Genomic DNA, 576,716 nt, shown 5'->3' with positions numbered 1-576,716 from the left:
AATGTCAGACTTGGAACTTCAAATAAGAACGAATCATTTTGTTTCAAAATTAATCAATTTATTTGAGAACTAGTAGACTGGGATAGAAGCAGATTGAGTTTGATACATTCCAAGGTTACCCTTGGGGTTTTGTAGAAGATAGCAGCATAACAATAAAACCATTCTCACACTCTGGTCGTTTTCGCACTCACCTTCCGCCGGCACGACCCCCCTCTTCACCGTGCAGGATCTGCGCGGATTTCGCACTAAACACTGCGGAGCAGCCAGAAAAGCCAGAAGCTCCCGTCGCAAAAGCCGCGCAAACGCCAAACTGCTTTTTGGCGGTTTCAGTTTGAGCGGCTTTTGCGCCAGGAGCTTCCGGCTTTTCTGGCGGCTCCACAGCGTTAAGTGCGAAATCCGCGCAGATCCTGCGCGGTGAAGAGGGGGGGTCGCGCCGGCGGAAGGTGAGTGTGAAAACGACCTCTGAGAGACAGTTGTCTGTTCCCATACTCCCTTATCTCATTCCCAGGAAGGCTCCCTGCTGGTCACCTTGAGGCATACCATCTTCAAATGTTTTAAATCTTGTTCATAGTTCTGTATTTTACTATGTATTTTTTTATGTTTTATAGTTTTTATGGCTAGAAGTAAACTGTATACTTTGGGGGGGGGCGTTGTTGGGTTGTTATGGCCTATGGCTACAACAATATAATACTTTGAACGCTTTACTGCATCACAAACCAAACTGGTTCATCTCGCATTAAAAAAAATGAACCGCAGTTCATGAACCGCACACACCACAAACCGCAAACCCGTTTGTGCCTTCCCTAATTCTAGTATTTTAGGAAAACACCAGGGAAATGCTGACATCACGACTTCACCGACCTGAGCTTCCCCCACCACTGATAAGTCCTCCCTAACTGGCAACCCTACTTTTAAATGGAATTCAGCTGCTACCCTAATGGTGAGCCGCTCACATTCTGTCCCCTGGTCATGAGAAGTGAGCCAGTTTTTTGTCAATTTAGCAGTCTGCAGTCGGGTGGAGCCTGTTCATTGGTTTACTTTTTGCATATCCCAACAACAAATGGACCAGTCCCTGCTTATAAATAAACATTGCATTTTTTTTTCAAGTTTAAATAAATTTTTATTAATATAACATTAACAAACCAAACACATACAACTATAACAATATCTATAACTCTAGCCATCCCATTATGATTACAATATTAATTGAGAGACTTAATAGAATACATAATTTAAATATTTTTCTGGCAGTTGACATGAAACATTTTGTCGTCCTTGCACAAATTCAAAGAAATAAAACCATTTTTCAACAAACGTGTTGATTTCATTTCCGCTTTCTAAAACTTCAGATTGCCGGATTGTGCTTGCTGTCTTGTCCATTACTATTATGTCCCAGATTTTCAAGAACCATTGTCTTTTTGTAGGCATTGCCTTTGACTTCCATTGATGTGCTATTAAAATTTTAGCTGCTAGTGTAAGGAGAGATGCCAAGTCAGCTTTATGTCCTGGCACCTCTTCCTTCCTCCATACATTTAGTAAAATTGATTCTGGGGAGAAAAGAATTGTGTGATTAATAATTGATTCAATGGTTGGTAGGATTTTACTCCAGAAACTTAAAACTCTTGGACATTCCCACCAACAGTGAATAGAAGAGCCTACCAAGCCGCATCCTTTCCAACAGTTGGGTTCTTTTAGTTTCTTGGCATGGAAGATCTGCAGAGGTGTCAGGTACCAACGGGAATAGATTTTGAAATTTTGTAGTCTTAAATTCAATAATGGATGTGAAATAAATTTGATTGCCAAAGATTAGACCAAGTTTCAATAGGTATTTGTGCGCTGCAGTCTTTGTTCCAGGCTCTAATAAAAGGACTTTCCCTGTTCCTGTTTTGCATTTAAGTATGTCTTACTAAAGTTATTTGGTACAGGTGCATCTCCTCACAGCCTTATGGGAGGCCTAGCTCCCCTCCCATGTCACACAGTAATGTGGCCCGACCGTCCATGTTTCTGGGAGAGAATCATCTACAAGGCAAGGAAATCAAACTGCACCACCAGTTGGAGAGCCAGTTTGGTGTAGTGGTGAAGCGTGCAGACTCTTATCTGGGAGAACCGGGTTTGATTCCCCCATTCCTCCACTTGCACCTGCTGGAATGGCCTTGGGTCAGCCATAGCTCTTGCAGAGTTGTCCTTGAAAAGGCAGCTTCTTTGAGAGCTCTCTCAGCCTCACCTACCTCACAGGGTGTCTGTTGTGGGGGAAGAAGATAAAGGCGATCGTAAACCGCTTGAGTCTCTGATTCAGAGAGAAGGGCGGGGTTTGTTTGAGGACAGTGATGGCTGCCAGGTTGGCACCCCCCCTCCCGCCCTCTACTTAAGGGGGCAACCAGAGGCGCCACTAGGGTGGGTTGCACCCTGGGGTGTAACTGATTCAAGTCACCCCCCCCCCATTGGGCATCACCCCTTTTGGAGGGCTGCATCACCCCCTCCGCACACAACCCCGCCCGCTTCACATGGCCCCTCCCATATCCACCCTCTGGTCACATGACCAGCCCCCATAATCCAAGATACCAGTTTTGCAGCATTTAAGTTTCCCCCACTCACCCACACGCTTTTAGCTGAGCCGGCGGCAGCGCGGCCCCGGTTTCAGAATCCCGGCCAGCCCACACACAGCAGCAGCGTTCTAGTCCCAGGGCCAGCCCCTTCCTGTTGGGAGGGGGTCATGGGTCAGTGCCTGGGGCCAATGAGAATGCTCTGGGGGAGGGACGATGCCCCCCTTGGCCCCGCCCTAGTGACGCCGCTGGGGGCAACTGCTCCCAATGCCTGGAAAGCAGAATTTCCTTTATTTCCCCCCAGTTTTCCTTTTTTTTTTTTTTACCCCCTTTCCGTGATTCTTCTGCAAATCAAGGAGGGTGATATTTTCCTCTGCCTCCTGCAGTCGTCATTTGGGGTTTGGCTCCACCTCCTGCAGCAACCATTTTGGGGGTTGATTCAACTTCCTGCACGAGCCCCATGGCACAGAGTGGTAAAAGCTGCAGTACTGCGGTCTGAACGCTTTGCTCATGACCCGAGTTTGATTCCGGCGGAAGCTGGGTTCAGGTAGCCGGCTCCAGGTTGACTCAACCTTCCATCCTTCCGAAGTCAGTAAAATGAGTACCCAGCTTGCTGGGGGGGAAAGCGTAGATGACTAGGGAAGGCAATGGCAAACCACCCCGTTAAAAAGTCTGCCGTGAAAACGTCGTGATGTGACATCACCCCAGAGTCAAAAACGACTGGTGCTTGCACAGGGGACCTTTCCTTTTCAACTTCCTGCATCAGCCATTGGGGGGCAGGGTTAGCTCCACATCCTGTGGCAACCATTTTGTGGTGCTAGTCAAGAGGTGTCAAGAGGCTGAAAAAGACTGAGAAGACATCTGGCATAAACCACACCTTAATATAAGGCATAGTGTTGGATCCCATGACCCATTGCTAGATGGCAGAAGCCTCAGCCATCAGCATCCATAAAGGTTTATGGGCAAGGAGTCTGTGCATCTCAGTGCAGAAACTATTTCATATAATTGGCGGAATGAGACGTAATCCTTTTAACTTGCCCGGTGATTATTCTCGTATTCACAATAGTAATGCTTGGATTGCAAAACGCAGGCAAACGGGGGAAAGGGACCATATCCTGGAGGTATTGTGCCTCTGTTATTGTTATCATCTGAGAATGTAAATGAAATCATTGATGGATAATAAGATACCAAGAAATGGAAATTTGTACTTGGAAAAAGCATTTCGCCGAACGGCACAATAGAAGCTTACAAAGGGCTGCCTGAAATTCTTGGCCTGGGCTGAAGGAATCATTACACTGGTTATGATACCGTTATAATAACACAAAATCTATCTCGGGTTCCGATTAACTTGCTTTTAAAATATAATTATTTCTGGGACAGCGTTTTCTGAAACATGGTACTCCACGTAAGTCTCACCAATCCCTTTCTGAATAAAGGGGGGGGGGGAATTAAAGATCCCCCAAAGCCGTAAACATTTTCCAAGCTAAATAAGCCGCTGGAACTCGAACCACTGCTGTGCTTTTCTAGAGCTTTTTTTGTTAGAAAGGCATTTAGAACGCTTCTTCGGTGAGTGCATCAGTTTCCCTCGCTCTTTCCCTCATCTGCCGTTTCCACGGCGCCTTTCAGACACGCACTCGAGGTGGCTCACAGCAAAAAACGAAAACCCTCCTGGCTGAAACACACAACCTCATTTCCACCCAAAGGTTACAAATAAAAGATCGGCAGCGTATAAACAGGCATGGAACCAATAACCAAAGGAGCCATTAAATAGCTGCTCCCCAACAATGGTGCCTTTGCTGTTTTGCTGAAAGAGAAAGCTCAGCGGGTCTCTTCAGGAAAAACATTTCAAAACAATGAGGATTTTATAGAAAGCATCCCCCTCTCCCCATCAGTCAGCCACAAAGGGCTTGTGGGGTGGGGGATGAATAAAGGACTAGCTGCTTGCTCCCTGTCCCTTCTGCTGCTCCCCTCAACTCCAGCTGGTGTAAAGAGAGCCCTGTTTTGTAAACGGTCTGCAAATATTTAACATTCCACATCACTTCAGTTTTCAGAACAATAGATCCAAAGGACTTTCAGAGAAGTCTGTGAAGTTAGTAAAGTGGACGAGCCAAAAGATAATGGAATGGCCTTGGGTTAGCTGTAACTCTTGTAGGAGTTGTCCTTGACAGGACAGCTTCTGTGAGAGCTCTCTCAGCCCCACCCACCTCACAGGGTGTCTGTTGTGGGGGAAGAAGATAAGGTAGATTGTAAGCCGCTCCGAGTCTCTGATGCAGAGAGAAGGGCGGGGTATAAATCTGCAGTCTTCTTCTCCTTGATTTTAATAGAAAATTTAAATTATAAAGAACAGGAAGAGAGAATATGTGAGAAGTGCAAGAAAGCACCATAGCACTGCAGCAGAGAACATGAACTGCGAGAAGAAGAAGAAGAAGAAGAAGAAGAAGAAGAAGAAGAAGAAGAAGAAGAAGAAGAAGAAGAAGAAGAAGAAGAAGAAGAAGAAGAAGAAGAAGAGCAGGAGGAAGAGGAGTTTGGATTTCTACCCCATCCTTCTCTTGAAGTCTCAGAGTAGTTTACAATCTCCTTCCCCTTCCCCTTCTCACAACAGACAGCCTGTGAGGCAGGCAAGGCTGAGTGACTGCTTTCGAGAACTGCTTTTGAGAGAACAGCTCAGAAAGAAGCTGTGACTGACCCAAGATCACCCAGCTGGCTGCATGTGGGGGAGGAGCATAGAATCAAACCCAGTTCTCCAGATTAGAGTTTGCCGCTCTTAACCACTACACCAAATTGGCTAAAGTCCGGGATTCCATCTACAGCATCTCTTGTTTAAAGGAACTTGGGTGCCAGGGCTGGGAAACACCTCTGCCTGGACAACCATTACTAGTTGGATAGAGCTCTGGCAGATGAAACAAGATCTGATGTGGTTGCAGGTCAGCTTTCTGTCTCCAACGCAATTTTTGCTTGCAGGGAGCCGAGTCAATAGGCACCAACAGACACCTCCACCCACAAGTACCTGCTCTTGATGGCACAGACCAAACAAGCCCGGTGGGAAAGAAACTTACTTCTCCAACACAGCTTTCCCCCCTCAGCCCTCTGTTTCCAGTCATGTGCCTAATCAATCTGCCACCATGAAGCATCAGCCCAAATCAGCTGCATGTTCTTTGATGGCAGGCGTTTCCATCAGCTGAGAAGTGAGAGAAGGAAGTTGGAGAGCTCATCAGGTTCAGTTGGTGGGCGTGAAGCAATCAGTTGACTGCCTTCCTTGTGATTAACTGAAAAAGTGCCTGCATCAAGTGGGGGAAGGACGTTGGCTCAGTGGTAGAGCATCTGCTTGGTAAGCAGAAGGCCCCAGGTTCAATCCCCGGCATCTCCAAATAAAAAGGGTCCAGGCAAATAGGCGTGAAAAACCTCAGCTTGAGACCCTGGAGAGCTGCTGCAGGTCTGAGTAGACAATACTGACTTTGATGGACCCAGGCTCCGATTTAGTAGGAGGCAGCTTCATATGCTCATAAGTGTAGTTATGGCTTAGTGCACCTAATAGTGTTTCAAGGTTCTCTCTGTCTCTCTCTGTCTTTGGTTCTGTCTCTCATTCTGTCTCTGTCTCACACTCTGTCTGTCCTCCGGCTCTCTCGCTCTCTGTTTCTCCCCCCTCCTTTCATGCGCAACTCAAAATTGTGCAAGTCTTAGCAACTGCAATAAAAGTCTTCCTTGGCAATTAGCGCAGGAGTGCCTCAGATAATTTCAGTTCTGCTCAATGAACAACAGAAGAACCAAGCAATTTATATTAAGTACCTGGGCCACTATATGGCAAATTCATTTTTATTGCCAATAAATATGTACCTATTCCAGAACAGGATAATGAATGCTAATAAATCTAGCCGCGCTGGTCTGACGCAGATGATAATTTACACCAAATGGAAGAATGATCTGGCATAATAACTGTCAAAAGTTTCTTTTCTTCTGCCTACATTTTTTTTAAATAGGAAGGCCCTCTAGCACAGGGGTGGCAAACTCATTTTTTGTGAGGGCCGGATCCGACATAAATGAAACCTTGTTGGGATGGGTCATGCTGGGTTGGGCCGAGCCATATTGGGCTGGGCCATGTGTGTACCTATTTAAGATTAGGTAGCAGAGAGATACACTTTAGAAAGAACACAGACAAACAAACATATTTTTTTAAAAAAAAATTAAAATATGCTTAAAATGTTAGCACTCATTGGTCTTAAAGATGCTTTCTTTGTATTTTTTTTTTCATGGGATCTAGGGAACTGGGCAAAGGAAGCTCCGGCTCTTTCCTTCCTTCCCCAGGGGACTGGGGGAGAGCCTCAGCCAATAGTAGGAAGAGAGACTTGGCTCAGTAGCTCTGCTGTGCAATTGAGAGAGCCTGGCAAAGCAAGCTCTCCCTCCCCCACTTCTCCCCAAGGGAGGAGCCTCAGCCAATGGAGAAAATAGAGGTTTTGCTCTGTAGCTCCTGTGCAATTGAGCAAGCCTTGCAAAGCAAGCTGTTATGTAGAAGGAAGCAAGATATAGGGAGAAGGAAGCAGATGACAGCCAGTTGCTCGGGAGCCTGGTAGGAGCCCTCCAGGGGCCTGATTCAGCCCCTGAACTGCATGTTTGACACCCCTGATCTAGCATCTCAATCAAGTCTGTGATCTGCAGGTTTTCTTTCTGCTTGCCTTTCATCCCTTCTCCTTAGGCAGATGATATTAATCTTCATTTTTTTTTTACTTCAACATGATCAGCCAGTATCTTGATAGACAAAGCACATTTCATTTCTTTCAAAAGTCGACTCCTGCCAAGTCAGGTACAAGGACAATAGCCACAGCAAGACAAGCAATTGCTCTATTAAGCAGGTTTCTCCTTACAAAAATCTGGAAAAGTGCTCTTGTAAAACTCTGTGAGGCATACGGGCATGTCATCAATAGAAGTAGACAATAGACATTTGCTGGCTTGGAGATTGATTGTGCCAAATATGAGGATAGCCTCAAAAGAAGTTTGTTCTACATTTTAGGGCAGGGGTGTCAAATGTGCAGCCCAGTGGCCAGATCAGGACCCTGGAGGGTTCCTATCAGGCCCACAAGCACGTCTGCATTCTTCTTTCTCTCTTTCTTGCTTCCTTCTGTTTCACAGCTTGCTTTGCCAGGCTTTCTCAATTGCACAGGAGCTACAGAGGAAAGTCTCTATTTTTTTCCTTTGGCTGAGGCTCCTCTCTTGGGGAGGAAAGGGGGAAGGCAGAGCTTGCTTTGCCAGGCTCTCTCAATCTCACAGCAGAGCTACTGAGCCAAGCCTCTTTTCCTTCTATTGGCTGAGGCTCTGCCCGATTCTCATCCACTGGGGAGGGAGGGAAAGAGCCGGAGCTTCCTTTGCCCAGTTCCCTTGATCACATGGGAGAGATACAAAACCTTATAATTGTGTGTGTCCTTTATAAAGTTTATATCTCCACTACCTGGCATTACATTTTATGATACACATGGCCTGGCCAGACAAGGGCTCATTTATGTCAGATCCGGCCCTCTTAACAAATGAGTTCGACACCCCTGTTTTAGGGGATTATTGCCCAGAACAAGAAATCTCAGGACCTGAAGGTGGGCAGCCTAGCCTAGGAAGCTACTGCATATGCACACAGTGATGTTTTCTACAGGCACAAAAGAAAATTGGGAGGTCCAACCATGACTTTGGAAGACTGGGAAAAGAATCGCTCTCGTTCTCTTGGAGACAACCTAACCAGGGCCTGTTCTCATCACCAACAGATAGGCTTGCCAGTCGCCCATGGATGGTGGGCAACCCCCGCCCCGTGCTCTACAGCAACCCCGTGCCCGCTCATTGGAGCAGCAAGGAGAATGGGGAGGAGATGATGTCACACAACATGGTGACGTTACTTCCGGATGAAGACCCAGAAGTGATGCCACCACCTCGTGCTACTTAGGAATTTCTCGTTTTTGAGGTCTTTATCCTAGCAATTGGCAGAATTGCTATAGCATCACACGATGCTTCCCTTCCCCATGCCATGTCTCTAGTCGCTCCCGGAATGGCCAGACACAACTCCAAGAATGCGAACCAACTGGGCTGTTGTAATTCTTCTCTCCATAATTGAATTCTTGTCCGTTATTCCTCCAGTTTGACCACCAAATGGGGGGGATGATGGCTCAGTGGTAGAGCATCTGCTTGGGAAGCAGAAGGTCCCATGTTCAATCCCCGGCATCTCCAAAAAGGGGTCCAGGCAAATAAGTGTGAAAAACCTCAGCTTGAGACCCTGGAGAGCCGCTGCCAGTCTGCGAAGACAATACTGACTTTGTTGGACCAAGGGTCTGATTCAGTATAAGGCAGCTTCATATGTTCATATGTTCAAAAAGGGACATTTTCAGAGAGAGAGAGAGATTCATACACACTTCTTTACGGCAATCTTTTCAACAATCCAGTTAAATATTGGGGGAGAGACAGACAGAAAGAGAAAGAACAACTTAAGGCTCACATTAGTGAGAGGTCTGGAGACCACTGTGAGGAAAGGTTGAAAGAGCTGGGTATGTTTAGCTTGGAGAGGAGACAATTGAGAGGTGGTATGATCACTCTCTTCAAATACTTGAAGGGCTGTCGTGTAGACAGTGGTGCAGAGCTGTTTCCTGTTGCCCCATAAGGTTGGACCAGAACAGCGGGTTGAAATTAAATCAAAATAGTTTTCGACTAAACATTAGGAAGAACTTTCTGACAGCATTTCCTCATTAGAACAGGTTTCCTCAGGGGGTGGTTACCTCTCCTTCTTTGAAAGTTTTTAATCAGAGGCTAGATGGCCATCTGACAGTAATGCTGATTCTGTGCACATAGGGGCAGGCATTTGTGAATTGCCTGCATTGTGCAGGGGGTTGGACTAGATCAGGGATGTCAAACTCATTTATTATGAGGACTGAATCTGACATAAATGAGGCCTTCTCAGGCTGGGCCATGGCGAACCGGCCATGTGTGTACCTGGTTATAGGATGGGGGAGACTTGTCTTAGCAGTAGTATGTGCAAAAAGGATCTAGGGGTCTTAGTGGATAATACGCTGAACATGAGTCAACTGTGTGATGCGGTGGCTAAAAAAGCAAATGTAATTTTGGGCTGTATCAACAGAAGTATAGTGTCCAGATCACGTGATGTGATGGTATCGCTTTACTCTGCTCTGGTAAGACCTCACCTGGAGTATTATGTTCAGTTTTGGGCACCACAGTTTAAGAAGGATATAGACAAGCTGGAACGGGTCCAGAGGAGGGCGATGAAGATGGTGAGGGGTCTGGAGACCAAGTCATATGAAAAAAGGTTGAAGGAGCTGGGAATGTTTCGCCTGGAGAGGTGGCAGCTGAGAGGTGATATGATCACAATCTTCAAGAACGTGAAGGGCTGTCATCTAGAGGATGGCGTGGAATTGTTTACTGTGGCCCCGGAAGGTAGGACCAGAACCAATGGGTTGAAATTAAATCAAAAGAGTTTCCAGCTCAACATTTGGAAGAACTTCCTGACGTTTAGAGCGATTCCTCAGTGGAACAGGCTTCCTTGGGAGGTGGTGGCTCTCCTTCCTTGGGGGTTTTTAAACAGAGGCTAGATGGCCATCTGGCAGCAATGAAGATCCTGTGAATTTAGGGGGAGGTGTTTGTGAGTTTCCTGCATTGTGCAGGAGGTTGGACTAGATGACCCTAGAGGTCCCTTCCAACTCTATGATTCTATTTAAGACATAAACTTTATAAAGGATACAGAATAACACAATTACAGATCTTTTTTTTAAACCCCTTAAAACATTAGCATTCAGCTTTAAAGGCACTTTGTATTTCTCCCATGGGATCCAGGGAATTGGGCGAAGGAAACTCTGGCTCCTTCCTTCCCCAGGGGAGCAGGAGGGGGAGGAGCCTCAGCCAATAGAAGGAAGAAAAGCTTGGCTTAGTAGCTCTACTGTGCGATTGAGAGCGGCTGGCAAAACAAGTTATCCCTCCCTCCCACTTCCTCTCCTAGGGAGGAACCTCAGCCAATGGAGAAAATGGAGGTTCTGCTCTGTAGCTCCCATGCAATTCAACAAGCCTGTTATGTAGAAGGAAGCAAGAGAGAGGGAGAAAGAAGCAGATGACAGACAGTTGCTTGGGGGCCTGATAGGAGCCCACCAAAGGCTTGATTTGGCCCCCCGGGCTGCATATTTGACACTCCTGTACTAGATGACCCTGGAGGTCCCTTCCAACTGCATGATTCCATCGGTTTATGATGGAGGTAAGATTTGTACTGCAGACCAATCAGATGGAATGCACATTCAGAATTAAAACATACATTCACAATAAAACATGTAAGTATAAAATCTACCCAGTTACATATACCGGATTCCAGCTTTTAAGCCTTAGAATAATAAACCAATTGAGTACTTCCCCCTGCGATTTGCTTCTGAGACCTTGCATGGCATATTTTGCCACATTTTGGGTGATTTTTTGGTCTCTATCAGCTAGAAGCTGATCTAAGTAGAATCTGGCATTTTCTCCTGGAAAGTAATTACACATTGGAGTTATATACATAGGAAAGGGAAATTGCTTAAGATCACCCCACCCTTTCATCAGCATAAATTTTCTGTAAGATCCAGTCCTTTTTTAAAAAATCCAGTAGCTAATTTCAAGGACATTTCTAAACCATTTATATACATTTTAGTCTGCTGGGGGAAAAAACCTGTGGTGTTCTCTGTGTGTCTGAAACTGTACCTGGCAATCAAGCAATGCAATGACACCTCAAGAAGGAGATCCTCTTCCACCGAGCGTGCAGCTTCGGAAAGGACACACATGGAGCGATGAGGGAGGTAGGGGACACCCACCTAGCCGAATCTACCCTGGCGATCAATGGGGTGACAGATGTCGCAGCCAGATTGCCCTCACATCTAAGAAGGAGATCCAAAGCTGACTTCCAGCTGATCTCTCATCTGCTAGGAGTCAGTTTCCAGTGGATCGTAGCTTGTAGCTGGTTCGTGCAGATCCATGCCAACAAGACGCAAATGGCTGAACAGCTTGTCAATTAGTCAGCTGCCTGATCACCCCTGGTGAACAGTATTTTGTAGGGAATTCTGTTTTAAATTTTATTGCTTTATCTCAAACAGTTTGATGGATCGCTGGATCAAATAATCATTGAGAGGCATTTAACTTGAAAGGGAAAAAAACATATTTATTACTACAGGGAAAGGGTACTGGGAGGTAAAACAACAAACACTAAGAACTACATGCTAACACATTGAAGAACACATGTTTAATGGAGGATACTTCTTCCTTCTCCTTGAACTCTCTGCCTGAACAAAGGTAGTCACCTGACTAACTGACCAACCAAACAAACCAGTTTTCCCACTTCTAGATCTTGATTGACATTATCTTCTTCCTAGATAATGCAGACAATAGGGAATCAGGCACAGTGTTATCTCTATAATGACTGGAACTTTAGAACATTGCAAAGGACATACAGAACAGATACATAATCCAACATATATGAGTTGAATTGGCCATAATAATAATAATAATAATAATAATAGCTTTTATTTCTATCCCGCCCTCCCCGCCTAGGCGGCTCAGGGCGGCTAACAACAGCTCATACGTTAACATAAATAATAAAACTTTGGATTTAACAATTAAAATTAAACATATAAAAACCAGTTAGTTAAATTAAAATACGTAATTTAAGTTACACTATGTATATATATATCTGGCAGCAATAAGACTGTTCTGGCGCTGGTTCTGCAAGTTTAGATAATATTATAGATGGCGGTTCTTTGTACCAGGCAACTCAGCAGTCGATGTCATTATAGGCTTGTCTAAAAAGGGCGGTCTTGCAGGCCCTGCGGAACTGGTCAAGGTTCCGCAGGGCCTGCACTTCCTCCGGAAGCTGGTTCCACAGTGCAGGTGCCGCAACTGAAAAGGCCCGTGCTCTGGTGTTTTGGAGTTTGACCTCTCTCGGTCCAGGGATGGTCATTTTGTTTTTACCCACTGACCTCAGTGCCCTCTGGGGTTCATATGGGGAGAGACGGTCCCTTAGGTAGGCTGGTCCTCGGCCATATAGGGCTTTAAAGGTGATAACCAACACTTTGTACTGGACTCGGTAGGTAATTGGCAGCCAGTGCAGTCCGCGCAGCCCCGGCCGTATGTGCTCCCATTTCGAGAGCCCCAATAGTAGCCTGGCCGACGCGTTCTGCACCAGCTGCAGCTTCCGGGTCTGGCACAGAGGTAGCCCCAAGTAGAGGGCATTACATTAGTCCAATCTTGAGGTGACCGTTGCATGGATCACTGTTGTGAGGTCGCGGCGTTCCAGGAAGAGGGCCAACTGCCTTGCCCGCTTCAGATGGAAGAATGCTGACTTGGCAGTGGCTGCTATCTGGGCCTCCATTGATAATGAAGGCTCCAGTAAAACACCCAGACTTTTTACCTGGCGCGCTGGTTCCAATGGTGCGCCGTCGAAAGTTGGGAGAGCTATTTCCCCTCTCAGGGCGCCGCGACCCACACAAAGGACCTCTGTCTTCGCTGGATTCAGTTTCAACCCACTCAATCTGAGCCACGTCGCTACAGCCTGCAAGGCCCGATCCAGGTTCCCTGGGGTGGAGCCAGGCCGGCCATCCATTAGTAGATAGAGCTGGGTGTCATCTGCATATCTACTATTTAGGTAGATTCCTAATATTTAGTTAGATGTCCTGTAATTTTGGCCGGGAGTTGATTTCAAGGATTCATCATATACATTGCTAATTTTTTAAATATGCATTTTAGTTCCTAATATTTAGGTAGATGTCCACAAGTATTGACAAAGCAAGCAATATAGATGCATGCACAAACTATCCCCCCTTTTTAAAGCAGAAAGTCTTTGAAGGAAATCAAAGATGGAAACATATTTTTCTGCACATGTATGTGGATCATATTGCACACAGCAAAACAAGGAAGTGTTTTTCCTTCTTTTCTATACCTGTACAGCTGCAATGCAGCAAATTCAAGGTGGTAATTTCTGAGTGGTGAAAAGGTTTTCCTGCTGTGAACCCAAAAACATAAACAACAGGTGGTGATAAAGAAAACTGAAAGACAGAAGAGCAAAATTTGGACATGAAACTCCAATTAGAAGGCAAACATCTGTTGCAATCATGATAGCGGTGGGAAAACTAAAGAGTTCTGAAAGGATGAATTGAAGCAACTGGAATATTGGTAACACATGTGCTTGCCCATTAATGTCTAAAAATGAAAATGAAATGGTCACCTAGGGTTGATGAGTAGGGATGAATTTGAAAGAGAAAAATATCAGAAAACAGATTCTCTTCAATGCTTATCCCACAAGCAATGATCTATCATTTATTTTCTTGGCTTGTCCCTTGGTCACACTGAACTGTGAGGAAGAAATGGAATATAGGGTTCAGCCTGTTAGGGGAGGGCAGGATATAAATAATAATAATTAAATAAATAAAGTAACTGTAAAGGGAAGACTATGCAGATAGTAAAAAGATCTGTTCTAAGGGATGTATATTAAGTTAGTACCCAAAGTACAGTCAACAAGAATATTTGGGAGCTTCCACAGAGCTGAGGGAAAACTAGAATTTCTGTCAGATTATGTGAGAATGTGTAGATGTAGTGGTAGAACGTGCCATCAAATCACAGCTGACTTATGGCAACAAGGCAAGAGATGGACAGTGGTGGCTTACCTGGGCCACCTTGGTAGTTTCCCATCCAACTATTAAACAGGCCTGTCCCTGCTTAGCTTCTGAGAGCTGCTTAGTTTGGTCCACATAGATGTGAAATAATGTCAATGGCCAATGCCTGAATCTGAAGAAAGTAATGTGAAAAACAAGTTCGGGCTTTCATGAACAGCTGAACTACTTGACAAAAATTCAGTTTCTTGGTCACAAATGGCAAGAAGAAAGTGAGTTAAGCTGGTGGGTGTTGGGGCAGTCCTCTGTCAGGACCAGACCTGGGTCTCTCCAAGCTACCGCCTCCCCCAACTGGCCAGCAATGCTCAGATTGTGGGCCACTGAAGCTGCACGTACACAAGAAACCCGACCTTGTCTTTAAAAATAGGAAAAGGTGTATTAGATAACCAGGGGTGGCCCTAGGGTTCATGGCGCCCTAGGCAAAGCCCTGCCCCACCACTGCCTGCCACCTGCCACACGCCTCCATGCTTCCTGCACCACTGCCCACACCCTTCCCCCAGCAGCTTGCAGGGGGGCAGAAGAGATCAGGTGGCAGTGAGGTGTGGGTGCCACAGAGGAAGGCGGCACAATGGGGCAGGAGGTATTTGCCTATGGCACTGAATCAGGAGGCAGGGGAGGGCCCAATTTGGTGCCCCCTGGCCCAGCACTCTAGGTAAATGCAGAATTTGCCTATTGGCAGGGCCACCTCTGTAGATAACAAAAAAGGAAACGAATGCCAGTAGGCTTAATTAAATAGTGCAAAAAACAATAAAAACTGACTTTTTCTGTCTAGTACATGGATACCTGACATTAGATGGCACAGTCACAGAATTTCAGAGGAACATAGGGTCAAGTGTGTTTTTACAATTCAGCACATACTTCTGTCCTATAAAGTCACCAAGACAGCAGTCACCTTCCCTTAATCTTCAACTTCATTATACACTTCGGCCCTCTGATGTCAAGTGATACTCCAAATTCAATGAGGACCCATACTCACAGGAATTCTCTAGAAGATTGCATCATCATCATCATCCCCCCCCCTTCCCATTTTACAGACAGAAGGAACTAATTGCCACATTCTTGGCTCAGGCCTTGACAGAGGTGAGAGCCTGTAGATAAGATTGATTAATTACAGACACCTGCAAAGTTGGTTTAAGCTCACTAGTGTTCACACTAAGTCTTAGGAGGAAACAGGGAGCTTTGCCTCACATCCTCCAGTTTGGTGTAGTGGTTAAGTGTGCTGACTCTAATCTGGGAGAACTGGGTTTGATTCCCCACTTCTCCACCTGCACCTGCTGGAATGGCCTTGGGTCAGCCATAGCTTTCACAGGAGTTGTCCTTGAAAGGGCAGCTGCTGTAAGCTCTCTCAGCCTCAAGGGAAGGTAGAGGAGATTGTGACTACTCTGAGACTCTAAGATTCAGAGTATAGGGTGGGATATAAATCCAATATCTTCTTCTCCTTCTTCATGGCACGCTTTGAATCCAAGTTGCCTCAGTTCTTGGCCAACACTTGACTCAAAGCACTATATCGTATCACATGGTCTCCTTTCCTCCCTTTTTTGCCTCCTTTCCTTGTATTTTCCTCTTTCCTTTTTTTATGAAGTTACTGGAATGTTATTCATTCTTGTTTTCATTTTGCTGTTTAAAAAATTAAGATTAACGTAGACTAAGTGCGTGTAGTGGTGTTTAATCACATTGTGCTAGTTGTCCCCTTTTCCACCCTCAGCTCACTTTGCACTACTGAACGTCAAATTATGCGCTCCTTGGTGAAGAGAAGCATCGTGTTTCCTTTCACTGTGAAGTGCCAAGTACCTTGACAAAATGACATCAAATAATTGACAAGAGTAAACAGAAAGGGAGGAAGTGGGCATGCATATGATGTATCTGAAATAGGATTGCCAGGCCCATTTAAAGAAATATCTGGGAAATTTGGGGGTGGAACCAGGAGACATTGGGGGTGGAACCAGGAGATATTGGGGGTGGAGCCAGGAGACATTGGGGGTGGAGCCAGCAGCAAGGTGGTGACAAGCACAACTGAACTCCAAGGGGAGTTCTGGCCATCACATTTAAAAGGACCGCACACCACCTTCCCGCCATTAGAAATAATGAAGGATGTTGTTGTTGTTCAGTCACATAGTCGAGTCCGACTCTTTGCGACTCCATGGACAAAGTCATGCCAGGCCCTCCTGTCTTCCAACATCCTTTGAAGTCTGCTCAAATTCATTTGTTAAATCAGTAACGCTGTCCAGCCATCTCATCTTTTGCCGTCCCCTTCTTCTTTTGCCTTCTGTCTTCCCCAGCATCAGGAACTTCTCCAATGAGTGCCCCCTTCTCATTTGGTGGCCAAAGTATTTGAGCTTCAGCTTCAGCATCTGACTTTCCAGGGAACAGTCTGGGTTGATTTCCCTTAGGACTGACTGATTTTATCCTCTTGCAGTCCAAGGGATTCTCAAGATTATTCTCCAGCACCACAGCTCAAAAGCATCTATTCTTCTGCGCTCGGCCTTCCTTATAGCCCAGCTCTCACAGCCATACATTACTACTGGGAATACCATAACTTTGACTATACGGGCTTTTGTTGGCAGGCTGATGTCTCTACTTTTTATTATACTGCCCAGGTTCTCCCCAGCTGTCCTCTCAAGGAGCAAACGTCTTTTAATTTCATGGCTACAGTCACCATCTGCAGTGGTCTTGGATCCCAGAAATGTGAAGTCTGTCACTACTTCCATATCTTCCCCTTCTATTTGCCAAGGTGTGATGGGGCAAGATGCCATGATCTTAGTTTTTTTGATGTTGAGTTTCAAGCCTACTTTTGTGCTCTCTTCTTTCACCCTCAACAAGAGGTTCTTTAGGTCCTCCTCACTTTCTGCCATTAGAGTGGTGTCATCTGCATATCTGAGGTTGTTGATGTTTTTCCCGGCAATCTTAATTCCGGCTTGTGCTTCATCCAGGCCAGCATTGCACATGATGTACTCTGCATATAAATTAAATAAGTAGGGTGACAATATACATCCTTGTCGAACTCCTTTTCCTATTCTAAACCAATCAGTCGTTCCATATCCCATTCTGACAGTTGCTTCTTGACCCTTGTACAGGTTTCTCAGGAGACATGTGAGGTGGTCTGGCACTCCTGCCTCTTTAAGGGCTTGCCACAGTTTGTTGTGATCCACACAATCAAAGGCTTTAGCGTAGTAAGTGAAACAGAAATAGACGTTTTTCTGATACTTCCGTGCCTTCTCCATAATCTAGCGAATATTGGCAATTTGATCTCCAGTTCCTCTACCTCTCCAAAACCCAGCTTGAACTCCTGGTAGTTCCTGATCAACATACTGCTGAAGCCTAGCTTGTAGGATCTTTAACATGACCTTGCTGGCATGTGAAATGAGTGCAATGGTGCGATAGTTTGAACATTCCTTGGCATTACCCTTCTTTGGGATTGGAATATAAACTGATCTTTTCCAATCTTGTGGTCACTGTTGTGTTTTCCAGATTTGTTGACATAATGTGTGCATCACTTTAACAGCATCATCTTTTAGGACTTTGAATAGCTCAATTGGGATACCATCATCTCCGCTCGCTTTGTTGTTAGTAATGCTTTCTAAGGCCCATTTGACTTCACACCACAGAATGTCTGGCTCAAAGTCAGCGATTTCACTGTGATGGTTGTCAAGGACATTGAGGTCCTTCTTGTATTATTCTTCTGTGTATTCTTGTCACCTCTTCCTGATCTCTTCTGCTTCTGTTAGGTCCCTACCGTTTTTGTCCTTTATCATGGCCCTCTTTGCACGAAACGTTCCCTTGATTTCTGCAATTTTCTTGAAGAGATCTCTTGTCCTTCCCATTCTATTATTTTCCTCTATTGCTTTGCATTGTTCCTTCAGGAAGGCCTCCTTATCTCTCCTTATCTCATCCTTTGCAATTTGTATCACTCCGGGGTGAAATCGTTCTCTGCCTTCCACACGATGGCACCCTGCAGTTCCTTTCTTGTTGTTTTCCCCGCTATTTTGTGCATAAGCACATAAACACAACCTCCACGCTGTCAAGTCTGAGTATAACTCTGGCTCCACCAGAGAGCATGCTGGGTAGAACCAAAGTAGAACCAAATGCTGCCAGTGCCTCTCCACTATTCCCCCCTCCCTTTCCTTAGAAGCTCTCCCTGCTTTGAAATGGTGATGTGTGAAAAGTCTTATCTGAACCTTCTCAGCCCAGGTCTGTGGGAGTCGTAGGAGCCTAGTAAAACATCAAGGCCACTACGCCTAATCAACATGAGAATGTACTGGTAACATGCATGTGTGAATGTCCCCTGCACAATTTCCCTGCCCGTAGGAATGCCTTTGAAGTGATCTTTATATGCAATGTATTTACTGTATGGTTTTAGTTTCTTCAAACCCTGGCTCAGGCCACAAGTATCCAGTATCAATAAACTAGCTTCTTTGTATCTACATCGACTCGTTATTGAATCTACAGACTTGACACACGCATGCACATAGGTCAGAAAAATTTCTCCTTTTGCCCTTCTTGTTACGGCACTTCTGCAGTTTTGCGCTTTTGCACATATTGCTAAACAGTTTTTTTTTTAAATGGTGACCGTAAACTGGATGTCTGAGGCTCCATTTACTCCAGGACAGCCTTCGGACATCCGGAAGTTGGTTAATATCACACCAGAACTATTCAGACAGAGAAAACTATGAGGTGAAACCAGACAACTAAGAAAACATCACAAAGGAACAGGCAACAAAATAATCTGGTTTGGAGGATTGGGGGGGGGGGCACAACGATCGACTTCCAGGAGGCAGATGTTGCTGTCTGATCATCCAATTTTTAATCCGATGAGAAACAGCAACGACAACTGACTATTGTATTGTTTTAAAGCAACGACAACAACTATTGTAGTGTCTTAAATTTGACTTGTTGGTTTTTATTGTCTAATCTATGTTGTGATCCGCCCTGAGCCTGTTATGGGAAAGGGCGGAATATAAGTTTACTAAATAAATAAATGATTAAACTGTGCATCTGAACAGGCCCTATCGATAAAGATCCTCTTTGGAGGCCTTTGCGGTGTTTGCACTCACATTCAGAGGAGTTGTGTGCTTCGACTTCGACAACGCCTGGTGTTAAATGTGTCTAAACAGAGGGTGGTCAGCTCTGGGATGGGAAATTTCTTCAGATTTGGTGGTGGATCTTGGGTAGGGCAGAGTCTGAAGAGGGTCCTCAGCTAAGTGTAGGACACTATTGAGTCCAGAGGACAAAGCAGCCATTTTCTCCAGGGGAACAAATCTCTGTTGTCCGGAGATCAGTTATCATTCCAGGAGATCTCCAGACTCTGCATGAAGACTGGCAACTCTTCTGCTTGGGTGCCACGTGGAAAACATTTCTCTCTTCTTCCTTCTTTGGTCCCTCACAGACCGTTGATGGAATTCTCGATCTGCTATTTATTGTTTTTCTGCTTTGTCCTTTTGCTGTTGCCATTTGATGCTGTTGGATTAGAAACTGCAATAATCCCACAGCGCCTGGAACCAAAACAGAACAGAACTTTTTGGGAACTTCAGCAAGCCCTGGTCTGGGCCCTGTTAGGCCATAACTAGCCACAGCCAGAAAGCAGCAACACAAGTGAAAAGTGAAACTAAGAACAAGACTTTTAGCTGAAGGGATCATGTTGAAATAACTAAACCATACAATAAGGGGAAAGCAATAAATTCACAATTAAAAAGTAAAGGTAAAGGTAGTCTCATATGCAAGCACCAGTTATTTCCGACTCTGGGGTGACGTTGCTTTCACAATGTTTTCATGGCAGACTTTTTATGGGGTGGTTTGCCATTGCCTTCCCCAGTCATCTACACTTTCCCCCCAGCAAGCTGGGGACTCATTTTACTGACCTCGGAAGGATGGAAGGCTGAGTCAACCTGAGCCGGCAACCTGAAACCAGCTTCTGCCGGGATCGAATTCAGGTCGTGAGCAGAGAGCTTGGACTGCAGTACTGCAGCGTTACCGCTCTGCGCCACGAGGCTCTTTCACAATTCACAATTGCCATGATAAAATAAAAAGGTAAAGGTGGTCCCCTGTGCAAACACCAGTCATTTCCAACTCTGGGGTGATGTCGCATCATGATGTTTTCATGGCAGACTTTTTATGGGGTGGTTTGCTATTGCTGTCCCCAGTCACCTACACTTTCCCCCGAGCAAGGTGGGTAGTCATTTTATTGACTTCGGAAGGATGGAAGGCTGAGTCAACCTTGAGCCGGCTACCTGAACTCAGCTTCCGCTGGGATCGAACTCAGGTCATGAGCAAAGAGCTTGGACTGCAGTACTGCAGCTTTACTACTCTACACCACGGGGCTGCTGCCACGCTGTAATAGGAACAGTAATTTCTATGCTGTATTTGCATGGTTCCTCTTCCTCTGATGCTTTTGGTGGCCATTTGATACTACTGTCTTTTTTACTAGCCTGTGACTTCTTACTTTATCACTAATCTGCCTCGTGAGGTTCTGATTAACAGCCCAGATATACTTCTCTTAAATAATAGGGCGGCGGTTACCTTTGCATGCTTTTTTCTAACATCTAATTTGAGCAAGACAAAGATTCAGAACTGAAACTATGCCAGGATGATTTAGGCTCTTTGTCCACTGCCTGTTTTGCATGAAATAGATCAAGTTTGTTACTGTATAATCTGCATAAACCATACCGATTGCCCAGGGTAGAATTCTAGCAGGAGCTCCGTTGCATATTAGGCCACAAACCCCTGATGTAACCAATCCTCCAAGAGCTTACAAAAAAGAACCTTGTAAACTCTGGGAGGATTGGCTGCATCAGGGGTGTGTTGCCTAATATGCAAAAGAGCTTCTGCTAGAATTCCACCCCTGCGTACATCATGCTTTCACTCAGTTATATTTCCTTCTCCTCGATGTGGGATTTTGCGTTGTAACAAGTAGCCCCCTTGATATTAGATTCAGCTCTCTACAAAATCCTCAGTCAACCAAAAACCCTGGGAAGGCATTTAGCCAGCGGATCACATTTGCCTGCCTGAAAACTAAAAGGGAACTCTCTGTAAGGAGGGTATGAAGATTCATCCATATAATTGGAAACAGCGTCCTTTTGGAGAACCGGCTTCAGTGACAGGTTTCCTTCTGTTTCCTGCCAGTGGTCTGGAATATTACTTTGACGCAGGTCTTTTTACCAAAACCCTCGAGCAAATTCCATCAACTTCAGAGGACTTGATGCCTTCCGTTTCTGTTTAGTTACTAAATATTTCTGGCTCATTGATTGTGAAATTATTCCGGAATTTTGCATACACAAACACAGGCATAGATTTGATAGTTTCCTGTGTAAAGGCATTGAAGCAGTATGTGGATTTTCCCCCTCATTTGCATTGTCATTCTTAGAGCTACCCGCTGCAACTATCTCCATCCAGCTTATTAAAAATCCTTCCGCTTTTCATTTTAATTCTTCAGAAGGAAAAGGTCTCTTTTTTCTATTTTAAACTCAGTTTTTTAAAAATGCTCTATTATCTTTTCAGTTAGGGCGCCAAACCCCTGGTCTGGGTGGGGATTCCCCCGCCCGGGAGGTTCCCAACCCGCCGACCCATGACGTCGCTGATGCGATGATGTCACCCGGAAGTGATATCATCACTCTGGCGACGTTGCACAGTGACCACTCTAGACATTTCTGGGAAAACTCTATGGTTTTCCCGGACGTTCTAGCCATTTGGAAGGGAAAACTCTATGGTACAATAGGTACCATAGTGTTTTTTCCTCCCAAATGGCTAGAGCATCTGGGAAAACCATAGAGTTTTCCCGGAAACGGCTAGAGTGGCCACCATGCAACATCACCAGAGCAATGATGTCACTTCCAGGTAACATTATCGCGCTGAACATACAATGAGTACGCAAAGAGAATCCCTCACTGGAGGCTGCGAGGGACTTGGCAACACTATTTTCAATGCAGAATTCTCACCCAGTGCTCAACTACTGTGGCGAATCAGAGAGAGTTGTATATCCTGACTCAACTATGAATTAGGGAGATGCAGATTCCCTTAGGACAGGGGTGTCAAACATGTGGCCTGCAAGCAAGATTCAGCCTATTCAAAGGTAAAGGTAGTCCCCTGTGCAAGCACCAGTCATTTCCAACTCTGGGGTGATGTTGCTCTCACGTTTTCATGGCAGACTTTTTATGGGGTGGTTTGCCATTGCCTTCCCCAGTCATTTACACTTCCCCCCAGCAAGCTGGGCACTCGTTTTACCGACCTCAGAAGGATGGAAGGGTGAGTCAACCTGGAGTCAGCTACCTGAACCAGCTTCCACTGGGATCAAACTCAGGTCATGAGCAGAGGGCTCCGACTGCAGTACTGCAGCTTTACCACTCTGTGCCACGGGGCTCTAAGATTCAGCCTATGCAGGGTCCAAATCTGCCACCCAAACAATTTCCTTCTCCTGCTTCCTTTTCTAGGGCTTCTGCTGCAGCCATACCATAGCTTGCTTCCCGCCCCCACAGCTCCCTCAGTGGCTCTTTGTTTCCTGTTTCCTGCCTCTTGCCTTTATGGGTCGTTTTGAAGAAAAATAGGTGGTGGAGTTCATTGGCATAACTCATTAGCATTGGCATAACTCATTAGCATAACTCATTAGCCACCACCACCCCACCAGCCAAAAGCAACCCAATGCAAGAAAGGAGAGCCCTGGGTGAGCAAGGCCTGCTTGGGTTAGCTAGAGATCCAGACAACCCAAGCAGGCCTCACTCGCTTACGGCTCTTCTAGGCTGCCCCCACCAGTCAAAACGCCAGCAAGCCACATAGGAAGTGGAGAAAGGGTGGTGTGGGCTTCTCCAGGGGTAAATGAGGGCTTCTGGGGGCATGGCAAAGCCTCTGGTGACTGGCTGGCTGCCCACTCTTCTAATCCAGGGATTGTTATACAGCTGCACCTATTATTCAATGGGCAAGGTAGACGGGGAGGAAGAGGGGAACCTCAGAAAGGTTCAGAAGCTGTGCTCCTGTGAGCTCCTGCTGAATCTGAGGCCTGTTTTCCTCCCTTCCCACCCCCCCATGAAGAGTGTGTGAGAGAGAGAACTCCATGCCTGCTTTCTGCTATGTGGAGAGATACAAATATGACCCCCCCGCTCTCAGCTTCTGCTTTCTTCTCTGGGGCTGTTCCACCTCCTTGGGGGAGGATGGGAGAAGGAGGAAACAGAGAGAGAAACAGAGTTGGAGTCCCATGGCAGCTTTAAATCCAACAACGTTTTATTCCAGGTGTAAGCTTTTGTGTGCAAGTACACTTCATTGGATGGAGGTGGAGAGGGAGGGAGGGAAGGTGGGTGGGTGGATTTTACTGGCAAGCGCAATGTTCATTGATGGAATTATTTTGTCTTATTCTGAAAAGTTGTTACTTTAAAAAAAAAAGATTGGATTTCTCTGTTCCTATCTGGATTTATTTTCTGTCAAAGAGATCCTGATTAGGAATTAGAACTTTTGGATTGGTCCTTATATCTTGGAGAGTGGTGTGATTTCAGTTCCCAAATGATAATAGCACATATTGGTAATGAGACAGGAAACCTAGGTCTCAGTTCAGTCCAGGGGGGTGCACTGTCTTGAGATTCACTATAAATTGCAATTCAGCAGCCTCTCTTTCTAATCTCCCTCTGAAATTCCTTGGTATGAGCCCTGCTACTTTTAGGTCAGCAACTGAATGTTATGATTTCTAATGTCAGACTTATGTCCACTATTCTTGGACTGAATCCTCCTGGGTGGAACTGAGATTTGGGTTTTCTGTCTCATTACCAATGCTGGTATCTCCTGCCTACTCCTCCTCTGCATATCACACATAATACAATCAAGCCTGCTGTTGTCATTCACCTGCTATTGCCATTCGCCATCTGAAATCACTTTTATAACGTTTATATCTCCCGGGTGGAATTCTAGCAGGGGCTCCTTTGCATATTCTAACAGTGGCTCCATCCTCTTTTTTTGTAAGCTCAGGGAGGATGGGCTACATCAGGAGGGTGTGGCCTAATATGCAAAGGAGCTCCTGCTAGAATTCCACCTCTGATATCTCAGATACCTGGTGTTACATTTTATGGCACACGTGGCCCAGCTCCACAAAATGACATTTCTGTCAGATCTGTCCCTTGTAACAAATGACTTCAATACCTCAGCCTTATGCTACATCTGTCTCTTCTGCCTTTCAAAAATCTCCTTGATTTACAGTAATTGAATCTGGATATAATCAGAGCATGGATCTTCAGGGTTTCTCTTTTTTTTAGCAGGAACGTACAGGAACACAGTTCCGTCTGTCTTGCCATTGAGGCGTGTGGCTTAACAGGCAGATGAGTTCCTGCTGGGCTTTTTCTACAAAAAAAGGTCCTGTGTGAACCAATGGTGATGTCAGGGGGTGTGGCCTAGTATGCAAATAAATTCCTGCTGGGCTTTTTCTACAAAAAAAGCTCTGTGGATTCTCATGGTCATACCGCACCTTTTAAAGAACAGCCACAGCTGCAGTATCAAGTGAAGCTGATAAAAAGGCACTTGGTGCCAAAAAAGATGTGGGATTCCAGCTGTAGGTCAGCATCAGATGAACTGTTTTCCTAGCTGGTATAGCATCTGATTTGTTTTCAATTCACAAGGTGCTATTTAAGTCGCCTAGGGTGCGGTCACACATACCATTAGTGACGACACAGCTCCATCTGGCTGACGGATTAAAAGTGTTCATTCAGACATCCACATCTGGCAATCGAGCGTCATCCAGGGTCATCCAGGCTTGCTACGTCTGAATGGCGCATTAATTTGACAGCACAGAAAGTCCGGCCCTTTTTCAAAACAGCGGCACAAGATCGGCTTTTTGTTGTTTGGACAGCTCACGCACGATACTGCCTCCCACCTTTTTTTTTTTTTTTTTTTTAAAGCCCCAGCAGACATGCACATTGCCAGATCATCTAGGAATCTGAGGTGACGCTTCTGCTTCTCCAATCAACACAGGATCGGAGGGAGGGGGGGGGGAACATTATCCCACTATTCAGAACAGGGAAAAAATCTTTTTTTTCAATGTGGGGGATTTCAAGATATCATTGTCACTGCCAATTTCTAGGAAAGTAATTCCTGGCAGTTTCTTGGTTTGGATCGGCAACGTTAATTCTGGAAACTTTCCCCCTTCCCCCCCTGCCTCTGAAGCAACGTTTGATTTCCCAGCTCCAAACAGTTGGGCGCATGTTCAATGGACCCCCCCTCGCCCAGAAATCACCATCTGATTACTCCAAGAAAACAGCGTAATAGTATTGGATGTCTGATCGCGCAACAACAGAATGAATCACATTCTTGGATGCTCGTCTGAACTGCCCTGCATCGAATCAATATTCAGCGGTTCAGATTTGAGTGCTACACACCCGCTTTTAATGGTACGTGTGACCGCACCCCTATAGCATCATCATCCTTTCTGCTGTGGGTCAGAACAGTTTGGCAGGGATCATCCCATTGGTCAGGTTAAATCCCTGAGTATCTCATTCACACCTGCTTGGAAACAAAGATGTTACAGCTGGAAATGTGTACGATCTCCTCTAGTCCTCGAAGGAAGGACGTGGCCACAACTGTAGAGCAAACAATCCCCTTTTAATCATGGGATTATCTCCTAAAAAAAAAAAAGAGTAGGGTTTTTACAATCTGCTTTTTCCTACCTTAGAGCCCCGTGGCGCAGAGTGTTAAAGCTGCAATACTGCAGTCCTAAGCTCTGCTCACGACCTGAGTTGGATCCCCAATGGAAGCTGGGTTTTTAGGTAGCCGGCTCAAGGTTGACTCAGCCTTCCATCCTTCCGAGGTCAGTAAAATGAGTCCCCAGCTTGCTGGGGGGAAGGCAATGGCAAACCACCCTGTAAAAAGTCTACCGTGAAAGCAACATCACCCCAGAGTTGGCAACAACTGGCGCTTGCACAGGGGACCTTCCCTTTCCTTTCCCCTACCTTACAGAGTCTCAAAGCTGACGAGATCATCACCATCCTCTCCCCACAACAGCCACCTTTGAGGTAGGTGGGGCTGAGATTCCGAGAGCACTGTGACTGACCCAAGGACACCTGGTGGGCTTCATGTGAAGGAGGAGTGAGGAAGCAAACCCGGTTCTCCAGATTAGAGACGGCTGCTCTTCGCCGCTACACCATGCGGGCTCTACAGTCAGCAGCCACCAACCTGCCCAACAGGAAAAATTAAAGGGACCACAGTGGAAACTGATCAACACAACACCCACGGCTGGCCCTAGACTGTCTGGCAAGGCTAACTTCAGGCACACACACACTGCACTGATAATGTCCCTGAGTCACATGACGTCTAGCGCCCTAGGCGATCGCCTAGTCTGCCTAGCGGCAGAGCTGGCCCTGACAACACCCAACCTCACCATGAAAAATTCTGACTATAACTATATCCTACATTTCTACGAACAGCATTTGTAGCAACAATTTCAATAAAGGTATGCCGTCAAACCACACCGATATATTGACTTTTATCAGGGCTTTTTTTGTAAGACAAACTCCTTTGCATATTAGGCCACACACGCCCTGATGTAGCCAATCCCCCAAGAGCTTACGGGGCTCTTAGTATGGGGCCTACTGTAAGCTCCAGCAGGTTTGGCTACATTAGGGGTGCGTGGCCTAATATGCAAAGGAGCTCCTGCTACAATATCAATATCATATCATAAAAACGTCATATATCAGTATTGACATTTTGACTACATATACTGTTAAGAGAGGTATAGGATATAATTAGAATTTTTCACCCACCTGCCCAAGCCTGCCCAAGGGAATGAAAGATAATTGGAAATCCAGTCAGGGATCTGCAACATCTCTTTAAGTTGTCCTTCAAGTTCATAGGAGAAATGGGTCTAAAGCCCCAAATATCAAACCAGACCTTTGTTGCTGCAGGAAGTGGAGAAGCTAGGCTGAGAGACAGAGAAGTTGCCCAGTGCAACCAAGTAGGGATGGGGTCTAAGCTCAAAATCAAGCCCCAACTATCATTATCCCTTAGACTAGAGCCACCTCCATTCATTTCAAGGAGGCTCACACCAGAGAATCACACCAAAGAATTGTATCCTTTGCATGTAAAGTAGGGCCATAGCCAGGATTTAATGTTTTTGGGGGGGACACTGCAGGATTTGTTGTTTGGTGGGGCGGGGGGGCATCTAGTTTGGTGTCCCTAGGCTCTCGGCACTGTAAGCTGCCTTGAGTTCCACAAGCTAACCTCCCCTTTGCCTGGGCAGTAACAGCAGCTTCGCCCCCCCCCCCCAACCTCTTTCTTATACACCCCTCTTGCGGCAGAGAGACCAGCAGCAACGCCTACTACTTGTCTAGAGTGGCGGTGGGCCTGGCCCCCTTGGACCCCCCCTGTAGCTACGGGCCTGGTTTAAAGTTCCATTTCAGAATCATGCGACCCCACCGTTTCAAAGGAATGCATTAGGGACGTACTCCTGCTCAATGAAGCGGCAATAAACTTTTTGTCACAACCTGTGAAACTCAACAACACTGCCCCCCTCCAAAAAAAAAAATCCATGAGTAATTTTGATGGCTCCATAAACTGACGTGCTGCTTCGTCTCATGCTGAAGAATACCTGCTTATGTAACACTGTGATGTCACGTTTCATGTAGTTATCATACCCTGTGAACAGTGCCTCGAAGTGAACGTGGATGGTAAGCCACGCAACGATAGGCAATGAAAAATGAAAACGCTGAGCCGTTGTATACTTTTTTTTTTTTTACAACCCTCTAAAACCTTGAAACAAACCATTGTGTAGTGCCACGGGAGACATAAAATTGGATGCAGAAATGAGCATCTATTATTCAAACCAGATGTTTTCTAGGTTATTTTCCCCTAGGTTATTAGTAATAGGAATTTAGTCCCCTAAAAGCAGCCAATGTTGGGGCCAAATGTTATGGTACCTTTGACATGAGCCTGTCTCTAAAAATACCATCTAATATGATGGATGAGTAGATCTCAGAAACGCCTGCCGACTTTTGTATTCTCTGGCCTCAGAAATAGGGTTGCCAATCACCAGTTGGGGGAACCCCTGGTTTGGAGACCATCCCCCTATTTCTGAGTTATTAGAAAGGGGGGGGGAATGTCCTCTGGCCACTCCATTATAACCTATTGGGTTCCCATAGGGTATAATGGGTAATCGATCCATGGGTTTCTGGGGCTCTGGGAGGTTGTTTTTTGAGGCAGAGGCACCATATTTTTAGCATAGCATCCGGTGCCTCTCCTCAAAAAAACCTCCCCAAGTTTCAAAAAGATTGGACCAGGAGGTCCAATTCCATGAGCCCCAAAAGAAGATGCCTCTCTCTTCTATTATATCCAATGGAAGGAATGCAAAGGAGTTTCTGCTACAAAAAAAGCCATACTGTATACACAACAGAGAGCCGGTTTGGTGTAGCGGTTAAGTGCGTGGACTCTTATCTGGGAGAACTGGGTTTGATTCCCCACTCCTCCACTTGCACCTGCTGGCATGGCCTTGGGTCAGCCATAGCTCTGGCAGAGGTTGTCCTTGAAAGGGCAGCTGCTGTGAGAGCCCTCAGAGCCCCACCCACCTCACAAGGTTTCTGTTGTAGGGGAGAAAGATACAGGAGATTGTGAGCCGCTCTGAGATTCGGAGTGGAGGGCGGGATATAAATCCAATGTCTTCTTCTTCAATAATTACTGCTTGCCACCATGTTAACCAGCCACAAAGGACTTCTGACTCACAGGTTCTAATTCTGACTCATCATTTGAGGCATATTTAGCTTTCATTCTCAGACGGATACTGACACTGTCAACTCTAGGGATGGGAACGAACCGGCTCACAAATCTTGGTTCATGATTAATTTTGGCAGGTTCGTAAACTGAAGTTTGTGCAGCCCAGCCACAAACCTCCAAGAGGTTTAAGGCAGCTTGTGGCGGTTCATAAGTTCACGGGAAGGTTCATTGGCTTCTCTTCCCTGCAAAAGCAGCTAAAGCATCCCCGTGAAAGCCACCACAATGTTAGAAACAGCTGAGCCATTGGGGCAGTCTACTCTTGCGGCTCAGCTGTTTAAAGAGGCTTTATTGAGCAGTTAGCTCCAGCGACTGGCTTTCAAAGAAATCTCCTTTAAACAGCTGAGCCATGTGGAGCTAACTGTCCCCACAGTTCAACGGTTTCCAATCTAAACAGCTGAGTCACGGGGTTAAGTGCAGACTCTTATCTGGGAGAACCAGATTTGATTCGCCACTCCTCCACTTGCAGCTGCTGGAATGGCCTTGGGTCAGCCATAGCTCTGGCAGAGGTTGTCCTTGAAAGGGCAGCTGCTGTGAGAGCCCTCTCAGCCCCACCCACCTCACAGGGTGTCTGTTGTGGGGGAGGAAGGTAAAGGAGATTGTGAGCTGCTCTGAGACTCTTCGGTGGAGGGTGGGATATAAATCCAATATCTTCTTCTTCTTCTTCCAGCAGCTGCAAGTGGAGGAGTGGGGAATCAAACCCGGTTCACCCAAATAAGAGTCCGCACACTTAACCTCTACACCAGACTGACTCTGGACAGTCTGACATGAATCAAAAGCCATGGTCGGGAACCAGCATCACTTCTACAGTTCTACAGTAGTAAAGTCAAACGCACCCGATTACTAAAGTCGTGAGAATGCTTAGACCGGCAGCCTAGGAACACTATACAACACGGATGACAGAAATTAATTTTAAGAAACTTGATAAAATAACCCCACAGAGAGAAACATTAACCCACCAGCTCTTTCTTCTATGATCTACCCTCTATGGAGGAGCCACTGAAGAATGGTATCACCCAACTCCACAAGGCCATTCCAGAATAATAGCGTAGTCTAGGTGCCCCACTTTTTTGATTCCGTGGGCACCTTTTGAATTCTGAGACATAACTCTTGGCACACTGGCTCTGATCCGGCACTGACTTTGGTCAACTCCAGACCATTCTGGTGAGGCATCCAATAAGACCCATGATGCCCTTTGAACAGGACATAAGGCTGCATTACAAGAGGCCTCAATTACATCTTTAAGCCTTTGTCACTTAATTAAACTACTTTCTTTTTGGCCCAGCATTGATTTATTGTATTTTGTTATTATGAGCTGCATGCCGGCCGACTGCACAAAAGAGTGTGGAGCAACAAGCATCTGAAAAAAGGCACAAAGATCAATGTTTACAAAGCGGTTGTGATGACAACCCTCATCTACGGCTCCGAATCGTGGGTTTTATACCGTCATCACCTGCGACTCCTTGAGCGCTTTCATCAGCGCTGCCTTTGCACCATCCTCAACATCCACTGGAGTGACTTTGTGACCAACACTGAAGTCCTCAAGAGGGCGGAGGTTACAAGGATCGAAGCACTGCTGTTGAAGACGCAGCTGCGCTGGGGAGGGCATATTTCTAGGATGGAAAACCACCGCCTTCCCAAGATTGCTCTGTATGGCGAACTTTCCACCGGTCATCAAAATAGAGGGGCACCAAAGAAGAGGTACAAGGACTCCTTGAAGAAATCCCTTGGTACCTGTTGCGTCAACCATCACCAGTGGTCTGACCTAGCCTCAGATTGCAAAGCATGGAGGCACACCATCCACCAGGCTGTCTCTTCCTTTGAGAACGCACGCATAGCTGGTCTTGAGGACAAAAGGAGATTGAGGAAGAATCGCACTGCTACAGGACCAACCGCAAATCAGACTTTTCCCTGCAGCCACTGTGGCCGGACCTGCCTGTCCCGCACTGGTCTTGTCAGCCACCAGCGAGCCTGCAGCAGACGTGGACTACTGCACCCTTCTTAAATCTTCGTTCGCAAAGTCAAGCCGAGAGAGAGTATATATTTGTTTGACCTCTGAAGAAGACCATTTAAGGTCAAAACGCATGAGGTCAAGTGGTCTCCCATTGTTATTTTATGGTTTAACAAAGGAAGGAGGTCAATGATGGCCCCCTAATTCTTTTCAACTTTCCATAATAAATTCTTGTATTGTTGTTTATGATTTAATTCTATATGTTTGCTTTTAATTTTTGGGCCTTAAGTGGTATATTAACCCTTTAGGTTCTTGACACCTTTTGAATTCCTCCAGAACACGGTAGGTTCAAGCAAAAAAAAAAATGGCCATCACACGAGGCAGGGATAGCCGTAAAAATGGCTGCCGCAGCTTCCCTTCAGTCACAAAGTGAAGATCACAGCCAATCAAATCGGCAGTGGCCCATCAGAAGCCTTGCAGGGCAAAAGCTTAATCTGGCCCACCCACTTTCTAAAGACACTTATTGAGCACCAGAAAAAGCATTGGAAGGTGCCGTGGCAGCCATGGGCACCATGCTGGGAACTCCTGCCAATGTTGATGGCATTTATCATCACTAAGGGCCAATTCACGCATCACAGAGTTCTCTTGTCCTGCACGTAGATGCCCTGAGTTCTGTCATGTGCTTGGAACTTCAGTCCCAGCCAAGTGGAAGTCCAAATTATATCCAGACCATGGCTCGTATGGAGTCATGTTGTAATTGGTTCTGTTGGGAGCCCAAGTTTACTGACAAGCTTTCTGTAAGTTTTCCCTGCAGAGCAAATAGAGGTGACCTGGGGCTGTTTCAGATAAGAACATAAGAGAAGCCATGTTGGATCAGGCCAATGGCCCAACAAGTCCAACACTCTGTGTCACACAGTGGCCAAAAAAAGGGAGTTAACAAGTGGGGCTAGAACCCCTTCCACTTTGCCCCTCCCCAAGCACCAAGAATGCAGAGCATCATTTCCCCAGACAGTTCCAATAATATGCTGTGGCTAATAGCCACTGATGGACCTCTGCTCCATATTTTTTATCCAAACCCCTCTTGAAGCTGGCTATGCTTGTAAATGCCACCACCTCCTGCGGCAGTGAATTCCATGTGTTTATCACCCTTTGGGTGAAGAAGTAATTCCTTTTATCTGTTCTAACCTGATTGCTCAGCAATTTCACTGAATGCCCACGAGTTCTTGTATTGTGAGAAAGGGAGAAAAGTACTTTTTTTCTACCTTCTCCATCCCATGCATAATCTTGTAAACCTCTATCATGTCACCCCGCAGTTGACGTTTCTCCAAGCTAAAGAGCCCCAAGCGTTTTAACCTTTCTTCATAGGGAAAGTGTTCCAACCCTTTCATCATTCTAGTTGCCCTTTTCTGGTCTTTTTCCAATGCTATAATATCCTTTTTGAGGTGCGGTGACCAGAATTGCACATGGTATTCCAAATGAGACCGCACCATCGATTTATACAGGGGCATTATGATACTGGCTGATTTGTTTTCAATTCCCTTCCTAATAATTCCCAGCATGGCGTTGGCCTTTTTTATTGCAATCGCACACTGTCTTGACATTTTCAGTGAGTTATCTACCATGACCCCAAGATCTCTCTCTTGGTCAGTCTCTGTCAGTTCACACCCCATCAACTTGTATTTGTAGCTGGGATTCTTGGCCCCAATGTGCATTACTTTGCACTTGGCCACATTGAACCCCATCTGCCACGTTGACGCCCACTCACCCAGCCTCAACAGATCCCTTTGGAGTTCCTCACAATCCTCTCTGGTTCTCACCACCCTGAACAATTTAGTGTCATCTGCAAACGTGGCCATTTCACTGCTTACTCCCAACTCCAAATCATTAATGAACAAGTTAAAGAGCATGGGACCCAGTACTGAGCCCTGCGGCACCCCACTGCTTACCGTCTTCCACTGCAAAGATTGCCCATTTATACTCACTCTCTGTTTTCTATTAATTAGCCAGTTTTTGATCCACAAGAGGACCTGTCCTTTTACTCCATGACTCTCGAGCTTACTAAGGAGACTTTGATGAGGAGCTTTATCAAAAGTTTTCTGGAAGATTAGGCAGATGGTCCTGGGGGGGGGGGGCGGGGAAGCATAAGCCCCCTCTCCCTGATGGCTATGGTCTCAATTCAAATCATGTGTAAGCAGGGCTTTCTTGTAGAAAATGCCCAGCAGAATTTGCATATTAGATCACACCCCCTGGTGTCACCATTGTTTCACATGTGGCTTTTTGCAGAAAAAGCCCAGTGGGAACTCATTTGCATATTAGGCCACACACCCTGATGCCATCATCGTTTCACCACAGGACTTTTCTCATGGAAAGAGCCCAGCAGGAACTCATTTGCATATCAGACCACACCCCTGACACCAAACCAGCCAGAACTGCATTCCCATGCGTTCCTGCTCAAAAAAGAAGAAGAAGAAGCCCTGGGCGTATGCATGCCACAGGATTATGTTCGGAACTCCCAGAAGTCAACTGGCTATTTGGACAGAAGAGGATTTCATAACACATGGTCCTCAGACTGCCCTAAAAATCAGCCAAGTCATACTTTGTGTCAGTGCTTCTTACAAAGGTCATCCCCCAGAGTGCTCCAAGTATGTACTGCTTTCAATGAGAAAAAAAAAACATTGTTCTTGAGTCTATGTGAAGCGATGTGCAAGTTCCGTCTCTCACTATTAACCTGTGGCATCTCTTTCAAATCTGCAAGTCATCTCCAGCGGGTGATCATGCATTTGTGAATTTGGCTCCTGTCTGAAAAGACCTACTCTCCCAGGAAGTGTACAGCTCCAAACCGCGAGACTGCTGCTGCAGCGTATCAGTCGCTTGCCCCTCTTTAGAGAATGCTCCAGAAATACATGGGGGAAAACCATGCGACTATTTGAACATGAAACGTAAAAAAGGCAAACAGGCTTTGATAGATATTTGCATCTGGGGGGTAAGTTTTTCAGCAGACTCCGTGAAGCAACATGAATTATCCATTGACAATCTCATTGCGGGAATAATTTATTGCCTACACTTTCTCGCTCTATAATGCGGGTGGAAAAATACATAATGCATTTGATGCCAGTGCAGCAGAAAAATCAATCTGACGACAGCTGACAGTTCCCGATTCTGTGGCATAAGCAGCCATGAATGCGTATGGCTTGCCGAACCAATGTACTTAAGTTAGAGGACAGGAGAATGGATACCGAGAGGGGGGTGGGAAATAATATGGTCTGAGGAATACATCAGATGGAGAGCGACGCTTTCAGCGAATGCGTACGGCTGCCATTATGTGTTGTGAAGTGCCGCATAAATACCCGGCAACATACTTGGCATCTCTCGGAATGGATTTTCTTTAATGGTAACCATTCACCGTTGTGGAATGGAATGGGGGGAAACTCTCTTTGGAGGCTGCTAAAAATGAAATCTAATGTGAACCCTGGGAAATATGGCTACCCGTTGAAACTGCAGTAACACGCTTCAGAATGCCTTCAGAGTTTGGGCTGAAGATATCCCACCTCCCCTCGTCTTTTTTGGGCTGGCGTTCGGTGGCCAGGATTAAGCAAGTATAGGGGAATTTTTGCTTTGACCTGGATGGCAGAGATGAGCCCCATCTTATCATATGTCAGAAGAAGAAGAAGAAAACCATAGATTTATACCCCGCCCTTCTCTCTGAATCAGAGTCTCAGAGAGGCTTACAATCTCCTTTATCTTCTTCTCCCACAACAGACACCCTGTGAGGTGGGTGGGGCTGAGAGAGCTCTCACAGAAGCTCCCCGTTCAAGGCCAGCTCTGCGATAGCTATGGCTGACCCAAGGTCACATCAGCAGCTGTAAGTGAAGAAGTGGGGAATCAAACCCAGTCCTCCCGGATAAGAGTCCGCACACTTAACCACTACACCAAGCAGAGTCCATCCTGGGTAGAACTCAAATGGGAGACCTCCAAGGAAAACTAGAGGCAGGCAGTGGCAAAACATCTCTGAACACCTCTTGCCAAATCAGCCAGTATCATAATGCCCCTGTATAAATCGATGGCGCGGTCTCATTTGGAATACTGTGTACAATTCTGGTCACCGCACCTCAAAAAGGATATCATAGCATTGGAAAAAGTCCAGAAAAGGGCAACTAGAATGATGAAAGGTTTGGAACACTTTCCCTATGAAGAAAGGTTAAAACGCTTGGGGCTCTTTAGTTGGGAGAAACGTCGACTGCGGGGTGACATGATAGAGGTTTACAAGATTATGCATGGGATGGAGAAAGTAGAGAAAGAAGTAGAGACTTTTCTCCCTTTCTCACAATACAAGAACTTGTGGGCATTCAATGAAATAACTAAGCAGTAGGGTTAGAACGGATAAAAGGAAGTACTTCTTCAACTAAAAGGTGATTAACATGTGGAATTCACTGCCACAGGACATGGTGGTGGCATTTACAAGCATAGCCAGCTTCAAAAGCGGTTTGGATAAAAATATGGAGCAGAGGTCCATCAATGGCTATTAGCCACAGCATATTATTGGAACTGTCTGGGGCAGTGATGCTCTGTATTCTTGGTGCTTGGGGGGGGGCAAAGTAGAAAGGGTTCTAGCCCCACTTGTGAACCTCCTTTTTTTTGGCCACTGTGTGACCCAGAGTGTTGGACTGGATGGGCCATTGGCCTGATCCAGCATGGCTTCTCTTATGTTCCAGTGTTCTTAAAAACCCTACAGAGTTGTCATAACTCAACTGGGACTTGACGGTATTTTTCATTTCTCTCAGAGAAACTTTATTGAATTGTGTACTTTTTATGATTTGTATTTTACTTTTCTACTGTTGTTATCCATCCAAAACTTCTGAGAAAGGGTAAGGCATACCTAATTACGCCTAATTATGGATGTAGATAGAAACCATTTCCAACCCCCACCCCTATTCTCACTTTCTAGAAAGATCACTCAAAGAAACTGATCGTCTTCGGTTCCTGGCAGACAAAAGAAAACCCTTTACGCTGTACATAATTAACTCCCACTGCCGTTTCCACTTGATTATAGAGCAGAGTTAGGCAAATCCACAGAGGACAGGCCTGTAAGTGGATATTAGACATTATAGCTAAACGGAACCCACGCACTAGATGGAAGCAGTATATTCATGGCAACCAGTCACTGCCTTGCAAAGAGCTGGGCAGAATCATTTCCTTCGTTCTTTATGTATGGGATGGTCAAAAGCATCTCATTGGTGCTGCAAGATAAGAAATGTGGAGCAGGATGGCTCTAGGGACGCCAGTCCCCAGGTGGGGAGCAGGGGATTTTTGGACTCCCTCCAGACACTGGCTGGCAGGGGAAGCCCCGCTCCAACGGTAGTTTGCAGCTCCACTTGAAAAGCGTGGGCCTTCCCCGCAAACCATGAATTCGTGGCTTGCAGGGCCGGCACATGCAGCGCCCACTCTTTTCAAGAGGGGGCCGCCCACATCTGCCCTGCAAGTGGTGAATTCGTGGCTTGCAGGGCAGATGTGCAGGACACTCACTCTTTTCAAGTGGAGCCATGCACGCCTGCCCTGCTAGTGGCAGATTTGTGGCTTGTAGGGCAGGTACTTTCCCCAAACCATTTAAAGGAAAGAAGAAGGAGGAGGAGGAGATGATGATATTGGATTTATATCCTGCCCTCCACTCTGAATCTCAGAGTCTCAGAGCGGTCACACTCTCCTTTATCTTCCCCCCCCCACACACACACACATAACAGACATCCTGTGAGGAAAAGAAGATATTGGATTTATATCCCGCCCTCCACTCCGAATCTCAGAGTCTCAAGAGCGGCTCACAATCTCCTTTACCTTCCCCACCACACACATAACAGACACCCTGTGAGGTAAAAGAAGATATTGGATTTATATCCCGCCCTCCACTCCGAATCTCAGAGTCTCAAGAGCGGCTCACAATCTCCTTTACCTTCCCCACCACACACATAACAGACACCCTGTGAGGTAAAAGAAGATATTGGATTTATATCCCGCCCTCCACTCCGAATCTCAGAGTCTCAAGAGCGGCTCACAATCTCCTTTACCTTCCCCACCACACACATAACAGACACCCTGTGAGGTAAAAGGAGATATTGGATTTATATCCCGCCCTCCACTCCGAATCTCAGAGTCTCAAGAGCGGCTCAAAATCTCCTTTACCTTCCCCACCACACACATAACAGACACCCTGTGAGGTAAAAGAAGATATTGGATTTATATCCCACCCTCCACTCCGAATCTCAGAGTCTCAGAGCGGTCACAATCTCCTTTATCTTCCCCCCACACACACACACGCATACAACAGACACCCTGTGAGGTGGGTGGGGCTGAGAGGACTCTCACAGCAACTGCCCTTTCAAGGACAACCTCTGCCAGAGCTATGGCTGACCCAAGGCCATGCTAGCAGGTTCAAGTGGAGGAGTGGGGAATCAAACCCGATTTTCCCAGATAAGAGTCCGCACACTTAACCACTACACCAAACTGGCAATTCCCTTTAGAGATTCCCTTTAAATGATTGGGGGAGAGCAGGGGGCATGCATGCAAGTTGCTGCATCCCTGATGGGATGGCATCACTCTGTATGATGTCATCATGTCAGGGATGGCCCCTCCCTCTCCCGGAACACCCCCAAACCTCCCTGCTGGGGAGAAGATGGGACTTGGCAAACCTAGATGGCTCCTCAGTCTAATCCAACTGAGCTCTTCTTAAGTTCTTACAGATACATACAAATCACTTTATTTCCTTGGCAACTCCATCATCCAGTCAGGGATCAGTTACAATCAGTTCTGCCAGGCTTTTTGTTGAGGCTGCGGGCGTCTATTCTTGATCTGGTTGGCCTCCCCTGCCGGCACTGTCACCTGTGCTATGAAACGGAATAATATCTTATCATGATGGGAGATGGCCAGGCTGGGCAATATGTGATTATGGTTTATTTTCTGAGTGCTGTTGAGTTGTCTGTTTATAAAATGTTATTATTGTATTTTATTGTTTTATCATATGTTGTACTCCGCCCTGAGCCCTGCGGGGAATGGGTGGAATAGAAATAGACTCAAATATTGTACGTGCAGTTGTGGAAGCAAGAAAAAATACCAAAGAAATGGGATTGGATCGTGAAAGTTTTATCGTGGAGTGAGATGGACAAACTAACAAGAATTTTAGGAGACTATGATTTGGAAGTGTTTAAAAGGGAGTGGAAGAAATTTAGAGGATATATAGAGAAAGAGTGGGTTGTAAAAGGACATTGGACAATTTTTTAATACTGAGCATGAGAAAAGGGAGAAATTGAACTTTGATTGGTTAAGGGTACCTTTATAAGTGAACTTAAGTATATAACTTCGGCGGGAGTCTAGTAACGGAGGGAGGGGGGATTGGAAGATATCATATGGGTTAGAGATAGTAATGATATAAACAGACATTGTTACCATATGTTATTAATAAAATTGTTTAAAACCAGAAATAGACTCAAATAAATAAACAACGGGGGAGGCTACCTGGGACAGGTTTACTGAGGGCTAGGGTTTTCGGGTCTCTCCTGGCAACCGTTAAGGGATAGGGGTGACTCACCAGGAGCAGTAAGGATGCCCATCCTGTGTACCGTGACATAGCCACATCACTGCCCACATGAGCCAGAAGTGACATCATCACAACTGGGAGGTCAGGGAATGGTCCGGTATTTGGGCAAAAACGCTATGGTAAATTTAACTTCTACCAAATACAAGAGCATTGCCCTGACCTCCCAGATGCGATGATGTCACTTCCAGGTCATGTGGGCAGTAATGGACACAGGTTGCTACACTTCAATGGATCTTCTTCTTTTTCAGGACCCCCCCCCGCCAGTCATTGGCTGATCTGTGGTGGGGAGGTGGCACCTGGCAGTGGTGGACTTCCGCCTTCACTGGAGGGGGGGCGGTCTGGCAACCCTACTGAGAGCAAATATCATGTGAAGTTTTAATCTAAATACTAGTTCTCCTCTGAGAAATGAAGACTGGAGTTAGGACAACAAGCAAGGGACAGACAATGAGCAAGCACAATGAAAATTTGAATAGTGGCCAGTAGGAATCCATTAGGACATGGTGTCTAACATTTCCATAACTGCATGCGACAGACCAGAGGAATGGGGGAATTCAACATGGGGCAGCCCTTTTGAGCAGCGACTACAGCACAAAGCAGTGACCATGCTAAGTCCCCAGCAGTTCAGTGATCAACACCAGGCCATTCAGAGAATAGTCTTTTATTGACTTACTGACAGGTTAGGATCAAGATGGCTCTTGCGAAAACTTGCTTTGGTGGGCAAATGCCTTCTACTTATACCTTATGTGAAAACAGTTATGCACTCAAACCCAAGGCGAGAAGCACAGGGGACTCCCCCCTAATACTTTCCCAGTCCCATTGCAGGTACACACATATCAGGCAGAGACACCCTTGGCCATTCCTTAGATCAGGCAGAAGGAAAGCTTCAGTTGTTGCAAAGATTTGGGAGCTGGCTAAGCAAGAAGTGAAAGCAGTGTCCTGGCTAAATGGCAAGAGGCATTCTTGACAGACTACAGCACAAAGGAAAAGGAAAGGAAAGGTCCCCTGTGCAAGCACCAGTCATTTCCGACTCTGGGTGACATTGCTTTCATAATGTTTTCACGGCAGACTTTTTATGGGGTGGTTTGCCATTGCCTTCCTGTCATCTACGCTTCCCCCCCAGCATGCTGGGGACTCATTTTACCCACCGTGGAAGGATGGAAGGCTGAGTCAACCTGGAGCCAGCTACCTGAAAACCCAGCTTTTGCTGGGGATTAAACTCAGGTCGTGAGCAGAGTTTAGGACTGCAGTACTGCAGCTTTAACACTCTGTTCCATGGGGCTCTCTCCAGCGCAAAGATCATAGTAGAATTTACAATACTGTATTTTTCAAGCCCTTTTTGCAACCTTTGGAGGGTCAATCTGAGGACCATAAGATCTCTTCAATATTAGCCTCAAACAAGAGTGAAGCCATTGAAACTTGTAGTGAAATTCTTTTACCATTCTTCCAGGAGGAGATGTTCTTTTTGACCACGGATTCTATGCTTGTCCATATGATGTTGCCTTGTGTAAGAAAAAGCCCCCTACTTTTCATACACATGGACATCGTGATCACCAGTATGGTTGCCAGGGTGCCTGGAGTTTTGACTCGCTCACATCTGCTCTAAGAAGTGGACTTTGCCCACGGTTTCTAAGGCTTATGTGGATACTATAAGCCTCAGCTTTGCAGCAGCATTCTACATCTCTGGATGGGTGTTAGCCAGAACTACAGACGATCTTCCAGCCTCTCCTTGTGTGCCCAGTCTTGGCCGCTGCAGTGGAAGAAGCCATGCCACCATGAACTGTACAGGCAAACAGTTTCCAGCCTGTTTCCATGAACCGAAGGCTAACACCACCAGAATCCATCTTGTTTTCCTGACTCCGTTACAGCAAAGCAAGAAACTCATGTTTCCAACAGCTGCTTCAACTTCTGCATAAGGCCATCAAGCTTTTCTTAGGCGTGGATCCTGCCAGACTGCCTAAGCCTTTGTCCAACAGAACTAAGGACAAAGACTGGTGTCAAGAAGAACTCTGAAGATCAGGAAGTCCGTTTTCATCCAGAGCCAAGTTCCTTTGTGTAAACCGGGTGTTACCTTAGGTAGCAATTTGGCCATCTATTGTCACCTTTTAGATAAGTTTAATAGTCTTAAGCACACCTCCACCCAGTAATTTCCCCTATTCTTTTCCCCAACAGTTATCCTGGAGCCTCCCCCTTGGCCCATTGTTACCTGGACAGCCGATCAGGTAACTAAGGCCAAGTCCGCTCATTGGCTAGCTATGAGCATCCAATCAGGGGTTGCCAACTAACCGGCTATTGGCTACTGCACTTATGGTCACTGCAGAGCCTCCCCTTTTCTGAGGTCATGTACCAGCTGACCACCTGTCATCCACCCCTGTGCCTCCCATCCCCTAAGGGCTCAAGGTAGTCTATATAACCTGTAACACAGCTCCCCACATGTGTGCATCTAGCAGTACCTCAGTTCCGCTGTCTAGATCCATCCCCGATTCTGGCCACAGTTGAGGGTCCCATTTCCCCTGTCCTCTATCGTCGCCATGGGAGCCTTCTTGAAGACTACGATAGGTAATTATCACCCTGTTTGTCTACCCATGTGTTGTCTCTATATCTCTCCCTATTTTTCCTAGGACTGTATGTATGTTTCATGAGCACATTGTCTTGTATGTATGCCTATATTTTCTAGAATAAATTTTAATTGTTTTACTTAATTAGAGTCCGTAATATTTTTAAGCATTAATTTCTGGACGTGGAAAACTCTGTATACACAGGTAAAAGATCCTGATTAAGCCAGGTGCCCACCTGACAATTCCCCAACCTCGTTTTGAGGGCATTTTGGCTTACACCTGTTATGCCAATAAAGGTATTGCGATGTGATATAACTGTGGCAAAATGCAGAGGCACGTCTAAGTATTTTGGAAAACAGCACGCTTGAGGACGCAACTTTCTTGGAAGCATATCTATCGGAATTTGAACTGTACAATTTCTGGGGGCAAAAGAAGTTTTGGAGAAGCTATCTGGGATTGATGATACAAATGTAAAACCAGGCTCTGCCATGTCAAAAGATTGTTGCCTGTCATGTTGGACAAGTTGCAAACAGAATGTTAAACCAAAGGAAGACGTGGACTGCACTTGTTACACTGGTAGCAAATCTAATTTCCAAGCTACCCTTAGGCTCCAATACCTGCAGAATTTTTGAAAAGATCATATAGATAACAGAGAGTTGTTTGATTCTTGTTTAAAAGCACAGACTGGCACCAAACCTCTACTCCTCTCTGATACATGTACCTTTCCTTTATCTCTTCTTTTTGCTGGTTCTTCCCATCTTTAAATACTGCAGGGGAGATGGGGAACAAATATCCCATCAAGTCTCTCCTGCTTTGGGATATGCTAACCTGGCAGAAAAAGGATCAAACCAGACCCGTAGCCAGAAAATTCCAGAAGGGAGGGGAGGTCACGGGAAAAAAATTTGGATTGAGGGGCCCCCCCTCTGGCGGCCCCCCCTCCCTCCACACGGCACTTCCCCCCCCCCTCCCTCCCAACTCACCAATGCGGCGAAATGAAGAGTGGGCTTCAGGGGCTCTTTCAAGATGCCCCCCGCTGGTCATGTGACCAGTGGGAAAAGCCATTCCAAGGCAGCTTTCCGGCACACTCAGGTCATTCAACGCTGGGGCAGCCAGCGCTGAACTTGCTGAGCGCGCCAAAAAGCCAACTTACAAACTGCCGGCCTTGGAGCGGCTTTTCTCGCCGGTCACGTGACTGGCGGGGGTGAGGGGGCAACTTGAAAGAGCCCCTGAAGCATGCTCTTCCCTGTTTTGCTGCGTTGGTGAGTTGGGAGGGAGGGGGAGGTGCCCGTGGAGTGAGGTGGGTGCCACCAAAGTGGTGCGGAGAGAGTGGGGACTTGGGAATGGAGGGCCCATAAAAGTCAAAGGGGGTTGGGTGGGGGGCCATGTTCCCACCCCCCATGGCTACGAGCCTGGATCAAACCCTTCAGAACATTATCACTGATGATCCTTCCACATTGGGGGAGCTGAGAATGAGACGTTGCCCAAGGACTGAATCAATGTCTTGAGTAAGTTCGTTATAATATAAATAGTAAAACCGACAGTAGGCAATTATGTATAAATGAATTCAAGTCCCCTGCAGTTTCTTTCTAGCCAAATGGTTCCAAATGAAGACCCAGGGTTTTTTTTTTTATTTTCTCAGTTTTAATTACTGAAAATAATCTTCTACAGTGGTAGCTTAGAATGAAATACAGTAATATCTACAATAGTATCATTTACAAAAATATTAATAATCATCATCTTAATTATATTTTAACAATTGATACAATTAATTTAATTGTCAGCCTGACCTTCAATCCTGTGTTTATACATCAAGTGATCAATTATGTCTATGTTTTTTATTTCCTCTGTTTTTCTGAAAAGATTAATTTTGAAATAGCTTTGTTGAGTAAACTATATTGTAATAAAAGAGTCATATCAATGAATTTATTATTTAATTTATAATACCTTCAGTTGAGGAGCCAAGGAGCCAATTATTTCCATATTAATATTTCCCTTCCTTTAAAAAAGGAAATGAAATTTCCATTAGTCTATAATTTTTCTCCTAATAATTTAGAAATAAAGTCACTTGCCATACTCACTCCAGGTCTCTGAGCATCTGTATGAAATCAAATCAATCAGTCAGAAGGTGTCTAATCGCAGTCATTCTCTAACTTCCTAAGTACACACCCGAGAACCATGTCATTTACATTTAAAGAAACAGTGTCACAAAAGCAGAGAGTATTCTGCTAAGTAGGAAGTGAAACTGTCAACCAACCAGAACTATATCAGCCTGATCTAACTGGGAACGAAGGAGTAATTTCAAATATTCATAATAAATATAAATAAATAAATAAGTGCAGTTACTCTTTAATATCTTAATATAGCTTCCAAGGGATTTGAGCACCTAGAGCTAAGTAGAGGGTAGTTGCACTTCTGCTTCCTTCTCCAAACCTTCCCTCGGGGGAGTTGGTGTTATTAGTGTTCTATCACCTCTATGGTAGAATAACATGATAAGACATAATGATGATAGGGAATGGGGCTGTGGCTCAGTGGTGGAGCAGAGACACCTAACTAGTACGCTGCAACTAAAAAAAAAAAATCAGCCTTTTTTTCTTCTTGGAGCTGTGTGCCATTTAATAATTTGAAATGGCAGCAAACTTGAACCTTAGCCCAATGCTCAAGCAACTAAGCCATTCTGGCTATTTCAGGTAAGCAGATGAGGTTTTCTATCTATCTATCTATCTATCTATCTATCTATCTATCTATCTATCTATCTATCTATCTATCTATCTATCTATCTATCTATCTTCCTTGAAGAAATCCCTTGGCACCTGTCGCATCAACCATCACCAGTGGTCTGACCTAGCCTCGGATCGCAAAGCATGGAGGCACACCATCCACCAGGCTGTCTCTTCCTTTGAGAACGCACGCATAGCTGGTCTTGAGAACAAAAGGAGATTGAGGAAGAATCACACTGCTACAGCACCAACCCCAAATCAGACTTTTCCCTGCAGCCACTGTGGCCGGATCTGCCTGTCCCGCATTGGCCTTGTCAGCCACCAGCGAGCCTGCAGCAGACGTAGACTATTGCACCCTCCTTAAATCTTCGTTCGCGAAGTCAAGCCGAGAGATCTATCTATCTATCTATCTATCTATCTATCTATCTATCTATCTATCTATCTATCTATCTATCTATCTATCTATCTATCTATCTATCTATCATCTATCTATCATCTATCTATCTATCTATCTATCTATCTATCTATCTATCTATCTATCTATCTATCTATCTATCTATCTATCTATCATATACCTACCTACCTACCTATCTATCTAATCTAAAGAGGGAACTAAAAGAAGTGAGAAGGGATTATAAATAAAATTTGATGTCTTCCTTCCTTCCTTCCTTCCTTCCTTCCTTCCTTCCTTCCTTCCTTCCTTCCTTCCTTCCTTCCTTCCTTCCTTCCTTCCTTCCTTCCTTCCTTCCTTCCTTCCTCGCAGTAGTAGTCATTCCAGCACCAGGTTTTGTTCTGGGATTAATTTATTTAAATATTCTTAACCCTGCTTCTTCCCCCACTCGGGGGATTCAAATCAACTTTCAAAATGAGGTTCCCGAAGCAAAGCAAGATCTAAGTAAAGGCATAGAACCCAAGAGCTGCCCAAGCCGCTTAAGAGGCAGGTGATGAACCAGACGATCGTGAAGGGCTCCACCTTTGCTGGTCAAACAGGCCAGGCATCAAGGTCAATGTTTGATCTTGCCCTTCCTCCCCATCTTTGGCCACACCCAGAATTTAAATTGGAGGCCAAAAGGGAGGGAGAAATGCTCAGCCCAGATTTTATCCAGCTGCTTAGATGTTCTCAGTTCCTCTCTCTTCTTGTTCTATTATCAAGAGAGGCACCTCAGGGGAGTGGCAGGTTCTTTGTAATGTGGCATGCTGCACATCACGCTTTATCCACGGTGAATGGAGTTAGGAACAGAAGAGCAACTCTTTGTACCATGGCAATGCCTTTGTTCGTCCCGTGACAGTCCTCAGCGCAGAAACAACATCAGATAGGGAAGGGAGACTTTCATCTCGAGCCTTCGGCTTAAACAAAGCTCCTTCCTGTCTCGGTCGCAAGTGAGAAAGGAAGCAAACGATCTGCATTTGATCCCCGTGTAAAACATTTTGGTCGTCTTTAGTGAGACCAATGGATTTGAGGGGCCCGGAGCAGAAGAAAGTGTCTGAAGCAGGGATGTGACGTTTCCAGAAGCACAGCAGGCATGTGAGGGTGGGAAACTTCTTCTCTAGGTTTGCTTTCTTCAGGGTGGGTGGAAAGTGGAAAAAGGGGAGAACTTAGCGACTTAGTCATACGCAACTGATATATTTATGAAATCTTAAAATGCAGAGTCTGCATTTTTATAAAGCGATAACAAAAGCAATTTCAAAAATCAGTAGTTGGTACAGGGACCGCAACTCGCCCTCTGGGCTTGGGGGTTTGTAAAATACGCTTAAAAGAGTAGCACTCGTTGGTCTTAAAGTGCTTTCTTTGCATTTCTCCCATGAAATCCAGGGAACCGGGCAAAGGAAGCTCTGGCTCTTTCCTTCCTTCCCCAGGGGACCGGGGGGAAGGAGCCTCAGCCAATAGAAGGAAGAGAGGCTTGGCTCAGTAGCTCTGCTGTGTGATTGAGAGAGCCTGGGAAAGCAATCTATCCCTCCCCCCTTTCTCCCCAAGGGAGGAGCCTCAGCCAATAGAGATAATAGAAGTTTGACTCTGTAGCTCCTGTGCTATTGAGCAAGCCTGGCAAAGCGAGCTGTTATGCAGAAGGAAGCAAGAGAGAGGGAGAAGGAAGCAGATGACAGCCAGTTGCTCGGGGGCTGATAAGAGCCCTCCAGGGGCCTGATTTGGCCCCCAGGTCACACATTTGACATGCCTACTTTTGTTAGTGGAGGAAATAATCTTTTATCTGTGAATTTCTTACTCCTACAACGATGGAACCACCTTGAGTTATGCAGCAATTCAAAAAAGAAATGTGTACCCTCTTCAGGGTGACTAGGGACCCCTTCTTTTCCAGCTTATCTGAAATTTTTAACATTTCTAACTTATTGAAAACTTCTCTCCTCGGCTTGACACAATGCTCTACCCCTTAACGAAGAATTCGGTAGGTTCGCAGGATAGCCCAATCAAACAGAGGACCTGCCCATGCTAAAATGCGGAGACGGAATCCCCCGCTCGTTTTTTTTATTTAGTCGCGATTTATATCCCTCAATAAGATCAAGTTTTATTTCTGCATTAGTATCGCACTGCTCTGTATGTTCTCATGATTACCATCTAATATATCTGTTGCCTGGTAAAACTATCACCCAATCCATTATCTAATTGCAGCCCTGAAGATTCGTCCAAAGACATTACTGATTTTTGCCGAGGGGCTCATATGCACACAGGCACTCTTGTGGCACTGGAATTGGAGCACCACATATACATGTTGGTCAAATAAAACATGTCCTCGGAGCTTTTTTTTGTAGCCGGAACTCCTTTTCATATTAGGTCCCACCCCCTCGTGCAGCCAATCCTCCTGGAGTTTACAGTAGGCCCGGTACGAAGAGCCCTGTAAGGAATTCTAGCAGGACCTCCTTTGCATATTAGGCCACACACCCCTGATGTAGCCAAACCTCCTGGAGCTTACAGTAGGCCCTGTAATAAGAGACCTGTAAGGAATTCTAGCAGGACCTCCTTTGCCTATTAGGCCACACACCCCTGATGTAGCCAATCCTCCTGGAGCTTACAGTAGGCCCTGTAATAAGAGACCTGTAAGGAATTCTAGCAGGACCTCCTTTGCATATTAGGCCACACACCCCTGATGTAGCCAATCCTCCTGGAGCTTACAGTAGGCCCTGTAATAAGAGACCTGTAAGGAATTCTAGCAGGACCTCCTTTGCCTATTAGGCCACACACCCCTGATGTAGCCAAACCTCCTGGAGCTTACAGTAGGCCGTGTACTGAGAGCCCTGTAAGGAATTCTAGCAGGACCTCCTTTGCCTATTAGGCCACACACCCCTGATGTAGCCAATCCTCCTGGAGTTTACAGTAGGCCCTGTAATAAGAGACCTGTAAGGAATTCTAGCAGGACCTCCTTTGCCTATTAGGCCACACACCCCTGATGTAGCCAAACCTCCTGGAGCTTACAGTAGGCCGTGTACTGAGAGCCCTGTAAGGAATTCTAGCAGGACCTCCTTTGCCTATTAGGCCACACACCCCTGATGTAGCCAATCCTCCTGGAGCTTACAGTAGGCCGTGTACTGAGAGCCCTGTAAGGAATTCTAGCAGGACCTCCTTTGCATATTAGGCCACACACCCCTGATGTAGCCAATCCTCCTGGAGCTTACAGTAGGCCGTGTACTGAGAGCCCTGTAAGGAATTCTAGCAGGACCTCCTTTGCCTATTAGGCCACACACCCCTGATGTAGCCAATCCTCCTGGAGCTTACAGTAGGCCGTGTACTGAGAGCCCTGTAAGGAATTCTAGCAGGACCTCCTTTGCATATTAGGCCACACACCCCTGATGTAGCCAATCCTCCTGGAGCTTACAGTAGGCCGTGTACTGAGAGCCCTGTAAGGAATTCTAGCAGGACCTCCTTTGCCTATTAGGCCACACACCCCTGATGTAGCCAATCCTCCTGGAGTTTACAGTAGGCCCTGTACGAAGAGCCCTCTAAGCTCTTGGAGAATCGGTTAGATCGGAGGGGTGTGGCCTAATATGCAAAGGAGCTCCTGCTACAAAAAAAAAGCTCTGCGTGTCCTGATGGTTACCAAAGTGAGTTGCTTAGAATCTTAGGAGGGTTAGATGGAATAGGGGAGGGTGGCCCAAGGTTGGAATGGAACCTCCATATGCAAAGGCTGTGTAGGTCGTGATGCCATTTGCTTGGGTGTCATGTCTGGAGCAGCTGCGTCCTTTGTGTGATGTTTGTTGATTTCTCAAAAACATCTGCTTGGCCGCCATAGAAAATGGAATGCTGAACTAGGTGGGTGGCAAGGGTATCGTTTTCCTAGGTTGCAAAAAAAGCCTTGGGCAAGCCCTGAATGGGTCACTATCAGCGAGAAGAAGAAGAAGAAGAAGAAGAAGAAGAAGAAGAAGAAGAAGAAGAAGAAGAAGAAATTGGATTCATATCCCGCCCTATACTCTGAATCTCAGAGTCTCAAAGAGGTCACAATCTCCTTTAATCAAACCCAGTTTTCCCAGATAAGAGCCCGTGCACTTAACCAAAAAAACTGTGTTTGAGCTGGGATGAGAGTGGGACAGAACAAATGAAGGTATTCCCTGAACAAAAATCCTTCCGTGTGCACCTGCGAATTACTGCTAGTCCACCTGTTCACAGCATGTGTGCATGAGATTGAAGGAATGGCAACTAAAGGGGGGAGGGAAATGCTACACACCTTTAAGTGCAACGGGAAGTTTTAGTGGTGCATAGTGGAGGTAGAAGGAGAAAAAAAACCCCTCTGGGGTCTGGGCAAAGTAGCTAATAAGAAATCTGAAGGTGTTTATTCGAGTGTGTTTAGACCTTCAGTGAAACCCCCAGAAGGAGAGTCAGCCTCATTGCTTTTAAACCCTCCTTAAGCTGAAAAGGCTGCCTGGGGTGACCCATCTCCGCGACACCAGTTCGAATCATTTTGAGCATCTGTCCCCTTCCTTTCCCTTTAGCATTTTTGGAAATGAGGTCATTTTGTTTCGACCCTCCTGTTTCCGAGCCTCCCTTTTAAATTGAGTTCGCAGAGTCTTTTAATCTTTCAAGCTGCCAGCGTTACAAATGGTATAGCTTTTCCAGGCCAGATCCTCAGCAGGCGGAAATCGGCTCGGCGAACGATCTCAAAGGAGCGATCCCGAAGAGTTTGATCCTAGGGAAAGAAGAATAGACCCAATTTGGGGAGGAGATGGTGCTGTATTTATCTTCCTCCTTCAAATGGCAATCTGGGTTTCCTAAAAACCTCTTTTGCCAGCAGAATGTTCGTCAGTTTCAGCGGGGCTTCCCTCCTAGGAACATTTCTCATTTCATAGCTGCAGCTGAGCCGAGCTCAGATCCATCTTCCTTACTGTCTTTCTTATGATGACATTCCTCTTCTTCATGTTTAGTTTCTCCTCTACATATTCCCCAGTCTCACCTCATCCAAAACAGTGGGTTGGGTTTGGCCAGCAAATCAAAAAAAGAGAAGCCGGTGTCTCTTTTTAAAATGGAAGCCATCTGACTTCGTTTCTTTGGCTTCTGAGAGTTCCTTCCAAATGAAATATTGCTGCTCAAAGGAGATGGTTTACGCCTAGGATACGAGGAATCCTGATCTAGCAGTTGCATGCAGTAATGCAGAGCTAGTGGTATCCGAAGGCGGATATGGGAGGTTGGGTGCACATCTGAATGTACAGCCATTTCCTACAGACGCAGAATGCCATTAAGCAATGCTACTAACCATAATCAGTTAGGCAGGGGGAATCCTTACTGACCAGGAACGGGGTCAGCTAGGAGGGAGGGGGGAAGAGTAGAGAGCCATTTCCCAGAACTATCAAAGGTTGCCAAGAGCCTTTGAAGCCAGCCGTAGGTGCCAACTTCTCACCTCCTCCCTGGAGGCTCCAAGGCCAGTGCCTCTGGGCAATGTAACCACCAACGGAAGGGGGGAAGCGCTGGGAATGTCTTATATGCAAACGCAGCCTTTTGTTTTGGGAACTGTGGGATAGATGTGAGTGCTTTGAAGTAGAGGGATAAATAACCATAGATTGAAACAATCCCTATCAGTTCCAATTTTACCCGCTTGCGTGGAGTAACGCTGAAGCCTCCAATAAATGCAACTTTGTTTTAAAATCACTAAGGGCGTTTTCGCACTCACCTTCAGCCGGCGCGACCCCCCTCTTCACCGCGCAGGATCTGCGCGGATTTCGCACTAAATGCCGCGGAGCAGCCAGAAGAGCCGGAAACGCCCGTCGCAAAAGCCGTGCAAACGGAAACTGCTTTTTGGCGGTTTACGTTTGAGCGGCTTTTGCGCCGGGAGCTTCCGGCTCTTCCGGCTGCTCCGCGGCATTTAGTGCGAAATCCGCGCAGATCCTGCGCGGTGAAGAGGGGGGTCGCGCCGGCTGAAGGTGAGTGCGAAAACGCCCTAAGTCTGCGTTCTTGTGATCTTCAATGAACCCACGCCTGACAGCAGGCAAGGCTGATAACATCACAGAGTTGCATGGAGGGCGAGCCCAATCCAGAACCCCTAGAAGGCAGGTGCCCTAGGCCAGGGGTCCCCAACCCCTGGACCAGGAACCGGTACTGGGCCATGGCCTGTTTGAAATGGGCCGTGCAGCCTCGCCACCTTCCCCCCCCCTCCACGGTGCCTCCTCTTCCCCCATTTTCACCATTTTAAGGCCTGGGAAGGGAAGGAGGCAAGGGCAGCGTCGCTTGCTGCTGCAGCGGCGGCAGTTTTCCCACCCATCAGCTGATTGGGGGGGCGACCTGGAAGGCACTTCATGACCCCTTCCCCAGCTGTAAAATGGGGGGAGGAGGAGGAGGTGAGGCTGCGCGGGGTGTGGCAAAGGAGGGAGGAGGAAAACTGAAGGAGGAGGTGGTGAGACTGTGAGGGGGGCGAAGGAGGGAGGAGGTGAGGTCAAATTGGGTGTCCCCACCCTTCAGGCCCTGGGGCCGTGGTTGGTAGGCTAGCCCTTGGGCCGGTCTCCGGGGCCAAAAAGGTTGGGGACCATTGCGCTAGGCAATTGCCTAGCTTGTCTAGTGGCAAGGCTGGCCCTGGATGCAGGATAGGAATACGCTGTCACCTTCTGAGGTGTATCTGGTTACATGTGGGATTTAGGACCACAATTCCTGATCCAGCAAGTGATAACATTGCCACTAGTGATAACATTGCCATATGGCCACTACTCTTATTATTGCCTGTAGTCTGCTGTATACGATGCCTGTTTTATAGTATGGCATATGATTTTATTGCTATGTAACCAGGCCTTTTTTTTTGTAGCAGGAACTGGTTTGCATTAGGGGTGTGCATTCGGTTCAGCCAAACCAAATACACCCCTGAAAAACAGTTGATTTGGCTGCATTCATGCTGTATAGAGCAGAATCAGATTCTCTGATCTGATTCAGGAGCCTTACACTGCAGCTGCAAATTGCTGCCGAAATTCGGCTCCATTCTACCCTATGGACTATTGAAGTCAATGGCAAAATAGGGTATAGTGAAGTGCGGCTGGAGGGCAAGGGGTTTGAAGTAGAGGCTCCAAATTTTCAGAAAAGCTTTAGGAGCATCTCTACCATGGAAACTCCAAGTTTCAAAAAGATTGGACCAAGGGGTCCAATTCTAGGGGCACCCAAATAGCATGCCCCTATCCCTCCATTATGTCCTATGGACCTTTGAAGTCAATGGCTAAACAGGGTATAATGAAGTGCAGCTTCCTCCCCCACAACAGACACCCTGGGAGGTGGATGGGACTGAGAGAGCTTTCCCAGAAGCTGCTCTTTCAAGGACAGCTCTGCGAGAGCTATGGCTGAGCCAAGGCCATTCCAGCAGCTGCAAGTGAAGGAGTGGGGAATCCAGCAGATGCTCTGCAACTGAGCTGTGGCGCCTCCCTTAGGATCAAGGTAGGTAGGTGATGTGAAGACCTGGGGTCTTGGAGAGCTGATGCCAGTCTGAGTAGACAATATTGGCCTTGATGGACCAAGCTTCTGACTCAAGGCAGCTTTCTGGTGCATTCCTGTTTTTATGAGATGAGAGAAGGAGGCCGGAGCTGCCCAGGGAAGGAAGTGGATGGACTTTGTTGCATGAAAGTTCGTGTTTAAGGCAGCCAGAAGCTGTGATAGCTAACATGTGAGCAAAAGTGCGCTGGACAAGGTGGTTAGAAAACAATCAGCAAGGCAAGTCTTCATCAGAGAGAGACAGCTTTGTTTTATGCCAAAAAGGTAGAGCGAAACTGCACATACATAGCAATTTCCTTTACTGGCATTATAAAACTGTTAACAAAGATAAGAGCAGGATAAAATGAAATGCAGCAATAAGCGTAAGGTAAAGGTAGTCCCCTGTGCAAGCCCCAGGCATTTCTGACTGCAGGGTGACGTTGCTTATGTATAGAAATACATATTCCATCTTTCAACACCATACTTTAAAAAGTTATGAATTAAATCAATACAAAATAGCTTCGTTTACCATAGGACGACGTATAAGCACAGCTGTCTGGAGGAACTTTGCCGCAGTTTCAGTGACATCATCAGCAGTATTGTTTATCAGAAAAAGTAATTTGTGTGAATCAGGTAAATCTAAAATACTACCAGGGATTGCTGATAAAATACTGAGCTGTACATTGATGCAGTGACCCACGTTCCCTCTAAGCTGCAGAGACTTGTGAGCAAAAATTCTACTTTGTGAGCGACTGGCGTTAAAGTGATGAGCTGCTGGCATTAAAATTGTGAGCTCCGGCATCCATTAGTATGCTCTGCGGTCATCCTTCCTGAACTAAGGCAAAAATGTGTGAGCCAGAGGCTAAAAACCTGTGAGCTAGCTCATGCTAACTCAGCTTAAAGGGAACACTGGTAGTGACAGCATTCTAATAGCATGTGGGAGAGAGAAACTGTAGCTTTGGGGTGTCCAAACTTGCTTAATGTAAGAGCCCCATAGAATAAATATCAGATGTCTGAGAGCCACAAGACATGAATGTCAGATGTCTGAGAGCCAGGAGGGAGGGAGGGGGGGAGGGAGGGAGGGAGGGAAGGAAGGAAGGAAGGAAGGAAGGAAGGAAGGAAGGAAGGAAGGAAGGAAGGAAGGAAGGAAGGAAGGAAGGAAGGAAGGAAGGAAGGAAGGAAGGAAGGAAGGAAGGAAGGAAGGAAGGAAGGAAAATAAATGGGGAAGAGAGGAGGAAGAGAGAAGTGGAAAGAAAGTAACTTTTAACTTTAAATGCATTCTCCAAGCCACCAGCTTTAAAGAGGAAAGTGCCTTCCCTGACCACCCCTGCTGTAGCTGATTCCTCCTATTCTAGAACAGCAACTCAAGTTCTGCCAACATCCCCTCCCCAGTCTGCGTCCGCAGACGGTGCTCTAGGCGCATGGCAGAAGCAACAAAGGCAGCAAGCTCTCTTTCCAGACGGCGCTGCCATCGCAGAGAGCTTTGCTTTTGCATTATGCATCGTGCACATTTTATCATACAGTTGAAACACTCGGAGATGTAGGAGACGATGATGATTTCCAAACAACCCTGAAACGCCTCCCAGGCCTTTTTTTGCCTGGAATGGAACTCTCACGTTGCGATCTATCTGTTGAGGCAAGCAAAGCAGAGACTGACAGAGAAAAGAAATGCGCTCCACTCAAGGCTGAAGGCAATCAGCTGCAAATGGTGCATCTGAGTACCATCAGTAAACAGAATTCCAGGCTCTTTGTTTGCTGATTGTAAGATTTGGAACATAAAAACATAAGAGAAGCCATGTTGGATCAGGTCAGTGGCCCATCCAGCCCAACGCTCTGTGTCACACAGTGGCCAAAAATACCCAGGTGCCATCAAAAGGTCCATCAGTGAGGCCAGGACACCAGATGTCCTCACACTGCTGTCCCTCCCAAGCACCAAGAATACAGAGCATCACTTGCCCCAGACAAAGAGTTCCAACAATATGCTGTGGCTAATAGCCACTGATGGACCTCTGCTCCATATGTTGATCCAATCCCCTCTTGAAGCTGTCCAGATTGTTGTTGTTCAGTCGCACGGTCGAGTCCGACTCTTTGCGACCCCATGGACCAAGTCACGCCAGGCCCTCCTGTCTTCCACCATCCTCCGAAGTCTGCTCAAATTCAAGTTTGTTACATCAGTAACGCTGTCCAGCCATCTCCTCTTTTGCCGTCCCCTTCTTCTTTTGCCTTCTGTCCAGATACTACCTATAATATAGTGGATTCTTAGGCCTTGAAGAGGCAAAGTGGAAGTGAATAACAGCTCTTTATTGGGTACAGCATTGTCGATGGCTGCACGGTAAAGACTGGAGAACGGGCACCGCTGGGCCAACTATGTACCACGTCTTGACATTTTGAGTTTGATATTAATATTAATTGCAATATTAATGCAAAAGGATGAGAGAGGGAGGCTCAGGCTGTGTGCTTATGTGTCTAGAAAATTCTCAAATGAGCAGAGGAACTGGTCAGTTTGGGATAAAGAGGCGTTCGCTGTAACGTATGCTTTAAAGACCTGGCGGTCAGGGTTAGAAGGGGCCAGAGTACCATTCAAAATCTGGACAGACCACAAAAACCTAGAGGCCCTAACGGGGAGGAGGAAGCTGACCGCCAAGCAAATCTGATGGGCAGGGTTTTTCGCCAAATTTGATTTTGTGCTCAAACACATCCCGGGCTCACGGAACTTCCTGGCTGATGCACTCTCACGGCTTCCCCAGCATGAGAGCCAGCGGGAGGAGATAATAGACTCACTAATTCCACCATCGGCGGTAGCGGGGGGAGTTACAACCCGGTCGGGGAAAAAGACCGACCCAAAGGGGCCGTGGGAGGGAGAGAGAATGAAAGAAGAAACGGAGAAGGAGAGTGGGGAACTGCCCAGCGGTGTGGAAAAGGGAGAGGGGGGCTTCTGTTACTATCAGGGGAAACTCTATGTGCCCAAAAGCCTCCGGCAGGAGATATTACAGCATTGCCATTGCAACAAACTGGTGGGGCACTTTGACTATATGAAGACGCTTCACTTGGTGAGCAGGCAATTTTGGTGGCCCCAAATGAAGTGAGACATTTCAGAATTCGTGGGCTCCTGCCCTACCTGTATCATGGCCAAGAAAAGGGGGGGGGGGGGGGAAACAACCGGGACTTCTCCAACCCTTGCCCACCGCTTCTCGACCCTGGGCAGTAGTTTCCCTGGATTTCATAGTAGAACTTCCCCCTTCCCAAGGGAAAACAGTGGTACTGGTAGTGGTGGACACTTTCTCTAAGCAAGCTCACTTCATACCATGCAAGCAACTCCCCACCGCCAAGAAGCTGGCTTATTTATTCTTCCACCACGTGGTCCGGCTCCACTCATTCCCGGAGAAGGTCATTAGCGACCGCAGGCCACAGTTCGTTGCCAATTTCTGGCGGGAGTTTTACAGAATAGCAGGGCTAGAACAAGGGTTGAGCTCAGCCTATCACCCGTAAACGGACGGACAGACAGAGAGGGTGAACGGGCTTCTGGAACAGTACTTAAGGTGCTATATCAATTACCAACAATCCAATTGGGTCGAGCTCCTATCCTTTGCAGAGTATGGTTACAACAACAGTGTGCACAGCTCCACCAAGGCCTCACCCTTCCAGATAGTCAATGGGTATGAAGGAAGGCCCTTCCCTTCCCTGCCAACCACCAACGACTCATTGCCTCCCACTTTGTGCCAGCAATAGTGGGAAAGAATTAGAAAAGGGTGGGAAGTAATCCAGGACAACTTGGAGGCAGCCAAAAAGACTTATAAAGACTATTTCGATAAGAAGCATTTCCCACAGTGGGAGTTCAAAGTAGGTGAGAGGGTGTTCTTATCAACCAAAAACCTCCCCTTACCCCAAGCGTGCCGGAAACTGGCATACAAGTTTCTAGGGCCCTTCAAAATAAAGAGAGTTATCAACCCGGTCATGGTAGAATTAGAGCTGCCTAAGATGTTTAGTAAGATCCACCCTGTTTTTCATTGCAGTCTTCTTCGCAAGGACCCTGGAGCCACATCTTGGCACCCCCGCCCTCCAGAGCCACCTCCTATTCAAGTGAAAGGCCAGAGTCACCACGAGGTGCAGGAGATTTTGGACTCTAGGGTCCAGAGGGGGGTCCTATACTACTTAGTCCGCTGGAAATACTTTCCCCCCCAGTTGCGATAAATGGGTAAAGTCAACAGACCTGCGGGCGCCACAACTGCTGAAGAAGTTTTACCTACTGCACCCATAAAAACCCAGAGCAAGAGCTTAGGGGGGGCAGTATGTCAGACGTGTAACTTAGATATAATACTGTAACTGGTAGAGTGTAACTACTTGACATGACTAACCCCATATTGTATTCTGCTATGCTGTATTTCTTGCTTCTACTAACCGTGAGAACAGCAACATGCATCTTTCCCCAAAGCAATTCCTAACCGCAAGGAGAAGAATTTCACACTAGGCCTAGAAGCCATCTGGGCCTTTGAAGTTAGCATATTCAAGGTAACCAGTGGGGAGCTTCCTGGGAGAGAGATAAGGAAGCATGGGAAGCACCGACTGTCTCCAAGGGTGTGAGAATGCTGTATTATTCCCCCTCTTTGAAATGTACAAAAAGGCAGGACTTAGCCCTGCCTGTTATCAAACTCAACTTGCTACTTTGCTAGACGGTTTGTTCTCAAATAAATGGATTAATTTTGCAACACTATGATCCGTCTCTGTTTGAAGTTCCACATCTTGACAGTACAACAGTGGGCTCCCGCGCTAGCATGCTATTGGATCATTCAAACCATCAGGGGGCCTCTGATTGGAGCAGGGCAGTCTGGATTTGGATCCTACTGCCCATTGTTCCCAAGTCCCCAAGCTCAGTCCTTCAGGCTCCAATGAGCCAGGCCGGAACACCATCTACAACAACATTGACTCACATACATAACACTACCATAGGACTCCTTGAGTATATGCAGAAGAAGCTTTATTGATAGATCGGATAGCAACCATTATCAGCAGGCAATTTCCAAGACGGGGTCTTGTCAGACCAGGGTGCTTTTTTTGTAGCAGTAACTCCTTTGCATATTACACTACACCCCCCTGATGTAGCTGATCTTCCAAGAGTTTAAAGGGCTCCTAGTACAGGGCCTACGGTAAGCTCCAGGAGGATTGGCTACATCAGGGGTGTGTGGCCTAATATGCAAAGGAGTTCCTGCTACCAAAAAAGCCCTCTGCCAGACTAAAGTGAATAGGCAGTCCCCTACTGTTTGAGAGCCAGTTTGGTGTAGTGGTTAAGTGTGCGGACTCTTATCTGGGAGAACCGGGTTTGATTCCCCGCTCCTCCACTTGCAGCTGCTGGAACGGCCTTGGGTCAGCCATAGCTTTCGTAGGAGTTGTCCTTGAAAGGGCATCTTCTGAGAGAGCTCTCTCAGCCTCACCCACCTCACAGGGTGTCTGTTGTGGGGGAAGAAGATAAAGGAGATTGTGAGCTGCTCAGAGGCTCTGAGATTTGTAAGTAAGTAAGTAAATTTATTTTTGTATCCCGCCCTCCCCTGCCAAAGGCAGGCTCAGGGTGGAGTGGAGGGCGGGATATAAATCCAATATCATCATCTTCTTCTTCTTCTTCTTCATTTAATTTTTAGATTTATATCCCGCCCTATCCCATGGCAGGCTTAGGGTGGCTTACAACAATAAAACAACAGAGTTAAAATAATATCATAAAAACAAACATTACAAAACAGGAGCAGCACATTAAACAATCTTAGAGACATAGGTGATAAACAGCATGTAGCTGATGGCTAACAGCATAACATAACACCATAATGGTGAAATTCTTCTTCTTCTTTTTCTTCTTCTTCTTCTTCTTCTTCTTCTTCTTCTTATTATTATTATTATTATTATTATTATTATTATTATTATTCCCTTTAATATAACGGCACCCCATTTTCCTGCACCCACCGAAGTCATTTGAATTAATTAATATAAAGTCCTTTCTCAGACCTCAGTGTTCTTCTCTATCAAGGTCACATCCCATGTACTTTCCCTGATTCAGTTGGTCCGTATCAGCGTTTCCCAGGGAGACCAGATTAGAGTTGTCTCCCCACGTTCCCTTTCCACCTGTGAGCCTGGAACATCCCACCACATACACAGAACACTAACTGTTCAGGAAAAATAATGGATGCCTTGAACACATTTGTAAAATGGGGTCAGTATATCATAAAAATTACAATTGCATCTGCATAAGGCTGAATAGGTAATGAGCAAATATAATCATAACAGCAAAACAAGCAGTCCATGTAATAGTGCCACCTCAGCTATACTTGTCAAGGAACTGTTCCTATCACCCATAAGTGCAACAATAACCAGCCAGCCTCATCCATTTGGGAATTGGGGTACAGAGGTCCCAAACAGAACGTTATGATCTTTACGCAGACAGGAACTCCCTCTTTGATACCCTTTGCAGGGGTGCCAAACATGTGGCTCAGGGACCAAATCAGGCCCCTTCAAGGGCTCCTATCAGGCCCTCAAACAAGTCTGCTTCCTTCTTCTCCCTTGCTTTCTTCAGCATCACAGCTTGCTTTGCCAGGCTCTCTCAACTGCACAGCAGAGCTACTGAGCCAAACCTCTTTTCCTTCTATTGGGTGAGGCTCCACCCCCTCCTCATCCCCTGGGGAGGGAGGGAAAGAGCCAGAGCTTCCTTTGCCCAGTTCCCTCAATTCCGAAAGAAAGAAAGAAAGAAAGAAAAAAAGAAAGAAAGAAAGGAAGGAAGGAAGGAAGGAAGGAAGGAAAGAAGAAGGAAAGAAAGAAAGAAAGAAAGAAAGAAAGAAAGAAAGAAAGAAAGAAAGAAAGAAAGAAAGAAAGAAAGAAAGAAAGAAAGAAAGAAAGAAAGAAAGAAAGAAAGAAAGAAAGAAAGAACCTCTGTGTCTTTTATAAAGTTTGTGTCTCTGCTTCCTGGTATTACATTTTATGGCACACATGGCCCAACCCAACAGGATCTCATTGATGTCAGATCCGGCCCTGATAACAAATGAGTTTGACACCTCTGCCTTATTGCACTGCTGATACTTAAATGTACTGCAATCCTAAACAGAATTACACCCTTCTATGCCCCTTCAGTCCAATAGCCTTTATTGATTTTATTCAATTTTATTCAGTTTATACCCCACTCTCCCTGAGAAAGCAGGCTCATTTTTGTGCAAGACCTTAAGGAAGACAGGCGTGTGAAAATTAACCCTCCTGTAAAAACCAGTACTAAAATTATTAAAGTTCCTAACTGCTTAATCTGTCATAGGGGTGTCAGCCTCCAAGTGGGATGGCTAACTCTTAACGAAAACATGTGAAACGGAGGCGATCCGTCAGGGCTATTCATGCCCCAGATTGGACTATAATTTTGGTGTCGAGATAGAGAATAAATGTAAAGGTAGTCCCCTGTGCAAGCACCAGTTGTTTCCAACTATGAGGTGACATTAGGGTTTGTAGAATCTTTCGGGATCAAGTGCCATGTTCTACTGGAGAAAGTTTTCCTTCCAGACGTTTTGTTCTCAGCTGCGGAGAACATCCTCAGTGGCGTTGCAGCTGGAGCAGGCGCTCAGACCTTCTTGGCTGCTGTGCATTGAGTGGGGCCAAGGCTGCTGGAGAGCTGCTATTTCTAGGCTGGAGGGGGTGTGATGAAAGGGCAATTGGTTTGTGGATGTGCCCATTGTTTGGTGGGGCTTCCTAGAAGGGTAGTGATAAGGAAACTGGCTGTTGAATGTGACCATTGTTCCGTGTTAATTGCTGGGAGGGTCGGAAGGGGTTTGAAGATAAGGAAGATGGTTGTTGACTGTGCTGATTGTTCTGTGGAATTTGCTGGTTGTTCTGAGACAATTTATAGTCTGCAGGGTGTTTTGCACAGCTGGGTACCAAGATTGGTGGATGAAAATGCCTTCTTCCTTTCTGTTAAAATTGTGCTGGTGTTTGTAAATCTCAATAGCTTCTCCGTTCAGGCAGGTATGATAATGTGAGACTGTAGAAGGCTCGGCCCTTCCCAGCCAAGCCGACATCGCCGGCGTTCAGGCTGGGGGCCGCATTTGCCCTCCTGGAAGAAGGAGAGCAGGCTTTGACAGCCCCAGCCCATCCGGGGATTGAGCGGGGCGTGGCGCCAGGGGTATATAAGCCCTGGCCCCGCCCGACTCAGTGCGGCTGTCTTCTTGGCTCTCTGTCTGGAGAGCCACGAGTAGATCGCAAGGAGAACGGGCCTTGCGAGCCTCGACTGAGGGAGCCGAGGAACGTGCGGTCGGAGCGCGAGCGGCGGGTGCTGCGCAAGCGCTGGCCAGCTGATCTTCGTCCCTCAGGACTGGGTTGTAAGCGCTGGCCAGGTGAGCTTCGTTCCTCAGGTCCGGGCGGCGGCAGCAGAGCGCGAGCGGCGGGGGCAGCGCAAGCGCTGGCCAGCTGATCTTCATCCCTCAGGACGGGGCTTGCCAGCGCTGGCCAGCTGAGCTTCCTTACTCAGGACTGAGGGCGGCAGCGGAGCGCGAGCGGCGGGCGCAGCACAAGCAGGACGGGGCTTGCAAGCACTGGCCAGCTGATTTTCGTCGCTCAGGTCTGGGTGATATGCGCGGCGGCGGGGTTCGCATGCGGCGGCCATTTTAAGCCTTGAGGGGGTCGTAAAAGCGCGCGCGGCGGCCATTTTGTCTGCCGCACGAGGCCGCTTGTGTGGCTAATTTTGGTGGCTATAAGTGGCACAGGGGGGGTCCTTGGTGGGCATTTGACATCTTCCCCACCCCCCCCCTACCCTTTCGGCCAGGGTGGGTAGGAGCTCGCCTTGGCAAAGGGAATACAGGGCAGTGCTTGTGGCTTGGTTTTCCTGCACTTTTATGCCGCCAGGCACCCCCCCCCCCAAGTTTATTGAGCCCCTTGGGGGCTGGGCTGTTGCTCAGGCCTGGACTGGGTTTCCGCCCCCTTGGGGCTAGAGGTTAATAGTATTTCATCTTTATGTGGGAGATGCCGTGGGTTAGCGGGGCAGTGGAGCTCAAGTTCAATCCCCGGCATTTCCAGTTACAAGTCGGGACAGTGGAGGCGATCAGGAGAGGGACGGTGGCTCAGTGGTAGAGCATCTGCTTGGCAAGCAGAAGGTCCCATGTTCATTCCCCGGCATCTTCCAAAGGGTCTAGGTAAATAGGTGTGGAAAACATCAGCTTGAGACACCGGAGAGCCGTTGCCAGTCGGAGATAGTACTGACTTTGATGGACCAAGGGTCTGATTCCGTAGAAGGTAGCTTCGTATGTTACCGGACTGGTGTCAGCCGGTACACACTATTCAGTGAACCCCCCCCTCCCCCTCCTCAGGGTAGGGTGACGACGGGCATACATTGGGGCCGTTTGGGACTGGCTTTGCTTTATTTTGCCTCCACCCTTCCTCTCATGGGTGGGTGGATCACATTAGCATAACTGAGGGACTACTTGGTTGCTTTGTGGGCTATCTTGGTCACCGTTGTGTGTACCGCTTGGTGTAAGGATGACTCTATGGCACTCAAGACGGGCTAAGGAGGGTCCATGGGTAAGATGCCTGCCTACCCGCCTCGTGGACGGGGTCTGCAGCCAGGTCCAGCTGAAAAGCGAGGACGAGGGGGGCGAGTCCAGTTGGCCATCAGGAGGCAAGTGGAGGCATTAGAACTGTAGAGGGTTGCCGTTGGGGCCCCCATATGGGATGGGTGGCGCCGCGCTTCGGGGCGGTAGAACACACCCCTCCCCCCCCCATATTCCATGGGGTGAGGACGGTAATTATTTTACAGTTGTCCAGGAACCATAATTAAGATGGGCCATACCCCCGGTTAATTGTGCTGACTGTATTTGTTTTTACAGTTGTCCAGGAACCATAATTATGATGGTCCATATCCCCGGTTAATTGTGCTGACGTTATTTGTTTTACAGCTGTCCAGGAACCATAATTGAGATGGTCCATACCCCCGGTTATTGTGCTGTCAGGCATACATAGGGTCTGGCTTGGCTTCATGTCGCTTTACCCCTCCTTCTCTGGCTTAGTGGTCGGTGGGGTTTCAAATTGGCATATTCTTAGGGCCACTGTGGTGTGTGGCCAGGATTAGGTGGGGTCGGCAGCCTTGTTTTGAGGAAGAGACAGGCCAAAGGGAGTGGGCCCGGCTAGCCATCATTGACACGGGTGGCACTAGAGCAGTAGAGGGTCGCCATGGGGCTCCCATAGGGGAAGGGCGTCACAGCGCTTCAGGGCGGCGGCGTGTCTACTGTTTGCGGTGGAGATGCTGGCTCGTTTGTCTGCCTTACAGGGTAGCGCAGCGGGGACGGGCCACTGCCGGAGCTGGAACGAGACGACGACCCGGGCGTGGGTCCGTTAGGTGAACAGCCAGCGACGTACAACTGTCTCCATGCCGGGCTCGAAGGCCACTGGAGGTCGGTGGTAAGATCTTGTGGCAGCAGACTCCAGGCGGGTCTTGAACGTCATTGGACGTAGGTGGTAAGATTGTGTTGCTGCAGACACCTGGGTGGCCCTGGGGTCCTGTTCCAGTACCCCCACCGGGTACGGGGAGAGGGCCTTGGGACGCAGAAAGGCCGGGAGCACCCGCTGTGCAGTGGTTTCTGGGTTGCCTTGGGGTGTGGGGCCTGCAGAGCTCCGCCCCACAAGGGTATGGCTTGGGTAGCTCTGGATCCCAGGCGCTCGGTCCACAGGTGGTCCCGGCGCTGGCGCCCGCGGTTCCCATGTTGCCGTCCCTCCCCAAGGGGTCCTGCCTTGTGACAGGCAGCAGTATACTCAAATCGGAAGGGACGTGGCCGAGTGGGCAAGGCAGTGGGTGGTTTCACCTTCTGAACCCTATCGCCAGCATACCTTTCCACATACTACCATATGGCGATACTTCGAGGCCGCGGGGTGATCATTTAATGGCTGTTATACGTGTCTAAATCCCTCAGGGAGAGTCGTAGACATGTTCAGCCTACTTCATAGACGAGCTCGACAGGAAGGAAGAAGAGAATTAAAGCGCTTATGGGTGGTTAGGTCAGGGGCAATCTGGTTGCCCAGCGTTTTAATTTTGGCGGGCGCCATCGCTGGTGCATATACGGAATTTCGGCGGTGCGGCATGGCTGCACTACGGTGAGGCATTCCGCATGACGGCCACTGTTAGCCCGGGGTTACCTTGTGACCACGTCAGCCAACAGTTTTGGCTGTGGTTGATGTCCCCGGCAAAGCCTAATATTAGGGATCGGTCCGATAGCGGGCACGTGGTACAGAGGCAACACCAGCAGCTTTCTGCAGGGGCCCGCCTCACGGAGGGCTGGTCAGTGTTGGGCTGAAAGTGCCATAGGCGACACTAAGTCTGCATGTCGCATCTTGCCAGTGCATCACAATGCTTTCGAACTCCTGGGGTTTTTGCTTAGAGGGCGAATTCCAGGATAGCGCCCTGCCATATGGATCACACCCTCCTGATGGGTTGCATTTCAGCGCTTCAGTTCCTTTGTTGAGTGGGCGCTACGGGATAGAACCGGGCTTAATGACACGGTGCTTTACCTGGGCGACTACCTTTGTCGGTCCTGCCAGCACAAGGTAATGCGCCAGATGGTTACATTCCTTTCGGGACTTAGCCATTAAGCTGGGGGTATGCATGTGAAGCCTATAAGGCCCAGTTCGGTGTTTACCTTTTGGGCATCGGTTGGGATACCCACAAACGGCTGTGGCTGACGGAGGCAGGAATAACGGATCTTAAAGCCCGGTTGGCTGCCCTAAGGTCTCGCTGCTTGAATTGCAGTTGGTGGTGGGTCACCTTAGCTTTTCATGGACGGTGCCCCCCCCCCCTTTATGGCCTTTTCTTTGAGGCGTCTTGGTGACACTATGAGTCAATTGCCCCTAGACCCCTGGTAGCTTGTGAGGTTGAAGCTGGTTGGCCCATTCAATTGGCTTTAATGCCTGGTACGAGGAGGGCCTAGGATAGAGCGGCTTGGACTGAACCGCCACGCTGCAGGCTGGCCGGCCCATCTTGCCAGCTCATATTAGGCATCTGCCTGTTTTGGAAGAGAGAGGTCTGGAGTCGAGTATTATTGAGGGCCGACTGGCGGGGTTGGCCTTTGGTAGTATAGCTCATGGGTCTGCGGAGAATACCCACTAGTGGAGGGGCATATGAAGGAGCGGCTTCCCAATTCTGGCAGTTGAGGGGACCGCTGGATAGTGGGCCGGTTCCGTGACACAGGTTATGCAGTACCCTTTCGGGGCCGCTCTGCTTCATGCGGCCTTGTTGATGGCCCTCCAATTTTTTCGGCGCTATGTTTAGCGAGTTGGTTATGTAGTTTACGAGTGATACCGCAGGGCAGGTGCCCCAGGCCCGGGGGGAAAAAATTGGTTGGCCTGTGGCGGTTGGTAGCTTTATAAAAAAAAAAAAAAAAAGAGGGTGCACCCGTTGGTCACCTAGAAGGCAGCGTTGGAGGTGCCGGTCGGTCATTATTTGTTTTGACAATTTTCTGTTTTTCAGGGGCTGTGGCTCGTAGTGAGAGGTCTCCTCTGCGGACGCAGCAAGGTGTTCCGGGCGGTCCATCATGCTAGATGCTCTCTAAACAGGCTCCCAGCTGGGTGCCCGTGATGGGCCATTTGGAGGAATGGCTGGGTCCTCGTCGGGGCTGCGATGGGCCGTACCGTGCGGAGGGAGGAGGGCACCTCCTCCGCACATCTTGGTCATCCACCTGGTCGGTCTCAGGGGAGCACCCATGGCCCAGCACCAAGTGTGCAGGTGGTCTGCTGGAACCGTAGATGGGCTACACGGCTCAATGCGGGGACCGCAGATCACGGGACAGCCTTAACCTAGCGGATCTTTCCATGGGGGATTGATGCACGCCCAGGTGGTTAATGGCTGGGGCCGGGCCGCTCAGCAACAGTCCAATACGTTGGGTTTGTGCTGGGGGCAGGGTGGCTCGCCCTACAGGACAAGGCGGGGTCCGGGGGTGACCCCAGGGCTTGTCCTTTTGGCTGGTCCGGATGCGGTCAGCTAGGTCACCAGGCTGGAGTTGGAGGCGCCCTTACATTTCCCCTGGAGGGTTTGAGCACGCTAGGCTAGGCTAATAGGGCGCTACAAAAGCCATGAAGATGGCTTGGGAATTTTCCTCCCTCATCCGGCCATACAGGTCAATGATGCTGACCGGTATCGGTCGGATGGGGTCCATCTGTCAGAGTTGGGTAACCGGGCCTTTTTGGAGGAGATTCGGCAGGGTTGGCGGTCGGCTCTGGGCCGCCCGTTGGGGCGCTAATGCCTAAGCAGAGGCTTGGCATTGGCGGTGGCCGGGGAGGTGTTGGCCACAGGGTTTCAGGGGAGCACCTATGGCCTAGCACCTTTGGTGCGTGTGGTCTGTATGAACCGCAGATGGGCTACACGGCTCAGTGCGGGGAATGCAGATCACGGGGAGCCTCACCTGCGGCGGATCTTTCCATGGGGGATCGATGCTAGCCCAGGTGGAGAAAGGCTGGAGGCCTGGCCGCTCAGTTACAACCCGAATATGGCGGGTTTGTGCTGGGGGCAGGGTTGCTCGCCCTTTGACAGGGCGGGGTCCGTGGGTGACCCCAGGGGCCTGTCTGGATAGGTCTTACCCCTGCCGAGTTCACAGATTAATTGAGTTTAATAAAGCGGCCCGGTTTAAACCCAATACTTGTGTCTGTCTCTTATTTCGACTAGGGGGGCAAAGGACTTCAGTTCTTTCAAAGTGGATGACGTGGTCTCCTTCTTGAAGTGCATGTTCAGCTACAGCTGATTTTTCTGGCTGAAACAAGCGACAGTGTCTCTTGTGTTCGGTGAGGTGACATCGCATCATGACGTTTTCATGGCAAACTTTCTACGGGGTGGTTTGCCATTGCCTTCCCCAGTCATCTACACTTTACCCCCAGTAAGCTGGGGACTCATTTTACTAACCTCGGAAGGATGGAAGGTTGAGTCAGCCTTGAACTGGCTACCTGAACCCAGCTTCTGCCGGGATTGAACTCAGGTCATGAGCAGAGCTCAGGACTGCAGTACTGCAGCTTTACCACTCTGCGCCACGGGGCTGCAGATAGAGAATACTTCATAGCAATTGTTAATGAGAAAGAATGAGTCCAGCTTCTGTACGATTCAAGAATTTTGTAATGAGATTTTGCACATGCCGTATGTGTTGACTGCGGCTGTATACAATTAGCAGGCAAACAGATGCAAGAAGGTATTGCGGGTTAAAAAGCACTTCATTGATTTGCAAATACTTGGTTGTTTGCACGACGATTGTATTAGCAGCATAGCCTCCAAGTGGGACTTGGAGATTACCCTGGAATGACATCTTATCTCCAGGCTACAGAGATTGGTTTCCCCTGGAGAGCATGGCTTGCATTCCTATGGGCAGGGACCACCAAGGCCCTTGTCCTCTCCAAACTCCACCCCCAAATCTCCCAGAATTTCTGTACCTGGACCAGGTCACCCTGTACTTTAGTGAATAATATTTGTAATGTACTGGGTTCGGAGACGATCAGCAGCAAATATCCTTTATTGCAGCGCACATTACAAAGGCAACATGGTGAGGCCAGGTCCCTGCCTATATGCTATCACCTGGAACTACCCACTTCCCTACCCGGTCCGATCCTGCCAGGTTAAAGTTCATGCCGCAGATCTTCATTGGCAGTCAATCTCAGTCCCTTACAGTCAGGTGACCCGCGGTTTCCTTGCGGCTCACCTCAGTGCCTGTAGTCACACTGTGTTGGAAATTCAGGGACCGAAATGCAAGACACAACGATATTTTTAAAAGTAAATCAGGTTTCAGGTTTCTATCTCGCTGCTTTTAGGAATGATCAACAAGCCCAAGTCATTAGGGGTTTGTAGAATCTTTCGGGCTCAAGTGCCGTGTTCTACTGGAGAAAGTTTCTCTTCCAGACGTTTCGTTCTCAGCTGCGGAGAACATCCCCAGTGGCGTTGCAGCCGGAGCAGGCGCTCTGACCTTCTTGGCTGCTGTGCATTGAGTGCTGTGCACAGCAGCCAAGAAGGTCAGAGCGCCTGCTCCAGCTGCAACACCACTGAGGATGTTCTCCGCAGCTGAGAACGAAACGTCTGGAAGAAAAACTTTCTCCAGTAGAGCACGGCACTTGAGCCCGAAAGATTCTACAAACCCTTATGATGTTACCAGCCGTGAAAACATATAATCTTTGATAAGCCCAAGTCACTCACACCCAGAAATCTTCCCTCATCTTCGTCTGAGACGTCCAACCAAGGAAATCTGATTTGCTTGTATCAGCTTTGCATTTTTATAGAAAAGTATCCATTCTATCATTTCCTAAATCTCTTCTGTCACAATCGTGTGATTACTTACTATCTAGATAAGCGATGGGTTTTTAACCAAACGTGAGACGATTAATACAAGTGCAAGTGAGCCAATCAGCAGGTTCAAACAAGTTACATCTGATGAAGTGTGATAAGAAGGCCAACCATAACTCTTCACCTTTATTCAAAAGCAATTAATCTAACTTTTCTGTTACTGTTTCATTTAACTGTCAAGGATTAAAGTAATTTTAAGCAGAGTTCACTGACAGTTGAAAAGAGCGCGAACTCTCAGTTAACACGCAAAACCAGCAAGAAAAGAAAGAAATGAAATAATTAGCTACCGCTAAAGCTATGGTATTCCCAGTAGTAATGTATAGCTATGAGAGTTGGACCATAAGGAAGGCCGAGCGCAGAAGAATAGATGCTTTTGCGCTGTGGTGTTGGAGAAGAATCTTGAGAGTCTCTTTGACTTCAAGAAGATCAAATCAACCCAGTGTTCCCTGGAAGGTCAGATGTTGAAGCTGAAGCTCAAATCCTTTGGCCACCCAATGAGAAGGGAGCACTCACTGGAGAAGATCCTGATCCTGGGAAAGACGGAAGGCAAAAGAAGAAGGGGAAGGCAGAAGATGAGATGGCTGGACAGCGTTACTGATGTCTCCGGGGCTTCGGGGACTGCACTGGCTGCCGATAACATACCGAGTTCGGTACAAGGTGCTGGTTATGACCTTTAAAGCCCTTTATGGCCTGGGACCTTCCTACCTTAGGGACCGTCTCTCCCCACATGTTCCCCAGAGAGTGCTGAGATCGGGGTCCCAAAACCTCCTCACAATCCCTGGGCCAAAGGAGGCCCGTCTGAAAGTGACCAGAGACAGGGCATTCTCGATTGTAGCTCCTTGTTGGTGGAATCAGCTCCCGGAGGAAGTGAGGGCCCTGCGGAGCCTTGAACAGTTCTGCAGGGCCTGTAAAACAGCCCTCTTCCGGTTGGCATACAATTAAATTGCTACCGGAATGCCTGAACACCTAATCTCGAACACCAGACTATCTAATTTTGGAATATTGAAGAACTGATCTGGAAGAACGGCAGCATAGTATATACTGATGTGAGCTCTATGAGCCTTATGTGTTTTTATGTATTTTATATGTATTTTAAGTATTTTATTGTATAATTATAATTACTAATGTATTTTAATGTATTTAAACTGATTCTGTTGGTTTTTATGTTGTGAGCTGCCCTGAGCCCGCCTCGGTGGGTAGGGCGGGATATAAATCGAATTAAATGAATAAATAAATAAATAAATAAACAAACTAACTAACTAACTAACACGAATTTGAGCGGACTTTGGAGGATGGTGGAAGACAGAAGGGCCCTGCGTGACTTGGTCCATGGGGTTGCAAAGAGTCGGACTCGACTGTGTGACTGAACAACAACAACACATTAGTTCATTACCAAAAATGTTGTGTTGGGGAGGGACCATGGCTGAGTGACAGAGCATTTGCTTGGCATGCAGAAGGTCCCAGGTTCAACCTCAGCATTGCCAGTTAAAAGGACCAGGAAGTAAGTAATATAGGATCCTGAAGAGCTGCTGCCAGTCTGAGTAGACAATACTGATATTGAATGACTGATTAAGTAGAAGGCAGCTTCCTGCATTCATGTGCATGTATGGAAAGGAAAGGTCCCCTGTGCAAGCACCGGTCATTTCTGACTTTGGGGTGACATTGCTTTCACAATGTTTTCATGGCAGACTTTTGACGGGGTGGTTTGCCATTGCCTTCCCCAGCCATCTACACTTTCCCCCCAGCAAGCTAGGGGCTCATTTTACCGACCTCGGAAGGATGGAAGGCTACGTCAACCTCAAAAACCCAGCTTCCACCGGCTACCTGAAAACCCAGCTTCCACTGGCGATCGAACTCAGGTCGTGAGCAGAGCTTAGGACTGCAGCACTGCAGCTTTACCATTCTGCGCCATGGGGCTCTTATGCATGTATGAGAGGGAAACAATTTAGTCTGCCCAGACGAAGAGCTAGATCCAACCTGAGCATGTCCCTTTCCTTCCCCCCACATCCCCACCATCCCTCAAAGTTATTAAAGCAACATGATAATATTATGATGACAAAACATTACATTTCAGGATATTGGCTTTGAAGGAAATTGAGGTGCATTTCCCCAAATGCTGAGCTCCAAAGGCAAGGAGTAAATCTGCTTGCCGCTCCTCAATCTATTTACCAGGGAGAAACTATATAGTGTAATAGAGTAGCTGATCGCATCAAGGGGGACACCGGGGACTCTCGGTGCCCGAGGCACTTTTTGTGACTGCCAGAAGAAGTTTTAATAAAAGTCATTCTTGGGATCGGATGCTGCCCATCATCGGGACGTCCTTTGGCTGCATTCGAAGTTACAAATGAAGAATTTCCGAACTCACTCGGAGCCACCTTCTCTTTGTCCAACTGGGACAGTGGCAGAGAGCGAACCAACGGGAACACTGCATATATGATAATCATAGTGCATGAAGAAAATTAGAATAATAGAATTATAGAGATTGGAAGGGACCTCCAGGGTCAGCTAATCCAACCCCCTGCGCAATGCAGGAAACTCACAAACAACTCCCCCTAAATTCACAGGATCTTCATTGTTGTCAGATGGCCATCTAGCCTCTGTTTAAAAACCTCCAAGGAAGGAGAGCCCACCACCTCCCAAGGAAGCCTGTTCCACTGAGGAACCACTCTAACGGTCAGGAAGTTCTTCCTAATGTTGAGCCAGAAACTCTTTTGATTTAATTTCAACCTGTTGGTTCTGGTCCTACCTTCTGGGGCCACAGAAAACAATTCTGCACCATCCTTTATATGACAGCCCTTCAAGTACTTGAAGATGGTGATCATATCACCTCTCTGCCGCCTCCTCTCCAGGCTAAATATCCCCAGCTCCTTCAACCTTTCCTCATAGGACTTGGTCACCAGACCCCTCATCATCTTTGTCGCCCTCCTCTGGACCCGTTCCAGCTTGTCTATATCATTCTTAAAATGTGGTGCCCAAAACTGAACACAATACTCCAGGTGAGGTCTTACCAGAGTAGAGTAAAGCGATACCATCACTTCACGTGATCTGGACACCAGACTTCTGTTTATACAGCCCAACAGAACCACAACTGCAGAAGGAAAGAGGCAGAATAAACACACTGGGCATTGCTCAAGGATCGTATATATAATGCAGGTTTGTCAACTTTCAGGCAGTGACTGAAGATCTCCCAGAATTCTGACTGATCACCGGGCTAGAGAGATCAGTTATCCTGGAGAAATTGGCAGCTTGGGAAGGGAGGTATGGCATTATACTCTGCTGAGGGCCCCTCCCTGGCCTCCTTTGGTTCCATCCCATCAAATCTCCACAGAGCCGGATTAACAACTAGGCCAAGTAGGCACTAGCCTATGGGCCCCCATGTCTTTAGGGGAGCGGGGCTGGCTCCCCTCCCCTTGGTTTCCCCCCTGCTTGCAGCCCTCCCAACCTGCATGAGCAGCCTGCTCTTTGCCAAAGTTGCCTGGTGCAGCTGCTGCTGGCGTCATCACCAAGTTTGCCTCTCTCTGCCTCTCCCTTACAGCACGGTCAAAGGGGCTTTTAAGAAGGTGCCTGCAGGCTGTAGAGGGAGCTTTGATTGGTTGGGCTTTTGCCAGTTTCAGTTCTGGATCTGGAGCTTTGTTTTTGTGTTTTAAATGCTCTGAATGATCTATGGTTTTCATAAATTGACTAAAGAGGTACGTAGCAGTCTGGTCCTAAGTGAAGTTCCTTAACTTCAATGGACTTTAAAAGGTAAAAGTAGTCCCCTGCACAAGCACCGATTTGTTACTGACCCATGGGATGATGTCACACCATGACATGTTCTTGGCAGACTTTTTGCAGGGTGGTTTGCCATTGCCTCCCCCAATCATCTACACTTAATCCCCAGCAAGCTGGGTCCTCATTTTATTGATCTCAAAAGGATAGAAGGCTGAGTCAACCTTGAGCTGGCTACCTGAACCCAGCCTCCTCAGGGATCAAACTCAGGTGGTGAACAGAGCTTAAACTGCACTACTGCAGCTTACCACTCTGTGCCACGGGGCTCCATGAGATACAGGTTAGGTTGTCACAAAGAGAGTGACCGGCCCAGGGTCACCCAGCCAGTTTCCATGTCACGCAGGGCTTTGAACCTGGATTCACCTGACACTAACCACAGTATCACACTGGCTCTTCTTGGTAGTGGTGGAAAGAGCCATCAAGTCACTCCTGACTTATGGGAACCCCTCAAGGGTTTTCAAGGCAAGAGGGTTCAGAGGTAGTTTGCCGTTGCCTGCCTCTGCATTATGCCCCTGGCATTCCTTGAAGGTCTTCCATCCAAGTACTCACCAGCAATGTTCCCACTAAGCAGCAGAGTCTTGAGAGCAAAAATTCTACTGGCATGAAAGTTGTGAGCTACTGTATAAATTAGAAGATATTGAAGAAGATATTGGATTTATATCCCGCACTCCACTCTGAAGAGTCTCAGAGCGGCTCACAATCTCCTTTCCCTTCCTCCCCCACAACAGACACCCTGTGAGGTAGATGAAGATATTGGATTTCTATCCCACCCTCCACTCCGAAGAGTCTCAGAGCGGCTCACAATCTCCTTTCCCTTCCTCCCCCACAACAGACACCCTGTGAGGTAGATGAAGATATTGGATTTATATCCCGCCCTCCACTCCGAAGAGTCTCAGAGCGGCTCACAATCTCCTTTCCCTTCCTCCCCCACAACAGACACCCTGTGAGGTAGATGAAGATATTGGATTTATATCCCGCCCTCCACTCCAAAGAGTCTCAGAGCGGCTCACAATCTCCTTTCCCTTCCTCCCCCACAACAGACACCCTGTGAGGTAGATGAAGATATTGGATTTATATCCCACCCTCCACTCCGAAGAGTCTCAGAGCGGCTCACAATCTCCTTTCCCTTCCTCCCCCACAACAGACACCCTGTGAGGTAGATGAAGATATTGGATTTATATCCCGCCCTCCACTCCAAAGAGTCTCAGAGCGGCTCACAATCTCCTTTCCCTTCCTCCCCCACAACAGACACCCTGTGAGGTAGATGAAGATATTGGATTTATATCCCGCCCTCCACTCCGAAGAGTCTCAGAGTGGCTCACAATCTCCTTTACCTTCCTCCCCCACAACAGACACCCTGTGAGGTGGGTGGGGTTGGAGAGGGCTCTCCCAGCAGCTGCCCTTTCAAGGACAACCTCTGCTAGAGCTATGGCTGACCCAGGGCCATGCTAGCAGCTGCAAGTGGAGGAGTGGGGAATCAAACCCAGTTCTCCCAGATAAGAGTCCGCACACTTAGCCACTACACCAAATTGGTTCTCCTTAGTGGGCTCTGGGGTCATCCTAGTTTCCGAGATCTGATGAGATTTGACTAGCCTGGACCGTTCAGGTCAGGACACTGGCTTTTCTTAGTAAATGCATTAGTGACTCACTTTTTAACTGCGAACATTCTTATGGGATGTGACAAAGCAGAAGCATTTGTACGAACTTGCCCTCGCACTCCTACGGGTAAAATGGCCGGCTCCTCTGGAAGATGGTGGAACCCCGAGGAGATGCGTGCAGCGATGGAGTTCTCCACAGTCTTGCAATTAAGCGTCTCTCCTTCATCTTCCAGCAAGGGACAGTTCTTCTCTCCCATGGCCAGTTTGTTCTTTGCTCCGGAGACAGGCCCTTTGTTCTTTGCTCCGGAGACAGGAACCAACACAAGCATCATTCATGGAGGACTTCAGGAGAGCTCTTTGTAGTTATTGGGATGCCATTCTCCTGCAGAGATTAAAACGGAAGCCACTGAGACGACAGCGCTAATAAAAAATCCCGTTCGCTCGAGCGCTGCGGGTACTTAACATTTGGCTTCATTTACAGAAGCCGCAAAACATCGTTTGGGCTGCCATAACCCAGAGAACGGTGCAGTCCTTCGGGAAGCAGTACATAAGGTTTTTTAGATTGTTTTGCAAGCATTCCCCAGCTCCGAAAATGTACTGGATCTTGTCTCATAATAAAATATATGGAATTAATTTGTCTGCAAAGAGGATTGTCGGTTCTTTAACATACGTACAAAGACTTATAAACAGCAAAAAGGTTTTATAAAGTAATAAAGCAAGCCTGTAATTAAGGATATGGTCTTATCATTTGCTCTGCTGCTCTCTCTCTCTCTCTTCCACTGTCTTTACTTACAGAATTTTATAACTGGTTATTATTTAGAATTTCAACAAATCCTTACAGCTAATAGCGGGTTTCCTGCATGAATCAAAGCCCCCAGTATGGTGTAGTGTGGTTAGAAGGTTGGACTAGGGCCTGGGAGATGCAGGTTCAGGTCCCCACTTTGCTGTGAAAACATGCTGGGCCTTGTCACACATTCTCAGCCAAACATACCTCATAGGGTTAGGCTGCTATCTCCAGCAGTACAGGAGTATAAAAACCAGAGTTAGGCTTAGGCTTCCCAATCCCCAGGTCCCAGAGGGGGATCCCCCGGTTTTACAGGCTTCCCCCCTCCCCCAGCCAGCTGGCCGGCCGGGGAAGCCCCACCCCCAGAGCCATCATGCACCTCTATGAACGATTCCCATAGGGAATGATGGGGAATTGATCTGCGGGTATCGGGGGCTCTGGGGGGGCTGTTTTTTGAGATAGAGGCACCAAATTTTCAGTATAGCATCTAGTGCCTCTCCCCAAAATACCTCCCAAGTTTCAAAAAGATTGGATCAGGTGGTTCAATTCTATGAGCCCCAAAAGAAGGTGCCCCTCTCCTTCATTATTTCCTATGGAAGGAAGGCATTTAAAAATTTGTGCAGTCCCTTTAAATGTGATGGCCAGAACTCCCTTGAAGTTCAATTATGTTTGTCACACCCTTGCTCTCAGCTCCGCCCCCAATGTCTCCTGGCTCCACCCCCAAAGACTCATGGCTCCACCCCCAAAGTCCCCAGATATTTCTTAAATTGGACTTGGCAACCCTAGTTAGGCTGCTATCTCCAGCAGTACAGCAACATCACTTCCAGCAGGCCTCAGATTCACCAGGAGCTCACAAGAGCACAGCTCCTGAACCTTTCTGAGGGTTCCCCCTCTTCCTCCGCACCTACCTTGTTCATTGACTAGTAGGTGCAGCTGCAGAACAATCCCTGGATGAGGAGAGCAGGCAGCCAGCCAGCCACCAGGGGCTTTGCCACACACCCAGCAGCCCTCATTAACCCCTGAAGAAGCCTGCACCACCCTTTCTCCACTTCTTATGTGATTTTGGGCAGCGGATGGCTTGCTGGCCTTCTGACTGGGGGTGTGGGCGGTCTACAAGAGTCCCAGACGAGCAAGGCCTGCTTGGGTTGTCTGGATCTCTAGCCAGCCCAAGCAGGCCTTGCTCACCCGGGGCTCTCCTTTCTTGCATCGGGTTGCTTTTGGTTGGGGGGGGGGTCAGCATATCCTAATGGGTTGTGCTAATGAGCTCCACCACCTATTTTTCTACAAAACAACCCCTGACTTCCAACATGCACCAGAAGTGACATCACTGGCGGTGCAACAATATTCTGGTATTTGGGGAATATTTCTATGGTAAAAATGGCTTCTACCATAGAGTTTTAGTCCAAATACCAGAGTGTCCCCATGTCACCAGAGATGTGATGATGTCACTTCTGGTGCACACCTGTCATTTCCCCAGAAAGCACTTTCTGGGGGCAACTTCCTTGGAGAGGCATAGTTCAGACCCTGTAAATACAATCCCCGCCAAACTTGGAGGGCAAGTAGAGGAGAGTCAACCAGAGATCCCCTGCAGGTTTCTATACACTCCTGAACCTTCTGATCCCACCAGAAGTCATTATGACAGGTGCAGGTTCAGGAGTGTATAGAACAAATCCCATGCAAAATAGAGACATCAAAGTCACAGGGGACCTTCCTTGGATGCTCCTCTACATACCCTCCAATCAATGTTCCCTCTAAGCTGTGAAGTCTTGTGAGCGAAAATTCTACATTGTGAGCTACTGGCATTAAAGTTGTGAATTACTGCATCAATTTAGTTTGCTCTAGGACAGGGGTGGCCAAACTTGCTTCGTGTAAGAGCCACATAAAATAAATGTCAGATGTTTGAGAGCCACGACACATGAACGTCAGATATTTGAGAGATGCAAGGGAGGGGGGGGGGAGGAAGGAAGGAAAATAGAAGGAGAGGAGGGAGGCAGGAGGGAGAGGTGGGAAAAAAGCAACTTTACCCTTAAATGCATTCTTCAAGCCACTGACTGGGGTTGGAGAAGTGATTTAAAGAGAGAAATAACTTCTGCAAGTCAGCTGAAGGGACAGTGGGGGCTTCAAGAGCCACACAATAAATGTGAAAGAGCCACATGTGGCTCCCGAGCCACAGCTTGGCCACCCCTGCTCTAGGGCCGTTTTTCCTGAGCTGAGACAAAAACGTATGAGCTGGAGGCTAAAAAAATTGTGAGCTAGCTCACACTAACTCAGCTTAGAGGGAACACTGCCTCCAAGTCATTGCTTTGAAATTTTGTAAACATTTTAATGGAGCAGAGACAATCTGTCTGCGAACCATCATGAACCTCCACAATCAGCTTAAAAGTTCATGGAAAGTTTGTGCTCTATCATGAACCTGACTTTGCAAAGCATGAACCGACCAAAATGGGTAACAAGCTTTAGTTCATGAGCTGTTTCGTGCCCATCCCTAGTCTTTCATATCAGCTACTGCCTGGTCCTTTTTAAAAACTAGAGATGCCAGGGACTGAACCTATGACTTTCTGTATGTCAAGCAGAGGCTCTTCATCTGAGCCACAGCCCCTCCCCTTATGCCTTCCGGTAGGGCCAGATTAAACCTGTGGAGGCCCCTAGGCAGTCAAAATCTTGGCAGCCCCTTCGCAAATTACCTCAGAGTTGGAGCGCTGTAGCAGGCACCTTCTCCGAAGCCCCTTTGACAAAGCTGCAGGAGAGAGGCAGAGAGAGGCAAACTTGGCAACGACACCAGCAGCAGCCGCACCAGGCAATTTGGGCAAACAGCGGCTCAGTTGCTGGCTGAATGTACAGACTGGGAGGGCTGCAAGTAGGGGGGAAACTGGGGGCAAAAGCCGGCTCGGGCCCCCTAAAGACATAGGGGCCCATAGGCCAGTGCCTACTTGGCCTAATTGTTAATCCATGGCCCCCTTGTAACATTTAAAGGACACCCAGCAGTTGTCTGTAAAGAGGGGAGCTCTGATTTAAAAAGAGACAGCTGAAATTATGTTTAAGAAATAATCTAATAACGGGGGGAAGGTCATGCCAGTTTTGCCCAGAGGTCCATCAGCTGATCCATTCCCTTCTCAGCCAGAAGTCATAACTGCCAGGTGAATTTGTCGCATTCATTTTTTCTCCCTTGGAGAGTTCCAGAAACTACAAAACCTCCTCTTATGGAGATGGTGAGCGATGTTTATTGAGAAGAGATTTACACAGGCCATTCATATTTGGTAAAGTGGTACGTTCACTGTGAAGCATGTGGATCACGGTAAAGCATGTGGGAACAGAAGGCATGCGTTATAAAGAATCTCAAACCAATTGTGACCAGTGTTCCCTCTAAGCTGAGTTAGACCGATTTCCCACTCGCCTTACGCCGCTCTCACACTCTTCTTCTCAACGGGGCTTCTGTCTGATTTCATGTTATCTGCCCCGGGGCTTTTTCGCGCAGCAAACAGAAATCTCTAAAATCCAATTTCTGTTTGCCGTACAAAAACGGTGAAGCTAGCTGCAGACCCGGGGCAGATAGTATGAAATCAGACGGAAGCCCCGCTGAGAAGAGGAGCATGAGAACAGCGTAAGGCAAGTGGGAAACTGGGGAAGGACGGTGGCTCAGTGGTAGAACATCTGCTTGGTAAACAGAAGGTCCCAGGTTCAATCCCCGGCATCTCCAACTAAAAGGGTCCAGGCAAATAGGTGTGAAAAACCTCAGCTTGAGACCCTGGAGAGCCGCTGCCAGTCTGAGTAGACAATACTGACTTTGATGGACCGAGGGTCTGATTCCGTATAAGGCAGCTTCATATGTTCATATGTTCAAATTGGTCTTAGTGTGAGGTAGTTAACAGTTTTTTAGCCTCTGGCTCACACGTTGTCTTCACTCAGGAAAAATGGCCCCAGAGCAAACTCATTTATGCAGTGGCTCACAACTTTAATGCCAGCAGCTCACAAAGTAGAATTTCTGCTCACAAGACTCCACAGCTTAGAGGGAACACTGGTTATGACCCATAGGCAGTCTTAAACTATGAGTGTGGAGTGGGCTCTGGTGATACGCTTCTATCTGGAAGCGATATTAAGGGGAAGCTGGGTTGTGGCTCTGTGGAAGAGCCTCTGCTTTAAATGTAGATGGTCCCAGGTTCAATCCCCAGCATCTCCAGCGAGCAGTAGGTGGCATGAAAGGGCCTCTGCTAGTCAGAGCTGACAGTGTTGACCTTGAGGGACCAATAGTCTGATTTACTATAAGGCTGTTTCATGCATTCATCTGTCTTCATGTGTCCCCACCGGGGCTTTTTTTGGGTAGAAAAAGCCCAGCAGGAACTCATTTGCCTATTAGGCCACTCCCCCTGACATCGACATTGTTGCCCACAGGGCTCTTTTGTAGGAAAAAACCCAGCTAGAAATCATTTACATATTAGGCCACATCCCTGATGCCAAGCCAGCCAGAACTGTGTTCCTGCGCATTCCTGCTCAAAAAAAGCCTTGGTCTCCACAAATAGCACCCATAGCAGAACAAGGAGGGGATGCCTTTCCTTGGGAGTATGATTTCTGCCCTGTTCCCCTCTGATTCAAACTATAAGCATTGCTGAATTTGGGAAGTCATTCAAGAAAACAGCAGAATGCATTGGAACCCCATGAATCTCTTCCACAAGTGGAGGTCTATTCCTTGGCTTCCCTTCATCTGGGGCAAGATGTTAAGAAGAGCTTCTTACATCCAAGACAGGCTATTAGTGGACTGGGTCTACGGGACCCAATCAGAGAGCCAAGGTGGCATAGCGGTCAGAGTGTCAGACTAGTTTAAATCCCCAGTCATGCCATGGATGTTCGCTGGGCCAGGCTCACTCTTTCAGCCTGACCTAACTCACAGGGTTGTGGTGAGGATAGAATGCAAGACACTTTAGGTCCTCACTGGAGAGAAAGGAGGGGTATAAATGAAGTAAATTAAATAATCCAACTCAATGCTTCTGAATAAAGTACAGCCGTTGGTGTTATAACACTAATACGTTGTTGTGAATTTGTGGCATTTCTGTCAATTGGGAAATCTGGGAAGTAAGCAATTTCAAAACCACAACATCCTCCTTTGCATTAGCAAAGGAACAGTGACAATTTGATCATGGAGATCAGCCCCAGTGTTCAAATCCCTACACAATCATGAAACTTGCTAAGTTCATTGGGGCCTTGACTAACCTCCCTCTCTAACCTACCTCACAAGGTTATTATGAGGATATGGGGAAGGAAGGAAGGAAGGAAGGAAGGAAGGAAGGAAGGAAGGAAGGAAGGAAGGAAGGAAGGAAGGAAGGAAGGGAGGGAGGGAGGGAGGGAGGGAGGGAGGGAGGGAGGGAGGGAGGAAGGAAGGAAGGAAGGAAGGAAGGAAGGAAGGAAGGAAGGAAGGAAGGAAGGAAGGAAGGAAGGAAGGAAGGAAGGAAGGAAGGAAGGAAGGAAGGACCATGTACAAAGGTGGGGAAAATGCTGGACAGAGAAAGAGAGGGGGGAATGGATTGGCTACAACAGGAGGTATGACCTAATATGCAAAGGAGCGCCTGCTAGAATTCCACCCCTGGAGAGAGAGAGAGAGAGAGATGATAGATAGATAGATAGATAGATAGATAGATAGATAGATAGATAGATAGATAGATAGATAGATAGATAGATAGATAGATAGATAGATAGATAGATAGATAGATAGACAGATAGACAGACAGACAGACAGACAGACAGACAGACGGACAGACAGACAGATAGTCTTCATCTTATATAGATATTTACTAATTTATTAAACCATTTTTATGACATCTTTTCACCTGATCAGAGTTCCCAAGGAGGCAAACATGAAAGCATTTGAGCAACTGGAAGCATTTAAAACGATAAAAATAATTCAATAAAACACATAAGCAAACAACCCCCCCCCCCACCAAACCCTAGAATCAGGGAGGAGGGGTCAATTACCATTACTAGAGTTATGTCAAATGAAACAAAAAAAAGTCTTCACTCACTGATGGAAGACACAGTGGAGGGAGATAGAGCTCCCTGGGGAGGCAGTTCTAGTGTTCTGATGGGACAACCAAGAAAGCCCTTTCTCAGGTTGTCACCTGGATAGCCTCAGATGTTGGGGCAACCAAAGTAGAGACATCAAAGAATTCAGGGTCTTAGGCACATCAGCACTTACCATTGTGGAGGATTTGGTGGGGGGGGGGGGGGTAGCCATGCCAAGTTTACATGTGTTGTATGGTACCCCAGTTCCTGATTTGTGACTCAGACGAACTGCCTCCATTGGTGTTACATTTATGACTTATTTCACATACTCAAATCTTCAGCTGATGTTGCGAGACTCTGACCAATGAACATGTATGGATGCCAGGTCATTAAGAGGCCATCTTGGTGGGATTCCCGGCAACCCAGAATGACTTACAGATAGAGCCTAACTCTTAGGGAAAAAGGACATTGGCAGTGGCATGTTGAACTGTCCAATTGGTTTTTCTCTTGAAGAGTTTTAAAATCTCAGTTCCAATTAACTGGAATGTAGAGGTATTCCATCTGATAGACCTGCAAAACACCACACATTCAAAGGACTTAGATCTAAAGCTACATATAATGTTGTCTCTTACCATGCTATTAGTGACACCTTACAGAGTAGGCCAATTCTGTCCCTCAAGCTAATTCTAAACTACTGAGAGCTCAACCATCTCAAATTAAGAGTTTCAAAGAACAGACCAAGGAAGACTTAACTCCATTGCTTAAAGGCGGTCATTGCTAAGATAAAAGGATCCTCTCCGGAGTTCTTTGGGGTTTGAGTCTTAACAAGTTTTTCTTTGATGGTTTAGGAAGATCCCAAGACATCATGGCCTTTTTATACAATCACTTGGCCTAAAGGTTGAGGTAAAAATTCTCCCCCCTCGGTCCTCTTCTATTTTAACTTCAAAAGAAACTCGGGTAGTCTTTCATCTCCTTAAATTAAAATCATGGGAGTGCTATCGTCCCTCGCTGGTATTATGAAAGACCAGCATGTAACCAAAATTTACCTCAAAAAACCAATACAAATGGCCACAAAAATCAGCAATAAACAAAGGAAATCAGGTGTCCCATGTCTCCTGTTTCAGCAGAAGATTTCCTCATAAAAAAAAATCAATTCCCACAACTGCTCAGCTGGGTTAGTTGGTAGAGAATCAGGCATTCAAAGGCACACACATGATGGAGAAAACTAAACATTTTCGAATAAACATTAGGAAGAACTTCCTGACAGAGCAGTTCCTTCATGGCAGTGTTCCCCAACCTTTTTGGCACCAGGGACTGATTTTGTGGAAGACAATTTTTCCACAGGGAGGTTTCGGGATGATACAATTGTGCACTTTATTTTGGTGTGATGGGAACTGGGTTTGATTCCCCACTCCTCCACTTGAAGCTTCTGGAATGGCCTCGCCCACCTCACAGGGTGACTGTTGTTGGGGAGGAAGATAAAGGAGATTCTGAGCCACTCTGAGATTCAGAGTGGAGGACAGGATATAAATCCAATGTCATCTTCTTATTCTTATTACTACTACTACTACATTGTAATATATAATGAAATAATTATACAACTCACGGCCCAGTTGCTAACAGGCCACGGACCTGTACTGTCCCCAACCCAGGGGCTGGGACTCCTGTTTCATGGAACAGACTTCCTCAGGAGGTGGTGGGTTCTCCTTCTTTGTAGGTATTAAAACAAAGGCTGGATGGACATCTGACAGCAATGCTGATCCTGTGAACTTAGGGGGAAGTAGTTATGAATTTCCTGCATTGTGCAGAGGGTTAGACTAGATGACTCTGGAGGTCCCTTCCAACTCTATGATTCTATGAAACATTCTTCAGGAATCCAGGGTTGTAAATGCATGATTCTCCTGTCAATCTGAAAGTGCTATAAGAATTTCTCAGAGGGCTCAGTGTATTTTTGTTGGACAGGGTAAAAAACCCAGATATTCTGTTTTCTGTTGTTTTGTTTCCAGTTAATGCCGGGAAATAACTTTTTAAATTGGAAGCATTCATTCACATAACAGTCGGTTCTAAAAAAGCTTTCCTAAGTCCTTCCTTAACTGTCTCCAGACCCCCATCCCCAACATCTCAATTATTCTGGTCTGAAATTACCAACATTAAAACCCTCTTGTAAAAGATGGGAATTGCACCTCTAAGGTATCTTTTTATGAGAACAACCCGAAAAGGAAAAAGACCATTTTTAAAAAACCAGAATGGGGCTTTGAATCATTTTTTGAGAGCCAGGCTCTTTCTGTGTTATACGCTCCAATATTGTTCAGTCAGCAGCTCCTGGGTTATTCTCAATACCTTATTTTCCGTATTGATTTTTTCAGAAGTGCAGCAATATGGTTTTAGAAAAAAAGAGTTTTCCGAATATTAACTTTAAGATGGTGCAGAATTTTTTTAGAGAGAGGCCCTTTCATGTTTCATGAATTAAGCAAGGTGGAACTCAAATGCGAAAGTCATTTTAAGGGAGGTTCAAATCATCAAACTTTGGTGTGTGGAGAAAGGCAGCTCTATGTTATTATTTCTTATTTACTTATTTACAAAATTTGTATCCCGTCCTTCTGCCCACATAAGGACCGCCAAAGTGGCTTATTGAAAACATATGAGATAAAATTTGCATTATAAAACTATTTAAATCAACTCCCTCCCCCCTCCACACATGCTTCAGTAAAACAACTTTAAAAGAGTTAAAATACATACAAACAGGGGTGGAATTCTAGCAGGAGCTCCTTTGCCTATTAGGCCACACACCCCTGATGTAGCCAATCCTCCAAGAGCTTACAAGGCTCTTGTTTGTAAACTCTTGGAGGATTGGCTACATCAGGGGTGTGTGGCCTAATAGGCAAAGGAGCTCCTGCTAGAATTCCAGCCCTCCATACAAAACAAAAAAACATTGGTTAGGAAGGCGAAAACACAGAGGGAATTTTCAGCTCTGTGACAACACAAGCAGACCTCCGGTTTGTAAGAAAGGTTCACTTTATTGAAAGACAGGAGATGGTAGTCTGAAACTACCATGTCAGGTCTGACTCACCTAGGGGTGAGCAGATCTTTATACCCTTTCTAGGGCCATTACAGGGCCCATCAAATGTAACAGTAAAAAGCCCACATAAAATAATACAAAACAAAGATTTCAGGTTTTCACGGCTGGCATCATCATTAGGGTTTGTAGAATCTTTCGGGCTCAAGTGCCGTGTTCTACTGGAGAAAGTTTTTCTTCCAGACGTTTTGTTTCGCTGAAAACGAAACGTCTGGAAGAAAAACTTTCTCCAGTAGAACACGGCACTTGAGCCCGAAAGATTCTACAAACCCTAATAATACAAAACAGTTCACACCAACCTTCCCCTCCCCTTGACAGACACTAAGCAGTTTAAGCTGGCTCTGGGAGGAGATGAGATGGCCTTGAATACTAGGAACACATCTCTTCCTCGGGGTAGAAACGATTACTTAAAAAAGTTACACAGAAATAGCAAAGCAGGTACATTCACACACACACTCCCCAATTCCCAGCAAAGGAGATACACTAGGGGTGGCCAAACCTGCGTAACATAAGAGCCAAATAGAATAAATGTCAGATGCTTGAAAGCCACAAGACATGAATGTCAGATGCTTGAGAGCCACAAGACATGAATGTCAGATGTTTGAGAGAAGGAAGGAAGGAAGGAAGGAAGGAAGGAAGGAAGGAAGGAAGGAAGGAAGGAAGGAAGGAAGGAAGGAAGGAAGGAAGGAAGGAAGGAAGGAAGGAAGGAGAGAGGTGGAAAGAAAGCAACTTTAACTTTAAATGCATTCTCCACGCTGCTGGCTGGCTTGGCTTGGAGAAGTGATTTTAAGAGGGAAATGCCTTCACCAAATCGGCTGACAGGGCAGTGGGGCCTTCGAGAGCCACACAATATGTACGAAAGAGCCACATGTGGCTCCCGAGCCACAGTTTGGCCACCCTTGAAATACGCAGTATTTTGGCATAGCAAACTCAGCACAAAGAAATAACAATGGCAAAGGCTCTTGAGAGGAATGGCAAATGAAACAAAAACCTTCACCCACTTGCAGAAGATGGCAAGAGAAGGGGAGAGAAAAATCTCCCTGGGAGAGAGTCCCAGAGCTTTGGTGCCAGTTATGGCGAATAATCACGCACAGGGCTATTTTTCTAGCGGAGCTCCTCTGCATATTAGGCCACGCCCCCTGCTGTAGCCAATCCTCTAAGAGCTTAGAGGGTTCTTTTTTTTTAACTGTTTATTTAAATCATTCAATCAGCATAACATTACTATAACCAATCAATACAGAGTAAAAGAATTACAACAGTTAAACAAAGCATAATTAACAACTGTGCTGTCTAGGGGTGATATACTTATTTATAAATACATATAGATAGTGATTAATAGAAGTATTAAATCTCTCCTTTCTAATCAATAAAGCATAACATTTTTGTATTTTTCAGGTACTTTACAATATTCTTTATTAGAGTTTTTAATTTATTCAAAAAAAGAAAACCAGCACTCTGTAAAAAGTGTTTTTGTACAGTGGAACTTCTTTTTGGATGATCTGAGAAGCTAATTTATCAATCACTAGTACAGGAGCCATTGTGACTGAGTAGGTTTAGAAGGGCTTTTCCATTTTGAAGCTATCAATAATTTGGCGGCCATTATGAGTAAACAGGCCAGATCCCTTTTTTCCTGAGCAAACTTAAAATTGGAACAGTCATTTAATAGAACAAACTCTGGGGTTTTTTGGAATAGTAACTTTAAGTATATCGTCAAAAACAGATAACACGTCGTCCCAAAACTGTCGGATTACCGGGCAACTCCACCAGTAGGCTTCCCAATCCCCAGGTCCCAGAGGGGGATCCCCCGGTTTTACAGGCTTCCCCCCTCCCCCAGCCAGCTGGCCGGCGGGGGAAGCCCCACCCCCAGAGCCATCATGCACCTCTATGAACGATTCCCATAGGGAATGATGGGGAATTGATCCACGGGTATCTGGGGCTCTGGGGGGGCTGTTTTTTGAGATAGAAGCACCAAATTTTCAGTATAGCATCTAGTGCCTCTCCCCAAAATACCTCCCAAGTTTCAAAAAGATTGGACCAGGGGGTCCAATTCTATGAGCCCCAAAAGAAGGTGCCCCTATCCTTCATTATTTCCTATGGAAGGAAGGCATTTAAAAATTTGTGCAGTCCCTTTAAATGTGATGGCCAGAACTCCCTTGAAGTTCAATTACGCTTGTCACACCCTTGCTCTTGGCTCCGCCCCAATGTCTCCTGGCTCCACCCCCAAAGACTCCTGGCTCCACCCGCAAAGTCCCCAGATATTTCTTAAATTGGACTTGGCAACCCTAGCAGTAGGGTTGCCAATTCCCAGGTGGGGGATCCCCCGGTTTGGAGGCTCTCCCCCCGCCTCAGGGTAATCAGAAAGCGGGGTGGGGGGGAGGGAAATGTCTGCTGGGAACTCATGATTCCCTATGGAGGCTTATTCCCATAGAAAATAATGGCGAATTGATCCGCAGGTATCTGGGGCTTTGGGGGCCTGTTTTTTGAGGCACCAGATTTTCATTATAGCATCCAGAGGCTCTCCCCAATATTTCAAAAATATTGGACCAGGGGATTCAATTCTATGAGCCCCCAAAGAAGGTGCCCCTATCCTTCATTATTTCCTATGGAAGGAAGGCATTGAAAAGGTGTGCTGTTCCTTGAAATGTGACGGCCAGAACTCCCTTTGGAGTTCAATTATGCTTGCCACACCCTTGCTCCTGGCTCCACCCCCAAAGTCTCCTGGCTCCACCCCCAAAGTCCCCAGATATTTCATGAATCGGACTTGGCAACCCTATCCACCAGCAATGGTAAAAAGAAGCAATTTGCTTACATTCCTTCCAACAAAGAGGCTCTGATTTGTGTTTAGACTGGAATAGTCTAAGAGGCGTAAGGTACCATCTAGCCTATACCTTAAATTGTTATATCCCCAAATTATTGGCTGGGGTTCAAAAAAGAGTCCATATATTGGCCCATTGTTCTTCGGAGATATCCCTCAGACAATCCTTCTTCCAAGCACTTTGTTGGGAAGAAGGTTGTTGTCAGTTCTTAAAATTTAAGATTTAATAAATAATAGATATTACACCTTTTTGTTGTTGGTAGTCTTTATGAATAATATTTCCAAAAGCTGTTAGGGGTCTGTCTAGCTGTGTGTTCAAAGAGTTGCTATGTAGAACAGGGGTGGCCAACAGTAGCTCTCCAGACGTTTTTTTGCCTACAACTCCCATCAGCCCCAGCCATTGGCCATGCTGGCTGGGGCTGATGGGAGCTGTAGGCAAAAAAACATCTGGAGAGCTACTGTTGGCCATCCCTGATGTAGAAGATGGTTTAGAGGGTTCTTAGTCCAGGGCCTACTGTAAGCTCCAGGATGATTGGCTACATCAGGGGGGTGTGGCCTAATATACAGAGAAGCTCCTGCTTAAAAAAAGAGCCCTGATCACGCACATACACATGTGCCATCAAATCACAATCAGCTTCTGGAGACCCCAGTACTTTTAATAACTCTGTTTCAAAGATTACAAACACATTCCCGTTTTCATCAAAGATGCGATTCATGTTAGCATTTTGAGTGGATTAAGGAAGCACTTGAATTCCAATGAAATCTTCTTGATGATAAAATGCATTGAAGAAATTGAATGGATTTCGCATTCGCCGCTGAATGGACTTCTTTATTAGATGTCTACGTTTTGCACAACTGGAATTTACTTAGCTAAATTCTTGTCTTGGGAATGTACAGGGCTCTTTATGAAGTGCTAGGAGTGGAAGCGAAATGAATAACAAAAGGTTTTCTTTTCAACGTTCGTTTTCTGACATCCTAACTGGTTGATCGTCCAATAGCTTACTTGCAGCAATTTGTTATCGCTAAGAGCATTTTCTATCTGAAATGTCCTTTTCCAGGACCTGTGTCTACCAGGCCAGAGAACATTTGGGTCACCTCATAGCACCTCAGTTGATACTTTCCTATAGGAGCAGTTCACAGTCTCACCTTCAGGTGCAAAGTTATTATTATGTGGTGAAATGCTGAGAGATTTTAGCGAAAGTGTGAATCAGTGAAACAGTGACATGGTTACGTCCAGGGCTTTTTTTTTTGTAGGAGGAGCTCATTTGCATATTAGGCCACACCCCACTTATGTAGCCGATCCTCCAAGAGCTTACAGGGTCCTTATTACAGAGCCAGTTTGGTGCAGCGGTTAAGTGCGTGGACTCTCATCTGGGAGAAACGGGTTTGATTCTCCACTCCTCCACTTGCAGTTGCTGGAATGGCCTTGGGTTAGCCATAGCTCTCACAGAGTTGTCCTTGAAAGGGCAGCTTCTGGGAGAGCTCTCTCAGCCCCACCCACCTTACAGGGTGTCTGTTACAGGGGGAAAAGATATAGGAGATTGTAAGCCACTCTGATTCAGAAAGAAGGTGGGGTATAAATCCGCAGTCTTCTTCTCCTTCTTCCAGGAGGATTGGGTACATCAGGGGTGTGTGGTCTAATATGCAAAGGATTTCCTGCTACAAAAAAAGCCCTGGTCACGTCTTTTCTCTAGACCTCACTGAAGATCTGATTATCATGAAGAAGAAGAAGATGATGATATTGGATTTATATCCCGCCCTCCACTCTGAATCTTGGAGCAGCTCACCATCTCTTCCCCCACAACAGACACCTTGTGAGGTGGGTGGGGCTGAGAGAGTTCTCCCAGAAGCTGCCCTTTCAAGGACAACTCTGCGGGAGCTGTGGCTGACCCAAGGCCATTCCAGCAGCTGCAAGTGGATGATTGAGGAATAAAACCCGGTTCTCCCAGATAAGAGTCAGCACACTTCACCACTACACCAATCCAGTGGGCCTGTTGGTTTCTGTTGTATGGGTGCTAGTTAGTACCAAATAGGATTGTGATTTGTTGGGTTGACATACCAGTGGAGAATTAGGACTGGTGGCCACCATCAGTTCAGTACTTACATTCCAGACCTTTTGTGATAAAGACGTCAGATGCTCAGTTATAATTGCATCAATTACCCTCAGGATGACCTTCGAGTTAATGATAGTGCAAAGCGCATAGGTTTTCAACCATTAGAGTGTACTCTTCTAACAAATGAAGGTAGGGAGGAAAAAAAAGCCATTTCAGGTACAGTGGAAAGGGGCTATTACAGATTATTTGGCATCTATCTATCTATCTATCTATCTATCTATCTATCTATCTATCTATCTGTCTGTCTGTCTGTCTGTCTGTCTGTCTGTCTGTCTGTCTGTCTGTCTGTCTGTCTGTCATCTCTCTCTCTCTCTCTCCAGGGGTGGAATTCTAGCAGGAGCTCCTTTGCATATTAGGTCATACCTCCTGTTGTAGCCAATCCTTCAAGAGCTTACAAAGCTCTTTTTTTAAGATCTTGGAGGATTGGCTACATCGGGGTTGTGGCCACCCCCTCTATCTATCTATCTATCTATCTATCTATCTATCTATCTATCTATCTATCTATCTATCTATCTATCTATCTATTCATTTTAAATAAATTATTGATCAAAGAAATACAATTAAATCTTGGAAACAGGGATGCCAGAATCGAGGTGGGACCGGGGGAGCCCCCCAGAATTACACAGTACAGAGATCAGTTCCCCTGGAGAAGATGGATGCTTTGGAGGATGAACTCTACAGCACTGTGCCCCGTTGGAATTCTGTACTTGCCCAGCATGTCTTTGCAATGATCTAAGTTCCAGACATTATAGGGTTAAAATGTTTACCTGTCTCTCTATTGTCTGCCTGACCTAGGAAGAGGCACTTGGCTGTCTGCTAATGAAGAGGAAGCCCCCGGGCCACATGTTTGACACCCCTGCCCCACAGTATTTCCTCAAAGTATCTCCCTGATGCCTCCCCTCCCACTTCCACTGGCCATTACTCATTAGCAGTGGGACAGGATACAGGGACATAAGGCCCAGCCCCTTTCGTCTGACAAGAAAGGTAATGGCCTGTTGCTCACGGGCTAGATAAAAGCTCTGGATGGGCTGCTTCTGGCCCACGGGCTGTATGTTTGACATCCCTGATTTATAATCGGGACATCTACCCTTTGGCAGAGCCAGCATAAGGCATTTGGGCATCCAAGGAACCTAAGCCAACCCCATGAGGAGGTAGGAAGACATCCCTCAAGTCTTTTTGATCCTGGACAGCAAGGTGGCAACTAATGGTAGAGTGCACTAAAGCCTATCCACGCCTGCTTTATACTTCTGCCTTATACTGAACCAGACCCTCGGTCCATTGCTATTGCCTACTCAGATGGGCAGTAGCTCTCCAGGGTCTCAGACTGAGGTCTTTCCATCACTTACTGAGAGAGTCAGTTTGGTGTAGTGGTTAAGTGCATGGATTCTTATCTGGGAGAACCGGGTTCGATTCCCCACTCCTCCACTTACAGTTACTGGAATGGCCTTGGGTTAGCCATAGTAGGAGTTGTCCTTGAAAGGCAGCTGCTGTGAGAGCCCTCTCAGCCCCACCCACCTCATAGGTTGTCTGTTGTGGGGGGAGAAGATGTAGAAGATTGTAAGCTGCTCTGAGTCTCTGATTCAGAGAGAAGGGCAGGGTATAAATCTGCGGTCCTCCTCTTCCTCCTCCTCCTCTTTTTCTGCTTGTTCCTTAACTGGAGAATCCAGGGATCAAACCTGGGACCTTCTGCTTGCCAAGCAGATGATCTACCACTGAGCTGCAGGCCATCTCAACCTCCCCGCCCCCATGCCAAAGGGAGGCAGGGGGAAGCACGAGGGCCCTGCCTCTCCTCCCTCCACATCCAGCCAAAATGTTTATGCACCATTTCTCCCTCTGCAGCGAATGCCGTTGGCAGATTTACCTTCCAAAGGGCCACTCCTGATTACGAGCAATAAGGTGTCATCATTCTCCCTCTGAACTTCTGACAGGACAATGCGCCGCAAATATTTATGCGGATGAGACAATAAACATGCCTTCAACAGCATCCCCAGAAGCTTGAGAGTAACACCGGAGCTTTAGAAATATACTCGTTTTAATTAGCATATGCCGGATGCATTTTATAAATATCAAAGTTGCGTCTGAAGATGACGGTTCTGCCCAGGAGGGAATTGACGGAGATGTATTTGCGCCCTCTAGTGTTCTGAGAAGAAAAACACATCATCACCCCTCTCCAATAGATTTGTTTTGCATGCCCATGGATATTCTTTGGATTTCAGCGTGGCAGTGTTTTGAAAGATGAACCCCAGAAAGTTCTGATGGGCCTGAAGATATATGGAAAAACCAGCCAGAGAACTTGTTTCGTATGGGTTGTCGTCAGCAGGACCAAGGGTCAAGTCGTTTGCTTTGCAAGCTGTGTACCAACGCAGGTTGTGGGGCCTACAAAAGACACTTGCCCCCCTCCAACTAAGGAAATCCATTCTCGTGAACAAATCTATGGGGTTGTATCCAAGGCTGTTTTTGTAGCAGAAACTCCTTTGCATATTAGGCCACACACCCCTGATGTAGCCCCGCCCCCATGTGATTTTTTCCCCCCCTCCGGAGGCTCCAGTTTCCGATTGGAAAGGCTTCCTCTTGGGATGGGGTGTGTGTGTTACTTGGAAGAAGTTGGCTGCAACTCGTGAGTAGAGAGGCCAATCCCTCACTTCAGAGTCGCCAGGAAAGGGGGGGGGGGCGGGAAGAGGGGAGGAACGTCTGCTGAGCACTTCATTATTTCCTATGTGGAGATCGATTCTCATAGGGTATAATGGGGAATTGATATGGAGGTTTCGGGGGCTCTGGGGGAGCTGTTTTTTGAGATAGAGGCACCAAATTTCAGTATTGTATCTAGTGCCTCTCCCCAAAGTACCCCCCAAGTTTCAAAACGATTGGACCAGGGGGTCCAATTCTATGAGCCCCAAAAGACGGTGCCCCTATCCTTCATTATTTCCTATGGAAGGAAGACATTTAAAAAGGTGTGCTGTCCCTTTAAATGTGATGGTCAGAACTCCCTTGGAGTTCAATTATGCCTGTCACACCCTTGTTCCTGGCTCCACCCCCAAAGTCCCCAGATATTTCTTGAATTGGACTTGGCAACCCTAGATGTAGCCAATCCTCCAAGAGCTTACAGGACTCTTAGTACAGGGCCTACTGTAAGATCCAGGAGGATTGGCTACATCAGAGGTGTGTAGCCTAATACGCAAAGGAGTTCCTACTACAAAAACAGCCCTGGTTGTATCACTACAGTTTGGTGTAGTGGTTAAGTGTGCGGACTCTTATCTCGGAGAACCAGAATTGATTCCTGACTCCTCCACTTGCAGCTGCTGGAATGGCCTTGGGTCAGCCATAGCTCTCACAGAGCTGTCCTGGAAAGGGCAGCTTCTGGGAGAGCTCTCTCAGCCCCACCTACCTCACAGGGTGTCTTCTGTGGGGGAGGAAGGTGAAGGAGATTGTAAGTTGCTCTGAGACTCTGATTCAGAGAGAAGGGTGGGGTATAAATCTGCAGTCTTCGTCTTCTTCTTCGCTGGATTGGGAAGTGTGGTCATCAGATGCGATCTGTTTTCACTGAGACGAAATGCAAGGCTTGCTTCCCCTGCTGCATCCCCCACCCTCAGACCATGCCTCCTGACACTGCTTAGCTGCCCTGACATCACTTCCTGCACACACCAGGATTGATGCCATCACATCGCCAGTACATGGGGCACTCCGATATTTGGGCAAAAACTCTGCTGCAAAAATGGCTTCTACAGCAGTGACATTATGATGTCACCAGCAACTCCAGTGTAGGCCTCTCCTTGCTGCCAGTAAGTCTCCCCCACTTCCTGCCAGTTATTCAGGGAGACCTGACAACCCTGCGACATCCTGAGAAACTCTGCCCATTGCAAGACTTTCCTGGGGCATGATAGCTCCCCATCTCAGCACACACGACCTCAGCTCGCTGGTTGAGTAACCAATCAAACATTCATGAAAAGTGCAGGGCCGGATTAACAATTAGGCCAAGTAGGCACTGACCTATGAGCCCCCACGCCTTTAGGGGCCCCGGGCTGGCTCCCCCCCCCCCCCGGTTTCCCCCCCAGATTGCAGCTAGGGTTGCCAAGTCCAAGTCAAGAAATATCTGGGGACTTTGGAGGTGGAGCCAGGAGACTTTGGGGGTGGAGCCAGGAGACATTGGGGGTGGAGCCATAAGCAAAGTTGTGACAAGGACAACTGAACTCCAAAGGGAGTTCTGGCCATCGCATTTAAAGGAACCGCACACCTTTTAAATGCCTTCCCTATATTAGAAATAAGGATAGGGGCACCTTCTTTTGGGGCTCATAGAATTGGACCCCTTGGTCCAATCTATTGGAAACTTGGAGCGCATTTTGAGGAGAGTCATTAGATGCTATGCTAAAAATTTGGTGCCTCTACTTCAAAACACAGCTCCTCCAGAGCCCTAGATACCCCCAGATCAATTCTCCATTATTCCCTATGGGAATCGATCTCCATAGGGAATAATGAAGCACCCAGCACACATTTCCCTCCCCCCCCCGTTTCTGATGACACTGAAGTGGGGGGAGGGCCTGTTCCCATCTGGGGATTGGCATCTCTACTCTACTCACGAGTTGCTGAACTTCCAACTTCTTCAAAGTAACACAGAGCAACTGACCTCTGAAAAGATTATGCAACCAATGAAGGGTCTGGGCTGCAAACGACCTCTGCAAAGATTGTGCAACCAATGGAAGGCCTGGGCTGCTTTCATAGCCATGTTCTTCTGCCTGCTCCCCTGCCCCCCTTCAGCCTTAAAGACGCAGATGCACCATCCCAACTCCACTTTCCAGTGGAGTCTGAAGCCTCCGGAGGTGGAAAGGCCCATGGGGGCTGTGGGGGCAGGGCTTTCCCCCACCGGCCAGCTGACTGGGAGCGGGAAGGAGCCTGGGAAAGCGGGAGAACCTCCACTGGGACCCAGGGATTGGCAAGCCTAATTGCAGCCCTTAGAGCCTGCACGTGCCGCCAGCAACTGAGCCGCTCTTTGCCCAACATGCCTGGTGTGGCTGCTGCCGGCGTTGTCACCAAGTTTGCCTCTCTCTGCCTCTCCCCCGCAGCTTTGTCAAAGAGGCTTTTGAGAAGGGGCCTGCAGGCTGCAGGGGGGGGCTGTGGGTGGTGGGGCAGGTGCTCCGGCTCTGAGATAAATTTGCAAGGGGCCCCCCAAGTTTTTGACTGCCTAGGGGCCTCCACAGAGTTTAATTCGGCACTGGAAAAGTGGACTCTTCACAGCATACAGGGGCCACTATACTACTGTCCAGCCATGTTGTAAGCCTTTATGGTGTTGCATAGCATCTGGAAGAACAAGGTTCGAATCCCCATTGTGCCTTAGAAGCCAGTCACGCGGTCTTAGCCTAACTTACCTCACAGGGTTGTCGCTGTGAAGCTGAAATGGAGGAAAGGAGACTTCTGTAAGCCATCTTGGGTCCCCACGGGGAAGAAAGGTGGAGTACAAAGGACGTTTTAAAACATTTAAAATGTATGTTTCTAGGCTCCTAGGCAGGTAGGTCTACCCGGGAGTTGGGGATGGGGAAGCTGGTAGGCAATTTCAGCACCTCCACAAACACGCCTGCAACTGAATACAGAATAAATACCTGCAGACAGCATGAAACAAATTGATCTGGATATCCTATGGTTGACTGTTTTATGGATTCTTGACTTTTAAATCATTTTAACTCAAGGTACGTGTTTGTTGTGCTTGTAAGAAATAGAGGGCAAGCATTTCCCATGAGCCACAATGAACCAGAGAGTTAAGCTGTGCATTTCTGAAGGTGCTTCAATGCTTTACGCTGGCTTCCTGACCTGATGGTCTGCATAAGTACAAATTGCACACAGCGCTGGAAAACTGAATTGTTACGTTGCTTAGTACATCCTTTTACAGCCTTTTTAAAGGCCAAAAGAGTGGCCTCTTGCTAACCAACAAGATCGTATTTATCATATTATCTGCTTGGGGAAGGAGGGGGAAAGCTATGTTTAAAAGGGAGGGGGAATCATTCCATTAATCACTCTTTTTGCCCTGACCTGCATAGCTCAGGCTGGTCTGATCTTGTCAGATTGCAGAAGCTAAACAGAGTTATATTTGGATGGGAGTAGGGCCGGCTCACACACTAGGCAAACGAGACAGTTGCCTGGGGGGTCGGGAGGGTGGGGCCTCTGAATTGGGCTCCCCCCTTCCCAGTGACCCAGGCAAGCACCTAGTTTGCCTGCCTCCTCCACTCACCCTCCCGCTGCTGCCACCACTGCCACCTGCCCCTCCTTTCCCTTCCCATCCCTTTGCATCCCAGCCCCCTCTCCCCCCCAGCATGATCACAGCGCGCCGCGCCTGGGCCCTGCCGGCCGCGACACAGCGTGCATCTTATCCTACAAAGGAAGTGCTGGAGAAGGCTTGGTTCCCCCTCCCTTCCAATTCCGGAAAGGAGGGGGGGAGAAGCCTCCAGCGCATTCTTCAAAAGATAAGATACATGCCACATCGTGGCCAGTATGGCCCAGGTGTGGCGCGCTCTGATTGAGGGGGGCGGAGGCAACAGGAAGGGAAGGAGGGGGTGGGGGCTATCAAAACTCAGATCAGATAGACTCGGGGGGGGGTAAGCACAATAGGTGGCCCGATAATAGACAGGAGTATGCAAAATTTAGTCAAGGCTATGGTATTGGCGGGTAAGGCGGTCATTGCTTTGGGTTGGAAGGACAAAAGTAAATGGACAGTAGAAATCTGGCACAATTATTTGTTTGAATTTATACAGTCAGACATCGCGGCGGTACTTAAGGAGACAACATGGGATGTGAAAACCAAGGAGATTAGGACCAGATGGAAGACCTACCAAGAATGGACAGCGATAGAAGGAAGGACAGACATTCAGTGGAAGACTGAGACTTTGTGCCCATGGCTGGGGGGAAGAGACTAGGAGTAAAGGGTGGGGGGGGGGAGGGAGGAAGGGCGGGTTGGAAATGAAAATATTTGTTGTAATGGACTAAATAGAATAACAAATAAAGACTATTTATATATATATATATATATATATATATATATATATATATATATATATATATATATATATATATATATAAAAAGATAGACTCATATTTCAGGTCTAATGAGCATATGAAGCTGCCTTATACTGAATCAGACCCTGGGTCCATCAAAGTCAGTATTGTCTTCTCAGACTGGCAGTGGCTCTCCAGGGTCTCCAGCTGAGGTTTTTCACACCTATTTGCCTGGACCCTTTTTTTGGAGATGCCGGGGATTGAACCTGGGACCTTCTGCTTCCCAAGCAGGTGCTCTACCACTGAGCCACCGTCACTCCCCCTCAGGGGGTGCGACAGAGCACTGTGGGGGGCGGGGGGCAGTGGCGGGGGGGTACCTGCCTGGGGCACCATGCGCCCTTGGTCCAGCACTGGATGGGAGACCACGGAGGACGACAAGTGTCATGAGACAGGGAATGGCAAACCACTTTTGGATATCTTTTACCTTGAAAATTCTAGCAGGGGTATGAAACTCATTTGTTACGGTGGAGGAGGTTACCCCCTTCTATAGGGTTGCCAAATATAATTCAGAAAATATCTGCGGACTTTGAGGGTGGAGTCAGGAGACATTGGGGGTGGAGCCAGGAGACTCTGGGGTGAAGCCAGGAGACTTTCCCATTCCCAAAATAAATACATAAAAATACTGCCGTGTAGTTCACTTGAATAGTGAATCCTGAATAGTGAATCATGATCCGACTGCAGTGGCAACATTGCAATTTGTAGTGTTCTATTGTTTAATATTGTTTATTGTGTATTTTGTGCTGTTCGCCGCCCTGAGTCAGCATCGAATGGGCAGGATATAAATATAACGTAAATAAATAAAATAAAAATAAAAAAAATAGTCATCGTTTCCTCATCCCCCAATAGCTACAATTCTAGTTAATGAAAGTGAACACACACAAAGCAGCCAAAATGTTTGGAAGCACACATTTTTGTAATCTCTCTGGGACTTTACTCGTAGGGACTGCTGTTCTTCAGGCTAACACTGGCAAATAAAAAGAGAGAGAGGTGGAGTTTGCCTCCATCCCATAAACAGGTTCCTACCCAAAGACTCTGAAACCAATGCAAAACAAGCACAGAGACACACACTCATAGTTCCTCTACAAAGACTTCTGAAAAGTACAGGGACTGTACTCGCTCTCTCTCTCTCACACACACTCACACACACTCACTGGCTCTGGTTCCTCCACAAAGATGTCTGAAAAGTACAGGAGCTGTGGTCGCTCCCTTTCAATCTCTCTCTCTCTCATACACATACGCACACACACTTACTTGTTCTGAAATGGAAGCAAAACAAATTGAGGGATTGTGCTCTCATGTGGCTCTGCTGCTGGCCCTTCCCCGTGAAGGTTTCACTTCCTGCTCAGATTTAAGGGCACACACACACACTTTTTTAAAACAAGGCGTTTTCAAGCTTCTAAACCTGCGGAATCTAAACATTCTGGCTGCTGGGTGGGGCTTCCCCCTGCCGGCCAGCTGGCTGGGGGTGGGGTGGAGCCTGTAAAACCGGGGGATCCCCCGCTGGGACCTGGGGATTGGGAAGTCTACTAAAGAAGAAAAAGAAGATGATATTGGATTTATATCCCGCCCTCCACTCTGAAGAGTCTCAGAGCGGCTCACAATCTCCTTTACTTTCCTCCCCCACAACAGACACCCTGTGAGGTAGATGAAGATATTGGATTTATATCCCGCCCTCCACTCTGAAGAGTCTCAGAGCGGCTCACAATCTCCTTTACTTTCCTCCCCCACAACAGACACCCTGTGAGGTGGGTGGGGCTGGAGAGGGCTCTCCCAGCAGCTGCCCTTTCAAGGACAACCTCTGCCAGAGCTATGGCTGACCCAAGGCCATGCTAGCAGGTGCAAGTGGAGGAGTGGGGAATCAAACCCGGTTCTCCCAGATAAGAGTCCGCACACTTAACCACTACACCAAACTGGCTCTCCATTGAAGTCTGCTTGCACAGTAAGTGGAACTGATTTTTCTCCCAGGACCCTGAATGGCTGGTAGGACTAGGAAATTAAATGACACTGGGGAGCAACGTTGGACTAGAACAGTTAGATTTGAAGCCAGGAGCACCTTAGAGAACAGCAGGCGTTCCAGGGTGTAAGCATTTGAGTATCAAAGCTCCCTTCATCAGAAGAACCAACTGTTGTGGGTCTCTCAAGTGCTACTGCGAAGAGCCCCATGGTGCAGAGTGTTAAAGCTGCAGTACTGCAGTCCTAAGCTCTGCTCATGACCTGAGTTCAATCCCCGGTGGAAGCTGGGTTTTCAGGTAGCTGGCTTGAGGTTTACTCAGCCTTCCATCCTTCCGAGGTTGGTAAAATGAGTACCCGGCTTGCTGGGGGGAAAGTGTAGATGACTGGGGAAGGCAATGGCAAACCACCCCGTAAAAAGTCTGCCATGAAAACGTTGTGAAAGTCACCCCAGAGTCAGAAACGACTGGTGCTTGCACAGGGGACCTTTCTTTTCCTTCCTTCCAAGTGCTGCTGGATTAAGAAGAAGAAGACAACTGCAGATTTATACCCTGCCCTTCTCTCTGGATCAGAGACTCAGAGCGGTTTACAATCTCCTTTATCTTCCTCCCCCACAACAGACACCCTGTGAGGTGAGTGGGGCTGAGAGAGCTCTTGCAGCAGCTGCCCTTTCAAGGACAACCTCTGCCAGAGCTCTGGCTGACCCAAGGCCATTCCAGCAGGCGCAAGTGGAGGAGTGGGGAATCAAACCCGGTTCTCCCAGATAAGAGTCCGCACACTTCACCACTACACCAAACTGGCTATTGGCATGCACATATAGCAATATACGATTTGGAAGGGGCAGCACAAAACAGGGCAGCCAATAACACGGATCGGTAAAAGCAACAAAATGGGATCACGGTTCATATTACAAATAATAAGAGAAACAAACTCTGTGATGTACTGGCTAACAATGTTTAGTAAAAAATTTTTTTAAAGAAAAACGATATAATCTTTTTATACTTCACAACAGCACACGAAAAGGCCCATTCTCACATTACAATATTACAAGAAAGGTCCAATGAGCACCTGGATATAGGCTCATTTTGTCAGTGAGCTTCCTCAGGAGCAGTCCTTCCTATTCCTTTGTGGGTTGTCAGCTTCTTGTAACAATTCAATGTGAATGCTTTTCTGCAGCATCTTTTTCTTCAAGTTCTCTCATCCACTCAATACCACTTAAATGTGTATATTTTTATTAGGAGCTTAAGCCAGTCATGAACTTCTTCTTTAGCCAGATGCAAAAAGCCTTTCTGGAATTTGTTGGCAAATTGCTCTCTACAATATTCTCCATATATTCCCCAGAGAGCACTAAGATCTAGCTCCCAAAATCTTTTAAAAATCCCTGGACCAAGGGAGGCCAAATTGAAAACAACCCGGGAGCAGGCCTTCTCAGTAACGGCTCCTCATTGGTGGAACCAACTACCAGCGGAGGTTCGAGCCCTGCGGGACTATAATCAGTTTCGCAGGGCCTGCAAAACTAGCCTTTTTCTAATGGCCCACAAGATTGAATCCTGAAATGACACCTAGCCATCTGATATACATCTAATATGTTCGCATTGTAGCACCTTAATTTTAATGGTTTTAACTCATTATTTATTTAATGTATTTTACCGTATAATGTATCAAATGTAATCATGGTACTTCCATGTCTGTGAGCCGCCCTGAGCCTGCTTCGGCGGGGAGGGCGGGAGATAAATAAAAATTATTATTATTATTATTATTAATATTTTTAGTAGAAGCAAGCCGTTCTTTTTGATGGCGAAGGTGCTCTCATCCTCGCCACAATTTTTATTTATTTTTTATTTTAATTGGGAGCAAGCCATTCCTATTGGTGGCAAAATGCTCAGTGCCACTTAAGTGGCCCGACAATACACAGGAGTATGCAACATTTAGTCAAGGCTATGGTATTGGCGGGTAAGGCAGTCATCGCTTTGGGTTGGAAGGACAAAAGTAAATGGACAGTAGAAATCTGGCACAATTATTTGTTTGAATTTATGCAGTCAGGCATCATGGCGGTACTTAACAAGGAGACAACATGGGATGTGAAAACCAAGGAAATTACGACCAGATGGAAGACCTACCTAGAATGGACAGCGATAGAAGGAAGGACGGACATTCGGTGGAAGACTAAGGGCGTTTTCGCACTGACCTTTTACTGGCGCGAACACCCTCCTCACGCCGGCGGATCTGCAGGGATTTCCCACCAGAAGCGCCGGCGCAGCCAAAAGAGCCGGCAACTTCCGTCGCGGAGCCAGCTCAAACGGAAACCGCCAAGAAGCAGGAAAACGTTTGAGCTGGCTCCGCGACGGAAGCTGCCGGCTCTTTTGGCTGCGCCGGCGCTTCTGGTGGGAAATCCCTGCAGATCCGCCGGCGTGAGGAGGGTGTTCGCGCCAGTAAAAGGTAAGTGCGAAAACGCCCAATGACTTTGTGCCCATGGCTGGGGGGAAGAGACTAAGAGTAAAGGGTGGGGGGGGGGGGAGGGAGGAAGGGCGGGTTGGAAATAAAAATATTTGTTGTAATGGACTAAATAGAATAACAAATAAAGACTATTTATATAAAAAATGCCACTTAAGTGTGTAATTTGAGCAAAGGAGTCCTGCACCTCTTCTCTAATTGGACTCAAAAGAACTTCTAGAGTAGGGGTGTCAAACTCATTTGCTATGAGGGCCAGATCTGACATAAATGAGCCCTTGATGGGCTGGGTCGAGCTATGCCGCACTGGGCCATGTGTGTACCTATTTAAGGTTAGGTAGCAGAGATATAAACTTTTAAAAGTACACAGACAAACACAACTAAAGATTTTTTTTTTAAAACTTAAAATAAAGCATGCTTAAAGCATTAGCACTTGATGGTCTTAAAGGTGCTTTCTTTCTATTTCTCCCATGGGATCCAGGGAACTGGGCAAAGGAAACTCTGGCTCTTTCCCTCCTTCCCCAGGGGACCAGGAGGGGGAGGAGCCTCAACCAATGGAGAAAATTGAGGTTTTGCTCTGTAGTTCCTGTGTGATTGAGTGAGCCTTGCAAAGCAAGCTGAGACGCAGAAGGAAGCAAGAGAGAGGGAGAAGGAAGCAGATGACAGCCAGTTGCTCAGGGGCCTGATAGGAGCCCTCCAGGGACCTGATTTGGCCCCTGGGCTGCATGTTTGACAACCCTGTTCTAGAGTATGCTGGCATAGAGCATTGGCCAGCATACTCTAGAAGGCTTTTTGCATCCATACTAAACATTGTTAGCCAGCACATCATGGTGTTTGTTTCTCTTGTTGTTAATAACATGGATCAGGCAGACACAGATGAACACACATGAAGCTGCCTCATACTGAATCCATCAAGGTCTGTATTGTCAATTCAGGTCAGCAGCGGCTCTCCAGGGTCTCAGGCTGAGGTCTTTCTCGCCACCTCCTGCCACATCAACTGGATATGCTGGGGATTGAACCTGGGGCCTTCTGCATGCCAAGCAGAGGCTCTACCACTGAGCTACAGCCCCACTTCATGGCTCTCCAGGGTCTCAGGCTGCGGTCTTTCTCGCCATCTCCTGCCACGTCCTTTAAACTGGAGATGCCGGGGATTGAACCTGGGACCTTCTGCGTGCCAAGCAGATGCTCTCCCACTAAGCCAAGGGATGAAACTTTTTTTTGCATGCAAAGCCAACCCTCTGAACTGTCAGAACTGGTAACTTTCCTATGTGCTGTTAGCCTATGTGACTCCATATTGTAACCAAACGCTAACCCATGCAGCCTTGTTCCAGCAACTAACAAACATTTCTGTGCATTTCAAACAAACTGTGATCACTGAAGGGTGACAGATAGCCTCTAGGTCAACATCTGCAGGTGGCTCTTTGAAGCCGAGCCGGTCAGACTCTCTCAGCAGGACTCCATCCTCCCTTACTGATAACAAACCCTGGGAAACAGACCGTTGTCTCTGGCCGTGTGAAAGATTGTTTTATTGTTGTCACCAGAACCGCATAAAGTGTATCCAATGCTAACTTTCGATATCAGTGTTATCCTGTACCTTCAGCTCTGTAGTTCCCAATAAACGCCTATACTTTGCAACAAGTCCTGGGCCTCGTTTGGAGTTCTTCCAGTTCTGACATGAACAGGATTAAAATGCTTGAGAGCTACCTACGCTGTCCACTGAACAGTTGGCTCCCTACTCATAGTCATAACCGATGACCGAGATGTGAGCCAAACCCATGGGGCTCTAGGATTCTAGTCTGTTGTGTGCCAATAAGCCAGCATCCCTCATTTTACGTATGTTCTATAGATGAATTATATAGATTGTAGGAGTAAACAGCCTATACGCCGCATACAAAACTGTTCGACTCGAGTATACAACGCAAATAAATCAAAAAAACCAACCGTGAGAGGTGGAGAGCTGAAGTCATTGACAAAGATATAAAAGGCTATAAACGGAACACGGGCCCTTCCCTGCTGCAATATTTATTTCTTTACTGCCAGTGCATCCCGCCCTTCCACAAAAGAGCACTCCGGTGGGCGGACACGATTAAAACATCAAACGACAATATAAAAGACACAAAAGATCCTCTTGAAAGCCTAACGGCAGCTCCAACGTTTTCAAAAGCCCACCTCTAAAGTCAACCAATAAAACTCAACAAGAAGTAGCAAAGAACAATTTGGCGCCCGTAAAAGCGCAACCGATCAGCTTTTTAAAAAATACCCATAATAGAAGAGCGATATAAAACCATGCCACGAGCAGGCCAAGTCTATAAAAACCACACGTGATTCAAACGTCACAAAGCTGACGTGGTGGGTGGGTGAGAAGGGGTGCAGGCAGAATTTCCTGGGGCAGAAAGTTTTAGAGCCCCCGGGCCACGGCTGTCTGCAGATTTATTTATACCCCTTTACTTTACTTTACTTTACTTTACTTTACTTTACTTTACTTTACTTTACTTTACTTTACTTTACTTTACTTTACTTTACTTTATTCAATTTATATCCCGCCCTACCCCACCGAGGCGGGCTCAGGGCGGCTTACAACAATAAAAGCTAACAGAGGTCGATTTAAATACGATTAAAATTATACAATAAAATACATAAAAACCTAAAAATACATAAAACTCACATCGATATACACTATGCTACTATTCCTTAAATCAGTCCTTCAAATTTCCAATATTCAGTAATCTGATGTTTAAGATTTCTCTCTTCTCTCCACAGATCTTCTCTCCACAGTTAACTCTTGAGGCAGCTTAAAACAAGAGCTGGTTTTTTTTTTTTGAGCAGGAACGCACAGGAATGCAGTTTCAGCTGGCTTGGCATCAGGGGGTGTGGCCTAATATGCAAATTAGTTCCTGCAGGGCTTTTTTTCTTTTAAATGGTGTGAGACAATGGTGTTCTGCAATTGAGAGCTGGACAAGTTATTGGCAATTATTCGATTGCCTTGTTCATAGTGACCATTCCTCCCCTCCCCAAGGCTGAGAATCCAAACGATCTATCAATGAGCTGTTGCAGGTTGAAATTAGCAGTGTTTTGACTCATTTTCGATCTGCCTAGTAGTTAGTGGAACGCAGCGTGGCATCTCGTTAGTCCAGCACTGTTGGTGCATATTCGCTAGTTGCCGGATGGTTCAGGTTATGTTTACCCCCTAAGGGTGTTCAGACACCTGCCGGTTTGGTTCACACCCTAGTTGACGGTTGCAAAAGGAAAACTGATTTTTTCAGTTATTGTTTCGACCATTCGTTGATCTGTTCATGGCTGCTCAGTAGATTGCTTTACCCCGTTCCAGTTTGGTGTAGTGGTTAGGTGCACGGACTCTTATCTGGGAGCACCGGGTTTGATTCCCCACTCTTTCACTTGCAGCTGCTGGAATGGCCTTGGGTCAGCCAGAGCTCTTGTAGGAGTTGTCTTTGAAAGGGCAGCTGCTGTAAGAGCTCTCTCAGTCCCACCTGCTTCACAGGGTGTCTGTTGGGGGGGGGGCGGGGAGAAGGTAAAGGAGATTGTAACTGCTCTGAGACGCTGAGGTTCAGAGTATACGGGGGTGGGGGGGTATAAATCCAATATCTTCTTCTTAAGGCTGGCTCGACCAGTAGGCAAACTATTTATTTATTTTATCTGGTTAATTTATATTCTGCCCTTTCCCAGGTGGGCTCAGGGCGGATTACTCTAGGCAATTGCCTAGGTCGCTCCAAATTGGGTACCTCCCCATGTTGACTTAGTGATGTTATTAGTGCAAGGGTGGGGTGCCTTGCCTAGGGTGCCAGACAGGCAATTGGCTTTTTGCATATGCCCATTCTCATAGAACTCAACTGAATTCTACTACCCCCTCTCCTTGCTTGAAATGGCTCTGCTCAGCCGGCGAGCGTTGAGTTCATCAGTCACAAATCATATAAAAGCAGCCCGAAACAAATGCTCTGTTCTAATGACCCTTTAGGGTTCATCTAAGCAGTCCCCCGGGGCTAATGGCTGCTAGTTAGTATAGGGTTGCCAAGTCCAATTTAAGAAATATCTGGGGACTTTGGGGGTGGAGCCAGGAGACATTAGGGGTGGAGCCAAGATCAAGGCTGTGACAAGCATAATTGAAACTCCAAAGGGAGTTCTGGCCATCACATTGAAAGGGACGGCACGCCTTTTCAATGCCTTCCTTATATAGGAAATAATGAAGGATAGGGGTACCTTCTTTTGGGGCTCATAGAATTGGACCACCTGGTCCAATCTTTTTGAAACTTGGGGGGTATTTTGGGGAGAGGCACTAGATGCTATACTGAAAATTTGGTGCCTCTACCCCCAAAAATAGGCCCCCCAGAGCCTCAGATACCCGCAGATCAATTCTCCATGATTTTCTATGGCAATAAATCTCCCTAGGGAATAAGAGTTCCCAGCAGACATTTCCCTCCCCTCCCCCCGCTTTCTGATGACCCTGAAGCGGGGGGAGGGTCTCCAAACCGGGGGATCCCCTGCCCCCACCTGGGGATTGGCAACCCTAAGTTAGTATGAATTGGCAGACGCACGTGCGGCACTTGTCAAAAGCCTAATGCAAACCTGTTTGGCATGCCGGAACACGCTCGGAGATGGTCTCGCACTGGATTCATTCATGGCAACATTTACAGCATCCCTAAAGTCCTGAGGGATGTCCTGGGCAGGTGACACACTATTGAAAATGTGTTCCATGTTGAGCAGATGTGCTGCTTTTGCAGTGCAGTCAGAGGCGTTCATCCGTCGCCGGCACTGACTGTTCTGGCACAGGCTCAAAACTTTCTGATAAAATTCGTTTCCTGCGTTTCTGCCCTTGAAAGGGCCACAAAAAAGAAAAAAAGATATTGGATTTATATCCCGCCCTCCACTCCGAGTCTCAGAGCGGCTCACCATCGCCTTTATCTTCCTCCCCCACAACAGACACCCTGTGAGGTGGGTGGGGCTGAGAGAGCTCTCCCAGCAGCTGCCCTTTCAAGGACAACCTCTTCCAGAGCTATGGCTGACCCAAGGCCATTCCAGCAGCTGCAAGTGGAGGAGTGGGGAATCAAACCGGGTTCTCCCAGATAAGAGAGCTCTGGTTGACCCAAGGCCATTCCAGCAGCTGCAAGTGGAGGAGTGGGGAATCAAACTGGGTTCTCCCAGATAAGAGAGCTCTGGTTGACCCAAGGCCATTCCAGCAGGTGCAAGTGGAGGAGTGGGGAATCAAACCGGGTTCTCCCAGATAAGAGAGCTCTGGTTGACCCAAGGCCATTCCAGCAGGTGCAAGTGGAGGAGTGGGGAATCAAACTGGGTTCTCCCAGATAAGAGAGCTCTGGCTGACCCAAGGCCATTCCAGCAGCTGTAAGTGGAGGAGTGGGGAATCAAACCGGGTTCTCCCAGATAAGAGAGCTCTGGTTGACCCAAGGCCATTCCAGCAGGTGCAAGTGGAGGAGTGGGGAATCAAACTGGGTTCTCCCAGATAAGAGAGCTCTGGCTGACCCAATGCCATTCCAGCAGCTGTAAGTGGAGGAGTGGGGAATCAAACCGGGTTCTCCCAGATAAGAGAGCTCTGGTTGACCCAAGGCCATTCCAGCAGGTGCAAGTGGAGGAGTGGGGAATCAAACCCGGTTCTCCCAGATAAGAGAGCTCTGGCTGACCCAAGGCCATTCCAGCAGGGGTAAGTGGAGGAGTGGGGAATCAAACCAGGTTCTCCCAGATAAGAGTCCATGCACTTCACCACTACACCAAACTGGCTCTAACAATTAAAACACATACCATAAAATTACATGACAAAGACAAGAAAAACACACATCCCTCCAACATATGTCATTAGAACAAATTTCGAAAGGCCTTAACAACTAAGCTGAGATACATACCAAGCAGCTAAAGCACATAAAGGTGGAGGTAAAGGTAGTCCCCTGTGCAAGCACTGAGTTGTTACCAACCCATGGGATGACGTTACATTATGATGTTTTCTTGGCAGACTTTTTACGAGGTGGTTTGCCATTGCCTTCCCCAGTCATCTACACTTCCCCCCCAGCAAGCTGGGTCCTCATTTTACCGACTTCAGAAGGACGGAAGGCTGAGTCAACCTTGAGAGCCGTCTACCTGAACCCAGCTTCCACTGGGATCAAACTCAGGTTGTGAGCAGAGCTTGGACTGCAGTACTGCAGCTTTACCACTTTGCACCATGGGGCTCCTACAAACCACTTTGCACCACGGGGCTCCCTAGAAAGGAGGGATCATTGAGGAAATGCCAAAGGAAACCAAACTCTTTGCCCGCTGGCGGAAGACAACAATAGAAGGGGACAGACGAATCTCTCTGGGGAGTGAGTTTCAGAGGTTTGGTGCCATGACAAAGAAGTCTTATCTCTCGGGTTGTCTCCCAGATAATCTCAGAAGGTGGAGGACTTCAAAACAGGACCTCCAAAGATGGCCATAACGGTGAGGCAGGTTCATAAGGGATTAGGCAGTCTTTCAGGTGCATTGGTCCTAAGCTATACAAAGCTTTGCTAGTTCTCTTCTTTCAAATAATCTAAGTCGAAAAATATAAATGTGCACAAAGGCACATTAATATTCCAAAGCTTCTACCTTTAAACAGACTGCAGTATGAAACACAAGAGTGCACGCAGGCACTTAGACCAGGGGTATCGAACTCATTTGTTATGAGGGCCAGATCTGACACAAATAGGCTTGCCAATCCCCAGGTTCCAGTGGGGGTTCTTCCGCTTTCCCAGGCTCCTTCCCGCCCCCAGTCAGCTGGCCGGCGGAGGGAAGCCCCGCCCCCAGAGGACCATGTGACTTTCAACCTCCAGAGGCTTCGGTCTCTGATTGATAGGCTTCCTCTTGGGATGGGGTGTCTGTGTTACTTTGAAGAAGTTGGCAGCAACTCGTCAGTAGAGAGGCCAATCCCTCGCTTCAGAATCGCCAGAAACAGGGAGGGAAGGAGGGAAACGTCTGCTGAGCACTTCATTATTCCCTATGTGGAGATCGATTCTCATAGGGTATAATGGGGAATTGATATGGAGGTTTTGGGGGCTCTGGGGGAGCTGTTTTTTGAGATAGAGGCACCAAATTTTCAGTATAGTATCTAGTGCCTCTCCCCAAAGTACCCCCCCAAGTTTCAAAATGATTGGATGGGGGGGTCCAATTCTATGAGCCCCAAAAGAAGGTGCCCCTATCCTTCATTATTTCCTATGGAAGGAAGGCATTTTAAAAGGTGTGCTGTCCTTCTAAATGTGATGGCCAGAACTCCCTTGGAGTTCAATTCTGCTTGTCACACCCTTGCTCCTGGCTCCGCCCCAAAGTCTCCTGGCTCCACCCCCAAAGTCCCCAGATATTTCTTGAATTGGACTTGGCAACCCTAGACACAACCTTGCTGGGCCGGGCCATGTCGGGTTGGGCCGAGCCACGCTGAGCTGGGCCATGTGTGTGCCTATTTAAGATTAGGTAGCAGAGATATAAATTTTATAAAGAACACAGACAAACACAAATATATATATATATATATATATATATATATATATAAAACCTAAAAACATGCTTAAAACGTTAGCACTCATTGATCTTAAGGATGCTTGGGCAGGTGAATTTTCATCACCTGAGGACTGCAGCCTTCCTCATCTCACAGAGCCAGAAATCTCACCCTCACATCCGTGCGCAATGTGGTAAAGGCACCTTTAAACCTGACTTGCTGGCAGGACGCCAGCATGGAGAGCCAGCATCCTAAGCTGTCGCAAAGACCATTGGATTTTATTTGCTAGTTGGTCACACACACGCACACATCCAGAAATGCTTAAAATCGCACACCAGATTAAAATAGCAATGGAAGATGTGTGTATGACTACAGAAAACATCGTTTGCTTTATAAGCTAACATCAAACCGCACAATAAAAGAGATAACATCACCTGGTCAAGGAGCCAGTTTGGTGTAGTAGTTAAGCGCGCAGGCTCTTATCTGAGAGAACCGGGTTTGATTCCCCCACTCCTCCACCTGCAACTGCTGGAATGGCCTTGGGTCAGCCATAGCTCTGGCAGAGTTGTCCTTGAAAGGGCAGCTGCTGTGAGAGCCCTCTCCAGCCCCACCCATCTCCCAGGGTGTCTGTTGTGGGGGAGGAAGGGAAAGGAGACGGTGAGCCGCTCTGAGACTCTGAAATTCGAAGTGGAGGGCGGGATATAAATCCAGTATCCTCATCATCCTCATCATCCTCATCATCCTCATCATCCTCATCATCCTCATCATCCTCATCATCCTCATCATCATCTTCTTCTTCTTCTTCTTCTTCTTCTTCTTCTTCTTCTTCTTCTTCTTCTTCTTCTTCTTCTTCTTCTTCTTCTTCTTAATATTGTTTATTTTCCAGAAGTGTCCCTTAAAACTATGGTATTATGCAGGGCTTTTTTGGTAGGTGCCCTGATGTTTTCGGGGAGGGCATTCCACAGAGCAGGGGCTATTACTGAGAACGCCCTGGCTCTGGTGGTGGACAGCCTAGGTGTGCTTCTGAGTAGGCTGTCAGGTGCCTTCTGAGTACCGATGTATTCTGTCTAAATCCACTGCTGGGAGTATAGATTTTACGAAACGCCTCTCCACAGGGCACCTTAAGAAATGGTTCGATGAACTGATTGACAATTTTTTTTTTTGCCATGCAGTAGAGCGCCAGGAGAGAAAGCCTATGCCTAGCGTGGAATACACTCATAAAAGGCCCCCCAACGACACTGTCAGATGTGTTAACACTTAACTTACACCTTCAGGAAACATTTCTGTTTAACTGGCAAGATGCAGCCTGAAAGCCTTAACTCTTGGAATGCACAAAATGCAAGAAATATCCATGAACATCAACAGGCCACAAGCGCACAATTAAGCGCACAGATTGGAGATTTCATATTTTTTTCCCCAGGGCTTTTTCTGAGCAGGAACACACAGGAACACAGTTCCGGCTGGCTTGGTATCAGGAGGTGTGGCCTAACGTGCAAATGAGTTTCTGCTGGTCATTTTCTTTTAAAAAGCCCTGTGTGGAATGATGGTGACATCAAGGGGTGTGGCCTAATATACAAATGAGTTCCTGCTGGGCTTTTTCTACAAAAAACACCCCTTGCATTCCCCCCCCCTTTCCAGACAGTTGAAGGGGAGCTATACTGCTGCAACCAGGGTTTTTTTGTAGAAAAAATATATAGCAGGAACTCGTTTGCATATTAAGCCACACCTCTCAATGTCAAGCCAGCCAGAACTGCGTTCCTGTGCATTCCTGCTAAAAAAAAAAAAAAAAGCCTTGGGAGGAACTATAATTACCCCCATCGTGTTGATCAGGGGTCCCCAACCTTTTTGAGCTTGTGGACAACCAGGGGTGGAACTCTAGCAGGAGCTCCTTTGCATATTAGGCCACACCCTCCTGATGTAGCCAATCCTCCAAGCGCTTACAGGTCTCTTCATACAGGGCCTACTGTAAGCTCCAGGAGGATTGGCTACATCAGGGGTGTGTGGCCTAATATGCAAAGGAGCTCCTGCTAGAATTCCACCCCTGTGGACAACTTTGGGATTTCAAGAAGGGGTGGTGAAGACCACCACAAAATGATGTTGAGAAGTAACTTAGGTGGACAAGAACAAGGAAATACAGGTCTTTTTGTAATTTACCTAGACGTGCAGCAACACCAATTGGCCGGCAACTTTTATTACCTTTTATGGCTATCCAGACCAAATGGCCTTCTATTTGTCACACTGTTCCACCACAGGGTTGCCAAGTCCAATTTAAGAAATATCTGGGGACTTTGGGGGTGGAGCCAGGAGACTTTGGGGGCGGAGCCAGGAGACTTTGGGGTGGAGCCAAGATCAAGGCTGTGACAAGCACAATTGAACTCCAAAGAGAGTTCTGGCCATCACATTTAAAGGGACGGCACACCTTTTCAATGCCTTCCTTCCTTCCTTCCATAGGAAATAATGAAGGATAGGGGCACCTTCTTTTGGGGCTCATAGAATTGGACCCCCTGGTCCAATCGTTTTGAAACTTGGGGGGTATTTTGGGGAGAGGCACTAGATGCTGTACTGAAAATTTGGTGCCTCTACCTCAAAAAACAGCCCCCTCCCAGAGCCCAGATACCCGCGCATTGATTCTCCATGATTTTCTATGGGAATAAATCTTCATAGGGAATAACAGAGTTCCCAACAGACATTTCCCTCCCCTCCTCCCGCTTTCTGACGACCCTGAAGTGGAGGGAGGGCCTCCAAACCGGGGGATCCCCTGCCCCCACCTGGGGATTGGCAACCCTATTCCACCATGTGATCCAGTTTGCCCTCTTAACCCACCAGCTACATGCATTTCAGCCCACTATATCTGATCCCCTCACCTGAAGAAGTGTGCTTTTAGCACACGAAAGCTTACATTCTGAATAAAACTTGGTTGGTCTTAAAGGTACCACTTGACTCCTGCTTTGTTCACAAAATGGCTGTCGCAGGACGAAGAGCAAAAGAATCGGGGAATGAAAATAAAGAAGCTGCAGCTGGTGCAGAACGCTGCGGCTAGGCTATTGTTAGGGCTCCCAAAGTGGGAGCACATACAGCCGGGGCTGCGCGCGCTGCACTGGCTGCCGGTTGCATACCGGGTTCAATACAAAGTGCTGGTTATTACCTTTCAAGCCCTATATGGTCGAGGACCTGCCTACCTGAGGGACCGTCTCTCCCCATACGAACCCCAGAGAGCACTGAGGTCAGCGGGAAAGAACCAGCTGAATATCCCTGGGCCGAGGGAGGCCAAATTGAAGAACACTAGGGAACGGGCCTTCTCTATCGCAGCTCCACACTTGTGGAATCAACTCCCGGACGGAGTGCGGGCCCTGCGGAGTCTTGAGCAATTCTGCAGGTCCTGCAAGACCACTCTTTTTAAGATGGCCTTCGCTGAGTGCTGAGCTAATGATAGATTCGCCGCTGTTGTATTCCGCCATCAATTTATTAAAAACCTGTAATTTAGCACCGTAACTGTTAATTTTAATCGGAGTGTTGATTTAAATGATGGTTTTATAATGCAGTATTTATTGAATTATATGATTTTATTGTATTGGATTGAACTAATATATTGTGAGCCGCCCTGAGCCTGCTTCTGCAGGGAGGGTGGGATATAAATAAAAATTATTATTATTATTATTATTATTATTATTATTATTATTATTATTATTATTATTATTATTATTATTATTATTATTATTATTATTATTATTATTATTATTATTATATCCTGAAAAGAGGAGGGGGAAAGAAATCACAAAACGGGATGCTACTGGTGTTTGTTCCTGATCCTCCAGCGGCAGCTGCTGGTATCGCAGCCAGGACCAGAAAAAAAAAAAACTCCTAGAAAAAGAGTCATCTCATAGAAAAAGAGGTGCCGGAGGGGTCATCTCATAGAAGAAGAGGTGCCAGAGGGGTCATCTCATAGAAGAAGAGGTGCCGGAGGGGTCATCTCATAGAAGAAGAGGTGCCAGAGGGGTCATCTCATAGAAGAAGAGGTGCCGGAGGGGTCATCTCATAGAAGAAGAGGTGCCAGAGGGGTCATCTCATAGAAGAAGAGGTGCCGGAGGGGTCATCTCATAGAAGAAGAGGTGCCAGAGGGGTCATCTCATAGAAGAAGAGGTGCCGGAGGGGTCATCTCATAGAAGAAGAGGTGCCAGAGGGGTCATCTCATAGAAGAAGAGGTGCCGGAGGGGTCATCTCATAGAAGAAGAGGTGCCAGAGGGGTCATCTCATAGAAGAAGAGGTGCCGGAGGGGTCATCTCATAGAAGAAGAGGTGCCAGAGGGGTCATCTCATAGAAGAAGAGGTGCCGGAGGGGTCATCTCATAGAAGAAGAGGTGCCAGAGGGGTCATCTCATAGAAGAAGAGGTGCCGGAGGGGTCATCTCATAGAAGAAGAGGTGCCAGAGGGGTCATCTCATAGAAGAAGAGGTGCCGGAGGGGTCATCTCATAGAAGAAGAGGTGCCAGAGGGGTCATCTCATAGAAGAAGAGGTGCCAGAGGGGTCATCTCATAGAAGAAGAGGTGCCGGAGGGGTCATCTCAAAGAAGAAGAGGTGCCAGAGGGGTCATCTCATAGAAAAAGAGGTGCCGGAGGGGTCATCTCATAGAAAAAGAGGTGCCAGAGGGGTCATCTCATAGAAGAAGAGGTGGCAGAGCTCATTAGCACAACTGATTTGCATAACTCGTTTGCATCTGCCACCCACCCCTGGCATCACCGGAAGGGGTACTAAATTTTATCGGCTCAGTGTCCACCTTAAAATGCTTCTTGAAGTAGAATTGTCATCATAAAACCTGACTCCGTCCCATCATACTTTCAAAGTTACTTTCTTCTATGTGGCCACGGTGGCATGATGAAGATGTCCATCTGTCTGCTTAAGAGTTCAGCAAAATTTTCACAAGGGGGTTGAACCATGGAACCCAGAAGCAAGTGTTCGGGGCGGGGCGGCGGGGGAGAGAAAGAAAGAGCACAATCAAATTTAGAGGTTCTGGAGCTCCGCTCCTGTGAGCTCCTGCCCCAAATGAGGCCTGGGCATACTAGCCTAACTTACTATGAATGGATGCAGATGGTGAGAGAGCCACCTCCATCCTAGTGCCAAGACAGAGACATTGTGTCCTCTCAGTAGTGACTCTCAGAGCCAGTTTGGTGTCGTGGTTAAGTGTGCGGACTCTTATCTGGGAGAACCGGGTTTGATTCCCCACTCCTCCACATGCACCTGCTGGAATGGCCTTGGGTCAGCCATAGCTCTCGTGGGAGTTGTCCTTGAAAGGGCAGCTGCTGTGAGAGCTCTCTCAGCCCCACCCATCTCAGAGGAGGGTGTCTGTTGTGGGGAGGGAAGGTAAAGGAGATTGTAAGCCACTCTGACTCTGAGATTTAGATTATAGGGCAGGATATAAATCCAACATCATCATCATCTTCTTCTTCTTCTGCGCGTGCAAGGAGAAATGTGTTGTGGGAGAGGATGAATGGAAGGAAGGAAGCTGTTCCTGAGAATAGCATTCTACTTACCAAAGAGATTGGAAGCCAAAGAGTAAATGCAGGAAGAAAGTTTAGTCTGCCCATCTAGCTGTCTGACTCTCTGACCACGCAATTCGGAGGCTGAGACAGGGGACAGTGCCCAGACCTTCACTTCCAACGCATCACACTTCTATCAGAAAAAAAAGCTGCTACAATTTCAGATACAATTATGTTCACATATAAAGTTGGTCAGGGGTGGTGGAGCTCATTAGCATAACTCATTAGCATATGCTGCCCCCCACCAGCCAAAAGCAACCCGAAGCAAGAAAGGAGAGCCCCGGGCGAGCGAGGCCTGTTTAGGCTAGCTAGAGATCCTGCCAGTCCAAGCAGGTCTCGCTCACCTGGGGTTCTCCAGGGCCACCCCCCATCAGTCAAAAGGATAGCAAGCCACCCACCGCCCCAAATTACATAAGAAGTGGAGAAAGGGTGATGTGGGCTTCCCCAGGGGTTAATGAGGGCTGCTGGGGGCATGGCAAAGCCACTGGCCTCTCTCCTAATCCAGAAATTGTTATGCAGTTGCACCCTGGGCTTTTTTTGAGCAGGAATGCACAGGAACGCAGTTCCGGCTTGCTTGGCATCAAGGGGTGTGGTCTAATATGCAAATGAGCTTCTGCTGGGCTTTTCCCACAAAAATGCCCTATGCGAAACTATGGTGATGTCAGGGGGTATGGCCTAATATGAAAATGAGTTCCTGCTGGGCTTTTTCTACAAAAATGGCCCTGGCTGCACCTACTTTTCAATGGACAAGGGAGGTGGAGAGGAAGAGGGGGAACCCTCAGAAAGGTTCAGGAGCTGCGCTCCTGTAAGCTCCTGCTGAATCTGAGGCCTGAAGTTGCTCTAAAAATGATATGCTGCAAAAACCTTGTATCCCATCATATTTATTCCAGAATATCTGCTTGGCCTCTTCATGAAATAGAATCTATTTTTAAAAGATTTTTTTCCCCATTACTATATTACAGGTAACTTTTTCTGCTCCACAAAATAATTACTTCCTTCTAATGAAGTCACTGGGTTAGACACAAACTGCTCTACGGATAACCCTTTTGCCAGATTATTAAAATTTATTTTTTCCGTTATGACCTGAATTGCTCATTCATGTCACAACAAATCCTCAACCAGGCAGCACTGGGGCAGATACGATAGTCTCAAGTATGCATTTTTTTTCAATATATAAATGGCACATAAAGAATACAGGGAGTTGTTGTTCAGCTGGGATCAATCTTGAATGTGGAGCCAGCTCAAATAATTACTTGGAGGTGGGGTGGGGGCCGGGGGGGGGGATGGTAAATCTAAGCACACAACTTTTGCTGGATGCCTGCATTTTGTTTGGCTGCACAGATTTGTATGTGTGTGTTAGGGTTGCCAAGTCCAATTAAAGAAAAATCTGGGGACTTTGGGGGTGGAGCCAGGAGACTTTGGGGGTGGAGCCAGGAGACATTGGGGGTGGAGCCAGGAACAAGGATGTGACAAGCATAATTGAACTCCAAGGGAGTTCTGGCCATCACATTTAAAGGGACAGCACACCTTTTTAAATGCCTTTCTTCCATAGGAAATAATTAAGGATAGTGGCACCATCTTTTGGGGCTCATAGAATTGGACCCTCTGGTCCAATCATTTTGAAACTTGGGGGGTATTTTGGGGAGAGGCACTAGATGCTATACTAAAAATCTGGTGTCTCTACCTCAAAAAATAGTCCCCCCAGAGCCCCCAATACCCACGGATCAATTCCCTATTATTCCCTATGGGAATCATTCTCCATAGGGAATAATAGAATGCCTAGTAGACATTTCCCTCCCCCCCCCCACACTTTCTAAAGGGGGGAGAGGGCCTCCATACCAGGGAATCCCCCCTCCCTGCCCCCTCCCTCTCTCTCACACACAAATACTTACTTGGTCTTCTTCAAGCAGAACTTTCAAGCAGTACCAGGGGGTCCAATTCTATGAGCCCCAAAATATGGTGCCCCTATCCTTCATTATTTCCTATGGAAGAAAGGCATTTAAAAAGGTGTGCTGTCCCTTTAAATGTGATGGCCAGAACTCCCTTGGAGTTCAATTATGTTTGCACACCCTTGTTCCTGGCTCCACCCCCAATGTTTCCTGGCTCCACCCCCAAAGTCCCCGGATATTTCTTGAATTGGACTTGGCAACCCTAAGTCACAGTTGATTTATGGGGACTAGGGTTGCCAATCCCCAGGTGGGGGCAGGGGATCCCCCAGTTTGGAGGCCCTCCCCCTGCTTCAGGGTCATCAGAAAGGGGGATGTCTGCTGAGCACTCCATGAATCCATATGAAGACTGATCTCCATCTGACCTAATAACGCCATGAGAATGTAGACATTTATGATAGTTTATGTGTGAGAGAGCATCCCTCGCCCCCACCTTTTGGAATCCTTTCGAAGTATGCCTTAAAAGTATTGTATCAATGTATCTTTAGCATCACTCTCAAGAATCTGTTACACTGAAAGTATCGGTCTATCAATAAACGTAGTTTTGTATCAAACCTGACTTGTCATTGAAACCGCATGCTTGACACCTATTTGGTATATGTATTTTTATTAGGGTTGCCAAATCCTTCACGGCAGCGTGTGCAGCACGATGACGTCACCCGTGAGTGATGTCATTGTGCTGGCGATGTCGGGGAAGGTTCCCCCCACTGGCCCAGTGTGGGCCAGCGGGTTGGGAACCTCCCAGACCAGAGAACCCCCACCTGGAATGTGGGCTTGGCAGTCCTAATTTTTATTATTATGTTGTACCCCTCCCCAAGCCTGTTTGTGGGGAAAGCAGGCTAAAAATCAAATTAAATCAATTCTCGTTGGCTACCATGAGGAATAGGACAATGAACCAAATGCGATTTTGGTCTGATCTAGCAGACTCTTGGTACGTCTTCCCCTTGCCCCATGTACATTCTTTCACACATACAGAGTTATCCAGACTCAACCAGCCAGCAAGGAAAAGACTTCCTCCCTGTATAGTACAGAAGAATATAGGGAGGAGTTACTCATCATGCTTATCCTTGAATATGGTCACCATAGAAAGTCCTTTCTTTCCCCAGTTGACATTTAGGAATCACATTGTTGTTCTTATGTATGCACCCCCCACACAAAGATTGCCACCTTTCACTGCTTCCGTCTCTCCTGATTTCTAGTCATCATTTCTGGTCATCTCCAGTCTGAATGCCGGGTAATGGCTGGGATTTCTCATGGTCTCGCGTATGGCCTCTTGCTGGAATTCCAACAGTCTGGCAACAATAGCAGTGAAGAAATATCCTCTAGCCCATCAGAGCGAGTTCACAGCCCCAGCAATTGTTTGGGGGCACAAAGCTAGTGGGGGACCGTGACATGGAAGGATGAGACAGGTCCTCCCCCTCCTGTGCCAGTTCCACTGCCAAATGAGATCCAAGGTGGGCCACAGAAGGCCTCCCCCTCCACCCAGGGCCGGACTTAGATGGTTTGGAACCCTAAGCAACGCTAACTTCTGGGGGGCCCCCCTGCACTGATAGTACCACCGAGTCCCATGGGGGGGCACTCGGGTTGCCAATTCCCAAGTGGAGGCAGGGGATCCCCCAGTTTGGAGGCCCAACCCCCTGCTTCAAGGTTATCAGAAAGCAGGGGAAGGTGAGGGAATGTCTGCTGGGCACTCCATTCTTCCCTATGAAGACTTATTTCCATAGGAAATAATGGAGAATTGATCCGTGGGTATCTGGGGCTCTGGGGGGGGGGTGTTTTTTGAGGTAGAGGCACCAAATTTTCTGTATAGCATCCAGTGTCTCCCCCCAAAATACCCTCCAGGTTTCAAAAATATTAGACCAGGGGGTCCAATTCTATGATCCCCAAAAGAAGGTGCCCCTATCCTTCATTATTTCCTATGGAAGTAAGGTATCTAAAAAGGTGTGTGGTCCCTTTAAATGTGATGGCCAGAACTCCCCTGGAGTTCAGTTATGCTTGTCACACCCTTGTTCCTGGCTCTACCCCCAAAGTCTCCTGGCTCCACCCCCCAAAGTCCCCAGATATTTCTTGAATTGGACTTGGCAACCCTAGGGGGCACCCAATTTGGCACCCCCAGAAGGCCGGCACTCTAGGCAATCACCTAGTTAACCTAGTGGCAGGGCTAGCCCTGCCTCCAGCTAGCCTTGGATCCCCGAGATGCCATGGGAGGTGGCCCCACCTTTTCCCGTGGCGCTGCCGCTTCCTTTTGCCTCGCCCTGCACCCAGCCGCAAAGCTAACGGCGATAACAAGGATAGATGAAAGAAGCCAAACTTTTGGTGTATTAAATGTCAGCACCGGCCTGAGATTTATTAGCCCCACAACATGGCCCCATCTGATGAATCAGAAATTAGAATCTGTTTGCTGGGAAGCGTATTGATCCAGCGTCTGGCAGCCGTGTCTTGCTCCCGCCACCGCTATTTGTTTTTACCACTGCTCTGCGTTCCGTTTGGAGATTTTAAAATAAAACAACCTCGTAAAAAACAGTATAGATCTTGATTACCATAACCTGGCCTCCCGAGAGACACCAAGAACAGGTGTTAGAGGTAAAATAATTGCCAAGCATCATAGGAGGAAAAGCGTTCAATTTATTTGCCATAACCAGGAGGCAGCCTAATAAATGAAGAACCTGTTCCAGGAGCCGGAAAAAAAAGAGAGAGAGAGAGTGTGCAGAACAGAGCAGAGTTAGAATTGGCGAGCTTGGCTTATCGAACCGATCGGAATTAATTCATTTGGCGAGGAGGCTTTCATTTGTGATATTAAGCATGACAGGCCTCATCTTTCCTCTCACGTTAAGCTGAAATGTTTCATAAACAATTACTGTAAATCAAATTAGGGGAGGGGGGGAAAATCAAGTCACCGGATGATTTGCTGTAAAGTAACAGTGTTCCAGGTCAGCCCTTTAAAGCATCCGAAAGTAGAGTCTGCTCAACATTCTCCAGAGTTTTGATTTGTCAGATACAGCTAGCGGTTTTGGCCGGTAGAATTTTTGTCCAAGGAAAACACATTGTACGAATATTCGCTTTTTAAAGAAATCCTTCGATGCCCATTGTTTTTCCATTCCCTTGAAGAAGAAGAATTGCAGATTTATACCCCGCCCTTCTCTCTGAATCAGAGCCTCAGAGCGGCTTACAATCTCCTATATCTTCGCCCCCCACAACAGACACCCTGTTAGGTGGGTGGGGCTGAGAGGGCTCTCACATCAGCTGCCCTTTCAAGGACAACCTCTACCAGAGCTATGGCTAACCCAAGGCCATTCCAGCAGGTGCAAGTGAAGGAGTGGGGAATCAAACCTGGTTCTCCCAGAAAGGAGTCCGCATACTTAACCACTACACCAAACTGTGACACCTGGTTTCTTTTCCTTTTCTTTTTTTAACAAGCGGCATAGCCTTTAGTTGGTGTTACAATAGGAAAACCATGCCCACAATTCTGGGCACCAAAATTTGCTGTTTTGAAGAGTTCTATTCACAGTGTGCTTTTAAAACACACGTTGAGCCTGTAAAATGAAGCAAAACACTTTGTCGTTCTAGAACTGAAAGAGTTGGATGGGGTTGGCAGGAGGACCAAAGGGAAAAATATCACCTTGACTGATTTACATATATTGTACATACTCCTCTTCAAACATCAGTAACCTGGCAAACTTCTGTGCCTCTCTGCACGCCACTGTTTGAACCAAGATACTGTACACATGTGGCATGCCCACAATTGTATATGATTAAGTGGGGGGGCGCTCTCTTTTATTCCTTTCAGTTTCTCTTTACATATCCTTCTGCAAAAGGATAAAGTTGCAGAGTTAATCTGTATTTATAACAAAACATTATACGCTATATTGAAAAGTAATTTTATCAAAATCAGATTTCATCCACTATTGTTTGTTAATAGTCCATGTCAAAATTGCCCTTTGCAGACATCTTGATGGCATTTTTCAGCTGACTCGTTTTCTCCCCACAGAAATCGCCTCTTCGGGGTTCTTCTTCCTTGAATTGTTTAAATTTGTCCACATAAGCTTTGACCAAATTTGCCACTTTTGCAGAATTCACTTCCCCACTCTTGCTGTGACAAACCTGACACCTGGTTTCTATGTCCCCCTCCCGTCTTCCTGTCAAAATGCTACCTAACCAATCAGATTTGGCTACAGAACGATGTCACCGAGGGAAAAGGAAGCGAACCGTCTGCATTGGAAAATTACCTCAAATGGGAGATCTTTTTTTAAGCTTGCCAAAATGCTCACCCAAAATGCTCACCAAACAGAAATCGTTTTTGCTCCTTTCCACCAAAACCACATAATTCCTCATCAACAAAGTGATGCTCTTGAATTTCCTAAATACTTATTTCCTCCAAGAGCTGGCATCTGTCAGCGGGAAGCTACAACATTTCATCCTCCCAGCCTGCCTATCTGGTGGAGAAGGAAAGTCTTGTGGTGTGTTGGATGGCAGCCGGCCTCAAGCCGATGCTGGCAGGTGGCAGTCATGACTGGTGCGAGATCCCTGCGCCGAGTTCGGATCCTCTTGGTCTTGAGTGGCAAAGTTAATGAACACCTGCAGACACAATAAAGCGAGACCTCAATGAGAGCAGTGTGTTTAAAAAGGGGAGGGTTGTTTTTTTTTTGAAAGCTGGGCGTGGCTTGTTGAAATGGCAAGGATCTAAACTGAGAAAGGAACAGTTAGTCCAGGAGTGTCAAACTTATTTGTTATGAGGGCCGGATCTGACATAAATGAGACCTTGTTGGGCCAGGCCATATCAGCCATGTCGGGCTGGCCCAGGTGTGTACCTATTAGAGATTAGGAAGCAGAGATATAAATTTTATAAAGGACACAAACAAACACAAATGTATTTTTTTTTAAACTTAAAACATGCTTAAAATGTTAGCACTCATTGATCTTAAAGATGCTTTCTTTATATTTCTCCCATGGGACCCAGGGAACTGGGCAAAGGAAGCTCCGGCTCTTTCCTTCCTTCCCCAGGGGACTGGGGGGGGGGGAGCTGCAGCCAATAGAAGGAAGTGAGGCTTGTCTCAGTAGCTCTGCATCACGATTGAGAGAGCCTGGCAAAGCAAGCGAGAGGGAGAAGGAAGCAGATGACAGCCAGTTGCTCGGGGGCCTGATAGGAGGCTTCCGGGGGCCTGATTCGACCCCCAAACTGCATGTTAGACACCCCTGAGTTAGTCCATAATTACTTCCAATACAGTACCTAGCAGGACACTGGCTGCAATCCTAAGTATGCTTCACGGTAAAACTTACTTTTGAGTAGACCTGCTTAGGGTTCCTTCCTGTACTGGAGGGGGGCAAATTGTACCCTGACATCTGTCAAGCATGCATATTTCTGTAACACAACGGTGCCTTCAACAAGGAGCAGGTCACCCATCCTCCACCGCTCCCCCTTCTTTTACAACCTTTGGGCAAGTAAGAACTCCATCTGGCCCAGGGATGTTTACGCTACGGCCTGGCTGGTACCACTTTCATGCCGCCTCTCCCCCAGTTCACACAGACAATCTTACCTGAGCTGAGAGAAGTGCGAGAAAGGGAGATGTTTTTAATAGCCTACACTCCTTAGCAATAAAAGAGATTGTATGTAGTACCCTCTGAACCCATGACTCAAGCTGCATCTGTAGGATACCCTTTGAAGTTATCGACCGTTTTCGCACACAGCTTACCTTGCAGTCACTATCCTGTTCCCTCCGCAGCGTCTGTCGGATTTCCCACCATCTGCGCCGGAGTTACAGGAAGTGCCGCGGCTTTTGCGTAGCAAACGTAAACTGGGTTTTAGCGGTTTACATTTGCTACGCAACAGCTGCGGCACTTCCTGTAACTTCGGCGCAGATGGTGGGAAATCCGACCAGACGCTGCAGAGGGAACAGGATTGTGACTGCGAGGTAAGCTGTGTGCGAAAACGGTCATCCTATATAGCAACTGTGTAACGCTGTGTACGTCATTACTTCCAAGGCTTGTGTCCTTGGCAAAGCTTCTGAGTTTCTTCAATAAAGCAGCTTTTGATTCAGATAACCAAAGACCGATTCTTGGGCAATATCAATGCTTGACAACGTCAAATGTTTGAGCACCCTATGCCAGGAACCCTCGGAATGCTGTGCACCACACCCGGCCACAAGATTCTTCCGAAAAGTGTTCCTATCATATTGGCAGGTATTTTATTACAGCTTTATATTTTTGTTTGATTTTAAAGCCTTCCCGTCTGGATCAGCTCCCACTCTATCCGAATTACAACACTGCCCATTAAACAACAGCAGCAGCAGCAACAACTGGCATGATGAGTCTGGAACATACGTGGCAGGCATAACCTATTGTCTCCGATAAAACCGGATTCTGGGCAGCCTCCCTTTAGACGTTGTCAAATATGATGAGGGTTTTTTTTTTAATGTTTCTCTGGCTAACGTCCAGGCGCCATTTCCATGGTCTAACAAACAGGCCATTTCTAGTGCCATTCGCTGCCAAAAGAAAAGAGCTCCCCGCTCCCATTCTGACTACAGAAATTACAGCCAGGTTGTGAGATCTCCACGTGTTCGATAGTTAGTGGAGCATCGCGGCTGAGAAAGTGAGCTCTGAAGTCCCCAGTTCAAATCTCATCTCTGCCATGAACTCACACACTGGCTTTAGGCAGGTCCGGCTCAGCCACTAGGCAAACTTGGCATTTGCCTAGGGCGCCAGGAGGGGGATGCAGAATTGGGCTCCCCACTCCCGGTGCCTAAGGAAAAGGAAAGGTCCCCTGTGCAAGCACCAGTCGTTTTTGACTCTGGGGTGATGTTGCTTTCACGTTTTCACGGCAGACTTTTTACGGAGTGGTTTGCCATTGCCTTCCCCAGTCATCTACACTTTCCCCCCAGCAAGCTGGCGACTCATTTTACCGACCTCGGAAGGAAGGAAGGCTGAGTCAACCTCGAGCCTGCTACCTGAAAACCTAGCTTCCGCTGGGGATCAAACTCAAGTCCTGAGCAGAGCTTAGGACTGCAGCACTGCAGCTTTAACACTCTCACCACGGTGCCCAAGACAAAGGCCTAAATTTGCAACTCCCTCCTGCCGCTTCTGCCACCACCACCACCACCTCCCTCCCTCCCTTTCGCAGCACAGCACCGCACTCCTCTCACCCCGGCACCATCAGAAGAGTGCATTGCAACAAGGCTCGGCCCTGCCAGCTGCATCTGATCGGTCTTTGAAGAGAGCGCTGGAGGAGGCTTCACTCCTCCCTCACTTCCGGTTCAGGGGGCGTGGCCTGATATGCAAATGAGCTCCTGCTGGGCTTTTTCCACACACAAAAAGCCCTGATTGAGATCAGGTACGGATAGTGCTTTGAACATCAAAAATTCTACTTAGACATGTTATTATTATCCAGCAAAAAAAATGGGTTTGGCTCCAAGGTTTCCATTCTACTAATTGCTGAATTCTGTGCAAAATCTCTACAGGCTTAAAGGACTTTTTTCTATCAGTGGAATGCAATTTTTCTGCTTCCCACCTCCTGCAAGGATCCAGAAAAACAGTGCATGGAAGCTGGAGGTCTCCTCCAGGAGGAAAGGGAAAAGGAAAGGTCCCCTGTGCAAGCACCAGTCGTTTCCGACTCTGGGGTGATGTTGCTTTCACAACGTTTTCACGGCAGACTTTTTACGGGGTGGTTTGCCACTGCCTTTCCGAGTCATCTCCGCTTTCCCCTCAGCAAGCTGGGGACTCATTTGACCGACCTCGGAAGGATGGAAGGCTGAGTCAACTTGAAGCCAGCTACCTGAAAACCCAGCTTCCACCGGGGATCGAGCTCAGGTCGCGAGCAGAGCTTAGGACTGCAGGACTGCAGCTTTAACACTCTGCGCCACGAGGCTTTTAAGCCCTCCAGGAGGGAAGAACCAGGTAAATTTGCCCTACCTCTGTCAGTGGGTATTTCCCACCACCCTAAGGGTGAAGCTTTGCCCTGTTGGAAGAAAAACTTCCATGGGTGAAAATATGCACAGGGTGATTGCCTAGGGTGCTGGTCTTCTGGGGATGCCAAATATGTGCGGGGGTGGGCGGGTGGACGTCAGAAGTTCGCCTTGCCTAGGGTGCCCGTCTAGAGCCGGCCATGGATATGCATTGGTGGGACCCGCATCAGAGGAAGGTCCCCCATCCAAAGAAGGGCGATCTCATAAGCTTTGTTACTGGACTGGCTCTAGATTTCAGGGGACGGGGCAAGCGAGAGAGAGCTGGAGGCTTTTCCTCCTGCAGTGGGTTCTGGATCCTCCCTATATTGCTGCCATCTCTTTTTTTCCATTGGTCTTCTTTGCCATTTCCAGGCCCGCTGGAGTGAGGAGACACCCCGTAGCTTCCGAGATCAGCACCAGCTGGTGGGAAGGGATGGTAAGGAGAGAGGATAGGCAGCCAGTGACAGCAGGAAATGATTCCCTTGCGCTCCAAAAGACCCCCTACCCGTGATGACCCTTGGGGGCCTACTGGAGTTGCTCTCTCCTCCCTCCACCAGAAAATGGGAGATTGCTCCAGCACTCAGTCCATGCCAAGTGCCTAGCTATTCCAGCGGCTGACACGGGAACAGTTGGTTTTAGCTGAAGAGCCAGTGGCCCCCTAGCAACATTTCTTATAGGGGACTTCTTAAAGACTACTGCAAATGAGCCGGTGGAAAATGCCGCCATTTTGTAGCCAACCTACAGGAACCCCACAGGGTTTCCAAAGCAGAGATGGTTCATAGGTGGTTCACCGTTGCCTACCTCTGCATAGCTACCCTGGACTTCCTTGGTGGTCTCCCATCCAAGCAAAAACCCGTGTCGACCCTGCTGAGCTCCTGAAATGTGGTAGGGTAGCCAGGGCCATCGCGGTCTTGCCTGCAACAACTCCGCAGGCACTAAACGCAGGGCTGTTTTGAGCAGGAATGTGCAGGAACACATGGCAACAGGGTGTGTGGCCTAATATGCAAATGAGCTCCTGAGAGGTTTTTGCCCCTACAAAAAGCCCCTTGTGAAACAATGGTGGTGTCAGGGGGTGTGGCCTAATATGCAAATGAGCTCCTGCTAGTTTTCCCCCTATAAAAAGCCCCTTGTGAAATAATGGTGATGCCAGGGGGTGTGGCCTAATATGCAAATGAGCTCCTGCTAGTTTTTTCCCTATAAAAGCCCCCTGTGAAACAATGGTGATGTCAGGGGGTGTGGCCTAATATGCAAATGAGCGCCTGCTAGTTTTTTCCCTACAAAAAGCCCCTTGTGCAACAATGGTGATGTCAGGGGTGTGGCCTAATATGCAAATGAGCTCCTGCTAGTTTTCTCCCTATAAAAAGCCCCTTGTGAAACAATGGTGATGTCAGGGGTGTGTGGCCTAACATGCAAATGAGCTCCTGCTAGTTTTTTCCCCTACAAAAAGCCCCATGTGAAACAATGGTGATGTCAGGGGTGTGTGGCCTAATATGCAAATGAGCTCCTGCTAGTCCCCCCCCCCTACAAAAAGCCCCATGTGAAACAATGGTGATGTCAGGGGTGTGTGGGCTAATATGCAAATGAGTTCCTGCTGGGCTTTTTCCTACCCAAAAAGCCCTGACTAAAAGTATGTACTTAAAGACGAGGAGGCAATACCTGTTCTAAAGTGGTTTGGCTGATGGAGTAATGTTTAATTTGCAACGACATTCTGTTGCTCTCTAAAACTCTGAAAAGCTCAGCTAGGTAGCCCTGGTTTTGCGGCACGCAGTACTCCAGCAGATTAAGGTGCTGTCCCTAAAAAGTAAAAAGAAACCGTCGTCACAGAACAGTTCAATAGAACGGAGCACTTTTCACGGAGCGAGACACGTAACAGCATTGCAAAGAATGAGGCATTGTTTGGAATTCACAGCTATCAAATAAATCAGAGAGAAGCACTTGTTTGCTGAGGCTGAGAGACTGACTAACTTGGGTTTTGCATTCGAACACGTTTTTATTTCCCCTGATTTTAATATTTGGCAAACGGGGTCCGTGCCGTGAAATTTCCAGCTCGTGCTACTGATCTTCAATGATCTTGCACAGAAAACCTGGCATTTAAAAAAGCTCCCCAAGTTGATTTCTATAAAGCAGACCGATCAACCAGATCTGTATCCCTTCTTTCACTGGCATAATTTATTCAGCTGCTTGGACTACTCTCAGGGTGCTATCACGCCGGGAAATTGACACAATATCTCATTGCCAAAAAACCCCGCCTGAGTGTTGTCTGTTTCAGAGGGATCAGATACTGGTCGTTGAAGTGGCAGGATCCTGGCAGCGGTTGCCCATTCACACTGCTAGCCAGCGGTGGAATTCTAGCAGGAGCTCCTTTGCATATTAGGCCACACACCCCGATGTAGCCAATCCTCCAAGAGCTTACCAAAAAGAGTCTTGTAAGCTGTTGGAGGATTGGCTACATCATAGGGGTGTGGTCTAATATGCAAAGGAGCTCCTGCTAGAATTCCACCCCTGCGGCTACCATGCCTCAACCATGGACCTGATGCGGAAAGGGTTCTTTTGTTTAAAAAGTCTTCCAGTGTGGGCACTCAAGCACAGAAGCCCACAAGTGCTCCTCAGAGCGGAGTTAGGGGAAAAAAACCCTGAATGAACTTGCAAGTACAAAAGGCATGTGGGATGGCTCATGGTAAGAAGGGGAACTGGATGAGACTGAGTGAAAAAGCTGGCCGGATCCAAATCGATATTTCCTTCCCATTGTTTATTTAAATTTATATTCCTCCCTCCCCGCAAGCAGGCTTGGGGTGGATCACAACATAAAACAAACAGATAAAATCAATATAAATAACAGGTTAGCAAACAATGAAACAGTATAAAATTCCCTTCAGAACACAGGGTTTCCAGCTGGAAATATTGGTCTCAGACTTAATAAACTGGGCTGCATAAAATGGAAGATGATACTTCAGCAGTAGTTAGCAGTGCCAGGGAAAGCTAAGATCTTCCTCGACGCCCAATTGCCTCAACCAAAGGTCTCGTGGAACAGTTCTGTTCAGGCCTCATTTTGGGCAGGAACTCAGGAGCAGAGCTCCAGAACCTCAAAACTGTATTGTGCTCTTTCTTTCTTTCTCTCTCTCTCTCTCTCTCTCTCTCTCATCCCCTCCCGCCACCAAATACTTGCTTCTGGGCTCCACTGTTCAAACCCCCTGTGAGAATTTTGCTGAACTCTAAGATTTGACAGACTTTCTCATATTTCCCCCCACAAAAAATGGGAAAAGAACCAAAAACATATAAAGCAGGAAGATGGAAATCTTCCTCAGGCCAAACATGGGATTAAGTACAACCACGTAGCGAATTATTCTGTGCCTTGCTGTACAGAAAGAAAAGAAATCTTTGGGAGCTTCGGTCTCTGCGGAGGACTACACCATTGGAATCGTCGCCTGCACCCGTCTGTTATAAAAATTGGACATTTATTTGTTATTTAGTGACTTTGGGTGATTGGTGATGTTCCTTTAATGTTCATTTATGTATGAACCTGTTGGTGACTATTTGAGAGAATTTCTACTGGTTGCAGTCTTAGTAAACGTTTTCATAAAATTGGAAGCTGGTTTTCGTGGAGGTTTATACCTTTATTCCCGCTCCATTATCCACATTCTTTTTCGGTTGCACAATCCCCAGGTTGGAGCAGGGGATCCCCTGTTTTTGAGGCCCTCCCCCCACTTCAGGGTTATCAGAAAGCAGAGGAGGGGGAGGGAAATGTCTACAGGGCACTCCATTATTCCCTACGTAGACTGATTCCCATAGGGTATAATGGAGAATTGATCCATGAGTATCTGGGGCTCTGAGGGGGCTGTTTTTTAAGGTAGGGACACCACATTTTCAGAATGGCATCTGATGCCTCTCCTCAAAAGAAACACCAAGTTTCAAAAAGATTGGACCGGGGGGTCCAATTCTATGAGCCCCCAAATAAGGTGCCCCTATCCTCCATTATTTCAAAATGAGGGAAAGGCATTTAAAAGGCATGCAGTCCCTTTAAAAGCGATGGCCAGAACTCCCTTCGGAGTTCAAACGTGCTCCTGGCTCCATCCCCAAAGTCTCCTGGCTCCGCCCCCAATGTCCCCAGATATTTCTTGAGTTGGACCTGGCAACCCCAGGGCTTACAGACAGAAAAGAGATAAGTAACCTACCTTGAAACATGCACCAGGGAAATGGAAACGCAGACATTCCGTGATGGTCTTTTGGCTATTGGTTCCTTTGCTGAGCCACACCTTGACTGAATAGCCATCCCCAAACCTGAGACCATCGATCAGAGAGTGCATAGGAAAAGAGGAGAAGGAATGAATGCATAGATTTAGTTTACTTTCCAAAAGACATCAGATCAAGCAACTGGCTTGCTCACATATAACATTGTTGTTCTGTCTTTTGAATCTATACATACCATAATCAAATATTGTACCTTGTGACTGAAAAGCTAAGAATCCCCTAAAGAGAGATGCCCACAGAATGGAGGGAGTGCACAGAACTATGATCTGAAAGATGGCTGCTTGCTCAGTCTGCAATTTAGTAGGAAAAATCCCATGCATAGTTATAGGATGGGAGAGACTTGTCTTAGCAGTAGTATGTGCGAAAAGGATCTAGGGGTCTTAGTGGATCATACGCTGAGCATGAGTCAACAGTGTGATGCGGTGGCTAAAAAGTCAAATGCAATCTTGGGTTGTATCAACAGAAGTATAGTGTCCAGATCACGTGATGTGATGGTATCGCTTTACTCTGCTCTGGTAAGACCTCACCTGTAGTACTGTGTTCAGTAGCCAACCACATTTTAAGAAGGATATAGACAAGCTGGAATGGGTCCAGAGGAGGGCGACAAAGATGGTGAGGAAGTCCTATGAGGAAAGGCTGAAGGAGCTGGGGACATTTAGCCTGGAGAGGAGGCAGCTGAGAGGTGATATGATCACTATCTTCAAGGACTTGAAGGGCTGTCATATAGAGGATGGGATGGAATTGTTTTTTGTGGCCCTGGAAGGTAGGGCCAGAACCAATGGGTTGAAATTAAATCAAAAGAGTTTCCGGCTCAACATCAGGAAGAACTTCCTGACCGTTAGAGCGGTTCCTCAGTGGAACAGGCTTCCTCGGGAGGTGGTGGGCTCTCCTTCCTTGGAGGTTTTTAAACAGAGGCTAGATGGCCATCTGACACCAATGCTGATCCTATGAATTTGAGGGGGAGATATTTGGAAATTTCCTGCATAAAGCATGTGGCTGGACTAGGTGAACCTGGAGGTCCCTTCCAACTCTATGATTCTATCATCCTGCTTCTACGAGTCCCCAGATGGTCCAGGCTTGCCTGATCTTGTCAGACCTGAGAAGCGAAGCATGGTTGCTCTGGCTTTATTTCATTTATTTATGGTATTTGATTTTTAGCCTGCCCTTCCCATAGACCAGGCTCATGTTGCATCACCTGGTTAGCACCTGGATGAGAGATCATCCCCACCGTATGAAACACTATAATGGGTTTCAAGTTTTTAAATTATTATTATTGACTGTCAAGTTGTAGCCGACTTATGGTGACCCCTCTAGAGTTTTCGAGGCACAAGTTGAATAGAGGTGGCTTGCCATTGCCTGACCCTGCAGAGCAGCCCCGAACTTCCTTGGCGGGCTCGCATCCACGTACTAACTGGGGCTGACCTAATTAGGATCTGCAAAATGCACAAGACAATAAGAAGATCTGGCAGCCACTGTATGATTGGCTGGGTGTACTATAAGGTTGGAATTTGAGACAACTAAGCGACAAAATATTTGTATATAAGAATATAAGATAAGGAGTGAGTACTGTATAAATATACTAAATACGATGGTGCAATTATAAGCAACGTGTATTTGTAAGCCAAAGTAAGAATTATAAAGAGACAGAATGTTATAAAAGACAAAATAGAAGATGCCAATTGTAAATGATACATAGATTGAGTTGTGATTGAACCGGATGTATATGTAACAAGAAAGAAAACGCAAGTGAGAGAGACATATGAACATATGAAGCTGCCTTATACTGAATCAGACCCCTGGTCCATCAAAGTCAGTATTGTCTTCTCAGACTGGCAGCGGCTCTCCAGGGTCTCAAGCGGAGGTTTTTCACACCTATTTGCCTGGACCCTTTTTTGGAGATGCCAGGGATTGAACCTGGGACCTTCCGCTTCCCAAGCAGATGCTCTACCACTGAGCCACCGTCCCTCCCCAATTTGGTCTCTTCCTCCAACCCTGATTTTCCCATCATTTCCTGTAGAATCTTCCCTTTCCTATACCTGAAATTCAATAAAACTTTTAATTTGGAGGGGGGGGGCGGATTTGGATCTGAGATCTGATACTGGGTTCATATTGCTTAAGTTGTTCGTTCTCCACTGGAAGAGAGTTGTAGGGTTAAAAAGATGTTTTAAAAAGACATTTCCCTTCAGGGTTCTTGTTGATTTTCAAAGATCTGAGAAGCTGGACAGTTCACACATCCAAACGGTTAGTCTAAATCATACACATCAGCCTGCTTCATGCTCCTCAGATGCAGCACATGCTTATGCCCCATGGTGCTCTGATAAGGTGGATACAAATTAACTACATGGGTATGGCCAATGATGTCTTTTCTTTCATACATCTAAAGGTAAAAGTAGTCTCCTGTGCAAACACCAGTCGTTTCCGACTCTGGGGTAACACCGTATCACGGTATTTTCATGGCAGACTTTTTAATAGGGTGATTTGCCATTGTCTTCCCCAGTCATTTACACTTTACCCCCATCCAGCTGGGTACTCATTTCACCGACCTCGGAAGGATGGAAGGCTGAGTCAACCTTGAGCCGGCTATCTGAACCCAGCTTCTGCCGGGATCAAACTCAGGTTGTGAGCAGAGAGTTCGGGCTGCAGTACTGCAGCTTTACCACTCTGCACCATGGGGCTCTCTTCCGTACACCTAGCCAGGGCTCTTTTTTTTGTAGCAGGAACTCCTTTGCAAATCAGGCCACACAACCCTGATGGAGTCATTCCTCCAAGAGCTTACAGGGCTCTTAGTACAGGGCCTACAGTAAGCTCTTGGAGGACTGGCTGAATCAGGGGTGTGTGGCCTAATATGCAAAGGAGTTTCTGCAACAACAAAAAAGAGCCCTGCACCTAACTGCAAATTTTGAGCATGCTGAATGTAAAAACAGTTCTGTTGCATCAGACCAGTGGTCCATCTAGTCCAGAATCCTGTTTCACACTTTAGCCAACCAGTTTTAGTACTGACATTAAAAGCCTTACATGGCCTGGGACCAACATACCTGCGGGACCGCCTCTCCCCATATGAGCCCTGAAGGGCATTGCGATCGGCCAACCAACATCTTCTAGTTATCCCTGGCCCCAAGAACATCCGTCTTGCCTCGACCAGGGCCAAGGCCTTCTCGGCCCTGGCCCCAACCTGGTGGAATCAGCTCCCTGTGGAGATACGGGCCCTACCAGATTTGTTACCTTTTCGTAGGGCCTGTAAGACAAAGCTGTTCCGCCAGGCGTTTAGTTGAGGCAAGTGGGCGTCCTTTACTCTATTGCCTATACCATCGGCTATCCTCCCCCTTAGTGATCCATCATCTGAACTACTATATCCGGGCCACTGAATGATTATACCTAAATCTGCACTATGTGCCCGCCCGCCTTTGTTATATGATGTTGATATATAACGCTTTGTTTTAATTGGCTTCATTGGTTTTACTGTATGTGATTGGTTTTATTCGTATGTGATCCGCCCTGAGCCCGTCTGGGAAAGGACGGAATATAAATTGACCAAATAAATAAATAAATAGTCGCCCTGGAGGGGCAAGAAATAGGGCACAGAGTCTGATGTTGCCCCTGATGTTGCCTGGGTTTCAGATGTATGCTGCCTCTGAATACAGAGGTATTTTTTCTTCACCATGGACAGCAGCCATCGATGGGCCTATCCTCCATGAATCAGTCTAACACTCTGAGAGAGGATATAACATGTGGTAGATGCCAGAGAAAGATCTGAAACACGGCAGCAGTGGCTGGCTGGCAACCCCTTCGCCAGCCAATCCCTAATTAAATCTTTTAAATGCATAACATTGTCCCCACAGAAATGTGAGTGACAATAAAGATGATTTTACAAAGATGGATCGCGTTAACGAGGGCGTTCAATTTAGACGAGAACCAAGCGAAGGCAGCTTTTTGCAGGGGATCATTAATTCTTATCCATTTTCCTGGCATCCGTACATTAGCCCCCATGTTGAATTGCAGTGTGCAAAAAGGGCTGGTTTATGTGGAGATGTGCATCGGCGCCATCAAATGAAACCGTCGTATGCGGCAGGGCTTCCCAGGCAAATGAATCAAAATCCTGATTAGCAGACGACAAGCGATGTCTCAGCGGCTTTTTGGAATAATTCTTAATTTGGGACGGCTGCAAACACCGGCACACAAATAAAAGCTTTTCAGAATGAGACGGGGCATCTGGCGAGGAGCGTTTCGTTTTTGCCGCACCTTGAATGCATCATCCCTTTTTTTGGTCACAAAGCCTTTTTGTACCTGGCAAGCCTCAAGATCTCCCTTTGCTAGAATCGTCAGGCAAGCTGCTTTTTTGTAGTCAGCTGAGGCATGCGAGGAAATTAAACTGACCAGGTTTCCCCCTCCCCCTTTTAAATATTGTCTTCTCTAACGCAGCTGAAGCAATTACCCAAAGGAGCCAAGAAATGGAATTGCACAGAAAAAAAGCGTTCTTGGCTTGAGCTGGATGGCTGGAAATCTAGTCTTCAGACATCCGGCAGGCCATTGTTAGCCAAGGAGGAAAACGTTATTATGAAAGGAAACTGAGTCCCAAGAATGCATGCCACCCGCATTGGCCGAAAAAAAACCCAACAGTGCTACAAAAAACCAAGAAAGAGCTTCGTCCCGCAAGAACCAAGAGGCAAAAGAGAACAGCTGAATCTAGAAGATGTATTTTATACATTAATGATCAAAGTACACGTTATGATAGAGTTATATTCAGTCCAGAAGTAGGTAGAATCAGGACCCAGATTCAGCAGGAGCTCACAGGAGTGCAGCTCCTGAACTTTTCTGAGGGTTCCCCCTCTTCCTCCCCACCTACCTTGTCCATTGAAGAGTAGGTGCAGCTGCATAACAATTCTTGGATTAGGAGAGCGGACAGCCAGCCAGCCACCAGGGGTTTTGCCATGCCCCCAGCAGCCCTCATTAACCCCTGTAGGAGCCCACGCCACCCTTTCATCATTTCTTATGTGATTTTGGGTGGCTTGCTGGCCTTTTGACTGCGGGGGGCGGCGGCCCAGGAGAGCCCCAGGTGAGTGATGCCTGCTTGATCTGGCTGGCTTTTGGCTGGGGGGCAGTAGTGGCATATGCTAATGAGTTATGCTAATGAGCTCCACCACTTATTTTTCTACAAAATGACCCCTGGGTAGAATCATAGGTGAATGCCTGAAACAAGTTGAAGCTATTTATTTATCTGAAATATAAGCCGCATCCTCTCCTCAATGGAGGATTCAGGGTGGTTCACAGCATATACGACATAGTATTAAGATGGCTAATAAAACCTATAAATACAAATAAAATACAATACAATAAAATAGATGCTAAATAGACTTCAACCGGTTCTCAGTTCTGGAAGAGATCTATACATTCTCTTAATTAAATGCTGTGCAAAACAAGGCAGCCTTGCATGCCCTTTGGAACCTTAAGAGATCTCACAGGGCACAAATCTCCTCAGGGAGCTGGGGCAGCCACCAAGAAGGCCTTTGCCCTAGTGGATGACACACAGGCTGTGTCACGATGAATGCCAAAGGGGACAATGGGGTCATAATAGAAAAGGGAGTACCAAAGGTCTGAAGATTCTCAATCCTCAATTGTTTAAGGGCTTTATAGGGGTAGAATGGTGCCAGACTGAAATACATCATTGAGGTGGTTCTACAGAGACTTCATAATAAGTGCCATCAAGTCACATGCAACTCAAGGTGACTCCTCATGGGGTTCTCAAGGCAGGAGATGAACAGAGGTGGCTTGCCATTGCCAGTTTGGTGTGGTGGTTAGGAGTGTGGGCTCTAAACTGGGAGAGCCGGGTTTGATTCCCCACTCCTCCACATGCACCTGCTGAGTCACAGTTCTCACAAGAGCTGTTCTCTCAAGAGCAGTTCTTGAAAGAGCTCCCTCAGCCCCACCTACCTCACAGGGTGTCTGTTGCCGGGAGGGGAAGGAAAAGGAGATTGTAAGCCACTCTGGGACTCCAAGTGAAGGTGGGGTATAAATCCAATCTCCTCCTCCTTCTCCTTCCTAGCAACCCTGGTTTTCCATGGCAACCTCCCATCCAGGGGTGGAATTCTAGCAGGAGCTAATTTGCATATTAGGCCACACTCCCTGATGTAGCCAATCCTCCAAGAGCTTACAAAAAGGAGCCTTGTAAGCTCTTGGAAGATTGGCTACATCAGGGGTGTGTGGCCTAATATGCAAAGGAGCTCCTGCTAGAATTCCACCCCTGCTCCAAGTACTATCTGGAGCCAACCTGCTTGGCTTCTGAGTCCTTGCAAGCTCAGCTTAACCAGGGCTATTCCGCCTGCTAGAGTCTACATACAGCAGTGCAGCAATATCATTTTGTTGCCACAGAAAGGCGCTTGGTGAAGAATCGCTGTGGCCAATTGCAGGGAAAGGGCCCACTATTGGTTTGCAAGCACACTGAAAAATAAAACCCATTCCCATCGTTTCCCGTAGCCTCTGCCTGAAGTTTTTACTTGAGAAGGAAGGAAAAGGGTTATGCTAGTTTCTGCCAGACCACAAGCAACGAGATCTTGCTTATAGAAACAGGAAAGCTCTAACAGGAAAACAGCACCAAAAATCAGTGTTGCAGGCATATGTCATCAAGCGGGGATTGTTCCTTGCAGAGATCCTTAAACAATTATTCATCCCGAAGGTGCTTTAGCGGCTGGCTGTAAGTCCCCTATTTGGGTTTCTAATCAACTGCTTTTCATTATCGTTATAGGTGGAACTGTCTTGACAACGGACGTTTCACTTCAGCGCTTAAGAAATGGATTAATTGTTCTTTCCAAGGGTAATTGTTTCTCTTGTCGTGCCCAGCGCGGACTTCAAGGGCAGGCTCGGCTCGTGGGCCAGAGGGCTCTCGTTCGATATCACAAAGGTCGGATCAATAAAGTTAATCAAGCACACATTTAGAGGACGTTTGTTCCAGCTCGACTTCATAAGGCATGCTTTGCCACGCTCACGCGGGGTGGGCCTCCGCGACTCAGCAGCAAATGTACCCGGTTGCCTAACTCCTGCTTCCAGACCGCTGCCTGTTCTGAAGCAAGAGGCAAGAGGGAAGCGACCCGATCTTGAATTCTGTGAAGCTGCATGGCTGTGAGCATGTATTAATCGGGACCCCGAAAAGGAACATTTTCTTGTACAAGTGTGAATAATTTAAAAAGTAAAGGTAGTGATGCAAAGAAAATAACAGCCTTGGTGTAACTAACTAAATGTTCCCTTCCTCTAATGTCAATAGACTCACCACCCCGAGTGAAGGAACCCTCCTGCTGCAGACTCTCCAGAGAGAACACTTCCTTCCAGTTTCCACCCCTCTGGTCTTCACTGGGCCAGTTCTCCCTCCAAAACATCTGCCCATCCAATCAGAAGGACAGAAGGGATCCTGGGAAATGTAGGCCACGTAGCTACTCTAACACAGGCTTCCCTGGAGCCTGTAGATCACACTAGGCCTAGGATCATGACACCGGATCCGGGGGTCTTGTTCCAAGGTTGAACATACATGTGTTGTCCCTTCGAAAAGATTTAAAACCACATATATTGATAAGAAGAATCACGTGAAGTGTGTTTGCCCTTTACTTGTGGTCAAATGCAACAAATGGAAAGTCAGTGGGTTCTTGCGGGAGAGATTATGCACCCAGTTATTTGCTCTTTTAAAAAATTTAGATGCATGCATATGGTTGATTGACATTTGCCTTGATCTTTGAATAAATCTCCAAAAGGGACAAAGGAAGAGTCCATGGAAATAAAAGTAGGTATTTTGCACCCCTCTTGATTTTAAGCTTGCCTGGTATAGAATCAGTGCCCGATTAAATCCTGTGGAGGCCCCTAGCAGTCAAAATCTCAAGGCCCCCTAGGCTTCCCAACTCCCCCCCCCCGCCCTGCCGGGGGACCCCTGGATTAGCAGCCTAATCCCCCGCTCCCTAAAAATCTGATAGCGGGGGTGGGGGGTGGGGAGGGTGGAACGGCGTCATGTCTCTTTCCCTGCCTGGCTTCAGGCTTCTCCCTTCATCCGAGTCACAAAGACCTGCCCACCGCCGGCCTGCTATTCGCTCCAGTCCAGCCACCCTTCACAAGGTGCATGCTGGGACTTGTAGTCCTTGCATCCTCTCATATCTGCTGAGCATTATTCTCTATGTGGAGATTGATTCTCATAGGGTATAATGGGGAATTGATCTGGAGGTTTCGGGGGCTCTGGGAGAGCTGTTTTTTGAGGTAGAGGCACCAAATTTTCAGTATAGTATCTAGTGACTCTCCCCAAAGTATCTGCCAAGTTTCAAAACGATTGGACCAGGGGGTCCCATTTTATGAGCCCCTATCCTTCATTATTTCCTATGGAAGGAAGACATTTTAAAAGGTGTGTGGTTCCTTTAAATGTGATGGCCAGAACTCCCTTGAAGTTCAATTACGCTTGTCACACCCTTGCTCCTGGCTCCACCCCAATGTCTCCTGGCTCCACCCCCAAAGTCCCCAGATATTTCTTGAATTGGACTTGGCAACCCTAGGGCCCCCCTCGCAAGTTATCTCCTAATATCTCCTGCAGGCACCTTCTCAAAAGCCTGTTTGACAAAGCGGCAGGGGAGAGGCAGAGAAAGGCAAACTGGCCTGGGGCCCCTGAAGGTGTAGGGGCCCATAGGCCAGTGCCTATTCTGCCTGTTTGTTAATCCGGCCCTTCGAATAGTTCAAAGTCTAGCTTCTGTGCCACTGTATTTTGATGGTGATTAAGACTCATGATGTATACAGAATAAGGCTGATGCAAATCCAGGGAGGAAGCAAAAGAAAGGGGGTGGGTATCAGGAAGCATATTTGTTGCTGCAGGGAAGGGACATGAGTGAAATTGTTTAGGAGGCAACAAATGTTACAAGAGTTAAATTTCAAAGACAAATGGCTGCAGCTGGGTTCCTTTCCCTTGCCAAAAGTTTGCCGCTTCTATTATCCAAATAATAAGAAAGAGAAATTCCAATAGTCCTTTAGACAGCAATTGTGATAAATCTGATAGACTAAATTCAATCACTGAACTGTGAAATAGAGGGAAGCTTCAATCTCCCACCAACCTCACCAAGTCACTGTCTCACGCTGACGGCTCTTTAATAACCGTCAGCGGCTGGAAGCAAAATAATGAATAATCAGGACAGGACCTAATAGGCCTCGGCTGGAGAAAAGTCCAATTTAGATGCAGCGCTGGCCATGTTCCAAAAGCTCTCACCTGTACAGGACCTCCACATGGCCAGTGAGATACCTATGGCTGCCAAGCCCGCGGGCCAGGCAGGGGTTCTCCTGCTCAGGAGGTCCCCAACCTGCTGGCCCGCATTGGGTCGGTGGGGGACCCCCTCCCGAAGGCACCGGTGATGTCGCATGCTGCCCATTCTAGGAGCTTCTGGGGAAACTCTATGGTTTTTCCAGACGCTCTAGCAATTTGGGAGGGAAACTCTATGGTACCGGAGGCTGGGAGGAGGGAAAACTCTATGGTACCAGATGCTGCGGGGGACTTGGCAACCCTAGAGATACCACCTGTGCACTGTGAATGGGTAACAGGAATGCCAGTCATGTGAGTTCATTACACATTTCGGAAACTCGTATGAAAAGATAGGATGGAGTTGTGTCCTTGTAAAATCTGTGCAGAATCTAACCTTGTGGCAGGGGCAGAAGCCCCAGAACCGCTGCATTCTAACAGACTCTAAATCCACTCCAGGAACACAAAGGGGACCCAACTCCCTGATATGCACTATAGCCCAATTCCAACATCCCAGAACTGAAGTTCTCATGTCCAGTGAGTGGAAGATAGACAGGGGTCTTTTGTAGAAAAAGAGGTGGTGGAGCTCATCCAGGGATTGTTATGCAGCTGCACCTACTAGTCAATGGACAAGGAGGTAGAACTCTCAGAAAGGTTAAGGAGCAGTGCTTCTGTAAGCTCCCAATGAATCCGAGGCCTGAAGATGGATCAGATTCCAGTGGGTAGCCATGTTGGTCGGTAGAAGAAAGTTTGAATCTAGCGGCACCTTTGAGACCAACAAAGTTTTATTCCGGGTATCTTTGTATCCATGTAATGCCTTTGAGTAGGACTATAAGAAAAAGCACATAGTAGTGTGCAGCTTCCCAATGATGGAAAGTAAAAAACGTTTGTAAGCACAGTTTCATTTTCGGCTTTCCTGTATTTGCCACTCTAAAGCAAGCGCTAAAACAAAATTTCATACACATTTGGCAAAAATCCCGAATTTACTGTTTCAACTTTGGACATCTTCAAAAACAAATCCGCATATATATTTTTTAAAAAAGTATAATTCAATACATTCAAATGCAGTACCTATTTTTGATATGCTGGGGAGATCCGAGGCACTTGAACCTGCCGTTTACCATAATGGCCAGCCGCGTGCAGAGGGCTTCACACTCTTCCATGCTAGGCAGGAGAATTAAAAAAAGAAACCCACATTGTCAGGATGCAGGAGAGAGATGAATGGCCAAGTTTAATTAAAATGTGAGAGGATCCAGAGAACGGGATGAGATGGGATGCGTCACCCAATGTTTCTAGGGCCATGATTCAAAGAAAGAGGCCAACGGGTTATTTGTAATTACAAGATGACAGCTGGCAACGTCCCGTAAAAGCGAGCGGCCAAGTCGTTGTCCAGTTCCAGATGGATAGGCCCCAGCCTTTACAAGCCCCCAATTATTACAATCGGCAGGTTAATTAACTTCCCTTTGCCAGCCTCAGCTGCGAGGCTGCACCTTTTGCTCAACCCCAAAGGTCAGAACTGGAGCAAGGCGGGGAGGAGAGTTCTGCTGCTGACAAAGGCGATTTAGCTGCCTGCCCTGGAGGAGGAAAGGCTGAAGAGCCTGAAACCGATTCCCCACTCACCTTGTCCCGGTCTCGTTGCTCCTTTTCCCTGCGGGGCTGCTGCTGGATTTCGCTGCTGCCCTGCCCCTTTTCTAGTTCCCTCCACGTTAGACAGAAACCAGTTTTCGGAGGATCCTGCCTGCTGCAGAGAGAACTTGAAGAGAGGCGGGGCAACTCGCTGGTCCGGGGCAGTTTGTGCAAAATCCAGCAGCAGCCCCACAGAGAAGAGGAGAGTGAAAGCGGCGTAGGGCTAGTGGGAAATCGATCTGGGACTCTGCAGTTGAGAAAAGAGACGACCAAGGAGGGACATGATAGGGGTTTATAAATCTATGCATGGGGTAGAGCTGATTGACAAAGGGCAGGGCTTTTTTTTGTAGCAGGAACTCCTTTGCATATTAGGCTACACCCCCCTGATATAGCCAATCCTCTTGGAGTTTACAGTAGGCCCTGTAAGAAGAGCCCTGTAAGCTCTTGGAGGATTGGCTACATCAGAGGGGTGTGGCCTAATATGGAAAGGAGTCCCAGCTACAAAAACTTTTGAGAACTTTTCCTCCTTCTCCCAAAATGCAAGAACTCGAGGGTATCCAATGAAGCTGATGGGCAGAAGGGTAAGGACGGACAAAAGAAAATACTGGTTTACACAGGGAGTGATTAAAATGTGGAGTTTGCTGCCAGGGGATGTTATAGCAGGCCTGAAATAAAATGATATTAAGTATGCGAAATAATGCCAGAAGAAAAGGGAAGTTATCCTCTCTCACCCACATGCTAGAAATAGTAGAGTTAGCCAAAAGAGGAACTAAGCTTGCTGAAGCTTGCTGGAACAGAATATGGAATAGACACACCTAGGAAATGTCCTAAGAGCACAAAAATAATGAGCAAAAATGTTTATGATAACAGATTTGTGTTAAGATGTTAGTAATACTAATGTCATATACTACTGCCATATACTACAATGACATAATGCTAACGCCATTGCTCGTTGACAATGGAGGCTCAAGTTGCAGCCACTGCCAAATCCGCCTTTTTCCATCTCTGGTGGGCTCGGCAGTTGGCCCCTTTCCTGGAACACGACAACCTAGCGATGGTAATCCATGCCATGGTCACCTCGAGAATAGATCACTGTAATTGCTCTCTACACGGGGCTACCCTTGACCCTGACTCGGAAACTGCAGCTAGTGCAGAATGCGGTAGAGCGGCTGTTAATGAGGCTCCCTTGATGGGAGCATATTCAGCCGGTGCTGAAAGAACTGGACTGGCTACCTATTGTGTTCTGAGTCCATTTAAAGGTGTTGGTATTGATTTTTAAAGCCCTATATGATCGAGGGCCTATCTATAAGACTGCCTTTCTCCACGTGTTCCCTAGAGAGCACTGCATTCAGAGACACAACATCTACTGTCCATCCCTGGACCAAGGGAGGACAGGCTGTTCTCTACACGGTCTAGGGCCTTCTCAGTGGCAGCACCTGAAATATGGAATGCACTCCCGGAGCCCATAAGGGCCCTGCAGGACCTCTCTCAATTCCGCAGGGCCTGCAAAACCGAGTTATTCCGACAGGGCTTTGGCACTTAAACCGGGAGAGGACTACCACCTATACTACTGAGATATTGGAAGTACTATGGGTTTAACTGTTAGTAAAGGACAATCCCGCCTAGATAGTTATTTAACAGCACCATAAAATGGTTTAAAAATGTTTATTGTTTATTGTTTATTTAGTAGTGTTTATTGTTTGAAGTTTGATTGTTTAATTGTATTTATTGTCTGAAATTTTGAACTGACTATTAGCCACCCTGAGTCCGCTTGAAAGAGGGCAGGGTATAAATTAAAGGTAATAATAAATATATGGAATAGATTATGCAGCCCCTTCTTGTTCCTTTAATAATATGAAGCTTGTAATGATGTATAAGAAATAGGACTGTCCTTTACTGTAACTGATCTCTCGTTTACTGTAATTGATTAACTGTGAGTATAAAAACCTATGACCTTTATGAAATCGGGGCTCAGACCTTTGAGGCGCGAGTCCGTCTGAGACCAGTGCATGCTAATAAACTTTGCTGTTTTCCTGACATGCCTGTGACCTGGTTCTTGCCTTTCCACCAAGCGGCCTAACTTTCTGCTCCAATGTAGTGATGGTCACAGGAATAAACAGCTTTCAAACGGGCAAAGACAGATTTGTGGAGGATAAGTCTATCAATGGCTACTAGCCAGGGCGACTGAGGGGAACCTCCACATTCAGAAGCGCAAAGCCTCTGAATCCCAGAGCTAGGAGGCAACATCAGGGAAAGGCCTTGGAGTGGGTAGCAGGGTCAGACACAGCACCATGATGTACCTATCAAATGTCTGGAAATGTGGGAAGAATGCACGAGAAGCCTTTGCCACCTGTTTTCACCAGGGGGCTATTTAATCCATCTTTGGGTGCGATCACACGAGAAGTTTGGCCTGACCTAGCCAAGCCTCTCATCTGGATTAGTCGTGCACGACCACACACACACATCTGCCTCCTAAATCCCACCCATCCTTACCTCGTTTTAGGATGGGCTGGGGCAAGATTAAATAGCTACCAGGTACTTCCTGGTAGCAAATCTCTTAAGCATATGAAGGGTGCGTTTCCGGCTGTCTGAACAGCCCAGCTATGCAATGCAGGGACCCCACATTATTATTATTATTATTTATTAATTTATATCCCGCCCTTCCCAACAAGTGGCTCAGGGCGGCTCACAGCATAAAATTCCACATAATAACATTTAAACATAAAACAGTTAAAATTAATTAATACATTTAAAATTATAAAATATTTAAAATTATAAGACATTTAAAACATTTAAAACATTAGGGACAGCAACCTCTAATATAACTACACCTGGATTTCTTGTACCAGCTAGTCATAGGCCAGCCGGAAGAGGGTTGTCTTACAGGCCCTGCGGAACTGGGCAAGGTCCCGCAGGGCCCTCACATGTGTATGAGTAGTCCAAATGCTCCTCTTGTGCATGTGCAGCCCATGCCTCTCCCAGCAGCAGGGCAGGGGCTGTGTGAATGCCCCAACATGCATCAAAGAATACTGGCTTTTTCAAAGCCGAGATACTGCTCCACCAGATGCCTTGAGTGATCGCACCCTCTGAGTTATCTGAGAGCGGGGTGAGTGTGAGAGGGGGATGGCTGGCAGCTGTGCCTGACTGATCATGCACTTTTAATCCACCTGCGGAAAGTGCCTAAGTTGGGCCAAAATGGCCATCTGAATGCAGCCTTGGTTATGTATTTCAGCACACACCAGCTAATAGCTCAATATAGGTTAGCACGCCATCTTTATGAAGGTATCTTAAATTAGCATTGTTAAGAGAAAGTTTCTTAAATCCTCTTGACCCAATTTGTCCCAGAAAGACAACAGTCCATAAGAACATAAGAGAAGCCATGTTGGATCAGGCCAATGGCCCATCCAGTCCAACATTCTGTGTCACACAGTGGCCAAAAAAACCAGGTGCCATCAGGAGGTCCATCAGTGGGGCCAGGACACTAGAAGCCCTCTCACTGTTGCCCCCTCCCCCAAGCACCAAGAATACAGAGCATCACTGCCCCAGACAGAGAGTTCCATTGATACCCTGTGGCTAACAGCCATTGATGGACCTCTGCTCCATCCATTTCTTTCCCTCTTTTAAAAAATGTTTCCAATCACTTCCATTTTGATCAAAGAGAAATGTGAAGAGAGGAGGGGAAGGGAGGGAGAAGGTCTGCAAAATTTCATAGTTTCACTCTAAAGATGGTTTGAGGAAGCAACCCCCCCCCCGGTGGTGTCTAACGTAAAACAACTACAAAAGGGTGCTTTGCTTTCTCCTTAAAGAGAAATGAGAGAGAACTTCTTTTAAAAGAGAAAAAAGGCAGAGAATAAGAGGAAGCAGTGGCTATTATTTTAAAAAGTGAATTTTAGAAAAAGAAATCCCCCTCCCTATCACAATGTTATTGTAAACTTCATCACCTTGAAGGTGTTATCTCCAAAAGAACAGCTTTGCTAATCTTTTTCAGTAAAAATAAATAAGATACTTGTGGTCCCTCAAAGGTTTAACTACATTTTATTTCAGCAAAAAAGGTATTCTGATGCTGCGATCACCCATACTAAATAATGTCCTTTCAATGCATTTTCCAACTGGGTTTTGCTGTGGGAACTAGCAAAATCCACATGCATTGAAAGTGGATTGAAAGTGCACTGTTTAGTGTGTGTGTGATCGTAACCTGAGATAGACCACACTTCACTGGCTGCATCTAATTAAGCTGAGTCTAACTTGCTCTTGTAAAAAATAAACTTCAGGTAGCCTTTTTAGTGTCAGAAGACTCCTGAACATAAGAACATAAGAGAAGCCATGTTGAATCAGGCCAATGATCCATCCAGTCCAACACTCTGTGTCACACAGTGGTAAAAAAAAACAGGTGCCATCAGGAGGTCCATCAGTGGGGCCAGAATCCTAGAACAGTGGTCCCCAACCTTTATGGCACCAAGGACCAGTTTTGTGGAAGACAATTTGTGAAAGACAATTCCATGGACCCGGGGCGGGGAGGGGGCAGGGTTGATGGTTTCGGGATGATACAATTGTACACTTTATTTCTATTAGTTTGGCGTGGTAGTTAAGTGTGCAGACTCTTATCTAGGAGAACCGGGTTTGATTCCCCACTCCTCCACTTGCAGCTGCTGGAATGGCTTTGGGTCAGCCATAGCTCTTGCAGAGTTGTCCTTGAAAGGGTAGCTTCTATCAGAACTCTTTCAGCCCCACCCACCCCACAGGGTGTCTGTTGTGGGGGAAGAAGATATAGGAGATTGTAAGCCGCTCTGAAACTCTGAAATTCAGAGTGGAGGACAGGATATAAATCCAATGTCTTATTCTTATTTTGACTACATTGTAATATATAATGAAATAATTATACAACTCACGGCCCGGTTGCTAACAGGCCACGGACCGGTCCGGTCCACGGACCAGGGGTTGGGGACCCCTGCACTAGAAGCCCTTCCACTGTTGGCCACCCCCACCCCAAGCACCAAGAATACAGAGCATCACTGCCCCAGACAGAGAGTTCCATCAATATGCTGTGGCTACTAGCCATGGATGGACCTCTGCTCCATATGTTTCTCCAATCCCCTCTTGAAACTGTCTATGCTGGCAGCCGTCACCGCCTCCTGTGGCAGTGAATTCTGAAGGTATCTATGCCCACTTGGTAAAGAGCTGTAGAGTCATTCATAGCCTCTGGATGTGTCTCACAAAGCACTTTAATCCTTTGACCACTGTACTTTTATCAGAAAACAAAATGATGTACCTGTGAGATGTCAGAACAGCAGCACAACCATCCTGGACTTCCTTTGTGATCGTATTCCAAAGGTACCTCTTCGAACAGGGATCCATTCCAGAGCTCGGCTCATCCTACAGGAAGAGGAATATCAACACGCAAAATAAAGGGGAAGATAGCAGCCAGGGAAGTCAAAGAAGAATTCTGAAGGAAAAGAGAATATCTGAGTTTGGCTTCAGTGTGCTTCAGAGAGCCAGTTTGGTGTAGTGGTTAAGTGTGTGGACTCTTATCTGGAAGAACCGGGTTTGATTCCCCACTCCTCCACTTGCACCTGCTGGATTGGCCTTGGGTTCACCATTAGCTCTGGCAGAGGTTGTCCTTGAAAGGGCAGCTGCTGTGAGAGCCCTCTCAGCCCCATCCACCTCACAGGATGTCTGTTGTGGGGGGAGAAGATACAGGAGATTGTAAGCCGCTCTGAGTCTCTGATTCAGAGAGAAGGGCAGGGTATAAATCTGCAATTCTTCTTCTTCTTCTTCTTCTTCTGCAGGCACAGATGATGTGGCACGCAGCTTCGTAGAGTGGCTGTTTTTAATGCTAGAACAAGGGATAGGAAAGGTCTCCTGTGCAAGCACCAAGTCGTTTTCGACTCTGGGGTGACATTGCTTTCACACGTTTTCACGGCAGACTGTTTACGGGGTGGTTTGCCATGCCTTCCCTGGTAATCTACACTTTCCCCTCAGCAAGCTGGGTACTCATTTGACCAACCTCGGAAAGATGGCAAGCTGAGTCAACCTCGAGCCAGCTACGTGAAAACCCAGCATCCGCTGGGGATTGAACTCAGGTCGTGAGCAGAGCTTAGGACTGCAGTACTGCAGCTTTAACACTCTGCGCCGCGGGGCTCTTTAGAACAAGGAAGGGTGGTCTATATGCAGTGACTAGTAGCAATCCACTACGAAAAGCAAGGCTGTAATGTGGGTAACGTAAGCCCATTTCCACAGAATGAATACCCAAGAGGAAACAAATCCTATAAAACAGGTTCAGGTGGATAGTCATGTTGGTCTGAAGCAGCAGTGTATCTGAGAAAGCGGGGCCTGCACACAATAGCTTAAGCCCAGAGCAGGACTTTTTGGGTCTTAAAGATGCCACTGGACTCAAACGTTTTCACTATACAACAGGGTTAGAGTTGGCCAATCAGTGCCTGGTAGCCAATAGGAGTCAGGGGGTGCAGTGATTTGGGGGAGGCACACTGCGGGGCAATTGTGTTATCTCACTTTCAGGGAAAACCCAGAAAATATGTCACAGTCAAGAAGTTGCCAGAAACTCCATGGAAAAATCCGTTTCTGTGATTCCTAGAGTGACATGATGTCATTTCCGGGTTTCCCCGGAAGTGATGTAATGCTGAGATCTGATGGCGATTCCCCCTCCCCTTCCTGCTGGCTTACAGAGTGCTGGCGGCCAATGAGAGCTGAGGGCAGGAGATCTCCCACCCCAGTGAGCCTAAACAGTGTCTACGCAGGCACTAACAAACTCACAGAAGTCTGCTGGGCAGATGTACTTCTTGGCAAGGCTAGCTCCGTGCTTTGGGAGAATCCCACACAACGTAACCATCATTAGACCTTCGTAATTCACAAGAGGTAGACCCAACCACATGGGGCCGCTTTCTCACTTTCTATAGTGTTCAACCCCTGCACCCGTGTTGCGTCTTGCGGTTCGGGGACTGAATTTACAACACAGCGTACTTAGTGCTCTCGGGAACGGCGGGGAACCTGCCTAGGGATGAACTGACCTGCCTGAAGCAACCCTAATTCTGTTATGAAGATCTATAGCGTGAACTTTAAATGGTCACGATTGGACTGGACTGGGAAGCAGGTTGTTCCGGGTGAATGTATATAATCGGGGACCAGGAGTCTTGTGATGTACTCGCTAATAAAGAATGTTGATAGTTGATAGTCTCGGAATGAAGTACATTACAACCTGATTTCAAATTTGTTCCTCCATCTTCAAATTCCCTAAAAGGTTTCTTCTATGCGGCACAGTGGATTCTAGAGAACACCCCACCACACGTCTTGGCAAGTTGGAAGCAACAAGGCAGACACTCCCACAAAGTGAGAATAGTGTTGTCGATGGTTTGGTTAAGCTCCTACCGTCCTCTAGAGGTCAGCAAGTGCCCCGTCTTGTGAGTCATTAAATGCCAGACAGGCTTATTCAAGCAGAAAGGTTTCAGCTCCAACATATTTCATTTCCCCCCGCCGTTTGGAGACCTAAAGTAGTTCCCTTCAAGTAGCAGCTACTGCAAAACATTCTTTAGAGGCTGACACATTCGGGTCTCGAGTCAACCCAAACGGAGTCCCGATGCCTTTTAAGATCTCAGATGAGAAATCATCTCTGGATAAATTTTGACAAGTGTTCTCATGGTGATGCAACCCGAAGTTTTATTCCAAGACTATGATTTATAAGGTTATTTACATAACAGGATTAGGGTTGCCAGGTCCAATTCAAGAAATAACTGGGGACTTTGGGGGTGGAGGCAGGAGACTTTGGGGGTAGAGCCAGGAGACATTGGGGATGGAGTCAGGAGCAAAGCTGTGACAAGCATCACTGAACTCCAAAGGGAGTTCCGGCCATCACATTTAAACGGACCACACTCCTTTTAAATGCCTTCCTTCCATTGGAAATAATGAAGGATAGGGGCACCTTCTTTGGGAACTCATAGAATTGGACCCCCTGGTCCAATCTTATTGAAACTTGGCAGGTATTTTGAGGAGAGGCATCTGATATAATGCTGAAAGTTTGGTGCCTCTACCTCAAAAACAGCTGCCCCAGAGCCCAAGATAACCACAGATCAATTCTCCTTTATACCCTATGGGAATTTGTCTCCCTAGGGAATAATGGAGTGCCCAGCAGACATTTCTCTCCCTCCCCCCACCCCCGCTTTCTGATGACCCTGAAGAGGAGGGAGGGCCTCCAATCCGGGGGACCCCCCGCCCCCACCTGGGGGTTCAGCAACCAGTGTTCTTATTCTCTTTATTCTTACCACATCTAGAACTACCACCTTAAAGAATAAGAACACTGGTTGTGATTGAAAGGACGTTGGTTTCCGGCGTGATATATATTGCGCTTTTGTATTAGTTCTTTACACTACGTTGATAAATCTATGCATTTTTTTTCATATTTGAGGCTGGTTTATCGTGGATGCCCTAGTGCTTCTTACCTGCTTCGCACCTGGGGACTGGCAACCCTATAAAAGATTCAGCCTTCTGCTAATGGAAATAAAGGTGGGCTTGGACTTTAAATACAGGTTTTCTTCCATATCCAGAGGCAGTAAACATCTGGATGCCCATGTTAGGGGGAACAATTTGTAGCGCTGCCAAGTTCTAGGTGGCACCTGGAGATCTCCAGCTGGGCTGGCATAAGCATACCCGGAGGTGGGGCAGCTGCCACTGCCAGAAAATAGCACATGCCGTACCTGTTGGATTTCGGACTGCTACCCAAGCAAGAAGTAGCACATTTATTGGTACCGCACACGTCTATCAACGGAAGGATACAGACGGTGGACTTTGGTACCATTGCAGCAAATTGGAAATTAATTTGTATTTTGAGTTGTGCTGTATTCATGGACATTTGTAAGAATTTTGGTGGCGAATACATGAACAGGATAGAAGAAATATCTGTGGAGCCATTATTTGCAATATACAAGTCATGCAGGGGTTTATTTCAGTTGTTACTAATCAGTACACTTTGGTTTCTGGTTTTGCCTAATCCCCAGGTGGGGATAGGGATCCCCCAGTTTGGAGGCCCTCCTCTCACTTGAGGGTTATCAGAATGCAGGGGAGGGGAGGAAATGTCTGCTGGACACTCCATTATTCCCTATGGAGACATTCCCATAGGGGTATAATGGAGAATTGATCCATGGGTATCTGGGGCTCTGAAGGGGGCTGTTTTTTGAGGTAGAGGCACCAGACTTCCAGCATAGCATCCGGTACCTCTTCTCAAAACATACTCCAAGTTTCAAAAAGACTGGACTGGGGGGGGGGGTCCAATTTTATGAGCCCCAAAAGAAGGTGCCCCAATCCTTCATTATTTCCAATGGCATTAATTAATTAAGAATTAATTAAGTTAAGAATTAAAGTTAAGCCCTAAGAATTAGGGAGACCTAGATGTCTATGTCCTGTTTTAGGGAGGGACGGTGGCTCAGTGGTAGAGCATCTGCTTGGGAAGCGGAAGGTCCCAGGTTCAATCCCTGGCATCTCCAAAAAAGGGTCCAGGCAAATAGGTGTGAAAAACTCAGCTTGAGACCCTGGAGAGCCATGAATGGGGCTGTGGCTCAGTGGCAGAGCATCTGCTTGGGAAGCAGAAGGTCCCAGGTTCAATCCCCGGCATCTCCAAAAAGGGGTCCAGGCAAATAGGTGTGAAAAACCTCAGCTTGAGGCCCTGGAGACCCGCTGCCAGTCTGAGAAGACAATACTGACTTTGATGGACCAAGGGTCTGATTCAGTAGAAGGCAGCTTCATATGTTCATATGTTTGTTGGCCCTCTAGACCATTGGTGTCAAATTCATTTGTTATGAGGGCCGGATATAACATAAATGAAACCTTGTTGGGCCAGGCCATGTCAGGCCAGGCCGTGTGTGTACCTATTTACAATTAGGTAGCAGAGATATAAACTTTATTAAAGGACACAAATAAACACAATTAAATGGTTTTTTTTTTTTTAAATAAACAAACCTTAAAACATGGTCTTAAAGGTTCTTTCTTTGCACCTCTCCCATGGGATCCAGGGAACTGGGCAAAGGAAGCTCGGGCTATTTCCTTCCTTCCCCAGGGGACTGGGGGGAGGAGCTTCAGCCAATAGAAGGAAAGAGGCTTGGTTCAGTAGCTCTGCTGTGAGATTGAGAGAGCCTGGCAAAGCAAGCTCTGCCTTCCCCCTTTCCCCCCCAAGGGAGGCGCCTCAGCCAATGGAAAAAAAAATAGAGGCTTTGCTCTGTAGCTCCTGTGTGATTGAGCAAGACTTGCAAAGCAAGCTGTGATGCAGAAGGAAGCAAGAGAGAGGGAGAAGGAAGGAGATGACAGCCAGTTGCTCAAGGGCCTGATTCGGCCCCCAGGCCGCATGTTTGACACCCTGCTCTAGACCAAACTGACTGGTTGCTATGTGAAACAGGATGCTGGACTGCATGGACCACTGCTCTGATCCAGAAGGGTTCTGTTTATGTTCTTATGATTTCTCAGGGGTGGTGGTGGTGGTTTGGGGGCGGGGGAGCTATTTATGTGAATATTGTTGTGGCAACCAAATTTTAATGGGAAACTAGTCCCTTGAGCTTTATGCGCAGACGACATCTTGCAAATTGATGCAAGCATTGTGTCATAAATGCAATTACCAAGCAAGTTTGCAAGGATTTATTCTCAACGGGAAGGCGTGCTTCCAAGATTCTCACTGCAATTCGTCGCCATCCGTTACAATATTATTTATGCCGGTTTTGTTCTGTGTCTGCTCGTGTCAACATTTTTCTGCAGCGCTCGCAACAACTGAGGCCGATGGTGGGAACTCGTGTTTTCTTCTACTGCAGCTCCTTCCCAAGGGAAGGAACTCCTGTCGAGGTTGGATGCATATCCTCCACTGCACAGACTGGCTATCATTGGACCAAGGTTACCAGGCCACAACCCTGAGGCATCCTCTACACCATTTATGTAAGTGCTGAAGATGTAAGTGATGATTCATGTTATGTATTGCGTTGTCCTGGGGTCTTTTTGCATGAGCTTGAGACAGGCACTCCTTGAAAACCAGGATCCTGAAGCCTGGAAGAACTGGCCAATCAGGATGCTAGGCATGTAACAACTTGTAACAAAGAGATGTGAATGAAGGGTTCTGGAGTGAGCCAATAGGAGTAACTGTTGCCTGCTAGTGGGGTGTGGTTAACCGTGGCCAGAGTATATACAATGAGTGAAGTGCCTCTGCTGTTTGTGACTGTTTCTTCCTGCAATAAAGTGTTCTTGGTTGAACTCACTTTATTTCAATCCACCCTTGGCTTCTCCTGCCCCATTCCTCCGCATGCTGGAGACACTATGGTTCAGCTTCTGACTAAGGCTTAGAGTCAGTCTCTTGTTTTGAATGAAGAACCAAAAAGGTCAATGAAATCAGAACGGAAGGATTTGATCATTCTGCATCTAAAACTTAAGTATAAATATTAATGTATGAAAATGTGCATGTATTTATTACTATTATTATTTACTGAAAGTCCCTTGGACTGCAAGAAGATCCAATTGGTCAGTCCTAAGGGAAATCATCCCAGACTGTTCCCTGGAAGGTCAGATGCTGAAGCTCTGAAGCTCCAATACTTTGGCCACCCAATGAGAAGGGAGCACTCCCTGGAGAAGACTCTGATGCTGGGAAAAACATCACCCTGCCAACAAGAGTCTCTATAGTCAAAGCGATGGTATTCCCAGTATCAACGTATGACTGCGAGAATTGGACCATAAGGAAGGCCGAGTGCAGAAGAATAGATGCTTTCGAGCTGTGGTGCTGGAGAAGACTCTTGAGAGACTGCAAGAAGATCAAATCAGTCAGTCCTAAGGGAAATCAACCCTGACTGTTCCCTGGAAGGTCAGATGCTGAAGCTCTGAAGCTCAAATCCTTTGGCCACCAAATGAGAAGGGAGCACTCCCTGGAGAAGACCCTGATGCTGGGAAAGACAGAAGGCAAAAGAAGAAGGGGACGGCAAAAGAGGAGATGGCTGGACAGTGTTACTGATGTAACTAACATGAATTTGAGCAGACTTCAGAGGATGGTGGAAGACAGGAGGGCCTGGCGTGACTTTGTCCATGGGGTCGCAAAGAGTCGGACTTGACTGTGCAACTGAACAAATTTATTACAAATTCAATAAAAAGAAATATAGGCCCAAGTAATAGCCTCAGGTCAGAATGAAATCATACATCAACTCCAAAGATAGTCCTGTATGGGCCCTGACCAATGTGTTTTGGCCAGCTGGCGTTCCTCAGTGGTCAAACAATGTTGCTACAGCATGGCTCCAGACCAGTGATGGCCAAACTGTGGCTCGGGAGCCACATGGGGCTCTTTCACACATATTGTGTGGCTCTTGAGGCCACCCCACCCCCCTCGTCAGCTGGCTTGGAGAAGGCATTTCTCAGTTTAAATCACTTCGCCAAGCCAAACCAGCCAGCAGCTTGGAGAATGCATTCAAAGTTAATTTCTTTCCACCTCTCCCTCTCCCATTTATTTTCCTCCCTTCCCTCCCTCCCTCCCTTAAACTTTCAGCTCTCCAACATCTGTCATTCATGTTTTGTGGCTCTCCAACATCTGACACTTATTCTACATGGCTCGTATATTAAGCAAGTTTGGCAATCCCGCTCCAGACAATACAATACAACAGGGGTGGCCAGCGGTAGCTCTCCAGATGTTTTTTGCCTACAACTCCCATCAGCCCCAGCCAGTGTGGCCAATGGCTGGGGCTGATGGGAGTTGTAGGCAAAAAACATCTGGAGAGCTACCACTGGCCACCCCTGCAATACAACAATACAGTCCCTTCTAACTTAGACCAAGGTGAAATTGGTCCGACTCCTGACTAAGGCTCCAAGTCAGTCCTACAGAGTCAGTCTCTTCTTTCATGTCTGCCGCTTGTGCTTTCATCGAGTAGAACAGAGCCGACCATCTCACGATCCGCCTAAGGTCATCCGAGGGGGCTCTGCTGCAGGGTCCCATAATTACACGAATGCACTAGCTATGCAAAGCAGAGTGGCCCTCCTACCTGGACACAGGTAGGGAACCCTTTATGTGCTTGGGTGAGAGGATGTTAGTGAAAGGAGCCCTACCAGGAAAACATTGCTTTCTCCATCTGTGGGGGCCAAAGAGTTGGGGCAGCAGCCTTTGTATGGTGGGGTTGGCGGTGGCGGTGGCGTTATTGTTAGTGGTGGTGGCGACAGTGTTGTTGTTGGTGATGATGATGATGATGACGACCCCATCCCAGCTCAGGCTCTGGGCAATTTATAACTTAGTTAAAATAAATACAATTAGCAACACAAAAATTAGCTCAAGAGAGGCAGGTTGGTGCAGTGGTTAAGTGTGCGGACTCTTATCTAGGAGAACCGGGTTTGATTCCCCACTCCTCCACTTGCAGCTGCTGGAATGGCCTTGGGTCAGCCATAGCTCTGGCAGAGGTTGTCCTTGAAAGGGGAGCTGCTGTGAGAGCCCTCTCAGCCCCACCCACCTCACAGGGTGTCTGTTGTGGGGGAGGAAGATAAAGGAGATTGTGAGCCGCTCTGAGACTCTTCGGAGTAGAGGGCGGGATATAAATCCAATATCATCATCATCATCATCTTCTTCTTCTTCTTCTTCTTCTTCTTCTTCTTCTTCTTCTTCTTCTTCTTCTTCTTCTTCTTCTTCTTCTAAAATTGTAAAAACTCAGACGGTGCCTTGTAGGTTTTCTTTGCATTCTTGACTACCAGGGAATCCTGCTGGAGGAAGGGGGGGGGGGGGAGAAGTAAACTTCCAAAGCATTTGGGGGCGGAGGTAGGAAAAAAGGAAGGAGGTGCCAGCCGGATAATAAACCATTGCTACCTTGGCGGAACATCTCTGCCTTACAGGCCCTGCAGAATTGCATAAGGTCTCATAGGGCCATGATGTCATCTGGCAGAGAGTTCCACCAGGTTGGAGCCATGACCAAGAAGGCCCTGGTTGGGGACAGCTGGACCTCCCTAGGGCCAGGGATCCCCAGAGTGTTGTTACCAGTGGAGCGCAAGGCTCTACCAGGGACATACCAGAGAAGACAGGCCTCAAATTCAGCAGGAGCTCACAGGAGCACAGCTCCGGAACCTCTCTGACAGTTCCATGTCCTCCAGAGAGAGCCAGTTTGGTGTAGTGGTTAAGTGTGCGGACTCTTATCTGGGAGAACGGGGTTTGATTCTACTCCTCCACCTGCAGCTGCTGGAATGGTCTTGGGTCAGTCATAGCTCTTGCTAGGGTTGCCAAGTCCAATTCAAGAAATATCTGGGGTCTTTGGGGGTGGAGCCAGGAGACTTTGGGGGCAGAGCCAGGAGACATTGGGGGTGGGGCCATAAGCAAAGCTGTGACAAGCACAATTGAACTCCAAAGGGAGTTCTGGCCATCACATTTAAAGGAACCGCACACCTTTTAAATGCCTTCCCTACATTAAAAATAACGAAGGATAGGGCACCTTCTTTCAGGGCTCATAGAATTGGACCCCCTGGTCCAATCTTTTTGAAACATGGAAAACCTTTTGAGGAGAGTCATCAGATGCTATGCTGAAAATCAAGTGCCTCTACCGCAAACAAAAGCCCCTCCAGAGCCCCAAATACCCCCAGAGCCCCATTATACCCTATGAGAATCGAATAATGAAGTGCCCAGCAGACATTTCCCTCCCGCCCCCCCGTTTCTGGTGACTCTGAAGCGAGGGATTGGCATCTCTACTCACGAGTTACTGAACTTCCAACTTCTTCAAAGTAACACAGAGCAACCAAAGGTTCAAGTTTATCATTCCTATGCAAACGACATCTGCAAAGATTGTGCAACCAACGGAGGGTCTGGGCTGCATTCATAGCCACTGGGAGCAGCCATCTTCTTCTGCCTGCTCCCCCCGCCCCCATTCAGCCTTAAAGACACAGGCACACCATCCCAAGAGGAAGCCTTTCGAAGCCCTCCCGAGGTGGAAAGGCACATGGTGCTTATGGGGGCGGGGCTTCCCCCCGCTGGCCAGCTGACTGGGAGCGGGAAGGAGCCTAGGAAAGTGGGAGAGCCCCTGCTGGGACCTGGGGATCGGCAAGCCTAGCTCTGGCAGAGGTTGCCCTTAAAAGGGCTGCTGCTGTGAGAGCCCTCTCAGCCCCACCCACCTTACAGGGTGTCTGTTGTGGGGGAGGAAGATAAAGGAGATGGTGAGCCACTCTGAGATTCGGAGTGGAGGGCGGGATATAAATCCAATATCTTCTTCTTCTCCTTCCCACCTTGTCCATTGAATGGTAGGTGCAGCTGCCTAACGATCTCTGGATGAGCTCCGCCACCTATTTTTCTACAAAGCCACCCCCGCTCCCACAGATAAGTTCCACTCAAGGGACCCACGGACCTCTCAAGGCTTTAAAGGTCAAGACCAAAACCATGCACCTGACTCGATACTTCACTGGCAGCCAGGGTAGCCGGCGCAACACCAGATGAATATGTGCTGCCCATGGCATTTCTGTCGGGACTCATAAGAACATAAGAGAAGCCATGTTGGATCAGGCCAACGGCCCATCAAGTCCAACACTCTGTGTCACACAGTGGCAAAAAAATTTATATACACACATACACTGTGGCTAATAGCCACTGATGGACCTGTGCTCCATATTTTTATCTAAACCCTTCTTGAAGGTGGCTATACTTGTGGCCGCCACCACCTCCTGTGGCAGTGAATTCCACATGTTAATCACCCTTTGGGTGAAGAAGTACTTCCTTTTATCCGTTTTAACTTGTCTGCTCAGCAATTTCATCGAATGCCCACGAGTTCTTGTATTGTGAGAAAGGGAGAAAAGTACTTCTTTCTCTACTTTCTCCATCCCATGCATTATCTTGTAAACCTCTATCATGTCACCCCGCAGTCAACGTTTCTCCAAGCTAAAGAGTCTCCAAGCTAAAGACTCATGCTGCCAAATTCTGGATTTTTGCAGCAAAACAACTACTATTTCTTGTCTACATGCTTTAGAGTGAGCCAGTCTGATGGAGTGGTTAAGCGCGCGGACTCTTAACTGGGAGAACCGGGTATGGTTCTCCACTCCTCTTCTTCCAGCTGCTGGAATGGCCTTGGGTCAGCCATAGCTCTGGCAGAGGTTGTCCTTGAAAGGGAAGCTGCTGCGAGAGCCCTCTCAGCCCCACCCCACCTCACAGGGTGTCTGTTGTGGGGGGAGAAGATATGGGAGATTGCAAGCCGCTCTGAGTCTCTGATTTAGAGAGAAGGGCGGGGTATAAATCTGCAGTTCTTCTTCTTCTAGATGCTTTACTGTTCAGGTTGCTTGCCTTTATTTTTCTCTCCCTTTGCAGCCTTCAGAAATACACAGTCCTTGGAAATGCAGCTCTCAACAGGTGTAAAGAATCCATTAAGCTTAAACAATCGAGAAGACCTGTTTCAAAAGCAGAGGGTCAGGAGTGGGGGGGGGGGGGGGAAGGGGGAGGATTGCATTTGATGCCACATCTGCGATGGGGGCGGCTCTCTCAGCAAGAGGTAAATTGAATTGGCCACCTGCTGGTTGACGGGCTGTCATAAATAGATTAGCCGACAGCCGGAGCTTCATTTGACATCAAGGGAAGCGTGGGCTGAAGGAGATCACCTTCCCGTGGGCTGTTTCATCCAGGTCAGTTTGGGCTTACAGTAGAAGGAAAGAAAGTCCTAAAGTGGGTCAGAGGGGAGAAGGGAGGCAAACCGAACCTCGCCCATAAGGCAAAGGTGCATCAGCACGATGCTGCCAAGGGTGCACATGAAAGCTACGTTCACCACCCAGCTGATGGCTGGGAAATCTAAAGAAGAAGCAAGAAAATATTGGATGAAATGGTATGTTTGGTTGGATACTCGACTCTTAAGATTCTCTGGTGTGAACTGACTTCTTTTTGCTTTTCCCCCCTGTATTTTATATTATAAAATTTACCTTTACCGGAATTGTCAAGACTATTAGATAATAACAAAAGACTTATACTATAACATTTTAAAATGGATTATATACAGCTTAGACAAAATAATATGGGACAATTTATGTAAAGGAAATATTGTAGAATCATACTTGTGTGTGTGTTTTTTTTAAGTATTTTATACAAAATAAGGTCAGAATGCATTGCGCTTCTATCTTTCTTTTTCCCTTATTCCTACCCCCCCACCTTTTTCTGAAACTAATAAAACTTTTGAAAACTGAAAGCTACGTTCACCCACATGCAGGGGTCATTTTGTAGAGAAAGAGGTGCCTGAGCTCATTAGCACAACTCATTTGCATATGCCACACACCCGAAATTACCGGAAAGTGTACTAATTTATATCAGCTCAGCATCTACCTTAAAATGCTTCTTGAATTAGAATGGTCATAAGAAAACCTGACTCCCATCATACTTTTTAAATGACTTTCTTCTATGTGGCCCCAGTGGCATGAGGAAGATTTTCATCTGTCTGCTTGATGTGTTTTGGTTATTTTCCCTTTTTTGTGGGAAGAAATATTAGAGAGTTTGTCAAATCTTAAGAGTTCAGTAAAATTCTCACGGGGGGTTTGAAGAATGGAGCCCAGGGGCAAGTATTTGAACATATGAACCTATGAAGCTGCCTTATACTGAATCAAACCTTTGGTCCATCAAAGTCAGTATTGTCTTCTCAGACTCGCAGCGGCTCTCCAGGGTCTCAAGCAGAGGTTTTTCACACCTATTTGCCTGGACCCTTTTTTGGAGATGCCGGGGATTGAACCTGGGACCTTCTGCTTCCCAAGCAGATGCTCTACCACTGAGCCACTGTCCCTCCCCCGAGAGAGGATTTTTGTGGGGAGGGGGGGAAATCCCTTTTTATAGCATGGTCGTCACTAACGTACACATTTTAACTAAAGGAAACAAATGGTGCAATCCTGAGCAAAGTCATTGTAATCTAAACTCACTGTGATGGGTTTAGATGGAGAACTGCGCTGGAAATCTCTTAATCATTTGTGTAAAAAAAAGAAAAAGGTAAAGGTAGTAGGGCTTGCTTATTACAAAACAGCACATTGTAACTTGACAACTAATGTTGAGGGAGAGAATGAGAATGGATTTGTAGCCTTATCATGGAAAAGATTTCTGATCTAAATGTAAATATCAAAAATAAGTAAAGAACATAGTTAGTCCTCTAATGATCAGCCTTGCTAAACAGAAATCGAAGGACTTTGTAAGTCCATATGCACTGGATTGTCCAAGAATATCTTGATTTTAGCTATAGAGGTAAAGATAGTCTCCTGTGCAAGCCCCAGTCATTTCCAACTCTGGGGTGACGTTGCATTGCAACATTTTCATGGCAGACTTTTTACGGGGTGGTTTTCCATTGCCTTCCCCAGTCATCTACACTTTCCCCACAACAAGCTGGGTACTCATTTGACCGACCTCAGAAGGATGGAAGGCTGAGTCAACCTCGAGCCAGCTACCTGAACCCAGCTTCTGCCAGGATTGAACTCAGGTAGTGAGTAGAAAGCTCAGACTGCAGTACTGCAGCTTTACCACTCTGTGCCACGGGGCTCTTGATTTTAGCTATAGCTAAGTATAAGAGCAAACTAGTTGCAAAGAATGGACATTTTATATTTAGCTTTCAAGCGTGGCAGAATATTTCTGCTCTGGCCACATCTCTGCCTTGTCTTAATAACTCCAGCCTATGGCTGGCTAAGATTAGGGGGTATATGCATTTGCTCTTTTACAAAAGACTAACTAAAGGCCCGTTCGTTTTTCTAATTGAAAGAAATCGGAAAACCCTAAAAGGAATGAGAAAAATCTCACTCTTTTCTAGCAGGCAACACCTTAATTCTGCCAGAACCAAGCTTCTGTTTTTCCTTCCTGTTTCTCAGCTTTTGCCGTCTTAACTTTCCACACTTGATCTTGGCAATGTTGCTGGTCTTCTCTTTAAATGAAGAATCTTGGAGTTGTTTTTTCTGGTCCTTGTGAAGTCTTGCCATTCATAGTTGATCAGTTTGCTGTTTCCATAATTTAAGTTCATCCTCTTTTTATTTTCTCTTCTTATTACTGCAACCATGGCCGCTGTGTGGAAGTAGGCCAAGTAGGCAGCCGTCTAGGGTGCCACCTGGCAGAGGGGGCACCATGAGGCGCCCCATCTCCCCATGTGCAGTGCGTGTGCTCCCTGGAGCCTGCCTTCCCCCATGAAAAGCAGGCTCCATGGAACACAGATGCTGCTTGGCTGGTTTTGCATTCGCCGGGTCTGTTACGGACCCAGGAAATGTGAATGCGCAGTGCACTCCTCGGAGCCCGGCAGAGATAAATTAACTAATTGTAAAAGCTGAGGAAGAACCAATTAAAGATAATAATAATTGCAGTTTCTAAAAACTGGCTCCCATCAAAGTTGTATGCTGCCACTCATCCTTCCTACTCTAACAGAGCCATGGGGTGGAAGTCATAGCTCGGTGGTAGAGCATCTTTCTTGCATGCACAAGGTCTTGTCCCTGCCACCTCCAGCTAAAGGATCAAGTAGAAATGGTCATGTGAAGGTCTTGTCCCTGCCACCTCCAGCTAAAAGGATCGAGTAGTATTCTCACATTTTTTTATTGTTTAATCTCACATTTTATTGAAAAGAATTAACATTTAAAACAAAAAAACCTGTAAATTAAAAATGTAAATAGTTTAAAGTTTCTTCATTTCTCCTATAATTCTCTGGTTTTAAAAGAATTTGGGGGGGGGCGCTAGTGGGCAGCTCGCCAAGGGCACCAAAAACCCTAGCACTGGCCCTGACTGCAACATAAGAACATAAGAGAAGTCATGTTGGATCAGGCCAGTGGCCCATCCAGTCCAACACTCTGTGTCACACAGTGGCCAATATGTGTGTGTGTGTGTGCATACACACACACACAGACAGACAGACAGACACACACACACACACACATATATATATATATATACACTGTGGTTAATAGCCACTGATGGACCTCTGCTCCATATTTTTATCCAATCCCCTCTTGAAGCTGGCTATGCTTGTAGCCTCCTCCACCTCCTGTGGCAGTGAATTCCACATGTTAATCACCATTTGGTTGAAGAAGGACTTCCTTTTATCCGTTTTAACCTGACTGCTCAGCAATTTCATTGAATTCCCATGAGTTCTTGTATTGTGAGAAAGGGAGAAAGGGACTTCTTTCTCTACTTTCTCCATCCCATGCATCATCTCGTAAACCTCTACCATGTCACCCCGCAGTCGACATTTCTCCAAGCTAAAGAGCCCCATTCTTCTTGCAGGTCTTCCTACTGGCACCCTTACTCATATTGAGTCTTAAGTCATCTGATATATTCTGCCCACCTTTAAGATTGCATGAATCCTTTGTACTTTCTTCTTTCTCTTAATTGGTTTCCCCTCTCCTCCTCTAGCCTCGCATAGCCTTGCTTATTTATCATCTCTTTTCCCTATGCTGCTTTTCCTCATGTCTTTTGCTGTACAGGTACTTTTAGCTTTCTAAAAGCCTAAGATTACCTTTCCTCTTCCCCTTTCATCTTGTAGCTCTGATATGCCCCTTCACCTTCCCTAACATTTATATTCTTCTATTTCTCTTTCACCAATTGGTCTTCTTCATCCCTAGACAGCCACTTTGGTGTAGTGGTCAAGGGTGCGGACTCTTATCTGGGAGAACCGGGTTTGATTCCCCACTCCTCCACTTGCACCTGCTGGAATGGCCTCGGGTCAGCCATAGCTCTGGCAGAGGTTGTCCTTGAAAGGGCAGCTGCTGTGAGAGCCCTCTCAGCCCCACCCACCTCACAGGGTGTCTGTTGTTGGGGAGGAAGGTAAAGGAGATTGTGAGCTGCTCTGAGACTCTTCGGAGTGGAGGGCGGGATATAAATCCAATATCATCTTCTTCTTCTTTTCTTTTCTAACTCAATATGCCTTATTAATGCTTAGTTTACATTAGGTAGGGTCTTTCCCCCTCCCCAACAAAATTATTTTAACATCTAGCAATTGTCTTTCTAAATAACAAAACGTTATCACATGCTGCAGTATCTAGCACAGCTTTGTATAGTGTTGTGAGGTCTACTAGGCATAATGAAGAGTGGAGAGGAAGGATAAGACATATGACAGCAATGCGTTTGCAGTGAAACCAAATTTGGCCATTATTACATGGTTGGATTCCCCCCCCCCCCCCCACACACACACAAACTGCTTTCACATGTTCCATGTCATCATTAATAAGCAGTCTCCTGTCAAATAGTTTACTATTTGGGCTTCTGAGTCTTTGAGGTCACTCTACCTGCAGCTTTGCATGCAGCAGGCCAAATTTACTTAAGATAAGAGCCGCATAGAATAAATGGCAGATGTTTGAGAGCTGAAAGACGTGAGCAAATATTCCATGGATGTCTTTCTTAAAACTCTTAATACCTTCTTTGCATAGAAAGATAAAATACATAGGTATGCACTTGACAACATGACCATGCTTGAAAGAGACTTTAAAAAAAAAACAAATGCTGGGAATAACAGTCCCCATAAGACTAGCATAGGGAAAGGTTAGGGTTTGCGGGTTTTTTTGCATCAGTGGGAGAAGGAAACACACGTACCGCATAAATAACTGACCACCATTTGCATCATTATGCATCTCTCTTTGCCTTGATGCCAAGGTTAGTAAATACAGCTCCTACAAGAGCTATGAAACTGAGGGAAGCCTGCCCCACCCTCATTAATTCTATCCCTCTGTCCAGCGGCTCTCTCTTGCACTCTCTTTCCCTGCTCTAGGTCTCTGGGTGACCTCTGCAGTAGAGGAGAAGAGCTTATGAGCCTGCCTATTTCCCCCACCTTCCCCACTTCACACATAGTGGAAATGTTCTTCTCCTGACTGAGGCCCCAATCCTAAGTACACTTACTTGAGAGTAAGCCTGCATTAAGTTCCTCCTTGAGCTCTGGAACCCATACAATATGTGTGAAAGAACTGCATGTGGCTCCCAAGCCATAGTCTGGCCAGTGGGTGCTATAATAATGCCCACTGTTTGCATCACTGAACCATCATGCTGGCTTGTAGCACAGTGAGGGCTGCTCAACTTGAAATCCAGTTTGCTGGATGATGCAATTGGTGATCTAATAATGACCACCATGTGGCTGGCCATGTGTGATGTACAGCCAACACCGCAGTTCAACACAGCTGCCTCTAAAAGGAGGAAACGAGACAGATTTTTCACACCTTTCCCAAAGGATGCTATAATGGAAGTTCTCTCTACATACCAGCAGAAGGACGTGGGGCTTGCCAACCAATGCCAAGGCTGTGGAAAGCTTTCTCTTGGTCCCACCACTGTAGGTCCCCACCAGCTCATCAGCATGCGCATCCAGATGCAGTCGACTAACGAGGTCTCCGGCGACCTGCAGTAAAAAATATTGGGATCCTATTGAGGAGAGGGAGCCGGAATAGGAGTCCCCCCTCCAAGAGATGACCAGGGCCTTGCGACATTCAGAAAGATGGTTCCATATCATTCCATCAGGAGATAAGAATAATAGCTTTGAGATTTATTTGTTTGTTTAAGTAGATTTCTATTCCGCCCTTTCCCATAGGTGGGTTCAGGGTGGATTACAAGCAAAAATAAGTAACAAAACAGAAGAAGGAGAAGAAGAAGAAGAAAAAGAAGACATTGGATTTATATTCTGCCCTCCACTCAGAGTCTCAGAGCAGCTCATAATCTCCTTTATCTTCCTCCCCCACAACAAACACCCTGTGAGGTAGGTGGAGCTGAGAGAACTCTCCCAGAAGCTGCCCTTTCAAGGACAACTCCTGTGAAAGCTATGGCTGACCCAAGGCCATTCCAGCAGGTGCAAGTGGAGGAGTGGGGAATCAAACCCAGTCCTCCCAGATAAGAGCCCACTTGCTTAACCACCAAACTGGCTCCCAACACCAAGAAAATAATAATAGAACAATATCAAAATTGGATTTAAGGAGACATGAGTGCTCGCATTATTGACATGGCCATGGGCCTTTTGGAAAGCCCTCTAATTTTTTCAGAAAGCAATTTAAGGCATACCATGCGAATCTTCATTAATCTTCCTACTGAAAATATGTCTTGATTACATGGAGCACAGAAGAATCCAGAAGATTTACATTTGATTGATTGCATTAAAAAAAAACTGATCACAGACATGAGAGTCAGTGTGATGCAGGGATTAAAGTGCTGAAGACCCAGATTTGAATCCCCACTCTTGCTGGGGGGCCTTGGGCCAGTTTATATCTCCGCTACCTGGGATTACATTTCATGACACACACGGCCCTGCCCGACAAGGTCTCATTAATGTCAGATCCAGCCCTCACAACAAATGAGTTCAACACCCCTGGTCTATTGAGTCTCTCAATTTCTCCTTTCCTGTCCCTGGTGCACCGACTGGTATTCAATGGGTCCAACAACACACCTATCATTACCAAAGGAGGCCAAGTGCAAAGTAATGCACATTGGGGCCAAGAATCCCAGCTACAAATACAAGTTGATGGGGTGTGAACTGGCAGAGACTGACCAAGAGAGAGATCTTGGGGTCGTGGTAGATAAGTCACTGAAAATGTCAAGACAGTGTGCGATTGCAATAAAAAAGGCCAACACCATGCTGGGAATTATTAGGAAGGGAACTGAAAACAAATCAGCCAGTATCATAATGCCCCTGTATAAATCGATGGTGCGGTCTCATTTGGAGTACTGTGTGCAGTTCTGGTCACCGCACCTCAAAAAGGATATTATAGCATTGGAGAAAGTCCAGAAAAGGGCAACTAGAATGATTAAAGGGCTGGAACACTTTCCCTATGAAGAAAGGTTGAAACGCTTAGGGCTCTTTAGCTTGGAGAAACGTTGACTGCAGGGTGGCAGGTTTACAAGATAATGCATAGGATGGAGAAAGTAGAGAAAGAAGTACTTTTCTCCCTTTCTCACAATACAAGAACTCGTGGGCATTCGATGAAATTGCTGAGCAGACAGGTTAAAACGGATAAAAGGAAGTACTTCTTCACCCAAAGGGTGATTAACATGTGGAATTCACTGCCACAGGAGGTGGTGGCGGACACAAGCATAGCCACCTTCAAGAGGGGGTTAGATAAAAATATGGAGCAGAGGTCCATCAGTGGCTATTAGCCACAGTGTGTGTGTGTGTGTGTGTGTGTGTATTTGGCCGCTGTGTGACACAGAATGTTGGACTGGATGGGCCATTGGCCTGATCTAACATGGCTTCTCTTATGTTCTTATGAGGCATGTGGGCATTACACAGAGGCTCTTCTCAAAGCCCCTGGTATGTAGGCAGTTCAGGCTCTGGGAAAAGAGGCAGCACACCAGTGTCCCAGGAAAGAGTTGGGCCTCTAGATACTCCCCTATGACTAGGGATGCCAAGTCCTCTTCATCCCCTGGTGGTGGACATTCACATGATGTCATCAAAATGGCGGCACCCGTGTGGGGCCGCTCTAGGCATTTCTGGGAAAACTCTATGGTTTTCCAGGATGCTGCAGCCATTTGGGAGGTTAAAACTCTATGGTGCCTATTGTACCTCCCAGATGGCTAGAGCATTTGGGAAATCCATCGAGTTTTCCCCGGAAACGTCTAGAGCGGCCCCACATGGGTGCCACCATTTTGATGAAGTCACTTCCAGATGACATCATCGCACCAGCGACGCAGGGGGAGGTTCCCCCACCGACCCAATGTGGGCCGGCGGGTTGAGAATCTCCCAGACGGGAGATTCCCTGCCCGGACCAGGGGCTTGGCAGCCCTACCTATGACTCCTTTGGCAGGAACTCCTTTGCATATTAGGCCACACACCCCTGATGCAGCCAATCCTCCTGGAACTGACAGTAGACCCTGTTCTAAGAGCCCTGTAAGCTCTTGGAGGATTGGCTACATAACAGGGATGTGGCCTAATATGCAAAGAAGCTCCTGCTACAAAAATGCTGTTCCTAAGCAAGAGGGCTGAACCTAGAACCCAAACAGGTAGGGGTGCCAAGTCCAATTCAAGAAACATCTGGGGACTTCGGGGGTGGAGCCAGGAGACATGGGGGTGGAGCCAGGAGCAAGGCTGTGACAAGCATCATTGAACTCCAGAGGGAGTTCTGGCCATCACATTTAAAGGGACCGCACACCTTTCAACCTTGGAAATAATGAAGGATAGGGGCACGTTCTTTTGGGGCTCATTGAATTGGACTCCCCTGGTCTAAATTTTTTGAAACTTGGGAGGTGTTTGGGGGAGAGGCATTGGGTGAGATGCTGAAAATTTGGTGCCTCTACCTCAAAAAACAGCCTCCCCAGATCTGCAGATACACACATTCTCCATTATACCCTGTGGGAATCACTTTCCATATGGAATAAATTGGTGCCCAGCAGACATTTCCTTTCCCCTTTCCCCCCTTTCTGATGACCCTGAAGCAGGGGGAGGGCCTCTGACAAGACCCATCGCTTTAAGGCTTCGTGGCCTGTAGTAAGATTATGTAACACTTGCTACACAGGTGACAAGTGGAAGCATGTGAGAAGCATGTGCAACCCATTAACCAATAAGTGATGTGATTGGCTGGTGGGAGTATAACAGCAGTAGCCACATTGCTACCTACTGTGGTGGTGGTGGTGTGGAGAGGAGTGGAGTGGTATACTGTTGGATTGATGGATTATTGGATGTACGGATATTGATGGACTGTATTGCTGACTATTCTTTTGGACTGTGATTACTGTACCTTTGAACTGGCTGGACTAACTGTAAGTGGACTGACTATTGGACTGTACTTGACTTTGCTGTTGCCTAACCCTAATACAACTGTTGAAATGGCTGTCTGTGAGTCTGTATTCATTAGAACTTTAGCTGAGGCTGGGCTGACCAGAGTGGCCCTGAGGGACGTCTTCCAGCACACTGTCAGCCTCCAAACCGGGGGGGGGGGGTCCCCTGCCCCCACCTGGGGATTGGCAACCCTGCAAACAGAGCCCTTGAATGCTGACTTTTCCCACAGGCAAATGCCCCTCTTGACCCAGAAGGTTTTAGAGCCCTAACAGGTCAGAGAAAACCAAAGTGTTGCTAGATGGGAAGAAGCTTTGTGGAGGCTGCACTGACATCATAGCCTGAAGACCATTTTTTTTTCAGTTGACATTCTCCAAATGGCACAACACCTTTTAAAAGGCTTACTGTTCGGGCCCTGGCCACGCAGGCCTGCAGGGAAATTATGGGCTCAAACAGACTAATCACACATCCCGTTCCATCCATAAATGGCAGGCTTGGACTACGTAGGGGGAAGAGAAGGGGTTGAACCATTCAGTCCCTGCCTTGTTACAAACTATTTACAGTCGGGATGCTTGTTATTAAAGCAAGTATCTTTTTTGTTTTTAAAATGGTGCGAACTGGTGTTCGGCACTGAAACCAAATGCTGGTTGAAGAGCTAAACCTCTCCCTTCCATATTAGGCCTCTCAAGGTAAATTGAGGAAGCACAAGCCAGCAATCTGGCTTTTTTTTTGTAGCAGGAGCACCTTTGCATACTAGGCCACACTTCCCGGATGTAGCCAATCCTCCAAGAGCTTACACTACGCCCTGTACTAGGGTTGCCAAGCTCCCCGTGGCGGGGACTGTTTTTGCGTGCATTTCACGTACGCAGCACAATGACATTGCTCGGAAGTTTCACGTACGCAGCACAATGACATTGCTCCGTGAAGATCTTAAATACTGGCACCCCTCAGGGATGTGTCTTGAGTCCACTTCTTTTCACTATTTACACATCTGATTGTGTTTCCAGCAGTCTGAGTAACAAAATCATTAAGTATGCAGATGATACAACGTTGGTAGGGCTCATCTCTGAAGATGATGAGTCTGCGTACAGGAGGGAAGTTCAACAGCTGTCCCTTTGGTGTAAAGTAAATAATCTTATTTTAAATATAAATAAGACGAAGGAAATTATAGTGGATTACAGGAAGAGTAGTTTGGACACCCAGCCGTTGTTTATTGATGGTGTTATGGTAGAACAGGTGACAGAATGGAAGTTTCTGGGAATTACCATGAAACAGGATCTAACATGGGGGGCAAATACTTTAGCTCTAGAGAAAAAGGCCCAGCAACGACTATACTACTTAAGACTCTTAAGATCACTACAACTGTCAGGGAGTCTGCTGGTTGCCTTTTATCGTAGTTCCATTGAGAGCATTTTATCTTATTGCCTCTGCGCGTGGTTTGGGAGCTGCACGGAAGCAGAGAGAAGGGTGCTCCAAAGAGTGACGAGAAGAGCACAAAAGATTTGTGGATGTTCTCTCCCCTCATTGGTGGATCTGTATAATATGGCATGTAAAAGGAAGATACAAATGATCCTAAGGGACCATACACATCTGGGCCATTTGCTTTTTGAGATCTTACCGTCAGGTAGACGATATAGAGTGTTGAAGGCTAGGACAAACAGATTTAAGGACAGTTTCTATCCAAGTGCTGTGGTTAGGTTAAATGCAGGGTTATGAAGGATTATCTGTTTTAGATGTATTTAATGGTTTAAATGGTTTTAATGGTTTTATGAATGTTTAATGGTTTTATGAATGTTTATTTAAGGGTTTAAATGGTTTTAATGGTTTTATGAATGTTTATCCGTTTTAGATGTATTTAAATGGTTTTAATGGTTTAAATGGTTTAATGGTTTCAGATGTATTTAAATGGTTTATGAATATGTGTGTTTGATGTGTTGGTATGTTTGTGGAAGAGCACCTCATTTCGTTGCTCTCTTTTTGTTGAGAACAATGACAATAAATTCATCTATCTATCATCTATCTATCTAAGTGACATCATCACGGCAGTGATGTCGCAAGCCGGCTGCTCTAGGAGCGTCTGGGAAAACGCTATGGTTTTCCTGGGCGCTCTAGCAATTTGGGAGGGGAAACTCGAGGGTGCCATAGAGTTTTGCTGGATGCCCCTAGAGTGACTTCTGAGTGACATCATCACGACGGCGACGTCGGGGGATTATCCCCCTGACAGCCCAAATGTGGGCCGGCGGGTTAGGAGCCTCCAGAGCGGGAGAACCCCCACCCGACCCAGACTCTTGCCAGCCCCAACCTGTACTAAGAGCCTTGTAAGCTCTCTGGAAAGGCCTCCTTGATGGCTTCAGCACTGGGGAGGCTCGGTGGAGCTCCTGTTGGGTTTTTTCCTACAAAAAAAAAAAGCCCTTGGGCTCCAGCATCACATCCTTACACTTGAGGATCTTCTGTAGGACCAACATGGCCACCCTTCCCAGTCTCCATCGCCTTCTGATTTCTTGGTTGCAATTTCCACTATACTAGTTTTTCAATCTACTTTTGTAATACGATGCTTTGAAAAACTCTTCAGATCACAAGCGCAATTCATTTTTTTTTTTTTTTTTTTTTTGTAAAAAGCCTCTCATGAATAAGACATTTTCTATTTTCCAACTCTCTCCCGTTAGTTACTCTCGGGAAGCGCAAGATGTGTCTAACTTTTATGTTAGGTACTTAACTCTTCCTGTTGACAGCTCTATTAGGGAAAGCCCTGAACCTTGAGGAGTAACGCTTTTAATAAATTAAATCTACTTAGGGAATCAACTCAAATTCTAAAGCACCTGCTTACCTGACACGTTTGTAGGAGAAGAAAGCCACAGAAAAATGAACACCGTCTATTGCTCCCTTCTAAGAATCCAAGCCATTTTTGCCCCATACCGATGACAATATCCTGTTCCGCTGACAAACTGTCTTAATGGGAAACACTCTAGATGAGTCCACACAACCCACGATTTATGTTAGGGGTGTCAAACATGTGGCCTGAGGGACGAATCAGGCCCCAAGAAACTGGCTATCATCTGCTTCCTTATCTCTCTCTCTCTCTTACTTCCTTCTGTATCACAGCTTGTTTTGCCAGGCTTGCTCAATCGCATAGGAGCTACAGAGCAAAGCCTCTATTTTCTCCATTGGCTGAGGCTCCTCCCCAAGGGGGGAAGGCAAAGCTTGTTTTTCCAGGCTCTCTCAATTGCACAGCAGAGCTATTGAGCCAAGCCTCTCTCCCTGCAATTGGCTGAGACTCCCCCCCCCAGTCCCCTGGAGAAGGAAGGAAAGAGCCAGAGCTTCCTTTGCCCAGTTCCCTGGATCCCATGGGAGAAATACAAATAAAGTACCTTTAAGGCCAACAAGTGCTAACATTTTAAACATGGTTTAAATTTGTTTTAATATATATATATATATATATATATATATATATATATATATATATATATATATATATATATATATATGTATATATATATATACATATATATATATATATTTGTTTTTGTGTCCTTTATAAAGTTTATATCTCTGCTACCTAATCCATAGTACCGTACCATACCATACCATACCATACCATACCATACCATACCATACCATACCATAGACCTTTATTGGCATTAATACAAGAATACAGTATACTTTAAAACCAACAGTGACACTATAGAATATAATAAAACCTTAAAAAAAACAGCAAAAGTTAAATGACATAAAATAGCAGTAGGCTATGCATGAGTAAAAGCCTCTCTGATTTGGATCGCAACCTGTAAAAAGCAAGCAACGTGAGTAGTGACAAAGTTGTGTTTCCTGTGGAGTAAAAAGCGGACCTTAGCATTGTCAGAAAGGCCTTGATGGTCAGAAAGCAGTGCATCTAGGTATCTTGCTCGTGGACTGCTATAGAAAGAGCAGTCCAGAAGAACATGAGGGACCGTTTCGATGACTCCTTGACTACAAGGAGAGCCAGTTTGGTGTAGTGGTTAAGTGTGCGGACTCTTATCTGGGAGAACCGGGTTTGATTCCCCACTCCTCCACTTGCACCTGCTAGCATGGCCTTGGGTCAGCCATAGCTCTGGCAGAGGTTGTCCTTGAAAGGGCAGCTGCTGGGAGAGCCCTCTCCAGCCCCACCCACCTCACAGGGTGTCTGTTGTGGGGGAGGAAGGTAAAGGAGATTGTGAGCCGCTCTGAGACTCTTCGGAGTGGAGGGCGGGATATAAATCCAATATCTTCTTCTTCTTCTACAAGGGCATCGTCTAAAATTGCGGGGGATTCTGTGGTATCTTCCAAAAAGGATGGCTGATGGTAATGCATTAAATCTAGCCAGCATGAATGCTCTTCTTTGGTGAGGATCAGTTAAAAAGAGGAAATAGGGAGCTAAAAGCCCAGGAATCTGGGATAACCCCAGATAGCTTGGGGAGCAAGTTTTCCGAGCTGCCTCAGTTAGACGTTGCTACTGGATATCTAGTAGCCTACATTTGATGGATTGAATCTTAAATAGGTACAGACGTAGCCTGGCCTGACGTGGCTCAGCCCGACCCGACATGGCCCGGCCCTCATAACAAATGAGTTCGACACCGCTGATTTCTGTGATAGTTGCAATTATCCACTTGATTACCTGAAAAACTTGAAACTTCCACATCACTCATCAGTACTGAATTAGTCACTGGCAACATTACCATTGAGTGCCTCAGGGGGGAAAATGGGAGCCAAACAGAGAGCTACAAAAGGTCAATTGTGTATGGTGACGCGCCGTGAGACGGACGATATCCACAGTTATGAACAGTCTGATTCTTGGCTCTCTACGTTTACTGATAAACTACAAGAACTTGGTATTGAGGTGGGCACTCTTTTCTTATGTGACAAAATATATATTTCAAGAACAATCCAACTAAGGCTTATGGACCACGAATACCAAAAAGTGTTCCCCTCACACCCCCCCTGTTTGCTCTGCAGTCCATCTAGGTGTACTCCAAAGACATGGGAAGATACCCCATTATTTTTTTACTTTAGATTCCCCGTTTCATCGTCGGACTTTTACCCTGGCACGTTTAAATGCCTTCCCACCAACAGTTCTCTTTGGTAGGTTTAGACAGATACCTCTCCAAAATCCAGTCCTTGATTCTATATCCCATATTATTTTAGAATGTCCTTTCCTGGCCTCACAACCTAGACCATTTTTAGCTGAATACCTCCAACACAATGTATTTACTAAAAGGAAAACTCTTACCCACTTTTTAGAAGATGACAATCCCCACATTACTACATGTGTTGCGAATTTCTTAGTAGAAGCCTATAAAACTAAATCTAGGCATACTACTGAATTGTAATTGCTGGGTGTCTACTCTTGATTCATATCATTGGCTGCTATTTTAATTGATTGTCCTATGTACTGTTCTTACTATACTTCAGGCCTTTATATCTATTTTTGATTGTGAATCATGACTGCTTTTATGCCAATAAAGGTCTGAATGAATGAATGAATGAATGAATGAATGAATGAATGAATGAATGAATGAATGAATGAATGAATGAATGAATGAATGAATGATTCTCGTCTGGAGCACAGGTTGATTTGATGACAGAAACACATAACTCGCGACCTATGAAACCACACTCAGCCTCTCAGGAGCTCAGTGAACCTCTAGTGCAGGGGTCATCAAACTTTTTAAATAGGGGGCCAGTTCACTGTCCCTCAGACTGTTGGAGGGCCGGACTGCCGTTACAGTACAAGGCCGCGGGCCGTCAGTTCTCCGTCTTCTGCATCTCTCTCCCTTCCCCACACCACACACCCCGGTCTGGGAACTCACCTCACCTCGGTATCACCTCACACTCTGTCTCCGCCGCCTCAGCCCAGTGCCGGAAGTGTGCGTTGCTAACGCGAGTTTAGGTCGAACGTCACTTCCGGTCTGATTTTGCCATAACCCGGCGGGCCACATAAACGTCCTCAGTGGGCCACATCTGGCCCGCGGGCCGTAGTTTGAGGACCCCTGCTCTAGTGCCTGCTGCATGCCCGGTCTGAGGCTACAGCGATAGGGAGGCAGGCAGGTAGCAACCTGTGGCTAGTGATAAGAGTCACAAGTTGGCCTGGTCTGAACTCAGTGGTCCCACTGAGGCTGGGTACAGACGGGCAGCTTCACACGCACTGGAGGCATTCCAAACTGTGCCACCCCAAACTGAAACAGCCAAATCCCGATCAGATGCTCCCGCATGATGTGCCGGTATATTGCACAGGGGGGCACTTTGGCGTGTTCACACAGCCAGTTTGGTGTAGTGGCTAAGTGTGTGGACTCTTATCTGGGAGAGCTGGGTTTGATTCCCCACTCCTCCACTGGCAGCTGCTGGGATGGCCTTGGGTCAGCCATAGATCTTGCAGAGTTGTCCTAGAAAAGGCGGCTTCTGGGAGAGCTCTCTCAGCCCCACCCGCCTCGCAGGGTGTCTGTTGTGGGGGAAGAAGATAAAGGAGATTGTGAGCCGCTCTGAGTCTCTGATTCAGAGAGAAGGGTGGGGTATAAATCTACAGTCGCCGTTGTGTGCCATCCCCTTAGCGCACTTTTGGTCCTCCCCCCACTTTAATTTTAGTGGCCATGTGCTTATGCGCACATGAGTACATGCAGGGGTGGAATTCTAGCAGAAGCTCCTTTGCATATTACAACCCTGATGTAGCCAATCCTCCAAGAGTTTACAAAAAGAGCCTTGTAAGCTCTTGGAGGATTGGCTACATCAGGGGTGTGTGGTCTAATATTCAAAGGAGCTCCTGCTAGAATTCCACCCCTATTTATTTATTTATTACGTTCGACTTATATCCCGCCCTCTCTGCAAGCGGACTCAGGGCGACTCACAACATCATGTCAATACAATTAAACCAATAAAACATATAAAACCATAATTTACATCTTTCAATTTTTAAAAACCATTCTATGGTGCTGCATCAGTACAATATAGGCGGCATTGAATTTCCGAACAGCGATCACCAGCATTCTATGTGATGTCCGGTGGCAGCCCTCTTTCAGTTAAGCATCGAAGGCCTGCTTAAACAATTCGGTCTTACAGGCCCTGTGGAACGCAGACGGATCCCGCAGGGCCCTTATGGCTTCCGGAAGGGTGTTCCAAAGTTCTGGTGCTGCCACCGAAAAAGCCCTAGATCTTGTCACACATAACCTGGCTTCTTTTGGTCCGGGGGCGGACAGTAAGTTTTTTGCCCCTGAACGCAGTGCTCTCTGGGGAATATATGGAGAAAGGCGGTCCTGTAGATAGGCAGGTCCCTGACCATAAAGGGCTTTAAAGGTCAATACCAACACCTTGAAGCGAACTCGGAACACAACAGGTAGCCAGTGCAGCTCTTTCAGCACTGGCTGAATGTGCTCCCATCGTGGCAGCCTCATTAACAGCCGTGCCGCAGCATTCTGCACTAGCTGTAGTCTCCGGGTTAGCGTCAAGGGCAGCCCCATGTAGAGAGCATTACAGTGATCTATTCTTGAGGTGACCGTAGCAGGGATTACCATCGCTAAATCGTTGTGCTCCAGGAAAGTACTCCCTGAGTACATGTATTCAAGCGCTCTGGGCAGGTTTTTAAGAAAGAATACTGGTGAATGCCTAGAGTGGATTGGCGACTTCACACCACCAATGGGTTGGAAATAAAGTTGTGCACCCTGAAAAAAGCCCAGTATTTTTCAGATTGGAATTCAGGGAGCTGAAAAATATTGGTATTACTACTTTTCTGGGTTCTAAATAACAGTTTTGTATTCAAGTCTGAATTTTCTTTCAGGATTCCTATATTATTTGGTGCCATTAATCCCTATAAGGAATCTTTCCAGGAGGGCTGGGGGGGACTTTTTAAAGCTAATGGTAACAAACTATAGGGTAGACGGTAGTGCCTATCCCCTAAATAACCCTCAAATTTCAAGTCAATTGTATGAAGAGGTGCCTCCAACTGGACCAAACAAGGTACCCCCAGTTATCCTCCACTGTTTCTAAGCTTTCTCTAGGGCAAACACTAACCAAACAATCAAGGGCAAGCAAAGTAACCACTGGCCAAAAGCCTCCTTTTGCAAACAGAACCAACAAGCCCAAAGAATCAGTGCAGAACTGGGAAATCCCAGCACAAGCACCGGACAATGCGGCAAGCCTAACACAATAATCCAACAAATGTCAAATCAGAGAGTCCAAACCATTGCCAAACCGGGGCCCCTCCGAGCCAAAACAATTTCAAAGGGAATGCCGTTGCAAGCCCAGCAAACGTCTGATCAGAGAACCCAATGCCAACCACAAAACTGACGTAAAGTAACTTGAACACAGAACACAGTGTCACAACAGAACCAATTTGAAAGGACAGAATCCAAGTCAAACCCACCTGGCAAGCTTGTACGAAGCCCTGATAATATAGCCAGATGTAACATTAAAGAAACAACAGCCCTGGATGCCTTGAAATTTTGGCATCCATTATTCCTGGTTACTGCATAGTTCTAGGATTTGGGGGGGACACATTTCTGGGGTTCTGAAAAATCCCAGATATCATCTGGACACCTGAATATTTAAAGATGGTATCAGTGAGGTGTTTCTCCCCCAGATACATATTTGGACCAGAACGATCTGAACATGCATCCCTCGCTGAGAACCACACTATCACCTAGGACAAGGGTGTCGAACTCATTTGTTATGAGGGCCGGATCTGACATAAATGAGACCTTCCTGGGCGGAGCCATGTCGGACTGGGCCGTGCATGTACCTATTTAAGATTTGGTGGCAGAGATACAGACATTATAAAGAACACAGTCAAACACAATTATATATAATTAAAAAACTTATTATATATGATTTAAAAACTTATATTTAAAAAACTTATAATTAAAAAACTTATATTAAAAAAACTTATGCTTAAAACGTTAGCGCTCGTTGGTCTTAAAGGTGCTTTCTTTGTATTTCTCCCATGGGATCCAGGGAACTGGGCAAAGGAAGCTCTGGCTCTTTCCTTCCTTCCTCTGGGGACGGGGGAGGGAGGAGCCTCAGTCAATAGAAGGGAGAGAGGCTTCGCTCAGTAGCTCTGCTGTGTGATTGAGAGAGCCTGGGAAAACAAGCTCTGCCTTCCCCCCTTCTTCCCCATTGATTTCAGCCAATGGAGAAAATAGATGTTTTGCTCTGTAGCTCCTGTGTGATTGAGCAAGCCTTGCACAGCAAGCTGTTATGCAGACGGAAACAAGAGAGAGGGAGAAGGAAGCAGATGACAGCCAGTTGCCAAGGGGCCTGATAGGAACCCTCCAGGGGCCTGATTTGGCCACCAGGCTGCATGTTTGACAGCCCTGATATCTAGGAGAAGGCTTCAGTCAATCCGCTTTGCTCTGAAATCCAGGAGAATGACTACATGATGCCGCCTTATCTCACATCAGACCTTTCATTCCATCAAGATTAGTATTGACAACTCAAACTGGAAGTGGCTCTATAGAATATCAGGCAGAGGTCTTTTACATCATCTCCTACCTGATCCCTTTAATCAGAGGTGCTGCGGATTGAACCTGAGACTGTCTGCATGACAAGCAGAAACTCTACCACTGAGCCACAGCTCCTCCAGTCTGGTAGTGGTTAAGTGCACTTGCGGCTGCTGGAATTGCTTTCGGTCAGTCATAGCTCTGACAGAGGTTGTCCTTGAAAGGGCAGCTTTTGGGAGAGCTCTCTTAGCCCCACCATCTTCACAGGGTGTCTGTTGTGAGGGAGGAAGGTAAAGGAGATTGTGACCGCAATGAGACTCTGAGATTCAGAGCAAAGGGCAGGGTATAAATCCAATATTTTAATCTTCTTCTCCTCCTCAATGGGAGACTGTTTCAGTGGGATTCTGAACACTAGTTTGACCAGGCACCTGTCCCAAAAGTATACTGATAAAATTTAAGATTTGGAGACATCCCCTTATATTTTGCAGTGTTACAGAACTGGGAATTGATAGACTTGCCCAGAGATCATTACTTATAGAAGGTTCGGCCCCTTCCCAGCCGAGCCTGCTCGCAGGCCATAGGCTGGGGGCCGCCTTTGCTCCTCCGGAAGGAGGGAGGGGCAGAACGATCACCCGATATCGGGTGTTTAGGCTGGGCGCGGAGGCGGGGCTATATAAGCCCCGGCTCCCGCCTCAGTGCGCAGTTCGGTTTTGGCTCTCTGCCCGCCCACCCTTCCCGTTGGCAGTACAGGTGTATACCGGTCGCCTTTTGGGGCCAGGTAGGAATTTTTTCACCTCCGCACAATTGGCCTATGCGGGGGTGTTTTTCGCCTACCTTGTACTGCCTAGTAGGTTAGGTTTTGTTGTGTTTTAGTTTGGTCGCTGGCTGGTTTAGGTTTGGCCACAGGGTTTTCCAGGGGAGCACCTATGGCCTAGCACCTTTGGTGCGGTGGGCTGCAGGAACCGTAGATGGGCTAAACGGCTCAGTACGGTGATGCAGAACACAGGGAGCCTCACCTGGGTGGATCTTTCCATGGGGATCGTTCCAGCCCGGTTGGTGATGGCTAGAGGCCTGGCCGCTCAGTTACAACCCGATTACGGTGGGTTTGTGCTGGGGGCAGGGTGGCTCGCCCTTTGGACAAGGCGGGGTCCAGGTGTTGACCCCAGGGCTTGTCTGGTCTGTTTTCTCTCCCCCTGCCAGTTATATTTGTTAAATTTTAATAAAGCGGCCCGGATTTAAACCCAACAATTGTGTCTGCCTCTTCTTTCCGACTGGGGGGGCAATAAGGCTTAAAGATTTCTTTTTTCATATTGAAGTTGCTTTAAGCCATTCCACATTCTGGTGATCTTCATGTGTAGATCCAAAAATATGAGGCATACCAGAAAGTTTTCAATCATGTTCTGTGATGGAGGAAGGAGGGGAACACTCAGGGTTTGGCGGGGAAGGGGAGGCCGGAACACACAGGAACGCCGTTCCAGCTGGCTTTGTGTCAGGGGGTGTGGCCTAATATGCAAATGTGTTCCTGCTAGGCTTTTTTCTACAAAAAAGCCCTGTGTGAAACAATGGCACTGTCAGGGGGTGTGGCCTAATATGAAAATGAGTTCCTGCTGGGCTTTTTCTACAAAAAGCCCTGTGTGAAATGATGGTGGTGTCAGGGGGTGTGGCCTAATATGCAAATGAGTTCCTGCTGGGCTTTTTCTACCAAAAAAAGCCCTGGGAACACTAAAGTACAAGCGCTTCTTTCTGACATTATGTACGGGACTACTCAACCACATGCATTGGGTGCACACACTACTAAGTTTGGTGTAGTGGTAGTTTGGTGTAGACAGCCAGTTTGGTGTAGTGGTTAAGTGTGCGGACTCTTATCTGGGAGAACTGGGTTTGATCCCCCACTCTTCCACTTGCACCTGATGGAATGGCCTTGAGTCAGCCATAGCTCTGGCAGGAGTTGTCCTTGAAAGGGCAGCTGCTGTGAGAGCCCTCTCAGCCCCACCCACCTCACAGGGTGTCTGTTGTGGGGGAGGAAGATATAGGAGATTGTGAGCTGCTCTGAGACTCTGAGTGGAGGGCAGAATATAAATCCAATGTCGTCTCCTTCTTTTTCTTCTTTTTCTCCTTCTCCTCCTCCTCCTTCTGTTTTAATTGTTATTTAATGTAAGCCACTGTTAGTCTCTGATTCAGAGAGAAGGGCAGGGTATAAATCTGCAGTCTTCTTTTTCTACCCATGATTCTCCTGATGTGCGTAGTACCCTTTTTTGTCCACGTGTTTTTTCGGCTTCAGTATATGCTACATGAAAGCTGAAAACCGGCATGGCGTTCTTCTTGAGACAAAACAACAGGTTTATCATAAGTAATATGCTCTTCCAGAATGCCTGGTTGGATACCCTCAACTATAATTTCTAAAAAAAGTTGAAGAACAAACTGCATTCATTTCTCTCATTGTCCCAAACTCTCTTGTATTGTATTTAGAATACAAAAGTGATGCAAACTCGAGGGGAAAAGATTTAAGTGAAACACTTCAAAGCTAGAAAACACAGGCTTCCTTTAGATGGGCATTCGGTCGTGCCATTTAATTCAGCCCCATCGCAGGAGACGCTAAAGAAATCTGACAGCGCTACGGAATCATCAGAGCTCTTGAAAGGCACTCAGCAGTCTTCTCCAGCACACTTCCCATCTTCATTTTGCAAACGTTCATTGCTCTCTCTCATATCAGATGTCTCAGGGAAGAGATGGAACGGTCTCCCTGACTATTACCATTAAGATGAGCTGCTGTTTGCATTTCATGGCTCGGGAAGATGTAATTTCAGATAGTGCTCTGCCAAATTTTTACCATTTTTGTTGAAAATGGAGGCCCTTGGGGGGTTGCAAGGAAGCAATTATGTTTGAACCCCTCCTCCTCCACTCATTATCCACAAGAGATATGCAAAATCCCGCCTTCCGACAAATTGCAGTCAGATTACAGAATCTCTGTGAGGTTCCCACAAAAGTCTTTATGTGCTTTACTCAAAGCTAAACTATATGTTTGCTTTGAATTTCAGATAGGTACAGATCCCAGGAAAGAAACATAAGTTTTGCATGGCATGTCCAGTGTTGTGCATGTGGACTAATGATACCATTCTATTACACGTGTTTCCACCTGGCTCATTGGAGTCTGTAGGACTGAGCTTGGAGACTCAGGAACAATGGCCAATAGGATCCAAATCCCTGCTGCCCTGCTCCAATCACGGGTCCCCTGCTGGTTTGAATGACCCAGTGGTGTTCTAGTGTGGGAACCTGGATTTGTATATAGTTGCCCCTGTTGCCCCATTTAAGCAGTCTTATAATTTGCTCGTTACCGTGCTGTAACGAATAAAAAGAGCTGTGATCGCTGCAACTGCGTCTCTTCCTTGCATTGAACCCACTGTATCAGTGGTCGCCAACCTTTTTGGCCCCAGGGCTCGGCTCCAGGGCTGGCCCGCCGACTGCGGCCCCAGGGCCGGCAGGGTGGGGGCGCCCAATTCAACCTTCCCCCAGCCCCCGCGTCACCTTCTCCTCCCCCCCTTTTCCTCCTCCCTCCTTTGCCCCCCCACGCAGCCTTGCCGCCTCCTCCTCCCTCCGTTTTCACCATTTTAAGGCTGGGGAGGGGGCCATGATCTCCTCCCAGGCCAACAAGAGCAGCGTACCTCGCTGCTGCTGAGGTTTTCCTGGCTGATCAGCTGATTGGAGGGGGAAGGTCGACCTGGGATGCGCTTCACCGCCCCTTCCCCAGTCTTAAAATGGTGAAAGCGGGGGAGGAGGAGAAGGCACCACGGGGAAGCAGTGGGGCTGCAGGGGTGGACGAGGCTGCGTGGCCCATTGCAAACAGGCCGTTGCCCAGCAAGTCCCCGGCCCGGGGATTGGTGACCCCTGCACTATATTATATCCAGTAAAAGGAAAGACTTCTGCCAAGGAGAGCAATTGCCGGTAAGAGTATAGTCCAATGATCCCATACAGTAGGAGAAAGATTCCTATCTTTAGTAGGGTTGCCAGTTCTGACTCAAGAAATATCTGAGGACTTTGGGGGTGGATTCTATCTATATATGCACAGAGCACTTATCTGCCCTGGTAACTGGGACTATGTCCCAGATTTCTGCAAACCGGAGTTCAAGTGATGGTAAGGTGTTGGATTTCCATAGAGATACTATAGCCATTTTAGCAGCTGTAAGAAGACTTTCAATCGAATGGTGAGAAAGCTTTGGCAACTTCAGAGTTTACCGGTATTGCAAAAAAAAAAAAAAAAACCTTCAGGAGACTGTGGGATGTTGTAACCAGTACTGTGCTTATGTGTTCAAGAATCATTTGGCTTGGGATAGAGCAAGGCATTATTTCTAGCTTAAGAGTCAAACATTCTAGCCCAATTATCAGTTAACTTATCCTTAATAAGCTATTTATCTATTGATTGATTGGCGAACTGGACGTTATCTTAAACGTTAAATAAGATGTTCTGCAATGTTATATATACCATAGTACTTTATGCCATGTAGAATTTTGTTATATATGGAATTAATCTATTTGATACTCCATCCTTCCGAGATCAGTAAAATGAGTACCCTGCTTGCTGGGGAGCGGGGGGAGTGCAGATGACTGCGGAAGGCAAGGGCAAACCACACCGTAAAAAGTCTGCCATGAAAACATTGTGAAAGCAACATCACCCCAGAGTCGGAAACGACTGGTGCTTGCACAGGGGACTGCCTTTACCTTTTTACTACTTCATCCAACAAAGTTCTGTATAACTTGGAATTTTTAAAATAAACTTACCATATTTTTTTTAAAGGAGTGTGTGGCCTAATATGCAGAGGAGTTCCTGCTACCCAAAAAAGCCCTGCTGGTAACTAACTTTCATTTCCTTAAAACGCCCACAGCTGGTTTGCCCTTTACCAGAAGCTTCTAATTTGCTTTAAATGTTGCTTTAAGCCAAATTTCAGGGCCTGCTTCAGCTGAAGAAGCTCAGCCAGGACTCCAGCATCTTCTGGGAGGAGAGCACCTCCCTCTGCTGCGCTTGAGAGCAGTGAAAAGGTTAACTCGCCTTTTAGAGCGCTGGAGCAGCTCATTTGCTGCCTAATTAAACTCCTGTTTCCAATTAAGTTGAGGACCCCCAAAAGGAGTTAAAGTCAAATGCATGATTTATATATATTTAAAAAATGTGCTATGAAAAAGTTGTGAAAGCAATGTCACCCCAGAGTCGAAAAAGACTGGTGCTTGCACAGGGGACTACCTTGACCTTTTTAGCAGTGGCTTCCTGGTGGAATGCACAGTTAGGTAACTGAAGACTGAAATTCTTGACTTCCGTATCTATAGCCAGCCAGTATTGCTTGAAAGGTAGAAAAACAAAAACTAACCACAAAAAGGGACTATAGTGACAGGCAATTGTAGCAGAGAATATTTCCAACAGAATAGCAATTGTCTCCTAAAACCATTAGAACTAGACCTGCTGTTCTATAGCATATGATCTACAGTTCTAAAAAAAGAAGAAGACAGTAGATTGTCTTCTCCCCGCCCTTCTCTGAATCAGAGTCTCAGGGCGGTTTATAATCTTTTTTATCTTCTTCCCCCACAACAGACACCCTGTGAGGTGGGTGGGGCTGAAAGAGCTCTCCCAGAAGCTGCCCTCCTTTCAAGGACAATACTGCGAAAGTTATGGCTGACCCAAGGTCATTCCAGCAGCTGAAAGTGGAGGAGTCAGGAATCAAACGCGGTTCTCCCAGGTAAGAGTCCACACACCATAACCACTACACCAAACTGGCTCTCCTATAGAGTTATCTGTCACAATTTCTAGGGCTGCCACGCTACTGGGTGGGGCAGGGGTTCTCCCACCCCGGAGGTCCCCAACCCTCCACCCACAGTGGATCAGCAGGGGGATCCCCTCCTGACATCGCCGACATGATGATATCACTCACAAGTGACATCATTGCGCCGGTGACGTTGGGTGTTTTTACATTCAGTTTGAACCAGAGTTTTAGAGTCTTCAAATTGCCTGCCACCATTCTGCTTTAATTATTTTCCTTTTACATTTGTGGATTTGCTCTGCTCATTTTGTGAAGCCAACATTCTATATTGCCTGCTGAAAGCATTTCAGTTGGGGGGGGGGTACTCTGATCAGAAGGCAGCCAGAATACCAGTGCTTAGTTAAATGTATACGATTGCTTGGAAATTGTGTCAACACTGCAAAAACAATACAAATTTAAATTACAAGATGAGGCAAGCAATGATATGTAAAAATTGCAAGTGCTGTCAGTTCTCATGGAAATTACTGCACCTTGTGGCTTTTGGAGGAGTTTTTTAAAACACATGAAAACTTCTACAATACAAGTTTGAAACACCTGTAGAGAAATGACCGGATCAAAACTAGTTTTGAGAAAAACATTGCAGCAGCAGCGCCAGAACCCATCTCACCGAAACAAATGTAGATGCTTTGGGCAGCAACGATGCAAAACAGTTGTGAGAATGTTAGGTAATATAAAAGGTGAGTTTCCAATGCGGTGATAGAGAGTCACAAACTGTCAGTGTAAAAACACCCGTTGTGCGCCGGCCACTCTAGGAGCTCCTGGGAAAACTCTATGGTTTTCCTGGACACTAGCAATTTGGGAGGAAAACTCTGTGGTACCATAGAGTTTCCCTCCCAAATTGCTAGAGTGTCTGGGGAAACCATAGAGTTTTCCCAGAAGCTCTTAGAGCAGCCTGCGTGCAACGTTGCCGGTGCGATGAGATCACTTGTGAGTGACGTCATTGTGCATGCTGTGTGCTATGCATGTGCTAAAAAGTCCCCCATCGGAGACTGCGGGAAACTAACAATTTCACCCTCGCCTTCTTCAAAAAGCTCTAGGTGACATACATGGTTCTCCCCCAGCCTTTTTATCCTTATAATGACCTTGTGAGGAAGGCTATGCTGAGGGAAAGTGATTCTCAAAGCCAACCAACAAGCTTTGTGACAGAGTTGGGATCTAAAGCTGAGTCTCGGAGGTCCCAGACTAACTACTAGACTACACTGGCTTTTCAACGGGGCCAGTGGGTAGATCCAGGGGAGGAAGAATGAATGCAGAAGCTAACTGGGTAGAGGAACAGCCAAGACAGAATTTGGAAAGGCCAAGCCAGGGAAGAATCCGGTGGATCAAGAATGAAGCCAGGGAAAACCCTGACGGGGCGGGGCGGGGGGGACCTTGGCAGAACCAGAGAGACTCTAGAGGTGGGATGCTTATGAATTTCTTCCGAGCTGGATTTTGCCATTCCTAGTTACCTGAATCGTTTCCAGAGTGGCACCCAGGCATACACAATCCAGCCTGCTTCCATTTTGATCACTGGACTTTGATCAAAGTGTGCTGTGATTTTCAGTTAGACTCTTCCCACTTGTACGCACGCTGAAAGTTCACACTGAGAAACAGCACTGTGCAATCGGCATTGATCAAACGGGAGGAGAAGGGAGTAACACATTGTACAAACGGATCGAGATTCCCTTCGCACCATGTGACGCCGTGCCCTCTCGTCAAGCAGCTCTCGCTGACTGCGCTGGTTCTCAGGACTGTGAGGCGTGCTTCATTTTGGGCTCAGGAACAGCCTTCCAGAAGAGTTCAGGCAACGATGCTCCTGACTGTTCTTTAGAAGAGAATGTGGCTTACAAGGTAGTTTCACAGGGTAGCCTTATTGGCCTGCAGTACAGCAACTAGATTCAAGTCCAGTAGAGAGCCAGTATGGCATAGTGGTGAAGGGAGTGGACACTAATCAGGGATTCCCCACTCCTCCACAGGAACCTGCTGGTGTGACCTTCGGTCAGCCACAAGTTCTCAGCAGAGCTGTTCTCTCAAGAGCAGCTGAGAGCTCTCTCAGCCTCACCTACCTCACAGGGTGTCTGTTGTGCGGAGAGGAAGGGAAAGGAGATTGTGAACCACTCAGAGTGAAGGGCAGGGTAGAAATCTCCTAGCATCATAGAGCCCAACAAAATTTTTGGAATATAAGCTTTGACTCTCGAAAGCTTATACCCTGAAAATCTTGCTGGACTCCGAAGAGTTATTGAAATTTAACCTAGTGGGTTCACTTTTCAGTTTATTACAATTACGATCTGAGATCAGCATTCAAGACTGTCAGCAATGCATAATACATATTGGAAGCATAAAATAGACATTCTGTACAAAAAATATACAATTAGTAGAAGAACTGAAGAATAATTTATACCCAGATTTATACCCCGCCCTTCTCTCTGAATCAGAGACTCAGAGCGGCATACAATCTCCAACATCTTCTCCCCCCACAACAGACACCCTGTGAAGTGGGTGGGGCTGGAGAGGGCTCTCCCAGCAGCTGCCCTTTCAAGAGCTCTGGCCGACCCAAGGCCATCCCAGCAGCTGCAAGTGGAGGAGGGGGGAATCAAACCCGGTTCTCCCAGATAAGAGCCTGCCCTTTCAAGGACAACCTCTGCCAGAGCTATGGCTGACCCAAGGCCATTCCAGCAGCTGCAAGTGGAGGAGTGGGGAATCAAACCCGGTTCTCCCAGATAAGTGCCTGCCCTTTCAAGGACAACCTCTGCCAGAGCTATGGCTGACCCAAGGCCATTCCAGCAGCTGCAAGTGGAGGAGTGGGGAATCAAACCCGGTTCTCCCAGATAAGAGCCTGCCCTTTCAAGGACAACCTCTGCCAGAGCTATGGCTGACCCAAGGCCATTCCAGCAGCTGCAAGTGAAGGAGTGGGGAATCAAACCCGGTTCTTCCAGATAAGAGCCTGCCCTTTCAAGGACAACCTCTGCCAGAGCTATGGCTGACCCAAGGCCATTCCAGCAGGTGCAAGTGAAGGAGTGGGGAATCAAACCCGGTTCTTCCAGATAAGAGCCTGCCCTTTCAAGGACAACCTCTGCCAGAGCTATGGCTGACCCAAGGCCATTCCAGCAGGTGCAAGTGAAGGAGTGGGGAATCAAACCTGGTTCTCCCAGATAAGAGCCCACTACACTTAACCACTACACCAAACTGGCTCTGGTTATTAAAATACACATTCTTCTGCTTTGTTGAGCATGCCAGAGCACAGAATCTTGCCACCTTAGGGCTGTTAACAGATGGTCAGTTTGGGCCGACTCAGAGACATCTCAGAAACTGACTAGAAAAACCCGCCCAAAAGAGCACATCTACCTCCTGCCCTCATCCCATCCTCCGGCATCCTCAGCGAGGCTCAAAAAGCTACCACTTTCGAAGCGGTAGCAAATTGGTGAGCCGCATGCCAGTCGCCTCTTCGGCATCTGGACGCGCAAGCGCGCGAGTGGCCTCGGCAGTGTGAACAATGTGTAAAACAACGGTGACGTCAGGGGCGTAGCCTCATATGCAAATGAGTTCCTGCTGGGCTTTTTCTACTAAAAAAAGCCCTGTTTGTAACTATTGATGTTTTTAACCCTTGGGCCCTCAGTAGTCTAAACTTCTTTTGGAGGTTTCCACCCCAAAATCTCCAGGAATTTCCTGACTGGATCTGGCAACCCTAGTGACAATTGTTTCGTTAAAGCCATCCCTGAAAGCAACTCTGTTCTGTTCTTCGAGGCCCAAAAGGGCACGTGAACACAGCTGATGTTAGTGGGTCAACTTCATTCAGCATCCCAAATGATTTTGAGTAAAGTTGCTTTTCTCAATAACAACACCCATCTTATTTCCCTCTGGCAGGCCTGGTGATGCTCTAACCTTGCTTTTACACTTCATTAAGTTCCAGAAAGGTGTAGGATAGCTAGATAATTCTCTTTTATTTTATTTTGTTATAAAAAATCTAAAAAGAAGCACGGTTTCGTTTGTCAAGCAAAGAGCTATTCCAAACACAGGACACAGAAAGACAAACGGACAGCATTTGGGGGATTCTAACAGGAGGGAAAAGAGATGGTTTTCACCAGCTCCCTCCTCTGTACCGGATTCCTCGTCTGATGAAGTGTGCTTAGAGAGCACACGAAAGCTTACGTTCTGAATAAAACTTGGTTGGTCTTAAAGGTGCCATTTGACTCCTATTTCGTTCTACTACTTCAGACCAACACGGCTGCCTACTTGGACCCCTCCTCCCAGTTTCCTTCTGCGGCGTTCAGAATTCAAATCCACCGCTATAACATACCTCACGGACGTGCCGCTGGGGAATTCCACGCAGACTGCAGTAATAATAGAGATGTTCCCAGCCAGTTAGAAGGGCGTCCAGGGCATCTTGTTGCGGGCAGTAGCCGATCCGAACGCCTTGAGAGAGGGCAGATAAAATATCCAGTTCCGATCTATTTGGGAGGCGATAACAAGAAGAAAAGCATTATCAGAAGGTATCCATGCGGCGAATGCAGGTGTTTACAAGGAACGGTGTTTATAAGCAACTAAAATGATTAAGGGGAAGAAAGGTTAAAGAGGTTAAGGCTCTTTAGCTTGGAGGAATGATGGCTAAGGGGTGAAATAATAGAATTTATTTATTTATTTTTATTTCATTCGATTTATATCCCGCCCTAACCCACCAAAGCGGGCTCAGGGCGGCTCACAACATAAACATTCTAACAATAAAATTAAGAATTAAAACACATTAATAATTTACACAATAAAATAAATGTACTTCATCAGTGTGCTATCCCACAGTCTTCCTTAAACTATTCAGATGCCGGTCAGTTGTATGCCAACCGGAAGAGGACTGTCTTACAGGCCCTGCAGAACTGCCCAAGGTTCCGCAGGGCCCTCGCCTCTTCCGGCAGCTGGTTCCACCAGCAAGGGGCTGTGATCGAAAAAGCCCTGTCCCTAGTTGACTTCAGATGGGCCTCCTTTGGCCCGGGGATTGTAAGATTTTGAGAACCCGATCTCAGCACTCTCTGGGGAACATATGGGGAGAAACAGTCCCTAAGGTAGGCAGGTCGTAGGCCATATAGGGCTTTAAAGGTAATAACCAGCACCTTGTACCAAACTCGGTATATTATACAGAAGTGTATAAAATTATACATGGGATAGAGAAAGTAGAGAAAGAAGTAATTTTCTCCCTTTCTCACAAGCACTGGTGGGCATCCAATGAATTAATGAGTAGTAGGCTTAGAATAGAGAAAAGGAAGCGCTTCTTCACTCAAAGAGACATTAATATGTGGAATTCACAGTTGCAGGAAGTGGTGGCGGCTACAAGTCATCTTCAAGATGGGGTTGGATAAACATCCGGAGCAGAGGTCCATCGGTGGCTATTAGCCGAAAGGTACAGGTGGAACGCTATGCCCTGGGCTGCAATGCTCTATATTCTTGGTGCTTGGGGGCAACAGTAGGAGGGCTTCTGAAGTTCTGGCCATACTGGAGGACCTCCTGATGGCACCTGGGGTTTTGGCCACTGTGTGGCACAGAGTGTTGGGGTGGACGGCCACTGGCACGTTCCAACACATGGAGGCTGGCTCTCTAAGCTGTGGAGCCTCGTGAGCAGAAATTTCTGCTTCGTGAGCTATTAGCATAATTTGTGGGAGCTACTGCTGTGAGTTATTGCATACATTCGTTTCCTCCGGGGCCGTTTTTTCCTGAGCGAAGACAAAAAAAGGGTGAGCTGGAGGCTAAACAACTGTGAGCTTGCTCACACTAACTCAGCTTAGAGGGAACACCGCTGGCCACCCTGTCGTCTTCTTAGATCATTCTCTGAAGCTGCCTACGGAAGCTCAGATGCATAAGCAAGAAAAAAATCAGCCCATAGCAGGGGGGCTGCTGTTAGCCTACATGGAGATTATCCAAGGCGAGGCAAAATGCTTCTCCCTTCTCAGTTCCTCCTTCCTTGCATATTTTTTAATTCCGATTTTGTAGCTGTATAGAATTCCTTTAAATAGAACTCATTGCTATGAAGCAGACTTGATTGCAATGGCTGGTCATTACCCATAATGACACTAAACGCAGCCTATTTATTCCCGCTCCCCAATCCACCGTGTGGATTTACAGCAAAACGCAGCTCAAACCTTGTCACAATCAACTATATGTATAAAGGCTTGGGTGATTGGAGGGAAAACAGTTATCACGGTTCGTCCTAATGTTCTCCTCTCCTCCACTCACATTTGTGTATTCCTACAATATTGTTAATGCAGCGGCGTGTCTCATTTAGCATTCAGAAAGACAAATCTATTCTCCCACACCCATGGCAAAAAACGAAGGGAAAGAGAGAAATATCTACCAGGGCAAGATCTTGGGGGGGGGGGGGGGGGAGATGGGGCGCTTGCCCTGAGTGCTGATGGAGTGGGGGGGGGTGCCAAATTGGCTGTGGAGTCCATTCTATTCTATGGGCCCATAAGATAGAATGGGCCCATAAAGGGGCATCATTTTTTAATTTTGCCCCCCCCCTCAAAAAACATGTAGATCTGGTCCTGATATCTACTTGCAGGGCACTTTTTCTAGCAGGAGCTCCTCTGCATATTAGGCCACGCCCCCCCCCAATATAGCCAATCCTTCAAGAGCTTACAGGGCTCTTAGTACAGGGCCTACTGTAAGCTCCAGGAGGATTGGCTACATCGGGGGGGGGGGTGGTCTAAGATTATGCATGGGATGGAGGAAGTAGAGAAAGAAGTACTTTTCTCCCTTTCTCACAAATACAAGAATTTGTGGGCATTCGATGAAATTGCTGAGCAGTCGGGTTAGAACGGATAAAAGGAAGTCCTTCTTCACCCAAAGGGTGATTAACATGTGGAATTCACTGCCACAGGAGGTGGCAGTGGCTACAAGCATAGCCAGCTGCAAGAGGGGGTTAGATAAAAATATGGAGCAAAGGTCCATCAGTGGCTATTAGCCACAGTGTGTATATATATACTTTTGGCCACTGTGTGACACAGAGTGTTGGACTGGATGGGCCACTGGCCTGATCCAACAGGGCTTCTCTTATGTTCTTGTGTAACACAGAGTGTTGGACTGGATGGGCCATTGGCCTGATCCAACATGGCTTCTCTTATGTTCTTGTGTGACACAGAGTGTTGGACTGGATGGGCCATTGGCCTGATCCAACATGGCTCCTCTCATGTTCGGGAGGACTCGTCTCAAAGAGATGAAGGGTTGGCTGCTATTTTTCTACCGGGTAATGGACCAGAGTTATCCACTGTGATGGTGACAAACAGTATGGACTGTCTGCCTGAGTCTCGAGGCGGCAGGAGGAAGGTGGCGGGCCTAGCTTGCCTGGGAAATTACAGATGTTTGTATGCAAATGCTACAAGTGTTCGAAGTAAAATTGGTGAATTGGAATGTTTAGTGTTGGGAGAAAACATAGACATTGTGGGAATTTCAGAAACTTGGTGGAATGAGGAGAATCAGTGGGACACGGTGATTCCTGGATATAAGTTATATCGGAAGGATAGGGAGGGAAGGGTTGGAGGTGGGGTGGCTCTGTATGTCAGAGAGGATATACGGTCCAGTAAGACTGAGGTCAGAGAATTAGATTCCCTTTTAGAAATGCTTTGGGTTGAAATAGAGGGCCCAAAAGGAAATTTAACTATGGGAGTTTGTTATCGCCCACCAAATCAAAAGAGAGAGGATGATTATAATATGATGGAAGGCTTAAACATAAAAACTGTGTCGTAATAGGTGATTTTAACTACCCGCAGATTGATTGGGTCAATATGTGTTCCGGTAGAGAGAAAGAGATTGAGTTTCTTGATGCTCTCAACGACTGTGCTATGGAGCAGATGGTTTCAGAACCTACCAGGGGTGAGGTGATCCTGGATTTGGTCCTAAGTAATGCCCAAGACTTGGTGAGAGATGTAAAAGTGATTGCGCCGCTTGGGAGCAGTGACCATAATGTTATTGATTTCACCGTTTGTATAAATAGGGAGTTGCCCAAAAAGACCGCCACAACCACGTTTAACTTTAAAAGGGGTAAATACACTGAGATGAGGAGGCATGTGAGGAGGAAACTGAAAGGGAAGGTAAATACGGTCAAAACCCTTGGGGAAGCTTGGACACTATTTAAAACTATAATCCTAGAAGCTCAGATAAAATACATACCACAAGTTAGGAAAGGCACAAACAGTCATAAGAAAAGGCCTGCATGGTTAACAAACAAAGTAATGGAAGCTGTAAAAGGTAAGAAGGACTCCTTTAAGCGGTGGAAAACCAGTCCAAGTGAAATTAGTAAAAGGGAACACAGGCTGTGGCAAATCAAATGCAAGACTGTGATCAGGCAGGCAAAAAGGGACTATGAGGAGCATATTGCAAAAAACATAAAGACCAACAATAAAAATGTCTTCAAATATATTAGAAGTAGGAAACCAGCCAGGGAGGCAGTGGAGCCCTTGGATGACCATGGGGTAAAAGGACTACTGAAGGAGGATAGGGAAATGGCTGAGAAGCTAAATGAATTTTTTGCCTCCATCTTCACTGTGGAAGACGAGAACTTTTTGCCCGCCCCAGAACCACTAATTTTGGAAGAGGTGTTTAAAGGCCTGAGTCAGATTGAGGTGACAAAAGAGGAGGTCCTACAACTGATAGATAAATTAAAAACTAATAAGTCACCAGGTCCGGATGGCATACATCCGAGAGTTCTGAAAGAACTCAAAGTTGAACTTGTGGATCTTCTAACAAAGATCTGTAATCTTTCATTGAAATCTGCCTCCGTTCCTGAGGACTGGAAGGTAGCAAATGTCACCCCCATCTTTAAAAAGGGTTCCAGAAGAGATCTGGGAAATTACAGGCCTGTCAGTCTGACTTCAATACCGGGAAAGTTGGTAGAAACCATTATTAAGGACAGAATGAGTAGGCACATTGATAAACACGGGTTATTGAGGAAGACTCAGCATGGGTTCTGCAAGGGAAGATCTTGCCTCACTAACCTGTTACAGTTCTTTGAGGGGGTAAACAAACATGTGGACAAAGGAGACCCGATAGATGTTGTTTACCTTGACTTCCAGAAAGCTTTTGATAAAGTTCCTCATCAAAGGCTCCTTAGAAAGCTTGAGAGTCATGGAGTAAAAGGACAAGTCCTCTTGTGGATCAAAAACTGGCTAAGTAATAGGAAGCAGAGAGTGAGTATAAATGGGCAGTCTTCGCAGTGGAGGATGGTAAGCAGTGGGGTGCCGCAGGGCTCGGTACTGGGTCGCATGCTCTTTAACTTGTTCATAAATGATTTAGAGTTGGGAGTGAGCAGTGAAGTGGCCAAGTTTGCGGATGACACTAAATTGTTCAGGGTGGTGAGAACCAAAGAGGATTGTGAGGAACTCCAAAGGGATCTGTTGAGGCTGGGTGAGTGGGCATCAACATGGCAGATGCGGTTCAATGTGGCCAAGTGCAAAGTAATGCACATTGGGGCCAAGAATCCCAACTACCAATACAAGTTGATGGGGTGTGAACTGGCAGAGACTGACGAAGAGAGAGATCTCGGGGTCGTGGTAGATAACTCACTGAAAATGTCAAGACAGTGTGCGTTTGCAATAAAAAAGGCCAACGCCATGCTGGGAATTATTAGGAAGGGAATTGAAAACAAATCAGCCAGTATCATAATGCCCCTGTATAAATCGATGGTGCGGTCTCATTTGGGGTACTGTGTGCGGTTCTGGTCGCCGCACCTCAAAAAGGATATTATAGCATTGGAGAAAGTCCAGAAAAGGGCAACTAGAATGATTAAAGGGCTGGAGAAAGTAGAGAAAGAAGTACTTTTCTCCCTTTCTCACAATACAAGAACTCGTGGGCATTCAATGAAATTGCTGAGCAGACAGGTTAAAACAGATAAAAGGAAGTACTTCTTCACCCAAAGGGTGATTAACATGTGGAATTCACTGCCACAGGAGGTGGTGGCGGCCACAAGCATAGCCACCTTCAAGAGGGGTTTAGATAAAAATATGGAGCAGAGGTCCATCAGTGGCTATTAGCCACAGTGTGTGTGTATATATAAAAAATTTTGCCACTGTGTGACACAGAGTGTTGGACTGGATGGGCCATTGGCCTGATCCAACATGGCTTTTCTTATGTTCTTATGTTCATGTTCTTAATATGCAGAGGAGCGCCTTTTGGCTAAGATCAAGTGAAAAAGATCCCTGTTACTTGCTTCTTCCTCAGTGATTCTGGACGTGCGCACAGACTCATACATTATTTTTTTTTAAGGCAGTCATTGATACGACCAAAGGAAGATGAGTCTTGTCAGAAACACTTTACAAAGCACCTCCTCGCCTTCCTTGGGGACTCCGAATTGGGTGGAAAGGTGGTACAGAAATGCTGAATATATTAAAAAGAGAGGTAAAAATGGCATTTTAATATGTTATGAATGCCAAGGGAGAAAGGTATTAACTTTCAGTTCGTCTTCCAATGCACAGGAAGCTGTGATTGAGCTCTGGACTTGATGGCTGGCCCCAAGTCTGTCTTTTTTCTGAAAACAGTGGCTACAGCCAGATTTATTCTGGTCCTCATTTGAAGCACTCCCACCATCCAATTTAAGCATTCTTTAAAGGGCATCAGCACCTTAGGGAATGGATTGTTAATGTGGGCTCCATTTACCGGCAGATGCAATTAATGGACAATGATGATATGATGAACTGTTTATTTCGCTCGGAAATATCAAAGTACCACAGATATCAGAGACAGGGGGCTAGGCAAGAGAGCATCAGGATAACATAATGAGTGACTGTTCCCAATTTCATCTTTTTCAGTTTGCTCGGGGTTTTTTTCCTCTATTGAAAGTTTCAGCTTTCCACTCTGCACTGTTGATTTTGTAGATTAATTTGCATTGGGTGCCCATGGAGCGCTTTTGCAGCAATTTCGATGGCATTTATAGTTACTGCGCATGCAATTTCTACATATAATGCTTATTTATGCACAAATATTGCTGAAGTGCGCATACATTTGATGAGGGAGGGATTTGAACAAAGTAGTAGAAAGCATCACAAAAACAACAGATCGTTTAACAGTAGAGTTGCCAGACCGCTATCTATGGAGCAGGGGTGCCCAAACGGTGGCTTGGGAACAGAGGTTGTTTGGTAGAAATAGGTGGTGGAGCTCATTAGCATATGCTGCTGCCCCTCCCAACCAGCCAAAAGCAACCTGACACAAGAAAGGAGAGCCCCGGGTGAGCAAGGCCTGCATGGGCTGGCTAGAGATCCAGCCAGCCCAAGCAGGTCTCATTCACCTGGGACTCTCCTTGGTTGGCCGGCTCCCACATGCAAAGGCCAGCAAGCTACCTCCCGCTCAAAATCACATTCGAACTTATTTTCGAATTTATTTTCCTTCCTTCCCTTTCCTTCCTTCCTTCCTGTCTTGTTGATCTCAAACATCTGATATTCATGTCTTGCAGATCTCTGTCTTGTTGATCTCAAACATCTGATATTCATGTCTTGCAGATCTCTGATATTCATGTCTTGGAGAAAAAGGGTGGTGCGGGCTTCTCCAGGGGTTAATGAGGGCTGCTGGGGTTTTGGCATAGCCCCTGGTGGCTGGCTGGTTGCCCACACTCTTAATCCAGGGATTGTTATGCAGCTGCAGCTACTATTCAATGGACAAGGTAGGTGGGGAAGAGGAGGGGGGTCACCAGAAAGGTTCAGGAGCTGTGCTCCTGTGAGCTCCTGCTGAATTCCAAGTTTGCTTGGCCAGCCTGGAGAAGGCATTTCTCTCTTTAAATCATTTGTCCAAACCAAGCCAGCCAGTGCCTTGGAGAATGCATTTAAAGTTGCTTTCTTTCCACATTCCCTCCTTCCTTCCTCCCCATTTATTTTCCTTCCTTCCTTCCTGTCTTGTTGATCTCAAACATCTGATATTCACGTCTTGCAGATCTCAGACTTCTTTCTTTTGGTTCTTATGTTAAGCACGTTTGGCCACCCCTGCTATGGACAGAGTCTTCATGCTGACTGAAACTGTTCTTTGCCATAGCTCTGAGAAAAGGTAATAGTAGTCCCTTGTGGAAACACTGGTCGTTTCCGACTCTGGGGTGATGTCGCATCACAACGTTTTCATGGCAGACTTTTTACAGGGTGGTTTGCCATCGCCTTCCCCAGTCATCTACCCTTTCCCCACAGCGAGCTGGGGACTCATTTGACCGACCTCGGAAGGATGGAAGGCTGAGTCAACCTTGAGCCGGCTACCTGAACCCAGTTTCCACCAGGATTGAGCTCAGGCCGTGAGCAGAGCTTAGAATGCAGTACTGCAGCTTGACCACTCTGCGCCACGGGGCTCTGAGCAACCGCGGGGAAAAGATCAAAATTAGAATGTTGCTGGTCTCTTCCAAGTACAACCCTAAAGAGACAATGGGTAGCTCTAGGAATCACTGGAAACACTGGGGTCACACCCGGAAGTGATATCACACACATCCCCCCCATATCCCCACCTCTCAAGAGAGCCAGTTTGGTGTAGTGGTTAAGTGTGCGGACTCTTATCTGGGAGGACCGGGTTTGATTCCCCACTCCTCCACTTGCACCTGCTGGAATGGCCTTGGGTTAGCCATAGCTCCGGCAGAGGTTGTCCTTGAAAGGGCAGCTGCTGTGAGAGCCCTCTCCAGTCCCACCCACCTCACAGGGTGTCTGTTGTGGGGGAGGAAGGTAAAGGAGATTGTGAGCCGCTCTGAGACTCTTCGGAGTGGAGGGCGGGATATAAATCCAATATCTTCATCTACCTCACAGGGTGTCTGTTGTGGGGGAGGAAAGTAAAGGAGATTGTAGGCTGCTCTGAGCATCTGTCCTTGAAAGGGCAGCTGCTGTGAGAGCCCTCTCCAGCCCCACCTACCTCACAGGGTGTCTGTTGTGGGGGAGGAAGGGAAAGGAGATTGTGAGCCCCTCTGAGACTCTTCGGAGTGGAGGGCGGGATATAAATCCAATATCTTCATCTACCTCACAGGGTGTCTGTTGTGGGGGAGGAAGGGAAAGGAGATTGTGAGCCCCTCTGAGACTCTTCGGAGTGGAGGGCGGGATATAAATCCAATATCTTCTTCTTCTTCTTCTCTCACTTTGTCAGGCTTGGCCTGGCCACCCTATCCACGGGCACTAGTTTGTGCGAGGGAGACATCAGATTTTCAGGTTAAAAGCAGAAAGATGACACATTCTAAATCATGGCCAGCATTGTGGACTTCGCCAACCACAGTACCGGCCAACGTTGGTAGTGTCGCTGGGAGGTCCAGCTGCAGACTGCAACCAGGGAACAGCTAGTTTCAGTAAAGACTTTCAGAGGCTGGCAAAACAATGAAGGCTGTTCAGTTCATTACAGCCTTGAGGCAGCTCAGAGACAGATCTGGCTTCCATCAATAGATGAGAGGGATACGTTCATTCAGATCTAGGTGGAAGGAGTGTCAGGAAGATAACGAGTGTGACCCGGTTGAGGACTGGTGAAAAGCATATTTCAATGGTTTACCGGTTAGTAGCCAGCCGTCAATTATATACGCGTGGAATCTGTAGTCATTATTTTTTTATAGAGAGCTGTCATAAATGAAAGGAGTGAAAAAAGCATTAACAAGGGATTAACAAGGCATGTTTACAAAAGAGGAAAAAATAGTCTTCCTTTCAGATAAAGAGAGAGGTGGAATTCTAGCAGGAGCTCCTCTGCATATTAGGCCACACCCCACCGATGTAGCCAATCCTCCAAGAGCTTACCGAAAAGAGCCTTGTAAGCTCTTGGAGGATTGGCTACATCAGGGGTGTGTGGCCTAATATGCAAAGTAGCTCCTGCTAGAATTCCACCCCTGGATAAGGAGGTATACAAATTTGCTGGATTTGTCTGAGACTATATGAATACAAGGTAGCCTCATAATGTTTTTACTCTGTAAGGAAAGCGATTAGTTAAGAATGTTAGCCCAATTAAGTGGGATGGATAGATGATGCTAGGGATGTTTTCCATTCAAAGTAATCATCATGAAAAGACAAGAGTCCCTGGAAAAGACAGTGATGCCAGGAAAAATTGCAGGCAACAGGAAAAGAGGAAGACCCAACCTAGACTCAGTCAAGGAAGCCATAGCCCTCGGCAGGGGTGGAATTCTAACAGGAGCTCCTTTGAATATTAGGCCACACACCCCTGATGCAGCCAATCCTCCAAGAGTTTACAAAAAGGAGCCTTGTAAGCTCTTGGAGGATTGGCTACATCAGGGGTGTGTGGCCTAATATGCAAAGCAGCTTCTGCTAGAATTCCACCCCTGGCCCTCGGTCACCAAGACCTGAGCAAGGCTATTAATGACAGGGTCCTTGGAGGTCATTCATTCATAGAGTCACATAACTCTGAAGTGACCTGACAGCACTGAATACACACAGAGCACTTTCACACACGCTGAACAGTGCACTATCAATCCACTTCTGATGCACTTTGCAACTGAATTTTGCTGTGTGAAATGGCAAAATCCTCCTGCAAAGCATTTCTAAAGTGCATTCCAAGTGGATTGAAAGTGCATTATTCAGGGTGTGTGAAAGTGCCTAATTATCTTTTTAAAACATACGAGAGGTCCAACTTTGGTTTCTTTGATATCATCACCATCATCATTTATTGATGCTCACAGACCAATCGATCATAAGCATATAAAGATACAAACTCAATCCAAAATACACACATTTAAGTTCATGGATCCATTAATGTCTGGCATTGATCTACCCATAGTAAGCAAGCTTCAATTTTTGCTTGGTGGTTCTGATCCAGTCATTACAATCCCAGTAGTAAAATTTCTTTGGGTTTCTTTGGTTATACGAGTTCCAAGGAAAAATTTAAGAAATTTTGTAACATGAAATACTTATCTTATATTAGCAAAACAATTAAATTGGGGAAAGAATGAACTATTACAAAATCTTTGATATCAAGGTTTAATTTTCCTTTTTACCTGCCAGTTCTAGATCCTCCAGTACCTAGAAGTTTGTTGTTAATTCCTGGACTAATCTCATCTTGGCAATTTTTTTTATTTCTAAACTGGGCAGTAAGGGAAGCAGAAAGCAAAGACAGCGAGATATATTGTTCATAGAATGGCTTTTGCAGAATTAATTTCGGTTAATTAGTGGAGAAATGAAATATGGAAAGACCACAAAAGCAATTATAAATTCCTTTGTCACTCTAGTTGTACATTTGGTTCACAGCATGCTTATAGGCAATTAGCGTTCTAAAAAAAAATTGAGGTTAAAATATAATTAACATTATTCCTCCTTCTTTAGAATTAAACTAATTGCCCTGATATATACAGCTTACCACCAGCCATCTCTATCACTTGGCTTAAACAGACACATTACTCTTGGAAAAGCCATCATTCAAATTAAGGGTCTTCGTTGCGGGTACAACTGAACGTGATACATGTTGCTGAATGCCACTGAACAAAAGAACCATTTGTGACTTCATAATCCAAAGCCTAGCAATGTCATGGAATTTAACCGCCTCCCAATATATTTCTGTGAGTGGGGGGGAAAGACAACGTGAAACATGGGGTTGGATCCCAAAATCTGCTACTACAAGGACTGTTTCAGGTCTAATAGAACCCTTCAATCAATTAGGTTAGTCCTCCAGAGAGAAGGCAACCTTTCCCTCACAGGTCAAATCCTTAGCCCCTTAATGCCAGAAAGGAAAGGTCCCCTGTGCAAGCACCAGTCGTTTCTGACTCTGGGGTGATGTTGATCTCACAATGTTTTCATGGCAGACTTTTTACGGGGTGGTTTGCCATTGCCTTTCCCAGTCATCTACACTTGCCCCCCAGCAAGCTGGGTACGCATTTTACTGACCTCAGAAGGAAGGCTGAGTCAACCTTGAGCTGGCTACCTGAACCCAGTTTCTACCAGGATTGAGCTCAGGCCATGAGCAGAGCTTAGAATGCAGTACTGCAGCTTTATCACTCTGCGCCACGGGCATCTATAAAAATAGAAGAGCTCTGCTGAATCAGACCAGTGGTCCATCTGTTATTAGTATTTATTCAATTTATTAATCATCCTAGCCCAGCTTGCACCAGCTGCTGGGTGATGTACAAAAGGAGGCATGATGCCATAAGACAAAGATACAAAACATTAAAACTTAGTATGCAAAGATAATAAAAATTGAAGAAAACCAGAATAAAAGAAGTCCAAGATGGCGTCCTATAAATTTCCATCCCAATTGCAAGATAGGGTGGGGTATAATTAAAAAAAATTAAAATTAAATTCTGGACTATCTGGCCACCTTCTAGGTTGGGGGAGAGGTAACAGAATATACAGGAGGTGGAAAGAGAAAGGGTATTAGTCAATAGAAAGCTGTTGCTGCCCTCAACCAAAAGCCTGGGGAAACATCGCAGCCTTACATGGGTTCCCAAGCTCCCCCCAATTTGGGGGTCTCCAACTTACTACCATGGAATTTGCCGGCAGGGAAGCCCCACCCCCAAAGAGCACCGGCATGTTGCAATGTGCCTGACACAATGACATCACCTGGAAGTGATGTAACCATGCCCGGCATGTTGCGGGAGGATGCTCTAGCATTTGGAAAGAACTCTATAATAACCATAGAGGTTTTTTTTCCCCAAGTGCTAGAGCGTGCCCCTTGTGAGGTGCCCAGCACGATTATGTCACTTCCGGGTTACATCACCGCGACATACGCATGAGGAAAGTAAGACCTGGCAACCCTAGCCTTACAGACCCCGCGGAATTGCATAAGGTCCCGCAGGGCCCTGGCGGTATTAGGCAGAAAGTTCCACCAGGTCGGGCCGGGACCGAAAAGGTCCAGCACTCTGTCTCACATAGTGCCCAGCCGGTTCCTTTGGAGGTTCAACAAGAGGGCATAGAGGCCTTGGCGCTCCCCTGAAGTTGCCTTCAGGCTAGGGTCGCCAAGCCCAATTCAAGAAATATCTGGGGATTTTGGGGGTGGAGCCAGGAGAAAAGTTGTGACGAGCGTAACTGAACTCCAAAGGGAGTTCTGGCCATCACATTTAAAGGGACCACACACCTTTTAAATGCCTTCCCTCCCTTAGAAATAATGAAGGATAGGGGCACCGTCTTTGGGGGCTCAAAGAATTGGACCCTCTCGTCCAAACTTTTTGAAACTTGGCGTGTTTTTTTTTAGGAGAGGCATTGGATGCCGTGCTGCAAATTCAGTGCCCCCCAGCAAGCTGGGTATGCATTTTACCAACCTCAGAAGGATGGAAGGCTGAGCCCCTGATACCCACAAATCATCAGCCCCCCGAGCCCCAGATACCCGCAAATCAATTCTCCATTATTCTCTATTGGAATTGGCTTCCACAGGAAACAGTGAGTGTCCAGCAGATATTTCTCTCCTTCCCCCTGCTTTCTGATGACCCTGAAGTGGGGGGAGGGCCTCCGAACCGGGGGATCCCCTGCCCCACCCGGGGATTGACAACCCTACTTCAGGCACTTTAACTCAGAGGTTCCCTTGAGTCACCATGGTGAGCAGCCACTGACAGACCGGTCCTTCATGAATAAGCCCAATCCTCTTTCAAAGTCATCTCTGCCTGTGACCATCACTTCATCTTCTGGCGGCGAATGCCACATTTGATATCATATAAAGAGGCATTTCCTTTTGTCCGCCCCGAATCTACTGCCCATCGACTTCGTCCCGGTCTTGTTTGGATTAAGGTTCAGTTGATTGGCCAATTACCATCTCTAAACATACACTGATCTGATGCAATGGGAAAAGAAAACTATGGCATATGCACGAGTCCCAATCCAGAAGAGATGGATGGAGTGACCGAGCGTTTCTATTATAGGATCTGCTGCAGCAGCGCATTTGGTGAGAAAGAGGAGAAGAAGGTTCGAGGGGAAGCCTTGTGGCTTGAGTTAAACATGGAGTCAGCAAACACCTGCACTGCCCAGATTAAAGAACAGCCATGAAATATTACAGGCTCAATCCAGTTCAAGGAATCGCCTGACTTTCTACGGAACAGTTTAGAACGAGAAAGGTGCTCAATCAAAAGGACCTAGATGCCCTTCATATTCTGACCTTTCTCCTAAATGTTGATATTTGAGAGTTGGAAAGGGTTATTGAGTGGTAAGGAAAATGTATTTAGGATGATATTAGTTATCTGTTCCAGAGATGAACTCATAAATTAAAAACATATAATAAGCCGATGGCTTAGATTTTATAATGTGATCCTCTCTAAGCATGCTCGTGGGGAGGGCGGAATACAAGCCTAAAGGACTGAAAAGAAGAAACAGATAGCAAGACAAAGCGTAGATCCATGTAAAATTTACTCTTGTGGTTCTGAATAAGAATTCAAGTCATTATGAAATGCTGAGAAAGTTGTACCAAAACCACCTGTTACCAGAAGGTTGTGTCCATTCGTTTGCTGTAGATTTTAGTGTTCATTTGTACTTGTGGCAGTGACTTCCCTGTTGAATGAATATTATCAGTTCTTATGGACTGTTTGATGGCTTGAAAAAGTTCACCATGGGAGCAAGGAAGAGTGGTTGCTGAAAGCTCCAATACGGAGAATAAGGGTGATTCCACACTCACGTTGGTCCGGGACGGGCTTCCGTTTTGGGGCGGAGCAAGCTGGAGATTTTGCAGCAGTTGCTCCCCGCCGGCATTTTGCGTGGGGCAAACCCACGATTTGCCCCGCCTCAGTGTAAACCTGAAAAAATAGGTTTACACTGCGGTGGGGCAAACCATGCAAAATGCCAGCGTGGAGCAACTAGTGCAAAATCATCAGCTTGCTCGACCCCAAAACGGAAGCCCACCCCGGACCAACGTGAATGCAGAATCACCCTAAGAGAGAAGTGACTACTGCTCTTTTCACAATTTTCAAGAAGAGGAAGTGAGGATTTCTCATGGGACTGTGTTCTATTATTGTATGGATGTGAATAATCGTCATAAATATAGTTACTATATGTTATAGATTAAAAAGAGTGTGAAATGTTCATGGAATGTTTGGGGGCTCAGTGTGGTCCTATATTTCAGCTGTTGTGTTTCTCGGGTTCAGGTAGGCGGCTCAAGGTTGACTCAGTCTTCCATCCTTCCGAGGTCAGTAAAATGAGGACCCAGCTTGCTGGGGGTAAAGGGTAGATGACTGGGGAAGACAATGGCAAACCACCCCGTAAAAAGTGTGCCAAGAAAATGTCATTATGTGATGTCATCCCATGGGTCGGTAATGACTCAGTGCTTCTACAGGGGACTACCGTTACCTTTTAAGAAGAAGAAGACTGCAGATTTATATCCCACCCTATACTCTGAATCTCAGAGAGGTCACAATCTCCTTTATCTTCGCTTCCCCCCCCCACTCTGTGAGATAGGTGGGGCTGAGAGAGCTCTTACAGCAGCTACCCTTTCCAGGACAACTCCTACAAGAGCTATGGCTGCCCCAAGGCCATTCCAGCAGCTGCAAGTGTAAGAGTGGGGAATCAAACCTGGTTGTCCCAGATAAGAGTCCGCACACTTAACCACTACATCAAACCGGCTCTTTACCTTTTACTGAGAAACAGTAGGCGCGGGTTATTTCTTGTCCTGTAACGCAGCGTAGTCATTACTTTGGGTATGTCATTCAGTCTTAATTTATTATTAGCAACCTAGCGTTATGCCTCTTTCTTTGCAAGCTTGTGATCGGTTGACAGAAACCAAAGTTCAACACCAACAACTAAAAAGTACTGAAACAAAATAAAGCTGAGCGAAAGAGAGACCTAAACGAATCAAATGAAACCTAATTCAATAAATGTTCTGTGTGATGTTTCCAGAGCACAAGCTGACATTTGTGCTCATCGTTAAATAATATTAGTGGATTGTTCAGCGCTACTAATGAGGTGCATAGAATTAAAAAGAACAAGTGGGACACAGATAATACTGCGGGGACTTTCTGTGGTAATTACAGCAAATTTGCTTTATTTCTCTTGCTGGAACATCATTGCTTCATCTCTTAATTAGAACTATAACATCATTAGAAAGGTTGTAACTTAGCTAACAGCCTTCTCATCTGAGGAGGCGTATTGCTGATTAAAAAGTTCACTTTTGCCAGACCAATCATGGGGTGTTTGGGGGATAACATGAAAAGCTACGACCGAAATTTCAATGAAACCCACTGAAACCACTTCATAGAAAGCGCCAGGGATGCAGAGAAATTTGCCGAAATTGCAGCCGACGTTCAAACATATAAGATATCTGGAGTTTTATTTTTATTTCATCTTTTTCAATTACTTCAAAGATTGGCTTGCAAACAGCATTAGGAACGATTCTACCTCAGGACGGTGGCTACCAGTGCTTCCTTCTAAGCTGAGTTAGAGTGAGCTAGCTCACAAGTTTTTAGCCTCCAGATCGCACAGTTTTGTCTTAGCTCTGGCAGGATGGCCCCAGAGCAAATGAATTTATGTAGGAGCTCACAACTTTAATGCCAGCGGCTCATGAAGTAGGATTTTTGCTCACAAGACTCAAAAGCTTAGAGGGCGTATTGGTGGCAACCTTTGGTATGGTGGCCAGATAAACTGCTTCTTTATTATGTCTGTTTGATTATTATTAAAAAGTTTAAAAAGTTAAAGAATTATTAAAAAGAGCCCCGTGGCGCAGAGTGTTAAAGCTGCAGTACTGCAGTCCTAAGCTCTGCGTTCAATGCCCAGCGGAAGCTGGATTTTCAGGTAGCCGGCTTGAGGTTGACTCAGCCTTCCATGCTTCCGAGATTGGTAAAATGAGGACCCAGTTTGCTGGGGGGAAAGTGTAGATGACTGGGGAAGGCAATGGCAAATAACCCTGTAAAAAGTCTGCCATGAAAACATTGTGAAAGCAACATCACCCCAGAGTCGGAAACGACTGGTGCTTGCACAGGGGACCTTTCCTTTCCCTTTATTATTATGCATAGCCAGGGCTCTTTATGTAGCAGGAGCTCCTCCTGGAGCTTACAGGAGGCCCTGTACTAAGAGCCCTCTAAGGTCTTGGAGGATTGGCTACATCAGGGGGCGTGGCCTAATATGCAAAGGAGTTCCTGCGACAAAAAGAGCACTGTGCATAGCACCTCTATGCATAGTACTACTACGACACTATAGGACCGTTTTAAAATAAACACACACACACAAACATATATATATAAACACCATGGCTAATAACCACTGATGGACCTCTGCTCCATATGCTTATCCAATCCCCTCTTAAAACTGGCTATGCTTGTAGCCGCCTCCTGTGGCAGTGAATTCCACAGGACATGTTCCTTGTGAAGAAAAGTTCATTCTTTGCAGCGGGTGAAAAGTACCTTTGGGTGGACTACTCCCCATTGTTCCAGCAGGCAAGGGGTATGCCAAGAGGCTCTTGGGGAGGCCCAGGCATTGCAAAAGACGTAGGAGCACCTGCAAAAATACTCGGCAGTGCCTAGAAAAAATATTGTTGACCGCGGGAACTAGCTGGCAAGAGGCAGAAGAGGATTGTCAGGATCCTGACAGAAAAAGACGACGACTGCAGATTTATACCCCACCCTTCTCGCCGAAGCAGAGACTCAGAGTGGCTCACAATCTCCTATATCTTCTCCCCCCACAAGAGACACCCTGTGAGGTGGGTGTGGCTGAGAGGGCTCTCGCAGCAACTGCCCTTTCAAGGACAATTCCTACAAGAGCTGTGGCTGACCCAAGGCCATTCCAGCAGGTGCAAGTGGAGGAGTGGGGAATCAAACGCGGTTCTCCCAGATAAGAGTCCGCACACTTAACCGCTACACCAAACTGGCTCTCCAGAGCATCCTGATTTCTCATGAAAGGCTGCTGTAGGCAGAAGTTCCTGGACAGGGCAGCTAACCCACGTGCCACCACCATTATGCCACCCCCTTTAGCCGGCTGCTAAAGAACCTTGTCTTCACTCCCTGACCAGGGGGCAAGCAGGGAGGATTCACCTCCTTCCGGCAACCTCAGCTCTGTTCGTCCTCCTCTGTCGAAAAATCAAGAGCTACCATCAGACTCTCATGGTCACAGTAATTGCATTTCTGCCGACACCACTTGTGTTTAATTGATCAGCTGATTCCCTTACTAATCGTGGCCAGTGGGGGGGACGGTCTGCTTCGTACTCAGCCCTAGACTGTCCGGCACACTAAGCAAGGCTTACTTCTGGTGCCCACCCCCCTCATTACTGAGTCACATGGGAGGGCACCCAATTTGGTGTCCCAGGGAGGCCGGCACCCTAGGCAATCACCTAGTTTGCCTAGTAGCAGGACCAGCCCTGCCTACTCTTAAGCCAGGGATGTCAAACATCTGACCCGGGGGCCGAATCAGGCCCCCAGAGGGTTCCTATCAGACCCCTGAGCAAATGGCTGTCATCTGCTTCCTTCTCCCTCTTTCTAGCTCCCTTCTCTGTAACAGCTGGTTTTGCAAGGCTTGCTCTATCGCACAGGAGCTACAGAGCAAAACCTCTATTTTCTCCTTTGGCTGAGGCTCCTCCCTTGGGGAGGAAGAAAGAGCTTGCTTTGCCAGGCTATAACAATCGCACACAGAGCTACTGAGTAAAGCCTTGTATTGGCTCTATTCCGCCCCCTTGTATTCCGCCCCCTCGTGGTCCCCTGGGGAAAGAAGGAAAGAGCCAAAGCTTCTTTTGCCCAGTTCCCTGGCTCCCATAGGAGAAATACAAAGAAAGCACCTTTAAGACCAACGAGTACTAATGTTTTAAACACGTTTTAAGTTTTTTTTTTTAATCTTGAATTGTGTTTGTTTGTGTCCTTGATAAAGTTTATATCTCTGCTATTAAAATAGGTACACACAAGGTCCAGCCCAACATGGCCTGGCCCGGCAAGGTCTCCTTTATGTCAGATCCGGCCCTCATAACAAATGAGTTTGACACCCTTGTCTTAAGCAGATGGCGCTCTCCAAAAGCTGAAATTGAAACAAGCCCCATCCCTCCAGGAGGATCTAGGCAAAAGCATATTTTCTTGTTGTGCAAGAGTAAGCGGGAGAAATAACACCGTTCGGGGAGGAAAGGGAAGGTATCACCTTCTCACCCACTGCAAAGCACCATTTTCCAGCCAGAGATCCCAAAAAATTGGTGCGGCGCTCCTTGAGCCGTAGAATCAACATCCTGTTTTTAGTCTAAGGGTGCAATTCTGCACTTGGGCTGTTTAAAGTAGCCCTATTAGATCCCTGGGACGTAAAGCAGCGTGCACGCCAAGGCTGTTCATTATGTTCCGCTGGTTGCCCTTATACAACTCTTCAAAACAAATGTGGAAATGCAACATTTCAGGTTCTGCTAAGTTTTCTTCAAGTTCTAACTGGCTTGCTTGATATAACGGAGCCTTCTGAGCTCACGCAGAATCCCCCAGAGAACAGCTTGTTCGGCACAACAGATTAGAAGAACAGAAACACAGCCACGACTCAGTGCACTTTCATGCTGATTCTTTTTTTGGCTTCTAAAGTGTGGATTAAATATGGTATCTCAAAAACCCAGAGCATAGTCACGTCTAGCATACTTCCTGTAATATGCTGGCGGGAGATATATTCACAAATTATCTTGAGCTTAAAACCATTGGTCAAAGAAGCTAACACATAAAAGGAAAGGTTATATTCACAAATAAAGATTGGCAGTTGTATATTCAGCTACTATTTATTCGGCTACTATTTATGCATCGGCTACCGTTTATAGTAGTAGTAGTATTCGGCTACTATTTATGCATTTGATTCTGCGTCAGTGGCTTCTGATGCGAGATGCTTTTTTCCCCCTTTTTCTTTTTTTGCCTCTTTGTTCCCTGTTCCTTTTCAGTCCATGCCATTTAATGCAGCAATTGCTCTTTGACGGAATAGCCGAAAGACCAGAGCGCACCCAAACTTTTAACACATGTTCGCTAAGAAGAGCAAGCCCTCAGATGTGATCCACTCTCCACAGACGAAAGAACGACATTTAACGATCTGATGACGGGAACCAATTAAACTGTTTTTCTCTTTTTAGGGGGAAAAAAAAGAGAGAGCGAGAGTCCTTGATCGTGTTTAATCTATTTTATGGCACTCCACCATGGTACTAGGAGCATTGCTGACAATCCCTCTGAGAAATCTTCTGCTTGTCTTCCTGTGCGATACAATACATTATTTAGGGAAAACAGCAGGTGTGAGGAATAGTTCCCAGAACTGCTTGTAACAAGCTCTTGTCATCTTTGTTATTCATACTTCAAGGAGGAGCTTCGGCTAACAAACCCTTGCACACCAGTGCTATCAGGCAGCCAGATGTTTAGTTCAGCAGGACAAGATCTATTACAGATGCCATTTGATGCGTATTAAGGATTGTTAGCCAGTTAATAGTGGTGATACCAAAGACAAGAAATTAGGGGGGGGGGGTTGTAGCTGGAACTCGTTTGCATGTTAGGCCGCACACACTCCTGACGTAGCCAATCCTCCAGGAGCTTACAGGGCTCTTAGTACAGGGCCTACTGTAAGCTCTAGGAGGATTGGCTACATCGGGGGCATGTGGTCTAATATGCAAAGGAATTCCAGTTTGGTGTGGTGGTTAAGTGTGCGGATTCTTATCTGGGAGAACCGGGTTTGATTCCCCCCGCCTCCACTTGCAGTTGCTGGAATGGCCTTGGGTCAGCCATCGCTCTCGCAGAGGTTGTCCTTGAAAGGGCAGCTGCTGTAAGAGCTCTCTCAGCCCCACCCGCCTCACAGGGTGTCTGTCATGGGGGAAGGTGATAAAGGAGATTCTAAGCCACTCTGGGACTCTGATTCAGAGAGAAGGGCGGGTATAATCTGCGGTCTTCTTCTTCTTCCTGCTACAAATAAAGCCCTGCAAGAAATAACTTGTGTCACTCAAGTAAGACAAGATTCTGTTTTGACGCAAATCAACAAGGGAAGACTGCAAATTTATACCCCACCCTCCCTCCCCCATCTTCCTTCCTTCCTTCCTTCCTTCCTTCCTTCCTTCCTTCCTTCCTTCCTTCCTTCCTTCCTTCCTTCCTTCCTTCCTTCCTTCCTTCCTTCCTTCCTTCCTTCCTTCCTTCCTTCCTTCCTTCCCTCAAACATCTGACATTTATTCTATGTGGCTCTTACTTTTAGCAAGTTTGGCCACCCCTGTGATAAACAATCACTGGCAGCAATTGTTAATGCTTGAAAACTTCCAGCAGTGAGGTTCCAAACACAGTTACACAGAGAAGTGGACATAGAAGGGTGTAACTCTGCTTAGGATGGCACTGTCCATTACTGAAGGCCTTAGGTGCTGAGCAACAAGAAGCCCTTTCTTTGCATTGGCTTGTTCCACTGATTGGCACCATCTTCATCTTGGAGAGAACCCTCTTGCCTTGTCTCTACTGTACAGCCAGATAACTTCAGCATCAAGCACTCATTCCAAAAAATGGGGCTGGTGACTAAGAAACCAAACCACCAAGCACAGTTGCTAGGGCAACGCCCAGGGCTCTGTCTCCATTAGATGGCCATGAAGATGTTAATCAGAGTAAGTTGCTACCATGGCATCTGAGATAGGAAGACTAGAAGACTTCCTTGCAGGTCTGGTAACATACATACTCTTCAGTAGGGCTTTTCTTGTAGCAGGAACTCCTTTGCATATCAGGCCACGCACCCCCTGATGTAGCCAATCCTCCAAGAGCTTACAGAGCTCTTCTTACAGGGCCTACCGTAAGCTCCAGGAGGACTGGCCACATCAAGGGGGTGTGGCCTATTATGCAAAGGAGTTCCTGCTACAAAATAGCCCTGCTCTTCAGGCTGAGACCAACGTGTGCTTGAACTAACAGCAGGGAGGGGTAACCAGGTGAGCTCTGGCCTCCGTTTCCCTGTTCCTCTTTAACCCACGCCATTTAATACAGCAATTAAACCAGGGGAACTCTTATCAGTCTCTTCTGAATCGGAGACACACAAATGAATGGAGGGGGGGGAAACCTCTGCACTGAGCTGATCCATGATAATAGATTTAGCAAACTGTACCTTAATTAACTTGTAACGGAGCCAAGACCTTGTATGGATCTATTTTAATCTTGCAGATGTTCAAGAACTTTTGGGATCGATGCAGCCTGCTCTGCGACGCAGCTGAGCTCTGTGGCAAACTGATTAACTTGCAGAAGAGACGGGCAAGCTATCAGTCAAGCTGTCAAGGGGCCGGGCTTGTATTGTAGAGCTACTTTGTTCAGAAGCTTTTAGAGACGGCAGAAATGGATGTACTTTCGATAAAATTAAGAGAAGGCAATATGCAAGATGATACGACTGGTTGGGTGCAACCACGATACGACTGGTTGGGTGTAGCATGGGTCTGGAATTTGAAGTAATTCTGCAACAACGTATGTGTATATAAGATAAGGGGTTAATACCGCATACTGTATTGAATAAGATAAAAACTTGTGAGGTGCATTTGTAAGTAATGCGTATTCGTGAGCCGAAAGAAAGAACTATAAAGTGACGGAACGATATAAGAGATACAATGGAAGATAGAAACTGTAAAGGACATCCAGACTGCGAGTTGATAGAAACAGATACTTTGCAAAAGAAAGGGAATGTAAATAAATGGATGCTCTCCCCCTCCAACCCTAGTTTTCCCATACCCCCTTTCATTGTTCATTCCTTTCCCCTCTCTTTTATATGAAACTTAATTAAACTTTTAATTTGGATTGTACAGCTACTTTGACTCACTGAGTTTAGTTCTTGAGCAGCTTACCGGAAAATTGTTATCACCACAGCCAGGGGTACCACCGAAGAACATCAGAAGAGTGCTGCTGGATCAGACCAATGGTCCATCTAGTCCAGCATCCTGTCTTACACAGTAGCCACTCAGTTCTTCTGGAGGTCCAACAACAGGGTATAGAAGGTATGTTGCCTCCCGGGCACTAGGATTCAGAGGTTTAGTGCCTCTGAACATGGAGGTTTTATATATATATATATATATATATATATATATATATATATATATATATATATATATATATATATTATATTTTATATAATATTATATATTTATTAGCTTTATATCCCGCCCTCCCCGCTGAAGCAGGCTCAGGGTGGCTCACAACAATGAAAACAATAAATTACAACAATCACAACAATTAAAACGTTATAAAACAGTAAAACAGTTTGGTGCTAGTATCAGATTTTCGAGGGCATGTCATGCTCTTAGGTGTCCTTTTCTATTACTATATTGGCAATTTAATTAGAGGCTACCCGGCAATTTAGTTAAAGGCTAGACGAAAAAAGTGTTGTCTTGCAGGGCTTGCGGAACTCGGCGAGATCCTGCAAGGCTCTGACCTCCTCCGTCAGTTGGTTTCACCAATAGGGGGCAGCGATTCCCCTCAGTCACCATGGCTAGTAGACACTGGTAGACCTATCCTCCACGAATCCAGGGCCTTTTTTTGTAGCAGGAACTCCTTTGTGTATTAGGCCACACCCCCTTGATGTAGCCAATCCTCCAAGAGCTTACTGGGCTCTTAGTACAGGGCCTCATGTAAGCTCTTGGAGGATGGGCTACATCAGGGAGGTGTAGCCTAATATGCAAAGGAGTTCCTGATACAAAAAAAAAAAGCCCTGCATGAATCCATCTAATCCCTTTTCAAAGCTGTCTGTGCCTGTGGTCATCACCCCACCCTCTGGCAGTGAATTCCACGTTTGAATCAGTTGTCATGTAAATGAACATTTCCTTTTGTCTGTCTTGAATCAAAGCCAAACCAGGAGAGATATCCATCCTAAACCTGGTTGTCTTGCAATATCCAGAAAGCAAAGAAGGAAGCAACATTTATCTATATCGAGGAACAATACATAAAAAGTGCTTCTCCCCCCACCCCACCCCTTTACCCACTTCTTCCAGTCTGTAGGCTGGATCCTTCCAGCTTTCTTCCTCAGTCTTCTCTAATTCCCCGCCCCTCACTATGTCCCGCTTCCTGCTTTTTAGTCCATACCGTTCCCATGAACGCCATGATTTTGGCGGTCAAAAGCGACCCCTTCCCCTCCTCCCTCTGTTATCACAAAAGCTATCAGGATCCAACTTCATAACCAGGACTTTTTTTTTTTTGTAGAAGAAGAAGAAAAAGACTGCAGATTTATACCTCACCCTTCTCTCTGAAGCAGAGTCTCAGAGCGGCTTCCAATCTCCTATATCTTCTCCCCCCACAACAGACACCCTGTGAGGTGGGGGCAGATTTATACCCCACCCTTCTCTCTGAATCAGCGACTCAGAGCGGCTTACAATCTCCTGTATCTTCTCCCCCCACAACAGACACCCTGTGAGGTGGGGGCAGATTTATACCCCGCCCTTCTCTCTGAATCAGAGACTCAGAGCGGCTTACAATCTCCTATATCTTCTCCCCCCACAACAGACACCCTGTGAGGTGGGGATAGGTTTATACCCCACCCTTCTCTCTGAATCAGAGACTCAGAGCGGTTTCCAATCTCCTATATCTTCTCCCCCCACAACAGACACCCTGTGAGGTGGGTGGGGCTGAGAGGGCTCTCACAGCAGCTGCCCTTTCAAGGGCCCAGCAAAAAGCCCAGCAGGAACTCATTTGCACATTAGACCACACCCCCTGGCATTACCATTGTTTCACACAGAGCTTTTTGGGTAGAAAAAGCCAAGCAGGAACTCATTTGCATATTAGGCCACACACCCAAGCCTGAACTGTGTTCCTGTGCGTTCCTGCTCAAAAAAAAAAAAAACACCCTGCCTATAACTTATGTTCCTGAGTAACAAACTTATTTGGAAAATTGCTTGTCCCCCACCAACACTCTGTCTAAGCTGTGGAGTCTTGTGAGCAAAAATTCTACTTTGTGAGCTACTGGCATTAAAAGTTGTGAACTACCGCCTAAATTAGTTTGCTCTGGATCCATGTTTCCCGAGCTAAGACAAAAATGTGTGAGCTGGAGGCTAAAAAGCTGTGAGCTAGCTCACACTCGCTCAGCTTAGAGGGAACATTGGTCCCCATCCATACCTGCATATGCAGCTCGCCAACCTTTTCCAATGACTTCATTGCCTATGCGAGTGTTTTTGTGCTGAGATAGAATCATAGAGTTGGGACCTCCAGAGTCACCTAGTCCAACCCCCCTGCACAATGCAAGAAACTCACAAATACCTCCCCCTAAATTCACAGGCTCCTCATTGCTGTCAGATGGCCATCTAGCCTCTGTTTAAAAACCTCCGAGGAAGGAGAGCCCACCACCTCCTGAGGAACCTTGCTCCACAAGGAACCCCTCTAACGGTCAGGAAGTTCTTCCTAATGTTGAGCCGGAAACTCTTTTGATTTAATTTCAACCCGCTGGTTCTGGTCCAACCTTCTGGGTAACAGAAAATAACTCTGCACCATCCTCTATATGACAGCCCTTCAAGTACTTGCAGATGGTTATCATGTCACCTAGAATCACAGAATCATAGAGTTGGAAGGGATCTCCAGAGTCACCTAGTCCAACCCCCTGCACAATGCAAGGAACTCACAGATACCTCCCCCTAAATTCACAGGATCTTCATTGCTGTCAGATGGCCATCTAGCCTCTGTTTAAAAACCTCCAAGGAAGGAGAGCCCACCATCTCTTGAGGAAGCCTTTTCCACTGATGAACCACTCTAATGGTCAGGGAGTTCTTCCTAATGTTGAGCCGGAAATTCTTTTGATTCAATTTCAACCCACTGGTTCTGGTCCTACCTCCTGGGGCCACAGAAAACAATTCCACTCCAAAGGAAGATGGTCTTCCTCCTTCTTTATTTACACTGCAGAAGCATATTCCCAATTAAACTGAACTGCTGGGGATTTAACAATGTTCAACGATAGCACAAAATCTTTTCTTTCCTCCCCCATCGACAAAGACATTGCGATAATAACTGTGCCATTTACAGTGGGAAAGTATAGGTAGCACGCTGTGTCTTTTCTCGGCGCTGATCATTAGTTTTATTGAGCCAACGCTCTTCCAAAGAAAACTTGAAGCTCGTTTACCCGGTAGGAGTCTGGATAACTGCACGTCCTGCCGACGGAATAACATCTCCAGTCAACATCTTGAACGTGGTGCTCTTCCCTGCTCCGTTCGCTCCAAGGAGGCCAAAACACTAGGAGGAACAAGCAAACGTGGTCGTTATCCCCTCAGAAAAGCACATCTCAGAAGCAGGGCTTTCTGGGTAGCAGGAACTTCTTTGCGTATTAGGCCACGCCCCCCTGCTGTAGCCAATCCTTCAAGAGCTTACAGGGCTCTTCTTACAGGGCCTACTGTAAGGTTCAGGAGGATTGGCTACATCAGAAGGGTGTGGCCCAGGGCTCTTTTTTTCTAGCGGGAGCTCTTCTGCATATTAGGCCATGCCCCCCTGATGTAGCCAATCCTCCAAGAGCTTAGAGGGCTCTTAGTACAGGGCCTACTGTAAGCTCTAGGAGGATTGGCTACATCAGGGGGGCGTGGCCTATTTTGCAGAAGAGCTCCTGCTACAAAAAGAGCCCTGGTGTGGCCTAATATGCAAAGGAGTTCCTGCTACAAAAAAAAGCCCTGCTGAGAAGCATTCGTTTTCTGTTTAAGTTCTTCTGAACCATGGGTTGCGTAGCAATGATAGCACAGGCGAGAGGAAGTCCAAGGTCGTCTCGGAAGTCTAGGGAAGCCCACTGCTTCCTCACAAGGCATGCAAACCTGGGATGGGAGGGTCTGGTCTATGGTTTTCAAATGTCCTGCTCAGGAAAGTTTGGCGTTTCCCCAACACTGGCAGTTGCAGGCATTTAAATGGATAATATAGTGGGTTCGATGCATAGAAGAGGTGCGGCGGTACAGCATAAGGTAGACTGCGCTAACAAGACTGAGGAACTGGGCCAATGGGGCCAACTATATACAACTCAGGGTTCCCGCCCAAGCATGCTATTGGGTCATTCAAACCAGCAGGGGGCTCATGATTGGCGCAGGGCAGTCGGGATTTGGATCCTACTGGCCATTGTTCCCGAGTCCCCGAGCTCTAGGGTCGCCAAGTCCAATTCAAGAAATATCTGGGGACTTTGGGGGTGGAGCCAGGAGACTTTGGGGGTGGAGCCAAGATCAAGGCTGTGACAAGCATCATTGAACTCCAAAGGGAGTTCTGGCCATCACATTTAAAGGGACGGCACACCTTTTCAATGCCTTCCTTCCATAGGGAATAATGAAGGATAGGGGCACCTTCTTTTGGGGCTCATAGAATTGAGCCCCCTGGTCCAATCTTTTTGAAACTTGGGAGGTATTTTGGGGAGAGGCACTAGATGCTCTACTGAAATTTGGTGCCTCTACCCCCAAAAACAGCCCCTCCCAGAGCCCCAGATACCCGCGGATCAATTCTCCATGATTTTTTATGGGAATAAATCTCCATAGAGAATAATAGAGTTCCCAGCAGGCATTTCCCTCCCCTCCCCCCCCCCGCTTTCTGACGACCCTGAAGCGGGGGGAGGGTCTCCAAACCGGGGGATCCCCTGCCCCCACCTGGGGATTGGCAACCCTACCAAGCTCAGTCCTACAGGCTCCAGTGGGCCAGGCAGGAACACCCAATTCAGTCCACACTAGAGTCCGCATACACAACAAAATGAAAGGGGCTTCATCCTGATTTTACCAGCCTGGCTCTTCCCCCAGTCCTAAGATCCTGCTCCTTGCCTCCTCCGGCTCCACCCAGACAGCCAGTAGCTTTGAGAGCAAACGTTAGGTGGACTACAACTAGGAAATGCACGTCCTTTTGCGATTCACCTAGATTTACAGAAACACCAATTGGCAGAAGACTTTATTACCTTTTATGGCTATCCAGACCAAATGGCCAAGCCACACCGGTTTACCATGTGATCAGTCTCCATACTTAATCAACAAACCGCTTGTATTTCAGCCCACAATACCCGATCCCCTCGTCTGATGAAGTGTGCTTAGAGAGCACACGAAAGCTGACGTTCTGAATAAAAATTGGTTGGTCTTAGAGGTGCCACTTGACTCCTGCTTTGTTCAACTACTTCAGACCAACACGGCTGCCCACTTGGATCTAATAATAATCTCATGCCATCGAGTCGCCACTGACTCACAGTGACCCCCAGGATCGTAGGGTTTTCAAGGCAAGAGATGAGCAAAGGTGGTTTGCCATCGCCTTCCTCTGCACGGTGCAAAGCCACGTGGCGCAGAGTGTTGAAGCTGCAGTCCTGCAGTCCTAAGCTCTGCTCACAACCTGAGTTCGATCCCTGACGGAAGCTGGGTTTTCAGGTAGCCGGCTCGAGGTTGAAGTCGGTCAAATGAGGAACCAGCTTGCTGGGGGGAAAGTGGAGATGACTGGGGAAGGCAATGGCAAACCACCCCGTCAAAAGTCTGCCGTGAAAACGCTGTGAAAGCAACGTCACCCCAGAGTCGGAAACAACTGGTGCTTTCACAGAGGACCTTTCCTTTCTTTTCCTCCTCTGCATGCAGAAGAAGGTGATGGCAAACCACCTCTGCAGAGGAACCCCAGTCTTCCTTGGTAGACTCCAGGGCTTTTTTTTTTTGTAGCAGGAGCTCTTTTGCATATAAGGCCACACCCCCTGATGTAGCCAATCCTCCAAGAGCTTACAGGGCTGTTAGTACAGGGTCTATTGTAAGCTCCAGGAGGATTGGCCACCTCAGGGGGTGTGCGGCCTAATATACAAAGGAGTTCCTGCAACAAAAAAAGCCCTGCTAGTCTTTCTTCCATTTGTCCCTTGCTTAGTTTCCGAGCTCTGACAAGATCAGGATAGAAAAGACTAAGAGCCCAGTAGCCCCTTAAAGATTAACAAAATGTGTCCAGGTGGGCAGCCGTGCATACAATAGCTCATACCTTGAATAAAACTTTGTTGGTCTTTAAAGTTGCCACTGGGCTCTAAACTTTGTTCTAACAAAATATATGGTAGGGTATGAGCTTCCATGAGTCACTGCTCTCATCTTCAGATACAGCCGTAAGCAGCGATTCAGCGACTGAACAGCGACTCACAAACACCACTACAAATGTTGTAAGTCTTTCAGGTGCTGCTGGTGTTAGTCTTTCAGGTTTTCTGCTGCCGCAGACAGACTAACAGGGCTACCCATCTGGATCTAAAATCAGGCTCGTTAGGGCTACTACTCAAAAGTGGCCTATCCAAAGTCACAGCTTGTCTTTCCTCGAACGTGGGATCAAAACGACCAAACATTCTTGCACAAACCTGTCCTTACAACTCGTCAAACAAACAACTCAATGTATTATGAATCACGGAGGACACTTTTTAAAAGTGAGCGGCGCAAATGGGAGAGAGTCGGTCCTTTTACCTCTCCTCTCTGTATCCCCAGCGTGATGCCTTTCACAGCGGTGTTCCTCTTGCTGAAACCCGGATAACTCTTTTGGAGGTTGTACAACAGAAGGAGATCGTTACCATTTCCTCCTCCAAAAAGCCTTTTACGCTCCAGCTCGACATCTTTATCTTCTGAAGATGGGACGAAGGTATTGGTGATACAGCGATGGTCCCTAACCATTGAAAAAAACCAACTGTGAAGACACATGGCTAATATAACGCAAGCTCCCGTTGGGGATGGGGGATCCCCCAGTTTGCGGGGCTCCAACTCGCTGGGACAGAGCAGGCTGCTGGGGGGATCTCCACCCCCAAAGAGCCCCATTGTTGCGTGACGTACCCTGCATGATGACATCACCTGGAAGTGACATCATTGCAATGGGAACACTCTAGGATTCATGATAAAACTCTATGGTACCATAGAGTTTTTACAGAAAATCCTAGAGCATCGTGCTAGGGATGCTCTAGGATCTGCAATAAAACTATAGTACCATAGAGTTTTTATCGTGAATCCTCAAGTGTCCCCGATGCAACGTGCCTGTCGCGATGACATCACTTCCAGGTGATGTCATCATGCCACACATGCTTCTCACACAGGAGAGGAGTTCCCCACCACAGTGGCGGAAGGACTTGGCAACCATAATCACATTTGCGTTTCATTATACAGCCATTTGGCAAAGTCATGCAAACTGGGTGAAGTGAGATTATTAAGTTCCCTCCTCCATCTGCATGGGGATATTGAGAAGCAAGGTACTGAGTTTCATGTAACACAATCCCACCCCCCCCCCAGAAGTGTGACTGTACAACTCCCACTAAAATGAACAGCTTAAACATGCCATGGGTTGGAGTATGGGAAATCAAGTTCCAGGGATTACTGGATGTCTGTGCATCACCATGCAACCCCTGTAGACCAATAAGGGGATAGGAGAGATCCATTTCAGACTGGCCCTGAATCCTTAAATGTGGCAAAAAAATGCCCAAAGTTTAAATCAGGTTGGCAAAGTCTGCTGCCATTTCTAGCCATCTTCCAATACGCATGGGCTTCTCAAAAAACAGATAAGACTTACAGCTGGTAGGCATGAGGGAAGACTGGTGGGGGGAGGAGATACAAGGATGGGGAACCAAAAGTTAATGTGGGGCAGGCTCTCTCCTCCACAAGCCTTCGCAGGTTCCCCTCTTATAGCTTTGTGTGCGCCCCCTGCTGTGAGGTTGCCTCCACCACCTTCTGTCGACATGACCTCCACACTGGAGTTCCTTCGGCCTCAGAACTGGGGGAGGTAGGATGCAGGCCAAGCATTGCAAGTTCCTCCTTTTCCTCTCTGGAACAACACTCTGCCTTCTTTTCTAGCATTGTGCTCGGGCTGCCAAGCTCCCATCAGAGGTGGGGGGTACCCCGGTATGGGGACCTCAGCCCACTGGCATGGAGCAGGCCTCGGGGGAATGACTGCCCCCAAAGAGTCCTGCTGTCCCACGGCATGTCCTGCACATTGACGTCACCCAGAAGTGACATCATCACGAAGGGCATGTTGTGCCAGGGACACTCTAGGAATCATGTGAAACTCTATGGTACCATAAAAGTTTTTACCACAAATCCTAGAGCATCCCCGCAACAATGTGCCCTGGGTGACGACGTCACTTCTGGGTGAAGAAGAAGAAGATATTGGATTTATATCCCACCCTCCACTCCGAAGTGTCTCAGAGCGGCTCACAATCTTCTTTACCTTCCTCCCCCACAATAGACACCCTGTGAGGTGGGTGGGGCTGGAGAGGGCTCTCACAGCAGCTGCCCTTTCAAGGACAACCTCTGCCAGAGCCATGGCTGACCCAAGGCCATTCCAGCAGGTGCAAGTGGAAGAGAGGGGAATCAAACCCGGTTCTCCCAGATAAGAGTCCACACACTTAACCACTACACCAAACTGGCTCTCCAGTTTGGGTGATGTCATCGCACCGCATGTGCAAAGTGGGTGAAAGGAGTCCCCCGCTGCAGCAGTCCCCCTACATTGTGCTGTTGTCTTCCTCTCTGTCTATGAAGCCTGCCTTTTATTTCCTTCTTCCCACCCGCTCTATCCTTGAGGAGTCAATCACTTTCCCCTCCCCATTCACCCAATGGCCCCTGCATTCCCTGGCCCAGGTGTCCCTCTTCAATCATCTACCGGTTGACTCCTGTTGCTTCTCTTGTCTGTCCTAGGCAGGTAGCCTATGCCCTGGCACCCTCCCTTCCCTCTTATGAGCGCAGGCCAGATAAGGATCCTGGCTGTGGAGCCTTAGGCAGTCCAGACCACTCTAACCTGATTGAGTGTGAGCTAGCTCACAGATTTTTGGCCTTGGGCTCACACGTTTTCGTCTTAGCTCAGGAAAAACAGCCCCAGAGCAAACGAACTGATGCAGTAGCTCACAACTTTGTGGCATGTGGCTGTGAGGCATTTGCGAAATATTTTGCAGATAAAATCTCATTGCTCCGCCAAGACCTGCCTACCACCTTGGATACAGTGAGCGAAATTGAGGCTCCGGGCCTGTCTTCGGATTTGGTGCTGGACCATTTCGACCCACTCAACCTGGAGGAAGTCGATAGGATCCTCTCTGCTGCTCGCCCAACAACATGCGATCTGGATCCTTGCCCCTCTTGGCTGATTAAATCCTGCCAGAGGGAGCTTAGATGTCCTTTACGGGACATCATAAATAGATCCCTCACCGAGGGGCACTTTCCAACGCCCTTGAAAGAGGCGCTGGTTCGCCCTCTTTTAAAAAAATGTACAGCAGACCCGGCCGAATTGGCGAATTACCGGCCGGTGTCCAATTTACCATTTTTAGGTAAAATCATTGAGAGGGCAGTGGCGTTGCAGCTTCAGAGGTTCCTAGATGACGCTTCCATCCTTGACCCGTGCCAGTCTGGGTTCCGACCGGGCCATGGGACGGAGACGGTGCTGGTCGCCTTGGTAGATGACCTCCAGCGACATCTGGATCGGGGCGGCACTGCGGTACTGATGCTACTAGACCTGTCGGCGGCATTTGATACAGTCGACCATCAGTTGCTAAAGTGCCGCCTCGCCGACATAGGGGTTGGGGGGTTGGCCTTGCAATGGCTTTCCTCCTTCCTCTCCGGTCGGGGACAAAGGGTGGCTATTGGGGGGGAGCGATCCCAGAGGCGCACACTTGATTGTGGGGTGCCTCAGGGGGCAGTTCTCTCCCCAATGTTATTTAACATTTATATGCGCCCCCTTGCCCAGATTGTCCGGAGGTTTGGGCTGGGTTGCCATCAATATGCTGATGACACCCAGCTCTATCTGCTAATGGACGGCCGGCCCGACTCCGCCCCGGGGAATCTGGATCGGGCTTTACAGGCTGTAGCGACGTGGCTCAGGTTGAGTGGGCTGAAGTTGAATCCAGCGAAGACAGAGGTCCTTTGCGTGGATCGCGGCGCTCTAGGAGGGGAAATAGCTCTCCCAACCTTCGACGGCGCGCTATTGAAACCCGCGCGCCAGGTAAAGAGTTTGGGCATTTTACCGGAGCCTTCATTGTCAATGGAGGCCCAGATAGCAGCCACTGCCAAGTCAGCATTCTTCCATCTGAAGCGGGCAAGGCAGTTGGCCCCCTTCCTGGAGCGTCGCGACCTCGCAACAGTGATCCATGCAACGGTCACCTCAAGACTGGACTACTGTAATGCCCTCTACTTGGGGCTACCTCTGTGCCGGACTCGGAAGCTGCAGCTGGTGCAGAACGCGTCGGCCAGGCTATTATTGGGGCTCCCAAAATGGGAGCACATACGGCCGGGACTGCGCGAACTGCACTGGCTGCCAATTACCTACCGAGTCCAGTACAAAGTGTTGGTTATTACCTTTAAAGCCCTATATGGCCGAGGACCAGCCTACCTTAGGGACCGTCTCTCCCCATATGAACCCCAGAGGGCACTGAGGTCGATGGGCAAAAATAAATTGACTATCCCTGGGCCGAGAGAGGTCAAACTTCAAAATATCAGAACTCGGGCCTTCTCAGCCGCGGCTCCTGTACTGTGGAATCAGCTCCCGGAGGAAGTGCGGGCCCTGCGGAACCTTGACCAGTTCCGCGGGGCCTGCAAGACTGCTCTTTTTAGGCAAGCCTATGCTGATATCTGCTGAGTTGCTAAGAATAAGGAGCCGCCATCTACTATACGATTATGGAACCATCTAAACTGGCAGAACCAGCGCCAAACAAGTTTACTGCTGCCAGATTTATTCTATGTAATGAATTATGTATTTTAAATATTTTAACTTAATTAACTGGTTTTTATTTTTAATTTCTTTAATTGTTAAATTTTAAAGTTTTATCCTTTGTTAAATATGTGAAATGTTGTTAGCCGCCCTGAGCCGCCTAGGCGGGGAGGGCGGGATATAAATGTAAATATAAATAAATAAATAAAAACTTTAATGCCAGTAGCTCACAAAGTGGGATTTTTGCTCACAAGACTCCATGACTTAGAAGGAACATTGGTCCCATCCAGTGTTCCCTCTAAGCTGAGTTAGCATGAGCCAGCTCACAGTTTTTTAGCCTCCAGCTCACACCTTTTTGTCTTAGCTCAGGAAGGAGGACTCCAGAGCACACTAATTGATGCAGCAGCTCCCAACTTTAAGGCCGGTAGCTCACAAAGTAGAATTTTTGCTCACAAGACCCTGCAGCTTAGAGGGAACCTCGGTCCCATCCCCTGGGAAGCCGGCAGGCTCCTCTCCCCGCCCCCCACCCACTGTTCCCTCTAAGCTGAGTTAGTGTGAGCTAGCTCACAGTTTTTTAGCCTCCAGCCCACATCTTTTTGTCTTAGTTCAGGAAGGATGATCCCTGAGCACCAGAACTGATGCAGGAGCTCCCAACTTTCATGCCAGTCGCTCACAAAGTAGAATTTTTGCTCACGAGACTCCACAGCTTAGAGGGAACATTGGTCCCATCCAGTGTTCCCTCTAAGCTGAGTCAGCGTGAGCTAGCTCACAGATTTTTAGCCTCCAGCTCACACCTTTTTGTCTTAGCTCAGGAAAAATGGCCCCAGAGCACACTAATTTATGCAGCAGCTCACAACTTTAAGGCCAGTAGCTCACAAAGTGGGATTTTTGCTCACAAGACTCCATGACTTAGAGGGAACATTGGCCCAAACAACCTTTAACCATTCTCCACACCCCTAGGAATCGTCACAGTCATCCATTTTAACAATTGCGTTCTCCATCCAGCTATCTAAACACAGAAAAAGGACACAGAATAACAAACTCCAAAACTAAAGAGGACTGCGGTTTGATCTAATTACTATCCAGTAAAGAAAGCTATTTCGAAAAGAAAACACTCCCTTTGCACGAAGACAAATGCGATGTTTGCTTATAAGGACAGTGCAAAAAATAACCAGTCACAAACCTGGGTTTTTGGAGCAGGTCCCAATTCAGTAGGACACGCAGGAGGAGGAGAAGTGTGCCCTGCAGGGCCATTTCGGTAAAGATCCAGCCCAAGAAATCCATCTCGAAAGGAGTCACGTAAGAATTGATCCCAAAGTTGCTCGTCAGATCAAACTTAATTTGGTTATAGGCAAGTTCTATTAAGCCCTGGCCTAGGCAGAACTGTGGGAAAATGATGAAGGTCCATTTGAGGACGTTGTAGATATTCTGAAAGCTCTGTAAAGGGGAGGGGGGACAGAAACACCAAAGGATGGCAGTGAAGTCTTGCGACATTAGAAAAACCACACAAGAAGACCTAGAGCCAGAAAAATAAAAAATGGAGTCAACGCTACATAATGAACAAAGGCCACAACCTACACCTTACTCCAAGGTTCTTTAGTAGTGCATCTATAATATACTGGAAGAGAAAATGCTTCGGCTTCATTGATTTTACTTTTTATGAAAAATTAATGTGGCTTTAGGTCCTAAAACCCAGACCCTCCCAAGGCTACTTGACAGACATTCTAGATGAAAGGCAATAGCGCCTCTTTCCTTTTGTTAGTTATTCTAAGACACGTTTTATCTTCACATCTCTCCCCCCCCCCTGCCCCGCCCGAGTCTCCTTTTGCAGTTCTGCTCTACGGGAACATCAAGAAGCTGCTTTGATAGGGTTTTCTCTTTTTTTGGACTGTAATACAACAAAAGCTTGTAAATAACCATGAATAAAAGTGGGGGGGGGGGGGAAACTAAATACCAACATGTGTTCATGGTCAATGAAGGCGTCACTTTTGTTTTCTTTGCTTTTAATGGTGACCCCCATAGGGCAGGGGTGACCAAACTGTGGTTTGTGAGTCACATGTGGCTCTTTCACATATATTGTGTGGCTTTTGAAGCCCCCAAGAGCCCCGTGGCGCAGAGTGTTAAAGCTGCAGTACTGCCGTCCTAAGCTCTGCTCACGACCTGAGTTCGATCCCCAGCGGAAGCTGGGTTTTCAGGTAGCCGGCTTGAGGTTGACTCAGCCTTCCATCCTTCCGAGGTCGGTCAAATGAGGACCCAGCTTGCTGGGGGAAAGTGTAGAGGACTGGGGAAGACAAGGGCAAACCACCCCGTAGAAAGTCTGCCATGAAAACATTGTGAAAGCAACGTCACCCCAGAGTCGGAAACGACTGGTGCTTGCACAGGGGACCTTTCCTTTTCCTTTGAAGCCCCCACGGCCCCATCGGCCAGCTTGGAGAAGGCATTCGTCTCTTTAAATCACTTCTCCAAACAAGCCAGCTGGTGGCTTGGAGAATGCCTTTAAAGTTAAAGTTGCTTTCTTTGCGCCTCTCCCTCCCCACATTTTCCTTCCTTCCTTCCTTCCTTGTGGCTCTCAAAACATCTGACGTTCATGTCTTGTGACAAATGACATGTGACATTTATTCTATGTGGCTCTTACATTATGCAAGTTTGGCCACCCCTGCCATAGGTGTTTTCAAGGCAAGAGATGTTCAGAGGTGGTTTGTGGTTGCCTGCGTCTGTATAGCAGCCCAGGCGTCTCTTGCTGGTCTCCCATCCAAGTATTAATCAGAGCTGACCCTGCTTAGCTTTTGAAATCTGATGAGATCAGGCTGTCTTGGGCTATCCAGGTCAGATGTCACTACTGATAAGAAAATAAGGACATTTGTTCTGGTGCTCTCGCTTGATTCCCCCCCACCCCTGCCTTCTGTTCAAAGGCACAGCCCGCTTCTACATAGTGATGATTCTCTGGAGGATACCAGACGGCTGGATTGGAGCGGCTTGAAGCTGCCCCCAATAAAGTTGGCCGGAAATAGAGCGACCGGAGCTTCCGGATGGCCCTTGGAAAAGGGGCGGGTCGTGGGCACCTGGGGAGTGTCTGTTTGTGGCTCCCTGGGCACTCTTCAGGCACTTCCCAGCCTTCCAAACGGCCCGGGAGGTGCCTCAGAGGCTCCCCAGTGAAAAGGCACCACTTTTGACGTGGTGACTTTTTGTGCCGGGTGGATTGGCCTGGAGGATGGGGTGAGGACGGGATAGGGGCGGGTGGCAGATGCTGGCATTTGGAGGATCCTTTTGGGTCGATCTCGGAGGTGTCTCTGAGTCGACCCAAAGTGCTGATCTGTTAGCAGCCCTGTGTAGCTTTTATAGCCAGTGCAAACACAGATGTATTTGCAGCAGCAATAACATGTCAAAAGGGCAGTTTTCCCAGGAATTCCCTCGCTTTGGCTCTCTCTAGTCGTGATTCCTCTACACACTCTGGAGAGTCCACCCCTCTCCCCCCCCCATTTTGGTTTTCTAAAATGACCAACCAACATATTGTTTAAAATTGTGATGATCTATCCAGGACCATTTTTTGGTAGAAAAAGCCCAGCAGGACCTCATTTGCATATTTGGCCACACCCCCTGACATCACCATTGTTTCACACAGAGGTTTTTTGGGTGGAAAAAGCCCAGCAGGAACTTATTTGCATATTAGGCCACACCCATGCCAAGCCAACCAGAACTGCGTTCTTGCTCAAAAAAGGCCCTGAATCTTTCTATTAGCTCTTCTGAATTCCCCGTTTTCTTTTTTTAAAAGAAAAGAAACAAAGTAAGTCTCTCGCCCCTGTCGTTGCAGGGATATGTCCATAACAAAAAGAGCGAGAGTCTTATTTTCACTAGGCAATTTCCCAGGGACATGGAACGGTATGATATGGTGTGGTGTGGCGTGGCGTGGTATGGTATGGTGTGGTGTGGTATGGTATGGTGTTGTGTGGTATGGCGTGGTATGGTATGGTATGGTGTGGTGTGGTGTAGTATGGTGTGATGTGGTGTGGTATGGTGTGGTGTGGTGTGGTATGGTGTGGTGTGGTGTGGTATGGTGTGATGTGGTGTGGTATGGTGTGGTGTGGTGTGGTATGGTATGGTGTGGTGTGGTGTGGTATGGTGTGGTGTGGTGTGGTATGGTGTGGTGTGGTGTGGTGTGGTGTGGTGTGGTATGGTGTGGTGTGGTGTGGTGTGGTGTGGTATGGTGTGGTGTGGTGTGGTGTAGCTTGATCTCATCAGATCTCAGAAGCTAAGCAGGGTCAGAACTTGAATGGGAGGCCACCAGGAAGACTCTGCAGAGGAAAGCCATGGCCAACCACCTCTGCTTATCACTTGCCTTGAAAACCATTATGTGGTCACTGTAAATCAGCTGGAACTTGAGGGCACTTTACACACACATGCAATTCCCCATACTTCATATCCAGAAAGCTTTCCTGTGTATCATCAACTTAAACCAGGGGTGTCACACATGTGGCCCAGGGGCCAAATAAGGCCCCCAGGGGGCTTCTATCAGGCCCCCGAGCAACTGGCTCTTTTCTGCTTCCTTCTCCCTCTGTCTTGCTTCCTTCTGCATCTCAGCTTGCTTTACAAGGTTTGATCAATCACACAGAAGCTACAGAGCAAAACCTCGGTTTCTTCCATTGGTTGAGGCTCCTCCCCCTCCTGGTCCCCTGGGGAGGGAGGGGAAAAGCCAGCACTTCTTTTGCCCGGTCTCCTGGATCCCACGGGAGAAATACAAAGAAAGCACCTTTATGACCAACCACGGTTAATGTTTTAAACATGTTTTAAGTTTTAAAAAAAAAAAATCTTTAGTTGTGTTTGTCTGCGTCCTTTAAAAAGTTTATATCTCTGCTACCGAATCTTAAATAGGTATACACATGGCCCGGCCTGACATAGCCCGGCTTGGCCCAACAAGGTCTCATTTCTGTCAGATCCGGCCCTCATAACAAATGAATTTGACACCCCTAACTTAAACAGTCACCATGCTCTCGGTAGTGGTCAGTCACCAGAGGTTGCCATGACTTCCAGGTGCACTTGCCCCCCCCCCCCCAATACAAAAACACACACACAAAGAAACCCCTTATGCAGTCACCTGATGTCCACGGTCAAAGATAAAGCCCTGGTAAATCTGTATGCCAGATGACTCTGTTTAGGCATAAGTTAAAATCGGATCTATTCCAAGAGTATTCTCCAGTAAGACTAATGAGAAGCCTAGATCTCTTTCTATTTTGCCAGGAAAACAGATCTCACAAATTATTAGGACTCACGAATCACATTACATGCTTTCCACTAATGAGCCTATCGTGTATACCAACACAGTCTGCGATACGCGTTATACATTCGGTAGACCGCAAGAGCTCCCATTATGTGGCAATAAAAAAATTAATGGGCAAGAAAATGTCAAGGTTTCAATTAAAGCTGTTTTCAGATGTACTAAAATTGCTAGCAAATTTTGTTGGGAGAAAATAAACAAAATAAAGATCCCCTCTAGGGGTTTTTTTTAGAACAGTATGGTTACGAATGAGACATTCATTTGACACAGGAACGGGTGATGGGGGAGTGAGAGACAATTCACTCGTATTTGAGAAGGAATTACGAATGCCCCTAAAACTCTGGAGAGGCAAGTCAATCACAGGAAGACGAACGAGGCAATTCAGACTCACCTTTCCTTTAGAAATCACCGCTAGCAAACGAGGCAAGAGGGTCACCAGCATCGTGCAGAGGCCGCATACGAAATTTAAGGACACGTAGGAAATGAACGCGATATCCGAGCTGGCGAAAAAGCGTGACATAAGATACATCCACGGAAGAGTTGTGTAACTGAAACGAGACCCAAGGATGAAATTAATTCATTCATTGTTCATAGCGGCTAGTCTTATACTTTAGATTGCCCATCCTCTGGTGATTGATCACTACTGGGGACCTAGAAGATATTCAGGGAGGTGGCTGAATAAAGCCTGCCTCTGTCCTACTGGTATTCCAATACCAACTACTGGTATTCCAAAGACATCTCCCATCCAAGTAGCCAGTTTGGTGTAGTGGTGAAGTGTGCGGACTCTTATCTGGGAGAACCGGGTTTGATTCCCCACTCCTCCACTGGCACCTGCTGGAATGGCCTTGGGTCAGCCATAGCTCTGGCAGAGGTTGTCCTTGAAAGGGCAGCTGCTGTGAGAGCCCTCTCCAGCCCCACCCACATCACAGAGTGACTGTTCTGGGGGAGGAAGGTAAAGGAGATTGTGAGCCACTCTGAGACTCTTTGGAGTGGAGGGCGGGATATAAATCCAATATCTTCTTCCAAGTACTTGCCAGTTTTGACCCTGCTTCACTTTCTAGAACCTATGAGATTGGCTCCCCTGGGCTCTCAAGGTCAAAGCTATAGGCAAAGGTCTTTAATTGCTATGAAGTGCTACATAAATAACAAGGATTTTCACTGTTGACTTTATACTTAATTTTGATGATGATGACATTGGATTTATATCCCGCCCTCCACTCCAAATCTCAGAGTCTCAAAGCGGCTCACAATCTCCTTTATCTTCCTCCCCCACAACAGACATCTTGTGAGGTGGGTGGGGCTGAGAGGATTTTCACAGCAGCTGCCCTTTCAAGGACAACCTCTGCCAGAACTATGGCTGACCCAAGGCCATTCCAGCAGGTGCAAGTGGAGGAGTGGGGAAATCAAGCCCGGTTCTCCCAGTGAAGGATTCACACACTTTTTGTTCCTTCCTTAAATTATTTGGGGAGGAAAGGAAATTAAATATTATCCGCTATGAAATGTAAAGCAATGAGGATGCATGGTTTTAGACAGCAGCACGCAAAGGGGAAGGACTGTAAAACAGACATGCTACATTGGAAGAAAGAACACTTCACAAAAACCTTTAGATGCTTTACAATCCACGGCCATCTGGACTAAATGAAATGGAATTCATAGGATTTTTTTTTTCAAAGAACCGGCTATCCGAATTGTAAAGGTTTTGTACAGACTTTTTTAATGCACTGTATTTTATTAAACTTTATTATATTGAAGAGCTCTCTGAAAAAGGGCATTATACTTCAGAGGAATGTAGCAGAGCAGTAAAGAATCCAATCTCATTTATAAAGGGTCAACGAACAATGTAAGGAACAAAGTAGGGATATGCCAGGGGACTGCGGAAATTGGCAAAAATCGCCCACCCTTCCATCCCTTAAAAAATGTGCTGTTATGAGCGATGCCTTTGGCAATAATCATGGAAGGTGCCATCAACTGGTGTTCCCCCTAAGCTCAGTTAGTGTGAGCTAGCTCACAAGTTTTTAGCCTCCAGCTCACATGTTTTGTCTTAGCTCAGGAAAAATGGCCCCCACAGAAAAAGAAGAAGATATTGGATTTATATCCCGCCCTCCACTCTGAAGAGTCTCAGAGAGGCTCACAATCTCCTTTACCTTCCTCCCCCACAACAGACACCCTGTGAGGTAGATGAAGATATTGGATTTATATCCTGCCCTCCACTCCGAAGAGTCTCAGAGCGGCTCACAATCTTCTTTACTCCCCCCCCCCCCACAACAGACACCCTGTGAGGCAGATGAAGATATTGGATTTATATCCTGCCCTCCACTCCAAAGAGTCTCAGAGCGGCTCACAATCTCCTTTACCTTCCTCCCCCACAACAGACACCCTGTGAGGTAGATGAAGATATTGGATTTATATCCCGCCCTCCACTCCGAAGAGTCTCAGAGAGGCTCACAATCTCCTTTACCTTCCTCCCCCACAACAGACACCCTGTGAGGTAGATGAAGATATTGGATTTATATCCCGCCCTCCACTCCGAAGAGTCTCAGAGCGGTTCACAATCTCCTTTCCCTTCCTCCCCCACAACAGACACCCTGTGAGGTGGGTGGGGCTGGAGAGGGCTCTCCCAGCAGCCGCCCTTTCAAGAACAACTCTGCGAGAGCTATGGCTGACCCGAGGCCATTCCAGCAGCTGCAAGTGGAGGAGTGGGGAATCAGACCCAGTTCTCCCAGATAAGAGTCCACACACTTCACCACTACACCAAACTGGCTCTCCACAGCAAAGAATTTATGCAGCGGCTCACCACTTTCATGCCAGAAGCTCACGAAGCACAATTTTTGCTCACAAGACTCCACAGCTGAGAGAGAACATTGTCTCCAGATTTTGACGCCATAATTCAAAGCAAGAGGTGTCGGTTATCAGAAACTGTTCAATAAACAAAATATTGCAAGAGTGCTAAACTTTTAAGCATGATTTAAGTTTCTAAAATATCTTTTAATTGTTTTTGTCTGTTCCTTTTACAAAGTTTACGTATCTACTACCCGGCGATACATTTTACGGCACGCATGGCCCGGCCTGAAAAGGTCTCATTTATGTTGAATCTGGCCCTCATAACAAATGAGTTGAACACACCTGCAGCTCTCTAGAAGGGAGAGAAAAAATGTGCTTTTCGCTTTTTCCAAAGCCCCCAGTAAAAAGCCCTGTGTGCTGTTTCTGAACAATTAATTCCCAGCATTGTTGGTACAAAGACTACCAGGTTCGTCTTCTGGTTCTCAGACTTTAAAGAGACCTTTGTGTTCCTTCAGGTCTTAGACGTTCATTTGATCAACAGCCGGTTTTTGAATCTTCAATAGGATGCTTCCATTTTTTTTGTTCTGTTTCTGTATGCCGGAGGCACTCTCTGCTACAAGCTAGCCATACACCTTGTACTCACTGAACTCAGCTACACACCCTACAAAAATCTCACAGCATGCAGATAAAGGGCCTCTAAACCATGGTCTGAGAGATGTTTTACTCCCCTCCCTCACCCCCTTTTTTGCTTTGTTTTTAACACCCAGCCTTATGAAGAGTTCTGAAGACTTTGCACATAGTTTTCTGAGTCATTTCGGTAGGAAAAGGAAAGGAAAGGTCCCCTGCGCAAGTACCAGTCGTTTCCGACTCTGGGGTGACCTTGCTTTCACGACGTTTTCACATCAGACTTTTTATGGGGTGGTTTGCCTTTGCCTTCCCCAGTCATCTACACTTTCCCCCCAGCAAGCTGGATCCTCATTTTACCAACCTTGGAACGATGGAAGGCGGAGTCAACCTGAGCCGGCTACCCGAACCAGCTTCTGCCAGGGATCAAACTCAGGTCGTGAGCAGAGCTTAGGACTGCAGTACTGCAGCTTTAACACTCTGCGCCACGGGGCTCATTTCGGTAGGTGCCCCCCCCAAAAAAAGTATCAAGAGGCTTCTTGCTCCCGCTTGCTTTTGCCTTTTGCTTTGGAGCTATGCTGCAACCCCCTTCTGAGCCATTAACTTTGCAAAGGCAGGACGACACTATCACCAATCACAAAAAAAGATGGTTGGTTTGCGTCCCTGAGAAAACCCTCTGGTGAGGGAGGGTCACAGCAACAACCCAGGTCACAAATACAGGAACAAAAATGAATGAAGGTATGTAAAGGAAGGAGAAAAGAAAAAAGAGAGAGACTACTGTATACTTCAAAATAGACAAAAACTGATCATAGCAATCTCCAGTCTCCTCTCAGGCTTTTGTTTGAGCCCCAGATATGTCTAATCAAGGCTCGTTTCGTAGCAGGAGCTTCATTGCATATTAGGCCACACCTTTCTGATGCAGCCAATCCTTCAAGAGCTTACAAGGCTCTTCTTACAGGGCCTACTGTAAGCTCCAGGAGGATTGGATACAGCAGGGGTGTGTGGCCTAATATGCAAAGGAGCTCCTGCTACAAAATGAGCCCTGTGTCTAATCATTCATTTCATGGCTTAATTTTTTTTTTATTTTAAAGCTTAAGAATTCACTTTGCATCCCTAAAAGAAGGAAGAAGAAGAAGGAAGAAGAAGAATTGGGGATTTATACCCCGCCCTTCTCTCTGAATCAGAGACTCAGAGCAGCTTACAATCTCCTATATCTTCTCCCCCTACAACAGACATCCTGTGAGGTGGGTGAGACTGAGAGGACTCTCACAGCAGCCGCCCTTTCAACAACAACCTCTGCCAGAACTATGGCTAACCCAAGGCCATTCCAGCAGCTGCAAATGGAGGAGTGGGGAATCAAACCTGGTTCTCCCAGATAAGAGTCCGCATACTTAACCACGACACCAAACTGGTTACCTTCACTTTGAATATCAGAGTGGCTCACAATCTCCTTTACCTTCCTCCCCTACAACAAACACCCTGTGAGGTAGGTGGGGCTGAGAGAGCTCCCCCAGAAGCTGCCCTTTCAAGGACAAGCTCTGTGAGAACTATGGCTGACCCAGGGCCATTCCAGCAGGTGCAAGTGGAGGAGTGGGGAATCAAACCCGGTTCTCCCAGATAAGAGTCCACACACTTAACCACTACACCAAACTGGTGGTTAGGGTTTGGGAATACATGTGACTTGGTTGTGGTGCGTACTCCTGCTCTGTGTATTGCCCTCTTTAGAAGCTTGCTTCCAGGTTGACTCTCAGTTCAACAAAACATGTCTTGCCACAGTGGTTGGATGACCATGAGTTTCTTGGGAAATCCCTTCTGCACTCGTGATGCATTTCAGTCATGAGCCACAGAGGCTGGGAATCTTTACGATTTTCATTTTCTGAAGTAAAAATTGTCCTGACTGAAATACCAAGCTGCTGAACAGTGGTCAAAGGTTTGCCAATACAGGGGTGGGGGAAGAAGTGATGATTTGTCCAAGTGGTTGCTCATTTATGCAATAAGGAGGACCAATGAAGAAAATAATAATAATAACAACAACAACAACAACAACAACAACAAATTTATTTTTACATCCCGCCCTCCCCCGCCAAGGCAGGCTCAGGGCGGCTCACAGGACATGGTGTATACCATGATTACAGTAAAATACAATCATTACTATAAAAGACAGTTAAAATATGGTTAAGTTACATTCATAAGTTAAGTTAAAAGTTAAATAAAACAGTTAAAACCATTATAGATTATCAATTAAGGTGCTACAGTTCAAAATATGTATAGGATGGCTAGATGTCATTACCCGGCTTCCATCTTAAAAGCGAGTTGAAAGAGGGCGGTTTTGCAAGCCCTGCCAAACTGATTTAGGTCTCGCAGGGCTTGCACCTCCTCTGGTAGCTGATTCCACCATTGGGGAGCCATTGTTGAGAAGGCCTGCTCCCTCGTTGTTTTCAGTCTGGCCTCCCTTGGTCCAGGGATTTTTAAAAGATTTTGAGAACTAGATCTCAGTGCTCTCTGAGGAACATATGGAGAGAGGCAGTCCCTAAGGTAGGCAGGTCCTCGGCCCTATAGGGTTTTAAAGGTAATAACCAGCACCTTATAACAAACTTGGTACACAATTGGCAGCCAGTGCAGCTCCCGCAGCCTAGGCTGTACATGTTCCCACCGAGGTAGTCCCACTAACAGCCTGGCTGCTGCATTCTGCACTAGCTGCAGTTTCCGTGTTCGGTATAAGGGCAGCCCCATGTAGAGGGCGTTACAGTAGTCTAGCCTTGAGGTGACCGTTGCATGGATCACAGTTGCCAGGTCGCTGCGTTCCAAGAAGGGGGCCAACTGCCTCGCCCTCCTAAGGTGGAAAAAGACGGATTTAGCAGTGGCAGCTATCTGGGCCTCCATTGTCAAGGAAGGCTCCAGTAGCACTCCCAAGCTCTTGACCCTGCGCACTGGTATCAGTGACACACCGTCAAAGGTTGGTAGGGAGATCTCCTCTCCTGGCCCGCCGCGACCCACGTAAAGGACCTCAGTCTTCGCTGGATTCAGCTTTAGCCCACTCAGCCTGAGCCAACCTGCCACGGCTTGCAGCGCCCAGTCCAGATTATCAGGGACATCGTCAGTCCAGCCATCCATCAATAGATAGAGCACCAATTATGCAGGTTCTAGCAATAGGGGACTATGATTAAGCAATGAGAACAGTTGATGAGAAGAACTAAGTACAGCGCGAGAGATGACATTTGCAAAAAGAGGCCCAACACATGCCCTGTTGTTTTTCCCCCCTCCCCAGCAAATTGAAAACCCCCATGGAAATAGGGAAGGTTTTGTACCTCTCTAGTGCAAATTTTTCAGCAGAGAGCCAGTTTGGTGTTGTGGTTAAGTGTGCAGACTCTGATCTGGGAGAACCGGGTTTGATTCCCCACTCCTCCACTTGCAGCGGCTGGGATGACCTTGGGTCAGCCATAGCCCTCACAGAGTTGTCCTTGAAAGGGCAGCTTCTGGGAGAGCTCTCTCAGTCCCACCTGCCTCACAGGCAGTGTTCCCTATAAGCTGAGTTAGCATGAGCTAGATCACAGATTTTTAGCCTCTGGCTCACACATTTTTGTCTTCGCTCAGGAAAGATGGCCGCAGAGCACAATAATTGATGCTGTAGCTCACAACTTTCATGCCAGTAGCTCACTGAAATATAGTGGGTTCAATGCATGGAAGAGGCAAAGTTGCAGTGATCAATGCTTTTTATTGTGATAACAGCATTGCAACGGTTAAACTAAAGACTCCTGAACTGGGCCAACTATATACAGTCCGAAGTACCCATGCTAGGATGCCATTGGCTCATTTGAACCAGCAGGAGGCCGGTGATTGGACCAGAGAATCAGGGATTTGGATCCTGCTTCCCATTGGTTCCCAAACCCCAAGCTCAGTCCTCAAGGCTCCAATGAGCCAGGCAGGAACTCCCAACATATTGAGGGTAAAGTCTCGCATACACAACACTCACAAAGTAGAATTTTTGCTCACAAGACTGCAGCTTAGAAGGAACATTGCTCACAGGGTGCCTGTTGTGAGGGAGGGAGGCAAAGGAGATTGTAAGCCACTCTGAGTCTCTGAAATTCGGAGTGGAGGGCGGGATATAAATCCCCTATCCTCTTCTTCAAATCCGAGATCATTAATGGCTCGCTGCTCACCACAGCAAAAAGCAAGATCAACTGATGACAGCATTGGGAAATGTTTGCCTTCCGCTGCAAAATAGAAACGGTTCATCTGCATGAAGCATCAGAGTATCAATCCTCCCATTAACCGCATGCCACTCGGGTGGCATCCTGCATTCAAGTGTCTCGTTCCTATTTAGTCTCTGGCAATTAACAGCCACAGCTATGGCGAACCTGGGCAGTGTAATAAAAACTAGAGACATCACCCTGCCAACAAAAGTCCGTATAGTCAAAGCAATGGTATTCCCAGAAGTAATGTATGGCTGTGAGAGCTGGACCATAAGGAAGGCCAAGCGCAGAAGATTAGATGCTTTTGAGCTGTGGTGCTGGAGAAGAATCTTGAGAGTCCCTTGGACTGCAAGAAGATCCAATCAGTCAATCCTAAGGGAAACCAACCCTGACTGTTCCCTGGAAGGTCAGATGCTGAAGCTGAAGCTCAAATCCTTTGGCCACCCAATGAGAAGGGAGCACTCACTGGAGAAGACCCTGATGCTGGGAAAGACAGAAGGCAAAAGAAGAAGGGGACGGCAAAAGATGAAATGGCTGGACAGCGTTACTGATGTGACAAACACGAATTTGAGCAGACTTCGGAGGATGGTGGAAGGCAGGAGGGCTTGGCGTGGCTTTTTCCATGGTGTCACAAAGAGTTGGACTCGACTGGGCGACTGAACAGCAACAAATTTACAGCCCAATCCCAAGTCAATCTCACTCAGTTCCAAAGCACAGGCCCTGCAGGCTCTGTTTCTCTAAGGACGGCCACCATATCTATTTAACAAATCAGGCTTGCTACATGTGGGTGATACAGCAGGTGCCTAAGGCAGCCCATGGCAAGCACATGTTGGTCCTACGGAAAAAAAAATCAATAGGACTTTAGTTCTGAATAAATGTACTTTGGATCAGGATAGAAGAGTTATGTGGAAGAAATCAGGTTCAAAGCCCAAGGCATATTTTCTAATCCAGGTTCTTCTGAAATATATCAAAAACACACCTCTGAACTACATAAAACACACCGTCTAGCCTTCACACTTGACAATATCAAGAGAAATCTGTATCTGACTGCCACAGATTTAGAGCGGACAAAAACAAGATTGAATTTTCGAGGCAGGTGAAGGTTTGAAACAGCCGAAATTTTCTGTGTTAGGGAAGCAAACCTGCGTCACATCCCTGGGCTTGTTTAGCCTACAACTGCACAACTTGTGACTCACCCTGCTACAAAGAGACCACTCACCAGGGTGGATACCTGGGTGGGCATACACAAAGGGGGGTCTGTTGAACACTGATAAGCCATGTAACTTGGAGATAAGATGCTAATCAAAACAATCTCACTGGTTTGGTTAAAAGCTGAACTAAGGAGACACATACCGTTTTCGCAACAGCTTACCACGTGCTCACGTTCCTGTTCTCTCCGCAGCGTCCGTCGGATTTCCCCCTATCTGCGCCAGAGTTATAGGAAGTGACGTGGCTTTTGCGTAGCAAGTGTAAACTGGGTTTTAGCAGTTTACGTTTGCTATGCAAAAGCCGCGGCACTTCCTGTATCTTTGGCGCAGATAGTGGGAAATCCGATGGACGCTGCGGAGAGAACAGGAATGTGACTGCGTGGTAAGCTGTGTGTGAAAACGGTCACAGTGAAATCCACATTAATTGACTTTGGTGGCTTTCAGTAACATGAATTGAGGAATAAAATTCTGTTTCCTTTTATAAGGAATGTTTTTTTTGTGTGCGTGTTTAAAACAATTTTATTGATCTGCAATATATTGTTATATTATTTCCAAGGAAAACAAAGAATAATACCAATTAACAACAATACATCACACTTTTCTCCCCTCCTCCTCTGCCCCCCCTTTTTTTTGACTTCCGCCGGTGTAAAATTATAGAAAAAAAAATACAGGGTAATTTAATCTAATCAAGAATCTCCAATTTGAATCTTTATAACTACAAAAAAGAAATAAAAACAACAAAATAAGAAAGTTAAAATCTGTAAGTCCATCTTCACTTTTTTTTACACCTTAAGCCCACGAAAATTATTCCTTTAAAAAATTTTGTCCATTGATCTGCCACATTTCAACTATTGTCAAAAATCACTAAGTGTCCCTTTACCTTCCAATGTTTTTCAACATAATTTTGAAATTTCTGCCATTCTTTTCTGAACTTCTCTAAATAGTCTTTTAAGATTCGCTTGTCCATTTCACTCCAAGACATAACTTTTAAAATCCAATCCCATTTCTCTGGTGTTTTATCTTGCTTCCATAACTGTGCATATAGAAAGAGCACAATAAAATTTAGAGGTTCTGGAGCTGTGCTCCTATGAGTTTCTGCCCAAAATTAGGCCTGGTTATCAGTAAGATAACAGTGAGGAGTTGTAGCTCTGTCATAGAACACATATAGCATACAAAAGATCCTAAATTCAGTCACTGGTATACAATACTCCCTCGAAGCTGTGGAGTCTTGTGAGGAAAAATTCTACTTTGTGAGCAACTGGCATTCAAGTTGTGAGCTACCACATAAATTAGTTTGGTCTGGGGCCATTTTTTTTCTGAGCTAAGACAAAAATGTGTGAACCAGAGGCTAAAAAACTGAATTAGCTCACACGAACTCAGCTTACAGGGGACACTGTTGGTATCTCCAATTAAAGGCTCAAGCGATAGGTGATATGAGAGGCCTCCATTTCAGACTCTGGAGAGTTGCTGCCATTAAAAGTAGATAACATTCAGCTCAACAGCTCAGTCATGCTTGTCTTGTCTCATCCTAAGCTACTGGCCATCAATATGTACCTTTCAGTAGTGACTGCCTCTTTCACCTTTCTCTTCCTAACAGGAGAGAGCAGGGCTTTTTTGTAGCAGGAACTCCTTTGCATATTAGGCCACACCTCTTTTATGTAGCCAATCCTCTAAGACAGGGATGTCAAACTCATTTGCTATGAGGGTCGGATCTTGACCTTGTCGGGCCGGGCCATGTGTTTCATAAAATGTAATGCCAGATCAGGGAGATATAAACTTTATAAAGGACACACACAAACACAACCTAATCCACCTCACTGGCTTGCTCAGCCTCAGTCAACAGAAGGAAGAGAGGCTTGGCTCAGTAGCTCCGCTGTGCAATTGAGATAATCTGGCAAAGCTAGCTCTCCTTCCCCCACTTCCCTACTTTGCTCTGTAGCTCCTATGTGATTGAGCAAGCCTGAAAAAGCAAGTGGTGATGCAGATGGAAGCAAGAGAGGGAGAAGGAAGCAGACAACAGTGAGTTGCTCATGGGTCTGATAAGAGCCCTCTGGGGGCCTGATTTGGCCCTCAGGCTGCACGTTTGACACCCCTGCTCTAAGAGCTTACAGGGCTCTTAGTACAGAGCCTACTGTAAGCTCCAGGAGGATTGGCTACATCAGGGGTGGGTGGCCTAATATGCAAAGGAGTTCCTGCTACAAAAAAAAAGCCCTGGGAGAGCTATTCTATAAAAGATCAGACCACTCAACTGTTTAAATCCCTTAATGGACAGGACATTTACGGGACAAGATCTGAAATCTTCAGAAAACAAAACACTGATTGATAGCATTTTGGCCACTTCTTAAAATAATTTCTGACATCCTGAAGAGTACTTTAGGAAAGGCAAGACACAATACTTTTTAATAGTCAGAGATTCTCCAATGGGGTCACAATCTTCTTGGCAACTTTTCTCCTTGCGAGTGTAGAAAATCTCTCCCACCCAGCAAATTCAGCTGCCTGTCGCAGCTTGTTCCCTCCATCGGCTTTGTGAAATCGTAATCATCCCACTGAGCACAAACCTCACGCGTCCGAGCAGCAGGGGCAGAGCGAAGCCTCCCAGATTTCTGCTTCTGAGACATCAGACGCAGTGGTGGAGCAGGCTCTTCCAATCACTTACCCAAAGAGAATCAGCAGGAGAGCCGTGGCGGCCAAGTTCTCGCGGAAAGTGAAAGCTGATAGCTGGAAGACGGTAATGACACCAATGCACAGGCTAACTGGAACCAGATACAGCAGCTGTGGGGGGAGGGAAAGCAGGACATTCATGATGGTGGCTATCAGTTTATACACCCACGCTTCTGCAAGCATACATACATTCCTAGCTGCTACTGGAAACTCTCCTTTTCTCAGTCCATGTCAGCCAGTAAATGTGCGAGTCACTTGTTCCCTTTGCAGACTTCAAGGATGTCCCTGCAAATTCCTCTCCCCCAAAGCCAGATGTGACAAGCAGTACCAGCCCGACATTGAATGACGCCCTAGGCAGACTCGCTGTCTGCTGCCCCCCTCCACAGCACCCCCATGCACCTCCCCCCATGGTTCTGCGCCCCCCATGACTCCCCCCTCCCCGCTGCGCCTCCTCCTCCTCTCTGCCTTCTCCACCCCATGTCTATTTCAATGCCAAGAACAAGGCTCTAGTGCCGCGTTCTCAGCTATCTAAAGACACGCCCCCCACGATCAGCTGATTGGTGGGTAAAACTGCATCGTGGGGCCGTGCTCACTGTCTGTCAGGACCAGCATCCTGAAAGGGCAGCCCCGCTGCCACTGACTCCTCCCCACTTCCTGAATGGGAAGAAAGTAGAGAGGAGTCAGGGGCTGTGGGGCCACCCTTTCAAAATGCTGGTCCTGACAGACAGTGAGCACAGCCACATGGCACAGTTTTACTCGCTGATCAGCTGATCGGCCGGGGGGGGCGCCTTTAGATAGCTGGGAACATGGCGCCAGAGTTCCATTCCGGCATTGAAATAGACATGGGGAGGGGAAGGGAGGGAGGAGGAGACTGAGGAGCGGGCAAACTAGGCATTTGCCTAGGGAGGAGGGGGAGGCCAAATATGGTGACCCCCGCCGGCGCCCTAGGCAACCGCCTAGTTTGCCTAGTGGACGATCCAGCTCTGGTGTCAAGGAAGAAACAACTCCCTTCAACCTATTTTCTGTCTTTTATATGGACTGGAACAGAAGAGATGGCTTCTGTTCAGGTAACCATGGGATGGGTCCCGCTGATCATGGAGAGGCGGGGGGCATGGTTTTCAACTATTCTCCCTCCTGTAGAAATGAAGCTCTTTCCTTGGGTAGGTTCTGGAGGTTCCCAGTTTCTCTGGAACTGTACAGAGGGGGTGGGTGACACTCCCAGCCAAACAGGCTGCCCAGCCCAGCTGGAGAAAGGGCCGTTCAGGCTGGGTGAGTGTGGAAAGTGGGAGGGTTTGCAAGTGGGTACAGGAAAGATGCACAGGTGAGGGGTCACATGAGGAGTGGATGGGAAGGGAGGCATGAGCAGGGAGCCTGCTGGGCAGAGGAGGGGTGGGGGTCCTGGGCAGTCTCTACTTAGGAACCCCCAAAACGTGGGACTGGCCCTGATTCCATTCATCACAAGGGGTGTGCAAGTTAATCCTGGACACAAGGGATACAAAAAGAAAAAAATAGGGGAAAAGGAAAAAGCATATATTAAGTAAGCTTTGTTATCATTACACAATATATGGGCAACTTAACAAATGCTAAGAATATTTTTTAATCAATGTATGAATATGTAAGAGGAATATATAGCAATTAGATTAACGAATACATGACATAACATAATGTAGTAGCATATTAACATATGAGTGTGGAGAGAGAGAGAGAGAGAGATCTACAGGCCTTGGATTCAGTACGAGCTCAAGGGGGGGGGGGACTCCTCAACCTTTCTGAGGGTTCCCCCTCCTCCTCTCCACCTTGTCCATTGAATAATAGGTACAGCTGCATAACAATCCCTGGATGAGCTCCACCACCTATTTTTCTTCAAAACGACCCCTGTCTGTCTGTCTATCTATCTATTCAGGAAGGCTCTTCTTATGTTCTTAAACAAAAAGAAGACTATTAAACAATTATGCTATTCATATCCATCCATCCATCCATCCATCCATCCATCCATCCATCCATCCATCCATCCATCTATCCATCTATCTATCCATCTATCTATCCATCCATCCATCCATCCATCCATCCATCCATCCATCCATCCAACCATCCATCCATCCATCCATCCATCCATCCATCCATCCATCCATCCATCCATCCATCCATCTATACACACACACACACATATGAATAGCATAATGTACATGATTGTTTAGTAGTCTTCTTTATTCTTTTTGTTTAAGAACATAAGAAGAGCCTTGCTGGATCAGATCAATGGTCCACTTGGTCCAGCATCCGGTCTCGCACAGTGGCCAACCAGTTCCTCCACTGTGGGACCAACAAACAGGACACAGATGCCAAGACCTTCCCCATTGTTGCCTCCTGGCTCTGGGATGCAGAGGCTTAGTGCCTCTGAATGTGAAGATTCCCCTCAGTCACCACGGCTAGTAGACCTCTCCTCCGTGAATCTATCAAATCCCCCTTTAAAGCTGTTTATTATTCACGGCATCCTCCGGCAGCGAATTCCACGTTTTAACCACTCGCTCTGTAAAGTAGTCCCTTAAAATTCCTGGCATGTTTTGCCCAATTAGGAATCTCTAAATTCCCTGTGAACCACTATTTATCTATCAAGTACATTTTCTATCATATCCAACCTTAGAGCAGGGCAGTTCTCCCTTTCTCCTTTCCTTGTCAGAACAAACCTGCAGGCTGCGATTGGCTAAGCGCGGACCAAGATCACCCAAAAGGCTGTACTTGGAATGTTTACTGGTTTTTAAGGTTTTAACTGTTTTAAACGTTCAATTGTTTATATATTTAAAATTGTTTAATTTTTATGTTTGACCAATTTCTGGAAGCCGCCCTGAGCCACTTGTGGGAAGGGCGGGATATAAATCACGAATAAATAAATAAATAATTCACAGAAGAACGGGCATTCTAATCCAAGTCTCCCAAATCCTAATTCAGCGTTCTCATCACTACCCCACACAGGCCATGGTCCGCTTTTAATAAAGACCTAGGCTTTCTGAAAGTACAAGGCCGCTAAGATTATGCATAGAGAAGATATCATACGCACCACTTACCATGTCATAAAGGAAGTTAGCGATCCAGTATGTCTTGTAGCCCAGTCCAGAGATATGTTGCAGTCGCTTTGCCCCAGATGTCCTGTCGTTAACAATTGAGCTTCCGATGGAGGCGGTAAGTATGGAGAACCCCAACACGATGCAGAGTGCGACTCCACACTGACGGACATTCTCCATTCTGGGATTCAAAAGAAATCGGCATGAGGAGAACAGCTCTGCAGAGATGTCTCCTCTTTCTTCTTTTCTGTTTCTGAAATCCCAACTTCCACAAACTCTTTTTCCCCATCAATTCCCAGCCGACTTCTGGCAGCCCCGTAAGGTTTTCAAGGCAAGAGCTATTCAAAGGTAATTAGCTATAAATTGCTTTGGAAGAAGATGAAGAAGAAGAAGAAGAAGAAGAAGATGAAGAAGAAGAAGAAGATGATGAAGAAGAAGATGATGAAGAAGAAGAAGAAGAAGAGGGTGATGAAGAAGAAGAAGAAGATGATGATGAAGAAGAAGAAGGTGATGAAGAAGAAGAAGATGATGATGAAGAAGAAGAAGAAGAAGAAGAAGATGATGAAGAAGAAGATGATGATGATGATGAAGAAGAAGATGATGATGAAGAAGAAGATGAAGAAGATGAAGATGATGAAGAAGATGAAGATGATGATGAGGAAGAAGAAGAAGATGAAGATGAAGATGAAGAAGAAGAAGATGAAGATGAAGAAGATGAAGATGAAGATGAAGAAGATGAAGATGATGATGATGATGATGATGATGATGATGATGATGATGATGATGATGATGATATTGGATTTATATCCCACCCTACACTCGGAATCTCAGAGTGGCTTACAATCTCCTTTACCTTCCTCCCCTACAACAAACACCCTATGAGGTAGGTGGGGCTGAGAGAGCTCTCACAGAAGTTGCCCGTTCAAGAACAGCTCTGCAAGAGCTATGGCTGACCCAAGGCCATTCCAGCAGCTGCAAGTGGAGGAGTAGGGAATCAAACCCAGTTCTCTCATATAAGAGTCCGTGCACTTAACTACTACACCGAACTAGCAACCTTGGACTTCCTTGGTAGTTTCCCATCCAAATACTAACCAGGCCTGATCCTGCTGACACTCCAAGACGTGACAAGATAGAACTAGCCTGGGATATCCAGGTCCATTAACTACTCCCATTAGCATATGCATTTAACATTGCACTTACATCTTATCTTCATCGAGCAAGGCTCCTCCATACGGACAACTGTGGAGAGTGATCCCTACGAAGATAAAGAAGATCACAGTACATTTGACACTATGAAGCCACAAAGCAAACTGATTTCTATAGAAAGTTTCGGTTGGGGTGGAAGGAAGGGTTAAATTCACACCAAAGACGCGTTATCCATCAAAACATGGCTGCAAAGGCACTTGCTCAGCATAGAGTTTCAAAACTTGGCTTTATACATTCTGGAGGTTTTAGGAGGTTTACTGGTGACCATCTACCATGGTTGTTAGTTCTCACAATGCATACCCCACCCCATAAATGGATGGGCGCAGGGCTCTTTTTCTAGCAGGAGCTCCTCTGCATATTAGGCCACACAACCCCAATGTAGCCAATCCTCCAAGAGCAGACAGGGCTCTTCTTACAGGGCCTACTGTAAGCTCAAAGAGGATTGGCTACATCAGGGGTGTGTGGCCTAATATGCAGAGGAGCTCCTGCTAGAAAAAGAGCCCTGGAACTTGGGCATTAGCTCCTTGAGGAGCATCCCATCGAACAGGCTGAATTCCTGCAACAAGCACTAGAAGGAAGATAACTCCTTTGGGAGAACTGAGACTTGCCAGGATCAATATTGGGCAGTACTCTTTTAGAAAGGGAGGGGGACTTAATTGCAACCGCTTCAGTGGAGATCTGGCCTACCAGGCTGCAAAGGTCTTTAGGTCATGAGAGCAGCCAAAGCCATGAGGTCTACAGAGGTAATGTTGAAAATGGCTTTGATGGGATATGGCAGCTTGTCAAACCCATCCTGGAGGAGGAAAATTCTGGCTAAACATCTATGATAATCTATGATAGAAGTCTTGTGAGAAGGAATGAGGAAGCTTTTGCTGTTGTTCACCTGAAATCCATTTAATAGTCCTCCTGATAGAGAATGGGACCAATTGCGTACTAGGCTTTTAATCCTGGTTTAGCCCTGTCCCCAAACTGACATTCTACAGTAGAATCAGAGAATCAGATAAACCGACTCTATGATGTCCGTATAGAATGTCAGTTTAGGGACAGGGCTAAACCAGGATTAAAGGTCTAGTGCGAAACTGGTGTAGATGAGCCACTTGTCCAGTTCTCTCCCCTCTCAGCAACGATATTCAAAGACTGAATGTGCCCAACTGTGTAAAACTGTGGTTATGGAGCCAATGAGAAGCTGCAAATACTGTCGTTGCACCTGGCCTCCTGGCCTCCTTATACCTCTGAGTCAGCCAATGTCTGTTTTTCATTTTCCGGTGTGAAAACATGTCAAAAAATTACAAACAACAATGACAAAGTACATAAGAGAAGCCATGTTGGATCAGGTCAATGACCCATCCAGTCCAATACTGTGTCACACAGTGGCCAAAAAAACCAGGTGCCATCAGGAGGTCAGTCAGTGGGGCCAGGACACTAGAAACCCTCCCACTGCCCCCCCCAAGCACCAAGAATACAGAGCATCACTGCCCCAGAAAGAGAGTTCCATCAGTATCCTGTGGCGAATGCCACTGATGAACCTCTGCTCCATATGCTTATCCATTCCCCTCTTGAAGCTGTCTATGCATGTAGCTGCCACCATCACCTGTGGCAGTGAATTCCGTGTATTAATCACCTTTTGGGTGAAGAAGTACTTCCATTCTAACCCGACTGCTCGGCAATTTCTTTGCATGTCCACAAATTTCTTGTATTGTGAGAAAGGGAGAAAAGGACTTCTTTCTCCACCTCTATCCCATGCATAATCTTGTAAAACTCTATCATGTCACCCCTCAGTCATCATTTCTCCAAACTAAAGAGCCCCCACCACTTTAACCTTTCCTCATAGGGAAAGCGTTCCAACATGTGGCACAATTTACATAACGTGACATAATCAGATGATTTTCAATGCCTATACTGTGCCCCTGTCCACTTTTCACCCATTGTCCTATCCTGGTTGAGGGAGCTGTGGGTCCGAGACTCCTCAACCTGATGAAGGGCCCAGGTTCAGTGTCCAGCTTCTTCAGCTGAAAGGATTAGGTTGGAGGTGATTTGAAGGACCTGAGACCCTGGAGAGCTGCTGCCAGTAGACAACGCCGACCTTGATAAACCAGTGGCCTGATTCGTTATGAGGTTGTTTTGTGTTCTCGTGTGCACTGCTGAATCCATCACTAATAGCTTTTTCAAGGTGGGGGGGGGGCATCCAAAACGGGACATCTGTTTCTCAGCGTTTGAAGAGGACAAGAGAGACACATTATTGCAATGCATTGTCAGTGGGTTTGTGTAATGCGGTTGATAATAAGGCGTACATAAGAAGTTTAGTGTATATGATCTCCGCCCCCCTCTTTGGTTTGCCATCCAAGTTGCCATGGCAACCCGCATCGACTGATATCTAATCAGGTTTTTAGAGCACACCTGTGGATTTTCCATGGCATAGATTTTCAGTACGGAAAAAGGCCCGGACTGAAATACTATCCTTTCTCGCATAGCATACAAATATGTGTAGAATAGCCTCAGTGAGAGTTTTAAAAAGTGAAGGATTTTATATTAAAAAGAAAAATGCCTCTCTTTGATGAGCAATTAGAGCTGCTGGAGGTATTAGGCGCAACTGTGTTATTTTTTTAACACACGTTCTTGGCGACGCAGCCTTAGAAACTGTACAAAACTGCTAATAAAACCATTGAATTTGAGGCAACATTGATCAGAAAGAAAACTTACACCCTACCTTATTTCATGTCTGCAGCTCTGTAAAATCTAGGTGAGCTCTCATTTCTGCTGGGGATGTGTGTCTATTTCTCGTGAATGTGCTCAATGTCTGGAGAACTGCCGGCAATAGCGAGGATGGCTAATTAATTGTTTGGGGTCCTTATCTTGCCCCCCAAAGATACTCAGTCCTACATTTTTAGGATGTCTATTAAATTTGAAATCCGGCTGTGGAGTGAGGAAAAAAAATGTTTTACACTGTTTCACTTGCAGGGCTGGCCCTGCCACGAGGCAAACGAGGCGATTGTCTAGGGTGCCAGGCTTCCGGTGACCAATAGGGTGCCTCCCCATGTGACTCGGTGACATTTTCAGTGCAGGGGCCAGAAGTTAACATAAGAACATAAGAGAAGCCATGTTGGATCAGGCCAATGGCCCATCCAGTCCAACACTCAGTGTCACAGAAGAACATAAGAGAAGCCCTGTTGGAGCAGGCCAATGGCCCATCCAGTCCAACACTCTGTGTCACAGAAGAACATAAGAGAAGCCCTGTTGGATCAGGCCAATGGTCCATCCAGTCCAATACTCTGTGTCACACAGTGGCCAAAAAAACTAAGTGCCATCAGAAGTCCATCAGCGGGGCTAGAAGTCCTCCCATAGTGCCCCCCGCCCAAGCACCAAGAATACAGAGCATCACTGCCTCAGACAGAAAGTTCCAACATTAGGCTGTGGCTAATAGCCACTGATGGACCTCTGCTCCAAGTTTGCCTTGCCTAGGATGCCGGACAGTCTAGGACCGGCCCTGTTCACTTGGAAGGGGAGAAAGGTACTTGTCTATGGGTACATTTTTGGGACAATACAAGAGCGGTAGCCATGTTGGTCTACTGTAGCAAAAAAATACAGAACTCCAAGTGGCAAGTCCAAACGAACAACATTTATTCCAGCATGAGAGCTTTCATGAGTCAGACCTCGCTTCTAAGTCTTTCTCTGACAATCTGCCCCTTGAAGGTATCCTCTTGGAAGGACATTGATTCATGGACTCCTGAAGCTGCCTTCTACTGAACTGAATCAAACCTCCTGGTCTATCATGCTCAGTGCTCTCAACTCAGGCTGGCAGTGGTTCTCCAAGGTCTCAGGCAGAGGTACTTTCACATCACCTCCTCCCTGACTCTTTGAACAAGAGATACCAGTACACAAATGATCACTAAATAGGGCTTTTTTCAACAGAAAAAGCCCAGCAGGAACTCATTTGCATATTAGGTCACACCCCCTGACATCATCATTGTCTTGCTCAAGGCTTTTTTGTAGGAAAAGCCCAGAAGGGACTCATTTGCATATTAGGCCACACCTCCTGACATCATCATTGTCTCACACAAGGCTTTTTTGTAGGAAAAGCCCAGAAAGGACTCATTTGCATATTAGGCCACACCTCCTGACATCAGCATTGTCTCGCGCAAGGCTTTTTTGTGGGGAAAGCCCAGAAGGGACTCATTTGCATATCAGGCCACACTCCCTGACATCGTCGTTGTCTCACATGAGGCTTTTTTGTAGGAAAAGCCCAGGAGGAACTCATTTGCATATTAAGCCATGCCCCCTGATGTCACCATCGTTTTGCGCAAGGCTTTTTTTGTAGGAAAAGCCCAGAAGGAACTCCTTTGAATATTAGGCCACACCTCCTGATCAGTGTTCCCTCTAAGCTGTTAGCGTGAGCTAGCTCACATATTTTTAGCCTCCAGCTCACACATTTTCGTCTTAGCTCAGGAAAAATGGCCCCAGAGCACAATAATCTATGCAGGAGCTCACAACTTTCATGCCAGTAGCTCACAAAATAGAATTTTTGCTCACAAGACGCTGCAGCGTAGAGGGAACCTTGCTCCTGATGCCAAGCCAGCCGGAACTGTGTTCCTGTGCATACCTGCTCAAAAAAAGCCCTGAGCACAATAGCAAGATTCCAGTCAGTATATTAAAATACCGGAATTCAAAATTCAGATGCAAATCATAATAATTAGGTAACCCTCAATGATTTCTGGAATAAGATAATCCAGGCTGCTGTCCACCAGAAGACACTCTTCTCACGCCCTGTCCATGGAGGAAAGTGGAGGCCACAATCAGAGCTTTTTCAGTGGTGGTGCCTCCCTTTGGAACGCGTATCTTTCTTTAGCCCAACTGAACGGAAGGGTGGCATTTTTAGAGCGGTTTTAATAGCTTGCATCTAGCTTGAAAATGGTTTTGTCAATATAATTTTAGGCCGCTTGACCTTTGTTTCATGCAATTTAATGCCCCTGGTTTGTTTTTAACGGCATGTTTAATTTTGTTGTGCTGAGTTACCTCAAGCATGTCTCTGAATAGGCCACAGACACATTTATTTAAAATAAAGGGGGGGAAATGGAGTCAAATTAACCTTCCCCAGGAGGGAATGCCACAAGCATGGGGAATGCCCTTGTCCGGAACAGTAACCTAGAGAACCTCCAACAATGAACGGAATTTTGAGTCAGGTAGCATCAAAATTTTCCAGGGTATAAGCTTTTGTGAGTCAAAACTCACTTCATCAGGTAAAAAGACAATAGACGGACACAGAGGAGAGCCTCTGCTTCTAACCAGAATACGTACAGAAAGGAAGAAGAAGAAGAAGAAGAAGAAGAAGAAGAAGAAGAAGAAGAAGAAGAAGAAGAAGAAGAAGAAGAAAGAAGAAGAAGAATTGCAGATTTATACCCCGCCCTTCTCCCTGAATCGGAGACTCAGAGAGGCTTACAATCTCCTATATCTTCTCCCCCCACCATAGACACCCTGTGAGGTGGGCGGGGCTGAGAGGGCTCTTACATCAGCTTACCTTTCAAGGACAACTCTTACGAGAGCTATGGCTGACCCAAGGCCATTCCAGCAGGTGCAAGTGGAGGAGGGGAATCAAAGTCCTACCAGATAAGAGTCCATGCACTTAACCACTACCCCGAACTGGCTCTCTAGAGAGTTGATTCTTAGGACTCCTTGGTCCACATCATCCAGGCTTTTACAGGTCAAAGATTTCAGGTGATACAAGAGCAGATGTCCCAGCTTTGTGTAGCCCTTTCTGCTAGGTGAGAATATAAAGGGTTCTGAGAGAAATGGAAGTCTGCCACCTTAAGCTACAGTGGGACTTTTTTTTTGGTAGCAGGAACTCCTCTGCACATTAGGCCACATACTCCCTGCGTGCCTCTAGCCTGGGCCAAGGGACAGCTTCCCTGACAGCAAGGGAAGGACAGGAGGGCCGCGCAAAGGGACAGACCTAAAAGAGAGACTTAAAATCACGGCAGTCCAGCAGGGAGACTCCCTCCCACACGTGGAGCCAACCCCAGCACTGTTGCCACTGCCAACCCAGTGCCAGAGGAGGCAGCAATGGCCCAGCAGTAGGAAGAGGCACTGCTGGCTCCTAGGCCCATGTAGCCTTCCCAATCACCAGGTCCCAGTGGGGGATCCCCCGATTTTACAGGCTTCCCCCTGCCCCCAGCCAGCTGGCCAGCAGGGGGAAGCTTCGCCCCCACAGCCACCATGTACCTCTAGATTTCCTGCAGGTCCCGTTTTAAAATGTGTGTGTGTGCGTGCCTTTAAAGTTGAGCAGGAAGTACTTCATGGGGAAGGGTCAGCAGCACAGCCTCTGGGAAAACAGTCCCTCCATTTGTTTTGCTTTCATTTCAGAACAAGTAAGAGTTGATGTGAGTGTGTGTGTGTGTGTGTGTGTGAGAGAGAGAGAGAGAGAGAGAGAGAGAGTGAGCAGCATAGCCACTGTACTTTTTCAATGTCGTTGTGGAGGAACCAGACCCAGTGTGAGAGAGAGAGAGAGAGAGTGTGTGTGTGTACTTTTCAGAAGTCTTTGTAGGGGAGGCAGTAATAGTGTGTGTCTGTCTCTGTGCTTGTTTTGCATTGGTTTCAGAGTCTTTGTTTAGGAGCCTGTTTATGGGATGGAGGAAAGCTCCACCTCTCTCTCTTTTTATTTGCCAGTTGTTAGCCTGAAGAACAGCAGTTCCTGTGAGTAAAGCCCCAGTGAGATTACAAAGATGTGAGCTTGCAAACTGCATTTTGGCTGCTTTTTGTGTGTTTACACTTTCATTTACTAGAATTGCAGCTCTTGGGGGATGAGGAAATGATGACTATTCAGGTGAACTGCACTGCTGTATTTTTATGCATTTATTTTGGAAATGGGAAAGTCTGGCTCCGCCCCCCAAAATATCCTGGCCCCACCCCCAAAGTCCCTGGATCTTTTCTGAATTAGACTTGGCAACCCTAGGCCCATCCACAGCGCCATCTTGCCACCCTTGCAGCAACAGGGGTGGACGGCTCCCTGGGAATTGTAGTCCATGTTGCCGCTGCCGCCACCCCTACTGCTGCATCTGCAATGGAGGGGGCAGCAAAGGGAGGCCCCGTGTGGGGAGAGAACACCCAGCACCCTGTAGACCAGGTGGCACAGTAGACAGCTGCCTACCTGGCCTATTCAGTAGCATGGAGCCTGCATGGTTAGTACATAGATGGGAGGCCGTCCAGGAAGTCCAGGTAGGGTTGCCAACTCCAACTCCAGAAATATCTGTGGAGCCAGGAGACTTTGGGGGTGGAGCCAGGAGACACTGGGGTGGAGCTAGGGGGAGGGGGGAACGGCTCTGGGGAGTGTGGCGAGCCGCCCCATCTCGGAGCGGGCAACGCCGCTGCGCAGCTGCCGCCTCTTCTCCGCTCGCCGTGGCTGCTCCTCCGAGATGGGCTCAGGCTGGGCCCATCTCGGAGGAGCAGCTGCGATGGAATCAGAGAAGGGGGGTGGAGGCGGGCCGGGGGCATGGCGAGCCATGAGTCCGGGTCCTAGAAGGGCCCGGATTCGCGGCTCGCCATGCTCCTGGCCTGCCTCCGCCCTCCCCTTCTCTGGTTTTGCCTCAGAGGCGGGGCGGGCGATGCCGCTGCGCATCTCCGCTCGCCGTGGCTGCTCCTCCGAGATGGGCTCAGCCTGGGTCCATCTCGGAGGAGCAGCTGCGGTGGGCGGGGAGGGGGCAGCAGCGGCGCGGTGGCGTCACCCGCTCCGGGATGGGGCGGCTCGCCATGCTCCTTGGCGCCGTTTCCCCCTCCCCCCGCTTCCATTTTTTGGGGGAGCGGGGGAAGAGGCTGGAAATCCTGGGGTCCTCCGCCAGGGTGGGAGGGTTGGGAAGCCTAAGTCCAGGGGTGCTACATAGGAACAGGCAATGGTAAAACACCTCTGAACATCTCCTGCCTCAAAAAGCTTAAGGGCTTCCCATCAGCTGAATAATATAGAGGGTTCAACACATGGAAGAGGCGAGGTGGTAGTGAAACATCAGCTCTTTATTAGATACAGCATTAGGCAGGCTGTACTTTGATACTGAGGAACTGGGCCGACGGGGCCAACTATATACAACCCAGGGTTCCCGCACAAGCAGGCTATTGGGTCATTCAAATCAGCAGGGGGCCCCATGATTGGTGCAGAGCAGTCGGGGTTTGGACATAAGAACATAAGAGAAGCCATGTTGGATCAGGCCAATGGGCCATCCAGTCCAACACTATGTGTCACATAAGAACATAAGAGAAGCCATGTTGGATCAGGCCAATGGCCCATCCAGGCCAACACTATGTGTCACATAAGAACATAAGAGAACCCATGTTGGATCAGGCTAATGGCCCATCCAGTCCAACACTCTGTGTCACACAGTGGCCAAAAAACCCCAAGTGCCATCAGGAGGTCCACCAGTGGAACTAGAAGCCCTCCCACTGTGCCCCTCCCAAGCACCAAGAATACAGAGCATCACTGCCTCAGACAGAGAATTCCAACAATACGCTGTGGATTCTGGATTTGGATCCTGCTGCCCATTGTTCCCAAGTCCCCAAGCTCCAATGAGCCTGGCAGGAACACTCAATTAAGTCCACACTCGAGTCCACATACACAACAAGCTGACTGCAACTTGACAGCGCTTTACACACACACACACACACAAAATTTACAGCAATTCTCGAGAATTCTCTCTATTCTTTTCCCTCAATTGTTTGCCACGAGGACATTGGTCCCATAGAGAGAAAAAAATCTGAAGAATTCACTGTTCCATTCTATGGACCAATTGCAATCAGGTTCTGAAGATAAGCGTGCATGTGTGTAGAAATGACAAATGCGATGTGGCTGTTCACTGAAACAAAGGAGCCTTGTATGTACCCCAGCTAGGGTTAAAATGATGCCACCATGGAAATGATCTTAAAAAATAAAGCAAATGCCACAGAGATGTTTCACCGAAGGAGGTACGTTTTAACTAATTTAAATCTTTCAGCAGATTAATCATCAGAACCGCAGAGAAAGTGCAATTATAGCCCTACAAGGGAAAAGAAGAAGCGCACTGTGCAGCCAGAACGTTACCAAAAATAACATCACACTCGGAGGATCAAGGTGGGTTTGCCACAGGTGGTCCCATGATGCGTGCCTCCTATAGCGTGCGGCGGTAGTAAACGCTTTCCCAGACAGCAATTTCCAAAAACAAACATTCCCTTTTATGCCAGGGAACTAGAGGGAGGGATAGCACCCCTTCTTTGAAGTGCAAATATGCCCTGCTGCACCAATCAGAGAAAAAGCTTTTGGAGAGGAGGAGGAGGAGGAAGAAGAAGAAGAAGAAGAAGAAGAAGAAGAAGAAGAAGAAGAAGAAGAAGAAGAAGAAGAAGAAGAAGAAGAAGAAGAAGAAGAAGAAGAAGAAGAAGAAGAAGAAGAAGAAGATGATGATGATGATGATGATATTGGATTTATATTCCGCCCTCTACTCCGAAGAGTCTCAGAGCGGCTCACAATCTCCTTTACCTTCCTCCCCCACAACAAATACCCTGTGAGGTGGGTGGGGCTGAGAGGGCTCTCACAGCAGCTGCCCTTTCAAGGACAACCTCTGCCAGAGCTATGGCTGACCCAAGGCCATGCCAGCAGGTGCAAGTGGAGGAGTGGTGAATCAAGCCCGGTTCTCCCAGATAAGAGTCCGCACACTTAACCACTACACCAAACTGGCTCTCAGGAACCCATGTCTTCCACACTGATGCAACGTGGCCCTTTTGTACGACACAGAACCTCCATAATGTTGCCTGCAAGAGATCTACGATCTTGTTCCATTTATGCTGAAAAGTCCCACCAGCATTTCCCAGATGGTAATATTTAACAGGGCATTATTATTCAGAGCACGCCACAATGTATTTTATAAAGCATTTTACAAGAATAAGGCCATTAATGTCTTGACATTTTTATCTTTTCACAATGTAACAAGGCCTTCCACCATAATGTATCATTTATGGCTCGAATTTTAGAATTACAGTCCCCCAAACACTGAGGCCATCACATCTGTTAAATTCCACCTGAACTAAAGTGAACTGAGTAGGCTGGTACAACTATTGAAAGCTGTCAAGAGTTTTCACTCGTTTCTGGCTTTTCAGGGCCAAATGACATGATACTTTTTTTTAATGAGTTGGGTCCAAGTTCTCTCAATATTTTTTTAGGTGTTTGTTTAGAATGTAAAAAATACATGGTCAATGGGGGGAAATGTCACATCAGATTAAATAACGATGACATCAATATGATAGATACACACGAATTGGGGATAGATGGATGGATAGATGGATAGGATGACAGAGGATAGATAGAAGATGGATAGGATGATAGAGGATAGATAGAGGATGGATGGATGGATGGATAGATAGATAGATAGATAGATAGATAGATAGATAGATAGATAGATAGATAGATAGATAGATAGATAGATAGATAGAGGATGGATGGATAGATAGATAGATAGACAGACAGACAGACAGACAGACAGACAGACAGACAGACAGACAGACAGACAGACAGACAGACAGACAGATAGATAGATAGATAGATAGATAGATAGATAGATAGATAGATAGATAGATAGATAGATAGATAGATAGATAGATAGATGGATAAATGGATGGATGGATGGATGGATGGATGGATGGATGGATGGATGGATAGATGATAGATAGATAGATAGATAGATAGATAGATAGATAGATAGATAGATAGATAGATAGATAGATAGATAGATAGATTCTTAATAGCTGAAAATGTTAATGTACAGCAAGGATGCCTAATGTAGTGCCAAAAGAGAAAGGTAGCAGTCTAGCAATTTGGATTCATTAAATGCTAATATATTGTTTTATCCAAAAAATGGGGTCCGCTTTTCTAAAAGATCTGAGCAAGGGTTAGAAACCTCAGCATTAGCTACAGTGTCCGAGATCTTGTCAAGAATGAAATACTCCCAACGTTTAACATATCAAAATTGCACCGCTGGGGGAATCTTCATTTTTCCACTTGAGCGCTATGATATTCTTAGCTGCTGTCAGCATGATCGTTATCAGTTCCCTACGCATTTTAGGTATTTTTAATTCCCCCCATAAATTTAAGAGGATTTGTTCTGGGCTTGCAGGGATTAAGTAATCTGTTAGCAAATTGATTTCAGCCGTCAACTTTGTTTTTAAAGCCTGCATAGACCCAATTTTGGCTTGGAAAAATAGTGCATGGGGGAAGCAGGTTCCATGCCACGGCCCCAAGATGAATTAGAGCCCTACAGGCTTTAAAATTGAGTGACTGAACTAACTTACTTTATAAACATTGCATGTAGTTGGGCCAGGCCTCTTTTTGTAACAGGAACTCCTATGCAAATTAGGCCACACACACCCGATATAGCCAATCCTCCAAGAGCTTACAGAAGGCTCTGGAATAAGAGCCCTATAAGCTCTTGAAGGATTGGCTACATAAGAGGGGTGCGGCCTAATATGCAAAGAAGTTCCTGCCAGTGTTTCCTCTAAACTGTTACTGTGAGCTAGCTCACAATTTTTTGGCCCCCAGCTCACACACTTTTGTCTCAGCTTAGGTAAAATGGCTTCAGAGAAAACTAAGTTGTGCCGTAGCTCACGGCTTACGATGCCAATAGCTCACAACTGTAATGCCAGTAGCTCACAGAGTAGAATTTTTGCTCACATTTTTGCTCACAAGACTCCACAGCTTAGAGGGAACAAAGAAAATGTACTGGAATGTTTGTTATTGTTGAATTTCAAAATGCCTCAAGTACTATTTAAGTTGTTTAAGTTAAAGCAGGTTCCTGATCCTTCCTGGGCTGAGCCAACAGTCAAAATATACAGTAGTACTATGATAGGTTGGGACAGTCAGAGTTCTTCAGCAAAGAAGAAAACACATTACCAGGGTGGCTCAGTCAGTAAAGGGCAAGAAAAATGGAGGGAAAATCTTGCCTCTGAGGGACGGAAGTGGATGGGGGCTATCATAACGTGAAACGTTGCGTTTTCAGGTATTTCAGTCTTCACATGTCGCTATTATATATTTGGGACATTTATCTGCCAAAAAAAGATTTGGGATTTTGGCCAAAGGAATTCACATAACAGTTGCGTCTTTCATATATGTTTTTACCTGCAACTGCTAATTCAAAATTACCAACAGTGGTACATATCTAAATAACTGTCCATCCCATGCACAGTTGGCTTAATTAGATGAAGATGAAGAAGATATTGGATTTATATCCCGCCCTCCACTCCGAAGAGTCTCAGAACGGCTCACAATCTCCTTTACCTTCCTCCCCCACAACAGACACCCTGTGAGGTGGGTGGGGCTGGAGAGGGCTTTCCCAGCAGCTGCCCTTTCAAGGACAGAGTCTCAGAGCGGCCTACAATCTCCTTTAACTTCCTCCCCCACAACAGACACCCTGTGAGGTGGGTAGGGCTGGAGAGGGCTCTCACAGCAGCTACCCTTACAAGGACAGAGTCTCCAAGTGGCTCACAATCTCCTTTCTCTTCCTCCCCCACAACAAGCACCCTGTAAGGTGGGTGGGGCTGAGAGGACTCTCACAGCAGCTGCCCTTTCAAGGACAACCTCTGCCAGAGCTATGGCTGACCCAAGGCCATGCTAGCGGGTGCAAATGGAGGAGTGAGGAATCAAACCCGGTTCTCCCAGATAAGAGTCCCCACACTTCACTACTACACCAAACTGGCTCTCACATTATCCGTTCAAAAACACAGCAGTCCAAATGAATGCAGACCTAAATTATGGTTGCAAATTGTCTAGCAACGTGACTTAATTGTATTAGAACGTGTGCATTTAGGCTGCCACTTCCCCTCCCTCCAAGGATTTGACAACAGTATTCCAAAACATGCTGCCTTGTTCAAGACCCATAATTGCAAAAAGGGGATATGTCGTTTTTGCTTCAGGAATGGAAAATCTTATGTATTTGCAGCATCACAACAACCACACACTGTTCCTGCAGAATGCCCATGTCTTTACTATAACTTGGAAGGGAGCAGTGCTGCCTGGATTCTGCCCATTGTATTTATGTTGCTCCCAGACGTTAGGAAATTCCTGGCTAGTGTGGTACTGGGGATACAATGACGGATAGACTATGATGACCTGCATTCAAATCCAAGCTTAGATGTCAACTGTATGGGCGTTTTCGCACAGGGCTTACCCCGGAGCAACGTCCCTCTTCACCGCGCAGCGTCTGCGCGGATTTCGCACCAACTGCTCCGCAGAACCTGGAAGAGCTGTGAAGAGCCGCAGCTTTTGCATCGCAAATGTAAAGTTGGGTTTTGGCGGTTTACATTTGCGACACAAAAGCCACGGCACTACGCGGCTCTTCCGGGTTCTGCGGAGCAGTTGGTGCGAAATCCGCGCAGACGCTGCGCGGTGAAGAGGGACGTCGCTCTGGGGTAAGCCCTGTGCAAAAACGCCCTATGTTAAGGTTAAAGAGTGTCCCCACCACCACCATTTGCAAATTTAACTGCCAGGATTGTGTTTGTTTGTGTGCACTTGTGTGTATGTGCACTTGCAGATTCAACCTTGTGAATGGTTCCTCATCCTCTTGGAGAGGAGTGACAAGTGGAGTGCCTTCAGGGATCTGTCCTGGGACCTGTTTTGTTCAACGTCTTTATCAATGATCTGGATGAAGGAAGAGAGGGAATGCTTATTAAATTTGCAGATGATACTGAATTGGGAGGGGTTGCAAACACAGAAGAAGGCAGAAACAGGCTACAGGATGACCTTGACAGGCTGGAAAACTGGGCTAAAATCAATAAAATGAATTTTAACGGGGATGAATGTAAAGTTCTGCATTTAGGTAGGAAAAATCCAATGCATGGTTATAGGATGGGGGAGACTTGTCTTAGCAGTAGTATGCGCAAAAAGGATCTAGGGGTCTTAGTGGACCATACGTTGAACATGGGTCAACAGTGTGATGGGGTGGCTAAAAAGACAAATGCAATTTTGGGCTGTATCAACAGAAGTATAGTGTCCAGATCACGTGATGTGATGGTATCGCTTTACTCTGCTCTGGTAAGACCTCACCTGGAGTATTGTGTTCAGTTTTGGGCACCACATTTTAAGAAGGATATAGACAAGCTGGAACGGGTCCAGAGGAGGGCGACAAAGATGGTGAGGGGTCTGGAGACCAAGTCCTCTGAGGAAAGGTTGAAGGAGCTGAGGTTGTTCAGCCTGGAGATGAGGCAGCTGAGAGGTGATATGATCACCATCTTCAAGTACTTGAAGGGTTGTCATACCGAGGATGGTGTGGAATTGTTTTCTGTGGCCCTGGAAGGTAGGACCAGAACCAATGGGTTGAAATTAAATCAAAAGAGTTTCCGGCTCAACATTAGGAAGAACTTCCTGACCTTTAGAGCGGTTCCTCAGTGGAACAGGCTTCCTCGGGAGGTGGTGGGCTCTCCTTCCTTGGAGGTTTTTAAACAGAGGCTAAATGGCCATCTGACAGCAATGAAGAGCCTGTGAATTTAGGGGGAAGTGTTTGTGAGTTTCCTGCATTGTGCAGGGGGTTGGACTAGATGACCCTAGAGGTCCCTTCCAACTCTATGATATCTTGGAGGAGAATAGTGTGAAGAAAGGGTGAGAAACTTCAACGCGTTCTTCCCTTGCTGTTTTCCCACTGGGAAAAGCCACCTCCTAGCTGTCCTCATGCTGCTGAAGAAAATGTATGGATATCAATTCCCTCCTCCCCCCCCCCCACAAAGTAGGATAAAATCTGCTCAAGGGTGGCTTTTTCCAGTGAGAAAACAGAAAGTGGAAGAAAAAGTTAAAAGTGTCCATCTCAACCTATACGTGGAAACTAGGGGTGGGCACGAACCAGAAAAATGGAGGTTTGTGCTTTGAGGTTCTCACGAACCCCAAATTTCCACAAACTTCTCCATTGCACAAACCACTTTGTGCTTCAGGAAGTTCATGGGCCACAGCCCCACCTGGGAGTGAGTTCCAAAAGCATTTAAATGCCTTCAGAATTCACTTCCAGATGGGGGCACAGCTGCTAAAAGGTATTTAAATACCTTTGGAGTTTGCACAAACCCTCCCACAAACTGCATAAACCTCCATAAAAAACATGGAGGCTCATGGGCAAATCATGGGGGACACATTCTCCTGTACACCTGATTTGTGAACCATTAACCAGCCTGGTTCATGCCCAAACCTGGGTTCATTTATTGGTTTGTGCCCATCCCTAATGGAAACTTTAACCCTTTTCTCCCCTTGTTGTTTTTGGTCATGGCTTTTACAACTGATCTCCAGCTGGCAGAGATCAGCTCCCTTGCGGCTGCTTTGAAGGACAAACTGTATGCACTGTACCATGCTGAGGCCCCTCCCCTCCCCAAACCCCACCCTCTCCTTGATCAACCCCCCCCCCCAGAGTCTCCAGGTATTTCCCAGTACAGACCTGGCAACCCTAGGCTCATGAACTCACTGGAACTTGATACAGGAAGTGGCAAGTGTAGCTCTAGGAATCACCAGAAACTCTGTGGTTGAACTGTAAGAGTTTCTGGAAATTCCTAGAGCAACCTCAAAAGCCATCTCAAGGAATCACCAGAAACTGTATGTAAAAACCTTTACCATTCCCTGCTTTTCCTAGAGCTACCCTTTTAACTTCCTGCAGCAACTTCTGGTGTACAATACCGGATTAAACCCCTAGGCAGTCAATATCTCAGGGCCCCCCTTCCAAATTATCTCAGAGTCTGAGCACCCACTCTGCCACCTGTGGCCCCCATTGCAGCCTGCAGGCACCTTCTCAAAAGTCCCTTTGACAAAGCTGCAGGGGAGAGGCACAGAGAGGTCAACTTGGTGATGACGCTAGCAGAGACCTCAGCAGGCAAATCGGGCAAAGAGTGCCTCAGTTGCTGGCTGCATGTGCAGGCTCTGAGGGCTGCAAGCAGGGGGGAAACTGAGGGGAAAAGCCGGTCCAGGGCCCCAAAGGTGTGGGGCCCATGGGTCAGTGCCTACTTGGCCTAATTGTTAATCCGGCCCTGTCTGCTGAGTACATGAGGCTGCTTCTTCCCCCCTTAATTTTTCACCCACCACCTCTTGGAGCAGTGGTGGGCAAGGGGATCTGGAGGTTGGGAATCCCCCACCTCTGCCAGAAGCTTGGCAAATCTACGAACAGAAGGAAGATGACTGAGGACCTCTTCTCGGGTTTTTCTAAAAAGACTGCTCCGTGACATGAATCTAATTCAGACACTGCATTCACTTTGATGCCTTAAGACTGAACCTTCTCAGAGAACAACATCTCTGGTTTATTGTTTATTCCCATCCCCCTTTCCTTCCCAATTCCTATAATCTCAGTTTGTGGCTGTATTTAACTGAAGATGCAGTTTACTTGTTGAGAGTTTTCAAAGGAAATTGAACCATTATACGAAGAGTCAAAGACATCTCTAAAGATAATCTATGTGGAATTCTACCACATCTTCCCCCTGTGTTGTTGAATTGTTTCCAGCTCAGAGTCATAAATGATCTTCAATACTTTATGTCTTCTTCTTTAATACCGTCTTACTGGATTTATGACCCCAGCCAATTATTGATCAGTATTATCATTTCGGCTAGGAAAGAAATTACTCTCTCTCATTCTAGTTTCAAATACATCTCTCGGCATATAAGAAAAGCAATTCTTGGTAAATTGGCAATGACGTTTCCAGCTGAAACTTTAAAACAGCAATATATAATACCCATGGCCCTTCCCACACAAAACTTAGCCTGTCATAGAAGCACATTTGGTTTTCTTCATAATTCCTCAATGTATAAGCAGTCTGTCAACTTTCCAAATTTTATGTACAGGCAGGGCTTTTTTTAGTAGCAGGAACTCCTTTGCATATTAGGCCACCCCCCCCCCCCAATGTAGCTAATCCTCCAAGAGCTTACAGGGCTCTTAGTACAGGGCCTACTGTAAACTCTTGGAGGACTGGCCACATCAGGGGTGTGTGGCCTAATATGCAAATGAGTTCCTGCTACAAAAAAGCCTTGCATACAGGTTAGTAGGTGGGGCTATGACTGAGTGGTAGAGCAGCTCCTTTGTAGGATTTTCTTGCCACTAAGTCACGGCTGACTTATGGTGACCCCGTAGGGTATTCAATGCAAGAAACGTTCAGAGGTGGTTTGCAATTGGCTGCCTCTGCATAATGACTCTGGACTTCCTTGGTGGTTTCCCATCCAAGCACTAAACAAAGCACACCAAAAGCAGGGAACGTGGTCTGTAGAAGATGAAGAAGAAGATATTGGATTTATATCCCGCCCTCCACTCCGAAGAGTCTCAGAGTGGCTCACAATCTCCTTTACCTTCCTCCCCCACAACAGTCACCCTGTGAGGTAGATGAAGATGTTGGATTTATATCCCGCCCTCCACTCCGAAGAGTCTCAGAGCGGCTCACAATCTCCTTTACCTTCCTCCCCCACAACAGACACCCTGTGAGGTGGGTGGGGCTGGAGAGGGCTCTCACAGCAGCTGCCCTTTCAAGGACAGCCTCTGCCAGGAAGCAGGAAGGCATCTGCCTCTGTACAGCACAAAGCCAGCAAAAAATCCCCCACCCACCTCACAGGGTGTCTGTTGTGGGGGAGGAAGGTAAAGGAGATTGTGAGCCACTCTGAGACTCTGAAATTCGGAGTGGAGGGTGGGATATAAATCCAGTATCTTCTTCTCCTTCTATTCCACCTTCCCACCCAATTCAGGGATGTCTAGGCAGGATTTGGTAACTCCCAGAATGAGTCTGAGTTTAAAATGGCTAATTGGTATCAGTTCTAAGCCAAACCTTAACCAGGTTGTTTGAGGTGAACAAATTCCAAATGTCTTCTGCAGGAACCAGGTACTCACTTGAATGTATGAAACCACCTAGTAGTGTATCAAATCCGGTTCCATTTAAAACAACCATTACAACAGCATTAAAAGTGCTGTCATCGAGATGGCACAGGGCTTTTTTGAAGAAAAAGACCAGCAGGAACTCATTTGCATATTAGGCCACACCCCCGACGTTAAGCCAGCCAGAACTCCCTTCCTGTGTATTCCGGCTCCAAAAAAAAAGCCCTTTTTCCACTATGGTGATCACAATGCAACCTAATGAAGGGTACAGTGGCAGCATCATTGCCAACAGGCAATGGGAAAAGGAAAAGGGAAGCCAAGGTGATAAGGAGTGGTAAATGTCAGCAGGTTCCAATGTAAGTGAATAATTAAATGACCTCCAGCGGCATCTGGATCGGGGCGGCGCTGCGGTACTGATGTTATTAGACCTGTCGGCGGCATTTGACACAGTCGACCACCAGTTGCTAAAGCGCCGCCTCGCCGACATAGGGGTTGGGGGGTTGGCCCTACAATGGCTTTCCTCCTTCCTCTCTGATCGGGGACAAAGGGTGGCCATTGGGGGTGAGCGATCCCAGAGGCGCACACTTGATTGTGGGGTGCCTCAGGGAGCTGTTCTCTCCCCAATGCTGTTTAACATTTATATGCGCCCCCTTGCCCAGATTGTCCGGAGGTTTGGGCTGGGTTGCCATCAATATGCAGATGACACCCAGCTCTATCTACTAATGGATGGCCGGCCTGGCTCCACCCCAGGGAACCTGGATCGGGCCTTACAGGCTGTGGCGACGTGGCTCAGATTGAGTGGGTTGAAGTTGAATCCAGCGAAGACAGAGGTCCTTTGTGTGGGTCGTGGCGCTCTGGGAGGGGAAATAGCTCTCCCAACCTTCGACGGCGCGCCATTGGAACCAGCGCGCCAGGTAAAAAGTCTGGGTGTTCTACTGGAGCCTTCGTTATCAATGGAGGCCCAGATAGCAGCCACTGCCAAGTCAGCATTCTTCCACCTGAAACGGGCAAGGCAGTTGGCCCCCTTCCTAGAGCGCCGCGACCTCGCAACAGTGATCCATGCAACGGTCACCTCAAGATTGGACTACTGTAATGCCCTCTACTTGGGGCTACCTCTGTGCCGGACCCGGAAGTTACAGCTGGTGCAGAACGCGTCGGCCAGGCTACTATTGGGGCTCTCGAAATGGGAGCACATACGGCCGGGGCTGCGCGGACTGCACTGGCTACCAATTATCTACCGAGTCCAGTACAAAGTGTTGGTTATCACCTTTAAAGCCCTATATGGCCGAGGACCAGCCTACCTAAGGGACCGTCTCTCCCCATATGAACCCCAGAGGGCACTGAGGTCAGTGGGTAAAAACAAAATGACTATCCCTAGGCCGAGAGAGGTCAAACTCCAAAACACCAGAGTACGGGCCTTTTCAGCTGCGGCACCTGCACTGTGGAACCAGCTTCCGGAGGAAGTGCGGGCCCTGCGGAACCTCGACCAGTTCCGCAGGGCCTGCAAGACCGCCCTTTTTAGACAAGCCTATGGTGACACTGACTGCTGAGTTGCATGGTACAAAGAACCGCCATCTATTAAATATAAGAACATTCATATAAGATTATTTAAACTGGCAGAACCAGCGCCATAATAGTTTTATTACTGCCAGATATATTTATTTATATATAGATAGTGTAGCGTAAATTATGTATTTTAATTTAACTGACTGGTTTTTATATGTTTAATTTTAATCGTTAAATTCAAAGTTTTATTATTTATGTTAACGTGTAAGTTGTTGTTAGCCGCCCTGAGCCGCCTAGGCGGGGAGGGCGGGATAGAAATAAAAGCTATTATTATTATTATTATTAAAGCCAAAAATCACTGGAATAGCAATAACACTTTTACACAATGAGTGTATATGCAACCTACATTTATCCAAAAAAAAAGTACAGTTCCTCAGAGGCAGATGCTCTTCAACAGAAAGAGCAATTAACATGCATTGATCCAAGTGGTTAAATGTTGTACTGAGTCTCCAGGATAAAATATTGAGAGAAAAAGGCTGATGAAGGACTGAAACCATGAGGAATCTTGGGCTGGCGGTCCCTTACTCTCTCAGAGACAAGCTTTGCTGGAAATCTGAACTCCACCCAAGTTGCTGAACATAAACTTGAACACAAGCTGGAACAGCAGGAAGGCATCTGCCTCTGAGGAACTGTACTTTTTTTATCTTTATACAGCAGACGGTGTGGGGGAGTGAATGGAACTCCATTTCCAGTCACGTTGGTTGAATCATGTATTATGATCGTTTGTTGAATTAAGCATTATGAGTGGTTAACAAGTTACTATTGATGATCAGCACTACACACGCATTTTGATAAACGTAGGTTGCATATATGCTCATTGTGCAAAAGTATTAAGGTGATAAGGAGAGTTGGCAAAAAGCTAATGATAAGCTGTGTCGCGGGCTTCCAAGAGGTTTCAGCCCACCTTCCAGTTAGCCTGAATGTTCCAAACTGTGACAGTTCATCCAAACGACTCACCAAATGCAGACCGCCAGCTGCATCACCAGTCGGGACATAACAGATCAGTCTTTCCGCAGATTTACCATACCTGCTCATCCCTTCTCCTCCATGCCTGTCACCAGAGGCATCAACGTTTTATTCAGCCGTATTTCCAAAGAATTCCCTTGCAGAAAGCCATCAGCAGCATCTTTTACGACAGGGTATAAACTTGCCTCTCTCTCTCTCTTTTGATGTGGCCAGCTGTACCCTTGACTCTCTAAAATGCTGTATTAATCTTTACAAGAAAACGTCCACTCTTCCAAAAGGGGGAAAATCAGACTAACGCGTGGGAGTCCTCGTGAACTATCCTGTTGAAAGTTCTCATCAAGGCTCTTGCAAAAGATTCGCCAGTAGAATGTTACAAACGGTAAAGGTATAAGTAGTCCCCTGAAAGCACCAGTCATTTCTGACTCTGCGGTGACGTTGCGTCATGACATTATCATGGCAGACTTTTTACGGGGTGGTTTGCCATTGCCTTCCCCAGTCATCTACACCTTCCCCCCAGCAAGCTGGGTCCTCATTTTACTGACCTCGGAAGGATGGAAGGCTGAGTCAACCTTGAGCCAGCTACCTGAACCCGGCTTCTGCCGGGATAGAACTTAGGTTGTAAGCAGAGAGCTTGGACTGCAGTACTGCAGCTTTACCACTGTGCGCCATGGGGTTCCACAATGTTATAACCAGGGCTCCTTTTTTAGCAGGAACGCAGTTCTGGCTGGCTTGATTTTTTATTATTTTTATTTTATTTTATTTATATCCCGCCCTCCCCGCCGAAGCAGGCTCAGGGCGGCTCACAATATAAAATCACAAGAAACAATGAAAATCAATACATATTATAAAATGACACGTTCTGTGGTTAAAACAGTCAAAATTAATTTGGTGCTAATCTCTTTGATGTTATATGTTTTCAGTGGCAATGGTATTTCTTCAGTTTCCTACGATATAGGCTCCACGTCAATTGAAAGCCAACCGGAAGAGAGCAGTCTTGCAGGCCCTGCAGAACTGGGCAAGGTTCCGCAAGGCCCTCACTTCCGCTGGCAGTTGATTCCACCAGTAGGGGGCTGCGATCGAGAAGGCCCTCTCTCGGGTGATCTTTAGTTTGGCCTCCTTCGGCCTGGGGATTACTAATTGATTTTGAGATCCAGATTGAAATACCCTCTGGGGAACATGTGGGGAGAGATGGTCCCTAAGGTAGGCAGGTCCTAGGCCATATAGGGCTTTAAAGATAATAACCAGCACCTTGTAACGAATCTGGTATACTACTGACAGCCAGTGCAGTTCCCGCAGTCCCAGCTGTATATGCTCCCACTTGGGAAGCCCCAATAGCAGCCTGGCCGCCATGTTCTGCACTAGCTGTAGTTTCCAGGTTCAGCACAAGGGCAGCCCCAAGTAGAGGGCATTACAGTAGTCCAACCATGAGGTGACCGTTGCATGGATCACTGCTGCCAGGTCACCACGCTCCAGGAAGGGGACCAACCGCTTCACCCTTAAGATGGAAAAAGATGGATTTAGCAGTGGCTGCTATTATCTGGGCCTCCATTGTCAAGGCAGGCTCCAGCAGCATCCCCAAGCTTGTGACCTTGTGCGCCATTGTCGGTGTACCATCAAATACTGGTAAGGGGATTTCCCTGCCCAGACCTCCACGACTCAGGTAAAGGACCTCTACAAACCCTAATGGTTCTACAAACCCTAATGATGATGCCAGCTGTGAAAACCTGAAATCTTTGACAAAGGACCTCTGTCTTCGCTGGATTCAACTTCAATCGACTCAGCCTAAGCCATCCTGCCATGGCTTGCAATGCCAGATCCAGATTTTCTGGAACACAATCAGGCCAGCTGTCCATCAGTAGATAGAGCTGGGTGTCATCAGCGTACTGATGGCAACCCAACCTATACCTCTGGGCAAGGGAGCGAATGTAGATGTTAAACAACATCGGGGAGAGCACCGCCCCCTGAGGCACCCCACAATTAAGCGCATGCCTCCGGGACAGTTCTCCTCCAATCACCACCCTTTGTCCCCGACCATCTAGGAAAGAGGAAGCCATTGCAAGGCCAACCCCTGAATCCCCGCGTTGGTGAAGCGGTGGGTCAGTAACTGATGGTCGACTGTATCAAATGCAGCTGACAGGTCTAACAACATCAGTACCGCTGAGCCGCCTAGATCCAGATGCCGCTGGTGGTCATTCACCAGGCGACCAGCACTGTCTCCGTCCCATGACCTGGGCGAAAGCTGGACTGGTGGGGGTATAGAATGTAAGTGTCATCCAGAAAACTCTGTAACTGTAGCACTACTGGCCTCTCAATAATTTTACCCCAAAAGGGTAAATTTGAGACCGGCCAGTAGTGTGCCAATTCGGCTGGGTCTAATGTAGGGTTTTTTTTCAAGAAGTGTGTCAGGGGGTGTGGCCTAATATGCAAATGAAGTTTTGCTGGGCTTTTTCTACCAAAAAAGCCCTGGCTATCACATACAAAGCCCTTTGTGGCCTTGGACCCTCGTAGATGTCTCTTCCCCTATGCGCCACCACAACAGCTTCTCTCGTGTAAGAAAGGTCAATTCCAATTTCAATTTATTACGAGCAATAACAATATACAAAATCTCATAGTAACAGACCATAATTTCTGACTACATAAAAACATTCTCATATTCAAATTCCACCAATGTTAAACCTTAAAAATGGCATTATTAACCATCTCTACTTTGTTAAAAACTTCTGCTTATTAATGACTAAAAACAATATTTTCCTTCTGCCTGAGTTACAGACTTCTTAGTATCTTTCAATAAGTATTTCAGTAGCACAACATCTGCAAATTTCAGATAATTACCTATAGGTTTAAATTTAGAGAGTAATGGATTGGGCAGCTCATGCAGTGCTATCCTTCCGTAAACATATGGTCTTATGCCTAAATCTATACTTACGACCTCAATCATCTCAAGGGAAAACTCAAAAAATATGGAAGGAAGAGTAAGAAAGGTCTTCTGAAGGTGCCAACCTGCAAATGTGCAATACCAACGACTGCCCATGAGCATGCCTTCTCTGTGGTAGCCCCCACCTCGCAGAATGGCCTGAGGGAGTCAGGAAGCTTCCGACTCTCCTGGCTTTCCATAAAGTATGCAAAACTGAATGATTCAAGAGGGCTTTTCTACACAGACAACACAGTTGCACTGAACTAAATCATTCACAAAGTCACTTAGATAAATTTTAGCAACTGCGGCCTATACTGCTGTGTTTAGGTTACTGACTAGGGTTCTACTATGCAATTTTTGTATCATTTAGTGTGTCATGTTAAGACATGCTTTGCTTGTTTTTAGATTTATGATTGGTTCTACACTCCTAATCCCACCGTATTGTTTCTTGAATACCCAACCCTATTGATTGTATTGACTCAGTCTTTGTAATCTACCTTGAGACTAAGTGAGAAATGCAGACTATAGATGATGATGAACAGGGCTTTTTTTGTAGCAGGAACTCCTTTGCATATTAGGCTGCACCCCCCTGATGTAGCCAACCCTTCAAGAGCTTACAAGGCTCTTCTTACAGGGCCTACTGTAAGAAGAAGAAGAACTGCAGATATATACCCTGCCCTTCTCTCTGAATCAGAGACTCAGAGCGGCTTACAATCTCCTATATCTTCTTCCTATATCTTCTATCCCCACAACAGACACCCTATGGGGCTGAGAGAGCTTTCACAGAAGCTGCCCTTTCAAGGACAACTCCTACTAGAGTTATGGCTGACCTAAGGTCATTCCAGTGCTGCAAGCGGAGGAGTGGGGAATCAAACCTGGTTCTCCCAGATAAGAGTCCACACACTTAACCACTACATCAAACTGGCTCTTGGCTACATCAGGGGGGGGGGGGGTAGTCTAATATGCAAAGGAGCTCCTGCTACAAAAAAGCCCTGATAATGACAATGAGATGATGACAATGAGATGATGACAATGAGATGATGATGACGACGATGGCAAATGTTGACTTTGCAATACAAAGGACGAAACAGTTGACCACAAGGTCAGTGCTTGCAAACAAATTGCTCAAACAGACGACAAAGAACATCACAATCTAGTTGCAGCAATATGGTGGGTCTTGTGTGTTCTAGTGAAACAGAGGGCATTGCTATTGGCAGAACAGCAGCTGGCGGGGTCTCCTGTGATAGACAGGCCAAGGGGTTAGACTAAATGCAACCCAAAGCCCCCATTCAATATGGAGAGAAAATCAACTATGAAAAACTATACTGGCTCAGTAGTCACCTGGGATAACGAAGAGACCTTCAGAGATAGGTGTTCCTGGATCTTTTACAAAAAATGGGCTACAGAACACAGGTCCTTCTTTGAGCAACAAGGGCAGAAGCCTGGTGTGCTGCTGGAAGCAGGAGAAGACAACGAGCAGGGCTTTTTTTTGTAGCAGGAACTCCTTTGTATATTAGGCCACACACCCCTGACGTAGCCAGTCCTCCTGGAGTTTATAGTAGGCCCTGTACTGAGAGCCCTGTAAGCTCTTGGAGGATTGGCTACATCATCAGGGGTATGTGGCCTAATATGCAAAGGAGTTCCTGCTACAAAAAAAAAAAGCCCTGACAACCAGTGAAGCAACAAGAACGGGGAGCTGATCAGCTACTGAAAAACCAGCAACATAAAAAGGTCCTGAGAACAAAACAGAATCATCATGCGGTATTATTTTGAATCAAGGCAGGGTATTAGAAACGAACGTTCGAAATATGGAAAGAAAAGCGTCCCAATTCTACCATCGCTGAATAGCAACTAGCAGATCAGCGCCGTTTGATCAGGCGACACGTTTTCACAGGAACGGGGCTCGATGAGATAAGGGACAACGGCCGCTCCAAGGATGAACACGAAATAAATGAAACCGACAAAGAAGCCGGCCACAGAAATGAAGTCGCTGCTGAAAGGCCGCTAATTAATAATGAGATATTGACAACTCATCATCGGCTCACCTCTCTACAAGAAGAACTGAAGGCAAAGATCTGAGGGCATATTAAGAGCAAAGCAGGCAGGCAAAGATTACCTGGTGCTCAGAACAACATCAAAGGCAGAATAGGCAGGCCTAATTGAAAATATCAATGCAGCGACTGAAGAGCGAGAATCCTGAGAAGATGCTTTTCTGCAATTCCCAAGAACTTGGCTAGATCACAAATCGTAGAATCCTATCTACCCGTCAAACATCTGACAATTCATCACCATCATTATCACCATCATCATCATTTAATTTATGATAATACTAAGAAATGAGAAAAGCAAACAAAAGCTTCTAGTTGAAGAATACCGGGCAAACTTATTTGTTGCAGAAACCAAAAGAAGATTACAAAAGATTGCAATTCAAAACTCATTTCGGCACTGGAAACAAAAGCACTTGCATGGGCAACAGGGCTTTTTTTGTAGCAGGAACTCTTTGCATATTAGGCGACACCCCCATCCCTGATGTAGCCATTCCTCCTGGAGCTTACAGGGCTCTTCTTACAGGGCCCCCTGTAAGCTCCAGGAGGATTGGCTACATCGGGGGGGGGGGGGGGCTGTAGCCTAATATATAAAGGAGTTCCTGCTACAAAAAAAAGCCCTGATAGGAAGTATTTGTAAGATATAAAGAACAAAGTTGAGAACAAAAACCCCTAGAGGTGGCTCCAAAATGCACTTGAAGAAAGAAACAGAAGGACTTATCCAGGGGTGGAATTCTAGCAGGAGCTCCTTTGCATATTAGGCCACCCTCCCCCCCCCCCATGTAGCCAATCCTCCAAGAGCTTACAAGGCTCTTTTTTGTAAGCTCTTGGAGGATTGGCTGCATCAGGGGTGTGTGGCCCGATATGCAAATGAGATCCTGCTAGAATTCCACCCCTGGATTTAACCTACCTTGCCCACTTGGACTTGGGTTTAAGTCAGCATTTCAACTGTAAGCACATCTTGTACATCTCTTGAACTTAATCCCTGGATGCAATTTTAAAGGCTGGGCTTCACTCTCTTGGCCATACGGCTATAGTCTGTTATTTTGGACTGTCACTTCCAGGTTACACTGCAATGCTATGCGCTTATCTTACTAAAGCATACTGAAATCTACGCCCCAGCATCATTTCCAAAGGCACCAGAGAACGTCAGTCATTCAATTCTCAATGATTTTCTCCTCATGGGCCCTGCCAAGCCATCCTTTATGCTGATGCAGAGCTTCATCTGTTATATTTCCCCCCCTTTCTCTTTCTAGGAAGGCACTCTACAATTATTTTGCTCCGTTTAGTTGGACCAGTCCACCCCATGGGTCTCCTGTGTTGTAATAATAGCATCTGTCCATTGATACGCTGCTGGCAATCTTCCACCTACTTAATTGATGGACATAACTTGCATTTTGATTGTTCCGAAACCTTACCGCCCAATCTTTTGCACGTTCATTCATAAATCATACTGAGGTAAGGGAAGGAAAAGGAAGGAAGGAAAGGTTCCCTGTGCAAGCGCCAGTCGTTTCCGACTCTGGGGTGACGTTGCTTTCACAACGTTTTCACAGCACACTTTTTATGGGGTGGTTTGCCATTGCCTTCCCCAGTCATCTACACTTTCCCCCCAGCAAGCTGGGGACTCATTTTACCGACCTCAGAAGAATGGAAGGCTGAGTCAATTTCTAGTTGGCTACCTGAAAACCCAGCTTCCACCGGGGATCGAACTCAGGTTGTGAGCAGAGCTTAGGACTGCAGTACTGCAGCTTTAACACTCTGCGCCACGGGGCTCTTCATCACTCAAAAGTAAATGACCACAGGACTGCAGTAAGCATAGGATTGCCAAGTCCAATTCAAGTATTATCTGGGGACTTTGGGGGTGGAGCCAGGAGACTTTGGGGGTGGAGCCAGCAGACTTTGGGGATGGAGCCAGGAGCAAGGTTTACAAGCATAACTGAACTCCAAAGGGCGTTCTGGCCATCACATTTAAAGGGACTGCACAACCTTTTAAATGCCTTCCCTCCACTGGAAATAATGGATAGGGGCACCTTCTTTGGGGGCTCATAGAATAGGACCCCTTGGTCCAATCTTTTTGAAACTTGGAGGGTGTTTTTGGGGAGAGGCATTGAATGCTATACTGCAGATTTGGTGCCCCTACCTAAAAAAAAAAAACAGCTCCCCCCCTGAGCCCCAGATACCTGCAGATCAATTCTCCATGGTACCCTATGGGGATCGGTCTCCATAGGGAATAATGGAGTGTCCAGCAGTCATTTCCCTCCCCCCCCCGCTACCTGATGACCCTGAGGTGGGGGGAGGGCCTCCTGGGGATTGGCAACCCTACCCAAGCATGTTCACTTCAGCATAAATCCAAAACTCTTTACAATGGAGCAGAGTAGGTTCAAGTTGCACTGTGATTTCAGAGGTGAGGGGAAGATTGCTCGAGCTTCTGCCACCAACCAGGGAACCAAGGGCTAACATGAAGTCATGCCCTCTCTGTTCCAAGACTACAGCCAGGGCAAAGGGAGCATTATCAGAGCTTCTTTTGAGTAGGAACGCACAGGAATGCAGTTCCGGCTGGCTTAGTGTCAGGGGGCATGACCTAACATGCAAGTGAGTTCCCGCTGGGCTTTTCCTACAAAAAAAAAGCCTACCCCCCCCAAAAAAAAAAAATTCTGGGCATAATAACTTTGCAACCTGATGCAAGAAAGGAGAGCCCTGGACGAATGAGGCCTGCTTGGGCTGGCTAGAGATCCAGCCAGGCCAAGCAGGCCTCACTCACCTGGGACTCTCCTGGGCTCCCCCCCCCCCAGTCAAAAGGCCAGCAAGCCCACCCACCGCCCAAAATCACATAAGAAGTGGAGAAAGGGTGGTGTGGGCTTCTCCAGGGGTTAATGAGGGCTTCTGGGGGCCTGGCAAAGCCCCTGGTGGCTGGCTGGCTGCCCGCTCTCCTAATCCAGGGATTGTTATGCAGCTGCACCTACTGTACAATGGACAAGGTGGGTGGGGAGGAAAAGAGGGAACCCACAGAGAGGTTCAGGAACTGCACTTCTGGGAGCTCCTGCTGAATCTGAGGCCTGGATCCAGGACTAATGATCTAGGAAGCGTGTAAAAAGAACCTAAGGCACACAGTACCTTTAAAAGAGTCTCACAGAACATTTCTCAAGGAGAAGCAGACCGTAAACACGATTTCAAAAGATCAACCCCCATCTTTAAAGACACTTTTTTTGTTCGGAGACTAAACTTTTTCATTTTGTTCAGCATCCCCCCACTGACTCTCACGTGAAGCCGCAAAGCCGCCTTATTGTCAATACTGTCTCCTCAAAAAAATATAAAGAGGGGAAAAAAATACTGTCTCCTCAGACCATCAGTGGCTCTCCGGGGTCTCAGCCTGAGGCCTTTCACATTACCTCAGCCTTATAACTAGAGATGCCAGGGATTATATAAACTGAATATATATATATAAGCAGAACACCACCAGCCCAGCTCCATTGGGATACAAATGCCTCATAATAACATATGACTTTGTTCTGGCATTAACAAATTGATCTTTCTCCTATATCTTCGCTTCCCCTCTGTTTTCATAGTGTTGCTCCCAGCTTGGCGTATTGAATTTTTGATTGATGTGAGCTACCTGGGAAGACAGCATTTGCCTAAAAAGCAGGCTAAAAAATATATAAATCAGGTCTAGGACTGCAACCTTTATCGACTAGAACCCCTTCGTTTTTAAGTAATCATATTTCAGGCTTGTTTCATGTGAATTTAATTTTGTTTAGGAAAGTCATGAATTCACATAGAACAAGCCTAGAGAAAAGCTCCTTTTTGGGATGGGGGGATCCAATCTCAATAAAATTAGTAACTACGAACATTGTGGCAGCTGACAGAAGCCTATTAAGTAGACTCTCCTTAGCTTACTCTTTTGCTAGCTATTAAAAGGATGAGCCAATTGACCAGGGTCCTAAGCAGGGGTGGAATTCTAGCAGGAACTCCTTTGCATATTAGGCCACACCCTCCTGATGTAGCCAATCCTCCAAGAGCTTACAAAAAAAGAGCCTTGTAAGCTCTTGGAGGATTGGTTACATCGGGGTGTGTGGCCTAATATGCAAATGAGCTCCTGCTAGTATTCCACCCCTGGTCCTAAGAATTACTTGGATTTGCATGTGTCAGAGGGGAGCCGTGTTGGCTGCAGTAGAACAGCTAGATTTGAGTCCAGGAGCTTCCAGACTCGAATCGTGAATCTACCCTTCTTTTCAGCAGTGGATTGCCATAACGGGGTGGCCAGACTGGGCCTGGGAGCCACATGTGACTATTTGATACATATTGTGTGGCTCTTGAAGTTCCCATGGTCCTGTCGGCCAGCTTGGAGAAGGAATTTCTCTCTTTAAATCACTTCTCCAGGCCAAGCCAGCCAGTGGCTTTAAGAAAGCATTTAAAGTTGCTTTTTCCCACCTATCTCTCCCCACCTCCCTCCCTCCCTTCTTCCCTCCCTCCCTTCCTGTCTTGTGGCTCTCAAACATCCGACTTTATTCTTTGTGGCTCTTATGTAAACCAAGTTTGGCCACCCCTTACATAGGCTGTGGTTGAAATTCCTGAACATTTTAGGATTCCTTGCCATACAACATGTTTGTTCTAGAGAGCCAAAGTTGTCCCAAATCTTGTGGAACTAGAGCCTCCTTGGCCATCATATTATGACCTAAAAGAAATGTAGATATTTAGGATTCTGTGCCTTGGCTGTTAAAACAAAAGAGCATGGATTGCTCTTCATCTTTTATGTAAGACACATGCTGTTTTACAATAATTGTGCCTTTTTATTTGCAAGAACTATTAGACATAATTCCAGCCGTTTCCCCTAATGCATGATTACTCAATAAAACAACACTGTTGAACAATAAAATATTAACTCCTTCATTTGCATGGTAAAGGTTATGTTTGGTTTTTTTAAGCCCATTTTTTAAAGAAAACGCTGCAAGCTCTGTTATCATACCGTACTGTTTCCAGTCCACATCTGAAGGCAAATTCTTCCATAGAATAAGATTGTTGAGTTGGTTTAAGTAAGAAGGCAATGCATGGAATCCCTTCTGATTATACCACACCTAAAACAGAAGAAAAGTACATTTTAAAACCAGGAAGGATCACATCCAAAACCTGTTCGCCTTTTTCACATTCAAAACCATTCGCCTTTTTCGCACGGTAAACAGAAACCTCTAAAAACCCGCTTCTGTTTGCAGCACGAAAAGGTCGAACTAGTTGCAGCCCCGGGGCAGATAGTGTGAAGTCGGACGGAACCCCCACAGAGAAGAGGAGCCTGAGAGCGGCATAAGGCGAGTGGGAAACCGGTCTGACTGTCTCGAGACCAAATTATAATTTTATTTGTTTATTTTATTTATTTTGATTTTTATCCCGCCCTCCCCGCCAAAGTAGGTTCAGGGCAGCTTACATATTCATGTACATGAAACACATGAAGCACAAAATACAATTAAAACAAAAACATAAAATCATAAAAACATGATTAGGGTTTGTAGAATCTTTCGGGCTCAAGTGCCGTGTTCTACTGGAGAAAGCTTTCCTTCCAGACGTTTCGTTCTCGGCTGCGGAGAACATCCTCAGTGGCGTTGCAGCCGGAGCAGGCGCTCTGACCTTCTTGGCTGCTGTGCATGGAGTGCATTGAAGGTCAGAGCACCTGCTCCGGCTGCAACGCCACTGAGGATGTTCTCCGCAGCCGAGAACGAAACGTCTGGAAGGAAAACTTTCTCCAGTAGAATACAGCACTTGAGCCCGAAAGATTCTACAAACCCTAATGATGTTACCAGCCGTGAAAACCTGAAATCTTTCATAAAAACATGATGAAACATTCGAGGTACTATTGATCTTTAGATTGGTAATCTCTTTAATAAAATGGATGGCTGCCTATTTCATTTATTGCCTCTGTTCTTGCAGACTAGAGGCAAATCACACCAGCCCCCTCCCCCCCGAAAAATCAGAGGCAACTAAACAAAAAACAATAATGAAAAATTAAATCTATAATTCCAGTCAGCCTCCTGTTGGTGGAACAAATGCTCATCCTTGGAATGTGACATTCCCACCCCACCCCTTCCTGCTGCAACCCCAAATTCCCCTTCCCAAAGGCTGCTTTTGGGGGCAGACAATAATACTAGGTGATCCGCAGCCTGCACTGGCTGCCTATAGAGTACCGGAATCACTTCAAGGTGTTAGTTCTGACCTTTAAAGCCTGGGACCAGCATACCTGCAGGACCATCTCTTCCCGATTATGCCCCAGAGGGTCACTTCGTTCGGCCCCCCCAAGATCTTCTGACAGTCCCCGGTCCAAGAGATGCCCGTCTTGCCTCCATCAGGGCCAGGTCTTTCTCGGTCCTAGTCCCAACCTGGTGGAATCAGCTCCCTATGGAGATCCGGGCCCTACTCGCCTTGTTAGCCTTTCGTAGGGCCTGTAAAACGGAGCTGTTCCGCCAGGTTTTTGGGTGAGGCATCGGGCATCTATTCATTAGATCGGTTGGCCTCCCCTGCTGTACTATATTTCTGCGCTGTTTTGCTGCATTGTATTGTTACACCATCTTGGTTCTGCTGAATCATTCTGTTGGACTGAATATTGTAATCAGTTTTTATGGTTATGCTGTTTTATTGTTATGTTGATTTTATTATTTATGTTGTGCTCCACTCTAAGCCTTTATGGGGAATGGGTGGAATATAAATAAACTAATAATTAAATTGATTTATTGTTAGAATTTTGTGTTGTAAGCCGCCCTGAGCCCGCTTCGGTAGGGTAGGGCGGGATATTAATCAAATGAAATAAAATAATAATAATAATAATAATAATAATAATAATAATAATAATAATAATAATAATAATAATAATAATAATAATAATAATAAGTTGGAGGCAATAGAAAAAGAGGAAGACCCAACATGAAATGGATCGACTCAATTGAGGAAGTCACAGCTCTCAGTTTGCAAGACCTGAGAAAGGCTAATGATAAGACATTTTGGAAGTCATTACTTTGTAGGTTCACAATATGTTGGAAGGAAGCCCCATGGTGCAAAATGGTCAGCTGCAGTCCTGCAGTCCAAGCTGTGCTCATGACCTGAGTTTGATCCTGGCGGAAGCTGGGTTCAAGTAGCCTGCTCAGGGTTGACTCAGCCTTCCATCCTTCTGAGATCCGTAAAATGAGGACCCAGCTTGCTAGGGGTAAAGTGTAGATGACTGGGGAAGGCAATGGCAAAGCACCCTATAAAAAGTGACATCACCCAATGGGTTGGTAACAACTCGGTGCTTGCACAGGGGACTACCTTTACTTTGAATATGTTGGAAGTGACTTGGCAACACTTAACACACAGAAATGGGGCATGCTGGCTCCTTCCCAGGGTATATGTACTTGTTGACAAACAAGAGAATCTGAGCCTGTATCAAGACTCTTCTGCTTCTAGCTTCTCTCCCATCCACACCCCTGTCTGCAATGAAGGTAATGAGGAAGATAGATAACCAATCTTTCTTTTAAAAAGTTACATTACTGAGGTCATTCAGGATCCTGCTATTTTCCGAATGTGACCCTGCCTAGTGACAAAGAAAAGGTGCTCTCTCATTAGTCAAAACTGCCCCACTCTGGAACTAAACAACCCATTCTTAAATATCTGCCTATTATTTTCCATGCAAGCTACTAGGGTTTTGGGGTTTTTTTGCAATATATTTTTTAATTATGAGATGATGTTGACTGACTCATCTCTCCATAGAAGGGAATAATTTGCAGCATTCCGGTCAGAGATTTTTTTCTAGATTGTAATGAATCATACAGTAGTTCTCTCATATCCCAGTTCCCCATTTTTCTTCATAAAAGTCTGGGCAAACGGTACGTTCACTGTCATGTTTCCAGGTCCAAAAGGTCAAAATTGAAGTGTGGTCATTAATTACTAAAAGGTTAATGCAATAAGTTGATACAACATCAATCAAAAGTCACTTTGTGGCAGTATTTTAGATTATACGGTGGCCTTTTTAAAGCTAATACACAATTTTAAAGCTAATACACAATCTGCTCCGGAGGGATAACCAAAAAAAAGGAGGGCGATTACTCAACAACAACATGGCTATAATGTATTGTGGGACTGATTATGGGGTTAGCGTATTCCAAAGTTACTAAAAATACTGGGGAAAGCTACTTGGCTACTTGTTAGAACAAGCTGAAATACATTGTAGGTAAAGGACATAAAAATATAGTCAGGAAGACACAACATATTGCTACTCGTATTGTTTTCATTAGCCATTTTGGCACACCAACCACAGAAGTCATTTCAGGGGACATAAGAGAATAAAATGGGAAAAAAATAAACATAAGCAAATCAAAGTGTTTATAAATATAACTAACCTTTTTATAAAGAGTTTCAGGTTCAAACTGAATTTAAAAGGTAAAGGTAGTCCCCTGTGCAAGCACCAGTCGTTTCCGACTCTGGGGTGACGTCACATCATGACGTTTTCACAGCAGACTTTTTATGGGGTGGTTTGCCCTTGCCTTCCCCAGTCATCTACACTCCCCCCCCCCCCCAGTAAGCTGGGGACTCATTTGGCTGACCTCGGAAGGCTGGAAGGCTGAGTCAACCTGAACCCAGCTTCCACCACGATAGAACCCAGGTCGTGAGCAGAGTTTGGACTGCAGTACTGCGGTCCAAGTTCTGCAGCAACCAGATTACCTGCAACTATATCCAGTTTCTCATTTCCAATTTCAAGCACTTTGGCTATCACGAATGTCTGTTTTACCAAAGCTTTGGGAATAAAAGGCCTCCCCGCATCTATTGTCGACCTCAAGCAGCAAACTGTTGAATTGCTTGTAGGGAGACGCCTTGCAATTCCGTCTCAGACAAAGGATTCAAAGGGGCTGGAATGTCCACATCGAAAACTTCGAAGGGATCCATACCAGCAATAGGTAATATATATATATAATTGGGGGTGGACCCGACATGGTACAAGCCAGCGATTCCCAGTGTGATGCCCAGGGGCACCACCATGCCTACCAACTTGGGGATAAAAATCAATGGGTCTCGAATGGAAAAGGAAAAACATAACAGGCAGCTGTACGTCATTCCCCACCTGCTGACTGACTAGCAAAGGACTGAAGTCACCGGAACGTTCCCCTAGAAAACATGCTTGCTCCAAAATCTGAAGCACCTCCATTTGTCAAATGAAGGGCGCATGCACATTAGGCCACACACCCCTGATGATGTAGCCGGTCCTCTAAGAGCTTAGAGGGCTCTTTGTACAGGGCCTACTGTAAGCTCCAGGAGGATTGGCAACATCAAGGGGGTGTGGCCCAATATGCAAAGGAGTTCGTGCTACAAGAAAAGCCCTGGCCACACACCCTTAATGTAGCCAATCCTCAAAAAGCTCACAGGGCTCTTAGTAAAGGGTCTACTTTAAGTGCCAGGAGAACTGGCCACATCAGGGGTGTGTGGCCCAATATGTAAAGGAGTTCCTGCTACAAAAAAAGCCCTAGCCATACATCCCTGATGTAGCCAATCCGCAAAGAGCTCACAGGGCTCTTAGTACAGGGTCTACTGTAAGTGTCAGGAGGACTGGCTACATCAGGGGTGTGTGGCCTAATAGGCAAAGGAGCTCCTGCTCCAAAAAAAGCTGGGGGGGGGGCATTTGAAGAGAAAGTCTCAGTAAAAGAAAGACAAACTTATAGATCCATAGAGCTTACCTTAGCTATTAGCTTATGGTGTGGCTTCTTTATTCCTGTGGTTTGTGGTTCAGTAGACAGTGTCTCTCCAAAAGACCAACCTCCAAATCTGATAATGCAAAAGGAGATGACAGACTGATAAACAGCAGCTATCAGATTCTCAGTAGGATATGAAACGATATTAAGAAGAAGAAGATAAAGAAGATATTGGATTTATATCCCGCCCTCAACTCCGAAGAGTCTCAGAGCGGCTCACAATCTTCTTTCCCTTCCTCCCCCACAACAGACACCCTGTGAGGTAGATGAAGATATTGGATTTCTATCCCGCCCTCCACTCCGAAGAGTCTCAGAGCGGCTCACAATCTCCTTTCCCTTCCTCCCCCCCAACAGACACCCTGTGAGGTGGGTGGGGCTGGAGAGGGCTCTCCCAGCAGCTGCCCTTTCAAGGACAACCTCTGCCAGAGCTATGGCTGACCCAAGGCCATGCTAGCAGGAGCCAGTGGAGGAGTGGGGAATCAAACCCGGTTCTCCCAGATAAGAGTCCGCGCACTTAGCCACTACACCAAACTGGCTCTCCACTGTCTTATATAACCAGGACATCAAATGAAGAAATAAAGCTCTGAGATGTAAGACAGAAATTACCACAGACTGCCCAAGCGAACATGCAGCACTGAGGAATGTTCTCTAAACTACTTCCATTTACCTTGCTTTGTTAGAAGGCCTGATTAAGTACTCTTCAATACTGAGGGCTGAAAGGTTGTACAGAGTGTGCCCTTTCTTGTTCTTCATATAGGGGGCAGAGATATTGAATGCTGGACATGTCTGAAAAACCACATATGTCAATCCATTTTTGGAAGTAAAAGCATTTTATTTTAAGCTAAATTCCTGCTGGAAAATCAATGCCTTCCTTCTCAGCTCTTTTTTTTTTTTCCCAACAGAACTATCCTAAGCAGAGTTATGTCCTTCTAAATCCGCTGAAGTGAACGGGCTTAGAAGGGTACAACTCTGCTAAGAATTGCACTGCCAATGTACTGATAAGTGTCAAGAAGCATTCAGTGTACAAGGCACACAGGGACTTTTCAACTTCCCAGGGCTTTCAAAAGCTGCTCTTAAAAGCCCTTCACAGAGACATTCCTTGATGAGCAAGGGAAGAAAACTGGCAACTTCTGTGCATGCATGGAAGAACTTTATATGCACACGTGGAATTCTTTGGGTCCCAGACTGTGTATTTTGTTGGGGCTTTTTTTTGTAGCAGAGACTCCTTTATATATTTGGCCACATCCCTCCCGATGCAGCCAATCCTCCTGGAGTTTACAGTAGGCCCTGGACTAAGGGCCCTGTAAGCTCCAAGAGGATTGGCTACATCAGAGGTGTGCGGCCTAATAGGCGAAGGAGTTCTGCTACAAAAAAAAAGCCCTGCATTTTGTGCATTTATAGAACTCCTGTACATGTCCCATCACAGTGACCTTTCCAAATAAGATGTAAATATTTCAGACAAATAAACATAGTAACTGTTGTAATTGCCAGAGTCAACTTTGTGGAAAACATCAAAGCCTTCTATACTTGTGATTTTGGGAAGAATCATGCAAATGTATATTCTGGAGACCAAGTCTTATGAGGAAAGGTTGAAGAAGCTGGGGATGTTGAAGAACCTGGAGAGGAGGCGGCTGAGAGATGATATGATCACCATCTTCAAGAACTTGAAGGGCTGTCATCTAGCGGATGGTGTGGAATTGTTTTCTGTGGCCCCAGAAGGTAGGACCAGAACCAATGGGTTGAAATTAAATCAAAAGAGTTTCTGGCTCAACATTAGGAAGAACTTCCTGACCGTTAGAGCGATTCCTCAGTGGAACAGGCTTCCTCGGGAGGTGGTGGGCTCTCCTTCCATCTATCCCGTTTAAAAACCTCCAAGGAAGGAGAGCCCACCACCTCCTGAGGAAGCCTGTTCCGCTGAGGAACCGCTCTAACGGTCAGGAAATTCTTCCTAATGTTGAGCCGGAAACTCTTTTGATTTCATTTCAACCCACTGGTTCTGGTCCTACCTATATATAGACATTTTTTAAAAAAGAAGAAGAGACAAGCCATTGCCAAACAGGGATATATCTGGAAATACCAGTTTCTAGAAGTTACAAAATTAAACTTTTACATAAAAAACCAGAGATGCTGACTTCAATCACTTTAATAAGTTAGACTCCAGCTTGAGTCCTGAGATGCTCAGAAGAAAAGCAGACAAATAAATATTTTAAATGAATAAATACACAGATTAATAAACTAAATTTTTAAATTATTAATCGGTGAGGGAAAATCCACTCAATGGAGTCAAATTTAATTAGAGTTGAGTTTGAAAAGTCTCATATGTATTTTTAAGCCATTTTAGCTCAGGTATGTTACTGTAACTGGAAATGAAAAAGGAAATGTTGAAGATTTATATTTTTATTGTTTATTTTTCCCTATGCTCCCTTTGTATTGGATTAGACTCAATAAAATAAAATCAGTTTTTTTTAAAAAAGGAAGTGTTGAAGACAGCCTTTTCTTCTAAAAACAATGAGCAATCTCACATTTTCTTCAGTCTTATAAAAACCAAATATATATGGGAAGTTTTGGCAATGCCAAAAATGTATTGAGTTAATTAATTTACTAATTGGCTCACTCAATTAAACGCACGATTCTGCTAAATTCTATTTCAATAGAAGAGTTAAGAATCCTGGTTTTTTAACCAAAGGTGCTGTAGAAAAATGCTTCATCCCAGCATTTAATAGGACATCAAAATGTTTAGTCCCAGTAATTTAAAAATCTCTAATTCTCTGAAAGGTCTTTCATTGAACAGCCCTAAGGGTACAAGTGCCACTCCTAAGCAAAACTGAATTTGCATGTTGTGCAGTCTGGATTGAAAGACAGCAAAAAATGTCACTTTATTTATGACAATAAAATTGAATACTAAAAATATTTTTGGGTACTAAAATCTCCAGTTGTGTATACCTCATAGCTGTCTTCAATTCACTGTGAAATATAGATAGTAAGATGCAGGGCTTTTTTTTTTGTACGAAAAAAACAGCAGGAAGTCATTTTCATATTAGCAGGGCTCATTTTGTAGCAGGAGCTCCTTTGCATATTAGGCCGCACACCCCTGATGTAGCCAATCCTCCTGGAGCTTACAGGAGGCCCTGTACTAAAAGCCCTGAAAGCTCTTGGAGGATTGGCTACATCAAGGGTGTGTGGCTTAATATGCAAAGGAGCTCCTGCTACAAAATGAGCCCTGCATATTAGGACACACCCCCTGACACCAAGTCAGCTGAAACTGTGTTCCTATGTGTTCCTGCTCAAAAAAAAAAAAAGCCCTGGTAGGATGGATATATTACCCAGCTCTTGAACTGCAAGCAGGGATCCTTTTGTGGAAAAATAGGTGGTGGAGCTCATCCAGGGATTGTTATGCAGCTGCACCTACTATTCAATGGATAAGGTGGGGAGGAAGAGGGGGGACCATCAGAAAGGTTCAGGAGCTGTGCTCCTGTGAGCTCCTGTTGAATTCGAAGCCTGCCTGCAAGGGCTCAGAATTGAAAGGGTTTATCACCTGCACTATGGGTGTTTTTACACTGACAGTTTGTGACTCTCTATCACCGCATTGGAAATTCACCTTTTACATTACCTAACATTCTCACAACTGTTTTGCATCGTTGCTGCCCGAAGCATCTACATTTGTTTCGGTGAGATGAGTTCCGGCGTTGCTGCAGCAACGTTTTTCTCAAAACTAGTTTTGATCCGGTCATTTCTCTACAGGCGTTTCAAACTTGTATTGTAGAAGTTTTCATGAGTTTTAAAAGACTCCTCCAAAAGCCACAAGGTACAAGTAATTTGCATGAGAACTGACAGCACTTGAAATTTTTACATATCATTGCTTGCCTCATCTTGTAATTTCAATGTGTATTGTTTTTGCAGTGTTGACACCATTTCCAAGCAATTGTATACATTTAACTAAGCACTGGTATTCTGGCTGCCCTCTGATCAGAGAACCCGCCCCCCCCCCTCAAACTGAAACACTTTCAGCGGGAAATATAGAAGACTGGCTACACAAAATGAGCTCAGCAAAGCCACCAATGTAAAAGGAAAATAATTAAAGCGGAATGGTGGCAGGCGATTTGAAGACTCTAAAACTCTGGATCAAACTGAATGTAAAAAGACCCTATATCTGCTTTGTAAATTGCCCATATTTGCAAACACTGGAAACAAAAAGCTGCAGAACCCACTTTTTTGCCCACCACTTCTAGAAACTTCTCTCAGAGGCATTTATTCTTCGCAAAACGCAACTCTCTGCATTGTAGTTGTCTGCAAGGACGTGTGACCTCCTCCAAAACTGTGTGGAGGAAGACCTGGAGGGTGGGGGAGCTATGGGGACTGGGAAGAAAAAGGCCACAGAGGGAATGCAGCAAATGTCTCTCCCTGTGAAATGAATACATAACGCGTATTATCAGAGGCGGTGAGGGTGGCATAGTTTATCTACCTTTGAAAAGGAAGCAACGAATTTGTGGGGAATGGAAAATCGAATTTTAATTTAATAAGGAAGACCCTGCCAAATAGAATTCATAAACTCACCCGGCAAAAATGTTAAAAACAGACTGGCGTTTGCTAATTACTGATGTCAACTGTAAATGCTCTCCTCTGGATTATAACATTGGGTTTAAGCATGTTTTTACTCGTCAGCCTTATTTTTGTTATTTGCTAATGCCTCCGTTCAGACGAGCCTATATGAAAATGTAAAGCTTTGAAGTCAACCAAATTAATCGGGCTTCAGAAAACTGTAGGTGCTCTTTTTGCTATCCTCTACCGGCTTGCACATTTTTTTTAAAAAAAACTTTTTTTATTATTTTAAAAAGTCTCATGATAAATATATTACTCCTTGGATTGGACACCTGGAAAGCATTCTTGGTCTTCAAAAACTACCATTCTTGTTTTCCGCCAAACTAAAAGATTGCATGGTGGACGTTGCTTCATCTGGCTAAATAATTTCTGTACATCTGACAAACCGAGTTTATACATTAAGGCTGCATGGCAGGAAGCAAAGAATTAATCCCTTTTTTCGTTCAAGTGGGTAGCCGTGCTGGTCTACGGTGGTGGAGCAAGGTTCGAGGTCAGTAGCACCCAAAAGACCAACACAATTTCCAGGGTTTCTTTTTCATAAGGGAGTTTTGACTCTCAAAAGCTTATACCCCAGAAATCTTGAACATCTTTAAGGTGCTGCTTGACTTGAAGTTAGCTCAATCCCTTCTTTAGAAGAAGATGGAGCCAAAGCCTAGCCAGCTTTAAGAGGGGATTGGATAAAAATATGGAGCAGAGGTCCATCAGTGGCTATTAGCCATAGTATATAAATATGTGTGTGTTTCTGTGTGTGTGTATACACACACATATATTGGCCACTGTGTGACACAGAGTGTTGGACTGGATGGGCCATTGGCCTGATCCAACATGGCTTCTCTTATGTTCTTACGTGTCACAGAGTGTTGGACTGGATGGGCCATTGGCCTGATCCAACAGGGCTTCTCTTATGTTCTTATGTGACACAGAGTGTTGGACTGGATGGGCCATTGGCCTGATCCAACAGGGCTTCTCTTATGTTCTTATGTGACGCAGAGTGTTGGACTGGATGGGCCATTGGCCTGATCCAACAGGGCTTCTCTTATGTTCTTATGTGACGCAGAGTGTTGGACTGGATGGGCCACTGGCCTGATCCAACAGGGCTTCTCTTATGTTCTTATGTGACACAGAGTGTTGGACTGGATGGGCCATTGGCCTGATCCAACAGGGCTTCTCTTATGTTCTTATGTGACACAGAGTGTTGGACTGGATGGGCCATTGGCCTGATCCAACAGGGCTTCTCTTATGTTCTTATGTGACACAAAGTGTTGGACTGGATGGGCCACTGGCCTGATCCAACAGGGCTTCTCTTATGTTCTTATGTGACACAGAGTGTTGGACTGGATGGGCCACTGGCCTGATCCAACAGGGCTTCTCTTATGTTCTTATGTGACACAGAGTGTTGGACTGGATGGGCCATTGGCCTGATCCAACAGGGCTTCTCTTATGTTCTTAAGCCGGCACGTGGGAGTAGGCTATGTAGGCGAGTGTCTAGGGTGCCACACAGTCTACGGGGCACCAGGCACCCCCTCCCCACATGCCAGCTGGCCCATAGCGTCTTTTCCCTGCCCGAGACTCGGGCAGAGGAAAGGCAGCTTGGCCTTGCTCCCAGGCTGCCTTCCCTTGCTGAGAGGCAGCCTGAGAGCGAGGAAAAGGGCCCATGCCACCTCTTTCCCCCGCCCGAGACTTTCTTGCACTGTTGGAAAGTCGGAAGGGGCACTGCATGGTGGGCTCCTCAAGAGGAGCCCACTGCACAAACGGGGCCATTCAGCCCCGCCTGGCTTCCCCACGTTGCGGGGAGGTTGAGCAGGGTTGTGGGCGTTTGCACAGCGGGCTCCTCAAGAAGAGCCCTCCATGCAAACAGGGCCATGCGCCCCTGTTTGGCTTCCCTGCACCGTGGGGAGGTCGAGCAGGGTGTGGGCGTTTGCACACAGGGCTCCTCAAGAGAAGCCCTCCATGCAAACGGGGCCATCTGGCCCGGGGGGTGGGGTCAAGTGGGGGGGGGGCTGCTCAAGAGGAGCCCTCCATGCAAATGGGCCCACATTTGGGCAGGCACTGGGGGCCCTCCCCTACTGGAGGGGTGAGGGCAGAGCCTTGCCGGAGGCGGCAAAAGCACCAGCGCTGGCCCTAGATGGAACCATCCCAAACCATGACATCCTTCAGGAAAAGATGACCGTCCTCTAGTTTTCAGATTTTTATGTAGCTAACATAGCACGTTTGACAGCCCTGCTCTAGGGGTATAGAGTAAGGGCGAGATAACTGCCCCACATATGAGAGAGGCCATGGTCTTTATAGGAGGGGTTCGTTTCTTGGACTTGCATGAATAGGGTTGCCAATCAGCAGGTGGTGACTGGAGATCTCCTGGGATTACAACTGAGCTCCAGGCGACAGAGATCAAGTTCACTGAAGAAAATGGCCACCTTGGAGGGAGGGCTCTATGGCATTATACCCATGAAGTTTCACTCCTCTGCAAACCCCACCCTCCTCAGTCTCCACCCCCAAAATTTCCAGGTATTTCCCAACCCAGAGCTGGCAGCCCTATTCATGAATCTTTGAAAATGTGTCCTCACCCATTCCGGCGGCATAATAATGTGCTTGGATTATGCCAGGGGTGGAATTCTAGCAGGAGCTCCTTTGCTAATTAGGCCACACATCCCTGATGTAGCCAATCCTCCAAGAGTTTACAAGGCACTTTTTTGTAATCTCTTGGGTGCTTGGCTACATCAGGGGGTGTGGCCGAATATGCAAAGGAGCCCCTGCTAGAATTCCACCCATGGATTACGCCCTTCCCAAAAAGATTGTAACAAAGAGGGATTGGAAAAATACTGAGAACTGAGGACAGGCAAAAGGGAATGGCTAGAGTAAAAACTCACATGTAGGGTTGCCAAGTCCAATTCAAGAAATGTCCGGGGATTTTCGGAATGGAGCCAGGAGACTTTGGGGGTGGAGCCAGGAGACTTTGGGGGTGGAGCCAGGAGCAAGGCTGTGACAAGGATAATTGAACTCCAAAGGGAGTTCTGGCCATCACATTTAAAGGGATTGCACACCTCAATGCAACCAGTGCTTTAAGATATATGTAATAGTGCAGATCAGCTTATGTGTAAATAAAATTCCTAGTGTAAAATGTAACTTGTGTAGTGTTTCATTCCACGGGTAGGTGGGCAAAAGATGGTCTTATTCAGCAAGGCAATTCCAAAGAAATGGTTCTAGCAGCTTCTGCTTGCAGCTTGCAGTAGAAGAAGACGACTGCAGATTTGTACCCTGCCCTTCGCTCTGAATCAGAGACTCGGAGCGGCTTACGATCTCCTATATCTTCTCCCCCAACAGACACCCTGTGAGGTGGATGGGGCTGAGAGGGCTCTCACAAGCAGCTGCCCTTTCAAGAACAACTCCTGTGAAAAGCTATGGCTGACCCAAGGCCATTCCAGCAGGTGCAAATGGAGGAGTGGGGAATCAAACCCAGTTCTCCCAGATAAGAGTCCACACACTGAACCACTACACCAAACTGGCTCTTTCAACCAGCCTTTCAAGGTCAACCTCTGCCAGAGCTATGGCTGACCCAAGGCCATTCCAGCATGTGCAAGTGGAGGAGTGGGGAATCAGACTCGGCTCTCCCAGATAAGAGAGCTGTGGCTGACCCAAGGCCATTCCAGCAGGTGCAAGTGGAGGAGTGGGGAATCAAACCCAGTTCTCCCAGATAAGAGTCCACACACTGAACCACTACACCAAACTGGCTCTTTCAACCAGCCTTTCAAGGACAACCTCTGCCAGAGCTATGGCTGACCCAAGGCCATTCCAGCAGGTGCAAGTGAACATATGAACATATGAAGCTGCCTTATACTGAATCAGACCTTTGGTCCATCAAAGTCAGTATTGTCTTCTCAGACTGGCAGCGGCTCTCCAGGGTCTCAAGCTGAGGTTTTTTCACACCTATTTGCCTGGACCCTTTTTTGGAGATGCCAGGGATTGAACCTGGGGCCTTCTGCTTCCCAAGCAGATGCTCTGCCACTGAGCCACCGTCCCTCCCCGTGGAGGGGTGGGGAATCAAACCCGGTTCTCCCAGGTATGAGTCCACAGACTTAACCACTACATCAAACTGGCTCTCTTGGGGACTGGCTCACATGGGGTTTTCAGTCTGATGCAACTGCTTGGCTGGTCTTTGACCTGAAAGCCAAGTTTCAAACAATACGGCCTTGCCCTGAAGTGCTCAATTACACTGATTTGCTCTTTCGGACATTTTCCAGGGAATTGGCATAGCATGATGCCTCGTATGCAAAGCAGATTTTTAGAGAGAGAGAGCGAGGGAGAGAGAGGAAGAGGGAGAGAGAGAGAGAGGTGTAAAGCTATGAATACGCTTCATTCACCAACCCCTACAGAGCTGTTGAAGCAGAATCAGAAAGAGGAAATTAATTCTAAACATCCCTTGTTTCTTAAAGGTTATTCCAACCTCCAATTTGTTCCGCACCACTCTCGGAGACAAAATGTCGCTTCTCCAAAAGGTAAGAATAACAATTTATTTTAACCGCTCTCCCCAAACGTGCCTGAACGTTATCTTGCCACTCGTTCCCAGAAGAGAAAGGAATCAGCATCGTTGGGCGACTGATTTTGTCTATCGATATGTCGGTCCCCAAACAATTCATTGACTTTATTATAGCATCGGACGGGGTGGAATCTATAACTGTTGCCAGGGCGGGAGAGGGAAGACAGCGGTATGGGTCGTGGAGAAAGAATATTCATGAACGTTCAGATCTGGTTTCGGTAGGGGGTGAGGACACAATTTCAAGTACAAAATTATTCTCCCAAACAAGACTGAGCTCCTGTGGATTGTTTTCCAGAAGTCTGGTAGGCAACAGATGGAGGGTCGAGGGGGGGGGGGGAGCAGTATTTCTATTAATTTACCATTATTCTCTCATTGGACAAACACTCCAGGAGGCTAATGTGCAAGTTGGAAAATGGAGAGGCAGGGGCCACAGCACTCGTATCATAGATCAGCTTCGTAGTTAGAATTTTGCTTGATTCACAGCCCGTATAGCTGAAAATTGATTGGAAATTCTGTGCTCTTGGCGGGAGGGCGTTGGGGTCACAAAACGGCCCAGTATATTGCACACAAAAAAGAAAGAAAGGTGCAGGCCACTGCTGCCCTCAGTTAAAATCCTGGCAGAACATCTCTGCCTTACAGGCCCTGCAGAATAGCATGAGGCCTTGCAGGGGTTCAGATGTCATCTGGCAGAAAGTTCCACCAGGTGGGGGCCAAGACAGAAAAGGTCCTGACCCTTGTCGAGGACAGCCAGGCCTCTTTAGGGCTGGGAATGACCAGCAGATTACTATCAGAAGAACGTAACGCTTAACTAGGGACATAACGGAACAGAAGGTCCCGTAGATATGTTGGTCCCAGACTGCTCAAAGCGTTGAAGGTCAAAACCAAAACCTTGAATCTAACTCGGTACTCAACCAGAAGCCAGTGCAGAAGTAGTTCATGTCTCTGGAGAACTGGAGGCAGGGTTTAAATCAATTACACTGATTTATTTAGGAAGAAGAAAAAGAAGAAGATGATGATACTGGATTTATATCCCGCCCTATACTCTGAATCTCAGAGTGGTCACAATCTCCATTACCTCCCCCCCCCCCCGGACAAGAGACACCCTGTGAGGGGGGTGGGACTGAGAGAGCTCTCCCAGAAGCTGCCCTTTCAAGGACAACTCCTGCGAGAGCTATGGCTGACCCAAGGCCATTCCAGCAGCTGCAAGTGGAGGAGTGGGGAATCAAACCCGGTTCTCCCAGATAAGAGTCTGCACACTTAACCACTACACCAAACTGGCTGTCTTGCATCCTTGCTTGAGGCAGTTCAGTGAAAAAATCCAAGTTCAATAAAATTGTAAAAAACAACCGCCATAAAATTATCAGTATTAAAAGCCATAAAAACAATAGAACCAAGCCTGGGACCGAGCTTTTTCTTTCTCACAGCATTTGGAGGAGGCAATCACTCTGCTGCTGGATGTGTGGACAACTGGTTTTCTAGAGGGATGTAGGCATCTGTGCTCCTCTTTGATGGGGTGAAGGAGGTCTATTTCCCTCTTTCCCTGCTACCTAGTCAGTCCAAGGGAGGAAGGAGGAAATTGCTCAAGTGTTTTAGCCAAGTGGAAAGTCTAGGGAGAGTTGTTAAGAGCAGAAATCTTCCTTTTTCCTGCCAAAAGCAGGATGCAAACTGGTAAGGGAAACTCCCCACACAAGACGATGCCCAACATCCAGGGCTTTTTTTTGTAGCAGGAACTCCTTTGCATATTAGGCCACACACCCCTGAGGTAGCCAATCCTTCTGGAGCTTACAGGAGGCTCTGTACTAAGAGCCCCGTAAGCTCTTGGAGGATTGGCTACCCTAGGGGTGTGTGGCCCAATACGCAAAGGAGTTCCTGCTACAAAAAAAAAAAAGCCCTGCCAACGTCTGATTGATTAGTCCTGCCTCCAGAATCCAATGGGAGAAGACGGCCTTTCCCAGGACCAGCAGTCCCATTCAGGCAGCTTCAACGAGTGGAAACAAAAGAATTTTAAACTTGAGGTTACAAAATTTCAAGATTTTCTCTAGATGGTACCTAACACCGCTACAAATATATTATACTAAAAGATCAAAAGACGCCAAATGTTGGAGAGGGTGTGGTCTCTTGGGCTCATTTATCCATTGCTGGTGGGAATGTCCGATGGTAATGGAATTTTGGAGAAAAATTCTGCCCACTATTGAACACATAATTGCTCATAAAGTTCCCTTTACTCCAGACTCCATATTGCTCAACCTTTGGAAAAACGTGGATGTGCCTAGACACAAGAGTGAATTGGTTGCACTACTTATCTTAGCAGCAAAATTAGTAATAGCCCAACACTGGAAGGCTTCTGTCCTACCTACTAAACGTGTTTGGTTTTTAAAAATTTGGGACCTAGTAGTAATGGACAAATTAGCTACTACTATAAGAATTTCTGAAACATCCGACACAGGCCAGGTAAAAAACTTGTTTGTGGAAAAATGGTTCCATTTTTTTGACTATGTACAATCTGAACAAAATACGTTATGTAAATTACCGGATAAGTACTTGACTTTTGCTTTATATTAGAACTATACTCTGCTTGGCATGTTCTGTAATGTGATGGCTCATGAATAGATTCTGTGTTTGTTAGTGTTATAGTTGATGTTTGTTAAATGATATATATGCTATTATTCTAATAAAATTTGAAACTGGAAAAAAAAAAACTGGAAAAAAAAAATTGGAGCCAGAATGAAATGACGCTCTGCCAACCAGTATATTTCTCCCCCAAGGAAAGAAACTGAGCATACCTCTTGGTCCGCTGCACACTCGCACCAAGGCAAGGGTTCTTGCTGGGGAGGAGCTGTCGTTTTCCAGCACGGATTGTTCCTTGTAATGCAGCAAATATCACATGACAAATCAATTAACCATCACTCATGGAAATAGCATGAAGACTGTATGAAGACCACCTCCAGGGGTGGAATTCTAGCAGGAGCTCCTTTGCATGTTCTCAATCTATCTTAAAACTTTAAACAAAAGTGCAAAGAGTGCTCTCGGGATTTAGTGTGTATGTTTCTTGATTGGGGTCATTTCATAGGAAAAAGAGGTGCCAGAGCTCATTAGACAGCTCATTTGCATATGCCACGCAGCCCTGACATCACCGGAAGGTGGTCTAAATTAGATCAGCTCAGCATCTCCCCTTCAAATCCTTCTTGAATTATAGTTGTCATCATAAAACCTTACTCCCATCATACTTTTAAAATTACTTTCTCCCACGTGGGCCACACTGGCATGAGGAAGATTTCTTTTTTTTTAAATGTTATTTTATTAAATCTAATCCAATATAAAGGGAGCATAGGGGAAAAAAATAATAAAAATATACATCTAACATACAGGATCCAATTTAGACCATTCGATGCATATAACAAACAATTTACAAAAATAGTACATAATATGCTCGGTATTAAGAATTGAATAATAGTCTATGATACATTCTATTAGGCAAAAATGAAATTTTCCCAAAGAATTCCAAAACCAGGGCCCAAAGTAAATCATAATCTATAGCCAAATCAGTATCATTATCGAAGAAAGGGTTATCCCATTGTCTTACTCATTACATTCTGGTCCCATAACTTATCATACCACATTTCAATTGTGGGGGTTTCCGATTTTTAGCAATCGTCATGCTAGCTATCGCCAACATTGTCAAGATTAAAGATTTCTGATCTTTACTCGCCAATTTATCAGGCCAGATATCAAATAAAAGAAGTCTAAAATCTACTGGAACGGTTAGATCAAATATAAGTTTTATTTGCTCTACCACTTTATTCTAAAAATTTGATACTGTTGGACATTCCCACCACATATGGTATGAGGAGCCTTTATTTCTACAATTCCTCTAACAATCTGATCTTGAGACCCTAGAGATTTTACTCATTGTGATAAGGTTTAAATACCAAAGTGAATACATTTTGAAAAATTGGAGCTGGATACCAGTGCTTTTAGCTTGAATGGAAGAGGAGTTCCAGATCATTTCCCAATCGCTTTCATCTAGCCTTTGAAATAGCATTAAATTCCAAAGTTTAATATAAGAGGGGGGATTTGAGGCCTGATGGGTCCTCATTTTCCTGACCTCAGAAGGATGGAAGGCTGAGTCAACCTTGAGCCAGCTACCTGAACCCAGCTTCTTCTGGGATTGAACTCGGGTCATGAGCAGAGCGTGGACTGCAGTACTGCAGCTTACCACTCTGTGCCATGGGGCCAAATCACTTGTGGGAACGCACCTTGAGATCCTGAGAAAATTTTACTACCGATTAGTAGTAAATTGATACAAGAGTGCTTTTTTTTTGGGGGGGGGGGTTCAATGGTTTGAAGTTGTCTTGGCCAGTGGAAGGGGGGGGGGTCAATGGTTTGAAGTTGTCTTGGCCAGTGACCAGGAGAAATGCCTTTCAGAATTTCAAGTAACTTGGAATCACAAACAACTCTGTTTCTGATGTGCTTACGATGGCTGCTCTGTTTCAAACACATTTTAGCTAAATTAGGATTTACCTACCAACATAGACTTATTTTGTTATAATACTAAAGCAGCTAAACATAAAACAAAGTAGGAATTATTATTTCCACTGAAACCCTATCATTTTTGGAAGCATGAGTGTATGTATATATATACACACACACAAATGTACCCATACATAACATTTTTTAAAATCTTTTGCATTATCTTTTACATTTATATTTTCCAAGTAAAGCATGAAGCAGATCTTGACAAGCAGTACAGAATATGCCTAAACAGCCACCTAATTGCTAATAGCTATTTGATTAATGGCTAATAATTAGCATACTAACATAAAATGTTGTGAAGCATGAAATGCAAGTTGTAATTACTGTTTATCTTCCCGCCCCTTTGCAATCTCCCTTGCTAAATTAGTAATTTAGTATCCTCTTTTAAAAAACAACCTTTAAAAAAATCTGTGGAGCATTTCTGTAAAATTGTATTTAAAAGCTGCATGGTTCCTACTTACACTTCGCGTCTTGAATGCACACATAAGTCATCTTCATCTGTAAAGTACCTCATCAACATATGGGAGAGGCCATCGCCTTGACCGCTGATAAGGAAGACAAGAAAAGGGCCATTCTATCTTATGGTCCCATAGAATACAATGGACTACATACCCAATATGGCGCCCCCCCTCCGACAACACCCAGGGTAAGCACCCCCCTGCCCCCCCCCAGATCCGGCCCTGCACTTAGAGGGCACTGTCTTTAGGATAATCGATACCGGAACATCAACAATTGAGCAAACAAAACCTTTTAAATACTTGGGGATCAGTTTTAACCACAAGCTAACCTGGGTATCACATCATAACAAGATCAACTTGGTTAAATGTTCGGTTGCTCAAATCAAGCAATTTTTCTTTGTAAGGGACAACCAATTAGTCCCAGCAGCAATTAAAGTGTTCAAAGCTAAAATGCTAGCCCAAATTCTCTATGGTATCCCTATATGGATCTCAGCATTTACTAGGAAAGTGGAGGACATTCGAGCCTCATTCTTTAGACAAATTCTTGGTATGCCAAAATATGTGCCCTACTTTGCTCTCTGCTCTGAAGTGAATCAGTCTTTGGTGGAGACAAAAGCCTGGATCGCGGCATTTAAATTCTGGCTCAAAAGTCATTTTAGAACAGATCATAACAGCCTTCTTGATTGTCTGAAAAGAGATCCATATATCTCATCTTGGTCAGCAGTTCTTACATCCAAACTTAACCAGTTGGGGATAGCGGTTGACGATTCTCTTACATCTGATGAGTCATGTATCTTCAGATGTATTCAACTGAGACAGTTGGAGGAAATGAAACTATGCCCATCAGTCCCTTATATCTGCTCCCCAGCATCCTTAGGTCTCAATGTTGTTTGTGGCAAAATGCCCCATTATCTATCAGACTTAACTTTTCCAAGTCATCGCAGGGTATTTATGTTGGCTAGACTAAATGCATTTCCTTCCAAAGTTTTACAGGGGAGATATCATCAAGTCCCTTTATGTGATAGACTCTGTTCCTGTGGAGTGAATATTCCTGACTCAATTCAGCATATATTGCTTGATTGTTCCATATATAATAACCTCCGTAAAGATCTATTTTGCAAGTTTTTCTTCTCCCCAGATCTGTCTATTCTGCCACTATGTCATTATTTACTGAATGATACTGAGTGGGAATTTAGCTAGGCTGTGGCAAAATTTGGGGCTGACATCTTTAAACTTAAATCTGACCATGTATGAATGCATATGTAATCTCGGCTTCTATTTGATTTTATCTCCAATGTTTAAATTTTTTTATATTCTGTGTATTCTCTTTTGCATCTCTTATGCCATTAAAGGTTTCGTATTGTATGGATAATCAACACGGGGAAATCAAGGCCAAATTTTAAGCCTTGAGGAGTTTGTGTACCTCTCAAATGATAACCTAGAGCAGGGGAGGCCTAGCTTAACATAAGAGCCCTGTAGAATAGACGTCAGATGCTTGAGAGCTGCAAGACATGAACACCAGATATTTGAGAGACATAAGACAAGGAAGGGGCCTTGCGACTCTCAAACACCTGCTGTTCATATCTTGCAGCTTTCAGACATTTGATGTTTATTCTATGGGGTTCTTGTGTTAAGCAACTTTGCCCCCCCCCGATCTATCCAGATATGTCATTTTGCTCCCATTGAGGCTAAAAGACCACTGGAGCTAGATAGGCTACATGTTAGATAGACTTTGGAGAGAAAGAGACTTGTGCACCAACATGGTGGGGCTGCTCTAAAACCAAGGGCCTTCCAAAAGGGCTAGTAAGGATAATCAGGTTAACAACAGGTTATAGGTTAACTGAGTCCATGACCATTTCCATTAAGTGATATTCAAAATTCCTCGAGAAATAAAAGTATAACTTTTGTGACATTATGAGTTGATAGCAAAGTATGTGTTCCATAGTTTAAGAAATATTGAAATATACTAAAAGAGGCATCTTGATGAAGGAAAGTGACAGTTTTACAGGAAAAGGGGGAATTCTTGGCCTCTGTGCTCTGCTTATTCACCCCCATAGGAAACTGGGTTTGACACTGCATGAAATTAGATGCTGGCTGGATGGGACCCCAGTCTTATTCAGCAGGGATACTCTTAGGTTCCTACTTACAAATGTTCCTGCTAAGTTGTGGAGTCTTGCGAGCAAAAATTCTACTTTGTGAGCTACTGGCATTAAAGTTGTGAGCTACCGCATAAATTAGTTTTTCTGGGGCCATTTTTCTTGAGCTAAGACACAAATGTGTGAGCTGGAGGCTAAAAAAGGGAGAGCTAGCTCACACTAACTCAGCTTAGAGTTTGCTTTTATGACACGGCTTAGAGGGAATATATGTCAAGAGCTTAGAATAGTTTAGAAGTCCTACAGAAATGCTAAGTGTCATTATTCTGTGGCCATTATTCAGGTAGATGAAGATGGAGAAGATGAAGATATTGGATTTATATACCACCCTATACTCTGAATCTCAGAGTCTCAGAGCGGTCACAATCTCCTTTACCTTTCCTCCCCCCACAACAGACACCCTGTGAGGTAGGTGGGGCTTAGAGAACTCTCACAGCAGCTGTCCTTTCAAGGACAACCGCTACGGGAGCTATGGCTGACCCAAGGCTATACCAGCAGCTGCAAGCGGACGAGTGGGGAATCAAACCCGGTTCTCCCAGATAAGAGTCTGCGCAATTAACCACTACACCAAGCTGGCTCCGATTCACATCACCGCTTCTACCATTTTCTATCAACCTGAAAATGAACTTGTTTGAAACAGAAAATTGCCTGAGATGGTGAAAACATCTTTATAGACCTCTCTCTCTCTCTCTCTCTGCTTCTCGTTGTATATCCAAGTCACGATTATCCTGCTTAGAGGGATAACTTCTTAAATTAAAAAGATGAAGCCCCTTTCAAGAATAATGATCTCATCTCTGTGTCATCGACAATGAGTAATCAGTTGAGTTTGTAAAAAATTATTTTGTACCTAAAAAAGGTTTCTGCATTGTCGTAAAGTCCAGGTGTCAGTTTCAGGGAAGGATAATCGATAGCCAATGGCTTCACGGTAAACAAGGCCATCGCCATGGCAACAAAGAGGACAGGTAGCAGAATGCTTGATAGAGTCCCTCTCCAGTCTCGCCGGGTGTGACGAAGGCGCTTCATTAGGAGGGCAGCGATCTGATTGAGAACCAGCCTTGCTCCCCGAACCCTCGGTGCCTCCATCAGAGAATTGCCTGCCGCGTGACAAACAAACAAACAGCTTCATAAAGGCAAACTATCACACCTATAAAGTCAAAGAATTCCCAGGGCTGTCAGGACCTGTTCGTAATTTGTAGAAATTGTTCATGTTTCAAACAACCAACTGTCTGTAACAAGCAGAAAATATATTAGAGACTTAAAAAAGTGTTATTATCTTTATCTCCTCCGAAGGCAGAATTGTGTTTCTGAACCGGTACCCCTCAGAACTGCCTCCAGATTTTAAAAAATTCTGTGTGCATCATGCGTGCCTTTAGTAATCATACCGTTTCTATACGGGGACAATTCCCCACTGCGCATTCATTGTCACTGTGAATGCAGTGGCATTTGTGGAAGCAATGGAGCATCTACATGAGGGAATTCTCCATGATAGCTCCTCAGGCCCACCAATCTTTTTTTAAAAGATTGCTAATAGGTATATCGATCTTTTAATAAGGCTGGCAAAAAAGAAAAAATCCTACAGTGCAGTAGCAGTAAAAGCAGTCATAGTAAGCACAGAGGGAATATGGGTCAAGAGCAGGAGTGGAATTCCAGCAGGGGCTCCTTTGCATATTAGACCACACACCTCTGTTGTAGCCAATCCTCCAAGACCTTACAAAAAAAAAAAACCCTGGCTACATCAGGGGAGTGCAGCTTAATATGCAAAGGAGCTCCTGCTGGATTTCCACCCCTGGTCAAGAGGTTGAAAAATTCGCAGCTTTCCACCACATGGCAGGGAAATGTGCTTACAGTTTGCTCTTTTTGGAAAGACTGGAACAAAGTAGGTTTATGAAACTCGGAGAATGGTTGGAGGACAATGTCAGATGTTCAAAAAAAAAAAACACCTTTCCAGCTGGAGAACCAAGCCCAAGCCAATCTTTCAAGTGAAAGCAGTTCATTAAAACTCCCAACATCTTCTTTAAGGGAATAACAGTCTAGAAGGGGGACAATTTTCAGCAGAAGAGTGCAAGGGTGCACATGTTCAACTTCCCCACAGCTGCTTTGCCTTTGTGGATGTTTGGAAGAATAAATGCCCCTGGAATTCCAGGCAGTGGAGGAGATAGACACGGCGGTGGAGTACGGCAGCAGTAAAGCAGCGGGAGGTTAACACACACTGCTGCTTCTCGGATGAGAAATACCTTTCTCAAGAGCTGCTTTTCTGTGGAAGCAAAGTAGGATTTTAGCACACACATTTGCGTATAACATGTAGTTTGGCACAGAGAAACAAGGACTTCAGCCAGCAGCAAAGCATAGCAATTATATTTTTCAAAGTCACAAGGGCAAGCTGTTGCGTAGAAATATCGTTAGCATAAAATATAGTAGATCCAAGTGGGCAACCGTGTTGGTCTGAAGCAGTAGAACAAAGTAGGGGTCAAGTATCACCTTGAAAACCAACAAAGTTTTATTCAGAATGTAAGCTTTCGTGCGCGTGCAGACTTCTTCAGACGAGGGGATGGGGGTACAGTGAGCTGAAATACATACAACTGGTGGGTTAAGAGGGTAAACTGATACAAAGTTAGGATCAAATGCAAAATAGTGCAATGAATTGGAAGACCATTTGGTGTGGATAGCATTTGTGTGGGAAACCAATAGAAGGTAATAAAAGATGCCTGTTAATTGCTCTTGCTACAAGTCTAGGTAAAACAAAAGGACACGTATTTCCTAGTGATGTTCTTGCCCACCTAATTTACTTGTTAACGTATAACATATATTATAAACATCATTCTAGTTTGCCATTAGAAAAAAAGAACACATTAAAATATAGTGAAAATGGGTTAAGTATATGTAATGAGCTAAACAGCCAACATCCCTTATTTGAGTATGTCAGTACAAAAATATTATTCTGATTTTTGTTGTTCAGTCGCACAATCGAGTCCGACTCTTTGCGACCCCATGGACCAAGTCACGCCAGGCCCTCCTGTCTTCCACCATCCTCCGAAGTCTGCTCAAATTCATGTTCGTTACATCAGTAACGCTGTCCAGCCATCTCATCTTTCGCCTTCCCCTTCTTCTTTTGCCTTCTGTCTTTCCTAGCATCAGGGTCTTCTCCAAGGAGTGCTCCCTTCTCCTTTGGTGGCCAAAGTCTTTGAGCTTCAGCTTCAGCATCTGACCTTCCAGGGAACAGTCTGGGTTGATTTCCCTTAGGACTGACTGATTGGATCTTCTTGCAGTCCAAGAGACTCTCAAGAGTCTTCTCCAGCACCACGGCTCAAAAGCCCTTTCCTGCCCCACAGCTTTCACCTTTTGGAAGGCAAAAGCAGTGGCATGGAAGTTGTGTTCCTTGGAGCCAGCCTTTCCTTGAAAGAAAGGCAGGCTCCAAAGAGCGCGGGTACACCCCACCCTGCTGATTTGGCCTTCCTGAAGGCAAAGCAGTGGCATGGCACCTGCACTCTTTAGAGCCTGCCTTCCAAAAAACGTATGCATGCCCTGCCGCTTTCACTTTCCCGGGTCTGTGCAGACCCAGGAAAGCGAAAGTGGCGGGATGGCACATGCATTCGGAAAGAGCACACACTCGGGGTAGGGGATACTTGGCACTCTAGTAGGCCTGGTGGTGCCCTGGACGACTGCTTACCTGGTCTACTCCTACATGCCAGCCTTGCCACTACGCTACATAGCCCCTCTGGTTCCAGCATACATAACCACCCTCTCCCGTTCAGTTCCTAACTCTCTATAAAACTTTACACCACTTCTTCCCCTAACAGCAGTCACCCTGATGCACTGTTCTCTCGAAAAAGTGCCTTATGCTCATGACAGAAATTGACCAAAAACCTCTTAGTCTCAGTTCCTCCTCTGGGATAAGAAAAATAATTGCCCCACAAGACAGTGCTAAGCAGTGCTCCTGCTACACTGAGTGTGTGAGCGGCCACTGAGTAACACAAGAAACCCCACTCAGCAGCAATCTGGAGCCACACAGGGTCTCACTCCGCTCATTGCCTGTTTTAAGATTTCAGCTGTTATATTTTGCTCTCCTCTTGGGATGGGTGGGGGGTGTCGAGTACTGAAGATGAATGAGATAACCAGAACAGTTTCTACACAATAGAACCACTAAGGAATGATTGGCAATAACATTTGATCTTGGTCTAGACAAGTTTGTTAAGTCTCCGGAAACAGAATCTTTACACAATCAAATTATTTCCCTGAAGAAATAGAAAGACGAGAAACTTTCTTAAGCCCTTTCATGGTGCAGGCCGCGACAGCATCTCCTTCCGCAGTAATGTCAGCTTTTCACAGCACTCGCTCGGCACAGGAATCTGTTCTTTCGCAAGGATTATCCTTCTGTTCTAAATCCACGATGCAGTTCTGCGAGGACTTAGAGGCTTTCGTTGCCATCTGCGTCTGAAGGACTACTTTCGGCTTGCCTCGGGACGGAACACGGGTGGACAGACAGCATCTTTACAGCAGAGGAATTCACTCTCTAGTGCTGAGCAGCTGCTGTTTCTCCAGCCTCATAACATTTGACCACCAACTGCCACCCACCCAATACTACAGGAAGGGAAAAGACTCTACAGGAACCTTCCCTGATGGTCACAAAGTTGCAACGCTAGATCTCTATACAGAACACTTTCAACATGGAGCCCAAGCTGTGGTGATTAGCTAAGGTTGCCAAGTCTAACTCAGATAATAGCTGGGGACTCTGGGGGTGGGGCCAGGAGACTTTGGGGTGGAGCCAGGAGACTTTTCCTAAAATAAATAAATAAAAACACAGCAGTGCAGTTCCCCTGAATACAGTCTTTGTTTCCAAACAGCTGCAAATAATCTCTCTCTCTCTCTCACTCACTCACTCACTCACTCACTCACTCACTCACTCACTCACTCACTCACACAAGCAAAAATAAAGCAGTTTGCAATCCCACACCTATGTGGTCTCACTGGGGGAATTTACTCACGAGTTGCTGAACTTCCAATAACACAGGGAAACCAAAGGTTCAAGTTTAACTTTTACTATGCAAACAACCTCTGAAAAGCTTGCACAACAAACGGAGGGTCTGGGCTGCTTTCACAGCGACTGGGAGCAGCCATGTTGTTCTGCCTGCTCACCCCGCCCCCATTCAGCCTTAAAGACACAGACACACCATCCAAAAAGAAAGCCTTTTCAAGCTTTCTCCTAGTGCTCTGAAGGGGAAAGGCACATGGTAGCTGTGGGGGTGGAGCTTCCTCCCGGCCAGCTGACTCCCCCATTCTCAGACTTTATGCCATCAATACCCCCCCCCCCCCAGTTTTGTACATGACACCATGGACTTTCTGAGGAAAATACAATCATAAAGAAGGAGCCTGGGGAAATGGGAGAACCCCCATTGGGACCTGGGGATTGGCAAGCCTATGATTAGCAAACATCATCACTTACAACACAATCTCAAGGATGCCCACAGGGAATACAATCAATAACCTTAGAGACAGTCCAGACATCATGATTAAGGAAAGCTGACCAAGGGGGAGCAGTTATCGTCGTGGGCAGATCAGGGTATAGTCAGGAGGCTGAAAGACAACTCTCTAATACTAGCTCTTTTTTAGCAATTACTCTCCTCGGAACCACTCAGAGATACCCCAGGGCTTTTTTTTTTTGTAGCAGGAACTTCTTTGCATATTAGGCCCCACACCCGTGATGTAGCCAATCCTTCAAGAGCTTACAGGGCTCTTAGTAGAGGGCCTGCTGTAAGGTCCAGGAGGACTGGCTACATCAGGGGTGCGTGGCCTAATAGGCAAAGGAGTTCCTGCTACATAAAAAGCCCTGGAGATACCAAAAAGAAATGAACAAAGATTATAAAGGGATTAAATCTATATGGACAGACCACAGGGATATCAACTGCTTGGTAAATGTCCTTTTCCTGACAAATGATGTAACGGAAGATAACATTTACTGAAGTCATTCGACTGGTTTCGATAGTCGCTGGCAAAGCTTTCTGATGCTTCCCTCTGGACCTCTTAAAATCTGCAGAATTACTAAGGAACGATAATTCACCCTGACACTTGCCACAACTTATATACATATCCATATGCAGCTATACAGATCACTAACTCTGACCTGGGGACTCCCGGTGTATTCCAGCAACTGGGGACCATTGCTTTAAGCCCCAATGAGAAAGCACCAAGTGCACAGTTATGCATTTAAATGCCCACGTCGAAAGACCAGAGAAATCTTTGCATGAATAATTTAGCTGATAAAATTAAAAATCTGACCCGGTTGTTCGAGTTGTCTTGCCTGACTTATGAATGTAATTATATGTAAGAAATACAATTACAGCCACAATTAAATTGTACTTTCTAAGTCACCCCAATTCTCCATTCTCATCTTGGAAGTGAATGTGATTACTAGGGGGCTTTAATTTAAGTAATTATTATTGATAGGTATTATTCATCACTACATCTGACGAGTGCAGATACCATGTCAAGCTGGCTTGGGGGAGGAAACTATCCCCCACCCATGCGTTGCTTTCTTTCTCTCATTCGGTTAAGCACTGTACAAACTAACAACCATTAAAGGTAAAGGTAGTCCCCCTGTGCAAGCACGAGTTGTTTCCGACTCTGGGGTGATGTTGCATCATGACATTTCCGCGGCAGACCTTTTGCAAGGTGGTTTGCCATTGCCTTCCCCAGTCACCTACTCCAGGGGTCTCCAACCCCTGGGCTGTGGACCGGTACCGGTCTGCGGTCTGTTAGCAACCAGGCCTTGAGTTGTATAATGATTTCATTATATATTACAATGTAGTAATAATAATAATAAGATGACATTGGGTTTATATCCCACCCTCCATTCCAAATCTCAGAGTCCCAGAGAGGCTCACAATCTCCTTTACCATCCTCCCTCACAACAGACACCCTGTGAGGTGGGTGGAGCTGAGAGAGCTCTTACGGCAGCTGCCCTTTCAAGGACAACTCCTACAAGAGCTGATCCAAAGCCGTTCCAGCAGCTGCAAGTGGAGGAGTGGGGAATCAAACCCGGTTCTCCCAGATAAGAGTCCAAGCACTTAATCATTACACCAAACTAATAAAAATAAAGTGCGTATGAACATGCCTTATACTGAATCAGACAGTCCATCAAAGTCAGTATTGTCTATTCAGACTGGCAATGGCTCTCCAGGGTCTCAAGCTGAGGTTTTTCACACCTCTTTGCCTGGACCCTTTTTAGTTGGAGATGCCAGGGATTGAACCTGGGACCTTCTGCTTACCAAGCAGATGCTCTACCACTGAGCCACTGTCCCTCCCTGAATTGTATCCCCGAAGTGCACAATTGTATCATCCCGGAACCATCACCACCCCACCACCCCATCCATGGAAAAATTGTCTCCCACCAAACTGATCCCTGGTGCCAAAAAGGTTGGGGACCACTGATCTACACTTTACCCCCAGCAAGCTGGGTACTCATTTTACCGACTTCGGAAGGATGGAAGGCTGAGTCAACCTTGAGCCAGCTACCTGAACCCAGCTTCCGCCGGGATCGAACTCAGGTCATGATCAGAGGTTGGACTGCAGTACTGCAGCTTTACCACTCTGTGCCACGGGGCTCATGCTAACAACCTTTAGAACACATTTTGTTTAAAAGTCCTATATAACCAGAACATAACCAGTGACAAAATATGCAAGTTTTGATTTGTAGAAGATAAAACCTATACGGTTATAAAAATTTAAGTTCTATCATCAGAGTTTTACGGTGGAGCAGTGCTATATCCCATACTTCTAACCCAAATTAGACATCAAGCCAACAGGTCATGATCAAGCCAAAGTTAAGCAGTTTTAAGTCAAGCTGATTTCAGTGGAAGGGCTTAAGCATGTGTTTAAATCTCTCCCGTTGGAAAGAATGCACTTGAAAGCTTAATAACCTCAGCTGGATCTGCTCCCAGATTTATCCACTTTGACATTTTGTATGATAACAACTCTTCACTGCTGTGCGGAACGTGATCACCACTGGGAAGTGGGGCAAACGCTTTTAGGCTGATGCGCTTGTACATTACAGAGTACAGAGATTGGATCTGCAGTTCCCACTGTCAGAAGCAACACAATCAAGTGTGAGTTGAAGGTTCTCAGTTCCACATGTGTGGTGCTCAGGGGTGGAATTCTAGCAGGAGCTCCTTTGCATATTAGGCTACACGCCCCGATGTAGCCAATCCTCCAAGAGCTTACAAAAAAGAGCCTTGTAAGCTCCTTGAGAATTGGTGACATCAGGGGGTGTGGCCTAATATGCAAAGGACCTGCTAGAATTCCAACCTTGGTGGTGCTCAATGTGGATCAGGACTACAGCATGCACAATGAAGGGGTTTCAGTGTCCCCCTTTCCTGCACCACTTTTCCATGCTGAAAGAATTCCAGGGCCTGCAGGGTTCATCCCCCCCCCCCCCCCGGAAAAAGAGGTGCTAGAACTCTCAAGAGGGAAACAAAAGAGAAACACACTAGGGTTGCCAATCCCCAGGTGGGGGCAGGGGATCCCCTGGTTTGGAGGCCTTCCCCCTGCTTCAGAGTCATCAGGAAGTAGGGGGGAGGGAAATCTCTGATGGGCCCTAAATTATTCCCTTTGGAGACTGATTCCCATAGGGTATAATGGTGAATTGATCTGTGAGTATCTGGGGCTCGGGGGGGGGGTGTGTTTTGAGATAGAGGCCCCACATTTTCAGCATGGCATGTGTACTAGATCTGCTATCTGGTAAAAGGGGAAATTCTGTTCTCTTTGTGGGAGAAAAGTAATCAAAGAAGCAATTGTCCATTGCCAGGATATCAAATAATTAGAGCTGTTCAGGCCTTCCCTCTGCACATTGTTACCAGTTTTGGGTTATGTTCGTTTTGAAGATGCTGATTTGGGAAGACTTAAACAGCACAGTTGACCTGGGAACTATGAGCGGTACAATTTTAAGATTCATCGTCAGCCTTAGACAAGGAAACGGGACATGAAAACTACAAATCACAAGGTTTCAAGCTTCGACAGCAAAGCATCTAAAATCTGGAAAATACCAAATATGCCTCTGTAGACAAATACTGCCAAACACATCTAAAATAGCTCTTTAGCACCCGAATAGCTATAGCAATCACTGTTTGCACACTCTGACCAGTTTCGCACCAGACTTTTAACCCTGGCTTAGCTGTGTCCCCAAGCTGACATTCTGCACTAAAATCATAGAGGCACCGAGTTGCTTTCTCTGATTCTCCAATTCTAGTGTAGAATATCAGTTTGGGGGCAGAGTTAAACCAGGATTAAAGGTCTATAGTGCGAAATTGGTCTGTTTTTGACCAGATATTCACATTAATACAGAAGCAAATTTACTTCCCCCCCCCAAAAAAAAAATCCTGCGTGAACTTTGATGTAAAATATTCCGAGAATATTCTGATATTTGCTGAATCCTGTTGTTCCCAATGGTACTTGATTGAAATATCTGATATCTCACAGCTGATAACTGGCAGATGACATCATTGTTTCAAGTAAGATGGTGGAGGGCTGCATTTGCACTTCAAAAATATACAGCCTATGCCTGCTTCACATAGCATTTCCACAGAGATCAATGAAGCTTACCTGCGAGTAAGGCTGACCCAAGAAATTCTGTATTTTTGCATCTTTTATAGGGCGATAAGTTTACCTGCCGGTGAGATCTAACTTAAGCATTCTGTTTCTGCCACTCGCCAGCCAGATGGGAAATGTACAAGCAAGGCACGGAGCGGCCAGGTGCGACAAGGAATTCCTTATATTTGCTTTATCGTGTGATGATTTTTTTTTCTTTTACTTCTTCCAAATTGACTGCCTCTCTGTTTCATTCGACAACCCCCAGGTTACAGAGGTTGTCCGGGTGCTTCTGATTTCTGCAGGCCCTATGGATGAATGACTTCGAAAATGCACTGCTGTTAACGGGCTTCTTCGGGGCTCTGGCTTCCTTGACTGACTTTATCCATCTCATGGTGGGCCGTCCTCTTTTCCTGCTGCCTTCAGCTTTTCCTAGCATGATTGCCTTTTCCAGTGACGCTTGTCTTCTCATAAGGGGACCAAAGTACAATAGCCTCATTTCACCGCATTGTTTGTAATTTTAAAACTCCTGTCCATTGAGAGCCAGTTTGGTTAAGTGCGTGGACTCTTATATGGGAGAACCGGGTTCGATTCCCCACTCCACCACTTGCAGCTGTTGGAATGGCCTTGGGTCAGCCATAGCTCTCTTGTCTGGGAGAACCGGGTTTGATTCCCCACTCCTCCACTTGCAGCTGCTGGGATGGCCTTGGGTCAGCCATAGCTCTCTTATCTGGGAGAACCGGGTTGGATTCCCCACTCCCCCACTTGCACCTGCTGGAATGGCCTTGGGTCAGCCATAGCTCTCTTATCTGGGAGAACCGGGTTGGATTCCCCACTCATCCACTTGCAGCTGCTGGAATGGCCTTGGGTCAGCCATAGCTCTCTTATCTGGGAGAACCGGGTTGGATTCCCCACTCATCCACTTGCAGCTGCTGGAATGGCCTTGGGTCAGCCATAGCTCTCTTATCTGGGAGAACCGGGTTGGATTCCCCACTCCTCCACTTGCAGCTGTTGGAATGGCCTTGGGTCAGCCATAGCTCTCTTATCTGAGAGAACCGGGTTGGATTCCCCACTCATCCACTTGCAGCTGCTGGAATGGCCTTGGGTCAGCCATAGCTCTCTTATCTGGGAGAACCGGGTTTGATTCCCCACTCCTCCACTTGCAGCTGTTGGAATGGCCTTGGGTCAGCCATAGCTCTCTTATCTGGGAGAACCAGGTTGGATTCCCCACTCCCCCACTTGCACCTGCTGGAATGGCCTTGGGTCAGCCATAGCTCTCTTATCTGGGAGAACCGGGTTTGATTCCCCACTCCACCACTTGCAGCTGCTGGAATGGCCTTGGGTCAGCCATAGCTCTCTTATCTGGGAGAACCGGGTTTGATTCCCCACTCCCCCATTTGCACCTGCTGGAATGGCCTTGGGTCAGCCATAGCTCTCTTATCTGGAAGGACCGGGTTGGATTCCCCACTCCTCCATTTGTAGCTGCTGGAATGGTCTTGGGTCAGCCATAGCTCTCGCAGGAGTTGTCCTTAAAAGAGCAGCTTCTGAGAGAGCTCTCTCAGCCCCACTCACCTCACAGAGTGTTTGTTGGAGTGAGGGGGGGGGGGGGAGGAAAGCAGCTTGTGACCACTCTGAGATTCAGTATATATATATAATATGCAAAGGAGTTCCTGCTACAAAAAAAGCCCTGACAATGACGTTACTAAAGTCCCACAGTGTAAACCAAATGCAAATATTATTAAGTCCCAGAGGAACTGGTTGGCCACTGTGTGAGACAGGATGCTGGAGTAGATGCCCCACTTTCTTACGTTCTTATGACCCGCATTTCTGCAATTCAAGAATGAGACAAGCGCGGCCAGACCTTCAGCGAAGTTCTTTAATGTGACATCAATCAGTTCTCTACGGTGATGTATTTTAATACCACATTAGAGAATTTACCTACACAGAGCATTCAATGCGGTATTAGGCATATATCACATTAAAGAACTTCACTGCAAAGCTGGACAAGCTTTTCCTTGACCCCTACATTGCAGAAATACATGCCAATGGGCTACAACCTCCTTTTTTGGATCATCTTAATCATCTCAATGACCACTCAACTCCGAGAGTGATCCTGTTTAACTTCTTTGATAAATGAAAAAGCTTGCAGGTGCCCTTGAGTATATCTTCCAAGAGACAATAAGAAGGGTCAAAGCGGCACCCTCTGAGTATCCCGACAATTAAATCTGACAAAGACGAATACTCTTCTTGGCCAGTTCCCAAGACACTTATGCCTATACGACACAACCGTTCTTAATGATAAATGACAGTCATCAATGATGAATGGAAATTTCTCTCCCATCTTCCCCAAAAGGTGGCATTATTGCTGATTTTTTTTTTTTTTGTACAGTAATTGATCGGCCTGAAACACTGAGAACAGCAGATTCTAATTACTGGGTTTTGTCCACTTGCACAACAAAATCTCTTACAACAATGTCGCCGAGTCCCTCAGAAGATTGGCTGCTAATTATATCTAAATGTATGAGATAGCATGCAAGTTTAAGTAGATCGTTCAAGCAGTATTTTTCTTTTAAGCATAAATTGCACTTCGGAGGCCTTTGGGGACAATATTCAAAATATCAGCAAAATGAATATTACAAAAGCTGGGCGGCTGCATTAATAATTCCTGAATCTTGTATGACTTTGTTTGATGATTGTGCACATATAAAAACGACGCCAATGTTTTAATGCTGCTTTTCGTCTTGCAAGCTTCATCCCATTCCTTATCTCAGTTCACCAGCTACTACTTTTCTTGCCCAAGTAGTAGAAGAAAAAGAAGAAGACGATGATATTGGATTTATATCCCACCCTCCACTCCAAATCTCAGAGTCTCAGAGCGGCTCACAATCTCCTTTACCTTCCTCCCCCACAACAGACACCCTGTGAGGTGGGTGGGGCTGAGAGGGCTCTCACAGCGGCAGCCCTTTAAGGACAACCTCTGCCAGAGCTCTGGCTGACCCAAGGCCATTCCAGCAGCTGCAAGTGGAGGAGTGGGGAATCAAGTCCGATTCTCCCAGATAAGAGTCTGCACATTTAACCACTACACTAAATTGGCTGAGTAGAGTTGCTGAGTTTCCATGAACATATGAAACTGCCCTTATATCTAGACTGACCATTAGATCAGTTCAGAGCTTTTTTTGTAGCAGTGAGCTCCTTTGCATATTAGGTCATGCCCCCCTGATGTAGCCAATCCTCCAAGAGCTTACAGGGCTCTTCGTACAGGGCTGACTGGGAGCTCCAGGAGGATTGGCTACAACAAGGGGGCATGACCAAATATGGAAAGGAGTCCCTGCTACAAAAAAAAAAGCCCTGGATCAGCTAGCCTGAGATTATCCAATAGCAGCTCTCCAAGTTATCAGGCAGACCTTTAGTCCTTGCACTGCTTCCTGAAGTCCTTTGAACTAGACATGCCAGGGGTTGAACACATGGTCCTGTGCATGGAAACTGTTACGTTATTGAGATTGGAATTTGGCCTTAGAGTCCAGCAGAGACTTGGCTGAGCTTGAGACTCCATAACAATAGCCCCCTGGAAGAAGGCCAATCCCTGGAAGGAGGCCAATCAGGGGTCGTTAGGCCAGCCATGAACCTATAGTTGGGTGTGATGGGTTTGGGGGTGGAGTTATTTGCATGCATATAAGCAGGGCCTTTTGGCCCTGCAAGCCAGTCCAGTTCTACCTTGATATGTTGAATCACTGAATAACGAGCTGTATTCACTATCACATGGGCTTTGAACCCAGTACATTTTAGAAACTTTCTGCTCTGCCACTGAACTACAATCTCCACCCCAGTTTTTGAGCTGGCTACTGTCCCTTTAATAGCAGTTTGAGTCTGTCTATCTATCTATCTATCTATCTATCTATCTATCTATCTATCTATCTATCTATCTATCTATCTATCTATCTATCTATCTATCTATCTATCTATCTATCTATCTATCTCTTTGTCTCTGTCTCTCTCTTTATCATCTTTCTCTCTGTCTCTCTCTCTATCTATCATCTACCTATCATCTTTCTCTGTCTCTCCATCCATCTATCTGTCTATCTATCTATCTATCTATCTATCTATCTATCTATCTATCTATCTATCTATCATCCATCTATCATCTATCTATCTATCTGTCTGTCTGTCTGTCTATCTATCTATCTATCTATCTATCTATCTATCTATCTATCTATCTATCTATCTCTTTGTCTCTGTCTCTCTATCATCTACCTATCATCTTTCTCTGTCTCTGTCTCTGTCTCTCTCTCTCACTCTCTCTCTCACTCTCTCTCTCACTCTATCTATCTATCTATCTATCTATCTATCTATCTATCTATCTATCTATCTATCTATCTATCTATCTATCTATCTATCTATCATCTGTCTGTCTAATTTGATTTTTAGCCTGCCCTTCCTGTAGAACAGGCTCAGGGCGGGTTACATCATAAAAACAATCAACAGTAAAAAAACCCCCAATAAAAGACCAATGTAAAATATATAAAATCTAAAACTACAGAGTGACAATAGAGACTAAAAAGAGTCGGGGAAATGAGCAAGCAGTATTCTTTAACTCCATTGCCTCAGTAGTTCTGCTTACTGATTTGTGCATCTCAGTTGACGGCACAAGACCAGGTCAGACTACTTTTCTCCAGCTAGCTATCTGGCAGTGGTACCCCCAAATTCTACTGAATAATGAGGTGGATGTAAACTTTAAAGCAATTACCAGCCCCTAGCTTACACCAAAGGAGGAGGAGGAGGAGGAGGAAGAGAAGAAGAGAAGAGGAGGAGGAGGAGAAAGAGAAGAAGATGAGGAGGAGGACAAGGAGATTGAATTTATATCCTCTGGTGAGTCATCATACATACGTGGCAGATGATGGTGGGTCATGTGTTGTAAAGTCTATTCTAAACAGTTACGTAGACCAAGGCTCACCAGAACCTCTATGAAGCCTGTTATGTCAGAAAGGGACCAGGACATCAAAGGCCTGATGGAGAGCAGATAGCAACAGGGGCTGACCAGACCAGATCAGGGAGGCATCGGCAGTGAGAAAGGTTAACTTAGAGCAGGCAGAGAGATCAGAGGCTCAAGAGGAAATTACAAGAGTGGATGTTTATTTGCTTTCAAGACCACCATAAGAGAACTTGGAAGCCACTGATGTCCCCTTGACTAACTTATCTTTAACATTTTCATTCTTTCAAAATCCAATCCTTAAAACTTGAAATTTAGTCAATCATAGTTTTATACAACCAAATGGCAAACTGAAATGTCACAATATATATATTAACTTTACCATTTTTATGTGTTGATTCTGCAATATCAGCCTGAGAGAACTTCATGTCCACGACTACTGGAGTTTCTGATGTCTTCTCTGAGCTTTGCAGTAGTTTCAAAAACACCTTTGCGGTGAGAAGAAGAAAAATAGGTATGAGGTTATCTCTAATATGTCTGACATTTTACACACAGACATATCTCTAATATGTCTGACATCATACACATAGATTCTTATTTAATTGCAGGAAACATTAATTGCTTGCCAAAAGTGTTTATGGAGCTTCTTCAGAGATTTCACATCTGTGGAAGAGATTTACCTGGGGATAAAAGCCATTTCTGTGTGTCACTGGCTATGTTTCATTACAGTTCTGATTAATACAACTGAAAGGGACCTCAAAATCTAATCCTATACATTAACAACTGGTTTTAATTTCTAGTTCCTTTGAAGGACGGACAGTGGTTCAGTGGCAGATCACCTGCTTTGCACGCTGAAGGTTTAGAAGAAGATTATGATATTGGATTTATACCCTGCCCTCCATTCCGAATCTCCAAGTCTCAGAGTGGCTCACAATCTCCTTTATCTTCCTCCCCCACAACAGACACCCTGTGAGGTGGGTGGGGCTGGAGAGGGCTCTCACAGCAGCTGCCCTTTCAAGGACAGAGTCTCAGAGCGGCCTACAATCTCCTTTAACTTTTTCCCCCACAACAGACACCCTGTGAGGTGGGTGGGGCTGGAGAGGGCTCTCCCAGCAGCTGCCCTTTCAAGGACGACCTCTGCCAAAGCTATGACTGACCCAAGGCCATTCCAGCAGCTGCAAGCGGAGGCATGGGGAATCAAACCTGGTTTTCTCAGGTAAGAGTCCGCACACTTAACCACGACACCAACCTGGCTCCAGCTAAAAGGAACAAGTAGCCAGTGAGATGAAAGTCTTCTGCTTGAGAACCGCTGCCAGTCAGAGTAGACAATACTGACCTTGATGGGCCAGTCGTCTGACTCAGGGTAAAGCAGCTTTGTGTACAATAAAAGCAGTTCAGCATCATTCCTTTGAATTTATTCTCCCACTTGGCATTCACCTAAGCCAAGGCCATCCTTTCTCAATGGTCATGTTGAAATTTCTGTGAGCACACTGATCCACCAACTTGACGGTAGGTTCTATGTTATGATGGTTGCCGTACTGGTCTTGGATCTGGAATTCCCAGGTTCAAATGCCAGTTTATGCCATGAAAGTCAAAGGGTGACTTGGGCCAGTTTGATGTCGTGGTTAATTGTGCGGACTCGTATCTGGGAGTACCGGGTTTGAGGAACCCGCTCCTCCGCTTGCAGCTGCTGGGATGGCCTTGGGTTAGTTGTCCGTAAAAGGGCCCTGTAAGTTCTTGGAGGTGCAGCCTAATAGAAGAAGAAGAAGAAGAAGAAGAAGAAGAAGAAGAAGAAGAAGAAGAAGAAGAAGAAGAAGAAGAAGAAGAAGAAGAAGAAATTGGATTTATATCCCACCCTCCACTCCAAAACTCAGAGCGGCTCACAATCTCCTTTATCTTCCTCCCCCACAACAGGCACCCTATGAGGTGGGTGGGGCTGAGAGAGCTCTCACAGCAGCTGCCCTTTCAAGAACAACCTCTGCCAGAGCTATGGCTGCGATGGGACCAGCCTGATTGGATTTACAGACCCAGTTCTTTCAGCCTCCTGCCCCCCTTCTTGGAGGGTGGTATTCCACTTCCTGCCACTAGGGTGTGCTGCCACCACCTGCTCAGTTTAGGGGTCCTGACCTAGAGGTACAGGACTCTCAATCCCCTTTTCCAGTTCTGAGGCCTGGCCTCAAGGTTTCCTGCTACTCAGCACCTGCTTACCACAGGGACCATATTCCTTCTTCAAGAGGGAATGAACAACCTGTTGTCCTGGGCTGCTTGCCTTGCCCTATCCTGGGACTCTCCTCTTAAGTGTGGTCTAAGGCAGTTAGGGAACTGTGTGGCACAGAGACTTACCGCCAGCATTCAAAATATCCTTCTGTTATCAAGGAAAGGAAACATCCCCTGTGCAAGCACCAGTCGTTTCCGACTCTGGGTTGATGCCGCATCACAATGTTTTCATGGCAGACTTTTTACGGGGTGGTTTGCCATTGCCTTCCCCAGTCATCTTCACTTTCCCCCCAGCAAGCTGGGTACTCATTTTTCCAACCTCGAAAGGATGGAAGGCTGAATCAACCTTGAGCCGGCTACCTGGATCCAGCTTCCGCCGAAATCGAACTCAGGTTGTGAGCTGACCCCTATCCTCCTGCCTCCCACTCCCCTATCTGCCATGTTGCCAAAAGATCAGTCTCTGTTACCCAGATGCTGATGTCACAATGCCGGCTTCATAGTGCCCCAGGCAAACAGAGGCTGAGACTTATTTCCCACTAGACCTATGTCACTCTCACTCTCCTCTTCTCTGCGGGGCTGCTGCTGGATTTCGCACAAGCTGCTCCGGAGCAGCGAGTTGCCCCGCCTCTCTTCAGCAGAAAGGATCCTCTGAAAACTGGCTTTTGTCTGCCGTGGAGGGAACTTGAAAAGGGGTGAGGCAACTCGGGACAGCTTGTGCGAAATCCAGCAGCAACGCTGTAAGGAAAAGGAGCAACGAGACCGGAACAAGGTGAGTGGGAAATCGCTCTGAGTCTCAGCAGTTGAATTCACAGATGTAAACTGAGAACTTCGAACGGAATCTCTCTTCACAGCTTGAAAAGCGCTTGCCGTTGGGCTAATGGCAAGTCATCAAGGGGACCAATGGCGAATTGTAAAGTGGAGGTTGGTGGGGAGAAGGTTGGTTGGCAGGAGGTAGGAGGCGGCGAAGCAAGAGGTGGGTAGGAAGCAGTTGAAGACAGTTTTACTGAAGACTGCATTGGACCGGTTTAATTTTGAAAGACTGGCAGTCGAAATGGGAGCTTTTCATTGTGATGGGTTTTTGTAATTGTTGTTTTATTTATATATTGTTTCAAAGGCTCCAGAAAGATCAAGTGACACCATGATTTGGAGTCTTCCACTCCGCCCCCTCCCCAGCTCACCGGAACCCGCTCCTCTACTAACCCTCCTCCACTAACTCTACCTCGTTTCCTTTCTTTTGACCACCCCCACTGTGTCTTCTAACCCATCAACCCGTTGTGTCTTCTAACCCGTTACCTCCACTATGTCTTCTAACCCATTACCTCTACTATCCCCACTGTTTGTTGTTTCCTCTCTCCCATTACTCTTACTACTCTTCTTTCCCTTTCTCCCTCTGCCCCCACCATCCCCCCCTTCCCTTCCCTTCCCTTCCCTTCTCCACACCCACCATCCCCGCTTCGCTTCCTTCCTCCACCTCCACTAACGCATTCCCACTAACCCGCTAATTTACCTGCCCCTGTTATATCTGTTCCCCTTCCCTCCATCGGTTGGGGCGGTGGAGGGAATGGAGCGGGGGACCACAGGGCTAGTGGACGGAATGGAAAGGCGAGTGGTAGGGGGTGGTGAAGGAAAGGGAAACAGGTACGTGCCAGCTACCTCCCTTTCCATTGTTAGAATGGGTTAGAAGACAGGGCGGGGGGGGGGGTGATCAAAAGAGAGGAAGTAGGAGTTGTTGGGGGTGGGAAACATGCCAGCTATGGACCTCCCATTCCATTGCTGTAATGAGTTAGAAAACAGTAAAAAAAAAAAAGGTAAAGATAGTCCCCTGTGCATGCACCAGTCGTTTTCGACTCGGGTGATGTTGCTTTCACAACGTTTTCACGGCAGACTTTTTTTTACGGGGTGGTTTGCCATTGCCTTCCCCAGTCATCGACACTTTTCCCCAGCAAGCTGGGTATTCATTTTACCGACCTCGGAAGGATGGAAGGCTGAGTGAACCTTAAGTCAGCTACCTGAACCAGCTTCCGCTGGGATTGACTGCAGTACTGCAGCTTTACCACTCTGCGCTATGGAGCAGTGAGGATGGTCAAACAGTGAGGATGGTCAAAAGAGAGAAAGCGGGAGTGGCTGGGGTGGTGAAGGAAAGGGAAGCGGGCACATGCCAACTACAAGGTCTCCCATTCCGTTGTTTCCTAAGAGGAGCCAATGGAACGGGAAGCCTGTGGTTGACCCTATCCTCTTCTTACTCCCCCTCCCTCCCCGGAGAACTCCACAGTAGCTGTGCTGTGCAGCCCTTTGCTAGAGTCGTTCTCCACTGGAGCCAGTGAGGTAAACACTCTCCTTTGTACTGTGTTCAGCTCAGTGTCATAAGCAAATCTGCACGATCCATCCCGAGTTTCCATTTGCACGATCTGTTCCCCACCTGATATTGCGAATGTTCTTTTTAAATAGATCTGCATTGAAATGACACATTTCTTTTTAGCAAAACCATTTAAAGAATCAGCGCCAAAGAACCAGAAGCGATTTCTTACTGAGGAGGCAGAGTGTCGAGGCGGCAGAATTATTTGGCCTTTGAAGAGCACTGAGGAGATTGGCTCCTGGATAGCGGGGCAGTGCCTTCCGGATTCCGCCTCCTGAGGAAGCGTCAAGCCCCTGGCCTGTTGGAAGCTTGTGGAGCCAGAACCAGTGTTTGGACTAGGGACCATTCTAGGGTTGCCAATCCCCAGGTGGGGGCAGGGGATCCCCCGGTATGGAGACCCTCCCCCTGCTTCAGGGTCATCAGAAAGCAGGGGGAGGGGAGGGAAATGTCTGCTGCGAACTCTGTTATTCCCTATGGAGATTTATTCCCATAGAAAATCATGGAGAATTGATCTGCGGGTATCTGGGGCTTTGGGGGGGGGCTGTTTTTGGGGGTAGAGGCACCAAATTTTCAGTATAGCATCTAGTACCTCTCTCCAAAATACCCCCCAGGTTTCAAAAAGTCTGGACCAAGGGGTCCAATTCTATGAGCCCTAAAAGAAGGTGCCCCTATCCTTTATTATTTCCTATGGAAGGAAGGCATTGAAAAGGTGTGCCGTCCCTTTAAATGTGATGGCCAGAACTCCCTTTGGAGTTCAATTATGCTTGTCACAGCCTTGAACTTGGCTCCACCCCTAATGCCTCCTGGCTCCACCCCCAAAGTCCCCAGATATTTATTGAATTGGACTTGGCAACCCTAGACCATTCAGGCCTCATTTTGGGCAGGAGGTCACAGGAGCAGAACTCCAGAACCTCTACATTTTATTGTGCTCTTTCTTTCTTACTCCCTCCCCCCAATAATCACTTCTCGGCTCCATTGTTCAAAGCCCCTGTGAGAATTTTACTGAACTTTAAGATTTTTGGCCATCCATAAGCTTTTTGGGCATCAATAGGAGGAAGAGGCTTTGCAGTTGTGGAAGCAAGAAAAAATACCAGAGAAATGGGATTGGATTGTAAAAGTTATGACATGGAGTGAAATGGGCAAATTAACAAGAATTTTAAGAGACTATGACTTAGAAGTCTTTAAGAGGGAGTGGAAAAAGTTCAGAAGATATGTAGAAAAAGAGTGGAAAGTAAAAGGACATTGGACAACCTTTGATAATGATTAAGTCTTAGAAGGAAGAAGAATGTAATTTTTTGTTTTTATTAGTTAAGGGTACCTTTTAATATTAGTATAAGTAATAACACCTGCGGGGGTCAAGTAACAGGGGGAGGGGTGGTTAGAAAGTAATATATGGGATAGATAAGAAGATGTTATTAATGATGCAGAAAGAAGATATTGTCACCATACGTTACTAAACAAAAAAAATTGTTTTGAAAAAGAAAAATAAGAGGAAGAGGCTTTGTTCCTGCTTAAATGAAGAATGGCTTTTAAGAAATTTATAATTATTTTCTTTCATGAGGTCTCGTTGCTGCACTGCTTACATTCTGAGAGCATTATGCCAACTTTAAAAATGATGGCTTTTTTCCAGATAAAAGAATAATGATCGGTATCTCCATGTAGAAAGGTAAAAAGTAACTTGCAACAATGAGTGGTTCCTTCATGGAGAGTGTTTTGGCCAGCAATGAAATGGAAGGCTTTGCAAAGGTTTTAAAAAAAGATATTGGCTTACGCCTTCACTACATACAGCTCAACAAGAAGAAGACATTCATAATACTGAAGAAGTAGCAACACGAAATGTGTCTTCTGTTATTATTATTATTATTATTATTATTATTATTTACATTCTGTATGACTAATCAACAATGAGCTCTGTGGAAAACTGTTTTTACTGTCTATTATTGTGAAATTCATAAGTAAAAGTATGGTAGCCCTTATATCCTAGTTCCATTTTGTATTTCGTGTCGCGTATCTTAACTGTGATCCTATAATTTGAACTTTCAGTCTTGACAAACTTTCTAATATTTTTCCCCACAAAAATGGGGAATAACCAAAACCTATCGAGCAGACAGATGGAAATCTTCCTCATGCCACTGTGGCCACATAGGAGAAAGTCATTTAAAAAGTATGATGGGAGTCAGGTTTTTACTATAACAATTAAAAGTCAAGGCACATTTGAAGGTAGATGCTGAGCTGATCTAATTTAGTCCACCTTCCGGTGATGTCAGGGTGTGCGGCACATGCCGATCAGTTATGCAAATGAGTTGTGCTAACGAGCTCCGACATTGGATGTCTTCTTGCAGGGGACAGTCTCCAGAACGTCATTCGTCATGAGGTGCAGCCCTGAGTCTGTCTGTGTGATTGTCCTGGGGGCAGCCCGCTTTGGATCAGCTGGCACGAGAACCATTGTTTAGAACAGGACACAGCAAGTGTCCGTTAGAAGGGGAGAGGCCCCTGTTCAAGAGGGTGTGTGAAGTGTGGTGCTCCAGATCAGCGTTCCCTCAAAGCTGAGTGAGCGTGAGCTAGCTCACAGATTTTTAGCCTCCAGCTCACACCTTTTTGTCTCAGTTCAGGAAAAAATGGCCCCAGAGCACAATACGTGATGCAGGAGCTCACAACTTTAATGCCAGCAGCTCACAGCTTTAATAACCAGTAGCTCACAAAGTAGAATTTTTGCTCACAAGACTCTGCAGCTTAGAGGGAACATTGTTCCAGACCAGGGGTGGCCAAACTGTGGCTCTTTAACAGATATTAAACAGATTTAACAGATATTGTGTGGCTCTTGAAGCCCCCCACCGCCCCATTGGCTGGCTTGGAGTAACTTCTTCAAGCCAAGCCAGCTGGCAGCTTGAAGTTAAAGTTGCTTTTTTTCCACCTCTCTCCCCCTCCCATCTATTTACCTACCTTCCTTCCTTCCTTCCTTCCTTCCTTCCTTCCTTCCTTCCTTCCTTCCTTCCTTCCTTCCTTCCTTCCTTCCTTCCTTCCTTCCTCCCTTCCTTCCTATCTCGTGCCTCTCAAACGTCCAATGTCCATGTCTTATGCCTCTCAGACATCTGGCATTTATTCTATGTGGCCCTTACATTAAGCAAGTTTGGTCGCCCCTGGTCCAGACCTTATTTTGGACTCCAGAGCTTTCAATCCCTCCTCAGTGTTTTTGGCTGCATCCATGAATAAATCATGAAGGGATGAATAAGGAACTGGGAAGAAGAAACCAACTTCAGGCTCTTCATTGTGTTTGCGTGGAAGTACCCAATCTGTTTATGTGCAGTTTTGCCTCATTCTCAGTAGCTGCAAAGAGCAAGTGAGGAGGCTGTACTATCCGACAAAACATCATCATCTTATCTATTTTGGGGGAAACATATTAGGTTTACTCTTTTACTGTCAGTCTTAGTGAGAGGATATCGAGAAATGATCCACAGTGAAATAACTGAATTATTACCTTGAGGAGCTGTGAGTTCTAGCAAAGAAGGAGGCAAACATTGATATATTGTGTTTAGGCTGAGTATAACTAACTAAAATCATCTAGATAGATCCAAGCGGGCAGCTGTGTTGGTCTGAAGCAGCTGAACAAAGCAGGAGTCAAGTTGCACCTTTAAGACCAACCAATTTTTATTTAGAACGTAAACTTTCATGTGCTCGTAATTACACTTCATCAGACTACTCAGATCAAAGGTTTGCTCAATTTGTTACTATTCTGTCATTATCCCATTTTACATTCTAAACCACTGCCTACCAGATAATTTTACTTCACTGTCATTGGTTCTTAAATCTGTACCGTGTTGCATTCTGGGCCACTGCCTACCAGCTCTGTATGGCTCTGCTCACTGTGCTGGATTCCTCATCTGATGAAGTGTGCTTAAGAGCACACGAAAGCTGACGTTCTAAATAAAAATTGGATGGTCTTAAAGGTGCCACTTGACTCCTGCTTTGTTTAAAATCATCTATTTCTGGGAGAATGCTCCACTGAGAAGACAACAGATCGGGAAATAAATTGTTAGAGACGATAGCAATCAGTTGCATTTTGGATCACCATCCTGCTACAGGAAAAGCCCTGCCTTTGCATATTAGGCCACACACCTCTGATGTAGCCAATCCTCCTGGATCTTACAGTAGGCCCTGTACTAAGAACCCTGTAAGTTATTGGAGGACTGGCTACATCGGGGGTGTGTGGCCTAATATGCAAAGGAGTTCCTGCTACAAAAAAAGCCCTGTTGTTTCCACAAAGAAGTTCTGTTCCACCTTGTTCCCCCAGAAAAAAACTCCTGTACACTAGAGTTGCCAAGTCCAATTCAAGAAATATCTGGGGACTTTGGGGGTGGAGCCAGGAGACATTGGGGGCGGAGCCAGGGACAAGGGTGTGACAAGCATAATTGAACTCCAAGGGAGTTTTGGCCATCACATTTACAGGGACAGCACACCTTTTTAAATGCCTTCCTTCCATAGGAAATAATGGATAGGGGCACCTTCTTTTGGGGCTCGTAGAATTGGACCCCCTGGTCCAATCGTTTTGAAACTTGGGGGGTACTTTGGAGAGAGGCACTAGATACTATACTAAAAATTTGGTGCCTCTGCCTCAAAAAACAGCTCCCCCAGAGCCCCTGAAGCCTCCAGATCAATTCCCCATTATACCCTATGAGAATCGATCCCCACATAGGGAATAATGAAGTGCTCAGCAGACTTCCACCCGCCCCCGTTTCTGGCGACTCTGAAGCGAGGGATTGGCCTCTCTACTCATGAGTTGCAACCAACTTCTTCCAACTAACACAGACACCCCATCCCAAGAGGAAGCCTTTCCAATCAGAGACTGAAGCCTTCGGAGAGGGAAAGTCACATGGTGGCTTTGGGGGCGGGGCTTCCCCCCACCGGCCAGCTGACTGGAGGCGGGAAGGAGCCTGGGAAAGCAGAAGAACCCCCGCTGGGACCTGGGGATTGGCAAGCCTACTGTACACACACACACACACCTGTATATTTCAATGCATGGTAACATGAGAGGTTATATTAATGGATCTTTGTTAAGTTGACAACCATGGCATGATCAGGAAAATGTTTTTGAGTGCATTCAAAACATACCTTTTCCAAAGTGGTATCAGAAATGCCATAGCCAGTCACATGAAGGTACGGAAGGTTCTCATCCAACGCCTGGAAGAGACCTTTAAAAGCAGCCTTGTCAGCCTCCGCAGGGATCATATAGGTCAGCTCGCTCCCACTGTTCTCTTTCAGGAGCGCTTCTGGAATGTAGGCCTGGACCAGAGCTGTGACCCGAAGAGTATCACAGGGGTCTTCAGTTGCAAACACAGAGGGCTGCCCCAAAAGACAAAGAGATCAGATTAGAAGTGGGATTACGGAAAGATAGGCGGAAGGTTGAATTACAATTCAATTCCATTCAATAACCTTTATTGGCATGATATCGAACATAACGGTTGAATTACAAGCAGTGTTCCCTCTCAGCTGAGTTACTGTGAACACAGGGGTTTCTTGCCTACGGCTCACACATTTTTGTCTTAGCTCAGGAAAAATGGCGCCAGACCAAACTACGTTATGCAGTCGCTCACAACTTGAATGCCAGTAGCTGACAAAGTAGAATTTTTGCTCACAAGACTCCACAGCTAAGAGGGAATGTTGCTTGGTTACAAGTATTAGGTTAAGAGCCACAGATAAGCATAAAGGTAAAGGTAGTCCCCTGTGCAAGCACCGAGTCATTACCGACCCATGGGGTGACATCGTGTCACGTTTTCTTGGCAGGCTTTTACGGGGTGGTTTGCCATTGGTGTAGCGTAGAGAGCCAGTTTGGTGTAGTGGTTAAGTGTGCGGACTCTTATCTGGGAGAACCGGGTTTGATTTTCCACTCCTCCACTTGCAGCTGCTGGAACAGCCTTGGGTCAGCCATAGCTCTGGCAGAGCTGTCCTTGAAAGGGCAGCTGCTGTGAGAGCCCTCTCCAGCCCCACCCACCTCACAGGGTGTCTGTTGTGGGGGAGGAAGGTAAAGGAGATTGTGAGCCGCTCTGAGACTCTTGAGTGAAGGGTGGAATATAAATCCAATGTCGTCGTCTTCTTCTTCTATTGCCTTCCCCAGTCATCTACAAATAAGCATATTGTATGCTAATTTTTTATCTGCAAAATTCTGGTTTTTTAAAATAAAAAAATCCAATAAAATGAAAGTTGGATACAATGCATTACAAGTTCATTCCCAGTTCTACAGACAAATCGTAACAGATGTTTTAGGGGGGGGGGGGGTGTACAGCTGAGTAAACTAACCTGTACACACTTTCTCATGGATTTATGGGAGAAGCTGGAAAGGAGAACAGCCACTGCCCCCTTCTTGTTGAGACAGCATCACTAAGGCGGTGGGAGGCTTGACCAGAGAAAGGCAGAATTCCTTCTGTTTGATTTAAATGTACCAGTTTTCTTCACTCTCTCTCTCTCTCTCTCCTCCTTTCATTGGAAAACAATGGACGTAAGAAGCTTCATTGCCTACTTTCACCTATTTGCTTAGGCTACGTATAAATTCATTGAGTATTTAAGTACACAGTTTCCAGTGGATTTAATCAGGGCTTGAATTCAGCAGGAGCTCACAGGAGTGCAGCTCCTGAACCTCCAGCCAGGGTCTGCATGAAGTGGGGAGTTCACGAAGATCCCGGGACATGTGCAGGGCAGCTGTTATGGCTCTTGAAAACAGTAGGGAGCAGGGCTCTTTTTCTAGCAGGAGTTCCTCTGCATATTAGGCCACGCCCCCCCTGATGAGCCCTGATGAGCCAATCCTCCTGGAGCTTCCAGTAGGCCCTGGACTAACAGCCCTCTAAGATCTTGGAGGATTGGTTACATCAGGGGGGCATGGCCTAATATGCAGAGCTACTAGAAAAAAAGCAAACACAGTTGCAGGAGGATTGGAGGATTGGTTACATCAGGGCGGCATGGCCTAATATGCAGAGCTACTAGAAAAAATGCTATGGCAGGGAGGAACTAAGGAAGAGCCCCGTAAAAAGTCTGCCATGAAAACGTGAAAGCAACGTCACTCCAGAGTCGAAAAACGACTGGTGCTTGCACAGGGGACTACTTTTACCTTTAGCGAGGAACTAAACTCATCCATAGTGGGAACAGGTCTTATGACCACAGCCCTCTGACAGCAGTATGCCCTTGGCTCATCTCACCTTTTTTGTGAACGTCAGGCTGTGTCCTTGGCCATACATTTCTTTGAGATAAGAGGGAGAACCGCAGCAACTCAGCTGCCCGTGTTGCAGAATGGCAATGCGGTCGCTCAGGGCTTCTGCTTCGTCAAGATGGTGGGTGGTAAAAATCAGGGTGCGACCTATGCCAGAGGAAATCAGTGCATTAAAAAAAATGAATATGTGGGAGCCAATATTTCAATACTTCCTCTTCAAAACCGCATGTTGTCCTCTTCTGATCCAAGACAAGGGGATGCTAGCTATTTTTATCTGCATCTAGGTAGACATAGAAGATATTGGATTTATATCCCGCCCTATACGCTGCATCTCAGAGTCTCAGAGTGTTCACTCTCTCCTCTACATTCCTCCCCCCACAACTGACATCCTATGAGGTGGGTGGGGCTGAGAGAGCTCTCGCAGCCGCTGACCTTTCAAGGACAACTCTGCCAGAGCTATGGCTGACCCAAGGCCATTCCAACAGTTGCAAGTGGAGGAGTGAGGAATCCAACCCGGTTCTCCCAGATAAGAGTCCACACACTTAACCGTTACACCAAACTGGCTCTCTTTTACCAGCTTTTTGCAGCTCAAATATAATGTACATTATTGAATCTACTCAACTAGTCAGTCCGCAAATGAGGAGAGAATTTGAAGCAATGGCTGTTTCACATCCTTATGGAAACAACAGATAGTGTTAACCAGGGCTTTTTTTTTTTTTAGCAGGAATGCAGTTCCAGCTGGCTTGGTGTCAAGGGGCATGGCCTAATAAGCAAATGAGTTCCTGCTGGGCTTTTTCTACAAAATAGCCCTGTGTGAAACAATGGTGATGTCATGGGCTGTGGCCTAATATGCAAATGGATTTCTGCTGGACTTTGTCTACAGCCAAAAGCCCTGGCGTTAACACTGTCACAAGACTTCAAGCCGAAATCACCAAACCAGGACAGGAGTCTCTATGGGAGGGCTCATGAAAGCACGACAAACAACCAAAAATGGGTGAAGGGATAAAGAGGCCGAGTTGCCACCAGTCCCCTTCTTAGACTTGCCAATCCCCAGGTCCCAGAGGGAGTTCTTCCGCTTTCCCAGGCTCCTTCCCACCCCCAGTCAGCTGGCCGGTGGGGGGAAGCCCCGCCCCCCGAGGACCATGTGCGTTTGCACCTCCGGAGGCTTCAGGCTCCAATTGAAAGGCTTCCTCTTGGGATGGGGTGTCTGTGTTACTTTGGAGAAGCTGGCAGCAAATCATGAGTAGAGAGGTCAACCCCTCACTTCAGAGTCGCCAGAAATGGGGTGAGGGGGGAAGGGAAACATCTGCTGAGCACTTCATTATTCCCTGTGTGGAGATCGATTCACATAGGGTATAATGGGGAATTGATCTGGAGGTTTTGGGGGCTCTGTGGGGAGCTGTTTTTTGATGTAGAGGCACCAAAATTTCAGTATAGCATCTAGTGACTCTCCCCAAAGTACCCTCCAAGTTTCAAAACCAGGGGGTCCAATTCTATGAGCCCCAAAAGAAGGTGCCCCTATGCTTCATTATTTCCTACGGAAGGAAGACATTTAAAAAGGTGTGCTGTCCCTTTAAACGTGATGGCCAGAACTCCCTTGGAGTTCAATTATGCTTGTCACACCCTTGCTCCTGGCTCCACCCCAATGTCTCCTGGCTCCACCCCCAAAGTCCCCAGATATTTCTTGAATTGGACTTGGCAACCCTACCCCTTCTACTATCCAGTCAGCCAGAGACCAAGGGACAAATGCCCCGCTTGCTTTGTTTCAAAGCAAAAATCTTTCTTTTGCAAGGTCTCTTTACCAGGCTGTTTTCCTAGGCCAAAAGCCCGAACCAAAGTTGAAAACTTGGCCCAAGAAACTGCACTGCAAAACCAGTTTCTTGACAAACGCTGCAAAGGGAAAAGCTTCGGCCTATAAGCTGTGTCTTAACCTCGTTTCAGAGGGTTATTCTTTTTGGTAATGGGTTAGGAAGCTGTTGTTTCAAGAGCTTACAAATCCAGACTCGCATTCAGCTTTTGGCATTTGAAAGTTTAATGAATTGCTCTGAGTCAGAAATATATCTGAATACTAAAAAAAAAAATTGTGATTACATGAGAAAATGTGCAATCGACACAAGGGAGACAAACAATGTCAAGAAATTTGAAACCCCATAAATAATACATTCTGAAGAAGGCTGAGCTGAGAGGGTTTCAGAAGAAGAAGAGAGAGCACAGGACAAACCCCTTTAACATTCCTTTTCTATACCTACTTACTCTTTGAAAAGGATACAGGTTGCCAGTGGCACCATTTTTCTTTAGTCGCATTGTTTCCCATGCCTTCAAAATCTGTTAGGAGGGGCAGGTGTGTTTTCTGGCAACACCCTGAGTCACAGAAAGCAGTATACGGGTGTGTTTCTTTCATTATTAGAGCCCTGTGGCGCAGAGTGGTAAAGCTGCAGTAATGCAGTCTGAACTCTCTGCTCACAACCTGAGTTCGATCCCGGCAGAAGCTGGGTTCAGGTAGCCGGCTCAGGTTGACTCAGCCTTCCATCCTTCCGAAGTCGGTAAAACGAGTACCCAGCTTGCTGGGGGGAAATTGTAGATGACTGGGGAAGGCAATGGCAAACCACCCCATAAAAGTCTGCCTTGAAAACGTTGTGAAAGCAACGTCACCCCAGAGTCGGAAACGACTGGTGCTTGCACAGGAGACTACCTTGACCTTTATCTTACTTATTAACTTAATAACCAATTACAATCATTAAAAAATTGTGGTGCTTCATAACTATCGTAATTCATAGGAAAACGAAACAAAATGTCCCTATAATGAAACCAACCAACCAACCATGATTCCCTTTTGTTTTGTCCGGGTCTTTGTCGTTATCACCTTCTCTGCTTCTGCTGGCTTGACTTTTATAGGCAGCCAACATTTTCCCAGCTTGGAGAGTGCTCAGAGAGGGGGGCTCTGGGCTTTCTTGACTGACTGCGAGCCATAGCTGCTAGCATTACACACATGTTTGGAACACTTTCCCTATGAAGAAAGGTTAAAACGCTTGGGGCTCTTTAGCCTGGAGAAACATCGTCTGCGGGGTGACATGATAGAGGTTTACAAGATGATGCATGGGATGGAGAAAGTAGAGAAAGAAGTCCTTTTCTCCCTTTCTCACAATACAAGAACTCGTGGGCATTCGATGAAATTGCTGAGCAGTTGGGTTAGAACGGATAAAAGGAGGTACTTCTTCACCCAAAGGGTGATTAACATGTGGAATTCACTGCCACAGGAGGTGGTGGCGGCTACAGGCATAGCCAGCTTCAAGAGGGGGTTAGATAAAAATATGGAGCAGAGGTCCATCAGTGGCTATTAGCCACAGTGTGTGTGTGTGTATATATATATATATATATATATGTGTGTGTGTGTGTGTGTGTACACATATATATATGTGTGTGTATGTGTGTGTATATATTGCCAAGGCTTGGAAGGCTGCCAAGTCATGTAGTCTGCCACCTGATTATCCAATAAATTTTTGGCCACTGTGTGATACAGAGTGTTGGACTGGATGGGCCATTGGCCTGACCCAACATGGCTTCTCTTATGTTCTTATGTGCAAGGTGGTATTCTAATACTGCAGGATCCTGGGGTAGGATTCTGTCTTCTTCTCTCCTCCCAATACCTGCCCTGTGTGAGGATTGAACATCCTGCCATGTAAATATTGGTTATTTTGCTATTGTTTTCATGGGGCCATATTATAGTTTCTGTAGGGACAGAGCATGAATGGAATGCCATCACACTTCCTTTTCTTTTTGTGATACACATAGCACATTTTAGGATTTCTTTATTCATTCTTTATTTTGAAATCTTCATAGAAATATTAGGAATATAGGTAGCGTGTAAAGGATGAATGTAAGAAATCCCGTTTTAGCTTGCATTTCCATAGAGCTTTGACTTTGCTACAAAATCGAAAGTACATTAAATTTCGAGAGCCAGTTTGGTGTAGTGGTTAATTGTGCTTACTCTATTCTGGGAGAACCGGGTTTGGATCCCCACTCCTCCACTTGCAGCTGCTGGAATGGCCTTGGGTCAGCCAGAGCTCTCGTAGGAATTGTCCTTGAAAGGGCAGCTGCTGCAAGAACTCTCTCAGCCCCACCCACCTCATAGGGTGTCTGTTGGGGAGGGGGAAGGTAAAGGAGATTGTGAGCTGCTCTGAGACTCTGAGATTCAGAGTGCAGGACGGGATATAAACAGAGCTGGATTAACAATTAGGCCAAGCAGGCCCTGGCCTATGGGGCCCCATGCCTTTAGGGGCCCCAGGCTGGATCCACACACACACACACACCCCGTTACCCGCCCAGCTTGCAGGCCTCCCAGCCCGCACACACAGCTGAGCTGCTCTTTGCCCAACTTGCCTGGTGTGGCTGTTTCTGGAGATGTCTCCAAGTCTGCCTCTCTTTGCCTTAGGGTTGCCAAGTCCAATTTAAGAAATATCTGGGGACTTTGGGGGTGGAGCCAGGAGACTTTGGGGGTGGAGCCAGGAGACATTAGGGGTGGAGCCAAGATCAAGGCTGTGACAAGCATAATTGAACTCCAAAGGGAGTTCCGGCCATCACATTTAAAGGGACGGCACACCTTTTCAATGCCTTCCTTCCATAGGAAATAATGAAGGATAGGGGCACCTTCTTTTGGGGCTCATAGAATTGGACTCCCTGGTCCAATCGTTTTGAAACTTGGGGGATATTTTGGGGAGAGGCACAAGATGCTGTACTGAAAATTTGGTGCCTGTACCTCAAAAAACAGCCCCCCCAGAGCCCCAGATACCCGCGGATCAATTCTCCATTATTTTCTATGGGAATAAATCTCCCTAGGGAATAACAGAGTTCCCAGCAGACATTTCCTCCCCTCCCCCCACTTTCTGACAACCCTGAAGCGGGGGGAGGGCCTCCAAACCGGGGGATCCCCTGCCCCCACCTGGGGGTTGGCAACCCTACTTTGCCTCTCCCATCTCAGCTTAGTAAAAGGGTGCGGCAGGGGCTGTGGGTGGCGGGGTGGGCGCTCTGAGATAATTTGCAAGGGGACCCCCAAGATTTTGACTGCCTAGGGGCCTCCACAGAGTTTAATCCGGCACTGGATATAAACCCAATATCTATCTTCAATTCCAGTCTAGCAGATAGCTTTTAACGATCTATCTAAGCATGACATTTGGCCTCTTCTCTGTGGGCAGAGGGCAATAACCTGAGGAGGAGGGCAAGCTGGAAGACAAGGGAGTGTTCACACCCCTTTGAAGGCCTATGGGAAAGGTCCCCTGTGCAAAGCACCAGTCGTTTCTGACTCTGAGGTGACGTTGCTCTCACGTTTTCACGGCGCTTTTTTACGAGGTGATTTGCCATTGCCTTCCCCAGTCATCTACACTTTCCCCCCCAGCAAGCTGGATCCTCATTTTACCGACCTCGGAAGGATGGAAGGCTGAGTCAACCTTAAGCCAGCTACCTGAAAACCCAGCTTCCTCCGAAGATCGAACTCAGGTCGTGAGCAGAGCTTAGGACTGCAGTACTGCAGCTTTAACACTCTGTGCCATGGGGCCCACAGGTTGATACAATTTGCAAGACAGAGAAGCTGATTTACAAGAAGGGAAGACAAAAAAGCTAATTGACAAGTATTTAGGAATGCATGTTCCTATAACACATACACATAGTGAGCCTAGAAATAACACAACTGGCTTCGGAACAAAGTACCTCTCCGGAAAAGAATTGCTTTATTGTGGTCAGAGAGGTGCCAGTTTGGATTGATATGTAAACTGTTGCTAATTTCTTGAGGTCCATCCCAAAATTGGGATGGCCCAATGGAAGGCTGCCGAGTCATGTAGTCTGCTACCTGATTATCCAATTGTGTATGTTTTATATAATTTGCTTATGTCACTAATGGTATAAGGCCCCTGTGTCAATCCTGTATTCTTTTGAGAGCTCTTAAGAGCCCGCACATTCTAGGTTTATTAACAGGGGTCGTGTTGTAGAAAAATAGATGGCGGAGCTCATTAGAATAACTCATTAGCATACGCCGCACCACCCCCGCTGAAAGCAACCTGACGCAAGAAAGGAGAGCCCCGGGCAAGCAAGGCCTGCTTGGGCTGGCTAGAAATCCAGCCGGCCCAAGCAGGCCTCGCTCACCTGGGGCTCTCCTTGGCTGCAAAAGGCCAGCAAGCCACCTGCCACCCAAAACCACATAAGAAGTGGAGAAAAGGTGGCTTGGGCTTCTCCAGGGGTTAATGAGGGCTGCTGGGGGCGTGCCCGCTCTCCTTATCCAGGATTTGTTATGCAGTTGCACCTAATCTTCAATGGACATAGTAGGTGGGGAGGAGGAGGGGGCGTCGTCAGAAAGGTTCAGGAGCTGTGCTCCTGGGAGCTCCTGCTGAATTCAAGGCCTGATTAAAGAGACACAATGGATTGCTACATTCCAAAATGAACCTAAAATAGTATTATTGGGATTAATCACAGATATTCTTAGAACCTAATTAGAGCCCTGCTGGATCAGGTAGACCCCATCTATATGGCCTAGGACCTGCCTACCTGAAGGACCGTCTCTCCCCACATGTGCCCCAGAGAGTACTGAGATCGGGAACTCAAAATCTCCTGGCTGTCCCCGGGCCAAAGGAAGCCCGTTTGAAAACCACAAGGGATAGGGTCTTCTCTGTAATGGCCCCTTCCTGGTGGAACCAGCTGCCAGAAGAGGTAAGGGCCCTGCGGGACCTTGTTCAATTCCGCAGGGCCTGTAAGACAGTCCTCTTCCGGCTGGCCTACAACTAACCAGCACTGAAACTGAAACTGAGTGTAGCTGCAAGACCGCCGTATGTCTTGAATGTTTTAAGTATATAACTATGTGATTGTTTAGGTTTTTAGTAGGTAAATTGTGAATGTCTAATTTTTATGCATAATTTTATATTTTTATGTTAGATTTTACATGCTGTAAGCCGCCCTGAGCCACCTGGTGGGAAGGGCGGGATATAAATTACAAATAAATAAATAAAAATTCCAGCATCCAGGTAGGTGGGGAGGAGGGGGGGCGCCAGAACGGTTTAGGAGCTGTGCTCCTGTAAGCTCCTGCTGAACTCATGGACTGTTTATTAACAAATCTATCAGTCTTCCTATCTTGCAGGAATCTGCACGTGTTCCTTATTTGGGCCGGTGGATACACCTGGCCACAGATTGTGTGGCAGTATAAATTTAAAAGAAACCCAAAGCGGCCAATTCAAGAAGAATTCACAGGTCCTGAAAAATCCTGACGTCTGTCAGATAAATGAGAAAGGAAACGAGGCCCCCAGAATTATCCTGCTGCCTTTCGTACCTGCTTTGTACTTGAGCAGAATATCCCAGATGCTACGACGTGAGCATGGATCGATGCTGCTGGTGGGCTCATCCAGGACCACGGTCTTTGAGTTACCAATAAAGGCAATGGCGATGGAAAGCCGTCGCTTCATCCCTCCGGACAGGGCTCTGATATACTTGCACCGGTGCTGGAACAATCCCACATCCTGCAGGGCTCTTAAGGAGCAATAAAAAAAAAAGATCTGAAAACCTTTGCCCGAATTTGTGTCTTCTGTAGCAGGTGTATGGGCGTTTTCGCACTCACCTTCAGCCGGCGCGACCCCCCTCTTCACCGCGCAGGATCTGCGTGGATTTCGCACTAAATGCCGCGGAGCAGCCAGAAGAGCCGGTAACTCCCGTCGCAAAAGCCGCACAAACGGAAACTGCTTTTTGGCGGTTTACGTTTGAGCGGCTTTTGCGCCGGGAGCTTCCGGCTCTTCCGGCTGCTCCGCGGCATTTAGTGCGAAATCCGCGCAGATCCTGCGCAGTGAAGAGGGGGGTCGCGCCGGCTGAAGGTGAGTGCGAAAACGCCCTATGAATAACCTCTCGAAATGAAACTGAAATTTCATTTCAGTTCCCAAACTGAAATGGCGAGCAGACACCTCAAACGACCGACGGGGCCATTCCAAGTTGAGTTCAACCATTCTAAGTCCATTGACAACAACAAAGTCCACTGAAGTCGGTGAGTTTAGACGGGTGTAATTCTGCCCCATGGTGCAGAGTGGTAAAGCTGCAGTACTGCAATCCTAAACTCACGACCTGAGTTCGATCCCAGTGGAAGCTGGGTTCAAATAACTGGCTCGAGGTTGACTCAGCCTTCCATCCTTCCGAGGTCAGTAAAATGAGTACCCAGCTTGCTGGGGGGGGGGGGAAGTGTAGATGACTGGGGAAGGCAATGGCAAACCACCCCGTAAAAAGTCTGCCGTGAAAATGTTGTGAAAGCAATGTCACCCCAGAGTCAGAAACAACTGGTGCTTGCACAGGGGACTACATTTACCTTTTAATTCTGCTTTTGAACCACAGCCTTCTATAGTCCTATGCATTTGAACCACAGCCTTCTACAGGAGTCAGAAGGGGGTAGTTTGCTTGCAACCAGGGCTTTTTGTTGTAGCAGGAACTCCTTTGCATAGTAGGCCACACCCCCTGAAGTAGCCAATCTTCCAAGAGCTTACAGGGCTCTTATTACAGGGCCTACTGTACTGTACTGCTACAAAAAAAAAGGCCCTGCTTACAACTGAGGTTTTGTCATAAGTATCCCTTGAGTGTGAGGGCTTCACCTGTCTGCTTTCCATGGATGCAGAATGTGTCAAACTGCGGTGAAAGAAGAGGCAGGACTTATTCCTGTAATATTCTGTACACCCACCCTGCTGTCACCAAGAGAGCGCAGTGCAAGCATGGATAAGCCTGCATATAACTGGAGTTGACGTCTTTTGGAAATAAATGCAGACTTCAAACACATGCGGTGGACGTGCTCTCTAAATCAAGGGTGTCAAACATGTGGCCCAGGGGCCGTATCAGGCCCCCAGAGGGCTCCTATCAGGCCCCCAAGCAACTGGCTGTCATCTGCTTCCTTCTCCCCCTCTCTTGCTTCCTTCTGCATCACAGCTTGCTTTGCCAGGCTTGCTCAATCACACAGGAGCTATAGATAGGGCTGCCATTGGGCCGGGGGGGAACCTCCCCATACATCCCCGGTGTGATGATGTCACCCGGAAGTGATGTCATTGCCCTGGCAATGCTGTGCGTGGCCGCTCTAGGTGTTTCCGGGAAAACTCTATGGTTTTCCCCGGACACTCTAGCCATTTGAGAGGGAAAACACTATGGTACAATAGGCTTGTCAGGTTTATGTTGGGAAACTCCAGGGGAATTGGGGATGGAACTTGGGAGGAGAGAATTCGGGGGCACTCAACGAAATTGCTGAGCAGTCGGGTTAGAACTGATAAAAGGAAGTATTTCTTCACCCAAAGGGTGATTAACACGTGGAATTCCCTGCCACAGGAGGCGATGGGGGCTGCAAGCATAGCCAGCTTCAAGAGAGGATTGGATAAACATATGGAGCAGAGGTCCATCAATGGCTATTAGCCACAAGGTATTGATGGAACCAGGGGTAGAATTCTAGCAGGAGCTCCTTGTATATTAGGCCGCACCCCACTGATGTAGCCCATCCTCCAAGAGCTTACAAAAAAGAGCCCTGTAAGCTCTTAGAGGATTGGCTACATCAGGGGCGTGTGGCCTAATATGCAAAGGAGCTCCTACTAGAATTCCACTCCTGGTTGGAACTCTCTGCCTGGGGCAGTGATGCTCTGTATTCTTGGTGCTTGGGAGGGGCAACAGTGGGACGGCTTCTGGTGTCCTGGCCCCACTTATGGACCTCCTAATGGCATCTGGCTTTTTTTGGCCACTGTGTGATACAGAGTGTTGGACTGGATGGGCCATTGGCCTGGTCCAGCACGGCTTCTCTTATATTATGTAGGGAGCTCAGTTGGATTCAGAGCCATACAGCCCACCCTTCCAAAGCAGTCATTTCCTTCAGGAGTATTAAACACTGTAGTCTGAAGATGAGCTGTCATTCCAGGGGCTCCTCAGGTCCTGCCTGGAAGCTGGCATCCCTATTGCATCAGCAGGTATGGACACCAGCATCCCCTCTATGGAACTACTGGAGGAGTCTCGTTTTTGAGCTGCAGTCGAGCAGAAAGATTTTCAATATACCACCATCTCATGCAGCTGCCCTCCTCCCAGGAGTAGCTTTGAAGGAATGCATTTCTGAAAAGCAGCTCACAAAGATTACCAACCTCGTGACATGCTGATGTAGCTGCTCTTTTGTCCAGAGAGGGACCTTCACCGTTCCGTAAAGCAGCAAATGTTCTCGAACAGTGAGAGAGTCAAAGAGCACGTCATACTGAGGACATACTCCCATCTCGGTCCAAATGGCAGCAAGGTCTGTCTCCATGTCCTTCCCGTTGATGATAATGTTGCCCGAGCTGGGTGGGAACAGGCCTGTTAACATTGATCTGAAACACAAAAAAAGAAGAGAAATCAACAGCAGCGTGAGCAAAAATTCTAGTTTGTGAGCTCCTGGCATTAAAGTTGTGAGCCGCTGCATCAAAGTGTGCTCTGGGGTCATCCTTCTTGAGCTAAGACAAAAACGTGTGAGCTGGAGGCTAAAAAAATGTGATCTAACGCACACTAACTCAGTCTAGAGGGAACCCCTACTTTGTGGGGTACTGGTATTAAAGCTGTGAGCTACTGCATAAATTATTGTGCTCTGGGGCCATCCTTCCTGAGCTAAGACAAAAATGTGTGAGCTGGAGGCTAAAAATCTGTGAGCTAGCTGATGCTAACTCAGCTTAGAGGGAACACTGGTAGAGACTACAGCACACAGAAACTACATGTGTGTTCTTGTGCACAGCTCCTTACCTTACCACCTCCCCCCCAAAAAGAGATTTCCTATCTCTACTTCCGAACATAGCGTCTGAATACAGATTTTTAAAATCCACAAAGTACAGACAGAGGGATTTTTCTCCAGACCCAAAATTTGCAGAAAAATCCCAAACATCAAGAAAGTAGTACACGGAAATGCTCCCTCTAAGCTGTGGAGTCTTGTGAGCAAAAATTCAACCTTGTGAGCTACTGGCATGAAAGCTGCGAGCGACTGCATAAAATATTGTGCTCTGGAGTCATCCTTCCTGAGCTGAGCGAAGACAAAAATGTGAGAGTTGGAAGCTAAATATCTGTGAGCTAGCTCACGCTAACTCAGCTTAGAGGGAGCACTGGTCAACAGCAATCGATTTGGAAAGAGCTCTGTTGGAGAGGCCGTGGCTGGGTATAGTTGTGTAGTGCCTGGAAGTTTGAGATGATGGCCAAATGCAAAAAAACAACAACAAAAAGCCCTTCTCAGCACTGGGCACGAAAATAGAAACTTGTGAACATCTGCCTCTGACCTAGACCAGATAGGAAAAGCTCTCCAACAGACTGCATCCATTTAAAACCAAGGCCGAGCTCAATGGGCATCTTGGGGGGTTTTTTTGTTAATCTCGTCTCATTTTGCCTGCCTTTCAGAGTCATGTGAACAGAAATGAAAAAATGGGTTGGATCCACAGATTTGTTCTTTCTGCTTTCCACCGGCAGAAGGATCTTTTCCCAGTTATGCCAATAAAGGTTTTTGGAATTGGATCTTTTCCCAACACAAGAAGCTCAGGACAGCATGGAGCACCAGCTCCTTCCATGGGAAGAAAACATCTCCAGGCTCTTCTTATGTTCTTATGACAAGCCCTGCTGGATCAGACCATTGGTCCATCTAGTCCAGCATCCTGTCTCACACAGTGGCCAGCCAGTTCCTCTGGAGGGCCAACAACAGGGCATAGAGGCTGAAACATTCATTAGAACATCACAATAGCCTTGCTGCATCAGACCAATGGTCCATCTAGTCCAGCATCCTGGCTCACACAGTGGCCAGCCAGTTCCTCTGGAGGGCCAACAACAGGGCACAGAGGCTGAGGCCTTCATTAGAACATCATAATAGCCTTGCTGCATCGGACCAATGGTCCATCTAGTCCAGCATCCTGGCTCACACAGTGCCAGCCAGTTCCTCTGGAGGACCAACAACAGGGCACAGAGGCTGAGACCTTTGTTAGAACATCAGAAGAGCCCTGATGGATCAGACCAATGGCCCATCTAATCTAGCATCCTGTCTCACACAGTGGCTAGACAATTCCTCTGGAGGGCCAACCACAGGGCATAGAAGCTGAGACTTTCATTAGTACATAAGAATAGCCCTGCTGGATCAGACCAGTGGTTCATCTAGTCCAGCATCCTGTCCCACACTGTGGCCAAACACTTCCTCTGGTTGGCCAACAACAGGGTATAGAGGTTGATGCCTTCCCTGATGTTGCCTCCTGGCTCTGGGATTCAGAGGATTACTGCCTCTGAATGTGGAAGTTTCCCTCAGTCACCACGGTTAACACCAATGATAAATTTATCCTCCATGAACTTACTTAATCCCTTTTCCAAGCTTTTTAGTCCTGTGGCCATCACTACATCCATTGGCTGCAAACTCCACCTTTTAATCATTCTCTGTGTAATGCAGAATTTCCTTTTGCCCGTTCTGAACCCACTGCCCATCTGCTTCACTGGATGCCCTTGAGTTCTAATATTTTGGGGGAGAGAGAAAAAGTTCTTTTTGGCTGCTTACAGACCGGCACTTTGGGCTGACTCAGAGACGCCTCTGAAATCAACGAGAAAAATCCCTCCAAATGACATCTACCACCCATCCTCACCCCATCTCCACTCATAGTGAACTATTAGTGCCTGAGGAGTAACTGACCAGTTTGGCTGGCACGCTTATATGTATTATGGGGAAAAAAAGATAGACGGCTTTTTCTTTCACCATTATATAAGAAACAGCTTGCTAAATACATGGATGAAATATAAGAAATATGGAGATGAGAGAAAACTGTTATGGATAGTGCCAGCTGAAGTGATAAAAATAACGGCTGAAACGGGAATATTTGTGAGAGTATGAAGCTTTCAACGTGTCATAGTATTAAAGAGAACTGTTTTAAAATAACAGTGAAGAAAAGTGGTTGTCATAAAATCAACTAATAAAAATACATAGTGACAAAATAGAATTGAAAACTGCTGAAGAGCTGAATAATAAATATGATCGGTTTCAAATGCAACAAATAAAGAGCTTGGTGGAAAATGACATTAAAACTGAAGGAATAAGAAAAGAGCAAACAGAAATGGAAAAAGTTCTGCTTGGAGACAACGAAAAATTAATGTCAAAATTATATAAATTACTTTTAAAATGGTCTACAGAAGATGAAGTAGTGAAATCTCAAATGATTAAGTGGGCAATTAATGTAAATAAAGAAATACAGATGGAAACGGGAATATTTGTGAGAGTATGAAGCTTTCAACATGTCATAGTATTAAAGAGAACTGTTTTAAAATGATGTATAGGTGGTATATGACTCCTAAGAAATTGGAAAAGATGAATAATAAGATGCCAGACAGATGTTGGAAATGTAAAAAACATGAAGGTTCTTTCTACCATATGTGGTGGACTTGTGAAAGAGCAAAAAAGTATTGGCAGATGATTCAACAAGAAATTTCTAGGATCTTGGGATATGAATTTAAGAAAGTTGCAGAGACAATTTTGCTTTTTAATCCAATGAAACGTTGCCTTTCTTTTTTGTGGTGAATTTAGTCCATTTACATTCCAAGATAATAATTTGTAATCCATATGTTCTTCATAAAAGCTACGCAGTTTCTGTGTGCTTGTAATTGCAATCCTTTTTCCTTGCAGCTCAAAACTCAGACCTTCAGGTATTATCCATCTATACCTCATTTCATTGTCACGTAGTTTTTCTGTCAATTTTTTATATGCTTTTCTGTCATTTATCACTTGTCTTGGCAATTCTTTCATAATTCTTACTCTGTTGCCTCCCACTATCAATGTCTTCAAAATTTTTATTCAAGATTTTTCCCACCATTTCTTTTGTCATATATCTTATAACCACATCTCTTGGTAGATTATTTTTCTTGGCATATAGTGAGTTCACTCTATACATATAGTCGTACATGCTTCTAGTTCCTTCAGGATCTTCCTCCAAAAATTCTGCAATTATTCTTATTATATATCCTTTCAAATCAGTCTCTTCATCCTCAGGTACTCCTCTCAGACGTATCTGGGTTTTCATCAATTTGCAGTCATGAATTGCCACCTTTTCTTGCATTTTTAACAAGGCAGAATCATGCACTTTCACTCTCTCTTCTACCTCTTACACTTTCTTTGATGTTACCAAAGTCTCATTTCTGAGATCTTCTATATCTTTCCTTAGCTCTTCAATGTCTTTTCTAATTTCTTTTTTAGAAGCAGTTATCATGTCTCTCACCCCTTTCATCATCCTGGCTTCCATTGCTTCTAATTGCTCTTGCATTTTCTCCATTGAGGCAGTCCTTGCATGGGTTAACTTATGCTCTGACAATTAAAAAAACACCAAAAATTTTGACCTCTCCAAAATAAATGTAAACTATCAAGTTTAAGGCTTGCCCTTTTCAATAAGCCTAATTTCGCCATCCTCAGAGCCTCCTGGGCTCAGATATTAATTTTTAAAGTTTTTATTTCTTCCAAAACGGCGGTCGTGACTTTCTGCTTCCCTTTAAAAAAAATTTTTTCCTTCAAAAGGCTTCTAAAATAATTATCAGCGAAAATATCCAATAGTATTTACCTTATAATTGTCACCTCTGTCAGCTTCAACTATTTTTAGTGTCCTGAACATGTTAAAAACTTTGTTTAAATTTTGGCCTCTTAGCAATGGCCGCCGATGTTTTTCTATGATATTATAATCCTAGAGTAGGCTAGCTGCTTCAATGATTTCCCTTTTCCATCTGACACTTCCGGCTTTTCTTGTCACCAAATCCCGTTTTCACTGGTAAAAAGATCTCACGATGTTTGACGTATTTTCTGTGTTGACTGTGAGAGCTGCAAATCTGTGACGATGGGGCTTTTTCACCAAAACCGCAAGTAGACAAAACAATACATTCCTTTCCACTTTTTAGCACTGTCCTTTAAATTTACAAAGTTCAAATTTCGCCCCTTCTCCCCTTCTTCCAAGCTTTCTGAATCTCTATTTCGCACCTTCTGATTTTATTTTGTTTAACTTTAAATAGTCCCGGAATGAAGATAGTCATCAGTACCTTTTTCTGCAGTTATCCAGATCCAACACCGGTCTTGTATAGCTTTAGATGTTTAGCAGTCTCAAAGAAGGTTAGGATCCTGTCGAGCTTATGTCAAATAAATGACTCTGGAAACTTCTTCAGATGATGAATATACAACTCGTCTCCAGAGACCCCTCAAAGCCTCAAAGGAGCCCCCCCCCCAGGACTCCCTTTAGCCAAGGTAAATCTCCTCAGAGTTTCCTGTGCATATCTTGGACTGATCGCTGACTGAGAAAAGTAGGCAGTAGGCATTAAAGTGCCCTCCACAACCCCAAACAGAAGCCCCAGCCTGCTCCCCTTCTGAGAAGCAATTCAGCTCAGCAATTTCCAACCCCGGAAGTCCTCAGAAATCCAATATTCCTAAGCACACATTTCTTGAGATGGCAGCAGCCCAGCTTCTTTGACTTAGGAAAAACATTTCATTCCTTCAATGTCTACTCTTTCCAAAGCTCCTTAGCTCCAGGTATTTAAAGGGTTAGATCAGTGGCTTCATTCCCATTAACTAGCAGAAATGTTAATCAAGCAGAATAAATCTAGTATTCAGCTCATTCTTATTAGTAATTTATGTACCTTGGGAGATGTCGCGGAGAGGGAGAGAAAATACTTTTTTAAATATTTCATTAATACAAAAATAAGAAAGGATATTAACTTTTTAATGAAACTGCTTTTTAAAAAAAAAATGTGTCTAGAAGGGATTTTCATCTTGCTTATAGCTTCTCACTTTCCCCTTCATTAGATATCCCCCAAGTACAAAGCCTGTAAGTCTAAGAAATTAAGAGACCTGCTCACCGCAGCTGTACATGAAGAAGGGAAAAACAGTCTCCCAAAAAATGAATAATTTCAAATTTCTCATCCCTGGCTCTTTTGACCGAGAAAGACCTGTTTTATTTCGCTTCAGCCTTTTGCAAAGTGAACCAGTGATTACTTTCTATTTCCTTACACACTATTTTCACCATAAAACATGTACTATTTGTGCATCAAAATAAATCAGCCATATGCTGCACGCCTACTAGATGTCTATTATACACAAATTGGATGTAAAAAGCACAGAGGGCGCATCCACAGAGCAAGCAAATCTACAAAGGGAAAAAGAAAAGAAAAGTGGAGAACTGAGGGTGTTAGCAAAAAATGTACATGTATATAAAAAGTAAATAAAACAGGAAGTCTTTTCTATTTCCAAGAAAAAGAAATTTCCTTTGCAAGGAATGGACAAGGTCCAAGAGGAGACAAACCACCAGTCTGAACAGCAAAGGGACCCTGTTTCTGAATATCATGGCAGAGCCAAAAACCTGAGAGCAAATGCTTCCATCTGGAATAAAAAAGGTAAAGGTAGTCCCCTGTGCAAGCACCAGTGCTTTCCAACTCTGGGGTGACGTCTTTCACAGCAGACTTTTTACGGGGTGGTTTGCCATTGCCTTCCCCAGTCCTCTACACTTTCCCACCAGCAAGCTGGGTCCTCATTTTACCGACCCCGGAAGGATGGAAGGCTGAGTCAACTTGAGCCAGCAACCTGAAATCAGCTTCCACTGGGATCGAACTCAGGTTGTGAGCAGAGAGTTCAGACTGCAGTACTGCAGCTTTACCACTCTGTGCCACGGGGTTCTTTCCATCTGGAATAGGGGTGGCCAAATTTGTTAGCATAACAGCCACATAGAAAAAATGTCAGATGTTTGAGAGCCACAAGACATGAACATCCAATGTTTGAGAGCAGCCAGGAGGGAGGCGGGGAAGGAAGGAAGGAGGGAGGGAGGAGAAGTGGAAAGAAAGCAACTTTAACTTAAAAGGCATTCTCCAAGCTGCCAGCTGGCTTGGCTTGAAGACAAAGGCCTTCTCCAAGCTGGCCAATGGGATGGTGGGGGCTTCAAGAGCCACATAATATGTGTGAAAGAGCCACATGTGGTTCCTGAATCACATTTTGGCCACCCTTGGTCTGGAAGGTCTTGTTCACCAAGAGCAGGAGAGATCTGAACAGTGCAATGTTGGAAGGTCCAAATTCCTTGGGACACTCAGCTTAGCTATGATGCTCACTGCATGACTGTGGGCTAATCCTCCTCCTCATTGGCTGGAGTTGTGGTTAGGGTAAAAAAGGATAACTCATGCAGCTGTCTTATACCAAGTCAGGGCCCTGGTCTATGAAGGCCAGCATTGTCTACTTTGAATGACTCTCCAGGGTCTTTTCCACCACCTGGGACCAGATCCTTTCCAAGAAGATGCTGAGTATCAGGGGTGGAATTCTAGCAGGAGCTTCTTTGCATATTAAGCCACACCCTCTTGATGTAACCAATCCTCCAAGAGCTTATAAAAAGCCTTGTAAGCTGTTGGAGGATTGGCTGTATCAGGGGTGTGTGGCCTAATATGCAAAGGAGCTCCTGCTAGAATTCCACCCCTGCTGAGAATTGAACTTGGCTGGAACCTTTTTAATACGCAAAGCAGATGCCTTGCACTACAGCCCCTTCCCCACACTTGAGGCCACTGGAGGAATGTGAGGGATATCAAATTTCCTGCACGCTGGCTCTCCCTTATTTTGGAGAAGAAAACTCTATATTGCTTACCACCATGGCCTCACTCACCAAGAACAGAAGGGACCCCAATGGCCTTGCATTGGGGAAAGCCAAGGGTCATTTCATAGAAAAAGAGTTGCTGGAGCTCAATAGCACAATTCATTTGCATATGTCACACACCCCTGACATCATGGAAGGTGCACTGAACAACTCAGCATCAACCTTAAAATGCTTCTTTTTTATGTTTTAAAGTTTTATTGATTTTCCAAAATAGAAAAGGGGAAAGGGAAATGGGAAATGGCGATTAAAGTTATCATTAACGATATTTTGTAATCCAGTCTGCATGTTGAGAAATCTTTCAGATAAAATGCCGCTGCTATATTGTTATTCATTTTACACCATATCTTTGTCAAGTCTCTGTAAAACCTTGGTCAAGTCTGTACTGTACTTTGGTTCAAGCAAGGAGCCTTCTGGGTAAAGCCTTTCTGTATTTCAATGCTGCTAGCTAAACCTTTCCTTAACCCCCTCCTTTTCCTTTGTTATGTAGCCTTGCTTTGAAATGGGAATATGGGAAGCTATAATCTGTGCCTTCTCAGGCTGGGCATCGGGGGAGGTTGGAGCCAAGAGACGCTCAAGGCCAAAGTCGGCCTGAGAAAGAAATTGTAACATCAATGTGTGAATGTGCCCTGCATAGAGCCCCTCCCCTAAGAATCCCTTTGAAGTGTACCTTATATGATGGCATTGTACTGTATGATCTTTAGTCTTTCAATTTGAATCTATCCAAGTACATCCTTATCAATAAACTAGCAACTTTGTTTCAACAACGACTCATTATTGAATTTGGAGACTTGACAATCTTTCTGATCAATATATAAAAAAAGACATTATTAAGATCGTAAATCATTACATAGATTATCTATCTAACCATATTGCATTACCTTTCCACATTTTAATGTACATCATAGTAGATAAAACAAACAAACAAAAACAAAGAATAAGAGTTCACACCAGTATGATTTAAGTGTCTAACCACATGTATAGCTTCTCCCAGTATTCTTTGCTTCTTCCTTGGATTTACCAGCCAACAACTGGGATAGATAGTCTGTCTCTACCGTTTCCAAGATTTTCCCCATCAAGTCTATTCTCTTGGGGATTTCCTGAAGTTTCCATTTCTGTGCCAAAAGGATTCTAGCTGCTGTATTAATATGCGCTATTAAATGTCTCATCTCTTTTGTATAACTACTGGGAAATAAGTTCAAAAAAATAGTTCTGGCTTGAATGAAATCTGTGTCTTCAAAATTTTCTGTAGAAGTTTGTGAACTATCTTCCAATATTTTCCCACCACATCACAGGTCCACCACATATGGTAAAACGACCCCACATGCGTCAAACATTTCCAACATTTATTGGACATAGAATACATTTCAGACAATTTCTGGGGAGCCACATACCACCTATAAAACATTTTATACAGATTCTCTTTGAAAGCCACTGATTTAGTTTAATATTAGATTTCCATAGTGTCTCCCATTCGTCTAACATAATATTGTGTCCCACATTCTTGGCCCATTGAACCATGCAATTCTTTACAATCTCATCTTGCATTTTCATCTGCAATAGATATGAATACAGTTTTGAGATCAATTTCTTTTAAGGACCCAAAATTTTTTTATCGAATGGGTATTGTTCCATATTAACACCCATTGTCTTGTCTTTGGCATATCTAGATTCTATTTGTAATCTCGTCCACCAACCTATTCTAATATTAGTATCCTCTAGCTCTTCCTTTGTTTTCAGATGATTATCCTTCTTCAGCAATTCCTTATACCTATAAGTCTGGTTTGGTTGTAAAAGATTTGGTGGAGTAAATGCCTCCACTGGGAATACCAATTTTGGAATTTTCTGATAAATTCTTGGTTTTATCCAAGTCCAAGTATGATACAAAGATTTCCGGAACCAATGATTCTTGAAAGAAGAATGTCCTTCTAGTTTCTGGTACCAGAGAAACGCATGCCACCCCAGTGTGAGGTCATGTCCTTCTAGTAATAACTGTCTCCTGTCATTCAACAAAGCCCAATCTCTCACCCATGACAACGCTGAGGCTCTATAATATAATTGCCAGTCCGGGAGACCTAGACCAGCTCTTAATTTGGAATCTTGTAGTGTTTTCAGTTTGATTCTTGGGTTTTTTCTTTCTCCAAATAAATGCAGATACCAATTTGTTCAGTTCTTGAAAGAATGCATTGGTTAACAGCACCTGTATCACTTGGAATAGAAATAGTAGTCTTGGTAGGATATTCATTTTTATCGTGGCTATTCTTCCCATTATATATTTAAGTCTTGCCATTTTTCCAGATCTTTTTTAATTTCTTCAAGGTTTGTCATAATTGTCTGTCTTTAGATTGCTGCATTTGTTTGAGATATGTATGCCCAAGTATTTCACTTTTTTCTCATAAGAGAAACCTGATTTTTCTGCAAAAGATTGATTAGTTCTGTTGTCATATTTTTAGTCAAAAATTTAGTCTTAGCATAATTTATCTTTAAGCCAGTCCAGTTGCCAAATTGATTAATTTTGCTTGTCAGAAAGTCAATTGAATCTAGTGGTTGCTCTAGTATAAAGACCAGGTCGTCTGCAAATGCCCTCAGTTTATACTGTTCACCCTTGATCGACACATCTTTAATATTCGGCTCTTCTCTTATTTGGTTATTTAATATTTCCAAACTTAAAGTAAAAAGTAGTGGTGAAAATGGGCATCCTTGCCTTGTACCTTTCTGCATAGGGATTGATTTTGATAATTCACCATTCACCCTCACCATAGCTGTTTGAGAGGAATATATTGACTGTATTGTCCTTAAAAAGTTCTCACCACAGTCCATTTCCTTCAAGTGTTGTATTGTAAATTGCCACTGGACACAGTCAAAATGCCTTCTCTGAATCCAAGCATATTAATGTCAGTTGTCAGTTGTTTCTCTGGAAGATTCTCATAGTATTTAATTATATTACAGATTGTTCTCACATTGTCTTTGAGATATCTTCTAGGTAGAAATCTTGATGTATGATGACTGACAAAACTTTTTTTTAAACGTTGTGCCAATATTGAGGCAAAAATTTTGTAATCCACATTCAGAAGAGAGATTTGTCTGAAATTTTTTATATCTTTTAAGTCAGTACCCTCTTTTGGGATCAGATATTATTGCTTGTTGCCAGAAGTTTGGAATTTCTGCTTCTTTTTTAATCATTTCCATTAGGTGTTTAAATGGAATTGATAAACAATCTTCAGAGCTTTATAGTATTCAGAGGGAGGCCATCTGGTCCTGGGGATTTAGCATTCTTTTAGGCCACTATTGCCTCACCCAATTCTCTCATCGTTATTGGTTCGTTCAAAATTTTCGTTGATCTTCTGTAAGTTTATTCAAGTTATTCTTTTAAAGATATTCTTCTAAATCTTCATCTCTAATTTGCTTGGTTTCATATAGCTTTTTATAAAATTGTTCCACAATTTGACCTATCTCCTGCCTTTGAAACTTTTCTTTGTTGTTTTCATCTCTCAGCACTGTTATTCTTTTAGAACTTTCCTTTCTCAGTTTATATGCCAGCCATCTTCCCGGTTTGTTGGCTGATTCAAAGTAATTTTGCCTAGCAAATCTTAACTTTTTCTCCACTTCATCTACCAGCAATAGATTAAGTTGGTGTTGTATTTTTTTAATCCTTTCTTGAAACACTTGCTTAATAGGTTGAGCCTTTAAATTCTTCTCAGCTTTTTCTACTTGGGTCATAGGTTTTTGAAAATGTTCGGCTTTCTCTTTTCTTTTCTTGGCATTATATCTAATTGCAAGCCCTCTGAAATATGCTTTAGCTGTTTTCCAAACCACTTGAATCTTCACATCTTGGGTTATATTCTGTTTAAAAAATATTTCCATCTCTGTTTTAGTCTCTTGAAGGAAGTTTTTATCTTTTAAGATTTGTGCATTTAACCTCCAGGAACTTTTCACTCGGGGTCCCCATAAATTTTATAGTTATTGGGTTGTGATCTGATATCACTTTTGATTGGATTTCAGCTTCAAGTAGATCTTTAATCAAATCTGTGGACATCCAGCACTTATCAATTCTTGACCAGGATTGATGACTAGCAGAATAGTATGTGAAGTCTCTCGATTTTGGATATCTTGTTCGCCATGCATCCCGATCCACAACTTTGAGCCGCCTGCCTGCTCAGACCCTCCCAGGGTGCCAGACTTGAGCCCCCCAAGCCTGGGGGACTCCTCCATCGTCCGATTAGGGAGCAATCCTCGGGAGCTAGCGGGGATCGCTCGCTATCTTGGGTCGCCGAAACCGGAAGTCTTAAAGTGCTTCTTGAATTAGAATTGTCATAATAAAACCTGACTCCCATCATATTTTTAAAATGACTTTCTCCTATGTGGCCACAGTGGCACGAGGAAGATTTCCATCTCTCATATGTTTTGGTTGTTTTCCCATTTTTGTGGGGGGAAATATTAGAGAGTTTGTCAAATGTTAGAGTTCAGCAAAATTCTCACAAGGGGTTTAAGTGACGGAGCCCAGAAGCAAGTATTTTTTTGTTGGGAGGGAGGGGGTAAGAAAGAAAGAGCACAATGAAATTTAGAGCTTCTGGAGTTCCACTCCTGTGAGCTCCTGCCCAAAATGAGGCCTGGCGAGAGCAGATGCAAAACTCTGATTAACCATGAGAATCATTCCATCATTTTGAGTGAATCATCAGCATCTGATCCTAGCCCACAGGGCTTTTCTGAGGGTAAAACCAGGGCTTTTTTTGTGGGAAAAGCCCAGCAGGAACTCATTTGCATATTAGGCCACACCCCCTGACATCAACAGTGTTTCACATAGGGCTTCTTTTGTGGGAAAAGGCCAGCAGGAACTCTTTTGCATATTAGGCCACACCCCCTGACGTCAGCAGTGCTTCACACAGGGCTTCTTTTGTGGGAAAAGGCCAGCAGGAACTCTTTTGCATATTAGGCCACACCCCCTGACATCAACAGTGTTTCACACAGGGCTTCTTTTGTGGGAAAAGCCCAGCAGGAACACATTTGCATATTAGGCCACATCCCCTGACATCAACAGTGTTTCACACAGGGCTTCTTTGTGGGAAAAGCCCAGCAGGAACTCTTTTGCATATTAGGCCACACCCCCTGACATCAACAGTGTTTCACACAGGGCTTCTTTTGTGGGAAAAGCCCAGCAGGAACTCATTTGCATATTAGGCCACACACCCCGACATCGACAGTGTTTCACACAGGGCTTCTTTTGTGGGAAAAGCCCAGCAGGAATGCATTTGCATATTAGGCCACATCCCCTGACACCAAGACAACCGGAACTGTGTTCCTGTGCATTCCTGCTCAAAAAAAAGTCCTGGGTAAAACCCTATGCTTGATGCCCCAATCACTTTTGAAGAATGGTGAGGCAAAATTCTGATAAACTAACAAATCCGAAAGAAGAAGAGCCTTGTTTGCCAACAGACTAATCACACCAAAAAAAAAAAGTAGAAGAAGCATTTTGCAGCGCACTGCCATTATTAGTTTTGCCTTACATGACGGTTGTCTTTCCAGCTCCATTCGGACCCAGTAGAGCAGTGATGTGTCCTTTATAGAAAGCCAGACTGAGATCTTTCACAGCAGTCTTGTTGCTTTCGGTGTACTCCTTGGTCAGTGACTTCAGTAGAACTCCTATTGGGTTTTCTTCCTCACCACCTTTTTCCAGCTCTTGGGGAAGGGACCCTGGGAACAGCAAAAATAGAAAAGAGCTGGACAAACAAGATGTTATCTACGTGGACTCAAGGGAAGACTTTGGCTGTTCCTACCCGGCTCATTGGATCCATACGGACTGAGCTTGGAGACTTGGGAGCAATGGGCTGCAGGATCCAAATCCCTACAGCCCCGGACCAATCACAAGGCCCCACTGGTTCGAATGACCCAATAACGTGCTTGCGCGGGAAGCCAGAGATGTATATAAGTTTGGCCCCATTGGCCCAGTCTTGTAGTGGAGCCATTCACTATGCTCCTCTTAATAGTGATCCTGAGACTCATCAGTGCCTAGAACCCACAATACAATACAAAAAGAGATGGTACCTTATCATGCTGGACATAAAGACCAATGTGAAGGGCTATAAAGACCATGGCTGAGCGGGTGAAGTATCAGCAGCAGCAGCTGGAGCTGGGAGAGCTGAGCAGGGCTCAGGGCACTGCAGCAACAAAAGCAGCAGGCAGGAGGGAGGGAAGTGGAGGAGCAGGAGGTCAAAGAAGCCACATGGGATGTGCCGGGGAGAGGGGGGGATGGATGGGGCCACTGGCCACAAAGTCCTGGAGTGGGGGAGAGGGAGGTGGAAGGTGCAGTCCCTTCTTCACGCCAAAGTTTTAGGGTTGGGTGCCTCGACATGGCCACATTCAGAGCCTCCAGCTTTTGTTCCCTTCCCCAGAAAGCTTCTGAGAAGCTGCAAGCCCTGCAGTGGATGGGAAAGGGCGCCCCCTGACTTTTTAAAAAGCCCCCCAACTTTTAAAATCCTGCCTGCGGCCCTGCAACAGAGCTACACACATTTGAGTCCACCGGAGTGAAGGGGCTCGAAGGAGTGTAACTCCGTTTAGGGCTTCCCTGTTAATAACCTTCCAGAAATCATCTTTGTCTTCCTTCTGCATAATGCAGAGCCGGTATATAAAGCAAGGGCCTTCTGCTCTCGCTGTCACTTCCGCAGTAAAGAACTTTATTGCCTTCTGCCAGAAGAGTTTATTAGTTTTATTTATAATATTGATAAATGACACCGTCTATCTGAAGACACGCCGGGCGATACAGAAACTTGGGAGTCGACATATCCCAAGCGATAAAGCAACGCTGGAGGAAAGGGGGGCTATAGAAGAGGAACCAATTGTTTCAGGAAATGGTATTCTTCTGCATCAGAGTCCGACTCGACCAGCGGAGTTGTCATTTAACATGCAGATTTTTTTTACATGCAGGGACAGATCTCGGGAGGCTTTTGAATGCCGCCGTGTGCGAGTGAAGCAATAACAACATAAAAGGCTCCAGATAGATGGTTGTCACCCCTGACCTCCCGTATAAATGAGGGAGCCATTTCAAGGAAAATTGAGTTTAAACTTATTACACAGAAATCATATCACATGAGAGCGGAGGTGAGCAGCATGTGTTTCTTTGTCCGCAGATGTTTTAATGAAAATATATATATAGGGAGACTGGCTTATGCTTTGGGGGGGAGAATCTAATTCTAAGCAGAGGAACATACAGGGAACAGGTAAGAAACCTAATACAGAAACAAGAAAATGAGAAAATTGGTTGTTGGAAATGGAGCATCGGGAGAGCAACTCCTCCAACAGAGAGTTATTAAAATGTGAGTCCGAGAAAGAGAATCAAAGAGGACAAACGTTCTTACAATAAGAAAGAGAAGGCATTTTACAGCATAGCAAATGTTATGAAGCCACACCAAACTGTTCTGGATTGCTCAGATCACGCCGGATTCTGGTATAGGCGTGTGCTTAAGAATCCCTGCTGCCGTACACCAATCACAGGCCCCGTGCTGGCTTGAATGATCCAATAGCGTGCTTGCGCAGGAACCCGGAGTTGCATGTAGTTGGCCCCATTGGCCCAGTCTTGAAGTGCAGCCTACCAAAATGCTGTATCTAATAAAGAGCTGATGTTTTACTACCACCTCGCCTCTTCCAGGCGTTGAACCCACTATATTATAGTTTTCTTGGGAGACTTTTTATGGGGTGATTTGCCACTGCCTTCCCCAGTCATCTACACTTTACCCCCAAGCAAGCTGGGTAGTAATTTTACCGACCTCGGAAGGATGGAAGGCTGAGTCAACCTTGAGTCAGTTACCTGTACTTAGTCAGACATAATTATATATATTGCATTGAAAAGATCAACAGTGGTGTTTAAGGTAACGCAACCGTATGATTCTTAAAAATAATATCAAGCTATGAATGCAGAGGAAGAGGCCGTCAAAAATGAGTACATCGTACAGCAAAAGAAAGGAATACTAAAGAATGTTGCACATACCTATTCGCCGGAAGCTTTCATTCACAAAAAACAGAGCAGGATTAAGGGAAGGTTGCTTCTTAGTTCTGACACCGCACATGTTCTTCCAATAAGTTAGAGTAAAGGGAAAATACCACGGCTTTCTCAACCCGAACCTTCCTAAAAGTCAGATACAAGAATGGAATCAAATATGAGGGGGTCTGGAGACCAAGTCCTGTGAAGAAAGGTTGAAAGAGCTGGGCATGTTTAGTCTGGCGAGGAGGCGGCTGATATGATCACCATCTTTAAGTACATGAAGCGCTGTCCTATAGAAGATGGTGTGGAATCGTTTTCTGTGGCCCCAGAAAGTAGAACCAGAACCAACAGGTTGAAATTAAATCAATAGAGTTTCCGACTCAACATCACGAAGAACTTCCTGACCATTAGGGTTTGTAGAATCTTTCGGAATCAAGTGCCATGTTCTACTGGAGAAAGTTTTCCTTCCAGACGTTTCGTTCTCAGCTGCGGAGAACATCCTCAGTGGCGTTGCAGCCGGAGCAGGCGTTCAGACCTTCTTGGCTGCTGTGCAAAACTTTCTCCAGTAGAACACGGCACTTGATCCCGAAAGATTCTACAAACCCTAATTATGTTAGCAGCCGTGGAAACCTGAAATCTTTGATAACTTCCTGACCGTTAGAGCGATTCCTCAGTGGAACAGGCTTCCTCGGGAGGTGGTGAGCTCTCCTTCCTTGGAGGTTTTGAAACAGAGGCTAGATGGCCATCTGACCGCAATGAGGATCCTGTCAATTTAGGGGGAGTTGTTTGTAAGTTTAGAGCGGTTCCTCAGTGAAACAGGCTTCCTCGGGAGGTGGTGGGCTCTCCTTCCTTGGAGGTTTTTAAACAGGGGCTAGATGGCCATCTGACAGCAATGAGGATCCTGTGAATTTAGGGGGAGGTGTTTGTGAGTTTCCTGCATTGTGCAGGGGGTTGGACAAGATGACCCTGGAGGTCCCTTCCAACTCTATGATTCTATGATTCTTTGCTTATGTTTCCAGATAAATATAAGGGGCATATATTATCTTTGCCCTGACCTGAATGGTCTAAGCTAGCCTGATCTCATCAGATCTCAGAAGCTAAGAAGGGTCAGCCAGAATTAGCATTGGGATGGAAGACCACCAAGGAAGTCCAGGGTTGCCATGAAATCCCAGGGAATGACAAACTGCCTCTGTTCATCTCTTACTTTGAAAACCCCATAAGGGGTCTCCTTGGCACCTTGGCACCGTCCACCACCATATTCAGGGCTTTGTTTGAAGCAGGAACTCCTTTGCATATTAGGCCACACACCCCTGATATAGTCAATCCTTCAAGAGCTTACAGGGCTCTTAGTGCAGGGCTCTTAGTCTTAGCACTGTAAGCTCCAGGAGGATTGGCTACATCACGGGGTGTGGCCTAATATGCAAAGGAGTTCCTGCTACAAAAAAACCCCTGACCATATTATTCATAATAATATATAGCAGGAGTGGCCAACGGTAGCTCTCCAGATGTTTTTTGCCTAAAACTCCCATCAGCCCCAGCCAGCTTGGCCAATGGCTAGGGCTGATGGAAGTTGTAGGCAAAAAACATCTGGAGAGCTATCGTTGGCCACCCCTGATATATAGCTCTTACCCCTCCTGTCCTCCATCAGAATTCATTTGAGAGGGGGCTCTCCCATAACAAAGTAGCAAGAGATTGTGAAGGCAGGAAAATAAGACATAGACCAGGAGTGTCAAACTCATGTGTTATGAGGGCCGGATCTGACATAAATGAGACCTTGTTGGGCCGGGCCACGTGCATCATAAAATGTAATGCCAGGTAATGGAGATAAAATGTAATGCCAGTTCCTCCCCAAGAGATGAGCCTCAGCCAATAGGGAAAATAGAAGCTGTGCTCCGTAGCTTCCGTTCAATTGAGAAATCCTGGCAAAGCAAACTGTGACACAGAAAGAAGCAAGAGAGAGATAGAAGGAAGAAGACTTGCTCATGGGCCTGATAGAAGCTCTCCGGGGGCCTAATCCGGCCCCCAGGCCACATGTTTGACACCCCTGAAACAAACTATCAAACATCTCACTAATTTGTCTCCAACACATGCCCCAACATAATTCTAATTGTGGATAAAAAAAAATCACACTCGAATGTGGATGTACGAATGCACACGGGAATACGTGTTCTTTTCTGAGCAATACACTACAACAGTGTTTCCCATTTGCAGGGTCACAACCCAGTACTGGGCCACGGAAGCCTCAATACTGGGTCACAAGAAAAGTCAAAGCTAGCCCCACCCTCAGCAAAGCATGAGCTCTGCTTTCCTTCCTTCCTTTTCCTTCTCTCTATTGTGCAGAGAAAAGCTGGGCTTGAAGACTGACACAGGCTGCAAAGCCTGAGCCCCATTTTGCTTCCTTCCATCCCCCAATGTCCCTGTGTTGCGCAGAGAGGAGCTGGGCTGCCTCTCTTTCCTTCTTCCTCCCTCCCAGTGTTTGAAAAAAAAGCCAGATTCCATTAGCACTTCAGATCCATGAAGTGTTCTTCAAGGTATGAGTTTTCATGTGCCTTGCAGTATGCTCTTTTGGGGAGATTTCCTCAGGAGGCCTGGGCAGCAAAGAAAGGGGGGATGTTTTTTTCAGCCGGGAGGGGTGGGGAGTGGGCATTTCAGTAGCTGTTTTTTTGTTGTTGTTGTTTTTTTTACCAAACAACCACTTGGCAGAATTGTTGCTGGCTGGGGTCATCTGATGGTAAGTAAGGCTTTTTTCCCCTTTGTCCCTCCTTCTTTCTTTTTCGATCTGCAAGGGATGCTCTGTCAGTATTCTTGGTGCTGGGGGTGGGGGGAAGCAACAGCAGGAGGGCTTCTAGTGCCCTGGCCCCACTGGTGGACATTCTGCTGCTTTTGGGGCACTATATGAGAGAAATTTGGACTGGATGGTCCACTGGCCTGATCCAACATGGCTTCTCTTATGTTCTTTCTTTCCATGTCTTTCCTTTCCTTTCCTTTCCTTCCATTTCATTCTTTCCCTTTCTTTCTTTCTTTCCTTCCTTCCATTTTTACTGGATGACACTTTTCTGTTCATCATACTGTTTTTGAAGACATAGGAGCTTTGCCAATGAAAAGTTGGCATCCCCAGTTGTAGCCAGCAGACTTTTCTATGAAATTTCTGTGTGAGTGAGTGAGAGTGAGAGCTGTGGGGGCAGAAAGAGATTGTTGGAGATTACTGCTGTATATCTCAACAGCACTGGAAGTGATGGTACTATGAACTTGGCACCATTTTACTGGTCCTGCTTTTATCAGCTTTCTGACACCAAAATTAAGTTCCTCCTATAGATATCAAAAAGGATGAAAGAAGTTCACTGGCTAAATATCTGCACAACCAGTTGCTTTTAAAGGCATAGGAAACATAGCCATTAAAAAGCTGCAAGCCCCTCATAAATATCCTTTTTTGGGATAACTGCAGAAAAGCTTGTATGAACTTCATATAACTTGAAATTAATTCACTAATTGAAGCACAATTTTCTGTTACCTTTCACAGCAATTTCCCAAGGAAATGTATGAAAAATAGCTGTCTAAAGATTTTCTTGAAACCAAGCAAGCTTGGTTGTAGCTTGAGGCAGGGTTCCAGTAGTAGTAGAAGAAGAATTGCAGATTTATACTCCACCCTTCTCTCTGAATCAGAGTCTCAGAGCGGTTTGCAATCTTCTATATCTTCTCCCCCCCCCCCACAACAGACACCCTGTGATGTAGGAGGGGGCTGAGAAGGCTCTCACAACAGCTGCCCTTTCAAGGACAACTCCTATGAGTGCTATGGCTGACCCAAGGCTATTCCAGCAGGTGCAAGTGGAGAGTGGGGAATTAAACCCAGTTCTCCCAGACAAGAGGAACAACATATGAACATATGAAGCTGCCTTATACTGAATCAGACCCTTGGTCCATCAAAGTCAGTATTGTCTTCTCAGACTGGCAGCGGCTCTCCAGGGTCTCAAGCTGAGGTTTTTCACACCTATTTGCCTGGACTCTTTTTTGGAGATGCCAGGGATTGAACCTGGGACCTTCTGCTTCCCAAGCAGATGCTCTACCACTGAGCCACCGTCCCTCCCCCAGGAAGGGGTGTATAGGTGGTGCAGGCAATTGAACATGGGCATTAGGAGTGCTTGCAAGCTTGAGAAGAACACACAAACAGATAGGTGCATGCAGGTGTGGGGGTGGAAAGAGAGGACCCTGGGAATGTATAAAAAGTTGCAGACCACCCACTTTCCACCCCCATTTTGACTCAGCATGAGTTTCAGAGATATTTTTCTGAAAATGAAGTCACTTCAGAAGAAGAGGCAGGTTTGGGGGAGTGCCCTGGAAATGACATCACAGGAAGAGGTGGAGTTTTGGTTTAGTGTGCCCTGGAAGTGACACCACAGGAAATGACACAATTCCCTGTCTCCCAGCTTCACCCCCAAAGTCTCCTAGCTCCACCCCTGAATTTTAGTGGGCCTCAAAGGAGAAGTGTAAAAATATCCGGGCCATATGGGGGGGGGGGGAGTTTGGGAAACCCTGCAGTAGAGGAAGATGCAAGAAGCCATACAACATCATCTGTAAGTTATGTCACACGTCAAAATTAGGGAGAGAGGGAAGCAGAGTTGTGACAATGGGTTGATTGGCCATTGGTTGAAATGTGGTAGAGAGAGAAAAGAACTGGTGAAATGGCCCTTGCTAATAGAACATACTTGCTGGATCAAAAGAATGTGTGAAAGCCTACTTATGTCAGTAGAAAAGTCTAAGAAGCCATACTGCAGAACAGAAGAACAAATCTTTTATGGAGTCAGTTTGGCGTAATGGTTAAGTGCATGGACTCTTATCTGGGAGAACCAGGTTTGATTCCTCACTCCTCCACTTGCAGCTGCTGGAATGGGTCAGCAATAGCTCTCATAGGAGTTGTCCTTGTGAGATAACTCTCATAGGAGTTGTCTCATAGGAGTTGTCCTTGTGAGAGCTCTCTCAACCCCACCCACCTCACAGGGTGCCTGTTGTGGGCGGGGGGGGGGGGGAGGGAGGTAAAAGGAGATTGTGACCGCTCTGAGATTGAGATTCAGAGTATAGGGCAGGATATAAATCCAATATCATCATCATCTTCAATCTACAGTGATAGATTTCTCGTACACCATTTGGGTTCAGAGACAGATGCTCTGTTCATGTTATATATGCCACTGACCTCCCTTATATTAATGCTATGGCACACTGCAGCCCTTCAATTTAACACATTTATGCTTTTTGGGACCTAATTCTTTCCCAGGTAGAACAGATCACAGGGGATCCATCTAGACTAGATAATATACCTGAAATAGTTCTTTTAGAATATTGGCCTGCCCTTCAGCTAGATAAAATAGATTCTGAAAGGCTGGCGATGCTGTTAGCAGCTGCTAAACGTTTACTTGCAGCAAAGTGGAAGGACTCTTCGACACCTACAATTGAACAACAGACCAATAAATTATGGGATCTTTATATAATGGGAAGAATCAGTAATACATCAATTCCCATTGAGTTTGGTGGACAAAAGAAATTTACTACACTGTGGTCTCCTATTGTTGAATATTTGTCTGCTGCCAAAATATGCCCCTCTAATCCTTATTTGCATCAAATGTGTTATCTGTAATAGACCTCGGTATACAAAATGTTTTACATCTTTGGACGACTGTAAGTTTTGAGTATGCAGATGGTTTGTTATATTTATTTATTTTATTGGATTTATATCCCACCCTCCCCGCCGAAGCAGGCTCACAACGATAAAAAATATTTACAGATATTAAACATTAATGAAAACCTTAAGCAATATAACAATTAAAACTGAATAATGATTTGTACTGTAAAAAATAATTGGTATTTAAAAAAAAAAAAATTCAACCCATTTTCATATGGCCCAACTTTCAAATGCAAGTAGTTGCAGAATATCATAATGGAGCCAATGGGCAGACGAATAATGCAATCCTAAAGTTATGCTCTTCTAAGTCCACTGAAATCAATGGGCTTAAAACAGTACAGCACTGCTTAGGATGATGTTGCTAATGCTTTTGGTACTTCACATACAACATATCAAGAACTGAAGTAATGTTCTCGCCCCAACCTTAAATCAGTTACAGAAAAATGGAAGGAACACCCAGGTACTTAGCCAGATACTAAGAAAAAGGAGGGATAAGAGAACGGGTGACTCTCTAGTCTTACCAGGAATAATATTGCTGAAATACCATCCAATTATAAAATAGATGACGGAGTCAAGGAGAATCATCCAACAAGCCCATCCAAAAGTCATGGGTCCTCCTTTGGCCAAGGGCTGATAAATATTGTTCCATTGAATTCCTAAGAACAAGAAAAGGTAAGAGGAATGAACGTTTTGTTAACAGCACCTTTCCCATCACTTTAGGTCCTCGCTACTGATTGGCTGTTTCACATTGAGGGGCCAGACACACTCAGATCCATCATAGTCGTTCAATATACAAGAAGGTAACCAACCCAAGGTCATAGCAGAGTGGGGCACTTGGACCTGGATCTCCCAGTTCCCACTCTGACGTTCTAGCCATTACAACTCAGTGGTTCTTGGTTGGAAGGGAGAAGTGAAACCATAATGATACATTTGAAGCCAGACCTCTTCAATACTTCAGGTTTCCAGCCAAGTCCTGGCAAGCAGTAGGAGTGTGGTAGGAGTAGTAGTATTTTATTATAACAGTCATAGACCAGGTAAAACAACATAAGGGTATATATATACAACTAAAGGTAAGAATACAAGTCTGTCAGAAGGTATACACTTAAAATATACATCCAAGTTATAATCAATACAGTTCTATATTATTATAATAGTAAAAAAAAAATCTTGTATAGCAGCAGGAGTATTTGACTCATGACATGACTTCCGGTTGAGTGCCATAAAGATCGGGGGAATTCCTAGTGTCCCATGACATCCCCTCAGAAATGACATTGCAGCAATGTTTCTTTCTGCTCCCCATTTTTGCTCCCACTGGAGTGAAGAGGTCCGGCAGGGTTTGGAGCCCAAGAACCAGAGATTGCCCGCCATTCCTAGGCAAAAGGCATCTCTCTGAATACTAAAAATAAACTATAATGTTCCCCCCAAAACATAGAGATTAGGAACATTCCTAGAGCATAGCAGCACACTCTCCTCCCCTATGCCCTGACCCCCCCCCCCCGCCTCAAATTCTCCTAGGATTGCCCAGATGCAGGCCTGACATCCCAACCCCAACCCCAAACAGATTCAATCAGGGCTTTTGGGGTAGAAAAAGCCCAGCAGGAACTCATTTGCATATTAGGCCACACCCTCAACGCCACCATTGTTTCACACAGGGCTTTTTAATAGAACAAGCCCAGTGGGAACTTATTTGCATATTAGGCCACACCCCCAACATCGCCATTGTTTCACACAGGGCTTTTTAAAAATAGAACAAGCCCAGTGGGAACTTATTTGCATATTAGGCCACACCCCTTGACGCCAAGCCAGCCAGAATTGCATTCCAGTGCGTACCTGCTCCAAAAAAGCCCTGGATTCAACTAAGATTACTTTTGTAACAAACAATCATACCTAGTTCATGTCCTTCAAGTAAAGTAAGGAGAAACACTCCTTGCCCAAAGGCAGTTGTCGAAAGAAAGCACTGCAAAAGAAATGGGGAAATCGTCGGAACTAATGCAATGCGGTAAAATGCAACGAACCCCAAATGAATGGCCGCACCTTCCAACAGGGGGAGAAATACAAATCAGACAAATAACAGATTTCCCAGTTGCTCCAGTCCAGCCCTGCCTACCGTGTGGAACCTGTGCTTTTTGACAGAAATATTCTTGCCAGAATGAAACATCGCGGGGGGTAGCCAATCGATTCCTGAAAGAGTTGCAACCTTAAAGAGAGAAATATAAATCCATCGCATTTTACGGCTGTATAATGCATAACATCGGAGAAGTGTATAGAGTAATTTATTTTCTCACATGGGGCTGGCCTAAGGGACACCTGAACTCCAAGCTGGGCGAAGTATGCCGGTGCTAAGCGACTTCTCATTATTTCACAAGGAAATCAAAACAAGGCCACCGCGGGATCGAGAGGTAGCAAAATGCCGAAGAATACAATGTTCAGCTGTAGAATTCAGCAGGGAGGATATAATTTAAGCACAGAGATGGGAGAGGAGAGCCAGGCAGTCGGCACAGAGAGAACCAAACCATTTTTAAGAAAGTTTTTTTTTTTTTTTTAAAGGAGAACCCTGTACAAATATAAGACATACGCCAAGTGGGACACATACCTTTGCAAGCACGACGGCTATGGATTTTTTTTTTTAAAAGTACATTGACATCCATAACACGGTCTTCAAAAAATGAATCCCATAGCCAGTTCTAGTTCTCAAAACCTACTACGAATCCCTGGACCAAGAGAGGCCAGATTGAAGGCAACTAGGGAGCAGGCCTTCTCCACAATGGCCCCCAAATGATGGAACCTACTACCAGAGGAGGTGCGAGCCCTGCGAGCCCTAAATCAATTTCGCAGGGCTTGCAAAACCACCCTCTGTCAACTCGCATTTAAGATGGCACCCGGAGATGACACCTAGCCATCCTATACACATTCTGAACTGTGGCGCTTTAATTTATATTTGATAAATTTTAATTGTTAATTAACTTAATCTGAATTGTATCTAACTATTTTAATTGTTTTTAATGTATTGATGGATTTTAGTGTAATCATGGTGTAAACCATGTCATGTGAGCCGCCCTGAGCCCGCTTCGGCGGGGGAGGGCGGGATATAAGAATAAATTTATTATTATTATTATTATTATTATTATTATTATTATTATTATTATTATTATTATTATTATTATTATTGTTGTTGTTGTTGTTGTTGTTGTTGTTGTTGTTTTTGGGGGGAATATACCAGGCACACATCCCACTGGTGAGAACAGATGGGGCCCTTATGCAACTCCTACTGGTTTCAGTAGAGCTTCTGCAGAAGCCTTTCCTATATGGTATTACTCCAATTTACTTTCTCGCAGGGGTCATTTTGTAGAAAAACAGGTGGCGGAGCTCATTAGCATATGTTGCTGCCCCTCCAGCCAAAAAGCAACCCAACACAAGAAAGGAGAGCCCCGGGCGAGCGAGACCTGCTTAGGCTGGCTAGAGATCCAGCCAGCCCAAGCAGGCCTCGCTCACCTGGGGCTCTCCTGGCTGCCACCTCCCAATCAAAAGGCCAGCAAGAAGAAGTGGAGAAAGGGTGGCGCGGGCTTCTCCAGGGGTTAATTAGGGCTGCTGTGACAAAGCCTCTGGTGGCTGGCTGGCTGCCCGCTCTCCTAATCCGGGGACTGTTATGCAGCTGCATCTACTATTCCATGGACAAGGTAGGTGGGGAGAAGGAGGGGGAACCATCAGAAAGGTTCATGAGCTGTGCTCCTGTGAGCTCCTGCTGAATCTGAGGCCTGCTTTTTCGAATCCGGTAAGTTTCAGATTCTCTCATACATACCGCTATTTTGAGACAGCAAACATTGTGTGTTCTCAGTGAATACGTCTTTCTCCCTCTCTCCCGCTATCTGGCATCTTCAAAACAAAGCTCCCGACATATCGTCAGTTTCTTTCTTTATAATTTACTGTTTGCTCCCCTCCTCTGAACTTCCTCCTTGCTGTATTCTGTGTATTTATCTCTTCATTTCTTCATTTAAATATTTGTTTTTCTGGGCTTGGAATGGAGCAAGATGCTGCTCTTCACTTGTCTGCATGCCCGGCACATGGGAGTAGGCGAGGCATGCCACCTCGGGCACCACCTCACCTACGGGGTGCCAAGGGGAAAGCAGACAGGCTGTGCAGGTTCTCTGAGTCTGTCTTCCCTTATGAGGGAAACCAAGCTCAGAGAACATCCCCCCTAGAGTTGCAAAGTCTGACTCAAGAAATATCTGGGGACTTTGGGGGTGGAGCCAGGAGGCGTTGGGGGCAGAGCCAGGAGCAAGAGTGTGAAAAGCATGATTGAAATCAAAAAGGAGCTCTGGACATTACATTTAAAGGGGCTGTGTTCTTTTTAATTGCCTTCCTTCCATAGGAAATAATGGAGGATAGCAGCACCTTGTTTGGCGGCTCATAGAATTGGACCCCCTGGTCCAATCTTTTTGAAACTTGGGTAGTGCTTTGGGGAGAGGCACTGGATGCTATGCAAAAATTATGGTGCCTCTACATCAAAAAAACAGCCCCTCTGGAACCCCAGATACTCACAGATCAATTATCTATTATACCCTATAGGAATCGATCTCCATAGGGAATAATGGAGTGTCCAGCAAACATTCCCCCCCTCCCCGCTTTCTGCTGATCCTGACGAATTCGTGCAAACTGAAGAGACATAACAGGTCATGTGAGCTTTTGCCTTAAGCACAGGTTCTAGGACATAAGAAAAATGGCCAGTAGAAAGATGAATGGAACACGGACTGAACCTAGGATCTGTATCGCCGCACTTGTTGAATTTCGGATTGCTACCCAAGCAAGAAGTAGCACATGCCACACCTGTTGGATTTCAGATCGCGACCCAAGCAAGAAGTGGCACATTTATTGGTACTGCACATGTCTTTTAATGAAAGGATACAGACAGTGGACTTTGGTACCTCCTTTGGCAGTGAATTCCACATGTTAATCACCCTTTGGGTGAAGAAGTACTTCCTTTTATCCGTTCTAACCTGTCTGCTCAGCAATTTCATCGAGTGCCCACGAGTTCTTGTATTGTGAGAAAGGGAGAAAAGTACTTCTTTTTCTACTTTCTCCATCCCATGCATTATCTTGTAAACTTCTATCATGTCACCCCGCAGTCGACATTTCTCCAAGCTAAAGAGCCCCAAGCGTTTCAACCTTTCTTCATAGGGAAAGTGTTCCAGCCCTTTAATCATTCTAGTTGCCCTTTTCTGGACTTTCTCCAATGCTATAATATCCTTTTTGAGGTGCGGCGACCAGAACTGCACACAGTACTCCAAATGAGATCGCACCGTCGAATTATACAGGGGCATTATGATACTGGCTGATTTGTTTTCAATTTCCTTCCTAATAATTCCCAGCATGGCGTTGGCCTTTTTTATTGCAAATGCACACTGTCTTGACATTTTCAGTGAGTTATCTACCACGACCCCAAGATCTCTCTCTTGGTCAGTCTCTGCCAGTTCACACCCCATCAACTTGTATTTGTAGCTGGGATTCTTGGCCCCAATGTGCATTACTTTGCACTTGGCCACATTGAACCGCATCTGCCACGTTGACGCCCATTCACCCAGCCTCAACAGATCCCTTTGGAGTTCCTCACAATCCTCTCTGGTTCTCACAACCCTGAACAATTTAGTGTCATCCGCAAACTTGGCCACTTCACTGCTCACTCCCAACTCTAAATCATTTATGAACAAGTTAAAGAGCATGGGACCCAGTACCGAGCCCTGCGGCACCCCACTGCTTACCGTCCTCCACTGCGAAGACTGCCCATTTATACTCACTCTCTGCTTCCTATTACTCAGCCAGTTTTTGATCCACAAGAGGACCTGTCCTTTTACTCCATGACTCTCAACCTTTCTAAGGAGCCTTTGATGAGGAACTTTATCAAAAGCTTTCTGGAAGTCAAGGTAAACAACATCTATCGGGTCTCCTTTGTCCACATGTTTGTTCACCCCCTCAAAGAAATGTAACAGGTTAGTGAGGCAAGATCTTCCCTTACAGAACCCATGCTGAGTCTTCCTCAATAACCCATGTTCATCGATGTGCCTACTCATTCTGTCCTTGATAATGCTTTCTACCAACTTTCCCGGTATTGAAGTCAGACTGACTGGCCTGTAATTTCCCGGATCTCCTCTGGAACCCTTTTTAAAGATGGGGGTGACATTTGCTACCTTCCAGTCCTCAGGAACGGAGGCAGATTTCAATGAAAGATTACAGATTTTTGTTAGAAGATCCATAAGTTCAACTTTGAGTTCTTTCAGAATTCTCGGATGTATGCCATCCAGACCCGGTGACTTATTAGTTTTTAATTCATCTATCTGTCGTAGGACCTCCTCTTTTGTCACCTCAATCTGACTCAGGACTTTCAACACCCCTTCCAAAATTAGTGGTTCTGGGGCGGGCAAAAAGTTCTCATCTTCCACAGTGAAGACGGAGGCAAAAAATGCATTTAGCTTCTCAGCCATTTTCCTATCCTCCTTCAGTAATCTTTTTACCCCATGGTCATCCAAGGGCCCCACTGCCTCCCTGGCTGGTTTCCTACTTCTAATATATTTGAAGAAATTTTCATTGTTGGTCTTTATGTTTTTTGCAATATGCTCCTCATAGTCCCTTTTTGCCTGCCTGATCACAGTCTTTCATTTGATTTGCCACAGACTGTGTTCCCTTTTATAATGCCTTCTAATTGGATTCGAAAGTATACGATGCGTATACTTCCGAATCAGGGGGTATTCGGCAGTCTATTCGGTTCAGCTGAACCGAATGCACACCCCTAGTCGTGAGCAGAGGGCTCCGACTGCGGTACTGCAGCTTTACCACTCTGCGCCACGGGGTTCTCCTTTATATTTATAGTAGGCAAGTCTGAAGAAGAACTGTCACGATCTCCCACTGAGGCCTCAGAAAAGGAGCCAGAAACATGGCCTTAGGAAAAGCAGGGAATTCTGGGAAACCACTGCATGGTTGATTACTATGCCCCATCTGCCCCTGAGGAGTCTACCATTGGAGACCCTCCACCAGAACTTCGCTCATCTCCCCAGGCACTAGGGCAACTGAGTGCCAGCCCAGGACCCCTCCCATGAGCCCACCAGGATCCAGCTCCACCCATTGGGAACTGCAGAGGCAGCAGGCTCAAGCCGAGATAGCCCAGCAGAGATACAGCACCAGACTTGCAGACCATGCTCCACCTCTTGCGTGAGACCAGCGGTGGTCAAACTGTGGCTCAGGAGCCACATGTGGTGGTGGGCTCTCCTTCTTTGGAGGTTTTTAAACAGAGGCTAGATGGCCATCTGACAGCAATGAAGAACCTGTGAATTTAGGGGTAGGTGTTTGTGAGTTTCCTGCATTGTGCAGGGGGTTGGACTAGATGACCCTGGAGGTCCCTTCCAACTCTATGATTCTATGATTCACACATATTGTGTCACTCTTGAAGTCCCCACCACCCCATTGGCTGGCTTGGAGGAGGCATTTGTCTTTTTAAGTCACTTATCCAAGCCAAGCCAGTTGGTGGCTTGGAGAATGCATTTAAAGTTTAAGTTGCTTTCTTTCCACCTCTCTCTCCCTCCTCCCTCCCCTCATCTATTTTCCTTCCTTCCTTCCTTCCTTCCTTCCTTCCTTCCTTCCTTCCTTCCTTCCTTCCTTCCTTCCTTCCTTCCTTCCTTCCTTCCTTCCTTCCTCCCTCCCTCCCTCCCTCCCTTCCTCCCTCCCTCCCTCCCTCCAACATCTGACATTTATTCTATGCGGCTCTTATGTTAAGCAGTTTTGGCCACCCCTGGCCATACCATAGTTCCTGAAGATGTCAACCTTTGTAGGATTCAGGCTCCAGCTAAGCCTTGGTCCAAGTCCCAGTGCTGCTTCCAGGGCAGGTGGAGCTGCTTTCCTCTCAGCATATTTAAGCCTTGGGATGGGAAGCTTGCTGGATCAGCTGGTGTGCAAGGTATAAGTTTCGTGTTACCAGCTCTACCTGTCCAAACCTGGCTAGCCTCACGAACAAGGGTCAGGTACCACTTCAGGAAAGCCGACTGTCCCTGACTACAGAGTACAGGATAGGAGCTACTGAATACTAGGAGACAGGCCAAAATGACTTAAGCAATAACAGTTTCAGTTTGAATTTAGGAAACCGAGACTCATGGAAGATAGGAAAAGGCCCCTTTAGCCTCAAAGCAGAATGAACGCAACGGTGAAGGGGTACTTACCACGAAGGTTTGGTTGGCAAAGCTCAGCTGGTTCTGGAGGACCAAGAGGATGACGTAGGGCAAAAAACTGATCATGTAGAGCAGACTGCCGCAAAGGGCCGCCGTGTTGGCAGAAGCAAAGAACACGCTGAGCAGGTAGCTGAACATGGCAATCGAGACCCCGAAATCCAGGAAGAAGAGGAAGACCAGGAAGCCGTCGCTGTAGGCAAATATGCCGCTCGCTCTCAAGATGACGGTCAGAGCACAGCAGCTTATCGTGAGGACAACAACATTCTCCAGAAACCAGGCTAGGAAGTGGATGCTTGGCGGCACGCCCATGGTCCTCATATACTGCCAAGGCAAAAGACAAAATAATGTTGACGGCAAGTGAGAGACTATATAGGGATATTTCCAGGTGGGCAGCCGTGTCGGTCTGAAACAGGAGAACCAAGTAGGAGTCAAGCAAGACCTTGAAGACCGACAAAGTTTTATTCAGAACTTAAGCTTTCATGTGCATGCAGACTTCTTCAGACGAGGGATTGGGGTACAGTGAGCAGAACTGCATATAGCTGGTGGGTTAAGAGTGTAAACTGATACAAAGGATCAAATGGCACAATAGTGTAATAAACAAATTGGAAGACCATTTGGTCTGGATAGCCATAAAAAGTAATAAAGTTTCCTGCCAGTTGGTGTTTCTGCCAATCTAGGTAAATCACAAAAGGACATGTATTTCCTACTTGTAGATCACCTAATTTACTTATCAACATCTATCTATACATTATAAACATCATTCCAGTCTGCCAAGAATACATAAAATGAAAATGGGTTAAGTATATGTAATGAGATAAATAGCCAATATCCCTTATTTGAGTATGTCAATATAAAACATTATTCTGACACACTATTATTAAAGAGCGAGATATTGGAATACTGTGGATGTATAGCTATACTCACTGAGAGTGGGTTTAACATATGTAATGAGATGAAAAAAACTTTATTACCTTTTATGGCTATCCAGACCAAATTGCCAAGCCATAATGGAGAGCCAGTTTGGTGTAGTGGTTAAGTGTGCAGACTCTTATTTGGGAGAACCGGGTTTGATTCCCCGCTCCTCCACTTGCACCTGCTGGAATGGCCTCGGGTCAGCCATAGCTCTGGCAGAGGTTGTCCTTGAAAGGGCAGCTGTTGGGAGAGCCCTCTCCAGCCCCACCCACCTCACAGGGTGCCTGTTGTGGGGGAGAAAGGTAAAGGAGATTGTGAGCCGCTCCGAGACTCTTCGGAGTGCAGGGCGGGATATAAATCCAATATCTTCATCTACCTCACAGGGTGTCTGTTGTGGGGGAGGAAGGTAAAGGAGATTGTGAGCCACTCTGGGACTCTTTGGAGTGGAGGGCGGGATATAAATCCAATATCTTCTTCTTACCATGTGATCACAGTCAGTTTGTCCTCTTAATCAACAAACTGCATGTATTTCAGCCCACTATACCTAATCCCCTTGTCTGATGAAGTGTGCTCAGAGAGCACACGAAAGCTTACGTTCTGAATAAAACTTGGTTGGCCTTAAAGGTACAACTTGACTCCTGCTTTAATCAGTCATTCTAGTTTGCCATTAGAAAAAAAGAATACATTAAAATACAGTGAAAACGGGTTAACTATATGTAATGAGATAAGCAGCCAATAACCCTTATTTGAGTACGTCAATACAAAAAATATTATTCTGATACACTATTCTAAAAGAGAAATACGTTGGAATACTGTGGGTGTATAGCTATACTCAATGAGAGCTGGATCAGCTGGTTAAAAAAACTTTATTACCTTTTATGGCTATCCAGACCAAATGGCCAAGCCACACTGTTTTACCATGTGATCACAGCCAGTTTGTCCTCTTGATCAACAAACTGCATGTATTTCAGCCCTCGTCTGATGAAGTGTGCTTAGAGAACACATGGAAGCTTATGTTCTCAATAAAACTTGGTTGGTCTTAAAGCTGAGACTTGACTCCTGCTTTGTTCAATCATTCTAGTTTGCCATTAGAAAAAAATAATACATTAAAATACAGTGAAAATGAGTTAAGTATATGTAATGAGATAAACAGCCAATAACCCTTATTTGAGTATGTCAATACAAAAAATATTATTCTGATACACTATTCTAAAAGAGAAATACGTTGGAATACTGTGGGTGTATAGCTATACTCAATGAGAGCTGGATCAGCTGGTTAAAAAAACTTTATTACCTTTTATGGCTATCCAGACCAAATGGCCAAGCCACACTGTTTTACCATGTGATCACAGCCAGTTTGTCCTCTTGATCAACAAACTGCATGTATTTCAGCCCTCGTCTGATGAAGTGTGCTTAGAGAACACACGGAAGCTTATGTTCTCAATAAAACTTGGTTGGTCTTAAAGGTGAGACTTGACTCCTGCTTTGTTCAATCATTCTAGTTTGCCATTAGAAAAAAATAATACATTAAAATACAGTGAAAATGGGTTAAGTATATGTAATGAGATAAACAGCCAATAACCCTTATTTGAGTATGTCAATACAAAAAATGTTCTGATACACTGTTCTAAACGAGAAATACATTGGAATACTGTGGATATATAGCTATACTCAGTGAGAGTGGGTTTAGCATATGTAAGGAGATATTGGGTTTTTTATCTCATTACATATGCGAAACCCACTCTCACCGAGGGCGATTCTACACAGTCACTTCCCCCAGAGCATGCTGACAAAGTAATTCGGAGTTTGGAAAGAGTTTCTCACATGCTGATCTGGAACAGGGTTTTGATCCGGGTTCTGCAAAGCTTCTTCCGGGTTTTCTGAACTCCTCTTTTTGCACGTGTTTTGATCACACCCTCCATCCCTCCTCCTTTGCTGACATGCCTGCTGTGACGTTGTGCAGCAACCCAACAACCCTTTTTTTTAAAAAAAATCCTCTTTTGCGCTACAATGAAAATCGTGCTCAATGCAACTGCAAAAAACTGCTGTGCCGTGGCTATAACCAACACATGGCCATGCACAAACACACACACAACACACACGCCATTTCATTTAAAAAAAATGTAGGCGATTTGTGTCGGGATGCAATTTTAAGCACTGCTTCACTCCTGGCTCTTCATCCCGGCTCCCAGGCTGCCTCCCTTACAGAGAGAGGCAGCCGGGAGCACGCTGCCCTTTTCCTCCGCCAGAGTCTCGGGCAGGGGAAAGGAATGCGGGGCTCTTCGGCCTGGCTCCCAGGCTGCCTCCCCTGCAAGGTGTTTTTTTCCTCTGCCTGAGTGTCGGGCAGGGAAAGGGGCAGCTGGGCTACTCTGCATCACTCCAAGGCTGTCTCCCCTGCAAGAGGAGGCAGCCTCAGAGCAAGGCAGTTCTCCTCCAAGCCCAGTCTCGGAGGAGAGCTCACATTGGTGCTTCGTATGGCTACTCTCAGCTTCCCATGTCTGCAACCCGGGAAGCTGAGAGCAGCAGGGCTGGTGGAGGGAGTGCACAGCGGTGCCCTGTAGGCGCTGGGAGGGGGGAAAGAGACAGGAAGCTTGTGGTGGTGAAGGACAGTAACACAGGCGAGTAGGGGGGAAGCTCCCTGCTCTCTCGCCCCCAGTTCTCTGCTCTTCCTCCTTCCCGCACTCTCTGAAAGAGAAACCTTCTCTCCCCACTCTTTTTAGCATAACTTTCAACGGAGAGCAGCATTTCCCCATGGACTTTGTCTTCTTCGATTTCTACAAGTGCTACAAGCACTCTCTGACATCCATTTGCTGCCATGCTGCAGTAGCAGGTTGGGATAAAAATGGCAATTCTCAAACCTAATTGAAAACAAAGCATTTCAAACATCGGCGGTGACCCAGGCCGCCAATCAGCATGCTGGTTTAAAGCAAGTGCATAAAACAATGCAGCCTGTAAGGATGTTGACAATTGGTCACGTTGTATCAAAACCATGCCTCCAATCGGAAAAAAGAATGGAAGCGGAGATTTCAGTGATGAAACACTGTGATGGGAGGAAGAGTGACAGGAAATGCTCCGGGATAACAATCCCCCGGATGTACTGTGGGGAGGGGGGCCTGTGGTGCAGAAATAAAAAAATCTGAGCTGGGGGAAACAGACTCGGCTGAACACCGACACGAGCAAGTAGTGCAAAATCAGACCGGGTATATACACACAGTATTCTAATGTATTTCTCTTTTAGAATAGTGTATTCGAATAATAAGAGCTCTGTGGCGCAGAATGGTAAAGCCACAGTACTGCAGTCAGCCCTCTGCTCATGACTTGAGTTCGATCCCAGTGGAAGCTGGTTCAGGTAGCCGGCTGCAGGTCAACTCAGCCTTCCATCCTTCCAAGGTCAGTAAAACGAGTCCCCAGCTTGCTGGGGGGAAAGTGTAGAGGACTGGGGAAGGCAATGGCAAACCACCCCGTAAAAAGTCTGCCGTGAAAACGTCGTGAAAGCAACGACACCTCAGAGTTGAAAACGACTGGTGCTTGCACAGGGGACTACCTTGTCTTTTTTATCCGAATAATATTTTTTGTATTGACATACTCAAATAAGGGCTATTGGCTGTTTATCTCATTACAGCTGAAGACTATAGCTGTAGATTGTGATATAATTATCAAAGATTTCAGGTTTTCACGGCTGGTAACATCATTAGGGTTTGTAGAATCTTTCAGGATCAAGTGCCGTGTTCTACTGGAGAAAGTTTTCCTTCCAGACATTTCGTTCTCAGCTGCGGAGAACATCCTCAGTGGCATTGCAGCTGAGAACGAAACGTCTGGAAGAAAAACTTTCTCCAGTAGAACACGGCACTTGATCCCGAAAGATTCTACAAACCCTAATGTGATATAATTGCTTGTTATTGTTTTTTGTGGGGGTGTGGGTGGGTTTTTATAAAGCTGTCTGGACATCTTAGCTCATGTTTTCTGAAACTTCAGAAGCAAAGACCTTTAAAGTAATTCACCGATTAAAAAAAAAAAAAAAGATCAGCTATTTTGTACCTCCTCGAGATGAATTTCTCTCTCATAAACAAGTTTCCGGACCATGCTCGCAACAGATACCATCCACGTCAGCATCATTATAAGCGGGAAAAAGAAACCAATGTTGTTCAGGAATCTGTAAGCAGAAAAATATCTCTGCCTTTTTGAAGTAGGATGAAAACATTAATTACTCTTAATGAGCCGCTATTTGTATGCTTCAGATGTGTCGGCAGGAGCCATGCATATACCGAAGACACTGTTTCCCATTTCCCTTCGTTTTAAAATGATACTTTTAATAAACAATGGTGGTTTTTATGTTTTAAGGACATTGGTCCTGGGGGTTGACAGATCAATCAACACATTATTGTCCTGACCTGGATAGCTCAGACAAGCCCGATCTCATCAGATCTCGAAAGCTAAGCTGGGTTGACTCTGGCAAGTACTTGGATGGGAGACCTCCAAAGAATACCAGAGTCGGAAGGCAGGAACAGGCTTTATTCAGCCACCTCCCTGAATATCCTCCAGGCCCCCAGTAGGGGTCAGTCACCAGAGGTCAGCATTACTTCCAGGTGCACATACACACACACAAAACATTCAAAAATGCTCCCTTAAAATCAATACATTATTTATGTATGCATTTGGAGAGCCAGTTTGGTGTAGTGGTTAAGTGTGCGGACTCTTATCTGGGAGAACCGGGTTTGATTCCCCACTCCTCCACTTGCACCTGCTAGAATGGCCTTGGGTCAGCCATAGCTCTGGCAGAGGTTGTCCTTGAAAGGGCAGCTGCTGTGAGAGCCCTCTCAGCCCCACCCACCTCACAGGGTGTCTGTTGTGGGGGAGGAAGGTAAAGGAGATTGTGAGCCGCTCTGAGACTCTTCGGAGTGGAGGGCGGGATATAAATCCAATATCTTCTTCTTCTTTATTATTGTCATTGTTAATATTTAATGGATTGCCCCATCCCAGCTTACACCAGGCTCTGGGCGATGTACAACAATTGTTCAACAATTTGGGGAGGGATGGTGGCTTAGTGGTAGAGCATCTGCTTGGTAAGCAGAAAGTCCCAGGTTCAAGCACTGGCATCTCCAACTAAAAGGGTCCAGGCAAATAGGTGTGAAAAACCTTAGCTTGAGACCCTGGAGAGCCGCTGCCAGTTTGAGTAGACAATACTGACTTTGATGGACCGAGGGTCTGATTCAGTAGAAGGCAGCTTCATATGTTCATATCTTAAAAATTACAGAATCATATAAACTTAAAACAGCATACAATCTTTGACAGTTAAACCTATAAAAGTCAAAAAATCAGATGGCACCCTATGGGATATCTTACAACTTCCTGGACTAACAGGGTGTCCTGTGGGGGGGGGAGGGGGAGGTTACTAGGAGTGTCCTGTTAGAGGTCTCCAACTGGGGGGGGGGGGTTGGAAAGAAAGGTGCTAGCCAGATACCTAACTGTCGCTGCCCTCAGTCAAAGGCCTGGTGGGACACTTTCCCTATGAATAAAGGTTAAAATGCTTGGGGCTCTTTAGCTTGGAGAAATGTCAACTGAGGGGTGACATGATAGAGATTATGCATGGGATACAGAAGGTAGAGAAAGAAGTCCATTTCTCCCTTTCTCACAATACGAGAACTTGTGGGCATGCAATGAAATTGCTGAGCGGTCGGGTTAGAACGGATAAAAGGAAGTCCTTCTTCACCCAAAGGGACATTAACATGTGGAATTCACTGCCACGGGAGATGGTGGTGGCTACAAGTGTAGACAGCTTCTGGAGGGGAATGGATAAGCATATGCAGCAGAGGTCCATAAGTGGCTATTAGCCACAGCTTATCGTTGGAACTCTGTGGGGCAGTGATGCTCTGTATTCTGGTGTTTGGGGGGGGAGCACAGTGGAAGGGCTTCTAGCCCCACTGGTGGACCTCTTGATGGCACTTGGGTTTGTTTTTATTTTTTTTGGCCACTGTGTGACACAGAGTGTTGGACTGGATGGGCCATTGGCCTGATCCAACAGGGCTTCTCTTATGTTCTTCTGTGATACAGAGTGTTGGACTGGATGGGCCATTGGCCTGATCCAACAGGGCTTCTCTTATGTTCTTCTGTGACACAGAGTGTTGGACTGGATGGGCCACTGGCCTGATCCAACATGCTTCTCTTATGTTCTTCTGTGACACAGAATGTTGGACTGGATGGACCATTGGCCTGATCCAGCATGGCTTCTCTTATGTTCTTATGGGACACAGAGTGTTGGACTGGATGGGCCATTGGCCTGATCCAACAGGGCTTCTCTTATGTTCTTATGTGACACAGAGTGTTGGACTGCATGGGCCATTGGCCTGATCCAACAGGGCTTCTCTTATGTTCTTATGTGACACAGAGTGTTGGACTGGATGGGCCATTGGCCTGATCCAACAGGGCTTCTCTTATGTTCTTATGTGACACAGAGTGTTGGACTGGATGGGCCACTGGCCTGATCCAACATGGCTTCTCTTATGTTCTTATGTGACACAGAGTGTTGGACTGGATGGGCCATTGGCCTGATCCAACAGGGCTTCTCTTATGTTCTTATATCAGCCTTACAGGCCCTGTGGAATTGCATAGGGACCTGCAGGGCCCTGATGTCATCTGGCAGTAAGTTCCACCAAGTTCGGGCCAGAAATGAAAAGGCCCTGGCCCTAGCTGAGGACAGCCAGATCATCATATTTAGATATGTGTGCCACTTTTCTCCCCAGAATGGATGCTAGGCGGCTTCTCCTCTCCTTCATTTTATCCTCATGGTTATCATCCTTTGACATAGGTTAGACTGAGGGGTCATCCAGCTGGCCTCCATAGAAGAGAGGGAAACTAAACATGGGTCCCCCAGGTCCTAGTCTAACCAAGTACTCCTTTCTAATTGACAGCATGGCAATTGCCAGGTGAGACAGCAGGTGAGAAGCCACACTTGGTTGGCACCGCTGGGCAGCAGCCAAAGGAGACGAGGCCCAATGGAAACATACCTCAAGGGCCTGGCCAACAATGCTGCGCAGGGCATAGTATGAGATTTCTACGTCAACCGGCCACACACCGTGATGCTGGCCATTCACCGACCGCACACACATGTGATGCTGACAGACTTGACAACTGCCTCTGCAGCTCTCTGACGGATGGAAAAACATCCATCCTTTCTTGAAACACATCAATCCCCTTTAGTCCTGTTTGATGGGTGAGATTACAAAGAGGGAATTGCAGTGTTTTGTCCTTGCACTGGGTGAATGATGCTTCTCCCTGCCTTGGGCAAAACAAAGAACTGTGGGAGGAGTTAATATAAGAAAGATGGTTGCTCACAGGGCTTTTTTTTTTTTGAGCCAGAAAGCATAGGAACGCAGTTCCGGTCAACTTGGTGTCAGGTGTGCGGCCTAATATGTAAATGTGTTCCTGCTGGTCTTTTCCTACAAAAAAGCCCTGTGTGAAACAATGGTGATGTCAAGGGGTGTGGCCTAATATGCAAATATGTTCCTGCTGGTCTTTTCCTACAAAAAAGCCCTGTGTGAAACAATGGTGATGTCAAGGGGTGTGGCCTAATATGCAAATATGTTCCTGCTGGTCCTTTCCTACACAAAAGCCCTGTGCAAAATAATGGTGATGTCGGGGGTGTGGTCTAATATGTAAATGTGTTCCTGCTGGTCCTTTCCTACAAAAAAGCCCTGTGTGAAACAATGGTGATGTTGGGGGTGTGGCCTAATATGTAAATGTGTTCCTGCTTGTCCTTTCCTACAAAAAAGCCCTGTGCGAAACAATGGTGATGTCGGGGGTGTGGTCTAATATGCAAATATGTTCCTGCTGGTCTTTTCCTACAAAAAAGCCCTGTGCGAAACAATGGTGATGTCGGGGGTGTGGCCTAATATGCAAATATGTTCCTGCTGGTCCTTTCCTACAAAAAAGTCCTGTGCGAAACAATGGTGATGTCGGGGGTGTGGTCTAATATGCAAATATGTTCCTGCTGGTCCTTTCCTACAAAAAAGCCCTGTGCGAAACAATGGTGATGTCGGGGGTGTGGCCTAATATGCAAATATGTTCCTGCTGGTCCTTTCCTACAAAAAAGCCCTGTGCGAAACAATGGTGATGTCGGGGGTGTGGCCTAATATGCAAATATGTTCCTGCTGGTCCTTTCCTACACAAAAGCCCTGTGCGAAACAATGGTGATGTCGGGGGTGTGGTCTAATATGCAAATATGTTCCTGCTGGTCCTTTCCTACAAAAAAGCCCTGTGCGAAACAATGGTGATGTCGGGGGTGTGGCCTAATATGCAAATATGTTCCTGCTGGTCCTTTCCTACACAAAAGCCCTGTGTGAAACAATGGTGATGTCGGGGGTGTGGTTTAATATGCAAATATGTTCCTGCTTGTCCTTTCCTACAAAAAAGCCCTGTGCGAAACAATGGTGATGTTGGGGGTGTGGCCTAATATGCAAATATGTTCCTGCTGGTCCTTTCCTACACAAAAGCCCTGTGCGAAACAATGGTGATGTCGGGGGTGTGGTCTAATATGCAAATATGTTCCTGCTTGTCCTTTCCTACAAAAAAGCCCTGTGCGAAACAATGGTGATGTCGGGGGTGTGGCCTAATATGCAAATATGTTCCTGCTGGTCCTTTCCTACAAAAAAGCCCTGTGCGAAACAATGGTGATGTTGGGGGTGTGGCCTAATATGTAAATGTGTTCCTGCTGGTCCTTTCCTACAAAAAAGCCCTGTGCGAAACAATGGTGATGTCGGGGGTGTGGCCTAATATGCAAATATGTTCCTGCTGGTCCTTTCCTACAAAAAAGTCCTGTGCGAAACAATGGTGATGTCGGGGGTGTGGTCTAATATGCAAATATGTTCCTGCTGGTCCTTTCCTACAAAAAGCCCTGGGCGAAACAATGGTGATGTCGGGGGTGTGGCCTAATATGCAAATATGTTCCTGCTGGTCCTTTCCTACAAAAAAGCCCTGTGCGAAACAATGGTGATGTTGGGGGTGTGGCCTAATATGTAAATGTGTTCCTGCTGGTCCTTTCCTACAAAAAAGCCCTGTGCGAAACAATGGTGATGTTGGGGGTGTGGCCTAATATGTAAATGTGTTCCTGCTGGTCCTTTCCTACAAAAAAGCCCTGTGCGAAACAATGGTGATGTCGGGGTGTGTGGCCTAATATGTAAATGTGTTCCTGCTGGTCTTTTCCTACAGAAAAGCCCTGTATGAAACAATGGTGATGTCGAGGGTGTGGCCTAATATGCAAATATGTTCCTGCTGGTCTTTTCCTACAAAAAAGCCCTGTGCGAAACAATGGTGATGTCGGGGGTGTGGTCTAATATGCAAATATGTTCCTGCTGGTCCTTTCCTACAAAAAAGCCCTGTGCAAAACATGGTGATGTCGGGGGTGTGGTCTAATATGCAAATATGTTCCTGCTGGTCCTTTCCTACAAAAAAGCCCTGTGCGAAACAATGGTGATGTCAGGGGCGTGGCCTAATATGTAAATGTGTTCCTGCTGGTCTTTTCCTACAGAAAAGCCCAGTATGAAACAATGGTAATGTCAGGGGGTTTGGCCTAACATGCAAATGAGTTCCTGTTTGTAGAAAAAGCCCTGTGTGAAACAATGGTGATGTCAGGGGGGTTGGCCTAATATGCAAAAAAGTTCATGCTAGCCTTTTTCTATCAAAAAAAGAGCCCCGGTCACTCGAAACATCAAAAACAGCTCTCAATTCAAAGTAAGCAGACTACTTACAGATCGCTGGTATGGCACGGATACGGCATAGCTTGAACTTGTATCCCGGCATCCAGCGCGTCTACCCCAGTGTGCACTGAAACGATGGCCCTCTCGATCATATCTTGCAAAGGGATGAAGACGTGGTTATACTTGAAACCGTCCGCCGGCAAGTTCTGAGGGTGGGATTTCCAGGCTGGATTCTTGATCAGGTCTGTCCTCAGGCTGTGCAGGATACTCGTTCGAATGGTATACGAGACGTGCTTGGGGAGCTCCTGAACAATATCCGCTCCACCCCTCTTGGTGTCAGAGGCATCAAATATAACACCTGTCGTGAGAGATGAAGATGACAATGCCTTAATAACTGGGAAAGGGCAGCTCTCAAATTAATATCATTTGCATGCCGTGGGTTCATTTCTTATTATGCTGAATGCTTTGGGGACGGCAGTTTTTACTCTGAATAGACAGGCTTCTTGTATACTCTGCAGGGGTTAATTTAGTACTAGAGAGAGGGGGAACGAGATGTTCGCCTGCCAATTTTTTTTTTTACTTCTCCAAAAATTTTAACAGTTTTAGGAGACATGTGAATGTAACAGTGACCTTTCTAGGCAGGCTTGCCATTTCCCTACTGAATATGGGGAATTTTTCACCCCGAGCAGAAACTTCTTGCCAGGGCTTTTTTTTTTTTGTAGCAAGAACTCCTTTGCATATTAAGCCACACCCTCCTGATGTAGCCAGTCCTCCAAGAGTTTACAGGGCTTTTAGTACAGGGCCTACTGCAAGCTCCAGGAGGACTGGCTGCATCAGAGGGGTGTGGCCTAATAGGCAAAGGAATTCCTGCTACAAAAAAGCCACGTATCTTCCTGCTGCTTAGCTGTGCAGTGGGAGAAAAATGGGGGTGAAATGGGGAGGGATTGCCAGCATCCCGACATGCTGATCTCACTTTCAGCACCACCAGCACTGACAACAGCACACTGCTGCTGATGCTCTAGCACAGGGGTGGCCAATCTGTGGCTTGAGAGCAACGTGTGGCTCCTTTACACATATTGTGTGGGTCTCAACCCCCACCCCCACCCCGCTGGCTGGCTTGGAGAAGGCATTTCTCTCTTTAAATCACTTTGCCAAGCCAGCTGGCAGCTTGGAGAAGGCATTTCAAGTTAAAGTTGCTTTCTTTCCCCCTCCTCTCCATATCTATTTGCCTGCCTGCTTGCCTTCCTTGAAGCTCTCAAACATCTGAGCTTCTTGTCTTGCGGATCTCAAACATCTAATTTATTCTGTATGGTTCTTTGGTCTGTTCCAATAGGCTACAAATCCCTTTGCGATTTTACAAACAGGCACACAAGGGGATTCTTCACACCCAGGATACCTAATGACATAGACATCAATCTGCTATTCTGACTTATATTGCCTTCATTGTTGTTTCAGCCCAGTCAACAGAAACTAACAATCATCAGATCCCAACCTGTGATTTTTTTTTAATCTGCTAAAAAACATTTCCATGATTCTGTATACTAATTCACTGCCCACTTTCTTTATATTTAGGACTGCTTGCCGTTCCATCCTATTGTCTGATGAAGTGTGCTTCTAACCCACGAATGCTTACATTCTGAATACAACTTTGTTGGTCTTAAAGGTGATACTTGATCCCTGCTTTGTTCTACTGCTTCAGACCAACACGGCTGCCCACCTGGATCTCTCTACAAGGGAATTCTGTTGAGTTTATACCTAAATAATTTTTTACCTAGGTTTACAGTTAGCAGTACAATCTTATTAACGCAAAATTCAGCAGACGCTATTTCTAATTTGCCAATAAGTTTGCATAGACGCCAGTGTTTCTAATCCTGCTTTTGCTGCCAAGAAGACCTAAGTATTCGGTCTTGCCGAGAAACAAGAGAAAAAGCATTGCTGAAATCTTGAGCATTTTCTCCCGCTGGTACTTACTGGCCAAGAAATTGTTTTGTTGCATGAGCTCGTGAGCTTTCGCCTCCAGTTTCTCCACGGACTCAACAGGCTGGAAACGGTCCAGCAGCAGGCAGGAGGAGAGGTTGCCCATGAACTGGGCCAGCAGGCTGATCTGTTCTGTTGCTGAGTTGTTAAGCATTTTCTCTATCGCCGTCTCTGAGAAGGGTAAGGAAAATGGACGGTATTGATGTTTTGCGACTCTCAGGGTGATACCAGGCGGCTGGTTTGGGGTGGCTTAAAGCCACCCCAAATAAATCTGGCTGGAAATAGAGTGTCCCGGAGCTTCCGGATGCTGCTTGAAAAAGGGGCAGGCTGTGGGCACCCAGGGAGCACCTGGAATGCTCACGCGTCCCGTTCGTGGTTCCCCGAGCACTCTTCAGGTGCTTCCCAACCTTCCAGACAGCCGGGAGGCGCCTCAGAGGTGCCCCAGCGAAAAGGCACCACTTTTTGAGCCAGGTGGATCGGCCTGGAGGACAGGATGAGTACGGGATGGGGCGGGCAGCAGATGTTGCTATCTGGAGGGGGGGGGGTTGGTCAATCTCAGAGGCATCTCTGAGTCGACCCCAAGTGCCGGTCTGTTGGCAGCCTCAGTTTCCCCAGCAATGAACCACAGGGTCAATTTCCCTGGGAAGGTGGTGGAAGACTGGCTTTGTAATATCGGAAGGACTGGGCTAGAACCAGTGGAGGTGGCAGGGCTTTTTTGTAGCAGGAACTCCTTTGCATATTAGGCCACACACCCGATGCAGCCAATCCTCCCAGAGGTTACAGTCGGCCCTGTACTAAGAGCCCTGTAAGCTCTTGGAGGATTGGCTACGTCAGGGGGTGTGGCCTAATATGCAAAGGAGCCCCTGCTACTAAAAAAGCCCTGCATCTTCAAACATTCTCTGAATGGTTCAATGTGCAGCCAGCATTTGATAATTAGCCTCAGCCTAGTGCAGTGGGACTGGTGCAGAGCCCCCTGGTGCAGAGTGGTAAAGATGCAGTCTGAACTCTCTGCTCACAACCTGAGTTCGATCCTGGTGGAAGCTGGGTTCAGGTAGCCGGCTCAGGTTGACTCAGCCTTCCTTCCTTCCGAGGTTGGTCAAATGAGTACCCAGCTTGCTGGGGGGAAAGTGTAGATGACTGGGGAAGGCAATGGCAAACCACCCCGTAAAAAGTCTGCCATGAAAACGTTGTGACAGCAACGTCACCCCAGAGTCAGAAACGACTGGTGCTTGCACAGGGGACTACCTTGACCTTTTTAGCGCAGGGGGACAGTGTCAGAACAGAATCTGGGAGATCCACATTTAGATTGCTGGGGGACCAGGGGTCACTTCCGATGCGTGTAGCATGCGTGCCCATCTGCGCGTACTTACCATACATCTGCAGCTTCCCCATGAGCTTGCCCACATCCAAATCCAGTTGACTTTCCACAAAGTTCTTTATGAATGTGTTCTGCAGTGCCTCCTAAAACAGAAAATTTAAAGGCAAGGGAGGAGGCTGGGAAACGGTGCTGCTCCTCCCCAGGACCGCACAGCCGACCGTATGTCGTACGTTTCCCACCTGTCGGTTTTATTGTGTTGTATTGCTTTTTTAATTATTAGATCACAGAAGAGAGCCAAGGAATGGCCTTTTTCTCCTGGGGTCCCAAACACTCCCCGGCGAGTTGTCTTCCTAATCAGCAGCCCGAATCACTGTGAAATCGATGCAGCCCGGCTCCGCAGAGCTTTAACTCTCAAGCCGACGCCGCAAACCGAGTGACAAATTCTCGGAAGAGATGCAAGAGACTCCAGCTCCTGCTCCTCTAGATGGATGGCTGTGCTGTTCTTCGACAGAAAAATGCAGCAAGGCTAAAATTTCGTCCGCAAAGCACAAAGGATGTGATTTGAGGATGCAGAGGGAGATGTACCATTAAGAAAGTGGGTGTTCTAGACTCTGCAGAGTGAACCATTAATTAGAAATGCAGAAGCTGTATATTTTTTTAAATGAAGGAGAGTTGAATTTATAACTAATCCAAGCGTACACTCATTAAGCCACAGGGCTTTTTTGTAGCAGGAGCTCCTTTGCATATTAGGCCGCTCACCACTGATGTAGCCAATCCTCCAAGAGCTTACAGGGCTCTTCTTACAGGGTCTACTGTAAGTTTAGTCAATCAAAGGCGACGTTTATTGGCATAACCAGGAGGAAAAAGAGAGAGGGAAATACAGGCCAAAACAGAAGTAAACAGTCGTCAGGAGTTTTCTAGTATAAACAACTTAAAGAATATAGTTACAGTCAAGGCTTAATCAAGAAGAAGATGAAGAAGATATTGGATTTATATCCCACCCTCCACTCCGAAGAGTCTCAGAGCAGTTCACAATCTCCTTTACCTTCCTCCCCCACAACAGAGACCCTGTGAGGTGGGTGGGGCTGAGAGGGATCTCACAGCAGCTGCCCTTTCAAGGACAACCTTTGCCAGAGCTATGGCTGACCCAAGGCCATGCTAGCAGGTGCAAGTGGAGGAGTGGGGAATCAAACCCGGTTCTCCCAGATAAGAGTCTGCACACTTCATCACTACACCAAACTGGCTCTCCTTTATCAAAAGGATAGAGCAAAGTTGTCCCCTATCTGGTAGCTCTACCGCTTTTGGTTCCTCTCTCTTTCACTGCTAGAACCATGAACTCTGCCACCTGCTCAGCGATTGAGGGACATTTGCCAGCTAGCAAGAATTCTGTCCACTTCTTTATTGCAAAATTAGGGGTTGAAAAAAGTGGTGTAATCCAATAGTGGTGGTGGGAAATCAGCAACGGGCAACCTAATAAGATGTCTCTTAAAGAATCAGGCCCTCTACCATGCCTGCACAATCTCTACTGTAAGCTCTTGGAGGATTGGCTACATCAGGGGCAGTGTTTCCTCTAAGCTGAGTTAGCGTGTGCTAGCTTACAGGTTTTTAGCCTTCAGCTCGCACCTTTTTGTCTTCGCTCAGGAAGGAGGACCCCAGAGCACACTAATTTATGCAGGCGCTCACATCTGATTAAGGCCAGGAGCTCACAACTTTCATGCCAGTAGCTCACAAAGTAGAATTTTTGCTCACAAGACTCTGCAGCCTATTGTACCATAGAGTTCCCCCTCCCAAATTGCTAGACCATAGAGTTTTCCCAGAGCTCCTAAAGCGGCCGGCGAGTGATGTCATCGCTCCACGTGCGCAAAGGCTGCGGGGGACTGGGCAACCCCGCTTTCTGTGGAAAGGGAAACATCAAACTTCCCCTTAACATTTGCAGTAGAGCTTGCCCCCATCCAGCACCACTCGCGTTCCAACTGTCCGTACATTACGGCAAGGGGTGAAACTGCGTTGCCCGAGCACAGTTCTTTCAAATTCACTAACCTGCAGCTGGCTGACCATCAGGAAGTTTTCACTGTGTTTCACGAGTTCTGTCATCCGAAGCCAAGCCTCCGAATATGTTTTCAAGTCCGCGACAAAGCCAAATGTCCGATTAGCCTACAAAGGAAAACGAAATACTAAACTGAATAATATCAACCTGGGCAATTGTCCCTCGACGTGCAGAAGTTTGATTTAAGCATCACGGCTAACAGAGCGTGTGCGCTGTGCGCTGTCTAACTTATGGTGGCTCTATACATTATTGACCTGCGAAACATCCCATTGTTAACAGGTCTTGCAAACGGAGGGCTGCGGCTTTCTTCATTGAATCAGCCCCTTTTCCTGCCGCCTTCAACTTTTAGAAGCATTGCTGCCTTTTCCAGTGAGTCTTGTCTTCTCGTAATGCGTCCAAAGTACAGTAGCCTCAATTTAGTCACTTCAAGGGTGAGTTCAGGCTGGGTTTGACCGAGAACACACGCATTCGTCTTTTCGATGGTCCAAGGTATCCCTAAAACCCCTCCAACACGACAGCCCAATGCCACAAAGTAGCCTCCACAAATCTGTATAGCTCCCTCTTAAAGAAGAAGATGACTGCAGATTTATACCCGACCCTTCTCTATGGCTGACCCAAGGCTGTCTGATCGAGTACCTTCTTCACACACTTTAGACAGCGAATTCCATAAATTGTACCTTATGTGAAGTTCTTCCTTTTGTATGTTCTGACTCAACTATACCCACAGGGACTTAAAAGAAAACTGATGTGAGAGATTTTCTTTATGCAGAAGGCATGGGATGGGATTCTTTCCCTCCGGGGCCTGTTTTCTATATACCGAATAACGTTATTGTTGGTAAAGCCTTTAAGCACTTAAAGACCATTTCCTACCAATTAAATTGAATTAAGTACTGCTTTCTAACAACTTATTGGCAACAAACTTTAGGTGAAATGGCCTGCATGATTTGCGGTCCTCTCACAATCATTCTCAAAAATAGTATTATGTATGCTATCATCCAGTTCTCAGGCATCAACACACTGATTTTCAGAAGAAGAAGGAGAAGACAGAAGATATTGGATTTATATCCCACCCTCCACTCCAAATCTCAGAGTCTCAGAGTGGCTCACACTCTCCTTTATCTTCCTCCCCCACAACAGACCCTGTGAGGTGGGTGGGGCTGAGAGGGCTCTCACAGCAGCTGCCCTTTCAAGGACAACTCTGCCAGAGCTATGGCTGACCCAAGGCCATCCCAGCAGCTGCAAGTGGAGGAATGGGGAATCAGATCTGGTTCTCCCAGATAAGAGTCCGTACACTTAATCACCACACCAAACTAATTAAGGTTGCATATTATTTTAAAGAGAAATGGTGTTACCCATTCAGTAGGTTACTTTGTGCATATTGACACAGAACACTACAGTGCCATCTGCTGCATTTCATGGATGTGTGTTCTCACACAGCCCAATGAGAGACCTTGTTTCACACACGACCAGGGATAGAGAGCCACATGCGGTGGAGTAGGCAGCGGCTGGCCCAGCTTCTCCTGGGAGAGGGTGCTCATGGGTGGTTCTGTGGCTCTCACTCTCTTCACAAGCCCATTGGAAGCTGGAGGCGGCAGAAAGGATGGAGAGCGCATCTAGGAGCGCATGGCTGCCTACTGCCTTCCCTTTGCCAGAGGCCTTTTTTTGAGTCGGAGCCTTGGCCAAGCCAGCTGGAACTGCATTCCTTTGCGTTCCTGCTCAAAAAGAAGCCCTGATTGTAGTAGCAATAATTAGAAAGCAAGAAGAAGAAGACAATATTGGATTTATATCCCACCCTCCACTCCGAATCTCAGAGTGGCTCACAATCTCCTTTATCTTCCTCCCCCACAACAGACACCCTGTGAGGTGGGTGGGGCTGAGAGGGCTCTCACAGCAGCTGCCCTTTCAAGGACAACCTCTGCCAGAGCTATGGCTGACCCAAGGCCATGCCAGCAGTTGCAAGTGGAGGAGTGGGGAATCAAACCCGGTTCTCCCAGATAAGAGTCCTCACACTTAACCATTACATCAAACTGGCTCTCCAACACCAAACTGGCAAGAAAGAAAGAAAGAAAGAAAGAAAGAAAGAAAGAAAGAAAGAAAGAAAGAAAGAAAGAAAGAAAGAAAGAAAGAAAGAAAGAAAGAAAGAAAGAAAGAAAGAAAGAAAGAAAGAAAGAAAGAAAGAAAGAAAGAAAGAGAAAAGATATTGGATTTATATCCTGCCCTCCACTCTGAAGAGTCTCAGAGCGGCTCACAATCTCCTTTATCTTCCTCCCCCACAACAGGCACCTTGGGAGGTGCTGCCCAGCAGCTGCCCTTTCAAGGACAACCTTTGCCAGAGCCATGGCTGACACAAGGCCATTCCAGCAGGTGCAAGTGAAGGAGCGGGGAATCAAACCCGGTTCTCCCAGATAAGAGTCCGCGCACTTAATCACTACACCAAACTGGCTCCAAACATACATGACCCTGAGGGCTGAAATGTGGGCCTGGCTTCTAAATTCCGGAGCTGGCTTTTAAAGCCAAAGAAAATTTCTGAAGGCTTAGCTTAGACCTTGATGTGCAGCTATATAACTAAATGTATTCACTTATAGCTGAGTACTCTTAATTGATGTACTCCATCCACATACACGTTTTTTAAAACCTGCCAGAAATGACTGTTCAAGAACAGCTCACATTTGGCTTTCATCGCTAGCTTTCCACCAGTTCTTTTGCCAAGGAGAAAGCAAAAGATGTTTACCAAAATATCAATATGGAATGCTGTGCCTCATCAACTAATATATGAATATTTGAACGTTGACAGTCATTTCCTCAAGAAAGACACAGTTGGTAAGTAGCCAGGCAAAAAGCTCGTTCTGACAAAGAAACATTAAATTAATGTTCACTATCCCAAATGTATCAGAGGCAGCTAGTGTTGTGGGATAAAATATCTCAGTTTGCCACTGTGGGTGCTATGTGAAAAGGTGAGTGAGATGGAAATATTGGTGGAATCAGCTAGGCCGCGTTCTAATTTCCTGATCAATATCCCTTGCTTCTCCCAAGAATTAGAAGCAGAACAAATAATGCAAAAATAGGTAATTATTGAGTGATTTACTTGATGAGAAGAACAGTTTTGAGGTTTGGTAGGTTGTTCATGGTTGGGTGCAGGGAAGAGCATGAGGAAAGATGGGGGAAGCGTCACATACTAATCCATCAGGGTGACTTGCTTCCTCGTCTCCTTCCTCATGCAAACAAGCAGGCAAGAGATGCCCCACAACAAGGCATCTGGCTCCCCAGTGAAACTAGACAGGACACTGCAGTTGCCACAGTGACCAAAGTATTATGGCCTATCCCTTTGGGACAAACCTAAATCCAGCATTCTGTTCTTTACAAATATGGATGTACACAGGGGTCTTTTTGTAGGGGGGAAGGTGCAAGAGCTCAGTAGCATATCTCATTTGCATTTGCTCTGTGTGCCGCAGGGGGACAACTCCCCACTTTGAGCTGCCAAGTCCAATTCAAGAAGCATCTGGGGGTGGAGCCAGGAGCAAGGGTGTGACAAGCATCACTGAACTCCAAAGGGAGTTCTGGCCATCACATTTTAAGAGACCTCACACCTTTGAAATGTCTTCCCTCAATTGGAAATAATGAAGGGTAAGGGCACCTTCTTTTGGGGCTCATAGAACTGGATCTCCTGGTCCAATCATTTTAAAACTTGGAGGGTATTTTGAGGAGAGGTACCAGATGCTATGCTGCAAATATGGTGCCTCTACCTCAAAAAACAGCTCCCCCCAGATCCCCGTGGATCAATTCTCCATTATTCCCTATGGGAATCGGTCTGAATAGGGAATAATGGAGTGCCCAGCAGATGTTTCCCCCCCCCCCCCCGCTTTCAGATGACCCTGAAACAGGGAGAGGGCCTCCAAACCAAGGGATCTCCTGGCCCCACCTGGGGGTTGGCAGCCCTATCCCCACTGCATGCAAACCCCGGCTGGAGGTTCAAGAGCTGTGCTCCTGTGAGCTCCTGCTGAATTCAAGCCCTGGATGTACATTTGCTCTATTTCTATATAGCCAGTTTGGTGTAGTGGTTAAGTGTGCGGACTCTTATCTGCAAGAACCGGGTTTGATTCCCCACTCCTCCTCTTTGCAGCTGCTGGAATGGCCTTGGGTCAGCCATAGCTCTGGCAGAGGTTGTCCTTGAAAAGGCAGCTGCTGTGAGAGCCCTCTCAGCCCCACCCACCTCACAGGGTGTCTGTTGTGGGGGAGGAAGATAAAGGAGATTGTGAGCCGCTCGGAGACTCTGAGATTCGGCGTGGAGGGCAGGATATAAATCCAATATCATCATCATCATCATCTCTCACTCTATTTTTTTTTCTCTGCCTCATCCACTAAACGAGTAATATCTTATTTAACTTTTTTTTTTCAGGATAACATCCAACATATACATTTTCTCCGAAACATCTCTTGAATCTCATTTAAGGTTGGAAACCTTCCTCTGCTAAGAAATTCTGTTTGTTAGCAGATCTAGTATTCGTTGCCATTGTTGAGAAATAACAACGAATATCATTACAGCCTTGCTTCGTGCTCATTAATACAAATGAAGTCCGTTCATCAAACCGAGGAGGAAGGAAAATCTAACCTAAACTTTCCCGTGTTTCCCAACCTATTGAATTAATCACATTGAATGAAGGGATCTTGAATAACGAAATAACATGCATTAGAAATTACAAAAAGGTCAGATTTGAAAAACAATCAGATTTCTAATACGCTAACTCATACGACCATTATTATCTGTTTCTTCATCCAGCAACTGATATGTCATAATCTGAATGCAAAGAAGAAAGAGAAAACATATATCTACCTACATCATTCAAAAACGCGATGTGACCTCATCGGACCGCCAAGAACATTTAAAGCTATCATTGGGTGGGAAACCTGGGACCTGCCTACCTGAAGGACCGTCTCTCCCCACACGTTCCTCAGAGAGTACTGAGATCGGGAACCCAAAATCTTCTCGCTATCCCTGGGCCAAAAGAAGCCCGCCTAAAATCCACTAGGGACAGGGCCTTCTCTGTTATGGCCCCTACATGGTGGAATCAGCTGCCGGAGGAGGTGAGGGCCCTGCGGGACCTTGTTCAGTTCCGCAGGGCCTGTAAGAGAACCCTCTTCCGGCTAGCCTACACCTAGCTGAGAAGAGAAACTAAATGTAGCTTTGCCAGACTCCTGTTATACATATTTTTGTAATGTTTAATGGTTTTAAGGTTTTAACTGTTTTAAATGTTTTAATTGTTTATATATTTAAATACTTGTTTAATTTTATGTATGACTAATGGTTGGGAGCCGCCCTGAGCCACTTGTGGGAAGGGCGGGATATAAATCATAAATAAATAAATAAATAAACTGTAGTTTTTGAAGTTTTCATCGCTCACAGGTTCGAGGATGCTTTTAAAAATTCAGTATGACCGATGCAATGAATTGTTTCAAGTCCAAATATAATAAATATATATGCATCAATAATCCTCATAGGGCTGAAACTTCTTTTAAAAGATTTATCTTTCCTGCCATCCTTCCTTTTAAGGTAGCGGTCTGAGCATGCTAATTGACAAAATAATCCGGAGGAAAATGTCCGCGGCACATTATTCCAGACATCACTCTTTCAGAGCATGTCATTTTGTACACAGGGGGGTTGCATTTTTCTCTTTAAAAAAGAAAAAAAAAGCCATCTGTCTAAACTGTTACAGCTCTGAGAGTTTGTAGCTCTGCGAATAAAAGAGTCGCATCCTTTTATCATCCCAAAGTTTTTAAAACTCCTTCAACTCCACTAAGATGACTGAGTAGAGACAACCTGTCAGCACAGCTAAGGTCTTTGTTTGAAGCTTTCGTGCAGGAAGCTGAGTTAGACGCCCTCCCTCGCCAGAAATTAATTGGAAAATATCACCAAGTACTTCCAGTATTCATCATTTAATTGGCACTTTGGTGTGTCAAAAAAACCCCAAAAGGAAAACAGAAGTACGGATGTAACAAAAGCACATGAAATTTTGACCCCCAAAGATTTGTTTCCTTGGTGCACAGAGGACTGGAGAATAGGAAGCACAATAGAGTTTCTTCACACACACATATGCAACTCTCTATACCTTCTCTACAACAGTGGTTCTCAACCTTTCGGTATGGTGACCCACAAGTCCAAATGTACTTGTTATGGTGACTAGCAATTTCCCTTCTAAGCTGCAGAGTCTTGTGAGCGAAAATTCCACTTTATGAGCTACTGGTATTAAAGATGTAAGCTACTGGCATTAAAGTTGGAGCTATTGCATAAATTCATTTGCTCTGGGGTCATCCTTGCTGAGCGAAGACAAAAAGGCGTGAGCTGGAGGCTAAAAATCTGTGAGCTAGCTCACGCTAACTCAGCTTAGAGGGAACACTGGTGACCAGGGCTTTTTTGGTAGCAGAAACTCATTTGCATATTAGGCCACATGCCCCTGATGTAGCCAATCCTCCAATTCCTTACAGGGCTCTTAGTCCAGGGCCTACTGTAAGCTCCGGGAGGATTGGCTACATCAGGGGTGTGTGGCCTAATATGCAAAGGAGTTCCTGCTACAAAAAAAGTTCTGATGATCCACAGCTCGCCCAAGGTTTTTTTGGTGCCCTAGGCAAATTCTGACCTTGGCATCCATCTATTCCAGCATTCCATTTTTTATGGTGGCTAACCAGACGTTTTTGAGAACCCAACAAACATTGTACAAAGGGTGCAACTGCCCTCACTATGAACCCCAAAAAACTGGTGTTCCAACATACACAGCCTTTGAACATGGAGGTTCCATTTCAGCCTTTGACCTCCCCCTCCTTCTCCATGACATCACTTTTTTTTTGCAGCAAGAACTCCTTTGCATATTAGGCCACGCACGCCTGACATTGCTAATCCTCCTGGAGTTTATAGTAGGCCCTGTACGAAGAGCCCTGTAAGATCTTGGAGGATTGGCTACATCTTCTCATAGTCCCTGGTCCTAAGGATGCCTGGTTGAATTCAACAAGGACCTTTTTTGGTCTGGACCCCTACCTGGTGGAATGAGGTTTCACAGGACCTGTAAGATGGAGCGCTTCCATCGGGTTTTTCATTAATCCAGCGGGTCTCCTTTGAAAGTCATCACTCCCCCCGCCCCACACACACACACGCCGCATTTCACCATTAAGGTATTTATATTCATCAGTCTCATGCTGTTGGGTAGTTTTGCCGCCTACATCTGTAAGATGGTTTATCGTGCAGCTCCTGGTTTTGTAATGCTTGCTTTTATGATATTATTTTAACTCTGTTTGATTTTACTGTTGTGAGCCCCCCCCGGGCCCGCTTGCAGGATAGGGCAGGATATAAATCCAAAAATTAAATTAGATCAGGGATGTGCGGTAGGGCTGCCAAGTCCCCTGAAGCCTCTGGCAGGGGAATGTTTTTGCACGTACTTTGTGTGTGCTGTGCAACGACATCATTCGGAAATGACATAATTGAGCCGGCGACATTCCGCACCGGCTGCTCTAAGAGCTTCTGGCAAAATTCTATGGTCTTCCCAGACGCTCTAGCAATGTGGGAAAGAAAACTCTATGGTATGTGCAACGTCGCTGGCGTGATGACGTCGCTTTTGAGCGACGTCATCATGCCGGCAACATCGAGGGAGAATCCCCCCGCCGGCCCAATGGAAGCCAGCAGGTTGGGAACCTCCAGGGTAGGAGAACCCCCACACGGCCTGGGAACTTGGTAGCCCTAATATGTGGCCTAATAGGCAAAGGAGTTCCTGCTACAAAAAAAACCGCCCCTAAGTGTCTAAGAAACTCACTTCAGTAACCACCAGGATATGTTTTACTTGAACATCATGTATACGCCGTGAAGAAAAACATAGCACCCAACGTATAACATGGAAGATGCTGTTTCCAGGGACAGATCTTGGGTTCCACATAACCCAATTGCTATAGTGGGGGCAGGAGAGGGACAGTTTGCCTGTTCGGGAGCAGCTAGCGAGGAGACAGACGTTTGGGTCGGCCAGCTAATTGGTAAAAGAGGGTTTCAAGAGACTGAAGAGGTGGCCAAGTTGCCCCAGGATTTCCAACAATTTACAGTTGACACAAAATAATTGTCCCTTTTTTTTGAAAAAGAAAAGTAAATACAATATGCACACAGGCCAATAAGAATAGTGGAGGAGACGCACTCAGGCAGAGAGAAGGTGACAGGGTATAGACCAATTGCATCGGATTTCAGAAGCGAACCATGGTCGGTATTTGGACGGGAGATCACCAAAGAAGACTCTGCAGAAGAAGGCAATGGCCAACCACCTCTGGTTTTCCCTTGCTTTGAAAGCCCCTTGCTGGGCTTGCCATAAGTCTTGGGTGGGAGACCACCAAGGAAGACTCTGCAGAGGAAAGCAATGGCAAACCACCTCTGCTTCTCATTTGCCTTGAAAGCCCCTTACTGGGCTCACCATAAGTCTTGAGTGGGAGACCACCAAGGAAGACTCTGCAGAGGAAGGCAATGGCAAATCACCTCTGCTTCTCCCTTGCTTTAAAAGTCCCTTGCTAGGATCATCAGTCAGTCGCAACTGGACAGCATTTGTGTACATAAATGCAATCAGAAACATGAGAGTCATTATCATGCAGGTGTCCTTACCTTTTGCATCACCAAATTAATATTCTTTGTATTGGGAGTATACAGTATCTTTCCATGCAACAGTGGCTTGAGGAAGGTCCAAATCAAAGCCCCGTTAGGAGATTGTAAAATTTCCTGATAGAGCTGCAAGCAAAATTGTGCTGCAGTAATAAACAAACAAAAAGACCGACATTTTAAAAACACGCACATGCAAAAGAAGTATTTAACAACTGGGTTGCTTTTAGCATGGGCTATAAGAACCAGAGAACATTTTTTGGAAATTTGAAAAATTAACCCAAACCAAGATTTGTCTGCATAATACACTGTGGTTTAGACAGCTGTTATCTGGAATATTCGTCTCGCAAAAAGGAATAAATCACAATACTGGTTTGTCGAGAGAATGAGTGCGAAAGATTGTAAAGCACTCTGCTCATTAGAAGGGCTCTCTGCAAATGCATCATCACAACTGGGCTATATTTGGAAAAAAAAGTAAAGCAGTTTTGTCAATACTTTCAGTCATTGTGAGTTTTATTTAATACATCTGCAAAGAATTTGTAGGGGAACAGAGGAGACGTCATGTTGGCCGATGCACAAATTACAGAGTACTCAAGATGGGTGAGCAGCCCCTACCCTTGCACAGGTGCCCCAACTTAGACTGGGACAATGTTGGGTGTCAGGGCTTCTTTTGCAGCAGGAACTCCTTTGCATATTACGCTACGCCCCCCTGATGCAGCCAATCATCCAAGAGCTTACAGGAGGCCCTGTAAGAAGAAGAGCCCTGTAAGCTCTTGAAGGATTGGCTACATTAGGGGTGTGTGGCCTAATATGCAAAGGAGTTCCTGCTAAAAAAAAAAAGCCCTGGTGTGTGTGGAGAAGATGATTCAGCCTTCACTCAGCACTGTTGTCTCGAGTTGGGGGCGCCGCTTGGCCTTTTGGGGCAACCTTTGTGTTCTCTCAGATCCCTCCCACAGGACAAATGGCCCTGGGGCACTTTAGGTCAGGGGAACAGTATGAGGAAGAGGGCAAAAATTTATTCTCCATGTGTGCCCAAGTTCCAGTTCAAATCAGGTACCATGTATGTAAAAACTGTGAAAACCCTACAACTCACACCTGGCTGTTACGCAGTGTGGGGCCCCTCAATTTGACCTGTGTATTCCATAATGTGTGAATCAGTCTTTGTGGTCTGCAGAAGACTATAACAGCTGAATCACAATCGGACGAACGCGCCCAAACAGCAAGGAATTTCCTGAATTATCTCTGTCTTCTCAAGGTTTCAAAAATTGCGCGGGCAGGATAAAGCATCTACTTTGCAACCAGACGATCTCAAGTTCACTGCCTGACATTGGAATTTTAAAGGAACAGATAGTAGGTGTGAGTAGAAGACCTCTGACTGAAACCCTGGAAAGGAGACAGTACTGACTAGCAGACCAAGGATCCAACTCAGTATAAGGCAGCTTCATGTGTTGGGACATAAGAACATAAGAGAAGCCAATGGCCTGTCCAGTCCAACACTCTGTGTCACACAGTGTCACACAGTGGCCAAAAAAACCAAGTGCCATCAAGAGGTCCACCAGTGGGGTAGAAGCTTTAGGCGCATGGGAGGTGTTTGGAAACCAGCCGGCTCAAACATAAGTGAAGCCATGTTGGATCAGGCCAATGGCCCATCCAATCCAACACTCTGTGTCACACAGTTGCCAAAAAAACCAAGTGCCGTCAAGAGGTCCACCAGTGGGGTAGAAGCTTAAGGCACATGGGAGGTGTTTGGAAACCAGACGGCTCAGACATAAGAACATAAGTGAAGCCATGTTGGATCAGGCCAATGGCTCAACCAATCCAACACTCTGTGTCACATAAGAGAAGCCCTGTTGGATCAGGCCAATGGCCCATCCAGTCCAACACTCTGTGTCACATAAGAACATAAGAGAAGCCCTGTTGGATCAGGCCAATGGCCCATCCAGTCCAACACTCTGTGTCACAGAAGAACATAAGAGAAGCCCTGTTGGATCAGGCCAATGGCCCATCCAGTCCAACACTCTGTGTCACACAGTGGCCAAAAAAACCAAGTGCCATCAAGAGGTCCACCAGTGGGGTAGAAGCCCTCCCACTGTGCCCCCCCAAGCACCAAGAAAACAGAGCATCACTGTCCCAGACATAAGAACATAAGAGAAGCCATAAGAACATAAGGATACTTGCCTAATGACCTCTAACTGCTGGAAGCTACTAGCTACAGAAGATCCTACTGGAGGGGAGGGAGCCACAAACAGTTGGGCAGTTGTAATGTAGCCCACAAAATAGATGGACCGTGCCATCCTAAGCAGTTTTACATTATTCTAAGACCGCTGATTTCTATGGACTTCAAAGGGAACAATTGGCTGGTTCTGGGCTGGCAGCTTGGGGCGCATGGGAGGTGTTTGGTGTTTGGAAACCAGCCGGCTCAAAAAGGAGCAGCCAAATCCCCTCCACACATCCCAGCACAAGGCGCCCCTATCCCACCCATGGGGTGCCTTGCCACGGTCAGACAGCTGCAGCACACCATTCCGCCTTGCTTGGGCGCTTCCATGTCCAGACGTTGAAAAGGCGATTGGTGCGCAGCTCAGAAATTTGCCACCGCTTCGAAAGTGGGACCTTTTTGAGCTGCTTTCAGGACACCGGAGGACGAGGCGAGTACGGGACCAGGGCGGGTGGCAGAGGTGCATGTTTGGATGTGCTTTTCTGATTGGTTTCCAAGGCATCCCTGGGTCGCCTTAAACTGCCGGTCCGGAACCAGCCATTCAGGTTAGGATGGCACTGGTAGTCAGCAAAAAAAGCAGCCGGGAGGAAATGCTAAGTTGTACTTGAGGGTGTGGGAGAGGGACTGATACGACTTTAAAACAAATATTTACCAGTATCCATGCCTGTTTCCTCCTTAACTTACTTTAAAAAAAAATACAAAAGCACCTTAGCAGTGTAATCCCAAACAGAGGCACCTGCTTCTTAGTTTATTGATTTCCATGAATTTAGAGGTAGGTCAGCTGTTTAGGATTGCACTGAAAGTCCCCCAGTTCTTTCTCTCCTCACAAGGAAGCTGACCTTGTCACAGACTTGTCAGTCCCCAGGTCCCAGCAAGAGATCTCTCACTTTTGCAGGCTCCTTCCTTCAGCTGGTCGGTAGGGGGAAGCCGCCCCCCCTCCCCCAACAGCCTCCATGTGTCTGCAAACCTCAGAAGGCTTAACAGGACACTGGGGACAGCTTTCTTTAAGAAAGGTGTGTGTGCCTTTAAATCTTAGAGCCAGGCTGAATGGGGGCGGTGCAAGCCTGAAGAACAACATGCCTGTTGAAAGGGAAGGGAAGGAGCCCAGAACCTCCATTTGGTTTACAATCTTTTCAGAAGTTGTTTGCACAGGAAAGGATAAACTAGAACCTTTGGTTTCCTTGTGTTAGTCTGAAGAACTTGGAACTTCAGCAACTCATGAGTAAATCGCCCCAGTGAAACCGCACAAGTGCAGGATTGCAAACTGTTTATTTTGGCTGCGTGCTCTCCCCCCCCCCACCCCCTTTGTGTGAGAGAGTGTGTGTACACAGGAAATGCAGCTGGTTGGGATGAGGAAATGAAGATTGTATTCAGGGGAACTGTACTGCTGTATTTTTACTTATTTAATTTAGGGAATGTGAAAGTCTCCTGGCTCCACTCCCAAAGTCCGCAGATATTTTCTGAGTTAGACTTGGCAACCCTACCTTGTCACAGCAGCTGCCAAACCTGTCATTTACAAAAGGAAGAGGGAGCAGAAACCATATTGACTCTTCAATGCATGCGGCTAAATTGAAAATCAGCCCTAATTGCGAAGTATGGAAACCAATGCATTCCCATACAAATGATTCCTACAGCTCTTACTTGAGTCTTCAGGAATGCTGAATTTTGCCATGTCCTCCTCCAGCACTTCAGTGATTCGAGGCATGTCAATGAACATATTTGTGCTGCTGAAGAATGAAGAGTCTTCTTTGCAGACTCCTTTAATGAGCGATTGCAGCGAACCCACAGTAAGACTTCTGAATTGCCTGTTTTGGAAGATCTAGAAGAAAGATGGTTAGGACATGGGAAATCACTAAAGGATAGCAGGGGGGAGAAAAACTCATCATTATCTCAAGTGGTCATCCATCATCTTAAAGCTGTCGTAGCTACAGAGATAGGTCAAATGACTCGACGTCTGTAGAGGTGGGTTTTAAAAATGTCAAAAAAATTTAACCAGGGGTGGAATTCTAGCAGGAGCTCCTTTGCATATTAAGCCACACACTTCTGATGTAGCCAATCCTCCAAGAGCTTTAAAAAAAGAGCCTTGTAAGCTCTTGGAGGATTGGCTACATCAGGGGGTGTGTGGCCTAATATGCAAAGGAGCTCCTGCTAGAATTCCACCCCTGGTCGAAAATATCTACAAAACCGTTCTGTGTTCTTTTTGGTCCCCCTGAAAACTGGTATTAAAGATGGTGTTTCGACTGCAGTGCCTTCACACGGAGCTTGACAAAGTGCATGACTAATTTTTCTGGAAAATTACGTTTTAGATGGTTCAGCAACGAAGAGAGTGTCAACATTAGGCTGCCACCTTCCAGAATTACATCTGATCTCCAGACAATGGACCTTTGTTCCCCCGGAGAAAATAGCTGCTTTGGAAGGTGGATTCTATGGCATTACATCCTGTCAAAGGCCCTCCCTTCCTCAAACTTTCCCCTCTCTAGGCTCCACCCCCAAAATCTCCAAGAATTTCCCAGCCTGGAACTAACAACCCTTCTTAAAGTGTGCTGTTTTACTGATGTTCATATGAGCTGAACACACTAACCTATAAACTGTAACCAAATAATCTGTGTTCTACAACACAGAAAGGAGAACTAAGCTAAGGTCCTAGTCCACTGGAAACTTCTTTGTGCAAGACCCAGGGCTTTTTTTGAGCAGGAACATGCTGGAATGCAGTACCAGCTGGCTTGGCATTGGGGTGTGGCCTAATATGCAAATTAATTCCTGCTGGGCTTTCTCTACAAAAAAAAAAGTCCTGCAGGAAACAATGGTGGCATCAGGGGGTGTGGCCTAATATGCAACTGAATTCCTGCTGGGCTTTCTCTACAAAAAAAGTCCTGCAGGAAACAATGGTGGCATCAGGGGGTGTGGCCTAATATTCAAATGAGTTCCTGCTGGCAAGACCCATTTGTTTAGGGCCAGTAAACCATTTTTTTTTAAATTGTGCTTAGCAATGAATCATGTTCTTTTGTAAGGATTAAATAATTTATCACTTTTACTTGAATAAATGTACATATTAATCAGACTCTAAGAAAGCCTCAGTTTTGACATACCAGGGGAAGAGTCAGGTAATTTGAATTAAATTAGCAAAAGCTCACTTCCTGTAAGGAGAGCCCTCAATTTTTTTTACATTTTCATTCACAGTAACATGCCAGAGACCAAAGAGCCTCACAAATTAGAAAATGTGCCCTGAACACACACCCATAGTCATTAAAATATGCCCTCACTGATTCAGGATGGCCCAAGTAGTTAAACTAATTAAAGCATATGGCTCTTATTTAGCTCAATGGTCTTGTTCAGCCAGGGTCACGGCTGCAGAGGAAATGCAGTCTGGTCCTCCCAAAAGATATTCTAGGCTTTTTCCCTGATTCTGCAGCTTTAATTCCAACAAAATGAACTTTACAGTACATCTGCACTACAAACGTTTATCAGTTTAGCTGTGACAGCTTCCCCCAATGACTCCTGGGAATTATATTGTGCATAGATGCATAGTTTCTTTCATAGAACTACAATTCCCAGAGCTCCCTGGAAAGGCCAAAAGCCTGTTAAATTTATTTATTTATTTATTTAAGATTTATATCCCGCCCTTCCCACGAGTGGCTCAGGGCGGCTTCCAACAATTGGTCAAACATAAGATTAGACAATATTTAAATATATAAACAGTTAAACATTTAAAACAGTTAAACCTTAAAAACCAGTAAACATTCCAAATATATATATATAAAACAGGAGTCTGGCAAGCTACATTGAGTTTCTCATCTTAGCTAGGTGTAAGCTAGCCGGAAGAGGGTCATCTTACAGGCCCTGCGGAACTGAACAAGGTCCCGCAGGGCCCTCACCTCCTCTGGCAGCTGATTCCACCATGTAGGGGCCATAACAGAGAAAGTCCTATCTCTGGTGGATTTTAAGCGGGCTTCTTTTGGCCCAGGGATAGTGAGAAGATTTTGAGTTCCCGACCTCAGTACTCTCTGGGGAACATGTGGGGAGAGACTGTCCTTCAGGTAGGCAGGTCCCAGGCCATATAGGGCTTTAAAGGTAATAACCAGCACCTTGTACCGAACTCGGTATATCACTGGAAGCTAGTGCAGGGTCCGAAGACCCGGCCGAATGTGTCCCCATTTTGGAAGACCCAGTAACAGCCGGGCCGCGGCATTCTGCACCAGCTGCAATTTCCGAGTTCGGGACAAGGACAGCCCCATGTAGAGGGCATTGCAGTTGTCTAACCTCGAGGTGACCGTAGCATGGATCACTGTTGCTAGGTCGTCGCGCTCCAGGAAGGGGGCCAGCTGCCTTGCCCGCCTAAGGTGAAAGAACGCGGACTTGGCAGCGGCTGCTATCTGAGCCTCCATCTTTAGAGAAGTCTCCAATAGTACCCCCAAGCTCTTGACCCTGTCCACCGCCGTCAGTGGCGCACCGTCAAAAACTGGTAGGGGGATTCCCCTTCCCGGCCCCCGGAGACCCAAGCAAAGGACCTCTGTCTTCGCAGGATTTAGTCTCAGTCCACTCAGTCTGAGCCACACAGCCATGGCCTGTAGTGCTCGATCAAGATTTTCCGGGGCGCAGACCGGCTGGCCGTCCATCAGTAAATAGAGCTGGGTGTCATCAGCATACTTTTTTTTAGGAGGGGACGGACCACAGCCTCTTTGAGCAGCGTTAGAAAATGCCCTTCCGTCAGGGATCTATTTATGATATCCCGTAGAGGATATCTAAGGTCCCTCTGGCAGGATTTAATAAGCCAGGAAGGGCATGGGTCCAATTTACAAGTTGTTGGGCGAGCCGATAAGAGAATCCTGTCAACTTCCTCCAGGCTGAGGGGGCTAAAACCATCCAGAATATAATCCGAAGACAGACTCAGGGCCTCGGTTTCACTAACTGTCTTAAAACTGGCAGGGGGGTCGGGGCGGAGTGACGCGATTTTATCCTCAAAAATTTTTGCAAAAGCCTCGCAGCCTATTTCCAATTCAATAGAATTTGGTCTGCCTTGCGGCAGCGTCGTAAGTCCTCGAATTATATCGAACAGTTGTGACGGGCGCAAAGTTGCAGACGCAATCTTAGCCGCAAAGAATGCTTTCTTTGCGGATTTGATTGCCATCTCATAGGCCTTCAAACTCTCTCTATAAGATGTTCGGGTTACTTCGTCTTGAGTACGCCGCCATTGCCTCTCCAGTCGTCTGAGTCCCCGCTTTAGTTGCCGCAGCTCCCGGTTAAACCAGGGCGACGGCTTCGAGCGGAGGCACAGAGGGCGCCTGGGTGCGATCTCGATGGCCCTGGAGAGCCCATCGTTCCAGGACTCTACCAGATCATCCAGGGAATCGCCAGTGGGCCAGGTGTCCCGTAGGGCCGTTAGGAACCGTTCCGGGTTAAATCAGTTCCGTTAAATCAGTTTAAGCCTACAGTGTAAAAAAAGGTAAAGGTAGTCCCCTGTGCAAGCACCAGTCGTTTCCGAGTCTGGAGTGACGTTGCTTTCACAATGTTTTCATGGCAAACTTTTTACGGGGTGGTTTGCCCTTGCCTTCCCAAGTCATCTACGCTTTCCCCCCAGCAAGTTGGGTCCTCATTTTACCAGCCTCAGAAGGATGGAAGGCTGAGTCAACCTGGAGCCGGCTACCTGAACCCAGTTTTCGCCAGGATTGAACTCAGGTCGTGAGCAGGGAGCTCAGACTGCAGCACTGCAGCTTTACCACTCTACGCCACGGGGCTCTTTGCCTATAGTGTAGGTCAGGCTTAAGTTTAGGGTTTCTAGCCTCCTGCTGGGGGCAGAGGTTCCCCCGATTTCAGGGCTTCCAACCCACCGGCCCATTATTGGCCAGCGGGGGGGGGGGAGCCCCGCCCCTGAAGAGCTTTGTTGGCGCCCCAACATGCCCAGCACAATGATGTCACCTGGAAGTGACGTAATTGTGCTGGGCACGTCACACAGAGACACTCTAGAATTTTGGTTTAAAAAAACCTCTGCGGCACCATAGAGTTTTTAATCAAACTACTACAGCATCCCTGCGCAATGTGCCCAATGCGATTACATCACTTCCTGGTGATGTCGTTGCACCATGCACACTTCCCCCCAGCAGCCAGGGACAACCTGGCAACTCTACTGAAGTCTCTGTTCCTTTTATTTACAGAAATTGACCATACTGGATAAAAGCAATTACAGTATCAGCATTATCAGATAGATAGGTAGGTAGGTAGGTGATAGATAGATGATAGATAGATAGATAGATAGATAGATAGATAGATAGATAGATAGATAGATAGATAGATAGATAGATAGATAGATATAGATAGGGTTTTTTTGAACAGAAACTCCTTTGCATATTAGGCCACACACCCCTGATGTAGCCAATCCTCCAAGAGTTTACAAGGCTCTTAGTACAGGGCCTACTGTAAGCTCTTGGAGGAGTGGCTACATCAGGGAGGTTTGGCTTAATATGCAAAGGAGTTCCTGCTACAAAAAAAAGCCCTGTAAACATACAAACAAGAAAAGAAGATCAGTGATGAAGACAGAAAGGCGACTTTAAAAAGTAAATGGAAAAGTAATTAACAAGGGGTAGATATTAAATTGCCTAATCAATAAATTATTTCCCCCCTTCAGAGTTTTCATTGAGGACTCTCAGTTACACAGCTGGGCAGAAATTTCCTGGGAAAGGTGAGAAATTATGGCCAGAATGCCATAATACAAAGAGAAGAGCAGAAGCGTTGGCTATTCATGCTGAGCAATACCACATGCACTTCTTCTAAAGCATCCCAAACTAGCTGTTGCCAGAGCTGAGAAACTTAGGTGAACCGCAGGTCAGATTCATTAAAGCTATTCTTATGGACGATTACTTCAGACGTTCACCCTCACCAGAGCTGATGATGGCATTAATCAAAAGGCTGCCATGCTCAACTTTGATTAAGGTCTCTGAAGTTTAAGAGCAGGTCCATGATTGACAAGAAAAATCTGACGGCAAAATTTGCTACCAAGCACTTCTCAGACTGAGTTACTTTGGAATAAATCGGTCAGTTCCCACAATCATGCATGAAAGCTTATACCCAGAATAAAACTTCCCTGGCTTTAAGGTGCCACGGGACTCAAACCTGGCTTTACTTTCCAGGCAACTGACAAAGTTGCATCCCGCCTAACCAGTGTTCCCTCTAAGCTGAGTTAGCGTGAGCTAGCTCACGGATTATTAGCCTCCAGCTCTAGGGTTGCCAAGTCCAATTCAAGAAATATCTGGGGACGTTGGGAGTGGAGTCAGGAGACATTGGGGGTGGAGCCAGGAGCAAGGGTGGGACAAGCATCATTGAACTTCAAAGGGAGTTCTGGCCATCACATTTAAAGGAACTGCACACCCCTCCACTGGAAATAATGAAGGATAGGGGCACCTTCTTTGGGGGCTCATAGAATTGGACCCTCTGGTCCAATCCTTTTGAAACTTGGAGGGTATTTAGGGGAGAGGCACAGGATGCTATGTTGCAAATTTGGTGTCACTACCTCAAACAACAGCCTCCCCAGAGCCCCAGATACCCGCAGATCAATTCTCCATTATACCCTATGGGACTAAGTCTCCAAAGGGAATAATGGAGTGCCCAACAGACATTTCCCTCCCCCCCCACTTTCTGATGACCCTGAAGCAGGGGGAGGGCCTCCAAACTGGGGGATCCCCTGCTCCCACCTGGAGATTGGCAACCCTTCCCAGCTCACATCTTTTTGTCTCAGTTGCAACTTTAATGCCAGTCGCTCACAAAGTGGAAGTTTTGCTCACAAGACTCTGCAGCTTAGAGGGAACATTGTTCCTAACCTTAAATTGCCGGGGTATTTGATCATCCAGCTTGTCAATGACCCACGCGAACGCTTGCGAGGCACAGCTATTATTATGCAGTCGCAGAACTGTAATATGCACATCTATCCTGGAGTAAAAAATAAGTAACCACAAAGCTGTTTGCAGAGATTATGACCTATATATAGCTTTCCAAGACAAAATGTGTTATCGTTATTATTCATTTATACGGGGCCATCAGGCGGCACGCAGAGTATTAGAGAACAAACGTTTACAAACGGGCGTGTGGGGAAAACAGAACCCATGGGAACACTGCAGTTCCACTAGTACGTTTTCAGAGCTGAGCCACGCAAAGCAGGAAAACCATGTGCTGCCCACCTGCCTGGATACGTGCCTTCTTCCATAGGAATGGGCAGAACCCACATTTTTGCTGAACCATTAACTGAACCTGAGCTTTTCTTTTGTAGCAGGAACTCATTTGCATATTAGGCCACACACCCCGATGTAGCCAATCCTCCTGGAGCTTACAGTAGGCCCTGTTAGAAGAGCCCTGCATGTCTCAACGAATATTATTTCCTTGTCTATTGTTACTGTTGGGCAATAATCAAATTCAGTTGAATGGGTGTATTGGCACAGGGAAGAAATGAAATATTAACAGGATCTTTTCTTTTTTTCTTTTTTTTGGTCTATCCTTGATTTTATCCCACATTTAGATGCTTATCATTTTAAATGGCATTTTCTTTTGTTATATAATTGTATTGCCTCCTACTTCCTATTAGAGAGCCAGTTTGGTGTAGTGGTTAAGTGTTCAGACTCTTATCTGGGAGAACCGGGTTTGATTCCCCACTCCTCCACTTGCACCTGCTGGAATGGCCTTGGGTCAGCCATAGCTCTCGCAGAGTTGTCCTTGAAAGGGCAGCTGCTGTGAGAGCCCTCTCCAGCCCCACCCACCTCACAGGGTGTCTGTTGTGGGGGAGGAAGGTAAAGGAGATTGTGAGCCGCTCTGAGACTCTTCGGAGTGGAGGGCGGGATATAAATCCAATATCTTCATCTACCTCACAGGGTGTCTGTTGTGGTGGAGGAAGGTAAAGGAGATTGTGAGCCGCTCTGAGACTCTTCACAGTGGAGGGCGGGATATAAATCCAATATCTTCATCTACCTCACAGGGTGTCTGTTGTGGCGGAGGAAGCTAAAGGAGATTGTGAGCCGCTCTGAGACTCTTCAGAGTGCAGGGCGGGATATAAATCCAATACCTTCATCTACCTCACAGGGTGTCTGTTGTGGGGGAGGAAGGTAAAGGAGATTGTGAGCCGCTCTGAGACTCTTCAGAGTGGAGGGCGGGATATAAATCCAATATCTTCTTCTTCTTCTATTACCTGGATTCCTATGAACAAATGCCTAAGAAAGGTTTCAGTACATATATATTTTCCCAGAAAGAGGCACCACTGAAACATTTTTCAACACCAACCAATAGTCAAGAGTGCCACACATGCACACAAAAACACAAACCCCACCCCACAAAAACAATAGTCAGGAATGCATCCTATATGTTTGTTCAAAAAGATTTTTTTTTAAATCATTTCGGCACGCATCCTAAAACAAGACCCAGACCAAAATCAGCCTTGAACGTTAACCCGAAACTGAAGGGATAGAAAGATCATGTACGTACCAATTGAAAAGCAGAAATATCAAGCACAGAAGTGCTTTTTAGTGTTCGAAGGAATGCAGGAAGGTTTTCGAAGATACGCTGCGCTTTCTTTAGAAGGGAACTGACATTAGATACAACATCCAACAGCATGTCGAGTAACTTGTCTACTTCAGATGGCAGTTTGATCTTAAAGAAAAGAGGGGAAACGTTATCCCAAAATATACACATTTCAGATACTGAGAGTTTATATGTTTTTCGGTATATATTATGCACGGTTTACGACAACGCTGGCGGATCAAGTGAAATTGAATTCTCCATTTCTCACAGCGGCAGTGTTCCCTCTTCCAGTTTTTCCCCTTCAAGTCACAGCCGACTCCTGGTGACCTCAAAGGGTTTTCAAGGCAAGAGATGTTCGGAGGTGGTTTGCCCATTGCCTGCCTCAGTGTGACAATCCTGGGCTTCTTTGGTGGTCTCCCATTCAAGTACTAATAGAGCTGCCAAGCTCCCGGGGCTGAATGGGGGTTTTCCCACCTGGGAGGTTCCCAATCCGCCAGCCCACATTGGGCCGGTGGAGGGAACCTCCCTCGACGTCACCAGTGTGATGACATCACCCGTGAGTGACGTCATTGCACCGACAATTTCACGTGCCAGCCACTCTAGGAGTTTCTAGGGAAACTCTATGGTTTTCCTGGACACTAGCATTTGGGGAGGGAAAACTCTATGGTCCAATAGGTACCAGAAAACAGTCCCCTACCAGAGGCCGCGGGGGCCTTGGCAACCCTAAGTACTAACCGGGGCTGACCCTGCTTAAGTCCCAAGATCTGACAAGATCAAGATAACCTGGGCCATCTAAGTCAGGACCATAGCCAATTGGCTGCCAAATAATCCAAAGATGGTGTCTAGACCAGGGGTGTCAAACTCATGAAGACCAGATCTGACATAAATGAGACCTTGTCGGGCCAGGCCATGTGTGTACCTGTTTAAGATTAAGTAGCAGAGATACAAACTTTATAAAGGACACAGACAAACACAATTAAAGATTTTTTTTAAAAAAAAAACTTAAAACATGCTTAAAACATTAGCACTCGTTGGCCTTAAAGGTTCTTTCTTTATATCTCTCCCATGGGATCCAGGAAACTGGCCAAAGGAAGCTCTGGCTCTTTCCTTCCTTTCCCAGCGAACCAGGAGGGGGAGGAGCCTCAGCCAATAGAAGGAAGAGAGGCTTGGCTCAGTCAGTAGCTCTGCTGTGCGATGGAGAGAGCCTGGCAAAGCAAGCTTTGCCTCTCCCCCTTCCTCTCCAAGAGAGGATCCTCAGCCAATGGAGAAAATAGACATTTTGCTCTGTAGCTCCTGTGCAATTGCGCAAACCTTGCAAAGCAAGCTGTTATGCAGAAGTAAATGAGAGAGAGAGAAAGAGAGAGAAGGAAGCAAATGACAGCAAGTTGCTTGGGGGCCTGAGAGGAGCCCTCTGGCTACCTGATTCATCTCCCAGGCCACAGGTTCAACACCCTTGGTCTAGACTATTCACAAGTGCATAGATTCTACATATAACATGTAGAGCCAGTGAGGTACAATGGATAGTGCTGGACTTTCGTCAGCCAGACCTGCCAACCCATAAAACTCACTGGCTAGAGTTAGCAAAGCTACCATTTCTTAGCCTTACATCTCACAGCATTGTTGTGAGGGAAAAATGGGTTAACCTACCACACGAAATCTTGGAGGATTGGTTTGGATGGGATATAAAGATCAGCCAGTGCACCTAAAAGTTTTATGGAAAAGAGTTTTGCTCAAACAAAAAATGTCACTGTGAGTGCCAAAGGCCTTGGACTACTATTAGCTAATTCTTCAGATTCAAGAAGAAGAAGAAGAAGAAGAAGAAGAAGACTGCAGATTTATACCTCACCCTTCTCTTTGAATCAGAGACTCAGAGCATCTTACAATCTCCTATATCTTCTCCCCGCACGACAGACATCCTGTGAGGTGGGTGGGGTTGAGAGGGCTCTCACAGGAGCTGCCCTTTCAAGGACAACTCCTGTGAGAGCTATGGTTAACCCAAGGCCATTCCAGCAGCTGCAAGTGGAGGAGTGGGGAATCAAACCCGGTTCTCCCAGATAAGCGTCCACACACTTAACCACTACACCAAACTGGACTCATGACTGGGTTTTGGTTTCTTTCTAAGTCCCACTGTGCGGTGTGCAGAAGCAGACAAGAGCACATGTGCTCTTGGCCTGTTCTATGGGGGCACTGAAGCTCACGTCAAAGTGGAGTTGGGGAAGAAACTAAGTGGAACAATCACACCACTCACGTGTTTCCATGGCACGCCAGGGCAATCAGGCAGCCGAAAACCCGCCATGGAAGTGCTTCACCAGGGAAGCCACCAGAATTTACTGGAGGCTATTTAATCCAGTGGGAGTTTTCTTAGCATGAGGTAAGGATGAGAGGGACATGGGAGCCAAATGTGCACATGTGATCATGCCCATTTAATCTACAGGGAAGGGGGTGGCTACGTCAGATCAAACTGCTTGTGTGACTGTACCCCATGGCTAGTAGCCACCAACGGACCTATCCTCTGTGATCTAATTCCCTTTTAAAGACGTTTATTCCTGTGGCCATCATTACATCATCTGGCAACAAATTCCACATTTTAATCACTGTCTTTGTAAAGAAGTAGTCCTAAAAGCTATATAAAATGGGGTGAAAAAAAAAGTAGGAGGGTAGAGAAATAATGTGATATATCTATCAATGTCTAACTAGGACCTGGGAGGCTTGGATTCAAGTTCCCACTCGGCCATGGGTCTCACTGTATGAATGCGAGAACAAAATGGCGGCAGAGGTGCTAAGAAGTGTGTTCACTGCCCTTGGAGGAAAGATGGGATAAATTGGACAACAGTGAACAGAATTAGGAATGTCAAATCCCTTCCCCCACATACAAACACCCCATTTCCAGAAATGCTACTAGTCCTGCACAAAACCTTGTTAACATCCTTCAAAAGTCCCTGTGAAGTTCTGCCTAAGTTACAGACCGCCCAAATACATAAAAATTCACTTCAGGCAATATTCAGTTACAGCTTAGGAATATGGTCTCTGACGAAAGGAGCTTTGACTCTGGAACGCTTATACCCAAAAAATCTTGATCTGTAAGGCGTTACTGATTCAACTCTAGTTTAGGGATATGTGGACCCCACCCTGCCTCAGGACATTTCGCTATCAAAAGATTCCGCAGTTCCCCTGAAAGCCCTCAGATTCGTTGAGTGAGGAGACTCGCTTCAGGTTTTGCTGTAGACCAGATTTCTGTGGCAGCTCTAAGGGACTGTTTTCATTAACTGCGTGATGTCTTTACCTCTCCCCTCCCCACCCCACATGCAGTTTTTCTATCCACGTTCCGAAAGGAGGGGGCGAGATTTAGCACAGACTCTGCTCACCTTATAAACGACATTGCGTACACTGAGGTTCTGCAGGAGGAGTACAGCCATGGTGTACAACTCCTGGGGTGGCAGAGAACAAATTTCCTTCACAGCATCGGCAGCATGGTCTTCTGAGGGAAACGTTAGGAAAGGGCTAAGTGCCTCCACATCACATCTTCCCACCAAAGCGGCTGTGAGAGCACCGGAGAGAAACTGTAAAAACAGCGATAAATATATGTTTAAAGAATAATTTTTATTTATTTATTTAACATATGATTCGTTTATTTAAAAAAATTCCAAGTTATACAGAACTTTGTTGGATGAAGTAGTATCGAGTAGATTAATTCCGTGTATGACAAAATTCTACTATGCATAAAGCACTACGGTATATATAACATTGTAGAACATGCCATGTAGCATTTAAGATAACGTCCAGTTCGTCAATCAATCAATCAATAGATAAATAAATATCTTATTAAGGATAAATTAACTGATAATTGGGCTAGAATTTTTGACTCTGAAGTTAAGAATAATGCCTTGCTCCATCCCAAGTCAAACGAAAGGGAATATTTAAATAAAAAGAGAAAGAGGGGATAGCATACGTTAGAAAGAATAAATTTAAATAATAATTTAAATATTAACTGAAGGAGAGAAGGCGAAAATGACAGTGACAATATCATCTTAAAAGGTAGGACCAGAACCAATGAGTTGAAATTAAATCAAAAGAGTTTCCGGCTCAACATTACGAAGAACTTCTTGACCGTTAGAGCAATTCCTCAGTGGAACAGGCTCCCTCGGGAGGTGGTGGGCTCTCCTTCCTTGGAGGTTTTTAAACAAAGGCTAGATGGCCATCTGACAGCAATGAAGATCCTGTGAATTTGGGGTAGGTATTTGTGAGTCCTGCATTGTGCAGGGGGTTGGACTAGATGACCCTGGAGGTCGCTTCCAACTCTATGATTCTAAGAGTAGCAACAGTGGAGTCCAGGCACACTCCCAAAGTGGTCCCTCTCCCCAATTTATGCTCAGAGTAGGGTTGCCAATCCCCAGGTGGGGGCAGGGGATCCCCCAGTTTGGAGGCCCTCCCCCCACTTCAGGGTCGTCAGAAAGCGGGGGGGGGGGAGGGAAATGTCTTCTGGGAACTCTATTATTCCCTATGGAGATATATTCCCATAGAAAATCATGGAGAATTGATCTGCGGGTATCTGGGGCTCTGGGGGGGCTGTTTTTTGGGGTAGAGGCACCAAATTTTCAGTATAGCATCTAGTGCCTCTCCCCAAAATACCCCCGAAGTTTAAAAAATATTGGACCAGAGGGTCCAATTCTGTGAGCCCCAAACGAAGGTGCCCCTATCCATTATTTCCTATGGAAGGAAGGAATTGCAAAGCTGTGATGTCCCTTTAAATGTGATGGCCAGAACTCCCTTTGGAGTTCAATTATGCTTGTCACAGCCTTGATCTTGGCTCCACCCCTAATATCTCCTGGCTCCACCCCCAAAGTCTCCTGGCTCCCCCCCCCCAAGTCCCCAGATATTTCTCAAATTGGACTTGGCAACCCTAGCTCAGAGACAAAAAAAAGTATCACTTATTTGTAGGCCTTTGTGCAGACGGCGGTCTTGGGGAACAATGGGTTGTTGTTCCCTGTGTGCGTTTTCAGAAGATATAAACCGTTCATCCGTTTCGTCAACAGGGGTCGACATTGCCACATGAGGTCAGGCATTTTAGTTTATTCGATTTGTATCCCACACTCCCCGCCAAAGCAGGCTCCGCTTTTACCTGAACGTTCAATATTTATAACATGCTTATTATCATGCATTTTGTTAAGTCTTTTGAGCCATGCAATGGAGGTTATAAAAGGAATTTTCCCATGTATTGATGAGCCTGATCTCATCAGATCTGGGAAGTTAAGCAAGGTCAGCCCTGGTTAGTACTTGGAAGGGAGACCACCAAGGGTTTTTTTTTTGTAGCAGGAGCTCCTTTGCATATTAGGCCAGACACCCCTGATGTAGCCAATCCTCCTGGAGCTTACAGTAGGCCCTGTAAGAAGAGCCCTCTAAGCTCTTGGAGGATTGGCTACATCAGGGGTGTGTGGCCCAGGGGTAAAATTCTAGCAGAAGCTCCTTTGCATATTAAGGCACACCCCCTGATGCAGCCAATCCTCCTGGAGCTTACAGTAGGCCCTGTATGAAGAGCCCTGTCAGCTCTTGGAGGATTGGCTACATCAGGGGTGTGTGGCCCAGGGGTGGAATTCTAGCAGAAGCTCCTTTGCATATTAAGGCACACCCCCTGATGCAGCCAATCCTCCTGGAGCTTACAGTAGGCCCTGTAAGAAGAGCCCTCTCAGCTCTTGGAGGATTGGCTACATCAGGGGTGTGTGGCCCAGGGGTGGAATTCTAGCAGAAGCTCCTTTGCATATTAAGGCACACCCCCTGATGCAGCCAATCCTCCTGGAGCTTACAGTAGGCCCTGTAAGAAGAGCCCTCTCAGCTCTTGGAGGATTGGCTACATCAGGGGTGTGTGGCCCAGGGGTGGAATTCTAGCAGAAGCTCCTTTGCATATTAAGGCACACCCCCTGATGCAGCCAATCCTCCTGGAGCTTACAGTAGGCCCTGTATGAAGAGCCCTCTAAGCTCTTGGAGGATTGGCTACATCAGGGGTGTGTGGCCTAATGTGCTACAAAGAAAGGCCTGGAGACCACCAAGCAAACCCAGCGTCACAATGCAGAAGCAGGCAATGGCAAACCACCTCTGAATGTTTCTTGCCTTGAAAATCTTTTGAGGTTGCCGTAAGTTGACTGTGACTTGATGGCACTTCCCCCCCACACACACACACACACTGATCTCACACTCTAAACCACCCAAGTTCACCCCTAGACCCACAAAAACTGGTCAGGCTCCACCCACTGAACACCAAAGAGAACATAGATCCCAGTAGGCAGCCGTGTTGGTCTGAAGCAATAGAACAAAGCAGCAGACAAGCGCACCTTTAAGACCAGCTAAGTTTTATTCAGAATGTAAGCTTTCATACGCTCTTAAGCAGACTTCATCAGACAAATGGGAATGGCAAGCAGCAATTCTTAATATAAGTGGGCAGTGTAGAATCATGGGGATGTTTTTAGCAGATTAAAAGAATCACAAATAGGGATCTTGGTTTGTTAGTGTTAGGACAAAACAGGGCTGTAAAAACCCTGGAGGGTGATAAAGAGCAAACTGATTCTACACTGCCCACTTATATTAAGAACTGCTGCTTCCATTCCCATTTGTCTGATGAAGTCTGCTTAAGAGCATACGAAAGCTTTCATTCTGAATAAAACTTAGCTGGTCTTAAAGGTGCACTTGTCTACTGCTTTGTACCAAAGAGAACAGCGTCCGCTGGCCCTAACCCATCAACTCAGGCCTGATTCTGTCCACTGACCCAAGACTTTTCAGAACTAAGTTAGCAATTGAACAAAGCAAGAGTCGAGTTTCCCCTTCAAGACCAACAAAGTTTTATTCAGAATGCCAGCTTTCGTGTGCTAGAAGCACGCTTCATCAGACAACAGTATGGAATGGCAAGCAGTCCTAAATATAGAGAAAGTGGGCAGTGAGTTAGTATGCAGAGTCATGGAAGTTTTTTTTTTTAGCAGATTTAAAGTGTCACAAGTTGGGGGTCTGGTGTTTGTTGAATAAAACTTTGTTGGTCTTAAAGGGGCCACTTGACTCTTGCTTTGTTCTACTGCTTCAGACCAACACAGCCGCCCACCTGGATCTAAGTTAGCAATTGTAAAGGAGACACAAACTTCCCTCTTATAAGAGACCCTCAGACAGAGATGTTTAAAGGACAAAGTCGGAGTGCAGTGGCACCTTTAAGATCAACGACGTCTAATGAAGAAGAAGAAGAAGAAGATATTGGATTTATATCCCGCCCTCCACTCCGAAGAGTCTCAGAGCGGCTCACAATCTCCTTTCCCTTCCTCCTCCACAACAAACACCCTGTGAGGTGGGTGGGGCTGAGAGGGCTCTCCCAGCAGCTGCCCTTTCAAGGACAACCTCTGCCAGAGCTGTGACTGACCCAAGGCCATTCCAGCAGGTGCAAGTGGAGGAGTGGGGAATCAAACCCGGTTCTCCCAGATAAGAGTCCACGCACTTAACCACTACACCAAACTGGCTCTCCACACCAAACTGGCTCTCCACACCAAACTGGCTCTAATGAACATGCACGTGAAAGCTCATACCCAGAATTAAACTCTGTCAGTCTTAAAGGTGCCACTGGACTCAAACGTTGTTCTGTTGCTTGAGACCAACACAGCTACCCACCGGAATCGATCTTCAGAGATGCTTAAAGTGACACAGCGACAGAACCAGTCCTGTCTAAGATCAAGAAGCAACCCTAACGTTCTAATCACTGCTTAAAGGTCAAGGTGCAAGAACCCTGTGCAAGCACCAGTCGTTTCCGACTCTGAGGTGACGTTGCTTTCACAATGTTTTCATAGCAGACTTTTTACAAGGTGGTTTGCCATTGCCTTCCCCAGTCATCTACACTTTCCCCCCAGCAAGCTGGGGACTTATTTGACCAACCTCGGAAGGCTGAGTCCACCTGAGCCGGCTACCTGGACCCAGCTTCTGCTGGGATCAAACTCAGGTCATGAGCAGAGGGCTCCGACTGCAGTACTGCAGCTTTACCACTCTGCGTCACGGGGCTCTTGAACGCATAATACACCCTCAGTTTCTCCTCAGATTTTGTAATTGATTTCTCAAATAGGTTCCGTGGTCATGGAGTAAAGAAGTATGTCCTTTCTTCTGGCCTGAACCTTCTGCCCATCACCTTCTTTGGCTCCCCCTCTTTGAGTTCTGAAGAGTCCCGTGGCGCAGAGTGTTAAAGCTGCAGTGCTGCAGTCCAAGCTCTGCTCACGACCTGAGTTCGATACTGGCGGAAGCTGGGTTCAGCTAGCCACCTTGAGGTCGACTCAGCCTTCCATTCTTCCGAGGTCAGTCAAATGAGTACCCAGTTTGCTGGGGGGAAAGTGTAGAGCACTGGGGAAGGCAATGGCAAGGAAAGGAAAGGTCCCCTGTGCAAGCACCAGTCGTTTCCGACTTTGGGGTGACATTGCTTTCACAACGTTTTCACAGCAGACTTTTTATGGGGTGGTTTGCCATTGCCTTCCCCAGTCATCTACACTTTCCCCCCAGCAAGCTGGGTACTCCTTTTACCGACCTTGGAAGGATGGAAGGCTACCTTGAGCTGGCTACCTGAACCCAGCTTCCACTGGGATCACACTCAGGTCATGAGCAGAGCTTGGACTGCAGTATTCAGCTTACCCCCACTCTGCGCCACGGGGCTTCCTCAATCACTGCTTATTATTAGGCTATTTTCCACAGCATTATGATCTCTAACCCTACTTGGGAGGGCCTCTTGTTAAATATCCTCTTATAACTACCAGCATACACTATACCCCTACACCACTGCCATACACAATCCTGGTCTCCTAAGTAACTCTACTCACTCTCCTTTGGTATTCTGTGGACATAACTTAAAAATTCAATCCTGAAGTGTAGCATTACTCAAAAGAAGAGGGAGTTTCTTGTCAAACTCCTTTTCACTGAATCTTTTCGTCTCCTGCTCGCTATATCAATTAAGAAGCAACAACACTGGTTACTCTCATTACCGAAGAAGCAGGAAAACAAATAGAAATCAACTAAAATTAGAATTATGTTTGTCTTGGAAGAAGATCCCAAATCCAAACTGAATTTTAAACAGCGAAGCTTCCCGATGAACGGGAAAAATGGGCCTGTTTGACTAGCCTTTGCTAGTAGAACACTAGCGACATCCAGTGGCCATTCGACTGATCTGGCAATTCAAATTGCCCTCATTCTTATTTCCCTCTAATGAGCACAGAAATCAATATGCAAAGCTAAGAGAATACAGCTGGTATTCCACGTGCCTTTTAACTGAGCAGAAGAATATAAATTGCTTTGGGACATAATGCCATTCCAAGCCAGATGGACACAGGAAACAAAAAGATATGAGAAGATGGCTTCCGTCGGGTCACATTCAATGTTCCTCTAAGCTAAAGCATCTTGTGAGCAAAAATTCTACTTTGTGAGCTACCGGCATGAAAGTTGTGAGTTGCTGGCATGAAAGTTGTGAGCTGCTGCATAAATTAGTATGCTCTGGGCTAAGACAAAAAGGTGTGAGCTGGAGGCTAAATATCTGTGAGCTAGCTCACGCTAACTCAGCTTAGAGCAGGGGTGTCAAACATGCAGCCCAGGGGCTGAATCAGGGCCCCAGAAAGCTCCTATCAGGCCTCCGAGCAACTGGCTCTTGTCTGTTTCCTACTCCCTCTCTCTTGCTTCCTTCTGCATCTCAGCTTGCTTTGCAAGGCTTGCTCAATCGCGCAGGAGCTACAGAGTAAAACTTCTATTTTTTTTTTCCATTGGTTGAGGCTTCTCCCCCTCCTGGTCCCCTGGGGAAGGAAGGAAAGAGCCAGAGCTTCCTTTGCCCAGTTCCCTGGATCCCGTGGGAGAGATACAAAGAAAGCACCTTTAAGACCAACAAGTGCTAATGTTTTAAGCATGTTTTATTTTAAGGTTTTTTAAAAGTCTTTAGTCGTGTTTGTTTGTATCCTTTGAAAAGTTTATATCTCCGCTACCTAATCTTAAATAGGTACACACATGACATGGCCCGGCCCGGCCCAGCAAGGTTTCATTTATGTCAGATCCGGCCCTCATCACAAATGAGTTCAACACACCTGGCTTAGAGGGAACGCTGGTCACATTCTTGATTCCTGCAAGGTTCTAGGAAACTTTTCCAAATGCATCATAGTGGAGCTGAACTAGAAGAGACGTCACTTTCTTTTTTTTTGCGTTTTAATTGTTTATTTAATTGAAAAAGTAAAGTATAATTATCACAGAGCTTGTCAAACATATATAAGTAAAGAAGAAATGAAAAAAATACGCTATTATTATCCCTAAGGAGGATCCTCTGTGGTTTGTATCAGCTACTGGCATTTTAAACATACCGCAAAAAAAAAAAAGAAAAACAAAATCAAGCAAAAACTTAAAAGTTTCACAGGTTGTCGCTCTAAATCGCTATAGATTCTAATATGTAAAACAGTTTTACAAGTATTACAAAACTTATCATTTAACATTTTTCCTATACAAAATTATGCCCTTTTCCCTCGTACCATCTATAAAATTTCTCCCATTTCATTCTGGCCTCAGATTTGGGGTCCCCTTTCAACATATTCGAAAGTATGTCCATTTCAGCTACATTAAAAATCTTATCAACCACCTCTTCAATTTTTGGGCAATTCTCTTGTCGCCAATGCCTGGCAAAAACTGTCCTTGCCGCGGTGAGGATATACATCATCATATGTATATCTTCTTTGGGGACTACTTTCCTGACAAATGATAATAACATCAGTTCTGGTTTAAATTGTATATCAATTTGCAGTATTGCTTTTAAAAGCTCATAAATCTTTATCCAAAATTTTTTTGTAACCTTACAATTCCACCAAATATGGAAAAAGGAGCCTATTGCCGAACCGCATTTCCAACACTTAGGTGATATAGATTTATCTATTTTTGATAATTGTAGAGGAGTAATGTACCATCTGTGAAAGATTTTTAAAAAATTTTCTCTGAGGTTGATTGGTTTAATGTACTTGTAATTCAATCTCCAATAAGAGGCCCATTGTTCTAAATCTACTGTCTTCTGCAAGTTTTGAGACCACTTTATCATTGATTCTTTAACCAACTCATCTTCCAACTTGATTTGCATCAGATAATTATATACTTTCTTAATTGTTTTATCATCCTCTTTAAATAAAATCTTATCAAAATCATAATTGCCTTTGGTAAAACCCAGGGTGGCATGCAAACCTTTGGTATGTCACTAAAGGACAGAGTTATTTCAAGAACCATCTAATACGTAAAACTATCTATGAGATTTGGTTAAAGGTAAGAAGAATGATCTATGTTAAAACCCCGAGATGGCTATCCCCGGAAGAAGCCTCAATTCTACCCCAATTATGGAGCCCCAACAGGAAGGCTAGATACTTAGATCTACTAGACGAGAAAGACAAGTTTAGAACGAATGAGGATCTCGAAGCCAGAGGGATAAAGTTTGATTGGTGGACGAAGAATCAGATAATAGCGAAATATAATAAGAGACGTCACTTCTGGGGCAGCAAAACGAAAGTAACTCAGAATCCATCCTGCACAGGTGGATCATTCACAAGACCTGCTACCTGAGGATGGAGGACTGGCTGGACAGAGATCTCAGCATGGTGTACAAAGTCAATTGCACATACGGGGGCAGCCACAATTTAGAGAAGAGCCATGCAAGGCAGGAAGAGAGGAGTTAACCCTACAATCCACCAACCCCAAATCCCTTTGACTTTGGTAACTGAAATTAGGTTTCCTACTCCGTTATTAGCATTTTAAATGTCAATAACCTGGAGTCTTGTGTTCAGTTTTGGGCACCACATTTTAAGAAGCTTACGTATATACAAGCTGGACTGGGTCCAGAGGATGCAACGAAGATGGTGAGGGGTCTGGAGACCAAGTCCTGTGAGGAAAGCTTGAAGGAGCTGGGGATGTTTAGCCTGGAGAGGAGGTGGATGAGAGATGATATGATCACCATCTTCAAGTACTTGAAGGGCTGTCATATAGAGGATGGCATGGAATTGTTTTCTGTGGCCCCGGAAGGCAGGACCAGAACCAGTGGGTTGAAATTAAATCAAAAGAGTTCCCGGCTCAACATTATGAAGAACTTCCTGACCATTAGAGTGGTTCCTCAGTGGAACAGGCTTCCTCGGAAGGGGGTGGGCTCTCCTTCCTTGGAGGTTTTTAAACAGAGGTTAGATGGCCTTCTGACAGCAATGAAGATCCTGTGAGTAGATTCATAGAGTAGACCAGGGGACGGATTCATAGAGTAGACCAGGGGTGGCCAACGGTAGCTGTCCAGATGTTTTTTGCCTACAACTCCCATCAGTCCCAGCCATTGGCCATGCTGGCTGGGGCTGATGGAAGGTGTACATATGAACATATGAAGTTGCCTTATACTGAATCAGACCCTTGGTCCATCAAAGTCAGTATTGTCTTCTCAGACTGGCAGCGGCTCTCCAGGGTCTCAAGCTGAGGTTTTTCACACCTATTTGCATGGACCCTTTTTTGGAGATGCCAGGGATTGAACCTGGGACCTTCTGCTTCCCAAGCAGATGCTCTACCACTGAGCCACCGTCCCTCCCCAAGGTGTAGGCAAAAACATCTGGAGAGCTACCATTGGCCACCCCTAGAGTAGACTATTGTGGCTACTAGCCATAGTGACTAAAGGGAACCTCCAGGTTCAAGGACACTAAAACTCTGAATACCAGTGCAAGGAGGCAAGTCCATGGCCTCTATGACCTGTAGCTGGTCCTCTGGTCTGATTTAGCAGGGCTCTTCTGATGTTCTTATGATGGCCTCGGCCTCTCTGCCCTTTTGTTGGCCATCCAGAGGAACTGGTTGGCCACTGTGTGAGACAGGAGGCTGGACTAGATGGACCACTGGTCTGATCCAGCAGGGCTCTCCTGATGTTCTAATGAAGGCCTCAGCCTCTCTGCCCTGTTGTTGGCCATTCAGAGGAACTGCCTGACCACTGTGAGAGGGAAGGTGCTAGACTAGATGGACCTCTGGTCTGCTCCGGCAGATCCCCGGCATCTGTACCACAGTTCGATTCTTATCATAGGGAAGAAGCTGTCCTATAACTCTAGGAACATATGAATTGGGTTTCTAAGGCTGTAACTCCTAAAGACACTTGTGTCATTGGATAAAATGGGACTTAGTTCAGAGTAGATCCATTAGATTGTTCCCAAATCTTACTCTCCTCTTCCATTCTACAAAAAATATGGAATGCCGCACAAGAAACAGTCTTCCCCACACACATACACACACATTGTGTACCTTTGGATATGAAATGCTGGATTCCATGACCATATTAATAGTCTTGTCTGAAATGTTGCTTAAAGAACGGAGTTCTTGGGCCACTTCAGTGGCATTCTGCATGCAATCTTTTATTTTCACGTCTGCAACAGAACATAAAAGGGCACATTTGCCAAAGGCCAGAAATATGCATCAACTTTCCATGCTTCTTTGAGTGTTTGGATACAGAAAGTTGCTCATTGGATGTGATTAGGGTTGCCAACCTCCAGGCTGGGCCTGGAGATCTCCTGGAATTACAACTAATCTCCAGACGGCAGAAGTCAGTTTCCACTACCTGGAAGTTGGCAGCCCTATAAGAAGAGGGAGGGTTCCCGACGTGGTACTCATGGGCACCATGGCGCCACTGATGGATTTCTGCTCCATATGTTTATCCAATCCTCTCTTGCAGCTGGCTATGCTTGTAGCCGCCGCCACCTCCTGTGGCAGTGAATTCCACATGATAATCACCCTTTGGGTGAAGAAGTACTTCCTTTTATCAGTTCTAACCTGACTGCTAAAGGTCTTTTTTGGGTAGAAAAAACTCAGCAGGAACTCATTTGCATATTAGGCCACCACCACCACCCCGACATCACCATTGTTTCACACAGGGCTTTTTTGGTAGAAAAAGCCCAGCAGGAACTCTTTTGCCTATTAGGCCACACCCCCTGCCGCCACGCCAGCCAGAACTGCGTTCCTGTGCGTTCCTGCTCCATTATTTTCAATTATTCCTGAATAATTATTTTCAGCTTCTTTGGTTTAAGATCTGTAAGTCGCTTTTAAACTAGCGCACAGCTGTGAGCCAGTTCCTCAGCACCCCACCATTATTGGACAAGCTTTCACAAAAGAGCCCAGACAGCTTACCAGCGGGCAGACTGAAGTTATGAAGGAAAGCCATCAGCGGGTTGCCTGCCACAGGGGCCTGCAGGGTTTCGGTCAACCTGAAACACAAATCAATGAAAAAGGTGATGTTGGTATATTAGTAATACACATCGATGGAAAAGCCAGGTCACGGGATTCTACCAGGCTCTACAGCAAGCGGTCCTCAATTGCTGCCACTAAGTTGCTGGTGGAAAGCGCCTTCTCCAAGTCACAACTGACTGGACAACTCCATAGGTTTTTCAAGGCAAGTGACATTCAGGGGTGGTTTGCCATTGCCTGCCTCTGGGCAGCAACCCTGGACTTCCTTGGGGGTCTCCCATCCAAGTCTGAACCAGGACTGACCCTGCTTAGCTTCGGAGATCTGATGAGACCAGCCTAGCCTGAGGTATCCAGGTTAGGGCAAGCCACTGAGTTAAAGGTCAAGGTAGTCCCCTGTGCAAGCCCCGGTCATTTCTGACTCTGGGGTGATGTCGCATCACGACGTTTTCACAGCAAACTTTTTACGAGATGGTTTGCTATTGCCTTCCCCAGTCCTCTATGCTTTCCCCCCAGCAGGATGGAAAGCTGAGTCAACCTTGAGCCGGCTACCTGAACCCGGCTCAGGTCATGAGCAGAGCTTGGACTGCGGTACTGCAGCTTACCATTCTGCACCACGGGGCTCTCATGCCACTGAGTTACATGGAAGCAAATCTCCCCCTGACAAAGATATTGGATTTGTCAGGCATATTTCACCCCCAGACCAGTACCATCCCCAGGTACACTCTGTTTGCTTTCTTTTATACCAGGGCTGGCCAACGGTAGCTCTCCAGACGTTTTTTGCCTACAACTCCCATCAGCCCCAGACAGCATGGCCAATGGCTGGGGCTGATGGGAGTTGTAGGCAAGAAACATCTGGAGAGCTACCATTGGCCACCCATGTTTTAGACAACTGAACTGCTTCCATTTGCACCAATGTGGAAAAACAATGTCACAGTTTATGCAAAACCTCCTGGTTTTCACAAACAGCAGCTCTATCTATCTATCTATCTATCTATCTATCTATCTATCTATCTATCTATCTATCTATCTATCTATCTACTGCTCAAAAGACTATCCATCTATCATCTATCTACAGTATCTATCATCTATCTACTGCTCAAAGGACCATCTATCTATCTATCTATCTATCTATCTATCTATCTATCTATCTATCTATCTACTGCTCAAAGGACTATCCATCTATCTATCTATCTATCTATCTATCTATCTATCTATCTATCTATCCATCCATCCATCTATCTATCTATCATCTATCTATCTATCTATCTATCTATCTATCTATCTATCTATCTATCTATCTATCTATCATCTATCTATCTATCTATCTACTGCTCAAAAGACTATCCATCTATCATCTATCTACAGTATCTATCATCTATCTATCTACTGCTCAAAGGACCATCTATCTATCTATCTATCTATCTATCTATCTATCTATCTATCTATCTATCTATCTATCTACTGCTCAAAGGACTATCTATCTATCTATCTATCTATCTATCTATCTATCTATCTATCTATCTATCCATCCATCCATCCATCCATCCATCCATCCATCCATCCATCTATCCATCCATCCATCCATCCATCCATCCATCCATCCATCCATCTATCTATCTATCTATCTATCTATCTATCTATCTATCTATCTATCTATCTATCTATCTATCTATCTATCTATCTACCTACTGCTCAAAAGACTATCCATCTATCATCTATCTACAGTATCTATCATCTATCTATCTACTGCTCAAAGGACCATCTATCTATCTATCTATCTATCTATCTATCTATCTATCTATCTACTGCTCAAAGGACTATCCATCTATCCATCTATCCATCTATCCATCTATCCATCCATCCATCCATCCATCCATCCATCCATCCATCCATCCATCCATCTCATTAGATTTAAAACAGTCAGATAAAATCACACTGGTGCCACTTCATCTGTTCAAGGCAGGATCATATAATATTTTCCGTTCTCCAAGTGGTCAGGTCCTAGGCAGTTGGTACTAATACGAGATAGATCCAGGTAAAGTGGCAGCCCTCTCCCACCTAGATATCATATGCCATCTGGAACAATTCAGCCTTGCAGGCCCTGCGAAACTGCTGGCTCGCCCACTAGGCAAACTAGATAATTGCCTAGGGTGCCAGGAGGGGGGTGCCGAATTGGGCTCTCTCCCCTTCCCTGTACGCAAGGCAAATGCCTAGTTTACCCCCCCACCGCCCACCGCCTCCTCCTCCCCCCCTTCCCTTCTGCACTGCTTGGAAGGGGTGGCGGAGCACCACTTCCTGGCCTCTTTAAAGCCCGCCTCGCTGATCAACTGATCGGTGGTAAAACGCTGCTGCCACTGCCGCCACTACCCTCCCTCTCTTGTCTCATCCGCAGCACTGCCACGCTCCACCGCCCCGCCCCCCCCCCACACACACACTGAGAGGAGTGTGGCTAGAATCGCCCCTGCCCTTAGACTCGACCTGGGCCTCTCAGTGTTCTCCTCCCTCACTTCCACCGGACATTTTACCCGCTGATCAGCTGATCAGCAGGAGGGATGCAGCAGGCAGTGAGTCTTCCTGGGGCACCATGCACCCTAGGGCCGGCCCTGCCCACTGGGCCCTGATGTCTTCTGGGATGGACCAGGGCACTGCATGTTTCTCTACAGTTGTGCAGTGTGTCTCGATGCACTCTGCACAAATTTCAGATGTCCTTGCCTAGCAATATAAAGAGGATCTACTTCACATGCAGGCAGGGCATCATAAAGAGCAGCGTTTAGCTAGTCCTGTAATAAATGTAAGTAACTCTGTGGCTAATGAAGGAAGGCTCTGCAGGCGAATGATCTTCTGGAAAGCAGGCGGGTTCCCCTTCCATTCGACAGTTATACAGAGAGGCTTCGGCAATTAGGAACATTCCCCATTAGCCATCAAATCAAGAGGAAACAATAACAGTCCAGGGTCTAAGAACTCTGTAAGGAAGTAAGGGAGACGTTTACTTTTCCATGTGTCTTTGGATGCTTTCTGAGTCACGTCGGCATTCACAGTGCTCATCGGTGGCGCGGTATAACCCTCGTTGGAACGCCGCCAAAGTGGCAGAAAGCTTCTTTTTTAGATACACCAAGTTTTCACAGATCCCTTGAGCAGAAGACGACAATGTTTCTTCCGTGTGCTGCAAAAAAAGAGGGAGGGGATTCGTGTGTAGTAAGTTAGAATATGCTATGTTGTCATAGAGGAAGGAAAGGAAAGGAAAGGAAAGGAAAGGAAAGGAAAGGAAAGGAAAGGAAAGGAAAGGAAAGGAAAGGAAAGGAAAGGAAAGGAAAGGAAAGGAAAGGAAAGGAAAGGAAAGGAAAGGAAAGGAAAGGAAAGGAAAGGAAAGGTCCCCTGTGCAAGCACCAGTCATTTCCGGATCTGGGGTGACGTTGCTTTCACAACGTTTTCACGGCAGACTTTTTACGGGGTGGTTTGCCATTGCCTTCCCCAGTCCTCTCCGCTTTCCCCCCAGCAAGCTGAATAGAACGCAGGTCGTGAGCAGAGAGTTCAGACCACAATACTGCAGTACTGCTGCTTTACCACTCTGCGCCACGGGGCTGCTAACAGAGGAAAGCTGAGGCCAATTCAATTTATGCGATTAATAAATTAATGGCTTCGTCTAAAAATAAACACAGAGCTTGGATCAATCACAGTCAGCTGTGTGTACCCTTGCTCCCCATCCTAAACTTTAATGGGGTCTTTTGCTGCTTTGGTCTAGAAACTGCATCTCCTCCTTTTAACTTATTAAAATTATCCCGCTTTTCCAAAAACCAGCTTGCTTAAATCAGCTGGCAGCAGTTCAAACCCGCACCCTTATCATTAGCAAAAACTACCATTAAAAAAATCTAAAACCGAAACACATCAAAATTACAGTAGTGTAATAAATTAAATCAAGATAGGCCAGCAGTAGAGATATTTATCTAGCTGCCTATACATTTTCCCCACCTTTCCTCCAAGGAGTTCAAGATGGCATATATCCTTCCCCAGGGCTTTTTTTTTTTTGGGTAGAAAAAGCCCAGTAGGAATTCATTTGCACATTAGGCCACACACCCTGACACCACCATTGTTTCGCACTAGGCTTTTTTGTAGAAAAAGCCCAGCAGGGACTTATTTGCATATTAGGCCACACCCCCTGACACCAAGCCAGTCAGAACTGCATTTCTGTGCATTCCTGCTCAAAAGAAAAAAGCCCTATCCTTCTCCTTCCATTTTGTGCTCACAACATCTCTGCCGAGTAGGTCAAGCTGACAGTCCCCCAATGAGCTTCAGGAATGACCAGAAATTTGAACCTGGCCCTCCCTAGTGTTGCCAAATCCAATTCAAGAAATATCTGGGGACTTTGGGGGTGGAGCCAGGAGCAAGGGTGTGACAAGCATAATTGAACTCCAAGGGAGTTCTGGCCATCACATTTAAAGGGACAGCACACCTTTTTAAATGCCTTCCTTCCATAGGAAATAATTAAGGATGGGGCACCTTCTTTTGGGTCTCATAGAACTGGACCCCCTGGTCCAATCATTTTGAAACTTGGGGGATATTTTGGGGAGAGGCACTAAATGCTATACTGAAAATTTGGTGCCTCTACCTCAAAACACAGCCCCCCCAGAGTCCCCGATACCTCCAGATCAATTCCCCATTATACCCTATGAGAATTGATCTCCACATAGGGAATAATGAAGTGCCCAGCAGACATTTCCTTCCCTCTCTCCCCCACCCCTCTGTTTCTGGCCACTTTGAAGCAAGGGATTGGCATCTCTACTTGCGAATTGTAGCCAACTTCTTCAAAGTAATACAGACACACCATCGCAAGAGGAAGCCTTAACAATCGGAGACTGAAGCCTCCGGAGGTGGAAAGTCACATGGCGGCTTTGGGGGCAGGGCTTCCCCTCGCCAGTCAGCTGACTGGGGGCGGGAAGGAGCCTGGGAAAGCGGAAGAACCCCCACTGGGACCTGGGGGTTGGCAAGCCTAGCCCTCCCCTGTCCTTTGCTAACATGCTAATCAGTATATCATACTGGCTCCCAATGGATCAAATATATTCAGAAAACCAAGAAAAAAAGAACAACTGTACCAAATGCCTGATACGAGTAAGAGGAACTCTGCCTGGCATCTTAATAGACATAAATGGCAGTGTCAGGCAGTCCTTACAAAATGAAGCATAGTCAAGAGGCATGGTGCCATAGGTGAGAAGGCCCTGCTCTGATTATCATGAAATGCAGGGCTCTTTTTCTAGCAGGAGCTCCTCTGCGTATTAGGCCACGCCCCCCTGATGTAGCCAATCCTCCAAGAGCTTAGAGGGCTCTTAGTACAGGGCCTCATGTAAGCTCCGGGAGGATTGGCTACGTCAGGTGGACATGGCCTAATATGCAGAGGAGCTCCTGCTAGAAAATGAGCCCTGATGAAATGTAGGGTGTAGAAGCCAATCTCAGTGACTATGCAGGTAAACACAGAAGGAGGCAGTCCTTCAGATACAGGAGCTGAAAGGTCAAAACGAGCACTTTGACTTTTACCTGGAAATAGAAGCTGAGGGAGTTCTTGCAGCACAGGGGTAATACGTTCACCACGGCCTATTCCTGTCCACATCCTTGACCCAGCATCTTGGACTAGTTGAAGTCTCCAAGATGCCTTCAAAGGCATCTCTATATAAAGCACTTTACAATAACCTAATTTTGACACGACACCAGAACACGGATTTGTGTAGAAAAAGCCCAGCCGGAACTTATTTGCATATTAGGCCACACCCCTTGAGGCATGGAGGTACCCAAGTTGGCACCCCAAGAAGGTCGGTGCCCTAGGCAGTCGCCTAGTTTGCCTAGTGGCAGGGTTGGCCCCGAGAACAGGGAACCCTTTTAAAAAGAAAAGGCCAACACATTCAAAGAATATTTCAAAAGTGAATTTTCAGATGCGGGGGGGGGGGGGGAGGTGCCATACAAACCTGGTAGTGGCCTTGAACCAAATAGATTCCTTCCAGGACAGAGAAAAGGAATTGCCTTGGGAATCCATTTTTACAGCTCTTAAACACGCACTGCAGGTTAGTCGTGAAAGCAGGATTGTCTGCGACGGAAAGCCGAGAAGATGATTAAGAACAAGGACCGCTGGCGGAGTCAAACTAGCCCGGTTACTCCACGCTATTCATATCTAAAGTGCGGCTGGGAGTCTGATGTCAACATGGCGCCTAACGCATGAGGGAACGGAATCTTTTGCCGAGGCTGTGTGCCAAACCCCATCCTGATTGGACACGCTTGAGCAACCACCGGTTCAACTTACAGACCATTCGCCTGCCCAAAACAGGAAGCTGGTTTTTCAACCGTTGGTTCTACTCTCCCTAGATGTGCTCATAGCTGTTCAGAAGGTTGCTTCACTGTAGTCCTTCCTAACCACGCAGTTCCGTGGAACTGGCTTTCTGGGGATGAGCAGCGGGAGGAGAAAAATAAAATAAACAGGATGAAAATGTGACAACCTGGAAGTGACATCGGGTAGCTCTAGGAATCTACAGAAACGATGGTAACTTCTAGGTTTTAGCCAGAAGTGACACAGCTATGTCAGAGACATGACTGACATTACATAAAGTCTCCCATGTCCCCGCCCCTCACCCTCCCACTGGTGGCCATACGCAGCGTGGCATTCCTAGCGGTCACCATCCCATCCTTGCGGCATAACTGCTTAGCTCAGCAGACAACTGTTTAAGTAGACAAATCAGGCACACACAAATGTTGTGTTTGAATCAAATACTACCCTTTGTGTTTGTCTAATGGCTAGTGCTAACGGGCTAATGGCTAATGCTAATTGGCTAATGCTAATGGCTACCGATTGGTTTGAATCACAAGAGCCTTTGCTCATGCAGTGTTGCAAAAACCTGAAGCAAATCTGTTTGGTTGGTAGATCTGGGTGGGCAGCTGCGTTGGTCTGGTGCAATAGAGCAAAGTAGAAACCAGTGACACCTTTAAGACTGGTGCTTGCGCCTTGTATAAAACTTTGTTCAGCTTAAAGGCACCACTGCACTCTAACTTTGTTCTGCTTGATAGATATTTGCAGCTGTTCAGCACGAACCAAACAAACCGAGTGATCAGCTCACATCTGACTGATGTCTTTAAACAGAGTAATTTTTACAGCCAAAATGACTCAGAAAACCAAGAAAAATGAACAGGAAAACCTTTGGGGTTCCTAGCAAAATTCACAGCATTCCTATTCCTGATGGCTTTTAGAAGACTATGGAAGACCATCTTGCTTCAGAAGGTTTGGAGCATGGTCTCCTGACACCTTCTTATTACTGAGGGGTACAACTGTATTTGTGATGCATACTGGGGAGGGGGGGGGGTTCCTGAGCTGATTAGTAAGTATGCTACTTAACTTTTTCCCCAAACAGAAGAATGACAAACACCCACTTAAAACGCTTGGGGCTCTTTAGCTTGGAGAAATGTCGACTGCGGGGTGACATGATAGAGGTTTACACGATTATGCATGGGATGGAGAAAGTATAGAAAGAAGTCCTTTTCTCCCTTTCTCACAATACAAGAACTCATGGGCATTCAATGAAATTGCTGAGCAGTCAGGTTAAAACAGATAAAAGGAAGTACTTCTTCACCCAAAGGGTGATCAACATGTGGAATTCACTGCCACAGGAGGAGGTGGCGGCTACAAGCATAGCCAGCTTTAAGAGGGGATTGGATTAAAATATGGAGCAGAGGTTCATCAGTGGCTATTAGCCACAGTATATATATGTATGTGTGTGTGTGTGTATACACACACACATATATTGGCCACTGTGTGACACAGAGTGTTGGACTGGATGGGCCACTGGCCTGATCCAACAGGGCTTCTCTTATGTTCTTATGTGACACAGAGTGTTGGACTGGATGGGCCATTGGCCTGATCCAACAGGGCTTCTCTTATGTTCTTATGTGACACAGAGTGTTGGACTGGATGGGCCATTGGCCTGATCCAACAGGGCTTCTCTTATGTTCTTATGTGACACAGAGTGTTGGACTGGATGGGCCATTGGCCTGATCCAACATGACTTCTCTTATGTGACACAGAGTGTTGGACTGGATGCGCCATTGGCCTGATCCAACAGGGCTTCTCTTATGTTCTTATGTGACACAGAGTGTTGGACTGGATGGGCCATGGGCCTGATCCAAAAGGGCTTCTCTTATGTTCTTATGTGACACAGAGTGTTGGACTGGATGGGCCATTGGCCTGATCCAACAGGGCTTCTCTTATGTTCTTATGCTCTTAACTGTACCTTCTTATTTTTTGGTCATGTGACAGTGTCACTGAAATGCTGGTGACAAGTTTTGCTATAGATATATACACAGTGTCCTGACCTGGATGGCCCAGGCTAGCCTGATCTCATCAGATCTCAGAATCGAAGCAGGGTTGGCCCTGGTGAGTAGTTGGATATGAGACCACCAATGAAGTCCAAGGTTGCTACCTGGAGGCAGGCAATGGCAAACCACCTCTGAAGATCTCTTGCCTTGAAAACCCTAAGGGATCACCATAAGTCAGCTGTGACTTGGCACTCCTTCCTTCATGGTGTTCAGCCTGAGACATTGTGACTTGCTCAGTCTTGCTGAGTCATCTTAATCCATAAATGGGACAATGTAGTCACCAATCTTTCCTCTCTTGTTCCTCTGCGTTCATGTAATCTGCAAGCATCGGTCCACTATTTGGGATCCTTGAATCTACATTAGACCTTTGTGGCTTCCACTAAAAAAGCTTTCGCAATGCCTCCTTGCCTGGTCATCTGGATACAATTCTTCCTCTCCCCGGGTAACCATGCAGGTAGCCAGGGCTTTTTTTGTAACAGGAACTCCTTTGCATATTAGACCACACACCCCCGATGTAGCCAATTCTCCAAGAGTTTACAATAGGCCCTGAAATAAGAGCCCTGTAAGCTCTTGGAGGATTGGTTACATTGGGGTTTCTGCCCTAATACGTGAAGAAATTCCTGCTACAAAAAAAGCCCTACAGGTAGCTATTTACCAGCTTTGCACTGTAACAGTTTTTTTACTCATGCCTCTGCGACTTTACCTGAAATCGTTGTCAATGCATTCAAAGCTGCAGCCTCCAGTTTCAGCAACAGGGTGGCACCTTCTGGAGTTAAATGCTTGTGTAGAACCTGGCACACTTCATTTATTCTGAAGGAACAAGTATATAATAAGAAGCCATTATTATAGAAAATCAGAAGCAAGGAGCGAGAACTAGAAATGCTACAGACCGGCAGTTCACCTTCTGTCCTGTCTAGAACAATTTGATGTTGGTAGACTGACATTACATTATTTGTTCCTCATTGACAGTAGGGTCAGAGTATGTTCAGGAGGCAATGCACACAAGCCCCTTATCATCGGATGCTGCCTCTTTTCATGACCTCTTCACTCCCTATCTTTTCGTCTTCTTGCCTTCCAAGTCTCTGCAGATCAAGGCAGTTTCTGTTTTTAGACCCACTACAATTTTTTTTTTGCTCTCAACCGAAATGGCTTTATACTTCCCACCTTCTAAGAGCTGCGCCAATCGTCAACGTTCCACAACCGACTTCTCCCTTTGGCCTGCATATCCATGACCTTTCCAAGATACCACAGCAGCTCAGCTCTTTGGCCAAAACAACTCACGTCTAGCCTAGTTTTGTTTATAGTGTTATGGCCTACAGGCTGGCATTTTCTAACCTTGTTAACATTAGCACCTTCAACCTCGTTGGTGACTAAGCACATGGTTGGCTGGTCCACCAGCTTAGATTTCCAGGAGGACTTTAAGAAGCTTCTCGGGAAGCAGGATGATCGGTTAGGCCTCTGAGCTGTGCTAATTCTTCTCAGCTCTCCTCTTACCCTCTTTAGGATTTATAGTTTCCCATTTAACATCGGTCTACCCAACTGCCTTGTCAAGTCACCCAGTCCCTCTGACTCACTGGATCGTCTTGGTTGTTCCCTCATCTATTGACTCCAAAAGATGGAACATCTGGTGATGGCTTGAAATCCTTATCGTAGGGTCGCCAATCCCCAGGTGGGGGCAGGGGATACCCCAGTTTGGAGGCTCTCCCCTTGCTTCAGGGTCATCAGAAAGCTGCAGGGGGGAGGGAAATGCCTGCTGGGCACTTCATTATTTCCTATGGAGACCAATTCCCATAGGGTATAATGGATAATTGCTTTGTGGGTACCTGGGGCTGGGGGGGCTGTTTTTTTTTTAGTTAGAGGCACTGGATTTGCAGCATAGCACCTGATGCCTCTCCAAAAAACACCCTCCAAGTTTCAAAAAGATTGGACCAGGGGGTCCAATTCTATGAGCCCCCCAAAATGTCCCCCCATCCTTTATTATTTCTAATGGAGGGAAGGTATTTAAAAGGTGTGCGGTCCCTTTAAATGCGATGGCCAGAACTCCCTTTGAAGTTCAAACCTTGCTCCTAGCTCCACCCCAATGTCTCCTGGCTCCACCCTCTACGTCCCCAGATATTTCTTGAATTGGACCTGGCAACCCTACCTAATACAAGCTTTTGCATCTTGACCTTCCTCCCCGAAGGACTCTTGTTCTTGCTTTGGGCCTTTTCCTGGCGACTGGTTCTGACCTACAGTATTAGGGAACAGTCCTGCCCATGTATTCCTGCAACTGCCTTAAGTGGAAGCTATAGGTGAAAGTTAGAACAATGAAGTAGACCAACCTTACAGGTCCTTACCTCCAGTCATTTAACCGCTGCCCTACCAGGAGTGGCAAAACCAAATATTGCAGGAGCTTCACATTCAGCATTCTATTTTCCTGTATGCGACTTTCATTAAAAAGAAGTCTCAAGATTGTTTGTAGCAGGTCTTGAACGAAGCTCCCTTTCTGGTTTTTATTCAAGTGAGGCAGACCTATCAACGGAAACATTTCTTCCAACGCAGGCAGAACAGATAGCTTAACGGCATTCTGGACAACAGGACTTGTGAGAAAGGACAGTGTGTTCAAGTCTCCATTGGTGAAATCTGATGTGAAATCTATCAACTCCGTAATGAGACCCAAGGCCGTCAGAATGCCATCTTGTCTTTTCAACAGAGTAATCCACCTATTCGGATCCTGTTCGGAACTGTTTGACCAAAACTCTTCAGGGACTTCAGCTTTGACGGAAGCTTCCCGTTCCAATGACTGCATCTCAAGAAAGTAAGAGATTACTTTCTGAATTTCATCATCACCTTTCTCCTGTTTCAGTGCCTGAGTCAAATTCAACTTTGAATTGTTTCTTTGTATCATATCCTTAATGGACACCAAGAAGTCAAGCATATTTTCCACTAGTTTAGAAGCCTCTTCGGAAGAGTTGGCAATTGAGTTGGCAACCACATCAACCAGCCTCTCCAGCATGATGGAATAATTGAGTGCACTTGTCAAAAACTTAGCTATTTCTTCTTCAAATGCGTCACTGAACTGGCTCAGACTTTCAGCCAGTGCACCTTCTACCACTGCTGTGTCTGATTTCTTCAAACTGAATGCATTAAGTGGAATCATCATGGAGGTCAAATCAAAAAATGCGTTCTCCAAGCTGTCCAGCTGCCCTTTATTCAAATACAACATGTGTGCCTCCTCCTTCAAGCTCTTCTCTCCGACAGCTCTACGAACAGCTTTCTGGAGAGCTAAATAAGACATCTCAAGGGGATTGAGATTCTCTGTAACATTGAGGTTTTCTAGGATTTTAGAAACAGTAACCGTTTCTTTGACAGCTTTTCTGGACAACATTAGGAAGCTAAATAAGACCTCTATTACTTTTTCTACCTGCTTAAAGTCATCGTTTTCCTCAAATACCGATTTTAAAACATCATGAATGTCAATGTAGGGCCAAGGAGTATAGCCTGCTCTGCTATCCCCAAAGAAGATGCGAAACAGTCTTTGCATCACTGAAGTTACCGTGCTATTTCTCAAATGGAAAATACTGTTGTTGAAATCCGAACGTTCCAGTATATCGGCGAAACTGTTTTGAGTCAAAATACGCACAAGATTTCCAATCTCTGTGGGATCGCGTTGCACGAATGGGAGAGTCCCGGAGAGATCTTGAATCCTTCGAATAAGATTCTGAGAGTTATTCGCACTATATAATAAGTCGTTCACGAAACCCAACAGTTCCTCGTGACTTCTGGTGATATTGTTAACAGCGGGATTTCTGAGCAAAAAGTTGAAAATGCTTCTTATAAACATCAGTCCTTTGGCTCCATCGAATGGAAACTCCTTACTTGTTGCCATGAGAGCCGCTTCGTTTAATAAGCCGTTTATGTAATCTCTGAGACGTGAATAGGTGACGTTTTGTGAAACCTCATCCACTTCTTTGTCTAAATTATCCAGGTGATCGAGCTTTAAAAGAGCCAAAATTTTATCCCTGGGGAATACACTACAACAGAAATATTAAACAGAGCTCGATAATGCAATTGCTAAAATCAGCGCTGAATTTTCCGATGGGAACTTACTGGAAAGCAACACAATAAAGGAATACATTTCTGGTGCAATTTAGCATTGGTGTCTTGTCGGAGACGCCACAAAATCTTGTACCTTAAATTAGTAAACAAAACAGTGCATCGTAAATACCATTATTTTCAAGAAACAGGACAGTCTTGTCTGTCCCTGGTTTTTCATTTAGCACCAAAATTTAAAAGCTAGATTTGAGTCCAGTGGTGCCTTAGAGTGCAAAAGGATTTTCAAAGTATGAGCGTTCAAGAGTCAAAGTTTATAAGTTCATACCTTGAAAACCTTACTGGTCTCTAAGGTGGCTTCTGGACTCCAATCTAGTTGTTCTACTGCAGACCAGCAGGGCTATATCCTGAAACTAAAATTTTAATTTAATTTCATATCTAATGGTTGACTCCAGTGCTTCAACCCACACTGCCTGGCAGTAGCTCACTGGTTATCAAGAGGACTCTTGCCATTAACTGGGATTGCTTTCACTTTCCACTGTCTCTGCTTTGCACCACCACTATCTATGTGTAACAAGTAAGGAATTCCTTTCTGCCTAGTCTCAGAAATGGTCAAGGCCGTTCCTCCCTGATTATGCTCACACCTGCAAGGGGCCTGAGAAGAACTCTGGGGGGGAGGGACTGCTTGCTTCGTGCCTTTACTTTGACTGTGTAATAGTCTAAGCCAGATCTATAAGAAGGGGCAAAATGTCCGCCAAAACCAGTTTTTACAAAGGCCATCTCGCCGACCTGTCATGTATCAATAAACAGCTGTTCTTGTCATGGACTGTCTCTGATCATTGAACTGCCGGGGACTTGACACTGGTAAGTTCTGCTGTCACAAATACCACCTTTTTTGGCAACTGGGGTGTGGGGGGGGGCAGATTACATTCCTCCTAGGGATTCCAGCTGCATCCCTGTTTTATAGATTGGCGCTATTTCTTCCTCTTTCCTTCAATCTCCAGTTACCTCACAGAGTTCATGGTCAGGTCAGTGGTATTCCTAAGGTAGGGAGATGCTCTGGGTCTCTTACTGAATCCCCACCCCTCCCCCACCCCTTCTTCAGTAGATAGTTTTTTGGCTTCCTGTTCTGGATCCCAAAACTACATCTTTTGTCTCTTGCTTGGGCTTTTTATAACCCACGAGCTACCGCACATGCACGGCTCCACTGGTGGAACAACCATCAGTCTTTCCCATCTCTCTAAACTTGTGTATGGCTGCTGGTCCTAGAGCTCATAGTGTGCTCAACAAGAGCACTCTGAGATTCTTGTTAATTTTAAATAGTGGGTGAAAGAAGGAAGTTCCAGCAACATATATGTTAAGCAGCTTTCATTACAACTTCTACCATATTGGATCTACAGAGAATCAACAGACGTACACACTGACCTCATTTCTGCAATTATGTCCTTGTGCAAGTCCTTCAGTAAGAAAAATATTTTGTTCCTGGAACGTTCTGTGGAAGATGGAAAGACAATTTGCAAAAATTCTTTAATCAGTTCCATTGCCTTACTTTGGGACGGGGCGATGTCTTTTCCATAGTTTTCATAGTAAGTATCATCAAAGAACAGGTCAATGAATTCCATTATCTGATCATCTGTGTTATTGGAATACAACTCCTCCTCTTTAGCTGTCAGATCACGGATCACATCGAGCAGACTATTTTCCAAAATCAAGTGAGCAACTTGGACGTTCTTCAGCTTTTTGCCACTAAGAAAATCAATAATGAAAGAAAGAGGATCATCGCCTTTCGTTTCGTTCTTGAATAGCTCCAAAAATGAGATTATGTCTTTGATGCTCTGTAGGATTTCATCGGATGACTTTTGACCAGCCGCTAATAAAATTAATGCATTTATTATTTTAGAGAAGTTTTTATTGTGGTGTTCTTCTAGCCATTTTCTCCCCTGCTCAAGCACATCTTCAAAGCTCTGTAGAAACGATGTGTTCAATGGTCTTAAGGCACTGACCAGCACGGACAGAGTATTCAGTTCTACTGTTGTGCTTAACAAATGGAATTCTTTGGCAATTAGCAAAAGCAATTGCCTAACGTTAAAATCCGATGACAGGTTTTCTACGCCTCTCTCCGTTTCAAGCCACAGGGCCTCCAAACCCTCCCTTAGACTTCGATTTCTGGCTAAGGCTAATAAAGTTCTAAGTACCAGATGCAATTGGTTTCCAGCTGGCGATAAGGCCATTAGAGGCTGCACAGAAGAAAGGAAAGACGTCAAGGTATCTTTGGTATCATTAAGTCCAAACGTCCCATTAGCCACGTGTCGTAAATGGGTAAGGATGGTCTTTATCCTTCGTGCTTCAGTGCTCCTCTCTGGTTTTTGGCTGCCAAAGAAGTCCGTGAGTTGTTCAAAAAGAGCCCCAACTGCTCCCGTCTCAGATGATATCATGTTACTCACTGCTTCTATCAGTTGTAAAGAAGTTTGCTCCTTCCCCATTAACATGCAATGAGATAGGTTGCTCCTATTGGCTCTGGAAGTCAGAACGTAATCTGATAGTTTGCTCCAAAAACTCACGACTTCATTCAGGATTGAGCTGTCCAGCGGGTGAAACTCAAAAAGCTTTAAGATAACAGGATGCCACTCTTCAAGACGGCCAAGGAAGCAGGCCATTTTGGAGGTGACTTCCTTGAGAAAACGTTCGTCAGAGCACAGCGATTCTTCCTGGATCTGGAGCTGCTCAATCATCTCAGCAGTCATTTCATACACAGTTGATGCATTTTTCTGCAAGTCTACACTGCAAGCCTTCGAAACTGGCTCATCCTGAGAGCTTCTTTCTGTGATGTTCCAGCAGATGACCGCTGAGAGACAATTCAAAGCTTCTGCGGATTCTAGGGGCATCTCCGTGGCTAGCTCTAATAACTCCACAAGGCTATTCACTTCCTTGGATAAGTCCTCCGTGGAAAGTGCTGCCACATCTGTACTGTGTTTCAGCATGAAACGGTATCCTTCAATCAGGGCATCTGTCATGTTTTTGTGAGCTACCCTCTCAAACAGGTTGACTACCTCTGAAAGGTAGTGAAGCTCTTGCACTACTTCTGCAAGTTCAGCCTCTTGAAACAGCTTCATGATCTGCCCTACTGTGGTTGAATTCCATGAAGTCAAAGCGTTGCTGATGTTCTTGAACCAGCCTGCTAGGAAATCCAGCAGAGAATTCTCTGCATATTGACCCTCATGGTCCATAGAGTTTTGGCTCCTACTAATCTGTCCTAGTTGCCTAACGTTTGCGTCTGTTTTCTCAAGATTGTGCAGTAAAGCTATCATGTACTTTCTGAAGACTTCTGCATCTAATTCTTGTAGAGAATTGGGAAGAATGTAAGACCTCAGCATTTGGAGAACCTTTCTTGCTAGTTCAGGGTCAAAGCTAGATGTGCTGTCCTCTGCATGCGAAGTCATACTGAGGATATTAGAGATGGCATTGAAGTAATGAAGGGGTGCTCTTAGTAAGTTGATAATGTATTTGGGGGAACTTCCTAGAGCCTTGAGCAGAATTCCAGTGTGCCAAGGAAATGTGCCATTTTGAAAATATTCAGTAGACACATTTTTCAGGAGAGTCTGAATGTCACTCAAAAGCCCTACTGGAGAAGGCCAGAACTGATGAAGAAAACCTAAAAATTCTGTTGAATTCATTATAGGTTCTAAGAAAGCAGTTTGGTTTGAATCAAGGGCATCCAATGAGCGATCTGTTAAATCCTGGATTATGTTTTTAATTTGCCCACCTGTATACTTTAAATGGTTAAAAATAGAATCGACCACCTGTAGATCAACCTGTTCAGAAAAAGCGGGTAGTATTAATTTTAAGTATTCAGTTACTAAATTAACACAATGATTTGTCAAATGTGCATTTGTGCCATTTTGTAGGCAAGGCCATTTTGTAAAATTAAAGGCCATGTCAAGAATATTTGGAATATTTTCCAGTTTATTACTACTATCATCAATAGGACTCAAAGATGTCAAGAGAATTAAGACATCTTTAGCATTCTTAGGGGAGAAAATGGAATATTTCTCTATGAGAGTCTTAATTAAAAGTCCCAGTGTGTGACAGCTTTTCAGGCTGATTGTTGCATTTTCAAAGGTGAGAAGAAATTTCAGAAGTTCAGGAAGCCATCTCTGTGAAATGTCTTGGCCGCTCAGATCTTCATTTCTCATTCGCTGGGTTACATTCTTAAGAATTTCAGCACAGGACAAGATATTCTGGTCTTGGGATACATTTTTGAGGAGTTCAGCGGTCTCTTCTAGCTCAACAAAGCTAGTTTCGATTTCTTCCCAAGATAGAATGTGGGAGATGGACTTCCCCAAAGAATTCAGCTTGTGTTCTGCTTTAGAGCTTGCAGGAGTGAAAATGTCTAACCAAGACTCCAGAAAGTCCCTGCTGAAATTAGCATTTGAAACAACTTTATGCAGTTCAACAGATATGCCTTCTACCAAGTGCATAACTTCTTGTAAGTCCCCTTTGCTATATGAACTGGTTATATTACTAACATGGCTCAGTGCAGCTGAAAAATGGTTCAATGCCTCAAAATCAATCATATGAGAAACTTTGGTTATGCCTTTCAACAGATGCACCACTGATCTCAATTGTCCCTCAATAGCAATTGTTTTATTGCATGTTTTAGCAAGGTTACTACTTTCAAGACTGTCCAAAGAGAGGACCCAGGCATTGTGAAAGTCAGTTAAAAACCCTGAATCCAGCCTTAACATTTTAGACACTTCTTCTAAAAACTTAAGCCACATTTGAATCCATGCCTTATGACAATTCAAGGGCAACAATCGATTTGTCATATTTCCAACTGGTGACATGCTAGAAAATAGATCAGCCAGCAGAATCATAAATGAACTAGAACGATTCGTAGAGGGAAATTCAGACGTAGAGAAATCACTAGATGCATTACGGAATGCATTTTCTGCTGGCGTGCCAAAGAAGTTTTTCAAATGTTGGAACGCGCCGATACAACGTTCCATTCCAAAGAGTATTGCTTTACTGCTGTTCATCATACGAGTTGCGGCCTCTGTTTCCCGTTCCCCATCTTGCCCCATGGACTGAACTTGGAGTTCTGTGTGGTTATACAGCTTTAATAATTTCTCACAAATCGATTCTTGAGGAAAATGCTGGAGGAGCTTCGCGGTACCGGAAAGGAATTCGAAAGCCTGGCTCACGCCTCGAAAGTCAAGCAAGGGGAAAGGAGTGGATCTGTTCTTTGAGTTCTGATAGAGGAATGTTACCAAAGAGCCATCGCCCTGCTTTAAAAACTGCTCAGTGTCTTGATAAAGGGAAGAGAGGGTCTGGACAAGCACAGCAGCGTGGCTTCCCCCGACTCGACTAATCTTTTGGTAGAAGTTGGAAACAACACTCTCCAAGTCTCGCATCTTAAGAGAAGAACTTGCATTTGAGACCAGAAATGAAAGAACATTTTTCACAGTGTAAATTGTGCTAAAGGCTGAAGCAGTTTGTTCTGGAGCCAACAATCCAATTTCATACAGAACCTTTATAAAATGTTCGCTTAGATCGTTTGCATAATCACCATTAAAAACAGTCAATTCGGGCCAGTCGGCCAGCAGGTGCTGGAAAACTTGCAAGCTTCTGTTGAGAATGTTCTGGTTTTCTAAAACATCTGGCCTTGCAGCTCTGTATAAAGTGTCCAGCTGTTCTTCTACTTGTTCTACTGGGTCTGCGGTTCTCCAGATATGTGGCTGTTTCGGGTCCAATTCACGCAACAACATCTCCATTATTTGTAGAAATACATTTGTTTCGTGGCGCTGTCCAAATGCTGGAAGTTGTTGAAAATTCTTCAGTATCTGTGCAGCAAGTTCAGGAAGGCTCTGGACATCCTCTTCTTCTTCTATTGTGCCTAAACTGTTCATCAGAAAGACCACATTATCGAGGATAGTTTCCACAAATGATTGGAAGTCTGGACTATTCAACAAGACTGAAGAGTTAGGCAGGAAGATCTCTTGGATGAATTCTGCAATGCGTTGGAAAAAGGCCATTTTCATCTCTTCATATCCTGGCCAAGTTTCTTCTGACTTCAGCAACTCTATGATCGATGTGATGATCCTGTAACATAAATCACAATTTCTATCTGTGGTACCACAATTTTTGTGACATTCCAGCCATCCTAAAAGCAAGGGTAGAAAACATCTTGAATTCCTAACAGAATTCATCTACATCCAGTCTAAATTAAGGTCAACACGAATAAGTTTGGGAGGGAAGACAGCATGATATAGCCCAAGGGTGGCCAAACTTGCTTAACTTAAGAGCCACACAGAATTTGAGGGAGGAAGTGAGGAAGGGAGGGAGGGAGGGAGGGAGGAAGGGAGGGAGGGAGGGAGGGAGGGAGGAAGGAAGGAAGGAAGGAAGGAAGGAAGGAAGGAAGGAAGGAAGGAAGGAAGGAAGGAAGGAAGGAAGGAAGGAAGGAAGGAAGGAAGGAAGGAAGGAAGGAAGGAGAATTGCAGATTTATACCCCGCCCTTCTCCCTGAATCAGAGACTCAGAGCGGCTTACAATCTCCTATATCTTCTTCCCCCACAACAGACACCCTGTGAGGTGGGTGGGGCTGAGAGGGCTCTCACAGCAGCTGCCCTTTCAAGGACAACCTCTGTCAGAGCTATGGCTAACCCAAGGCCATTCCAGCAGGTGCAAGTGGAGGAGTGGGGAATCACACCCGGTTCTCCCAGATAAGAGTCCACACACTTAACCACTACACCAAACTGACTCTCTCACACCAAACTGACTTGCTCGAAGGAAAGAAGGGAGGGAGGGCAAATAAATGGGAGAGGAGAGGTGGAAAGAAAGCAACTTAAACTTTAAATGCATGCTCCAAGCTGCTGGCTAGCTTGGCTTGGATAAGTGATTTAAAGAGAGAAATGCCTTCTCTGAGCCAGCCGACAGGGTGGTGGGGGCCTCAAAAGCCACAGAATATATGTGAAAAAGCCACATGTGGTTCCTGAGTCGCAGTTTGGCCACCCCTGGAATAGCCTAATCTGATCATATCCTGGAAGCTAAGCAGGGTCAGTACTTGGAAGGAAGGCCACCAAGGAAAGCTCTGCAGAAGATGGCAATGGCAAAGCACCTCTGCTTTTCACTAGCGATGAAAGCCTTTTGCTTTTAATCTGCTTGTGTGTTCTTAACAGCTTTAAACAGAATCAATAACTTTTCCGATGTTCCTATTGTGCTTTGTAAAATACTGCGAAGAATACTGAGGAAGGATCCTATATGCATTTATAAGAAATACTAGGGCTGCAAGCTTTAATCATTTCAAACGTATGTCAATCAACTAAAGCCTTAGTAGATTAATTGGCGGAGGGACAAATTTAATCGGTGAGGACCAGCTTTAATCGGTACAATTTTGTGATAAGGTTGCACTGAGGCAGTTTTGATAGTAGAACAGGGAAAGAAAAAATATTAACGATAGCTTTGCCTTCTAGCGAGTAGCAGTCAATTCATTTATTACATTACAAGATACATTTTCAGTCTCTCAAAAAGGTAACTATTCTGTGTGTTGGGTAACATGGACATAGATTAAAATTTAACTGATTAAACAATCAAGAAATTGATTAAAAGGCAGATTATCAATTATCTGTAATGTTCTGATGAACTGATAGCCAGAAGGAGGAGGCTGGATTTATACCCCACCTTTCACTTGACATCTCAGAGCAACTCACAATCTCCTTTCCCTTCCCTTCCCTTCCCCACAACAGACACCCTGTGAGGTAGGTGGAACTGAGAGAGCTCTGACAGAATCTGCTCTTCAGAGGGACAGCTCTGAGAGAACTGGGACTCATCAAAGGTCACCCAGCTGGCTGCATGCGGAGAAGGAGTGGGGAACAGGGTGGCCAAGCTCCCAGGAGAGGTGGGGGTTCATCCGCTTTGAGGGTTCCCAACTCGCCAGCCCACAGTGGGCTGGCGGGGAAATCCCTCCTGACATTGTCGGCACAATGATGTCACTTGTAACTAATGTCATTGCACCAGTGATGTTGTGCGCCAGCTGCTATAGGAGCTTCCAGGAAAACTCTATGGTTTTCCTGGACGCTCTAACAAAAACTCTATGGTACTGGAGGCCACAGGGGACTTGGCAACCCTAGTGGGGAATCAAACCTGGTTCTCCCGGATTATAGAATCATAGAATCATAGAGTTGGAAGGGACCTCTAGGGTCATCTAGTCCAACCCCCTGCACAATGCAGGAAACTCACAAATACTTCCCCCTAAATTCACAGGATCTACATTGATGTCAGATGGCCATCTAGCCTCTGTTTAAAAACCTCCAGGGAAGGAGAGCCCACCACCTCCCGAGGAAGCCTGTTCCACTGAGGAATCGCTCTAATGGTCAGGAAGTTCTTCCTAATGTTGAGCCGGAAACTCTTTTGATTTAATTTCAACCCACTGTTTCTGGTTCTACCTTCTGGGGCCACAGAAAACAATTCCGCACCATCCTCTAGATGACAGCCCTTCAAGTACTTATGAGTAGCCAAGGACCTTATGAGTAGCCATCAGCACACAATGAGTTATTTTCCAGGAGGACAAATACTGGTTTCCCAGGGCCATTTCATATCAGGAGAACAGCATGGGAAGGAAAGCTTAAGCGCCTTCTTCTTGTATGTCATGGTTTCTATCTGAATAAGGCCCTTACATGTTCCCAGCAAGGAACTCTGATTAAATGCATCTCTGATTAAGTTCTTGTGGCCAGCCCAAGGACTCTATAACATGAGAACTGGCTCTAACAAATTACCAAATTCTGATGTAGGCTTGCCAATCCCCAGGTTCCAGCGGGAGTTCTTCTGCTTTCCCAGGCTCCTTTCTGCCCCCAGTCAGCTGGCCAGCGGGGGGAAGCCCCGCCTCCAGAGGCCCATGTCCGTTTCCAGCTCTGGAGGCTTCAGTCTCCGACTGAAAGGCTTCCTCTTGGGATGGGGTGTCTGTGTTACTTTGAAGAAGTTGGCAGCAACTCGTGAGTAGAGAGGCCAATCCCTCGCTTCAGTCTCCAGAAACGGGGGGAGGAGGGAGAGGGAGGGAAACGTCTGCTGAGCACTTCATTATTCCCTATGTGGAGATCGATTCTCATAGGGTATAATGGGGAATTAATCTGGAGGTTTCGGGGGCTCTGGGGGAGCTGTTTTTTGAGGTAGAGGCACCAAATTTTCAGTATAGTATCTAGTGCCTCTCCCCAAAGTATCCCCCAAACGATTGGACCAGGGGGTCCAATTCTATGAGCCCCAAAAGAAGGTGCCTCTATCCTTCATTATTTCCTATGGAAGGGAGACATTTAAAAAGGTGTGCTGTCCCTTTAAATGTGATGGCCAGAACTCCCTTGGAGTTCAATTATGCTTGTCACACCCTTGTTCCTGGCTCCGCCCCCAAAGTCTCCTGGCTCCACTCCCAAAGTCCCCAGATATTTCTTGAATTGGACTTGGCAACCCTATTCTGATGCTACATTGTAGGTGTGCACTTAATATCTTAGTAGGGTTGCCAACTCCAGGTTGGGAAATTCCTAGAAATTTGAAGGATGGAGATTAGGAAAGGTGTGGCTTGGGGAGGGGAGGTACCCCAGTGGGGTATAACGCCACAGAGTGCACCCTCCAAAGCAGCCATTTTCTCCAGGGGAACTAAACTCTGTAGTCAGATCAGTCGTAATTCAGGTGTGGTCTCTGGGGCCCACGTTCTATATCTGGTGACTCTGTGTTCAGGACACAGGTCTGCCAACATCACATCTAATAAGACGCAAAAAAAGATAAGGGGAGGTGGCTGTCCCAGTTTGGCATAGTGGCTAAGTGTGAGGACTTTTACCTGGGAGAACCGAGTTTGATTCCCCACTCCTCCACTTGCAGCTTCTGGAATGGCCTTGGGTCAGCCATAGCTCTGGCAGAGGTTGTCCTTGAAAGGGCAGCAGCTGTGAGAGCCCTCTCCAGTCCCACCCACCTCACAGGGTGTCTGTTGTGGGGGAGGGGGAGGGAGGTAAAGGAGATTGTGACTGCTCTGAGATTCAGCATATAGGGTGGTATATAAATCCAATTCTTCTTCTTCTTCTTCTTCTTCTTCTTCCCCTATCCTTCTGAACTGGCTTCTCTGGACATATTTCATTTTTTTTATATATACTTGCAAAATCCTATCTCATCAGTAATAACAAACATTATTCTGTTTCAATTCTGAAAAGTGTTTCATTTCCTCCAGTTGCCAGCACCTGCTGTTTGTGTGGAAAGGCAATAACTGATAGCATTAGTCCAAAAGGAATCAAGTGCACTTAAATCTTATTGACACCAGACAGTCTTTTCCAATGCACTCAAATCCTATTGATTTCAACATGTTTTCAGCATGTTTCACTTCCTTTCTGATGAAGCCTAAATCTATTTAAAAAAAAAAATCTATATAACATCTTTTTTTAAAGCATTCACTCTACCCACTTAAAAAAAAAAAAATCTGAGTTAGGAGATTGAAACAAAGCAAATTCAAACCTACCTGGCCCATGAAGTAAATGAAAAATTAGACCAGTTTTGTAGAAATGCCATATAATTATCAATGATGGCCTTCCAATTGAGCTTCTCTTTAGAGCAAAGAGGAGTGCCAGATTTTTCTGAAGACAAAAGAAAGATCTAATTTTAGGACAAGGCATCTATAGTTTTGTAGTTAATGGTTACTTAGAAAACATTACCCATAATGAAGCTGCAAAGCAAAGGCAGCCAAGTGGTCCAGCAATCATTCAAAATAACACAATGAGCTTTCAATGACTTCAGAAGCATTTCTTAATTAAGAGTAGAAATCCCTGGTTATCAGTATAGAAGAACATGTGCTGGGGGGGCACAGTGGGAGGGCTTCTAGTGTCCTGGTCCCACTGATGGACCTCCTGATGGCACCTGGTTTTTTGGCCACTGTGTGACGCAGAGTGTTGGACTGGATGGGCCACTGGCCTGATCCAACATGTCTTCTCTTATGTTCTTACATGACACATAGTGTTGGACTGGATGGGTCATTGGCCTGATCCAACATGGCTTCTCTTATGTTCTTATGTGTGACACAGAGTGTTGGACTGGATGGGCCATTGGCCTGATCCAACAGGGCTTCTCTTATGTTCTTCTGTGACACAGAGTGTTGCACTGGATGGGCCACTGGCCTGATCCAACAGGGCTTCTCCTATGTTCTTATGTGTGACACAGAGTGTTGGACTGGATGGGCCATTGGCCTGATCCAACAGGGCTTCTCTTATGTTCTTCTGTGACACAGAGTGTTGGACTGGATGGGCCATTGGCCTGATCCAACAGGGCTTCTCTTAAGTTCTTCTGTGACACAGAGTGTTGGACTGGATGGGCCATTGGCCTGATCCAACACGGCTTCTCTTATGTTCTTCTGTGACACAGAGTGTTGGACTGGATGGGCCATTGGCCTGATCCAACAGGGCTTCTCTTATGTTCCTCTGTGACACAGAGTGTTGGACTGGATGGGCCATTGGCCTGATCCAACACGGCTTCTCTTATGTTCTTCTGTGACACAGAGTGTTGGACTGGATGGGCCATTGGCCTGATCCAACAGGGCTTCTCTTATGTTCTTATGTGACACAGAGTGTTGGACTGGATGGGCCACTGGCCTGATCCAACAGGGCTTCTCTTAAGTTCTTCTGTGACACAGAGTGTTGGACTGGATGGGCCATTGGCCTGATCCAACAGGGCTTCTCTTATGTTCTTCTGTGACACAGAGTGTTGGACTGGATGGGCCATTGGCCTGCTCCAACAGGGCTTCTCTTATGTTCTTAAGTGACACAGAGTGTTGGACTGGATGGGCCACTGGCCTGACCCAACAGGGCTTCTCTTATGTTCTTAGGTGACACAGAGTGTTGGACTGGATGGGCCATTGGCCTGCTCCAACAGGGCTTCTCTTATGTTCTTCTGTGACACAGAGTGTTGGACTGGATGGGCCATTGGCCTGCTCCAACAGGGCTTCTCTTATGTTCTTAAGTGACACAGAGTGTTGGACTGGATGGGCCACTGGCCTGACCCAACAGGGCTTCTCTTATGTTCTTAGGTGACACAGAGTGTTGGACTGGATGGGCCATTGGCCTGATCCAACACGGCTTCTCTTATGTTCTTATGGAATTCTTAGGATGGGCCCTCCTAGCTAAATATTTTAATAGTGGTTTCAACCGAAGTTGTAGTTTTGCAACATCATCAGAGCAAACCTACTCATTTTTAACCCACATGGCAAAATTGCCATATTCATGCCAAGGAATTACTCCATGTATCGAGAGGATGATGGGTGGTGCACACTCTTCTATGTATGGTTGGTGCGCCAAAATTAAATATCTGAAAAAGGCTTAAATTAGTATCCCATTGGAGAAGCAAGGTAGCTAGTGATCAGAGAGATGAATTAACACCTATAAACACACCCAGCTGAAAAGTCCTGAAAACACAATGTTGAGTAAAACAGAAAGCTTATGTACATACAGGGCTTTTTTTTTGCAGCAGGAATTCCTTTGCATATTAGGCCACACACCCCTGATGTAGCCAATCCTCCAGGAGCTTACAGGGCTCTTCGTACAGGGCCTACTGTAAGCTCCAGAAGGATTAGCTACATCAGGGGTGTGTGGCCTAATATGTAAAGGAGCTCCTGCAACAACAACAAAAAGCCCTGCAAACATATAGATAATGCAATAATTCGAGATAAAGGCAATAACCATTTACTAACCAGGTTGCCCTCTTAGGAAACCTTCCCCTTCATTGGCATAGTAAGCCATCTCACAGGTTCTCCTGACAAATGTTGATAAACCTTTCCAGTAGAGCTGCTTCTCAAAGCCGAACCACAATTCATCAAGCGTGTCCCAAAACCTGAAAGGGGGGAAGGGGACAGCAAAGCTGTTACTATAATCAATTCCCTACTTCCTTCCTTCCTTCCTTCCTTCCTTCCTTCCTTCCTTCCTTCCTTCCTTCCTTCCTTCCTTCCTTCCTTCCTTCCTTCCTTCCTTCCTTCCTTCCTTCCTTCCTTCCTTCCATCCATCCATGATACAGCTTACATCAAGAACATTTTCTAACATACACCAAGAACCAGGTATGGAATTCTAGCAGGAGCTCCTTTGCATATTAGGCCACACACCTCTGATGCAGCCAATCCACCAAGAACTTACAAGGCTCTTTTTTGTAAGCTCTTGGAGGATTGGCCACATCAGGGCTATGTGGCCTCATATGCAAAGGAGCTCCTGCTAGAATTCCACCCCTACCAGGAACTGAATACATTCCCATGGAGAAGGATGTAAACCACCTTGGGTCCAAACTGGGGAGAAAGGCAGAGCGTACATAAAGGAAGCATTATATATACTGACCCACATTACATTGTTCAAGTGTGCACCAAAGGTGTTTTAAGAACTCTTTAAAAGTTAACGTATGAACAGGACTACCAAATGGATGCAAAAATATATGTGGCATAAGACACCGCATTGGTCACCACTTACCACCTCCAGGGGCGCAGAAAATTTCAGAACACCCCCCCCCCCCCCGGATTTTATTTATAGCAGAAGCCAGGGTGGAATTCTAGCAGGAGCTCCTTTGCATATTAGGCCACACACCCATGATTTAGCCAATCCTCCAAGAGCTTACAAAAAAGAGCCTTGTAAGGTCTTGGAGGATTGGCTACATCAAGGGTGTGTGGTCTCACTGCTGGTGGCATGTGCCCCCCCCCAAAAAAAAGTGCACCAGCTAAACAGTATATCATACAGACATGCCTGTTAGAGAGCCAAGATTACTGTGCATGAATTGTAAAATTGGTAGCAAACCCAGATGCGTAAACTAACATTGTTTGCAATTGAAATTACAAAAATCTCAGCAGCATTACTGGGAGTGGGGGAGATGGCTCAGTAGTACAGCCTCTGCTTGTCCTACAGAAAGTCCCAGGTTCAATCCCTGCCATTCTCTGTTAAAAGAATCAGGTAGTGGGCATTGCTTGAGTCCCTGGAGAACTGCTGTGTTCTGAGTCAGGCTGCTGCTGAAACAGGCATTTGGTGTCAGGTTACGGCCTCTACCAAAGTGGCAGCAGAAACAAGACCAGAGGGATTTTCAGAACCTCAATGTTGATAGAGTTCAGGATTCAGGTTACCAAGCAGGGGCCATTTTGTATAAAAATAGGTGGCGGAGCTCATTAGCATAACTCATTAGAATATGCCGCCACCACCCCCATCCAAAAGCAACCTGATGCAAGAAAGGAGAGCCCCAGATGAGTGAGGCCTGCTTGGGCTGGCTAGAGATCCAGTCAGCCCAAGCAGGCCTTGCTTGCCTAGGGCTCTCTTGGGCGCCCTGCCCCACACACACACACACAGAGTCAAAAGGCCAGCAAGCCACCCGCCACCCATAATCACATAAGAAGTGGAGAAAGGGAGATACGGGCTTCTCCAGGGGTTAATGAGGGCTGCTGGAGGCATGGCAAAGCCCCTGCTGGCTGGCTGGCTGCCCAATCTCCTAATCCAGGGATTGTTATGCAGCTGCACCTCCTATTCAATGGACAAGGTAGGTGGGGAGTAGGGTTGCCAAGTCCAACCCCAGAAATATCTGGGGACTTTGGGGGTGGAGCCAGGAGACTTTGGGGGTGGAGCCAGGAGACACTGGGGTGGAGCTAGGGGGAGGGGGGAAACGGCGCCGGGGAGTGTGGCGAGCCGCCCCGCAGCTGCCGCCTCTTCTCGGCTCGCCGTGGCTGCTCCTCTGAGATGGGCTCCGCCTAGAAGGGCCCGGATTCGCGGCTCGCCATGCTCCTGGCCTGCCTCGCCCTCCCCTGCGCTGCTGCCACCTCTTGGCTGCTCCTCCAAGATGGGCTCAGCCTGGGCCCATCTCAGAGGAGCAGCTGCGGTGGGCGGGGAGGGGGTGGCAGCGGCGCGGCGGCCTCGCCCGCTCCAGGATCCGGTGGCTCGCCGTTTCCCCCCTCTCCCCCCACTTCCATTTTTTGGGGGAGCGGGGGAAGAGGGTGGAAATCCTGGGGTCCCCCGCCAGGGTGGGAGGGTTGGGAAGCCTAGTGGGGAGGAGGAGGGGGAACACTCAGAAAGGTTCAGGAACTGCGCTTCTGTGAGCTCCTGCTGAATCTGAGGCCTATTACCAAGTATCAGTCATATCAGTGTTGCCAAGGTTCAGGCTCTCACAAATGTTGCCTCCATGTCCATGGGTTCCCCTCTTGCCCAAGTCCATGCAGCAAACACCCTTGCCAGGTAAATAATCAACCTGCCTTTGAGAGCAGCATCCACTTATTAACCTATTAATCCAATTTAAGGAAGAGGAGGAGGAGGATTTATCCCCCACCCTTCACTTGGAGTCTCAGAGCAGTTCACAACCTCCTTCCCCTCCCCACCCCCACAACAAACACTCTGTGAGGTAAGTGGAGCTGAGAGAGCTCTGACAGAAACTGCTCTTGAGAGAATAGCGCTAAGAGAACTAGGACTGACCCAAGGTCACTCAGCAGATGCAAGTGGAGGAGTGGAGAATCAAATCCGGCTTTCCCAGATTAGAGTCCATGCACTTAACCACTACACCAAATTGGCTCTCAAACCTGTGTGTTACCAAAAACCTGCATGTTATAGTGGAGACCTTGCAGGAACCTTGCAAATTAAGAAGCTACAGCTCCCATTAGTTAGAAGAGAAGGACTCTGCGTGTGTACCTGATTCATCTACATCAAGACACTTTAGTTGTCTTGCCAAACAATAATCTGTAATCATCTGTAGTCATCTCTAGTTTAGAAAATACCACATCCCTCTCATTCCCATCCAATTAAAATTTGTCATTCCTGATTAAATAAAGCTTTAATCAAGGGACTGATGAAAGCAATTAAGCTTGCAGTTCTAAATGATTACTAGGACCACAATGCTGCAGGTGCAGTCAGCATTTATAGGAAAGGAACCCTGTGCAAGCACCGGTCATTTCCGACTCTGAGGTGACGTTGCTTTCACAGCGTTTTCACGGCAGACTTTTTATGGGGTGGTTTGCCATTGCCTTCCCCAGTCCTCTACACTTTCCCCCCAGCAAGCTGGGGACTCGTTTTACTGACCTAGGAAGGATGGAAGGCTGAGTCAACCTCGAGCCGGCTACCTGAAAACCCAGCTACCATCGGGGATCGAACTCAGGTCGTGAACAGAGCTTAGAATTGCACTGCAGTACCGCAGCTTTAACACTCTCTGCCACGGGGCTCTTATATAGCATTTATACAGCATTTCTAAGGCTAACTTAAATAGCTGAGCCTCAAAGCCATTACTTTTAAATACATATACACTGACAATTTTACATCGTAATCTGCCGTCGTGTCACCACCAACAGCCTGCCTCCTCAGCCAAAAATAATAAAGCTATTCAGGAAATGCTTTTGCAGTTCCAGATCCTTGAGCTTTTGAAGTAACTTCTGATTCATTTTTTTTTAATCAGGGAACTCTGTTCCCAAAGATGACTTGTCAACACCAAAAAAAAATCTGGGACACAAACACAAGCAGCGAACAAAGCACCTTTTTCCAATTCGGAGCTCATTTCGAAACACGAGAGAGAGAGAGACAGAGAGAGAGAGAGAGATCAATGTTTGCCAAATGGCAGAGGACAACCTTACCCCATAATTCATATTCTCATTTCCAAAATGACATTATAAGCAAGCAAAATGTGAGTACAGCCGGCGTAGGGCGTTGCCTTCGCAACTCTGCATGAGCTGCTTGGATCTTCCAGTCAAAAATGTTCCTCCCCTTATCCCCAGGAACTCACCACTCCTTTTAAATAAAAATAATCCCCTTCCTTCCAGATTGATTAACAAAAAACCCCCCTCAAAAATGCAAACAGAATGCAATTGATGTAGCAATGATGTAAGAGTCTACAGAGGCCCAGGTTTAGAAAGAGTTACAACCTTCTAAATTCATTGTCTTCAGTGTCTTTAGAAGGGCGTAACGATATGGGTTATGAGAGTAACTACCAAGTACAAAATGAGCATGCACACACACACAAAAAAAACCAACCCAAACTCAGGGCTTTTTTTGAGCAGGAACACAGTTCTGGCTGGCTTGGTGTCAGGGGTGTGGCCTAATATGCAAATGAGTTCCTGTTGGACCTTTTTCTACCAAAAAACCCGTGTAAAACAATGGTGCCAACAGGAGGTGTGGCCTAATATGCGAATGAGTTCCTGCTGGGATTTTTCTACCCAAAAAGCCCTGGGAAAGTCGATGTACTATTGAATTGCCTCTTCCCTGCAGAATATCCAGTTCCTCTTGTCAGGGATGAGCACAGAAAAGGGGTGACATTAACTGAGATCGACTGGCATGTAAGGCAGCCTCGGGGTCAGGAAACCGCATCCTGCCGGACAATTACGGTTTTCACAGCCAGGAGTGAAAACATGGGACCTACTGGCTGAATGAATTCTGGTGGGCCCAGGCTTACCGTACATGCATACATAATTAATTTCAACAGGAGGGTTCCCAGTCCCCAGGTGGGGGCAGGGGATCCCCCAGTTTGGAGGCCCTCCCCCTGCTTCAGGCTCATCAGAAAGCAGGGGGAGGGGAATGCCTGCTGGCAACTCTATTATTTCTTATGGAGACTTATTCCCATAGAAATAATGGAGTATTGATCACAGGTATCTGGGGCTCTGGGGGGGCTGTTTTTTTTGAGGTAGATGCACCACATTTTCAGTATAGCATCCAGTGCCTCTTCCCAAAATACCCTCCAGGTTTCAAGAAAATTGGACTAAGGGGTCCAATTCTATGAGCCCTAAAAGAAGGTGCCCCTTTACTTCATTATTTCCTATGGAAAGAAGACATTTAAAAGGTGTGCCGTCCCTTTAAATGTGATGACCAGAACTCCCTGTGGAGTTCAATTATGCTCGTCACACCCTTGCCCCTGGCTCAACCTCAATGTCTCCTGGCTCCACCCACAAAGTCCCCAGATATTTCTTGAATTGGACTTGGCAACCCTATTCAACAGTCATTGACCTAGGGTTGCCAAGTCCAGCCCCAGAAATATCTGGGGACTTTGGGGGTGGAGCCAGGAGACACTGGGGTGGAGCTAGGGGGGGAAACGGCGCCGGGGAGCTTGGCCAGCCGCCCTTTCTCGGAGCGGGCGATGCCGCTGCGCAGCTGCCGCCTCTTCTCTGCTCGCCGTGGCTGCTCCTCCGAGATGGGCTCAGCCTGAGCCCATCTTGGAGGAGCAGCCACGGCGAGCAGAGAAGAAGCGGGAGAGGTGCGGCGGCCTCGCCCACTCCGCTCCGCCTCTGGGGTGGAATCGGAGGGGGGGTGGAGGCGGGCCGGGGGCATGGCGAGCCGCGAGTCCAAGTCCTAGAAGGGCCCGGATTCACGGCTCACCATGCTCCTGGCCTGCCTCCGCCCTCCCCTGGTTTTGCCTGCGCTGCTGCCGCCTCTTGGCTGCTCCTCCGAGATTGGCTCAGGCTGGGCCCATCTCGCAGGAGCAGCTGCGGTGGGCGGGGAGGGGGCGGCGGTGCGGCAGCCTCGCCCGCTCCGGGATGGGGCGGCTCGCCATGCTCCCCAGCGCCATTTCCCCCTCCCCCCGCTTCCGTTTTTTGGGGGCGCGGGGGAAGAGGGTGGAAATCCTGGGGTCCCCCGCCAGGGCGGGAGGGTTGGGAAGCCTACATTAACCAAATACATAAAAGAGGAATAAAAGATCTCATATCAGCTGGTACACCATCAAAATTCATATAGACATCAGCAATATCAGTCAATAAAACAGCAGAAGTAGGCTATTAAATAAATAAAATAATTCAAATCTCTTTTCGGGCTGACTAATTGTTGATAGCTTGTTTCTGGATTTTAAAGGCCTGCAAAGCAAATTTTGCCATGTTTAAAGTAATTACCTGCTCTCTGTCAGCTAACAACTTGTCTAAATAAAATCTTTCATTTCTCCCAAGGAATTGAGAGCAGATCGGAGTTATATAACTGGCTCTAACGTTTTGATACAGTTTGCATTCAAACATCACACGTTTCCTTGTTTCTATCTTCCTATCTCCACAGATACACAGTCTTTCATTGTAAGGTTGCCTTTTATATTTACCTTCAGTTACTGCAGATGGTAACATATCAACTCTAAGCAGGGTAAATGCTCTCCTGCAATCTGGTTTATCTAGATTTTGTAACTATGACATTGATGTTAACCATATTTAAACCTACACTTCCTGGCAGATACTGCCTTATCTGGAAAGGAATGTTGCCTTTCAACATTCAAGATCCTTAATTGAACAAAAGGTTTAACTTGATTATATTCCATATTCAACAAAAATTGTTTGGAGAGCCCATAACAATACAATTTGAGTTCTGTCTCTTTAATCCAGTGAGATACCATGGAATCTCTTATTATTAAACCTGTTACTCTGGTGGGATTTGTAAATAATTTAAACCAAGGCTTTTTAGCAGGAACACAGTTCCAGCTAGTTTGTTGTCAGGGGGTGTGGCCTAATATGCAAATGAATTCCTGCTGGGCTTTTTCTGCAAAAAGCCCTATGTGAAACAATGGTGCCATCAGAGGGTGTGGCCTAACATGCAAATGAGTTCCTGCTGGGCTCTTTCTGCCAAAAAAAGCCCTGATTTAAACCAATATAAAATAGCAGCAATCCAAAGGCATGCTCTAACAGTGACCATATACCTGTTTCTATTCGTATAACTGAATTGGGAACACTTGGAGGAACTTGCAGTATAAGACCTGGCTTGGTGAGGATCATTTTATACATGTGGGAGAGAGTACTGAAAATGAGCTGTTCTTTCTTTGTTTGTCTGCCTGTCTGAGACAGTGAGACTGTTGGGAGGGGAAGGAGGGCTGCCAGTGGAGATCTCCCAGAATTTCAGCTTCTCTCCAGACTACAGAGGTCAGTTCCCCTAGAGGAGATGGCTGCTTTGGAAGGTAGGCTCTACGGCACTGTACCCTGTCAAGTTTTCTCCCAAACCCTACCTCCTCAAGCTCCATGTCAGGGCCGGCTCTGCCATGTGGCAAACTAGGGCAACCGCCTTCTAGGGTAGGGTTTCCAAGTCCAATTCAAGAAATATCTGGGGATTTGGGGGGGTGGAGCCAGGAGGCATTGGAGTGGACCAGGAGACATTGGGGGTGGAGCCAGGAGCAAGGGTGTGACAAGCATAATTGAACTCCAAAGGGTTCTGGCCATCACATTTAAAGGGACGGCACACCTTTTAAATGCCTTCCTTCCATAGGAAATAATGAAGGGTAGGGGCACCTTCTTTGGGGACTCATAGAATTGGACCCCCTAGTACAATCTTTTTGAATCTTGAGGGGGTATTTTGTGGAGAGGCACTGGATGCCATACTAAAAATCTGGGGCCTCTGTCTCAAAAAACAGCCTCCCCCAGAGCCCCAGATACCCATGGATCAATTCTCCATTATTTTCTATAGGAATAAGTCTCCATAGGGAATAATGGAGTGCCCAGCAGACATTTCCCTCCCCTCCCCCCACTTTCTGATGGCCCTGAAGCAAGGGGAGGGCCTCCAAACCGGGGGATTCCCTGCCCCCACCTGCGGATTGGCAACCCTCGGTGCCCCTCACCGTGACTCGGTGACATCATCAGTGCAGGGGAGGCACCAGAAGGTAGCCTTGCCTAGGGTGCCCTGCTCCACTTCTGGGAGGCTCTGATCTGTTTTGTCAGGCTCCACGTTATCAGCCACCAGCAGCAGCACGGGGGCTCCTCCGCATCACAACGATGTTCATACCCAGAGCAGGTAGTCCTAGATGAGGGACCCCCGACGTGGCGCCCATGGGTGTCGTGATGCCTGCCCACACTTTCCTTTGAACCTCCTAAATATCTTTAGAAAGGAAGTGAGGCCAGCAAGGGCTTTTGCCCAGTAAGGTTTCTGATTGGCTGCTGAAGATCTGATTAACTGTGAAGATTTTTAAAAACACTGCTTTGGCAGCAGCTGCGGCCACAGCATGAGGATCTTCACTTTGTGACTGAAGGTAAGCTGCGGCAGCCATTTTGTGGCTGGCTCTGCCTCAGGGAGCAGCCATTTTGTGGCTGGCTCTGTCTCAGGCAACAGCCATTTTGCGGCTGGCTCGGCCTCAGGGAGCAGCCATTTTGTGGCTGGCTCTGTCTCAGGCAGCAACCATTTTGTGGCTGGCTCGGCCTCCTACAGCAGCCATTTTGCGGCTGGCTGTGTCTCAGGCAGCAACCATTTTGTGGCTGGCTCTGCCTCCTACAGCAGCCATTTTGTGGCTGGCTCTGCCTCAGGGAGCAGCCATTTTGTGGCTGGCTCTGTCTCAGGCAGCAACCATTTTGTGGCTGGCTCGGCCTCCTACAGCAGCCATTTTGCGGCTGGCTGTGTCTCAGGCAGCAACCATTTTGTGGCTGGCTCTGCCTCCTACAGCAGCCATTTTGCGGCTGGCTCTGTCTCAGGCAACAGCCATTTTGCGGCTGGCTCTTCCTCCTGCAGCAGCCATTTTGTGGCTGGCTCTGCCTCCTGCAGCAGCCATTTTGCGGCTGGCTGTGTCTCAGGCAGCAACCATTTTGTGGCTGGCTCTGCCTCCTGCAGCAGTCATTTTGTGGTTGGTTCTGCCTCCTACAGCAGCCATTTTGTGGTTGGTTCTGCTTCCTACAGCAGCCATTTTGTGGCTGGCTCTGTCCCAGGAAGCAACTATTTTGTGGCTGGCTCTGCCTCCTACAGCAGCCATTTTGCGGCTGGCTGTGTCTCAGGCAGCAACCATTTTGTGGCTGGCTCTGCCTCCTGCAGCAGTCATTTTGTGGCTGCTCCCGCCACAGTGTGTCAGACTTCCAAAGGTGCCTGCAGTCTCAAAAGGGCTGGGAACCCCTGACCGAGGCAATGCAAGGGAGAAAGGGAGCACCTCATGGGGCAGCAGCGGGAGCTCCATGTGTCTGTCAGATGTATCTTCTTCCTCTAGTTTCCTGCTCACCTAGCTACTCTGATCGAATCACATTTTATTCTGTTGTAGCGGTGATGAAAACCAGCTTTCCGTGTGCTACCTACAGGGACTGGACGAGCTGCTCGTGGCAAGAGCTGAACGAGGCAGCCTGCACATGCTGCGTCTTGCTCAGGAACTTCATTATTTCGCTGCAACTGGCGCTCGTTTCAGCCAACCGCTCTCCTATGGCTCGCCAGCCCAAATATCCTTCAGCTAGTGAAACTGGCAGGCTGCGGTGTCCATGAATTGTGCTCTGCAGAAGCTGGATCTATGGGGAGACCAAGGACACATCAATGAAGCAAGTCAACAGGAGAAAGAAAGCAAAAGAGGCTCCCCCAGTACAAAATTTGAACACAGATAAAGAACCGTGGATTCTTGTCTCACATTGGAAGAACACTTACTGAGCAGTTTTAGGCAAATTCCTATATTTGGTCAGGGATTACAAAAGGCCAAGCCCTTTAGAGAGCCAGTTTGGTGTAGTGGTTAAGTGTGCGGACTCTTATCTGGAAAAACCAGGCTTGATCCCCCACTCCTCCACTTGCAGCTGCTGGAATGGCCTTGGGTCAGCCCATAGCTCTCGCAGAATTGTCCTTGAAAGGGCAGCTGCTGTGAGAGCTCTCTCAGCCTCACCTACGTCACAGGGTGACAGTTGTGTGTGTGTGGGGGGGGAGGTAAAGGAGACTGTAAGCCACTCTGAGACTTTGAGATTCAGAGTACAGGGCAGGGTATAAATCCAATATCTTTTTCTTCTTCTTTTCAGCTGTTCAGTTTTGGCATTCCAACCGTGTATAACGGGAGCACATGCTATGTATAATCTTCTTGATATGCATGCCCAGGGCTTTTTTCCTGGGAGGATGAGGTGGAACAGAGTTCCAGAACCTCTTCATAGAAACGAATTTGTCAAAAAAATGTTTAAAAGTTCATGAGGGACACCTGTGTGTTCCTATTTCATTTCCCTCTTGAAAGATCCAGCACCTCTTTTTCTAGAAAAAAGCTCTCCGTGACCACAATTTTGTGATGAAGGCTTTATCATAATACTTCTCATTTTCTTATCTCCCAAATGGCCCCCGTTGTCCCCATCATAGAGTCCCATGAACTGGAAGGATCTATATCTAGTCCAACCTCATTCTCAATGCAGGAAATCCCACAGAAAGTCAAGTGATGTAAAAGACCGCATTTTAGACACCACATTCACAGAAGGCATCTATAGGACACAGTGACTACAACTGAATGAAGAGCCAGTTTGGTGTAGTGGTTAAGTGTGCGGACTCTTATCTGCGAGAACCGGGTTTGATTCCTTACTCCTCCACTTGCACCTGCTAGCATGGCCTTGGGTCAGCCATAGCTCTGGCAGAGTTTGTCCTTGAAAGGGCAGCTGCTGTGAAAGCCCTCTCAGCCCCACCTACCTCACAGGGTGTCTGTTGTGGGGAAGGGAGATAAAGGAGATTGTGAGCCGCTCTGAGACTCTTGAGTGGAGGGCAGAATATAAATCCAATGTCTTCTTCTTCTTCATATGAATATATGAAGCTGCCATATACTGAATCAGACCCTCGGTCCAGCAAAGTCAGTATTGTCTACTCAGATTGGCAGCGGCTCTCCAGGGTCTCAAGCTGAGGTTTTTCATGCCTACTTGTCTGAACCCTTTGTAGTTGGAGATGCCGGGGATTGAACCTGGGACCTTCTGCTTACCAAGCAGATGCTCTACCACTGAGCCACAGTTCCTCCCCTGTCTAGGACCAGCTGCAAGACCCCCTCAAATTCCTACCAAAATCTACTTTGTGTGTGTTTTCAGATACATTCATAACCACCCTGGACTTTCTCACTGGCCTCCCATCCCAAGTACTGACCGGAGATGATCATGTTTAGAGTTTTGATGAAATCAGGCTAACCCTGGCTCTCCAGGTCGAGGGGGGGGGGGGAGTCTACCTTATGCCATATGAAATCCTTCCTGTGTGAGCCTGAGAAATGAACGTTAAATTACCTTCATGCAAACAAAAAAAAAACTTACAGATTTCTTTACTAAATGGATTTGGCTCCTGAACTCAGAGTGGTTTTGACGGCACACGAGTTCTTCAAGGACGTCTCTGAGCTCTGAGTCTTGCGGCAATCCAAGGCTCCTCTCGAAAGCTATAAGATCATCATCGCAGGCAGAGGACGCATCCCTCTCCAGAATCTAAAGAGCAGATGATATGTAACTGAAGCTGTTACAGAGATCCAAAATGATAGAGGCATAGGGTTGCCGAGTCCAATTCAAGAAATATCTGGGGACTTCGGGGGTGGAGCCAGGAGACTTTGGGAATGGAGCCAGGAGACATTAGGGGTGGATCCAGGAGCAAGGTATGACAAGCACAATTGAATTCCAGAGGGAGCTCTGGCCATCACATTTAAAGGGACCGCACACCTTTTTAAATGCCTTCCTTCCATAGGACATAATGAAAGATAGGGGCATCTTCTTTGGGGGCTCATACAATTGGGTCCCTTGGTCCAATCTTTTTGAATCTTGGCGGGTACTTTGAGGAGAGGCACTGGATGCTATACGGAAAATATAGTGCCTCTACCTCAAAATACAGCCCTCCCAGAGCCCCAGATAACCACAGATCAATTCTCCATTATTTCCTGTGGGAATAAGTCTCCATAGGGAATAGTAGAGTTCCCAGCAGACATTACCCTCCCCTCCCCACGCTTTCTGATGACCCTGAAGTGGGGGGGAGGGTCTCCAAACCGGGGGATCCCCTGCTCCCACCTGGGGATTGGCAGCACTAGAGATGCATGGAATTCACTCACATACACAAAATATACTCAGCATCAAGCTACTATCATGTCTACAAAAGCCAGGGCTAGCCCTAGACCGTCTGGCACTCTAGGCACCCCCCCCCCCCACCCCTGCACTGATAACGTCACTGAGTCATGTGGTGGTGACCCAATTCGGTGACCCCAGAAGGCCAACACTCTAGACAATCACCTAGTTTGCCTAGTGCCGGGGCCGGCCTTGACAAAAGCATCCGTAACTACATGTTTTGAGGCCTGTTTTTAATTTCAGAAGCGAAGAAGCAAAACAGAATCTTTCAGGCATGGTGAGGGAGCCCCGAGAGAACCTAATGAATGGTGAGTGGTTGAAACAGAGTCCTATGGCCCAAGGCAGAACTCGAAAGAATCAGGAACTCATTTAGGATTACGCTGTCGTGCATGCAATCCCCTCCCTGAAGAACAGTCCAAATTTAGTTATACCATGTCATTCTGACAAAGGGATAAATAAGCCCTGTGACATGTTACTTGAAAGAGTATCTTCTAGCTGGACAGTAACTTTAGTGACGTCACAATATTTTCTCCCCCATTGCAATCACAGCTGCCCGTGCTTGCTCTTCCAACTATGGGAGATGCCAGAGCTTTTCTTTTTGGTAGCAGGAACTCCTTTGCATATTAGGCCACACACCCCTGATGTAGCCAATCCTCCAAGACCTTACAGTAGGCTTTACACGAAGAGCCCTGTAAGCTCTTGGAGGATTGGCTACATTGTGGTGGGTGGCCTAATATGCGAAGGAATTCCTGCTGCAAAAAAAAAAGCCCTGGGAGATGCCAGGCAAGAAGCAGCAGCAGTACAGTGACGCCACAGTGCTGGGGAACAAGAGCCAAGGGAGGCTGCTGCCCCTATGCCGCGCTGGTAGCTTTAAGGGAGCGTCTGGTTGGCCACTGCGGGAAACAGGATGCTGGACTAGATGGACCATTGGCCTGATCCAACACGGGTATTTTTGTGTTTCTGCTTGGGTTGTATTCACCTGCAAACAAGACCTACCTGTCTGAGCCCCTCAAAGAATGTTCCGGTGTTTGTATGCATGAGTCCTTCTCTTTTTGTGTTGCGTGCCAAGTTTTCCAGGTTTTGTAAAGCTTCTGTAATACATCAAAAGTCACCATAGTTTTAAGGTTGTACAACAAATGCTTACTTTAGGACCCAGAATTTGCAGGAATGCAATTAAAAAAATGTATAAGCACTTATGTGAAGCTTAGCAATGCATGCAATGCTCAGGAATACTCAATTTGATTGGGCAGATCAACTAACCTCTCAAAAACAGTAGAGGGAATTGGCGGGAACTAACCCCTATGACAGCAGTTGTCAAACTGAGGGGGTTTTTTTTCCCCAGTCCAGTAGCACCTTAAAGACAAATAACACTTGTGGCAAGGGTATAAGCTTTTGTGACTCACTTCTCACTTCTTCAAAGTGTAAGCTCATATTGTATCACAAAAAGGGATTTCCCCTTTTTATATATGCTATGGTGAAGAAGAAGAAGAAGAAGAAGAAGAAGAAGAAGAAGAAGAAGAAGAAGAAGAAGAAGAAGAAGAAGAAGAAGAAGAAGAAGAAGAAGAAGAAGAAGAAGAAGAAGAAGAAGATGATGATGATGATGATGATGATGATGATGATGATGATGATGATGATGATGATGATGATGATATTGAATTTATACCTTGCCCTATACTCTGAATCACAGAGCCTCAGAGAGGCTTACCATCTCCTTTACCTTCCTCCGCCACAACAGATACCCTGTGAGGTGGGTGGGGCTGGAGAGGGCTCTCACAGCAGCAACCTTTTTAAGGACAACTCCTGCAAGAGCTATGGCTGACCCAGCAGGTGCAAGTGAAGGAGTGGGGAATCAAACCCGGTTCTCCCAGATAAGATTCCGCACACTTAACCACTACACCAGACTGGCTCTCTACCTTCTTCATGCTACCTTCTTCAAAAAGGATTGTTAAATAATTGACTAGAATGGCAGTTAAAATTACCCTGGCAGTAGTAAAGTTTTTGTTGATTGTTATTAATCATAAAAACAGAAGGGCTAATATTTAGTTGATTTTCATTTATCTATATATTTATTTGATTTTCAGTTTTCTATATATTTAGTTGATTTTCATTTACCTGCCCTATCAGTGCCAGCTGTTCAAAGCCATTGGAAAGAAATAAAAGAAGGGAGGGAGGGAAGGAAGGAGGGAGGGAGGAAAGGAGGGAGGGAGGGAGAAAGAGAGGGAGGGAGGGAAGAAGGGAGGGAGAAAGAAAGAAAGAAAGAAAGAAAGAAAGAAAGAAAGAAAGAAAGAAAGAAAGAAAGAAAGAAAGAAAGAAAGAAAGAGAGAGAGAGAGAGAGAGAAAGAGAGAGAGAGAAAGAGAGAGAGAAAGAAAGAAAGAAAGAAAGAAAGAAAGAGAGAGAGAGAGAGAAAGAAAGAGAGAGAGAAGAGAGAGAGAGAGAGAAAGAAAGAAAGAAAGAAAGAAAGAAAGAAAGAAAGAAAGAAAGAAAGAAAGAAAGAAAGAAAGAAAGAAAGAAAGAAAGAAAGAAAGAAAGAAAGAAAGAAAGAAAGTCCTATTCTGTATCAAACCACTGGTCTATCAAGATCAGTACTGTATTTTCTGAGGATCTCCAGCATCTCAGGTGAAGGCCTCTGACACCATTGACCACTTGAACCTAATAGGATTGGGCCCAATATCCCTCCATAATATTAATGCAGGCACACTTTCATGCAAGCTCCAGTGCTGTTTCTTGTTCAAACGGTGAAAGTCACAGTGGAACAGAATCTGTAGAATAATGTGAATTCTACTAGATAGCCTGAATATTAGCCTAATACGAGACAGCCAGAATGTTCTCCAAATCATAAGCTATTACGAATGTCACAGCGGTCATTTGACACAAGGAACCTCACAAGCTTTACCTTTAAAGAAATATAACTTCTGGTGTGTTGCATTTCTTATAGCTGCGTCCACAAGAAACAGTGTCTTCACCAAGGGCCACTGGGACAACTTCTCAAGTGCCACTTGCAGTTTATTCACAAACAATGTTCTGCATAGAAAAATAATAAATAGGATGATAAAAAAAAGAAAAGAACTGAAATGAGAAAGCAAGGAAGATAATCAAGATTAGAGGAATACTGAAAAAGTATATTTTGACACATATTCTTGAGATTAATAATCTAAACAAATGAAAACAGGCAGATCAGAAATCAGACAGGCATGCCCCAGCACATGTCAAGTAAATGCCTGCAACTTCTCCCCAGAGTTTTCCGTCCAAAAATTGTCCCTTCTAATCCCCTCCCAACTCCCCCAATTTAGAGGAGCAGCAGTTCATCCAGAAAAATACTTCTCATGACAATGTCCAGTCAGGGCCGGTGCCTCCAAGAGTGCACTACACACACACACACACACGGCTCACCCACAGCCCTCGCTCAGTCTTCCTGGGTCTGTCCAAGAAGGCTGAGTGGGGACTGCAGGCAAGCTCAGTAAGGTTGAGCTCACAGTAATGGGCTCATAGGATACAATCCAGTCCATTCTGTTCTATGGGCTGAAAGCACAGAGTGGAGTATATTCTTTCCTATGGGCCCACAAGATACAATGGAGTCCACTCTGTCCAACGGACTCCCTCTCGCTTTCCCGCCACCAACATGCAGGAGGGAGTGAAAGGAAGGCTTGCGATGGCTCCCTGCTTCTTACAGCCACCTGTCAGCTGCTTGCTTTAAGAGGTGGGGAGCCATTGGAAGGCTCCCTTTCGCTCCCCCCACCTGCAGGTGGGAGGGTGTGAAAAGGAGGGTTCTAATGGCTGCCTATCGTCCTGCCTGCCTGCCTGTCTTCCTGTCATTTTCTTTCATTCTATCTTCCTTTTTCTCCTTTTTCTTTCTTTCACTCCTTTCTTCCTCTTTTTTGTTGACCTCTCCCTTCTGTTCTTTCTCTATATCCATGTCTTTCTGTTCTTTTGTTTCATTCTGTTCACCTTCCTTCCTTTCGTTTTTCTTTCCCACATTCCTTCCTCCCCATCTTTTTCCTACTGTTCTTTCTCTCATTCTTTTCCTGTCTCTCTTTTTCTTTCAATCTGTTTGTCTAGCTTCCTTCTTGCCACCTACGCATTCATCAACACACACACACCTCTCGATATTTTTTTTTCCTTGGGCCCATTGTATTTCTTCCTACAGTGGGCTTTACTGCTAGTATTAAATATAATACGTAAAACAGTTTTAAGCAGTTTAAAACAGAATAAACTAAAAAGAGAGCGCACTCTGTGCATGTGCAGAGATTTCCAGCTGGTGCCCTTGATCTATTCGAAGAAGTCCAATAGACTTAAAATCGAAGTAACTCTGCGTACAACTGCACTGTTAAACTTTTACTATTTTAAAAATGCTTGCAGGGGGGGCGGGCGGAAATTCCTAATGGAAATATCCATACACAATTGTGTAATCTGCTACCTTCAGTCTGATGCTTAGCAAAGATAAGAAGATGCATTTATCATCCAGATATTAATATGGCAAGCTTTAAAAGCATCCCTACGACCAAGCTGTGGAATTTGGGGGTGAACTTCTAGTTTTTGAAGAAATTCCCTTCTAGTGATTTTTCTTCCCATATAAACTCCAACGGCGTACAAGTTCCCCTTATCAGAAAGGAGCAGAAGGCAAAACATGGCTTGCTGATATAATTTACTGACCAAGACTGTAGATAAGGAATTTGAAACGGCACTCTGGACAAGTCAGGAATTAAAATTTCACTTACTCGAGAAACAAATGGACAATCATTTCAACACCTGCAATAAATCTCTCCTTTTTTAAAACTTACAGCAGCGATTTTCCCATACAGAGGGAGTAAATAACGTGGATTTCAATAGGACTAACCATCACCAGGACTTTATCATCTTTTCAGAGCTGCTGGACCGGGTCTCTGCCACGAATAATTTATGCTTTCAGCCAGCCAACGACTAAATATATGCTTGATGAAAACAGATTTGTCAGTCCAACCTGGCAGTAAATTTCATGGGATCCTTGTATGCGTAGAACTGCAGCTAACATTCCACTAACTTTACAGTGGTTGAAATATTTGCTCTGAAAACTTTCAGCATGGTTAGATTATCTAGCTTTTTGTCTGAATGCAGGGGTGGAATTCTAGCAGCAGCTCCTTTGCATATTAGGCCACACACCCCTGATGTAGTCAATCCTCCAAGCGTTTACAGGGCTCTTTTTTTGTACGCTCTTGGAGGATTGGCTACATCAGGGGGCTGAGGCCTAATATGCAAAGCAGCTCCTGCTAGAATTCCACTCCTGCCTGTATCTTGTGCAGATAGGCTTCTCAATCCCCAGGTCCCAGCAGGGGATCCCCCGGTTTTACAGGCTTCCCCCTGCCCCCAGCCAGCTGGCCGGCAGGGGGAAGCTCCACCCCCACAGTCACCATGTTCCTCTAGAGCTCCGGCAGGTTTAGAAACCTGCAAACAGGTCCGTTTTTAAAATGTGTGCCTTTAAAGTTAAGCAGGAAACAGGAAGTGCTTCATGGGGAAGGGTCAGCAGCAGCTTCATGGAGAAGCATCAGCAGCAGTTTTGTCACAGCACAGCTCCTCCATTTGTTTTGCTTTCATTTTCAGAGCAAGTAAAGTTTTGGAGGAACCAGACTCAGTAAGTGTGTGTGTGTGTGAGAGAGAGAGAGAGAGAGGGAGGGGGCAGGGGATTCCCTGGTTTGGAGGCCCTCCACCCTCTTTAGAAAGCTTTAGAAAGCAGCGGGAAGGGAAATAATAATAATAATAATAATAATAATAATAATAATAATAATAATAATAATAATAATAATAATAATAATAATAATAATAATAATAATAATAATAATAATAATAATAATAAATTTTTATTTATACCCTGCCCTCCCCGCCGAAGCAGGCTCATGTCCACTGGACACTCTATTATTCCCTATGGAGAATGATTCCCATAGAGAATAATTGGGAATTGATCCGTGGGTATCTGAGGCTCTGCGGAGGGGGGGGGGATGTTCTTTGAGATACAGGCACCAAATTTGCAGCATGGCATCTGAGGCCTTTCCTCAAAACACCCTCCAAGTGTCAAAAGGATTGGACCAGGGGGGCCAACTCTATGAGCCCCCTATCTTTCATTATTTCTAATGGAGGGAAGGCACTGAAAAGGTGTGCAGTCTCTTTCAATGTGATAGCCAGAACTCCCTTTGGAGTTCAATTGTGCTTGTTCCAGCCTTGTTCATGACTCTACCCCCAATGTCCCCTGACCCCACCCCCAAAGTTTCCTGGCTCCACCCCCAAAGTCCCCAGATATTCTTGACTTGGACTTGGCAACCCTATGTGCAGAGCTACAGAAACGACATGGAAACTTATCATAAGATCCCACCTCAGGTCTTTTGCTAGCCAAGGGCCAAACTGGATGTTATGGCAGCCACAAGTCTGACCCATGGCTGCCAACATCATTTTAGAGATGATTTTCATGGTGGAGGGGGGGGGGTGCTGCTTTGGAACTTAGAAAGGTGCAGGGGCAAAAAGGCCCCTCCCACAGGTCTTTGCAAGATTTCTGAAATGGTCAAAAACTTCTCTAACATGGTGTAAGTGTCCATGGGTTGGACCAATGGCTGCTGTATCATCTAACTTGGCTGTTTTTCTAGAGATTCACTTCAGCATACATTTAAATCATTTATCTGTGTTCTTTCTATTGCGCTGATTAGCATTTTCATGTTCAGACTGTATAATACAAACAGCCCGAATCCATGTATATTCATTCACAAACCTATCAGATTTAACAAGACAACTCTTAGTTAATGGCTGAAATTTTAAGCCTATATATAGCCCAGCCACAGATGCTCAAAACATTATACCACGATCCAAACCCAGTCAATACATTTAACACTGCAATCATAGAATCATAGAGTTGGAAAGGACATCCAGGGTCATCTAGTCCAACCCCCTGCACAATGCAGGAAACTCACAAATACTCCCCTAAATCCACAGGATCTTCATTGATGTCAGATGGCCATCTAGCCTCTGTTTAAAAACCTCCAAGGAATGAGAGCCCACCACCTCCTAAGGAAGCCTGTTCCACTGAGGAACCGTTCTAACGATCAGTAAGTTCTTCCTAATGTTGAGCCAGAAACTCATGGATATAATTTCAACCCATTGGTTCTGGTCCTACCTTCTGGGGCCACAGAAAAGAATTCCACCCCATCCTCTATAGGACAGCCCTTCGAGTACTGGAAGATGGTGATCGTATCACCTCTCAGCCGCCTCCTCTCCAGGCTAAACATGCCCAGCTCCTTCAACCTTTCTCCACAGGACTTGGTCTCCAGACCCCTCACCATCTTTGTTGCCCTCCTCTGGCTCTGTTCCAGCTCAATCCTATGCCAAGTTATTCCAATCTACGCTCATTGATTTCAATGGAAATTAACAAGGGCAATTCTGCACAGGGCAGCATTCGAAGTCCCATAGATGAGATACTTGCTTAACTCTTCTACCGAAATCAATGAGATGAACATATGAACATATGAAGCTGCCTTAAACTGAATCAGACCCTTGGTCCATCAAAGTCAGTATTGTCTTCTTAGACTGGCAGCGGCTCTCCAGGGTCTCAAGCTGAGGTTTTTCACACCTATTTGCCTGGACCCTTTTTTGGAGATGCCGGGGATTGAACCTGGGACCTTCTGCTTCCCAAGCAGATGCTCTACCACTGAGCCCCCGTCCCTCCCCAGGAGATGACAGGACTGTGGCCATATGTGGGGCTTTTCACGCTGGTTACTACTAAAGGAGATATTCAGCACAGTAGAAATAACAGACGTAGATATTACTACAAATGGTAAAAAATAATATTTGAAAGTATGACTCACTCGTTCATTGGTTTGCAGTCACCAACTGGAAAATTGCATTCCAGGCTTTCATTCCAATACTGAATGATAGTATTGCCAGCATTATAGCACTCCTGCCATATTTCACTGATCTTGGGATACAGGGATACGAAATTAACAAGGCTTTGTTCAAGTGCAGCAAAGAGTTCATGAGGCCTATAACTAGTAATCCACTGCTGGAATATCTAGAACATAAACAAGGCACAACAAAGTTAAATTATTTGCTAGATGAGAAGTGTCCCACAACCTAGAAAGGATTCAGGTCATTGCTAATTCTTCACTTGGTCTCAAAGAAGAAGAAGTGCAAATGTGTACCCCACCCTTCTCTCTGAATCAGAGACTCAGAGCGGCTTAAGATCGCCTTTATCTTCTTCCCTCACAACAGACTCCCCATGAGGTGGGTGGGGCTGAGAGAGCTGCCCTTTCAAGGACAACTCCTAGGAGAGCTATGGCTGACCTAAGGCCATTCCAGCAGCTGCAAGTGGAGGAGTGGGGACTCAAACCTGGTTCTCCCAGTTAAGAGTCCGCACACTTAACCACGACACCAAACTGACTCCCACATTAGCATCACACACATCAACCCAGCCCAGCAAATGTCAGTTGGAGATAGCTATTGGCCAACATTCTTTTCATAGCCCACCTATACATGCTTTGTAGCCAAAATGTCTTCCTGTTATCAGGACTTTTTGGTAGAAAAAGCCCAGCAGGAACTCATTTGCATATTAGACTGCACCCCCTGGCATCACCATTGTTTCACGCAGGGCTTTTTTGTAGAAAAAGCCCAACAGGAACTCGTTTGTCTGGGTGGTTCAATTCTACACCCCTGGACCCCTAGGCAATCACCTAAGTCACCTAGCAGGAGATCCAACCCCATCAACAGAAGAGCACTTGGCAGGGAGTTCACTGACCAGGTGTGCAAGACCCAGTCTGGATCAGGACCATGGCATCAGTAAGACTGGACTGCCCATGCTGTCTCTTTACCCAAAATGTCCCTGAGGAGTCTTGCTGAGGAAACTTACACATATGGGACCATTTCAGACCAGGAAAATGGTACAGAGCCAGCTTGGTGTAGTGGTTAAGGGCACGGACTCTTATCTGGGAGAACCAGGTTTGATTCCCCACTCCTCCAATTGCACCTGCTGGAATGGCCTTGGGCCAGCCGCAGCTTTTGTAGGAGTTGTCCTTGAAAGGGCAGCTGCTGTAAGAGCTCTCTCGGCCCCACCTCCCTCACAGGGTGTCTGTTGTGGGGGGAGGGAGGTAAAGGAGATTGTGATCACATTGGTCGTTTTCGCACTCACCTCCAGCCGGCGCGAGCCCCCTCTTCACCGCGCAGGATCTGCGCGGATTTCGCACTAAATGCCGCAGAGCAGCCGGAAGAGCCGGAAACTCCCGGCGCAAAAGCTGCTCAAACGTAAACCACCAAAAAGCAGTTTCCGTTTGCGCGGCTTTTGCGATGGGAGTTTCCGGCTCTTCCGGCTGCTCCGCGGCATTTAGTGCGAAATCCGCGCAGATCCTGCGCGGTGAAGAGGGGGGTCGCGCCGGCTGGAGGTGAGTGCGAAAACGACCTCTGAGACTCTGAGATTCAGAGTATAGGGTGAGATATAAATCCAATATCTTCATCTTCTTCTACAGGAGAGACAGCATAAGCCCTTTCTCCCTGTGCGCCATTGTCCTGATCTGAATCGGACCCCCACATGCCAGTGAATTCAGAGAACTCCAGACACACGTCTGATCCAAAGCCCTTGTGGTGGCCACGTGTCTGCCACGCGGACTTTGTAGCATGGGAACTGACCTGCAGAAATTACCATATTTTAAGAGTGTACGCGAGCCTTGAATAGTGCAAACAGACTGCAGGATCAAAGCACATTTCATGACTGGAGGGTTTCATTGCCGGGGAAGGAGAGATCAAGTGAATAATGCATTTTGGTAGGTCAGCTCATGTTTGCTTGGCTTTGTTTCGGAACTTTTTAGCTGGGTTGTCTCCCTTAGAAACCCGGTTTTGCCTTCTCCATCAAAGATGATGAAGTTTCAAATCGATACACATTTGCAATAGAATTTCTGTAACCGGGTATTTGCTAATGCTTGAAACAGACCACGCTCCCTAAACTTGCTCGGAGTGACGTGCGGCACGGTGAAAGCGCACCTTTGTGTAGAGCTTGATCTGGTCAACGGAATGGACAAGATACGTCTGGGCTTCCAGCCACGGGGAGAAGATACAGTCTCTCTCGTCGCCGTCTCCTTTGTCAGGTTTCGCTTCTGACACCGTGCTCAGAATCGAACACACAAGCTGCTCCAGTGTATCTTTGGTGGGAATCTGGCAGAGACAGATGGACTTGTCAGAGAATTGCACGGCTCATCTTTCTCATTTGACAATCGAGAAGCTGCTTTCCATGTGAACCCAAATATATAGGCTGAAGGCTAAAGTTCCTTGGTTTTGCTCAGTCCACCTGCAAACATATTAGATGTGTCTCCATTTGCCTAATGGGCCATGTAACTTGCTAAACTAATGGATCCTCTGTGGATCTCTCTTAAATATCAAATATGATTAGCACCAGACTGTTTTAATTGTTAACTTTTTTAATTCTTTAATTTGCTTTAATTGTTCAATTGTTCAGTTGTTCTGATCTTACTTGTTGTTCTGATCTTACTTGTTGTGAGTCACCCTGAGCCTGCTTCAGCAGAGAGGGCGGGATATAAATCCAATTTTTAAAAAAGATAGAGGTAGTTACCTGTGCAAGCACCAGTCATTTCCGACTCTGGGGTGACTTTGCTTTCACAACATTTTCTGGGCAGACTTTTTACGGGGTGGCTTGCCATTGCCTTCCCCAGGCATCTACACTTTCCCCCCCACCCCAGCAAGCTGGGTCCTCATTTTACCGACCTCGGAAGGATGGAAGGCTGAGTCAACCTGGAGCCGGCTACCTGAACCACCTTCCGCTGGGATCGAACTCAGGTCGTGAGCAGAGGGCTCCGACTGCAGTTCTGCAGCTTTACCACTCTGCGCCACAGGGCTCTTCAAGGTAAAGGTAGTCCCCTGTGCAAGTGCCAGTCGCTTCTGACTCTGGGGAGACTTTGCTTTCACAACGTTTTCACGGCATAGTTTTTGCGGGGTGGTTTGCCATTGCTTTCCCCAGTCATCTACATTTCCCCCCAGCAAGCTGGGTCCTCATTGTACTGACCTCGGAAGGATGGAAGGCAGAGACAACCTGGAGCCGGCTACCTGAACCAACTTCCGCTGGGATCGAACTCAGGTCGTGAGCAGAGGGCTCCGACTTCAGCTTTACCACTCTACGCCACGGGGCTTTTCAAGGTAAAGGTAGTCCCCTGTGCAAGTACCAGTCGCTTCTGACTCTGGGGTGACGTTGCTTTCACAACGTTTTCACAGCAGAGTTTTTACGGGGTGGTTTGCCATTGCTTTCCCCAGTCATCTACATTTCCCCCCCAGCAAGCTTGGTCCTCATTTTACCAACCTCGGAAGGATGGAAGGAAGAAACAACCTGGAGCCGGCTACCTGAACCAACTTCCGCTGGGATCGAACTCAGGTCGTGAGCAGAGGGCTCCGACTGCAGTTCTGCAGCTTTGCTACTCGGCACCACGGGGCTTCTAAATCCAAGAAACCTAAACCTAAATAGTTATCAGAAGTTTTCCAGCACAACTCCCCTGTATTCAGTGCCGGCCCTAGGGCGCAAGGCACCCCAGAGAGGATCCCCCCCAGCGCCACCTCCTGCCCTTCCTCTGCAGCGCAACGAGGCTGGGAAGGGGCTGGCGGTGGCTGGCGGCAGCAATGAACTTCAGGGTGGGGACAGGCGAAGCATGGCGGAAGGGAAGGGGGACTGGCGGTGACCAGCAGCAGTGGCAGTGGGGAGCTTCAAGGTGGGGGTGGGGGCAGGCAGAGCACAGTGGAAGGGAAGGGAGGGGGCTGGCAGTGACTGGCAACAGCGAGCTTCGAGGGGCAGGCAGGGTGCAGCAGGAGGGAAGGGAGGGGGCCAGCGATGGCTGGCAGCAGCGGCGGGACAGAGGCAAACTAGGCAGTTGCCTTGGGCACCAGGAGGGGGGGGAGCCCAATTTGGCACCCCCTCTGCTGGCACCCTAGGCAACCACCTAGTTTGCCTGTGGGCCAGCCGGCCCTGCATGTATTTAAAAGTTGCCAAACCAAGGGCGGGGCGGGGGGGGATAGCTAATGGAGCTTCTCCCATGGGGACCAGACGCAAGTTGTGACTTAGCCAGGGGTGGAATTCTAGCAGGAGCTTCTTTGCATGTTAGGCCAAACACTCCTGATGTAGCCAATCCTCCGAGAGTTTACAAAAAAGAGCCTTGTCAGCTCTTGGAGGATTGGCTACATCAGGGGTGTGTGGCCTAATATGCAAAGGAGCTCCGGCTAGAATTCCACCCCTGGATTTCGCTATGTCTGGACAGATGACGGCAAGACAGCATCACTTTTCTTTCTAAGGAACATCTCACTGAGAAAAGCACACTAGCTTGCAGATTCACACAACCGCACTCTTGACCCAGCTATCAAATCCAGCTGAATGGAGTCTCCCTCTACGGCGGAGTCTCCTTTCTATGACCTGCAAGCAGCCATTTGATCATAACACTGATCCCAAAGCTTGTGCACAACAATCTATCATTTCGTGAGCAGTAGCATCCATGCTACAATATGTGCACACAATCTCTTGCAACGTAGGCTTCCCCAACTGGCCAGAACCAGTGAGGAATTTGCCACACTCAGCTCCAGTCACCTGCCTTCAAGTACTAAGGAGTGGAAGAGAACCATGCCTCCGTAGTGAAATGCTAGGGATTTCTCTCTAGATCAGGGGCGTCGAACTCATGAGGGCTGAATCTGACATAAATGAGCAGATGCGGTTCAATGTGGCCAAGTGCAAAGTAATGCACATTGGGGCCAAGAATCCCAGCTACAAATACAAGTTGATGGGGTGTGAACTGGCAGAGACAGACCAAGAGAGAGATCTTGGGGTCATGGTAGATAATTCACTGAAAATGTCAAGACAGTGTGCGTTTGCAATAAAAAAGGCCAACGCCATGCTGGGAATTATTAGGAAGGGAATTGAAAACAAATCAGCCAGTATCATAATGCCTCTGTATAAATCGATGGTGTGGTCTCATTTGGAGTACTGTGTGCAGTTCTGGTCGCCGCACCTCAAAAAGGATATTATAGCATTGGAGAAAGTTCAGAAAAGGGCAACTAAAATGATTAAAGGGCTGGAACACCTTCCCTATGAAGAAAGGTTGAAACGCTTAGGGCTCTTTAGCTTGGAGAAACGTCGACTGAGGGGTGACATGATAGAAGTTTACAAGATAATGCATGGGATGGAGAAAGTAGAGAAAGAAGTACTTTTCTCCCTTTCTCACAATACAAGAACTCGTGGGCATTCGATGAAATTGCTGAGCAGACAGGTTAAAACGGATAAAAGGAAGTCCTTCTTCACCCAAAGGGTGATTAACATGTGGAATTCACTGCCACAGGAGGTGGTGGCGTCCACAAGCATAGCCACCTTCAAGAAGGGGTTAGATAAAAATATGGAGCAGAGGTCCATCAGTGGCTATTAGCCACAGTGTGTGTGTGTGTGTGTGTGTGTGTGTATATATATATATATATATATATATATATATATATATATATATATATATATATATATATATTTGGCCGCTGTGTGACACAGAATGTTGGACTGGATGGGCCATTGGCCTGATCTAACATGGCTTCTCTTATGTTCTTATGTTCTTATGAGACCTTTGGGGGCCAAGCTATGTGGGTTGGACCAAGCCATGTCAGGCCAGGCCATGTGTATACCTATTTAAGATTAGGTAGCAGAGAGATAAACTTTATAAAGGACACAAACACAATTAAATATATATGTGGGGCTCACGCGCTTGAGCCCCCAGACCCCACAAAGTCTGAAGACAGAAATATGGGTGGATCATGCATTTGGCATATTGACCTGAGCCGCCCACGTTGTGTCTGAAAGGCTAAAAGGGCGCAGACATCTTACACTCGTATTCTTGCTGACATAAGAACACAAGATTCTTCCACCCGTGTTCAAACTACATTTTTGCCGTCCTCAGATAAATCTATTCCTGATAACTGCTGAGCTGGTGTTAGTTCCTCTAGACTATGAAAACATGACCTCATGGACAGATGACTTCCTGTTAGGGCTTTTGTCTGTTCGATGCTGTAAGCTATTTTTATTTTTGGCGCAACTGATGCAGAGATAAATAAACCCTTGCTCAAAGAAGCAAGGCAGACGCATTCTCCCCTCAACACGTGTTGAGAGTCTTCATTCCTACATATATATATTAAAAATTTAAAACATGCTTAAAATGTTAGCACTCATTGGTATTAAAGGTGCTTTATTTGTATTTCTCTCATGGGATCCAGGGAACTGGGCAAAGGAAGCTCTGGCTCTTTCCTTCCTTCCCCAGGGGACCAGGAGGGAGAGGAACCTCAGTCAATAGAAGGAAGAAAAGCTCGGCTCAGTAACTCTGCTGTGCGATTGAGAGAGCCTGGGAAAGCAAGCTATCCTTCCCCCCACTTCCTCCCTCTACTAAGATGGCGGCGCAATCACTTGCTGCAGCTCAGTGCTCTGTGGATGGGTGTTGTTTGTGGCTGTTTGTGGCTGTGTTATCGGCTTTTATGCATTTAAATGGTCTATGTATATGTCCTTTTGGGGGGTGTTGATGCGTTGGTATGTTTGTGGAAGAGCACCTCATTTCGTTGCTCATTTTCTTTGAGAACAATGACAATAAATTTATCTATCTATCTAAGGGAGGAGCCTCAGCCAACGGAGAAAACAGAGGTTTTGCTCTGTAGCTCCTGTGCAATCGAGCAAGCCTTGCAAAGCCCCTAGACTGCATGTTTGACACCCCTGCCCTAGAGGAATCTCTCCTCTATGGTCTTTTCTACAGAAACATTCGTTGTCACCCTTGAGAAGGCAGGACAAAAACAGAACGGGATTTCAAGCCTCCAAGATCCACTGGAAAGAACCACCCTTTCTCCAAAAGAGGCACGAACCTCACCGAGGGGAGCAACGCCATGGATCAACCGACAACGATATTACCTGAAGCTTACCTTATTGAGCCTCACTGTATAATTGAGTATTCTCTCAATGTAAATCTTTTCAAATCCCAACTGCGATTGAAGTTCAGTCTTAACAGAGGGGATCCACACAATATCCCCAAGACAGAGAATATACTGAAAACCTGTAAAGAAGGAGCACTTTGGTTCATGTGTTCTGCATGTTTTCCTTTCCTGTAACTCACAGCTGGCAAGACCACCATTGAAAGAAAAAATAGAAAGAAACAAATCCCCCATGGTTTGACTGAGTTTGATCGAGACAGCCATCAGCTTAAGAACATAAGAGAAGCCATGTTGGATCAGGCCAATGAAGAAGAAGAAGACACTGGATTTATATTCTGCCCTCCACTCAGAGCGGCTCACAATCTTCTTTATCTCCCTCCCCCACAACAGACACCCTGTGAGGTGGGTGGGGCTGGAGAGGGCTCTCACAGCTGCTGCCCTTTCAAGGACAACCTCTGCCAGAGCTATGGCTGACCCAAGGCCATGCCAGCAGCTGCAAGTGGAGGAGTGGGGAATCAAACCCAGTTCTCCCAGATAAGATTCCGCACACTTAACCACTACACCAAACTGGCTCCCAATGGTCCATCCAGTCCCACACTCTGAGTCACACAGTGGCCAAAAAATCCAAGTGCCAACAAAACGTCCATCAGTGGGGCCAGGACACTAGAAGCCCTCCCACTGTGCCCCCCAAGCACCAAGAATACAGAGCATCACTGCCCCAGACAGAGAGTTCCATCTATGCTCTGTGATTAATAGCCACTGATGGACCTCTGCTCCATATATTTATTCAATCCCCTCTTGAAACTGGCTATGCTTGTAGCCACCACCAACTTTTGTTCTTAGCAGTATTTAGGCATTTTTTTTAAAAAAATCCCTGGTTTCGTGTTTACATCTCAGAAGAAGCACCATCTTGGATGTACTTACCCAACAGCAGTGTCAAAGAAGCAGCCAACAACCAGACATGGGATAAGGTATAAGGCAGGCATTTGGAGGGTTTTGGCCTCAGGAGACAAAAAAGCCAGAGTTGGACTTAAGAACATAACAGAAGTCATGTTGGATTAGGCCAATGGCCCATCCAGTCCAACACTCTGTGTCACACAGTGGCCAAAAACCACCCAGGTGCCATCAGGAGGTTCACCAGTGGGGCCAGGACACTAGAAGCCCTCCCACTGTGTCTTCCCCAAGCACCAAGAATACAGAGCATCTCTGCCCCACACAGAGAGTTCCATCTATAAGAACATAAGAGAAGCAATGTTGGATCAGGCCAATGGCCCATCCAGTCCAACACTCTGTGTCACACAGTGGCCAAAAACCACCCAGGTGCCATCAGGAGGTCCACCAGTGGGGTCAGGACACTAGAAGCTCTCCCACTGTTGCCCTTCCCAAGCACCAAGATTTCTTGCAGCCAGTGGGCATGCTGTTGGACACGGGAGTAGGCTAACATCAATGATCACTGCCCAAGAGAGAGGGGGAATCCATTGCCCTTAGCCAGCAAGAGATGCCAGATGCTGGTGGAAAGAAGGGAAAAGCTGAAGATGAAGTCCTCAGGTGCTCAGAGGTAAATCAGCTAGGTGTGCCCAGCAATAGCACTGGCATTCAGAGCTTTTTTTGGTAGCAGGAGCTCCTTTGCATATTAGGCCACACACCCCTGATGTAGCCAGTCCTCCAAGAGCTTACAGGGCTCTTCGTACAGGGCCTACTGTAAGCTCCAGGAGGATTGGCTACATCAGGGGGGTGGGTCCTAATATGCAAAGGAGATCTTACTAAAAAAAAAAAGTCCAGGTGATCTCCATGAGACCAGAAGATGAAGATAAGATCTGCACCTAGCGATGATGAGTGGTGACTTTTTGGGGGGGGGGGTGGGGGAGGTCAGTGGAATAGCCTGCCTATGTATACCTTGTGCCTCAGGTTTGGAGCCTAGTGCATACGGGCAGGGGTGGAATTCTATCAGGAGCTCTTTTGCATATTAGGCCACACACCCCTGATGTAGCCAATCCCCCAGGAGCTTACAAACAAGAGCCTTGTGAGTTCTTGGAGGATTGGCTACATCAGGGGTGTGTGACCTAATAGGCAAAGGAGCTCCTGCTAGAATTCCAGCCCACTGAGAACATTTCTCTGGGAGTAAGCCCTATTGAATAGACCCAAATACGATTCTGAGGAGAGTGACTTTTTTGCTCCCTAAGAATCCAGGCTGCTCCAATCCACCTAACCGCATCTTGGTTCCCATTTTTTCTTTTTTCTTATATAACTATGCCTACTTAGAACAGAAACCAAAAAGGATGGAAGGGTGGGGGGATGTAAATTGCTAAATACCTTCTCCATTCCAGGCTTCCAAAACTGCAGTCATCACAGTCAGACCTAATTTCAGGACACTGTATGATTTTTGGGTTGATGGTGTTGCATTCAAATCTTCTAAGAATGCCAAAGAACTGGGATAACAAAATAGACAAAACGTCATTTCTCCACCACATAAAGGGCTATGTCCAGGAGTGGAATTCTAGCAGGAACTCCTTTTCATATTAGACCACACACCCCTGATGTAGCCAATCCTCCAGGAGCTTACAAGGCTCTTTTTTTGTAAGCTCTTGGGGGATTAGCTACATCAGGGGTGTGTGGCCTAAATATTTTATTTTATTTACTTTGGATTGATATGCCGCCCACTCCGCACACGGACTCTGGGCGGCTAACAGTCATGATGAGAACAATTCAAATTACAATGATAAAAGAATGAAAACATATCTGAACAATTTAAAACTAGATTATTAGGTGCTATAAAAAAGATTTCATAACAAAGGCAGTTTCTCCATATTTCAGTTCTCTGTTCCATTATTACTCTATTAGCGGTCTACAGATGATATTGCTCGGTGCCGTAACAGTGGCAGCCTCTTCCCATGTTAATTGTTGTGGGCCTGTCGGGGAAGTTCGGTTTATGCGAAGGCGCTCCGGCTAGCATTCCACCCCTGGCTATGACACACATGAAACAGAAACGACATGAAATGCAGCGTTATCACATAACAGCAATTCCAGTTCACGTCTGCCGGCTGTTCTGCCACCCCGGTTGGCGTTGAGGGTTGCGGTGGCCTCATGTTCACACAGGGAAGATTTCTCCATCACTCCACGCTCCGGTTGCCACGTCCCCTCTACAGGACCGGCCTTGCCACTAGGCAAACGAGGCAGTGGCCTAGGGTGCCAGCCTTCTGGGGGCACCAAACTGGGCACCCCTCGTGTGACTCGGTGATGTTCAGTGCAGGGGAGGGCACCGGAAGTTCTCCTTGCCTAGGGTGCCAGACAGCCTAAGGCTGGCCCTGCCCTGGTCACTGATGGCACAACTCCAAACATTGTAAGGGTGAAGGAGGAGCTTCAGCCTTCTCTCCCGTAATGTTTTCACCAGCTGAAAGTGCCACAGGGGACTGTATGCTAGGGTTGCCAAGTCCAATTCAAGAAATATCTGGGGACTTTGGGGATGGAGCCAGAAGACTTTGGGGGTGGAGACAGGAGACTTTGGGGGTGGAGCCAGGAGACATTGGGGTGGAGCCAAGATCAAGGCTGTGACAAGCATAATTGAACTCCAAAGGGAGTTTTGGCCATCACATTTAAAGGGACGGCACCTTTTCAATGCCTTCCTTCCACAGGAAATAATGGATAGGGGCACCTTCTTTTGGGGCTCATAGAATTGGATCCCCTGGTCCAATCATTTTGAAACTTGGGGGATATTTTGAGGAGAGGCACTAGATGCTGTACTGAAAATTTGGTGCCTCTACCTCAAAAAACAGCCCCCCCTCAGAGCCCCAGATACCCGCGGATCAATTCTCCATGATTTTCTATGGGAATAAATCTCCATAGAGAATAACAGAGTTCCTAGCAGACATTTCCCTCCCCTCCCCCCACTTTCTGACAACCCTGAAGCGGGGGGAGGGCTTCCAAACTGGGGGATCCCCTGCCCCCACCTGGGGATTGGCAACCCTACTGTATGCCCCTTCCTCGGGCCCCACGGGCCCCTGCCTGAGTTTCTTCTGGTGAAAACAACATGGGAGGGAAGCATGAAGCCCCCCCCCCCCTCCTTCCAGTGTTTGGATCTGTGCAGAGCAATGGAGAGATTTCCAAAGGTTAGTCCCTGCATGAACATGTGACCTATCAGGTACCCATCACTAGGCGTTTGTCGCACATGACCTGTCTTTTAGCCAGGGGTGGCATTCTAGCAGGAGTCCCTTTGCATATTAGGCCACGCCCCCCCTGATGTAGCCAATCCTCCAAGAGCTTGCAAGGCTTTTTTTTTTGTAAGCTCTTGGAGGATTGGCTACATCAGAGGGGCGTGGCCTAATATGCAAAGGAACTCCTGCTAGAATGCCACCCCTGCTTTTAGCCCCGTTTTGTAAACAGTTTATCAAAGAAAAGTTTATTTGCAAAGAGTTTATAAAACCGAACTGAGCTCCTACAACAAATGAGAACGATAAGAATTTAGAAAGCCGCCGCAATACTGTAGCCTTAACCTGCCGCCATTTCTGGGGAGCACATTTGACCAACCCTGAAAACAGAAAAAGAAAAATACCAAACATTCAGAATCAATACCGTCCCATAACATCAATCCAGGTTTTTGAACTTACTTCTGAACGGTACGCAGAAGCTTTGCTAGATACTCAATCCCACGTTCTTGGGAAAGACTGCCTCTCTGAAGCCACGGCAGTGAGTACAGCAGGTCCCAGAAATAGGGCTGGTTATGGAAGTGTTCCACGGTAGAGATCATTTGCTCAGTTTCATTCAAATTCATCTTGATTAAGAAAAGAATGACATTAAGGAGAGATGACCCAAGGTGCAGATGAGCACAGGCAGATCTGAGGTCAAGCCACCAGGGCCGGCCTGCCCACTAGGCAAATTAGGCATTTGCTTAGGGCGTCGGCAGGGGAGGGCACCAAATTCGACCCTCCCCCCCCACACACACCCCGCCCGCCCTCTAGGCAAATCCATATTTGCCTCCCCAGCCTCCTCCTTCCTGCCTCACTATTTCAAGGCCCGGGAAGGGGCGGTAGAGCGCCACACTTCCTGGGCTCTTTAAAGGCCACCCCCCCTTCCTTTAAAGGTTGCCTTATCCCCCCTCCGCCTTTCTTCATGACCCAGGAAGGAAGGGGGGAGGAGGCAGTGGTGGCGGCCACTCTTTCAGCAGCTCGCTCGTTTTTCCAGCCGCAGCTGCCCCCTCAATCCCTCACTGATCCTGATTGCGCCGACATAGGCGCTGCAAGCTTCCGGCATGTCTTCCTCACCGATCAGCTGATCGGCAGGGGGCGACCTTTAAAGATCCTGGGAAGCGCGGTGCTCCACCACTCCTTCCTGGGCATTGAAATTGTAAGTGAGGGAGGAGGAGGTGCTGCAGAGGGGGAGGCGGGGGGGGAGGCTGCCTGGGGCACCATGCATCCTAGGGCCAGCCCTGCAAGCCACCCAAGTAACTACTTGTGGGAGGAATTGTGTCTCAAGGCATCTGCTTGGCATGCAGAAAGTCCCAGTTCTCGAAGGTCTTTACGTAGAGATTAAGGGAAATTCCTAGAGCATCACTCAGAAACAACATCACATCTAGGGTTGCCAAGTCCCATTCAAGAAATATCTGGGGACTTTGGGGATGGAGCCAGGAGACATTGGGGGTGGAGCCAAGAGCAAGGATGTGACAAGCATAATTGAACTCCAAGGGAGTTCTGGCCATCTCATTTAAAGGGACGGCACATCTTTTTAAATGCCTTCCTTCCATAGGAAATAATGAAGGATAGGGGCACCTTCTTTGGGGGCTCATAGAATTGGACCCCCTGGTCCAATCTTTTTGAAACTTGGGAAGTATTTTGGGGAGAGGCACTAGATGCTATACTGAAAATTTGGTGCCTCTATCTCAAAAAACAGCCCCCATAGCCCCCGATAACTGTGGAACAATTCCCCATCATTCCCTATGGGAATCGTTCATGGAGGTGCATGATGGCTATGGGGGTGGAGCTTCCCCCGCCGGCCAGCTGGCTGGGGGAGGGGGAAAGCCTGTAAAACTGGGGGATCCCCCTCTGGGACCTGGGGATTGGGAAGCCTAATCACATCCTTCCGAAACGCCATTCTCCCCAGGCACCGCCATTAAAATCTCCCAGCATTGGCTGATGCAGTGCTGGTAACCCTAATAGGGAGGTGAACGGGTGCACACAAATGCCATAGCTACTTCATCTCCTGAGTCAGTGGCAAATGGAAAGATAAAGGGGGACATCTCTGAGTTGCGACTTGGCCGCCCTAGCGGGAATGCTTGCCGTGGGAGTCAGTGCTAACATTTTCTTTTAGAATACCCCATTTTTAATGCATTCTGTCCTTAATAAAACACGAGCTTATCGCTTTCATTTTCCATTTATTCTAAGAATTCAAAGCAATTGGCAATGAAATATAATATTCTAGATATTATTAAATACACCCAGCAATGAAATTGCAGTCAAAAGTCTGGAGGAAAAGAACTCTAAAATCTGAACTAGAAATAAAACACTGCCAGGGAGATTGTTTATGGGGGGAGGAGGAGGGTGAAGCAGAACTCTTGAACAAGAAGAAGAAGAAGATATTGGATTTCTATCCCGCCCTCCACTCCGAAAAGTCTCAGAGCGGCTCACAATCTCCTTTCCCTTCCTCCCCCACAACAGACACCCTGTGAGGTGGGTGGGGCTAAGAGAACTCTTACAGCAGCTGCCCTTTCAAGGACAACCTCTGCCAGAGCTATGGCTGACCCAAGGCCATTCCAGCAGGTGCAAGTGGAGGAGTGGGGAATCAAACCCGGTTCTCCCAGATAAGAGTCCGCACACTTAACCACTTCACCAAACAGAAGAAATTCAGCAGATTCAACTTTTCAGCCTGAAAACCAAGAATCAAACCTGTCATGGCGCGAGAGAGTCCCAATCCGATTTCTCAAAGTTTTGATTTCCAGTTAAAAGAATCCAAGAGGGGCTCCTAATCTAAGGCTATGCTGCGGAAAGGAACCCTTCTGTGCTCCTTCTGTGACTGCTTTTTTCTGCGTTTTGTTTGGAGGAGGAGGAGGAGAAGATGACAACGGATATATACCCCACCCTTCACTCTGAATCTCAGAGTCTCCGAGCAGCTCACAATCTCTTTTACCTTACTCCCCCACGAGAGACATCCTGTGAGGTAGGTGGGGCTGAGGGAGCTCTCCCAGGAGCTGCCCTTTCAAGGACACCTCTGCGAGAACTATGGCTGACCCAAGGCCATTCCAGCAGCTGGAAGTGGAGGAGTGGGGAATCAAACCCGGTTCTCCCAGATAAGAGAGCTGTGGCTGACCCAAGGCCATTCCAGCAGCTGGAAGTGGAGGAGTGGGGAATCAAACCCGGTTCTCCCAGATAAGAGTCCGCACACTTAACCACTACAAACTGGCTCTCTAATTCTTCTTATACAGTGGAGCATTCAGTCCCACAAGTCCCAACCCACCTGTAGTCTGGTGTGAGGGAGCCCAAACACAGGCCGTTCAAGTAAGAACTAGCACCTGACCAGTTACTTTAAGCCCTAAAATCCTGTACACTACATTTTGTCTTCTTTCAGAAAAACCTGATGGCCTAGGGACCTACTGCAAAGATGAATCAGGCCACAATTCAAACTTACACCTAAGAATACAGAACTGCCTGCAGGATCTGCAAAAAAAAAAGAGAGAGAAAGAAAAATACAGTAAGAAATCTTGCACCTTTTAGATATATGTTTGGCAATCTGTGACATTTTCTTTCTCTCTCATACCCTTAGCTATTCAGATTTGCCTCTGGGTGGGAACTGAGTATTGCAGTACCTATTCACAAGAAGAGTGACAGAGCGGACCCCCAAAAATTATCGCCCTGTAAGCCTTTTGAGCATTACTGCTATTTGGGTTGCCAATCTCCAGGCGGGACCTGGGGATGTCTCAGAATTACAACTGGTCTATAGACTACAGAGATCAGTTCCCCTGGAGAAAATGGCTGCTTTGAAGGGTAGACTCTATGGCGTCATACCCTGTCGAGGTCTCTCCTCTCCCAAAACCCTGCCCAGCCTCATACCCTGTTGAGGTCTCTCCTCTCACCAAACCGACCCAGCCTCCAACCCTCAAATATCCAGGAACTTCCCAGTTCAGAGTTGGCAAGACCAGAAACTAGGGTGCCAACTTCCAGGGGGCACTTGAAGATCTCCTGCTATTGCAGTTGAGTTCCAGATGACCAAGATCAGTTCCCCTGAAGAAAACAGCTTCTTTGGAGGGTAGACTTTATGGCATTATAACTTCCTGAGGTCCCTCCCTCCCCAAGCCCTGCCCTCCACAGGCTCCGTGCCCAAAATCTCCAGGTATTGCCCAACCCACAGTCGGTAACCTTACCAAAAAGCTTTCCTCTTCTGCTTTCCCTCCCTCAAAAAAAGTAAATCTATCCCAGGGGTGGAATTCTAGCAGGTGCTCCTTTGCATATTAGACCACACACCCCTGATGTAGCCAATCCTCCAAGAGCTAACAAAAAAAGCCTTGTAAGCTCCATGAGGATTGGCTACATCAGGGGGTATGGCCTATTATGCAAAGGAGCTCCTGCTAGAATTCCACCCCTGGCTATCCCATCCTTGAAGACTGCACACATCAGAAGGAAGGTCTTCTTACCCAAGAGCTTTGATCTCTCCTCCCAAAGTGTATGCAAAGTAGCTGCTTTCTTCGTGGTCTCTGAAATGCCCTGCATGAGTTCCTTAATGTCTTTCAGAAAGGCCACGTCAGGGTCCATAATGCTGTTATGATCACGCTGGGAACTGGAAGCTCTGTTAAGAAAGAAGGAAATGGAATGAAGCATGCAAAGGACTGTAGCCTTACAACTAGGGTTGCCAATCCCCAGGTGGGGGCAGGGGATCCCCCGGTTTGGAGGCCCTCCCCCCGCTTAAGGGTCATCAGAAAGCAGGGGGAGGGGAGGGAAATGTCTGCTGGGTACTCATGATTCCCTATGGAGACTTATTCCCATAGAAAATAATGGAGAATTTATCCACGGGTATTAGGGTTCCCAAACCCCCCGCCCTGGCGGGGGACCCCCGGATTTGCCGCTTCCTCCCCCGCTCTCAAAAAATCCGATAGCGGGAGAGGGGAAACGGCGCCAATTTTGGTGCGCCGCCACAGCAGCAACACCAGCGCCGCCGCCGAGGCACAGGCACAACTGCCACCCGCCGCCGCAACACCAGCGCCGACCAGCGCCACCAGCCCAGGTGCAGGCGCAGCTGCTGCCCGCCGCCGCAACACCAGCGCTGCCGGCGCAGGCGCAGCTACCGCCTGCCGCTGCCGCCGCAGCAACACAAGCGGCGCCTGCGCAGGCGCAGCTGCCGCCCGCCACCGCAGCAACACCAGCGCCGGCAGTTTACAGATAGATAGGTGCGTGTTCGTTTGTATCACAAATAGCGCCCACCTGGAGTGTCCTCCCAAGTATATATGCGTAAAACTGCAGCGGCGCAATCCGATTCTGTATCGTTTACTCGAGAGTAAATTACTTTGAATTTAGTTTGGTAGCTCCCAGCTGGTCTACCTCCTCTCTTCCATCGCGGTCCAGCTCCTCTACCCCGCCCCCAGGTTTGAATTTGTCTCAGTTTGTGCAAACCTCGAACGCACGTCATTGGTATTGTCCGGCTCTAACCAATCCGGTCTGCTGGATCGCCTGGGCCAAGCGCTCGAAAGAGCGCGGGAGGAGAACGAGGAGGAGGAGGAGGAGGAGGTGGTGGTGGTGGTGGCGGCGGCGGGGCGGGGCGGGGCGGGGCTTTGTTGTGTTTTGTTTGGATTCGCTTTGGTGAGTAAAGCGGGAGCTGGGCTCTTGAAATTGGGAGAACAGTCCATTGTGGCAAGCAGGCTTTTGAAGTGTGTCGCTGATACAGGCAAAGATGAACTCTTGAAGTTCTCGTTATTGTGTGTGATGATTGGGTAAATGCCCATTTGTTTTACTCAGTGGGACTTGAAAACGCTTAGCTTTGACGGGGGTCACACTCTGGTTTTGTAGGGGCAAGGGTTATGCTACAAACACAAGATGACTTCTATGCTCCACTTTGTCTATACCTGCGAGTGGTTTCTTTGGCATTGTGGGTCTGGTGGTTGGAATCTTTTGAGCAGAAACAACTTGCTCCCTGTTTAAAGGAGGAAAATACTATAAAAATGCATCAGATAGGAAGTTTTAAAACCCTAGAGTCTTAAATATTCTAAACAATATAGATTTTTTTTAGAAGCAGCTATGGAAGTAGGAGAGGCATATAGGACAAAGCTGAAATGCTTAACGAGAAAGATGAACCAGATGATAATGAGAACTTTCTTGCAGTCTAGGTGCATCTTCTATGCTTGCCCCTTCAGGAATTTTCTGACATTGTTCAGAAGGAGAATGATTGCTAACCCCCAGATAGGAGAGGGGCATGTTGCCGTTCAGCTGGTCTGACCTGTGCTCTGTGGAGTACATAATCATTTGAAGGTTTACCTTTATTTAATTTTTAAACATTCAGTTATCTAAATATTTTAAACCACGTTTGCAAGATGTTGAAAGTGGGTTGTGAAACTATAAAATCTCATAATACACCATGATAAAGATCAACTACAATGTGTTGGTAAAACAACCAAATGTAAAATTGACAGAGAAATCATAGGAAAAGAAGGAAAAGTTTGGCAACCTTTATGAAAGGTCATGAGGAATTTTTTTGCCCTGAGCCAGAACAGAAAGATGGCCACAAGGGGGGGGGGGAGTGGATTCTTATGCTGCTTTTATATGAAACTATTGAAATGGGCACAGTGGTTAGGGTCTGTGCGCTAGAACTTGACCTGTCTGTGGGCTGCTAGCTGAAGTGCCTACAGATATGGTGAAATTATAAGAACTCCCAAGGATATCTGAATGATATAGAGGTGAGGACTTTAGAAAATTTACTGCTCAATGGTTAGCGTTCCAGTTAAGTCAGTAATATCTCATAGGTCTTGACTCCACTTTTTAGGTAGAAACAATAATGGGCTGGTTTCAGATGTTCCCTTCTGTACAAAAAAGTACGTTAGTGCGTTTCAGAAAATTAGAACCACTATTTTCTTTCTGCTTATGGTTCTTTGGACACACAAGAATAGTTTATGGTCCAGTTTCAGTAGGAAAGCCCAAGATATTAAATTGAATATTCCTGCCTGTGAAGATTATACAACTTTTGACTTTTCCAAAAGGGTCCGTATCTTATGTGGCTTTATCCAGAATGATGTGTGATTTTATTGCATGGTGCAGCTCAGTTGGAGTTTGTGACAGGCATTGGCAGTATTGCACCTTTTGAGGTTACTCCATTTTAACAGAAATCCCACCCATATGGTAATAATAATAATATATTTTATTTATATCCCAACCTCCCCGCTGAAGCAGGCTTAGGGTGGCTCACAACATGTAAAACTTACAATTACAATATAAAACTAGGGTTGCTAATCCCCAGGTGGGGGCAGGGGATCCCCTGGTTTGGAGACCCTCAACCCGCTTCAGGGTCGTCAGAAAACGGGGGGAGGGGAGGGAAATGTCTGCTGGGAACTTTATTATTCCCTATGGAGATTTATTCCCATAGAAAATCATGGAGAATTGATCTGCCGTTATCTGGGGCTCTGGGGGGGCTGTTTTTTGGGGTAAAGGCACCAATTTTTCAGTATAGCATCTAGTGCCTCTCCCCAAAATACCCCCCAAGTTTCAAAAAGATTGGACCAGGGGGTCCAATTCTATGAGCCCCAAAAGAAGGTGCCCCTATCCTTCATTATTTCCTATGGAAGGAAGGCATTGAAAAGGCATGCTGTCCCTTTAAATGTGATGGCCAGAACTCCCTTTGGAGTTCAATTATGCTTGTCACAGCCTTGATCTTGGCTCCACCCCTAATGTCTCCTGGCTCCACCCCCAAAGTCTCCTGGCTCCACCCCCAAAGTCCCCAGATATTTCTTGAATTGGACTTGGCAACCCTAACGGGTATCTGGGGCTCTGGGGGCCCTGTTATTTGAGGTAGAGGCACCAAATTTTCAGTTTAGTATCCAGTGGCTCTCCCCAAAATAATCGTTAAGTTTCAAAAAGATTGGACTAGGGGGTCCAATTCTATGAGCCCCCAAAGAAGGTGCCCCTATCCTTCATTATTTCCTATGGAAGGAAGGCATTTAAAAGATGTGCCGTCCCTTGAAATGTAATGGTCAAAACTCCCTTTGGAGTTCAATTATGCTGGTCACACCCTTGCTCCAGGCTCCACCCCCCAATGTCTCCTGGCTCCACCCCCAAAGTCCCCAGATATTTCTTGAATTGGGCTTGGCAACCCTACTTACAACCTCGCTCCGAAGCCTGGTTACTTGGAATTAAGGCCCATTTTGTTCAATGTGACTTGTTCAGGTAAATTTACAAAGGATTAATATTAACAATTGTTGTGTATGTGGACTAATGTGAATGTCTTTAGCTGTGTTCCTGCTTGGCTCATTGGAGCCCAAGGACTGAGCTTGGGGACTCTTGAACAATGGGCAGGAGGATTCAAATCCCTGCTGCTCTGGCCCAACCAGAAGCCCCCTGCTGGTTCAAATGATCCAATGGTGTCCCAGCTAGGCTTGCCAATCCCCAGGTCCCAGTGGGGGTTCTCCCGCTTTCTCAGGCTCCTTCCTGCTCCCAGTCAGCCGGCCGGCGGTGGGAAGCCCCGCCCCCACAGCCGGAGGCTTCAGACTCCGCTTGGAAAGGCTTCCTCTTGGGATGGTGTGTCTGTGTCTTTAAGGCTGAATGGGGGTGGGGGAGGAGTAGGCAGAAGAACATGGTTGCACAATCTTTGCAAAGGTCGTTTGTGTAGGAAAGGTAAATTTGAACCTTTGGTTGCTCTCTGTTACTTTGAAGAAGTGGGAAGTTCGGCAACTCATGAGTAGAGATGCCAATCCCCCACTTCAGAGTCATCAGAAGGGGTGGGGGAGGGAAATGTCTGCTGGGCACTTCATTATTTCCTATGGAGATCAATTCTCATAGGGGATAATGGAGAATTGATCTGCAGGTATCTGGGGCTCTGGAGGGGCTGTTTTTTGAGGTAGAGGCACCATATTTTCAGCGTATCATCCGATGACTCTTCTCAAAATGTTCTCCAAGTTTCAAAAAGATTGGACGAGGGGGTCCAATTCTATGAGCCCCGAAAGATGGTTCCCCTATCTTCCATTATTTCTAATGTAGGGATAGGCATTTAAAAGGTGTACGGTTCTTTTAAATGTGATGGCCAGAACTCCCTTTGGAGTTCAATTGTGCTTGTCACAACTCCACCCCCAAAGTCTCCTGGCTCCACCCCCAAAGTCCCCAGATATTTCTTGAATTGGACTTGGCAACCTTCATACCAGCACAGGAACCCAGTACAGTATATAGTTGGCCCCGTTGGCCCAGTTTACCTAGTCTTTGAGTTCAGCCGTTACTATGCTGTACTGAATAAAGAGAGCTATGATCACGGCAACCTCGTCTCTTCTATGAGTTGAACCCACTATATTATAACAATAACAACAACACAACAACAATAACAACAACAATTCCTCATTTTGGGCAGGAGCTCACAGGAGCGGAGCGCCAGAACCTCTAAATTTTATTGTGCTCTTTCTTTCTTAATCCCCCCTCCCCAAAGAATTGCTTCTGGACTCCATTGTTCAAACCCCCTGTGAGAACTGTGCTGAACTCTAAGGTTTGACAAACTTTCTGATATTCTTCCCCATGGGGAAAAAAATGGGAAAAATAACCAAAACAAAGCAAACAGACAAAAAATCTTCATCGTGCCACTGTGGCCACGTAGGAGAAAGTAGTTTTAAAAGTATGACGGGAGTCAGGTTTGATTATGACAATTCTAATTCAAGAAGCATTTGAAGGTAGATGCTGAGCTGTTATAATTTGGTACACCTTCTGGTGATATCAGGGGTGCGTGGCATATGCAAATGAGTGGTGCAAATAAATTCTGCTAATGGATTCTGGCACCTAATTGTCTACAAAATGACCCCAACAACAATAAAACAACACAATTTAACAACTGCTCTCCCCCAAAAGACTCGGGGCAATGTACATCGTAATAAACATAGTAAACAATGAAAACAAAATTAAGCAAATAAAACAATACACAATGCAACATACAGCATATAGCCATGCAACCTGACCCTATGGGGAATCAGGAGGGTCAAAACCTGTGCATGTATCTCATAGTAGCCCTGTCTACATGTTAGTGCAAAGACATGTACATCCTGTGTGTACGAAAAAGTCAATGTGTGTTCACTTTACAAATGAAACCAGGGACAAGTACTTGGATAAATATGTGATTTAAATCACATGATCAGCTGTACAGCCAGTTTGGTGTCGTGGTTAAGTGTGCGGACTCTTATCTGGGAGATCCGGGTTTGATTCCCCACTCCTCCACTTGCACCTGCTAGCATGGCCTTGGGTCAGCCATAGCTCTGGCAGAGGTTGTCCTTGAAAGGGCAGCTGCTGTGAGAGCCCTCTCCAGCCCCACCCACCTCACAGAATGTTCGTCTACTGAGAGCTAGTCTTGTGTAGTGGTTAAGTGCACAGATACTTATCTGGGAGAACCGGGTTTGATTCCCCACTCCTTCACTTGCACCTGCTGGAATGGCCTTGGGTCAGCCACAGCTCTCACAGGAGTTGTCCTTGAAAAAGCAGCTGCTGTGAGAGTCCTCTCAGCCCCACCCACCTCACAGGGTGTCTGTTGTGGAGCAAGAAGATATAAGAGATTGTAAGCCGCTCTGAGTCGCTGATTCAGAGAGAAGGGCAGGGTATACATCTGCAGTCTTCTTCTTCTTCTGCATGTATTGAAAGCAACATGAGAATTACCCATGTAAATACCCAATTCAAAATCAAGTGTACACTGTGCATGAGCGCTATGTGCATCAGCAGTAATGTGAAGAGATTTTCCTTGCATGCTTTCATCCATGGGTTTCAGATATACGAGTCACTGCTAAGAAAGTGCAGCAGTGCTTGTCAACATGTCTGGGACTTGTCGATTAATTAGTAACTTTGAAGAAATTACCTTCATTGCTCCGGACTTGGTTGGACTTGTTTGTAGATTCTGTATTTGTATAATTGTGGACTGACTGGATACTGTGCTTATGGAAGGTTGGAATGCTACTGTGGTGTTTGTAAACAGTACTAAGTGCAACATTTGTACTGAGTGAATATACAAAAATAATTAATGTTATAGTGAATTTTCAGTAGAGTTTATTGAGAATTCTGGTGGTAAGGTGAGTGAGACTTGATTTGCTTTTCTAAAACTGCTGGGGAGCATTACCTAGGGTTGCTGTGGGAGGTAACTGTGGAGTGCTTGATGCCTGCTGGAGAGGGGTTTCTAATTGCTTTTGTGTGTCTTTTGTGTAGCTGTTGCTGAGTGAGGAGAGCTTGTTTGTCTTGGAGTAATTGCTGGCCCCACCCTCTGCTGTTGCTCTGAGCATTTAATTTGCAAGGCTCATCCTTGCCAGAGGTGTAAGCCTTTGGCACAGGCCAAAGGGCTCTTGGCCTGTGGCTCTTAGCCTGGGGGTCTAGCCTAGGGGTTTTGTAGAAAGGTGGATAGTTACTCAAAAGTAGTTTCAAGTGGCAGTCGGTAGTGAGATTTAAAGAGAAGTGAAGATAAAGAAAAATTTGAAATGGATTGCAGCAGTATGGCTGGTGAGGGAGCAGAGGCAGTGACGTATAAAGACTGTGGGATGTTTGTATTTCTACCTGAGAGTAGCACGAATTGCACTTGAAGCAAGTGAAAGTTAGTGGCCCTGCTGGAGGAAAAGATACAGGGACTGGAGGCATTATTGTCCACGCTGCAGTGTATAAAGGAAGATGAGGATTTTCTTGACAAAACGTATGAGGCGCTCTTGAAAAGACAAGACAAGAGGAGGGAGAGGAAATGGTATCTCTCTTTTTTTTTTTTTTTCTGAAAATTTATCATTTATTGAGGTTCAAAAAAAACAACAACAATACAAACAAACAAGAAAACCAAAAAAAAACACCAACAAAAAATACAAGAAAGGAAAACAGAAGAACATATATCCCATACCCACCCATCTTCCACCACCACCTGTGAAAGTAGCTTTAGGAGCATATAAGGATATTAAGTCTACTGTCTCATATCATATCCCATACTTTTCGCCCATATATACACTGGTTCCCAAGTTTTTATACATTCTTGCCAGTTTCCATCTCTCAACCTTATAGTTAAAACATCCATTTCGGCAGACTCCAGTAATTTAAACAAAAATTCTTCTTTACACGGGGTTTGGGGGGATTTCCAATATTTTGCAAAGAGGATTCTGGCTGTTGTAATCATATATATTACCAGTTTTTTCTCACCCTGTGTTAAGTTTTCTCTACATACACTTAACAAATACAGTTCGGGTGAGTGTTTCAACCTTTTCTTTAAAATCTTTTGGATCCATATACTTATTTGTATCCAAAATTTTCTAGCAATCTCACAGTTCCACCAAATGTGGTAAAGTGTCCCTCTAGCTTTTTTACATTTCCAACATTTGTCGTTATAGGTTGGGTTCATTCTGGCTAATCTCGCTGGAGTCAGGTACCACCTATACATCATTTTATATAGGTTTTCTTTGAAAACTACTGATTTGGTCAATTTAATATTATATTTCCAAATCTTTTCCCATTCTTCTAATTCGATCGAATAGCCAAAGTCCTGTAACCACTTTATCCAGCTCTCTTTAACCGTTTCCGACTGCATTTCCATCTCCAATAACCAACTATAGATTTTTGAAATAAGATTTTTGGGTTCATGTATCATTGTGTCAAATTCGTTTACTTTGGCATCTTTAGGAAAGCCCACGCTTTTGTCAGATTGATATCTTGACGTAATTTGGCATCTGACCCACCAGTCCGGGATTATGTTTGTTTCCAGATTTAAATTGTTTTTACTGTCTAATAGGATTGAATAGTTTTGAGAATTTTCCCAGTCATATAAATTAGGGTGGGTAGTTGCTTCCACTGGTGAGACCCACAATGGAGTATATGTATAAATTTTCTTTTTAATCTCAAACCAAGTCTTGTAAAGTGCTTTTCGAACTTCATGTGCCTGGAAATTGGTGTTTTTTGGGGAGGTCTGATACCAAATGTATGCATGCCAGCCTTTAGTTAAGCCTGCTCCCTCTAAAACTAGTAACCTTTTGTTTTCTAACAGACACCAATCTCTGACCCAGGCTAAACAAGAGGCTTTATAATATAAACACCAGTTTGGTAAGGCCATGCCCCCTCTTAATTTGCTCTCTTGGAGAATTTTTAACTTAATCCTTGGCTTCTTGTTTTGCCATATAAAAGTCAAAATCATTTTATTGAGTTTTTGAAAGAACGAGTTGGGTAGTTGGACAGGGATCATCTGGAATAGGAATAGGATTCTGGGCAGAATGTTCATTTTTATTGTGGCTATTCTTCCCAAAAGGGAAATTTGCAAGTCTCGCCATTTCTCCAGATCTGTTTCAATTTCCTTTAAAATCTTTTCGTAATTGTCACAATAGAGAGATTTCACATCATTTGTTAAATAAATTCCCAAATATCTAATTTTCTTCTCTTTTTTAAAGCCCGATTTATCTTCTAATTGTTTAATTTGTTCTTTAGTCATATTTTTAGTTAGAAATTTGGTTTTCTGTGTATTCACCTTGAATCCAGAAACTTCTCCAAAGTGTTGCAAATTCATTTTTAGTTTATCAATCGAAGAGATAGGGTCCTCCAGAAAAAACAGCAGGTCGTCTGCAAATGCTTGAATCTTAAATTCTTCGTTCTTTACTTTCAGGCCTCTAATTTCAGTATCCTCTCTTATTTTTTGAATCAAAAATTCTATTGTAGTTACAAAAAGGAGAGGGGAGAGAGGACACCCTTGTCTGGTCCCCTGTTCTATTTCCACAAATCCAGAGTTGTTTCCGTTTATGTTAATTCTTGCATTTTGCTTAGTGTATATGGCCTCAATCAGCTTCTTAAAATTTTTGCCACAACCAACAGCTTCCAATACTTTGCTCATGAAATTCCAGTTCACGTTATCGAACGCTTTTTCGGCATCCAATGAAATTCCTGCAAATTGTTTGTCCGGATGATCTTTATAGTATTCTAAGATGTTCAAAAAATATCTTAAGTTCTGCCGCATCATTCTTCCGGGTATGAAACCCGTTTGATCTTCTTGCACTATGTTGGTTACTGCTTTCTTGAATCTATTTGTCAATATCGTAGCGAAAATTTTATAGTCTGCATTTAGGAGAGAAATTGGCCTATAATTCTTGATTTCCTTAGACTCTGTTCCTTCTTTATGAATTAATGTAATCAACGCCTCTCTCCAGGATGTTGGAATTATTGCTGACTCCTGAATTTTCTCCAGCAATTTTTTGTAGGGAATTAAGAGTATATCTTCAAAGGTTTTGTATACTTCCACCGGAAGACCATCCAGACCGGGCGTTTTATTGGATTTCTGCTGCTTAATTGCTTCAATTATCTCGTGGATTGTGATAGAACTATCCAATGCATTCTGTTGTTCTTTCGTAATTTGTTTCACATTAATACTTTGAATATATTCATCTTGCCGTTGTTCTTCAATTTCCTGTTTTTTGTATAGATTTTGGTAAAAACTTTTGACTATTTGTTCCATTTGATCTTCCTTTGTAGTTTCTTCACCTTCTTGATTTATAAGTGATCTTATAATTTTTTTTTCCTTTTCCTTTTTGAGTTTGTAAGCTAGCCATCTGCTTGTTTTATTTGCATTTTCAAAAAGGTTTTGCTTGGTCCATTTCATTTTCCTTTCCAGTTCTTCTGTTAGCCATAAATTAATTCTGTGTTGCGTAGCTTGTATTTTTGCTTTTATCTCTTTCGTATTCTTAATTTTCTGTTGTCTCTCTTGCTCTTTTAAGTCTTTCACTAACTCATTAAATAATTTCATCCGTTCCCGATTTCTTTTTGCCGTGAAGCTAATAGCCATCCCCCTAAAAAAGGCCTTGAAAGTATCCCAAATATTTTGGATGCTGGTATCTTCTTCCACATTACGCTGAAAAAATTCTTTTATTTCTTTTTTCGCCTCTTCCAAGAAAGTTGTCTCTTTTAAAATTTGGGTGTTCAAAGTCCAGCGACTATTCCTTGATGGGCAATGTATCATCACTTGCAATGGATTATGGTCGGCAAATGTTTTCGGGAGAATATTGGCTTGCGTGACTTGCGGAATCAGGCCTATCATCATCCAGCACATGTCGATTCTGGACCAGCACCTGTGAGCTTGTGAAAAGTGTGTAAAATTTCCTGCTTGTGGGTTCTTAACCCTCCAGATATCAATAAGACTTAACTCCTCAACCATCTTGAGAAAAGCCTTTGGCAAGACACTACGTAATGGATTTTTCTTTAACTTTTCAAATTTTTTATCTTTATGAGCGTCAAATACAGCATTAAAATCTCCTATAATGCAACAGGCTTCCGTTTGTAATTCCACTAGTTTCTCATGCACTTTTTTATAGAAATTTTCTTGCTTGTCGTTCGGTGCATATATGTTTACAAGCAATATCTTTTTTTTGTTAATTGTTGTTTCTATTATCAGGATCCTTCCCATTTCATCTTTATAAATCAGTTTGGAATCTATATTTTGATGAACATATATGGCTACTCCTCTCCTCTTTCCTTCATCACACGAATAATATAACTGTCCCAATCTTTTATTTTGTAGAAACTTCTTATCACTTTCTTTTATATGCGTTTCCTGAAGGCAAATTATTTGGGCTTTGGTTTTCTGAAGTTGTAAAAAGGTTTTCCTTCTCTTCTTTGGTTCATTTAAGCCGTTCACATTTACCGATACGATCTGTAGTCCCGCCTTTTTATTCATCCTAATATCGTTTTACTTCCTTCTGTTGTTCTTTGGTCTCTTTTAGTAAATTGTCTTGTTCTGACTCCTTCTCTTCTAAACTTGCAGCTATCTTCTGCTTCCTTTCCACACAGATCTGTTTCATCTTCTTGATCTTCCCCTATATCAGAACTCTGGTTACTTGAAGCTACAAAACTGCTCCAGAAGTCTTCCATTTTTTCCAGAGTAGTAATGTTATGTCTCTTGGCCTGGTACGTAAAAAAGATTCCTTCTGGTACCAGCCATCTAAATTGAATTGCCTGCTTCAATAGCCAGCTGGTCAACTTCTTATATCCTTGTCTTCTTTGGCGAATTGTCCATGGAACATCTTTCAAAGCTTTGATATTAATATTTTGCCAGGATAAGCCTTCGTCTCTTGCCTTTTTTTGGATCTTTTCACAAGTCGCTCTTCGAACAAACCTTACTAAAACTTCTCTTGGTAAGTTATGTCTTCTGGAATAGGAGGAAGATATTCTCCTTACCCAGTCAATCTCACTCTTTCCTCCCTCCAATAATTTCTCTTCCTCTGTATTTAGTATCTCCAGAATTTTGTCCTCCAAGTTCTCTCCCCTAGCTTCTGGGATATTCTGGAATCTTAGTACATATGCCGCCTTCTCCATTTCTAATTTCGCTACTTTGTCTTCCAACTCTACTAATTCATTTTGATTCTCTCGCACCGTCACTGTGGTGGCTTTATTTTGATCTTCCAGTCTTTCCACTTTAGCAACCAAGCTATGCACTTGCTGTGTGTTAGCTAATAGCTGTTTTTGAAAATCATCCATTTTGTCATTTGTTTTTTTGATCTCCCCCATCAGATCCATTTTCATCGCTTCCAGAGCTTCATGGCTTTGCTTAAAGCTTGCCACCATTATTGCTTGCAGCTTCTCTATAGCTTCCTGATTATCTGTTGATGGTAAAGTTCTTTGACCTCCTGGTGAGGTACCCTGGCCCACTTTTTTAATTTTGGCCTCCATCTGTCTTTCCTTTTTTTCTTTATCTCCCATATCCTTAGTCTTTCTGGTCACTTAAACAACGTAGAGTAACTTTCTCCTGTCTTTATATTGCTTCTGTTCAATTGTTATTATTCACCGCACAAAGCACCAATCTTCTGTTACAATTATTGATCACAGCCCAAAGCAATTACTTCAGGATATTAGCATATATTGGCCATTCAGAAATTATGTGCCGTTTTGACTGCTACTAATAATTACTTAAATCAAACCCCCACCATTTCATTTTGTTGTGTCTCCCCCAAAATCAATAAATCAATTTCATTGGTAAATCAATTCCACCCTTCATCAATACCTAAACAAGTAATAAATTGTAAATCAGTATCTCTTCCCCCAGCCTTTCTTCACTTTAACAATTCATTATTTGGCATTAATATAATATTCAAAATTCATCAATCACAACTCACAATTCAGCAGCTAAGCAGTATGAACATTACAGCTAAGAACCACTGTTAATTTAAGGTCCAGTCTTATTAGTTTTACTTTATTTTCTTTCTTCTTTCTTCTTATTGTCTTCTTATCTTCCTCTTCCTTTCTTCTGTCTTCTTTCTTCCCTTTTATTCAACCGCTTACAGTCTACTTCAGGAGAGTTATTATATATAGTCTTAGTCTTAGTCTCTGTCTCAGTTTCTCCGGTTCTTATATCCTTTTATTTCTCACCCTTTCTTCAAGGGAGGGACAGCCGCAGAGTTCCCTGCTAAAAACTGTCTCTCCCTCACTTGATTAGTCCTTGATTCTATCTCTCCTTCTCTTTCTCTCTTTCTCTCCTTCTCTTTCTCTTTCGGTCTTATTAGCCGTTCTTCACTTTCCAGACACCTTCTATATTCTCATCACTAGTCTTTAACTCTTAGCCCGCTCTCCGCCACCGCTCTCTCTTTCACTCACCACTCTGCGCCATCTTCCACCATGCCGCCTCGCTCCACACCATACACCAGGCTGTTACTCCCCGACTCTCCGTTCACCACATCTGTTCAACAAACCCGTTGCTGTTCCTCCGCTTCACCGCTTCATCATTTCGCCGCCCGCTTTCGTATCTCCTCCCGTCCACTCGCCCCGACGCCCCGGCACCTTCTCCAAACTCTGCTCCGCCGTCTCCGCCTGCGTCAGGCCGCCGATGCCTCGGACTCTAGTAAATGTCTGATCCGCTCAGCCAGAGCTATTCAGCCGCCACCGCCACCGCCGCTCTCGCCCGGTCAGACCTCTCGTACGGCCCCTTCCGCCTCTCCGTTGCCGCACCGCGCCGCCAGCCGCTTCCGATCCGCCTTTCGCTTCCCCACTTCTCCGCCGGACGGTACTTTTTATATTCTTCAGTAGACTCTCTTTTGATGTTTCGTTTGTGTTAATAATTAGCAGTTTTCCAATTTAGTCTTAGCTTAGGGCAGTTCGTCTGAGTTCGGTCGCCCCCTCCGCTCCTGTTCCGGAGGCCTGGTTGTTGCGCAACGCATTAGAGAGCTCCAGGCGAGGGACAGGCTGGGGTAAAAGGGACGCCTCCGCGTTCCTCCTAAGCCCCCAACCAGCTCCCCCAAGCTTCGATGCGTCTTTCAGACGCTTCTTAAGAGACCCCCTGCGAAGAGGGACCTCTCTGGAGCGCTCCAAATCACAGTGCACGCCGGAGCTCAGCAATGCCCTGTGTCTCACCACGCCATCTTTCCGGAAGTGGTATCTCAGCAACGAGAAGAGGACCCAACACAGGAAGAGGGTTCCTGGAAAAATGTAACCCAAAGGAGAAAGAAAATCAGGAGATATTCTGAGCCCCTGCTGCTCAGCAATAGGTTCCAGGATCTCCCCATGGTAACTTATTCTGAGCCATTGGAACAAGGGCTACTTCCCCAGCCTCCACGAAGCTTGAAGAAAGTTTCTCAGTATCCTGTGGATAAGAAACCTGGAGCTTCTGCTCCCCAATATAGGAAGAGGAAGGTGGTGGTGATTGGAGACTCCTTGCTCAGAGGGGTGGAGCCCAAAATGTGCCGATCAGACTTGTCATCCTGAGAGGTCTGCTGTCTGCCGGGTGCACGCATCCAGCACATGACAGAAAGGATTGGAAGACTTATCAAGCCCACAGATCACTATCCTTTCGTGCTGATCCACGTGGGAACGAACGATACTGCCCATCATAGCCGTGAACGTATTAGAAAGGATTATGTGGCTCTTGGTCAGAAGGTGAAGGAGCTGGGGGCACAGGTTGTGTTCTCGTCAGTGCTTCCTGTTGAAGGCTGTGGCTTAGGATGAGAAAGAAGAATACTTCAAATAAATGACTGGCTACGTCGATGGTGTCGTCAGGAAAGATTCGGATTTCTGGACCATGGCTTACGCTTTCAAGATGGTGGTCTTCTATCGAGAGATGGTTTGCACGTTACGGCAGTAGGGAAAAGGGAGTTTGGTAACAGCCTTGCTAACCTGCTCTGAAAATAGTAAGGAGGGCTTTAAACTAAATTGTATGGGGGAGCGAGATAATAATTCAAAGCCTCATATGATTCCAGAAGCTGGAAATAAGAACATTAAAGATTTGCAAAGAGTGGTGCATACGCTAGGTAATGTGAACTTGCAGGCTTGTACGGAAACTAAACCCTTGGGATGCATAAAACATGGATTCTGATGTCTCTACAATAATGCACAGAGTATGGGAAACAAACAGGAGGAACTGGAAGTCCTAATAAAGGAAGGAGACTATGACATAATAGACCTTACCGAAACTTGGTGGGATGACACTCACAGCTGGAATATTAGGATTCAGGGGTACAACATTTAAAAGGGACATGCAAATGAGAAAGGGCAGAGGCATAGCAGTATATGTGAAGGAGGTATATACTTGTGAGGAAATATGTGAATTTGAGCATGGCAGCTCAGTTGAGAGTCTCTGGGTAAAAATAAAAGGAGTAAGAAATAACAGTGATATTATTGTGGGGGTCTGCTATAGACCACCAAGTCAGGCAGAGGACTGGATGAGATACTTCTACAGCAGATTGCAAAGTTCTCCAAGAGAAGGGATACAGTGATCATGGGAGATTTCAATTACCCGGACATCTGTTGGAAGTCCAACTCTGCTAAAAATAAAAAGTCAAATAGATTCCTGACTTGTCTTGCTGACAACTTCCTTTTCCAGAAAGTGAAATTGTAACAGGTAATGAAGAGAGGGCGGAACTGCTCAATTCCTACTTTTCCTCAGTCTTCTCTTCTGAGGGAAATGGTTCTCAATATGGCAAAAACAGAACATATAAAGAGGGTATGAAGTTCCAACCTTGAATCAGCACAGGGGTAGTACATAAACACCTAGTTTCTTTAAATGAAACTAAGTCCTCAGGGCCAGATGAATTGCATCCAAGGGTTCTAAAAGAGCTTGCAGATGTAATTTCTGAGCCTCTGGCTATTATTTTTGAGAATTCTTGGAGAACAGGAGAGGTGCTGGAAGACTGGAGGCAGGCGAATGTTGTCCCCATCTTCAAGAAGGGGAAAAAAGACAATCCGGGTAACTACTGACCCGTCAGCTTGACGTATCTACCTGGAAAAGTTTTAGAACAAATCATCAAACAGTCGGTCCCGGAACATTTAGAAAGAATGAATGTGATTACTAAGAGCCAGCATGGTTTTCTCAAGAACAAGTCATGTCAGACGAACCTGATCTCTTTTTTTGAGAAAGTGACTATCTTGCTGGATCAGGGGAATGCTGTAGATATCGTTTATCTTGATTTCAGTAAGGCTTTTGATAAAGTTCCACATACTATCCTTGTTGACAAGTTGGTAAAATGTGGTTTGGATCCTGTTACCGTTAGGTGGATCTGTAACTGGTTGACAGATCGCACCCAAAGAGTGCTTGTGAATTGTTCCTCATCCTCTTGGAGAGGAGTGACAAGTGGAGTACCTCAAGGATCTGTCCTGGGACCTGTTTTGTTCAACATCTTTATCAATGATTTGGATGAAGGAACAGAGGGAATGCTTATTAAATTTGCAGATGATATGAAATTGGGAGGGGTTGCGAACACCGAAGAAGACAGAAACAGGATACAGGATGACCTTGACAGGCTAGAATACTGGGCTAAAACCAATAAAATGAATTTTAACAGGGATAAATGTAAAGTTCTGCATTTAGGTAGGAAAAATCCAACGCATGGTTATAAGATGGGGGAGACTTGTCTTAACAGTAGTATGTGCGAAAAGGATCTAGGGGTCTTAGTGGATCATACGCTGAACATGAGTCAACAGTGTGATGTGGTGGCTAAAAAGGCAAATGCAGTTTTGGACTATCAACAGAAGGTATCAACAGAGGTCCCTTCCAGATCACGCAATGTGATGGTATCGCTTTACTCTGCTTTGGTAAGACCTCACCTGGAGTATTGTGTTCAGTTTTGGGCACCACATTTTAAGGTGGATATAGACAAGCTGGAACAGGCCCAGAGGAGGGCAACGAAGATGGTGAGGGGTCTGGAGACCAAGTCCTATGAGGAAAGATTGAAGGAGCTGGGGACGTTTAGCCTGGAGAGGAGGTGGCTGAGAGGTGATATGATCACCATCTTCAAGTACTTGGAGGACTGTCATATAGAGGATGGTGTGGAATTGGTTTTTTGTGGCCCCAGAAGGTAGGACCAGAACCAATGGGTTGAAATTAAATCAAAAGAGTTTCCAGCTCAACATTAGGAAGAACTTCCTGACCATTAGAGTGATTCCTCAGTGGAAAAGGCTTCCTCAGGAAGTGGTGGGCTCTCCTTCCTTGGAGGTTTTTAAAAAGAGGCTAGATGGCCATCTGACAGCAATGAAGATCCTGTGAATTTAGGGGGAAGTGTTTGTGAGTTTCCTGCATTGTGCAGGGGATTGGACTAGATGACCCTAGAGGTCCCTTCCAACTCTATGATTTTATGATTTCTAAGACAAAGTAGCTACGGTACTTTGTCTTAGAAATATCTGACAATGACATTAATGGAAATTGTTCTTTATTTGTGTGCTACTACAGCTGGAGAAGAATCTTGACTTGACTTGAGAGTCCCTTGGACTGCAAGATCAAATCAGTCAGTCCTAAGGGAAATCAACCCAGACTGTTCCCTGGATAATCAGATGCTGAAGCTGAAGCTCAAATACTTTGGCTACCAAATGAGGAGGCATCACTCACTGGAGAAGATCCTGATGCTGGGAAAGACAGAAGGCAAAAGAAGAAGGGGATGGCAAAAGAGGAGATGGCTGGACAGCGTTACTGATGTAACAAACACAAATTAGCAGACTTCGGAGGATGGTGGAAGACAGGAGGGCCTGGCGTGACTTTGTCCATGGAGTTGCAAAGAGTCAGACTCGACTGTGCGACTGAACAACAACACAGCTAACAGTGTGTTGGTTTAATTTGGTCTTAATTTGCTGTAATCCTTAATATTTTTTAATCCTATGGGATGGCCAGCCCCAGATTTCCTATAGAAAAAGAAGTACAGAGTCTGAAGAAGTACAGAGTCTGCTGAAGTCATAATATTCAGATCAGATCTAATCTTGGATATTCCCCCACCCTCAGACAGCCAGACATTACATCTCCACTCTTTCCTTTTCTTTTGTACCCTTAGATGCTCATTGATTCACAGCTCTTGAGTAGCAGAAGATACTTATTTCTTATTTTCTTTTAATGCAAGGACTAAAAGGACTGAGACAAATTTTACAATTGCTAGAGTGATCTTAGGATCCTTATCACCGCGAAAGAGCTGGGGTTTACACCTCCACTCTATTTAATCAGTTCAAGAGAGAGCAGACTGTGCAGGAAATTATTTCGCATTACTTAAAGGAGAAGGGTGTACGGCCTGACACTCTTAAACTGCTTGAGAAGCCTTTAGGAAGTGAAAAATGTCTCAGGCTCTGAGTGAAAATGTCACAGATCAATACAGACACTGGAGGAAAAAAACTAATTAAATAGTGTTGCTTTGGTTAGAAATACAAGCATTGTCAACTTGATGAACAGCACGGACAGAGTGGGCAGCCATTAGATCAATGCTACCGAAGTGGGATTTAAATAAAAAAAAATAGGAATGGCATTTGGAAAAAGGCACCACACTTATCTAGAAGATGCAATCCCACCAATAAGAATGCTCTCACATAGACTGCTATCTGCAATGCATGCACGACACCAGTTTCTCCTCAACCCCAATCACAGCTGGCAGTAGAAATTTGGGGCAGGATCACACTGAGAAATTGGCGCAATATTATCTCGGCTCCAAAAAAGCTGCTTGAGTTTGGTCTGTTTCCGGGCTACTGAAGCCACCATTGAAGCAGCAGGACCACGGCAGTGGTCTGTGGTTGGCCATTCACACTGCTAGTGTGCCTCAACCACCAGGGCTGGATTAACAATTAGGCCAAGTAGGCACTAACCTATGGGCCCCCATGCCTTTAAGGGCCCCAGGACAGCTCCCCCCCCCAGCTTCCCCCCTGCTTGCAGCCCTCCCAGCCTGCACATGCAGCCAGCAACTGAGCTGCTCTTTGCCCAATTTGCCTGGTGCGGCTGCTGGCACTGTCGCCAAGTTTGCCCCAGTTTGGTGTAGTGGTTAAGTGTGCGGACTCTTATCTGGGAGAACCCCACTCCTCCACTTGCACCTGCTGGAATGGCCTTGGGTCAGCCATAACTCTGGCAGAGGTTGTCCTTGAAAGGGCAGCTGCTGTGGGAGCCCTCTCCTTCCCACCCACCTCACAGGGTGTCTGTTGTGGGGGAGGAAGGGAAAGGAGATTGTGAGCTGCTCTGAGACTCTTCTGAGTGGAGGGCAGGATATAAATCCAATATCTTCATCTACCTCACAGGGTGTCTGTTGTGGGGGAGGAAGGTAAAGGAGATTGTGAGCTGCTCTGAGACTCTTTGGAGTGGAGGGCGGGATATAAATCCAATATCTTCATCTACCTCACAGGGTGTCTGTTGTGGGGGAAGGTAAAGGAGATTGTGAGCCGCTCTGAGACTCTTCGGAGTGGAGGGCGGGATATAAATCCAATATCTTCATCTACCTCACAGGGTGTCTGTTGTGGGGGAGGAAGGTAAAGGAGATTGTGAGCCGCTCTGAGACTCTTCGGAGTGGAGGGCGGGATATAAATCCAATATCTTCATCTACCTCACAGGGTGTCTGTTGTGGGGGAGGAAGGGAAAGGAGATTGTGAGCCGCTCTGAGACTCTTCGGAGTGGAGGGCGGGATATAAATCCAATATCTTCATCTACCTCACAGGGTGTCTGTTGTGGGGGAGGAAGGGAAAGGAGATTGTGAGCCGCTCTGAGACTCTTCGGAGTGGAGGGCGGGATATAAATCCAATATCTTCATCTACCTCACAGGGTGTCTGTTGTGGGGGAGGAAGGGAAAGGAGATTGTGAGCCGCTCTGAGACTCTTCGGAGTGGAGGGCGGGATATAAATCCAATATCTTCATCTACCTCACAGGGTGTCTGTTGTGGGGGAGGAAGGGAAAGGAGATTGTGAGCCGCTCTGAGACTCTTCGGAGTGGAGGGCGGGATATAAATCCAATATCTTCATCTACCTCACAGGGTGTCTGTTGTGGGGGAGGAAGGGAAAGGAGATTGTGAGCCGCTCTGAGACTCTTCGGAGTGGAGGGCGGGATATAAATCCAATATCTTCATCTACCTCACAGGGTGTCTGTTGTGGGGGAGGAAGGGAAAGGAGATTGTGAGCCGCTCTGAGACTCTTCGGAGTGGAGGGCGGGATATAAATCCAATATCTTCATCTACCTCACAGGGTGTCTGTTGTGGGGGAGGAAGGGAAAGGAGATTGTGAGCCGCTCTGAGACTCTTCGGAGTGGAGGGCGGGATATAAATCCAATATCTTCATCTACCTCACAGGGTGTCTGTTGTGGGGGAGGAAGATAAAGGAGATTGTGAGCCGCTCTGAGACTCTTCGGAGTGCAGGGCGGGATATAAATCCAATATCTTCTTCTTCTTCTCTCTGCCTCTCCCCCACAGCGTTGTCAAACGGGCTTTTGAGAAGGTGCCTGCAGGCTGCAGCAGGGGACGTGGGTGGCAGTGCAGGTGCTCCGGCTCTGAGATAATTTGCAAGGGGGACACTGAGATTTTGACTTCCTGGGGGCCTCCACAGGGTTTAATCCACTGTCAGAAAGGGTTGTTTGGTTTTCAGTCTCCCTGGGCACTTGAGCAGAGAAGCACACGAGAGCTCCTCAGAACACGGTTGGGGGGGGGGGGTGGAACATGCTGCTCTTCTGTTTATGAGCTGTGCCAGGGTGATCAGATGGTCAACGAATATGCGACCGAACTACAGTTCAGGGGAAGCTACCAGGAAGATCCAGGTGGCTTTTTAATCCAGATCGGAGGCTTCTCAAGATGGGATGAAAATGAGCGCAGCTCAGAGGACAGATGTGCTGGTGTGATCATGCACATTTAATCCAAATGGGAGGCGTGGCTAGGTCAGACCAAATCTTTTGTGTGATAGCACCCTTGTGGGCTGTTGTAACTCCGCATGCAAGAGGATATTAGGAAGGAGAGGATTAAGAGGATTCTCTCACTCAAGCAGACGGTCCTCAGTTTGATAAGCGGGGAGGGGGGGAAGGTAAAGGTCGTCCCCTGTGCAAGCACCAGTCATTTCCGACTCTGGGGGGAGGGGGTGACCCCCTCCCCAAAAGAAAAAAGAAACCGGTGGTGCCTCCAGCCTTCTGGCCTCTACTTCTATATCAGGGGTGGCCAATGGTAGCTCTCCAGATGTTTTTTGCCTACAACTCCCATCAGCCCCAGCCAGCATGGCCAATGGCTGGGGCTGATGGGAGTTGTAGGCAAAACGCATCTGGAGAGCTACCATTGGCCACCCCTGTTCTATAGTATAGTGGGTTCAAAGCATGGAAGAGGTGAGGTGGTAGTGACCATAGCTCCTTTATTAAGTACAGCATAGTAATGGCTGAACTAAAAGACTGGAGACCTGGGCCAATGGGGCCAACTATGTACTAATCGAGGTTTCTGTGCAAGGATACCATTGGGTCATTCAAACCAGCAGAAGGGCTGTGATTGGAGCAGGGCAGCAGAGGGAAGAAGAAGAAGATCCTACTGCCCTTTGTTCCTGAGATCACAAGCTCCAATGAGCCAGGCAGGAACACCGTTCCAATTGCACAACATTAGTTCATACACACAACAACTTCCTAAGGGGAGGAATGGTCAGTAGGCAAATGGGGAAAAAACATTCAAACAGAATTCCGAGAGCTCCAATCACCTATAACCTGGGCTTTTCTTATTTAAAAAAAAAGCCCACCAGAAACTCATTTGTATATTAGGCCACACCCCCTGATGTCACCATTGTTTCACACAGGGCTTTTTTGGAGAAAAAGCCCAGCAAAAACTCATTTGCATATTAGGCCACACACCCCTGACACCAAGCCAGCCAGAACTGTGTTTCTGTGTGTTCCTGCTCAAAAAAAGCCTTGCCTATAACCAAAGACAAGTAGAACTTAAGCCAGAAGTAGGGCTTAATTCAATAAAGAGAGATGAGAAATCAAAGCAGGACACACATATATGAAACTCAAGGGTTGACGGCGTGACTTAAAGTTGGAAACAGAGGCAATAAGAGTCTTTCACTACTGCTTCACTGCGGCCTTTGGAAAGTCTCTCACACTCTGCCTGCCTCAGCTCAGCAGCTTTCAGTGGTGGTGGTGGTGATGGTGGTCGTGATATCCTTCAGGCCTTTTTGTGTCGCTGCAGCTCTCTTGAGGCTCCTTTTCAGGTGCCCTCAGACCCAGATGGCTTCTCCCTCCCTTTTTTCTCCTCAGAAATCTCACTTTTCCCCCTCAGAACTCATTTCCCCCTCAGGACTCTCTTCCATCAGGGACAAAACACCTACACCCATCCCAAACTCTAACAGAGTTGCCAAGAATTGCTTTAAAAGTTCATGGGTTCTTGATGGTAGACCCATCACAAACTCTGGCTTGTGAACCACAAACATGGCAAAATTTGTGACAGATTTTGCTTTGTGGTTCAGTTCATGCCTATCCCTCATCTTGACTTCTTAACTGCATCACCCACCTCCCCTTACACACAGTGTCATGTGCCAGTTATTGCTCTCCTGTGTTTTTTTTCTCCCCAAGTTTTTCCTTTAAAAAAAAAAGACCACTTTTGTGCTGGTCTGACCAAAAATGGGGAAAACTTGAAGAAAAAATGGTAAAGCAACAACCGCCAAATGATACTGTGTATAAGGAAAGGGGGAAACTGATAAGAAGCCAGGGGTGCAGTCACACCTACTATTAAAAGCGGTTGTGTAGCGCTCAAATCTGAACTGCTGAATATTGAATCGATGCAGGGCAGTTCAGACGAGCATCCAAGAATGCGATTCATTCTGTTGTTGAGCGATCAGACATCCAATACTATCACGCTCCTTTCTTGGAGCATGTGTAATCAGATGGTGATTTCTGGGAGGGGAGGGGGTCCATTGAACATGCGCCCAACTGTTTGGAGCTGGGAAATCAAAACTTTCTTCAGAGGCAGGGGGGAAGGGCGAAAGTTTCCAGAATTAACATTGCCGATCCAAACCACGGAACTGCCAGGAATTATTTTCCTAGAAATTGGCAGTGACAATGATATCTTGAAATCCTCCACATTGAAAAAAAAGAATTTTTTCCTGTTCTGAATAGTGGGATAACGTTTCCCCTCCCCCCCTCCGATCCTGTGTTGATTGGAGAAGCAGAAGCGTCACCTCAGATTCCCAGATGATCTGGCAATGCGCATGTCTGCTGGGGCTTTCTTTAAAAAAAAAGGTGAGAGGCAGTATCGCGTGTGAGCTGTCCAAACAACAAAAAGCCGATCTTGTGCCGCTGTTTTGAAAAAGGGCCGGACTTTATGTACTGTCAAATTAATGCGCCATTCATGCGTAGCAAGCCTGGATGAGCCCGGATGACAATCGATTGCCAGATGAGGCTGTCTGAACGAACACATTTAATCCGTCAGCCAGATGGAGCTGTGTCGTCACTAATGGTACGTGTGACCTCACCCCAGCTGGAGCAAAACCCTGTGCAGAAAAGTCTTAAAGCTGATTTAGGCTGTGATCACATACACTAAATAATCCACTTCCGATCCACTTTCCAACTGGATTTCACTTGTGAGAACTAGCAAAATTCAGTTGGAAAGTGCATTGAAAATGGATTGCAAGTGCATTATTTAGTGTATGTGATTGTAGTCTTAGAGTGGCTAAAAAAAAGCAGATTTTCAAATTTTGAATTATTGTGGATACAAGTATTTCTATAAGGTAAAGATGGTGTGCTGGGGGGAGGTTGCGTAGAAGAGGCATTCCCCCTTCTCTCACACGGGATGGAAGGTCTCGAAGATTATGCTTGCTGAGCTGTATCAACTAAAAACAAAGAAATTTCACCCTTTTTTCTTTCACATTTGCCAAGTTATGTGGATTTGGTAGACTGATTAATTAATTAACTAAAACTAAACCCCCTGCCTTAGATCTATGGGGATAGCAATACTTTATCTATTTTCACAGCTTTTTCAAAGTCATCAGATGTAAACATATTTTTTAAAAAAGAAATTGTGCTGACATGAATACATACCATGCAATCCTAGTTACACCCTTCTAAACCCATTGATTTTAATAGGTAGTTGGGTTCAGAAAGGCATAACCCTGCTTAGGACTATGTTGTTAGTGTTGAACATATGAACATATGAAGCTGCCTTATACTGAATCAGACTCTGGGTCCATCAAAGTCAGTATTGTCTTCTCAGACTGGCAGCGGCTCTCCAGGGTCTCAAGCTGAGGTTTTTCACACCTTTTTGCCTGGACCCTTTTTTGGAGATGCCGGGGATTGAACCTGGGACCTTCTGCTTCCCAAGCAGATGCTCTACCACTGAGCCACCGTCCCTCCCCTTTAGTGTATTATGTAACAGCTCTCAAATGTTCTCCTGAAATTACATCTGCTCTCCAGACTACAAAAATAATTTCCTCAGAAGAAATTGCAGATTTGGAAGGCAGACTGTATGGTCTCACATCTCCACTTGCCCTCCCTCTCCGCTAGGGATGCCAGCAATGTTCCCTCTAAGCTGCAGAGTCTTGTGAGCAAAAATTCTGCTTTGTGAGCTACTGGCCTTAAAGTGGTGAGCGACTGCATAAATTAGTGTGCTCTGTGGTCATCCTTCCTGAGCTAAGACAAAAATACATGAGCCAGAGTCTAAAAATCTGTGAGCTAGCTCACGCTAACTCAGCTTAGAGGGAACACTGAATTGGGGGGGCGGGGGGAGAGGAGCCTACCGGCTTCTCAGGGGATGGGACCAATGTTGACCAGGAATCTATCATGAGCACTGGACTGAATGGGCTGTTGGTCTGATTCAACATGGCTTCTCTTATGCTCTTAAGCTGCAGAGTCCTGTTAGCAAAAATTCAACTTTGTGAGCTGCTGGCATTCAAGTTGTGAGCTCCTGCATCAATTATTGTACTCTGAGGTCGTCCTTCCTGAGCAAAGACAAAAAGGTGTGAGCTGGAGGCTAAAAATCTATGAGCTAGCTCATGCTAACTCAGCTTAGAGGGAACACTGAATTGGGGGTGGGGGGTGGGAGAGGAGCCTACCGGCTTCCCAGGGGATGGGACCAATGTTGACCAGGAATCTATCATGAGCACTGGACTGAATGGACTGTTGGCCTGATTCCTGAGCTAAGACAAAAATGTGTGAGCTGGAGGCTAAAAATCTGTGAGCTAGCTCACGCTGACTCAGCTTAGAGGGAACACTGGATGCCAGACTCCCTGGTGTGGGCAGGGGTTCCCTAGTTTGGGGTGCTCATCTTATCCCACCCCACACACAATTATCCCTCCAAACAGGCAAGAAGACAGAAATAAATATGATGTGCCTACATCACCCAGAAGTAGAGTAGGCACATCGGTGACATCATGGGGGTGGCACTATGGTCATTGGACAAAGCTTTATGGTAAGAAGCTATTTCTACCATAGAGGTTTTGCCCACAAACCAGAGCATTCCAGGTGATTTATTCCCATGCTTATTTCCGGCTTCTTCTCTCCCCACTTCTGATAAGTTCACCCCCATCTCCCGCCAGCTGGTCTGATGGACCTGGCAAATCTACTCTCTGCCCTCCCCCCACACTGCTCCCAAATCTCCAGAAATTTTCCAAGCCAGATTTGACAACCCTAGCTAGTTCTTCAGCCAAGCCACATGAGGGACTGCTTGGGGTGTCACAGTCAGCCTTGAATTCAGCAGGAGCTCACAGAAGCGCAGCTCCTGAACTTTTCTGATGGTTCCCCCTCCTCCTCCCCACCTATCATGTCCACTGAATAGTAGGTGCAGCTGCATAACAATCCCTGGGTTAGGAGAGTGGACAGCCAGCCAGCCACCAGGAGCTTTGCCACACCCCTAGCAGCCCTCATTAACCTCTGGAGAAGTCCACCTCCTCCCCTTTCTCCAATTCTTATGTGATTTTTGGCAGTGACTGTGGGGGCGGCCAAGGAGAGCCCCAGGTAAGCGAGGTCTGCTTGGGCTGGCTGGATCTCTAGCTAGCCCAAGAAGGCCTCTCTCATCCGGGGCTCTCCTTTCTTGCATCGGATTGCTTTTGACTGGGGGGGGGGGTGACATATGCTAATGAGTTATGCTAATGAGCTCCACCACCTATTTTTCTACAAAATGACCCCTGGTCACATTGAAAAGTAGATTGATTCATGTAGGAAACTGGCGTCAGCTCCTGGGAGAACGCTTACGAGCTGGGCCCAAACCAAGCCCCTGAGGCAACATTTGGACCTGTCTGGCAGTGGCATGGACCCAAGAAGGGTTGAGTATGCCTTACTTAGGGCCACAGAATACCATGAAGCAGTCCAACAAATACTTTACAAAAGCTCTGAGAAGCTGGCAAGGACAAAGTGACATTTCCCTTGCTGAACTTTCCCAAAGTATGTTCAGTGGTTGGCAAACACTGAATTAATCTAAACAAGAGCCAGTACACCAAAGTGACCAGAGGATTTGGCTAAGACCAGACAAACCTTTACAAAAAAAAAATACACACTCTGCCATGTTGCTCGCTGGGTGACCTATGGCAAATCTCTGTCACACACTAAAGTTACCTCACAAGGTCATTCTGAGGTAAATAACTGAATGCACTCCCTTTTGTTCCCTAGAAGCAAGGAGTGCTAATCTTTAAAAATAAAAATAAACCAGACTTTTCCTTAATGAAACCTAATTTCAGGTACAAACATTTCCTGACACAGATGTAAACAGCATGTTTACAACATAATGTTTAAGTAGACAGCATTAATGAGCCGGTTCTGTTCCCTGATTTCCCAGGCATTACTGTACAACAACTCCATTATATCATCGAGGCGGCACGACGTAGACAAAATTGCCATTAATCATTATGTAATGATGCTCTCCAGTTACCACAGTCTCAGAGTCATCATTGTATGGTTCCCCAGGAAACTTTGACATATTGTTTTGAGTGCTCTCTTCATATTTCAGTTCCCAGCTTATGAATAACTCCAGCATCAATAACTGTGGGGCAGTTTGACTCAACATGGGACAAGGTATTTGCATCTTTAAAAGCTGAGAAGAAATGGGTTGGGAGAAAATCCTTTCTTTGTCAACCGTGAAACAGCTGTTCTGTGGTGAGTGACTTTCAGTGGGTACCCTAACAGCCTCCCATCACTAAAGTCTGGAACTTTTCAGTCTAACAGAATGACAGCTCAGTCTCAGGAATTAGATACTGCTGCTTATCACAGCACAGAAGTAAATGCTAGTTCCCACAGCTGATGCCACAGCTACACGGCAAAGCTACAGAGACCTGTTAAAAAGATGGCCATTCCCAATCACGCTGCTGAGGTCTAGGATTGCCAATCCTCAGGTGGGGCCAGGAGATCCCTTAGTTTGGAGGGCCCCCCCCCCCCGCTCCAGGGTTATCAAAAAATTGGGAGGGGGGAAGTCTGCTGGGCACTCCATTATTCCCTATGGAGCAATTCCCATAGGGCAGTGATGGCAAACCTTTTAGAGACCGAGTGCCCAAACTGCAATTCAAAATCCACTTAATTATCACAAAGTGCCAACACAGCAATTCAACCTGAGTGCTGAGGTTTTGGTTTAGAAAAAAACAACTCATAGTGAAATTAACAAACTGAAAGAACGTTTGGTCTGGATAGCATTTGCTTAGGAAACCAACAAAATAGTAACATGTCAGAATGGGAGAATGATGGTGTCATGAGGCAATAAATGGAGGCTGTTCGTTGCTCTGTTGCTTGCAAGCCTGGGTTCAACTGAGAACATGCCTTTCCCATAGGTGTTCCTGTCCACCTAATTTACTTTTGAACATGTAACATACATTATAAATATCCTTCTAGTTTGCCATTAGGAAAAAATAATACATTAAAATATAGTGTGTTTAGTAGGAGCTGGTTAGGGTGTCCAAATCAGATCTGATTCATATGTCCACTCTGCTCTGGCAGCTTGCTGGGAAACCTTGGACCAGTAATATACTTTGAGTTAACCCACCGCATACGTTCGTTGTGAGGATAAAAGAGAAGGGGAGAGTGTGTCAAACTACTTCAGTGTCCTTTGGGGGAGGAAGGCAGGGCATACATTATGTTAGTTAATAAATTAAGTTGATGAAAGAAGTCCACTGATTTATATGGCTAAATATGAGACCAGCAGCACCTTAGAGAACAAAATATTTGAGAGTCAAAGCTCCTTTTATCTAATAGAGGGAGCTTTAATGCTGGAAAGCTTGTGCCCCTCCCCTAAATCTTGTTGGTCTCTAAGGTGCTTCTGGGCTTGAATCTAGTTGTTCTACTATGGACCAACATTGCTACCCTTGGAAACTTCAGGGATATTCTGAATTGTATTAACTAGAAAGTCTGATGTGAGAAAGGAGGGCCAGTTTGGTGTAGAGGTTAAGTGCGTGGACTCTTATCTGGGAGAACAGGGTTTGATTCCCCACTCTTCCACTATCAGCTGCTGGAATGGCCTTGGGTCAGCCATAGCCCTCTTAGGAATTGTCCTTGAAAGGGCAGCTTCTGGGAGAGGTCTCTCAGCCCCACCTACCTCACAGGGTGTCTGTTGTACGGGAGGAAGATAAAGGAGATTGTGAGCTGCTCTGAAACCCTGAGATTCAGAGTGAAAGGCAGGATATAAATCCAATAACTTCTTCTTTCTTTAAATTAAAATTGTAATCCTGTGCATATGTAGAGAGTACATGCCACAGTGCTCACTGTAGATTACTTCCAAGTAACCATGGAGAGCAAGCCCAATGAGGAAAGGCTAAGGGACTTGGGGATATTCAGTCTGGAGAGGAGGAGGTTGAGGGGGGAGACATGATTGCTTTTTTGAAGTATTAGAAGGGCTGCCACTTAGAGGAGGGCAGGGAGCTGTTCCTGCTGGCAACAGAGGAGAGGACTGGCATAGGAAAAACTTTTTAACTATAAGAGCTGTTCAATAGTGCAATCAACCCCCTCACTGGCAGTCTTTAAGCAGCGACTGGACAAACTCTTGTCAGGGATGCTCTGGAAAACCAGAACAGCAGTGCAACAGTTCAAAAACAGCTTATCAACAGTTTGCCTTATGGTCCCTGTAGCTTGGAAGAGCTCTGCTCAGAAAATGCTATCAGAAGCATTGTATTTGAAAGCAAGGAATCCTGCAGTTCCTCCCATTCCACTCCTAAACCACAGGCAATCCCAGTCGCTGTTTCTGCCAGATTAGTGGGAGCCAACATTTCCTATAATAAACCCACATCCCTTCAAAAAATGTGCTTGATTCAAGGTTCTGATCTCTCCTCCCCCTCCTCCATCCCCACACACCCATGCTCTCTTCTTCCCTTCGGCTTGGACCATGCCACAACAGTTTTGAAATATGAAACGCAACCAGGTCTTGGCCACATGAAAATGTGAAGCTGCATTATACCCATCTCTCTAATGCAGGGGTGACCAAACTGTGGCTCGGGAGCCACATGTGGCTCTTTCACACACATTGTGTGGCTCTTGAAGCCCCCACCAGTGAAGGCATTTGTCTCTTTAAACCACTTCTTCAAGCCGAGCCAGCCAGTGGCTTGGAGAATGCATTTAAAGTTCAAGTTGCTTTCTTTCCACCTCTCCCTCCCTGCTCCCTCCCTCCATCTATTTTCCTTCCTTCCTCAGACATCTGAGGTTTGTGTCTGGTGGCTCTCACACATCTGACATTTATTCTATGTGGCTCTTATGTTAAGCAAATTTGGCCATCCCTGCCCTAGTGGGCCCCATCTAACCCCCTCCCTAAAACTGCAGGAACCCCTGCGAGGAATTTTCCTCAGTGTGTTGTGCTTGGGGGCTGCATTGTGGTCGCACCCCCGCCCCAGTCTGAATTCCAAAGGTGACCAAGAGCTCAAAAAGGTTGGAGCGCCCTGTTGTCTCCCTGGCCTTCTGGGGATGCCGAATTGGGCGCCTGCCATGTGACTTGGTGATATTGTCAGTGCAGGGGGGGAAGCACCAGAAGTTAGCCTTGCTTAGGATGCATGACAGTCTAGGGCTAGCCCTGGGGGCACACCAACACAACCTGTGACCCACCAGCAGGGCACAGCTCACCAGCCACACATGGTGGTCCCATTAGAGCCTCCACAGAATTGTTGTGATGATAAAGTTGTCTGCACAGTTTTTGTTTCCCGATCAGACAGGTGAGCTCAACAGGTAGCCTTGCAAGGGCACAAGAAAACTGGAGAAACACTCTTGAGTACTTAAGTTAACAGTTCAGCTGGACAGGCACCTTGGACCTATGTCGCTGGCAGGGGTGGAATTCTAGCAGGAGCTCCTTTGCCTATTAGGCTGCATCCCTCTGATGTAGCCAGTCCTCCAAGAGCTTTTGAAAAAGAGCCTTGTAAGCTCTTGGAGGGCTGGCTACACCAGGGGTGTGTGGCCTAATATGCAAAGGAGCTCCTGCTAGAATTCCACCCCAGTTGCTGGTAACCTGGATTTTTCCGGAAGACTTACTGCTTGAAAAGCAAGAGATAGGGGCTGAGGCAGGATTGATTCAGAAACTTTCTAACACTTATTTCTGCCCTGAGGTGACTAACAATTAAAAGACAGTCAGAAAAGTCTAGACTTGTGACTTAATCTTGAGAGGTTTCAAAACTTGGGGGAAGCAAAGTGACCGTAAGAAAACAGAGCAGTACGCAGTCGGAGAAAAAGAACTTCCTTACCGCAAACTGCTGTTTTTCTGAGCAGTGTAGCTGCTGTTCTTGCATCTGGAGCCGCCGTTGCAAAAGAGGCTCTGAACGAAAGGGTAAAGGCCCCGGCTTGGCAAATCCCGGGCTGCCAAATAACCTGAAAAGCAAGTAACATTACTGAGAACGAGACTGTTTCCTTGAACACTCAGCACTGTCGTAATGTTGAGGCAGTTGAAATGTTAACACTGGATGTTTTCGTGCGTCTTTAAACAACTGAACAATGGTCCATTTCTCTGAATAGTGTCTAGATCAGGGTGGCCAAACTTGCTTAGTGTAAGAGCCACAGATGTGTGAGAGCCACAAGATACGAACATCAGGTGTTTGAGAGAAGGGAGGAAGGGAGGGTGGGGAGGGGAGGGGAAAAGGGAGGGAGATTTTTTTAAAGGTCTCTGATAGAAAAAAAAGGTTTATTTTTCCTGCAGTCATCATTAGCAGGGCAGATTGAAGGGGGTGGGATAACAGCCACCCAGTGATTGAAACCTTTCAAAGGGGGAAATCGCTCTGGAGCAGCAGAATTATAGAAAAGAATCAAGCTGGAGTTGACCTTTTCCCCATCGCTTTCTCTTGAAAGAAGAAGAAGAAGATATTGGATTTATATCCCACCCTCCACTCCAAAGAATCTCAGAGCGGCTCACAATCTCCTTTACCTTCCTCCCCCACAACAGACACCCTGTGAGGTGGGTGGGGATGGAGAGGGCTCTCACAGCAGCTGCCCTTTCAAGGACAACCTCTGCCAGAGCTATGGCTGACCCAAGGCCACGCTAGCAAGTGCAAGTAGAGGAGTGGGGAATCAAACCCGGTTCTCCCAGATAAGAGTCCGCACACTTAACCACTACACCAGACTTGCTCTCCACACAGAGACGTCACTGTCCACTTAAAAGTGCTTCTTTTGCAACTCTGCTCTTGATACAGCCCGAAATTGCATTTGCCTTTTTAGCCACCGCATCACACTGTTGACTCATGTTCAGCGTATGGTTCACTAAGACCCCAAAATCCTTTTAGCATATACTACTGCTAAGAGGGAGGGAGGAAGGAAGGAGGGAAAGTAGATGGAGTTGGGAAAAGGGGGGGAAAGAAAGCAACTTGAGCCGCCCTGAGCCTCCTTGGTAGGGAGGACGGGATATAAATCAAATAAAATGAAATGAAATGAAACTTTAAATGCATTCTCCAAACCACCTTCTGGCTTGCCTTGGAGAAGTGATTTAAAAACACAGATCTCTCTCATCTATCTATCTATCTATCTATCTATCTATCTATCTATCTATCTATCTATCTATCTATCTATCTATCTACTGTCAAGATATGCCAAAATAATGATTTCAGTACACAACTTACAGTTCTCTCTCTGCCTTGGTGGTTCCTGGAAACGGACTACAGCTAGAATAAGGAAAAGTGTACAAGGCCAGAGAACTTCAGAAAGAGACAAGACCTGGAGAGAGAAAGAGCCCAGTGTTAATAATACCAGGAGAACCACTGCAGTGGAAATTAAAGTTGTGGTGTGCAACTTTGAAGAACAATAATATTATCAAAAGAATAGATCCAAATAGGCAGCCGTGTTGGTCTGAAGTAGTAAAACAAAATAGGAGTCAATTGCACCTTTAAGACCAACTTAGTTTTATTCAGAACGTAAGCTTTCGTGTGCATGCACCCTTCTTCAGACGAGGAATGAGGTACAGTAAGCAGAGCCACATATAGCCCCACCAGCTATATGTGGCTCTGCTTACTGTACCTCATTCCTCGTCTGAAGAAGGGTGCATGCACACGAAAGCTTACGTTCTGAATAAAGCTAAGTTGGTCTTAAGGGTGCAATTGACTCCTATTTTATTATCAAAAGAAGTAAAGCTATAACAGGAAAAAGCAATTGTGCGTATTCTGTGTTTGGAGAATGGGTCCTTCTGGAATATTACTATCATACTGGGTTTTTCTTGCCCAAGAAATTCTTTACAGTCTGTAAATATTTACATCGGTCACTTTGTATGTCGATTACTAGTTGAAACCACAAAGGATTATCCTTGCTGAAGAAATACTTATTGCAATTACAAGACACAATGAGGTGGAATTAAGAGATTATTCTTGTAAATAAAAGTGCATTCTAGTGGGCGGGGTGACCTGATATTAAATCTTACTGAGAATAATGTACCCAGGGAAATCTGGATATTTTATTACTGAAAGTAAGATATCCCACACCATTATTACTGAAAACTGTGCTTGCTTTTCACATATTATTGCATGACATGGGGAGGAGTGGGGGGAATAAGCCTGTCTTTTGTGTTTGTTTACAAGAATAGAAACATGAGTATATTGTTCACTCTACAGAAGGAAGCAATTTCTCAGAAATGTCAAACCATGCTTGCCTTTCAGAGCCAATTCTCACATTACCACTCTTTTCTTGCCCACATGCATACATATCATGGGGAAACCATTGGGAACAATACTGTGAGGTACAGGTTCCTCACAGTAGCACTAATTTTTGTCAACTAAACCAACACAGACTGGGCCAATCATGAGGAGAATTTCCCCATCAGCAACATACATCTCAAGGTCCTTCAGGTTTTTGTTCACATTAGCATGGGCCTGTCTGTCTAACTAATGAACCAGAAAAAAAAGATTTATTTGTGTGGTGATAGCAGAACAGTCTTTAAAAGGCAAAAGTATTTTGAATGCTGGTGTGTGGAGGGGGGTTCCCTTCTGAAAGCCTTGCACATTCCAAAAAACCTCTCCTGAACCCATAATCTCCTTCCATCTAACCACACATATCACTCCTGGCTACATTTTTTATTTTCCTTTTATTATTATAAGACCCTTGTTTGAAGAAGAAGATGAAGATATTGGATTTATAGCCCGCCCTCCACTCCGAAGAGTCTCAGAGTGGCTCACAATCTCCTTTACCTTCCTCCCCCAACAGACACCCTGTGAGGTGGGTGGGGCTGGAGAGGGCTCTCACAGCAGCTGCCCTTTCAAGGACAACTTCTGCCAGAGCTATGGCTAACCCAAGGCCATTCCAGCAGGTGCAAGTGGAGGAGTGGGGAATCAAACCCGGTTCTTCCAGATAAGAGTCCACACACTTCACCACTACACCAAACTGGCTCTCCTCTCACCTCTGAGCGCTAGGTTTATTATTAACCTAGTATTTTGGGAAGTTTTATTACATTTACCCGTTCAGTTAATTAAGTATTGATCTGTTTTATTTTGATATCTTTGTATCTTCTCCATAGTTGGATTTCCCTCAGGGAAATATTTCCTTTCGATTGCATGCTCACACTCCCCTCAAGTAATTGTCTGAAATATATATAATTTGACTATTGATATCTTTATTTTTTCTTGTTTTGGTTAGCAGATATACGTACCTGTAAAAAATGTATTGCTTTTTTCTTATTCCATCATTCCTCTGAGGCTGTCCCCGACATTTTTGAGCCTCCGGGCACCTCTGGAGTTTTGAGGCAAGATGATGAGTGCCGGCGCCGCTGTAAAATGGTTGCCACAGGAGGTGGAGCTAGGGTTCCCAATTCCAGGTGGGGGAAGGGGATCCCCCAGTTTGGAGGCCCTCCTCCCACTTCAGGGTCATCAGAAAGGAGGGGGAGGGAAATGTCTGCTGGGCACTCCATTATTCCCTATGAAAAACGATTCCCACAGGGTTTAATGGAGAATTGATCCACGGGTATCTGGGGCTCTGGGGGGGGGGCTGTTATTTAATGTAGAGACACCAAATTTTCAGTGTAGCATCCAGTGTCTCTCCCCAAATTATCTCCCAAGTTTCAAAACGATTGAACCAGGGGGTCCAATTCTATGAGCCCCAAAAGAAGGTGCCCCTATCCTTCATTTACTATTTTCGCACACAGCTCACCTCGCAGTCACAATCCTGTTCCCTCCACAGCATCTGGTCAGATTTCCCACCATCTGCGCCGAAGTTACAGGAAGTGCCGCAGCTTTTGCGTAGCAAACGTAAACCACTAAAACCCAGTTTACGTTTGCTACGCAAAAGCCGCAGCACTTCCTGTAACTCCGGTGCAGATGGTGGGAAATCCAACAGATGCTGCGGAGGGAACAGGATTTTGACTGCAAGGTAAGCTGTGTGCGAAAACGGTTATTATTTCCTAGGGAAGGAAAGCATTTAAAAAGGTGTGCTTTAAATGTGATGGCCAGAACTCCCTTTGCAGTTCAGTTATGCTTGTCTCAACCTTGCTCCTGGCTCTACCCCCAAAGTCCCCTGGCTCCACCCACAAAGTCCCCAGATATTTCTTGAATTGGACTTGGCAACCCTAGGTAGAGCTGAGAAGACTTTCTGGTGGAAAAGGCCATCAAGTTTCACCCAACTTGTGGCAACCCCATAAGATTTTTGCAATAAGAAACATTCAGAGGTAGTTTGCCATTGGCTGCCTTTGCAAAGTAACCTTGAACTTCCTTGGTGGTCACCCATCCAAATACTGACCAGATCTGCCCCTGCTTAGCTTCTGAGATCTGATGAGACCAGTCTAGCCTGGGCTATTCAGATAAGGGCAGATCTGTGACAGATTCCCCACTAGCCTTGTCCTAGTATCACACTCCTCTAATCCATAGGGCTTCTGTCTGATTCCCACGGCAAGCAAGATCCTCTGAAAACCGGTTTCTGCTTGCTGTGGGAAAGAGGTGGGGTGAGTCACAGACCCGTGGCAGCTTGCGTGAAATTGGAGGGAAGCTCCGCGGAGAAGAGGAACATGAGACCGGGACAAGGCTAGCGGGGAATTGGTCTATAAGTAATAACATAAGAGAAGCCATGTTTGATCAGGCCAGTAGTTCATTAAAGTCCAACGCTCTGTCACACAGTGGCCAAAAAACCCAGGTACCACCAGGAGGTCCACTAGTGGGGCCAGGACACTAGAAGCCCTACCACTGTTGCCCCCCACCCCTAAGCACCAAGAATACAGACAGAGTTTCATCTATATCCTATGTCTAATAGCCACTGATGGACCTCTGCTCCATATGTTTATCCAATCCCCTCTTGAAGCCATCTATGCTTGTGGCTGCCACCACCACCTGTGGCAGTGAATTCCATGTGTTAATCACTCTTTGGGTGAAGTACTTCCTTTTATCCATTCTAACCCAACTGAGTGCCCATGAGTTCTTGTATTGTGAGAAAAGTACTTCTATCTCTACCTTCTCTATCCCATGCATAATCTTGTAAACCTCTATCTTGTCACCCCTCAGTCGTCATTTCTCCAAACTAAAGAGCCCTTAGTGCTTTAACATTTCTTCACAGGGAAAGTGTTCTTCATAAAGAAAGGTTTAAATGCTTGGGGCTCTTTAGCTTAGAGAAACGTCAAGTGAGGGATGACATTAGAGGTTTACAAGATTATCCAGGGGATAGAAAAGGTAGAGAAAGAAGTCCTTTTCTCCCTTTCTCACAATACGAGAACTCATGGACATTCAATGAAATTGGTGAGCAGTCAGGTTAGAATGGATAAAAGGAAGTACTTCTTCACCCAAAGGGTGATTAACATATGGAATTCACTGCCACAGGAGGTCTGGCAGCTACAAGCATAGACAGCTTCAAGAGGGGATTGGATAAACATATGGAACAGAGGTCCATCAGTGGCTATTAGCCAGAGCATATTGTTGGAACTCTCTGTCTGGGGCAGTGATGCTCTGTATTCTTGGTGCTTGGGGGGCCACAGTGGGAGGGCTTCTAGTGTCCTGGCCTCACTGATGGACCTCCTGATGGCATCTGGTTTTTGAGGTTTTTTGCCACTGTATGACACAGAGTGTTGGCCTGATCCAACATGGCTTCTCTTATGTTCTCTTGTGTTCCAAACCTTTAATCATTCCAGTTGCCCTTTTCTGCACTTTTTCCAAGACTATAATATCTTTTTTGAGGGGTGGTGACCAGAACTGTACACAGTATTCCAAATGAGGCCACACCATCGATTTATACAGGCAGCACCACCCCAAGGGTGTGTGGCGCCCCAGGCAGGCACCTTCCGCAGCCGCCCCCACAGCGCTGCAACACAGCACCGTGCTCCATTGCACACTCCCCCAGTACCACGCAGCAAGGTGAGGTGAGGTGGCACCCTCTTCCCTTTGCTCCCCCCGCCCTGGGTTCACAGCACGCAGCACCTGGGCCCTGCCAGTCCCAATGTGGCATGCTTCTTATCTTTAGAAGGATGGTGCTGAAGTGAAGGCTTCTCCCCCTTCATTTCCGGAACCAGAAGGGAGGGGGAGCCAAGCCTTCTCCAGTGCTATCTTTCTAAAGATAAGATGCATGCCATGTCAGGGTCAGCAGGGCCCAGACGTGGCGTGCTGTGATCATGGCGGCAGTGGGGCAAAGGGAAGGGAGCAGAAGGGAAAGGAAGGAAAAGGAGGGGCGGGTGGGCGGTGGCGAGGGGAAGGTGAAGGGAAAAGAGGGGTGGCGGTGGCAGCAGGCAGAGGAGGCAGGCAAACTAGGTGCTTGTCTGGGCCACCTGGAGGGGGGAGCCCAATTTGGTGCACCCACCCTCCCAGCGCCCTAGGCAACTACCTAGTTTGCCTAGTGGGCGAGCTGACCCTGTATACAGGGGCATTATGATACTGACTGATTTGGTTCCAAATCTCCAGTAACTTCCCGGGTAGAAGTTGGGACTCCCATTTTACCATTAAAAAAAATGTAACAGCAAACAAAAAGGAAAGCCACTCAAAATCCCCAAGGTGCACAGGGAGAAGACAAAAAAGGATTCAGCATCAGTGTTTGCAAAAATGCTCCTTGCACTAGCTCTATTCCCATGGCGACTGCTGGATCAAAGGAGGTATGCTTAATTGAACATGGTTCAATGGCTAGGCCACCATTAACTGGCACTCCACGAGGAGGATACGAGAGGTGATAAATAATTGGAAACTCAAAAGGCCCCTTCTTTTGAGTAACACAGAGGTGTGAAATTCTCAGGAGGAAATGCCCTCTCCAACTTTTCAGATTTTCCAAGCAACAAAAAAAGAATCCCGTCCAATGGAAAAATCTTGCAAAAAAGTTCTCTGCCACCGGTTCCCTCGTGTTGACACCTGGACAGCAATTCATCCAAAAGCTTGTTTTTAATTGGAGTTGGAGCCCTGACCCTTCCATCACGCCTGGTGCAGGCTGGCATTCAGAAATTATTCATAAATGCAGGGGAAGCTGTCACAAACGTGCCTTATCAATGGAGTTAAGTATTGCCCATAATGATCAGCGGCCAAAATCTGATCCTCAGAGCCAGTTGACACGAAGGAGAATTCTTCTCTTTTTGATGTTACCGTGTTTCCTGTCGCTAATGAGGGGGCGCCATTTCAGCGAGCCCAAGTCTTATTCTTTTTATTCTTTTCAATATATAGTCAACAAAATCTAATTAGTCACATCCAACTCAAAAGTATTTTTGCGCAGGGCTGGATCTAGGGGGGAGTAGAGGGGGTGCTTGTCCTGGGTGCCACTGAAGGGGGGGGGGGCGCCAAATTGGGTATGGAGTCCATTCTATTCTATGGGCCCATAGATAGAATGGGCCCACAAGGGGGCGTCATTTTTTAATTTTATCCCCCACCCCCCTCTCAAAAAACATGGAGGTTCAGTTCTGTTATTGCTTAAAAGGAACAAAATGAGCCTGCTTTGGCGGGGAGGGCGGGATAAAAATGCGAAATAAATAAAAAATAAAATAAAAAATAAAAAAATAAACGATGATAAAAAAATTAAACTACAGCCTACATGGTTCTCCTCTCCTCCAGTTTATCCTCACAACAACCTTGTTCGGCTGAGATAGGGTTCCTAGCCTCCCGCTGGAGGCGGGGCTTCCCCCAATTTTGGGGGCTCCAACCTGCTGGCACACAACTGGCCCTTCCCCTGAAGTGCTCCGTCAGCACCTGGCATGCCTGGCATGATGATGTCCCAGAAGTGACAACATAGAACCGGGCACAATACGCGGGAACATGCTAGCATTTGGAGACAAAACTCTATGGCACCATAGAGTTTTTACCCAAATACTAGAGGGTCCCCACGCAACATGCCTGGTGTGATTATGTGCTTCGTGTGTGAAAGAGGAGTCCGCCCTAGACTGAGAGGTTGTGATTGGCCCAAGGTCACCTAGCCAGCTTCCATGGCACAACCTGAGTCTCCCAGATCCACGTCCAACACTCTTAAGCCACTACATCCCACTGGTTCTCCAGAGCGCTGTGATGATGGGGGCGGGAAAAATTCAAGGAGAAACAAGTAGAAAACTGCTGCTCCTTCCTATTTGGCGGCGGTTGCTTTCAAATGATGTGATATTTGCTTTGGAGGGAGAAACAGAAGAGAGGAGACTGCGGCGTTATGCCATCTATCGCAGCCACCGGCGCTAACAGATTTTCCTTTAAAATTCCTAGCTAAGAGAAACGGGTGCCCAGACCCAGGTGGTCTGAGCTAGTCCAATCTTGTCAGATCTTGGAAGCTAAGCAGGGTCAGCCCTGGTTAGTCCTTGGATGGGAGACCACCAAGGAAGTCCAGGGTTCTTACGCAGAATCAGGCAAATGTCTCTTCCCTTGAAACACATGAATGTCTCTTCCCTTGAATGAATGTCTCTTCCCTTGAAAACTCTACCAAGGACACCCGACGTTAGCTGCAATTTGATGGAGCTTTCCGCCGCCACCAAGGGAAGCAGGAAATCCCACTAATCCCCATCCTCCCCCAAACGGTTCTCGCCAGTAACAAAACAAGTGCTTGGCAAAGACCAATCACCTCTCACAAAGGCTGTGCTAACATGCGACATCCCGCCTCCCCACCCAGTACAGACGATTGGTAGAGCTATAGATCAATCACATGATAGTGCGAGATTTTTTTTTTCAGCAAAACACACCGTTGTTCTTCTTTCCTTGACCCGTACAAAAGGTATTAAAAAAAAAAAACTTGTTCCCTACCAGCCTTTCTCCCCAGTAGGGGCCCAAAGCACCTTACATGGTTTTCCTCTCCTCCATTTTATCTTCAGCCCAACCCTGTGAGGTAGGTTAAGCTAAGAGTATGTGACTAACCAAAGCTCATCCAGCAAGCTTCTGTGGCAGAGCAAGGATTCGAACCAATTCCTCACTAGCAGTTGCTCCACCCCAGGCTTCTGGATTCCCCGGCTCAGGAGATCGATTCCTAGGGTTGCCAATCCCCAGGTGGGGGCAGGGGATCCCCCGGTTTGGAGGCCCTCCCCCCGCTTCAGGGTCGTCAGAAAGCGGGGGAAGGGGAGGGAAATGTCTGCTGGGAACTCTGTTATTCCCTATGGAGATTGATTCCCATAGAAAATCATGGAGAATTGATCTGCGGGTATCTGGGGCTCTGGGGGGGGGCTGTTTTTGGGGGTAGAGACACCAAATTTTCAGTATAGCATCTAGTGCCTCTCCCCAAAATACCCCCCAAGTTTCAAAAAGATTGGAGCAGGGGGTCCAATTCTATGAGCCTCAAAAGAAGGTGCCCCATCCTTCATTATTTCCTATGGAAGGAGAGCATTGAAAAGGTGTACCGTCCCTTTAAATGTGATGGCCAGAACTCCCTTTGGAGTTCAATTATGCTTGTCACAGCCTTGCTCTTGGCTCCACACCTAATGTCTCCTGGCTCCACCCCCAAAGTCTCCTGGCTTCACCCCCAAAGTCCCCAGATAGTTCTTGAATTGGACTTGGCAACCCTATCGATTCCCCACCAGTTGCTGTGCAGGTGTGTTTTGACCCGCAGCTCCTTCTGATTTCCCTTACAGCTTCCAAATCTCTAAAAAAAAACAAGACCAGGAAGCCACAGGGGAAATTGGAGGGAGCCGTGAGTTCAGGGCCAGCGCGTGGGAGTAGACCAAGGAGGCAGTCGCCTCGGGTGCCACTTGGCCTAGGGGCACCATGAGGCACCTGCTGTCCTCTGTCTCCCTGTGCCCGCTGCCCTCCGTCTCCCCACACCCGCTGCCATCGGCCTCCCCGCGACTGCTTCCCCACGCCCAAAGCACACGCGGCCGATGACGCTTCTCGCAAGCGCTCAGGCCAGCCCACCCCTGCTTCAAAGGGAGCTGGCTGGCTCACTTTGAATCAGGGGAGGGCTGGGCTGAGCGCTCGTGCAAAACACACGCAGCCTGATGACGTCACTTGAGAAATGAGACCGAGAGAGAGGGCGTGGGAACAGGCCTTGGCCTAGGGGTGCCAGAAGCCCTACTGCCGGGCCTGCGTGAGTCAAAATGCACCCATGCAGCAACTGGGAATAATCAATCGCTTGAGTCAAGGAGAGGAGAAGGCTGGGAGCAGAGCAACTGGTCTGTTTTGTGAGTTAGTGAGGAACTGGTCCTAATCTGACAACTCTAACCACGGCCGGTGTTAGGCTTTCTGGCGCCCTAGGCGAATCACCCACTAGCGCCCCCCCCCCTTCTTAAAAAATATAGGGAAATTGAAGAGCGCTAAACTTGAAACTTTTTCACATTTTTAATTTACTGATTTTTATTTTTTTCCCCCCCAAAAAGTGATGTTATAAAAAAAAAACCTGTGAGAAGAAGTGCTTGCCGGCCGTGTTAGGAAGGAGGGTGGCAGGATAGGATGAGGTGGGAGACCAAGTCACAAATCGGGGAGAGGGGGGTGGCTTGGCTTTGTTGAGGGCAGCTTGGTGATGGGAAAGGACAAGGTGAGTGGGCTGTGTGTCAAGAACATGAACAAAGCAGGAGTCAAGTTGCACCTTTTGCACCTTGTACAGTTCTGGTCACCGCACCTCAAAAAGGATATTATAGCATTGGAGAAAGTCCAGTAAAGGGCAACTAGAATGATTAAAGGGCTGGAACACTTTCCCTATGAAGAAAGGTTAAAACGCTTGGGGCTCTTTAGCTTGGAGAAACGTCGACTGCAAGGTGACATGATAGAGGTTTACAAGATAATGCATGGGATGGAGAAAGTAGAGAAAGAAGTCCTTTTCTCCCTTTCTCACAATACAAGAACTCATGGGCATTCAATGAAATTGCTGAGCAGTCAGGTTAAAACGGATAGAAGGAAGTACTTCTTCACCCAAAGGGTGATTAACGTGTGGAATTCCCTGCCACAGGAGGTGGTGGCGGCTACAAGCATCAGCTTCAAGAGGGGGTTAGATAAAAATATGGAGCAGAGGTCCATCAGTGGCTATTAGCCACTCTGTGTGTGTGTATATATATATATATATATTTGGCCACTGTGTGACACAGAATGTTGGCCTGATCCAACATGGCTTCTCTTATGTTCTGATGTTCTTAAGGTGACAGTGGTCAGGAGCCAGAGTCATGCATCAGGGAGGGGACACCCAGTGGTGCCCCCTAGGCCAGGTGGCACCCTAGATGACTGCCTACTTTGCCTACTCTCCCGCACCGGCCCTTACTCTAACCACTACACCACATTCCTTTATTTCTGACTTTGGCTATATTATACAATCACAGTGTATTGATCCAATCTATAACTGAGTAGTAAGGGGAAAATATAATGTCTGAATTCAATCAGGGCTTTTTTTTTTTTTAGAGGAATGCAGTTTCAACAGGCTTGGCACCAGGGGTGTGGCCTAATATGCAAATGAGTTCCTGCTGGATTTGTTCTACAAAAAACCCTGTGCAAGACAATAGTGGTGTCAGGGGGTGTGGCCTAATATGCAAATGAGTTCCTGCTGGGTTTGTCCTACAAAAAACCCCTGTGCAAAACAATAGTGATGTCAGGGGGTGTGGCCTAGTATGGAAATAAGTTCCTGCTGGGTTTGTTCTACAAAGCTCCATGTGGAACCATGGTGATGTCAGGGGATGTTGCCTAATATGCAAATGAGTTCCTGCTGGGTTTGTTCTACAAAAAAAAAACCCTGCACAAAGCAATAGTGATGTCAGGGGGTGTGGCCTAGTATGGAAATAAGTTCCTGCTGGGTTTGTTCTACAAAGCTCCATGTGGAACCATGGTGATGTCAGGGGATGTTGCCTAATATGCAAATGAGTTCCTGCTGGGTTTGTTCTACAAAAAAAAAACCCTGCACAAAGCAATAGTGATGTCAGGGGGAGTAGCCTAGTATGAAAATGAGTTCCTGCTGGGTTTGTTCTACAAAGCCCCATGTGGAACCATGGTGATGTCAGGGGGTGTTGCCTAATATGCAAATGAGTTCCTGCTGGGCTTTTTCTACCAAAAAAAAAGCCCTGTACATAAGTACAGGTGCAAAAGTATTGGAGATGAGTAGCCCTCACAGTGCCTCCCCATATTTCTAGCACCCCACAAAGTGTAATGACAAGTTCCTCCCCCTCCCCCTTATCTCTCACTACCAATTACTGCAGTAAGAAAAGAGATGAGAGATTTGAATATCCAGGCACCGGCTTGATACCAAGCGTAATCCTCCAAGCATCTTTCTGTTTCAAAACTTTTGTGCTGGATCTTCTTTTAGCATTCACTGAAGGCACGGAAGAATTTGTGGCAAACCTTTCTCCACCTCCAGCTTCAAGGGCCACCTGGTTTCCTACACAGGGCACTGATTTTAAAAAAGAGAGAGAGCTGGGAAACGAATGGTTTTCTTCTCACCTCAGCCGCAAACTTCTTTGGTGGCTTCAGGCAAGCCATCGTTCTCTCCGCTCCCTTTCCCTGCTGGCAACGTGGAGATCCAACAACCCCATAAAACTGGCTAAGAGAGAGCCTGAGCCATTGAAATGTGTTAGATCTGCGCTAAGCCTAACAAACTCCAGATGCAAGAAGGACCCAAAGGGAATAACCCCATGGCGATGAATTTGCAAAGACTCACCGGTTGCCTCACACGGCACAGCCAGTTCTTCCAGAAGAGAGCTCTGAACTGGTGAAAAGAGAACCCCATGGCAGCACCTTCTCCTCTGTCACCATCAGGAGTGGATTCTTCAAGAGTCGTGAAACTCCTCAAGAACCTCAAGCCAGAGAGGCACCCCGGCCTTGTGTTGGTCCAGCACACCGCAAAGGTGAAAGAACGACGGGGGTCTGTGCCTCAGCAGAGAAAAGATGGGATTCTCTTTCAGCGTCTTGTTCTCCCTTCGCTGAGGAATCTCATCTTTCCACTTGCTGCTCAGCGGCTGTGATGAACAGCAAAAGGGGGTGGGTTTGTAGAAAGGCCTCCAGGGTGTTTTGTTCCACAGTGTGTGTATTCTCGTGCGCAAATTTTGCAAGAACCGAACCACATCAGCATCCACCCTTTGCTTCTCCTCCTCTTCTGGAGGGAGATCATAGAATTCGGTGGCTTCGTTTCCACATCCCTTAGCATGTCTTCCTTTTTTAAAAAAAACCTGGCTAGGTTTGCTGCAGGGATGACAGGTTTTCAGAGGCAAATGAGCAGGGTTAATGGATCGGTTTGCTCGCTGTGAATTGCAAATGCTAATTTTCATCAGGGCTGTATTAGTTTGACTCACAAAGCTGCTTTCTACCAAGTCAGACCATTGAACGATCAAGGGATGGTTCCTCATGGGGAGGCGGAAAGGTGGGCCTCATTTTGGGCAGGTGGCAAGATTCGGATTGTGTTGGCACACTTAACCACTACGCCAAACTGGCACCGAACTTGGTGCAGTGGGAACCAGCTTGGTGTAGTGGTTAAGTGTGTGGACTCTTATCTGGGAGAACCGGGTTTGATTCCCCACTCCTCCACTTGCACCTGCTGGAATGGCCTTGGGTCAGCCATAGCTCTGGCAGAGGTTGTCCTTGAAAGGGCAGCTGCTGTAAAAAGCTCTCTCAGCCCCACCCACCTCCCCGGGTGCCTGTTGTGGGGGAAGAAGATATAGGAGATGGTAAGCAGCTCTGATTCAGAGAGAAGGGTGGGGTATAAGTCTGCAATTCTTCTTCTTCTCTCCAAGGCACAGAAGGGGAATCATGGTCCATCCCAGTGAGAAATTGTAGCCCTGCCTGCACTTCCAGCATGGTGCCGTTTGCCTTGCCTCCAAGCCATGCTCACAGGAACAGGAGCGCGCACACAAGATGCTGCTCACCAGTCTGGAAAGAGCTGACCGAGCCGTGACCTTCCCCTCAGAGGCTTCGATGCATTTCCATGCTCAAGTCCGGCTCTTTTTCTTTCTTGGGAACAGACTAATCAAATCAGCCTTCTGCACCGAGCAAGAAATGAAGTCACCAATTGGATCGAGAGAGTGTGCCGTGCCCTTTTTGGAAGACGCTCGTCCGTAGCCTTCTGGATGGAATTGCCAGAGGTGATAGGCGAGAAGGGCAAAGGGGAACTGGAGTTGTTTCATTGCTTGTTGAAGTGAAGAGCCCCGTGGTGCAGAGTTGTAAAGTCCAAGCTCTGCACACGACCTGAATTCGATCCCGGCGGAAGCTGGGTTCAGGTAGCCGCCTCAAGGTTGACTCAGCCTTCCATCCTTTCGAGGTCAGTCAAATGAGGGCCCAGCTTGCTGGGGGTCAAGTGTATAGAACTGGGGGAGGCAATGGCAAACCACCCCGTAAAAAAGTCTGCCAAGAAAACATCGTTATGCTGTTTGAAAATGGGAGAAGAATTGTGCTTATGGACTCAGAACACCCACATGAAGCTGCCTTAAACTGAATCCGTCAAGGTCTGTATTGCCTGCTCAGACTGGCAGCAGCTCTCCAGGGTCTCAGGCTGAGGTCTTTCGCATCACCTCCTGCCTGGTCCTTTTGGCTGGGGGTGCCAGGGATTGCAGCCAATGTTCCCTCTAGGCTTCAGAGTCTTGTGAGCAAAAATTCTACTTTGTGAGCTACTGGCATGAAAGTTGTGAGCCGCTGCATAAATTATTGTGCTCTGGGGCCATCCTTCCTGAGCTAAGACAAAAAGGTATTAGCCGGAGATTAAAAAAACTGTGAGCCAGCTCACACTATCTCAACTTAGAGGGAACACTGATCTCAGAAGGGGCCATGGCTCAATAGAAAAGCATCTGCTTGGCATGCGTAAGATCCCAGAATCAGTCCCCACATCTCCAGTTAATGGATCTGACAGTAGTTGGTGTGAAAGACCTCTGCCTGAAACCCTGGAGAGCTGCTGTCAGTCTGAGTGGACAATATTGACCCTGATGGACTGGTGGATTCCTTGTACGGCAGCTTCATGACTTCAAACCCTGAGGGCAGAAGACTCCCTTGAGGCTGAAGCAAGATGGGAACCTCCGTGGGAACGGAGCACACGGTTGTGTTGTCTGTTCGCCTCCTGAATCTGTGATCGCCATTGTGGCGCCTGCGTTTCCGGGCATCCCCTTGCTTCTTCCCATAAAGTCCTTCACTTCTTTCTCTTGAGCGGATATAATATAGTGGGTTTGAAGCATCGAGATGAGGTAACAGTGGCTGTTTTCGCACTGACCTTTTACTGGCGCGAGCACCCTCTTCACACCGGAGGATCTGCCCGGATTTCGCACAAGAAGCGCCGGCGCACCCAAAAGAGCCGGCTACTTCCGTCGCGAAACCCGCTCAAACGGAAACCGCCAAGAAGCAGGAAAACGTTTGAGCGGGTTTCGCGACGGAAGTAGCCGGCTCTTTTGGGTGCGCCGGCGCTTCTTGTGCGAAATCCGGGCAGATCCTCCGGTGTGAAGAGGGTGCTTGCGCCAGTAAAAGGTCAGTGCGAAAACAGCCATTGATAACAGCTCCTTATTAGAAGCAGCACGGTAGATGGCTGCACTAACAAGACTGAATAACTGGCCACGGGGCCGTAACTATATACAACTCTGGGTTCCCGCACTAGCAGGTTATTGGTCCGTTCAAACTGCCCGGGGCCCTATGATTGGAGCAGGGCAAAAGGTATCAGGATCCTGCTGCCCATTGGTCCTAGTTCTCCAAGCTCCGCTCTTCCAGCTCCAATGAGCTAAATAGGAATACCCAGATACTAGATACAATTCTACATACATATGAACATATGAAGCTGCCTTCTACTGAATCAGACTCTCGGTCCATCAAAGTCAGTATTGTCTTCTCAGAATGGCAGTGGCTCTCCAGGGTCTCAAGCTGAGGTTTTTCACACCTATTTGCCTGGACTCTTTTTTGGAGATGCCAGGAATTGAACCTGGGACCTTCTGCTTCCCAAGCAGATGCTCTACCACTGAGCCACCGTCCCTTCCCAAACATAACATCCCTCCCCTCTTAGTTCGTAAGACAGACATAGTCCTTGAGGTACACCGGCTTGTGGCATTCCCTAGTAGACCGTCTGAGCTTGGGAAGTGGAGGGGGTACAATTGTCGCCGCTTGGGATGCCAGCGGTGGGGCCAGTCGTGCTTTAACGGCGGACGGCGATTAACACATTGTCAAAAAATGGTTGCACCCCGGGGGTTCCTTTGAGAAGAGAGTCAATTAAGTTCTGGAATATTCCTGGGGCCACGTTGACCCCAAACTGCAGCCGCTTGACCTGGAAAGTCCCCCTGTGGGTGACTATGGTTTGGGGCTCCGCTGCAGCGGAGGCCATGGGGAGTTGCTGGTAGGCCTGAGCCAGATCCAGCTTTCCAAAAATTTTAGCCCCCGCAAGTGACACCAACATGTGACTGACCACGGGGACCAGCTATGCGTGGTCCTGCAGCGCCTCACCTCAGAGTCGAAAACAACTGGTGCTTCCACAGGTGACTACCTTTACCTTTTTAATCTGCACAAATGCGGACGCTACCATTAGGTTTAACCAGGGTCACTATGGGGGTTTCCCATTTGGCGTTGGCTGCTGGTTCCAGCACCCCCTGCACCATGAGGTGATCTACCTCTTCCTCTATTTTAGGTCTCAGGGCTAAGGGCACTAGCCTGGCCTTCAGCCTTATGAGCTGCACGTTAGGGTTGAGGTCTAGGGTTACGGAGGCCCGGTGTAAGTACCCAGTGTGCCATCAAAGACGGCGGGGACCTCCTCACACATGCCATGGAAGTCCCTACGGGAGAATGCTTGGTGGATCACTGTGACCCGGATCCCCAGTGGTTCGAACCATGATGGTCCCAGTAGGCTACATAAGTCCCCTTCTACTACAATAAGGAGTAGCCTGCCTACAAACTGGCCGTATTTGACGGGTACCGCCCCCACCCCTAGGACAACAACCCTTCGCTTTTGGAAGTCCCTGACTATGAACAGGGACGGCTATAATTGGGACTCCTCCCAGACCACAACTGCCGGAAAGTTCAGGCCGAGATGACCGTCCGGCCCACCCCAAGTCTACTTCCATGGTGCAGGGCTTGCCGTTAATGATCACAATTGCCTTAAACTTATCAGGGGAAGGCATGGGGAGCTGACATACCTGATCCCCCGAAGTAGCGATCGCCTCAATGTCCTCCACGAGCGCAACCTTGTGGCAGCGGCCATATTTGGGTCGTGCTGAACATCCATGACCCTGGAACGTCAACTTTGAGTGGCAAACTCACGCCAGATGACCCATCTTTCTGCATGTGTAGCAGACTGCATTCCAGTACTTGCATGTGCGACATTTGTGGTTCTCCCCACAGCCGGCGCAGCCTTGGGTCGTGTCTGGTTCTGTCGCATGAGGTGCAGGATGCTTTGGTGTGGCCTGGTGCATCTTCACGCCTTTGGTTCCTTTGGGGTCTTCCTGGTCGGATCCGCTGGTGATCTGGTGTGCCCTGGCTGTGTGCTGCTCCTTGTGAGATTTTTTGTAGGCAGTTGCCTCACTCAGGGCATCCGCCAGTGTGAGGGTCTTGGGCACTGTCATCTTCGCCTGGAGTTTCTCATCACGGAGGGCAGCCACGAATTAGGCTAGTAGGGCCTCCTCGAGACTGACGAAGGCGAGTGAGGTGGCGCAGCTCTGCCAGAAATACAGAGACAGTTTCACCGGCCTTCTGGACCTATTTGTGGAATTCCAGGCGCCTGGATGTCCGGGTTGGCCTGGGTGAGAAGTGCTCTCTAAATGCCTCTGTGATGACCTGATAGGTGGCAGCGTTATCCATCAACGACACGGGAGAGATCAGGCTCTCCACTAGTTCCAGCGTGTCCTCTCCGCTGATGCTGAGCAAAAGCTGTTTCTTCTTCTGCTCGTTCACAATGTTGTGGTAGAGAAGGTAGAAGTTTAGCCTCTTCTCCCATCTCTCCCACCGCTCCGGGTGAGTGGGATTGAATCCAGGAGGTGATGCCGTGGCGCAGCAGCCTGGTCGAAGCCGGGCATCGGAAGAGCAGGTGCTGGCGCAGAGGCGCTGGAGGAGCTGGATGCTCGGTCTTCACTCATCTCTGGTCCTGGCTTGGCGGTCTTCTTCAGCGATGGCAGTGTGGTGCGCAGAGTGGGGAGCCGCTGCTGTGAGGCACAGTGCGTGTTGCTGGATCGCCTACGAGACTCCCATCCTCGTCACCGCTATAATATAGTAGGTTCAAAGCATCGAGATGAGGTAACAGTGATAACAGCTCTTTATTAGAAACAGCACGGTAGATGGCTGCACTAACAAGACTGAATAACTGGCCACGGGGCCGTAACTATAAACAACTCTGGGTTCCCGCGCTAGCAGGTTATTGGTCCGTTCAAACCGGCTGGGGCCCTTTGATTGGTGCAGGGCAGCAGGTATCAGGATCCTGCTGCCTATTGTTCGTAGTTCCCCAAGCTCCGCTCTTCCAGCTCCAATGAGTTAAATAGGAATGCCCAGATACTAGATATAATTCTACATACATTACAGTGAAGTAGAAGGTGCTTCAAAAGAGCCCAGGTGGTCTTTTGGGTCTGCAGGGGCCACCTGTTTAGAAACAGCCGCCTCCATTCTTAGAGGGGGTCAAGTTTGGAATCTCCTTAATATTCTGGTGGATCTCCATGATGTTTTGCAATTCAACCCAGAGTCTGTGGCAGCCATTTTGTTGGGGTGCCCACTGCACACTATGTGTTGTCAGCATTGCAGAAGTGCCCTCAGGTGCAGCTAGGTTGGGGGCCTCTGCTCTAACTAAACAAGCAAAGTGTGTTGTTTTTTATTTTATTTTCCTTATTTATACTCCACTCTGACCTGGATAGACAAGGCTAGAGCGGTCTCCTCAAATCTCAGAAGCTAAGCAGGGGCAGACCTGGTGAGTATTTGGATGGGAGACCCCCAAGGAAGGCCAGGGGAGATTAGTAGAGGCAAGCAATAGCAAACCAACTCAGAACCTCTCTTGCCTTGAAAATCTTTGGGGGTATCGCTTCTCGGCCTTTTGGCTAAGATCAAGTGTAGTAAAATCTTTGGGGGTTGACAAAAGTCAGCTGCAACTTGACAGCAAATCTATCTATCTATCTATCTATCTATCTATCTATCTATCTATCTATCTATCTATCTATCTACCTCCCTCCCTCCCTCCCTCCCTCCCTCCCTTTTCAGGGCTTTTATGGTAGAAAAAACCCAGCAGGAATTCATTTGCATAATAGGCCACACACCCTGACACCAAACCAGCCAGAACTGTGTTCCTGTGCATTCCTGCTTAAAAAAAAGCCCTCTGTCTGTCTGTCTGTCTATTATACATCCATCCATCCATCCATCCATCCATCCATCCATCTATCATCTATCAATCCATCTACCTACCTACCTACCTATCTATCTATCCAGGGCTTTTTTGGTAGAAAGAGCCCAGCAGGGATTCATTTGCATAATAGGCCACACACCCTGACACCAAACCAGCCAGAACTGTGTTCCTGTGCATTCTTGCTCAAAAAAAAAAAAGCCCTCTGTCTGTCTGTCTATCATCCATCCATCCATCCATCCATCCATCCATCCATCCATCTATCTATCATCTATCCATCCATCTACCTACCTACGTATCCAGGGCTTTTTTGGTAGAAAGAGCCCAGAGGAATTCATTTGTATAATAGGCCACACCCCGACACCAAGCCAGCCGGAACTGCATTCCTACTCAAAAAAAAAGCCCCCTCTATGTCTGTCTGTCTGTCTGTCTGTCTGTCTGTCTGTCTGTCTGTCTCTCTATCTATCTATCTATCTATCTATCTATCTATCTATCTATCTATCTATCTATCTATCTATCTATCTATCTATCTATCTATCTATCTATCTAATAGTCCCCCTTCTTCAGACTTGAGGCAGATTACCATTAGAGTTGTTATATGGTATAAAAATTAAAGCAAAAACCAATGTTCTTAAACAAATTATGCATTTTAACTTTGCATGCATATCCAAGAGCCGGTCTTGGAATGTATCTATGAACATCCTTCCCCATGTGCACCAGAATCTGAAACAATCACCTGTTGATCCCTTGAACTGTTTTGTTTCCTGGCACAGCCGCGGGCTGATAATGAACCCGCAAGCCCCACATTCTTAATGGGGACTGTTCATCCCCTGCCAGGTACCCACTTTGTGCAAAAAAATGAAAAATGTCTTTTTGTCTATCTTTGACAACTGCTCTTTTTCTCGTGCAACCCAAGGAGAGCTGCCTTCATCTTGGGCAACAAGCCTCCCATTACTATACAAGAGAGTTTTATATTTAATATTATGCTCAATGACCTCCTTTCTCTCCTGTACACAGCAGCCAGTAGGCTGTTTCTTTCTTTCTTTTTTGGCCTGTTTAATTCATGAATCCCCTTCCACACACTGCCCTGGTACCTGAATGAGGGTGGCATGTGCTTTATTTTTATTTTTTTACAGCAAAAAAACCCCCCAGAATGTAGAGAGTCACATGACAGGGGTACTGCAGTGCCCTAATAACCAAGCCCCCGCCCGCCTTAAAAGCAGTAAGCATATTTTTAAGTATATAAACATTCATAAATATTGATTCAACACAGCCGTAATGGTAGGACCACATGTTGAGCTTCCATAATTCATGGCTCGGGAGTGCCTGGGCTTTAATTAGATTGTTCTCTTTAAAAAGGCAGGAAGAAACGCTGCCTTGGTAGCAATAATTTGGCAATCACAGTCTGGCCCTCAAGGTATTCTGGGATAGTATATTCTATTTATAGCAACACATCAGAACTGTGACAGCCTTCAAAACATAAAGGGTAGGTGCCCTTCCGTCTCAGTCCTGCTAATTCAAATCGACCTCCTCGTCTTAAATCTACTAAAACGTTTCATGATTAATACCAGTTTAACCAATAACAGCTTCTTGATTTGGGCTACTGTCCCAGGCCAACCTGCGTACTACACTCCACACAAAATCACCAGGGCTTTTTTTGTAGCAGAAACTCTTTGCATATTAAGCTACACCTCCCTGATGTAGCCAGTCCTCCAAGAAATTACAGTACGCCCTGTAAGAACATCAGGCCCTGTAAGATACCCCACGGGTTTCTGAGGCTTGGAGGGGGCTCTTTTTTGAGGGAGAGGCACCAAATTTGCAACATAGCATCTGATGCGTCTCCTCAAAAGTCCCTCCAAGTTTCAAAAAGATTGGACTAGGGGGGTCCAATTCCATGAGCCCCCAAAGAAGGTGCCCCTATCCTTCATGAATTCCAATGGAGGGAAGGCATTTACAAGGCATGTGGTCCCTTTAAATGTGATGGTCAGAACACCCTTTCGAGGTCAAATATGCCTGTTACAGCCTTGCTCCTGGCTCCACCCCTAAAGTCCCCACCTATTTCTTGAATTGGACTTGGCAACCCTAAATTCTAGGAGCTCTACAGCCACCATGTGGAGACTGGCAACTAGGGTTGCCAATCCCCAGTTGGGAGACAGGGGATCCCCTGGTTTGGAAGCCTTTCCCCCGCTTCAGGGCTATCAGAAAGGGAGGTGGGGGAGGGAAAGGTCTGCTGGGCACTCCATTATACCCTATGGAGCCTGATCCCCATAGGAAATAATGGAGAATTGATCCATGGGTATTTGGGGCTCAGGGGGGCTATTTTGTGAGGTAGAGGCACCACATTTTCTGCATAACACCCAGTGCCTCTCCTCAAACCAGTTTGGTGTAGTGGTTAAGTGTGCGGACTCCTATCTGGGAGAACTGGGTTTGATTCCCCACTCCTCCACTTGCACCTGCTGGAATGGCCTTGGGTCAGCCATAGCTCTGGCAGAGGTTATCCTTGAAAGGGCAGTTGCTGTGAGAGCCCTCTCAGCCCCACCCACCTCACAGGGTGTCTGTTGTAGGGGAGGAAGGTAAAGGAAATTGTGAGCCGCTCTGAGCCTCTGATTCAGAGAGAAGGGCGGGGTATAAATCTACAGTTGTCTTCTTCTTCACTTCCAGCTGCTGGAATGGCCTCGGGTCAGCCATAGCTCTGGCAGAGGTTGTCCTTGAAAGGGCAGCTGCTGTGAGAGTCTTCTCAGCCCCACCCACCTCCCAGGGTGTCTGTTGTGGGGGAGGAAGATAAAGGAGATTGTGAGCTGCTCTGAGATTCAGAGTGGAGGGCGGGATATAAATCCAATATCATCATCTCAAAACACCCACCAAGTTTCAAAAAGTTTGGTCCAGGGGATTCAATTCTGTGAAACATCAAAAAAGGTGCCCCTCTCCTTCATTAATTTCAAATGGAGGGAAGGCGTTCAAAGGGCATGCAGTCCCTTTTAAATATGATGGCCAGAACTTGCTTCCGAGTTCAATCATGCTTGTCGCCTCCTTGCTCCTGGGTCCATTCCCAGAGTCCCCAGATATTTCTTGAGTCGGATCCAGTCATCCTAATCTTCAGCTCTGCCTTCTTTCACATGAAGTTGCCCAAAGTCACTTTCAGTTTTCCTTTGAAGGCGTCTGTTTCTCCTTCTTAAATTGTAGATATATACATTCTAAAGGGTGGGTTGGGGTGACAAAGCTTTAATCCTAAGAACATAAGAGAAGCTATGTTGGATCAGGCCAATGGCCCATCCAGTCTAACACTCTGTGTCACATAAGAACATAATAGAAGCCCTGTTGGATCAGGCCAATGGCCCATCCAGCCCAACACTCTGTGTCACATAAGAACATAAGAGAAGCAATGTTGGATCAGGCCAATGGCCCATCCAGTCCAATACTCTGTGTCACATAAGAACATAATAGAAGCCCTGTTGGATCAGGCCAATGGCCCATCCAGCCCAACACTCTGTGTCACATAAGAACATAAGAGAAGCAATGTTGGATCAGGCCAATGGCCCATCCAGTCCAACACTCTGCGTCACATAAGAACATAAGAGAAGCCCTGTTGGATCAGGCCAGTGGCCCATCCAGTCCAACACTCTGTGTCACATAAGAACATAAGAGAAGCAATGTTGGATCAGGCCAATGGCCCATCCAGTCCAACACTCTGTGTCACATAAGAACATAAGAGAAGCAATGTTGGATCAGGCCAATGGCCCATCCAGTCCAACACTCTGTATCACACAGTGGCCAAAAATACACACACACACACACTGTGGCTAATAGCCACTGATGGACCTCTGCTCCATATTTTTATCTAAACCCCTCTTGAAGCTGGCTATGCTTGTAGCCGCCGCCACCTCCTGTGGCAGTGAATTCCACATGTTAATCACCCTTTGGGTGAAAAAGTATCTCCTTTTATCCATTCTAACCTGACTGCTCAGCAATTTCATCGAATGCCCACGAGTTCTTGTATTGTGAGAAAGGGAGAAAAGTCCTTTCTCTACCTTCTCCATCCCATGCATAATCTTGTAAACCTCTATCATGTCACCCCACAGTCGATGTTTGTCCAAGCTAAAGAGCCCCAAGCGTTTTAACCTTTCTTCATAGGGAAAGTGTTCCAAACCTGTAATCATTCTAGTTGCCCTTTTCTGCACTTTTTCCAATGCTATTCTCACCGGGAAGATGGTAGCAAGGGTTTGCTTTTACAACAAAACAAACTGCCAGTGATTTAGTTGTTATATAATATGGCATTTCAATTATCTACCTTAAGCACCAAAACGTCTGTTCCCTTTATAGGCCAAACAAAGATATTAAGGAGTTTTCCAGTTAGATTCTTGGCAGCTGCCACCTAGTGGCCAACTTACAATATTAACGATGATTCAAAAATGATTTCCAGAATTGGGCAAATAATTCTGTTTTTATTATGTGATGTAACCCGCCCTGAGCCTGTTCTATGGGAATGGCAGGCTAAAAATTGAATAAAATAAAAAAAATAGTCTTACTGGTGCTACTAAGGTTACCAGCAGGGGTGGAATTTTAGCAGGAGCTCCTTTGCATATTAGGCCACGCACCCCTGATGTAGCCAATCCTCCAAGAGCTTACGAGGCTCTTTTTTGTAAGCTCTTGGAGGACTGGCTACATCAGGGGTGTGTGGCCTAATATGCAAAGGAGCTCCTGCTAGAATTCCACCCCTGGTTACGAGATCCTACCTGGCTCCGGGCGGGGGATTCTTCTCCTGCACATGAAGCACACGTGGTGTGATGATGTCACCCAGAAGTGACATCATTGCACCGGGCCCATTGCTTGGGGGATGCTCTATCACTTAGGGAAAAACTCTATTATATTCAGTACAAATCTCCAACACTCAATCAGAAGCCTTGCTGGGCAAAAGCCCCTACCTGGCCTTGCCCACTTCTTAAAAACAGTTTGGAGGCCGAAAAGGTGTTAGGTTTCATGGAACCCACTGTCAGCACACTGGGCACCCCTGTCCTAATGCATCAGTCTAGGGCTTTTTTTTTTGTAGCAGGAACTGCTTTGCATATTAGGCCACACACTCCTAATATAGCCAATCCTCCAGGAGTTTACAATAAGCCCTGAAATAAGAGCTCTTGGAGGAGGTGTGGCCTCATATGCAAAGCAGTTCCTGCTATAAAAAAGCCCTGCATCAGTCACTGATTGTCTCATTTTTAAAAAATGTGCTTACTCTACGTAGGGTTCCCATTCCCCCGGTGGGGTTTCCCCCAATTTCGGGGCCTCCACCTGCCAGCATAGAGATGGCCAGTGGGGGGGAGTCCTGTCCCCAAATAGCTCCATCATCGCCCGACATGCCCAGTGCAATGTCACCCAGAAGTGATGTTATCGCAGCGGGCACATCATGCAGGGGACACTCTGGCATTTGGGTAAAAAACGATTCGTTATTAATTAAATTTATTGATTAAAATAAATAAAATTAAAATACATTTATTGTTATCTGATTGATATTGGAACCCTCCCTGAGCCCGTTTACGGGAAAGGGCAAGAATACAAGTCTGCAAAAATAAACTGTAGCATCATAGAGTTGGAAGAGACCTCCAGGGTCATCTAGTCCAACCCCCTGCACAATGCAGGAAACTCACAAAGACCTCCCCCTAAATTCACAGGATCTCCATTGCTGTCAGATGGCCATCTAGCCTCTAAACTCACAGATACCTCCCCCTAGGAGAGCCCAAGGAGAGCCTCCAAGGGAGGAAGCCTGTTCCACTGAGGAATCGCTCTAACGATGAGGAAGTTTTTCCTAATGTTGAGCCGGAAACTCTTTCTAATTTAATTTATATCCCATCCTTTTGATTTAAATAAATAAAACATCTCGATGGTGCCACAGACTCTAACCAAAAGAGTCCCCCACTTAAGTCCCTGTGAGAAAGATGGCCTATAAATAAAGTAAGTAGCCGCCCCGAATATGTAGTAAAGAAAGTAGCCCCCCTAAACTTGCATGAGGGAAAGGGTGAGATATAAATCTAAGAAATGATTTAATTTAAATAAATAAACATATCTCATCTTTCCTTGTAGTTCAAGGCAGTTTACAAGGGGGAAAAAAATATTTCAAGTTAAAACCAGAATAAAACGGCAAACCCCATTATCTCTCTTTCCCCCTTAAGAGATGCCTGCCATTCAAACCCACTCAAAAGCCCTCCCCTAGACCAAGATTCATTGACCTAAATCGTTTCAAGGGAGGATTTATTCAGCTTCTCAGCACAACAAACGCATCTGCATTGATGGATAGGTGGGCTTCTTTTAACACTTTGAAAATTTCCCCTTTAACACTGGACCCATTTCCTAAGCTACAGTGGGAAAGGCGGCAAATATGCTGGAACTTAATTAACCATCATTCATATTCCGCCTCTGAACGTATAGCGCTCTGAAGGATTCATCGTAATGCTGTCAGGTGAGGAGTAAGCAATTACGAGGCACATTTTCATCATGAATTCATCCATGAAGGAACACGGAGCCTTTAATAAGAGTTAAAGCAGCGATGTCATTTTTGCGTCAGGCGCTTCTTAATAAAATGCCCCACCAGTTTCTGAGGCCGCGACTCGAACTCCTCCAGGCCTTCATGAGAAGTGGTGATCTGGTCCCCTTGAAGCCGGTCCAAGATTGTGACGCAGACCACAGCACCTAGAGGTGGAAAGGAAAGCGACGGAAATGAGGAGCTTGAAGTTACACAAAAGACTAGGGCTTTTTTTTTTTCTTGCCTGTTTTGTGCTGCTCCACAGTTGTGGTGTAATCCACATTTTCTTTTCCTTTTGTGTCAGGTTAATTAGACTGTAAGTCATTCCGGCACAAGTCTATTTATTCACTGTGCAGCACTTAGCAAGGGAAGGGCCCCCTGGTCCAATATTTTTGAAACCTGGGGGTTGTTTTGCAAAGAGGCACTGGATGCTATGCTGAAAATATGGTGCCTCTACTTCAAAAAACAAGATATTGGATATTGGATTTATATCCCGCCCTCCACTCTGAAGAGTCTCAGAGCAGCTCACAATCTTCTTTCCCTTCCTCCCCCACAACAGACACCCTGTGAGGTAGATGAAGATATTGGATTTATATCCCGCCCTGCACTCCGAAGAGTCTCAGAGCGGCTCACAATCTCCTTTACCTTCCTCCCCCACAACAGACACCCTGTGAGGTAGATGAAGATATTGGATTTATATCCCGCCCTGCACTCCGAAGAGTCTCAGAGCGGCTCACAATCTCCTTTACCTTCCTCCCCCACAACAGACACCCTGTGAGGTAGATGAAGATATTGGATTTATATCCCGCCCTGCACTCCGAAGAGTCTCAGAGCGGCTCACAATCTCCTTTACCTTCCTCCCCCACAACAGACACCCTGTGAGGTAGATGAAGATATTGGATTTATATCCCGCCCCCCACTCCGAAGAGTCTCAGAGCGGCTCACAATCTCCTTTACCTTCCTCCCCCACAACAGACACCCTGTGAGGTGGGTGGGGCTGGAGAGGGCTCTCACAGCAGCTGCCCTTTCAAGGACAACCTCTGCCAGAGCTATGGCTGACCCGAGGCCATGCTAGCAGGTGTAAGTGGAGGAGTGGGGAATCAAACCTGGTTCTCCCAGATAAGAGTCCGCGCACTTCACCACTACACCAAACTGGCTCTCCTCTCTGGCGCCCCAGAAACCCACAGATCAATTCTCCATTCTATGGGAATCGGTCTCTATAGGGCAAGGGTGGCCAACGGTAGCTCTCCAGATGTTTTTTGCCTACAACTCCCACTTGCTGCCACCAAACCCTTCCCTGCCACGGCTCTACCCCCAAATCTCCAGGGATTTCCCAACCCAGAGCTGGCAACCCATGCATGCCGTTACCTTTGATGCCGGTCAGATTGCACATGGCTGCCACAACAGAGGATTCCATCTCGATGTTTTTCACGCCCGCCTTGTCAGCTGCCTTCAGATACTTCATTTTCTCTTCGTTGGTGAACGAGCAAATGGCGCCGTCGAGGCGTGCTTGACCTGCAGGGACATTGAATGCAGGGACGTGGCGCATTGAGGAACGGCAGCAATGAGGTCCCAGATGCTTGTAAATGTCAGGGCTTTTTTTTTTTTGAGCAGGAACTAGGGTTGCCAAGTCCAATTCAAGAAATATCTGGGGACTTTGGGGGTGGAGCCAGGAACAAGGGTGTGACAAGCATAATTGAACTCCAAGGGAGTTCTGGCCATCACATTTAAAGGGACCACACATCTTTTATCCATGCCTTCCCTCCATCAGAAATAATGAAAGATAAGGGTACCTTCTTTTGGGACTCATAGAATTGGACCCCCTGGTCCAATTGTTTTGAAACACGTGGGGTACTTTGGGGAGAGGCACTAAATACTATACTGGAAATTTGGTGCCTCTACCTCAAAAAACAGCTCCCCCAGAGCCCCCAAAACCTCCAGATCAATTCCCCATTATACCCTATGAGAATCGATCTCCACATAGGGAATAATGAAGTGCCCAGCAGACGTTTCCCTCCCCCCCGTTTCTGGCAACTCTGAAGCGAGGGATTGGCCTCTCTACTCACAAGTTGCTGCCAACTTCTTCAAAGTAACACAGACACACCATGCCAAGACGAAGCCTTTCAATCGGAGACTGAAGCCTCTGGAGGTGGAAAGGCACATGGTCCTCTGGGGGCAGGGCTTTGCCCTGCCGGCCAGCTGACTGGCGTGGGAAGGAGCCTGGGAAAGCGGAAGAACCCCTGCTGGGATCTGGGGATTGGCAAGCCTAGCAGGAACACTCGGGAACACAGTTCCAGCTGGCTTGATCAGAGTTCCTGCTGGCTTGACCAGGGTTCAGAGGGTGTGATGTTTACCCATGCTAGTTGTCACACTGACATTTCTGCTTGGCTTGAGGGCAATGGCATGGCACAGTGTCTGTCCCAAAGGGCCATCAAACACTATGCTCTGATGATAAAGAAAAAAAATCAAAAGCTTTTCCTCTTGAGGGGGGGAAGGAAGAGATTCTATAAAAATCCTTGTTTACAGGGCTTTTTTTAAAAAGCAGGAATGCAGTTCCGGCTGCCTTGGTGTGAGGGGGGGTTGTCCTAACATGCAAATGAGTTCCTGCTGGGCTTTTTCTACAAAAAAAGCTCTGCTTGTAATAAAAGATCAACCAACCATATAGCATTTCTTAGGCACAGCTAATACTGCCAAACTCATCTTTTTTTGAGTGCGCGCACACACACACACACACAAAATATGGAGCAGAGGTCCATCAGTGGGTATTAACCACAGTGTATTGCTGGAATTCTCTGTCTGCAGCAGTGATGCTTTGGATTCTTGGTGCTTGAGGGGGGCACAGTGGAAGGATTTCTAGTGTCCTGACCCCCCTGATGGACCTCCTGATGGCGCCTGGTTTTTTTAGTCACTGTGCGACACAGAGTGTTGGATTGGACGGGCCATTGGCCTGGTCCAACATGGCTTCTCTCATGTTCTTACACAAGAGTAGCATTCAAATCAGATCTGCAAGGAGAAAGCTGGAAGCTTTTTTATAGGTCTCAGCAGGCGGTAAAAACAGAAGAAGAATCCTGCTGGACCCGACCAATGGTCCATCTAGTCCAGTATCTTGTATTACTCAGAGGCTAACCAGTTCCTCTGGATGTTCAACAACAGGGCATAGAGGGCAAGGTCTTAAGAAGAGAAAGTCAGAAGAACCCTGCTGGATCAGACCAGCGGTCCGTATAATCTAGCAACCAGTCTCACACAGTGGCCAGCCATAAAAACAACAGAAGAACCTTGCTAGATCAAACCAGTGGTCCATCTAGCTGAGCATCCTGTCCCACTCCATGGCCAACCAGTTTTTCTGGAGGTCCAACAAGAGGGCAGGGAGGCCCAGGCTACTTCGCTGGCGTCATGGTGACATCACTTCCAGTATGTACCAGAAGTGACATCATCACATCGGCCGTGTAGAAGCCATTTCACCATAGAGTTTTTGTCCGAATAACACACTGTCTCTGCAACATCACAAGTGTAGCCTGGGCATTCCTCCCACCCCTGGTAAGTCCCCCATCTCACCTCATGCCGGTTGCAACCCCGATCACTTCCTCTGGACAAAATGGCTGCTTTCGACAGTGGACTGTATGGAATTGTACCCTGTTGAGGTCCCTCCTCTCCACCCCAGACTCCACCCCAGAGTCCACACCTAAAATCTCCAAGTATTTCCTAATCTGGAGTTGCAACAGCCTTACCTTCATAGAAATCCAGGGTGCACAAGGTGTTCCCTGCGACGGTGTTGAACTGGTTCAGTTCCTTGCCGCACTCCAACAGCTCTTCAGCCAGTTCCTTGTCTAGGGTGGTGCTGCGGAAGATGGACTTCCCCAGGATCACCTGTTCGAGCTGAGGCTTGAAGGCGGCGTTGACAGCCTGCTTGGTGATCACTACAGAACCCGGTTCCAAACCTAAGTTTTCAGAAGAAATGATATATGGGGCTTTTTTTCCCCCGACAATAATTTTTTTTCTTTATTATAAACTCAAACAGATTACAGAAAAAATGTAAAGTTTCCAAAATATGAAACAACATAAACTCACCAGGCATGTTACACAAATTAAGACAAAAGTTAAATAATGAGCAAAATGGATTATTTAAAGAAGAGACCATTTTTTTCCATTACAGATTTATGTTGAGGTGTATCAGCACGTGACTGCGCATCATCAGTAATCTTATCTAGTGTAAAGTAATCCCAAACTTTGAGATACCAAGCCCTTAGACTAGGGGATTGCTCATCTTTCCATTTACAAGTCGTAACCGCTTTAGCTGCAGTGAGTAAAGTCATTTTAAGCTCTTTATACCGTTTCAAAGCAAATCCAGATTCCCAAAGATTCAAAAGAATCAAACTCGGAAAGAGAGGGATCATAACCCCTGTAATTCTAAAAATGTCCTCAACCACCTGTTTCCAGAAGGGGACAATCACCAGGCAAGACCACCAAGCATGGTAAAAGGTAGCCTTAGAACCACATTTCCAACAGTGAGGGGACATATCAGGAATCGAATGCGAAAGCTGAGCAAGAGTTAGGTACCCTCTAGAAATCACCTTATACGTTTGGAGCCTAATATTAAAAGCAGGTGAGGTGTACACTGCAGTATTCCAAATATGATATATGATATATGATTTTCCACCCTCTCCGTTTGGTGTTCATCATACACGCACACATGCAAAGTGCGCTGGTATCCGTTTCATTTTCTCCCAATAACCTCTCAGAAAAAGATGGTATGTAATATTACACCACTCGGCTCAATATATCCTTAGTCAAATGGCAAACACTGTAGTAAAGTAGAGAGAAATAACCAATATATCACAAATCCTTTTTTTTGTTTGTTTGTTTAATGTTTTTTGCTTGGTGTTGTTGGAAAAGACAATGGCTGGTGTGAGAAGAAGAAGATGACGATGATGATGACATTGGATTTTTATCCTGCCCTATACTCCGAATCTCAGAGACTCAGAGCAGTCACAATCTCCTTTATCTCCCTGTCCCCCACAACAGACACCCTGTGAGATAGGTGGGGCTGAGAGAGCTCTCCCAGCAGCTGCCCTTTCAAGGACAACTACAAGAGCTATGGCTGACCCAAGGCCATTCCAGCAGCTGCAAGTGGAGAAATTGGGAATCAAACCCAGTTCTCCCAGATAAAAGTCCATGCACTTAGCCACTACACCAAACTGGAGGGGGCAGGAAGAAGACCATTTGATAGGAGAGTAAGGGCAGCACTTCTCCTGTTAAGTGTCATTCCTTGTCCGTCTCCAGATTGCTACTCAGGGTAATTTCATCTCAGAAGTTCCACACTTACTCTTTCTCTCAGCTAGTGATGTAGTTAGGACCCTCTCTCTCCTCTACTTTACTATTAAGTAAGTTCCTAAATAAACCTTTGAAGTGCCCCGTGGCGCAGTGTTAAAGCTGCAGTACTGCAGTCCTAAGCTCTGCTCACGACCTGAGTTCAATCCCCAGCGGAAGCTGGGTTCAGGTAGCCGGCTCGAGGCTGACTCAGCCTTCCAGCCTTCCGAGGTCGGTAAAATGAGTCCCCAGCTTGCTGGAGGGAAAGTGTAGATGACTGGGGAAGGCAATGGCAAACCACCCTGTAAAAAGTCTGCCGTGAAAACGTTGTGAAAAGCAACGTCACCCCAGAGTCGGAAACGACTGGTGCTTGCACAGGGGACCTTTCCTTTTCCAAATAAACGTTCATTTGCTCTTTAATTCGATTGTGCACAATGCTGTGTTAATTACTCTGCCAACAGATGTTCCTAGAAAGAACTGGAATGGCAGTGGCAGAAATGTACAGTGTTTGTCTTTGTGCCTATAACTAGTGTCACAGTTCATGAGACCACTGCAATGTATCGTTTGCTTATGCAAACTGTCCCTGCTTTGTTTTGTTTTGTTGGAAGGGCATGCCTATATCGTTTATCACGGTCCTATTGTGATCAGGGATGCTTGATCTCTGCTTCCTTCCTGTGTGTTCCACCTCTGCATTTATATGTGAACAAATATTGCAGATATTGCGAGCCCCCTCGGTAGGAAAGATACTAGTAATGCTGCCCTGAAATGGATAATGGATCAACATATGGAGCAGAGGTCCATCAGTCGCTATTAGCCACAGCGTATTGCTGGAACTCTCTGTCTGCGGCAGTGATGCTCTGTATTCTTGGTGCTTTGGGGGAGGCACAGTGGGAGACCTTCTAGTGTCCTGGCCCCACTGATGGACCTCCTGATGGCACCTGGGTTTTTTGGCCACTGTGTGACACAGAGTGTTGGACTGGATGGGCCATTGGCCTGATCCAACAAGGCTTCTCTTATGTTCTTATGTGACACAGAGTGTTGGACTGGATGGGCGAATGGCCTGATCCAACATGGCTTCTCTTATGTTCTTACGTGACACAGAGTGTTGGACTGGAGGGGGCATTGGCCTGATCCAACAGGGCTTCTCTTATGTTCTTACGTGACACAGAGTGCTGGACTGGAGGGGCCATTGGCCTGATCCAACAGGGCTTCTCTTATGTTCTTATGTGACACAGAGTGTTGGACTGGAGGGGCCATTGGCCTGATCCAACAGGGCTTCTCTTATGTTCTTATGTGACACAGAGTGTTGGACTGGAGGGGCCATTGGCCTGATCCAACAGGGCTTCTCTTATGTTCTTATGTGACACAGAGTGTTGGACTGGATGGGCCATTGGCCTGATCCAACAGGGCTTCTCTTATGTTCTTATGTGACACAGAGTGTTGGACTGGAGGGGCCATTGGCCTGATCCAACAGGGCTTCTTTTATGTTCTTCTGTGACACAGAATGTTGGACTGGATGGGCCACTGGCCTGATCCAACAGGGCTTCTCTTATGTTCTTATGTGACACAGAGTGCTGGACTGGAGGGGCCATTGGCCTGATCCAACAGGGCTTCTCTTATGTTCTTCTGTGACACAGAGTGTTGGACTGGAGGGGCCATTGGCCTGATCCAACATGGCTTCTCTTATGTTCTCTTATGTTCTTATGTCCTGTCACAAAGGAAGAGAATATGTGCGTGCAAGATAATATTATAAATGTCACATAGGGTTGCCAGACCCCTGGTCCGGGTGGGGTTTCCCCCAATTTCAGGGGTTCCAATTTGCTGCTAGCCAGCTGATTGGGGGAAATCCTCACCCCAAACAGCCCCCTCCCACATTGCTGTCATTGGCATGATGACATCACACATGAATGATGTCATCATGTCAGGCACATCATGGAGTGACACTCTAGCATTTTGGCCAAAACTCTAGGGTAGCCATAGAGTTTTGACCAAAATGCTAGAGCAGAGTGGAGCAACATGCCTGGTATAATGACACCTACTATTGGGGTTCCCATTTGCCTCCTTATGGTGGGAGTCCTCCAGGTAATTACAGGTCTTGCATGCTTAATACTCATCTGATTGGTGAGTGGAAACTGGGTAGGGGGGCCGAGATTAATCTGGGGAGGAAAAATTAAATAAGAAAAATAAGGCCTTGTCTACTTAAAGGAAATTCTGACCATAGAGTTCCTGGTGATACCTAGAGCTACCCAGAAGTGACAAGGGTGGCTATAGGAATTGAAAACTCTGTGTTAAGAACTTCCTGTCAGTAGCCAAGGTCTTGCTTTTCTTCTTCTCCCAGGATGCTGCCATCCCTCATCACTCTCCTGCTGGTAGCCAGGCACTGACAGGCAATCCCTCCTACTACTTGAAAAGTCAAGCTCCATCTTCAATCACAACTGTGGATAACGTTGACCCAGTTGTAAAGAAGGAGAAGGAGGAGAAGGAGAAGAAGAAGAGGAAGAGGAAAAAGAGGAAGAAAAAGAAGAGGAAGAAGAAGAAGAAGAGGACGAAGAAGAAGAAGAGGACGAAGAAGAAGAAAAAGAAGAGGAAGAAGAAGAGGAAGAAAAAGAAGAGGAAGAAAAAGAAGAAGAAGAGGAAGAAGAGGAAGAGGAAGAAGAAAAAGAAGAAGAAGAAGAGACATAGGTAGCTCTAAGAATAGCTGAAAATTCTATAGGCAATTCCTATAGGGGCCCTATAGGGAGTAGAAGAGTGGAATAGGTCCCCAAAGCAGTAGCAGCAACCAGCCACTTCTGCTGCAGCTGGTTGCTGCTGCGATCTTTAGCAGGTCCTCTCTGAAGTAAGTGTTTTATTCAGTGGACCTTGTGTCCAAGAAAGGGTTCTTAGGATTTCACTCACAAAAATATCAGGAGGATCTGCCATCCACATTTTTGCTCCTGCGGTGATTTACATCTGGATAAGGTCACACCGACTACCAGCTGTGTAAGCACACCTTTCAAAAGGAGGAAATGGCATAAATACCTATTCCACCAGATGTGCCAAGACGAATTATGATGACGTTAGAGCACTGGGAATGATGCAGCAGTTTGATCAGCTCGTGTAACATGATAGCAGCAGAGGGCATGCCGATTCCATGCTGAAATGGAAAAACAGGCAAACAAGGAAACCTCACAATTGCTATTAGTGTATCCTGCAGAATACTGGAGATGAGACATCTTATTAAAAGATACACCAATAATGCACATGCAGTTTTCCATTAGTTCTTTTAAGGTTAATTCTAGCAAATACTCTAAGAAAAAAACTAAAGAAAAAACACAGCACTATTTAAAAACATGGCAAATGGACTGTCAGAATAGTCTCCAACTCTTATGCCACACTGGCTGTCATAGGGGGGCTGCTGCTGAACAGTAGCAAGCAGCCAAACCTAGTGTAACTCCAGTTGGAACCTGAAGATCTCCTGGTATCACAACTGAACTGCAGACAAGAGATCTCTCTCCCCCTGGAGAAAATAATTGCTTTGGAGGGTGGATTCTATGGGATTATATTCAGCTGAGGCCTCTTCCTTTACTGACCAGGCCAATCTTGGTTGCCCAGCAACAGCCTCTGCCTAACAGCTTCCCCAGTGGCCTAATCCTTGTCTGTCCTGGGGTGAGACTGAGGGCAGGAAGGAGGGAGGGGGTGACAGGCAGCAGCCATGGTTTCTGAGGAAATGCTTCCAGCAGGGCCAAGCCTTGCTACCTAGTTGCATTACCACCTTTGTTCCTTGTTTCTTAACCATCTCCCTGCCACTGCCTACTTTCTCTTCCAAAAGCCACAGAGAGTGGGTAGGAGAGAGGAGTGGACTCAACCAATGGAATGCAACAGAACTTGAGTGGTGGTTGAACTTGAGTGGTGGTTGGGCCAATGGATGATCAGGTGAGTTGTCCCTAGTACCTTAGGGTTTTTATTAATAAGAGAGATACAGACATTACTGAGGACATAAACCCCAGAATTTTATCCCATTGGGGGAAAATTCTATCCCAGTTGAGCTTTTCTGAAAAGAAAACATACCGAACTGGCTCTAAGACAACTTATATTTTTGCTGTAAAGAGAAAAAATTAGGTCAGAAGACAAAAATTCATAATTCAGTAGTGTTAAAGGGGGGTTATTTACTGAATTTCAGAAATTAATCTACTAATATCTTCTGGGGTTTTTTTTTCTTTGAGACTAACAAGATATATTGGGGCTGGGGGGAAAACAGATGCAAGAGAAAGAATTGGAAATTATACAGGTATCTTGTGGCACCTTAAATAAATTAATGTCCAGCATAATCTTTTGTGGGTTAGAGTTCACTTCTTTAGCTGCTGAGGAGGGAGACTCTAGTTCCTTTTCTTTAGTCCAGAGGTGGCCAAACTTGCTTAATGTAAGAGCCACATAGAATAAATATCAGATGTTTGAGAGCCGCAAGACATGAGCATCAGATGTTTGAGAGCTGGAAGGAAGGATATAGATGGGGGGGAGGGAAGGAGAGAGGGAGTGGTGGAAAGAAAGCAACTTTAATTTTAAATTTTAATTTTAAATGCATTCTCCAAGCATTTCTTTAAGTGCATAAACTCTTTGGGATTTGCAGCACAGTCCCCCAGCTGCTGGGAATTCGGTCTATGTGCCTCTCGGGCTGCGTTTTGGGGCTCTTCCACCTGGCAACAGCCAGGTCACCAGCCGGGATTTTTCTTATTGGCTGCCCTGGCCTCGATCTCCCTCCCCCCTCCACTCCCAGCCAGGACCGGGCTCAGTCCGGCGTCTCTGCCCCATTGCTACCCACCCTGACTGAACTGGACCCTTCCCGCGGCTGAGATGGCAAGAAGAGGAGTGGGGGGGCTTGGCCGCGTCCCTTTGGCTCTTGTTGGTCATTTGGGGTGGTCGCCTTGTGAAAGGTAAGAGCCACACACACCCCGCCCCGAGGTACCTACAAAGCGCTGATATGGGGGGGGGGGGGGTGACCTGTTTTTTTTTTTTTTTCAGTCTAAGATGTCAAAAGACTGTTGCATTTTTCACTTCGACAGACACACGTGTCAGACTCTCTGGGATTTCAAATTAGATCAGCGTCCACACAACAAAGTCCATGGGCCAGACTGCAAAGTGCCACTCGGTCAACATTCTGGTCACATGGGGGACTTTTCGGGCCTCCTCTTCTTCTGAGGAAGGTGAAGTTTGAGGAGCGGAGGGACCTCAGTGGGATATAATGCCATAGGGTCCACCTTCCAAAGCAACCGCTTTCTCCAGATTTCTGTTGGCCTGGAGATCAGTTGTAATCAGTATCCCTCTAAGCTGAGTGAGCGTGAGCTAGCTCACACATTTTTAGTCTCCAGCTCACACATTTTTGTCTTAGCTCAGGGAGGATGACCCCAGAGCACAATAATCGATGCAGTAGCTCACAACTTTCATGCCAGGAGCTCACAAAGTAGAATTTTTGCTCGTAAGGCTTTGCAGCTTAGAGGGAATGCTGGTCGCAGGGGTCATTTTGTAGAAAACTGTGTGGTGGAGCTCATCCAGGGATTGTTATGCAGCTGTGCCTACTATTCAATGGACATGGAGGTGGAACTCTCAGAAGGAGGAGGTGGAACTCTCAGAAAGGTTCAGGAGCTACGCTCCTGTGAGCTCCCACTGAATCTGAGGCCTGATTGGTCGTAATCCTAGGAAAACTCTAGCCACCACTTGAAGGTTGGCAAACCTACGGCTGGATCCAGACCGGCAGCTTGGGGCACCTGGGAGGCATCCCAAATCGGGCCGGCTCAAAATGGAATGGTGGAAGCCCATCCACACGCTCCCCCACAAAGAACTATAGTGCTATGATAAGTGACTGAGAGCTATGTAAAGCCGGAGTAAGAAATGTAAAAAGCGCTGGTTCCAACCTTAGCTGCGGCCGAGAAGAAGGATGACAGGAACATGAAGTCAACCTAGGATTCATGTTGCCGCCTTTTTTTTTTTTAAGAAATACAGCTACTTTACAGTCTGCCAGTGCTACCTGACGGCATCACTCATCGGAGAAGAAAAGCTGGCAACTGGGTTTTGTGCTGGATATTCAGAGCGTGGAGGGATGGCTGCAGGATACACGGAGTACAAGTGCACGGGACTGTAACTTTAAGGACTTTGATAAGGATTTATGTTTCAAATGCAATGGTATGAATCATCTAATATGAGAAGCATAGAATCGTAGAGTTGGAAGGGACCTCCAGGGTCATCTAGTCCAACCCCCTGCACAATGCAGGAAACTCACAAATACCTCTCCCCTAAATTCACAGGATCTTCCATCTAGCATAATATGCTCTTTTGATGTGTCCTATGAATATAATAGAATTTGATGTGTAAAGGATTTAAGTGGTCTTAAAGACTTTTTCACCAGCCATTAGTGTTGTTCAGTTCATCTGCGGTGGTTTCCTGTGTGTGTGTGTGTGTACAATCCTCAGGTGGGGGCAGGGGATCCTCCCCCGGTTTGGAGGGCCTCCCCCCACTTCAGGGTCATCAGAAAGTGGGGGGAGGGGGATGTCTGCTGGGCATTCCATTATTCTCTATGGAGACCGATTCCCATGGGGCATAATGGAAAATTGATCCACGGCTATCCAGGGCTCTGGGGAGGCTGCCTTTTGAGGCAGAACCAGCAGATTTTCAGCATAGCATCCGGTGCCTCTCCTCTAAATCCCTCCCAAGTTTCAAAACGATCGGGCCAGCTCTATGAGCCCCCAAAGAAAGTGCCCCTATTCTTCATTATTCCAAAGGGAGGGAAGGCATTTAAAAGGTGTACGGTCCCTTTAAATGTGGCGGCCAAAACTCCCTTCGGAGTTCAATTGTGCTTGCCACACCCTTGCTCCTGGCTCCGCCCCCAAGTCCCCAGATATTTCTTGAGTCGGCAACCCTAGGGGAAGGACTGTTTTTTCCACCCAGCCCACTCCCGTATATACCTAAGATACTTACACTGACGGCCAGGACGGGGCCGGCTTTGTACATGGCATAGCGATCCGTCGCTGCACAGATGTTGGGGAAGTCATTGCGGGGCTTGGCAATTCCCAGCTGCGCGGCGATGTAGCCGATGAAAGCTTTCATTCGCAAAGGGCTCCCTCCAATGCACACAAACTAGTACAAACGGCAATAAAAAAGGAGAGAGCAAAACAGGAGTCAATTGTGCCTTTAAGATTAACTTCGTTTTATTCAGAACGTAAGCTTTCGTGTGCATGCACCCTTCTTCAGACAAGGAATGAGGTACAGTAAGCAGAGGCCCATATAGCCGGTGGGGTTTTGGAATGCCAGGTGGTACAAAGTTAAAAACCAAGAGCAGAATAGTAAAATTAACAAATTCAGAAAACCTATGATCTGGGTTGAATTAGCGTGGGAAACCATCAAACAGTAACACGTCAGAATGTGAGGATGCCTGTTAATGATTCTATTGCTAATAAACCTGGGTCAAAAAGAAGGCATTTCTTTCCCAGAAGTTTGTCCTGTCCAACTCATTTACCTTTTAACATGTAACATTCTAGTTTGCCATTAGGAAAAAAATACATTAAAATATAGCAGAAGATGGGTTTAATATATGTAATGAGATAATATGTGTAATGTAATAATATACGCAACGCTAATTCAACCCAGATCAAAGGTTTTCTGAATTTGTTAATTTTACTATTCTGCTATTGGATTTTAACTTTGTACCACTTGGCATTCCAAACCCCACCAGCTATATGTGGCTCTGATTACTGTACCTCATTCCTTATCTGAAGAAGGGTGCTTTTAGCACACGAAAGCTGACATTCTGAATAAAACTAAGTCGGTCTTAAAGGTGCCATCGACTCCTACTTTTGTTCTGCTACTTCAGACCAACGCGGCTGCCTACTTGGATCTATCTAAAAGGAGAGAACAGTTTGACGATTAGTCCCTCTGCTGGAGCAGAGCTGGAAGTTAAGCGAAGAGAAGATGGAGCGGACATGGATGATGTCGGCTTCAATCTGAAGCTGCCTTCCCTTCTGGCATTAACGGTGGCTCTGCAAGCACAATCGCCTTTACGCTTGCAATGGGAAGGAGGACCCGGGCTTTTCTGAACAGGAACGTAGTTCTGGCTGGTTGGTGTCAGGGGCTATGTGGCCTAATATGCCACTGAGTTCCTGCTGGGCTTTTTCCACAAACAGAAAGCAAAACAATGGTGACGTCAGAGAGTGTGGCCTAATATGCAAATGAATTCATGCTGGGCTTTTCTACACAAAAAAAGCCCTGGTGGAAAGTAACCTACTGAATGGGTGATGTCACTTCCGGTGATGTCAGGGGGTGTGGCCAAATGTGCAAATGAGTTCCTATTGAGCTTTTTCTACCAAAAAGATTTTTCCCCCATTCACCCCACCCTCTCTAGACCCCAGTGTTGCCCTCTAGACCCCCATGTTGCCCTATGACCCTCCTGGAGGGGCAGAGAAGGCTGCAGTGCGAAGGCAGGGAAGTTTCCTCCTTGGCTTGGAGAGCCAGTTTGGTGTAGTGGTGAAGTGTGCGGACTCTTATCTGGGAGAACCGGCTTTGATTCCCCACTCCTCCACTTGCCGCTGCTGGAATGGCCTTGGGTCAGCCATAGCTCTGGCAGAGGTTGTCCTTGAAAGGGCAGCTGGTGTGAGAGCCCTCTCCAGCCCCACCCACGGAGTCACAGGGTGTCTGTTGTGGGGGGAGGAAGGGAAAGGAGATTTTGAGCTGCTCTGAGACTCTTTGGAGTGGAGGGCGGGATATAAATCCAATATCTTCTTCTTCTTCTTCTTCTCCCCTTGAGCTAGGGCTTCCAAGCTCCAGGTGAGGCCTGGAGATTTCCTGGAATTACGATTGATCCACAGATGACAGTAGGTTTCCCAGCCTCCCACTGGAAGTGGGGTTTCCCCCGGTTTGGGGGCCTCCAACCCACTGCTTCTCATTCTAAATTTGTCTCCTTGCATGGTACGCATAATAAAAAGGCAAAGGTAGTCCCCTGTGCAAGCACCAGTCGTTTCCGACTCGGGTGACGCTGTTTTCACGTTTTCACAGCAGACTTTTTACAGGGTGGTTTGCCATTGCCTTCCCCAGTCATCTATACTTCCCCCCCCCCCCAGCAAGCTGGGTCCTCATTTTACCGATCTCAGAAGGATGGAAGGTTGAGTCAACCTGGAGCCGGCTACCTGAACCACCTTCCACTGGGACCAAACTCAGGTCGTGAGCAGAGGGCTCTGACTGCAGTACTGCAGCTTTACCACTCTGTGCCATGGGGCTTTTGAACGCATAATACACACTCAGTTTCTCCTCAGATTTTGTAACTGAACAGTTTCTCAAATAGGTTGTTAATTTTGCCATTACTGCATATTCAGCAAGTTTATTTCCCCAATCTTCTAAGTGTAGACAGCTGTTTAATTTCCATTTTGCAGCATACATGATTTTAGCTGGTATTCTCTGAATACCTCTTCTGAATTTTTGGGTAATTTTTTAGGCAGTACACCTAGTAGCATGATCTTAGCTTCTACTGGGAATTTAAACTTTAGTATGCTTTGCATTTTTCCCTGTATTTACTTCCCATATCTTCTTGCTTTGTTTGCTTGCTTCCAATATCTTCTTGCTTTTGCAGTTTTAATAATGCTTATCTGTGGAGCTGTACAGCCGCTGTAATAATCAGGACTCAGTGATGCATACTTTCTGTTGGGCCGGTAGGTCTCCCAGAGAGCAATATGAAAATAAATATTTTGAAGCTGACATTTAGAGAGCCTCAGAATAAAGGCTTTTAGTTATTTATATGTGCGTCTCTTGACAAAGATATTAATCGAAACGGGAAACATCTTCTTCTTCCATTCCATACCAATTGGTTTATCTGTCTCTGGAGAAATCCATTAATGTCAAGCCATGGAAGTGTGTTATGATCTGGCCTACCATTTGTTCTCTTACCTTTACATCTCCAAACAAGGCAGGGAAATTGTGGGTACCAGTCCCAAGAGCAAAGTGATACAGGATGTCCTCTTTCATCTTCTCAAAGTTGGGGTTTGGAATGCGAATGGAGGATTCTCTGCCGGCATAGATGGGGAAGAGGTCACAGCACAGAAACAGCTGTAGTTAAATGACTAGTTCAGGGGTCCCCAACCTTTTTGGGCCCATGGTCACCTTTGGAAGTCCGACACAGCATAGTGGGCACAGCCACAAAATGGCTGCCACAGGAGGCGGAGCCAGCCACACAACAGGTGCCACAACTCATCTTCAGTCACACTGTGAAGATCCATGTGCTGGGGCGGCAGCTGCTGCAAAAGCAGCACCTTTAAAAATCCTCATAGCCAATCAAATCTCCATTAGCAAATCAGAAGCCTCGCTGGACAAAAGTCCCATTTGGCCCCACCCACTTCTTAAAAAGACTTGACGGGCACCAGGAAAGGTGCAGTCAGGAACATGGCACCAAGAGGGACCGTGCCGGGGACACCTGGATTAGAGCGTTCATCAGTTACTTATCTATTTACAGCAGGGCTTTTTGGGAGCAGGAATTCCTTTGCATATAGGGCTAGCCCTAGACTGTCTGGTACTCTAGGCAAGGCTAACTTCTGCCCCCCCCCCACACACACACACTAGGAACATTACCAAGTCACATGGGGAGTGCCCAGTTCAGAACCCCCAAAAGGCTGGTGAAATTGCCTAGTGGCAGAGCCGACCCTATTTGCATATTAGGCCACACACCCCTGATGTAGCCAGTCCTCCAAGAGCTTACAGTAGGCCCTGAAAGAAGAGCCCTGTCAGCTCTTGGAGGACTGGCTACATCAGGGGTGTGTGGTAGGGTTGCCAATCCCCAGGTGGGGGCAGGGGATCCCCCGGTTTGGGGACCCTCCCCCCACTTCAGGGTCGTCAGAAAGCGGGGAGGAGGGGAGGGAAATATCTGCTGGGAACTCTATTATTCCCTATGGAGATTTATTCCCATAGAAAATCATGGAGAATTGATCTGTGGGTATCTGGGGCTCTGGGGGGGCTGTTTTTTGGGGTAGGGGCACCAAATTTTCAGTATAACATCTAGTGCCTCTCCCCAAAATACCCCCCAAGTTTCAAAAAGATTGGACCAGGGGGTCCAATTCTGTGAGCCCCCCAAAAAGGTGCCCCTACCCTTCATTATTTTCTATGGAAGGAAGGAATTGAAAAGGTGTGCCGTCCCTTTAAATGTGATGGCCAGAACTCCCTTTGGAGTTCAATTATGCTTGTCACAGCCTTGATCTTGGCTCCACCCCTAATGTCTCCTGGCTCCACCCGCTAAGTCCCCAGATATTTCTTGAATTGGACTTGGCAACCCTAGTGTGTGGCTTAAGATGCAAAGGAGCTCCTGCTATAGAAAAAGCTTTGATTCACAGATTATTTACCCAACCTTTCTGCTGCTATTAACTCCCTGAGTGGCTTGCATAACAAGATTAAGATACAATCATTCATGATAAAAAACGCAAATCATTACAAATCCAACAGGAAAGCAAAAGCAAAACCAGCAACAAAGAACACCCAAAGAATGCCACCAGCCAGTGCCAGCCTTAGATTGAGACCCAACCCAACTTCATGCTACTGATTGTGATTCTTACTTGGCTGCCTGCTTGCCATCTGCCTTCTTCTCAGCTGAGCCACCAGGAACCATTCTACTTGGTTAGTACTCTGAGGATGGAAATGCAGAAGTTGGCCTGAAAGCACCAGATGGGACGTAGATAAAAGTCAATAAGCAAGCAAAAGAAGAACGAAAACACCTTGGGGAAGCACCAGCGCTGCAGATTTCATCATATTTTCTCCATTGGCTGAGGCTCCTCCCTTGGGGAGGGGGGGGAAATAGCTTGCTTTGCCAGGCTCTGTCAATTGCACAGCAGAGCTACTGAGCCAAGCCTCTCTCTCTCCTATTGGCTGAGGCTCCTCCCCCTCCTGGTTCCCTGGGGAAGGAAGGAAAGAACCAGAGCTTCCTTTGCCCAGTTCCCCAGATCCCATGGGAGAAATACAAAGAAAGCACCTTTAAGATCAACAAGCGCTAATATTTTAAGTATGTTTTAAGTTTTTTTAAAAAAAAAAATCTTTTGTTATTGTCTGTGCCCTTTTTAAAGTTTATATCTCCGCTACCTAGTCATAAATAGGTACACACATGGCCCGGCCCAACCCGACAAGGCTCGGTTCAACAAGGTCTCATTTATATCAGATTCGGCCTTCGTAACAAATGAGTTCGACACCCCTGGCATAGAAGATGCAGAGGTCCCGCAAAGTCAAGAAAAAGCCCTCTTCACTAGTATTTGGATCAGGATCGCTTCTACCGCTGGTAACCAGGGCTTTTTTTTTTTTTAGCAGGAACACCCAGCAACGCAGTTCCGGCTGGCTTGGCATCAGGGGTGTGGTCTAATATGCAGATGAGTTCCTGCAGAGCTGGATCTAGGGGAGGCAGAGGGGGGTGTTTGCCCCGGGCGCCAATGGAGGGGGGGCACCCAATTGGGTATGGAGTCCATTGTATTCTATGGGACCATAAGACAGAATGGCCCATAAGGGATCGTCATTTTTTAATTTTGCCCCCCCCTCAAAAAACATGTAGATCCGGTCCTGCTGCTGGTAACCAAAGGAGACCTCTACCCAAGATGCATGGGAGGAAGAAATCCTGGAGAGGAGGAAAAAGCAGGATTTAATTACATCTGGACTTTCCATTCCCCAGCTGCTATAAAGTACTCCAAGCTCATTTCTCTCGGGGCTGTCTGGAGAGCTTGATTGGCTTCTGCTTCCAATGTTGCAGCTTGGCTCTCGTTCGGGTCTGATTTCTCACAAAGATCAGCAGATCCGTGAGTTGTTGGGGGAGGATTTCTAAGCACGGGTGTGTGGCGTGTCTGTTTTACCGTGCTTTCGATAATTGGTTTTTAGATTGAATTTAGATGGTAAATTGCCTTTGTAACTTTTTTTTGTCGGCCAAGGGAATTTTTTTTTTTTGTCGAGGTGGCGTAAATATGCTTCAAACGCATAAAATAGATCAGCGGAGTAGTTTGCAGAAATAATGACCGTGGCTGGCTTCGTAGACTGGCTATAGCGTGTGTGAAATTACCTAATCTGTGCCATTTATCGCAAATGACTATGAGTAGTTGGATTCATCAGTGTGGCACGTTGCAACCTTTTCTATGGGATTTGTGAAGATGAAATGGGGGTGGGAAAGGATTCATGCCACATTTGCAAATGCCCTTTATTCGTTCTTATTTAATCTGCCATTCTTGGGAAGAAATCCATCCGTCTGTGAGCCGTTATTAAGTGCAGACTTCCTTAAATCCATCTCTTTTCTATATCTCCAGGATTTCAGACATTATTAAGCAAGAAAATCCTATGCAAAAGGAAAACACCATTTTGGATGAACGTTCGGGGAGGCTCTGATCTGGGGCAGAACGAAAATTCACTATTAGTGTCCAGTACAAAGTGTTGGTCATTACCTTTAAAGCCTTATATGGCCGAGGACCTGCCTACCTGAGGGACCGTCTTTCCCCGTATGAACCCCAGAGAGCACTGAGGTCAGTCGGGAAAAATCCAATGACCATCCCTGGGCCGAAGGAGATTAAATACCAGAACACTAGAGCACGGGCATTTTCAATCGCGGCCCCTACCCTATGGAACTGACTCCCCGAGGAGGTGCGGGCCCTGCGGAACCTTGATCAGTTCCGCAGGGCCTGCAAGACCGCCCTTTTTAAACTTGCACACTTGGACTGCTAAGAAGATCGGTAATTAAAGATCCGCCAATGCGGTTTGAAGACCTATACCGCTGAATAACTGCACTTATTGGGATCGGTTTTAATGTTATTAAGTTTAATGTTTAATGTTTTATATTGTTAAATTTAAGGCTTTTATCTACTATCTACTATTGTATGTTTTTATAAAATGTTGTTAGCCGCCCTGAGCCTGCCGAGGTGGGGAGGGCGGGATATAAATAAAATTTATTATTATTATTATTATTATTATTATTATTATTATTATTATTATTATTATTATGAGAAACGTTGCCATTTCCCTCCACCACCACCCCCCATTTGGAATGCGACATTTCAAATCTTACATTCAGAATTTCAAACGTGAGACAGTATCTCAAAATGCAAACAGTATGCCTTGAGAACTGTTGGCATCATTTGATTGCAAGTCTGTGATCCGTGCAATACTTCCAGGTCTGTTCCTCCTTTGTGACGTTCCAAGGATTTTACATAGAAAGTCTGCTCGTGTTCTCCAGCGAGTGATCAATATGATACTGGTGTGGGTTTTTGGGGAAAAAAACAAACGCACGCATGAGTTAGTCGTTTCGTAGAAAAAGAGGTGCCAGAGATCATTCGCTCAATCCATTTGCGTCACTCATTTGCATATGCCACACACCCCTGATATCACTGGAAGGGGTACTACATGATATCAGCTCTGCGTCTACCTTAAAATGCTTCTTGAATTACAGTTGTCACAATAAAACCTTACTCCCATCATACGTACCATATGCAGTTTTGTGTTTAGAAACAGGGACGAATCTTGTGGAAACACAAGCACGGCTAATGTCACTTAAATACTGGCTACGGCTACATTTCCACTCTGACTCGGAGAGCCTTTTATATCAACTGCTCTCAGAATCTAATTTGTCAAATTGGCTAGTATTTATTGAGAGGAAAATAAAATCTATGGACATTGATTTAGATTCACTTCTTATGCTATCCTTAAAAGAAGCTTTTTTGAAACTTAGGTTCAGAATTCTAGATATTGAAATGCAAACATTATATAGCCTGGCCAACAAGTCCTGCTCCCCGCTGAATTTCGAACTTCCTCTCTCAGTAGGGAAATTAGCGTCGTATTTCTCCTCTCTGCAAGCTCCACAGCAACGGCGTGCGTTCTCGTTAACGAGATGTAATGCATTACCATCTGCTATCCTATTTGGTAGATTTAACAGGATTGAGTACTCTAATAGACACTGTCTTTGTAATTCCAAGTGTATTGAAACTATTTCCCATGTATTACTGAACTGTCCTCTTTATGATGATATCCGTTGTATATACTTGAAACATATCTTAGCAGATATGTTGGGCTGTGCTGATTCAGGCAAAGTCCACAAATTTTTAAATGACAGTTGCGCTGAGGTAACTTTAATGGTGACTAGATTTCTCCAACAGGCCATGGAAATACGACAGGGAATGGTTCTGGAATGACCACATTTTATTTGTTTTAATTATTTAATTTGGCTAAACTCGACTCATATATTATTTTATGTATTTTAGCTCCCTATGTACTCTATAATCTAGGGTTTTATATTATTTATACTGCTATTTTACTGCTAAATCTGTTTTATGCCAATAAAGGCTTGCTATTTGCTAATAAAACCTTACTCCCATCATACTTTTTAAAATTACTTTTTTCTGTGTGGCCACAGTGGCATGAGGAAGATTTCCATCTGTCTGCTTTATGTTTTGGTTGTTTTCCCATTTTTTGTGGAGAAAAATATTTGAAAGTTTGTCAAACATTAGAGTTCAGCAAAATTCTTACAGGGAGTTTAAACAAGGGAGCCCAGAAGCAATTATTGGGGGGGGGGGGGGGGGTGTTAAGAAAGCGCAATAAAATGTAGAGGTTCTGGAGCTCGACTCCTGAGGGCTCCTGCCCAAAACCAACATGGCTGCCCGCCCCCCCCCCCCCCCAAATCTATCTCGTCGTTTTTCTTAAACCTGAATATAGTTTAACAGCAAAATGTTTTTCTGTATGGATAATCAGCATGATGGTTTCAAACAGGTACATGTTTTCCTAACCACACTGGCTCATCTTCTCTCTTGCCACTTAGGCCAACAACTTCCACACAGCTTAAGTTTCCAGCTTGCCACATGGGCTAATAGCATTCACACAGACCGCAGATTTCTCTTACAGCACTCCGCAGCCCCTCCCTCATGCTCCTTCCTTTGCACACACACACTGCTTAGCCTCTCTCTGAACCAAATGGTGAACTCTGACCCCTTGGGGCCAGCAACCATCCAGCCACAGCACACTTCCTCGCCCCTCCTGCCCCCCCCTCCTTTCTTGCTCTACGGGCCTGCATTTTAGATCCCAGCAACATAACACTGAAAACGAGGGTTGCCAGGTCCAATTCAAGAACTATCTGGAACTTTGGGGGTGGAGCCAGGAGACTTTGGAGGTGGAGCCAGGAGACTTTGGGGGTGGGGTAGGGTTGCCAGGCCCAATCCAAGAACTATCTGGGACTTTGAGGGTGGAGCCAGGAGACTTTGGAGTGGAACCAGGAGACTTTGGGGGTGGCGCCAGGAACAAGGTTGTTACAAGCATAATTGAACTCCAAAGGCAGTTCTGGCCATCACATCACGTTTTTTTGTGGCGGGGAGGGGGGCGGGAAGGGACCGCACATCTTTTAAATGCCTTCCCTCCATTAGAAATAATAAAGGATAGGGGCACTTCATTTCGAGGCTGATAGAATTGGACCCCCTGGCCCAATCTTTTTGAAACTTGGAGGGTGTTTTGAAGAGAGGCATCGGGTGCTATGCTGCAAATTTGGTGCCTCCACCTCAAAAAACAGTTCCCCCAGAGCCAGGGCTGGATTAACAATTAGGCCAAGTAGGCACTGGCCTAGGGTGGCCAGACCGTCCCGGTCTCCCGGGACTTTCCCGGTTCTGGCCCCCAATTCCCGGCTCCCGGGCTGGGTATACCGGGACCATTAAGAGGTCCCGGTTTAGCCAGCCAGAGAGCCGGGGGCCACGCGCCCGGGCGGGGAAGGCGGCGAGTGAGGGAGGGAGCGACCCTGCGCGTGCGCAGATCGCCCTGCGCACGCGCAGGGACGCTCCCTCCCGCACTCGCCGCCTTCCCCGCCCGCGCACGGGGCCCGGCGGTGGCGGCGGAGGCCCGGGAGGGCGTCGGAAAGGCCCGCGGGGGTCGCTGGAGGCCCTCCAGCGACCCCCGCGGCCTTTCCGACGCTTCCCCGGGGCTCTCAACCCCCACCCCCCGTCCTCTTCCGCCCGGGAGGGCGTTGGAAAGGCCCGCGGGGGTCGCTGGAGGCCCTCCAGCGACCCCCGCGGGCCTTTCCGACGCTTCCCCGGGGCTCTTAACCCCCACCCCCCGTCCTCCTCCCCCGGGAGGGCGTCGGAAAGGCCCGCGGGGGTCGCTGGAGGCCCTCCAGCGACCCCTGCGGGCCTTTCCGACGCTTCCCCGGGGCTCTTAACCCCCACCCCCCGTCCTCCTCCGCCCGGGAGGGCGTCGGAAAGGCCCGCGGGGGTCGCTGGAGGCCCTCCAGCGACCCCCGCGGGCCTTTCCGACGCTTCCCCGGGGCTCTTAACCCCCACCCCCCCGTCCTCCTCCCCCGGGAGGGCGTCGGAAAGGCCCGCGGGGGTCGCTGGAGGCCCTCCAGAGACCCCCGCGGGCCTTTCCGACGCTTCCCCGGGGCTCTCAACCCCCACCCCCCGTCCTCCTCCCCCGGGAGGGCGTCGGAAAGGCCCGTGGGGGTCGCTGGAGGCCCTCCAGCGACCCCCGCGGCCTTTCCGACGCTTCCCCGGGGCTCTCAACCCCCACCCCCCGTCTTCCTCCGCCCGGGAGGGCGTCGGAAAGGCCCGCGGGGGTCGCTGGAGGCCCTCCAGCGACCCCCGCGGCCTTTCCGACGCTTCCCCGGGGCTCTCAACCCCCACCCCCCGTCCTCCTCCGCCCGGGAGGGCGTTGGAAAGGCCCGCGGGGGTCGCTGGAGGCCGGCGCAGCGGCACGCTGAAGCAGCCTGTCGGTCACTTCCAGGTTCCTGTCCTGCATCTTGACTGGTGTTATTAGTGACAGGCTGCTTCGGCGTGCCGCTGCGCCGGCCCCCTGGGTCCCACAACGATGGGACCGATGCCACAGGGACGGGCTCGAAACACTCTATAACCCCTCAAAAGAACAGCAGTCTAGCTCGCTTCCCCCGAGCCCTGCCGCCATAAGCCTCAAGGGGGCTCATTTTGCGGCATCTCCCGGCGGGAGGGTGGCACCCGCACGGGACACATATCAAATGAAAGAGGGGGCGCAGGGCTATCAGAAACAGTCAGCGGAGGGAGTCGGGAGACCACCCCACTGGGAGATCCACACCCCGAAAGTGATGAAGGTGGCGCAGATAGAGCCAACAGAGCCAACAGGACAAAATAAATAGGCTGCATTATGCAGCACAGTTGAGAAAGTGCCTTATCCCATATACTGATGAAGTATATACAGGATTTGAGAACAAAATTGTTTCCGGCGGTGATATTTGGGGGATTTTTGGGGACGTCACAGGAAGTGCTGTGAAGTCACTTCCTGTTTCCGGCAGGTGACGCGGGGGAAATGATGTCACAGGAAGTGATGCCACTTCCTGTTTCCGGTGGTGGCATGACATCACCGGAAATGATGTCACAGGAAGTGATGCCACTTCCTGTTTCCGGTGGTGGCATGACATCACCGGAAGTGACGTCACCGGAAGTGACGTCACTTCCTGTTTCCGGCGGCGTGCACGCTCCGCGCGCGCGCACCACCCCCCCCCCAGTGTCCCTGGCTGGCCTTCAGACATTATGGTCACCCTACACTGGCCTATGGGCTCCCATGCCTTTTGGGCCCCGGGCCGGCTCCCCTCCCATTTTCCTCCTGCTTGCAGAGCCTGCCCGCGCAGCCAGCAACTGAGCCCCCCTTTTGCCTGGTCAGCTGGCATCATTGCCAAGTTTGCCTCTCTCTGCCTCTCCCCCACAGCTTTATCAAAGGGGCTTTCGAGAAGGTGCAGGGGCCATGGGTGGCGGGGCGGACACTCTGACTCTGAGATAATTTGCAAGGGGACCAAAAAGATTTTGAGCGCCTAGAGGCCTCCACAGGGTTTAATCCGGCACTGCCCAGAGCCCCAGATGCCCACAGACCAATTCTCCATTATACCCTATGGGAATCGGTCTCCACAGGGAATAACAGAGTGCCTGCCAGTCATTTCTCTCCCCCCTCCCACTTTCTGATGACCCTGAGGTGGGGGAAGGGCCCCCTGTCCCCAGATACCCATGGATTAGTGCCCTGATGAAAACTCCACATTAAAACATAGCAATAAAACACACACATGGGTTATTTATATGGCAGAACACCACAGACTTCCCACACACACAAACCCACTTCTTTGTAGTGGAACACTGTCTCTTTTTCAAAAGGCTCAAGCCCTCTCTACCTGAAGCCAAAGTCAGGATGCCAGCCTCCAGGCGGGACCTGGAGATCCCCCAGAATTACAGCTCATCCCCAGACTATAGAGATCAGCTCCACTGGAGAAAATGGGTGATTTGGAGGGTAGACTCTGGGGCACGGAACCTCACTGAATTCCCTGTCCTCTACGGTTGTCAAGTCCGACTCAAGAAATATCTGGGGATTTTAGGAGTGGAGCCAGGAGACTTTGGGGGTGGAACCAGAAGCAAGGCTGTGGCAAGCACTATTGAACTCCACAACCAACCATCACATTTAAAGGGACCACACTCCTTTTAAACGCCTTCTTTCCATTTGGAATAATGAAGGATAGGGGCACCTTCTTTTGGGGCTGGTTCAATCTTTTTTGAAACTTGGGGGGGGGGGGGTTTGAGGATAGTCACCAGATGCTATGCTGGAAATTTGGTGCCTCTACCTCAAAATACAGCCCCCCCCCCAAGAGCCCCAGATACCCACGGATCAGTTCTCCATTATACCCTCGTTCTCCGTAGGGAATAATGGAGTTCCCAGCAGACATTTCCCTCCTCCTCTCCGCATTCTGATGACCCTGAAGCGGGGGGAGGGCCTCCAAACCAGGGGATCCCCTGCCCCCACCTGGGGATTGGCAACCCTAGCTCAAACCCTCTCTGCCTGAAGCCAAGGTCAGGATGCCAGCCTCCAGGTGGGACCTGGGGATCCCCCAGAATTTCATCTCAACTCATCCCCAGGCTATAGAGATCAGCTCCCCTGGAGAAAATGGGTGATTTGGAAGGTAGACCTCTGGGGCACTGAACCTCACTGCCCTCCCCGGGCTCTGTCTCCAAACCTCCGGGGGTTTGCCAATCTGGATCTGGCAATCCTACTCACTGCAGCAGGAGAGCGCAGCCGGGGGCATCACTTGCCAAGTTGGGCGAGGCTGGGCTGCCCCCCCCCCCCCGTCCATGAGACTTTGCCAGGCAAGGGCAGCTGGCTTGCAGAGGTGGTGTCCCCGTCAGAGGACATCGTGCCCCACTCAGGTCCCTGTCCGTCGGAACCCCTCCCGCTTCTCTGTCATTCTTCTCTTATTGTACCTGCAAGGTGTTTTGCTTTGATGCTCTAATGGCCAATTGGTGTATGAGGGTTGCCACAGCTTTTATCCATTTACTTTCTCTTTCTTTGTTCCTTCTCCCCCCCCCCTCCCGCTTCCCCCTCCTTCTTCCATTTGCTCTTCTTTGCACCTTACACCCTGGGAGGTATCTCACGTCCTTGGAGAAATAAAGTACAACATGCAATGCATTCCTATGTGAATTGCCCAAATCCTGGAAATGCCCTTATGTTAACCACTCCCTCCTGATAACTCCATGGCCTACCGATAAGATCTAATGTTAACCACTTCCTCCTGATAACACCACGGCCTCCTGATAACACCTTACCTCTTGAACCATGTAGTGGTTTTATTGCATCAAGAATAATGGCTTTTATTGCTTTGGCTGGAACAGGGGTGGCCTAACTGAATCTTAGGAGCCACGTGGAGCTCTTTCACACATATGGTGGGGCTCTTGAAGTCCCCATCACCCCATTGGCTGGCTTGGAGAAGGTATTTCTCTCTTTCAGTTACTTCGCCCGACCAAGCCAGCCAGCAGCTTTGAGAATGCATTTAAAGTCGCTTTCTTTCCATCTATTCCTTTCTTCCTTCCTTCTGGCTTTCGAACATCTGATGTTCATGTCTTGCGGCTCTCGAACATCTGATGTTTATTCTATGTGGCCCTTCCTTAAAGCAAGTTTGGTCACCCCTGGGTAGGGTTGCCAAGTCCTCTTCAAGTCCCAGAGGGGGAAACTATTGTACCATAGAGTTTTACCTCCCAAATAGCTAGAGCGTCTGGGAAAACCATAGAGTTTTCACGGAAACGCCTAGAGCGGCCCATGTGTGCGCCGCCATTTTGATTATGTCACTTCCGGGTGATGTTATTGTGCCAGCGACGCAGGGGGATGTTCCCTCCCGCCGGCCCAATGTGGGACAGCGGGTTGGGAACCTCCCAGGTGGGGGATTTCCCGCCTGGACCGGAGGCTTGGCACCCCTACCCCTGGGCTAGAATGTGAGGTGTAGCTGGGTGGGGGAGGGAACACAGGGCTATCTTAGAGCAGTTTGCTCAGCATACGTTATTCCTGGCAAGTCCCAACCAGGGACTTTATCTATCTTTTGAAAGAGACGTCTACCTGAGTGTTACTTGCAAATCTCACACTGACCTCCTCAGGCTCCAACCCCAAATCTCCAGGAGTTTCCCAACCTGGATCTGGCAACCATATCCCACATATCCTGCCAGTGGCTGGGGGTCCTGGCCAACCCTGGGCCAAGGGAAGGTACTTCAGCCAAATTGAGCCCTGGGACATGACAGCTAGGTAGGGTTGTCATCCAATTCAAGACATATCTGGGGATTTTGGGGGTGGAGCCAGGAGACATTGGGGATGGAGCCAGGAGCAAGGTTGTGACACCTTACCAGGAGGGGGAGGAACCTCAGCTAACAGAAGGAAGAGAGGCTTGGCTCAGTAGCTCTGTTGTGTGATTGAGTCTGGCAAAGCAAGCTATCCCTCCCCCCTTCAAGGGAAGAGCCTCAGCCAATGGAGAAAATAGAAGCTTGCTCTATAGCTCCTGTGTGATTGAGGAAGCCTGGCAAAGCAAACTGTGATGCAGAAGGAAGCAAGAGAAAGGGAGAAGGGAGCAGATGACAGCCAGTTGTTCAAGGGCCTGATAGGAACCCTCCGGGGGCCTGATTCGGACCCTGTTCCACATGTTTGACACCCCTGCCCTAGAGTCCACCCTTCAAAGCAGCCATTTTCTCCAGGAGAGCTGATCTATGCCAGTTGGAGATCAGTTGTCAAAGCGGGAGATCTCCAGGTCCCACCTCGGGGCTGGCAACCCTAGCAAAATGACCGCCAAGGGACCAGGGCGAATTGCAAAATGGCATCCGCAAGGGTGGATGGATGGGTACTCTCTGCAAGTGGCACTTTAAAGGCTCTTTTGAAACACCCCCTCACTGCTTTTAGCGATTCGCTATTGCTACAGCAAGGGGCAAACCTCCTGTCAGGAATCCGATTGTCCCCATCAATTTAAACAAGTTTTAAAATGCTTGTGAGAGTTTGCTTTGTGCACAATGCAGGGTAGTGGTTAAGACTGGCAGACTCTAATCCGGAGACCCGAGTTTGATTCCCCATTCCTCCTCCACAGGAAGCCTGCCGGGTGATCTTGGACCAGTCACAATTCTCTCAGCGCTCTCTCAGCCCCACCTGCAGCTGTTGTGGGGAGAGGAGGGGAGGGCAATTGGAAGCCACTTTGAGACTCCTTTGGGTACAAAAAAGGAGGGCACAAAAAACAACTCCTCTTCTTCCGGCTAATGCCCTCCAGGGAAGCAGGTACTTGAGTCCTTCTGACTGACTGAGCCTAGAATTAGTGTACTGATTAGTGTACATTTTTTGAAAACATGTGGCTTAAATCCCAATGGTCCTTTCATCCATGACTGCCCAAACTGAGTGTATGAGGTTAGAATCCAATGCCTTTCCAAGCAACAAGTTAAAACTTAAGTCATAAAAAAGCACTCTAGACCAGAGGTGGCCAAACTTGCTTAATGTAAGAGCTACACTGAATAAACGTCAGATGTTTGAGGGAGGGAGGGAGGGAGGGAGGGAAGGAAGGAAGGAAGGAAGGAAGGAAGGAAGGAAGGAAGGAAGGAAGGAAGGAAGGAAGGAAGGAAGGAAGGAAGGAAGGAAGGAAGGAAGAAAGAAAGAAAGAAAGAAAGAAAGAAAGAAAGAAAGAAAGAAAGAAAGAAAGAAAGAAAGAAAGAAAGAAAGAAAATAAATAGATGAGGAGGGGGAGGGAGGATGGAAAGAAAGCAACTTTAAATGCATTCTCCAAGTCACTAGCTGGCATGGCTTAGTGATTTAAAGAGAGAAATGCCTTCTCCAAGCCAGCCACTGGGGTGGTGGGGGCTTTAAGAGCCGCAGAATGTGTGTGAAAGAGCCACATGTGGCTTCCAAGTCAGTTTGGCCACCCCTGCTCTGGGCAGACTGGCTCAACTCCTAGCAACCAGTGCTGCAATGCTAGATGTGTATTCTGTCTAAGACATAATAGTATGATTCCAAAAACAAAAAAAACCCTTGGAAGGTGTAATGCCTTTGGGAGGAGCTGTCAATGTCCAAACCTACCAACTCACATCACCAGTGACAATCAGTTTTAAGGATCAGTTTGGGATGCAGAGTATCAGAATGAGCAGAAATTAATGGAAGGAAAAAGAAGAAGATGATGATGATGATGTTTGACACCCTGTGTTAAGGTGTGTGTATGTGTGTGTGTATACATACACACCACCCACACACACATATATATACCACATATCGGCGGCGTTCAATACGGTCGACCATCAGTTGCTGACTTGCCGCCTCGCTGACGCGGGGATTCAGGGGCTGGCCTTGCAGTGGCTTTCCTCTTTCCTTGAAGGTCGGGGACAAAGGGTCGCGATTGGGGGGGAACTATCCCAGAGGCACTCACTTAACTGCGGGGTGCCCCAGGGAGCGGTTCTCTCCCCGATGTTATTCAACATCTATATGCGACCTCTTGCCCAGATTGCCCGAAGGTATGGGCTGGGGTGCCACCAATATGCTGATGACACCCAGCTCTATCTACTTATGGACGGCCGACCGGTCTGCGCCCCAGAGAACCTGGACCAGGCATTACAGGCCATGGCTGAGTGGCTCAGACTGAGTGGACTGACACTGAATCCTGCGAAGACAGAGGTCCTTTGTTTGGGACGTCGGGGACCGGGGGGGGGGGAAATCCCCCTGCCAGCTTTTGGCGGTATACCGCTGAGGCCAGCGGACAGGGTCAGAAGCCTGGGGGTGCTACTGGAGCCGTCCCTAAAGATGGAGGCTCAGATAGCGACCACTGCCAAGTCCGCGTTTTTTCATCTTAGACGGGCAAGGCAGTTGGCCCCCTTCCTGGACCCCGACGACCTAGCAACAGTGATCCATGCTACGGTCACCTCGAGGTTGGATTACAGCAATGCCCTCTACATGGGGCTGCCCCTGTGCCGGACCCGGAAATTGCAGCTGGTGCAGAATGCCGCGGCCCGGCTGTTATTGGGCCTCCCAAGATGGGGGCACATCCGGCCGGGTCTTCGGGCTCTGCACTGGCTTCCAATAACATACCGGGTCCGGTACAAGGTGCTGGTCATTACCTTTAAAGCCCTATATGGCCTGGGACCTGCCTACCTGAGGGACCGTCTCTCCCCACACGTTCCCCAGAGAGTACTGAGGTCTGGGACTCAAAACCTTCTCAACATCCCCGGGCCTAAGGAAGTGCGTCTCAAGACAACTAGAGACAGGGCCTTTTCTACAATGGCCCCTATGTGGTGGAACCAGCTACCGGAAGAGGTGAGGGCCCTGCGGGATCTTACTCAGTTCCCCAGGGCCTGTAAGACGACCCGCTTCCGGTTAGCCTACGCCTGACTGGATAATGTAGCTTTCTAGATTTCTGTGATACTGTATAGTTTTAATGTTAAAAATTTTAAGGTTTTTAGGTTTTTAAATGTTTGATTATAAATGTAATAACTTTGTTCTGATTTTATTGTTTATTGTTTGTTGTAAGCCGCCCTGAGCCACTCGTGGGAAGGGCGGGATATAAATCCCGGAATAAATAAATAAATATATATATATATATATATACACACACCACACACACATACACACACAAACACACATATATATGGTATATAATTTTTTACCGGCTCAGCTTTTTAGCGAGGGCTCAAGTAATTCAAGGAGAAATTGGCCAGTGGGAACAGAGATAAGCTAATGGGTCATGTTTGGATAAACCAATTATAATTATCTGTCCCGTGTTGATATGTTATCAAAATGTATACAAACTGCTGTAATAGACCTGATTCCTTGGGAAACACAGAAACACACAGGAGATTCAGGTATAGAGAGATTGTGGGGCGTTTCTCCAGACCTATCGATAAACGATTCCCGCTTCAACAGAACACTGGCCACGTGTTCCTTTGTTGACTGGGTGAGGGAGCACGCTTGGTTCATGGTTTGTGTGCAACAAGCTCTTTTTGAGAACTCCTCTTGAGAGGAACGGCTCTGAGAGAACTGCGACTGACCCAAGGTCAACCGGCAGGTGCATATTGGAGAGTCGGGGAATCAAGCCCATTTCTCCCACATTAGAGTCCGCACACTTAACCACTACACCAAACAACTGGCTGTTTGTTTCTGGTTTGTGGGGCGTTTTTTTTTTGGGGGGGGGAGGTTTTAAAAAAAGATTTAATATAAATGGTGGCTTAAGTGACTTATCAACACCAAATTACAACATTGTGAATTTGAGAGGAACACTGTTAATGCTTCTAAAAATAGATCTGTAGCTTCAAGCCCATTGATTTCTGTCTTTCAGCCCACTGATTTCAGCGGCCTTAGACTGCAGTAACTCTGCAGTGGATATACAAAAGAACCCCTTCGGGTAAGCTCCTCCATTAGCATGTCACACCCCAAGAAGCTCCCACAAGATAATGAATCAGCCCTACCCCACCTGAGTAGATATAAATTACCTGCCTACCATCTTCTTCTCAATTTGACCAAAGAGAACTCCAGTTCTCTGGGTTACACCTCTGAGGATGCCAGTCACAGCTGCTGGCTAAACGTCAGGTCTCACAATGCCAAGACCATGGCCACACAGCTTGGAAAATCTACAACAACCTCTGCACTGGACTGTAAACCTTATAAGCCTCCGAATCACAAGCGTGTCATAGAATCATTTAAATTTTCCTTCAGGGGTACAATACCTGTTTAGTTAAGTGCCAGACTGCTCCCATGAATGAATCTGCCAATGTATCCCAAGATGAAAAAAATGCCATTATTCCTCTCACTGCGATGCCAAAGGCCAAATCAGACAATAGTGATGGTTGGCCATTTGGCCCATGACATCACAGTGAGGATTTGTTTGCTGTCAAAAGGCTAGAATTTATGGAGCTTTTTGGGCCTTTGGAGCAAGGAATTCCAGGAAGAACTGGAATAAAGGGTTGTTTTCTACCGAAGGTGGGGCTTCAGTGGCTTGCAGAGCTTCTTGAAGCTTTCTTCCACTGTGCTAGACAGAAGAAGAAGAGGCGACGAAGATATTGGATTTATATCCCGCCCTCCACTCCAAAGAGTCTCAGAGTGGCTCACAATCTCCTTCATCTTCCTCCCCCACAACAGACACCCTGTGAGGTAGATGAAGATATTGGATTTATATCCCACCCTACACTCCGAAGAGTCTCAGAGCGGCTCACAATCTCCTTTACCTTCCTCCCCCACAACAGACACCCTGTGAGGTAGATGAAGATATTGGATTTATATCCCGCCCTCCACTCCGAAGAATCTCAGAGCAGCTCACAATCTCCTTTACCTTCCTCCCCCACAACAGACACCCTGTGAGGTGGGTGGGGCTGGAGAGGGCTCTCGCATGGAAAAAGCCACACGGAAAGAAGCCCACACAGAAAAAAGCCCACGCGGAAAGAAGCCCACGTGGAAAAATAACATGTAAAGCACCATAGATATTTATAATTGCGGATAAGCATTCACCCCCATTTATGAGAATGAACGGGTATTACCTATATTTGATGCTGTTATTGTAGGATTAAAATATGTCATATTCACATGCAACGATTTGTGTTGTGACTTTATTAAGTATAATTATATAATAATTTTGTTATTATGGGCTTTTTTCATAGAGCCATGCACCTCACTGTTGGGGCTGGCATTCACCTCATCCATGGCTGAGCCATGCACCTCATCCATGCACCTCACTGTTGGGGCTGGCATTCGTCATCTCTCCTAAGCCCTGTTACATGAGATCCCTTTGACTTAAAATATTTGAACACAGCCTGAGGTCTCGTACTGGAGTGGATGCAAAACACGGAGCCGTGGCTCTTTTCCTTTCTCCAGAGCTCGCGGCGACTGAATGAGTAATTCCAACAAACAAAATCATGCCAATCTCTTTAATTTTAATGATAAATATACACCCCAGAACAAGTTATTACAACACTCAGAGCGATGCCCCCGCCCCCCCCGAACTTAAAAGGGATACCGGTTTCTTATCTTATGACAGATGCTAAACTCATTCAGCCCTGACATATGTATTCTCACCAAGAAGGGCTAAACAATCTCTTTTTTGGAATAGTATATTGGAATGGGGAATGTAATGTAATGTAGTTCATATTGGAATGTGTTCCTCTGACATAACACAGCACCTCACCTCAAAAGAAAAGACGCCGCTAGCAAACTCTGTGCTTGAGAGGAGACGAATGGAACGTAACCACGGAGTGTAGCAAAGGAGTCTCAGTTAACTTCCCACAATTGGAAAGGATACTTTTACACGTTTATTCCCTATTTTGACATATTTATTATTTTCACCGTTGTTCCCCCCTTTAATTAAATCCAAACCATTGTTGACCGTATAAACTTAACTTGTTATTCCTGCTTTGCAAATGTCTTTGTCATGTGACATGCTAATTTGCTGTTCAGCCTCTGTCTATAAATGTGAACCAGTACCTTCCACTTCACTGTATCTGAGGAAGTGCACCTGCAAACAGAAGCTCATACCTTGAATAAACTTGTGTTGACCTTAAAGGTGCCACTGGATGCAAAGTTTGTTCTACCACTTTGTTATGGTCCTCTTGGAAACACTGCACCAAAGAAGACGTCACCGATATAGGCCAGAAATATAGGGGGGAAGTTGCTGGACTTGACCCCTCCAAAAAAAAAAAAATCATAGGTAATGTTTGGACACAGAAACGGAGTGAGCTTGGACTCTCACTGAAACATGCCCATGTGACTTCAGAGGCCCAGAACTGAATAGCCTTGGAGAGGGACAAAAAGACAAAGTAGTAACATAATTTTATATGGCCTTATGCCGATTAGAAACTGTCCGGCTCATTATCAATAAATAGAATTTATGGAGGTCCAAGTGCAGAAGCGTCTAAGAAAGGTGAGGATGCCCAACATCGCAGAAGTGGAGACACAGTTCAAAGATGGAGACTGATTCCCCACTTGCCTTACGCTGCTCTCACCCTTCACACGCTCTCACCTTATGCCGCTCTCTCCTCTGTGGGGCTTCCGTTGGATTTCACACTATCTGCCCTGGGGCTGCAACTACCTTCGCCTTTTTCGTGCGGCAAACAAAAACTGGTTTCTAGAGGATCTTGTTTGCTGCGCAAAAGATGCGGAGCCAGTTGCAGCCCCGGGGCGGATAGTGTGAAATCCAACAGAAGCCCCACGGAGAAGAGGAGCGTGAGAACGGCATAAGGTGAGTGGGAAATCGGTCGGAGTGCCTTGGCCGAGGACCAAAGGATATTCATGTGTAAAAGAAACTTGTAATCGTTGCTTTTTAATAGACTTTTTAAAGATAAATATAGCAAGGTGCGTGGTTTTTATGTATCTGAGGAAGACAGTTCAAGTATAGAGAATCTGAGGAAGACATTTCAAGTATGGCAATTAAAGCTATTATAAGTTAGCCAGAAATCTTTAACGAGCCCCGTGGCACAGAGTGGTAAAGCTGCAGTACTGCAGTCCAAGCTCCGCTCACAACCTGAGTTCGATCCCAGCAGAAGCTGGGTTCAAGTAGTCAACTGAAGGTTGACTCAGCCTTCCATCCTTCCGAGGTCTGTAAAACGAGGACCCAGCTTGCTGGGGTCAAGTGTAGACGACTGGGGACAGCAATGGCAAACCACCCTGTAAAAAGTCTGGTACAATGTTTTGTTGGTTTAGTCAATGTTAAGCGTGCAATAGCTATGCTTTGATAAAGAGTTTAAAATGGAAGTTGAGATTTCCCAGGGGCTTTTTTGTAGCAGGAACTCCTTTGAATATTAGGCCACACACACCCCGATGTAGCCAATCCTCCAAGAGCTTACAGGGCTCTTAGTACAGGGCCTACTTTAAGCTCCAGGAGGATTGGCTACATCAGGGGTGATGTAGGAGGTAGGAGGTGATGTGAAAGACCTCAGCCTGAGACCCTGGAGAGCCACTGCCGGTCTGAGCAGACAATACCGACTTTGACAGACCAGCAGTCTGATTCAGTATAAAGCAGCTTCATGTGCTCATGATTATGGAAAAGTTAACTAGATGCCTACACGCCTATATCTGAATCAGGCCTCACCTGAGCCACCCCAGGAAACTGGCAGAGGAGCTGGGAAAACCCCAGGAAATCCTTGATGTAACGCAGAAGCCCGAACAGAAACTACTGGGGGCGGAGGGTGTATAGCAAGAGTTCCACATGAAAGCACCACTTATCTTTCAGGCAGCAATCTCCCGGCAGTACAAACTGAGGGGAAATGTCACTGTTTCCCAAGACGCTTCTTGATGAAGTGTCCCACCAGCTTCTGTGGTCTCGTCTGGTACTCCTTCAGGACCTCGTGAGGGGTGGTGATCTGGTCGCCGTCCAGCCGGTTCAGGAGCGTGACACACACCACGGCGCCTTGGCAAAGTCATATAACAAAAGCAGAGCTCTCAAAACGTTTCCTTCAAAATTAACACGAAGAACATTAAAGAATGACGTTGGGTTGGATCCCACCAGCTTTTCTTCAGGGTGAAAAGAAAGGAGGGATTCCCATTTTCCAGTCAAAGAGGTTATGCTGAGGATCGTGGGAACTGAAGCCAATTTGGTGTAGTGGTTAAGAGCGCGGACTCTACTCTGGGGGGACTGGGTTTGATCCCCCACTCCTCTACGCACAGCTGCTGGAGTGGCCTTGGGTCAGTCACAAGTTCACTCCGAGCTGTTCTCGCAGAGCTCTCTCAGCCCCACCTACCTCACAGGGTGTCTGTTGGGGGAAGAAGGGAAGGAGAACGTAAGGCTCTCTGAGACTCCGAGCGAAGGGCTGAATATAAATCCAATCTCTTCTTCTGAATATATAGAAACCAAGCAGGATGGGGAATGTAGGGAATATCGTGAAACTCAAGGCCAGAGCTACTCGACATAACGGTGACCACGGGTTTGACCTCTGCTGCCATTTTAGAGAAGAGTTTGACTATTTAAAAGATCCGTGGGGGCCTGTTCCTGATGGAGCCTGTAGTGAAGAGAGACCAAGGGCTCTCGTGTCCCGCCCCCACCGTGCACTTTTTCATATTGCTTCATTACTTGAGAAAGCAGTGGGCTACCTGGCCCCCCTGCACCATGAACTAGGATCCTCACGCCAAAGTCAAAGGTGGCCTGTACAACCACACCCTTCCGGCTTGCTTCCAGCAGACTTTGAGGAATCCAGGAAATACTGACGCCATCATAAGAAGATGATGATATTGGATTTATATCCCGCCCTCCACTCCGAAGAGTCTCAGAGCGGCTCACAATCTCCTTTCCCTTCCTCCCCCACAACAGGCACCCTGTGAGGTAGATGAAGATATTGGATTTCTATCCCGCCCTCCACTCCGAAGAGTCTCAGAGCGGCTCACAATCTCCTTTCCCTTCCTCCCCCACAACAGACACCCTGTGAGGTCGGTGGGGCTGAGAGGGCTCTCACAGCAGCTGCCCTTTCAAGGACAACCTCTGCCAGAGCTATGGCTGACCCAAGGCCATCTCAGCAGGTGCAAGCGGAGGAGTGGGGAATCAAACCCGGTTCTCCCAGATAAGAGTCCGCACACTTAACCACTACACCAAACTGGCTAACCGAATACCACCACAATGTTATTAGTACCAACTGTTTTTTTTTTAAAAAAAAATTATTATTTAATTGATTTTATTACGATGATGCACTAATGTCCTAGTTTTTTATTGGTACTATGACTACTGATGTAAGCTGCCCGGAGCCGGCATCGGTGGGGAGGGGTATAAATTTAATAAACCTAAACCTACTAAATGGTCAAATTCTTCTCTGAAGTTGTGGCAGTAGCCGTCGGTCAAACCTGCGGCCATGATAACATCTCATTTCGCTCTTAGTGGGCGGGGGGGGGGAGGGGAAATCTGACTGTATCCAATTCACAGTTTTTCCTGTTTCCTCAAGGGAGGGAGGGACCCAGCAAACAGATGCACAGACACAAGGGAAAAAATGCATCTGTGAAGGATACCAGGCCCCCCGAGCAACTGGCTGTCCTCTGCTTCTTTCTCCCTCTCTCTTGCTTCCTTCTGCGTCACAGCTTGCTTTGCAAGGCTTGCTCAATCGCACAGGAGCTACAGAGCAAAAACTCTATTTTCTCCAAAGGCAGAGCTTGTTTTTCCAGTCCCTCTCTTATCACAGAGCAGAGCTACTGAGCCAAGACTCTCTTCCTTCTATCGGCTGAGGCTCCTCCCCTTCCTGTTTCTCTGAGGAAGGAAGGAAAGAGCCAGAGTTCACTGGATCCCATGGGAGAGATACAAAGAAAGCACCTTTAATTCCAACGAGTGCTAATGTTTTAAGTGTGTTTTATGGGTTTTTTTTAAAAAACCTATTTAATTGTGTTTGTCTAGGTGCTTTATAAAGTTTATATCTCTGCTACCTGATCTTAAACAGGTACACACATGGCCCGGCCCAACAAGGTCTCATTTATGTCATATCTGGCCCTCATAACAAATGCGTTGGATGCCCCTGTGTTACACTGTACAGAACATGACCTAAATTTCTTTGCTGCCAGCTATTATTCCTCAAAAAAAAAAATTCTACTGCATTAAAATGCTGGAAAAGTATGTACTGAAAAGCAGTATTACAAACATCCCGTTGCTAGTCTAAATTAAATATACCGGAAACAGAAGCAGAAATAAGGCTGTACCGATGCCATTACCTCTGAGACCACAGAGGTTGCACATGGCTGCAAAAACAGAAGATTCCATCTCAATGTTCCTCACTCCAGCCTCATACGCTGATTTCAAGTACTGCAGTTTCTCTTCTTCGCTGTATGAGCAGATCGCACCATCCAGGCGAGCCTGGCCTAAGGATGTAGGAAAGGCAGATTTTTATACACATATTTAAGTCTTTGCAGCGGCCCCGTGGCGCAGAGTGGTAAAGCAGCAGTACTGCGGTCTGAACTCTTTGCTCACGATCTGAGTTCAATTCCGGCAGAAGCTGGGTTCAGGTAGCCGGCCTGAGGTTGACTCAGCCTTCCATCCTTCCGAGGTCGGTCAAATGAGGACCCAGCTTGCTGGGGGGGGGGGAGTGTAGAGGACTGGGGAAGGCAATGGCAAACCATCCCCGTAAAAAGTCTGCTGTGAAAACGCTGCGAGTGCAACGTCACCCCAGAGTCGGAAACAACTGGTGCTTGCACAGGGGACCTTTCCTTTCCTTAAGTCTTTGCACAAGGGAACCCCCAACCTTTTCAAGCCAGTGGGCACCTTTTGAATCCTGACTCAGGAGACGAGTTCCCTGGGCTGGTGGTGGGGTTTTTGGGTGCCCTAGGCGAGGCCCCCCCCCCCGACTTCCTGCCCTGCCACCTGCCCCCTTCTTCCCCACCCCCTCACTCACACACCAGTGCTGGGGGGCTGGGCATATGAACATATGAAGCTGCCTTCTACTGAATCAGACCCTCGGTCCATCAAAGTCAGTCTTGTCTACTCAGACTGGCAGGGGCTCTCCAGGGTCTCCAGCTGAGGTTTTTCACTCCTATCTGCCTGGACCCTTTTTAGTTGGAGATGCCGGGGATCGAACCTGGGACCTTCTGCTTCCCAAGCAGATGCTCTACCACTGAGCCACAGCCCCATTCATGGCTCTCCAGGGTCTCAAGCTGAGGTTCTTCACGCCTATTTGCCTGGTCCCTTTTTAGTTGGAGATGCTGGGGATTGAACCTGGGACCTTCTGCTTCCCAAGCAGATGCTCTACCTCTGAGCCACTGCACAAGCTGGCGCCCGAGGCCCCTCTCCTGCTCTGGGGCAGGCAGGTGTCCTTATTAGTGCCATGGTGGTAGATGGTGGGCGGGCCAAGATCCTGGGCGGGCCGAGCACACCCTCCAAGCGCGCCTGCTGCTGCTGCACCACCCCCACTCAGCCCCTTCCCCACTGCCGCCACCTGCTCACAGCCTTCCTCATAGGGTGTCAGGCTGGATGGCGATGCAGAGGAGGGCGGAGGCGAGGCAGACGGCAGCGAGGGTGAATGTGGAGCTGGGGTGCTGAAGCTGAGGGCACCCCTGCGCACCTCTGCCTTCCCGTGGTGCACTGGGAAGCACTCCTGGTAGGCCACCGGGCTGGACAGCAAGGCAGAGGAGGGTGGCGGCGGAGCAGAAGAAGAAAAAGAGCAACAGGTTTGCACAGGAGCGGCCGTACCTTCGTAGAAATCCAGGGTGCACATGGTGTTCCCGGCGACGGTGCTGAACTGGTTCAGTTCCTTGCCACACTCCAACAGCTCTTCAGCCAGCTCCTTGTCCAGGGCTGTGCTGCGGAAGATGGACTTGCCCAGGATCACCTGTTCGAGCTGAGGCTTGAAGGCGGCATCGACGGACTGCTGGGTGATCACTACAGAGCCGGGCTCCAAACCTGCATTTAAAATAATGGGGTGGAGGCCCTGGCATTTTAGAAGATATTGGATATTGGATTTCTATCCTGCCCTCCACTCCAAAGAGTCTCAGAGCGGCTCACAATCTCCTTTCTTTCCTCCCCCACAACAGACACCCTGTGAGGTAGATGAAGATATTGGATTTATATCCCGCCCTCCACTCCGAAGAGTCTCAGAGCGGCTCACAATCTCCTTTCCCTTCCTCCCCCACAACAGACACCCTGTGAGGTAGATGAAGATATTGGATTTATATCCCGCCCTCCACTCCAAAGAGTCTCAGAGCGGCTCACAATCTCCTTTCCTTCCTCCCCCACAACAGACACCCTGTGAGGTAGATGAAGATATTGGATTTATATCCCGCCCTCCACTCCGAAGAGTCTCAGAGCGGCTCACAATCTCCTTTCCCTTCCTCCCCCACAACAGACACCCTGTGAGGTAGATGAAGATATTGGATTTATATCCAGCCCTCCACTCCAAAGAGTCTCAGAGCGGCTCACAATCTCCTTTCCTTCCTCCCCCACAACAGACACCCTGTGAGGTAGATGAAGATATTGGATTTATATCCAGCCCTCCACTCCAAAGAGTCTCAGAGCGGCTCACAATCTCCTTTCCTTCCTCCCCCACAACAGACACCCTGTGAGGTAGATGAAGATATTGGATTTATATCCCGCCCTCCACTCCGAAGAGTCTCAGAGCGGCTCACAATCTCCTTTCCCTTCCTCCCCCACAACAGACACCCTGTGAGGTAGATGAAGATATTGGATTTATATCCCGCCCTCGACTCCAAAGAGTCTCAGAGCGGCTCACAATCTCCTTTCCTTTCCTCCCCCACAACAGACACCCTGTGAGGTAGATGAAGATATTGGATTTATATCCAGCCCTCCACTCCAAAGAGTCTCAGAGCGGCTCACAATCTCCTTTCCTTCCTCCCCCACAACAGACACCCTGTGAGGTAGATGAAGATATTGGATTTATATCCCGCCCTCCACTCCGAAGAGTCTCAGAGCGGCTCACAATCTCCTTTCCCTTCCTCCCCCACAACAGACACCCTGTGAGGTAGATGAAGATATTGGATTTATATCCCGCCCTCCACTCCAAAGAGTCTCAGAGCGGCTCACAATCTCCTTTCCTTCCTCCCCCACAACAGACACCCTGTGAGGTAGATGAAGATATTGGATTTATATCCCGCCCTCCACTCCGAAGAGTCTCAGAGCGGCTCACAATCTCCTTTCCCTTCCTCCCCCACAACAGACACCCTGTGAGGTAGATGAAGATATTGGATTTATATCCAGCCCTCCACTCCAAAGAGTCTCAGAGCGGCTCACAATCTCCTTTCCTTCCTCCCCCACAACAGACACCCTGTGAGGTAGATGAAGATATTGGATTTATATCCAGCCCTCCACTCCAAAGAGTCTCAGAGCGGCTCACAATCTCCTTTCCTTCCTCCCCCACAACAGACACCCTGTGAGGTAGATGAAGATATTGGATTTATATCCCGCCCTCCACTCCGAAGAGTCTCAGAGCGGCTCACAATCTCCTTTCCCTTCCTCCCCCACAACAGACACCCTGTGAGGTAGATGAAGATATTGGATTTATATCCCGCCCTCGACTCCAAAGAGTCTCAGAGCGGCTCACAATCTCCTTTCCTTTCCTCCCCCACAACAGACACCCTGTGAGGTAGATGAAGATATTGGATTTATATCCAGCCCTCCACTCCAAAGAGTCTCAGAGCGGCTCACAATCTCCTTTCCTTCCTCCCCCACAACAGACACCCTGTGAGGTAGATGAAGATATTGGATTTATATCCAGCCCTCCACTCCAAAGAGTCTCAGAGCGGCTCACAATCTCCTTTCCTTCCTCCCCCACAACAGACACCCTGTGAGGTAGATGAAGATATTGGATTTATATCCCGCCCTCCACTCCGAAGAGTCTCAGAGCGGCTCACAATCTCCTTTCCCTTCCTCCCCCACAACAGACACCCTGTGAGGTAGATGAAGATATCGGATTTATATCCCGCCCTCCACTCCGAAGAGTCTCAGAGCGGCTCACAATCTCCTTTCCTTCCTCCCCCACAACAGACACCCTGTGAGGTAGATGAAGATATTGGATTTATATCCAGCCCTCCACTCCAAAGAGTCTCAGAGCGGCTCACAATCTCCTTTCCTTCCTCCCCCACAACAGACACCCTGTGAGGTAGATGAAGATATTGGATTTATATCCCGCCCTCCACTCCGAAGAGTCTCAGAGCGGCTCACAATCTCCTTTCCCTTCCTCCCCCACAACAGACACCCTGTGAGGTAGATGAAGATATCGGATTTATATCCCGCCCTCCACTCCGAAGAGTCTCAGAGCGGCTCACAATCTCCTTTCCTTTCCTCCCCCACAACAGACACCCTGTGAGGTAGATGAAGATATTGGATTTATATCCCGCCCTCCACTCTGAAGAGTCTCAGAGCGGCTCACAATCTCCTTTCCCTTCCTCCCCCACAACAGACACCCTGTGAGGTAGATGAAGATGTTGGATTGATATCCCACCCTCGACTCCGAAGAGTCTCAGAGCCGCTCACAATCTCCTTTCCCTTCCTCCCCCGCAACAGACACCCTGTGAGGTAGATGAAGATATTGGATTTATATCCAGCCCTCCACTCCAAAGAGTCTCAGAGCGGCTCACAATCTCCTTTCCCTTCCTCCCCCACAACAGACATCCTGTGAGGTAGATGAAGATATTGGATTTATATCCCGCCCTCCACTCCAAAGAGTCTCAGAGCGGCTCACAATCTCCTTTCCTTCCTCCCCACAACAGACACCCTGTGAGGTAGATGAAGATATTGGATTTATATCCCGCCCTCCACTCTGAAGAGTCTCAGAGCGGCTCACAATCTCCTTTACCTTCCTCCCCCACAACAGGCACCCTGTGAGGTAGATGAAGATATTGGATTTATATCCCGCCCTCCACTCCGAAGAGTCTCAGAGCGGCTCACAATCTCCTTTCCTTCCTCCCCCACAACAGACACCCTGTGAGGTAGATGAAGATATTGGATTTATATCCCGCCCTCCACTCCGAAGAGTCTCAGAGCGGCTCACAATCTCCTTTCCTTCCTCCCCCACAACCGACACCCTGTGAGGTAGATGAAGATATTGGATTTATATCCCGCCCTCCACTCTGAAGAGTCTCAGAGCGGCTCACAATCTCCTTTATCTTCCTCCCCACAACAGACACTCTGTGAGGTATATGAAGATATTGAATTTATATCCCGCCCTCCACTCCAAAGAGTCTCAGAGCGGCTCACAATCTCCTTTCCCTTCCTCCCCCACAACAGACACCCTGTGAGGTAGATGAAGATATTGGATTTATATCCCGCCCTCCACTCCGAAGAGTCTCAGAGCAGCTCACAATCTCCTTTACCTTCCTCCCCCACAACAGACACCCTGTGAGGTAGATGAAGATATTGGATTTATATCCCGCCCTCCACTCCGAAGAGTCTCAGAGCAGCTCACAATCTCCTTTACCTTCCTCCCCCACAACAGACACCCTGTAAGGTGGGTGGGGCTGGAGAGGGCTCTCACAGCAGCTGCCCTTTCAAGGACAGCTCTGAGAGAGCTATGGCTGACCCAAGAACATGCTAGCAGGTGCAAGTGGAGGAGTGGGGAATCAAACCCGGTTCTCCCAGATAAGAGTCCGCACACTTAACCACTACACCAAACTGGCTCTCCCTCTAAGCCAGGGGTGTCAAACATGCAGTTCCAGGGCTGAATCAGGCCCCCGGAGAGCTCCTATCGGGCCCCCGAGCAACTGGCTGTCATCTGCTTCCTTCTCCCTATATCTCACTTCCTTCTGCACAACAGCTTGCTTTGCAAGGCTTGCTCAACTGCACCGGAGCTACAGAGCAAAACCTCTATTTTCTCCATTGACTGAGGCTCCTCCTTTGGGGAAAGGGGGGGAAGAATAGCTTGCTTTGCCAGGCTCTCTCAATTGCACAGCAAAGCTACTGAGCCTAGCCTCTCTTCCTTCTATTGGCTGAGGCTCCCTCCCCCCCAGTCCCCTGGATCCCATGGGAAGCCAGAGCTTCCTTTGCCCAGTTCCCTGGATCCCACAGGAGAAATACAAAGAAAGCATCTTTAAGGCCAATGAGTGCTAACGTTTTAAGCACGTTTTAAGTTTTTTAAAAATAAATATTTGCGTTTTGTCTGTATCCTTCATAAAAATTTATATCTCTGCTTAAAAGGTAAAGACAGTTCCCTGTGCTAGCACCAGTCATTTTCGACTCTGGGGTGACGTTGCTTTCACAATGTTTTCAAGGCAGACTTTTTACGGGGTGGTTTGCCATTGCCTTCCTCAGTCATCGACACTTTCCCCCCAGCAAGCTGGGGACTCATTTGACCGACCTCGGAAGGGTGGAAGGCTGAGTCAACCTGGAGCCGGCTACCTGAACCAGATTCCACTGGAATCGAACTCAGGTCGTGAGCAGAGGGCTCCGAATGCAGTACTGCAGTTTTACCACTCTGCGCCACAGGGCTCTTATAGCTCTGCTTCTTAATCTTCAATAGGTACACACACGGCCCAGCCCAACACGGCTCAGCCCAACCCGACGTGATCCGGCCCAACAAGGTCTCATTTACGTCAGAGCCTTCCCTCATAACGAATAAGTTCGACACCCCTGCTCTAAGCTACGGCGCCTTGTGAGCAGAAATTCTACTTTGTGAGCTACTGAGCAGGCTGAGCTAAGACAAAAATGTGTGAGCCAAAGGCTAAAAAACTGTGAGCTAGCTCACATGAACTCAGCTTCGAGGGAACACTGGCTGCTACACGTAAACGGCTTTTTACATTAAAAACGTCGAAAAGCCACGGAGAGGAATACCTAGTCCACCGGATGTGCCAATGCGAACGACGATCACATTGGTGCACTTGGCGTAGTGCAGGAGCTTGATCAGTTCGTGCAGCATGATGGCAATCGAAGGGATGCCCATTCCATGCTGAAATTAAAAAAAGGGCCACAATAAATACTGACAGACTGCGGTCGCCAGCCTCCCAGAACGACAGCTGATCTCCAGACGACAGAGATCAGTTCCCTGGAAGAAATGGTTGATTCAGAGGGTGGACTCTGTGGTACTGTAGAAGAAGATATTGGATTTATATTCCACACTATACTCAATCTCAGAGTCGCAGAGTGGTCACAGTCTCCTTTACCTTCCCCACCCCCACACACACACAGCAGACACCCTGTGAGGTGGGTGAGGCTGAGAGAGCTCTCACAGAAGCTGCCTTTTCAAAGACAACTCCTACCAGAGCTATGGCTGACCCAAGGCCATTTCAGCAGCTGCCAGTGGAGGAGTGGGGAATCAAACCCAGTTATCCCAGATAAGAGTCCGCGCACTTAACCACTACACCAAACTGGCCCTGTACCTCACAGAGTTCCTTCCACTCCGCAAAACAGCTGTCCTAAAGCTTCACACCTAAATATCCACAAATTTCCCACCCCAAGGTGGGCGACCTTATCACAAATGATTGGCTTCTGCTTTTCCCTCCATTTTTTTCCTTCACCCAATCATAAGGCTTGGAGGGTACTTAGGAACTGTAGGCCTATTGGGAGTTGGCAGAGAGGCTCCTGAAGCCTACAAACTGATTCTTCTTCAACCTTAAGCCTAAGATCATCACATGCAACTTTTCCAGTTGTGAAATTCAGCTCCGTTGCATTATCTTCATGTATTATACTGTTTTTAGCATACTCTTCTCTAATTCCTGTAATCCAGTTTAGGGTTGCGAAGAAGAAGGAGGAGGAGACAACTGCAGATCTATACCCTGTCCTTCTCTGAATCAGAGCAGCTTACAATCTCCTATATCTTCTCCCCCCCACAACAGACACCCTGTGAGGTGAGTGGGGCTGAGAGAGCTCTCACAGCAGCTGCCCTTTCAAGGACAACCTCTGCCAGAGCTATGGCTGACCCAAGGCCATTCCAGCAGCTGCAAGTGGAAGAGTAGGGGATCAAACCCGGTTCTCCAAGATAAGAGTCCACACACTTAACCACTACACCAAATACCTGAAGATTTTGGAAGTGGAGTCTGGGGAGGGTGGGGTTGGGGGAGGGAAGGGACCTCAGCAGCACATCATGCCCTAGTGTCCACCCTCCAAAGCTGCCATCTTCCCCACAGGAACTGATTTCCATCATCTGGAGATCGGCTGTTATTCCAGGACTTCTCCAGCTGCCACCAGGAGATTGGTAATCCTAAACTCAGTTGAAGTTCTTATACTGGGATTTAAGGGGGGGGGGATCTCACTGTTGCCTCTTCTCAAATTAAAAATGGGGACAAAGTTTGAGTCCAGTGGCACTGTCCAGACGGACGGCGGCTCGGTGGTAGAGCATCTACTTGGTAAGCAGAAGGTTCCAGGTTCAATCCCCGGCATCTCCAACTAAAAGAGTCCAGGCAAGTAGGTGTGAAAAGCCTCAGCTTGAGACCCTGGAGAGCCGCTGCCAGTCTGAGTAGACAATACTTTGATGGACTGAGAGTCTGACTCAGTAGAAGGCAGCTTCATACGTTCATATGTTAACCAACCAAGTTTTATTCTGGGTACCAGCTTCTGTGTGCATACGCACTTTGTGCATGCCAAGCTGATGCCCGGAATAAAAGTGTGTTGGCCTTCAAGGTGCCAGTGGACTCGAACTTTGTTCTTCTGCTTCAGACCAACACAGCTGCCCACCGGGACTCTCAAGACGGGTATGTTTTCGGTGGATACAGAGGCCACACGGATATGAATCTCTGGCATACTTACACTGACCGACAAGACGGGGCCTACTTTGTACATGGCATAACGATCCGTTCCGGCACAAATATTGGGATGTTCACCACCGGGGGTGCTGATTCCCAGGTCCTCCGCAATGAAGGAGATGAAGTTCTTCATCCTAGAGGGACTCCCTCCGACACATACAAACTAACAATAAAATCAGGAGACCAAAGCCATTAGAATAAAAAATAGATACACTAGCAACCAGACTGAAAGATGTTAATCCGTGCGAAACTAAGAAAATATCGGAACCATTATATAGCTGGTTACAGTATAATATATGAGCATCCAATGTAAGATGATAATGCGATTAATGGCAAGTATTGCCATGTAAAAATATATCCTTGTCTTAGTGGGAGTTTTAACAGATATTAATGATTAATGAATTATAAGAGGTAATTGCAGAAAATGCTATAAGATGACTGATATTGATGCTGAAGAGATGAAATGGATAAGGTATAAGTAGAAATATCACACAATTTTAATTCATGTACCCCACCCTTTTTCCTTCCCTCCTCCCCCCCCCATTCCTACTTTACCTGGAAACCTAATTAAAAAGGTAGTCCCCTGTGCAAGCACCAGTCGTTTCCGACGCTGGGGTGATGTTGCTTTCACGTTTTCACGGCAGACTTTTTACGGGGTGGTTTGCCATTGCCTTCCCCAGTCATCTACGCTTTCCCCCCCAGCAAGCTGGTTACTCATTTTACCGACCTCGGAAGGATGGAAGGCTGAGTCAACCTCAAGCCGGCTACTGAAAACCCAGCTTCTGCTGGGATCTAACTCAGGTCATGAGCAGAGGGCTCCGACTACAGTAGTGCAGCTTTACCACTCTGCGCCACACGAAACCATTAGAATGCTATGTGGGTCTCCAGAAGTCGCCATAACTTCTATGCAAATACAAAAAACACCTAAAAAAGAAATTATTTTGAATCCAACAGGATAATACTCCTCTTACTTTTACATCTCCAAACAAGGCAGGGAAATCGTGGGTAGCAGTGCTGAGGGCGAAGTGATACAAGACGTCCTCTTTTATCTCCTCAAGGTGAGGATTGGGAATGTGGATGGCTCCTCCTCTGTCAAAGAAAGGGACAATATGAATTCACAGAAATCAAATTGTGATGCTTACACAAGGCGGCCAGCACAGTCTCAGATCAATTAGAATTGTTCCTTCCAGCCGCGGAAAACTCTGGCACCTCAAGGGTATTGCTCTTGGGTGCATTCTTATGTGAACAAACTTCACATTCATTGGCATCTGGACGCCAAAAGGAGACATTTGCTACCTACATCACTCCCTCACGTGTAGGGATGCTGAATTTCCAAAACGCATACAAAGTTTTGTGGATTCTCTTTCAGCGACTCAAAATAAAATAGCCCAGGCTGCCTTGATCTCATCAGATTGCAAAAGCTACAGAGGATCACCCTGGTTAGTACTTGGGTAGGAGCCCCCAAGGAAGTCCAGGGCTGCTATAAAGAGGAAGGCAACGGCCAGCCGCCTCTGAACACCTCTTGCCTTGGAAACCCTCCAGGGGGACAGAAAGACAAAGAGAGGGGGAAGGGGGAGAAGGAAGGAAGGAAGGAAGGAAGGAAGGAAGGAAGGAAGGAAGGAAGGAAGGAAGGAAGGATGGATGGATGGATGGATGGATGGATGGATGGATGGATGGATAGATAGATAGATAGATAGATAGATAGATAGATAGATAGATAGATAGATAGATAAGAAAGGAAGGAAAGAAGGAAGGAAGGAAGAAAAGGAAAGGAAAGAAAGGAAGGAAGGAAGGAAGAAATAAAGAAAAATGAAGAAAAACAAAGGGAGGGAGGGAGAGAGAGAGAGAGAAAGAGAGAGAGAAAGAGAGAAAGAAAGAAAGAGAGAGAAAGAGAAAGAGTGAGAAAGAGAGAGAGAGAGAAAGAGAGAGAAAGAGAAAGAGTGAGAAAGAGAGAGAGAGAGAAAGAGAGAGAGAAAGAGAGAAAGAAAGAGAGAGAAAGAGAAAGAGAGAGAAAGAGAGAGAGAGAGAGAAAGAGAACGAGAGAGAAAGAGAGAAAGAAAGAAAGAAAGAAAGAAAGAAAGAAAGAAAGAAAGAGAGAGAGAAAGAAAGAAAGAGAGAAAGAAAGAGAGAGAGAGAAAGAGAACGAGAGAGAAAGAGAGAAAGAAAGAAAGAGAGAGAAAGAAAGAGAGAAAGAAAGAAAGAAAGAAAGAAAGAAAGAAAGAAAGAAAGAAAGAAAGAAAGAAAGAAAGAAAGAAAGAGCCTAGCATTCCATCTATCAGAAACATCACTCTGTTGAGGATAAATTACAGAAGAGCTGCTTGCAGCCCCACCCCCACCCCGCACCCCTCCAATTTATACCTCCCCCGTCTGACTAGCACTGGACTGAGTTCTTACTCTGCTTTCTTCTTCTTCGCTGAAGGGTCACCAGGAGTAGCCATTAGGTCCTGAGAGAGTAAAGAAACCAGAAGAAAAGCAATGATCCTGCAGCATTGACTAGCATTTAAATTAAGTAAGGAGCAGCACCGGGGAAGACCATCACAGGTCTAGATTCAGGACACGCCGTTTGGTACTGCTGCTCATGAGATGACAGAGATCAGTCCCTCAGGAGGAAACGTCAGCTTTGGAGGTTGGACTCTCTGGCATCACAGCCCTGAAGATCTCCTTCCTGTTCCCGAACTCCCTCCCCATCCCCTGCACCCCAATCGCCTGGAATTGTCCAGGCCAGAGTTGGCAACCCTATGAGGCAGGCTGCACAGTGGCGACCCCATGCGCTCAGTCTTCAAAATAAATTGCATGGCATCCATAAGATCACCAGTACCTCCCAGTATCGTTTTTAGCACGCTGGAGAAGAGAAAGCCTCGAGCTGTCCCACTAGTTGTTGAAGAAGAAGGAGGAGGAGGAAGAAGGAAAAAAGGAGGAGGAAGAAGGAAGTAAGAAGGAAAAAGAAGGAAGAAAGAAGGAGGAAGAAGGAAGAAAGAAGGAGGAAGAAAGAAGGAGGAGGAAGGAAGACAGAAAGAAAAAAAGAAAGAAGAAATAGATGATGATGATGATGATGATGATGATGATGATGATGATGATGATGATGATGATGATGATGATGATGATGATGATATTGGATTTATATCCCGCCCTTCACTCTGAATCTAGGAAGGAAGGAAGGAAGGAAGGAAGGAAGGAAGGAAGGAAGGAAGGAAGGAAGGAAGGAAGGAAGGAAGGAAGGAAGGAAATGATGATGATACTGGATTTATACCCCACCCTTCAATTTGAATCTCAGAGTGGCCAACAATCTCCTTTCCCTTCCTTCCCCACAACAGACACCTTGTGAGGTGGGTGGGGCTGAGAGGGCTCTCCCAGCAGCTGCCTTTTCAAGGACAACTCCTACGAGAGCTATGGCCAACTCAAGGCCATTCCAGCAGCTGCAAGTGGAGGAGTGGGGAATCCAACCCGGTTCTCCCAGATAAGAGTCCGCGCACTTCACCCCTACCCCAAACTGGCTCTCACCAGAGCTGCCTCATCAAACTACATGAAGTGGTTGGTTCCCATCTCAGGCTGCCCGGCTTGTGTAGTGGCTGGAGATCTGCTATTACAACTGATTTCCAGGTGAAAGAAATCAATTCACCTGGAGAAAATGCTTCAGAAGGTGGACTCTCTGGCATTAGACCCCACTGAAGTAGAAGAGGAAGGGATTTTATTTATAGTTCTTACACTTGCCTTCCTTTCCTCTCCCCACAACCCAGTGAGGTAGGTGGAGCTGAGAGAACTGCTCTTGAGAGAACAGCTCTGAGAGAACTGTGACTGACCCTAGGTCACTCCAGCAGCTGCATGTGGAGGAGGAGTGGGGAATCAAACCTGGGTCCACCGCTCTTAACCTCTACACCCAGGTGCCTCCCCTCTAGGGTTGCCAAGTCCAATTCAAGAAATATCTGGGGACTTTGGAGGTAGAGCCAGGAGACATTGGGGGCGGAGCCAGATGCAAAGGTGTGCCGAGCATCGTTGAACTCCACAGGGAGTTCTGGCCACCACATTTAAAGGGGCCGCACACCTTTTAAATGCCTTCCCTCCACTGGGAATGCCTTCCCTTTGGGGCTCATAGAATTGGACCCCCCTGGTCCAACTTTTTTGAAACTTGGGGGGTCCTTTGAGGATAGGCATTGGATGCTATGCTGCAAATTCAGTGCCTCTGCCTCAAAAACACACACACACACACCCAAGCCCCACATATCCAGGGATCAATTCTCCATGATCCCCTATGGGACTCGGTCTCCATAGGGCATAGGTAGGGAACATTGGCTCTCCAGATGTTTTTTGCCTACAACTCCCATTTGTCCCAGCCAGCTGGGGCTGATGGGAGTTGTAGGCAAAAAACATCTGGAGAGCCAATGTTCCCTACCCTTGCCATAGGGAATAATGGAGTGCCCAGCAGCCATTTCCTCTCCCCCCCCCCCCGCCCGCTACCTGATGACTCTGAAGCAGGGGGAGGGCCCCCAAACCAGGGATCCCCTGCCCCCACCTGGGGATTATTAGCAAATAAGGGAAAGTGACAAGGGGAAGCTGCTCCTCCGAGATGAGCCCAGGCTGAGCCCATCTCGGATAACCGTGGCCAGCTATACTAATAATTCTATAAACGGCTCTGAAATTATTACACCAATTGTATGCTTCTGCTAATAAATTTATAACACTCGCTTACAATGTCATACAGTATTTCCAATTTTTGAACGACGATTTCCCATGGAGTGATATACTATGTTTTCAGTTCCAGAAAAATTAATTAATAGTCCGACGAAGGAATCTTCTACTGAAACACGCCATACTGTTACCGGAAGCGTGTCACTTGTCCTTGGAAGAAACATTGTCACCTTACACATCCATGATAGAAGCAGAAGAAGATGATATTGGATTTATATCCCGCCCTCCACTCCGAAGAGTCTCAGAGCAGCTCACAATCTCCTTTACCTTCCTCCCCCACAACAGACACCCTGTGAGGTGGGTGGGGCTGAGAGGGCTCTCCCAGCAGCTGCCCTTTCAAGGACAACCTCTGCCAGAGCTATGGCTGACCCAAGGCCATTCCAGCTGGTGCAAGTGGAGGAGTGGGGAATCAAACCCGGTTCTCCCAGATAAGAGTCCGCACACTTCACCACTACACCACCACTTAACTACTACACCAAACTGGCTCTCCGACGAAGAGGATTCAGTTCTGGATCCGATGGACTCCGGATGATTATCCTGGTTGTTGCATGGGAAATCGTTGCTCGGCGATTGCAAATACTGCACGACACGGTAAGTGAGTGCTAGAAATTGATTCGCGGAAGCGCACGACCGGGGTAATAATCTCGGAGCCGTTTCTGTTATGAATATAACATAATCTAACATTAATGGGGCACGGTGAACTCCCGTTTCCAACCTGGGGATTGGCAAGCCTAACCCAGGAAGGCCAGGCGGCGCTTTGGCGAGCCTGGCTCAGCGCCCAGCCGGTGCCGATGCTTCCCAACGGGGCGAGGGAGAGAGACCAGCCCTCGGCTGCAGGGCCAGCGAGCGAAGGGACCGAAGGGAGGGAGGCCCAGGAGAGGAAGAAGCGCGCGTCGCCGCCGCTTGCGCGCCCGGGCGTGCGCTTGGCACGGCGCCGCGCCCGCCTGCCCTCCCGCCGCCCTCTCGCTCTGCCGGCGCCCTCGCGGCCTCGCGCTCCCCCGCCGCCCTACCCTACCTGCACCTGCGAGAGCCGCCGCAACCCGAGCGGAGAGAGGCCGAGGCCGCTGGAGCGGAGGGCTGCCGGCCTGGATGTCCGCGCTTGGCTCCGGGTTGCTCTGCCTGCCTTCCTCCCCGCGGCCGGCGGCGGCAATGGGCGCGCTCGGCTGCTCGGGTCAGGAGGGCAGCAGGAGCGCCCGGGTGTGGCCGGCTGGTTTCCGAGCAGGGCTCCCTCCTCCTGGTGCCATTTCTGCGGGGAAAGGCGGCAGCTGCGGAGTTGCCGCCCGAGGAGGGGTGTGTGCCAAGCCCGGGGAGCCCTCCCCCGGTTGCCAGTTCCAGGACAGGGGGGATGTTTGCCCAGGGCACCAACGGAGGGAGGGCAAATTGGGTATGGAGTCCATTCTTTTCTATGGGCCCATAAGGGGGCGTCAGTTTTTTTTTAATTCCCCCCCCCCTTCAAAAAACTTGTGGATCCTACAGGGAATGTGAGATGCCCCAGAGACCCAAGTCCCGTGGGGACGAGCGCGGGTGACGCTGCCTGCATCCAACTTGGAACAAATGCGTTAGAAACATGAGCATCTGAAGCTGCCTTCTACTGAATCAGACCTCTCTTGGTCCATCAAAGTCAGTATTGTCTTCTCAGACTGGCAGCGGCTCTCCAGGGTCTCAAGCTGAGGTTTTTCACACCTATTTACCTGGACCCTTTTTAGTTGGAGATGCCGGGGATTGAACCTGGGACCTCCTGCTTACCAAGCAGATGCTCTACCACTGAGCCACAGCCCCATTCATGGCTCTCCAGGGTCTCAAGCGGAGGTTTTTCACGCCTACTTGCCTGGACCCTTTATAGTTGGAGATGCTGGGGATTGAACCTGGGACCTTCTGCTTACCAAGTGGATGCTCTACTACTGAGCCACTGTCCCTCCCCTAAAATATCATATATATGAACATATGAAGCTGCCTTCTACTGAATCAGACCCTTGGTCCATCAAAGTTAGTACTCAGACTGGCAGTGGCTCTCTGGGGTCTCCAGCTGAGGTTTTTCACACCTCTTTGCCTGGACCCTTTTTAGTTGGAGATGCCGGGGATTGAACCTGGGACCTTCTGCTTACCAAGCGGATGCTCTACCACTGAGCCACCGTCCCTCCCATTAGTTAGTCTGTCCTGGGCAGCAGAAGAGAAACAACCTTTGCGTTCTTAGCACGGCAGGACCCCTACCAGCTCCTTGGTTTGACCTCTGAGCCCCCCCCCCCCCACACACATGCCAATCTAAGGATCCAGCAGCTGCTTAGAAGGTCCTATCTAGAACTGTTTGCCTTTTGAGGCACTAGAGGTGTACACAAAAATCAAGTTTTTAACCCCCCAACCCCGGTCGTTTTTCAAGGAGGGGGACATTCCTATTCAGTTCACCTAAAATATTTTTTCTAGATTTTGTGTTTTTCTAATGAACCCTTCTACAGTATGGTGTGAGCGTATCTATAAGCATCCAGGGGGTTAAAAAGGTAAAGGTAGTCCCCTGTGCAAGCACCAATTGTTTTCGACTCTGGGGTGACGTTGCTTTCACGTTTTTGTGGCAGACTTTTTAAGGGGTTGTTTGCCATTGCCTTCCCCGGTCCTCTACACTCCCCCCACCCCCAGCAACCTGGGTACTCATTTTACCAGCCTCGGAAGGATGGAAGGCTGAGTCAACCTGGAGCCGGCTACCTGAATCAGCTTCCGCTGGGATCGAACTCAGATCGTAAGCAGAGGGCTCCGACTGCAGTACTGCAGCTTTACCACTCTGCGCCACCGGGCTCTACCTTCCAGTAGTTGACCCTGCAATGTAGTGTGGTGGAACATGATCTCATACTATGCTCAGGGAGAGCCGGGTTCGAAACAAACCTGCCTTGTTGGCCTTTCGTAGGGCCGGTAAAACAGAGCTGTTCCGCCAGGTCTTTGGATGAGGCAGCGGGCATCTATCCACCTATTAGATCAGTTGGCCTCCCGCTATGCCTTTATGGCCTGCTGCACCACTGTATTATGGAGCTATATTATCTTGCTTCATATCATCATGCTGAACTAACCTATTGCACTTTACTGATTGCTGAAGTTGATTTTATTATGATTTTATTGTGATCTTAATTTAAATTGTTGCACTCCGCTCTGAGCCCCCCAAAAGGGGGAAGGGGTGCAATAGAAATAAACTAATAATAATGACAACATGGTGCTGCCAGTAGGGTGAGACTGTGGCTCCGCAGGAGAGCCTCTGCTTTGCAGCCGGGAGGGGATGGGAAAGGCCTCAGCCTGGAGAGCTGCTGCCAGTCTGAGTAAGGCTATTCCGGTCTTGAGGGACCAAGGCTCGGACTCGCATCAGGGGGGTTCAGGTGTGTTCAAGCCCTTTCACATACTGCAAGCATCGTAAGGTTGTTGTGGGGATGAAATAGAACAGGGGTGGCCAAACTTGCTTAACGTAAGAGTCACATACAATAAATATCAGATGTTCTAGAGCCGCAAGACGAGGGAGGGAGGAAGGAAGATCATAGATAGCTGAGATATATATATATGATTAGAGAGAGAGAGAGAGAGATTATATATAGAGAGAGAGGGGGTGGGGGAAGGAAAGGTCACTTGTGCAAGCACCAGTCGTTTCCGACTCTGGGGTGACATTGCTTTCACAACATTTTCGCAGCAGACTTTTTACGGGGTGGTTTGCCATTGCCTTTCCCAGTCTTTTACACTTTCCCCCCAGCAAGCTGGGGACTCATTTGGCCGACTTCAGAAGGATGGAAGGCTGAGTCAACCTTGGGCCTGCTACCTGAACCCAGCTTCCGCCAGAATCGAACTCAGGTCGTGAGCAGAGAGTTCAGACTGCAGTACTGCTGCTTTAGCACTCTGCACCACGGGGCCGCTTTAAACAGAGAGGCAGAGAGATAAATAGAGAGAGAGAGATGAGAGAGAGAAGTGCCAGCTGGCTTGGTTTAGAGAAGTGAGTTAAAAGAGAGAAATCCCTTCTCCAAGCTGGTCAGTGGGGCGGTGGGGGCTTGGAGAGCCACACAAAATGTGTGAAAGAGTCCTGTGTGGGCCCCAAGTGACAGTTTGGCCACCTCTGAAATAGAAACTTTTCTGTCCCTTCTGGGAGACCCAGTGAAGTAAAAAAAAAAATAGAGGGCTGCCAGGAGGGAACTAAAGTCAGCAAGGAGACCCGTGTGTGTGTGTGGGGGGGGGGGTGAACTCAAACCCAGACTGTCGTGGGGAGCTCAGCTCAGTGTGCTCCAGCATCCCAGCCTGCCTCCAAAAGCAGAGCTCCACATCTTACTGGGCTCCATATTTCTTTGGGAATGCAGTTTTGATCACATTTCTTTGAAAAGGACATAAACAGTTTTTTCTTGTTTCAAAAGTCACGAAAGGATGCGACTGTTAACATTTAATATGATTAATATATTTAAAAATTAATTTATGCAATACTTCCAATTATACAAATGGAGAGAATGAATGTGCCATTTAACCTGAGTGAAACGGATCGAGATGTTTCACGTAATCATAGCTGGCACTTCTGTGAATTATACTCCCACAGTATTCAATTATTACTTTATACAATGCAGTCAAACTGGAAGACATGCCAGAGGAAATCCTGAAATAACAAAGACATACGCAATTGCTATAACCAGGAAATACTGTATTAAGAAGGAAGTAAGCAGCAATTCACAAGAGCTCTTTCCCTGTCACAAATTTTAAGGTGCTCCTGAACTTTTGACATAAGAGAGGGGAGGGACGGTGGCTCAATGGCAGAGCATCTGCTTGGTAAGCAGAAGGTCCCAGGTTCAATCTTCGGCTTCTCCAACTAAAAAGGGTCCAGGCAAGGAGGCGTGAAAAGCCTCAGTTTGAGACCCTGGAGAGCCACTGCCAGTCTGAGTAGACAATACTGACTTTGATGGACCGAGGGTCTGACTCAGTAGAAGGCAGCTTCATATATTCCTGAGATGCCATGTTGGATCAGGCCAATGGCCCATCCAGTCCAACACTGTATTATACAGTGGCAACCCCCTCCCCAAATAAACAGGCGCCATCTGGAGGTCCATCAGTGGGGCTAGGACACCAGATGCCCTCCCACTGTGCCCCCCACAACCATCAAGAATGCAAAGCATCACTAACCCAGAGAGCTCTCTCTATATCTTGCGGCTAATAGGCACTGATAGACCTCTGTTCCAGATGTTTCTCCAATCCCCTTGAAACTGTCTGTGCTTGCAGCAGCCACCACCTCCTGTGGCAGTGAATTCCATGTGTTAATCACCCTTCGGATGAAGTACTTTGCACACAGAACCCTTACCTGCTCCTTTCTCCTGCTACAGAGAGCCTAACACGGCTACCCGTCTTGTTTTAAGAAATGGCATTTTCACTCACCTTTAACTACAGTCACATCCATCCGTTCCCAGGAACATAAAGGTAGAAACAGCAGTTCTTAGGAATAGAATCACATCAATAGCACAACCGGCAATTCCTGTATCGTAGAACAGCCTATATGAGGTTATTAGGAAAGGCCCTTGCACTTTAAACATTTGTAAAATGTGCACGGTGGAATTGTTCAGGAAGGTATTCTTGTAGGAGCAAAGCCACAGTGGAACAATTCTGCACAGGAAGGTGATTTTTATTAGGGATTATATCTTCTTTCATTGTTGGTCTCGGTGCTTTAAACGTGTTTGCACGCATCGCTCTGGTTCCCTTGCCCTATTTTACAAGCCCAGCCCGACTACTTTATTGCTCTTCACAATTAAGAAGCCTAATGACATAGACATCAATCTCCAATTCTGATGTTTATTGCCTTTGCTGTTTTTTCCCACCCGGTCAACCCAAACCGATGAATACCAAACCCCAACTTGTCATTCTTTTAATCGGCTAAAAACATTTTCACTCTTCTGCATGCTAATTCACTGCCTACTTTCTATAAATGCAGGGCTGCTAATTCCACCCCATGCTATTGTCTGATGAAGTGTGCTTTTAGTACCAAAAGCTTACATTCTCAATTTGTTGGTCTTAAAGGTGCTACTAGACTCCAGCTTTTGTTAACATTATTTTGTCATACTAGCAGGGTTTTCTTTTGTAGCAGGAACTCCTTTGCATATTAGGCTACACCCCCTGGTGCAGCCAATCCTCCAAGAGCTCACAATAGGCCCTGTTCTCTGTAAGCTCGTGGAGGATTGGCTACATCAGGGGTGTGTGGCCTAATATGCAAAGGAGTTCCTGCTACAAAAGAAAGCCCTGCGAACTAGCCATCTTTTGCTATTAGGTTCAAATGTTATCTTAAGTACCCTATAATCCACTCACTGACTAATGTTATTTTTCATAATACATCTAGTGACTGACTGAAAGTTTATAATGCTTGTAATCCATCTTGGGTCCTAACGGGAAAGCACTATAAATGTAAACAATGGCAACAGTTTTCAAATTTCTGGTTGACTCCCGATTCCTACAATTCAAATCCCATTGTT

At 46.6% G+C, this 576,716-nt stretch overlaps 3 protein-coding genes across 3 annotated transcripts; all 3 read right to left on the bottom strand.

The window, feature by feature from the left end:
* Positions 1 to 117,874: 117,874 nt before the first annotated feature.
* ABCA13 (ATP binding cassette subfamily A member 13) lies at positions 117,875 to 506,626 on the bottom strand. The gene is made up of 58 exons (XM_060247734.1): positions 506,588 to 506,626; positions 495,464 to 495,557; positions 494,102 to 494,225; positions 463,792 to 463,943; positions 462,789 to 462,817; positions 459,779 to 459,942; positions 457,488 to 457,603; positions 455,166 to 455,296; positions 450,222 to 450,392; positions 439,451 to 439,615; positions 437,508 to 437,710; positions 428,267 to 428,406; positions 416,984 to 421,565; positions 413,863 to 415,539; positions 412,230 to 412,336; positions 409,135 to 409,253; positions 406,171 to 406,343; positions 403,124 to 403,200; positions 402,245 to 402,366; positions 392,344 to 392,538; positions 388,943 to 389,107; positions 381,125 to 381,302; positions 377,275 to 377,414; positions 368,648 to 368,761; positions 366,660 to 366,750; positions 365,284 to 365,460; positions 363,364 to 363,670; positions 357,659 to 357,773; positions 352,700 to 353,029; positions 346,386 to 346,455; positions 345,020 to 345,154; positions 338,831 to 338,968; positions 336,354 to 336,540; positions 323,362 to 323,580; positions 320,553 to 320,749; positions 313,233 to 313,390; positions 311,155 to 311,385; positions 301,855 to 301,960; positions 287,817 to 288,063; positions 284,820 to 284,903; positions 282,609 to 282,687; positions 271,360 to 271,478; positions 270,678 to 270,765; positions 265,958 to 266,066; positions 235,691 to 235,745; positions 234,494 to 234,671; positions 231,427 to 231,542; positions 220,356 to 220,512; positions 215,876 to 216,129; positions 210,486 to 210,681; positions 207,197 to 207,306; positions 181,657 to 181,807; positions 158,648 to 158,782; positions 141,772 to 141,875; positions 135,948 to 136,040; positions 125,554 to 125,659; positions 123,038 to 123,175; positions 117,875 to 118,022 (listed from the first exon to the last, which is right to left on the bottom strand). Exons 1-58 carry the CDS (start codon positions 506,624 to 506,626, stop codon positions 117,927 to 117,929), a joined length of 14,253 nt encoding a protein of 4,750 aa, XP_060103717.1. The 3' UTR covers positions 117,875 to 117,926.
* A 13,181-nt stretch (positions 506,627 to 519,807) lies between these two features.
* Positions 519,808 to 536,839, bottom strand: LOC132577944 (uridine phosphorylase 1-like). Its single transcript, XM_060247733.1, has 7 exons — positions 536,787 to 536,839; positions 535,135 to 535,252; positions 532,180 to 532,338; positions 528,250 to 528,364; positions 523,653 to 523,862; positions 521,293 to 521,439; positions 519,808 to 520,091 (listed from the first exon to the last, which is right to left on the bottom strand). Exons 1-7 carry the CDS (start codon positions 536,837 to 536,839, stop codon positions 519,952 to 519,954), a joined length of 942 nt encoding a protein of 313 aa, XP_060103716.1. The 3' UTR covers positions 519,808 to 519,951.
* A 17,851-nt stretch (positions 536,840 to 554,690) lies between these two features.
* UPP1 (uridine phosphorylase 1) lies at positions 554,691 to 568,010 on the bottom strand. Its single transcript, XM_060247732.1, has 7 exons — positions 567,967 to 568,010; positions 566,544 to 566,661; positions 565,577 to 565,735; positions 563,666 to 563,780; positions 558,578 to 558,787; positions 557,107 to 557,253; positions 554,691 to 554,833 (listed from the first exon to the last, which is right to left on the bottom strand). Exons 1-7 carry the CDS (start codon positions 568,008 to 568,010, stop codon positions 554,694 to 554,696), a joined length of 933 nt encoding a protein of 310 aa, XP_060103715.1. The 3' UTR covers positions 554,691 to 554,693.
* Positions 568,011 to 576,716: the final 8,706 nt, after the last annotated feature.

This window comes from Heteronotia binoei, chromosome 10 (genome assembly GCF_032191835.1).
Source record: "Heteronotia binoei isolate CCM8104 ecotype False Entrance Well chromosome 10, APGP_CSIRO_Hbin_v1, whole genome shotgun sequence".
In the NCBI taxonomy this organism is placed as follows: Eukaryota; Metazoa; Chordata; class Lepidosauria; order Squamata; family Gekkonidae; genus Heteronotia; species Heteronotia binoei.
This window is presented reverse-complemented; position numbering and strand designations above follow the sequence as displayed.

What these genes read in the sequence shown, in the direction of transcription:
- ABCA13 (XM_060247734.1), bottom strand. Translation starts at nt 506,626, where the DNA reads ATGGCTTGCCTGAAGCCACCAAAGAAGTTTGCGGCTGAG. An exon ending in TGTGGACTGGAAACAGTACG is followed by an intron (nt 235,746 to 265,957) that starts GTATGATAACAG and finishes TTATCTTCGTAG; the next exon opens with GGATCACTCTCCACAGTTGT. An exon ending in GACCTGCTCCAAAAACCCAG is followed by an intron (nt 210,682 to 215,875) that starts GTTTGTGACTGG and finishes TTCAATGGTTAG; the next exon opens with GGACCATCGCTGTATCACCA.
- LOC132577944 (XM_060247733.1), bottom strand. Translation starts at nt 536,839, where the DNA reads ATGGTTCCTGGTGGCTCAGCTGAGAAGAAGGCAGATGGCAAGCAGGCA. An exon ending in CCTTGTTTGGAGATGTAAAG is followed by an intron (nt 532,339 to 535,134) that starts GTAAGAGAACAA and finishes CGTTTGTACTAG; the next exon opens with TTTGTGTGCATTGGAGGGAG. An exon ending in CAATCTGACCGGCATCAAAG is followed by an intron (nt 520,092 to 521,292) that starts GTAACGGCATGC and finishes TTCCACCTCTAG; the next exon opens with GTGCTGTGGTCTGCGTCACA.
- UPP1 (XM_060247732.1), bottom strand. Translation starts at nt 568,010, where the DNA reads ATGGCTACTCCTGGTGACCCTTCAGCGAAGAAGAAGAAAGCAGA. An exon ending in GCCCCGTCTTGTCGGTCAGT is followed by an intron (nt 563,781 to 565,576) that starts GTAAGTATGCCA and finishes TTTTAATTTCAG; the next exon opens with CATGGAATGGGCATCCCTTC. An exon ending in TGGCACATCCGGTGGACTAG is followed by an intron (nt 558,788 to 563,665) that starts GTATTCCTCTCC and finishes TTTTAAATGCAG; the next exon opens with GTTTGGAGCCCGGCTCTGTA.